The sequence below is a fragment of the Oryctolagus cuniculus genome, chromosome 9 (genome assembly GCF_051225735.1).
Source record: "Oryctolagus cuniculus isolate XC-2025 breed Fujian yellow rabbit chromosome 9, ASM5122573v1, whole genome shotgun sequence".
Classification (NCBI taxonomy): domain Eukaryota; kingdom Metazoa; phylum Chordata; class Mammalia; order Lagomorpha; family Leporidae; genus Oryctolagus; species Oryctolagus cuniculus.
Genome location: NC_142875.1, coordinates 115971450 through 116414433, shown reverse-complemented (window position 1 = coordinate 116414433; position 442984 = coordinate 115971450). Strand labels below are relative to the sequence as shown.

The following is a 442984-nucleotide window of genomic DNA, read 5'->3' as shown; positions in this document are numbered from 1 at the left end:
CTTGAAATAGCCACTTATTTGTCCAGGATACTGCAACATGGCCAGACTAGCTGGATTTGCTGGTTTTGGCTGAGGTTTTATATGTGGTATAGCCCTCTAGGCTAGATCCAATTTGACTATTTAATTAAAATTAATTAAAAATTTGAATTCAATTTCACAGCCACATTTATAGTGTTTTATATGACTCATGGGTAGTGGTTACCTCACAAAAAGGGTAAACACAGGGCATTTCCATCATTACAGACAGCTGTGTTGGACAGTGCAGCATGTACTGGGGCTGTGCTGAGATGGCTCTGCTCACATGACTGTAGCCTCCATAGGGAGGGCTTACACACCCAGGCCAGTTCCTCTCTTCACGTTGTCTTCCATCCCAGGTGTCTTCACAGGCTAGTGGATGCTGAGACAAAAGTCCTATCTTGGTGAAATATCTCTGTTTCAGATATTTTCATACAGCAACAAATTGTCCTACTTTAGATTCCCTTTTGAAAAGAAAATGCTTATTTTCATCTAGCTGAAAGAGTGTGACACACACAGAGATTGAGAGAGAGAAAGAGAAAGGGAAAGAGAAAAAGAGAGAGAGAGAGAGTGATTTTCCATCTGTTGATTCACTCCCCAAATGCCTGCAAAAGCTGTGGCTGGGCCAGGCCAAGGCCAGAAGCCAGGAACTCCATCTGAGTCTCCCATCTGGGTTGAGAGGGGCCCATGCACTTGAGACATCATCTGCTGCCTCCCAGAGTGCACTGACAGAAAGTTGGATCAGAAGTGGAGGAGCTGTGACTCAAGCTGGCGTGGAATATGGGGATCCCAAGCAGCAGCTTAACCTGCTGTGCCGTGAAACCCGCCTCCTGTATTCTCTTAATGTGGGTGGGTGTATATATACATACATATATATATATATAATATGTCAATGGGTTACATGCCATTGTAAGCATGAAATTTAATGTTATAGTGTGAAAATGATTGCCAACATAACTGATAACAGAATTGGGGTGGTGTGGAAATGGTTCTTTACCAATTTAGGGGAGGCAGTATATGAATCTAGCCACTAAAAACTTCAGTAAATTCCATTCTTAAGCTTGTCTTCCTCATACATTTATGAAAAAATTTCTAAAATTTTTCTGCTTTAGCTGAATTAATCTGCTTTTTAAAATTCTCTTGCATGCACCATATTGGCAAATCTTTATTTTACGTGGTTCTCTTGGTGAAGAACCAATCTGTGCAGAATTTAGCCTTCATAACTCAGTTCTTCCAGAAATCCACCCTTGATCAGTTTCATTTGAGTCAGACCTGTCCATGAGCTCCTGCAGACCTACTCTGCACCCTGTTTCACGTACTGCCTGAACTGCATCAAAGGATTTTTGTGCTCCCTGGATTCCTGGTGGGTTAGGTCATGGGGAGAAGCCCACCAGACTGAAAGAACAGAGTCCAGGGCATCTTCCCTCTGGTTCCCTGCCAGTGAAGTTCCCTCGTGGTGGGATTGTTCTGCAATGTGATGCCCTCTGATTCCAGTCAATAAGAAAGTCAATGTCAGTTAAGAAAATGTTGAAGGATGAAAATAAATGTACTGATTTTCTTTTATATTCATTCATGTGTGATGAGGAGTGAGTAGGAATCAGCCTCCAGGTAGGAGATGTTACAAGTGTATTACATTAAACAAATTTATTTTTATGTGGTTGTTTTCATCTCGATTTCTGCTAGTTTTCTCTGTCTCAAGTTCTTTGATTTAATTCCAGATGCTGTATTGAGACTTACATAATCAGAGATAGCACATTAAATGATCTAGCAAGAAATGAGTTGGCTAGCACGTATCATAATGAGGAAAAATAAAGAAACAATCAATCCAGAGCTTAGCCTTTATTTTAATTTCAAGACAGGTTTTGGCTAGATGGGCAGTGAAGACTGACTTAATAGAAGTATTGAGAATTAAGTTATAATGAACAGACAGCTGTATTTTCTCATTAAAAACAATAACAAAAACCATTTTCTGAAGTAATATATGCTAATTCTTTAAATCTGGGAATGTTCAAAACTATGAAACCATAAATCATGACTGCTCACAAAATAAATTTGTCACTTTTAATTCAGGTTTGTCTATGCTAAGGTTTTGAAGTTTTGTGTTGACCCCTGCACAACCCAATCATATATTGAGTGCTAACCCTCCACAAGACGGTATTGCAGGTGGGGCATCTGGGAGGTGGTCAGGGCGTGCGGGTGGAGCTCATGTGTTTGGGATTAGTGCTGTTATAAAAGAGGCCAGAGCTGCTTTGTCGGTTCCACCATGCGAGGAGGCTGCGATACGGAGGTGCTCTCTTTTAGAACAGGGTCTCTACCAGACACGCTGTCGGTTGCTTCTTTAACTTTGGACTTCTCACTCTCCAGAACTGGAAGTAATAAATTTATCATATTTTTAGCAGCCAGAATGGGCTAAGAGCTTCTTTACATTTTGAAAACAATTCAAATCTCCCTCCTCTCTAGAGATATACCGTCCTCTGGAATTGTCTGCAACAGGGGAATTAGTCTATATGTGTTCTGTTCAAGGAGATAGCCGCTCCTCTCACGTGTCTCCTCACCATGTGTGGCGTGGCTCGTGCTCCCTGGAGAACTGAACTTTTAGTTTGGTTTTAGTTCATTTAAGTAGCCACACAGGGCTGCCTACCGTACATGGTGCCTATCCTATAGGACTGTAGAAGTCTGGGGTCCTGGCCTCACTTCTCCCGGGTGCAGTCTTTCTCTGTAACACTGCTCATGCACACAAAGGCTGCCCTGCTGACCAGGTACTTCTCTGATAGGTGTGTATTTTTTCCAGCCCTCTTCATTCTATTGTGGATTCAACTTGATGTTTTAAAAAAAGGATTTTCTTTGTATAGCATTTAGTTTACCAAATGCATTTACACTCCTTATTTCATCTGATGCTCATAATAAATGTAGCTGGAAGCTATGTTTCTAAAGTTGTTTTCCCAAGTGAAAGATTGGTTCAAGTAAAGGAACTCGGGTGAAAGGATGATTGACAGTTTAACAATGGTGGTTCTGGCAAAGCAAAATGTTCCTGAGTGGTTCATGGTGAAAATGTGATGGGTTGCTGGGCCGAGCATCAGTGTATCTATGCCTGTTACTCATGATGGTAATGGTAAAATTAATATTGACATTAAAAATAATAAATATATTTTGTACTTGTATTCTGCAAATGTGTTAGGGGCTTGCTATTCACTAATGTAACCCTCATAGCGATTCCTGAAGATTTTGAATATAAAGACAAACATGAATAAGAAGGCTAAGAAATACTTTTTTATAATATTCTGAAGTTATCTTGGGCAGGTTCTTCTCTTTTTGGAGCTCATTGAATCTTTTGCAAACGAGATTGCAGCAGCTGGGAGGGGGAAGTATGGTGATCTGCTTGGAGTTGTATCAATGAAATAATCTGTTTATATTAATAAAAAGCAAAAAACTTAAGTCTAGTTCTCTAACACAGACAAGCGAAGTGATTAAATCAATAATCTGGCTTTTTTCTGTGTTCATTCTGACATTGACCTGTGTGTGTGTGTGTGTGTGCGCGTGTGTGTTCCAGGCAGCATGTTTCTATCTAATGATTGTCATGGACTCAATATTTGTGTCTTCCCTAACTTTCCCAAGATCATATTCATATTTTGAAGCCCTAATCCCCAGTGGGATGGTATTAGGAGGTGAGGTCTTTGGGATGTGGGTCAGGTTTTGCTAAAAGTTTGAGGGTGGAGTCCTATGATAGAAGTAATGAATCTGTAGAAGAGGAAGAGACACCAGAGCTTCCAATCTATGGTTTCCTGCTCCGTGTTCTTTATTTCCTTCTAGCTGTGGGATCTTGGGCAAATGATGCACTTCTTATTTTTGCTTTAGTGTTCCAATGGAGGGAATCAAAATAATTGTTTCAAGGACTAAATTAACTGTCTATAAATAATCTGGAAAGTGCTTGAGGTCTAACTGCCATATGAAAGCTGTTTTTATATTATGCATTAGCTTTTTCTCAATGAGGGCAGTTACTCCATTTACTTATCTAGAGCCTCTCTTTGGCTCTCTTATGTATCAGATAATTTTTTTCTCTGCTTACACTTATAATTGGAATTGAAGAAAGATTGATCAGTGTTTATGGCTGGTGTGTGCTATATTCTAATGAGTAAGTATATCATCCACTTTTCATTACTTAACTAAAACACAAGGGCGGAGTTTCTGAGGAGGGAAGAAGGTCTATTTTATCTTAGTTTAGAGGCTCACAGTTGGAGGTTGGGTAGCTCCGTTGGTATGGTATCTGGTGGAGCACGTGCAGAGGAACAATGACGTGTTGACAGAGGGAGCCGAGAGACACATAAGGAGCATGTTCAGCTTACATAACACATACTCTTGTAATAACAACCTTCCAAGAGTAAGTCTTCATTTGCAGTGACCAGTGACCTGAAGACCTTCTGCTAGACCCAATTCCCAGATGCACAAGTAGATCAAATCTCCCACCAGCAACACATGACAAGATGGGATCACTTTGAAGGTAACACGTTGTGGGTTCAACATCTGGTATGAGTTGAGGGAACCAAGTCTTACTCGTACATTAATAGTGGGCAAATGTGCTTTCAGGCTGGGTAAGCCTGAAATTACCCCTGAGCACTACTTAAAGCTGTAGGTGTGAGCACTTCTATGAGAATGATAAATGTGCTTAATTGGCCAGAGAAGAGTTGGCCTGAGGTCAGCACCTTAACGTATGGAGACATTATCTGTAGGATTCCCTGCCTTGAGGGTTCTTGAAGGTCATAGTCCAGCAGTCATGGTCTCTTTGGAGAAGGCAAGGGACTGATGGACTGCAGCCCTGGCACTTCAGATGGTAGATGGCAGGCAGGTTAGTGATGTGGCTGGCTCCTGTCTTGCCTAAATAATTCTCATGCTCCATGTATGCAGCTGGGTGTTTCACCTGGTTTCTAATAAGTGAGCTAGGATTTCCTTTCAAAAATGTTCTTTATTTGAATAACTTAAATAGGGAATTAGGAAACCCAATCAGGTAAAATGGTGAAGGTAGTTTCTTCAACTTTCCTGGGAGTTATTAATAGGGAAATTTCTGGTGAATGGAAATACTTGATAAAAACTTCATGTCTGTTTATTAAGAAATAATGTTTTGGGCTGGCTTGGTGTTGGAGCAGATTAAGCTGTATCCTTATGATGTGATCTAGTGGCCCCACTTCTGATCCTGCTTCCTTCTAAGGAGCCTGTGTAGACAGTAGATGATAGCTCTAGTGAATGGGTCCCTGTCATTCACATGGCAGACCTGGATGGAGTTCCTGGATCCTGCATTCCGCCTGGCATTGCTCGAGGTTTTGTAGTCATTGGGGGAGTGAACCAGCAGATGGAAGATCCATCACTCCTTCCCTATTTCTTGAAAATAAACAATATTAAAATCTTCAGTGTGATATTCTATAGAGAATACTGACAGTATGTGATAATTTATTAAGTCTCCTGCTGAATCTTCCTTGTAAGTATTCGATTTCAGTTACTATTATTAAAAATATCAGAGGCAGATAGAATACTTAGAACTACTGAATCACTTCTAAAAGTTCTGCAACAGTTGTGGCTGAACTTAGGACAAAGCAAGGAGCTGGGAAGTCAATCCAGCTCTCTTATGTGGGTGACAGAGAAGTAATTACTTGAGCTATCACCATGGCATCCCAGGGTCTGGACTAGAAGAAAACTTGGAGCTAATAGCCAGAGCTGGACATTGACCTTGAATTCTGATATGGAACACAGGCTTCTTAACTGCTCAGCTGAATGTCTTTTAGTTTTTATAATTTTTAAATCCATTATTTCATACTTAGAAAGTCTGTCTCTTTGTAGACCTCTATTTGGTTGGATACCATTCTAAAAGATTTCTTTAGGATAAGTGAAAATGAATCTTGATGTGAATGGAAGGGAAGAGGGGTCGGGAGAGGGGAGGGTTGCAGGTGGGAGGGAAGTTATGGAGGGGAAAAAGCCATTGTAATCCATAAGCTGTACTTTGGAAATTTATATTCATTCAATAAAAGGAAAAAAATTTCCGTAGGCCTTTAAGCATATTTACATATTTCACTTAAAGTCTGTTGATTAACAGACTTCCTCAGGATTTTTATTAGTTTCTTTTTATTATGTGTATGGGGCATATGTTTTTCATGTTTCATAAAGTATCTTGAAGACAGGACATTCTGAACATTGGAAAGTAGCTGCTCTGGAGATTAGGTTCTCCTTTTTCTACTTAAATCTATATTTAAAAGAGCAACAGAGATGGACACAAAGGTTTTCCATCTGATGGTTTGCTCTCCAACTGTCCACAGTCGGGGCTGGGTCAAGCTGAAGCAAGGAGTCAGGAAGTCAGTCCGGGTCTCCCATGTGAGTGGCAGAGACCCAAGTACTTGAGCCAATACCTGTTGCCTTCCAGGGTGTGCATTAGCAGGAGGCTGAAACTGGAAGCAGAGCTGAGACCTTAACTGTGGTGTGCCAATGAGGAGGTCAAGTTGTCCAGTGTGCCATCTTAACCACTGTGCCAACAGGTGCCACTCCCTGGGGTTTTGTTGGTGCTGCTTATTGCAGTGATTATTTGTCTTATGCTTTTAAAAAAGGTTAATAAGAAACTCGGAGTTAGAGGAAAGGGGGAAAGAGAAACAGTCTTCCCTCTGCTGATTGACTTCCTTGATGGCTGCAATGGCCAGGGCTGGGCCATGCTGAAGCTCAGAGCCAGAGCTTCTTCCCGATCTCTGACGTAGGCGGCAGGGACCCAAACTCTTAGGCTGTCTTCTGCTGCCCTCCCAGACCATTAGCAAGGAATTGGTTCAGAAGTGAAGCAGCTGGGACGTGAAACAGCTCCCATGTGGGATACTGGTGGCATATCAGGTGGCTTGACCTACTTTGCCACAATGCTGGCTTATAGCTTTTTTTTCTGAATTATTACTAAAATGTGCATTCTTTACTGTGTCTGAAGTATCTGTTAGCTTAGTGGTTAGCTAATGATTTAAAAGATTTTCTTAGGGGCTGGCACTGTGCTGTAGAAGGTTAAGCCTCACGAGCAGTATTGGCATCCGTTTGGGCGCTGGTTCCAGTCCCGGCTGCTCTGCTTCCAATCCAGCTCCCTGCTAATGGCCTGGGAAAACAGCAGAAGAGGGCCCAAGCCCTGTCTGAGCCCCAGGCATTGTGGTCATTTGGGGAGTGAACCAGCAGATAGAAGATACCTCTCTCGATCTCCTTCAGTCTCCCCTTCTTTGATTGCCTGACTTTTAAAATCTTAAAAAATTTCTTTAAGCTTCTGGAAATGAAACAAACATTCCAGTCTTTGCAGAGGGGCTCTGTGTGCCTGATGGCTGGGACCTGCTTTCAGCACTCAGCCAAAAGCTGAAGAGTCTGCCTTAGCCTTCACTCTGTGTCTGTAACTCCTGAAGGTCGGCTGGAGATGAGAGCAGTGCGTCTTAGTGGTGGTTTTTTTTTTTTTTTTTTTTCCCTCTGTGTACAATCTAAGCCCTGGGCATGTGTAGTCTTTGGATTTCCGGGCACTCATGTGCACTTCCAAAGCCCTTGTTGCCTGAAGAAGCTTTCTCTAGCCTTTCCTCTCAGACTCTGCACTTAGCTTTGCTGCTGTGACTGATAGGCGAACATGTTTGCTCCTGAATGTCTTTGACAAATTCTCCCTGGGCTGTCACCTTGGCACTCAGTTCCAGGGTAGGCAGACAAAGAGAAACCATTTGAGCAGATTCTGCAGGGAATAGCAGCCCAGTTAGAGGAAATAGCCACAGTCCCTTCTGTTCAGAATAAGATCCATTCTGCTTCCTTCCATATTAGGAACCTATTCCAAGAACATAAAATTATTGTCTATAGGGCTGCCTAAAAATGCTAAACCAGGTAGCAGGGAATGGGACCAGGGTGAGTTGAATGCCAAAGTCTCTAACTAAAAATCAGCTATTTTTACGTCTTGTAAAGAATTCACTGTGTTGCTATGAATTTTATTAGTTTTCATAGTTTGTACATAGTTAATTGTATTTTTGATGGTGTATTTGCTATTTTGTGGGACATGGAAAATTGAACTCTACTTCTCTACCATTTTGGCTGGTGTCACTCCTTTACTATTAATTAGCATGGTAAATGGTATCATGTATGGTCTGTTATAAGTAATAATTTTGATAAAGTAATACAAGTATAAACAGTAATTTTTCTTCAATTCCATTTTTATCTTACTAATTTTTAACAGATTCAATGACTTGTAGATGCTACAACTATTAATAATCCCTTCCACCATCCCTCCCTCTTCACTTCCTGAACCTCCTTCCTTTTTTAATTTTTTGAGATAACATTTTAAATTTACAGAACAGTGAAAAGGCTTAATACTTCATTGAATAAGAAGTTTAATAATAAAAAGAAAAAAGCCCCTAGTTTAGTGGGAATGCCTTCAATGGCTAAAAACAATAATTTAACAGAAAAATGACTATTTGAACCATAAACAGATTTTGTTACTTAGCCATTCATAATTTCTTTCAACAAAATGCAACTAATGACAATGTGCCATCTAAGTATTTTCTGTGTGATTGCAAGATAATAAAGTTGATTTAGACTTTAAGATACTTCCTCAACAGATAATGCACAGGAAAAAAATTTATGCAGATGGTGATGCAAATAATTGTACATTTTTTGAGCTTTATTAGTTACCACATGTCAAGGAAGAGATAATATTTGTCTTTTGGGGACTGGATTATTTCACTAAGTATAATTGTCAGGATCTCCCCCTCTGGGAATTGGCCAGGTTGCCGTGAAGGAAGAGTTGAGGAGACTGAGGAAGGTCAAGCTAAATACACTGTATTGGTACTCTTAGGCGACTAGGAGGAGAGATTGCTCAAGCCTACTCCTGTGGGCACTAGGTGCTACGGACCAGGAGCTTCTCCCTGGGGGCACAAGGCACTACTGACTGGAGAGAGAGGCTGAGCAACCTCTAGTTTACAGTGCCTGAGGGTCCCCTTATATACAGTTTCTAGAGGTGAGCCCCACCCACACGCCAACCTCCCAGGGTCCCATAGTCATGGCAAGGACAGTTTGTGGTTTGCGGTTAGGCCATCTAGTTAGGCAGTCCCTTTTCAAATCTTAGGAGCTAGCGTGGTTACTTTTCTACTGCGCAGTTACTTTCTTTCAAATGGCGCTACAGTTACTTTCTCCATGAATGGTTCCTTAACAATAATGGTTACAGTTGCATCCATTTTTTTTTCAAAAAGAACAGATTTCATTCTTTTTTACTGCTGAGTAGTATTCCATAGTGTATTTTTACCAAATCTTCTTTATACAGTAGGTGGGTGTTTGGGTCGATTCCATATATTAGCTTTTGTGAATTGAGCTACAGAGGTACAGAAAACTGTTTCCTATGCTGATTTCATTTCCCTTGGTAAGTTCCTGGGAGTGGGATTGCTGGGTCATATGATGGATCTATTTGCGGCTTTGTGAGGAGTCTCCATACTGTTTCCACAGTAGCTGTACTAGTTTGCTTCCCCATCAACATTGGGTTAGAGAACAATTTCCCCTACATCCTCATCAGCATTTATTATCTGTATGCAAGCCATTCTAACTGGGGTGGGGTGAGGTGAAACCTCATTGTAGTTTTGATTAGCCTTTCTCTAAAGGCTAGTGATTGTGAACATGTTCAAATGGCCAACAGACACATAGGAATTTCCACTTTTGAAAAATGTCCAAGTCCCTTGCCCATTTCCTGATTGGATTGTTTGAGAATCTTGAGCTCTTTATAGATTGTATAGTTTATCAGTTGCATAGTTTGCAGATAGTTTCTCCCTTTTTGTCACTTGCCTATTCACTGTGCTGAGTGTTTCCTTTGCAGCACAGGAGCTTTTCAATCTCATTTGTCTATTTGGGCTTTGATTGCCTGTGCTTCTGGGGTCTTTTCCAGGAAATCTTTGCCTCTGCCAGTGTCTTTGGAAGATTATCCCCATGTTCTATTCTAGTAATTTGATGGTTTCAGGTCATAGATTTAGATCCTTGTTCCATTAGGAGTTGATTTTTATGTAAGGTGCAAGGTAAGGGTCTTGTTTCATACTTCTGCATGCAGAAATAGTTTTCCCAGTATTGTTTGAAGACTTCCCTTTTTCCAGGGATTGATTAATACATATATGTAAACTCCATTGTCAATGGTAGTGGTGGATGTGTGGGTTGATTTCTGGGCTTCTATTCTGTTCCATTGGCCTACATGTATATTTTTGTGCCAGTACCAGGCTGTTTGAATTATAACTGCACTGTATGTTGCCATCTGGTGTTGTGATGCCTTAGGCTTTCTTTTTGGTGCTGAAGAGTGCTTTAGCTATTTAGGGTCTCTTTTGCTTCCATATGAATTTAGCATTGTTTTTTCTATATTTGAGAAGAATGTCACTGGTAATTTGATTGGGATTGCACGAAATCTGTAAAATGGTTTAGGTAATATGGACATTTTGATGAGAGTAATTCTTCCAATCCATGAACATGGAAGATTTTTCATTTTCTTTTGTGTCTTCAATTTCATTAAAGAAATTCTATAATTTTCGTCAAATCTTTCATCTCCTTGGTTAAATATATTCCAATGTATTGAATTTTTTTCTATGGCTACTATGAATGGGATTAATCTTAGATAATGCTATGGCTGAGAAGGAACTTCTAGGTATACAAAGGGTATCATGTGTGTTGATTTCATATCCTGCCTCTTTACTCAACTCGTTTCTGAGTTTCATAGTGCAGTCTTTTGGATATGCTATACATAGAATCATGTCATCTGCAAATAGGGATAGTTTGACTTCCTCCTTCCCAATTTGTATCCCTCTGACTTGTATTGCCTAATGCCACTGGGTAAAACTTCCAGGACTATATTGAATAGCAGTGGTGAGAGTGGGCATCCCTGTCTGGTACCAAATCTCAGTGGAAATGCTTCCCTCTTTTCCCCATTCAATAGGATGCTGACTGTGGGTTTGTCATAAATGGCCTTGACTATGTTGAAGAATGTTCCTTCTACACTCAGTTTGCTTAAAAGTTTTATTGGGAAAAGATTTTGTATCTTATCAATCTTTTGTCTGCATCTAGTGAAATAATCACGGTTTTTGGTTCAGTTTAAGGTGATGTATCACATTGATTTGCAAATATTGAACCATCCCTGCATACCAGGGATAAATCCCACTTGGTCTGGGTGGGTGATCTTTCTGATGTGTTACTAGATTCTATAGGCTAGGATTTTGTTGAGGATTTCTGCATCTGTTTTCCTCAGGGATATTGGTCTATATTTCTTTAGCTCTGCATCTTTTCTGGTTTTGGAATTAAGATGATGCTGTCATCATGGAAGGACTTTGGGAGGATTCCCTTGCTTTTAATTGAATAAGAATAATTGGAACTAGTTCTTTAAGCCTGGTAGAATTCAGCAGTGAAGACATCTTGTCTTGGGCTTTTATTTGTTGGGAGAATCTTTATTTTTCCCATGGTTACAAGTTGGAAGAAAGGTCTGGAGGACAAGTGCCATTTTGATCACATCTTCCCAAGGGCAAGCATGATCATCTTGGCTTGTCAGTGTTGACATTGACCGTCCTGCTCTGACGTAGTGTTTATCAGGTTTTCTTTTCAGGAGGAAGTCACTCTATATAAGTCATACTTCAGGATTGGTAGTTATGCTCTAACTTCCATAGGGCAGATTACTTAAATTGCTTAGAATTCTTTTGCATGGAAACCTCTTTTTTCTGACAGTTAATTGATCCTTTGTCAGTTTTGACATCTGGACAACTATTCCATACACTGAGTGATAATCTCCAACTAGCCCAACTCCTTACAGCTATGGCTTTTGGAAACTCTCAGTTGGCCCCTGTGTACTAGGGAATGCCTGTGTTTCAGCTTCAGGTTTATTGGGAGCATATTCTTTATTAGAACCTGCATTTAGTGATTCTGATGAGTAAGAGTCTAGGCAGGATGAATAATTTCACCATATGATCTTCAAGACATTATTAGCTAAATCCTATAGCCTTGCTTATGAGAGGGGTGCAAGAACAGGGGAAGAGAATCTGAAATAATTTGATTATTTTTTGAAGGATTTTCCAGGAGGGCTGATCTTACAAGACTTCTAGATGGGGGACAGGCCACCAGTCGACCAAGGAAAGCAAGAAATCAGAGTTAGAGTTTTAAACATGTAATGCGTGAAGATGGGTGATGCTGGAGTCCTAAAGATCCTGCTGCCCATTTTCTGTGTCCTGGATGGAGATTGCAAGCAGTGTGGGCCCTCTTGCTATGCTTTTTCTACATGCTGGACATGCACCTAACCCTTGATGTAAAAACATTGGGAAAACTGCTTCTTAGGGAGTCAGTTTATTTACCTTCCCAGTGTATTAAGTTTCTTTATCTTAAGTGGATAGAGCTTTCCTTTAAGTAATTCCTGCTTGAGGTTGACTATTTAGGAGTACCCCAAGCTAACAGATCCCCCTATGCCCATGAACACTGTTTTCTCACCTTTTAAAACTCAGATATCGTGAAAAACATTTTCTTCAGTTGTAGTCGGTCTTTTTTCCTTCAAAGTATGCACAGAATGCTTTTGGTATCCTCATCTTAGTGTCTGTATATCCTTTCAGGTAGGCTCGGCTGGGTTTATAGCTTTAATTCAGCCTCCTCTATTGGTCTTGAACTCACCTGAGTTTTCCTGAACCTTCATGCTCTTTTTATTTGAACTTTTCCTTTGCTCTCTGACCTGGACACTTGGTTTATTAGTATACTAATTTCAAAGCTTTTTTTAAAAATTTATTTATATAAAGAGATAAAGAGAACAGATTATATGTATTTCATACACACAGATCTAAACACATAATGATACTTAATATGCTCCTTCCCTACATTTTTTCCTTTTAATTTTTGCAATACCATTCTTTGACTTTACTGGAGGCTCAAACCTGTGACTAAAGTAAAGAATTCAAGTAGAAAGACAACTGTTCGGCAGAAACATACATAACATATTCTGCAGGAAGATGTTAACTTCACTCATATGTAACATGTTTTTTTGTACTGCATAGATTAGATATCAAATCAGAAAACATAAAACTTAAATTTTGATTTCACTGCTTTAGAAAATTATTGATGTCTTTATTTGAGATGTAGAGCAAGAGAGAGAGAGTGAGATCTTCCATCCACTGGTTTAATCTCCAAACAGCTGTGACAGGGCCAAGACTGAAGCCAGGATCTCAGAACTCTCTCTGGATTGTCCACAAGAATGTATTCACTTGGGTGATGACCTGTCTCCCAGAATGTGCATAGCAGGAAGTGGTACAGGAAGCAGAGCCAGGACTGAAACCCCCAACTCTGCTATGGGATATGGGTGTCTTCATTGCTGAGCCAAACACCCACCGCTACTCTCCAGTTTTTCTTGAGTTGGTCCCATGTTGGTAGAGATGAAATCATTGAGTTCCAAGTTTGGCACACGTTCCTTGTTGAAACAAGTGTTGACAATATTGATCTTAAGTAGGACAGCTGCACTTGAAAGACTCCAATCCCAAGAGCCCAGCATCTGATCCAGGCCATGTCCTCATCTGTAATCCTCTGGCCTGACTTCCCTTTCAAAAAGGACTTTTCTTTTTACCCAGAGTAGAATTCTATCACTTGTCCAGATCTGTTTCCTCAGACAACTTCCCTGGCAATAATTGTCTGCTTTGTAAACTCATATCAGTCTTTAAAATTCTTCATACTCACATTTCTTGGATTTGTCTTTCAAATCTGACCAGAGTTTCATTTTTTTTTAAAGATTTATTTACTTGAAAAGCAGTGGCAGAGAGAGAGAGAGGTCTTCTATCTGCTGGTTCACTCACCAGGTGGCTGCAATGGCCAGAGCTGTCCTGATCTGAAGCCAGGAGCTTCTTCCCAGTCTCCCACATGGGTGCAGGGGCTCAAGGACTTGGGTCATCTGCTGCTTTTCTAGGCCATAGCAGAGAGCTGGATCAGAAGTGGAAGAACCAGGACTCAAACTGGTGACCATATGGGATGATGGCACTGCAGGTGGCAACACTAACCTCTAAGCCACAGTGCTGGCCCCCAGATTTCCTTAACCAATTGAAAGATCTGTTCCAGTGGTTAAGGGAAAGCAATTCACTTATTTTTACAAACTACTGTTAAGTTTAAGAGGAATTTCAAAAATTCTAATTAGGGTCTCTAGGAAATCATATATTATCCAAGGCTTTTCCTCTTTTTCAATTTATTTTATTAATTTGAAAGGTAGAAGTAGAGGAAAAAGGTATTGCATCCACTGGTTCTCTCCCCAAATGGCCATGATGACCAGGGCTGGACATGGCTGACAAGAGAAGCCATGAGCTTCTTCCTGGTCTTCCATGTGGTTGCAGGGGCCCAAACACTTCGGCCATCTTTCACTGCTTTTGCACGTGCATTAGCAGGGAGCTGGATTGAAGTGGAGCAGCTGGGACTTAAACGGATGCCTGTATGGGGATGAGGCATTACAGGTGGCAGCTTTGCTCACTGCACCACAACCCTGGCCTGTTCTCTTTTTAGGATTTTTTTTAAAGTATTAGTCTGAAACATGTAGCTTTCCTCTTGCCATCTTCAAAAGTGAGTTGTCTTTTGAAGTTTGTAATTCTCCCTTCCTGTCTCTGAGCATCTCATTTCCCCTTTGTATTTTCCCAGTCTGTGTTTTAAAGGCCCATTGTGTCTTCTAGGGAGACCTAGTTCTCATTATTACTTAGACATCTTCTGTTTCCTTTCTCCCATTATCCTTCCTCTGATAGTTAGAAATAGGCTTTTTCAACCTACTCCAGTTCCTTCTCAATTTCGGGGGGTAAATCAGCACCCCACCATCACCATCTGACAGGCATAGGCCTTTAAATTGCTTTCTCAGTTTTTGAGCAGGCAATCATCTCAAAGTCACATATTTCTCAACCTCAGCCTAAAAAGAGGTTATATTCTCTTAATACAAAGAGTCCCCATTTCCCTTTGACTTAAATTTTAATAAAATCCACTTCCCTTCAGTGATTGCAGCCATGGTTTGAAATTCTGAACTCTAATAGGCAGTTTCTTTAATCATCAAACTCTGAGCCTTGAGTGGTTGGAGTGACTGAAGTTTATGGATTTTGCCACTTGAATTCAAGTTTGGTCTTGGCTCCTTTAGTGTTTTCTCACTCTGAAGTAGCTTCAAAGTGGCATATACACATCACAGATACACAATCTGGTGAAGTTTGTATTGTAGGCAGGCATACCTGTGCTTAGAATGAAGACTTTTAATTTATAAATTCATTAGAACTTTTAGCAGATTTTGAAATTTTTTTCCATCTTATTTGAAAATTTAAGATGGGGGGAGACAGGTGCATGTGCTCACATACACATACATATATACACACAAATGGAGAGAGATCTTCCCCCAAATGGTATCAATACCCAGAGCTGGGTCGTGATGAAGCCAGGAGCCCTAAACTGAATATGAATCTCTTATGTGGGAGGCAGGGACCCACATACCTGAGTTATCATCAGCTAAATTGCAGGGTTCACATCTTCAGGAAGCTGGATATAAAGTGAAACAGCACGCACAAATGAGGCAATCTGATATGGGTGTTCAAAGTGGCAATTTAACAACTGTTGTCAAATGCTAATCCTTGTAACACATTTGGAATTCAGTAACTTTAACCTGTGGTCTACTAGATTGAGATTTAACTGGGAAGTCCACTGAATTGAACATATCAGATCCTGTGATAGCAATTGAAATGTATCTGTTTGTAATATTTGGATTACAATAAGAAGGTTAAAATTGCTGGGGAGTTGGTTTAATAACGGGCATTTTTCCTTTTCTTGACTTTGCTCCTGGGTAATGTGTGGGAAGTGATGGCTCCTCAGTAATCCTTTTCCTTTAGAATGAAACTCTATCGGCCAGTGCCGCGGCTCACTAGGCTAATCCTCCACCTAGCGGCGCCGGCACACCGGGTTCTAGTCCTGGTCGGGGCGCCGGATTCTTTCCCGGTTGCCCCTCTTCCAGGCCAGTTCTCTTCTGTGGCCAGGGAGTGCAGTGGAGGATGGCCCAAGTGCTTGGGCCCTGCACCCCATGGGAGACCAGGAGAAGCACCTGGCTCCTGCCATCGGATCAGCGCGGTGTGCCGGCCGCAGCACACCAGCCGTGGCAGCCATTGGAGGGTGAACCAATGGCAAAGGAAGACCTTTCTCTCTGTCTCTCTCTCTCTCACTGTCCACTCTGCCTGTCAAAAAAAAAAAAAAAAGGATGAAATTCTATCCAGAACCATAGTTTCTGGGAGTTGAGTCCCTGATATCATAATAGATTATTTGTGTGTTATTGGTAGCTGTGTAACTATCTGTGGCTCTAAATTGCTTTCAGCCTGTGCTTCTTGATGTCATTGTTTTCTGTAGAAATTTCCAGGAGCCTTTAAGATGGAGAATGGAGCAGAGGTTGTAGGGGTTGAGGGTCAGTCATATATCCAGTGCTTCGAGACCCTCATGCGCACTTCACCTGAAATCAGTATCTGTCATATGTTTGTATATATGTATGTGATACAGGAGTATACATGTGAGTACTTCAGAAAGTTCAATGTGCCAACAAAATCTTGAAATTCATGTGTAGTTTGCTCATGAATGTACATTTTCCATGAGCGTTTCGAAGATGCCTTACATATCCACTCAAGATTTCATTTGAATAGAAAGGCTATGCTGCTGTAGGACATTTTAAGTGTTACCCTTTACAGACAATATATTCTCTCCTTTCCTCATACCATTTAAATTTCTTACATGGAGCAAATAAAACATACTAAAATCCTAATAACTTTAAAACATTACATGAATGTGAATTAACATTTGGAACCTTTTTATTCTTGTTACTTGCATGTCTATTTGTTTAGGCCTCCATTTTCTCCACACACACACACACACACACACACACACACACACACCAGATACTTGTGGAGCTTAAGCAAGACAATAAATGACCCCCTATATAACTTGGCTATGGCACCATAACAAAGTGTCACAAGCTGAGAGGCTTAAACAAGAACTTATTCCCTCTAGCTTTGGAGATCAGAAGTCAGAAATCAAAGCATTGTTGGAGCCTTATGAAGCCTGTTGGAGATAATGTGTCCCATGCTCCTGTCCTGTCCTGGTTTGCAGTAGTTTGCCAGCAATCTGCAGCATTCTTTGGCTTGTAGATGTATCCCCCTCATCTCTTTCTGTTCCTATGTCATTCTCTATGTTCAGTTATGTGTCCAAATGTCTGCATTTTGAAGGGTACCAGTCACATTGGGTTAGGGCCTTGCCTTATTCCATGACCTCATCTAAGTTATGTAAACAGTGACTCCATTTTCAAGCACTGTCACATTCTGAGGTAGTAGGATGGGTACCTCAATGAATGGATTCTGAGGATTCAATGAATGCCAAAATAACATTTGCCTAAACTTAAAGCTTATAAATGTTCTTCAGCATGGTATGTTTTATTCTTAGATAATGACATGCATACCTATGTGAACACTAGGAAGTGTGGGTTTTAGTTTAGAACTCTGGGACTTTTTCCAAGATTCATGCTGGAGTGTGGTGGAATGAAAAGGGCTGGTCTCAGTCTCACAGCCTCCTGCATGGCCCTGGATTTTTATCCTACTCCTATGTTCCTCCTGTCTGCTAGGTAGCCTTATACACATGTTTGTGAACATGTGATTGTACATTACAACTGCACCCATGTGCCCTGCAAGGAGCCTTCACCTAGTCACCCATGGGTCTAGATTTTGCTGTTAGTGTTGGTACAGTCTGACTTCAGAGGGACTAATCCAGAAAAGAGGTTGTCTGTGATGGCTATCTGAGAATTTATTTGTGGGTCTTTTGACGTCTTTGGCTGAGAGTCACAACTGAAGGAGGTGGGACTTTCTCTAGGGAGGGCACCAGGATGAGGGCACCCTTGCCCCTAATACTGTACTGCCAGTGAACAAAACTATTCTATCATCCTGGGACTTACTGTTCTGTGAAGGGAGGTAAAACATGTACAGCAAACAAAAGGTATATCAAGTGCATAGGGTGCTCAGAAGTGCTAAGTGCATAAGAAACAAAGAGCAGGATGGGAAGGATCTCTGGTGTGTATCTGGGGACAGGGCAGGTTGCGATGTCACCTAGGAAGGTCAGGGTAGCCTCAGTAGGGATGCAGATATTGGGGGAGGACTTGGAAAAGGTCAGAGAGTTAGGCAAGTAGATATATGGGACAAAAGCACATTTTTGGAAGAAGGAGCTGACTGATCAAAGATGTCAAGGATGCAGCATGCCTAGAGTGCTCAGGGGACAGAAAGGAGGGCAGTGTTGCTTGAGTGTCATGAGCATAGAAGGATATAATAAGGGTTAGAATCGGAGCTGACAGGAGGTCATATCACATAGGGCCTTGTAGGTTATTTTAAAGGCTTGGGCTTTTATTCTGAGATTAGAGGCCCCTACAGCGTTTCAAGCAGAAGATGGCAAGTTCATTCCAGTTGCTGTTTTGGGACTGGATTACAAGGGGGCAGGGTAAGCAGAGAAATAAGAAAACTTATTCTGTTGTCTGAAGAATATTTCCCTGTAAGCTAAGAGGAAAGGCTGTAAGAAAGCAGGTTGGGGGAGCAGATAAGCAATCTAGTTTTAGAGTTACTAAACTTGAGTTTTCTTAGATATCAAGGAGATAATGAATAGGTAATTGGGCACTCAGCCCTGAATTTGGGAAGGATTCTGGGCTGGAGTTAGAAAACTGGGGATCATCTTGCAGAAGCTACTGAAAAGCTTGAGAAGAGATGAGACCACTAAGGGAGCGAAGATTGATGGAGAGGAGGACCAAGAATGAGCCCTGGGACACTGGAGGTTATAGACAAGATGCACCTAAAGGGAAGACAGAAGAAAGGGCTGATACCATACAAGGGTGTAGAATAGGATGGTGTGGTAGGCTGGGAGTCAAGAGAAGCAAGTGTATTGAGGAGGATAGAGTTACTGAAGGCGCCAAATACTTTTGATGGCTAATACCAGGTTAGAGCTGAAGACTGACCTTAGGATCTAACTACCTGCAGGTTGGCAGTGACATTTAAGAAAGTAATTCCACAAAAGTGGTGTTTATTCTCAAAAACTTGATTGAAATGGTCCTAAGAGAAACTCGGAGGTGAGAACTTGGCGATGGCAGAGGAGGGAGAAGAAGGGAGGGGGTGTTTTCCATCTGCTGCCTGACTTTCCAAATGCCTGTAAAGACTGGGGCTAGAAGTCAGCAGCCAAGAATTTGATGTAGGTCTCCTATGTGGGTCGCAGGGACCCAAGTACTGTGATCCATCACCTGGAGCATCACCTTGCAGGATGTGCATTAAGAGGAAGCTGGATTGGAAATCCAGGCAAGACTTCAATCCCAGGCACTCTAATAGGGGTTCAGTAACTTAATTATTGGGCCAGATGCCTGCCCTATTACTTGCTCTGATGTAACATAATCCAAACCTGAGTAGAAACTGATTTCTTGTACATAGAATGAAACATTCCTGAGAGCTCTGCCTCATGACACTGCCATCACCTATGCTCTGGTAGTATGAATTGTTCAAACCATAAAAGTTACACAGATGAGCAGACAAAAAATGGCTGAAATCTCTTTAATTTCTAGACAGGAAAACATTGAATTAGCAAGGATTTAAATTTGTCTTGCAATGATTTGAATGGTAAGAATTTAAAGTCTTCTATTTCAGTCTCTTAAAGAATATTGCATAGTGACTTCAGTTGCAGCTACTTTACAAGGAGAATTTGTAAGATTATTTATGCTGGTCACTGACTATGAAGGTAGGTTCAGAATAAGGAAACCATCTAATGTGCAAAGATAAGAAGTTTTGATCATAAGAGTATCAGAGTTTGAGATCTTGGAGGTGAGGGATAATGAGTTTAAAATGTGATCATGCCTCTGGGTGAGAAATCCAATGAGAACGAATTGATTGGTGTTGAAGAGGATAAAAATCTGCTCAAAGTCTCTTCTAGCAATTGGATTTAAGAATTTCTGACATTTATGCTCTGTTTTTCTGATGGAAAATAATGCAGAACTCGAGCTTACCAGTATAAAGGACTGTGAATGTGTATGTATTTACTTAACAGATTTTTAAAATTTACATTAAAGATACAGTTATTATATCATTTGGTAAAACTTGATTGCATTTCTTGAAATACATTAAATATTGCTTTTAACTGTGGATCCACAATTAAGATACAATGCGACATATGTTTAACTTGAAAGCTATATTACAAGTGTATGTCCTTTTATTTTACATAGTAAATCTCACATAATCAGCATTCCAATAAAGGAGAAAAAGTTCTTGGAAAACAATGAAAGCACAGGTAGAGAATAAATTGCAAAAGGCTCATTCTGATTGTTTTCCTTGTGTCCTTAAAATCCTAACCTATCTTTGACAATAAATATGTTGTGTTATATGATAATAGGCCTAGAAATGGAAAAGATTATAAGTGGTTAATGAATAATGCATATGTTCACAGCAATGGTCAAATTATGCTGTTTCCTAGTAGATACCATTTTTCTTCATTGAGTGGGACACTCCCAAGTTGGATGTTAATTGCTCCCACAAATACAGCTTTGCTCTTCACAATCAGCATTAAGACATGTCCTTGGAGCTCTGTTACTTCATCATAAACCACCTGAAAAGAAGAAAATATAAGCCACATCTGTTTCAATGCATCACTCTTCTGAATAGTGCCTTTAATGAAAAGCATTTACCTGCTAATACTTCACACCCTGAAATGGATAGGTTTATGTGAAATCATTCACTTGTAGTGCTAATTCTGAAAGTAAAAGGTTTTACTAACATAATGGGATTTAATGACAGACTATTTCCCTAAGAATCTTAGAATTCACTGATTCTACTACAAATTATGCACCCTTTTATGAAGAATATAAATTACTTAAAAGGAAGAAATTTAAATACTCTTCACCTTTTATCTGTCCTTGAATTTACTGTGCAGCGCTGGAACATGAGCACTGTAGTTCATTGTTGAAGGCTAATGAGGAAAGAAAGCCCAATTTCTATGCTCCCCTTATGCTTTTTAAATAGTACATTTCTTTGTTCATGTGAAGAAGCCATTCTATGGTTATTTTATCTCTTAAAATACTTTAACTCTTAATTATGAAAATGCATGTTCATTCAATAAAGTCTTGGGACCAGAAGATAAGAAAAATCTGAATTTCCACCATTGGGGAATAATTACAGTTAAGACTGTTTTTTTTTTTTTTTTGTTATCTATATATAATCACTTAGCAATGTGACCTGTAATTATGCTGTCTATACAGTTTTTCTTCTTGGAAGGTATGACTGGGTTTTTTATATCTGGAAAAAGTTTCAGGCATTGCCATCAGGGGCCTGTGGTGGTAAAGAGTCTTTGCAAGTACAGCACTGCAAAGAAATGAGTTACCCATCAGGAAAGGCAGGGAGGGCTGAGTGGAAATCTGACATGGTTGCCAGGGAAACGTCTGAGAACACACACAGAAATGGGTTTCACATGCTGCTATAAATTAGCTGGTTTCTTACAGCCAAGTTGTGAGATGGAAATTCTTAATATATGAAAAAGACAAGAGTGCTTTAATAAATTCATGGGAAAATGGAATGAAAAGCTCAGTTTGAGATGAGAGATTGGCACAATGGTGAAGCTGCCTCGGATGCCCGCATCCTATGTCATGATGCGTGGGTTCAAGTACCAGCTCAGCTCCCAGTTCCAGCTCCTGCTGATGTGCACCCCAGGTGGCAGTGGTGCCCCATGTGGCAGGGGCGCATGGCAGATGGAGATGCAGTTTCTGGCTCCTGTCTTCTGCCTTCTACAGCCTTGGGTCCACCCTAGCTGTTAGCATTTGGGGACTGAATCATGAGATGGGAGATTTCACGCGCTCTCTCTCTCTCTCTCTCTCTCTCCTTCAAATTAAATGACAACTTTCAGAAACTAAATTTTTTCTAGGGCAAAAAATCTTTGAAATCCATGAGTAGTTCAAAAAGTTCATGGAAGATGAATATCAATGAAGATTCTTGGTGGAGGCAACTCTAGGTTAATGGGGAAATGTACTCAGTGTCTAGATGTGATTTCTGTTCCTTTGGGTACAGCATAGGCCTACCATTTATGAATCCATTAAGTTAGCAATGAAACTCAGTTCAAGTTCAATCTGTAAGCAGCTCTAAACAAAGATTTTCTTATCAAGTAAAGAATAATCCCATCAAGGGATGCACTGTAACATATTAATCTCGTTAACTTGTTCCAGGAGACTGCTCCTAGCTAGCTCTTCTAGAATTGTACTTTGCATCCCAATTAAGAGATTATCCTTTAGTTTTCTAGTAATAGGCATTGAAATGATCTCATTTTATCAATTCAGTTCTCCTGCGACAATAAAGGACTTTAATGACGACCCCCAAAAAACTGCAAAATCCACTACTGCAATTCATGTTATGGAACTAAAACTGGATGTTCAATGCTGCCTGGAAATTTTTCCAGTATTTCAGAGTAAACTCCTCATTTCTCTACTGAGATTATTTTGAACTTTGTGAAATATCCTCAATTCTACTTTCTGCAATACTTTGAGCAGGTGAACTCCCTGTTTTAGAGAGGAAAAGAGGCCCTCAAAGCATTACTGTGTATGAGGCAGAAAAATGAAGTGACTCAAAGCAGTGTGCCTTTGGTATAGTCTGGTTTAAGGACACTGTCAGTATGATAAATAAGCTCTAAAATTTAAAAATTTCTAAAAGACTTCATGTAATTCATAGATAAGTCTTTAGATAACTGTACTTCCTTCTTCAATTCCCTCTCCTTTTTTCTTTTAATTTATTTGACAGGTAGTTATGGACAGTGAGCGAGACAGAGAAAGGTCTGCCTTCCGTTGGTTCACCCCCACTAATGGCTGTTATAGCCAGCGCACTGTGCTGATCTGAAGCCAGGAGCCAGGTGCTCCTTCCTGGTCTCCCATGCGGGTGCAGGCGCCCAAGCACTTGGGCCATCCTCCACTGCCCTCCCGGGCCATATCAGAGAGATAGACTAGAAGAGGAGCAGCTGAGACCAGAACCCGGCACCTATATGGGATGCCAGTGCCGCAGGTGGAAGAATAACCAAGTGAGCCACTGCGCCGGCCCCCTTTTTTTCTTTAATTTTCTCAATAACATACTTACATTTTAAGAAACATAGCAATAGTTAATATGTACATGAATCTATCAACTGAGCTTTTTCATTTGCATACATTTAGCATTCTAGGAGAAAGTAATGAGATCATGACTATGAGCTTGAGTATGAAGACAGGTACGTATTACACACTAATAAATTATGGCTGAAGAAGACCCATCAAATACATGGAAAGAGTTGTTTCTTGGAATTTTGCATCACTTGGCTGGCGGGGGTAGGGGAGTGGGGTGTGGTGTGTATGTGTGTGTGTAACAAACCTTCTACACAGAATTGAGTCTCACAGGTATTTAGTAAGCTGAGAACTTTGAAGAAGTGATGTTTGGAATTAACTGCCTTCCTGGTCAAAATACAAATCTTTGAATTCCAAAGTTTGCAATACTTAGGGAGTAGGGGGAAATCCATTGATTACTGTACAAATTATTTTGGTAAAAGTTACTCAAGTTTTAAAATCATGTAATTATTACATGTCATGGATAATCCCTATTCTAGCTTTACTGGATCCACAACTTTGGATGTAATCACTCTTAGTTACTGGGCATTGAATAGTTGGCAAATAATGCTGCAGAAGTACACAGCTGATTTCTATTTGAGACTTGTTCACAAAGTGACTTTATACGTATTCTACCTTCGTATAAACAGAACCAAAGATGAACCACTCATTTAACTTCCATTCATAAAAATGTCTACCCGTAGAAATGAGCCAAGTCATCACTACCTTCTGACAAATACTGAATAAGTGGATCTGGAATGAGCACATTGAATAGGAAAAAGGTTAGTTAGCAACAATTAAACGTACACATAAGCATTCGCTGTACGTTATTTGACACAAGGGTCTAGTAAATAAATCTGAAGTGTGCCTTCATGATTGCGAGGGAATAAAAGATGAAAACATGAGTGCCTAGTGCCGCTAAGAGGAAGTCTCAGGAATATTTTAAACCAGGGAGAACAGAACTCTGTGAGAAGGGATTTCCTGTATCATTGCTTACTATGGTGGGGGTGAACATGGCTTTGGAATTGAGCAGGTCTGGCCTTGAAGTCTAATTGGATGACCTTAAATATGTCATTTTCAAATATAGTCATAGTCATGCATCTCTTGATGATGACTCATTCTGCAAAATGCATCCTAAGGTGATTTCATTGCTGTGTGAAGATTATACAGTGTACTTAAACTAAGCAGTTAGGTATATAACCTTTTTTCTATTTGAGGGGCAGAAGAGGCAAGTAAGGGAGAGGGAGAGAGAAGGGAGTGAGTACATTTCCATTCACTGGTTCACTCCCCCAGATGCCCATGATTGCTGACTGGGCTGAGGGTGAAGTCAAGAGCTAGGAAATCAGCCTGGGTATGCTGTGTGGGACACAACCATCAAGCCGTCACTGCTACCTACCGGTGTCTGCATTAATGGGAAGCTGGGATTGAGTCAGAGCCAGGACTCAGGCCCAAGTAATACAATACAATGGGAACATCAATGTATATGAGATCTATCACTGACACATCATTACGTGGCACAAGACTATGTGACTATCAAATGAGATGACAATAACTATTGCTTGCTGATGATATGATAAGAGGAATACTGAAATGGTTCACTAAAGTGTATGTAATGTGTACTATCTTCTAGCCCCATTGTTCCACAATGGCTTGGAAATATGCTCACACTTAGCTTTGTGCTAGCTAATCAGTGCATGCTATGCAAGAGACAGGAAGGCATGGAGAACTGCTGTCTTCTCATTTTTAGTGCTAAAGTTATACTAGGATAGTGTTTATAGGAAGGCTGCAATGTATAAAATATATTGACTTGAACATAATTCTAATATAGGATGGAATTGCTATATTTCTTTTTAGAATTTTAATTAAATTTCCAAAGTACAGCTTTTGGATTACAGCGGCTTTTTCCCCCCATAACCTCCCTCCCACCCGCAACCCACCCATCTCCCACTCCCTCTCCCATTCCATTCACATCAAGAATCATTTTCAATTCTCTTTATATACAGAAGATCAATTTAGTAAATACTAAGTAAAGATTTCAACAGTTTGCACCCACACAGAAACACAAAGTGTAAAATACTGTTGGTGATTTAATGCTATAACTAGTATCAATGTACAGTACATTAAGGACAGATCCTACATGGGGATTAAATGCACAGTGACTCCTGTTTTTGACTCAACAAATTGACACTCTTGTTTATGGCATCAGTAATCACCCTAGGCTCTAGTTATGAGTTGCCAAGGCTATGGAAGCCTTTTGAGTTCGCCAACTTCAATCTTATTCTGACAGGGTCATAGTCAAAGTGGAAGTTCTCTCCTCCCTTCAGAGAAAGGACTTCCTTCTTTGATGGCCCATTCTTTCCACTGGGATCTCACTAGCAGAGGTCTTTCATTTAGTTTTTTTTTTTTTTTCCCCAGAGTGTCTTGGCTTTCCATGCCTGAAATACTCTCATGGGCTCTTCAGCCATATCCGAATGCCTTAAGGGCTGATTCTGGGGCCAGAGTGCTGTTAGGAAATCTGCCATTCTATGAGTCTGCTGTGTATCCCGCTTCCCATGCTGGATCATTCTCTTTTTGATTCTACCAGTTAGTATTAGCAGACACTAGTCTTGTTTGTGTGATCCCTTTGACTCTTAGTCCTATCAGTGTGATCAATTGTGAACTGAAACTGATCACTTTGGCTAGTGAGATGGCATTGGTACATGCCACCTTGGTGGGATTGAATTGGAATCCCCTGGCACATTTCTAACTCCACCATTTGGGGCAAGTCCGATTGAGCATGCCCCAAATTGTACATCTCCTCCCTCTCTTATTCCCACTCTTATATTTAACAGGGATCACTTTTCAGTTAAACACCTAGGAATAATTGTGTGTTGATTAGAGTTCAACCAATAGTATTAAGTAGAAAAAAAATATAACCCTACCATACAACCCAGCCATCCCACTCCTTGGCATTTACCCAAAGGAAATTAAATTGGCAAATAAAAAAGCTGTCTGCACCTTAATGTTTATTGCAGCTCAATTCACAATAGCTAAGACCTGGAATCAACCTAAATGCCCATCAACAGACTGGATAAAGAAGTTATGGGACATGTACTCTATAGAATACTATACAGCAGTAAAAAAAACAATGAAATCCGGTCATTTGCAACAAAGTGGAGGAATCTGGAACACATGCTGAGTGAAATAAGCCAGTCCCAAAGGGACAAATATCATATGTTCTCCCTGATCGGTGACAACCCATCTCCAAAAAGAAAACCTGTTGAAGTGAACTGGACACTATGAGAAAATAACTTGATCAGCCCTTATCCTTACTGTTGACGAACAACTTAATACTTTATCCCTTTTAGAATTCCTATACTTCTATTGCTTCAGCATCTCATTTAAAAACCATCATTTATAAATATAGGTATTGGAGTGGAAAGAGCCAGTATACCAGTTGTGTTTCTGGAAATTGTTAGAGCGCTTCCCTGAGCATACCTACCCCCAGCCTCAGCCCTTGAGCCCTCTTGCCCTCACTGGGATTGGTATATGACAGGGGTGTGAAGGGAGACTGCTGACAAAGCCTGGGATGTGCCAAGTAGTCAGGCTTGGCCCTGTGAAGGGCGGGGCGTCTGCCACGAGGATGTGTCTCTGACCCAGCCTGGCTCACATCTGCACAAGGAGACAGAGGCCTATGAATAAAGATGGGAAACACTGTTTTCATGAAAAGCTTTGTAAGACATTGGTATGCACCGTAATATCCTCTTTGTATTGCTCTAAGATTAATGGAAGAATGGGAGCGAGGTCATGGTCTCCCACATCACTGTGCACTGGAAGTCTTTGGCAGCTTGAGAAATCCCACCTGTGGCAAGAGATGCATGCAGTGGTCCTCAGTGAGGAAGTAGGAGCAGAGTGGGGGAGGGAGGCATTTTAAAGGAGGTCAACACCACGTGCCTCCATGCCGGGCTCTTGGGTAAGCACTGGGCTTCTGGGTAAGGACACTTACTGAGGCATACTTGAGGATGTGCACAAGTGATTCAGGAGTTTGGCATGGAGATGAGGTTCACGCCTCATCACAATTGGGGGCAAGAGAAAGTAAAACCAGAGTTAAGACTCTTGGACTGTTATTTCTTACATTATATTTACGCAGACACAGTATAATGCGAGAAAAACTTTTAGCCTGCTTTCCCCTTCTCTTGACTCTCAAAGTTAGTTTTCCTGCCAACTTTGTTTAAACAATGTCTTTTTACTGTCCTGATAGCTCATTAAAATAGTCACTTACACATATATGACTTTAAATTTTTGCTGCCTGGGATTATACACACATTGGAATTGGCTTTGCATGGACCCTTGGTTGTAAAGTAATTTTGAATGTGTCCAAAATATAATAGTGTGTGTGCATGCTGCAAGCACAGATCAAGTATTGTAGTGATTGCTTTTAAAAAATAAAAATAATTGAGGAACAGACAGAAAAAGACTCCTATTGGGGTTGGTGCTGTGGCACAGCAGGTTAAATCCCTGGCCTGGAGCACTGGCATCCCATATGGGCACCGGTTCTAGTCCCAGCTGCTCCTCTTCCAACCCAGCTCTCTCTGGCCCGGGAAAGCAGAAGATGGCCCAAGTGCTTGGACCCCTGCACCCACGTGGGAGACCCAGAAGAAGCTCCTGGCTTCAGATCAGCACAGCTCCGGCTGTTGTGGCCATCTGGGGAGTGAACCAGCAGATGGAAGACCTCTCTTTCTTTACCTCTCTCTGTAACTATTTCAAATAAAATAAATCTTTGAAAAAACAGACTCCTATTACATGTTAAATTCCTCAAATGATTCAATAACCAGAGCTAGGGCAGGCCCAAGCCTGAGGCCTCGAATTCAATCCATGTCTCCTATGTGGATGGCATGGAGTCAAGTATTGCACCATACATGCTGATTCCCAGGGTGTACATTAGCAAGAAGCTGGACTCAAAGCAGAGCCTGCACTTGGACTCGGGTAATCAGGTGTGGGATGTGGGCATCAGAAGTGAGGTCTTAACCACTTCATCAAAAACTTGCCCCTATTTAATTTTGCAAGATCCCAAGATATGTAAATATTTAATAGAGAAAGCAAGACAGCAGGGAAATGTTAATAGCCAGTGACAAGGAGCTTAAACAGAAGTAGCAGTGAGACAGGGAGGAGTTGATAGATTTGTGAAGCAGATAGCTGCATAAGCAGAACTGGTAAAACTTGCCGAGTAACTGGACATGGGAGCGATGGGGTGTGGTGTCATTAAGAGGTCACTGAAATGTTGGAAGGAGATGGCTTGGCCTAGAAGGGCTTTGGAGACATTCAAATGAAGCTCTCCAGTAACCTTGTAGAAATGCACATCAAAATTTGAAAGAAAAGCCTGTCTTGAAGAATGATTTCATATGCAACCTACATATAGGAGGTAACAAAAACTTGGACACATAAGACAATTTTGGGGCTGCATACAGCAATCCCTGTATATCCATTGAGGTTTGTGTCCAGGACCTGCCCTTGCCACCACAAGCAAATGGAAATCTGCAGATGCTGAAGTCCCTTATATAGAGAAAGCAACATTTACATGGAACCTATGCACACCCTCCTATATGCTTCAAATCATTTGTAAGATTACTTATTGTGCCTAATGCTATGTTGATAGCTGTTATATTGAATTTGACAGGACAAGAAAAAAGCTTGTATGTATTCAATACAGACACGATATTTAAAGTGTTATTTATCCATTGATGATCGACTCTATGGTGGTAGAAACCAAGGATCTTAAGAGAGTGACTGGATTCTAAGAGATGATGGGAGATCATGGGACTCAAGTTAACATGATTTTAACAACAAAGAAAAATGGTAGTGGTTAGAGAAAATGAACTAATAAAAGTTAGTACTCAATAAGCAAAATGGGTCTGAAGAAAGAGTACAGCCAATAGTGTTACTGATTGTTGGAGAGGAGAACCTGAGGGCTCATTAGATTGAGCCTTATCAGTCTATCGATGCACTTGAATAAAGGACTAAAAGTAAGAACCCACATTGCAAAAGATTGAAGGGTGAAAGGAGGTAATAGTGATAGCAGGTTATGTTTGCTAATTCTGCAAGAGTATGGATGAGGAAACTGACCCTGTAATGTAAAAATGGGACCCAGCCTCTAGTCTTGTTCCCTTAGCCCAACAGGCCCTTGTCTGTACTTTATCAAAAGGAATTCATGAGCTTGAAGGAGTGATACAGCTGGCCCTATGAGGTTCTAATCTTTGAACTGAAGGAATTTTTTGCTTCTTCAATAGATAAGAACCTAGGTGAACAATATTATCTGAAGGAGTTTGCTTAGAAGAATTCCAGGTCCAGGCAGAATGTAACCCTTGGACCAACAGGAGCCCACCTGGCCATCACGAGTCCCCTGAAGAACACAGCATCACTGACCAATCAAAGGAAGGTCATGAGCACCACTGACCAGCCAGGAACTTAGATACAGCCCATCACACACCTCTCAGCCCCAACTTCAACCTGTAAGAACCTTCACCTCTAACTCCTTGAGAGCCTGGGAATTAAGCAATATGTGCTTGGCTCCTTGTTCTGCACTTTACAATAAAAACCTGCTTTCTCCAACCATCCCAATATCAATGATTTATTTTCTGTGTGTCAGGAAAGAGGATCCAGTTTAGGGGTTGTGCAGCAACACCTCCAACTAGTTTAGGATATTGTTGAGCAACAGTCATAGGCAAAGAAAGAAAAATTTGCTAGAAATGCTGAGTTTAATTTTTATTTTTGCCAATTTTTAAGACTTTAAGCACCTTGAGGCAAACTTAAGGAGAAAAAACTGGCTGAGAAGGGATAGAAGAGATGGGAAAAGATATAATCGAGAATAAATTGGTGTGGGCGTTGCTGAGTGCAGCAGGTCAAGCAGGCACTTGTATCTCCCATGTTCATATCGGTATCTGTTTTGAATCCCAACTCTCAGCTTCTCAATCAGCTTTTCTCCTATTGCATGCCCTGGGAGGCAGCAGATAATGGCTCAGGCACTTGTATCCCTACCACCCACATAGGAGACTGGGTTGGAGTTCCTGGCTCCTGGCTTTAGCCTGCCCCAACACTGACTGTAGTGGCATTTGGGAACTGTCTCTCCCCATTTCAAACAAATAAAAATAAACTTTAAAAAAGATAAATGTAGGCATTTTCCTTAGAAGTTAGAGGATTGGCTATTTAAGCTATCAATTGCAAATCATTAACCATATGTAATGTTACCTTTTTTAATATGTTAGCAACTGCCCAAAGAGTATTCTGTATTTTTTTTTATTCAAAAGGGTTTTATGAGATTATTCTACATAGACAGCTTATGATGAAATTAATAGGTTAGGCAAATCAAAGAAAGGAGAATAGAGGTGGAGAAAATAAGATGAAGTCGGGGACAATGTCAGCATACAGAATTCTTGGGCTCTTGCTGGAGGTTGGCCATCCTCTGAAAACTGGTTCATAGGAGCTTTGACAGCAGGATCTGCATTTTGAGTTCCCATAGCATTTAGAACCGTGATCAGCATACTGTGGCTGTTTTGGGCAATGTCTTTCCTTTAAGGAATAATGCTGCCAATTACTGCAAATTCTCCATATTTGGTTGTTAAACTGAAAAATGGTAACAGAAATACAAAATGACTGGACAAGGGATGAATCATACTTACAATTTCATTGTAAGTGGGGTCAGTACATTTTGGAACAGACTTTGTTTTTCTCCTGTTAACTTCTCTGGGATATGGTAAAAGATAAAATTCAACATGTGCACTGGGCATGGAGCCATCTGGGAGATGCTGCGAAGGAAAATGGTTATAAATATTAATGTGTGTTTTTATCAGAGAAAACAAATACATAGCTGCTAACTACCCAGACCAATGGCAGGATCAAGATACATTGCAGTTGCTGTTGATCAGAAAATGAGAAAATCGGAAGAAATACATCATTGATAAATTATTAGAAATTACGGGTTTTATTTTACCTCCTGGTGTGGGGGGAAGTGAAGACATAGACAGACCCTCCCATTTGCTTATTTCCTTTTGATGTCCCTGCAACAATGGCCAGAACCAAGCCAGGCCTAGTTGAGGAGCCAGAAACTCGATCTAGGTCCCCTATGTTCCCATGTGGATAGCAGGAACTCAATTATTTGAGCCAACCCAGTTGACTCCTAGGACTTGGGTCAACAGGAAGCTAGAGCTGGGAGCTGAAGCAAAGAGTGGAATGTGGGAGGTAGGCATCTTAACAGCTAAGCTAAATGCATGCCCCTCAAACTGCAGTTTAAAAGAATAAGAATGGGGGCCAGTGCTGTGGCACAGTAGGCTAAGCCTCCGCCTGTGGTCTGACATCCAATATGGATGGACACCTGCTCCAGGTTTGGCTGTTCTACTTCTGATCCAGTTCCCTGATAATGTGTCTGGGAGAGCAGCAGGCAATGGCCCAAGTCCTTGGGCCCCTGCATCCACGTGGGAAACCTGGAAGAAGCTCCTGGCCCAGCCTTGGCCGTTGCAGCCATTTGGTGAGTGAACCAGTGGATGGAGAATCTCACTTTGCGCTCTCTGTATCTCTATCTTTCAAATAAGTCTTTATTTAAGATGGACATTTTTACTTAAAAAAAAAAAAAAAACTTCTGACCATTAAGCATTTTCTTCTTACAGTAAAACTAATAAACCTATATTTGCTATCTTGATAGACACAGTATTATTAGCCAGAAGCTGAGATGGGAATTAAGTATCAGGATACATTGTACCCCTTAAAAACAAGACAATTCAAATGTAACACAGGAAGTGAGATGTGACATTTAATGGCATGCATAGGTATATTAAAAAATCACACTTTGAAGCAGAAACTTATTAAAATATCACACAGACCTATGATGTCCAATATACTTAAAAGATTTTACAATGATATATACATCGCTCTAAAATATAATGGTAATGCTTTAAAAAATGCATTCTGTGGAAGCCTCGCTACAGCCCAGGAGCTAAAACAGTAAAACCAAACAGATGATCTCTGGGCCCAACTCCAGTTCTTCCTAACCAGCTGGCCTGTGCTCTGCTATCGTGGCATCAAGACTTTGCTCCCTTTCCATCTTTCCTTTGGCTTTTTTGTGGATATTTTTATTAGCATCTGAAGAATGAGTTTACTGTTTCAACAATTTGGACACTACCACCATAAAAAGAAGTGGGTTCTATCTTTATGATCTGAGATAAATGGAGAGTAAATGGGATTAATATTCCATGCAGCTTGATAGATTAACTTTAAACATTTCTCATTTAAAGGTGAGACATGAAGAATGAAGTACTTGTTTGGTTCCCTACATTTTAGCTATTAAATCCATAATTTCCCATGAGTATATTTGCTCTGTAATGATAGTATTCACGTGCAGATATCCAGTGATACCCGACTCCACTTCCCTTATCTTTCTTGGTTATTCACAACATATCAGAAATATCAGAAATCAGGAATATATATTTTAGGACTAACTTTGATTCAGTTCTAACTTATGTGGTCAAAGTTATACCGTTAAGAAGTTTTGGGTCTGTATTAGGACCAACAAATTAGATCAAATACACCTGGAAACACCATATGTCAAGTTGCTAACAGAGCTATTGTTTTATTTTAATTTTTATTGGAAATGCCAAGAGTACGTGAATGAGAGCTCTTACAGGCTGGTTCACTCACTAAATGCCTGCAACTGCATATTAATCTCTCATGGGTGACAGGGCCCCAAGTAATTTAACCATTGGCTTTCCTCCTCCTAGGGTATACCTTAGTAGGAAGCTGGGTCAGTAGAAGAGCAGGCACTTTGACATGGAATGCTGGCATCCCAAGAAGTATCCTAACTGCTATGCCAAACACATACCCCAGTTGCTGCTTTAGAAGGAATTCAAGGCCGGCGCTGCGGCTCACTAGGCTAATTCTCCACCTGTGGCGCCGGCACCCTGGGTTCTAGTTCCGGTTGGGGCACCGGATTCTGTCCCGGTTGCTCTTCTTCCAGTCCAGCTCTCTGCTGTGGCCCAGGGAGTGCAGTGGAGGATGGCCCAAGTGCTTGGGCCCTGCACCTGCATGGGAGATCAGGAGGAAGCACCTGGCTCCTGGCTTCAGATCGACGCAGTGCGCTGGCCATAGCGGCCATTTGGGGGGTGAACCAACGGAAGGAAGATCTTTCTGTCTCTAACTCTGTCTGTCAAAAAAAACCTCAAGATAACCAGGGAAGAGGGGCACTGAAATCTGTCTAAGTACATAGAGTACCTGGCGGCATTTTCAGTGTCACAGAACTCCGTGTGTGTGTGTGTGAATGAAATGGTAGAAGTGATTTTTGCTCTTGTGTCTGCTGGTAGCTCTGAGGGAATTTATAACTGTATGTTCCAACTTAATGATTCAATCATGTTTCTGGAAATGGACTTTTTGACTGTAAATCTGGGCCCATAATTTGCCAGTTGTGTGGCTCTAGGCAGTTCTGATGGTTAATTTTGCATGTCAACTTGACTATATAGATATCTGGCTAGACACTCCTGGGGTGTTTAGTGAGCACAGTATGACCTAAAGGTGACCCTTATCTCCTGTGTATGTAGCTCAGACTGCTTAAAATCAAATAAAAAGTCTCATCCAGGCACTGGCTGAATTGCAAAGCAAGTTATATGCCCATAAGGTATGTTCTTTTTTGTTTAAAGATTTATTTATTTGAAAGCCTAGTTACAGAGAGGCAGAGAGAGACAGGTCTTGTATCCATTGTTTCTCCCCCCAGATAGCTGCAATGGCTGGAGCTGTGCCAGCCCAAAGCCAGGAGCCTCTTCCAGATCTCCCACATGGGCACAGAGGCCCAAGGACCTGGGCCATCTTCCACTGTTTTCCCAGGCCGTAGCAGAGAGCTTGATTGAAAGTGGAGCAGCTGGGACTCATACCAGCATCCGTATGGGATGCTGGCACTGCAGGTGGCGGCTTTACATGCTACGCCACAGCACCAGCCCTGGTATGTCCTTTCAAAGTGAAGGCATTGCTTGAGAAAGGATATGATCCTGTAACTTGGGGAGAATGTGATGAATCGGGTCATAAAGTGCCTACATTCTGACAAATGTCCTATACCTGGAAGTAGTCTCCCTACCTTCAGTGGCATCAGCCTCTCGCCCTCATTCTGCAGGATCACCCCTACATTGCGGAGGAAATGGTAATGGGATGACTTCCACTGAGCAGTTGCCCTGCAAGACAACGCTAATTGTCCTCAGCACCCACCTGCAGCCTTCTTTGCTTACAGACCTACACCTAGAGTCAAATTCCAACAGGTACCAAAGGCAAGGTTCAACATCAGCCCCGTAATGAGGTACACTATACTCAAAAAGCACTTCTTGAGTTTTCTAATTTACAATTTGTCAAGATTTTTGAGACAAATCTTGATAATGTATGGAAATGTATAAGTGTGTGAGATAATCAACCTGCATTGATTTTTCTGTTACAAATTCACAGTAAAACCCAGCCTTTATAGTTGGATAATGACTCTACTTTTGAAAAGATAGTTTTGTCCTGCCTTTTAAGCCTTTTTATAGATAGGGTGCTTGACCAAAAATGGTCAAGTTTCCAAGTTGTCTAGACTGCCTCTCAAGTTATCTGACCTACCAGCCAAAAATTTGGGTATGCACAATACTTTATCGTTGAATAGGAGTGGCACATATGTGATCATGCCCAGGCTGGACCCGTTAGCACAAAAAAGTACAGGATGAAGTGGCCCAAATATCCTTGGTTCCCACTTCTATGATAGTGCTTTTTTGGTTTCAGCCTGCACCTATGTCCTCATGGAGAGTTACTTATGATTGGCTGACAGGAAGAGGAGACTGGGGCCTGGCTGATAGATGGTTCTAGACACTGCTTAAAAGTGGTAGCACTACAGCCCCTCTCTGGAACCTCTCTGAAACGGAGTGACACACAGAAATCCTCCACGTGGGCAGAACTGAAAACAGTGTACCTGTTTGTTGACATGGCCTGGAAGGGGAAATGGCCAGAAGTGTGGTTGTATACCAGTGCATGGGCTGAGGCCAATGGTTTGGATGGTCAGCAACTTGAACACAATTAGAAATTTGGGGGAGATAAATCAAGATAGGGCTTTCTGAGTGGGGGAAAAAGAGTGAAGATTTTTGTGATGCATGTAAATGCTCATCGATAGGTTATCTTTGCAGAGGAGAATTTTAATAACCAGGTGGTAGGATGACCCATTGTATTATCAGTTGGCCTCTTCCCCAGCCACACTGGTGGTTACCCCAGGGATGTGTGAACAAACTGTACGTGGTGTGAGGATGGAGGTTTAGAAACATGGAATTCAGCTCATCAAGCCAACCTGGATATAGCCACTGAAGAATGGTAGATTCTGCCAACAGCAGAATCCTCGTGATGGTGCCATTCCCGGAACAGGGAGCTACCTGTGGTGGGTTGGTTACACTAGAAAGCTTCCATCATTAGAAGGGCAGTGCTTTGTTCCAGTGCTTTGTTCTTACTGGAATAGGAACTCTGAATATAGACGTGCCTTCTCTGCACTGTCTCTGTCAAAACTGTCCATCTCCATAAACCTGAGTCAGTTCCTCATAATACATCTCAGGTGTTTATATATCATATTTTTATATCTACGTCAATCTGTATCCTAATAACTGTTCTCTGAACCCTGGCTAACACAGAAGGTATCTAAATTTTCAGTGGATTAATTTTCTTTTCTGCTAAATGAGGGTAAAGATGATATCTAATCTTTAAAATCCTATGAAATAGACAAAATAAATGATGTAGTGTGAGGACAGTGCTTGAAACAGAAAGATAATAAATGCTAGATACTATTTTTATTTCCAATGAATTAAACATGAATATACTACATGCATTGACTGGACAAGGTATTCCCAATGTATCATGACATTTATGTAGAGCAAGAAGGTTTTTTAATATTGGCACTGTTGACATTTGGGACTAGATAATTCTTTTAATTCTTTGTTGCAAGGAACTGTTCTGTGCATTGTAGGATGTTTTAACAGCGCTCATGCTTCTACCTACTAGATCCCAGTAGCACCGTACTCCCAGTTGTGACAAGTAAAAATGTTTCTAGACTTTACTGAATGTTATTATGGGGGAAGAATTGATCCTGACTGAGAACCACTGACACAAATGATTCCCAAATGAGAATCTGGAGTTGATCCACTGGGATCCTAGCCTAGTGGTCTGTGAATATTTCTTCCTAGAGGTTTTCTGGTTTACACTCAATAAACTTCCATCAAGATCTATCTACCATTCTTTCTCATCACTCCAAAGGAGGCTTTTCCAGTTCACTAAAATTCCATTAGGTACTATTACTCCTTTTCTCAGTTACCTCCCTTGTCATTAATTTTCAAAACCTAGCGTGTGGCAAGATCAATGTCTCCAACTAATCTCACAGCAGTTCACCTGCCACCACAGATTTTGATTCCTTGATGGATTATATATGTTAACGACTTCTCAATCTTAGAGTCTTCTCACCTTTGCCTTCATTCAGTGTATGCATCACTGGTATATTTAACCTTTCTATATAGTCACTTTAATACTGTCACTTTGCTTCTCAAGATACTCAGATTCCCCACTACCTGGAGAATATAGTTTAAATGACAGATGAGAAAACATCTTTTGTCCACCAGTCTCTACCAAGCATTTAGTAACCCTCAAAGTTTGGGCTTCTAGTTCCAGGTTGGTGTCCTTGACAAAGTCCTTGAATATCCTGGGGTTTTTAGAATGATGGAACAGCACAGATTTCAATTTAAGTCAGAGTGCATTAGATGTGAGCAGCAGGCTTAGTTTGTCCTTTAACAGCTTTAAATGCAGACATTGATTTCTTAAGTCTTTAAGAGAAAATTTTTTTCGCCTTCCGAGGTACTTGTCTTAACATTTTTCTCTTAGCTCACTGGTGTTATATCCTGTTTCTTAAAGATCTCAAATCATTTATTAAAGAAATCACTATCTGTCTCATCAGCATTTCACCCTTTGCCCTTATGTTTATGCAAATTAAATTTTACTTTAAAATGATTAAATAGCCTCCACTTGTCTAAATGTCTTACCTTGAGATTTTCCACAAAGAACCATTTTAGACCATCTTAAAAAGTGAACATTGACCTGAGGAATCATAAGACTTAGTCATGTGGTCTCTCAGTCTGCCCCTTGATCTAGAAAAATGAGGAATTTCCTGTGTGACACAGAAGACTGCCTTTACAGTGCATTGAAGCAGCATCACTACTAAATATTAGAATTGCAGTCAGTATGTTTACTATGCTTAGAAAGTAATGTGAATGGGGCTTGCGCTGTGGCGCAGCGGGTTAACACCCTGGCTTGAAGTTCTGGCATCCTATATGAGTGCTGGTTCAAAACTTGGCTGCTCCACTTCTGATCCAGCTCTCTGCTAGGGCCTGCGATAGCAGTGGGTGATGGCCCAAGCCCTTGGGCCCCTACACCCATGTGGGAGACCCAGAAGAAGCTCCTGGTTTTGGATCGGCACAGCTCCGGCTGTTGCGGCCAACTGGGGAGTGAACCACTGGATGGAAGACCTTTCTTTCTGCCTCTCCTCTCTCTGTGTAACTCTGACTTTTGAATAAATAAATAAATCTTTAAAAACAAAAAAGTAATGTGAAGTCATCAAAACCTAAATTTTGTTGTTCTCCACAAGGGAATTGATATGTCTCATACATGTGTGTTACCATTATGCCAAATACATGTGGGTGCTCTTGCCAACAGATCTCTAACATTTTAAAAGTACTGCTGCGCCGGCATCACGGCTCAACAGGCTAATCCTCCGCCTTGTGGCGCCAGTACACCGGGTTCTAATCCCGGTCGGGGCGCCGGATTCTGTCCTGGTTGGCCCTCTACCAGGCCAGCTCTCTGCTGTGGCCAGGGAGTGCAGTGGAGGATGGCCCAAGTACTTGGGCCCTGCACCCCATAGGAGACCAGGAGAAGCACCTGGCTCCTGCCATCGGATCAGCGTGGTGCGCCGACTGCAGCGCGCCAGCCACGGCAGCCATTGGAGGGTGAACCAACGGCAAAGGAAGACCTTTCTCTCTCTCTCTCACTGTCCACTCTGCCTGTCAAAAAAAAAAAAAAACAAAAAACAAAAAACAAAAAACAAAAAAAAACCTGCATTTACAGTAGCTTCAGATTTTTTTTAAGATTTATTTATGTATTTGAAAGGCAGAGCTAGATAAGAAGAAAGGCAAAGAGAGAAAGTTTTTCCATCCACTGGTTCACTCTCAGATGGCTACAATGGCTGGAGCTGTGCCAATTTGAAGCCAGGAGCCAGAAGCTTCTTCCAGGTCTCCCATCTGGTTGCAGGGGCCCAAGGACTTGGGCCATCTTCCACTGCTTTCACAGGCCATAAACAAAGAGCTGGATTTGATGTGGAACAGCTGGGTCTCTAACGAGTGCCCATTTAGGATGTTGGCACTGCAGGTGGTGGCTTTACCCACTATACCGCAGCTGCCGGCCCCAGAATACTCGAAATTTTTAAAATTTAGCAGATACTGAAAACATTTTAATGACTGAAGAATAATTTCTCCTTATGTTCGAAATACTCTCACTGAGGCAGAGTTGTGCTGCAGTGGCTTAAGCTAGTGCTAAGGATGCCTACACTCCATATGCTGAGTGCCTGGGTTGAAGTCCTGCCTTCATTTCGGATCCAACTTCTGGCTAATGTGTCTAAGACGCATCAGGTGATGATTCAAGTACTTGAGTCCCTGTAACCTATGTAGGAGACTTAGATGGAGTTTCTGACTCCTAGTTGTGGCTGCCTTCAATCTCTGGGTATTTTGGGCCTTTGGGGAATGAATCAATAGATATGAAACCTCTCTCTCTCTGCCTCTCTGCCTCTCAAATACATAAAAACTAATAAACATTCAAAGATGAGAAAGAGGATTCCACTGGTTGACAAGATTGGAAATGAAAACCTTAGAACAATCTTAGAATTTAGATTTAATTGAGCTATAGGGAATTCTTAGCTTGGGTAATATTTTAGGTTATAAAATTTCAATACATGCATGCATATTGCTAATTTTTGTTTATAATATTAACCTATAAATGATACTGTACACCAGAGCTATGCCTTCACTTCTCAATCCAAAGTGCATACAGCTTTTTCAATAACTTTAAGTGCCATAATTATTGTTTTTATTTTCAAAAATGAAACTATCTTGAAAGCATGGCTAATTTTTCAAAACTTAGGGAAAATTAAGAGGTAGCATGTTGGCACAAAAATAAAGCACCCTTCTAGCCACTTATAAAGTAAATGAAACCATCTACCATTGTAAGATATGCTGGAAATCCTTTCATATTGTCAGGAGCACATGAGGAGGATAACTATCATTACAACTAAGTATAAAAAATAATTATCACATAATGGGTGTTCACCATTTTAAAGCACTCTCAATATAAACCCTAAGCCAGTCTTGTCATTATTTTATTGAAGAGGCTTTTCTTTAATACTTGTGTTTTTAACCATTTTCAAGAAAGCTAAGGAATTGTAGCACTCCTAGATCGAGTTTTATTGGGAATGTAATGAAGTTACAGATGGTTTAAAGATATCAGACACCTTGAAAACCACTGTAGATTAATCCAAAGCTTAATTGTATTTAATAGGTTATTATCTTTTCAATGAATAATTTATGAGAATTTTCCATCATTTTTTTAAACTTAAATGTTTCCAATCATAGGATAATATAAGCTTTAGTAGAAATCAGCTGACAGTGATTAAAATATGATAGGACTATCAAAACCTGAAGTCTATGCCAGAAATGAAACAGCACAACAAAAAATCATTTTCTCACCAATGTCCTTGCCAAATTGCAATTTACATTAATTTAAGCCTTGAGGCCTCTTATCAATATGTGATTTCCAATCTTAAAGATTAATTTAAAAATCTACCTAGCATGTGTCTAGCACTTTGGCCCATGAAAGGAAACAGAAAAGATATTAGAATGGCTTAGGGGCTTAGGTTTTCAAAGAAACAAGACTCATTGGTATGATCTTGTATAAATTTGTATAGGTTTTAAAGTAGTGAACTTTTGACTTCAAGTGGTTAACAGCTGGACAGAAGACAGGCTAGTTCATAGAATTATTTCTCTGATTCAATGTGTATAGATTGAGTTGCTCCTGAATATCCAGAATTCTAATTCAAACTCCAGACTGTGTCTGAGAAGTCTTGTGAAGTTTGGTAGTGTTTTGTTTTTCCAATTACATGAAAAGTAAGACTTTAACTCGTAAATAATTGTTAGTCTACTCAATAGTGACTGCTTATGAGTTAACTGGTAATTAAAGTCTCTTAAAAACTGGAACTGAACTGTTAAAAAAATGATCCTAAGTTTCCTGCCCCTCAGCCTCTATCTCTGGAGACACAGATAATATCTTGTTGCTGATGACTCAGGAATTCAACAGAACAGATGAACTACAGGAAAATTAGATTCACAACGTTATTGTACTTATTAGTATAGGAAGAGGATGGATTACAAAAAACAGAAATCAATAATTTAGTTTCTTTAATCCATCTACTGTGTATAATGCCTTGTACTCTGCTTACTCAAGTTTTATTATGACAAATACATAGGTATATAATGTATAAGTGTGAGTAATGAATGGCTATGGCAAACAGGCTGGATTAAATAATCAGAATTAAGTTATGAGAAACTAGAATGACAAACTGCATCTAATAAGATTAAAAACAACAGAATGCAAAGTGCTTCCTGTGAGTTTAGAAAACTGACTGGGCACATCCATGGTATTACAAGCTGTTGAGCTATAGTACCTTAGGAAAATAGTTACTGATGATTATAGGTTCAACATGTTATGCTTCATTCTGCCTTTTGATATGGTTACCTCTTCCGCTGCTGTTTTCCCTCTTCCTCCCACATGCACAAAATTTACTTAAGACAAATTAAATGTAAAAGGATGTACAAGAAACATCATGCTTATATCAAAAAGAAGTTGGATTATCCATATGAAATATTCGGCAAAGTACACTGGGAGCAAAAAAATACTTCCAGGAAGAAGGAATTCATCTCATAATGGTAAAGGGGTCAGTTAAGATGTCACAATCTGAAATGTTCCTGCATTATACAAGTACCCAATCACAGATGGAGATCTTACAGCTTTCTCTACAGTCATACAGCAAGTACAAGGCAAATCAGTAAGGCTATGGAAGAGTTGATCAGCATAATGAACCAATGTGACCTCAGTGACATTCAAAGACTGCTCCACTCAGTAACAGAGCATACATTCTTTTCAGCTGTACATGGGACAATTTTGCTAAAACGTATAATGTTCTAGGCCATAAAACAAGCCTAAGTATTTTGAAGGATTTGAATCATATAAAGCATGTTCTTTGATATCTGTGGAAATCAATTAGACAACAATAACCAATACCTGGAAGATTTTTCAAATATGAAACATCTTCAAGTTCACGGAAAAGCATATATTATGAAAACTATGTATAAATTTCAGATGTTTTTTGCAGTGAAATTGCTTTTAACTCCATTTTTCACGTTTTTGAAGAACCCTTGTAGTTGAAAATGAAATAGAATAATTAACCCATGAACAGAGAAGAAATCAGAGAGGAAATTAAAAGATTTATGAAGTAAAAAAAAAACTCCAAAAACAAAGTTTGCGTGGTATACCTAAAGCAGTACCTAGCAGAAAGATTGTAACTCTGGTATCCATACTAGGACCAATGAAACATCTCAAGTCATTGAACTTGATTTCCATTTAAGAAACTAGAAAAAGAAGAGATAAACATCCAGCTTGTTTGTAATGTGTGGGGAAGTACTTGCTGGATTCCCTCATCAGAATATGTATTTCCTTTCTGTTGCTGAAGGCCCTTTGGCTGTAGAGTTTTAAGTCCCCACTTTTATTTTTTCTAATCATTTTAAAGATGCTCCAGCTTCTGTCTTCCTTTGTTTCTCTAGTTTCTAACCTGCCTTTTTGCATCTTCTCCTGTATACCTGGTGGTGTTTCTCTGAAGTTGCTCCAAGATACTGTTTCCACTGTTCTGGTTTCCAGTAGTTTGACCGCAACACACGTAAAGGCATGAATTTCTTTGCAGTTTTTCTTTGTTGTTCATTGTGCCCCTTGAATTTTAAATTGCTTTCTTTCACTGAATTTTGGAAGTTTGTGGACATTGTTTCTTCAAATATTTTTCCCCAGTCTTTGTCTTTTTAGGAGTCCAGTCTAACATTCACAAATACTCTATAGACCCCTGAGATTCTGCTTTGGTGTTTTCCTCCATGTCCTTTAATGTCAGTAATTTGTACTATGGAATCTCTTAAATTCACCAGTGCTTCCCCTTGTCATTTCCATTTTTCTAAAACCCACTTAAAATTAATGAAGTGCTAGGAATTATTACACAATACAAGGGAATTTTAAGAAGTTCATGGACATCCATGCAGTAAAGAAAACTCCATGGATAAAGCTTTTTGGCACCAAAGTAAACTTATTTTTTAATTCCATTTTTGTAGTAAAATGGCGCAGACATCTGTGGCACGATCTATGCCCTCCACACCATCCTAGCAGCTGCCATTGCTGGAAGCCAGGTGACCAGATGGCCCTACCACAGGGGTCAGCTCAACCCCCACCCTAGTAGGATTCACTGCTCCTACTCCCCTGCTCCCAGGCAAAGGACCTGCCAGGACCTGCTTCCAGCACACCACGTGCCCTCTCTATCTGGATCTGTCGATGGACCCCTCTTTCTCTCTCTTCAGATTTCCCTGTCAATAAGCCCTTTCCCTTAACTACGGTGTTTGGTGTATTTTGTGGTGGCCTTAAAATTTTCCCTTACCTTCTTGAAGAAGCCTCATAAAAATTAAACAGAACAAATGTAAATTTTAAAGACTGAAAAATAAAACATCTAAAATGAAAAAACAAGGCTTCCTGAATGAGCCAAAGACTTACATCATGGGGAATAATTAAATTACTTCTTCAAAATTCTGTCTGATGGTTCCAAAATGTGGATCATGTCAGGGATATTAGCTTTTCAACTGAAAATTGTTCATTTTCCTCATTGTATGTGTTACTTGAGATTACATCATAGATATAATTTCTGATAGTTTGTGTAGAATGTGTGTCCTGCCTAATTCTGTGGAGAAAGTTGAAGTTTAAGTAGGTAATCAACTAGTTCAGGAGTACAGCATTTGTCCTAAATTTGTTAGCAGGTGTTCAAATCTCAACTCAGTTCTCCAAGGCTTTGTTATTGTCTGAGTCTGTCCTGCTCAACAGTAGCACAGGGATTAGGCTGAGAATTATATGGATTTCTAAGCAACTAATGCACACTCTATTCTCTCCCCAGTTAGAGGTTGGCATATGCACGGTACACTTCTTGACTCCTTAGGTTAGAAATAGAGATTGTGTAGGAGGTTTTGCCTTGCAGGCAGCTACTACCACCTTGCCTGTCTGTAGTGGGGGTGTGCCTGGAGGGCACAGATCAACAGGCACAGGAGTCTCAAAAAAGGAGGGAACATACACATGTGAGCAACTTGGCCAGTTTTTGATCCCTTTCTATAATCTGGTTTCTATTTCAGACTTTTCAAATATACATTCAATTGTTTATAGCCATTGTGGATATTCACACTGAACTAGGGTCTTGCTTTTTATTTGTTTAAACTTCTTATTCAATGAAATACTAAATCTTTTTACTGTGATGTAAACATAAAATATGTTGTCTCAAAAACTAAAGGTAGAAGAAAGAGGGTGGGAGGAAGGAATGGAATATCATTATGTTCTTAGACTTGCATCTAAAAATCACATTGAATCAGTTAACATTAATTAACATAAAAGTAAAAAAAAAACTCCAGGAATTATAGCTTTCAAAGGTCTCACTTGGTGCCTACCACTTTGCCCTGTCTGTCTTCTTCTCTCAGTAAATTTTCTATACAATTGAAACTGTAGGATAAACTAAGATGATGAAAGTTCCCAGAGCTGAGATGAGGCAGTGAATGTTCAATGGCCAGTGTGTATAGCAAGTGTTCTTGGCTCCCAAAGGAGGAAAGATCTCCAGGAGCAAGGGTGGCCCAGAAACTAAAGGGAAGACGAATGGCTTGAGGTGAGCATGGAGGTTGCATTGACCTTATTAGGCAAAGAGAAATGACACAGTCAGCTAGAATGAGTGATGTGTGTTTGCTCACTAGTGAGGGAACCATCTATATTTAACAAGCTTTGTGTCAGACACTATGAACGATGGATGATAGCTAGATTGTATAGTGCCTAATATGAAAATGAGGTATTAGGATATTTTGTACAGGAGGGTTTAGAAGAAGAAATTGGTAACAATCAAAGTAGATGAACTAATAAAGAATACCGAACAGAAGTATAAAAATAGACAAATTTAAAGATTAGATTTTAAACATAGAAAAGCAAATCGGAATACAGAATGTAAATTATGAAGTTCTAATCAGGGGTTACTTGAAGATGGTGAAGCAATTCACAGAAATAATTCCAGATGAGAGCTGGTTTTAGTGGAATACGAAGGGTCACATTTCAGAATCCTTGAGTTTGAAGAGATGACATGTTATCCTAATTTACATGCACCCCAGGTAGGTGGAAGTATGTAAATGGGATCCAGGAAAAGATAAATATAGTTATTAATATTACTGTTGAAGTCCCAATAATGGATGATACTTCTTAGAGAATTAATTTCAAAAGTGAAAATTGTGAAAACTGGAAAATCTTCACATTGTAGTGCTAAGCTTGAAACCATTGGCTACAATACTGCATACATTATCTACTGTAAATTTATAAGAGCTAAAGAAGCCTCAGAAAGAGTGCTGCCAAAGAAGTTTAGAGAATGTATAGTTAAGTTTCATGGAGGTACTGGGAACAGAAAAGTTCAAGAAGGAAGGAATCTTTAAAGGTGTTGACTCTTAGAAAAAGATTAATGATAACTGGTTTATAGAAAAAATTAGTTAATTTCATGAAGAAATAATTGATCCTTAGGGGTTTGTCTTGGTTTAAAAATCAGGATTTTTGATTTGGGTTGGTTGCTACTAATTACCTATTTCTTTGTATCTTATTCTTTGAATTGGAAGAGCAATGCCATCATAGGTCAAACTCCAGAGAAACATTTTCTTCTTCATGAAATATATGCCAGATACAGCTGATTGCTACTAGGAAGTCATCTTTTATTAAGTAGTTATAATTTGTTTTGATTAAAGCACTTAGAGGATGAAGTAGCTGCAAATTTCCTGTAAGAATCCATGTTTTAAAAAGTTAAACAATGAAGTAACTACTAAGCCAGTTAAGGAATGGGCAAAAGACCTCAATAGACAGTTCTCAAAAGAAATACAAATGAGGCCAGAGTGCTATTTAGGACATCTGCCATTCTGAGTCTACTGTGTATCCCACTTCCCATGATGGATTGTTCTCTCCCTTTTTGATTCTATCAGTTAGTATTAGCAGACACTAGTTTTGTTTGTGTGACCCCTTTGACTCTTAGACCTATCAGTGTGATCAATTGTGAACTGAAATTGATCATGGGCTGAAGAGCCCATGAGGTATTTTAGGCATGGAAAGCCAAGACACCCTGGGAAAAAAAAAAAAAAAAAGACCTAAATGAAAGATCTCTGTGAGTGAGATCCCAGTGGAAAGAACAGGGCTCCATCAAAGAAGGAGGTACCTTTCTCTGAAGGGAGGAGAGAACTTCCACTTTGACTATGGCCTTGTCTAAATAAGATGGAAGTCGGCAAACTCAAAAGGCTTCCATAGCCTTGGCAACTCATGACTAGAGCCTAGGGAGATTACTGACGCCATAAACAAGAGTGTCAAATTGTTAAGTCAACAGCAGGAGTCACTGTGCACTTCTCATGTGGGATCTGTCCTTAGTGTGTTGTCCAATGTGAATTAATGCTATAACTAGTACTGAAACAGTATTTTATACTTCATGTTTCTGTGTGGGTGCAAACTGATGAAATCTTTACTTAATATATACTGAATCGATCTTCTGTATATAAAGAAAATTGAAAATGAATCTTGATGTGAATGGAATGGGAGAGGGAGTGGGAGATGGGAGGGGTGTGAGTGGGAGGAAAATTGTGTGGGGGGGAAGCCATTGTAATCCATTAACTGTACTTTCGAAATTTTATATTTACTAAATAAAAAATACAAATGACTAACAAATACATGGAAAAAAATGTTGAGTATCAGTTTTTCTCAAGGAAATGCAAATCAAAACCACAATGAGGCAATACCTCACCTCTCTCAGAACAGCTCTTATCTAAAAGACAGCAACAAATCCTGGTGAGGATATAGAGAAAGGCGGGGGAGCACTTATATACTGTTGGTGGGAATGTAAATTAGTACACCCACTGTGGAAAACAATATGAGGTTTTCTTTTAAAAAAAGTAGAAATAGATTTGTTGTAAGATCCAACAATTCTACTACTGGGTGTATATACAAAAGACATGAGTACGTTGTATCAAAGAGATACTTGCATTACCATGTTTATAGCAGCACTATTCAAAACAGCTAAACTATGGAATCAGTCAAGGTGCCCATAATCGGATGAATGGGTAAGAAAATGTATGTGTGTGTGTGTGTGTGTATGTGTGTACCTACAATAAAATGATACTCAGCTACAAAAGGAATACAAATTCTATATGCATCAAAATGGTTATAATTGGAAGACATGTTTAGTGAAATAAGCTGGACAGAAGGAAAGATACTGCATGTTCTCTTATGTGGAAGATTAAAAAATATAAGAATAGAAGCAAAATAGAAGTAAAATGACTATCAGTATTTCTACAAGCAGTTTTCTCAAACTTTGTTTTATACCTTTGTCAAACAAATTAATAATGTATCATTATGTTCTTTGAATTGTATCTACAAATCTGATTGAATCTCAAGCTAATTAGGTTCTTAAAAGACAAATGATACCCAAAATAAAAGCAAGAATTAAAAAAAAAAAACTATTGATGTAGTCTTTATCTGTGACTATTTTAAAGTTTACTACATATGAGTACATAAAAGATTTTACTTTCATGGATCAAACGTTACCATTTTCTCTGCCTTATTTTCACCATCCTCAATCTTAAAGTCCAAGTACTGTCTCTGTTCTACTCCAACAGCAAACAATCCACTTGGTGCCAAGTACTAAACTTGGATGTAGAAGGCTATTTGTATAGCAACTAGCCACCTGGGAAATGTCTCTCTGATGCAAGTCATCCATAGACCTTATTTAGAGAACCTCTGGAAGGCTCATTTTACAGCAAAAGAGAGGAAAATAAGTCTAGACGTGGAGATAAGAAGAATCTGAGACCAAGAATCCTGAGAGCAGAGAAGCAGATGTCGCGACACAAACTTGCAGAACAGAAGTTGCAGGTTGTTAGGAAGTTACATCTTGAAAATAAGACCCCTCAGACAGGGGCTGGTGTTGTGGCATAGCTGGTAAAGTATGGGTGCTGGTTTGAGTACTAGCTTCTTCACTTGGGACTCAGCTCCCTGCTAATGCTCCTGGGAATGCAGTGGAAGATGGCCCAAGTGTCTGGGCTCCTGCCACCCACATGGGAGACCTGGAAGAAGCTCCTGGCTTTGGATTGGCCCAGCTCTGCTGATTGCGGCCATTTGGGGAGTGAACCAGCAGATGGATGACCTCTGTCTTTCTATCTCTGTTAAACTCTGCCTTTCAAATAAATCATTTAAAAAATACAAACTCTTAGACTATACTCATACACATTAATTAATAATAAAGTGTGTGTGTCAGTCTGTCTAGTCTGGGGTTCTTTTATTTGACTGTTTCTCCCTCCCTCCCCTCTGTTCATTTTGTATGACTATTTTTAATTTCATGGATTGTGAAAAAATAAAATAGTACAACTGAGGGTTTTGTTTCTTATATCATTTGCTTGTTTTAAATGTTTAAATTTTATTCTTCTATAGTATGAGATTGCCACTGTGGGTAGAGTCTATCAGTAGAAAGTCTTATCTTATTGATCATTTCTAGAACCTTCTGGAATACTCACATTCCACAGTAGAAGAAGAAAATGGCCTAGAATGATATAGACAAGGGAAATCTATAAACTCAAGTGAAAACAGATACATGGGATACATGAGAAAGTGCTAAGTTTTTAAAAATATTTCAAATTCAATGATTTCTATATGCTTCATTGTTATATCAAAATAAAACATAAGTTTAAAAGAATATTGGCCAAGCTCTTAAATAACTGTAGTGCTTTGTCAATCTCTGTTCACCAAAGTAAATCATATTGTGCTGCTTTGAGAATTTTAGCAATTTTGTTTCAGCTTCTGATCTCACAGGAGGGAAGTAATTCTTTGAGCAAAGCTTCAAAGATTTAATATAAGATAAACAATTCTTTTCATCAAACTTAATATTAAATATAACAGAACTGTAGGCATAATTCATTTTAATATTAATGAAAAATCAAGCACGACTTCTTTAGTCTGATTACTTTGGCATGTGAATGTACTCATGGCTCAAAAAATAAATAACAATTAGCTGAAACTTGAAATGAGCAAAGGAAATAGGTTCAGAATTTATAAATGGTTTTTAATGTCATTTATATTAAAATGCTATTTTCAGATAAGCAGATGAAATAGTTATGTTTTAAAAAGAGGTGAAAATGAAGTTCATGAGAACTGTGGATGTTTTTTAGGAGGTGAGAAAAATCTAGTTCTCACTGAAGTATAATCTTGTATTGAACAGCTACTTTGGTCTGTACATAGCCTTATCCTAGACTTGGGTAATAGCAGTGATATAAGGCAGAAGGAAAAAAAGCAGGAAAGAAAGATTGGAAGAGACAAGTAAAAGAAGTTGTAGTTTTACATATGGAAATCAGAGAGGACTTCATTGACAAGAGAGCATGTATGCTCAGGAACTATGAGCCATGGGCTTGAGAAAGTATTCTGTATTCATGGAATAGGTAGAACAAAAGCTAAGTGGATGCAAAGGTCTTGGGGCAGCAGCATGCCTGCAGTTTTCAAGGAACAGCAAGAAAGTTGCTGATGGAAGCTAGGGTGGAGTGATAGCGGAATCTGTGATAGGATGAGGTGACATTAGGGAGGGCAAAGGGATCAGCTGGCTGAGGTCTCTAAGTCACTGATAGATACCTCAACTGTCATTGCAAATGACATGAGATTCATTCCTCCAAGAGGTATGAAGAGAAGATTGCAAAATCTGAGCTGTATCCCTAAAGGAAAAGAGTGTCAAGAAATAAAGGCAGAGGTAGTGTTAAGAAGCCGCAGCAACAATTCAGGTAAGAGATAATGCTGGATTGAAACCATGGTGGCAGTGATGGAGATGGAAAGGGAGGGGGTTCTGGATTTAGTTTTAAAGCACACTGATGGAATTTGCTGATAAACCACATCTGTTTTATCAGAGGGGTCAACACGATGACTCAAGTGATCTTAATCTGAGTAACGACAAAGATGAAGATGCTGTGTACTGAGGAGAAGGACTGCAGAAGAAGCAAGCCTAGGAGGAGGGTCACCAGAAATTTGATCTGGTGAATAATCTTGATGTGAATGGAAGGGGAGAGGGAGTGGGAAAGGGGAGAGTTGCGGGTGGGAGGGACGTTATGGGGGGGAAGCCATTGTAATCCATAAGTTGTACTTTGGAAATTTATATTCATTAAATAAAAGTTAAAAAAATGCCTATTACCTGTCTAGTAGATTTTGAGGATTTTAGGGTGGAGTTGCAGATGTGGAAGGAAAAGACAGTGATATTTATGAGCATAGCCATAAGATTAGAGAGAAAAGATGAGAAGAGATCTAGGACTGATTTTCAGGGCACTGAAATATTTCAATGGTAAGAGACTGAGAAGAGAAGAACCATCAAGTAGACTGAGAAGTTAAACTGGAAAAAAATTACATTATTTAACGCCATTTTAGGTTGAAGACAGTGGCAGTAGATAGACCTTGAGTAGTTGCATGCATTTTAGAGAATTCACCTGATCATTGGTCATTTACTCATAACCTGATCTCGACCTGAATTTCTTGCTGGCTCTTACTCATTCCCCATCTTTCGTTCCTGCATAACATTGGTTGTGAATAGCCTCCTTGGTAGTGCAACCTCATTTGAGTGTAAAATGCATTTTTGAAAGCTGTCAAAAGTAATTTGAGGGTTCATCTGGTGAATGAAATGGGTGGCCAAGTTGGTTAATATTGCTTTTGATCAAAAATAGGGCATGACCCTTCAGTAATATCATTTAGCTTACTCTGCAGTTTATATTTTGGATCTAAGAGAAATCTCAATAGGCATTCTCTAAGATGTTTTGAATAATGACAACATCACTGAAATATAGTTTCTAAGGGGACTGTTTTTAAAGCTAACAATCATAAATCATATACATATAAGTTCTACTAACTTGATTAACCATATTTTGTAATATTACAGTTTGTCATGCTTAAAGTCCATGAGCATGCTGTGGCCATAAATAACAACTAATTGAATCTTCATTTCCCAATGTAAGAGCATTCTAAACAACTGCTATTCTCATTTAAGGTGTTGTGATATCAGAAGCAATGAAAAATACTATCATAAGTAAAAGATCAGAAAAACTGAACACTATATAGATATTATAGGAACTTCTGATGGTGAATATCACAGATTAACAAATAAGCATCCTTGGATGTCTGGCCAGTACTAAAGTTGTAACAAGTTGTCCTCTGGAAATCATGTCAATGATTTTCATTAAATAAATTTTGTTCGAATATGCTTCAGAAATATGTGAAGAAATTTTTATTTTAATTTTTTCATGTGAATGATTTCTTCCTTTACAGTGTTCCAAACACAGCCTGAGAGATTTATATGCAAAAGAGTCAAAGTTGTTACTGACTTTCTCTAACTACATTGAGGTCTTCTGAAGATATACACCACATGTAGGATCCATTTTGCCTAAACTTGAGGATTGAAAAACATGGTAAGGTTCCATGTACTGTGCCCATACTCAGATCATTAGTCACAAACCCTGAGACTTGGAAAGCTCCCTCTCTTTCTTAATGACATGGCTCAGTTACTATCTTCGCCTCTGATATGACCCAGCCTTCACTAGGATATAACAAAGTACAGCTTTTAGTTTTTCTTAGAATCTGACTACAAATTTTGTTCTGGGTTTGGATGATTCAAAGATGGAGCTTCTGTTCTAAAAAAACAAAGTCCGTTTGAGGAAAGAAATATGCGTAAGCAATTATAATAGGATATGATAACCATGATATAACTCAAGGTACAATGGGAATTTCAGGAGAAACGCTAACAATTTTTTGGCTTCAGATGAGTTTGCTTCCATCTCATCTTGGTGAGTTTGGGGGACAGTTGACTTGAATTCTGTGCCTAATACCGGTATCTTCTCTATGAGCCTCTCTGAGTCTTTCATGATTTAGCTTTTCCCTCATAATTCACAAGGAAAATCATAGAGGAAAATTAAATGAGGTACCTTGTAGTCTTTCCCCAAGGATCACAATCACACTGAGACAAAAGAATTATAATTGGTTTGGTGTTCCTTCTTCAACGTGGTTGCTAGACCCATTCCTCTCATTAATGTTGACATCAATTGTCCAAACGAGGCGAACGGTTTCTAAATGTGCATTTACCTATTTCCTAGTGTATGTAATAAACTTACAATGTTTTTCATGTGTTTCACTAGTATGGTCAGCTTCACATCCTCATATGATATGACTAACTGCACCTTCGGCTTCTTGTCAGGAAATTGTTCACCTGATAAAACAATAGGACTGCAGTGAGTTAAGATTGAATTAGCTCATCACAGAATACACAGCACTTAAAGAATCTAAAAAGGGCCAATGACTCCTGTCAACAACAGGAGTCACTGTGCACTTACTCCTCATGTAGGATCTCTGTCCTTAACGTGCTGTACACTGAGGCTTAATGCTATAACGAGTACTCAAACAGTATATTTCACTTTGTGTTTCTATGGGGGTGCAAACGACTGAAATCTTTACTTAATGTACACTAAACTGATCTTCTGTAAAAAAAAAAAAAAAAAGAAAAAGAAAGAAATTATCAATTCCCAACTTGACTCTCACTGGGATTAAACATGACAATAGGTCTGATCTGATTTCATCATCATTTAAAAAAAAATCATCTATTATTTTTCACTTTATGTTTCTGTGTGGGAGCAAACTGTTGAAATACTTACTTAAGGTATACTAAGCTGATCTTCTGTATATTAAGATAATCGAAAATGAATCTTGATGTGAATGTAAGGGGAGAGGGAGTGGGAAAGGGGAGGGTTGTGGGTGGGAGGGACGGTATGGGGGGGGAAGCCATTGTAACACATGAGTCGTACTTTGGAAATTTATATTCATTAAATAAAAGATTAAAAAAAATAAAAATAAAAAAAAAATAAAAAATAAAAAGGGCCAATGAATAAGAGAAACATTCTTGAGATTCTGTTGAAAACTGAATACTTAGCAGGAGGCAGGATTGGTTGGGTAGAGGTGGCAATTGTGTCTAATCTTGAAGTAGTAACTCTTCTAATAGCTTTTTTTTTTTTAAAAAAGTAAATTTATTTTAAGAGAACATATACACAGTAACATAATATGTATTGAGAGGCAGAGAGACGGGTTTCTGGTCTACTAGTTCACTCTCCAAATGCTTGGGGGTGGGGTGTCTTCAAATGAATCCAAATCTCCCATGTGGATGGTAGGGACTCAAGTACTTGGGTCATTGTCTGCTGCCTGGAAGAGTGTGCATTAAGAGGAAGCTGGAATGGAGAGCAGAGCCAGAACTTGAACCACAGAGTCCCCTATGAGATGTGGTCAAGCAGCATCCTAACTTCTGCACCAAAGCCCCAACCCCTGTACTTGAAACATCTGTCACTTTTGGCTCCAATTTTCATGCTACATTCAGTACAATGAGCTTAGGTATTAGAGATCACACAGATCGGAATTGCGGGCTTTGGAAATCAGTCAGTCTGGAGATAAAGTCTCATCCTAACTGCTTTAAGACTATGTCATCATGATTAAGTTAATCAGCTCTGTAAATTGGAAAGTTACTTACTTGGAATAGTTGAAATGATAAATAACCTCTAAAGGTAGTCACAGAGTAAATGCCTGTAGGTACTAAGGATTCTCTTGATTTATTCATCTCTCCCTCTCAGGATCCATGGCACTTAATTCAGATTCATATAAACATTTTGCTTGTACTAGAATATTCTTATATCCCCTCCCAGACCCAATATTTACTTATTCACAATTACTAGTATTTATTTTATAAAGTTTATATGAAACATCTTTTACTACTTTTACCTTTTTAAGCTTTTCAATGCATTTGAAAAGTAATTTCTCAGTCTTGTTTTATTTCCCACTATTTTATTTCTTGTTTTATTTCCTACTATTATTCTATACTGTAGAGTCCACATGTTCCATTTCACCAATGGTCTCTATACTTTCCTTAGTAGGTTCTCAAATTATTCCCCTCATTGAAACCATCTCATTCACCATTTGGCTATTGAACATTTATCTTTTTTTTTTTTTTTAATTTATTTGAAAGGCAGAGTTACAGAGAGGGAGACACAGAGAGAGAAGGGGAGATCTCCATCTACTGCTTCACTTCTCAGATGGCTGCAATGGCCAGAACTGGGCCTATCTGAAGCCAGGAAAAGGCAGCTTATTCCAGGTCTCCCACATGGATGCAGGGGCCCAAGGAGCTGGGCCATCTTCAGTTGCTTTCCTAGGTACATTAACAGGGAGCTGGATCAGAAGTGGAGCAGCTGGGATTCAAACTGGTGGCCATGTGATGCTGGTGTCACAAGTGGTGGCTTTATCTACTACACTGTAATGCCGGCCCTGGAACATTTACCTTTCTTTAAGACCAAATTAAACTGCAAAATAGTTGGGGTAGGTGTTGTGGGTTAAGCCACTGCCTTTGATGCTGACATCACTTCTGGGTCTGGGTTTGGTTCCTTTCCTAGCTGTTCCACTTCTGATCCAGCTCCCTGCTAATGGTGTGGGAAAGCAGCCAAAGATGACCCAAGAAGTTGGGCCCTTGCCACCCACCTAGGAGACCTGGAAGAAGCTCCTGGCTTTTGCCTGACCCAGTCCTGGCTGTTACACCCATCTGGGGAGTGAACCAGTGGACAGAAGATCTCTCTTTCTCCCCTCTCTCTGTTACTCTGTCCTTTGAATAAAAAAAAAAATGCCAAACAACTTTTCACCTCTCCCTGGTATCTTTTAGTATAGACTTTAGCATTCAATATTCATGGTGTAATTATTTTATGTCTCAATTTGTTTAATGGAATACAGTCATTCTCAGGGTTTACTTTCCCACTGAATTTCCAAGGGCCAGAAACCAATGCTTGTTCCTTATATAAAATACTAACCAAACATGTCTAACAAAAGAAATAACCTTGATATTTTGCTTCAGTTATATCATGAAAATTAGAAGTTTAGCTTAATTAAACTTAAGTTTTATACCCCAAGGATTAAGCATAATTAAGTTTTTTCTAGTATTTCCTTTCATGAGCTTTCGTTTTATATTTCTGAGGGCATTTGGAAAAAAATATTAATAAACAAAGATCTCTCACTGTTCAGTTTGGAACTTATTATAATCCTTATTCCCTGATAGTCGATCCTATCTCTCTAATCTTGTCTAATATTTGAAAATTATATCTGAGCAGTATGTTAACTTCTCTTTATCCTTTAACATTTATTAGAATAGTATACCCAAATCATGTAGCTAATATTAATTTCACTTCTAATAATGTGGATTATTAACACTATAAAGGATGTTTCTTACAACTAAAATAAAGGTTACATAAATATAATAAATCATTTGCAATATATTGATGATAATAACTGAGACTTTGTGAGTAAGATTGTGAGTTAATTCTAAGCATAGTATTGATGTAAATTAGACTTCAATGTTTGGTATGAAGGTACTAAACAAGGAGCAGTATATTTGAATTAAAGTGAAAGATTATTAATAGACTGTTTTTAATCAGGAATTTTAATTGAAAGGAAGGAAATTAGCATAAATTCATGATTGAATGCTTAAATAGAAAAGGTACAACTGGTATGATTGCTAATAGAACTGAATGAAGATAATATTTCACCCTAGAGCTCTTGTACAAGATTAGTAACCAGGATATCCACCAAAGCATACCAGAGTTCAGAACTCAAAGTTGGGACACTGGCAAGTCTTCATAGTGAATGCATTGAAAATAGGCTTACTATTTCCAAAACTGTTCCTGCCAGTCCAGCAGCCCTCTGTGCAGCCACTCACTAAATCCTCACAGCACATTTCTGAAGCTTGGATTTTCTCAATTTTACAGATGAGGAAACTGAGGTGCTTGGTCTAGGGTTAAGTAGACAGCTGGTGATGCGGGGTCAACTGATCTGCTAAGACCATGCTCATAGGATAGGCATCATGGTATAAAGGAACAAAAGGAGGCTATGGTAAAAGGGATATAGTGTAAATGAAGGATGGGAGAATTTGAACATAGCTTCACAAGGGAAAAGAAATGCTAGAATATTTTCTTTGCTTCAAGTTAGACTGAGGGATTTGACCAGGATTAATGTAACCATTTATACTAACCACAGGGACTGTTAAAATTTTACTGGTCTTTAGGGATGGTTGTGTTGTAGTGCTTGTGTGCATAGCACTGCAACAACTAATACATGACCATGCATCTCATGTTCAGTGACATGTTAAGATAGCATTTCACAGGTGAGTTTCTCAGGTGATGATATATTTGTATGTGCTGTGGTGTGGGTTATGTTTGTTTCCCCTCAGAGGTGCATAGACTGAGAGCTTGGTTCCCAGGGTGGTGGTGGTGCAAGATCAGGTGGAACTTTTAAGAGGGTGAGGCACTTGGGTGTTCCTTCAGTCAACTGAGGGCACAAACTCCAAAAGGATCAGGTGTTTCTCCTGAGACCCTGAGCCGGCCCTGCCCAGATCTCTGATCCCGTTTCTGGCTGTGATGCTTCCTCACAGGGCGCCTCTGCCGTGATGTGATGCCACAAGGAGAGTGAGCCAGAGCTGAGCCAGTTCCAGGAGCGTGCCCGTGAATGTCCAAACCTGTTTGCTGAATAAACCTTCTGTCTCAATAAAGTCATTCTGCCTCAGGTATCTTGTTAACGCAACGAACAGGTAAAATAATGATTGAGAATGCTTACTTACTTAGAAAGTATATGGTAAGAAGCCGTGATGTCATTTCTAACCTCTGTCCACTCAGTTCTCCACCCTTGTTTTAATATTGCCCCACATGCTCATCCACAGAGATTCCTATTCCTCCAAAGTTGCCCCACAGAAGAAAATATGAATAAACCTACTTCCCCTTCTTCCACAAAGGCCATAGCACATGTACTATTCTCCACAAAGACCTTTGGGGGTATTTTCATATCAATAATATAGAGATTCTTTATTTTTTAAAAAATTTCCATTTTTAGACTATTTAACTAGTTGCCCACTGATGGATTGGGGGTTGTCTCTAACTTTTGCAGCTATTACAAATCATGCTCTAATGAGTCGTTTTGTACATTAATCATTTTGTACCTGTGCACAAATCATAGAATAAACTTCCAGCAGCTAAATTGCTGGTCAAAGGGTATTAGCATTTGTAACTTTGATAAATGCTTCCAAATTGCCTTTTATGGAGGTTGTACCAATTTGCATTACCACCAACAGTGAATGAGAGTGCCTGCTGATTTATAACCAAGCTTGTTAATTAAATCTTTGGGTTTTTGCCAATCTGATGAGAAAAAAGAAGATAATCAGTGTAATTTGCATTTCTCTCATGAGCAAGGTTCAGTATTTTGTCATTCAGTTCAGAGCCTCTTGTATTTTCTTTTTCATGGATTATCTTTACATATGCTTTACTTAGTTTTCTATTTGGTGTTGATACATCTTACCATTTTCTAAGATGATTTTGTCTGAATTGCAAATATTTCACCCATTTTCTCATATCTATTTTTAAACAATGTTATAGTGTTTTATATGCCATTTAGCATACTTATGATTTCTGAATTTGGAATCAGCTATAGCAATTCATTTTACAATAAAGGATTTTTTTTCCCATTTTTTAGATCCGAGATACACTTTCATCACTTACATCTAAAGTTTTTCCTCTGTTTATCCTGGCATATTAAGTGTGAAGTATAACATCCCAATACCATGTACTGAAATTTTTCTTATAGTTTTAGTCAAGGTAAATCCTGAATGTGTAGGACTCTATTTATGGACATTCTATTATGTTCCATCTATTTATGTATTATACATTATTTAACTTCTTGAGGCTTTATAATTTTTCTTTAAGAGAGATCCCATGCAGTGGTTCACTTCCCAAATGCCCACAACTGCCAGAGCTGAGCAGGATCCAAGCCAGGAACAGGGAACACAATCCAAGGTTCCCACATGGGTGGTAGGGACTTGATTACTTGAGGCATGGTTGGTTTTCTCCAAGGATTTTCACTGCTAGGCAGCTGACATCAAGAGCTGGAATCTAACTTGGGCACCCCTGTGGGGGGATGTGGGCATCTTAGCCAGCATCTTAACTGCTGCCCAAACACCTGGCCCTATGATGTGTTTTTGTTTGTTTGTTTGTTTGTTTGTTTTAAGCTTTATTTATTTGAGAGGCATAGTTAGGGGAGGGGTGGAAAGAGCAGGAGAGAGGGAGGGAAGGAAGGAGGTAAGTCTTCCATTCACTGATTCACTCCCCAGATGGCCACAAGGGCAAGAGCTGGGCTGATCAGGAGCCAGGAACTTCTTCTAGGTCTTCCATATGGGCGCAGGGGCCCAAGCACTTGCTTTCCCAGGTGCATTAGCAGGAAGCTAGATCGGAAGTGGAGCATCCTAGACACAAACCGGTGCATATATGGGATGCTGGCGCCATAGATGGATGCCTAGCCTACTATGGCACAGTGCTGGCTCTTAGTTGAATATTTGCAAGAAATATTATTGTATATCCAGTTGACAAACAGTTTAGATTTTTGCCTTCTGGCCATGGTTTGTGCTTCTGGTATTTTCTCAAATTTTATTTAGTCATTTTAAAAATGGTTCTGATTATGGACAAAGCCCTTGGAGTAGATAAGCTATAAATCCTCTAGACTGTTCTATGTAGCAGCAGGCAGCTAAAAAGTCATAAGCGTAATATTTTAGGTACTTCATAAAAGTGGGAAATTTTCCTTTACTGGGTTCCAGAATTTGGTAAATGATTGCTATGAAAAGTTTGGCAGAATTCCTCTGAAAATGATCTGAACTTGTTACTTTTTTAAAAAAAGTTTTGGTTTCATTTTGAAGCTTCTTACATTTATTAAATAAGATTTAATCTTCCTAAAATCTTTTTGGGGTAAGTAAATTGTATTTTCCTAGAAAATCATCAATTTCAGACAGATTTAAAATTTGTTTTCATAGAATTGAACAGCTAATACTTTGCTATTCCTTAATTTTGCCTCTTTTATTTTTAATTTTTTATATTTGAATTTTTCTTACTTGTATTTCTTGCCATTTTTAGAATCAACAGTGAATTAATATTTTAGTTCTGCTTTCTATGTTGTAACTATTCAACATCTACTTTTATCTTTTATTAATTTACTCCACTTAATCTAATTCTCCTGAGCATATTTTAAAATTATTTTCTTCGGATTTGAGATGCAATACAAGTATGTCATTGTTATTCCTTTGAAATTTTGCAAATTTGATTGTAATTCTCTTTGACCTAAGGGTTGTTTAAATGGATTTTTGAATTCCCAAATGTCAGTGTTTTTGTCCTTTTTTTTCCCCCTAATTTACTCCAAAGGTAGAGTTGGGAATGAGGGAGACAGAAAAAAGATCTTCCAGCTGTTGTTTTGATTGCAAATGGCTGTCATGGCCAGGGCTTAGCCAGGACAAACTCAGGATCCTGGAATTCCATCTGGCTCTCCCATGTGGGTGGGCACAGGCCCAAACACTTGAGCTATCAGTTAATACTTTCCCAGGTACAGTAGCAGGGAGATGGATTGGAAGGCAAACATCCAGGATTCAAACTGGTGCTCATATGGATGCTGGCACTGCAGGTAGAGACTTAACCTCTGCTACAACTCTAGCCCCTAGCCTAGTGTCTTTACCTTTCTCAAGGATTTCATTCCTTTTTTTTTTTTTTTTTTTTACCTTCCTTGGTCATGGTTAGAGAATACTATCTATACTGTTTCTACGTTTTGTAATTTACTATAACTTTTTTGCCTAATATATTACCTAGTTTCATAAATGCTCATAAGCACTTGAAGAGAAAATATATTCTTTTCAAGATGGACTTGATATAAATTAATCAAATGTTTCTTACTTTTGCCTCTAATTTTATTATTTCATTCTCCTAGGGATTTACTTATTGTTTTCCAGTTGGACTTTATGAAATTGACAGATATGAAGTTGTTTATGCTATTATATATATACATAATATGCTGTTTTATATATATTATAGTATGTTTCTCCTTGGTTATTAAATAATTTTTGCTTCATATCTATTGTTACATTATTTTATATATAGTCATAACTGCTCATATGTATTGAAAAAATTTTATAAGTTTATTTTATTTTGAAAGGTAAAGAGACAGGGGAGTGTGATTTTTTTTTTTTTTCTATCCATTGGTTAACACCCCAAATGTTTACGAGTGCCAGGGCTGGGCCAGGCAGAAGCCAGGAGCCTGGAACTCAATCCTGGGTTTCTCAAACAGGTGGAAAGACACAAGAACTTAAGGCATCTGGTGCCTCCCAGGGTGTACATTAGAAGAATGCTGAATTGGAAGTGGGGGAACCAGGACTCGAATCAGGTTACTCCAACATGGGGTACAGGCATCGCAAGCCATGACTTAACTCCTGCCTCAAATTCCCGCTGCATGATGGTCATATCTTTCTTGAGAACTGTATTCCTTAGTTAGTGGTCTATTCATTGTTTAGTTGAATGCCTTCTGGCCTTTCTCCTTTTACTGAAATTGTGCCTCTTTTTTTTTATTTTTCTTTGTATTTGCTTAATAAACCTATGAATGTATTTTAATTTTTTAATCTTTTAAAAAATCTTTTGCTTTGGGTATGTTTTCTCAAAGTCTGAGTTACAATTTGTATTTTTACTCTAATTGGAAAACAACTTTTCTTAATAGATGACAGGGATATATGTATTTATTGATATAATGAACACATTTTTAGTTATTACTGTTTCATTTTTTAAAAGGAAAACTTTAAGTAATTTTTATTTATATACTTGTGACACTTAAGAATACTTTGCTCTAATAATTAATAATCTTTATTTGACAGCCTTAGATGTATTTCTTTTGAAAATGTTTTCCTAATAAAAACAAAGATAAAATTTATGTGCATTACCTTTCTCACTCTACCTTCATCTGCCACCCAGTTATATTCAGTGTTGTGATTCTCGTGTTTTTCTAGCACCAGTATACGCTTAGATTGTTTAATTTCTAAGATTTCAGTTAAAATCTCCAGCATCCAAACACTTTCTCTAAGTTAGCTCTTCTTTCCATTTTTTTGTCTTCTAGATCAGCCTCAAGGAATAGTTAAAATATTTTTACTAATCCCAAACATGAAGTTGAATGAAAAAACACAGAAAATTACTATTTTATTTTTACAAAGTGTTTCTATGAGAGGCAGAGAGACAGAAAGAGCTCCCGATTGCTGGTTCACTCAGCCAATGCATGCACAGCTGGTTCTAAGTAAGGCCAAAGTGAGGAACCAGAAATTCAACCTAGCTTTCCTGTATGGGTGTCAGGGAATCAACCACACTGAGCCATCACCTACTGCTTTCCAGGTGCACATTAACAGAAAGGTAGACTTGAGAGTGAATCCAGCACTTGAACCCAGACCAGCTGATATTGGATGTGGGCATCCCATGTCCATTCTTAACTACTAGGACAAACATTGACCTTGACTACTACTTTAAATTTTTGGAAGTTTCAAAAATGAATAAATACAGGTACCTCTAGAAAATAATACTCCCTTCCCATCTTGTTGTATTGAAACTTAAATTGTCAACCTTAATATACTTCAAACTATAGATAATTGATAATTTATAAGGCTCTGCCAGAGCCAGCAGCTAGACCACTAATCGATGAGTCCCAGCCATGCAGACTATACAGCTTTACATTTCCCTTTAAATTAACATTTCAAATTGGAGTTAGTGATGTGAGGTAATGATGGAATGCTTGTGTTTGCAATCATTTGAACTATTCAGTGGTGTCTAAACATGCTCATTAACTTGTCCTCTTACCCTTGGAAATTGTTGTCTTTGATCATGTTCTACTCTGTTATCTATAATATTTCTATACCTTGACAGAAACCTATCTTATGCATGTCAGAGCTGTGTGGTGGTTGTGGACAGAAAATTTTTGTGAGTGGAAATAAAAGTATTATTTAACATGAGTGCTGTATTAATTTTTTGGAGTATATACAGGATTATGGCATTAGGGTATTTAAAGAACATATACTTAGGAGTGGGTGTTTGGAAGGCCCGGGTTGACTTTTGGGTTCCTGGTTTGGGCTGGTACAACCCTCAATGTTGCAGGCATTTGTGGTAGTGAACCAGTAGATGGAAGATGTTTCTCTGCCTTTTAATAAATCTACACAGATAAATAAAACTCAAAAAAAAAAGGATATATATATGGAGATTCAGCAACTTTGTTTTTAGTGTTTGGTTGAGACTGGAGCTTACAATACTTAATCTGGTAACTTACAGATTTGGTGCCCTCTCTGGTTATGTTTCAAGAGGATTCTGGTAGTTAGGAAACCTTGGATTACTTGAGCTAGGATATTTCCAAATGAATTAATGAACGTGGGAGGAATGGTGTGATTTTGGTTTATGTTTTCTGTGGGCCTTTGTCTGAGTGACAGGATAAGATGTATCACTTGTGAGGCCCAGTGCAAAACACAAATGTGAGGAACGCTTTTTAGAGACTATTGAGAATATCAAGGAGGTAGTGATAGAGTATTGAACTGAATGGAGGCCATTTCTACATGCCCTGCCCTGTGTGACTTCTTAGGTCACTGAAGTGTGAATTTGGCCCTGTTCAAGGGAAGCAAAAGTACAGGAAAAGCTTTAAGTTGAGGAAACAGATGATTGAGTTGGCTGCTGACTAAAAGCCATGAGCAGGTGCTTGGTCCAGTGTTTAAGAGGCTGCTGGGTAGCCTGCTTCCCATATCGGAGTGCCTAGATTCCATTCCTGGCTCCACTTCTGATGACAGATTCCTGCTAGTATGCACCCTGGGAGGCAACAGATGATGGCTCAAGTACTTGGGTTGCTGCCAGCCATGAAGGAGACCTGGGTTGAGTTTCCAGCTTCAGATTTTGGCCAGATTCAGGTCTGGCTGGTGCAGGCATTTGAAGTGTAAACCACCAGATGCATAAGCACTGTGTGTATCTCTTTCAAATAAAATGAAAAAATACTCTATAGAATACTATACAGCAGTCAAAAACAACGAAACCCGGTCATTTGCAACAAGATGGAGGAATTTGGAAAACATCATGCTGAGTGAATTAATCCAGTCCCAAAGGGACAAATATCATATGTTCTCCCTGATCAGCGACAACTAACTGAGCACCAAAGGGGAAACTTGTTGAAGTGAAATTGACACTATGAGAAACAGTGACTTGCTCAGCTCTTGTCCTGACTGTTGATGCACAATGTAATACTTTATCCATTTTAGTATTTTTTGTTCTAGTACCATTGGTTGAACTCTGTAATTAACACACAATTGTTCTTTGGTGTTTATATTTTAACTGAAAAGTGATCCCTGTTAGGAATTTGGAAAACATTATGCTGAGTGAAATAAGCCAATCCCAAAGGGACAAATACCACTTGTTCTCCTTGATAGGTGACAACTAACTGAGCACCAAAAAGGAAACTTGTTAAAGTGAAATGAACACTAGGAGAAACGGTGACTTGATCAGCCCTCACCCTGACTGTTGATGAGCAGCTTAATATGTTATCCCTCTTAGTATTTTTTGTTTGTTTGTTTGTTCTACGTAATACTTTTGGTTGAATACTGTAATCAATACACAATTCTTAAGTGCTGAAACTTAACTGAAAAGTGATAGCTGTTAAATATAAGAGTGGGAATAAGAGAGGGAAGAGATGTGCAATTCGGGACATGCTCAAGCTGACTTACCTCAAACGGTAGAGTTAGAAACAGACCAGGGGATTCGAATTCAATCCCATCGAGGTGGCATGTACCAATGCCATCTCACTAGTCCCAGTGATCAATTTCTGTTCACAATTGATCATAATGATAGGACTAAGAACCAAAGGGATCACATAAGCAAGAATAGTGTCTGCAAACACTAGCTGATAGAATCAAAAAGGGAGAGAATTATCCAACATGGGAAGTGAGATACACAGCAGACCCATAGAATGGCAGATGTCCTAAACAGCACTCTGGCCTCATAATCAGCCCTTAAGGCATGCAGATCCGGCTGAAAAGCCCATGAGAGTATTTCAGGCATGGAAAGCCAAGACACGCTGGGGGAAAAAAAAAAAAAAAAACCTAAATGAAAGACCTCTGCTAGTGAGATCCCAGTGGAAAGAATGGGTCATCAAAGAAAGAGGTACCTTTCTCTGAAGGGAGGTAAGAACTTCCACTTTGACCATGGCCTTGTCTAAAAATTATCAGAGTCATGTGAACTCAGGGGGCTTCCATAGCCTTGGCAACTCATGACAAGAGCCTAGGGTGATTACTGATGCCATAAACAAGAGTGTCAATTTGTTAAGTCAACAACAGGAGTCACTGTGCACTTACTCCTCATGTAGGATCTTTGTCCTTAGTGTGCTGTACATTGAGATCTAATGCTATAACTAGTACTCAAACAGTATTTTTCACTTTATGTTTCTGTGTGGGAGCAAACTGTTGAAATCTTTACTTAATGTATGCTAAACTGATCTTCTGTATATATGATCTTCTGTATATAAAGAGAAACGAAAATGAATCTTGATGTGAATGGAAGGGGAGAGGGAGTGGGAAAGGGGAGGGTTGGTGTGGGAGGGACGTTATGGGGGGGGAAGCCATTGTAATCCATAAGCTGTACTTTGGAAATTTATATTCATTAAAGTTTAAAAAAAATTAAAAAAATAAAAGAACTAACATTAAAAAAATAAAATGAAAAAATAGATTTACAAATGTAAAGATAGGGGCTGGTGCTGTGGCACAGTGGGTTAACGCCCTGGCCTGAAGTGCTGGCATCCCATACGGGTGCTGGTTCTGGTCCTGGCTGCTCCTCTCTGACCCAGCTCTCTGCTATGGCCTGGGAAAGCAGTAGAAGATGGCCCAAGTCGTTGGGCCCCTGCACCCATGTGAGAGACCCAGAGGAAGCTCCTGGCTCCTGACTTCAGATCGGTGCAGCTCTGGCTGTTGCGGCCACCTGGGGAGTGAACCAGTGGATGGAAGACCTCTCTCTCTCTCTACCTCTCTCTGTAACTTTGTCTTTCAAATAAATCAATCTTTAAAAAAAAAAAAAGTAAAGATAAAGGACTATTTGTATCTCCCATATCTTGCTACTAATGTAGTCTTTGTTCATCATGGTCCTAGATGCATGAGTGCCCAGAATCCATCTCCTTAGTTAGGAGAGGTAATAAAATGCTCAAGTCTTAGATTTTTGCTTAATAAAGTATTCAATACAAGTAAGTAATTGTGCTCTATAACCATTTAACAATATAAGCTCAAAGTTTCAACTGACAAGAATAATGCTCAAAACAAATATTGTACTTCTTTCTGAAGATCAGCTGATAGTCTATAATAAAAGCATTAAGTATTTGGCAGTATGAGAGGAAATAATTTGAGGAGCCCAACAAGGAAGAACTTCGTACTAATTCTTACACGTAGTAATGATTTGCATGTTGACACTATTGGAAGATATTCTCTCGTTTTTTAAGATACAGACTAAATTTAATATACAGTCTAAAATGTAAAAAAAAAAAAAGCTTTAGTTCATCATTACTCCTAAAACAAATTCTAAACATTGTAAAAATTGTAACACCAAAAAAATTCTTAACAATTTTAATTTTCACAATTATCTTAAATTCTTTAGTGTGCATATGCATTTATAAACGTCTTGTAGAGAAATAATAGTATCAGCAAAATGAAAGCTGACAATGTTCCACAGCTTAATTCCTTGAAACAGAGAAACAATTTTCTTGAGGGAATTAAATGACAGAATATAGGTCAACCTAGCACCTTTTTATTTTCTTTTTCTTTTTAAGTCTGACATCTCTAGAATTTTACTACTTCATGCTTTATTTTTTTTTCAAAATCCAATTAGTCAAATTTGTAATATTATAAAAATTCTCCCAGGCTAATAGTATTTAAATAGTGAATTAAGTCACTAAAATTAGCAATATTTTACATTGTGACCCTCGCTTCTTTAGGTTAGTGCTTTAAAATGTAAGAAATTTTCTGATTTTTCAGATATTGTTTTGAACTTGATACTTATGCAAAATGACTAAAAATGTTGCACATTTTATTCATTCTGTGCAGAAATGAGGGAGATACTGTCCTCGTACATTAACTTAAGTATTGAGGTGTAGTAGGCAGGTGATGCATTGATATATAGGTGCTTTCATCTCTGTCTCCCTCCTTCTCTGTCACTTTGCCTTTCAAATAAACATGTTCTAAAAATGAGAAACAGGTGTTACGGCACATTGGGTTAAATTGCCACTTCGGTTGCCTGCATGCAATTTGAAAGTGCCTGGAATCAAGTTTGCCCTCCACTGCCAGTCTAGTTTCTTTCTAATGCACGTGGGAATCGGCAGATGATGGCCCAAGTACTTGGTTCCTCCATGCACATGCGAGATCTGGCTCTTGGCGTTAGCCTGGCTCAGCCCTCGAAGTTGTGGGTATTTGGGGGCGTGAACCAGTAGATGGAAGATCTTTCTCTCCTTCTCTGTCTCCCAAACTACCTGTCACTTAGCCTCTCAGAAAAACAATTCTTTTTAAAAAAATAGCTACTTTCAATGGCAGGCATTTTGTACAACAGTTAAGTTGCTCTTGGAATGCTTCCATCCCACATCAGATGGTCAGATTTGAGTCCTAGCTCTGCTCCAGATTCAGCTTTGTCTAATGCACACCCTGGGAGACAAGGAGTTATGGCTCAAGTAGTTGGTATTCATGCCATCAACATGGGAGACCCAGATTGAGATCTTAGCTCCTGGTTTCTGCCAGTCACTTGTGGAGTGAGTCAGAAGATGGGAGATCTGTATATCTAACCTTCTCTCTACCTTTCAAATAAAAATTTAAAACCTACTTCCTTAACAGAAGAAGGAAGGCAAACATATAGATATGACTTAATAAATAATCTATACCACATGATCTGATTGTATAAAATTATATACTTTAGAGATAAGTAACTAGACTGACAGATAGACATGGGGATAATGAGCAGATGGGCCGAATCTTGGAGTCTTTCAGAAAGTGGATGTGGACAAAATGAGGACTGGGAATTGCAAAAGAAGGGTGAGGTTGGAAAATTACGGGTTTTTGAATCTCGGTTGAAATTAAAAAAAACAGAATTGGTTATTGGATGGCCACTCCTTGCACTGGAATTACATTAAAAATGGTCAGAATTGATAGGACATTCAAAAACTGTCAATTCAATAGAGATGATAGAAATGGTCGAATTATGACACATTTAGAAGGCAATAGAATGTGCAAGTGTTGCATTATGTTGACATCCAAAGACAAACTGCTATGTAATTAATGATCATTATTATTTTATGTGTATTTTTGTTCCTTCCTAAGCCATGTTGTAAACTGAAAACCATGCTTGGAGGGAAACAAAAACTTTGGCTCTGACATGCAGTTCTCTTCTAATGCACAATTAAGTGAAATGAGTTGATAGTGTGACATACTTTTATGGGCAAACATATCTGGGTTGAATTTAACTTGAATGTATTCTAAGAAGTTGAAAACTTTTGACATGGTTAAACTATGAAGTGCCTAGTTTTAAAGTTATTTTAATTTGAAAATTCAATATTAGCCATACTTTTTGCATTATTGGACATAATAATACCAATGAATTTATTTACCTAGGTCCAGAAGTGATGATTCTTCAGTTTGTTGCAGAGGATCAGAGAGGAAAAAACTAAGTACACAATCACTCTGAAAAACAAGACAAAATATAGTATTTCTTATGTTAATTCTTAATCACTATTACATGAAAACATTTTTATACATAATTCTTATAGATACAATTTAGATTTTATAAAGAGAAAAACATTAACAAGTTTACTAATGGATGTTATTTTACTATAAATTCTCCAATCTCGTAAGATTAGTTGGCCTGATTATATCGTTTTTCAGTCAGTTCAAGTGTGTTCTGCTTTTGAGGCTTGCCGTAATGTTTATATTTCTTTGAACTTCACAATAATTCATGAATCTTGTACATCATTTTTTAGAGACGGTATATCCTTGGGCAAGACTTAATATACACTGATGCTCACTTACTCAGTCTTAAATCCTCAAGGTTCAGTGCTTGGGATGCCCACTGAATACTAACCACACCTACAGCATCGAGTAATGCAGGAGAGACTTAAGGATAGAAAGATGCATAAGGTGTTCTCTTTAGAACACAACCTATTGGAAGAAACGGTATATTAAATGCTTTAATAGAAATTCTAGCTATAATTTTGTTACAAATAGGGATGATCAGAATTGACATTGAACCTAAGCTCCAAATGAATAGGAAACTTGTGAATCTTAGAATAGCTATTTCTTCGTTATTTATTGTAAATGTGTAGTAAGCCATTATCCATCCAAAGTATCCCTCCCCAGGAGACCTTCCATTATTATCTAAAGGGTTCTACTGAATAATTATTTCTTCTGTCTGCCTACTGCAGATTAGAGCACCGGTTGTTCACACAGCCTGAGTGTCTCCTTGGTTAGCCTTCTTCTGACTCTAGGGAAGGGCTCTCTCAAACCTCCCTCAGGAAGCTTTGACTTCCATCTCTGACTCTGTCTCAGCTGATGACTTTGTCTTCACTTCAGAGAAACTAAAAGGCAGTTAAACTCCTAAATTTCCTTTTGTAAAATCTATAGACCCACACAGCTATGCCTTTTCTTCTCTCCCTGTTACAGAAATGCCTATCTTCCCCTCTGTTACAAGTTGCATAGTGTTTTCCCTAAATTAATATACTGGCATTCTAACCTAGGAACTCGGAATGTGATTAAAGTGCAGAAGTAGGGTCACTTTTTTCTTTAGAAATTTTATTTATTTTAAATGAGAAAAAAATCTTTTTTTTTACCCACATATTTACCATTTCCAACACACTTCATTCCTTTGCATAGATCCAAATGACTTCTTCATGAAGAACTTTCTTGTCTTAATTTTTTTAAATTTAAGGTATATAAAACTCATGTATTTAATATATATGTACACAGAGTTGGGGACATAGTAATACTTCTACCATTTCTCTCTCTCAGGATCCCATCCTTTTTTCTCTTATTGCCTCTCAATTTTTACAATGATCAACTTTCTGTATATTTTATACTTAGAAGATTAATTCTACATTAAGTAAAGATTTTTTTTAAAGTAAGAAAAAAACACTTTCTCAACACTAGAGACAAGGCTGTAAATCATTGAATCTCAAAATGTCCATTTCACTCCTATACTTAGCATTTTTGGTCGAAATTTTATTTCTTGAGAGGCAGAGAGAAAGAGCTCCTATCCAATGGTTCTCCCCCTAAATGCTTACAAGATCTTGGATTGGGCAGGCTGATCTTGGACTCAGCAGCTGATAGAAGACAACATTAACAGACATAAGGAGCAGATGGACATCTCATGCCAGTGAGAGACCTGTAACTGACTCTTTCCTCACAGCCATAGGAAGGAACTAACCCCTCAGGCAACTTGATTGCAGACTTCAGCTTCCAGAACTGTCAAGACATGGATTTGTGTCATTTAAACCATCTGTTTTGGGGTACTTTGTCATAGAAGCCCCCAACAAACCATCCAATGCTATTTCCTTTATCTTTGCCCTGGATTCTGGCCTTTTCTCTCAGCAGCCTGTAGAGCATTCTAACTTGCACATTGACATTATGACTCTCTTCTTTCTCACTAAACAACATGGTCAATTCTGCCAATATCAAGAACAGATGAATGAAACTATGTACATATTTTACTGACACAGAATGTTTTATTACTATCTCTACTAAATTCCGTTATTTTCTCTGACACAGACAAGCTTATAGGAAGCATTGTTTACACTCAAATTGACTTTCTATTCACATGGTGATTAATGTCATGCAGCTTCCTACAACTTTATGTTCTCTGAAAATGTTTTCATCATATTCTTTAACAACTTCTCTTTTAAAATATCTTTTTCACCCAATCCAGTGAAGATTTCCTTGGTCCACAGGTATTTAATTTTTATTGAAATGGTCATTCTCATTTGTTTTGTGTTACTAAGCACTCCTAATTTCTCTACTGTTGGTTCTGCCATCTCAGACTTTGTTTTGGCACATTATTTTTGCTTACAGTTTGAGTTTCAGTGTTCCTCACCACTAGGCCCATATGTTATATTACAGTTTTTTCTGGCTGATATTATCATCTTTAATGGTATTCAAAATGACACACAGATCTAAGACTTACTCCAGATTTGTTCCCTAAACCTCAGCCCTCTTTATTGGCTCATTTGACTATCCCAATGACAATTTGAATAACAAAAGTGTACCAATAAATATATGTATTTTATTTCCTATTTATCTTGTGTTCAGGCTGTTGTCTGTTCTTCTCACTCTCACATACAATTAGTTGCTAAGGCCTATGGATTATACAACATGAATAGCTCATCTATTCAATGTTTTCCCTTCTAGGTAAACGATCATCTTCCTAGTTCTAACATCGGTTCTCATCTATGTTACAGCAGGAATTCCCAACTCTTACCTTGCTATTCTCTATTCCAATCCATTTTCTACACAGTGTCAAACTGTTCTCTCATATAAAATCTAATTCCTTCATAAAACTTGACAGTGGCTCCACATTCCTATTAGGAAAAAGACCAAGGGCTTACTAAAGCTCATGAGAATGTTTTTGGTTGGGGTCTTGTTCATTTTCCCATCCTCATCTCTTATCACTTCTCTTCCAGTACTTTATGTTTAATTACACTGGAACATACTGATTTCCTCAAATGTATCAGGACCTCTCAACGCATTGACTTCCTCATGCTCCTTTTTCTTTCTTTCTCACCTATTTCCCCAAGATTTATCATGTGGTGTTTGTTTTTCTTTCTCTCTAGTTATTCTACCCAGTGAAATAGCAAGAGAGATAATATAACTGAATAGCTATGCTTAATATAGTATTTGTTAAATTATTTAGAGAAACAAACTGAATACCTTCAAATTGGGTCTTCATACAAAGATTTTTACCTGTGTAACAGTTTGTGAATTTTTATTTCTACATATTGGTCACTTATGAGCTTATTTAATGGGAGTCTACTTTTTTTTTTTTTTTTTTTTTTGACAGGCAGAGCGGACAGTGAGTGAGAGAGAGAGAGAGAGAAAGGTCTTCCTTTGCCGTTAGTTCACCCTCCAATGGCCGCCGAGGCCGGCGCACTGCGCTGATCCGATGGCAGGAGCCAGGTGCTTCTCCTGGTCTCCCATGGGGTGCAGGGCCCAAGCACTTGGGCCATCCTCCACTGCACTCCCTGGCCACAGCAGAGAGCTGGCCTGGAAGAGGGGCAACCGGGACAGAATCCGGCGCCCCGACGGGGACTAGAACCCTGTGTGCCGGTGCCGCTAGGCGGAGGATTAGCCTAGTGAGCCGCGGTGCCGGCGGGAGTCTACTTTGAAGAAGTGAATCAATATATTCAGGGAGCTGACAAAATAAGATTTTCATTTTAAAAGCTTAAATTTTAGGCTTGAACATTTGTCAAAAGAAATTTGACTTTCTCTGGCTTGTTGAGAACTGGTCGATTGTTTTTTGGAAACATTTTAACATCACCTCCTAATGATCATTAAACATTGATAGTAGGCTAGATATATTTCCAGTTAGCGGCTGAAATATCACTACTAGCTAATTAGTCCCTTGTGTTTATACCATAATATCCTTGAAATCCTCATTTACAATTTTGGGTGTGGTTGGCATTCTGAATATTAATTCCTTAATGTAACAATACTTTTTCTTTAAGGGGAAATAGTCTAGTATCAATGGAAGGAGAAATGAATGAAAGAGATGAGGTGGGTACAAAAATAAGTGCTAATGCTATCTCGGGAGTTTTTAAATTTCTTAGACTTCATATGTTTGTGTGCATCTTCAGCTTTTTAGCACCACATCCCACTATTAGTTGAATCATTGATGACAATCTTAGTAATATAATTTCTCACTGATAACTTGCACCAGTGTTTTCACCTGGGTCTGTGTTGACCTCCAAGCAGTGTGGTTTTTTGTAGTTGTATCCTTGGTATACTGCACAAATCTAGGGGTGACATTTTTATATTATCTATGATACATAACCATCCATAGGAAGGCTCCCCATCTGTGGAATTGCCAGGTAGAGTAAGTTAACACAGAGAATGCCATGCAATATTTGAGTCATGAATTTACTAAATGTTTAACCAAAATTGAAGCTTATCTGTGTGGCCTGTACTTTATCTAGCAACCCTACAATAAGAGGCATATTTTTGGTTGTCTAGATGACTGGATGGTACCATTGGCAATTAATGGGCAGGACATTAAATATCTTGGAATATATCCTGTAGAATGTTGATTTTCCTGCCTAACTCCTCAGATGATAATAAAAACTCTTTACAGAAGTGAGAAAAGTGAACAACACAGAGGATAAATTGTTGTCTGACTGGAGTCAGTACAAACAAAACATGAGCATGTTGTGGTAAGTTGAGATTTACCTATGCAACCACTGCAAGTGACCTTCAGAAGTAAACAGTATATCAGGGGGCCATGTAGGCGAGTTTGCAGGAGTCTTACAGCAGCTTGGTCTGCGGGATAAGCTTCTAACTAATGAGACTTATTGATGGATTTTAACCAGAAATCCCTTCAGCATAAGCACTTAGATGCTCAACATTTGTGATCTCTGAACATTCAATTCTGCTTCCCATTTAAGTCTGAGATGGTGGTTGTATTCCCTCTCTTCCTCTATAATATTTTATCTGGGATTTGGGTGTGTGTGTGTAGGGGGGGGTGGTATTCACCTGGCTGTCTACACTTGTTCTTCTGTAAAGCACACCTTACTTTGGATAATATATCTGGCTGCACTGCCTTCAAGCCCACATCTTGGCACCTTCCTATTGATCTCTGTCAGTGGGCTTTATTTCTTGAACTTAGCCTTGACATACCACCACTTACTCTAATCATGATCTTGTTGTGATTCACACTTACTTGGCAAACATTGGCAAAAATCATCCTCCCATATCCTGAATGCTTTGTTCTTGAACTCTTCTCCAATGATGTTGCTCTTCATGCTACCTACTCACTCCTGTTCCCTTGATCTTGCCTTGATGAGTGACCAAAAGACTTCCATTTTCTTGTTTCCAGTCTCCCAGTAATAGAAACCATCACCCTCATCTCCAGTTTGCTTCTTCTAGTTACACAATTAAAACAAATCTGTTGTCTGTAAGGCTACTTCCCTGGTTCTAACTCATTTCGTGTATTGACATCCTTTCTTGGCCAGTGTGGATTTTGTAGTCCATATTTATAACAACTCCTTTGCTTGTTCTTCACAACTCGTTTGTCTTTCTTCACTTGGCGGGGGAAAAAAAATGAACTCTGGCTAATTTCTGCCCATTCTGGAACTGTAACAGGCCTGCTGGCAATGACTGCAGAAAAGCACTCAGCAAGGCTCCCACCACACTTGAGTGAGCCTTAAGGATCTTCTGGCAATTACACAAATGTCATGAACCAATCCAGTCACTCTTCCACTCGCCAATATGACCATTTTATTCTTACTCCTCAAAATTCCAACACTCTTGCCTCCCCTTTCTAGCGTAAGGCTAAACTTTGTGGTGGAAAAAAAAAAAAAAAACAAAGGATTTCTATCAGCTCCCACCAACCCATCTATCCTCTTACTTTGCTTTACCCTTTCCTCTGTTAAATGGACTGTCTTGGACTTGAATTGGCTGGTTTGACCAGTAAGTCCCAATAAGTCTTCTGTACTCAAGGTCATCCCCTCTGGTCTCTGGTTTGCATTTCTCTGATATCATCATTTTTTTCTTAAACGGGGCATTCTTTTCTTTTTTTTTTTTCATACAGGAATATAATTTATTTCAACACAAGATATGTAATCTGCATTTCTCTGCATATGGTTTTCCCCCAGTCTGCAACACAAAGTTCCTGCAGGCATTGTTTTCTACTTTTTATTTCAAATCTGTCTCCACATTCTCTCATTCCAATCAGATTTTGGTTTATAATGTTTTTATCAAAATATTTAGCTAAATTCATCAAAGAAATGCATTTTAATCCAGTGTTCTATTTTTAATTTTGATTATCAGTAGCATTTATCACAGTAATCGTTCCTTCTTTGAAAACATTTTTTGATTTCGGTATTATCTTCTGGTGACCAACTGGTTCTTCCTTCTCAGTCTTGGTTGATTCTCCCTTATTTCCTTAAACTTGAAAACTGGTATATACATGGTCTGGTCTTCAAATTGTTCCTCTCTTGTACTTATTAACAAAAAATTTTAAGTCAAAACAGTATATATTAAGAAGACAGATTTCATGTAACTCACAGGTACAATTCTAAGTAGATAATCATACTTCCCTCCCTTCCTCTGGCCCTTCAATCACGCTTTCCTTCTTAAGCATTGGTAATCAATTATTCAGTTACTTGCCAGTAACTCCAGTATGTATATTTCTAGCTTAACTTTCCCTTAAACCAGAGGTGCATGTATCTGACATTGAACTTGACATCTCTAGAAGTCTTTTAAAATGTTTATTTACTTATTAAGTGTTAGGCAGAGTGATGGGGCTAAGGGAGAGGGGGAGGGAGGAGGGAGCGATCATCTACCAGCTGGTTCACTCCTGAAATGCCCCTAACAGCCAGGACTGGACCAGAATGAAACCAGGTCTCCCTTGTGAGTAGCAAGTGCTCACATCTTTGAACCATTTTCTGCTGCCTACTTTCCAGCAGGGAGCTAGATCAGCAGCAGAGGGGAGACTCAATCCCCAGCACTTGGATGTGGGATGTGAACACCTTATAGGGTACTGAACTTGGTGTGTCTACATGCCTAGCCTGATTGCCGCCTCTCCCCATTGTATCACATAGCATTTTCACCATCACAATAAATATTTAGCCAGTGTAAACTTAGATGGCCATAAAGCTGGTGAGTGTCTGGATGTCATGCTGATTGGTCAGTGCTTGCACCCTAACAATTGTTAGGTAGGTGGAACATACTGGTTGTAAAGAATATTCAATGCTTGGTGAAGCAATGAATGATTCTTGGAATCTAAAGGTATTGATGCTTTAAATCGGTGGCTCAGGTAAATGTACTAAGCTATGCAAAATACATTATGAGGTTGTATATATTTTTTCTCTGCTAGAGTAATGTTTTTCTAGCTAATGTGAGATGGATTTTTAAGGTCTAATAGTATGTTTTTAAATTAAAAATGCAAAACAGATTTGAAAGCCAACTATCAAACTGTACATGAAAATCTGCCATTGGTTTATACAAATATTCTCAGTGCAGTGTCCTAATATTTTGTTTACCAATTATATTAAAGTCATTTGTAATTTACAGTGATTGATCTTTTGAAAGAGTTGATCGATTCACATTGCTGTAAACCTAAGTGATTTTTCCTGTATTAGATGAATATACTTTTTAAGACTATGGAGAGCTGAAGTACTTGCAAAGAGCAGAAATAATATCATATAACACTGATATCAATTTTTTCTTTCTTTAAAATAGCACATTAAGAGTTCCCATTTATTAACTGGTGAGCCAAACAGCTAAAATTGGCTGTAAGATTTAGTTTTAGTGAGTTAAAACAATAAGCTAGATCTATCTCCCTCATACACCATGAAGTGCTGTGAAAATGTGAATTTAAAAATGAATTCTCATAAGAGCTTTAAATCAAAGTTGAACAGTAATTGTATTTTATTCCATTTTTCAGAAAGCAGATTGTCAGAATGTCCACTCCTTAATGTAGTTCAACCCACTATATTCATATTAGCGTTACATGGATGAATGACACTATGAGGAATAGTGAATTTCTAAAGATTCTTCCATAATTCTAGCTTTAAAATGTCATCAGTATTTTACTAGACTGTGAAAAATAATCTTGGTTTTTACTGACAGTACACATATGACATTTATCCTGCCTGCAATGTAATCTCAGCCAGCTCCAACTAAGAAGAGAGCAATGTAGTGTCAAATGTAGTAATTAACATCTGGGTTTAGCAAGCAGGGAACAAGAAACATATGTTCACCATTAAGATAGGATTTATCCATTTGGATTTATTTTGACATTAGATTTCTGCTTTAAAAGACAACACTGATTAAACCTTAAGTGATAACATTCTTTATTTTAGGGGATTTCTAAAAATGAGCAACCACACTGCAAACAGCTAAAAATCATGATGAATATGGATTTAAATGAAAAAATAGCTATTTGCATATCTCAGCTAAACTGAAAAGTGTGTATGCATTTATTTTAGGTAGTGTAACCATTTATAATTTTATTATATCTTTATAAACTTTATAAAGATTTTATTTAGTTCACAACATAGTACCAAAAAAATGGCACCATTAGTACCACTAACATTTCCTTGAATGAAACAACAAACATTGAAAGAAAAAAGTTTGTATCAGATTTCCAGAAAACGGTGAAGCTAAACAAACAAAATCCAGGTATATTTGGGACAAGGATGTCCTAAGTGATGCTTGCAAGCAAATTGGATGTCATATTGGGCTAGTGTGTACTTGTGGTCTTCTTAAAGTCTATTTACTTCTATCAACTGTGTGTGTGTACCATGCAACTGAAGGAGATAACAGGGATTTATAGGCATCCCTCTAACTCTACTGCTCTTGTACCTTGGATTAAACCTTCAGAGACCTCGTGCCTATCCAACATACCTGATTCTGGACTTTAAGATAGATTCTTTATCTGATTTCCTTGACAAAAACCAAGACTGTTTACAATGAAGAATGCCCCTAGAAGGGTACGTAATCTTTTAGTAAGAAAAGACTGTCCAAATTTGTACTCAAGATGGATTTTTTACTTCTTTTTTTACCTTTAATTCAACTCAAATCTGTATTTATCACCATATTATAAACTCATTGAGAGTATGACATATATTGAATTTTAACTTCTTGGATTACAGCTCTCAAAATCTTAATTCAGAAAATAAATTTAAAAGTCTTTACAAAGTTATTTACAATGGTGTAAAGTATTCTTCAATGGTCATAAATAAATAATACCATATAACTAAAACAGAATGTGAGTTTTAGTGTATAGACATAATAGAATTATCTTCACCTTTATTGCATTGCCATATGACAAGCAGTAGGAAAAACAGATTTTAGAAGGATTTTTTCCAGGATAAACGATGAAGGTTATCCTATCACAAGAATATTCAACACAGATATTACATACTTTAATTCTCATGTTTTATTATAAAGAGGAACAGAACTTGAGAAGGTATAAACAGTCCTCTGAGATACTCATGTCACTTAAAAATACATCCCTTTGGAGCTTTTCATGTTTATGTACTTATAGACAATTCTGTTAATACATATATGATGAAAGGGATTTTATATCAATAAGAATTATAAGATCTCAATATGATATTTTAGAAATATTTACATGATTTTAAGATCAGTAACATTTACTTTAATCATAAAATTTTAATTTCGTAAGTTGATTCAGGAAAATGTCTATAAACATGTGAAGATGCATCAAGCTTTAGGATGACTAGTCCATTTGGAATGAACAGTATATTGTACCGTGCATTGCAGAACCCGAGTGATGAACTGGGGCACACTGCTATTTACACTCATCAGAAGCTGATGACATCATTATGCTTCTATCACCACATAACACAAGTAACCATCAATGTCTCAAGGCCCCTGCAATTCCCTGGGAATAAGAGAAAGAACCCAATATGTGAAGTTACGGACGTGTCTATGAGGCCATGAGTATACCTGAACATAGAATATAGACAGGCTACAAGCTCCTTACAGCAACATCTGTGCCAGATTCAGCTTCCTTGGGTAGAGATTTCTAAGTCCTGCAGTCCATCTGAATCACGTGGGTTCTTAAAAAAATATACCTGCATATCACCTTCTAATTGTAGAACCAGTACCTGTAAGGATGAGACCCCTGAAGATACTTTATAAACCTCCCTTTTTTTATTCTGAGAGAGTTGATCATGGCTGATCGTACTTGGTACTATTTTTGGCTCCTCTGACCAGAGATTATGGAAGCAATAAACAGTTGTTGAATGACTGTAACAGTTGTTTTTTGAAAGTGGCAGCTAATATTGCCAGTGCTTTGCAGTATCCATATTTAATTTTCATTGACTTGGCATCTATTAATAGTGCATTATTTTGTTTTGAAATGGCAATAATGTGATACAGGTTATAAATCTCATTAAAGTAGCCTATTTTAAGTACTTGCTTTGCAAAATCAACCAAGTTAATTACTGAGGTGATGCTTTGGGAGAAAGTATGCCACATTTCAGGTAGTTTAAGAAGGAGACTCTTATGGAATAAGAATTCTTTACCTTGGAATGACATTGTTAGAAGATGGGTGAAACAGTCTCAATTTGAGCATTATTAGGATCTGTGATTTCATGATAGTATATCATGCTTGATGATGTAAATGTCTCTTTTTCCTCTGTCTTTATTATCATGTCTCACCATAAGTCTAGTCTTTACGATTAAAAGCAATATGGTGCTCAAAATTTCCTGACCCTTCCTTGCCCTGAATATTGACCAATAGAGATTAAAAACAAAACAAAAATGAAAATATCTTAGGACCTCTCAAAGTACTTTAGTGCACTTGAAAATGTGAACGTGATGAAGGCTGCAAGCTGTACATTGGGCGGGTTGTTTATATTTTTACATGCAGCAAATAGTATGAAGGAACCAGACTTCACCAAGCCTTGTTCTGCTAAAGTGTGCCTTTGCAATATTCCCAACCTGTGTATACCTTCTGCTCTCAGGACACCCCTTCAGTAATGCTTTTATATGAAGCCATTCTTCAAGTTTCCAGATAAGTAAAGACAGATACCTATCCATGTTCACCCTTTTCATATCAGGACCAGAAATCAGAAGCCTCTTTATTACGCATGGTCTTGTCTCTGCCTACATAGGCCAAAGACAGTTTCAGCTGTTACTTGACACTTTATATCCTGAAATGCATTGTCTCCAAACAGAGTTGGTATCATCAATAAGTTAGCCCTTGGAATGCAAAGATGACATCCCACTCAGTGCTCTCTCAGCATCATCCCTTGCAGATCATTGCCATACCCATAGCCCTTGACATAGGTGAATGGACATGACCCTTGGAGAATGTTAGTCAATGAGAGGCATTAAGAGGTCAATAGTCTTAAATTATTTAATATTCAAAACCACTCGACTCCAGTGGATTGTTGACCTGATCCTATAGGGGAGAAGCTTCTGTGTTAACTCAGTTTCCATTATCCATTGTTTGAGATGGAATACCAAATATACTCAGAGAAGGTTGTAAAATTTATAGTAAGTATGCAAGTATAAGATTTTGCTTTCCTATTGCTTAGCTTTCAGATCCTCTAACAATTTTCAATAGTTGCTTTCCATCTTTGTCATTTTACTACCAACATTATACAACCTTCCGTTATCCCATTATAATTTCAGTTCCCATGGTGAATGCATAGCACTTACTTCTTTATCTTTGCTCATAATAGAAGCATGGCAAATGCGACTTGCAAGATCTGAATGATGTTTCAAGAAGCTGCAATCACGACTCGGTATTCTACTAACTTTCTAGTGGTGGCCAGGCCCTGTTACTGGGTTTGGCACTCGGCAGCCAGTGGAGCCTGTGCTAGATTTGACAACTGGAAGAATTACCAAGGTCATTTTCTATTAAGCCAGTGGTTTCTGTAATTATGAGATTCAAGTGGGATTATACATTGGATTGAGGGAAAATGTTACAACTCTTAATATTTATCTTGTGATAGCTCCAATTTTTCTACACTTTCCATTTTGACAAGGTTTAAAATGCCTATCATTTACTCATGTAGTCATTTATGTATACCACATACATAAATGAGTTAAATATTCTGAAAGAACTAGTTTCTTTAAAAAGAACTGGAATAAGCAAGTATAGAGGCTACTGCTGAACCCTCTCTGATAAAACCTTTCAATCCCTTAGTGTTTGAATAGCAACATCAATCCTACAGGCTGACACATGTTAATGTTCCTGTTATATAGTCATTTTCAAATATTCAGTAGGCCTGGCTAAAGCAGTGTGTTAGACAAGAAGTAAAAATGGAAAAGAATGTGGTCATTGTGTTCCTTAAGCTCCTGATCAGGAGAAAGGCATTTAGCCACACCACTGTTACTGCACTTCTCTGTTTAGTGTGGCTTTTCTCAATTTCTACTGACAACTGCTACTTGCTACTTAGTATCATCTTGAATGCCACACCCTCCAGGATGTCGTCTTGAACTCTCAAAACTGAGTTAAGTGGACCTCCTTAAGGGCTCAGACACTTGTCTTTCTGTACAAAACAACATCTCCAGCTAAGAGTCTACCAGCCCTGAGAGAATGTTACAGCAGAATGTTCTTGAAACTATACTTATTAAGAATCAGTGATACAGTAGGATACCTCAGTACTTGCTATATTAGAAACCAAATTGACCATATACAGACTGGAAAAAAAAAAAAAAACATGGAAAGGTGTTTATCATCTGAGATGATGGTTCTCAAATGTTAGCATGTGTAAGAATCTTCTAGAGGGCTTATTAAAACAAATTACTGGTCCCCATTTCCAGGTTGTGAGTCAGTTTAGGATAGGGTTGAGAATGTAGTACGCTCCAAGGTAAGGTTCACAGCACAGTAAAGTGTGCTCTGGGAACCACTTTTCTCAGGAATGAAAATGGATTTAAAATTTTATCTCACGTTTCTGACTATATGCGGCCCAATACAGTCAATATTGATAATCAAGATTTTCTATAATTCTTGAGACACCCATGATCTAAATTGAGGGACTTTTAATCATTACTTAGGTCTATTTATTAAGCCAGTATTAACCAAATAGGCATAGCAATAAGCCAACCTACTCTATCAGTGTGCCCACCTCAGTCTCCAGGGAATTTTGGATATATGCACTGATATATTGTATTTTTAAATTTCAATAAGGCTTCCTAGGTATACCCTGATTTTATCTATTTTATAGACTGTAAATAAGAGAAGTAATCTCACTTAAAGTCTTTCCTAAGATCCAGTTTAGAGGAAGGTTTGTTGGTAGCCAAGAACAGAGTTTTTTGACTCTGTAAGTGCTTGGAATTTGCTTTGAAATATGTCGTACCTATAATATGATATTACATATGTGTTTATTAAGTCAAAGTATAACTCAAGTGCTCTTGGAATTTAATCAAGGCTTCAGATTCCAAGGTTTGCCTGCTAATATCCTAAGCAATGATGCACAATTAGGGCCAGTGAAATGAGGGAGAAGGGAAGAAGATGTTCTTATATTCCAATCAAGAAACCCCATACTATAGGCATCCAGTACATGTGCTTCTGCTATTCACTCATACAATTCAATTGAGAAAGGAATTCTATTAATTAGCATATGGAATATCAGAGATGACCTTTTATTTTAAAAAGTGGTGACTTGTTGGCTAGTAGGGTTAATATTAGAAGATATATTAATTAGCTAAAAATTCTATACATGTTCTAATTCTTGCACAAAAAAATTAAAAGAACTCAAGAGGCCTTATGGTCTTTACTCTGGGGATAATGTCCTAAGTAAACCACTGAATGATTTTGTGTGCATCCATAAATTCTACCAGGATTCTGGTAGCTTCATGCCTGAACTGGAAACTAATATTGGTTTCACAGAAACATTTCGTACAAGTTAGTGACAGGAGCACCTAATGATAGAGAATTAGAGTTCCTTTCAACATTTAAAAGGAGTTGTTTCAGCTCTGTGTGTATATGGTTTGTGACTTCAAGAGACCTCTTTTGGCCATCAGGAAAGGACAGATTGAGGATCTGGGTAGTACCAAAGATGAAACAAATCCTTAAATGCTTCTTTTGGGGTAGGAAGTGACCACAGACTTAGATCCATAGACTTAGACACACTGATACTTAGATCGTAACAGACTTAGTAGTCTGTTACAGAAGGGTTGTAGTAGAATACAAAACTGATGTGGGGAAGCCGCAGCGCAGATACCTCTGGAAACTGAGAGGTGGCTTGGGTGATCATTGTAGTTCTAAACTCTCATTCCTGGTGACTGCAGAATTTGACTCTTTGACAAGAGTCAAGAGACTAAGATCGAATGGAACTTGTGACCACCTTAGAGGAGGGAAGTGAATGGAACTCACAGCTGCCAAGTATGCACTTGGTGACATCTGTTCCTTTTGGTTTAGATCCAAAATGTCTAGAAATGAACCAAAAATAGGACTGCACAAGGGCTACAGATCAATTTTGACTAATTAGTATTGTGTCAGTTGAATTTTAGCAATTCTGATTGTTAATGTTCCCAGATTTTATGATTTGTCTTAACATTAAGGTAGTAGTATCTGGGTTTCACATGATTTCTACAAAGGATATTACAAGCCATCTGGCCATGATGAAAAAGAAAATAACGAGGCTCACAAGTGAACAAGACTACCTGATGAGAAACCAGCAGTGACACTAGACATTTAGAAACATACATGCAATGTGTTCAATACTGGCGTGTTAAGTCAGATTTAAAGTAAGAAAGCTGGTGCTATAGCACAGTGTTTTAAGGGCTGCCTGTGATGCCAGCATCCCCTGTGAGCACCAGTTTGAGTCCTGGCTGCCTCACTTCTGATCTAGCTCCTTGCTAATGCACCTGGGAGAGCAGCATTAGATGACCCAGGTTCCTGAGCTCGGCCACCTACGTGGGAGACTGGGATGGGATTCCAGGTTCCTGGCTTCAGCCTGGCCCACTTCTGACTATTGAGACCATTTGGGGAATGAACCAGTAGATGGAAGACCTCCTTGTCACTCTAACTCAGCCTTTCAAATAAATAAATCTTACATTAAAATAATGATGCTTACTACTTGCAAAGAAATAACAGGAAAGATTGAAGGTCTTAGGAAAAACCAGGAACTCAAAATTGTTAGTATGAAATTTCAAAAAATATATTGAAAATTAAGAACTCAGAGTGGATTTAATAGTGCATTAAACACAGAAGTAAACTCAGAAGATAGATGAGGAATGGAGAGAGAAAATGAGGAAAAAAAAAAAAAACCAGGAGTAACAGAATGAAACAAAGGATAAAGTGGGAAGTTTTAATGTTATTGCAGTTCCAGGGAGGAAAAGGAATAAGCAATACGTGAACTGATAATGACCGAGAACTTTCAGAAACTCGTGAGAGACATCATAGCACAAAGCCATAAAGCACCAAAACTCAAGCATGATAAATGAAACATCCTATCTAAGCATAATGTATAGTAAAAGCACAGAAAATCAAGAGCAAAATCAAAATATCAAAAAGACAAGGAATAAGGAAAAAGTACTTTCAAAGAAGCAACCATTAGAATGAATAACTTCTCAACAGGATGAAAGTGAGAAGATACTTTAAAGATTTAAAATCATTGTAACTCATTCCTCAACTTATTGTTGAGGTATCTCAAGGGTTAAAGACTAATAAAATTTCAATTGTATGAAGTAACAGTGACATATTTATAGGTACAGGTATGATTAATATTATTAGTGTAACAGAAGATATGCATAGGTTGAGTAAATAGAACAAATGTTATAAAACCCTGTATCATAGGGGAATTCACAAACTCATAATTTATATTACACTTTAATAAACAATGCATGTTTTAATCTCTATGCTAATTCCTAACAATAAAAGAATGTATAACTTCTGGGACTACTTAGGACAAAAATGGAATAAATAATATTATTACTTTGAAAATGAGACGACAGGCATTTGGGGCAGAGGGTAAGTCACCACTTGGGACAGTCGCATCCTCTAATGAAATGCCTGGTTCAAGTCCGAGCTCTGCGTCTGAGTTTGCAGAGAATAGCTCAAGTAATTGGGTCCCTGCCACCTACATGTGAGGCCCAGATTGAATTCCTGGCTTCTGGCCTCGCCCTGCCCAGTTCTGACTGTTGTGGGCATTTGGGGAATGAATCGGTGGATAGAAAATTGATCTGTGTCTGTCTCTCTCTGCCTTTCAAATAAATTAAACATTTAAAAATGAGGAAAGGAGAGAAAAGCCAAATATTGGATGTGTCAATAAGTACTTTGGAAATGGCAGAATTATATACATGCACATACACAGTAGCAAATACCAGGGATTAAACAATCCAACTGAAAGACAAAGTTGTTAATAGATACAGAACAAAACCCATCTGTATGTTGCTTATAAGAGAAATGATTACATTTATCATGCTGTGTTACTTTTAAACAACGGGAAAAGTTGTAATGAAGATGTTTGGCTACATTAGTATTACATAAAAATTTTTTAAGACAGAAGCCATCATTTGAAAGAGATGAGACATGAATATTACTGAAAATCTCAAAATACCGGGAAAATGCAATTCAACATGTGAATAATCCCAATATCATAGTCAGAAAATATGTAAAGCAAAAACTAATGTAAAAAATAAAAATTATCAAATCCACAAATAAAAGATTTTAAAATACTTCTGTTAATATAAAAACCAAAGATAATGTACACTAATATAAATATGTAGAATATTGCCTCTAACAACTTCAGAATATATTCTTTTAAAACATACATAGACTATGTGCCTATATCAACAACATTCAGAACTATAAAACACATTTCAAAAACTAGAAAGGACTGAAATGATGCAAAGTGAGATCTGATTGCAGGTCAATTACACTGGAAATAATATATTTGAATAATTAAAAATATAATTGTTAATGCATGACCACAGGAGGAATCACAGTTAAAAAAAATTAAATGTTTAGAACAAATGATAAAATCCAATATTATGTATGAAACTTATATACAATCTATACTAAATGTATACAAAGAGCATAATATGTAATATATAAACATGTGAGGTGCAATTAAATCTATTAGAAGGGACTTAGAATTTTAAACATGTGATAAAGGTTGAAAATAACCACCTAGAGGTAATTCCCATAATTTCATGTTGCCTTGGCATCTGTCTTGAATACAAGCTGAATCTTGATGTTCTAGAAGCTGCTCTTCTTCCTTCCATCTCCATGATGTGGTCACCTGACTTTGCGCATCTCTCATACAACTACCTCCTGGTGAAGACTTCCCTATAGGACAGATAAATAGAATGGAATTGATTGCCACTGACTGCAGCTAGGCCACAGTGACTGCCTCTTGGTCATCATATGACTTCCACGGAGCTTGTGGCTGCTTGCTTTAAACCCACCACTAAGAGCTCCCTGAAGCCGGCGCCACGGCTCACTAGGCTAATCCTCCACCTGCGGCACCGGCACCCCAGGTTCTATTCCTGGTTGTTCCTCTTCCAGTCCAGCTCTCTGCTGTGGCCCGGGAGTAGTGCAGTGGAGGATGGCCCAAGTGCTTGGGCCCTGCACCCGCATGGGAGACCAGGAGGAAGCTCCTGGTTCCTGGCTTCAGATCGGCGCGGTGTGCAAGCCGCAATGCACAGGCTGTAGCAGCCACCTGGGTGGTGAACCAACGGTAAAAGGAAGACCTTTCTCTCTGTCTCTCTCTCACTGTCTAACTCTACATGTCAAAAACAAAAATAAAATAAAAAGAGCTCCCTGAGAAAAATCTGTGTGGATACACTGTGAACTGTAATCAAAGCTTTGATCCACAAGTCCTTCCTACTCTCTCACTCTTGACCTTACAGGCTGAATGAGGTCAAGAATCTCTGAGAAGGCCACCTCCATTCCCACTGGCCTTGGGAGGTGGTCAAGGCTCTCCAAGTGAGTGGCTATCTTGGTACACATAAGCCAGACAGAGGTCAGACAAGAGGCACAAGAGCACCTGCAGTGCAAACAAATTTCCTGTGAGAGAGAACCTGATCATGGGCAAACAGGCATTAGACTGCTGCCAGGAAGCACAATGACCCTGTGAAAGGAACATGGTAAACATCAACCCATATCTCCTAGAGCCACTCAGGGCAGCTCTCGAGTTTGTGTGTGAAAGAGACCTCAAGACCAAATAGAGGAAAATACAACACCAGGGGCCAGCATTGTGGCAGAACAGGTTAAGGGGCTGCCTGCCATGCAGGCATCCCAAATGGGAGCTGGTTGGAGTACTAGCCTTCTGATCCAGCTTCCTGCTAATGTTCCCAGAAAAGCAGCATAAGATGGGCCAAGTCCTTTGGGCCCCTGCACTCATGTGGGGGACCTGTAAGGATCTCCTGGCTTTTGGCTTTGGCCTGGCCAAGTGTTGGGTATTGTAGCCATTTGGGGAGTTAAACAGCAGATAGAAGATTCTCTCTCTCTCTCTCTCTCTCCCATATATATATATATATATATATATATATATATATATATATATATAAAATCTAAATCTGCCTTTCAAATTAAAAAATACAACCCCAATTGAAGATTGTAAATTATAACCAAAGGAAGGAGAGGGAGGAAAATAATGAACAAAAATAAGCGCAAAAAAATACAATGGAGAGAATCAAAACCTCACATTTCATTCTTTGCAAAGATTAATGAATTTCATACTCCTCTTGAAATACTGATCAAATACTGACATGCTGATGAAAAGGAAGATAAATCATAAATTATATACATCAGGAATAGAGAAGGCAGCACTCCAAACTACATATGTTAAAGGTTATGTGAAAATACTATTAACTTTATGTCAATAAGTCCAAATTGCTAGAAAAATAAGTTAATAAATAAATGGCTCAAGCAAGAATAGAAAATGTGAATTGTCCCATCATTAAAAAAATCCAGATCTAGATGGCATTCCCAATTATTTAAAAAAAAAAAACAATCAATTTTATACAAGATCTTCCAGGGAGTCAGATAAAAGCAAAAATGCTTTCCAACTATTACAAAGCCAGCATATCTTTGATTTTGAAACTTAGCAGGGAAGAACATTGTAAGAAACTCCAGGTGAATCTTTCATGTACAAAGGTGAAAACAAATACTGAAGAAAATGTTATATTAAACCCAGCAACACAAAAATGGTAAAACATTGTGAACATGTGGGGTTTTTTCCACTGAAGCAAATTTAAAATTAGAAATTAAATTTAAAATGATGGAAGCCATTGATGTAAATCATCTTCATAGAGTAGAGGAGAAAAGTCCTTGATTATCCTAATAAATTCACACTTTTATGACATTAGAGTAGGGTATTTTCCTCTAACTCTACAGTAAAATAATATGATTTGCAACAATAAACTAAGAGCTTCTGACAATCAAAAGTTATGATAAAGAGCAAAATGACAAGATGCAGAATGGGAGAAAGTCTTTACAAATAATTTCTGCCCATACATACGAAGAAATGTGATCAATAAAACAATGTCCAATAGCTCATAGAAAATAAGATACATGACCTTGAATTTACTGAAGAGGGTATCTAAGTGACACCCGCCAATTAATGAACAAGTGTTCAAGCTCGTTAGTAAAAGGAAAATACAAACAAGACATGCAACAAGAGATGTACTTCCTCCAGAATGGCCAAAAATTACTAAAACTGAAAATACCAGTATAGAAAAGTTATGGAAATTCAGAACATTGATTTTTTGCAAGTGAGAATAAATTGGTCCTTATCTATCATGTTGTAAAGATAAGTAGATCCTACAATCTGGGAATTCTACTTCTAGGTATATGGACAGCATATGTGTGCTGAGTCATCCAGGTAAAATAATGATTATAACAGCAGTATCCGTAATTACTACACACTGGAACAACTCTAAATGTCTATGCAGAGAAAAATCTACAGATGAATAATAATGTATATAATGAGCAACAATGAAAATATATGAACTTAAAAAAGTGCTTTCACTACATTATTGGTTTATAGTGAGTTGTCATCATCATTATTAACAAATTTATTGGAAAGGTTTAGAGAGAAATCTTCCACTAGCTGTTTCATTTACCAACTGCCCAAAACAGCCAGGCTGGGCCAGAATAAAATAGTCAATAATTCCATCTGAGCCTCCTGGGTGGGTGGAAAGAAGTTGAGTACTTGGGCCATCATCCATTGCCTTCCAGGTGCATTAGGGGGAAAGAGGATGGGGAGTAGAGGAGCTGGTACTCGAATTGGCACTCCAGTATGGGATCTATTCCTCCCGCATGGTGGTTTTATTCACTGTGCTACAATGCCTGCCCCAGCAATTGTGATATTGTCTCGCAGTTGTGGGGTTTGTTAGAGCTCAGCTAGGATGTTCTGCTTGAGATCTCTAGAAAGTCTGTAATCATTTGATGGTTAGGTCTGAAATCTCAGCTGGAAACTAATACAGTTGCTGTTTCATGGACAGCTCTCTGTTTTATCTTTGTAGTTTTTCTGCCTGGCAGCTTCAGGGAAGCTCAGTTTGGCAGATGGTAGCTGAAGGCTTCCACAGTGACTATCCCAGGAGAAACCATTAGAAGGTCATGCTATTAACTTGGAAGACATAAAGGTCACTCCCATCTTATTCTACTTTATGAGGAAATCATACAAGTCCTCTGCAATCCTACAGGAGGAAATCCAAACTCCTCCTCTTATGGCCAAGAATTTCCAGTCATGTTTTGAAAGTACTGCCTAGTTACATGGGAGTTCTCTTAAACAACTGATCTTTGAAATTTCCAATTTTCTTTTGTAGATTCTTTGAGGATGAATGTTTGCGTTTTACAGTTTAAAAAGCTAAAAAATATAGAGGAACACAGTTCTAGTCTGCACAGGAGAGCCAAGCTCTACCAGAATGGTGAGGGACCTCCTATTTCTCACTGTAGTGAGCCCCATACTGCTCCTGTGATGATTGCTTGTCTATGCTAGCTTGGTGGGACCACCGTGCCCCTATATTTGGCCAAAGGTTATTCTGAAGTTTTTTATTTTGGCAAGTTGAACACATCAGTAGGTTTTGATTGACACAGATCCCCTTCCAGCTGGGTGAGCCTCATTCCTCCCTGGCTCTCCAATCTTGCAGCCTAGCCCACAGACTTTGGATTCAGACTTTCATAGTCATGTATGGCAAGTCCTTCAAGTCTCATTCTTCCATGTATATGTATATGTGCCACATGTCTACATAAATGTTTACATATGTATGCAGGTGAGTATGCTCCTCGACTTACATATTAGCGTATGCTCTGATGAACTCGTCACAGTTTGAAAACGTCCGAAGCTGAAATGCATTACATACACCCAGTCTACCACACATTCTAGCCTAGAGGCCCAACCCATGTGTTCTCTTCTTCAAGCCTTTGGATTGTTGTGGCAGAAGCAATTCTTACCCCTCAAAAACTCTAGGGTGCGTTATAGCATGGAATTTTCACATATTACTGCAATGAAGTTATCTGAGGCTGAGATTCTATACCCCTGTAGCTGCTCCAGGGTCCCTAGTCCTGGTGTTACACATAATTAGACATGCATACTCACTGACTAACTGAACTAGAGAAGGTTTTTGTAAACATTTTGAATATTGAAATGCCACTCCACTCACTGCTTCTTGTTGGAAATGTCAGGAAAGTCCAAAATTTGACTGGATATTGAACTACTTACCATTTTATTTTTAAAAAGTCTGCAGCAGCTCTAAGGCTTAATGTATCAAAAATGCTCACCTCAATTTAGTTATGAAAATTAGTAGTAACATATAAATAAACATGGTAACAGAACATGTATCACATATGAAGACATATATATATATATTTCCAGTAATATATGAAATAGTTGATATCTTAAATAGGACATACGTTTGCAACTTTGTAGGATCCATTTAATATCTGTCCCATGTAATGATTTAGATCTCTGAATCTTTTGTGATCTGAGTTTGTAAAAGGTAAATGCCACCAGTGAGGAAACCTGTTTTAAAAGAAAAAATCTCCATTAGTTTGAATATTGGCCTTTTCATTGCAGGATTGTTCACAAGGTTTGAGCTACATCCAACGGAAAGGCCAATGAAACCATGTTAAAATGCCATTATGTGAGTGGTTAACCCTGGGAGTTTCATCAGCATGGCTGGGGACATTTGTGGTCTTTTAACTGTATTAATAGTTGTAATAATTGAATTTGTTATTTCTTGCTTTATTTATGCCAGACTACACATTTTGTCCTTTAAATACATGTGGGGGCTTCACCAATTCTCCATGAAATTAATGATTTTCAAAGAGTTCGGAATATATTATTTCTTGTGCATTCACTAAAAACAATACTGCACTAAATGTTTCAACCAATAACATGCTCTCATCTGGCCTGAGTCTTTAGGTTGCACTAATATGTAAGTTATGAAACCATAAGGACAACCAATTAACAGGGATTGATTTATATTGGGAAATGATTAATAGGATCTGATTGTAACCACTGATGTCAAATTTGGTATTTCCAGCTGAACTTTGAAATTTTTCCCTACAACTCTTTTTTTCTCATTTATTCTGTTAGATTTTCTTTTTAGTAATTCTCAAGCCTGATGTCACCTCTCAAAGTTTCCAGAATGACTTTACTTCCTTCTCAGACTCTTAAACGTGCTCCCACTCTAATTTCTTGACTTCTGATGCTTAAAGCATCTGCATTTGAAAATCTCTGTGACATCTGCAAGTATAGTTATTTTCATGTGACCTCGTCAGTTTTCAGTATTGCATAATATCCTTCCATCCATTAATAGCTTTGCTTTTTAATATTTTTTGAAAGTAACTAAATCCTGAAAACTAAGAAAAGCATTCTCATTCATGAAGTACATCAGGTCAAGGATGGACACATATCTTCAAAGAGATGGTTACTTAACAAAATCCTAGTATAGATAAAATAACATTGATTTATCTAAATGGAAATCTTGTAATTTCTGGGACAGTCACTTCTTTACAGTTAAGAGATACTTGTGTTAGACACTGAAATCCATGATTCAGTTTGGCTGGTTCTATGTGATGAATTTTAGAAGGCTTATTTGAACAGCAGTTATTTTCATAATATTTGAAGTTTGCAAATAGGTTTTTCCATTGTAGCATGAATAGGAACAGTAATTTTCATGAATGTTTCAAATGCATGTAAGAAATTAAATTTAGATAATGCAGGGTTAGCAACACTTAAAAGCAAATATTGATAACAAGTGATTTATTAATATTCTGATATTGATTATTTTTTTCCTGGCCTGGAGAAAAAGCTTCCTATTACAGTTATTTATTCAATGAAAGCTATATACAATTTAGTTCTGCATTTTTATTTTTACAATACAAATCTAAGATGTTACATTTAAAAACAGGAAAATTAAATGATTTTCTCAATTGCTGAACAATCAAATAGATTCTGGATTTTTCTGCCTATAAAATCAATGGCTGGGAACAAAAAGAAAATCGCAAACCTTGTTCTGTTTAATGAGACAGAGATTCCTTACTCTGACAGCAATAGAGTCTCTGCTGGGGCAGATTCATTGGCACTGGAGTCAGAGCTACGTTGCTCTCAAACAGAAAATCCCAAGGACAAGTAATGGTGAGAGAACAGTGCCTTACTCTGGGAGAGCCAGCGGTGCAAACTGCATTTGAAGTTGGCTATGAAGTTTGGAGAACTGGTCAAATGACTTTTCTGTCAGGCTTTTCTCGTTGTTACCGTGTGTTACCTGGATCAGATACAGCTGTGGAAAATTAAAGAGGCACAAATCAAGAGACAAGCACTACAACTTGCAATACCTTCTAAATCAGATTTCATATAAGCCAAGCAAGCAAAAGGCATTCTGCCACAAGTTATCACAACATCTGAATGATGCAATGTTTAAAGAAAAAAAACCTCATAAGAACAATATATAAAGATATCATAATCTTATGTGCTGGGAACAAACTAATTTCTGCTGTTAGTTTCTTCTGGAGATTTTAATTAGCTCTTGATTTATGTTCTACGACAGAGTAGGAACTGTTCTCTTTCATAGTTCTCTATTAATAGCTTTAGTGGTTATGATTTTTCCTCCGAACATTCTCTTAACGGCACTCTGCTCACATGGTAACTGATGCTTCATTTGCACCGTAAAAAAAAACCACCCTGTAGGAAGGGATGTGTAGCGCAGTGAAGGAAGTCTGAGATGACACCTAGTACTATTTAAGTCAAGCTGACAGACTGGCAACTTACGTGACTGCGTTTCTTGCTGAATCCCAAAATCGTTGCCCTTTGAATCAACTTGGTTGTACTTGGTGTACAGGATTCCAGGGGGGAAGGAGGTGAGGCAGGCTTGGCAGGGCTTGCGCTTGACATCTGGGCCAGGATGTGGATCAAGTTATTCAGTTTAACAGGGAAACACTCGAGACTCTCTTTTATTTTCCTAGAGAAATGAAGCAGGAGAGAGCATGAAGAACATCAGCTTTCTTTGAGTCATTCAATTTAGGATTTGTTTCCTGGTGCATACTGAATGTTGAGGAGGGGAGTCATGCACTCTTTATGTTTGCTTGTATCCCAAGTGCACATCCCACGTCAAAGTGCGTGGGTTTGAGTCCTCCGTCTGCATCTGGTCCAGTTTCCTGCTGATGTGCACCCTGGGAGGCAGCAGATCACCTCTCTATTATACAGATCTCTGACACATATGTGGGAGACATGGATTGAGTTCCAGGCTCCTGGCTTGGGCCTGGGTCAACACTGGCTATTACAGGTATTGGGGGAGTGATAAGTAAATAAAAATTTAAAAAGTTAATCTTATTTTTAGTTCACAGCTGACATTGCTTGCAAATATAGAATAAATTCTCATGCTGACACATAAAGCTATAATTGTAATGTTGTCCTGTGACTTTTTGCTTTCTATTTTTAGGGACTTTTTTTAATAAATTACTAAATCTAGTTTAAAACTACTTAAACTATACAAATAGGTCCAGAAGTCAAATGCACAACATAATGTACAAAGATGCCTTGTAATTATTCCAATACTTCCTCCCTAGATTTCAGATTTTGTGCATATTTTTATTCCTCTCCAACTATTTTGGATAGCATACTATAATACTATATTTTCAAACTTATATGAAATGTTTTTTGCTCTGAGGTCTTTGGTTTGGATTCTGTTTCCAGTGTCTATGCTTTTTAAGTTTTTTTTTTTTAATATAAAGTTTGCACTCTAATGTATAACAATATCTTTGTGTAATGATTACTTTTTTATTTTCTATTCATTTCCTATTAAGAGCATTGCTGAAATTAGTAACTTTAATGCCTCTTGTTCTCTCTCTGATTTAGGTCATTTTGGTTTGATCACAGCCGATGGTGTCATTCATAGTCTCAGTTTCCTTTGTGCTTCTTCTCGCCCACCTCCATTTCACAGAGCTCTTCTGTCTGCATGGTGTACGTTCTACAATGCTGTAAACCTGTCTCCTCATTTGCATTTGTGAGAACTCTGTACAGTCCTCGGGTCTCTCTCTCCACTCATTCTGATGATCTGATACTTACTGTCTAGCAAATTATCCAGGACATGCTCAAGGAGATGTTCCTGAATTCTTGCATGCTGACAACAGGGTCTGCAGCCCTTATTCGCGAAAGTCATTTTTTCAGGTTAATACAACATCTTTAGCTCACATAGAGTTTCTTGAGTGGAATAGATTATATCTCATTTCTTTCTGGAATAAAGGATTACTACCTAAAACTTTGATGACATAATTCATTTCTTTCCCTTTTAAGTGAGTTAGTCCTTTGGCCTACATGCTTAAAGGAATTTTCTTTTTCTTCCAAGTCCAGTAATTTCTCTAAGATATGTATCAGTATTGGTTGTTCTGGGTAACTTTTTCTGAATACATCATGTTCCTTTTCAGTTTGTAAGCTCATTTTCATTTTCAGAAAATTTCCATAAATTCTGATGTACTTATTAAAATACTAAGCATTCAATTTAGTTTTAATTTACTGTTTTGGTTTTTTTCAGGTATTTTTATTGTGTGTATTTAGATACTCAATGCCTTTCTTCATTTTTTTAAAGTACCCTCTTTTATACCTTCTATTTTCCTTGAAGCATAGTGTGTTGTTTATTCACTCCTGGGTTCTTTCTAGTTTATTGTTTTAAAAATTGTTTTATTTCTAATTTCTTTCTGAGGTTCAAATCACTTGTGTTTTTCTAACTGTGGTCTACATTCTTCATATTTTCTTATCATTTGTTAAATTCATTCAGCACAATTTGAAATAGAAGAAAGGGGAGGGTTGCGGGTGGGAAGGACGTTATGGGGGGGAAGCCATTGTAATCCATAAGCTGTACTTTGGAAATTTATATTCATTAAATAAAAGTTAAAAATTAAAAAAAAGAAAGAAATAGAAGAAATACATTTTACCCCTCTGGGCATGTTTTAGAAAACTTGCATTACAGGAATATTATTTTATAACTTATTTTTTTCGTGTTATAATTTTGTGCGACATTGAATTGTGATAGATTTTGCTTGTTTCTTTTTAACCTGAAATTAGTATTCTTGAATTTTTTAGGTGTAGAGGATTCTCTAGGGTATGGGACTTCTTGTTTGTTGCTATCACATATAAACAAACAAAAAACTGGTTCTAGATATTTTGAGATTGCCTCCAGCGCTCCATCCCTGCAACTTTCTAATGGACTTTGCTTTTCCCTTTGCTCCTATGATCTCCTGTTCTCTCAGTTTGGAACAAACTCTCAGCAGATTCTCTTTACTGCAAGTATTTTTCCGGAAGGGAGCTCTGGTTCCTTTCAAGAGCTAATAGATTGTGCCCTCCTTTTCAGATTTGCCACAGAATTTCTGTGCTTCCCTGTGAATTGGAGTGTGTGAATGGCTTTCTGGTTTCAGGTGCTCTTCTCCAATTGGCTTCCAGGAGTGCTTGTGGTCATTTTTAGGGGTCTGATCTTAGGTCAGTGACACTTTCCTTATCTCCCTCCTGTATAGATGCTAATTACATATAGGTCATCTGTTAGTTTGCTTCCAGTAGTTCCTACTGAAGTCTTCCAGGACATACTTTTTCATTGTAGATGTTTTTCAAGGTTTGGATATTACTATCTTACTTGATCTATTATGCAAAATAAGCTAAATTTAAAAAAAGTGAGGAAGAAGGAGAGGTGGTATTGTGGAAAGAGAGACAGGATGCTCCCATCCCAATTTCCTCTCCAAATGGCCCCAGCAGCTGGACTAGGCTGGAGCCAAGCTGGGCGAGGTGAACACTATCCAGGTCTCACATATGGTGTCAGGAACTCAGTTATGGAAGCCTTTGCTGTTCTTTTGCAGGAAGCTAGATTCAGGAGTTGGAGCTTTGAAAGAAACCAAGTACTCTGATATGGACAGGTGCATCTTAACTAGTAGGCTAACAATAATTCCCAGAAAAGCACTGACTTTTTTCTTGTATATAATTTAAGTAAAGCAGAAAACTATGAAGTCAAACATGACAGATTCCCTTTTTGTGTTTTCCCTGGGAGAACGGTATTCTTCCTCAGAAATGACTTACTTTAAAATTTGATACGCATTTGGAGCTTTCTCTATGCATTTGAATACACACATAGTGTATTCCTCCTATATTCCAAGTATTGATATAGTGTTGGGACACAGCAATAAACAAAACAGAAATTTTTACCCTTAAGATGTCTATACAATGTGAAATTCAGATAATAATAAACAAGTAAAAACATAGGATTTGTGAAAGTAATGGATACTATAAAAGGCAATAAAATAGGAAATGGGGAGGGGGGATGTATGTTGGTAATAGTGTTATGCTTAAGTTCAGTGGTCAGTGCTAATAGTAATGAAAAGATAAGTTGAATGATTTGACAAAGACTTTAATTTGCCAAGAAATGAGGTTACAAGAATTTCTGATGGAACAAGTTGTAGGCAGAAACAACAACCAGTCCAGAACCCCAGAGATAGACGAACGTCTAGTGTTCTATGGACAGCAAAGAACAGCAGTGCCCCTGGCACAGTGAGAAGAGAAGGAAAGGAATGAGAAGCTAAAAGGAGGCATGGTTTGGGATGGACTTTGATGTTGCATAAGATGGGAGTTGGAGAAAAATCACAATCATATGCCATGTTGTAATGTGGTTTCCTAACGCAGTAATATATTTTATGAGAAATCTGAGTAGCTGGTATATAGTAATTAACCAGCAATATCTGTTGAATGAATTAATATTTCTAATTCACAATATAGAATTGAATGATATTTTAAGATAGCCAAATACTATTTCAAAGTGCAGAAACATCGTGGTTTAATCACTTTGTAAATTGCAAACACATTTAGTTGCAAACAATAAGGATATTGTTCAACTCTGTCTAGTATGTAGGGTGTATATATGCAAAAATCTGTTCTTTTTGTTGCACTTGTCTCTCTGAGTCAATGTTATGGTACCTTAAACACCTAGAATTTTAGAGTATGTCTTAAAATTCACAAGGTTAAATTATTTCCCTTTGTTCATCTTCAAGTGGTTCCTCACTATTCTGGGCCCTTTGGTCTCGCACATATATTTTAGAATTAGTTTATCAAGTTCACTGATACACAATATAAACATGTAAGGATTTTCACTGGTACTGCATTGAAGCTATAAATCTATTTGGGAGCATTAACTTCTCTGCAATACTGTGGCTTCCAGTCCATAAACATAGTCTATTGCTCTATTTAGGTAGGTCTTATTTATGTCTTTGCATATGATTTTAGAATTTTCTATATGGAGGTGTTTATTTTTCTTTAGCTGAGTGGGTGAGGGGAGGGCCACGGGAGGGAGGGAGATTGAGGGGGGAAGCCACAACAATACAAAAGTTGCATTTTATATTCTACTTAAAACTATTGGTTGAACTCTGTAATTAATACACAATTACTCTTAGGTGTTTAATTAATGCTATAGTACTCAAATAGTATTTTACACTTTGTGTTTCTGTGTGGGAGCAAAATGTGGAAATCTTTACTTAATATACGCTAAATTGATCTTCTGTATTTAAAGATAATTGAAAATTAATCTTGATGTGAAGAGAAGGGGAGAGGGAATGGGAGAGGAGAGCGTTGTGGGTGGGAGGGAAGTTAAGGGGGGGGGAGGAAGCTATTGTAATCCATAAGCTGTACTTTGGAAATTTATGCTCATTAAATAAAAAAAATACTTGAATAAATTTTAGTAATTCTAACACTATATTCATATGGTCTTTTGAAGTGTTCCTGTACATAGTTATATAAGCTGAAAATGACATTTTTGTCACCTTTTGCCCTTCTAAGACCTGAAATCCAATGCTAATTGAAAGTAGAGATAATAAGCATTTTTAGTTTGTTCCTGATTTCAAAGAAAAAGCTTCCAGTGTTATACTACTAATTATAGTGTTTTCCATTTTTTAAAGATTTTATTTATTTGAGAGGTAGAATTACAGAGAGAGGGAGAGACAGAGAAAGGTCTTCCATCCACTGAAAATTCCCCAAAGGGCCACAACGGCCAGAGCTGGGCTGATCCAAAGCCCGGAGCTAGGAGCTTCTTCAAGGTTTCCCATGTGGATGCAGAGCCCCAAGCTCTTGGGCCATCTTCCACTGCTTTCCCAGGCCATTAGCAGAGAGCTGATTGGGAAGAGAAGCTGGGACATGAACTGGTGCACATAGGGGATGCTAATACCACAGGCAGAGGCTTAGCGTACTGTCCCACAGCACCAGCCCCTTCCACAGGTCTTTATGTCATTAATGACATTACTTTCTAGTTGGAAGATTTTTTTATACATGCATGCATGATTCTAAATTTTAGTACCTGCATCTTTTGTGTCTATTAAGGTAAACATATTTTTTATTTTTAAACTACTGAGTTTTAAATATTTATCTTGTAACTGCTTACTTACTAAAACCTTGTTCTTTCATTTTTGTGTATAAGTTAATTTCCCCAGAATTTTTAAATTACTGTCTTATTCAGTTGTGGGAAATAACAATAAGATAAGGCAGAAACATAGAGCTTTACAACCAGTATAGAAGGTATTATCTTTTTCATGACAGTAATGGAAATGATTGCAATTTTTTAAAGAATATGAGATTTAAGTTTCTTTCTACTCTGAGCTTACTAAAGTTTTCTAAGAGAAATGGAGGCTGAATATAATCAAGCATGTCTTTTCAAAGTTGTCATCTATCGAAGCTATCAATGCCTTTTTTACAGATAATGTGCCATGTCCTTGGTGTTAGCAATGTAGTTCAGTAATTTTTAATAACACCCTCCCAATTTAAGTATTCAAGCTCATTTATCATGATCTGGCTTGACTTTTTGAACGAATTCCAAATTTTTCCATCAATGTAGGCCAGAATTTGCTAAGTAAATTAACATACTACTCTCATCCCATTACTCATTTGCACTACGTTCATTATGTCTCTTGATGTTCTTTGAATTTATGAATGTATGGGTGTAGAGCACAGTACGAAACAGTAAGCTCTTCCCTTCAGCTCTTTGAATACATGAAGATAACAGTCATTGCAGGAATGTAACACTAATCGTAATTTACGGAGACCCTGCCATTCATCCATTAATTCATTGATCCACAAATATTTAATTTTATGTGTTGGGATTGAAATCATGGATTCATTAAGCGATGTCTGAGAGTCCCATACATCTTCTGTTTGGATGTAGTCACTCTCGGCAAATCCCAGCTATGTCCGAGCCTTGTTCTTAAACTGCCTTACTAGCTATGAGGCAAGAAGGCAGAAGATGCAAGATGAACCACTGTAAGTTTGTGGCTCAGGGGCAGCCTTTGCTCAGAACCCACCTCTTCTCTCTGTTAGATTTAACAGGTCAGGCACAATAGGGCTTAACTTGGGAGTGGGGCCCTGAGGGCAGCATGTCGCCAGTCTCTCTGAGGATCTGATTTACCAAGGTAGCAGTTTTCCGACTCATTTTTCTAATGGCTGCATTAGTAGGATTCTGCTCGGTGTACCTTATATGTCCGCTCCAAAGCAGCAGATTTTTGGAAATAGCCCAGCTTTTACGTTTCCTTAGGGAAGCAGCCAAGCAGTCTTGATAAACACGTCTAACGCTCGCTGCTAGCCACTCATCTGTGTGCTAGGACACAGAGGTGAAGGAGAGCAGTCCGACTGCTCTCTGGGGGTATATATCCTGTGGCAGGTTCTGCACTAAATGCCTTATGTTAATCTTTTCATCCTCAGAAAAATCCATAAAATTACCTCCCCAACAGACAAATATGCAAAAGAGGTTAAACATATACTTCAGGTGACATCAACTAGAGAAGTAGTAACTGAAGAATTCCACTGTTTATTTGATGCCAGAGACTTTGCTTTCACTGTGGATTATCTATAATGAACAGTGTTTCAATTTCATCTTCAAGAGAAAAATAAGCCAATGGATTCAGCGTGGGATTCCCAGACGGGGCAAAGGCCCTAAGACAATGATCTTTTTTTATGTAAAAATTACCCATGGGCGAAAACACAATCAGATATTTCTCATGGTAGGGGCACACAGCCAGGTCTACAGTCAACAAGAAATGTCTTATGTCATAGGTCGTGTCTTAAAATTGTGTCTAGGTCATATTCTACTTCTGATATCTGAGGGTACTGCAATAAGTTCATGGAAAACAAATGAAAAGATACATTTATTCTGTTTAAGAAATTTGAAATTCACACATTTAATGGGTTTTCCAAAAAGTTCGTGGAAAAAATATATAGTAAGCAAACACTTCATAGATTTCAAAATTAAATATTCTGCTTTTAAAATCACATGTATATGGACAGGTGACTATAAATAGCCAAAGCTTTGACTTACGTCAGAATAACCAGTGAGTAAGCATCAATAATGCTGCAGAGGACGAGGGAGCTGAGTGATGCCCCTTGATAGACATTTCTGCAAGAGCATGTTTCCGCTGGTACTTCAAATTGTTGATATCATTTGGCAGTTTGACAGCCCTGTTTGGTCAGTATCTTTAACAGTTTCAGAGGAATATTTCTCAAAAGGCTTTTTCTAGGAAGGAATTTGCATGAGTATGTGCATTTTACCAATGGCACTGCAATGTAATCATAAGGAAAATAGACAAAGTGTTCCAAGTGACTTGCATTCCCCATGGACAAATTTCTTCACCTAAATCTCAAAACTTGATTGCACATACCAAAACCATTGTAATGAAATACATTACTTTTCACAGTTTTTGGTGCTGAAATTACTGAGTATCCAGCTTTGTGGGTTACTCTGAATCATTCAGGGGTGACAATGAACTAATGCAGCTTTGTCACCCTTTATTCTGTGAAGAAAAATTATAGCTCAGTGTTGAATCTGTAAGCTCTGAAATATTTGACCAGTCCTTTCTCATTTTAAACTTCTAAAGTATGCTTTCAGATAATTTATTACAAATTTACAATGAGCCAACAAATATCCAAACACATTTTTCTTAGCAAAATTTCACCATTTCAAAATGAGTTCAGTGATACTCACTGTTCATTGTTCATGCACTCTGGAGGTATAATTTGTAAGAATCTTTTCCATGTACTTTTTAAAAATTCAAAATTACAGGAAAGTTTGGTTGCATGTATAGGTACCCATGTGAGTAAAAAATGTAAATGTTACAGTCTGTTTACGCAATACAGAAATAGACATGTCATGTTAAGCCATTGTTGATAGTATGATATCCCAACTTGAGATCCATGGCTGTGAGCCTGTAGATCTCCTTTTTCTTTTCTGTAAACTACTCTGAAGACACTACAGTTAAAGAGCATCAATATCTATTTGACATCATCAGGGAAACTAAGAGTTCCATATGCAAGATTTTTTTTATGATTCAGCATAATTATGTCATGAGAGGAGCATCCATTATGTAAGAAATTGATTTGGTTCTATTTTGAACTCATTAATTCTACCCATGATCTCAAAAAGTCATTTGTTTATGACCTCAGGAGACACAATTGTGTGTGTATGTGTGTGTGTGTGTATACATATATATAAATAATTTGTTGGTGGTATCAAATGAAGCAACTGTGAAAAATCTTTGAAAATTATTCAAACATTTTTGAGAAAGCATACTATCAAATAAGTAAACAAATGAATGTATATGAGCCCCAAAGCAAACTGTATGTAGAAGGATTGATTAAACAAAAAACAGTTCAATGATTTGATGTGGTAAACTCTCCTGACCTTCTACAAGCCCTATCCAGGGATTATATAAAGAGGCAGCATTAGTACCTGTTTAGAGTACAGCTTGGATTATTAAAATCAACCGGTTTAAAAGCCTTTGCTGTTTCCCAAGTTGATATTTCAGGTCTTCAAAATTCATGCTACAAGGTGGGCAAGCCTTATGTTTCAACCAAGTCCCTAAGTTTCATACAAATTCTAGACTTCACAGTCTTAGTGGGAGATGGGATGGTTGCGGGTAGGAGGGAGGTTATGGGGGAAAAAGCCGCTATAATCCAAAAGTTGTATTTTGGAAATTTAAATTTATTAAATAAAAGTTTTTTAAAAAATACATAAAAAGAAACAAAACCATGTTCTTTGATCAGCTTTAAAAAAATTATGAATAGGTCATCCTCATACCTTCTTGTGGAGACACCTTATAGAAATTGCCAAATCAGAGCTCACAGAATGAAGGAAATAGGGAGGGATTGATGAACTAGTCTTATCTATAAAGTGATAATGCCAGTGAAAAGATACTGCAAGTTTCCCTCTCCACCTCCAAATCTAACTTATTTTATTGATGTAAAATGAAATCAAATACAAAGAAAACTTTAACATAAAATTTAGAAAAATTAATAGTGGTAAATGATGCTTTAAAATATTTTAAATATGAAAAATATATTTTCAAATTGTTATTTTAGCTATTTGCTTAAGTCACTGAATGTAGCCCTTGTATGCAATGAATAGTTAGGAATACAGTGATGATAACTGATACAGAGCTGTTGATAGAAAATCGCTGTTGTAAAACAGCACCATCTGAACTATTTATCTTTTTAGATTGGTACTCTTGACATATGGTATTGTGATGCCTCAGGCTTAGTTTTTATTTTTTCAGATTGCTTTAACTATTCAGGGTCTCTCATGTTTCCATATGTATTTTAGCATCATTTTTTCTACATCTGAGAAAAATGTCATTGGTATTTTGATTGGGATCACATTGAATCTGTAAATTGCTTTTGGTAGTATGGAAATTTTGATGATTGCTCCAACCCATGAACATGGAAGATTTTTCCATTTTTTGTGTCGTCTTCTATTCCCTTCATGAATGTTTTGTATTTTCATTATAGAGTTGTTCGACATTTTTGGTTAAATTTATTCCAAGGTATTTGATTTTTATTTTGTAACTATTGTGAATGAGATTGATTTTATAAGTTCTTTCTTAGCCATGGCATTGTCTGTGTATACAAAGGCTATTGATTTTTGTGTAACGATTTTATATCCTGCCACTGTTTTGTAACCCATAAGAGTTTGAAGTCTCTTAGTAGAGTCTTTTGGATCCCCTATAGATGGAATCATATAATCTGCGAACAGGATTAGTGTGACTTCCTCCTTTTCAATTTGTATTACTTTGAATTTTTTTCTTGCCTAATGGCTATGCTGAAACTTCCAGGGTATATTGAACAGCAGTGGTGAGAGGGGGTACCCATGTCTGCTTCTGGATCTTAGTGGAATACTTCCAACTTTTCCCATATGCAAGAAGATGCAGGCTGCGGGTTTGTCATAAATTGCCTTGATGGTATTGAGGAATGTTCCTTCTATACCCAATGTGCTTAAGGTTTTCATCAGAAAAGGGTGCTATTTCTGCATCTATTGAGATAACCATATGGTTTTTGGTCTTCATTTTTAAGGTTTATTTATTTGAAAGGCAGAGTTATTGAGAGGCAGAGGCAGAGAGAGAGGTGTCTTCCATCTGCTGGTTCACTCCCCAGGTGGCTGCAATGGCGAGACCTGTGCTGATCTGTAGCCAGGAGATTATTCCAGATCTCTCACACAGATGCAAGGGCCCAAGGACTTGGGCCATCTTCTACTGCTTTTCCAGGCCATAGCAGAGATGGATTGGAAGTGGAGAAACCGGGACTTGAACCAGCACCCGTATGACATGCTGGCACTGCAGGCGGTGGCATTACTTGCTATGCCCCAGTGCCAGCAGCTCATTTTGATTTGCATTGATTTGCTTACATTGATTTGTATTTACAGGAACCATCCCTGCACACCAGGGATAAAACTCACTCGGTCAGGATGAGATATCTTTGTGATGTGTCATTTGATTCAATTAGATAGTATTTTGTAGAGAATTTTTACATCTGTGTTTATCAGAGCTATTAGTCTGTAGTTCTCTTTTCCTGTTCTATCTTTTAGGAATTAAGTTGATGCTGGCTTCATATAAGGAGTTTGGGAGGATTCCTTCCCTTTCAGTTATTTTGAATAGCTTTAGAAGAATTGAAATTAGTTCTTCTTTTAATGTCTGGTAGAATTAAGCAGTGAATCCACCTGGGAAAATCCTCATTGATTCAATATTCATCTTGGTTATTGGTCTGATTAGGTTTTCTGTCTTCATGACTCAATTTTGGTAGACCATATATGTCCAGAATCTGTTCATTTCTTCCAGGTTTCCCAATTTGTTTTCAAACAGATCTTCATAGTAATTCCTAATGATTCCTTGTATTTGTATGGTATCTGTTACACTTCCTTTTCCATCTCTGATTCTACTGATTTTGGCCTCCTTTTTTTTGGTTAGTGGGGCCAATGATGTATCAATTTTGCTTACTGTATCAAAAAGCAAGCTTTTCACTTATCTTTTTTTGTATCATTTTTTGTTTCAATTTTATTTCTTCAATAATTATTTCTTTCCTCCTAATTTTAGAGTTTTTTTTGTTTTTCTAGGTCCGTGAGATGCATTGATAGCTATTTGATACTTTTTAAAAATCTAGATGTATGCACCAATTGCTATAAACTGCCCTCTTAATACTGCTTTTGCCGTATCCCATAGTTTCGATATGTTGTACTGTCAGCTTAAATCATTTCCATTTTTATTTATTTTTTTAAATTTTATTTGACAGAGTTGGACAGTGAGAGAGAGACAGAGAGAAAGGTCTTCCTTCCATTGGTTCACTCCCCAAATGACTGCTATGGCCAGAGCTATGCCGATCCGAAGCCAGGAGCCAGGTGCTTCCTCCTAGTCTCCCATGGGTGTGCAGGGCCCAAGCACCTGGGCCATCCTCCACTGCCTTCCTGGGCCACAGCAGAGAGCTGGACTGGAAGAGGAGCAACTGGGACAGAACCCGGCACCCATAAGGGGTGCCAGTGCTGCAGGCGGAGGATTAACCAAATGAGTCAGGGTGCCGGCCCCATTTCCAGAAATTTTGATTTCTCTTTTGATTTCTCCTATGACATTCTGTTCATTCAGGAGTATATTATTCAGTCTTCATTTGTTTGTGTACGTTCTTGTGATTCTTGAGTTGCTGATTTTCAGCTTCATTCCACTGTGGTCAGAGAAGATGCACGGTATGACTCTGACGTTTTTGAATTTGCAGACACTTGCTTTATGGCCTAGCATATGGTCAATCTTAGATAAAGTTCCTTGCACTGATGAAAAGAATCTATATTCCACAACTGTAGGATGACAAGTTCTGTAGATATCAGTTGGGTCCATTTTTGTCCATACTGTCACTTAGTGCTTTTTCTTCATTGATTTTTCTGTCTAGTTGACCTGTCCACTGATGAAAATGGGGAGTTGAAGTCCCCTGTTACTATTGCATTGGAGGCTGTTTCTCACTTGAGATTCAATAGCATTTCTTTTAAATAGCCAATACTCTGTAATTGGGTGCATTTACATTTTTTATAGTCACATCTTCCTTTTAAATTTATCCCTTAATCATTACACTTAGTGCCCTTATTAATCTTTTTAACAGTTTTTGTGTTAAAGTCTACTTTGTCTGATATTATGATGCCTACACCTGTTCTTTTTTGCTTTTTGTTGTCATGGAGTATCTTTTTCCATCCATTCTCTCTGTTTGCATGTATCTTTGTTGGTGTGGTGTATTTCTTGTAGGCAGAAAATAGATGGGTCTTGATTTTTAATCCATTCAGTTAGTCTGTGTCTTCTAATGGGAGAGATGAGGCCATTTACATTCAATGTTACTATTGATAATTAATGACTTGGCCCTGCTATTTTCAATAAATATTTTTCTACATTGGATTTCCTTTGTACTTTTACTGGGAGATTTTCTGCCTTCTCATTCTTTCATAATGATGAATATATTTCTGTGTTTTTGTTTGTAGCACATCCTTAATCATCTTTTGTAAGACTGTATGAGTGGTGACTAATTGTTTCAATTCATGTTTGTTATGGAAGGTCTTTATTTCACCTTCATTCATAAATGAGAGCTTTTCAGGGTATGGTATTCTGGGTTGACAGTTTTTTTTTTTTCCTTAGACTCTGTATCTCCATTCTCTCCTATCCTGTAGGGTTTCTGATAAGTCAGCTGTGAGTCTAATGGAGATCCTTTGAAAGCAATCTGGCATTTCCTTCCTGCATGTCTTAGATTCTGGTCAGGTCTATTATGAATTCTATGTGCTTTCTGTAGTCGATGTCCCTTTCTCCAAATTTGGGAAGTTTTCTGTAATTATTTCACTAAATAGGCCTTCTAATCCATTCTTTTTCCATGCCTTCAAGAACTATGTTGGTTTGTTTGATAGTTACCCATAAATCTCCAACACTGTTTTTAATGTTTCTAATTTTTTTGTGTGGACTGAAAATTTCTCAACATTTGTCTTTTAGCTCAGATATTCTTCCTGCCACCTCACTAACTCTGTTTTTAAGGATTTCCACATTTTTCATTTGATCTGTTGAATTCTTCATTTCTAATATTTGATTTCTCTTTAAAATCCCAATTGCATGAGAAAAAATCTTCATGTCATGTATGGTTTTGCTTCTAATTACTTCTGAATAATCTTATGTTCAATCATTTGAATTCTGTTTCAGGCATTTTGTCAATCTCTTTATTTTCACATTCTAATACTGAAGTGTTGTGTTCCTTTTTTTTGGAGGGGGGATCATATAGTCTTCCTTAATCTTGTTTCTTGAATTTATGCATTTATTTTTAGGAATTTGTGGAGATACTTGTTGGATTTTTTTCCTTCGATGGTTTTTATCTTTGAACTATGCCTCTGTGGCTTAAGAGAATGTCTGCTCTTTCTTTGAATATCCAAAGGTGTGTGCTGGGTGTGACCAGAGAGCTCTGGTTAGTGCTCCAATGTGTAGCAAGTATCCAGTGTGAAACCCAAGTTGGGTTGGCAGATCTACTCTTCTTAACAGAAGGGGTAATATGGTCACCTCTATTTGTGTAATCACACCCTCCCCTCTTGTCCAAGGTGATCAATGTCTGGGTGTTAGTCCTCAGTAGGTGCAACACTCATCCATGCTTCCACCTGAAATGCACAAAGGATCTGTGCAGTCCTCAGTGTGAGCATGGATGCTGCTGCAATCACCCATCCCAGGCAATCAGGGAGCTCTGAGTATGTGGAGCCATGTATACTCTGCACCCTCTGATGTAGTCACAGAATTCCCACAGCCTCCGCACTCAGGGCTCCCACAGCCATGGGGTGCAGAGGATCCACTTAGTCATGCTAGCCTATCCCATCCACAGAGAGGCTGAAATGTTCCCAAAGCCAGCTGCCTGGGAGTGTTCTGTCTAGGAAGTTTAAGCCCTGGAGCCTGGGATCGGTTGAGAGCCTGGGGACACCTCACAGTTGTATGTGGGTGTCCAGCTTCTTGTTAATCCTCCCCACCAGATTCAAAGTCAGTGGGGAGCATGGACTTTGCCCTCTGGTAAAAGTCCTTGGATCACACACATGCACAGCATCTGCTGGCTGCAGTCCTACTCATTTCACAATTGTGCAGGGGATGTACAAGAGTCTCTGCAGCCAGTACTAACGTTGGAATAGATCCTTCTCCCTGCCCTTTTCTGGGTTTGTGCAAAGGAATTTCTGGGTTTGCCTCTGCTGACAAAGATGGTTTCTGTCCTCACCAGTTGAACCAGAGCTACTGCAGTTGCCCCTGCTGACAAGATGGCAGCTGTCCTGCCAGTTGCTACATGTGTGCACAGACCTGAATTAGCTGCTACCTACTTCTGTCCAAAATGGCACCCATCCTCTTCTCAGCCTGTTGGTAGGTGCCATTATAGGGAGGATGGGGAAGAGAGAGATGCACCCCTTTTCTTTTTTTCTGGGTGAGCGGGAATCTTGGTCCTCTCAGGGCTCTAGGAGAGACTCCAAGACCATGGAGTCCACTAGGCTCTCACTCCAGCTACATCAGCAGTGGCATGGGCCACTGCAGTCTGATCTCACCTTGCTCTCCAAGCTGGGGCTTTGTCTGGCACAGGGCTGCTGGGGTCATTTGTTGTATCCATGCTCTTTGGTTTGTGTCTGCACCTTGCAGAGATCCGTGGCATCTCCCTTCCTTCCACAGAGTCTCCAGTGCAGTTTTCCCTCCAACTATCCCGAGAATGCACTTTCTCAACTATTTTTTAAATTTTTGCCTAGCCTTGAGCAGACCGCCCCATTGCTATACTGCCATCTTGGAATCAAAAAGGCCTTGTCCAGATATCTTAATTCTTCTAGGTTCTGTGTTGTTGTTTTTCTCCCCTTGTATGTTTTTCTGTAGGTATCAATTATTCAGTTAAAACCAAGGGAAAATCGATCCTCCTTTGTAAGATTATAACAATTTGTGATATGATTACCCACAAACTGAAAAATCAAAATGTATTGATAAAATAACTCGAGGATCCATACCTCTGTCTCATGACCTCTTTTTTGGTTTTTCAGGAGAAGCCAGATACAAAGCCAAGTAACTTTGTTGGAGACATTCAAGCATTTGTTTCTCTAGCCATCATAAATAAATAAAACATGTGGAGAACAGAGTTTCTGGCATTGTGTCTGAAAACATTAGGTGGTTCAGGGACTCTGGCTCCTGACCCTATGTGTGGTGTCCAAGTGCATGTCTCCAGATGCTTTCAGTATTTTGGGCCACTGCAAGGCTGTATTGTTGAACAGTCACTGTGCCTGTTCTGGCCCCTCCTCAGACTATTGTCTCTTAAGGTCCAGAGAAGAAGCCCTTTGCTGTTACTCTGTGAAGGGGTGGCCCATGATAGAACTAAGGAAGGGCAACAGAATCCCCAATAGTTTTTCATGAAGGACACTATCCAAAGTGAACAAAAGCAACTGGGGAAGTCAATGAGATGGCTTCTCTCTGAAATTTATACAACAGGATACTGGCCAATGTGCAGACAGAAGTAGAATATGGTAAACACAGTAGAAAGTCTGTTATCATTAGAAAGTAGCCAAGCCCTATTGGTTTCCGGGTTACAATTTGAGACCATATATGTCTTTTATTCTTTGGGTAATGGATAGAATTTGACTGTTACTACCAATGTGCCTCCCTGAAGCACATAATTTTAAAGATTTATTTACTTGCATATTTGAAGGAGATTGGAAGATATATAGACCTTCCCTTTTTTTGATGTATTTATTGTGAAAGAGATCCTCCATCTGTTTTTTCACTCCCCAGCCATGGGTCAGGCCCAAGCCAGGAGATTTCCCCAGGACTCCTATGTGGTTGAGGCCCAAACACTTGGGCTATCTTTTCCTGCTTTCCCAGGCCATTAACAGGGAGCTGGATAGGAAGTGGAGCAGCCAGGAAATGAAAATAGTGCCCAAATGGTAGGCTGGCATGGCAGGCAGTGGATTTATCCACTATACCACAACAGTGGTTCATGCCACTGCTTTGTCATCCGGAAGTGCCCTCAACAGCCAGGACTGGAGCAGCTCAAAGCCGGGAACTCCATATGGGTCTTGCCTATGGGCAACAGGGACACAAGTACTTGAGCCACCCAACAAGTATTTGCTGCCTTCCAGAGTTTGCAGAAGCAGGACTTAATCTCAGGCACTCTTATATAGGATGTGGTGGCATAACCCACTATGCCACATATGCCTGCCCCTGGTGCACACATTTTTTTGGGGGGGCCAGATCTCAGCAGAGATTAGGGTTTTGTTTTGCTTCAAGTTGGCTTTAGTTTAAGCTGAAGAGAAGGAGATCTTAGGCCTGCTAAACCTCAGAATCTGCAAGGCAGCCCAAATTCCTCTCCTATGTTTGGAGGAAGAAATGGATGAGGTGAGAAACGCTGTCTGTATGTGGGAGAGGAGGTAGGCAGGGAAGTTTACGCTTAATGATCGCCGTCTGCTCTGTGAATGAGGTTATCTGTTTCTAAGGACAGCTAACACAAGGTCTGAGAGTGATTGAAATTCCTGAAATAAGCTGTTTGGGCAGAATTTTAATGAATGGTTGCCTTTGTTGCCTAGCAGTGGGCTCTGCAGAGATATTGCATGGGAGTACCAATTTGCAGAGGACTGAGTCATGATCCTTCCTTGATTCTATTCAACAGCACTCGGCTGTAAGGGAGTAGGAATGAGGAGGGGAAGCAGAGACAGGAGTTGACAATGATGTGAAAAACCTCTTGTGGCCAGCAACCAATTTTATTTGCCTTTTTTCTTCTCTTGTGTGATTAGTTGTAATATAAGTTTTATTGCCACGTGGCATGCAGCATCCTCAGAAACTCCTGTGATCAGTTCTTGACCCAGAATGTATATGTGTGAGGTAGAATGCTGCACTGTGCAGAAACAGTGTGCATTCTTGGAGAGGCAGGAAAGCCATTTCTTCTTTCAAGTCTCAAGCAAGGTCAAGAGGGGCAGCCTCTTAATGCTAATATTGTAGTCAGAACCAGGACACTTAAGGTAGCCACACACTCTGTGTCTCAGATGACTTAGTCTTAACTGATGGCCCCATCTATGAGCCTGGTTGGGGTGGGACAGATTTTCTTTTTTAAATCTAGAACTTGTAACATCATAAGAAATCATAACATAAAACACATTTCACCTTTGGGGCTAAAGAAACAGTTTAAATATACGGGGGGATATATGTGGATATACATGTATATATTATATATGAAATAGTTATATTAAGCGAGCTACATTCCTTGAAGCACCAAGACCTCTGACAGATCTACCATCGCAGATCTTGGTCTCTATTGTGGTGAATTATGGGTGATGAAGTCAGAACTTCAAGAGTCTGTTTCAGGAGATTTTAAATCTACACACTGTCAGAAAACATTGCTCAAGATAATATTTAAGCAAAAAACAAGTGCACACATTTTTAAATGAGTATTGTGTTAAAATTGCACAATCGTTTTTAACTTGGGATACTTTCATAAATGCACTCTATTTAAGGATTTATATAAGAAACATTGTATCATTTGTTAGAGAAATTTAAAATATACAAATTGATCTTAAACTTTGAAAGATAAAGGATCACAGGCACTATCAATGGACATCTCTTGATCAGTATAATGGTTCTTCAGTAGATGGCAGGTACAACAGAAATGATCCTCAACCCTTGATACATATATAAAGGACAGTGCTCAAGTCCATGGAAAATGTATATTATACAAATGATGCATGGATTTCAGAAGTTTTATAACAAAATCAACATTTTTCCATTTCAGTTTTCCATGGACTCTTTGAAGTGCCTTCCTATATGCTTACCAAAGAACTTTAGAGACTTGTGTAGACAAGCTGCATGCACAATAAAGCACACCTAAAAGGAAAGATAGAAAATTGAGACTTGAGAATAAAATATACTATGGAGGCAGGCTCTTGGAGGTTATAGAAGAAAGATTTATCTGAAAAGAGAGGCTCGGGGCATCTGGGAGTGGGCCACAATAGAAACAACCAACCAGGAATGTGACTGCCCAGGAGTCAGGAGGAAGTTAGCCCACAGGGGTCTTCCAAGGAGCCTGTAGAGCAGAATAGCCAGGAGAAATGGAGTTGCCACAGACAGAATGTGTCCGGAAGGGATATCTGACCTCTGCTGAGACTTGGGGTATTCAGGTTCTGAGGAATAGTGCCTGAGAAATGGTGAAGGATACATCTTGGTCAAGCTGCAGCCAATGAGAGTGCTGAGGAGCCTTGAGCAAATTATGGCCTGATTTTAAATACTGAAATACAAGCAGCACGTTACCCAAAAGCCTGCAGGAGGAAGAGGGGATTTTGAGCAGAGTCTGGTAGTTATGAGTAGTTATGGCTCCTTATTCTTGAGCATGACTTATAGATTTTTCTTAATAACTTATTTGAGAGGGAAAGTAAGGGACAGAGAGCAAAGTTTCTCATTGTTGGTTCACTCTTCAAATGTTTGCAATGACCCAACCTAGGCAAGGCTGAAGCCAGAAGCCAGGAACTCAATCTGGGTCTCCCATGTGGGTAGAAAGAACCCAATTTCTTGAGACATCATTGCACTCCCAGGGTCTGCACTGGCAGGAAGCTGGAGGTAGGAACTGGTGCTGGGTACTGAACTCAGGCATTCCAATATGCAATGCGGGTGTCTTAACTACTAGGTTACATGTCTGCCCCTGCCTGGATTTGAATTGTGGCTATGGCTTCTATTGACTACGTCCTTTTGCAAACTGCTTCTCTAGGGTCTCAATTCATTAAAATAATGATGTAGATAAAATATCATTTCTTTTTGGGGTTGTTATATTTAAATATGTTATTGTATGAATAGCACTTAGAATAGGGCCTGACACTTAATAAGCAGCACTGTATATTAAATGTTAGCTTATTATTATATGTCTTCGATATACTTAATTCTTGATGTATAAATTTTATTTTCTGTTAAGTAGGGCTTGTTTCATATTCACCGATTCTTAGAATTGGTAAGTGGGAATACATCCCTTGCTTCACTTGGGAGAACCTGATATAACTGACCATATATTAAGGTGATATACTGGACAGTACATAATTAAGCAATAAATCAAATGTAGCACAAACTGTGAGATGTTCTGCAGAATTATTGAGGAATAGAAGATCAGCAAGTACCGGAAGGATCAGATTTCATGGGCAAGATACTACTTGTTTAGAGAACTAAGGAGTAGGTACAACTGACATTTTGTTTAGATTCTCCCTCAATTCCTGACATTTTATGACATTTTGTCATTCTATGAGGGCATTTCTGGCAATGTTAGAAGCAAGAAGAGTGGACCTTGAGCAAATGATCTACCCAGAAAAGATACATTTGGCAATAATGGAGTTGGGGTGGATAAGCTTTATCTATGAAAATCAGATTATAAACTTCTGGGAAGAAAGAAGTGGGAAATATAGCAAGACAAAAGAATTATTGAAAAAGAAAAATGACATGTCCTGGTTTACATAACTAGATGCCTTTTAAGTCTGCAATGAAGGACATGTTCTTTCTCCAAACAGATACTACACAAAACTGTAGCTGGAGTTGAATTTATAGAATGCACTGTACAACTTTGCAAGTAGGCAGATCAGCCCAGCAGAGGTACTCGGGCAGAAACAACCAGATCAGCTTCCTGCCTGAGAGGTTCCTGGCTTCAGATTTGTTACTTCCTGCCTGAGTTCACGTCCTCTTTGATGAGGAGAGATGAGTCACCCTAGGCAGCCTCACCCACATCCAAGATTCTGCTCTTTATAGATCTGGGTGTGTCAGAAGGAAGAGCTATAGGAAGAGAAGGGCACTGGCAGGCAAATAAAACCTGTGTACATTTTTGTTCTGTGGCAAGGACCTTAAAAATCTTTATTCACCCAAATCAATATATAGCTTTTCCCTTTTTAAGGGGCAGGAGTGGACTATTTGTGAACTGCAGCACTGCAATTGTTCAAACAGTGATACATCTGAAACAGAGGTCCTATAGCACAATCACATGTCCTTCCTGGACCTGTTCTAGTCCTCTCCATTCTCCTCTACCTCCCCACCCAGTCCCACTTGCCATGTGCCATGATACAGCCCTTTTTTAAAGAAAGGAGTCCCTCTCAGCTCCTTTCCTATGGGAATAGCCCAAGGAGGCTATCTGTGACCCCACGCTGACTCATTGTCAAAGGGCAGAGTTTACTGGTAAGAGGTGGGAACCTGGAAAGACGTGAGTAAGTTCCTGCTGAGGTGCTCTTTAGGCTGCCTTGGACTCGGAAGGATCATCCAAGCTCCTGAGGTTAGGATGCTAGCTTTTCCCTGGGCTTTCTCATGCAAGCCACCTGTCACCATTAGTTGAGCTAACTTGAATCCTTGAAATAAATGATCTGAGATACCTGGTTAAATCCTCAAGAAGGGTCCTTTGCTCATGGTCACGTGGCAATATTTGTGATTTTGTTAGGGAATATATATCACCACTTTTTTTTTTTTTTTTAGAGGTAATTGTATTACAGGCTTTTTTCAAGAATAAAGAAACCTGCTAAATTTTGGTAATGAATCTCTCATTGTATAATTTAAATACTTTACTGTTCCCTTATTTATTATCTATGTGTTTTTTAACTAGGTTTCGTCTGGTGTCCCTTAAGCATATCATATAGTTTCCATTCAATGCTGAATGCTGGCCAGAGGGACCAGAAGAATTTGGTCCTAGACTTGGCTCTACTTGTTGCTTCTTCTATTATTTGGGTCTCAGCTGTCTCATTTGAATGTTTATTGTCAAAATAAATAGACTCCAAGGGTTCTTACATGTATAACTTTCTGTGATTTGGTCCTATTGCTTCTATTCTTTCAACTCACTTATTTAAAAGGCAGACTGAGCCAGCGCCGCAGCTCACTAGGCTAATCCTCCGCCTTGCGGCGCTGGCACACCGGGTTCTAGTCCCGGTCGGGGAACTGGATTCTGTCCCGGTTGCCCCTCTTCCAGGCCAGCTCTCTGCTGTGACCAGGGAGTGCAGTGGAGGATGGCCCAAGTGCTTGGGCCCTGCACCCCATGGGAGACCAGGAGAAGCACCTGGCTCCTGCCATCGGATCAGCACTGTGCGCCCGCCGCAGTGTGCCAGCCGTGGCGGCCATTGGAGGGTGAACCAACGGCAAAGGAAGACCTTTCTCTCTGTCTCTCTCTCTCACTGTCCACTCTGCCTGTCAAAAAAAAAAAAAAAAAAAAAGACTCCAAGGGTTCTTACATGTATAACTTTCTGTGATTTGGTCCTATTGCTTCTATTCTTTCAACTCACTTATTTAAAAGGCAGACTGAGCCGGCGCCGCAGCTCACTAGGCTAATCCTCCGCCTTGCGGCGCTGGCACACCGGGTCTAGTCCCGGTCGGGGCGCCAGATTCTGTCCCAATTGCCCCTCTTCCAGGCCAGCTCTCTGCTGTGGCTAGGGAGTGCAGTGGAGGATGGCCCAAGTGCTTGGGCCCTGCACCCCATGGGAGACCAGGAGAAGTACCTGGCTCCTGCCATCGGATCAGCGCGGTGCACCGGCCATTGGAGGGTGAACCAACGGCAAAGGAAGACCTTTCTCTCTGTCTCTCTCTCTCACTGTCCACTCTGCCTGTCAAAAAAATAAAAATAAAAAAAAATATTTAAAAGGCAGACTGACAGAGAAACAGAGAGAGATCCATGTATCTACCAGTTCATTTCAAAAATCACTGCATTGGCCTGTTGCTGGGTCAAAGCCAAACCAGGAGCCTGGAACTCCATCTGGGTCTCCCATATGGGTGCTAGGGGCCCAGGCACTTGGGCCATCTTCTGCTGCTTTTCCAGGCACATTAGCAGGGAGCTGGATTGGAAATGGAGCCACAGTCAGCTTAACCTGCACCACAAAGCTGGTCCTGACACGGAATTCCATTGAACCCCAAAGTTAGCCTGTCCCCTGAAGTTTGTGAAACAGAAATCCCCAAGGCAAATCTAATTCTCCTTGTGTATGATATTCCAGTAAAGCCTTCCTACACTCACATAATGGGAATACATTCCTCAGTGGCCAACTAGTAGGGACACAGCAAAGGTAAGATTATCTGAGGGGTACTTTATTTCAATTAATATGTTCTTCAAAAGCATATATTTCTTTAAATGAACACAATCAAGGCTCACAAACTTCTAGTTGAAAATATAAAAACAACTGAAAATTAGACTCAGAAGATTAAGAGGTTGCAGGAAATAAAAAATACTAATTCTGTTGTTTTACTGCATACCTAAAATGTAACAGGATTTTGACAGCCAATCAAAGGAAAATCTCAAATGCTATTATAAATGTGCTGCCCTCGGGGCAGTGATTTGGGCTCTGATAGTCATTGTAGTCTGCCCATATTTTTACCTGGATGTACACTTGTGTTTATCCAAACTTGCTTAATAAAAATAGATTAAAGATAGAAGATAGTCATAGGTGTTTGACTGATATTCCAATATTTGTATTGTCTTACAGATGAAAGTAGTGAGTCCATTTCTCATCATACATCTTTTTTCCAATTTGTTTTTCTGGACATAGTTCAAGTGAAACAACCAATTTATTTATGTCAGCCGTTGCTCTTTTCAATGACCTCTTATTGAGCAATCTGCTAGATGAAGAGGCTGGTTAGCAAACAATAGCATGCTGCAGAGCCCCTGACTAAGGCTTCTGCTACGTATTCACATTCTGCACATGGAAAACCGACAAAAGCTGGTGCTAGAAATAGTTGTTCCATTCCAAGGACTGGCCAACCTGAAATCATTTCTAATGTGGAACATGTGGGTACACATACCGCATTCATGGCTTATCTTACTTGGTAAAATGACTTGTTGCTTCCAGGTCTGTGTCTTGTGGACGGAGATTATTATACACGTATTTCAGGTCTTGGATTCCACTCAGTTCAGGCAACCCAGCATGTAGCATCTTAGCAGCAGCAGCAGCAACAACAAAAACAGAACCCAAAACAAAAAATAAAATTAAGATTGCTTATTACTGGTGCTATGCCAGAATTTCTGTATCTGACATTTAAAATATGAATTATTCTTAGAGTCTTTTAACCTCTTTGAGTCTCCATTTTCTTCCATATCTAAAGTAGATATATAAATATCCACCATGTTCTAGGAGAATCAAATGGCTAAGGAATGAGAAATATCATTATACATAATATAACAAACTACGTAATATCCACATTTAAAAAAAGCTTAATCTCTAGAAGACTAAGTGTTGAAGCCCAATCTTATGTAAGCTCAGATTATAAACCTCATTCCTCAAATCTTGATGCTAGATTATTTTCTAACATCATGACTCACACCATGAGAACCTGATTTTCCATACTTAAGTAGAAACTGTGCTTATTAAAATTATTAAAGCAATGGAATAATTAGATAAAATTATATATAGTATTTTTTACTAATCCTCAAGGAGATATTTTGGTATTTTATAGTGTAGACTAAAGGGCTAATACTCTAGTTGTAAACAAAATTCTTTGAAAAAACTTTCTGAATTAAAGCTTGACTTCTGCAAAAGCAAACAAAACCTAACGAAACAAAAAGAGGAAGACTATTACCAGTAACTTTAGAACTCTAATATTGTTAATCCTATAGTTTTAGAGGAAGTGTGAAATTTCAATTGACTTCAGGACATTAAAAGGAAAGAAAAATGGTCTTGAGACTGTTCTCTTTTCCACTGTTCTTGCTCAGGCTGAGGAAGCTGCATAAGTAGGTGGACAGGAGCAAAGCAGGGTATGTTCAATATGTTCACAAAAAGATGTCCAGGATGGCTCTCTGGAACATAGAGTATCTTGTGGGTGGGCATGTTAGCGATATTACAGATTTTGTACTTTATCCTAAAGGCAACAGAAAGCTCTTCACATGTTGTAACATGGGAGTACAAGAATTGAATTGAGTTCTAGAAAGATCATGATTGCATCTGAAAAATGAATGTGGGTCCTGGTACAGGGTAGACTAGGGGACTGGTTAGAAATCCAGGTAAGTTACTGGATTTTTAAATATGTACAGGATCTAGAATTGAGAAAACTGAGTGACTGAGGGGGTAAACTGAGAAGCGTTCAAAGCAAACAGCTTTAAATTGAGATGTGGGAATCATTAGCATGTAGATTATAACTGGTGCAAAACCAAAGGAATCCAAAGAAGTGAATCAGGTAGTCCTGGAGAGTTGTGAGCTGCCTTCTCTCTGGGTCATCTATTTAGCATCTCAAACTCATAAAAGCTCCTTCCATTTTCACATTTCATATCTCTACTCTGTCACCCCTGCTTCACAAATTTACATCTCTTTTGATTCCCTTCTCATCCTAACTGCCATCCTCAGCCACTAAATTCTATTGAAAACACCTCCATAGGCCCTGGTATTAGGTCCTCCTTTTCTTTGAGATGATAATGGTTCTAGGTCAGCTTGGCATCTTCATTTGCCTAGATTTCTTGTTCAGACATTTAAATTTGTTACTTACCTGGGGAGGGAGAGGGAAGAGAGATGGAGTGATGGAATACTCCATTTCTCCTTTAAACCTCAAATACCTGCCATGACTGGGGCTGGGCCAGGGTTGAAGCTGGGAACCAGGAACTCCATCCAAGTCTCCCCCATGGGTAGCAGGAACCCAATTACTTCAGCCATTACTGCTGCCTCCTGTAGTCTTAGGAGGAAGCTGAAATCAGGAGCCAGACTCCACAGCTGAATCTAGGCACTCTGATGTGGGACACTGAGTCTTTCAATTCAACTGGCATTTCAACTACCAGGCTAAGTGCCCACCCTTGCCTGGACTCCTTGGAAAACTTTTTTCAACTCCTATCTCTTAAAGCACATAACCCCAGAGTTAACTGTCTAAATTCCAAGGAAAATAAACAATAATATCTAGTGTCTCAAATGCTTATTTACTGAAGTCTAAAATTCTCATTTTGGCTATAAATGCCTCTCACAATCTCCATACCAAAGACTGGGGATGCTTGATTGCCTCCAATTCTAACGCATGTGCATGCCGACACATGCTCTTCAAGCCTTCACACATACTTAAGTCTTCCTTCAGCCAAGAATGCCTTTCCTCTCCTATCCTTCTCCAGAAAACCTTTTTAAGGCTCAGTTTAAATAGTTCTTCCTCTTTGAGGCATCCATTATTGTATTTGGGGTTTAAATACTGCTATCTTTGTTCAGCAATCATGTTGGTTCTTCCCTTCTCACAGTATTAACTGCTTCCCGGGTTTTACTATACTTTGTTTATCCATATGTTTATCATGTTAGATTTTAAGTTCTTTGAGAGCAGGACCTGGTCTTTCGTTCGATGTGGGACTGTTTATAAATCACCATGCTAGAAAAGTAAATAGTTGGAACTTAATGAATGTACAACAATGAATGCAGAGATAAATGAATACATGAAATATAAAAATACCCGATGCCATTAGGCATTGAAAACCTACTACTAACAAATTCAACACTGATTACTTAACAAATCAACTTCAGGGAGACACAGAACAGTAATGAGAATCTAGACTTGGTTTTGTCTTCTTAGTTCTGCACTTAAAGTTTGAGAGACATCAGTATGCTTACTGAGGTCAATTTCTTTATCACAGAATGATCATCAATTTTGTAAGAACAGACATCTTCTCTAGAGCCGAAGTTGGATTCTATTTTATCTGAATACCCTAAATTCACATCTGCTTGATTAGGACTCTGTCAAACATTGTCTTGAAAGATGGACCCTATCCTTGGTCCTCTTTCTGCTGACATCACACGCACACATACTACATACCAGCTTCCAAGTACAGACTGCCTCAAACCAGTTGAACCCAATTTGGTTGCTCTTATGTGGCTGATGAAAGATAACGGGTGCTATGTTCACCCTTATAAATATGTTCCATTACTTGCAGAGGAGGATTGGAGTATTTTGATTGTGCATCACACAGTAAGAATGGCTTCATAGTTGGGCTAACTTAGCCATATCTGTTCTCTGATCCCCAGCAGTGTGGCATGAATAACAACTTTAATTGGGGCAATTGGAAAGCAAATGGTGGCTAGAATAGGCAATGACCAGCTTAGTCACATTTTAAAGTTTCTGTTCTCTTACAAAGTCCAAATCTATTAGGGAAGCAGACACTCTTCCTGCCACATACAGAAATTGGAAAGACGCCTGCTGGGAAATATAATAATGGGTGTGATAAACATTTTAAATTGGGTGAATGGTTCTTAAGTTCTTTGGGAGTCTTCCATAATAGTTGATATTGATTTTTTTAATGAGAGGAAACCTGACGAAATACAGGCTTTTATGTTAGTCATCTCAGCCAGCAACACTCTTGGGTTTCCTACAGAGGATGCTTTTAAGCAAGATGGGGATTTCACATATTATTTTTTCCCCAGTTTCTCCCAGGAGTAAATAAAAATCACTGCTGATATCTGGAAACACACTGCTTTCTATCACGGATGAGCCATTTACTCCCATGGTAGACTCACGAGGCACTTGTCGCCCATAGTCCTGGGTTCTGGTCATTTATAGAACACGGAATTTATGACCCATGACAAATACTTCTCAAGTTGTAACTGGGTCATGTTTTAGTAGAATGAATTCTTTTATAAAGAATTTAATGCAAGAGTAAATTCAAGATAGAATTAAGGGAAAGATAGGCTACACACATAAATAGGAAGTATCATTATGCTCTTAAATCTGTAGATAGGAAATACAAGAAATTTGTTCACCGTATAGAAATCAAACAATGGCACTCAAAAAATAAAATTGTCTTTTGCAAACTTATTTTAGCAGAAGCTGTGCCAGGAAAAGTGTGATCCTGACTCCCCCTTGGTTATTTACAGCCCCACAAAATATACATTTGCAGAGAAGAGAATTCAGAAAGAAATGATCAAAAACTGAGATACTAATACACTTCCATTTTGCATGAATTTATTCATTGACTTAATTGGTCCACATTGCTTCTGATTTCTTTTTCTACTTCTGTGAGTCTGAATCTAAACTTATGTGCTTACTTTGTGTCTTCTGTTGTCAACTTTCTTCATTATCCTATTAGTCAAGATTTCATTAAGTAGAACATATGTAAATTTTTGGATATACTGTGTACCAGAAACTTTGAAAAGTTGGTTTTAATAGCATCAAATTATGTATTTCAGTACTTCTAACTAATTAAAATACCATATGTCTACTTTTAAATACTACATAAACTCTTTCATGGTCATTTGATAGATGATGACTCATGTGCTAAGTCTTTTTCTAAGGTATGTAGAAAATTTTATTAAGAAGAAGAAAAAAAAAGTTCCCTCATCTTTAAAAAAAAAAAAAAAAAAGCTTGTACTTTCATGTTATTTTAATATGCTCATGTCACTCGGCACAATTTTAGTGCCACCTGAGAAACAGCATAAGCTGCATTTTTTTTTTTCTGCTTTTTAGAAATGTTTGCGGCTGGTTTAAGCAGTTAGAATTTGGCACTCTGTGCACTTAGCTATAGCACTATAGATATTCAGAAATGCTGGACATCTTAGTTATTTGTGTATATACATTTTATCTTATTAAATTAAAAAATTTTAAGACTGAGTCTTTTATTCTAATGTACTGCCTGGATACTTATTACATAACTAGAGTCGAGCTCACAGACTTAGTCTTTGTATTTACTTTGTGGTGTAGACTAAAGATAAAAACAACAATCCCTCAACATCATAACATGGCCTAATGATATTGGAGATAGCAAGTAGATCTACCAGTATGAATCACTGGCTGTTACTGGAAAGCCCCTGAAAGATTATGAAGATAGGCAGAATTTCATATATCCAGTTTACAGAAGAAACTGCAATATACTTGTATATGAAGGATATGTTTAAAGTATTTTTTAAAATTCCTATTTTTCAAAACAGGACAGAAGGATGGTAGAGATTTTGTTTGAAAGTTTAAGCAAGGAATCAAATCAAATCCTTAGTTGAATAATTTTTATCTGTTTCCCAATATGGTACCTCTAGCCACCTATGACTGTTGAGCATTTGAAATGTGACGGAGAGAGAGAAAATAGATTTTTAATTTTATTCAATACTAATTGAAATAACCATGATTAGGCCACACCACAGTGTGTATTACCTATATGTTAACATGGGTTGAGTATAACATTATAAATTAACTGAATCCTACTAAAAAATAGTTACCTAGCTAAGTGCATTATATTAATTATTTATAAGGGTTGTTATGAAATTTAAATCAACATATTGAAAGGACATAGCACAATGACTAATCCACACAAAACATGCATTATTAGATCACTTATTTATCAACCCTACAATCTTCATTTAATAGCTAAGAAAGCAATCTTTTGCCTTTAACATCTTGTTTAGTAGCAGTAATCTGAGAGTTCTAAATCTGTTATTTTTCATTGATACTAAATCCTACACTGATCTACCACAGGTATGTTCATCTCCTACAATCTGCTACAGTCACCAGTATGCATGTACATGCCCACAGGAATCACTGCATTCCTCCCCTAAAAGATTATTCTATCAGACACTTCTTCCCTCACCCTGCATATCCGTATCTTCGGACTGCAAGGTGAATGTAACATTAAGTCTCCCTCTGTTGGTTGACAGAGATCATTTAGGATCTGATGTATACCACTAAAGGTACCACTATCAGGTTGAGTTGCTAGTGAGTCATTTAATAATGAGGACCCCCCAGTTTCTCAAGCTGGAAGACCGGCAAATGATCACAGACAGAGATTGGGGTGGAGATTCAGGAGCCATCGCTGCCTGGTCTACTTCGTTAGGTCGACATACTTTGTCAATGAGATAGAATTTACAGAGCAGTTTTGAAAAATTCTAATTCATGGTATAAATGAAGACAAGACTGTAGTAATGACTGTCCTTGAATTTTAGTCAGAGTATACTTGGATAACTCCTGAATCTGGCATTGATATTGTTGTGAATAGGGATGTTTAAGAATAACCCTGAAATACTCTATTAAATTATTAAGAAACGTATCTGTTCATTCCTTTTTGTTTTGAAGAGCTCTTTGGGGAGCTCCAAGCCATTAACAAAAATAGATTGCTGAAAGAGAGACATAAATGAAGCTTATTATTTTTGCCATTTCCCCGTGGGACTTACCATTTCTAGCATGTTCAAGAGCAGCCGGCTGTGCTTTCGGACAATATTATAAGCTCGACAGCAAAGCTCCACAAAATCTTGGAAGTGCTGTGGATTTTTCCCACCTTCTGTAATGAAGTACTCCATCTCTGAAGTAAAAATAAAAGGGGCTCGGTCCCTATAAGCCAAAAACAAAAGCAATGACAAACAGGAGGGTAAGTGGTTTGTAGGTTTTAGATTAGGCAGTTAGGACCACTTATTTCCACGGAATGTTCCTGGTATCTTTTCTCTACACTAATGGATGAGGCTCTTTCATTGGGGGAGACAAATAGACAAACTTTCTAATGATAGGATTTGCATAACTGGGCTGCAACAGAGAGGCAAGGATAAATATCATTTTACTATGTTGAGCTATTTTGTCCTAAATTACTCAACTACATTTAGAGGGGAATGTTGCTCATTAAAAATAATAGCCAGTTAATAATGCAGGTACTATCTATGCAAAGTCACTATAGAAAGTATACTTATGCCAAATTTTGCCATGATTTAACCGGTTGTGAGGTTGATCTTATGTAAAAATTTTTTTCTTTGAAGATATGCTGACCTTTTAGGGAGCAAGTTTGTGGTAAAAGCCGAGAACCTCTAATGACAAGTTCTTTCAGAAGGAAATCTGGGGGGTTGGGGAGTGGGGACACCTAACCATTGTCATATGCTTAGGAAAGGGGATATTTGTTCCACCAAAGACAATTGTGCTCAAAGCTGAATCTTGTCATGGCTAAATCTCCTCCTCTCTTAAAAATGCCACCAGTACCATCCCATCCTTATCTCAAATTTCACTTCTAGGTATCCACATAACCTCTCTACCTGCATTAAGCCTTAATTGTGTCTTTAAACTGTGCAGCTTTTTTTAAATTTTCACTCACCTTGTAGTGACATTGTAGCACAGTTTTATATTTTCTTAATCATGAAAAACTCATAATTTCATATCTAATAGTTTGCAGTGATTCTCACCCCCTATACTACGTTATATTGGATGGAACTTGGAAATAATGTTAGAAGAGTCTTGAATTTTGCAACTAACTGAAAATTTCTGTTCTGATAGATCTTGTCTCTCTTTAATAGAGAGAATTCTATTGGACCAAGTTGATTTCTCTGGGGAAGTTTTTGTAGTTAAGCTCTAGATCAAGAGATATTGCATTTCCTTCGTACATAGCAACAGGGGTTACAAGTCAGATGCAGATGCATCGTCACAGAAAGCTAAATATGTAAAGCAAACATATCCAAAATAGAGAAAACAAAGTAACAATAGCAAAGGAACACATTTCAGTTGAGTTTAAATGTTATGGTCTGAATCATCAACGATTTCAGCAAAATGAAATGAATCTTAACTTGCTTCTGAGCAATTAAAGTATCCCAGAATTATGCCACTTTTTATTTGTAAATAAAAAGTCTCATGTATGCGACAGAGGCTCTCCCACCCATCCTTACAGAATATAGGAGTTTTAACTGTGGTAAGGTTTTATCAGCCCACTCAGGCAAATTTAATTCTAAGTTGTGGAATTAATGTGTTAGAGCCAATCTCAGAAGTTTAGGCATTGCTTATAAATCTGAGCCATAAATTGGTTGTGGCAAGAGGGAAGATTGGAAACTCTGATATCTCTCAGTCTACTGTTACTACATTCTGTATCATGAGTTGAAACTCTGGTTAATACCATTTATAGCTATGTAAGTATACTGTAGCAATGTCATGTTACTATCCTACCTTTTTCTAGATTAGTGGTTTTACAGTTATGTGCTTAAGTCTACCTTTTTTTCCCTTCTGTAATTTTTACCTATATGCTTTCCAATTTTTCTCTTTGTCTCTGCCAGACCCTCCCAACCCCCACTCTTCTGACACTGAGTTAAAGATCAAGAACAACAATGTTTCTTACAAGAAATCTTTTCTAATTAACTTAATAACTACTGGTAGTCTTCAGGTTTCTTTAACCCAGAAGGTTTGCATGGTTTTCAAGGGAAGAGAAAGTATTCTCTCTTCCCTTTATGTCTGAAATAACCTTTTGATGATATTCTATTTTATGCAATGAATGCAACAACAAATATGCACAGTGCATACAGTGAAGAGCATGTGATAATTTAACATTTATGCAGGAAAGCTAGGTGAAAAAACTTATTTATTATGTTTCTATTGTTTTGCTGTAACAGTTAATCATTTTATTAACTTATAACCATTCTTTCCCTAAGAGTGTTTTATAGATTTTTTAAAAGAGAAAATAAATGAATTGATGGTTTAAAAATGTATATATGCTTAAAACAGCAAGACAGACAATTAAGGGTAGAAATATATATACACATATGTGTGTGTGTGTATATATATATATACATACACATACTTGATATAGGGAAATAGCAGGACAGTGAACAAGTTGCTGTTTAGTCTGTGTACTTTTGAATAAGTCTGTCCTGCGATTTTGTGGGTATGGGACCCAAGTATTTGGGGCCCTGCTACTCTGGCTGTGGCCTGGCCCCTGCTTTATGGGCATTTGAGGAGTAAGCCAGTAGATGAGAGATCTCCATCCATCTCTCTCTCTCTCTCTGTGTCTCTCTCTCTCTCACTCTGCTTTTCAAATAAATACAAATATACTTTTTTTAAAGGAGCAATTATTCATTGATTTGATCTTTTAATCAAATATGTACAGTCCTCAAAAAATGCTCCATTTTTCAATATTGCACACATCATCTCTTTAGGGACACAATGATTCCCAGAAGCAGCTTCCTCAGATGTGCATTATGCAGTCTAGCTAATGCTCCTGGCTCCATCCCAGCAGTTCACAGGGCCTTTAGTTATCCTAAGTTCAGTAGACTCAGATGGGCTCTGAAATTAGTCACATCTCCTAAGCATTTATCGTATATTAGCTTAACTGTACTTGTTAGCGTTTGATTTTAAAAGTTACTGAGAAATTACACCTGTCTTTTCACTCAGAAAATGCCCACAGGAAGGAAGTGGCCTTGTTGTTAGGATCCTATTTTGCATGCTCTTTGCAGAACAATCATCTTGCAAAAATTTACAGTTTTTAAACATCTGAATTGAACATACTTCAGGGCCATAACCGTGAGATAACTGTCTTACATAGTTATCTAAAGAAACTACAGAAGCAGCCATCTGTCTCAGTGCTGGAGAGAACAGGCTGCATTGGGATTGTGGAGAAATGGCAGTATCACATCTTCCAATGATCAACCACCTACGACCTATAATTTTGGACAGGTTTTATCAATGAAGACTTTTCTCTGATTTAGTTCATCCTTTGAATAGACAGAAAATGACAGTCCTCATTTCAAAGATTTCCTCTGAGGATTAATGCCTATGAAGTATGTATAGAGGGTTTTTTTTTTTTTGTTGTTGTTGTTGTTGTTGTTTTTGACTGTGTCCTTTAGAATCTTATCCTCACACTTGGTGATGTAGCAACACACTAAACATCTCTTGCCATATCCCAAGCCAGGATATCATACCCATTTGGAAAGGATTTCAAAGGGGATGCATGCTTCAATATTGGCAGGGGATACGAAGAGAGGAATAGACCAAGTTACCTCTAAAACAGTATTTTATCAAGGATTTAAGACTCTGTGAACATAGTTATTTCCTGCTTTTGTGGAGTCACTGGTGAAGTCAGCAAACGGAAGGATGCGAACTTTAGCTTAAGGTTTAAAAAGACATGAGTGTTTGAGTAATATATTTGTACCCTGAACCGAAATGTAGGACTTAAAAATGGGGCATATTTGGTTTTACTTAGTGAAATTACTATTTTCATGAATTTCAAATGTTCCTAGGAAATATCATATTAAGATATGTCTGGAATATTTCTAAGAGTTGCAGACTGTGTAACAGTGAATGCTGTTATTAGCATACAAATAGATGACTACAGAATGCAGTGGGTGAATGTTCAAGCTTCTACTTTTTTTGATATCACAAATGACCTACATTTTGAAGAACACAATTTGATGTCCAACAAAAAGAACTCTAGTCTCTTTTCTAATATGCAAGAGTTAATTGAGAAGGCAAATTTGTAATCTCCACTGGATTGAATAGAGCCTTGTATAATCAGGCAACACAGGAATCCTAGTATTTGCAATGCAGTGCATGGACTATTATGGAAAGAACATTTAACACCCTGTGGGATCTCCAAGCTTGTGGCAATTATTAACTATGGAGGGCCTCACCAATAATCTCTAAGTGCAAAACATGTCCCCTGTTCAGCCTCTTTTGTAAATACACTGTAGGCCCTCAAATCCCCCCATCTTTATTTAGCTTCTTAATAACTTTAGATACTGACTGTGGGGTGGCACATAGGTGCGAGTACATCATTTCTCTTATTTAAAAAGGGTAGTGAAATAGCTGAAACTTCAAAACTATCAGTCCTACTTTCCCAAGTCTAATATGTTTATTTTGTGAGGACACAGAAAGATGGGTAACATCCTTAGAATCCCCATATGGTTTTCATTTTAACTTGAGCTTAGGGGAAAGTTCATAGCCCTGTTCTGCTTAGAATTCCCGTACATGATTGCAACAGAAGTTAGTTGTCTGGATATGAAAAAAAAATTATTGATGCTACAATTCTTCTATTAAAACTGGATTTGTAGTACTGCAATTTAAACAGGGATCAGGTTCTAAAATCAGATTAAAGACAGAAATCAAGAATAGAACAAGTTACCTCTAAAACACCAATAAAACTACAATATGCATGATCAAAATGTATGTATCAGGCTTGAAACTGACATATTATCTCTCACCAATGGAATTGCTTACGTTTAGGAGATGTTCATGTTTTCCTTTGAAAATTACATTTAGGAGAAGGCATTTGGCCTGTGGTTAAAATGCAGGTTGTGATGCTCAAGTCCCACATTTGGAATGCCTTGGTTTGGTACCCAGATCTGGTGTCTGATTCTAGTTTCCTGGAATGTCAACTCTGGAAAGTAGCAGGTGATGGCTCAAGTAATTGGATCCTTGCTACCCACCATGTGGAAAACCTGGATTGAGTTATTGGCTCCTGGCTGCAAACTGGCTCAGCCTCAACCATTGTGGGTATCTGGGGAGTGAATCAGTTAGGACCATGAGATGCTGTTGATAGCACACTGTGCGCTGGCACATGCCAGGGGCATAGACCCATTGGGTGTTGCAAGGCATGGCCCTTACTCTAAGTAGTTCTCTTTCCCTCTTTCTTCTTCTCTTTTTTATAACCTCTCACACAGAATTTTATTTCTTTCTCAATCATCTTCCACCATCTTTCATATCTCTTTGAAGAAAATTTGTTTTAAATCAGAAGTTGTTTATAAAAACTTATAATGGCAGGGTGATGATGGATACAAGGGGATTATGCAGAGAAAACAGGTGATAAAGCAGAGTAGAATGATCTGGGGAAGCAGAAAAGAGAACAATGAGAGTGAGAAGATGGGAATGAAAGACCAAACCTTTTTAGCGTGACATACTCTAAAGGAGAGTGCTTTGTAAGATCCAAAGCACTATGCACATGCTAGGTGTAGTTGGCCTAGGACTGGCTTTGTGATTGGCAGAAGGCTTACTGAAACATACAGTGTTTATCTTATCCCATCTTATCCCTCTGACTCACATATGTAGGGTGATCAACAGGAAAAGCAAACAAGCAAAACAACAAAAACCTCCTTGGTAAATTTTCAATTTGAATAACAGCCTATGGCAGGAACTTAATTTTATATTAATGCAGTTGTACGTTCTCAGTTTAAGAAAATAAATTTAATGGCATATATTTGGAGTGGTTCAATCAACCAAAATAGAACTTTTTGCTCTACGTTAAGAGCTTAGGATAAACGATTATTTTTTTAACTTATTTGTTTCAAAGGCAGAAAAAGTGGTCTTCCATCTGTTGGTTAACTCTCCAAATGCCCACAAAAGCCAAAGCTGGGTCAGGTGGCAGTCAGGTGCCATTCTGGTCTCCCATGTTGCAGCAGACACCCAAGTATCTGAGCTGTGACCTGATATTTTCTAGGGTGTGAAACTGGGACTCAAAAGCAGGCACATTCTGAGAGCAGGTGCTGGAGTTTGCAGTGACACGTGAACCACTGTGCCAAAGGCCTGCCCCTAAGACATCTGTAAAGCACTCACAGATGGAGAGATACTGAAACTGTGTGTTCCTACTAGAAAACTCAAATGATATTAAGATTTGCTCTGAGCGAAACGATCTACAATATTTCTTAGTAAACCATAATGTGAATAACAGACCAATGAGATTCATCTAATTTCAAACAATACTAAGACATTAATGTCCTGCCACATGCCTTAATTACTATCTACCTAGCACTCAGGTCATTATGAATCATGTACTGAACCAGAATGAATGGATTAAGATAAAATTAATCCCTTAATCTGTCAAATATTTTTAAATGATGGCTTTGAACTGAGAAGATTTAGAATATAAATATGAAAATACTCAAATTAGAAAAGAAACAAAATTTGTTTATATCACTGGTAATTAATTATCTATTGAGAATGTCAACATGATAATGTATGGATACAGTGAACTTTTATGTATAATATTTAGATGAAAATGTTGATTGTATTAGTTAATGGTAATCTATTGAGATAAAAACTTTGAGTGTAAGCTATATTGTAATAAGACCAATAAGTAATATTTTGATCAGTGTTGCATAAATATTTCACAGGCGAAGAACAAAGGTTAAATTATTTTGTGTTTTTAAATGAAAATTAGAATGACTTTTAATTCTAAAACACGTCCTATGATGTGGTGGTGAATATTTAATAACTGGCTCATTTTTCCACTTAAAGGGGAGAAAAAAAACCTCTATGATTTGTGCATATGCCAATTTCTGCAGTGCTACTATTGGCATCCTGACTGATTTAAGGCTACTAGTGCATGGGCCACAGCTAGCACACTGCCGAGTGCCTGAATTGACATCAGAAGTTAGGAACAACTTGAAGAAATACTCTTCAATCCAGTCAGTCAGCCAAGAAGCCTCAAACTAACGTAAAGGACAAATAGTGAATTTATGAATTTCAATATACAGATGCCAAAGGGCACCAAAAAAGACATGTACATAGTGTTAAACCCCAGAAACAGTAATCACAGAGATGCATTCTCATTTCCTTACACTTCCTTCAGAACACTTACATTAGAGTTTATTATAACAACTTTTAGAAAGCCCTCACTCAGGGTCAAGTACTTAAAATGGATTTTTTGAAGGTCAAATAAATTTATAAATGCAAAAATGAAGTTGCTTCCTTAGGATCACACTGTTAGCCCATAGTAGTGCGGTGTTAAAAAACAACAGAGTATCTCCAGGATAGTTTTCCTAAACTTCAGTTCATAGTACTTCTAAAATGATATAGAAGTAAAGCCACAAGGAAGACTCGATGCAGGGACAGCATGACTAAAGTGAAAGTCCATTATCTATTTTGGAAATGTTGTCTAAAATAAAAGTTTGCAAAATGAGCTAGGAGAGCGATAAAAACATTTTATAGAAAGCCTTCATTAATTTCTCCTGCTGTATAAGAGAAAGCTATCCTCAACTGTTGATTTGGAGTTCATTACTATAATTTTTTATGTAATGAAAACATTACTGTATAGAAATTATTACAGGGCAATTGAGTGAAATTGTGGATGCATAACTTCTGAAGCACTTTAAGTTGTATCTTTGTATTTGAAGATAAAGATAAAAAGAAATAAGGATAATAAGTAATACTTCCAAAAAGGCCACTGGTTTCAGAAAACTGGAGAAATTCTCATTGTTTCCACGGAAAGGATTAATTTTTTTGAGAATTAGCTAACATTCAGATAGAATTGCTATTTGATTTCATCTGCTGCTAAAATCTTATTTATATAGGATGTGAAATTCTTCATATTCATAACCGAGATATGTTTTTTTGGTCCCCAGAATGTGGAAATATTATAGCAGCCCTGCAGGTTAAACATGGAGACAGGTTTTCCAGATTTCTGGAAAACTAAATTCAGATCAACTGTTCAGGGACACTTGGGCGTAGAATCCAAATGAAAGTGTAGCTCGGCTGTCTCAACTTAATCCAAGAGTCAAGAGACCCCAACATTTGTAAACAGTCCCTAAACAGAATTACCAGGTGGCTAGTGTGAGATGTTCTAGAATGGTGATTAAGCAGGAGTACAAAAGGGTAGCAGCCTGGTGAGAAAGTTTTTTTTTTTTTTCTCAAAATGTCATTTGTAAGGAAGCCAAGGATCAAGGGAAAATCTACTTTGCTGTATATTGCATTTGTTTCTGCTCTGCTGGCCTGCTGATTTCCATTATGAAGCTCCCTGTCCTTGACTAAGTAAGAAGTAAATTTGCAATTTACGGGTTTTATGTTTGTGTGTAATATTCTTTTGCCAATCCATAACCCACACAAACATTTGGAAACTTTTTATATGAGGTTGAATATGATTTAGTAGAATGATGATGTGAAGTTAGTTAATATGTTAACACTTTATTAACCATAACAGTTATAAAATGCTTCTCCTCTTGATGTTTTGAAGATATAGGGTAAGAACAAGAGAAATGTATGCATCTAGGACAGATATACTCTGCACTCGCAGCAGATACAGCATTTTACATTAAGGAGTGTGACTGTATCCTATTACTGGTTATTTCTGGGGCATTTTGAGGTTTACTAGACCATGGGGGATTAGGCGGTCCTCAGGCATGATTATATACCTGACATTGTGTTTTATGAGTGATTATTAATGTTTAATTGTATCCATAGAATCTAGGTGAAGCCAGGCTTTGCTCTGAATACCAGGTCTACAATGTAATGAATGTGGAGCAAATAAGAATATTCATTTATCCTAGAGGGATAGAGAGACTTTATTCATAAGGGGGCTTTTTATCTGCTTGACAACCAGTAAGAACAATCAGTGGAATTAGGGTAGAAGAAGTCAGCTCTCGCATGAAAACAACATTTAGGGAACTGCACAAATGGCTGAAAGAGCCTTAGAGGAAAATTACTATATGCTTTATACAATGCACAAAAGATATAGTAAATGGACATCGTAGAATTTAGCCATTAAGTACACTCAAGGCAAAAGTTTTGGTATAAAGAAAGAGGGCCAATGAAGCTCACAGGAGCCACTGATAGAGATAATATCCTTGAAACAATACAAGTAATTTTTACATATTAGGGAACTGATGTTGGCCTAAATCTCTGGTGGTCAATACCATTAATCTCAAGGGAAGACAGTGTAAACTTCATTTTCATTCATCAATCAATAACTATTGAATGATGAAGGGTCTGCCTGTTATTGGTTTATCGGCAGATTAGCTCAGCAAACAATATTAAGAACCTATTACAAGTAAAGTCCAATGTGGGCATATTATTTACCTTTCAAGTTGCACATGGAAGACTTAAAATTGCCAAACTGTGTAAGTAGCAATAGCTACTGCCACAATAAGCAAGCAAACAAGACAAACATGGACTGTACTTGCTCTGTAGACCTTGATGCACATCTTTATTACCATTCTTAAGGAATGGTTTAGTTGCTTATTCTTTGTCTCGATAAAAAGTCTTTTCTATAGAACTACCACTCCCATGGACAACACAGAAGCTGGTGGATTGAATGAACAAAGGTTACCCCAAATTTCTAGTTGATGTTCATGTGGCTCTACAAATTGCAGATACTGGTTCATAAGAATAAAATCATATTATACAGATAATGTTGGTACTTTGTTTACCTAATTATGGACATCTGGTATATATTCTATCACATTCTGTTGTGCAGACATTGCTTTTCTACTGGGGGGCTGTTTTTAATCATAAATGGCTAATTAGCCTTTGGATCAATGTGTTCCTTCTGGTTTTATGTTCAGTATTTTTTTAAAGAAACTTTTCATCTCCAACGTGTGATTTCCTTAATAAAACAATCTGTTTTTCTACTGGTCTTTCACGGTTCAGTAAATGATATAAGTATTCATCCATTTGCTAAGACCAAAAAAACCTAAAAGTTACTCTTGCCTGTTTTCTCCTCCAACCGGCTGCACTCCTCCCCAGATCATTCATTATGGCTAATGTCTAATCAACTACCATGTCCTATTACCTTGTCTCAAATATATTCTGAATCTGTCAGTTTTCATTGTTTCTGCATTAAGGGCTTATCTGAACTATTGCAGTGGCCTCTTAACAGATCTCTACCATATAGGATATCAAGAGAGGTTTTTGTGATCTGATGAAATCAAGCAATGGTTTCTCCGCAATATAAAAACGCAGCAACCTTCCATACGATGCTCCCAGTACCCTTCCAAATCTGACCTCTACTGTTACCATTACGTCCTATTGCCTTCTCTCCTTATCTCAGATCCCACACCTCCTTATTGTGGTTAAAAGATTCCACTTATTTCCATGCTCACAACTGGTATGGAATACTCTTCTCACAGGTTTCCGCAAGTCCGTCACTCAATACACAACTGTCTTTTTTTCCAGATCTCTTTAGGATGCCATGCCTGTCCCAGTAACTCTCTGTCCCACTTCTCTGATTTAATTTCATTTAGAGTCTCTCATTTTCTCACCTCATTTATTTGCTTATTAACTTATTTAATGACTATTACCATAATGTCTATTACCAAGAGATCAGGCTTGTATTTGTCTTGTTTGCTGTTCTATCTTTGAGTGGTGATGGGTACTCACCAAACATATGTGAAATGATTCAAGACTAATTCAGTGCTGAAAGTGTGCTACAGGGTACTGCAAAACGTTCATGGAAAGCCCATATTATTAAAAAAATATGTGCATTGATTTGAAAAGGTTTTGGTACCACAGTAAATATACCTTCTAATTCCATTTCCATGAACTCTTTGTTCTCTGTATCATAAAACCACAAGGGGACTTCAAAGTGTCAGTTTGATAAAGGCATTATACCACATTATTGAATCATCAACACATGCCTCATTGTCCATTCAGTGTTGATCAGAAAATAAAATATCACGTGAAACAGTTCAGAATGGAAGTTAGTGTCCAATGGGGGGAGGGGCAATTTCATTCTTTACAGTATTCTCAGGAGAGGGAAGAACACAATTTAGTCCAGTAATAATTTGAGGAAACACAATTTGTCCTAATGATCTACTGAAAAAAATCCTTCCTTCAACTTTATATAGTTATGTTTGTTACTTTGGAGGACTTGAGATACGGGGAACATGTCATCTGTACAGTTTCTATGCCATTACATATTAGTTAGGACATTGCTTAATGAGTATAATAAACATTGTTTGTGCACTGACCTTTTGATGCCTCCAAATGTTTGTGCATGACCTAGGAATTTTCCAAAGTCAATATGAAACATGTGGCCTGACTTTGTCAGCATGATATTGTCATTGTGGCGATCACAGACTCCCAGGATAAACGTCACCACACACCAGCCAGCACAGGAATAAAGAAAGTTCTTCAATGCCTAGTCGATTGAAAACCAGTAACACAAAAATAAAGACAAAATGAGGAAGCACATTGGTGTTAGAGGTAATGGTAACAAGTAAAAAAAAAAAATTACATAATTAAGAACAATGTCTACATCTCACTGGCGAGAAGGGTACAGATAAGTGTCTCATTCTTGACATGCTATAGAAAAACAAAGTAATATGCTTTAGCATTATTTTTCACTGAAATTGAAAGAGCTGTTTGCTATTTTTATCAGAGAGCTCTGATAACATGTTTTATTAAAGTATTCCTGGTGTGAGTTTCTGATGCTTCAGATATACAATATAGAATAATTTTTTTTCAATGTAAAAGAAAAAATGATCATATAAGACCAATATTGCTGGGGTCAGCACTATGGCACAGTGGGTTAACGCCCTAGCCTGAAGCACTGGTATCCCATATGGGTGCTGGTTCTAGTCCTCGCTGCTCCTCTTCCGATCCAGCTCTCTGCTATGGCCTGGGATAACAGTGGAAGATGGCCCAAGTCCTTGGGACCCTGCATCTGTGTGGGAGACCTGGAAGAGGATCCTGGCTCCTGGCTTTGGATTGGTGCAGCTCCAGCCATTGCAGCCAATTAGGGATGGAAGATCTCTCTCTCTGTGTAACTCTGACTTTCTAATAAATAAATATTTAAAAAAAAAGACCAATATTGCCTACTTCCCAGAGAAACTTAAAGTACCAATTTTTGAAAAATTGAAGTTTTGGAACACAGAAAAACCATACTGTGGTATCTGTAACATTTTACATTTATCCTTACAAATAGGTCCTCTAGCTGATGTCCACAAGTGCACAGTATATATCAGTGAATGCCTATGTGTGTAGGGGGGGAGCAGATTATCATTAACTTGTTACTTATGTTACTTTTCTTCCCATAACTACTTCTTTGTTTTCAAAATAATCTCCCAGGGATATATCATTTTCATCAACCTGATCGTGCAATCATGCATGTTTGATTAGACCAAGGTTACGGGTTTCCAAGAATGGTGTGGCTGACGTGGTGAGGTAGAAATTACTGTATCATCTGATGACATGCCAGGAAACTTATTTCCAGGTTTCCCAAGAGCCTGAATAAATCACTTAATTTGTCTGGATTTTCTTTGCTTGCAAAATAAAGATGATGAAGTATATCTTTCACATGGTGATTGTGAAGAACAAATGTATGTGGAAACACTTCAAACAACATAACCCTAGAGATCTGAGCAAAGCTCAAGTTATAATTTTGGGAATAACAATGCATGTTTCAATGTAATATCATCTAATTCTTTGTTGTTTGGTCTGTAAAAAGCTGTGATTTGCTCCACTCTGATCTCATAGAGACATGGAAAAGATGAATTCATGACTATGAACTCTTAGTCGGAGTGACCCATCATCTCAGGTTGCCAGGACCAAGGAGCATCCCAACACAAGGGAATTTCAGTCCTCAGGAGTTCCAGCCAAATTTAATATTGGCTTAATTTCACTTTTTGTGTGAATTGGCATGCAGTGGCCTCCGCTTCTGGGTAAAATTGTTGTACTAGTTCATGGCTAAGTAAGGGGAACAAAGTCTGGCTCTAGTCATGCTAATCTTAGCCAGGAGCCCAGGTACAGGACAGAACCTGCATAACTATTTGCCAGAATGAAGCAAACAGATACAAAAATGTTCACATTCAATAAAGCAGTACAGTTCTCTCAACTGTAGACTATGGCAAAAAGATTATTGCAAAGGACAATTATTTCTATAAACAGAAGGTTATATACAAAGAGGTGGAGGTTGTTTGGAAAAGATAGTTTTAAGAGGCATCTGCTCTGGTGTGAGACGTTCTAACAGAGACAATGAGCAATGAGAATCTATACTGATAGGGATTTTACCTGGAAGGAAAAGCAAACATAGGAACCTATATGTAGCTAGTGTGCCAGTAAACGAGGCCATTAATACTGGACTGATGTGTGAGTGAAATAGAACTCAAGGTGTACTTAATTTACTTTTCCATAAATCAGAATACATAATGAACCAGAGCATATCCTTATTTAAAATCGGCTTCAGCAGGACAAACCTTTTCGTAATCTGCCTTTATGGGGTTGTGCTGACTGAACCACTTCTTGATTGTGTTTTCTTTCAGCGGTCCCATCAGTCCGGAGTGGCGATGGATCTTGGCAAGGGTGACAGCATCAGACACCATCTGCACCAGCCCTGGTGGATAAAGAAGAGGCTATGGGCAGAACTCTTTCCTCACAGGAATAATACTGAAGAAATATATTTTAACCTAGGTAGCAATGGCAGGAGATGTCAGAGATATTTGGATTCTTCTTCTTCTCTCTAAAACTTTGATGAAGGAGACTTTTCTAGATGGCCTTCCTTCTAATTCTTCCTAAATCGTGAGGAGCACTGAGACTACATGTTGTGTTTGGACAGATCTATCTGAAAAGTCTTTCATTTTTTTTTTCTTCTAGAACTATGCTAGGGAGCCAATTAAATGATCTCAAAAACACTGCATGGAGACCAAAGACAAGTGACTCAATTATCACATGACTGGAGCACCTTTGCACCACTTATGCCTTAGGTGAACCAAGTACAATCTGAACAACAAACAATTCAAATATATTTTAAAAAATCAATGATCAGGGGTAGGCATTTGGCCTGGTTAATTGCCTATGAATATACTCAAATCCTTTGTTGAAGTACCTCAGTTCCACTCCTGAGTTCGCTCTTGACCCCAGCTTCCTGCTCATGTACCCCCTGGGAGGCAGCAGATGATGGCTCAGGTAGTTGGGTCCCTGTCACCCAGGTAGGATACTCAAATTGAGCTCCTGGTTCTAAGTTCTGGCTGTGGTGCAGCAGAGGATGGGAGTCTACCAGTCCTCCTTCCCTCTCTCTCACTGTCCCTTTGTCTCTCAAATAAGTAAAAATATATTTTTTCAGGTTAACAAAAGTGTCAGTTAAATGCTACATCTCTGGGCATGGATAGAATATCTGTTCAGTAAACATCAACAGACACACCTGCTTCTTTCTCCATCATATTAAAGAAAAAATATAATAATAAATGTTAAAGGCTGCAGATATTGATTGACTTAATAGGACCTTTGTCTTACCAGCCATGTGTCCATCTGGGCTTTTATTCATTATGCTGTAAGATTACTGGAATACAAATATTTTAAAACCTCCAGAGTTTTTTTCTATACAGAACAGCAATTAAACTGAACACTTAAAATTGCCCTAGGACTAGTGCTCACAAAACAACTTGCACTGTACAGTTCTGTAAATAAAATCAGGAGAAATGAGGTACTAGAGTTTCTGATTTCTAGTCCCCACAATTACAAGGGTTGCAAGGTAAGACACGTAGAATGACCAGGGACACCTCTGATAACCATGTAGACAGAGATGGGGAAGATTTATAAATGTTGTAAGTTGATTACTTTGAATGCTTTTGAGATAGACCATGAAATAAACAACTTGGTAGATCAAAATGGGATACACAGTTCTTCTCTGTGTTGCATTTGGCCATTTGGCAGCCTTCATCTCTCTAACTACCCAGTAGTCCAGTTGTGATCATTGGCCATCTACAATTCTGAATCAGCAAGAATGAGCTCTGGGCATATCTTAGTATCATAACACTTTGGCCTCCTTCCCCAATAGAATGACTCTCGCCCAGGCCTTCTCCTGTGCATTAAAGGAAACAGCACACTGTAAAGCATTGCATGTGGGATCAGCAGGTACTGCTGCTTCTACTCTGGAAAATTTTCACTCCTTATTTTTCCAGTTCCTCTATTTAACACTTCATAAAAGAAAATTACCTTCCATAGTGTCTCACTGACACCTCATCCCACACCACGCCTTAATTAACAAGTAGGTTATTAGGGCTATCGCTGTGAAAGCAGTATGCTATTTTTAAGACTACAAGTACAACTATCATGGAAGATAGTATGGAGATTCCTCAGGTCTGAAAGTGATCTCATATGTGACACAGCCATCCCACTACTAAGAATTTACCCAAAAGAAATGAAATCGGCATATGAAAGGGTTATCTGTTCATTCATGTTTATAGCAGCTCAATTCACAATAGCCAAAGATATGAAATTCACCCAGATGTCTATCAACTGAGGACTGGAACAAGAAATTGTGGTATATATATACACACTAAGGAATAGTACTCAGCTGTGAAAAGAAATCCTTTCGTAATAAAACGGTTCAGCTGGAGACCATTATGCTAAGTGAAATAAGCCATTCCCAAAAAGACAAATATCATATTTTCCCTGATTTATGGTATTATACAGAGTACAAAAAGTAATGTATATGAGTAAAATGGACATTTTGAGATTTGATTATTAATAGCTCTTATCTGTACTTCCGAGTAGACTACAATTGGAACCTCTGGCAAAGGGACATAATCCCTGCCTTGATACACAAGACTGAATGGAAGCTTTCAAAATTTTTATTAACAAACAAAAGGACCACATTTATCCAAGGAGTTCATTTTTGCTTAATTTCAAGCCACAGATCACAAGCTTTGCATTGATTACTACTGAAATTCTTGTACCTAATTTACAATAACTATAATATGGGGCTGGCACTGTGGCTTAGTGGGTAAAGCCGCCACCTGCACTGCCGGAATCCCATATGGGTGCCAGTTCGAGTCCTGGCTGCTCCACTTCCAATCCAGCTCTCTGCTATAGTCTGGGAAAGCAGTGGAGGATGGCCCAAGTCCTTGGGCCCCTGCACCCAGAAGAGGTGCCTAGCTCCTGGCTTCGGACTGGCGCAGCTGCAGTCATTGTGGCCAACTGGGGAGTGAACCAGCAGATGGGAGACCTCTCCTCCTCTGTAACTCTTTCAAATAAATCTTTTTTTTAACTTTTATTTAGTGAATATAAATCTCCAAAGTACAGAATATTCATTACAATGGCTTCCCCCCATAACGTCCCTCCAACCCGCAACCCTCCCCTCTCCCACTCCCTCTCCCCTTCCATTCACATCAAGATTCATTTTCGTTTCTCTTTATATACAGAAGATCAGTTTAGCATACATTAAGTAAAGATTTCAACAGTTTGCTCCCACACAGAAACATAAAGTGAAAAAGACTGTTTGAGTACTAGTTATAGCATTAAATCTCAATGTACAGCACACTAAGGACAAAGATCCTACATGAGGAGTAAGTGCACAGTGACTCCTGTTGTTGACTTAACAAATTGACACTCTTGTTTATGGCATCAGTAATCACCCTAGGCTCTTGTCATGAGCTGCCAAGGCTATGGAAGCCCCCTGAGTTCACTGACTCTGATCATTTTTAGACAAGGCCATGGTCAAAGTGGAAGTTCTCTCCTCCCTTCAGAGAAAGGTACCTCCTTCTTTGATGACCCATTCTTTCCACTGGGATCTCATTCGTGGAGATCTTTCATTTAGTTTTTTTTTTCCCCCAGAGTGTCTTGGCTTTCCATGCCTGAAATACTCTCATGGGCATTTCAGCTGGATCTGCATGCCTTAAGGGCTGATTCTGAGGCCAGAGTGCTGTTAGGGCATTTGCCATTCTATGGGTCTGCTGTGAATCTCACTTCCCATGTTGGATCATTCTCTCCCTTTTTTATTCTATCAGCTAGTATTTGCAGACACTATTCTTGTTTCTGTGATCCATTTGGTTCTAAAACCCAATATATTTCACTAAAACCATACATTATATATATTTACATTAGTTTATATTATGCACCTTTAACTACTTCTAACAATTCTGTGAGCATTGAATGATGGGTGGTTCTATGGTTACAGTCAAACTAATGCAGCGATTCTCAAATTTCAATACAAAATGGAAATACCTAGGGATCTAGTTAAATTAGAGGTTCTGATTCAATAGGGTTGGGGTGGGTAAAGCCTGAGATTCTGCATTTCTCTTTGTGCTTAAAGATTTATTTATTTGAAAGGCAGAGTTACAGAGAGGGGAGAGTGAGAGACAGAGAATCACTGGTTCAGTCTCAGAATGGCCGCCTACAGCTAAGGACTGGGCCAGGTTGAAGCCAGGAGCTTTGTCCAGGTCTCCCACATCAGTGTAGGAGTTCATGCACTTGGGACACCATCTGCTGCTTTCCCAGGGGCATTAGCAAGGAACCTAATCAGAAGTGGAGCAACCGGAAGGTGTACAATCAGAACTTGAATTGGTACCCATATGGGATGCCAGCTCTGCAGGCAGTGGCTTTACTCAGCACACCACAGAATAGGCCCTTCTTCTGGCTTTAAATGTTAATTTGGGGAGGGAGGTAGGGAGAGACAGAAAGAGAGAAGGGAGGGGGAAGGGGGGGAAGAAGATGGGAGAGATGGAGGGAGAGAGAGATATCTTTCATTTACTGGGCACCTTTTTCAATGCCCATAAGAGCAGGAGTGTGCTAGGCCAAAGCCAGGAGACCAGAATTCAATCCAGGTCTCTCAACATGTGTGATGGGGACCCAAGTACTTGAGCCATCACCTGCTGCCTCCCACGGTGCCTTTAGGAGGAAGCCAGAATCAGAGGTAGAGCAAGGACTCAAAGCCAGGCATTGCAGTATTGCATATAGGTCTCTCTGGTCATGTATTAACTGCTGTACGAAATTCCCACCCATAGTCGGCGTTTTTAACAAGCTCCCAGGTGATTTCAATGTTGCTGGTCATTGTATGCCAATTTAAGTAGCACAGCTCTAAGGGACGGAACTTTTCTAGGTAGTAGTTATGTAAGGCAGTGACTTTCAAGCAGGTGTGTGGAAAATACCTGAGCAGCTTTTTATGGTCACTGATTCTTGAGCCTTTTGCCCTCCAGTGGAGAGTTCTAGCATGCCGAGATTGGGGCAACTTTAACTACTCTTCCAATTCCCCTAAGTAATTTTTATGGTGCTGAGTCCTGAGTCCTGGAGAACCAATGATAAAATGAACCCTAAAGAATGTTTGTCCTCTTAGCTTCTCCCGGAACTCCCGGGACATCACATATGGTCTAGTCAGAAGAATGATAATCAACAATAATGAGCAAGTCCTCTGAACTTAGCTCCTGCAGTCCATTCTCCTTAAGGGCAGCGACCCTATTTAGTCCATTTTAGAAACCTCCATCTCTCCTTGCGACATTTCTTAAGAAGAGTAGATATTCTGTAAGCCTGGGAACCTGATTAAAGATGCAACCTAATCTCCTAAAAAGGACATTTGTTTTGATGATCTGTGCAAGTATTTTTCTTGAAGCAGTATTTTGTCAGGATAATGCCCTCTGAAATCCTACAACTATAAAAGATTGTTGGTAGATAGAGGGAGAAAATAGCTTGACTTATGACATCTACATCTTAAGGCGAGTCTGTAGTCATTTGTGCTGAATCATTTTGTTAATTTTAAAAGATTTTGCTTCAGTTACATTCTAGGAGTATAAATAGAATTAAAGGATTCCAATGGGGTCAGTGATTTATTCAATTTCTGAAGAAAAGGTGATGCATGTGATAGCAAAAAGATCAGCTTGGCTCATCTAGCTTTACTTGTACTTTTCCAGTATATTAGGAAATGAAAGAATTAGATCATTATGTAAGATAAGGGAGTAAAGGTCAGGAAATACAGGGCCAGTGCTGTGGTGTAGCCAGTAAAGCCATCGCCTGCAGTGCCAGCATCCCATATGGGAACCAGTTTGAGTCCCAGCTGTTCCACTTCTGATCGAGCTCTCTGGTATGGTCTGGGAAAGCAGTAGAAGATGCCCCAACTCCTTTAGCCCGTTAACCCACGTGGGACACCGGGAAAAAGCTCCTAACTCCTGACTGCTGGCTTCGGATCTGCACAGCTCCAGCTATTGTGGCCATCTGGGGAGTGAACCAGCAGATGGAAGATCTCTTTCTCTCTGCCTCCCTTTAACTCTTCCTTTCAAATAAATAAATAAATCTTAAAAAGTCAGGGAATAACAAGTTCAATGCTAAAAAGATTTCTTTTTTTAGGAAACAGAGTTTAATATTTTTTCATTTTACTTGAAAGTTAAAAAAAGAGTGAAATTTTCCATTGGCTGGTTCACCCCCTTAAATGCCTGCAACAGCTGGAGCTAGATTAAGTCAAAGGCAGGATCCTGAAACTGGGTGGCAGGGGACCAAGTATTGGAGCCAGGCTCTTACTGCCTCCCAGGATGCATACTAGCAGGCAGCTGGAGCAGAAACCAAGTAGTTAGGACTCAAACCGGGTAGTATGATATAATAAGCCCAATGCCAACACTGGAACCAGAGCTTTAGAAAGGGTTAAGGGGTGGGGCACTTGATATGGATGCAAGAGTCCTCCTATCAGAATTAAAACAGTTGGTGTATTATAATGGCATTATTCTGAGGTATCAAAAATCAAGCTAAGTTATCTAGGAGGTACATCCATGTTCTGCTTCTAAAATCTTTAAAAGTCACAGCTCTAGGACTGAGTATGCAGGTGGAATAGAAACCAACGAACCAGGTCATGACAGCTCATTTGTGATGACAGGTTTAAGTGTTAGCTCTGCCTGAATTAAAGGGAAAAAAAAAAAAAAACAACAGAGGAAACTACATAATCTAGGTCCCTTTTCTAGTTCTGTAATTTTATCCCTTTGTTTACACATGTATCTACATAAATGTTACCTTAATTTAATGAGTTTCCAAGTAGCAATAACCACATATAAAAATGATGATAACCTATCTTAGGAATTGTTTCTTCAATTTTGCAGGATTTTTAACTAGGTACAACTTTTACCTCTGATGCTTTAGTAGCAATTTGAGTAGATGATCAGCATTTTTTCATTAGAAATGTGCAAAATTATATTTCCATATTTTCTTGGCTCTTTCAAAGTAAAAAAGAGTATTCAAAATTTGCATGTATACACACCATGGACAATTTATATTCTATTAAAGTCTTTTAGAAATCACCTGCAGAGTTACAATGTATTTAGAACTTTCAGAACTCTTTGAAACACTTAAACATGTATACATTTGTATTAATGGACAACAATTGATATTTTTTGAATGAGTAGGGGTTTTTGTTTGTTTTTATAGAGACAGGCCCTGACTTACCACAGTGTGACTTGAGTTTTCTAGGTTTATACTGATGCAAAAGCACTTGACAAAATTTTTCTCAGTGTTTTCAATGTTTGCGAAACAAACTGATAGGAATTACATACTACTGTACTTATATAAATTTTAAAAAGTCACAAAATTATTAAAACTAAAGTTGATGATCTTTTCCTTTGATTATTGTGGATAGCCCTTGCTTATTTTCCTGCTGGTCTATGGTCTTTTTACTTTTTATGTTTTGAACCCTTTGTTTACTGGAGCCTATAAACATTTGACTATAATGTAAGTTAAAAATATGTCATCTCAAAATAACAACAACTAGTTTTAAAAGTGCACTTGAGTTTTGAAATTTTCCTGGGCTACAGACGTATGCATAACACTTACTGCTGCTTCCAGCAGTGTCAGTCATCTGCAGCTCTCACTATGCTTGTAGCTATGATGGGCACACCGTGACGCTAAGCTGTAAGAATTGGGCTAGATGTGCTAAACACATTTTGTAATTACTGTATTTTCAATTTGTGGTGGATTAATTGGGATGCAACTCCACTGTAATTTGAATTGAATCTATAGTCTCTGAAAAAATGAAAACACATGCATACAAGTTAGTTATTAATGAAATTAACTCTTAAAGAACCACAAAAGGGGGACCGGTATTGTGGCATGGCGGGGAAAGCCACTGCTTGCAATGCAAGCACCCCATATGGACACTGGTTCCAGTCTGGCTGCTCTACTTCAGATCATCTAGCTCCCTGCTAATGAGCTGGGAAAGCAGCAGAAGATAACACAATGTGGGAGATCTGGATGGAGTTCTGGTCTCCTGGTTTTTTGCCTTCTGGTCATTTGGGGAGTGAACCAGTGGATGGAAGATTCTCTCTAACTCGGTCAAATAAATCAATCTTTAAAAAAAAAAACACAAAAGAACATGACAAACTTAACATTTTGATTGTATAGGTTCTAATTAATATTTAAAAACACAGGGTGATTTATATAAATTATATTGCATATCATTTTTGAAAATGATCCTTTGTTAAGAACCTGTGTATCTCTTTGGATCATGACATTTGTAGTCTATAAAGCTGTAGAAAAATTTGAGGCAGATTACCCGTGAACGTTTGAGATAAATAATGGACGTCAACCACTTTCTCATCTGCACTGACCTTGGCCTTTTCCTGTGGATAGACATCTATAAATGATCATTTGCATATCCAAGCCCTCCTGCAGCCAAATGTTGTCCATCACCTGAATAATCTGCAGCACCAGCATATCCTGACGAAGATCATCGCCTGCCTGTTAAAAACAAAATTACAGACTCCCAGTTTCTCCTTGAATTCCATTAAAAAACATTCAAATACAGTATATGTCCTTTCTTTCCTTCGATAAATATCCAGCCTCACTTAGAGTGGTTTCAGGTCTTTTATTAGCAATGCAAGTGCTTTGTGTTTTTGATAGAAGGTCATAGAAAAGGAGAACCTCCCTTTAAATGATTACAGAAGATTCAGCTATCAAATTAGAAGCATGGCTTGCAATGTTGTTCCCTGATAATTATCTTTCAATTTATTATATATGTGAAATTTTGGATTCGCAGTCTAGAAAAAGGCTGGCTGGATGTTTATCCAAATTTCAGACTCGGCCAACACAGATCTCTTTCTAAGAGCAGCAGCATTTGGTGTGCTATCCATTTAGTCAAGATCTGCAGTGAGAACCTGGTTCACTCCCCAAATGGCTGTAAGAGCCAGTGCAAAGCCAGGAGCCGAGGAGCATCATCTGGGTGTCCGACGTGGGTGTACGGGCCCAAGGTCCTGGACTATCCTCTGCTGCTTTCCTACGCATATTAGCAGGGAGCTGGACTGGAAGTTGATCAGCCAGGACTCAAACCAGCGCTCATATGGGATGCAGGCACTGAAGGCAGTGGCTTTAACCACCAGGCCACAGTGCCACGAGCACTATTTTTTTAAGCAAATCAGCAGTTTGTTTTGAAAATGCTTTCTAAATTGTATGCAGAAACTCCTGCCAAGATGAACTTTCATGATTTTTTTTTCTTCTTCAAAAGTACATTGTCCTGGGACCATTAGCTTGAGATTTCACGGGCCACAGCAAAAGTATGGGTAAGCTAATCAGAATAAAAAAAAAAAAAAAAAAAACTACCAAAAATTCATTCCTCGACCTTGTTGCATGGCTTGGCTGACTGACTGGATGACTGGCAGTCTTTCCCTACTCCCCTTATTAAGTCCCTCGTTCCTACCTATCTATAACTCTGTTACTACCTTTTACTCTGCTTTTCCCCCCATGGGATTCGTGATAAAGAATGAAATGGCCCACATTTAATTTTTATTTAAACATAAGAAAATAACCAAAATCACCAAAATACTCAAGCGCTTGCAGATAACAATTTTACATTAAATTAACATAGCATTTGAGTTTCAGCTAGCTTTGATCTTTATTCAGTATCTAGCACAAAAGTAGATTCTCCTTACAGCAGATTATCACATAGTCCAATATGCGTGCTACTCAAAAGGGATCATATAATTGCATATATTAAACCACATTCTACTAAATTTTGGACCAAAGGTTTCCTGGCTTTCAGCCAGTAACTTTTGATTTATTGCCAATCAGAGTTTGGCATGTAGCATAATTCTGTAAAAAGGCAGACTCTAATTGGGAAACCTCTATATTGTTGCCAGAGGAAAATAGCTGTAATCATTTCTTTTCGCGAGTAATAAATCAATAATTCTGTTTATGGAATCAATCGAATGTTTTCAGAGGGCTACTATACCTTAAAAATAATGCTGATGTTTTTGCCCATTGGATTAGCATTGATGAATGTAATCTTCAAAGGCAAAGCATTAGAAGTGAAATATGAACATGCCTATAGGAAAAGAAGAAGAGAAAAATGGTGAACAAAATAAAGCAAAAAGAATACTTTTCCTGAAATCATGGTCCCATGCAGACTACTTCACGAGAGCAAATACAACACATATGAGTAATTTATATACTTCTGAAGAAGGAAACATAAATTCTACCAGCCAAAGTCATTACGGGAGTTCCCCCACCCCATCCCATATCTTTTGGTTTTGTTTTCCTTGGTTTCACCAACTGCAGTTAACTATGGTCCTGAATAGAAAAATTGAATAGGAAATCCCAGATAGGAAAAAAAAACCTGTATATGTTTTTAATTGTGTGATTTCCAAAGTCAGGTGATGAAATCTCTCACCATCCCAATCCATTCCACCTAGGACATAAACCATCCCTTTGTTCATTGGATCTGCTCTGAATGCTGCCTGCCTGTTAATCATTTAGTAGCTGTTTACATCGTCAGCTAAACTGTCAATGCTTGGGTTGCAGCAACCCCAGTGAAGCAGCATAATGCAATGTTACCTTGCTTCATCTCATCATACAAGCATCACATCACCTTATATCATCATCATAAAAAGGGTGAAAATAATAAGATTTAGAGGAGATATTTATAAAATCTAACTTCAATATATTGTTATAGTTGTTCTATTTTATTGATATATTTAGTGCTAACCTCTTACTTTTTAGTTAAAAATAAACGTTTTCACAGGTATGCAAATAAAACAATCACAACATAGTCTACATAGGGTCTAGTAGCAGATGTGGCTTCAGGCATCCACTGGGGTGTTAGAACATACACCCCCACCTGAGGTAAAGTGGAACCACTGTACTTCAAAACTGAGAGGTCAGCTTTTTGGCAGGTTATAAATCTTCAAATACATTCTCACTGAACCATAGTGATATGTTCAAGGTTTAAGTGAACTAAGAACTGTGTAGGTATTGTGCTTTTAATACTAGGTTAATAGACAAAACTTAAAATTATTTTTAAATAAAGATTTATTAGAAAGGTAGCATGACAGAGAGAAGGGAGTAGTTAGGGAGGGGAGAGAGAGAGAGAGAGAGAGAGAGAGAGAAGAAAGTGAGAGACAGAGATCATCCCCCAGCTGGTTCACTCCCCAGATGGCAACAATTGGTAGGGTTGGGGCAGGCCAAAGCCAGGAGCCTGGGATTCCATCCAGGTCTCCCACTTGGGTGGCAGGGGCCCAAGAACTTGGCCATCTTCAGCTGTTTTCTCAGGCACATTATCTAGGAGCCAGATCAGAAGTGGAGCAGCCAGGACTCCAATCATTGCTCATATGTGATATGGGCATTGAAGGTGGTGGCTTAAAATTTATTTGTTTTCAATTATTTTTGCCCTGCAGCATACTTTAAGAAAATATGAATATAGAGCTAAAGAAGATGAGTTCAAATAGCAGCTCTGAAACTTAATAGCTGTGAGACTTTGGGAAACATGTGTATATCCATTGTAAACGCTAAATAACAACCTCTAGCTCACTTATTTTTGTAATAGAGGAGTTAATGAATATTTTTACTCGACAATATTCAGGTACTTTGGTACATTAACACATTTTCACTTCTGTGTTGTCAATAAGCATTTTCTTGTTTTTTATGAATAACAATATAACATCTATTACCTCTTCTCATTTTTGCAATGTGCCTCCCCATTTGCATTTTCAGCTTTATGATATTTGTTGCTTCCTACTCTGCCGTTCTTATACTTATTTTCCTTTTATTTTCTTAATGATTTGAATGTCGAAAGGCTGTATGTGTTCAGGAAATAAGAGTGTTCATGTTGACAGTGAAGAGTTAAATCAATACTTTAAAAAAGTAATTTGATGCTTTCAATTCATCCATTAATAAAAAATGATATCAATATAAGCCGAGGCATCATTTTAATGTTATTATCCTGAGAAGTCTGAAATCTTTAGAACTGAGAGGAAAGCATCTATTTCTTATCTATCAACATAAATCTAACCTAATCCCTACCCGAACATAAACTCTGGCTGCATATTCTATTTGAGTTGGATAGTCTCAGGTGAGGCTGCTTGTTAACTAACGATTTTCTGCTGCAGGAATCTATTAGTTAGACATCACCTGATCTGCCATGGTATAGAGTTAAGAAATTCTGTATTATGCAAGAAATGAGTCTAGACCGGTGGTTTTTGAATTCTGCTTATCCAACTTTTGGTGGTCTCTTTCAGGTATCCTATATCCAGCAAAGTGATAAGGGTCAAAGGGAGGTTGAAGGCAAGCAAGGCTTAGCCCTTTTTCTTAACCATATCACTTACAGCTATTTTGCTTTCCTTGCTTCATGCCTTGGTTATCACATTCAGTACATTTTTTGAAAGTCATCTAAAAAATATTATGTACACAACAACCAGTACATGCAAATCATTATTTATATGCTAATAGAAACCATATCCACTCTTAACAAGCCTACAAAAGTTTCTATGATGGTATATACATATTCATTACATTAAAATAATTCACAAGCCAATTCACTGCAGTTGAATGGAGAAACATTGGAAGAAGAAAATCTGTTAGAAATGAACTGAATCTTGAAGATTCTGAGGAATGTAGATTAGAAAATAAACAGAAGAAAGATTTTTCTTGTTAGGGAAAGACAACTCATGAGAAACTAGCTTAAAGTAGAAGTTAAAGAGTGGATCTGGATGGCCAGAGCCAAGAGACAGAAAAGAAAGAATCAGAGTCTTGGAGAATAGCTTTATATAAATGATAAGATAGAAAAAACTGGAATGGAGAATGGAAGATATGACCTTTGTAATATAGATCTAAAAATCATACAAAGTAACCACCCATAGTAACATAGATCTAAAAAGAGTTAAAAATATTGCTTTAGCAATAAATGTTTGGTCTTCCCTCTCCCAGTGGTGGGGAAGAATTGTGTTAGGTTATTCCAGCAATCCCACCTGGTCTTTCCCTTCCTTAGTGACTCAAAGAGAATAGGAAATGGCCCATTGTTATTAGTGACCCCAGGGGAAAAGGGAGGACAGGTTGAGAATTATTCTTACATAGAAAACTTTTTTTTAACTTTTATTTAATGAATATAAATTTTCAAAGTACAGAATATTGATTACAGTGGCTTCCCCCCATAACGTCCCTCCAACCCGCAACCCTCCCCTTATCCACTCCCTCTCCCCTTCCATTCACTCACATCAAGATTCATTTTCGATTCTCTTTATATACAGAAGATCAGTTTAGCATACATTAAGTAAAGATTTCAACAGTTTGCTCCCACACAGAAACATAAAGTGAAAAATACTGTTTGAGTACTAGTTATAGCATTAAATCTCAATGTACAGCACACTAAGGACAAAGATCCTACATGAGGAGTAAGTGCACAGTGACCCCTGTTGTTGACTTAACAAATTGACACTCTTGTTTATGGCATCAGTAATCACCCTAGGCTCTTGTCATGAGCTGCCAAGGCTATGGAAGCCCCCTGAGTTCACTGACTCTGATCATTTTTAGACAAGGCCATGGTCAAAGTGGAAGTTCTCTCCTCCCTTCAGAGAAAGGTACCTCGTTCTTTGATGACCCATTCTTTCCACTGTGATCTCACTCGTGGAGATCTTTCATTTAGTTTTTTTTTTTTTTTTTTTTCCCCAGAGTGTCTTGGCTTTCCATGCCTGAAATACTCTCATGGGCATTTCAGCTGGATCTGCATGCCTTAAGGGCTGATTCTGAGGCCAGAGTGCTGTTAGGGCATTTGCCATTCTATGGGTCTGCTGTGAATCTCACTTCCCATGTTGGATCATTCTCTCCCTTTTTGATTCTATCAGCTAGTATTTGCAGACACTATTCTTGTTTATGTGATCCCTTTGGTTCTTAGTCCTATCATTACAATCAATTGTGAACAGAAATTGATCACTGGGACTAGTGAGATGGCATTGGTACATGCCACCTCGATGGGATTGAATTCGAATCCCCTGGTATGTTTCTAACTCTACTGTTTGAGGTAAGTCATCTTTAGCATGTCCCGAATTGCACATCTCTTCCCTCTCTTATTCCCACTCTTATGTTTAACAGCAATCACTTTTCAGTTAAGTTTCAGCACTTAAGAAGAATTGTGTATTGATTACAGTATTCAACCAAAAGTATTAAGTAGAACAAACAAACAAACAAAAATACTAAGAGGGATAACATATTAAGCTGTTCATCAGCAATCAGGGTGAGGGCTGATCAAGTCAGCGTTTCTCATAGTGTTCATTTCACTTTAACAGGTTTCCTTTTTGGTGCTCAGTTAGTTGTCACCTATCAAGGAGAACAAGTGGTATTTGTCCCTTTGGGATTGGCTTATTTCACTCAACATAATGATTTCCAAATTCCTAACAGGGATCACTTTTCAGTTAAAATTTAAACACCTAAGAATAATTGTGTGTTAATTACAGAGTTCAACCAATGGTACTTGAACAAAAAAAAATACTAAAATGGATAAAGTATTACATTGTACATCAACAGTCAGAAAAAGGGCTGATATCAAGTCACAGTTTCTCATAGTGTCCATTTCACTTCAACAAGTTTCCCCTTTGGTGCTCAGTTATTTGTCACCGAACAGGGAGAACATATGATATTTGTCCCTTTGAGACGGCCTTAATTCACTCAGCATGATGTTTTCCAAATTCCTCCATCTTGTTGCAAATGACTGGGTTTCGTTGTTTTTGACTGCTGTATAGTATTCTATAGAGTACCTGTCCCATAATTTCTTTATCCAGTCTACTGTTGATGGGCATTTGGGTTGGTTCCAGGTCTTAGCTATTGTGAATTGAGCTGCAATAAACATTAATGTGCAGACTGCTTTTTTGTTTGCCAATTTAAATTCCTTTGGGTAAATTCCAAGGAGTGGTATGGCTGGGTTGAATGGTAGGGTTATATTCAGGTTTCTGAGGAATCTCCAGACTGACTTCCATAGTGGCTTAACCAGTTTGCATTCCCACCAACAGTGGGTTAGTGTCCCTTTTTCCCCACATCCTCTCCAGCAGCTATTGTTGGTAGATTTCTGAATGTGAGCCATTCTAACTGGGGTGAGGTGGAACCTCATTGTGGTTTTGATGTGCATTTCCCTGATTGCTAGTCATTCTGAACATTTTTTCATGTGTCTGTTGGCCATTTGGATTTCCTCTTTTGAAAAATGTCTATTGAGGTCCTTGGCCCATCTCTTAAGTGGGTTGTTTGTTTTGATCTTGTGGAGTTTCTTGATTTCTTTGTAGATTCTGGTTATCAACCCTTTATCAGTTGCATAGTTTGCAAATATATTTTCCCATTCTGTCGGTTGTCTCTTCATTTTCCTGACTGTTTCTTTTGCAGTACAGAAACTTCTCAATTTGATGCAATCCCAAATGCTAATTTTGGATTTGACTGCCTGTGCTTCTGGGGTGTTTTCCAAGAGTCATTGCCGGTACTATATCTTGCAGGGTTTTTCCAATGCTCTCTAATAATTTGACGGTGTCAGGTCGTAGTTTTAAGTCTTTAATCCATGTTGAGTGGATTTTTGTGTAAGGTGAAAGGTAGGGGTCTTGCTTCATGATTCTGCATGTGGACATCCAATTTTCCCAGCACCATTTATTGAATAGACTGTCCTTACTCCAGGGATTGGTTTTGGACCCTTGATCAAATATGAGTTGGCTGTAGATGTTTGGATTGATTTCTGGTGTTTCAATTCTGTTCCATTGGTCTACCCATCTGTTTCTGTACCAGTACCATGCTGTTTTGATTACAACTGCCCTGTAGTATGTCCTGAAATCTGGTATTGTGATGCCTCCAGCTTCATTTTTGTTGTACAAGATTGCTTTAGCTATTCGAGGTCTCCTGTGTCTCCATATAAATTTCAGCATCATTTTTTCTAGATCTGAGAAGAAGGTCTTTGGTATCTTGATTGGGATTGCATTGAATGTATTAATTGCTTTTGGGAGAATGGACATTTTGATGATATTGATTCTTCCAATCCATGAGCATGGAAGATTTTTCAATTTCTTGGTATCCTCTTCTATTTCTTTCTTTAAGGTTTTGTAACTTTCATTGTAGAGATCTTTAACGTCCTTGGTTAAGTTTATTCCAAGGTATTTGATTGTTTTTGTAGCTATTGTGAATGGGATCGATCTTAGAAGTTCTTCCTCAGCCATGGCATTGTCTGTGTATACAAAGGCTGTTGATTTTTGTACACTGATTTTATACCCTGCTACTTTGCCAAAATCTTCTATGAGTTTCAATAGTCTCTTAGTAGAGTTCTTTGGGTCCCCTAAATAAAGAATCATATCATCTGCAAAGAGGGATAGTTTGAGTTCTTCCTTCCCAATTTGTATCCCTTTAATTTCTTTTTCTTGCCTAATAGCTCTGGCTAGAACCTCCAGAACTATATTGAATAGCAGTGGTGACAGTGGGCATCCCTGTCTGGTACCAGATCTCAGTGGAAATGCTTCCAACTTTTCCCCATTCAATAGGATGTTGGCTGTGGGTTTTTCATAGATTGCTTTGATTGTATTGAGGAATGTTCCTTCCATACCGAGCTTGCTTAGAGTTTTCATCATGAACGGGTGTTGTATTTTATCAAATGCTTTCTCGGCGTCTATTGAGATAATCATATGGTTTTTCTTCTGCAGTCTGTTAATGTGGTGTATCACATTGATTGTTTTGCAAACATTGAACCATCCCTGCATACCAGGGATAAATCCCACTTGGTCTGGGTGGATGATCTTTCTGATGTGTTGTTGCATTCTATTGGCGAGAATTTTATTGAGGATTTTTGCATCTATGTTCATCAGCGATATTGGTCTGTAATTCTCTTTCAGTGCTGCATCTTTTTCCGGTTTAGGAATTAAGGTGATGCTGGCTTCATAGAAAGAATTGGGAGGATTCCCTCTTCTTCGATTGTTCTGAATAGTTTGAGAAGAATTGGAGTCAGTTCTTCTTTAAATGTCTGGTAGAATTCAGCAGTGAATCCATCTGGTCCTGGGCTTTTCTTTGTTGGGAGGGCCTTTATTACTGTTTCAGTTTCTGTCTCAGTTATGGGTCTGTTTAGGTTTTCGATGTCTTCCTGGTTCAATTTAGGTAGGTTGCATGTGTCCAGGAATCTATCCATTTCTGATAGGTTTCCCTGTTTGCTGGCATACAAGTCCTTGTAGTAATTTCTGATGATTCTTTTTATTTCTATTTCTGTGGTGTCTGTTGTTACGTTTCCTTTTTCATCTCTGATTTTATTGATTTGGGTCTTTTCTCTTCTTTTTTTAGTTAGTTGGGCCAATGCGGTGTCAATTTTGTTTATTTTTTCAAAAAACCAGCTCCTCATTTGGCTTATTTTTTGTAATGTTTTTTTGGATTCAATCCTGTTGATTTCTTCTCTGATTTTAATTATTTCTCTTCTCCTACTAGATTTGGGTCTGGTTTGCTGCAGTTTTTCTAGATCCTTGAGATGTGTTGAAAGCTCATCTATTTGGTGCCTTTCCAATTTCTTGATGTAGGCACCTATTGATATAAACTTTCCTCTTAACACTGCTTTTGCTGCGTCCCATAAGTTTTGGTATGTTGTGCTGGTATCCTCATTTACTTCCAGAAAATTTTTGATTTCTCCTTTAATGCCTTCTGTGACCCATTGTTCATTCAGGAGCATGTTGTTCAATCTCCATGTGTTTGCGTATGCTCTAGGGATTCCTGAGTTGCTAATTTCCAACTTCATTCCTTTATGGTCTGAGAAGCTGCATGGTATGATTCTAATTCTTTTGAATTTGCTGAGACTTGCTTTATGGCCTAGTATGTGGTCAATCCTAGAGAAAAGTTCCATGTACTGCTGAGAAGAATGTAAAATCTTAGCTGTAGGATTGAAAGTTCTGTAGATATCTGTTAGATCCATTTGGGCTATAGTGTCGTTTAAATCTACTGTCTCCTTGTTGATCTTCTGTCCTGTTGATCTGTCTATTTCTGAGAGTGGAGTATTGAAGTCCCCCAGTACTATTGTATTGGGGTCTAAGTCTCCTTTTAAGTCCCTTAACCAATCTTTTAGATAAACCGGTGCCCTGTAGTTAGGTGCATATACATTGATAATTGTTATATCTTGTTGTATTGATCCCTTATTCATTATATAGTGCCCCTCTTTGTCTCTCTTAACAGTTTTTGTGGTAAACTTTATTTTGTCCGATATTAAGATGGCTACGCCCGCTCTTTTTTCATTTCTGTTGGCATGGTATATCTTTTTCCAGCCTTTCACTTTCAGTCTGTATGGATCTATGTTGGAAAGATGTGTTTCTTGTAAGCAGCAAATAGACGGGTTTTGTTCCTTTACCCAATCAGCCAGTCGGTGTCTTTTAACTGGACAGTTCAGGCCATTAACGTTCAATGTGACTAATGATAAGTGGTAACTTTGCCCTGCCATTAGTCAAAGGTAAGTTCTAATATATGCTTTGAATTCCCTGTGATCTTTTGCTGTGAGGTTTCCTTCCTTTACCTTCTTTCATATTGATGACCGTGTTTCTGTGTTTCTGTGTGTAACACATCTTTAAGCATCTTTTGCAGGGCTGGACGAGTGGCAACAAATTCTTTCAATTTCTGTTTGCTATGGAAAGTCTTTATTTCACCTTCATTCACAAATGATAGCTTTGCAGGATATAATATTCTGGGCTGGCAGTTGTTCTCTCTTAGTACCTGGGCTATATCTCGCCATTCCCTGCTAGCTTGTAGGGTTTCTGATGAGAAGTCAGCTGTGAGTCTCATTGGAGATCCTCTGAGACTAATCTGATGTTTCTCTCTTGCACATTTTAGGATCTTTTCTTTATGTTTCACTGTGGAGAGTTTAATTACAACGTGTCGTGGTGAGGATCTGTTTTGGTCATATTTAGTAGGGGTTCTGTTAGCTTCCTGTACTAGAATTTCTCTGTCCTTCTCCAAACCTGGGAAATTTTCTGCTAATATCTCACTAAAAAGGCCTTCTAATCCTTTCTCCCTCTCCATGCCTTCAGGAACTCCTAGAACCCGAATGTTGGTTTTTTAATAGTATCCTGCAGATTCCTGACAATATGTTTTAGATTTCTAATTTCCTCTTCTTTTCTTTGGTTTGACTGTATCCTTTCCTGTTCTCTTGTCTTCTAAGTCCGATATTCTCTCTTCTGCTTCACCCATTCTGTTCATAAGGCTCTCTATTGTGTTTTTCATTTGATCTATTGAATTCTTCACTTCATTATGATTTCTTGTCACTATCACAGTTTCCTGTTGTACTAGTTGTTTCGTTTCATTTTGATTCCTCCTTAATATTTCATTTTCACCAGAGAGATTTTCTATCTTGTCCATTAAGGATTTCTGTAGTTCAAGAATTTGTTTTTGAGAACTTCTTAATGTTCTTATCAATTTTTTGAGATCTGCTTCTTGCATTTCTTCTAACTCATCATCTTCATAATCTTGAATTGGGGTGTCTTTTTCGTTTGGGGGCGTCATGGTGACTTCCTTGTTTTTATTGCCTCGGTTTTTGCGTTTGTTATTTGGCATATTGGAGATATTTGGTTTCTTCACTGTGGTACTTTTTCTTGTTATACTATGACTCTAGATTAAGTGGACTGTCTGTTTTTGATGGAGCCTTAGAGGCTTGAGATGGGTGTGGCCTGAGAGCTCTGTTTGGTGTGCCAAAGGTGACACTCCCAGGTTAGGCGTAGTAGATCTCTCTCTCTCCCTTTCTTTTTTTGATTCAAAAGGGAAGTAATTCTGCACAGCTGAACGAAGTTGGAGGTAGTTAGCAGGCAAATGATATACCCACAGGAGCCAGAGATCGGAAGCTCTTTCCCAAGGACCACACAGGGAATCTGTTCTGCCCTCAGAGTGGGCTCAGATTCTCCTTCAGTCTCCCACGGGGTTGCCTAAGTTACGGAATTGTAGCGTCTCTGGAGAGTGCTCACATGAATTCCGTGAGTTCTCTCCCCCACCGTCTCTTTTTTCACAGTCTCAGTTCAGTAGCACCACAAATTTACTAGGTCCTAATCTCCTGTTAATTCGCCCCACCCAGAGTCAGGTTTTTCTGCTAGGCTCAGGGCCGGTGCAGACCTGAGGTCGCTCTACTTATGACGTATGTCCAAGATGGCGCCTGCTCTTTGTCTTGCTCGGCCTTGAGAGGTGAGCGGAGAGAGAGAAACCCGTGTCCGTACCAGTCACCTTTTGTTTTCTTTCTCTCTCTTCCAGTTAACCTGGTGAACTTCCCCCCCCCCCAGGGGTCGTTCCCTCTAGTCTCCTCTCTCCGCTTGCCTCCCGGTGTCTCGGGCTATTGCGGTTCGGCTCACCTCGCGTTCCAGCGCTGGTGTGTTGAGTCTGCCGCTGGTGTCCCGAACTGTGGGCTCCCACGCTCTCCATGCAGGTCCACTGTGAATCACGCGTTCCGGAATAGTTTCTTCTGCTGTTTCCTTCCCTACTCTTCCTTGAATCTGCAGTATCTCCACTTTTATTAAACTGTCTCTCCCCGGACTATCAGTGTGTGCTCCCTTCCTATTCCGCCATCTTGCCTCCTCTACCTTACATAGAAAACTTAAACATAAGTTCCCTCATGTTTTAGATCAGTGTTTTAAGAAATGGATGGAGCCAGCCTGAGTGCTTCTCCCCATAATAGCTGACTGATGGATTAAGTTGAATCACAATGGAGACGTGTAGCTAATGCTTAATATTAATTTACTAGACATGGTTATAACATGGTCTAAATAAACCATGAAATTATATCCAGCATGCATGGGGTCATCAAATCAACCATTTTGAATAAGTCAGGAAATCAATTAATAACAAATTCCTTTATATCTTTCCCCACTGAACTGACAGTATGTTTAAGAAACCATTTGATATGGTCAATGTGATCCCAAATGGTCAAGTGCATCAAGTGGAGCACAACAGTGTGGATACGACTGAACTGTTTACCTTAACATAATTACAATGTCAATTGATAACTTCTGTTTGCCATTTGAAAAATATAAAGTGAACTAAGCAATACAGGACAGAAATAACTTATGTATTGAATAAGTTGACTTACATCATGATCAATCCCCTTGATACATAAGGCAGGGTTCAATGGAAGGTGACAAGTTCTTATTTCTTGGAAAAATTCTTCTAGTCTACCAATCTCTTTCTTCAGTACTTCCTGCAGAAAGAAATCATTAGGAAAAGTACTTAAATTGTAAAGAGCTTGACTTTTCCTGTAAGTCAGAATTTTTTTCTAGTGATTAAAGTCTTTATTTCAAGGGTTGCACACTTGGGTGACTTTGGGGTCAGGTGGGTGACGTAGTCATGGATGAGGACACAGCAGTCTACAGATGTAGGGAGGGCTGTGAAAAACGGGAGCTAAACAGTGTGTGCGCTCTCTAACGGACCTCAAGTTTGATTAAAAATTCCAATCCATGCAATGAACTCCTGCTTTGTATAACTATTAACATGATGCTATTCTGATAATTTCCTAAAATCTTTGTTTATAAGTCTCAAGAATTACATAGTAATACTAGTACATTTTCAAAAAATATTCAAATGCATTGACAAAAATAGCAATTGTATATGACTGTTAGAAACAATATATGAAAAGAGTATACTAGTTGCCAATGAGTGTACTTCTGGTACTTAGTCCCTTCTATACTCCAAAGTACCTGTGGAGTGAAATCTCAATAAAAACCTTTAGAATTGGGCATCCTTTGGCACACAGAAGTAGTAGACCATAACGACTCATCACAAAACAAGAAAAAAAAATCCCTATAGCTCCTTTTTGAAAATGCTAATACAGGCCTGTGCTGCGGCTCAATAGGCTAATCCTCCGCCTGTGGCGCCGGCAGACCAGATTCTGTCCCAGTTGCTCCTCTTCCAGGCCAGCTCTCTGCTGGCCCGGGAGTGCAGTGGAGGATGGCCCAAGTGCTTGGGCCCTGCACCCGCATGGGAGACCAGGAGAAGCACCTGGCTCCTGCCATCGGATCAGTGCGGTGTGTGGGCCGCAGCGGCCACTGGGGGTTGAACCAACGGAAAAAGGAAGACCTTTCTCTCTGTCTCTCTCTCTCTCACTGTCCACTCTGCCTGTCCAAAAAAAAAAATGCTAATACATCTAATACTATAGAGAGGACACTAGATTAATAGTATTTAAATAACTCTGCAGTTTTGTAGCTTTTAATCCTGGATCAGTGGCAAATAACAGACGAATCTGCTCTTAGGATCCAAAAGAGCAAGGTGGAAAATGAAGCAGAATCCCATCATGGTGCTCCTGTGCCCCCTCCTTGGTCTAATCTACCCATAGGTTTGCTAGCTATATACCCTGGAGGAAAATCTCAGATATCTTTGTTTAAGTAAAAATCTCTTCTCCATTTAATACAGCTAGGTTTAATTCATCCTTTTTTGAAAGTAGAAAAAAACTAGCCACTGGATACATCAATTGTAAGAAATTATAAATGCCTCTATCGGTTTTTTTGATCCTTCCTATTTTCATGTGAGTAAGTCTCCACAAAAGGAGTCAGTCAAGGCAAGACAAATACATTTAGTTGAATGAATAATGTCAATATTATATCTCTAAAACTTCATGCAAACGGCAGGAAATAGTACTGGAATTATTGAACTGAAGTGTGCATCTTAAATATGTGAAGGATTTCAAAGCAAAAGAATAAAGAGCAAACTCATATACAAACTTCTGGAAATTCTAAAAAAAAAACCTATTTTACTTGTTATTAACACCAGGAAACATTTAATGAGCTTGCAGTAACATCAAGAAATCATAGATTTTAGTTTTGGCATTACTTATTGTGTTATATACCTTAAAGCTCCTCTATGTATCCAGAATTTACATATATAATACTTACAAATAAATTCCATATTTATGCTTTTTATTCCATTTTCCTCTAGGTAGGTGAACTAGCATAGCTTTTGGCATTTTTATTGAATAAAGTGACTTCTAGCAAGAAAAATTGTAGATTGGGAGGGAATTTTGGGATACTATGACCATTACTATTTTTATAGCTCTTTGCTGAAAACTGTTGTTGATTTTAGGTAGTCAGTGGAGAGAAACTGAGTTCCTTCTAGAATAAAACTCATGTTTCAGTCATGGTTCTACACGTATCTCTGAGTGTACTATAAGTACTCCATTACTGAACAATATTCTTAACTAAATGGATGGCTGTCCACTATTCCCCTGAATGCAGAATGTTGGACTTAAAAGACCTACTTAATGGTCTATATCAATGAAAGGAACTAGTGATGCAGATAATTAAAAAGAGCAAATGTTCTTCCATTAGGCCAAGAAAAAGAATGGCTAGGTCCACTGTTACAATCAGAAAGAGGCACACTATTTTGATTACTATCCATGGGTTTCAGTATAAAAAGTATAAGGGGTATTTTAAAAAGTAAGCAGAAATTGGAATTAAGAGGTAAATTTATTTTGGTATATTTTTTGAAATAATCACAAAGAGTTGTCTTTAAAAAGTTTAAGAAAAAATGTATATTATAGCATGAATTTCATTTTTTGCCATTAAAACAAACATTTAATTCCATTTTCATGAACTTCTTTGAAATACCTTTGTATTACTACCCATAACACTATTGATCTATTTCATTCAGTTCACTTTATTTGTCGTAGTCAAACAAAAGAAAATTTAGAGTCCTTATTCAAAACTATTTATTTTTATGTATTTGAAAGGCAGAGAGATGGAGACAGATATCTTCCCTTTGGTGCCTTACTCCCCAAACACTAGGGCTCAGCCAGAACCAAGCTAGGATCCAGAAACTCAGTCCAGGTCTTCCTCATGGGTGGCAGGGATGAAGTACTCGAGCCATCACCTGTTGCTTCCCAAGTTACACATTTGCAGGAAGCTGGATTTGAGAGCAGAGCTGGAATGAACCCAAGCACTTGCATGGCAGATGATGGTGTCCCAAACAGGGTGTTAACCACCGCACCAAATACCCAACCAAAAAAGTCATATAAAAAGTGACTCTATTTAGGAAAATGCAGACTTTGTATACTTCTCCCATGAGTCTGAGCTGTTTTGAGATTTTATCATTGGGCCTTTTTAGGAAAATTGCTTTTAAATGGGTCTCTTCTTATCATGTTCAGTCTGTGTGCTATACAACTGCTTAGATCAAAAACCATGTCCTGTTGATAGACATTATCATTAGCTTTAGGATTGTAAATGCGAAAAAAAAAAATCTTGATTGAAGTAATTGATTTAAGTGTCTTCTACCTTAGTGGAGGAGTTTGCTCCCTAAGCTATGAAATTAAAAGTTAATTGAACCCAAGTGAAAAAAAAATCACCACCTAAAGATTGATTTCTCAACAAACCTGTCTTTGAGAGTCACTGGCAGACTTGACTTTTTCCCCAATATCACCCAGAATTCTGATAAGTTTCCTCTCGTTGGCAAATTCATCACTCAGGGCTTTTCCTGCACAGAACTGGAGAGCAGCCAATAATTTCTGATACCAGCTTTTGAAATAAGCTTCATTTTGTGCATCCTTTAGCAGCCTGAAGGAAAGAGAGAAAGAGAATTCTGTATCTAAAGCTGATTTTTTTAACCATTTCCAGAAGGAATAAAAACACATTTCAGACTAATCTGTATTTTGTGGTTTGGGGCAGTTTAACAGTCCAGGAGGGGGGAAAGTTATTTATTTGTTGGTGATCATCAAGTTCCATCGGATAGCTAATGAGATTCCAAGAGTGAAAAATCAATAGGAGAGCCGCCTTTTCTCATTTCAATTAAAAATGCATTTTGTTGCTTCTTTCAGTCATCTTAATTCTGCAATAAACACATTTAAAAACATATTTTTGACGTTAAAAATGAAGAAATAACTTTAGGTTTCATAAATAACTACTTTACTGTGTCTCAGCCAGCAAATATAGCTTTTTCTTCTTTTCGTGGAGTGATAATGTTCCCACACTGTCCCCATCAGTTGCTTTTCATTCTAGCCCTTCCCCTGGGTGCTCTGGAGGAAGATATTATAAAGGCTAGATTTGTTTTCATGTATTCATGGGTTCAAATCACAGCTCAACAACTTGCAAGTTACTTAGGCTGATTTTATTTCTTTATCTGCTAAATGAGGTAATAACTCTGATCCCATAGAGCGAAAGAGAACATAGAATCAACTAAACATTCAAAAGTGCTTAGCATGATCTAAGTATCAGGCAGGCAAAGAACGCTAGTCCATCCCTTTCTTGCATCCTTCCTAAGTCAACTTCTGACTGTGTTTGGCAGCCTGTTCACATTGTGTACAGGAGAGGAATAGAGCAGGAAGAAATTAGAAAACTGCAAGACAATGGACCAGGGGTGGATATTTGACAATACAGTGGAGCAACGACAGACATTACTCGGCCATGTGAAAATTTCTCTTGTGTTCAAAATAATTCTGATATGTTAAGATTTACTTTCCATTGCAACTTAAACACTGATATGGAATAACAAAAAGACTAATTCCTCTGGACTTCAACCTCTGTCTATTGATACTGTTAATATTAACTGATACTTAATTTTTCCTTTCTCTGAACAGTAATCAGCATTCAAGGACTAAAGCAAAATTATAAGAATGGATTAATAATAATAAGAAAAAAAGGGTTTTTGGCATACAGGCCAAAATATGTAGGTAACTTTCATTCTGCATTCCTAATTCTCTGCCCAGTATGTACTATTCTACAGATACTCTAACACATTATTTTTGCTCATTGTTTTCTGTTCTTACATATTGTCCTAAAAGTTGTATTTATTTATTTGCTTAAAAGGCAGAGTGGCAGGGAGAGAGAGGGAGACAGAACTTCTTTTCCCACGTTCACTTCTCATGTGCTTGTAACAGACAACCTAAAGCCAGGAGACAGAAGTGCAACAGGGGCTCAAGTACTTGTTCTGTCACCTGCTGCCTCTGAGAGTGAACATTAGCAGGAGTTAGTTCAGAAGCAGAGCAGCCAAGACCTGTATCAACACTTGGCTATGGGGCACAGGCATCCCAAGCATAAGTTTAACCTGCTGTGCCGCAACGTCCACTCCAGTTCCTACACATTCAAGGCAAAATTCAGTGGAATGAGTTTGCATTGTTTGGAGGTGACTCTCTGCTCCTTTGTCACTGTCACAAAGCCAATCCTCTAGCACCTCTTTTTACTTTCCCAAAGGAAATATGAACTGTGTGGGAAACAATATTTCTTACTTCTAGTAAGCATTCAGAGAAACATTACCAAAACCTCGAGATGCTCAAGATGTATCACAGGAAAAATTTGCAGATACTTCAAGAAGTTCACAGAAAAGGGAATTAAAAGATAAATTTATTTTGGTGTAAAAATGTTGAAATCTATTCATAGATTTTTCATGCTACACACTTTACATGAACTTTTTAAAACAGTGTTTGCATGCTCTATTGCTATCTGGTTATTTTTAATGTAAGAAAAATAGTATAAAATTGCTATTTATCCTTATGATGAGATTTTAAAATGTTAACCATGTAATAATACATCACATCATTTGTTGCAGGCTCTAAGAAAAGATGTGTTGTGTCTGTGGGAATGCAGGGCTGCAAATGCAAGCACCCGGACATTGTGGCACAGCAGGTTAAGATTCTGCTTGGGGTGTGCTCATCTCATATAGGAGTGCTGGTCTAAGTCTTGGATGCTCTGCCTCTGATCCAGTTCCCTGCTAATGTACATTCTCAGAGACAGTGGAGGATGCCCAAGTCTTGGGTCCTTGTCACCCATGTGGGAGATGGCTACTTCGTGTAGAACTGTATACCTGTCAGGTACACCGTGAGGACTGTGGTAATACTTGATTTTATAGTCTACTTGGGTTTCAGTGAAATAAAAAGCTTGCATATAATGTCTACATGCCATATTAATGGTTATCGACTTTGATCCATTTTGAATACTGGGTTACTTGTTTTAAAAAATATTTAGAAACTATTCTAATACATAAAAATATATCCACCAAACTGCTATATGCATGATAAGAAGTTGTACTGGGTGGATTAAACAAACAACTTTTTACTAAAATAATTAAAGAAAAATATATTTTAGGATTGGGTCATAGAAATGTCAGAATTGTATATTTAGTTCATATTCATACTCATTTATTATTCTAGTCAAAGTACATTTGTTCATGAACAGTGTATTTGATTGTTTTTATGGTTGTTCTAGCTAAAGCAGAGCAGAGATTTGCAGGGAGAATATGTGACCATGCTCACAAAGACACAAAAGCTAACAAAGCTCAGCATATTCTGCTGTGACTATTTTCTTTGGAGGGTTTACCTCATTCAAACCCTGTCCTTCCACCAAGATTCAGTGTTCTCCTGGTGAGGTCTGGTTCAAGTTCCACAGCTTTTCACTTAATGTATAGCAACTTTGTTTTTACACATTGCAGAATTCAACCTTAGTGTGTTGGAGATAACCAAGAGAGATCAATTTTTCTATTCCTATGTCTTTAGGCACAGACGTTCTGATGTGAGAAATTAACACGATTGTTAATTTTTAACAACTAAAAAGAAAGTTGGACTACAGAGTTTTAGGTGGAGGTAACTCAGTTCTGTGTCAATGACCTTCACTGGGAGGCAGTGGTAAATCCCTCATGCTGTGTGTTTTACCTAGTGCCTCTGTTGATAAGACTGCAAGGAACAGCTGGCTCCTCTCCTCTGAGCATCACAGAGATCTTTTCCAAAAGACATGGGAGAAGCAGTATTGTTTATGCCAAATACAGTGCTTAAAATAGAAAGTTAAGATCAAGGAACTAAGAAGTATGAAGTAAAACTGGCCATTAAAAGACTGCGTTTTTAAAATGCAGGCATTGTGACTGTGCACAAACTGTAAGGTCCATGTCAACATGCCGGAGAGCTGTGTATTCTAATGTCTGTGAGATCTAGCTGTGATTCAATTAGATTTTATTTTATACAAAAGCCTTAATGCCTTATAAACCAGAAGTTATGGCAACATTAAAATGAGGATAAATGCATATAATCTAGATGATTAAAGAAGATTTCCACAATGTTAAGAATGATAGAGAAGAAGGAGGAAGGAAACACAACTGAGGCGACAACATGTTTGCCATGAAGGTATTTGCCTAAATTAAGTGGACTGTGGAAGACTTAGAGGTCTCTAATAGTGTCACAGACCCTACCTGGCACGAAGTGAAGACATTAAGAAATTAGGGCTTATCTATGCTTTTTCATGCACGGAGTTGCTTCTGGTCACGTGGGGAGTGAGTTGCCAGAGCCACAGGAAAGGATGGACAATTCCATTGCATTGGTCTGCCCAGCAGGGCAGAATCAAGCCATCCCACAGTCACAGCCCTCTTTGCTTCCTCACCTCCTTCAGTCTAATTTCAGTTTCCAGCAGCACGATATCCCACATTTAGGGGCTAACTCAGATCTCTAATGATTCATGCATTTTCTTAAGGGTTAAGAGGGAGAAAATATCCAGGAAATATCCAGAAAAGACTGAGCTACATGATGAAGATGCAGGATTTCAGATCACCCGAGGACTTCCCCTTCCCATTTGCTCTCACATTTGGTGCTACCTTCGTGGGCTGAGGTGTGTCAATCAGCAAACAGGTCTTTAGTGAGCACAGGTGGATTCTAGAATATGACACCTTCAAGAGTGTTTAACATCCTTGGGCAGATAAAAGATGAAGTCCAATACTTAACATGGAATTAATTTAAAGATTTCAATAATTCTATTAAGAAATAAAAAGCTATGTCTCCTTTCTCTGAGGAAGACTATACCCACACTGTTCACCACATGACTTATAGTATCTTGCTATAGATAGAATATGCTTCTCCAAGGGAGTGGGAGATGGGAGGGGTGCGAGTGGGAGGGAAATTATGGGGGAGGGGAAGCCATTGTAATCCATAAACTGTACTTTGGAAATTTATATTTACTAAATAAAAAAAAAAGAATATGCTTCTCCAATCTTTGTTTGATCATGTGATTTGATTTGGTCAGGGAATTTAATATAAAAAATGTATCTTTGGGTGCATGTCGTTGCAGGTGATTTAAAAGTGCCACTGTGGTTTGGTTTGCCCCTTGCACTTCTGCTTTCTGCCATGAGAACAGTGTGTGTCTTGAAATAGAAGGCCATGTGGAGCACAGCTGAGCAGCGCTATGCAGAGTCCTGTGGAGCCGAACTGAACAACATGTCTGCAGCCTGTGGGCTACACGAGTGAGAGACAAATCTCAGTTGCTGTCACTCACAGAAATTTGGCACTGTCTGCTTTGGTGAAAACTAATGAATATGATAAATTACATATTCTCATTTTCTTTTCTTTGTTTTTACTTGTTTATTTGAATTGCTTTTAGAATATGGGACACATGTTTTAGACATTCCCTATGGTCACTCTGAGGAAATTTTGGGGTAAACTTAATTACTGAAAATAAACAAAAATCATCAGAAGCCAAGCCTGGTGAATTAGATGAGTGATCAATTGGAGTGTATTATTTCAGATCCAAAAACTCTAAAAGTAATAAAAATGGCTTTCTTTCATGGATCATAAAGTGCCTCAGAGGATATTTCAAAATGATTTGAGGCAGTTCCTTCATGTATATTCTGTTACATTGCTGAAACATTATTGTTATTTTATTACTACTAACATACTTTTTGGTTCATTTAAAAGTGTGAACAGGCCTATGTACCATCTGTTGCTTGGTTCAGCCAAGAGTTTGATAGGAGATTCTGAGAGAAATTCTCGAACTGATGATTGCGGTAGAGCAATGGCAAGAGTTTTAAGGGCTTACAAAGCACGAGTATAAATAAATGGACTGACGGTTGAGGGCAGTAAGGAAGAAAGCAGATGCAGCTGTGGTGGGAAACTGAGAGCTCTGATGGACTGGCAACAGCTGGAAGACTGGAATGGAAGAACAGGGGACCGGAAGCGGGGGACGAGGGAGCACCCACGCCCCACGTGTTGAGTGGCATTTTCTCTAGTAGGCTGGAGTCAGCTACCCAGACCAAAGACTGAAGAAAAGAAGCAACAGAGACCCTACATTCTAAGAGCTGCAGAAAACAAAAACCAGACTAACTGCAGGTCAGACAACTCCTCAAGGCTTATGTGGAGATGGACTGAATGTTCGTATACACAATGCACTATTTGGTGCCAAACAAACAAACAAACAAAAGCAAGCAAGCAAGCCAAGGAGTCTTCAAAAAGTTCACGGAAAATGCATATCATGAAAAAACTAAGCATGGATTTCAGGAATTTTTGCACCAAATGAACTTGGTTTTAACTCAATTTTTCACAAACTTTTGGAAGTATCTTCATTTTTAATAATAAGCTTCAATAGTATTTTCCCAGTGAAAATTACTCACATAGGTATCTAATTTGTGTCAATACTTATAATCAGGATTCTTGTTACATCGCAACATTGCATGCACTCTTGGGATCATGTGAGGGCTATAAAGGAAAGCACAATGCTGAGAAGAAGAATTCCCTGGAGATTACAGAATCTATGCTTAAAAACTGCAGCTCCTCCTACTTGTGTTGCTGAGTGGCTTGGTTAACCCAGGAGCCTACAGGCCAATGAGTGAAACCCCTTCCAAAATCTACTCACTTGGATTCATATGCTCCCATGTTAAATATTCTGAATAATGTGATTTAAGAGAAACTCTCTCTTCTTCCTCCCATTCCAATACACACTTACTACTTTAGTGTAAGTTATTTTATTCATCACTTTCCTAAATTAAGTACCAAGCTGTGAATATCTGGTAGTGAGCTTTCTTGGCTCCCACCATTATATTCCATATGCTTGTTAATCCTAAAAGAAAGCAAAAGATGTGAAATTTTAGCTCTGGGCTTGCTTTAGAAGCGAGAACAATCTATGAGGCCCTCTTGTCTTCCATATCCCTTTTCTCTCTCTACTTTTCTCCCTTCACTGATCCCCGTGATATTCCTGCATCTGCTGTTCTTTTGCCAAAGGCTCCACCTTGTTCTGCTTTCTCCTATTCTGTCCTGGTTTCCCAATTAATCCTTGTCCTTCTTGGTGTTGTCAAATACGTATACCCCGGTGTGAGGTACAGTCATGGTGTTGCGGATTAATATTACATGGACCGGCCGGCGCCGCGGCTCACTAGGCTAATCCTCCGCCTAGCGGCGCCGGCACACCGGGTTCTAGTCCCGGTCGGGGTGCCGGATTCTGTCCCGGTTGCCCCTCTTCCAGGCCAGCCCTCTTCTGTGGCCAGGGAGTGCAGTGGAGGATGGCCCAGGTGCTTGGGCCCTGCACCCCATGGGAGACCAGGAGAAGCACCTGGCTCCTGGCTCCTGCCATCGGATCAGCGCGGTGCGCCGGCCACAGCGCGCCAGCCGCGGCGGCCATTGGAGGGTGAACCAACGGCAAAAGGAAGACCTTTCTCTCTGTTTCTCTCTCACTGTCCACTCTGCCTGTCAAAAAAAAAAAAAAATATTACATGGACCACGGAGCTGAAGGACATCTGAGACAATCTCCCATTGCTTACCTTATTGTCAGGTGAGGGAATTGAGGGACTAAAGGAATTTCCTAAGGGTTTTCCATTAGAATTCAGAATTATTCTTTTTAAGATATATTTATTTAAAAAGAGTTACAGAGAGAGGAGAGAGAGAGATCTTCCATCTGTGGGCTCACTCCCCAGATGGCTGCAATTGCCACGGGTAGGCCAGGCTGAAGTCAGGTGCTTCATTCGGATCTCCCACATGGGTGGTGGCAGGGCCGTAAACACACGGGCCATCTTCTGCTGCTGTCCCCAGACCATTAGCCGGGAGTTGGATCGGAAGTGGAGCAATGGAACATGAACTGGTGCCCACATGGGATGCTGGGGTTGCAGGCAGCCGCTTCACCTACTAAGTCACAACACCAGCCCCAGAACCCAGAATTCTTACGCACTGCTCAGGGCTGTCTGCACAGTACCATGTTCTGGGTTTTGTGAAACCCACTGATCCATTGATTTGGGAGACTATTTCCTATTGGTATCGACTTTCATGTTTTTGTGCTTCCTGTCCCTGCTCTGCATAATGCAGGGCTGGCGAGGTTCAGTTCTGGGGCTCTGCAATTTCAAGGCTTCATGAAATTATCCAGCCAGGCACCTTCCAAGCTTTTTCCTACAGGCATTAGGCAACCTACACTTTAGCTCCAGGTATTGATTCCTTCCATCTTGCAGACAAGGATGCCCTGCCCAAAAGCAGTGAACCAGTGAGTCAAAATTTAAGTTTGTCTCACTGTAAAGTCTTCATCCTCAATCCCAGCTACCTCTTGATCATTTAGCATCAGACTTAGAACAAGTTTTTTTTTGTCAATTTCCTACCATATTTTTCTTTAATGTTTCTCTTGATTCATGTTTCCTAGCCCCCTGGCCTCATGCTCTCAGTTTGCTTTTCTTCCCCAAAGATCCTCATTTTATTTTGTCCTTCCACCTGCAAACATCTTGCCAAAACGCCAAAGCTAGTATTTTCCTTTCTTTTTTTAATACTAATTATTTTGAAGCTGAGAAGTTGGGAGAGCAAGAGGACACACAAAGCCTCCATTTGCTGGTTCACTCCCCAAAATCTCTATAATAGCCAGGTTCAGGTAGGACCAGGTACCTGGAACTCAATCTGTGTCTCCCACAAGGGTAAAAGGAACACAACTACTTGAGCCATCACTTCTGTTTCACAGAGTCTGCATTGTTGGGAAGCCAGAATCAAATGCCAGAACTGGAGACTCATAGAATGGCAGAGGTCCTAAATAGCACTCTGGCCTCAGAATCAGCCCTTAAGGCATTTGGATCTGGCTAAAAAGCCCATGAGAGTATTTCAGGCATGGAAAGCCAAGTCACTGTGGAAAAAAAAAAAAAAAAAAACTAAATGAAAGATCTCTGTGAGTGAGATCCCAGTGGAAAGAGCGGGCCATCAAAGAAGGAGGTACCTTTCTCTGAAGGGAGGAGAGAACTTCCACTTTGACTATGGCCTTGTCTAAATAAGATCGGTGTTTGCAAACTCAGAAGGCTTCCATAACCTTGGCAGCTCATGACAAGAGCCTCGGGTGATTACTGACACCATGAACAAGTGTGTCAATTGTTTAATCAACAACAGGAGTCACTGTGCACTTAATCTCCATGTAGGATCTCTGTCCTTAATGTGTTATACTATGTGAATTAACAGTATAACTAGTACTCAAATAGTACTTTATACTTTGTGTTTCTGTGTGGGTGCAAACTGTTGAAATCTTTACTTAGTATGTACTAAGTTGATCTTCTGTATATAAAGATAATTGAAAATGTATCTTGATGAAGAATGGGATGGGAGAGGGAGTGGGAGATGGGATGGTTGCAGGTGGGAGGGTGGTTATAGGAGAAAAAGCTGCTATAATCCAAAAGTTGTACTTTGGAAATTTATATTTATTAAATAAAAGTTAAAAAAGAGAGAAAAAACAAATTATAAAAGAAAGCCAGAGCTGGGAATCAAACCCAGGTGCTCCAAAAGGGATGCATGTGCTTTACCAGTATTTTAACCTTCGGCCATATTATATATTACCATATTTATATATGGTGTTATATATATATATATATATATGTGTGTGTGTGTGTGTGTGTATATATATATATAAAAAGATACACACATATAAAGAGCTTGTTAAACTTATTTGTGTGTAAAATATTTATAAGCAGGGATACTTTTATCCCTTTTTTTTACCCTGCATAAAGAATAAAATACATGTAATCTATCTTGATAATGCAAAGCATACAGCTGATACTCTCCTCTCCCATCCCTTCCTCACCTGAAAAAATGGGACAGACACCACAATTTTAAAGGGTCTTGCCTCCTGTGGTTCATTTAGACAAGTCACAGTGTTGAGCGGTACTGGGGACACGGAAGGAAGAGGAGGCTAAATTGAAAGTAACATACTGGATTGCACTTGGGAACCTAAGAATCCTGATGAACAGTGCATAAAATGACAGATCTACCTTGAACTACCCCCCTTAATTGTGTCCGTGATTCCAAATAATTCCAGGTCATCACAGAAGAGAAACGGGGAGTCTCTAACATCAGCAAATGTGCTTTAATAAAATAAATTCTGCTTGACATCTAATTAATGCTCAAGGCCATGCTCCTGGAATTTTAAGTTAGTCCAATAGATGTCTATGTTTTTTCTTACTCTTTGAAAATATGGTCCTGAACTGACTTTCTAACTCAGTCCTTTTTAGTAACTGTAATTTTTTTTCCCTGAATACCTGTATAGGTACTTTAAAGGCAATGTAAGCATCTTTTTCATAAACTTTCTTTAACGAAATTTCTTTTTAACGGCAAAGCAATTCCTTTGCTATATGAATGTTTCATAAGAACAGCAACTTAATAATAAAAGTCCTCTTTACCTCTCAGCCTTCTGTTCTTGCATAGCCCTCTGGTGAAAGCCAGATAATCATCACATTGTGCAGGGACAGTTCCTGTGTTTGAACACAGCCGGAGGGGCAGGTTTATAGGTGTAAGGCAAAGCTGGCTTTGAAAACACCTGGTTTTCCTGGAACCTCAGCTTCAAACCACAGCCGGGGCCCCTGCTTCAGCCTTCATTTTTCAGAGTAACAAACAGCATGGTTTATTCTGTAAAGATATTAAAGGTTCCCTGGGATATTATCCATAAGATTTGCAGCTGTGTTTGATGTCCTGCGAAGGTTTCTGGGACATTCTTATTCATCGTCATCAAAGATCTTATCCTTGAAAGTGGCCAGCACCATTTAATTCCATTCCTTTTGGAAACTCAATAAAGGCTTAGTAATGTTCTACGAGGCCTCCACAATCTACCTGGCTACTTTTCTGTTGACTTGTTATTTGTTGCTGTTGTCCTGGCTGTTTTTTTTTTTTTTTAAGATTTATTTATTTATTTGAAAAGCAGGGTTACAGAGAGGCAGAGGCAAAGAGAGAGAGAAAGAAAGGGGGGGGAGGGAGGTCTTCCATCCACTGGTTCACTCCCCAGATGGCCACAACAGCCAAAGCTGCACCTACTGGAAGCCAGGAGCTTCTTCCAGGTATTCTACATGATGCAGGGGCCCAAGGACTTGGGCCATCTTCTGCTGCTTACCCAGGCCATATCAGAGAACTGGATTGGAAGTGGAGCAGCTGGGACTGGAACCAGTACTGATATGGGTTGCCGGCACTGCAGGCAGTTGCTTTACCCACTATGTTACACACTGTGCTCCCCACCCCCCCCCGGCTGTTAGTTACAAGCAGAGATAACTGTCTAGTTCATGATATCTCACAAATTTAGAAGGAGTACCAGACACATTCCATTTCAATATTCTTTGAATGACTGCACAAGCAATTGAAAAGTTCCAGTCCCAGTCCCTACATTTGGAAAATGTCAACAGTAATGTCTATCCTGTCATCAAGTTCATGTTTCTATTATCAACTGAACTGTGTCTTTTCAAAATTCCTACAGTGTTGGAGCCTGGAGTTTGGGGTAGCGATTAAGCCACTGGTTAGGGTGCCTGTGTCCCACAGCAGAGTGCCTGGATTTCATACCATTCCCTGGCTCCCGATTCCAGCTTCCGGCTTATGCAGGCCTGTGGAGGCAATGGCTCAAGCAGTCTCACATGGGAGACTTGGACAGAGTTCCTGGCTCCCAGTTTTGTTCCAACCCAATCGCAGAAGGCACTGGAGAGTGACCCGGTGGATGGGCGTACTCTCTCTCTCTCTCTCTCTCTCAAATAAATGAAGTTAAAATTCATAATCTGAAGCCATAAACCCAAGTGACTCTATTTTTGAGATAAGGAAGATGTAAGGTGTAAGGGTAAATAAAGCTACAGGGTGCAGCCCTGATCCAACAGGGCTCATATGCTTTCAAGAAGAACAGAAGCACCGGGAGAGCCCATCCTGAACAAAGGCCGTGTGGGCACACTGTGAGAGGGTCAACCCTGCAAACACCTTGATCTTGGACTTCCAGCCCCTAGCCTCTAAGCAAATACATTTCTGCTGTTGAATCCACCCAGCCTGTAGGTTTCTGCTAGGGAAGCCCTGGCAAAACGGCATAGTTCCTAACTTGGAACCCTTGTTTTTGCCTCTACCCAGGAAATGTCACATGTAGATTTCCTGAGGCATTTTAACCTTAGCATGGCTAATTTAATCAACACCTCCCTCAGTTACTGCTCCTTCACCTGAATCACTTCTCGCCATGAATGGAACTTCCAGCCACCTACCTATTCCTTAACCAAAAATGAGGTCATCATCCTTGATTCCTCTCTGTCATCCCCAACATTAAATTTGCTACCACAAAATTCCTTTTCCCTTCTAAATGGCTCTCAAATATAATTTATTTTCTGTGTCCCTGCTGACAGAATTTAATTGCAGCTTTCATTTCTGGAATCTTCTGGTACTTGATGTTCCCATCACTTGTAGTTTTGGTTTTTTCCTCCTCAATTTAGTCTTCTTTACTCAGATAAATCCAATTCTAGCAATGAAAATCACTTTGGCTTCAGAACAGGGCACTACATGATTTTGTTCCCCGTGTCTATAAAGCTTGTCTGTTATCCTCGTACATGTTCTTCCACTCCCAACACAAAGTACAACTTGGAATACTTTGAATCTTCCCTGCTTTCTCAGGTACCAGAGATTTTGCATTGTCCCATCCCCTTTGTCTGAAATGATGTTTCCAAGTGCCAATGCCTATTTGTCCTTTAATACAGAAATTTATTAGCACCTTTCTCCCTGGGCTTGCTTAGATTTCTCAAGTCTTGAGCAGGTACCTCATCTATTACGATGAAATTCTTTGTATCCATTGTTCTTCTCCCCTCCACCCCATCATTCTTAGATTAGAACATGCTTACAGCATTTTTTAAACTATAGGTTTTATTTTTTCAGTCTTTCTCATCCTAGACTTTAAATTCTTTAAGGGGAGGATTATGATTATATATTCTTGTAGTCTAACGGATTTTCTGGTAATGGTATAGTAAATCTTTGACTACAATATAGATTAAAATGTTTTCTCAAAAATAATAATTTAAATTAAAATAATAAATATCTGAAAACCTCTCAAATATTTGTTGAAAGAATGAGTCAATAACTACTAAATAAATCTCATCTTACTAAAACTGACTGCTTATATTTATTGATGAAAATTTTAGGATATGGACCTGAACTAATCTTATGATCATTCTGCAATCCTAAATCCTATACAATTAGATTTTTATATGGTATTTCCTCTAATCTCCAAAATGTTTGCATATTATACATATATCCACATATTCAAAATGTATTTATTAGCATATAATTTAAAATTACACAAAATTCATTTATATTTGAGAATTTTTAAACACTCCAACAGCACTAGAGACTCTGATATGTTGTGACTTGTCTCAGATCATGGGAAAAAATTGGAGAAATTATTACTAAACAAAAATAATTGATTAATTAATTGGACCATGTTGTTGAAAAACTGTCATCGGCAAAGTTAGATTACCTAAGGGCTAGGTAATTTGAACAGTTATCCACAAAGCAGTTTTCTATCATATAAGCCATGTCATTTTAGAATTGGATTTTCTATTACTAAGGGGAAGACACTAAAAATATAACAAAAGTGGTGTGTGTGTGCATGCAGGAGGGGAGAGTGCATCTATTTAGTAAGTTATTAGAGCACTATTTCCAAAAAAATTTCAAAGTTGTGTTGTAAGAAGGTTATTTTCAAAAAAGCCTGGTATTGGCACAAAAATAGACCTGTAGATCAAGGGAACGCAAGAAAAACTCCAGAAATCAATCCACACAGGAACAACCAACTAATCTTTGACAAACGGGCTAAAATCAATTCCTGGAGAAAGGACAGTTTCTTCAATATTCAGTGGATCACAGATCTAAATCTATGACCAGATACTATCAAATTACTAGAAGAAAACATTGGGGAAATTCTGCAAGACATTGGCATAGGCAAAGACTTCTTGGAGAAGACCTCAGAAGCATAGCAATAAAAGCAAAAATAGACAAGCTAAGAAGTTTCTGCACTGCAAAGGAAACACCCAATAAATCAGAGGTGACTGACAGAATGGGAAAAATATTCAAATATGCAACTGATCAAGGTTTAATATCCAGGATTTATAAAGCACTCAAGATATTCAACAACAAAACAAACAATGTAGTTGAGAAATGGGCAAGACATGAAAATGCATTTTTCCAAAGATGAAATACAAATGACCAGCACACATGTAAAGGTACTAAGGACCTCTAGCCATCATGGAAATGCAAACAAGATCCAGAATTAGGTTTAACTTCACTCCAGTTAGAATGGTTATCATCTGAAAATCATGAAATAATAAATAATTACAAGGATTGGGGGGGGAGGTACCATAATATACTACTGGGAATGTAAACTATTAAAGACAATGTGGAAGACAGTATGGAGATTACTCAGAATTTAGAGAACAAATATACCATATGATCCAGCAATCCCACTCCTGGGAATTTACCCAAACAAAATGAAATCAGCATATAAAAGAGTTGTTTGTATCCCCAAACATTTATAGCTGAATTCACAATAATTAAAATATGGAATCAGCCACAGTGTCTATCATCTTATGACTGGATAAAGAAAATTGGTATATATACACTATGGGATACTACTTAGCCATAAAAAAAATGAAATCTTGTCTTTCATAACAAAATGGATGCAACTGGAAATTATCATGCTTAATACAATAAGCTGGTCCCCAAAAAACAAATATCTTTCCTGTTATGTGATAGTTAATACAGAACACGGAAATATGTATAGGAATTAAATGGACGTATTGTGATTTTACTATTGTTTTTAATCCTTGTTTATACTCCTATGGAACTGTGCTCTTTCTACTTTTTACTTGTTGAATACTTAGGTGAGTGGTGCATTAAGCCTTGTTATTATAAAGTTGATTAAAATTATGTTTTTGTCTTAATTAAAGAAAAAAGAAAGGAAAAAAGAGGGGAGTGGAGGGTGGGAGGCAATTGTACCTAGGAAATGCATGAAATCTGTTATGGTTATTTTCAAATATTGTGTTTTTATTCAGTTTTTTGAAGGGCAGAGAGCTGGAGATCTCCCTTCTGCCCATTTGCTATCAAAACGCCCCAAGACTCAGGCTGGGCCAGGCTGAAGCCGGGAGCTGGCAACTCAGTCCAGGGCTGCTCTGAGGATGGTTGGCACACAACCACGTGATCCTTCACCTGCTGACTCCCAGAGTGTGCGCTAGCAGGAAGCTGCTACTGGGGTGGGACCTGAACATGGGCACTCAGTTTAGACATGAGACACAGACCCTGTAAGAGCTATATCCCACCTCGGGCAGGAATTTGGATTGACTGCTACCAATAATGTTCACGAAAAAATATTGGCAGACTGTCAAATCTAATCTTGTTAAATGTGAGCAGCTGTCACCAGAAGAAACCTAGGGGAGGAGATCTACCAAAATTAAAATAGCTTGCAACCATCCACGGCTGGCTTTTATTCTACTGTTATTTTTATTTTGCTCTTCTTTAGAAATGAGCCCTTCCCATTTTGGACCATCACATTATGAAGTTCTTTGTGAGACTTCCCCTTCATAAGTCTCCTTTAGGAAAAGTTTCAAGAGCTTTGCTCTAATGAGACTCATTGTCTCTGGACTCATCCGTGGAGGCTGGATGAATGTGCTCAGAGGGCACAGAACTGGACCTGCCGTGGAATTAATTGGTTAGCATTGGTTTCCTGACCAAAAGAAAAAAAAATGCTGTTCACATTTCTTAGAAAATGGCAATTACTCTTATCCAGAATTTGAAAATTATTTATTCGAATTATGAATCAAATATTTACATGCTCTATCTTTGAAATAGTTCTTCCCTAACATAGTATTTTCCTTCACACTAGCACTATACTCTCGACAAGGCTGATAATGAATTACTCCTTATTTTATGTCTCAATTTTTTATCCATCCTTCTTTAAAAGCAACAGAACGAATTCTGCCTTTCTGTAATATTTTCTATTCACGTTGTAAGGACTTTTTATTTTCACAAATGTAGAAAGCAGGGTGATGATAAGATAAATTGTTCAATTGTTTCCTTTACTAAGAATTTTGGAAAGGTGTACTTGGACAGAGAATTCAGCAAGAGAGACCTTATTGTTTTTGGAGGTGAATTCTGCTTCAGGGCACAGTGCTCAGGGCAAATGTTTCTCTCCCTTGGATGGGTAACAACTGTGTCCCTTAAGAACTAAAGAAAGTCATTAAATATGGGCCCCAAAAAGAGGCTAAAGAATTATAGTTGAGTTTAAATGTGGTTGGGCCATTATCGGCTCTGTGGCTTGTTTTTTAGATCTCTGAGTTGCAACAGGACCTAATGATACCTAGTTGACAACATTACTGTGAGGCTTAAATGATATAATTTAGGAGAGTACCCAGTGCAAGTTTGTCATTATTATTTGCTCAGTTATGACAGTAGTTGCTCTTGATTTTCTTAGAGATATGCAATTTGAATAGTAACTCATATTTCTCTAGATCTAATGAGTATTTTTAGTGACAATGTTGTTCATTTTGCCAAGAAAATATTTTGCGAAATGTGAGCCAATGAGAAAATTAAACTTTCTTCTATTTAAGCAATTGCTAAGTTGAAAGTATTTCTTACTTGAATGCTATTTATTCCACATGCTCAGATTGATAAAAGCAATTAAGAAGAACAGTTGAAATATTTCTCAACTGTACAAATTCTGGTTTAAATTCTGTTGAGTTCCATTTACTTCAGTGGTCATTGTCAGAAGTACTGGCAAAACAACTGCTATACTAACATCAGTGCAAACATAATAATCCTAAGACGAGCAGTAAGTGAAGTCGAAGTGCCAGTGGAAGAACAATAGAATCCATTCAGCAGGCACGCTATCGTGGCCATCACTGTTCCAGATACAACTCAACACAGCACAGCATCTCCCACTTTCTCAACACAGTGAACACTGCCCTTTGCATTACTTCTACTTGACCCCTGTCATTGGGCTTGCTGTTTTCAATATTTGATCTGTATTGGTTGAGCAGGCAAAGAAGTAGCGGTCATAAGCACAGGATGGATATTAATGCTGAAGACTTCAGCACTGTATGACTGGTCTACAGAATGGTCCAAATACATATATTCTATAAGACACATGTGCTATCATTTCTAAAGCCTGTGTAGTATTGGAGGGAATAATGATCTGTTTCATTGTTTGGCTAGGCATGTGAAATTTAAAACAAACAAAAAATTTCAGCTATGTAAGCTGTGAAATTGGACCTAGACTCTAGAAAGTTTGTTGAAGACAGAAATTCTGTTTAAAATCGTAAAAGCAGTATGCACTTTTAAGTAAAAGCTTATTTAGAAATACCGTCCTTCCTTAATATGTACCCTCAGAAGGAAAGCAGGTAAGGAATGAATTCTCTTCTTGTTTTGGTCCTTCCTTCTCATACTCTGAAAAACTCCAAGGACCTTTGTGTTAAAATTAACTTTTCTATTTAAAAAATTGTTTTAAATATTTGTTTATTAGAGAGGCAGAGTTACAGAGAAAGAAGGACAGAGAGAATCTTCCATCTGCTGGTTCATTCCCCAAATGGACACAATGGCTGGAGCTGGGCCAGACCAAAGCCAGGAACCAGGACCTTCCTCCTAGTTTCCCACATGGGTGCAGGAACCCAAGGTCCCAGGCCATCTTCCACTGCTTTCCCAGGAACATGACAGGGAGCTGGATGGGAAGTGGAGAAGCAGGAACTTGAACCAGTGCTCGTATGCAACACCTGCCACACAGGCTGGGGCTTTAAGCCGCTGCACCACAATGCCAGCCCCAACTTTTCTATTTTTAAAAGTGTAATGACTGAGCCCAAGTGAGAAAAAATTATTTGCTGTAGTTCATGTAAATATTTATTTATTATAAATATATAATAAGTAGTCATGCAGATCCTGATGATACGTGGTGACCAGGACTTGGTGATGATTGTAATGACTGAAGTGCATGAGCTTAGCAAGCTTACATTATGGTAGAGTCCAGTGAAGGGTGGAGGCAAACGATAAATACAGACATGAATTCACGGATCATTTTAAAATAGGAAATAAAAGAGTTGGATGGGGAGTCAAACAGTTTTTGACCACAAATTCAGAGTACAAAAAGCATGAAATTTGTACAGGTTTAACTTCCAGGATATGATATGTTTTAAAAGAAAAATGCTTTAAGTAAAATTTTAAGTACAATTGAAAGAATTACAAATGTATGATTACAAGCTTTTGTTGAACTAAATGACTGCTTAGTTTTCTCTTTTTCATGTTTTTATATATTTTAACATATTTTTTGAATGAAGAACAGCAGAGTGTCCTTTCAAGTTTGACGATGAAGAGATATTGATTTTTTTTTTTTTTTGACAGGCAGAGTGGACAGCAAGAGAGAGAGACAGAGAGAAAAGTCTTCCTTTTTGCCGTTGGTTCACCCTCCAATGGCCGCCACAGCCGGCGCGCTGCGGCCAGCGCACCGCACCTATCCGAAGCCAGGAGCCAGGTACTTCTCCTGGTATCCCATGGGGTGCAGGGCCCAAGCACCTGGGCCATCCTCCACTGTACTCCCTAGCCACAGCAGAGAGCTGGCCTGGAAGAGGAGCAACCGGGACAGAATCCGGTGCCCCAGCCGGGACTAGAACCCGGTATGCCGGTGCCGCAAGGCAGAGGATTAGCCTAGTGAGCCGCGGTGCCGGCCCCCATACACTCCTGTTGTTGCATTTCTCTTTCCTCACCCCTGTTGATATTCAGAATCCCAAATAGGAACAAAGATGGCAGTAGGAAGAAGGGACAGTTGCAAGAGATTCTTTGAGGAATGAACCTGGGATTCACAGATTGTGACAACCGGGTATGAAGTTGAGGGATGAGTTGCTTAAAATAGACCCAAAGGTTTAGTTTCTAAATATTGTTTATTCCACGGATGTTAACAGGTCAAATCAGCTTGGGAAAAGCTACAAAAATGAACGTGTTCTAAACCACGGGATCTTTCAGCTTCTTTAATACTTCATAGTGCACCATTACCCTCTATCGTCAGAACAAAGCATCCAGCCCTTTGGAAATTTACCTGACCACTGAGCCCTAACTGCATAAGACTATGATGGCATAGAAGACACTTTTTGGGGTATGCAATTCCAAGTTGTTGGAAAGTTTCTGCCTGAAGGCTCTCTGCCTAAGTGGCAGAGACCTTAAATTCTATCTGTGCCTTTCAGCACTGACCTCTTGTTCTGATTTGCACACTTCTACTAACCAGTGACTTTGACACATAGCCTGTCGGGCCTTGACTAACTCAACCCAAATGCTGTTGTGATGTTAACTGCTCCTGGGCCAGTTAATCATCATCACTCATTCTTATATTCTTACCAATAATGATCTTTGAATTTGCAATAAGTTACTATAAATTGTAATACTTTTACTAACAATTTTTAACTTATACACATACACATATATATACTTATGTACTCATAACTTATAAACTGTAAGTTATAATACTTAATAATAATAATCTTCAAAGTTACTTTCTAACCAATTATTCTTTAAACAGGAAGATCACTTCCTGCTGTGGTCAAACACAGGCAGATGGGTGTAATGAAAGAGGAGGTGTACAGCAGGACGTGATAAAGGAACAAACTGTTGGACTGTGACTCAGACCAGCTTCACACACAGTTTCAAAAAATATTACAGAATTGGCAATGCCAGGTCTCATAAAGCTTAAATGGAAGAACAGACGGGGGTAGAGGAGGCGGAGGGAGAGGAACAAAGAGATGAGGAAGAAAGGGAGGAGGAAGAAAAAGAGGAAGAGGAATGGGAGAAAGAAAAGGAAGAATGAGTAGCAAGTGGCTGCTTTTTTTTTCTCCCTGTACCTTTAAAATGTTAAGCACACAAGGAAGATAGCAAGTCAGTAACAAGTACTGATATCTGGTATTACAACAACCAGTTTGTCTAATAAGATGGTTTAGAAATGAGACCCTATATGTGAATTAAGCAATACCAAAAGACAATGTAAGAAGCCAAATGCTGTGGGCTGTGGGGAGGGAAGTGAGGAGAGAGAGAGAGGGGAGAAAAATAATTAGGGAAGGAGTGGAAATTTGGGGAATGGGTTACTAGAAATATTTAAAGGGGGCTAAGATGAGCATGCATAGGACAAAAGTAAGAGTAATATATTTCACAGCTAAAGAAATTTCAACTACAATCTGAAATGTGACTAAAAGTTCAGCATAACTTGAACATATTCAGCTTGTATTTGAAAAGGTCATATTTATAAATAATCAGTTCACTTCCATTAATTACCAAGTTTATGGAAGTATTTTCAAGAAAACATCCCCTTTCCCCCAGTGGGAATTGACTACTTTACTTGCTATAAAAATGAACATTTTCATTTTACACAGAGGGTAAAGCTTTGTCGTATTGATATTAAAGGGGCTAAACTACTTTTCAAATAAGAACTTCCTTATCTGGGTGGGCATTTGGCATAGAAGATGGTTCTTGGGATGCCCGCATCCTATATCAGAGTGTGTAGGTTCTAATTCTGGCTCCAATTCTGATTCTACTTTCCTACTGATCCACACCAGATGACTGCTTAAGTAATGGGGTCCATGCCACCCAAGTGGGAGACCAGCATCCAGCTGCTGGCTTTGGCCTGGCCCAGATAGGGCTATTTTGGGCATTTGAGAAGTAAAGAAATTGTTGGTCTCTCTCTTGCTGTCTGACTCTCTCTCTCTCTTTTAATAAATAAGCCATTGTAATCCATAAATCGTACTTTGGAAATTTATATTCATTAAATAAAAGTTAAAAAAATAAATAAATAAAATCTTTAAAACAACGAAAAAAAATAAATAAGTAAAAGTCTACCTTCCCAGAAATGGGCCTCTTATGTGGTTCAAAATCTGGAACAATAGCTCAAGAATTGAGCCTGAACAGAGAAGTTGCAACAAATATTTCCATGTGAAATAAATTAAGCTTTGATTTCGAACAAGAGTTTGAGGATAATTTACAAAGATTTATCTTATTATCTGATTGAACGAATCTGGGTGAATGATCAAAAATCATACTCAACAATTTATGGAGACCTGTTTGCTAATAAGATGGATTGCAAAACATAATTTCAGATAAATAAAATCATGCTGCTCTTACTCCTCTCTATAAGACATATTCAATCATTGGTTTATCTTTTGCATTATTCACCTTTAATCAAAGAAATTAGGTTGCTCAATTTCACATCAGTAGATTGATTCATTTTCTAGTTGTCAGGCACATAGGGCATTCTTATGATATTTTTAAGGAAGTAATTCATGGCAGTACTTATACTTACTATTTTTCTATGAAATTTATTCTTTGAGAAACCAACTTTGAAATATAAATTGCTGCAGCGTTGTTTTCAATGACCAAAAAGTATTGCTCAGATGATGGGATACAATATTATTTATACATTATTTATAGTTAATAAAGGGGGATGACATCATATCTGTTTACTTCCTATAGTTATACAAATTGTGATCTTGAACTGAACTTAATGAAAAATGTCAGTCAGATCAACCAAACAATCAGACATAAGGACACTCAGAATTTCCTTTTAAGCATTTAAAGAATAGGTTCACAAGTTTAGATGAGGCATTGGTGTGAACAAGAATAGGAAGAATAGCAACCATGAGACAATGGAGTACAGTCTGGCAGAAATAGTTTCAAGAAAAGGGGCAGTGATCCTTGTAAAAGGGTAGCAGCTCGAATATTTGATCATGGCAAGTGAGGAAAACTTTCTTCAAATTTCCAAGGAAGGATCTTATGATCAAAAGTCAAGCGTTTATCAAGATCCTTGCCAGATAAATTCTGACACTGGCATCTGATTGAGGTCTATTTTTTCTAATACTTTATTTTCTTCATAATAATGTAAAATTAATTCAAACAAGACAGATTCAATCTAGCTCATAGATACAGTTTTAAGAATATAATGATATTACATTCTTCTTTCCCACCTTTTCCCTTCTTTTTCCTTCTTCCCATTCCTCCCTCCCACCCTTTTCTTCCTTATTACCTTTTGAGATAATATATTTTAATTAACATTACAGTCAAGGGCTTAATGTTCCACTAAGTTAAGAGGTCAAAAAATAAAAAGACCTTAGTTCTGCAGTAATATAGTCAGAGGATATAAACAATAATAAAATTGAAAAGTGACCATTTCACCTATATATAGTAAATTTTAAAATAATCACAGATCATTAACACTGTAGTAGTAAAACATTCTTAGCCATTGGTTTGACAAAGAGGCGAAAACTTATGACAAAAATATATTTTCAGCTGTACAAATACACACAAGCATATTTTTCTTCTTGGGAGGGGTGGTGTGATGTTTTTTAATTTTAGCTCCCATATATAAGGGGGGGTATGTAGTATCTTTCTTTTCTCTGTCTAGCTTATTTCCCTCAACATGGTATCCTCCAGTTATATCGATTTTGATAAAAATGGTAGAATATCATTTTTATAGCTGCATAATATTCCATTGTGTATACATAATTACATATATTATATACATAATTTTCTTTATCCATCTGATGATGGACACCTTCATTCCTTGGTTGAGTCCATATTGTGGTTACTGTGAGCAGTGCTGCTATAAACATGGTGATACTGATATCTCTTTGATACACTGTGTTCATGTTTTTGAATATATACCCAGTAGTGGGATTGCTGGATCATATGTCAAGTCTGCAACTGATAAAGGATTAATAACCAGAATCTACAAAGAGATAAAGAAACTCCACAACAACAAAACAAACAACCCACTTAAGAGATAGGCCAAGGACCTCAATAGACATTTTTCAAAAGAAGAAATCCAAATGGCCAATAGACACTTGAAAAATTGTTCAGGATCACTAGCAATCAGGGAAATGCAAATCAAAACCGCAATGAGGTTTCACCTCACCCTGGTTAGAATGGCTTACATACAGAAATCAACTAACAACAGATACTGGTGAGGATGTGGGGAAAAAGGGACACTAATCCACTGTTGGTGGGAATGCAAACTGGGAAAGCCACTATGGAAGTCAGTTTGCAGATTGCTCAGAAACCTTAATATAGACCTACCACATGACCCAGCCATCCCACTTGTGGAATTTATCCAAAGGAAATTAAACTGGCAAATAAAAGAGCTGTCTGCACCTCAATGTTTATTGCAGCTCAATCCACAATAGCTAAGACATGGAATCAACCTAAATGTCCATAAACAGAAGACTGGGTAAAGAAATTATGGAACATGTACTCTATAGAATACTATACATCAGTAAAAAACAATGAAATCCGGTCATTTGCAACAAAATGGAGGAATCTGGAAAACATCATGCTGAATGAAATAAGCCAGTCCCAAAAGGAAAAATATCATTTTTTCTCCCTGATCGATGACAACTAAGCACCTAAAAGGAAACCTGTTGAAGTAAAATGGACACTACGAGAAATAATGACTTAATCAGCTTGTGTCCTGACTGTTGAGGAACAACTTACTATTTTATTCCTTTTAGTATTTTTTTGTTCTGCATAATACCATTGGTTGAACTATTTAATTAACACACAATTATTCTTAGGAGTTTAAATCCAACTGAAAATTGATCCCTGTTAAATATAAGAGTGGGAATAAGAGAGGGAGGGGATGTAGAGTTCAGCACATGCTCTACCCGTAATGGTAGAGCTAGAAATGTGCCAGGGGATTCCAATTCAATCCCATCAAGGTGGCATGTACCAATGCCATCTTACTTGTTAAAATGATCAGCGTAAGTTCATAATTGATCAAAAATATAGGATTAAGTGTCAAAGGGATAACATAAATAAGACCAATGTCTGCAAATAATAATTGATAGAACTAAAAAGGAGAGAACAATCCTACAGGGGAAGCAGGATACACTGCAGACTCATAGAACGGCAAATGCCCTAAACAGCACTCTGGCCTCTGAATCAGCCCTTAAGGCATTTGGATCTGGCTAAAAAGCCCATGAGAGTTTCTCAGGCATGGAAAGCCAAGACACTGTGGAAAAAAAATGACCTAAATGAAAGATCTCTGTGAGTGAGATCCCAGTGGAAAGAATGGACCATCAAAGGAGGAGGTATCTTTCTCTCAAGGGAGGAGAGAACTTCCACTTTGACTATGGCCTTGTTTAAATAGGATCAGAGTTGGTGAACTCAAGAGGCTTCCATAGCCTTGGCAGCTCATGACAAGAGCCTCAGGTGATTACTGACGTCATAAACAAGAGTGTCAATTGTTAAATCAACAATGGCAGTCACTTTGCACCTGCTCCCCATGTAGGACCTCTGTCCTTAATGTGTTGTACTATGTGAATTAACAGTAAAACTACTACTCAAACAGTACTCTATACTTTGTGTGTCTCTGTGTGTGCAAACTGTTGAAATCTTTACTTAGTATGTACTAAGTTGGTCTTCTGTATATAAAGATAATTGAAAATGAATCTTGATGAAAAATGGGATGGGAGAGGGAGTCGGAAACGGAATGGTTGTGGGTGGGAGGAAGTTTAAGGGGGGCAATTCAAAAATTGTACTTTGGAAATTTATATTTATTAAATAAAAGTTGAAAAAAATCTCCCATCAAGCTGGAGGCATCAGAATTACTGACTTCAAAATATACTACAATACTGTAGTAATTAAAACAGCATGGTACTGGTGAAAAACTGATACACAGTTCAATGGAAAAGAATAGAGAGCCTTGAAATTAATCCACATATATATAGCCAACTAATTTTTGACAAAAGTGCCTACATTGTACAGTGGAATAAGTATAAGCTCTTCCATAAATGGTGCTGACTGAACTGGATGTACATATGTAGAGAAATGTAATTAAATCCTACTATATCCAAAAATCAACTGAAGATGGATCAAAGATCTAAATTTAGGACCTAAGATTATGAAGCTGCTGTGAGAAAATATAAGGGCAACACTACAAAACATTGGTGTAGGTTGCAATTTATTGGATACAAATCCAGATGCACAGTTAACAAAAGCAATACTAAACACATGAGATTTTATCAAACTCAGAAGTTTCTACACAGCAAAGGAAACAATCAATAGAATGAAGAAACATGTAACAGAATGAAGGAAAACATTTGAGAACTACCTCTCCAACAAAGGATTAATACACAGAATATATCAGCAACTGAAAAAATCCTCAGCAATAAAATAAATATGATAATTAAAAAATGGGCCATGGACCTCAATACAGTTCTCAAAAGAAGAAATAAAAACTGACAAATACATGAAAAAATGTTCAACATCACTAGCCATTAAGGAAATGCAAATAAAAACCACAATGAGATATCATCTCACTCCATCAGGATGGGTATTATCCAAAAGACAGAAATAACAAATACTGATGAGGATATGGGGAAAGGGGAACATTTATACACTGTTGGTAGGAATGTAAATTAGTGTAGTCTCTGTGGATTGAGGTCTATTTTGCTTTATGTAGTTTAAGGTTTCTGAAAAGTTACCTACTAATGTATACTTAAAAACTTATAAACTAGAGAACATTTCAAATGCTCTGGATTGGGACTGCAATCCAACCATAAACAAAAAAGCAAATCGTGGATAAAATTTTAAATGAGAAACATTCTCTCTTGCTTCTTGCTTTTGGAAGTGAGCACTTAGTGTGCTGGGTTACTTTTCAGAATGCAATGACTCTACTTAGAAGGACTAAGAGTAGGATGGGTACAATCAGTTCTCTGAAGCAATGTCTATATACTTAAAAATCTGTTTGACAGTTTTGAGCAATGAATGATGACTGGTTTGCATTGGTGAATTTCCAATCAGTGACTAATTATGGCTCCCTATCATTGCACATTTCAGAAGAAATATACTATGAATTCAGTAACTGTGCTTCTAAAACATGATAAGCTCCAAAAGTAAGCTTCAGAAGAACAACAATGAGAAACAAAAATCAAGAGTCCCATCAACTGTGTTTTGTTTTTAAGAAATGTGCTCTTGCATTATGTTACTAGTTCTATTAAATTAGAAACATGCAAAGGGAAAAAAAAGAGATTAGTAATTCTATTTGTGTCAAATGTTGGTACTTTGTTCATGTGTGATTGAATTAATTTTAGCAACAGATGAAGGTTAGGGAAGGGTAATGGTGATTATCTGACCCTGGAGTCAGCCTAACAGAGCTTTCTCCTTTCTATGGTAAAGTGCTTTGCTATTGAATTTTTTCCAGTGCTATTTCTTGAACTTTTCAAGCCTCTCTAAATAGATTTACACATCCACCCAGTCACCATACCACCCAACAAATGTTTATACTTCTTGAAGGTATAAACTTTTAATATAGTCTTTAAAATAGACTTACTATTTAACTGATCAAATTTATAATACATGCTACAAATATGCTTAGGTAAAACATTTATATAAATAAAATGAATATATTGTGGCATGGATTAATATTTCCTTTTTCAAAAGGGTTCTACACATAAAGAAATTTAAAAACCAACTAATCATTTGGTTAAATGCTCCCATCTGCTGGTTCACTCCACAAATGCCCACAGGGATGGGGCTGGACCAGGCTGAGTCAGGAACCAAGAACTCAATTCAAGGTTTCCACGTGAGTGGCAGGAATTCAACTACATTAGCAGGAAACTGGAGCTCAGGAGCTTGAGATAGGTATCAAATCCAGACACTCTGATGTGGGATACCTGCATCTTAATCAACTTGTGTCTTAACTGCTAAGCTAAACACATACCTGTGTTTTATTTACGTGCTTGTACTCCCATTGCTTCCTCCAACAAGCACACACATAAACACACACATACACACAGACACTATCTGTATATTCATACAGCAACTGTGAAGTTTCTAACTACAAGTAAGTTTATATCACTTTCCTGTTCAAAAGCTATAGATGACTTTCCAGCTCAATCATAATAAATTCAAAACTCTTTCACTGCTCTGTGATTTTCCGACTCTTACTTACCTCCATGGCCTCCCTCCTAACCCCCTTGACACTCATTCAAGGGCACCCTCTGGCCTCTCCTAAACCATGTGAAGTCCCATTCCTTAGTCCCAAAGCACGTTCCTTTAGAAACTCAGATTCCTCCTTCACTTCATTCCGACACTTGCAGAACTTTTGCTTACTACCCCTACCAGGAACATCCTGAAAACTGCTCTCGTTGTCCTGACAATGTCAGCACTTGAAATTATTTATTTTTCTTTATACCTTCTAGATTTCAAGCCCCTATGAACAGTGATTTTATTTTGTCCACTGATGCATCTCAGCAGCCAGGAAGAGGTCAATAAAGATTGAGTGAGTGAAAAGATAACTAAACAAATGTGCATGCCCTGTCTTCTGTCTTGCTGATGTAGGTTAGCATTAAAGAAAACCACTGAAATAATGCTCCTTAGTTTTCATTGTGCAATCATAGAATACTTTCATAATTATGACAGCAAATGTTTAACTAAATGTTAAAGCAGTTATATATTAAAATTCTCAAACAATTGATCCATCTAAAATCTTTTCATTCTAATTATATGTCATTTTTAAATTGTATAATTATTAAAAGCTATGGATAACAATACTTAGGGAGCATCAGTCCTTATCATATGCTACCTGTTTCAGGTGAATTATCATTTCTTTAGGTCTATTAGTGAGGAACCTTTAAAATCATACTGTTCAGATCTCAGGCTCACCACTCACTAGCTAGACAAACTTGGACAAAATTATTTAACTTCTTTAAGTCTCATTTTCCTTCACCAGACGATGTAGTTAGTATAATATAGTCTATTCTGCAACAGCACAGATGTCTACACTGTGAATCAGCTCATATGGCATTAGCATGTGGAAGAATGATGTTAGCATAAGCAGAAGTCATACTGGTTCCTAAGTGTTTTTTTTTTTTTTTTTTTAATCACATTAACTTCTTGTGCTACCAAGAAATAGTAGCTGAATGCAAAGTATAGCAGAAGGGTTGAGTACAACAAATCATGGAAACACAGGAAGCATTCTAGTAGTTTTCAGGTGCATGCAACTTCTTCTTGGCTCAAAGTGACCATGAGCTCTTTTTATAAAAGACCTTTATACTTGCTTTATACTTTATAGTATCAATGTAATTTTGCTTGTATTTTAAAGGTAAAAATCCCTTATTCCCTTTATTCTGTAGTCATTAAGATGTTAACATATTTTAGATATTCTTTTGGTATTTATTTTTATGGTTATTATATTTTGGTAAGTGCTCTGATAACATTCTTGGTTTTACTTTGGAACTGTACCCATGAAATCTATTCTCTTTATATTAATAAAAACTTTAAAAAATAAAATTCTATTCCTAGTTTAAAAACAGTTTAAATGGTCAGCTTCAACACTTATTCCTCACCATACTTATTGTGCTTAGTTAATGATTATGCAGAATATGAGTTTTATTTTGGCATGCATAGGGCTGTGGTAGGGATTACATGGGAAACTTAATAGAGTACCTAGTACTTAGTAAAGATCAAAATATGAATGCATGTCCCAAACCCTTAAGTTACTAGAATATAAGAAAGTACAATTGTATTTCACATATTTCTCTCTATATATACATAATTGCATATTATGTATGTAAATATGATATATAATTGTCAAATGTACACATATATATTCTCTCAATACAGTTATATGTAGATAAATAATGAATCAGAATGTGCATAGATTGCTTCACACAACTTTTGAAGCATATTTTTAGATTGATCAATGACTTCTTTTTCCAGCAGTATACCATTTTAAACAGATGATTTTTTTCCAAGAGAAAATCTGAAATGCTTGATAACAAACTTAAGATATATATGTTTAAGCACATTAAATGTTTTCATGAGCCAGCAGAAAAGTAAAGAATTCTCAGAAGCCAAACTAAGAAGAGGTGAAAATACTCCATGGCCAGATGCCGCCTGGAACTTGCTGACCTTAGGGAACCTAGAGTTCTGATTTCACATGGATTGCACAAAACAGATTATGTACTGAGATCAAGACTTCAATAAGTGGTCTATACAAAAATCTAGGGGCCTGAATGGATAGCGTAAGGATAAATAAAATCATCCAGTCATGCTCCAGAGTATAACAAGGAAATTGACCTTGGTGTCGGGTGGAGAATTTTCCCACACAAACAGTACACCTGTGGTCAAAAACCTTGCAGGGCATAACTTAGTATGGTTCTAGATTAAGAGGGAGCACCCAGAGAGAAAGAAATGACAGGGGCTGGTGCTGTGGCATGATGGGTAAAGCTGCCACCTGCAGTGCTGGCATCCCATATGAGCACGGGTTCAAGTCCCGGCTGCTCCACTTCCAATCCAGCTCTCTGCTATGGCCTGGAAAAGCAGTAGAAGATGGCCCAAAGGCTTGGGCCCCTGCATCCATGTGGGAAACCTGAAGGAGGCTCCTGGCTCCTGGCTTCAGATTGGCACAGCTCCAGCCGTTGCAGCCAACTGGGGAGTGAATCAGCTGATGGAAGACCTCTCTCTCCTCTCTCCTCTCTCTCTCTCTCTCTCTCTCTGTAATTCTGACTTTCAAATAAATAAATAAATCTTTGGGAAAAAAAAAGAAATGACTCTCTGCTGTGGCCCGGGAGTGCAGTGGAGGATGGCCCAGGTCCTTGAGCCCTGCATCTGCATGGAAGACCAGAAGGAAGCACCTGGCTCCTGGCTTTGGATCAGCACAGCATGCCGGCCACAACGCGCTGGCCATGGCAGCCACTTGTGGGGGTGAACCAACGGAAAAAGGAGGACCATTCTCTCTCTCTCTCACTGTCCACTCTGCCTGTTAAAAAAAAAAGAAGAAGAAATGACAAAAACAAAAGCAAATATTTTTTGAAGGAACTGCCATGCATTTTGGCAGGACTCATGCCAACAGATAAGAATGCTCACAGATAAGTTTCTAAAAAATATGAGCTCTTAACCAAATGTCAAAACATACAGAAGTAAATGATGCACCATGAATCAGAAAGGCAACAAAAGACAGAGTCTGACCCATAAGAACATCAACAGCTGGAGTTACCAGACATGCTATAGAAAATAGTAATATTTAACACACTTAAAGAAGTTTTTGAAGAATAAAAAAGAAAACAAACATAGATGAATATGGGTCAGCCATTATGGTGAAGTGGGTTAAGAAAAACGATTGGGTGCCTACATCTCCTGGCAGAGTGCCAGTTCAAGTCCTGGCTGCTTAGCTTCTCATCCACCTTCCTGCTATGTGCCTGGGAAGGCAGCAGATCATGGCTCAAGTGCTTGGGCCCCTGCCACCCATTTGAGAGGCTCGGATAGAGTTCCTAGCTCCTGATTTCAGACTAGTCGAATCTTGGCTTTTGCAGTCATTTAGGAACTGATCCAGCAAATGGAAGATCTCTGTCTACCTTTCTCTTTGATGCTGTGCCCTTTCAAATAAATAAATAAATAAATCCCTCTTAGAAGCAATAGGAATAAGACACTATAATTAAATAATAAAAATGACTTTCATCAATGATTAAGATAAATGTAAAAGTCACTGTACACACGAACACCTAATCATATTCACTACAAGGCTTTAGAAACAGTTGAAGAGAGAATTAATAAACAGGAACAAACCTAAAATATCATCTAAACTATAGTATATATAGATAATGAAATAAAAAGTGAAAAAGATAATAAAAAAGATGAAATAGGGAGCCTAATATAGTCTAGTTGAATTATAGGAATAAATAATGAGGGAAAGACAATGTTAGAATAAAAGTTGTAAATTTTTTCCCAAAAATGATTAAAATTTATCATCCAAGTCAAAAGCTCAAATACAAAGATGACAAATGAAAACAAATTGGCATACATATAGATAAAGGGAAGGTCTTGAAAATCACCAGATAGGAATGAGAATGATGAAGATATGTTAATAGCACAGTAATCAAAAGATAGAATATCTTAAAACTGTGGAAATAAAACAACTGTCAACTTAGAGTTGTAGATTCAGCAAATATGCCAGAAAATGGAAAGGGCCAGGATTTGCAGCATACACCCACAAAATATCCTTTTCTATAGAAGGAAGAAGTTTCCAGATGGAAAATCTACAATGTAAGAAAAATGATAACTAAAGAAAGTACAAAATATACATATTCATGAAATAAATATCAATACCTTGTAAAAATAAATATGAAATGATATACAGCTATAATGCTTAACAGCAGTAGCACACACATCAGCATGCAAGTTGTCCTGCACGTACTCCATGTCACTAAGGAAGAAGCACACATACACTACAATATGGTCCCCATAATGGAGTATTCACAGTTGCAATAGAGCAGGACTTCTGTTTCATTTTAACTACGGCTTTTTTTTTTTTTTTTGACAGGCAGAGTGGACAGTGAGAGAGAGACAGAGATAAAGGTCTTCCTTTGCTGTTGGTTCACCCTCCAATGGCCGCCACCGCCAGCGCACTGCGCTGATCCAATGGCAGGAGCCAGGTGCTTCTTCTGGTCTCCCATGGGGTGTAGGGCCCAAGTACTTGGGCCTTCCTCCACTGCACTCCCTGGCCACAGCAGAGAGCTGGCCTGGAAGAGGGGCAACCGGGACAGAATCCGGCGCCCCAACCGGGACTAGAACCCGGTGTGCCGGCGCCGCAAGGCGGAGGATTAGCCTAGTGAGCCACGGCGCCAGCCAACTAAGGCCTTCTAAGAGCTTTGACAATGCTTTGAGTGGATGGATAGATAAGCAAAGTTCCTTATTTTTTACATCTTAGATTCTGATTAAGTATAGATGTAGAGGTTCTCATAAGGCTTTTAGATTAGGTAGAGTTTACAAAGGTCTAACTATTAAGAGAAAATTATGGTATAAAAATCATTCAAAAGAAGGTGAGAGAAGAGAGAAAAAGAAAGTAGAAATAATTAGAAAAGACACAATAAAGAGATCTAAGAGGGCTGAATAGGGAAAACACATGTTGATTTTGATACAGGAAGATACCAGAACAGGGGAGGAACTGGGTTCCCTGGACACAGTGGAAGAGAAGTTTTCAGTGGAAATTCTTCAGAAAGACAAGAGACTCTGCAGCAGCAGGTACTGCACAATTGAAAGAGGTGGGGATGTGAAGAGTTGGATGTGCTAACGGGCAGTTAGGTCAGCTGGAGTGCAATTAGTTCACTTGGAAGGCAGGTCAGCTAACCACACTTAGTTTTATCAAAGCTAGACAGGACTGTAATCCTTGCCTTCTGGTTAAATCTGTGTTTGATTTTCAGAATGGGGCCAATCAGAGAGCGCCACTTTGTATGTAAGAGCCAGCAGTGGCCAGCTCCTTTGGCAGCTCCACCTTGGAGCCTCTCTCCTGACTGCTGTAGTAAAGGCTTCTAGATTTCAATAAATCTTGCTTTTCTCACTGTCCCTGTCTATGTTAAAATACAGCTAAGATGTAGCCCATATTCTAATATCATCACCTTCTGCATCCACTAATGTTCGACAATTCATTACTTGACAGTTCTACAACCCATGATTATTTAATGCTAATACTTCTGGGAAATGTAATAATTCCAATGTACACGCATTAGAAACAAAACCAACATACCATCGCTGATGCAGTTTGTTGCTGAATTAAGTACATAGCAAAGAACAAAGGTCTGAGATCAGAGTTCCGACAGGTTTGGATATGAAGAACACTGACAGTCTCCAAGTGGGCATGGAGAAAGTACAATTAAGAAAAGGACAGTGGGTGCCGCGGCTCACTAGGCTAATCCTCCGCCTAGCGGCACCGGCACACCAGGTTCTAGTCCCTGTCGGGGCGCCGGATTCTGTCCCGGTTGCCCCTCTTCCAGGCCAGCTCTCTGCTGTGGCCAGGGAGTGCAGTGGAGGATGGCCCAAGTGCTTGGGCCCTGCTCCCCATGGGAGACCAGGAGAAGTACCTGGCTCCTGCCATCGGATCAGCGCGGTGCGCTGGCCGTGGCGGCCATTGGAGGGTGAACCAACGGCAAAGGAAGACCTTTCTCTCTGTCTCTCTCTCTCACTGTCCACTCTGCCTGTAAAAAAAAAAAAAAAAAAAAAAAAAAAAAAAAAAAAAAAAAAAAGGACAGTGATGGCTGGAAAAGCAAAGAGCCTTTCTGATCTTCATAGATTTGCCTATTGTCAGTTCCAGGCCATCAACAAACTCATCTAGGGATCACACAAAAGGATTTCAGAGTAGGGAGTCTTCACCCTTCTTTGGGATTCAGTTCCCTCATCTGTGAAATAAGAGTTTAGGTGCAGAAGTTATATAAAGTCTCTTCCATTTTTTACATCCTATGCATATGTGATGCATGAAAACAAAAACTATCATATTGCCTTGACTTGTACCAGAGGACAAATGCTACTAAATTACTATGAACACCTGCATTAGAAACATAAGCAACACATAATCACTTACGTGCTCTGCTGATGAATAATTAGGGAGCATCCTTCCCCTGTGTAAACATTAACAGCGATCCTCCATGTTACTTGTGCCACATTTACATATGAGAGGAGAAATCTGGATTGAGGCTTTAAAGAGGAAAGCTTACTTATAGGGGAGGAGAGGCTAACAATTTCAATTTGCCAAATTTATTGGACTGTTTACTCATCATCAAAGAGAGATAATGTTTTCATTTCCTGCTGCCTTATTTTAATTTTCCTTCTATATGTTGTTAAAAATTGGTATTCTCTACTGTAAGTATGCTTTAAAAATCAAATGGTGAAAACATATAATTCTGTAGGTTATAAAATTTTCATATACGATAATAATGAATAACATAAGGCAAATATAATGACCATAAAAGGATGATAGAAATTAGACCCCAGCAATCACTGCTGATGGTGACTATTAATGCTATTAAATAGATACAATTCAAATATAGCCTTATTATTAATGTCTGGATGCACCTGTGCTTCATATATAGAAAATCATATTTTTAAGCACAAACGATAAAGGCAACGGTACTCTTGTACAAATAATGAGGTTATGCCAAAATAACCCTATTTTTTATAAATGACAGCATTTGAAAAAAAAAAGTTTGTTTCCAAATCACTGAAAAGATTGCAATGGTGGATAATTTAGCTTCATTAAAATAAAGTATATTGTGATAAGCAAGTTAGTCTTTAGAGAATAAATTATATTGTTAGTAAGCAAGTTGGTGTTTAGAAAGCAGCCAATATCATATGCTGAAATGGAGCCAATTTAAGAAGAAATGCCTGAGCCAGAAATTCAACTTGTATACAGACAGACATTACTTGGATTAAAACCTGAAAGTGCACAATTAAAATTTCCTCTCATTAAACTGGCCTTAAAATTTTTGGTCCTCTGATAGATTAGAAGATCTGTAGTTACCTCATTCAGCATTCCCAAGGGCACTGGTTCAGATTTCAAAATCATCAATGCCTATGGCTTATCTTCCACCAGCATTCTATAAATAAAGCCCTGAACTGAAATATCAGATGGAATGAGAGAGTAAAGTACTGTTTATTTGAATTGAAACTAGATTATCCTAACATAAGCTTCAATAGTCATGCAATATGCTTAAGTAAAGATTTTTCATATAGTGCTCTTAAGTGTACTATTTGTGTGTTTTCTAAAAGAGTTGTGCTTTATTTTGAATAGTATCTTTCGAAGACCAATGTTTTGTTGAACAAATTATGAAATTTAATATTAGAATTAAGTTTCTTCAGTCTTTTCCAAGGACCAGCTGATACATTATGGATCAGATCAAAGACTATACAAGGAAGAGATAAAGGTAACTTACTTTGGTGGTCGAATGGTACCCCAGACCCCATGATGCTTGTGTCCTCACCCTGAGAACCTATACATAGCCTACCTTAGTGGGTAGAAAGGACTTGTAGATATGATTAAGTAAGAATTGTGAGATTTTGAGACTGGAGATTTTCCTGGATTATCTAGGTGGTCCAGTGTAAGCACAGCATCCTTATGAGAAGTGGGCAGGAGGGTTTGAGTGAAGGGAAGGAAATGTGATTACTGAAGCAGATATCAGAGGAACGTCATTGCTGGCAAGAAGGCCACGAAGCAAGGCAATCAGGCAGCTTCCAAAACCTGGAAAATGCCCAAGGACTTACTCTGTTCAGACTGCTATCACAAAATACCATACACTGCATGGGTTTGTGAGGAACAGACACAGATTTCTCAAGTTCTGGAGACTGAGAAATCCATGATCAAGGTGCAGACAGAGTTTCTGGTGAGAGTCTATTTTCTGATTAACAGATGGTGCCTCTTAGGTGTTTCTTGCCATGGTGGGAAGAGCTCGCTAGCTTGCTCTGTGGGATCTCTTATCATCCCAGTCATGAGGGCAGAGTCCTTCCAAAGACCATACCTCCTAATACCATCTCATTGATGATTAGGTTTCAACATACATTTTGAGTATAATTTTCAACATACATATTTTGAAGGAATACAAGCATTCAGATCAGAATACCAAAGAAACAGATTCTCTCTGCAGCTTCTAGGAGTCATACAGCACTTGAATTTAGCTTCATAAAACTCATTTCTGTACTTTCAATTTCTTAAAATTGATGGTCATTTGCTAGAGCAACTTTTGTAAGTTAACAACCATTGGGTCTGCGAAATGTAAATCTTTGAAATGCAATTGTACAGTGACCCATCTGAGATAAATATGCCATTGGGAAATTAAGAAATACTGAAGAAAAATTAACAGAAAACCATTCTCAACCCACTAACTCAATTAACTCAACAATTAGATGTTATCAAACCAAGCTGGAACACAAGCTTTGGTGAGAGTGTAGGAAGCATCTACTCTTATGCACTATTAATGGTAGTACAAATACCTATAATCCTAATAAAAGAACATTTTTCAAATGTAGTTAAAATAATTAGGAACACATATATTCCCAATTCTAGCAATTACACAACATATATATTCTCAGTTCTACCAATTCTATGCTTAGTAAATAGTTTTAAAAATTAACTAAGGACATATACAAGGATTTAATCACAATATTTATTCATCTCAATATGAATAAAATATTGAAAATAATATGAAGACAAAATAGAGTTTTAGGTAGCAATGTCATAATAAGTTATAAACAGGTAGGATCCAAGATGGCAGAATAGGGAAAAGACACACTTATTTGTAACCACAGAAAGATACCAGAAAAAGTGTCTCAGGGGGCAGCTGGAGAGAATTTTCACCAGAATACTGACAGAAGAGAATAAAGACTTAGGAACAACAAGGACAGTTTGCAGTACATAGCACCTTGCAGTCCACTGCCAGTGACTCCCACAGCTGGCAGAGGTGGGGAGATGCCATCTTCCCATAGCAAGGTCAGAGGAGGCTGCAGCAGACTGTGCACCAAGCTGATTTGTTTTGAGGGAGAACTCTGTGGTTCTCTCTGACATTGAGTCTGGGCTGGAGAGTTGGGAGGAGACAGGTCATCCACTTAGCTCTTCAAAGGGAGGCCATTTTGCTTCCTTGTCCTCTCCCCATTAAAGCATCAGACAGCTGGCTGAGGTGGAGTTCTAGCTGACCTCTCTCGGGTATGCAGCTCACTTGGGATGGGGAAGCTTGTAGGGCAGAGAATGGATCTCTTGAGACCTGTGAATGTGAGAGTCCTGTGATTGTGCAGGTTCTGCATAGGATGTTAAACTAAGAAACATGTGGCATGTGACATGTGGCTGGGTGTGGGGAGCAACTGGGAGCAACTCGGACTAGACTAAGTTACTGGAATTAAGACTTATTCTATGCATCTGCTTTCCCACAATATGGCGCTGAGAAGGGAAACAGCTTCTACACAGCTGCCTCCAGTTCAACCAATAAACTGTGGGACCTGCTCCTGATTGGAGGAGAGCAGCGTACTCGGCGTGTGGGCAGCCGAGTTGGGATTGGTGGAAGAGGACTATAAAGGAGGAGAGAGACGGCATGCACCAGGAACATCTAAGAGGAACATCTAAGGGGAACACCTGTGCAGCCCCCGAGAGAGCCGGCCGGTGGTGTGCTGCTCCCCCGTGGAAGTGGGGAAAGTGGCCAGGGGGAACCGCCCTTCCACGGAGGTGGAAGGGACGGTAGCCAACCCGGGAAGAACCAGCAGCAAACCCGGGGAGGGCCGAGCAGACGAAAGAACAGCGCAGGGTCCTGTGTTGCTCCTCCACGAAGACGGGGAGCGACATAATGGTGCCGTGACTTGGATTAGGAAACCTAGGAGGGAAGAAACGGGAAGAAATGGGAAAATATCGGAGAGAGAGACTAGAAGAGCCTAGGGGAAAGCCGGACGAAAAAGGTGCCGGAAGAAGCTATCGAAAGCCTAGGCATAGACTCGGATATGGACTGTGGGAAAGAAGTTAGGATTTAAAGTGAAAGCAAGAAGAAACTTAGACTCAGATACGGACTGCAGGTTGAAAGTGAAAGTGAAACCTATAAGAAACTTAGACTTGGATACGGACTGTGGGGAGAGGCCAGGAGAAATGAGGGAGGAATATTGTTGGAAGAAAACTTAGGGAAACATACCGGGTAGAGAAAAATGTTAGGGAGGATGTAGCCGCGAGTGCAGGCCGAGGCGGAGACGTAAGCCATCTTGGAATTCTTCAAGTCAGCCCGGAGAGCAAGAGGCGAAGATCTGGAACCAGAGGCAGAGACATGGGCCGCCAGGTTGGAATTCGCCAGGTTAGTCTGGGGAACTTGGATTGAATGCTAGTGGCGGAGACTTAAGCTACGCTGTGTGACTCGCGGAAGCCGCCGCGTGCAGAGAGAGCACGGGGCGTGAATAGATAGGGAACGCGGGGCTGGCGCGAGGCCGTGGTGCTGACGCGAAGGGCGTGGAGACCGCGGAGTGTGCGCGCGAAGCCGAGCCACGCAGAGCTGGGAGCCTGCCGGCGGGGCGAGGCGCCGGGAAGCCGCGCAGAGCAGTGAAGCTGCCGCGGGGCGAGGTGCTGAGAAGCAGCCTCAGGGCGGGCGCCGGGAAACCGCGGGGATAAGAGAAGCCGCGGGAAGTTTAGAAGTAAAATGAGAGAAATAGGAATGCTGGTAGATAGAAGTAAAATAGGAGAAACAGGAATACCCGGAGATAGAGAAACAGAAAAATAAGGCCTCCCCACAATATGGCAATGAGAGAGCTTGGATTCGGTCTGCCTGATTAGTGAGGCGATGAGCACCTGCAGGCGGCTAGCAGCTTATGCGCCGCAGGTCACCGAAGACAGGCACGTTATCAACACCAATAAGTCTCCCCACAATACGGCAATGAGAAGGCTTGGATTCGGTTTGCCTGATTGCTAGGGCTTGTAAGTACCTGCAGGCAGAGCAGAGCATGCGCTGCAGGGCACCGAACACAGGCACACATCAGCGCCTAAAAACCTCCTCACAATGTGGCGAAGAGAGGACCTGGATTCAGTTTGCCTGATTGATAGGACTTGTAAGAACCTGTGGGCAACTCTAGCAAGCAGAGCAGAGTGTGTGCCGCGGGGCACCGAAGACAGGCGCGTATCAACGCCAAAAATAAAAAGAAAGGGGGATCTGTGGGGAGCAACTGGGAGCAACTCGGACTAGACTAAGTTACTGGAATTAAGACTTATTCTATGCATCTGCTTTCCCACAATATGGCGCTGAGAAGGGAAACAGCTTCTACACAGCTGCCTCCAGTTCAACCAATAAACTGTGGGACCTGCTCCTGATTGGAGGAGAGCAGCGTACTCGGCGTGTGGGCAGCCGAGTTGGGATTGGTGGAAGAGGACTATAAAGGAGGAGAGAGACGGCATGCACCAGGAACATCTAAGAGGAACATCTAAGGGGAACACCTGTGCAGCCCCCGAGAGAGCCGGCCGGTGGTGTGCTGCTCCCCCGCGGAAGTGGGGAATGTGGCAGGGGGAACCGCCCTTCCACGGAGGTGGAAGGGACGGTAGCCAACCCGGGAAGAACCAGCAGCAAACCGGGGGAGGGCTGAGCAGCAGAAGAACAACGCAGGGTCCTGTGTCGTTCCTCCATGAAGACGGAGAGCGACAGCTGGGTCTATGGGCACTCACCAGCCCTGATTCTGGAAGCTCAGAACTTCTTTTGAATATTGCAAGGGACCCTGTGTAGAGCTCTGTGTTCACATTAAAGAACATACAGATGGTAAAACTATGAGAAGAAATAAATAACATTGAAAAATAAATGTAATTAAAATATCAGTAAAATGAGGAACTATTTTTTGAAAAAATAAAACTTATAAACCATTGCCCTACCTAATGAAGAAGTAAGGGGAGAAAACCCAAATTAATAAAAATCAAAGAGAAAAAGGAGATGTTACAGAGAAATAAAAAGAATCATAGGGAATTACTACAAACATATGCCAACAAATTGGAAACTCTAGAAGAAGTGGATAGATTTCTGGCACATACAATTTACCAAAATTTATATATGAAGACACAGAAAACCAAATAGACCAATAATCAGGATGGAGACTGAATCAGTAATAAAAACCTGGAACTGGATGGCTTCATGGATGAGTTCTATCAAACTTTACAAAGAAGTATTTTATCTAATACTTAAACTATTCAAAAGAATTGAAAGGAAGGGAAATCTTCTAGATTCTATGAGGCCACTATTACCTTAATTCTAAAAATTAAAAATACACAACAAAGAAAGAAAACTATAGGTCAATATCTCTGATTAACATAGTTTAAAATCCTTAACAAAATATAAGCTAATTAAATCCAACAACACATCAAAAAGACCACCCAGAAAGACCAAGTGGGATTTATCCAAGGGATGCAGGGATCATTCAACATATGAAAATCAATAAACGAAAATTACCAAATTGATGAATAAAAATCACTTGATTATCTCAATAGATACAGAGAAAGCATTTGATAAAATAAAACATCCTTTCATGATAAAAACCTTAAATTGTATATAGAAGGAACATACCTCAACACAATGAAGGCTGTAGAAGACAAACCAATAACCAGCTACATAGTGAAGGGGGAAAAGCTGAGTGCATTTCCACTAGGATACAGAACCCTACAAGGATGCCCATTCTCACCACTACTATTCAATATAGTTCTGGAAGTATTAGCCAGAGCCATTAGGCAAGAAAAATAAATCAAAGGGATACAAATGGGAAAGGAGAAAGTTAAATTATCCCTGTTTGCAGATGATATGATCCTAGATATAGGGGAAGAAAAAAAAACTCCAGTAAGAGATTACTGGAATTCATAAGAGAGTTTGTGAATGTTGTGATATAAAATCAGCACATAAAAATCAGTAACATCTGTATAAAATAACAATACCAGCACCAAGAAAGAACTTGTAAGATCAGCCCCATTCACAATAGCTACAAAACATTTTAACTACCTTTGGATAAAATTTAATCAAGGATGTGAAAGATCTCTGCAACAAAAATTACCAGACAGTAAGTATAAAGAAGACATAAATAAAAAAAATGGAAAATCTTCCACATTCATGGATTGGAGGAATTAATATCATCAAAATGTCCATGCTACCCAAAGCATGCAAATCCAATCAAAATACCAGGACATTCTTTTCATATCTAGAAAAAATTATTCTAAAAGTCATATGGAAAGACAAGAGACTTTGAATAGCTAAAGCAATCTTAAACAGTAAAAACAAAGCCAGCGGCATCACAATACCGGGTTTCAAGACATATCGCAGGGCAGTTCTAATCAAAATAGCCAGGTGCTGGCACAAAAAAAAAAAAAAAAAAAGAAGACATGTGGATCAGTGGAATATAACAGAAACCTCAGAAACTAATCTGCAAGTCTACAACCAACTAATCTTAGACCAATGAGCTAAACTCCTTTCCAAGAGAAAGGACGATCTCTTTAGAAAATGGCAATGGGAAAATGGAATCTTCTCATGCAAAAATATGAAACAAGTTGCCTACTTTACACCCTATACAAAAATCAACTCAAAATAGATCAAGGATCTAAAAGTAAGACCTAAACCCATCAAATTACTAGAGTAAAGCATAAAGGAAACACTGTAAGATATTGGCATTGGCAAAGAATTCTTGGATAAGATCCAGAAGCACAGGCAATAAAGTCCACAATAAAATTAGATTACATCAAACTAAGGGGCTTCTACACATCAAAGGTACATGCTACAAAGTAAAGAGGCAACAGACAGCATGGAAGAAAGTATTTGTAAACTATTCATCTGATAAAGGAATAACATCCAGAATATATAACGAACTCAAGTAACTGAACAATAACAAAACAATCGGGTTAAGAAATGGGCAAAAGGGGACTGGTACTGTAGTGTAGTAGATTAAGCCTCTGCCTGTGGTGTTAGCATCCCATATGGGTCCAGTTCCTATCTTGGCTGCTGTTCCTATCTCTTCCAATCCAGCTCTCTGCTTATGGCCTGGGACAGCAGTGAAAGATGGCTCAAATGCCTGGGCCCCTGCACTCACATTGGCCCAACTCTGGCGGGTGCAGATATTTGGAAAGTGAACCAGCTGATGGAATACCTCTCTTTGTGTGCCTCTCCCTCTCTCTGTAACTCTCTACTTCTCAAATTCATTAATTTAAAAAAAAGAAATGGGCGAAGGACATGGACAGTCACTTTAAAGGATGAAATACAAATAGACAACAGATACATGAAAAAATGCTTAGGATACCTAGCCAACAGAGAAATGCAAATAAAACCACAATGAAGTTTCTTCTTATCCCAGTTAGAATGGGTAACCATCAGGGCTGACCCTGTGGCAGAGTGGATTAAGTAGCCTCCCGCAGCACCTGCATCCCATATAGGCACTGGTTGCTGCACTTCCCTGACTGCTGCACTTCTGATTCAGCCCCCTAATAATATGCCTGGGAAGCCAACTGAAGATGCTTGGGGCCCTGCATCCTTGTGGGTGACACGGAGGAAGCTCCTGGATCCAGGCTTCAGCCTGGCCCATCCCTGGCTGTTGTAGCCATTTGGGCTACCTCTTGCCCTACCTCTCTGTAACTATAGCTTTCAAATAAATAAATCTTTTAAAAAAGAATGGCTATCATCTAAAAATAAAAAAAATAAGAAATGCTGTGAGAATGTGGTTATAAAGACACCCTAATGCATTGCTGGTAGAAATGTAAGCTGGTACAACCATTATGGAAGACAATATGGAGATTCCACAGAAAACTAAAAATAAATCTACTATATGATCCAGCCATCCCACTCCTGGGGATATATCGAAAGGAAATGAAATCAGCAAATGCTTACAGCAATTTAATTCACATAGCTGGAATCAACTACATGTCTGGTATCAACCCAGATGTCCATCAACTGATGACTGGATAAAGAAAATGTGCTATACACACGACGGAATATTATTCAGCCATAAAAAGAATGAAATATCGTCTTTTGTGGTAAAATGGATGCAAGTGGAAACCATATGTGCTTAGCAAGATAAACCAGACTATGAAAAACAAATATCAGATATTTTCTAATTTCTACTAGCTATTATATAGAATACAAAAAACCTTAATGTATATGAGTGAAATTTACATCCTAGGATTTGATTATTGTTTAGCTCTTGTCTATATTCTTATGGAACAGTGGTCTTTCTACTTTCAGTTGTTGAACTCTTTATTTGATGGAGCATTAATCCTGTGATTATAAATTAAAAATATTTTATCACAAAAATTAGAAGAAAAAATGAAAAGAAGAAAGGAAGGAGGGGGGGAGGGAAGTATCATTATATTCTTCAAATTGTATCTATAAACACATGAAATCTATCCTGGCACCAATAAAAATAAGTTATGATCTGATAATAAGTGAATTATGTTAACAAATACTAACCAGTTGTAATAATATTATGAAAGTATAATTTCTCTCTTATTCCCACTCTTATATTTAACAGTGATCACTTTTCAGTTAAGTTTCAGCACTTAAGAAGAATTGTGTATTGATTACAGTATTCAACCAAAAGTATTAAGAAGAACAAACAAACAAAATACTAAGAGGGATAACATATTAAGCTGCTCATCAACAGGGTGAGGGCTGATCAAGTCACCGTTTCTCATAGTGTTCATTTCACTTTAACAAGAGAGGGAAGAGATGTGCAATTCGGGACACGATCAAGTTGACTTAACTCAAACGGTAGAGTTAGAAACATACCAGGGGATTCCAATTCAATCCCACCAAGGTGGCATGTACCAATGCCATCTCACTAGTCCCAGTGATCAATTTCTGTTCACAACTGATCATAATGATAGGACTAAGAACCAAAGGGATCACATAAACAAGAATAGTGTCTGCAAATACTAGCTGATAGAATAAAAAAGGGAGAGAATGATCCCACATGGGAAGTGAGATACACAGCAGACCCATAGAATGGCAGATGTCCTAAACAGCACTCTGGCCTCAGAATCAGCCCTTAAGGCATGCGGATCCGGCTGAAATGCCCATGAGAGTATTTCAGGCATGGACAGCCAAGACACTCTGGGGAAAAAAAAAAAAAAACCTAAATGAAAGGTCTCTGCGAGTGAGATCCCAGTGGAAAGAACGGGTCATCAAAGAAGGAGGTACCTTTCTCTGAAGGGAGGAGAGAACTTCCACTTTGACCAATGGCCTTGTCTAAATATGATCAGAGTCGGTGAACTCAGGGGGCTTCCATAGCCTTGGCAGTCATGACAAGAGCCTCGGGTGATTACTGAGGCCATAAACAAGAGTGTCAATTTGTTAAGTCAACAACAGGAGTCACTGTGCACTTACTCCTCATGTAGGATCTTTGTCCTGAGTGTGCTGTACATTGAGATTTAATGCTATAACTAGTACTCAAACATTATTTTTCACTTTATGTTTCTGTGTGGGAGCAAACTGTTGAAATCTTTACTTAATGTATACTAAACTGATCTTCTGTAAAAAAAAAAAAAAAGAAAAAAGAAAAAGAAAAGAAATTATCAATTCCCAACTTGACTCTCACTGGGATTAAACATGACAATAGGTCTGATCTGATTTCATCATCATTTAAAAAATCATCTATTATTTTTCACTTTATGTTTCTGTGTGGGAGCAAACTGTTGAAATCTTTACTTAATGTATGCTAAACTGATCTTCTGTATATTAAGAGAATCAAAAATGAATCTTGATGTGAATGGAAGGGGAGAGGGAGTGGGAAAGGGGAGGGTTGTGGGTGGGAGGGACGGTATGGGGTGGAAGCCATTGTAATCCATAAACTGTACTTTGGAAATTTATATTCATTAAATAAAAGTTTAAAAAAACACCTGGTAACTAAAAAAAAAAGAAAGTATAATTCCTTTTAAAAATGTTTAAGGTAAGCTTTTTAGAAAAATAAAGCAAGATACAGTATCTATAATCAGCCATTTTGTACTATATATATTTTATATAAGGATTATCTATAAACACAGTTTGGAAAATATTCATCACCACAGTAAACTAATGACTAACATTTTTATATCATAATTGAATTCCAGTGCCTCTTCTAAGTATTATATATATTAATTTTATCCTCAAATAAAACTTATACAGTAAGTACTATTATTAGTCTCCATTTTATAGTTGAGGATATCAGGCCTAGGAAGTTTAATTTGTTCAAATTGATGTAAAAGATGAAGAGTGATCTAGAATTTTTCCTTGTTAATCAATGTTCAGAATCTGCCTGCCTATCAGTTGAGCAGTACTGCTGCTTCTCCAAATAGGGGCTAATCTGAATTTTCTAATTTTGATATAAAAATTATACCTATTATGCATTATATGCATATCATTCAATCATTATCAAAATCTTATGAAGCAATATAATAATCATTCTGTTCTGCATAATCTCAGAGAGGTTAAGAAATATTTTCACAACTATTCAGCTACTAACTGTAAGATCAAATTCATTCACCTGAATCCAGGGTAACTGTTCTTTACTACTATTTCAGGCTGCCTTAATCAGTGCATTTTTTGAAAAATTCCTTAAAAGGAAAAATAAAAATCTCCCTTTCTGGCCTCAAGGTCAAAGAATTCAGCATAGCATTTGATGCAATGTGAAAACAATGATGCTATGTACATCACAGACTCAGTTAATATTGAGTCTTTTTCACTAAACCATCCACTTTGGGCACAGGCGGAACACAATACATGTGAATTTCACTTTAACTAATGCATTTCCAATATAAAATCCTAGTAACAAGATTTGAACTTAATTGTTCCTAATGGGAACAATGCTAATTGCATAATATAAAGGAGTCAAGCTGTCTACTCATGCACAGGGATCAATGGATAAGCAGTAGAAAGGAAATTTTCAACTAACTGCTTTATAACAAGGGTGATCTATTAATTCATTCTGCATGAAGGCCCATCTATTTTACTTTTTCAAAATACCTTAGGTTTAGATAAGTGATTGAAACAACTTGCATTGTACAACTGTGTAAAACACTTGCTTTTCTTTATGTAAGTATGTGTCGAGATCTGTGATAATATTTCAGGACTGTCTGAGGAGTAGTTACACATTTAAGAATGTCTAACATGATTTTCACATGATAAATTTCTTAGAACTCTCTTTCCTTGGGGTTTATTTTTTCAGCTTTTAATGAAGATAAGAGCTCACAGACTACAAATTTGAAAGCTTAAAGCAATGCTACCCTAAAATTTACACAGAAAGACAAGAGATCTTGAATAGCGAAAGCAATCTTAAACAAAAAAAAAACAAAGCCAGAGGCATCACAGCACCAGATTCCAAGAGATATGACAGGGCAGTTATAATCACAACACCCTGGTACTGGCAGAAGAATAGACATATGGACAAGTGGAACAGATTAGAGACCCTGGAAATTAATTAATGCAATTACAACCAACTAATCTTTCACAAAAAAGCTAAAATCACTCCTTAGAGAAGGGAGTTTCTTCAACAAAAGGTGTTGAGAAAATCTGATCTGCACATGCAGAAGTATGAAGTAAGACTCTTACCTTATATCCTATATAAAAATCAACTCACGGTGACTCAAAGATATAAACCTAAGATCTGAAACCACCAAATTAACAGAGGAAAACAGGGGAAGCACTGCAAGACATTGACATTAGCAAAGGCTTCTTGGATAAGATCCCAGAAACACAGGCAATAAATGCAAAAGTTGGCAAATGGGATTCCATCAAGCTAAGAAGCTTCTACACATCAAAGGAAACACTCAACAAAGCAAAGAGGCAACAGAATGGGAGAAAATATTTGTGAACTATTCATCTGATGAGGTCATAATATATAAAATATATAAGGAGCTCAAGAAACCCAACATCAAAACAAATAATCCCTTTAAGAAATGTGCAGTGGACATTAACATGAATTTTTTTTAAAGATTTATTAACTTATTTGAAAGTCAGAGATACAGAGAGAAGGGGTGAGAGAGAATGAGAGAGAGAGAGAGAAAGAGAGAGAGAGAGAATGAGAATGAATCTTCTATCTGCTGATTCACTCTCCAAAAGACTGCAAGGGCTGAAGCCAGGAACTTTATCTGGATTTCACACATGGGTGCAGGGGACCAGGGTCTGGGACCATCATCCTCTGCTTTCCCAGGCATATTTGCAGGGAGCTGAATCAGAAGTGGTGCAGCTGGGACTCAAACATGCACCTGTATGGGATGCCAACACTGCAGGCAGAGGCTTAACTTTCTATGCCACAATGGCAGCCCAGGAATTTTTCCAAGGATGAAATATAATAGGCCTACACACACACACACACACACACATATATATATATGCTGAGGATCACTAGCCATCAGAAAATGCAAATATAAACCATATGAAACTTCCCCTCACTCCAGTTGGAATGGCTGTCATCCAAGTCAAAAACTAACAAATGCTGGTGAGAATATAGTGAGAAAAGCACTCTAATATACTTTGGTGGGAATGTAAATTAGAACAATCATTATGGAAATCAGTATGGCGATTCAATTTATCCAAAATAAATGGAATCAGAATATGAAAGGGTTATCTGTATCCCAATGTTTATACAGCTCAATTCACAATAGCTAAGATATGGAATCAACCCAGATGTTCATCAGCTGATGACTAGATAAAGAAAACATGGTATATATACATCATGTCACTTAACTCTAAAAAAGCATGAAATCCTGTCTTTTGCAACAAAATGGATGCAACTGGAAACCATTATGGTTAGTGAAATAGCTAGTCCCCAAAACAAATACATTTTCTTTGATTTGTAGCTAATATATAGAGTACAAAAATGTAATGTATATGAGTAAAATTGACATCTTGAGACTTTATTATTGTTTATAGCCTTTGTATTCCTGTGAAGCAGTGGTTTTTCTACATTCTACGTGTTGAATTTTTTGTTTAGTGGGGGATTAAGCCTGTGACTGTAAAGTAAATTGAAAGTATATAATTGTAAAAATAAAAAGGGAAAAAAGGAAGGAAGGAAGAAAGGAGGAAGGGTCAAGCAGGCAGGTGGGATTTTGTGCTTAAAATTTAATATATTAATATATGAAATCTGTTTTCCTTGTATAAATAAAAAGAATTTTAGAAAGATGACCACTTAATAGCTCATGAGTCTGCAAGTCAAAAGTCCTACCATGGTATGGCTGGGTCCTCTGCTCAGGCTTTCACGGGGAGTGGAGTCAAAACATTTACCATACTGAGCACTCATCAGGAGGCTCTGAGGAAAAAACTGCTCCCAAGCTTGTTCAGACTGGGAGAATGTAATTCTTTTTGGTTGGAAGACTGAGGTCTCCATTTCCTTAGTGACTACTAATTGGATGCCATTTTCAACAAGAGGTCTATAAGAGGCCATTACCTTTCCTTGTAGCCTCTTCCATCCTCTTTTCTTATGATTTTTTTTTTATTTGACAGATAGAGTTATACAGTGAGAGAGAGAGAGAGAGAGAGAGACAGACAGACAGACAGACAGAGAGAAAGGTCTTCCTTCCGTTGGTTCACCCCCAAAACGGCTGCCACGGCCGATGCGCTGCACCGATCCAAAGCCAGGAGCCAGGTGCTTCCTCCTGGTCTCCCATGTGGGTGCAGGGTCCCAAGCACCTGGGCCATCCTTCACTGTTCTCCTGGGCCACAGCAGAGAGCTGGATTGGAAGAGGAGCAACCGGGACTAGAACTCAGTGCCCATATGGGATGCCGGCACCGCAGGTGGAGGATTAACCAAGTGAGCCATGGCGCCGGCCCCATCCTTTTCTTATTTTTTAATATTTGTTTTTATTTAATAGGCAGAGTTAGAGAGAGAGGGAGAGCCAGACATAAAAACAGCTTCCATTTGCTGGTTCACTCCCAAAAAGCTGTAAAGTCTGGAGCTGGGCCACACCAAAGCCAGGAGCCAGGAACTTCTCCAGGTCTCTCATGTGGCTGCAGGGATCTAAGGGCTTAGGCCATCCTCTTCTTCTTCCCCAGGTACATTAGTAGGGAGCTGGACTTGAAGTAGAGCAGTTGGGACTTGAACTAGCAATTATATGGGATGCCAGCACTTCAGGTGGTGGCTTAACTTGCTACATCACAGCGCAGGCCCTGGCCTGTTCTATTTTCAAAGTCAGTCATGAGCATCTCATTCTTCTTAAACTTTATATTTTCATATTTATTTTTCTGCGAGCTGGGGGGAGACTCTCTTCTCAGTTGATTAGTTAGTCCCATTCAGATTAATTTGCATATTGCCACAGAATGAAACACCATCACATGAGTCATCTCACTATATTCACAAATATGTCCTGCACTCCAAGGTGGGGGGTTTCACAAGGATCAGAGTCACTGGAGTTCATTTTAGAATTCTGCCTCTGCATCTGCTTAGCACTTATGACACTAATTGATTTGAACAATCATCCAACATTTTCAATAAGTGTTCTTAGATATAATGAGCATCTACAAGTTGTCAGAAGTATAATAAGCATTTGATGTCACAAGAGTAACCCCATACAGTCTATTTAGGCATCTTGGTTTACTCAGTGGCTCATCATATTGGCAATTTTGGGGGGTTGTGAAAATTATCTTTGTTCTTAAATAATACATTTGTCTGGAAAGCTATTGCTTCATATTAACATTTATTTCATTCTGCAAAAGGTGTTATATATAAAAATGTTCCATCTACTCTTGGAAATTAAAAATATTTGCAAGGTCTAAATAAGCTATTCCTTACATTCACCCGGTCTCTCATATCTATTGAACTAACATACTGTGGAGAAGAAGCAGGTAGTATATAAGAACAGGAAGGCTAGCCCATGTCAGTTAAAATGTGTAAGTCTCATCTTCTGAACTTTGATGCAAAATAAATTGTTAACTTTAAAAACAAAAGAAAACTGTGAAAGAAGTGGCAGGTGTAGGAGTTTGAAAATCTTGTAATCTATTCTTTTAAAAAAATTAACACATATGTGCACATTTAGACTCTACTTAAATAGTGCCAAACTTTGATTAGATTTTACTTATATAAAAGTCTTGAAGGTATAGAAAGAGAAAATGGGTTAGAAGGCCTATTCAATGAAGTAATTATAGAACACAACTAGTTTGGAGAAAGAAAAGGGCATCTAAGTGCAGGAAGCACATAGCATTCCTATTAGACATGAGCAGAAAAGATCTTCATCATGACACACTATAGTCAGACTTTCAACAGCAAAACATAAGAAAAGATTCTAAAATTGCATGAGAGAAACATAAATTACATTCAAAGATCTCCAGTTAGACTCACAATATACCTCTCATCAGAAACCCAACAGGGTAGGAAACACTCCAAGGCTTAAAACAACAAAAACAAAAACAACTGCCAAAGCTCTTATTTATGAATGAAGGTGAAATAAAGACCTTCCATAATAAACAGAAATAGGAAGAATCTGTCACTACTCATCCAGCCTTACAAAAGATACTTAAGGATGTGTTACACACAGAAACACATAAATCAAGTCATCATTAGGAAATAATGTGAAGGCAGAAAATCTCCCAGTAAAATTACAAATGGAATCCAAAACACACTATAGGAATATTTAAAAATGTATTAACAGATACCACAGAATTAAAAAGAATTATCAGGAATTACTACAAAAAGCTGTATACCAACAAATTGGAAAATCTAGAAGAAATGGAAAGATTCCTGGAAACACACAATCTACCAAAATTAAGTCATGAAGACACAGAAAACCTAAACACCCTAATTACCAAGATGGAGATTAAATAAATGATAATGACCTCCTTCCCTTCAACAAAGAAAAGCCCTGGACTAGATGGCTTCACTGCTAAATTCTAGCAGTATATAAAGAACAACAAATTCCAATTCTTCTCAAGCTATTTAAAACAATTGCAAGGAAGGGAATCCTCCTAAACTCTTTCTATGAAGCCTGCATCACCTTAATTCCTAAACCAGAAAAAGGTACAAGAGAGAAAGAGAACTTCAGATGCAAAAATTCTTAACCAGATACTAGCTAATCAAATACAACAACACATCAGAAACATCATTTACCTGGATCAAGTGGGATTTATCCATGGTATGCAAGAGTGTTTCAACATTCACAAAACAATAAATGTGATAAATCACATGAACAAACTAAAGAACAAAATCCATATTATTATTTCAATAGATGCAGAGAAAGCATTTGATAAAATACATTTTTTTCATGATGAAAACCTTAAGAAAACAGGGTATAAAGGAATATTCCTCAGCAAAATCAAGGCAATTTATGACAAACCCATAGCCAGAATCTTATTAAATGGGGAAAAGTTGGATAATTCTCACTAAGATCTGGAAGCAGACAAAGATGCCTACTCTCACCATTGCTATTTAATATAGTCCTGGAAGTTTTAGTTGGAGCCATGAGGCAAGAAAAAGAAATCCAAAGGACACAATTACAAAGAAGAAAGTTAATCTATCCTTATTTGCAGATGGCATGATTCTATTTATAGGGAAACCAAAAGACTCCACTAAGAGACTGTTTGAACTCATAAAAAGAGTTTGGTAAAGTGGCAGGATATAAAATTAACATACAAAAATTAATAGCTTTTGTATACTCAGAAAATGCCATAGCTGAGAAAGAACTTCTAAGATCAATCCAATTCACAATCACTCCAAAAATTTAAACATATTAGAATAAATTTAACCAAGGAGCTCAAAACCTCAATGATGAAAATTATAAAACATTAAAGAAAAAATTAGAATATGGCACACACACAAAAATGGAAGAATCTTCCATGTTCATGGATTGGAAGAATTAATATCTACAAAATGTCCATACTATTGAAAGCAAATTGCAGATTCAATGTGTGCCCAATCAAAATATGAACAACATTCTTCTCCAATCTAGAAAAAAAAACATGGTAAAATTCAAACGAAAACAAAAGCAACTGCAAATAGCTAAAGCAATCATAAACAACAAAAACAAAGCCTGAGGCATCATAATACCAGATTTCAAGATATACTACAAGGCAGTTATAATGAAAAACATCCTGGTATTGGTTTAAAAAAAAGAAGAAGAGAAAGAAAGAAGGAAGAAAGAAGAAGGAGAAGGAGGAGAAAAAGGAGAAAGAAGGAGAAAGAGGAGGAAGAAGAAGGAGAGACCAATGGAACAGAACAGAAACTCTAAAAATCCGTCCATCCATGCATCTACAACCAACTTATCTTTGACAAGGGAGCTAAGATTAGTAACTGGAGAAAGACAGTCTCTTCAACAAATGGTGCTGGGAAAACTGGGTATTCTCATGCAGAAGTATGAAACAAGATCCCTACCTTACACAAAAATCCACTCATAATGGATCAAGGATCTAAATCTATGACCCAATCCTATCAAATTACTAGAGAACATTGTGGAAATCTGCAAGACATTGGCATAGGCAAAGACTCCTTTGAAAAGACCCTAGTAGCACAGGTAGTCAAGCCAAAAATAGACAAAAGAGATTACATCAAGCTAAGCAGCTTCTGAATTACAATGAAAACACTCAGGAAACAGAAGAGGAGACTGAAATATTGGGAGGAAATATTGCAAATGATGTAACTGATAATGGGACCTATAAAGACCTCAAGAAACTCAACAACAAAAAACAAAGAATCCAGTGAAGAAATGGGCAAAGAACTTGAACACAAATGGCTATATTAGTTTGCATCACCACCAATAGTGCATTAGGGTACCTTTTCCCTCACATCCTCGCCAGCATTTATTATTTGTTGATTTTTGTATGACAGCCATTGAAACTGGGGTGAGGAGAAACTTTATCGTGGTTTTGATTTTCGTTTCTCTTATGGCTAGTTATCCTGAGGATTTTTTCATGTCTGTTGGTCAATTGAATTTTTTGATGATTCGAATGTGCTGATTTTGTCCCACTAGATTACTACATTCTTTTTAACTGAAAACCAGTGTATAAAGAGTTGTCTGTGTGTTTTACTATTCATATATTTATTTATTTATTTATTTATTTAGAGAGAGAGAGAAATATCTTCCATATGGTGGTCCACTCCCCAGGACCACCTGGTCTCCCGCAAAGGTAGCAGGAGCCTAAACACTTGGGCCATCCTCTGCTGCTTTCCTAGGCCACTAGCAGGGAGCTGGATCAGAAGTGATCCATTATCATTCAGATATTCAACCGCTCTACAAAAACCTGTAAGGCCACCTCATGACCTTATTTTTTTTCTCCCTATATACACTTACAACCATACTGGCTTCTCACACTCCGTCTACCTTGCTAAAAACAGCTTTGATACCTTTGCACTCACTGTTTTCTTGACATGGAATACTCTTTACCCTTCATCTTTATGGCTTGCTCCCTCAAATGTCTTCACTCAAATGTCTTCTCCTTGGAGAAGTCTCCCTGGAAAGCCCATCTGCATTTGTACCACTTCCCCCAATACAATTCCAAGTTTTGATGATCACAATAAAGCATGTTCACATATCTTTTTTATCTTGCTTATTGTTCATTGTTCACACTACAATATAAGCTCCATAAGAGTGTAAAGTTTGTTATACTATTATTTTCATTATTTTGTTTACTGCTGTATCACTAGCACTTAGGTCAGCACTTAAAATACAATAGTAGGCAGGGGCTGGCATTGTGGTACAGTGAGTCAAACCATTGCCTGGAATGTTGGCATCCCATGTGGGTGCCAGTTCAAGTTGTAGCTACTATACTCCTGATCCAGCTGCCTCCTAATGGCCTGGGGAATGCAGTATAAGGTGACCCTAGTGCATGAGTCCCTGCCACCCACATGAGAGACCCTGATGAAGCTCCTGGCTTCAGCCTGACTCAGCCTTGGCCACTGAGGCTATCTGAGGAGCTATCTAACAGTGATGGAAGACCTCTCTATCTAGCCCTCCCTCTCTGTAACCCCTTCAAATAAGTAAATAAATCTTGAAAAACAGTATGCATTCATTAAATATTTCCCAAATTAACTAAAGGAATTAATTAATGAAAAATACTAATTTCTACTTGATAGAAGAAATGAATAGAAAAACTATTTCGAAACGATGTATGCAATAGCATTTGTGTGGCACTTAAAATCACAAGGAGTTTTACAATAATAATGTGCTAAGCAGTGAAGTGGAATTCAGCCAATTCTCAGCTCTTACAACAAATGGGAGTAAACCTTGGCATGGAATATTCTAGATGGCAGATATCTGACAACATTCACATTAGGCACCCAGTCAGAACATTAATTAAAATTTACATTTAAAAGTTAATTGAGCTGCATTCATTTACATAAATTATTCCAATAGCAAGTTATTTCCTTTTTTAATTAAAATGAATAAACAGTTGTCAAACAATATCTTTTTGTTGTTTCAAAATAGCTTGTCAGAATCAACACCTGTAAGAGAATTCCTAAGTATGCTTTTTGATATGTTTAAAATTGGCAATAACCTCAAGAAGAGAGCTCCATTTAAGCTGTATGATGAACCTGAAGTCTAATGTTTATACTCTGAATCTGAAAGTCACTCATTAAGTGTTCCCATCCCTGTACTTTTTCATCATATACTCCAAGAAAACAAAATTAGTGAGTAATTCTCAGGTGTATATATTAACTCAAGAATTATATGTGTACAAAAGTATAGTAATTGAAACAGTGTGGTCCTGGCATGAAACCAGACAAACAGAAAAAGAGAACATAATAATTAGCCTGGAAATAGAAACAAGTACATATAAGGTAAACTAATTTTTGACAAGGGCATCAAGAATAAACAGGAAAAAGTCTCTTCAACAAATGTTGGGAAAATTGAATATCCACATGTAAAAGAACAAAATTTGATCTTACAGCATGCACAAAAATTATCTCAAAATGGAATAAAGACTCAAAGGTAGGATCTGAAACAATAAAAATGCCAGAGGAAAAATAAGGGAAAAGCGTCTTTGTAATGGCCATGGCAATGATTTTTTGAGATTACACCAAAAGCTCAGGGAGAAAAAGCAAAAACCAACAGGTAAGAGTATATCAAACTCAAAAGCTTCTGTATAGCAAAGCAAACAACAATATGAAAAGGCAGCCTATAGTTTAGGTGAAAATATTTGCAGATCATATATCTTAAAAGGGGTTAATATCCAATATACATAAAGTAGTTTATTTTTTACTTGTTGAACTCTTTCGTTAGTGGATCATTAAGCCTGTGAGTAAAAAGTAAACAAAAATGCATTATCACAAAATTATAAAAGAAAGAAAGAAATCATAGGGAGGAGTACAGTATCACTATATTCTTAGAATTGTATCTATGAACTTTTTTATATTAACAAAAATAAATTTAAAAGAATATATACCCAATAGCAAGAAAAAAGATATCCTGACTAAAAAGTGGTCCAAGAACCTGAAAATTTCTCCAAAGACAACTTACAAGTGGTCAACAGATATATTAAAGTGCTCCCAAATCACAAATTAATATGGAAATAAAAAAGAAAATCAAAGTTACATATTACTTCATAATTGTTGAGAAGGCTATTATCAAAAGATAAGAAGCAAGTTTTGACAAGGGTGTGGAGAAAAGAGAAGCTCCTGGCTTCTTGTACATGACTTCCTTGTACATGACTGGTGAAAATATAGATTAGTACAGACTTTATAAAAATCATACAAAGTTCCTCAAAAATCAAAAACAGAGCTATCCACCCTCTGTGTGTATAATCAAAGAAATGAAACTAGCAATTAGCATCTTATACTCACATTCATTACCATAGTCTAGCAACAAAATCAACCCAAGTTTCTTTCCATACAGGAATGAATAAGAAACTCCACTACAAACAAGATATAGACAATGAAATATCATTCAGCCTTAAAAAAGGAAACATCACCATTTTGACAACATAAAGGAACCTGGAGGACATAATGTTTAGCGAAATAAATCAGACATGAAGAAAAAATCCTGCATGTTCTCACTTATATATGGGACCTAAACATAAGTCCAACACAGGAAGAGAGAACAGAACAGAGATTATCAGGGGCAAGAGAAGGGCACTTGCAGATGGAATTCAAAAGGGACAAAGCTGTAGTTATGTTGGATAAGTAAGCCTAGAGATCTAATGTATGGATAATGACTACAGTTAATATTGTACTATATATTGGAAATTTGCTTAGCAAGTACATTTTAATTGCCTTTTCCATAAAAGAGGGAGATGTTTGTGAGAAATAGATATATCCATTTTCTTGCAGGGGTGGGGGACATCTCACCCACGATTCAGATGAGGCCCATGAAATCATTTGGTTTGGCTCTGCCAAGGTAGCCACAGGTGGGACTCAAAATTTACAAATCTATAGCAGATTAATTTTTAAGTTGGTAATTTAGTATGACCTGCGAATGATGCTATAAATATCCAAATGGTCAATGATAGGGAAAAGGCTCCCAAGCCCTACTATGTATATCAAGACATTTCTTTAACTTAAATATATAAAATAAAAACAAAAAGTATGTGATATTCTTTGATATTGATATATTACATTATAAAACATAAAATTAAATGTTAAGAGAAAAAGGAAATACTGTTAAAATACTAATTGTTATATATTAATGAAAAGATCACTTGTTGCTCTAAAAATCATTATTAACACTATTTAGTAAATTATATTATAGAATATTTTCCATTCTAAGTTTTTAGTTTACCATTTTATGGTACTGAGTTTCCTGAGCCTCATCTTCAGAAAGATTCATCACAATGATGCAGAGTCCAAGGGGATAAAATGCACCATAATTTGCATTAATATCACTGATTTTAAGATAATTTAAAATATCACCTAACAGTTAAGCAAATAAAAATTTGCTAAAGATTTTCAAGGTTACCTAATACCTACAAGTTGTAGAAACTAGTAGAATTTACTGTACCTTTATACTTATAACCTCTTTATCTGGAAGATTATAGCAATTTAGAAAACTGTCTCCAAGTAATTTTAAGGTAATAACTCTCAGGTAATTCTTTCACACAGTTTTTGTCAACAAATTCATTTAATATGAAACATATCCAAATAAGCATAAAATTTTGAAAATATTCCTCTGCAGCACATTTGGAAAAATAACAGTTGCTTTTTCAGTACTGTGAAAAATTATATTTATGTTGAAGATGCACATAGAAAAAAGTTGTGTGTGTGTGTGTGTGAGAGAGAGAGAGAGAGAGAGAGAGAAAGTATGGACATTTTGATGATATTGATTTTTCTAATCGATGAACACGGAAAATTTTTGTTTTTTTTATGTTTCTTCTATTTTTTCTTGAATGTTTTATAATTCTCATAGAGATTTTTATGTCCTTGGTTAAATTTATTCCAAGGTGTATATGTATATATGTATGTATTTATTTATTGCAGCTATTATGAATGGGATTGACCTTAGAAAGTTCTTTCTCAGCCATGAAATTGTCTCTGTATATAAAAGCTATTTTTTTCTGTTAATGTGATGTATCACATTGATTGATTTGCAAATGTTGAAATATCCTTGCATACCATGGATAAATCCCACTTTGTCTGTGTGAATGATCATTCTGATGTGTTGTTGGATTTGATTGGCTAATATTTTGCTTAGAATTTTCTGCATCTATGTTCATCAGGGAAACTGGTCCATATTTTTCTTTCTCTGTTGTATCTTTCTGGGTTTAGGAATTATGCTGATGTTAGTTTAATAGAAAGAATTTGGGAGGATTCCCTCCCTTTCAATTGTTTTGAATAACTTTAGAAGAATTGGAGTTAGTTCTTTAAATGCCCAGTAGAATTCAGCAGTGAAGCCATCTGGTCCTGTGATTTTCTTTTTTGGGAGAGTCTTTATTACTGATTCAATTTCCTTCTTGGTAATGGATCTGTTAAGGTTTTCTTTGTCTTCATGGCTCAATTTAGGTAGGTTGTGTGTGTCCAGGAATCTATCCATTTCTTCTAGGTTTCCTGGTTTGTTGGCATATAGTTCTTTGTAGTATTCCTGATGATTCTTCTAATTTCTGTGGTATCTGTTGTTACGTTTCCTTTTACATCTCTTATTGATTTTGGTATTTTCCCTTTTTTTTTTCTTTTTGGTTATTTGTGCCAATGGTATATCAATTTTATTTAAAAAAAAAAACCTCCTCATTTAGCTGATCTTTGGTTTGTTTTTCTAGTTTTATTTTGCTGATTTCTTCTCTAATTTTTTATTTTTTCCTACTAAATTTGGGTTTGGTTTGTTGTTTTTTTTTCCAGGTCTTTGAAATGCACTGATAGCTCATTTATTTGGTGCCTTACCAATTTCATTATGTAGGCACCAATTGCTATGAACTTTCTTCTTAACAGTACTTTTGCTATTTCATAAGTTTTAGTATGTGGCATTCTCTTTTTCATTTGTTTCCAGAACTATTTTGATTTCTGAATGAATAGTGGGACATACATCTTTGCATATGTTCTAGAGATTCTTGAGTTGTTGACTTCCTGCTTTATTCCATTGTGGTCAGAGAAGATGCATGGTATGATTTTGATTTTTTTTTTTCAATTTGCTGAGACTTGCTTTATGGCCTAGCATATGGTAAATCCTAGAGAAAGTTCCATGCACTGGTGAAAGAATATGTATTCTGCAACTGTAGGATGGAAAGTTCTATAGGTATCTGTTAGGCCCATTTGGTCTATAGTGTCGATTAACTTTGTTGTTTCCTTGATGATATTTTGTCTGGTTGATCTGTCCATTGCTGAAAGTGAGATACTGAAGTCCCTCATTACTATTGCATTGGAGACTATGTCTCCCTTTAGCTCTATTAACATTTCTTTTAAATAGATAGGTACCATGTAATTAGGTGCATATATGTTTATTATAGTCACAACTTCCTATTGAATTGATCCTTTAATCATTACATAGTGCCTTTTTTTGTCTCTTTTAACAATTTTTCTATTCTAATTAATCTAATATTAGGATGACTACATCAGCTCTTTTTTGGTTTCTGTTAGCATGGAATACCTTTTTTCTTCTGTTCACTTTCAGTTTGCATGTATCTTTGTTGATGAAATGTGTTTCTTACAGGTGGCACTGATGAGTTTTGTTTTTTAATCCATTCACCAAAGTCTATCTTTTAACTGAAGAGTTGAGGCCATTTATATTCATTACTTTTTTTTTTTTTTTTTTTTTACAGGCAGAGTAGACAGTGAGAGAGAGACAGATAGAAAGATCTTCCTTTTCCATTGGTTCACTCCTCAATGACCACTGCACTGGCCGGTGCACCGCGCTGATCTGAAGCCAGGAGCCAGGTGCTTTCTCTTGGTCTCCCATGTGGGTGCAGGGCCCAAGCACCTGGGCCATCCTCCACTGCACTCCTGGGCCACAGCAGAGAGCTGGACTGGAAGAGGAGCAACCGAGGAAGAATCTGGCGCCCCGACCAGGACTAGAATCCGGGGTGACGGCACCACAGGTGGAGGATTAGCCTATTGAGCTGCGGCACCGGCCCAAGGTTACTATTGACATGTAACAACCTGGCCCTGCAATTATTCCATAAATATCTTATTGTTTACTTTGGATTTCCTTTGTACTTTTACTGGGAGATGTTCTGCCTTCACCTTCATTCATAGTGATACCATGTTTTTGTGTAGCATATTCTTAAGCATCTTTTGTTAAGGTTGAAGGAATGGTGACAAATTCTTTAAATTTCTATATGTTAGGGAAGGTCTTTATTTCACTTTCACTCACTAATGAGAGTTCTGCAAGATACAGTAATCTGGGTTGAGAGTTTTCTTCTCTTAAGACTTGGAATATATCTTACCATTTTCTCCTAGCGTGTAGGTTTTCTGATAAGTCAGCTGTGAGTCTAATTAGAGATCCTCTGAAAGTAATATGGTGTTTCTCTTGCGTACATTTTAGCATCTTCATATTTTACTGTGGAGAGTTTGAATACAATGTGTCATGGTGAAGACCTTTATATGGAGTTCTACATGCCTCATGTACTTGGGCATCCCTTTATTTATACAAATTATGGAAGTTTCCTGTAATCATTTCACTAAAAAGGCTTTCTAATCCATTCTCTCTTTCCATGCCTTCAGGAACTCCCCAAGACCCATATGTTGCGTCATTTAATAGTATCCCATAAATCTCCAATGCTGTTTTTAAGTTTTCTAATTTCTTCTTCTTCTTCTTTTGTCAGACTGTAAAATTTTCAGAGATTTTCTTCAAACTTGGATATTCTCTCTTCTGCCTCATCAAGTCTATGGTTAAGACTTTCCGCCACAGTTTTTTGATCTATTGAATTCTTCATTTCCATTGTTTCATTTTCTCTTTAAAATCTATTTATGGGAAACAGTTTCCTTCATGTCACTTATGGATTTCTTTAAATTCTGAATTTGCTTCTGATTACTTCTAAGTAATCTTACGATCAATTTTTTACATTCTGTTTTTGGCATTTCTTTGATCTCTTCGAGCATTATTGTGTTCTTATGGGGGCATCCTGGCATCATGTTGTTTTCCTTATTCTTGTTTCATGAATTTCTGCATTTATTTTTAGGCATTTCTGGAGATACTGTTTTTTATTTCTTGTGATGGATTTTATCTTTAGATTGTGCCCCTGTTGCTTTGTGAAGTGTCCACTCTTTCAGCGAATACCCTGAGGCATGTGCTGGGTGTGGCCTGGGAGCTCCGTTCCCTGTTCTAGGGTGAGGGGAGTGTGCAAGATGGCACCTAAGTTGTTCATGGTAACTCTCTCTCTCTCTCTCTCTCTCTCTCTCTCTCTCTCTTTTTATCAGATGGGAGGGTTTTATCAGCTCTGTTGGAATAGTTTCATGCTCACCTCCTCTCCTCCAAGGAGACCAATGCCCAGGCACCAGCCCCAGTGGATGCAGTATTCATCTGTTCTGCCACAATAGCCACACCAAAGGACCCATGCAGTCCTCAGCGTGAGCACAAATTCTGCAGCAATGATTCTCACCAGACAGTCAAGGTTCTCTGAGTGTGTGGAGCTGCTCACTTGGACTGCTCTGAGATCCAGCTACACCCTGCACCCTCCCACGCAGGCACAATGTTTCCACAGTCTGTCCTAGCACAGAAAGCTCTCATAGTCACAAGTGCCCAGCCGCCTGTCAATTCTCCCAGCCAGACTCAGGCCTCTCATCTCTCCTGGTTGCTAGGTGCACGGACACAGGCTGGCACAGCTCTTACATATGTCCAAAATGGCACCCACCCTCTCTCAGCTAGGTACAGGATGCCTGTGCCAGGTGGTCAGGGGCACAGAAATGTGCCCCCATTCTCTCTCAAGGTTGGCAGGGACACTGTCCCCCACTGCTTCCAAGCTGGATTCACTCCAGGCTCTCCCTGCAGCTTTATCACCAGTTCCTTGGGCTGCTACAGTCCAGTCTCACCTCACTCATCAAAGCTGGTGTTGAGGCTCTCAGCTGCTGGAGTCCTGAGTTGTGCACGTCCACACCCTCCACATAGATCTACAGTGTCCCTACAATTTGGATGGCATTTCCTCTGAAGATTTCTCCCTAACTCTTCCACATTTTTTAAACTATCTTCCCCTAGACTAAAGCAGTAGTATCCTCCCTATTCTGCCATCTTGGAATCTTCCCTACATTTTTGCTCTGTTTCATAAGTATTTTTGTCAGTTTTCTCTTTTGGCAGTATCATTTAATTTTTTTTTTTTGACAGGCAGAGTGGACAGTGAGAGAGAGACAGAGAGAAAGGTCTTCCTTTTTGCCGTTGGTTCACCCTCCAATGGCCGCTGACCAGCGCGCTGCGGCCGGCACACTGGACTGATCCAATGGCAGGAGCCAGGTACTTATCCTGGTCTCCCATGGGGTACAGGGCCCAAGCACTTGGGCCATCCTCCACTGCACTCCCTGGCCACAGCAGAGAGCTGGCCTGGAAGAGGGGCAACCAGGACAGAACCGGCGCCCCGATCGGGACTAGAACCTGGTGTGCCAGCGCCACAAGGCGGAGGATTAGCCTAATGAGCCGCGGTGCCTGCCCAGTATCATTTAATTTTAATCATGAATATGTTTTGCTCATAAGTGCATTGAAATCATAAAAAAAATCTACTGTGCTAGAGACGGTTCAGGAACATACTAAACTGAGAACATTGGCTGAAACATGTAGACTCAGAGAGATACTTTGAATACAATAAACAAAAACATCCAAATTATGTTAGATGAAAGGTCAATTAGTTTAAGTAAATTGAAAGAAAATAAAATTGTGTTGTTTGTCATATCTGTCATTGACAGCAACAATAGCAATAGCACCATCACTACTGACACAAATTTTCAAGTGCATTTCCATATTCTATACCATGGAAACTGTAATTCAGATAATTTAAGATTATAAAATAAGAAAACTACAATTTGTGATCTGCCTAATTCTATATCTCCATCTCAGTAAAAATACAGATGAGCATTTGTTAAATATATTATGTGAGAAGTGACAAAGTGCAGACCTACATGTAAGACTGAAAACGGGAATAATAAACAACTGGTAAAGACTAAATGGGATACAGGGCTTCAGTAGAGTTGGGAATTCTTGAGCATGAAGTTCTGTAGGAGTTTACACAAGTGATGAGACTAGTGTAGCATGTGACTCAGTAGGTACAGATTGGGTGGTCATTCCAGGGAGAATGTGAATGTGAAACATAACGTTGAAGAAGATAGAGCCTAATGTGTTTGGAGAATAGATGTATAGATTTTACCAGAATGGGAATATTTATATTCATTGGTTTACTTATGCATTCATGTTGTAAGAGAACAGTACCTTGGCACTTTGATAGATAAGATGAAGGCTGAGATTTGCTCCTTATCAAATGAAACACATTCAATACATATAAGAGATATGAATAGGAACCAGGCCTGTGGTGAGTGTTTGCAGAGCTATATAATGCTTAATGGACTCAGAGTGCTGAAGTGGCAACTGTGTAAACAGTTCTTGGGTTGCAAACAGGTCACTACAATCTAAAATATGTCATAAAAATGTTAGCATCCGCTTTAAAGTAAATCACTAGAACTTTCTTATATGTAAAGGATTAGGGATTTGTGTACAATTACTAAATGGTAACAGCTCAGGGCTAGACTTAATAAGCTATGTATTTTGATTCAGTAATTCTCCTTTTTTATATCATAGCATCACTTTTGACACAGTGATTTTCTATTCATTCGGCTCCTATTTTGCTTTCTTTTTAAACCACTATTTCAACTTTTGACAATGGCATTTCCAATGATACATATAAAAAGACTTTCAAATGATTACAGAAACAGAAGAGTAGACATTACAGCCTTTACGTGTTACTTTTAACATAAAAACAACAGAAGAAATGGTTTTTCATTTCCTGTATGCTATGAATAGAAACTTCCAATTCACAATTGTATGTAAAAAATAAAGTATAATCACATTAATTACATATGCATGCATTTCCTTTTATAACTTCAGAAAGGGTTGCATGTACACATACCCACATCACCACATACAAGATCGGTAACCTGTTGATTTCTGAATTCCATTTCTTAATTTGTAAGGCTAGTTCAGGTTCCAGGTAGTCACTCTGGAATAACTAGGATACTATCCACCTAAAGAACTTATAGCCTGGAAGATTCAGATCTAATTCATCTCCAAAAAAATGCATAACTTTTTATATCATTCTAAAAATTTAATTAGTTGGATTTGTAATATTTGAAGGATTAGAATGTTATACCTTGATACTCTTTCTCTCAGTCATTCCTAATAATAAGCCATGTCTTACTTCCCTTCTCATTTCTGTCTCTGTCTCTATCTGAGCTATCTTAGGGCATTTTCTTAGCTTGTGTGGGGCATTTTCTTAGTTTATCTTTTTTCATCACTTCCTTGAAAGACACTCTGAAAATATCTTTCCAGAATTCACTTCAACTAACCTAACACTAAATACATGTTTATTTTTCTTCCACTGAGGTATACTGTAATTGTCCTACAATTATGTGATACCACATTATTAATATTTTTGTCTCAAATTTAGTTGTAGTTTATATTTTTATACTTCTAAGAAAGAATGGGGATATAAATTTTAAAGGTCAGATAATAATAAAATTGTTCCACATATTTTCCCATGCAGTATTCCACAATCTGTATTATGAAACCTAAGATGGGCCAGTGCCGCGGCTCACTAGACTAATCCTCCGCCTTGCGGCGCTGGCACACCAGGTTCTAATTCCCGTCGGGGTGCCGGATTCTGTCCTGGTTGCCCCTCTTCCAGGCCAGCTCTCTGCTGTGGCCAGGGAGTGCAGTGGAGGATGGCCCAAGTGCTTGGGCCCTGTACCCCATGGGAGACCAGGATAAGTACCTGGCTCCTGCCATCGGATCAGCACAGTGCGCCGGCCGTGGCGGCCATTGGAGGGTGAACCAACGGCAAAGGAAGACCTTTCTGTCTGTCTCTCTCTCTCACTGTCCACTCTGCCTGTCAAAAAAAAAAAAAAAAAAAAAAAAAGAAACCTAAGATGAATATAGCTACATCTGTAAATACTATCACAGTTGAAACAAAGCAGTGGTAACCATTTCATTTCCATATGCCTTTCACGTAAATATAATATTATACAAAAAATATTTTGGACCTTAAATTGTTACCTGACGTTCCTCCACTACAATGGTACAGACCTGGCCTTCAAGTGTTGTTCTTAATTGAAACTGATATTCAGCCTCACAACTGAATCAGCTTTGTTTATTGAAAGTCTTACAGTTTTATAGCTACATTTGAATAATAAAATGCATAGGCAGAAATAGGAGATTAAAATGAAATAACACTTAAAGAACAATTAAGTCAAATTTATACAGAATAATCCCCACTGCTGCATTGTTGTTTGTGTCTCCAGGACGTTCTTTGGTCTTTAGCACACTGCTCCCCAAATCCTGTGTTTATCATACTCCTCACTGATGTATCATTTTCAGTCTCATTGAAAAATCTTAGATTTCCTCTTTATATAAATGATTGCTGGTTGTTATATGTAGGACAAAAAGCTGACGTGGCTTTCCACTTCACAGGCAGCTACCATCATGTACCTATGTGTTGATTCCATCTGCTTTTCACTTAGTCCTGATATTATGTGTGGGTCCCAGTTCTGAGTCTTCTTGTGTTATAGACCCCAACTCCTACCTTCACGCGAGGACTTTGCACGAGAATTTCTCCTACTTTCTGTTGTTTTATCAATGTTGCCCTTGCTTTTTCATTTTCAATCTCAGCCACTACCCCATGATCTCCTTCCTTTCTTAGCAAAGCTCTCATTTTCCCTTCTTGAGTCTGGTTTTTACTTCTCCACTGCAAGTCCCTGTTTTGATGACTTCCAATGACCTCCACAGTGTTCATCAGCACTCCATTTTATTTATTGACTTGACCTATTAGCAGCAGTTAAAATTTATTACTTTTTCATCCTTTTTATATCTTTAGTATTCGAAGATTCCATGCTTTCTTGCTTTACCATATATATTTCCAAGTTTTTCTTTGGTTTTCTTCCCTGGTTCTGCTCGATATTGACTTGGATATTTTAAAAATATTTGGGTCCAGTTTCATGGTGTGTAGGTGAAGCTGCCACCTGTGATGCTGATACCAGATACTGGCACCAATTTAAGTCCCAGCTGCTTCACTTCTGATCCAACTACCTACTAATATGCCTGGGAAAACAGCGGAAGATGGCCCACATGCTTGGGCACCTTCCACACATGTGGGAGACCTGGAAGAAGCTCCTGGCTGCAGCATGGCTTAGCCCTGGTCGTTTTGGCCAGTTGGGGAGTGAACAAGTAGATTGAGGAACTCTCTATCTCTCCCTTTCTATCTGTAACTCTGCCTTTAAATAAATATTTTAAAATATTATTTTGTAATTACTGATTTATTTGAGAGAGAAAGAGAGAGCGTGAAGGAGAGAGGAATAGAGCTACCCCATACACTGGTTCACTCCCCAAATGCCTACAACAGATGAAGCTGGGCCAGGCTGAAGTTGGGAGCTGGGAGCTCAATTCTAGTTTGCTACCTATGTGGCAGGGACTCAATATTTGATCCATCATCTGTTACATCCCCAGGTACATGTTAACAGGAAGCTAGAAACAGAAGCAGAGCCAAGAATCAAACCCAAGCATTCCAATGTGGGATGCAGATGTGTTTCTATTAACACTGAGCTTTAGGTTTAGTGTGAATGGTAAAGTTAAAATCTGAAACCGTTAACACATTAGGATTATGAGTTTAAAACACCAGATGAAGAGCCATTGTTAGTGATGACAAGATTAACCATGTATCTGAGAAAAGGATTTAGAAAAGAACTCATTTAGAAAATACCTGTTCTGAACGGTGGCAAGTTGTAGATGCTGGGAAACACTAGGAATAGTTCTCCTGAAGTTTTCTGACTTACAGGATTTTCCTGCGTATACTTAACTGCTATGACATATACAAGGATTCCACCAGAGTTTCAGGTGGATTCCCACTTATCTCATGAATGCTTTGGTTGGAGAGCATTTATTTAAATATTCCCACTATCTTCCAACAAATGAAGTATCATCAGTTGATTACCAACAGAAAGAAAGGGAAGGATGTGAAAAAGCAGAAAAAGAAGTAGTATTTGTTAAGACTGAGAGCTATGCCAGGTATCTTGTCATTTCATCCTCAAAACCATCTAACTCTAAATTATTGATTTATTCAACATATATATTGAGTGATATAGAGGTCAGGTGCTAAGCCAAGAATTTTTTTTTTTTTTTGGGCAGGCAGAGTAGACAGTGAGAGAGAGAGAGAAAAAGGTTAGAATTTTTGATTGGTATTATTATTATACTTTTGCAGATGAAGAAATGATGATCACAAAGCTTAAGCAAATTGCCTGGTGCCAGAAAAACTTGATGTGTCCCAGCTGGGTCACCAGTCTCTCCAATACAAAACACCTAATATTTTGGGGACAGCATCATCCAGAGGTCACAGTATCATTTCGATATAACAAATGTATTTGTACAGAAATCTAATAGATTCTGAGTAAAAAAATAAAGGAAAGAGAAAGAGAAATCTTCAATCCTGATTTGGCATTAGTAATTATCAAATTTGGAAGGAAATGCTAAACTATGGCCGCAAACAAAACCTAGAAAAACAATGTTATACCAGGAACAAATTCTCTCACTGTAGTGACGTATTTAGTAATAAGGTTTGGCATAAGCATTTTATACCAAATGAACAAATCATTCAAGGCTTAAAATTATAGCCATATACTGAAAAATCCAAAATAACCACCAATCATATTTTCTTTCCAATTTTATAAAATGTTTCAGTGATGTTCTACCTTTTCTTGGATTTTGTTAGAATTCTTTCCTACTGTAGTTGGCTTAGCAGCACATCAAGTTCTTTGCTTTTTAAGTTCTCAACTTTTTGAGTGAGTACAATTTTGCACTTGTAGTTCAGTCATTATCCTTTAAAAGAACCAAGGAATTGAAAAATGTTATTTATATTTTCTTCTTCTGTATTGTCCTAGCAGGCAGATGAGTGATGTGAGAGAGATAGATGTTGGCTATTGAAATGTAAAAACATGTAACAACAAGCAATCTGTGAAGGTTGCTAGATTGCTCTGTCAAATTTCTCTGACACTAAATGACACAGATATTCCCAACTTGTTCTGACACTTAAAATGTTTCAAGATACTGTTCTCAATGGGTCTGTAAGCTACACTGTATGTACACTGATTTTTCTATTCTTATCATTTCAAGCTCTATTATTAAAGTTTAATCATAAATTCACAATTAGGATAAAGCAAAGAATTAGCAGTGGTAGAAGTGAGAAGTAGAATGTTAGAAATCCAATATCTGAAATTCTTAATTTTTGATAATGCAGTGGGAACTAGAATTTTGCTATACTTTTCATTCTTTCTAAATGACTCCAAAAGTATATTCTTTGTTTAAACTAAAGATATATATGTGATCTTCAATTTTATATGTGTATATATGTATATATACACATATTTTAAATGGATTTTAATAATTTTATTAGGCATAATTATATGTCTTTTATGGACAAATTGTTGATCAGAGAGGTGAAATAATTTTTCTAAGACCAAGAGGTAACAGAGACCAGAGTTGGGATAATTAGATTGTTCTGCCTTCTAGTGCTATTGCTGTAACCTTCATAATACTTGAATCAGAATATTTTCAAGTTATATTGTATATGACATATAACCAAATGCTGACTTTCTTAATATCTTTGTATACCTAGCCTGAGTGTTAATTTCTCCATCTGAAAAATGGTGATAACAGAGTTGCTGTTAATTAATGAAATGATACCTGAAGTAACTAACATAGTACCTAGCATTCACTAGACCAGGGCAATCTTTTCATGACTTGAGAGAATACTGAAACCCAAAATTAGACGTTTAAGATTCTTATTAACACTTTCCAAATCAGAGCCATTTTAGAGTTGGTAAATCTTAGTATTCTCATCTTTCTATCAAAGATTAAATATTATCTGAGTTACCCTCTGATCACAATTAAGCTCCTGAAATTTGTTGATCATAGGGATTTTTTAAACACCTGGTGTAACTATGTCCAAGAATAAATAATTGTGAACCTATATACTGAATTTGAGTTTGTGGTCCAAATAGTACTTCTAAGTCACTGAATTAAACATCTGAATTTGAGTTAACAGAGTTGAGAAATAGACTCCATCTTCTGTGTCGACTGTCTAAAATAGAGGGGAGACATTAAAAACTACGTTACTTAAACCATGTTAACAATTTATATTTTAACCTCTTTTACCAGAGAAAGTATATATGTGTGTGTATACAAAAAGTGAATACATATAGTTCTATATACAAAAGTAAGGAGATATATTTCTAGATTTCTCTAATTCTGTACATTATTGGCACCCAATAAAACTTTGAAGAATAGACAGAAGAATAAAAGACTGGAAGACTAATATTCTCCTTCCTCAAAATATTTCGTATAAAGTCATCAAAATCTCATAGTCTTCTTGTGCAGCTGTGGCCACGGCATCTTCTATCTCAAACTATAGAATGTCTTGTGAGAATTTTAGAATCATTAATCAAGGTATGTCAATGATTATTTGAGCTGGAACCTCTTTAAACATGATGGTAAATTTTACTTGGAATAAACAATAGAAACTCTACCATTTCAGTAAACTAACATTTATAACATATTCAAAGACATAGGTACACAATGCACCATTTAAGAAGGAAAGTAATAGAAACATTAGAATTCCTCCCTTTACAAATTTCAGATGACTAAATTTAAGCAAGATGCATCCACTATTTGACATTTTATCAACAGTGGTTAATGGATTAGGCAGACTGTTAATTCTGAAGACAAGCTACTATTTGGGCAAGCCATTCATTCTTCATTGGTAAAAACTGAATCATATATAGTGACACATGTCCAAGAATTCTGTTATTAAACATGACAAGGATCTGATTGAAATATCCAACTCTTCATTTTATTGCAATAAAAAATATATATGAAGTTCTTTATTTGGACAGAAGAAAGTAACTGTCTCTTGTTACCTCTTTGGTTGTACATAAGTAAAACAGACAATTAAATTAGATGAAAAGCAAGAAAAATCCTCATTCAATACTTTTAAGGACTGATCATTTGAGAAGCCAAGATAAAAAAAAAAAATATGAGTAGAGCCCCAAAATAAAGGACTTCCTCATTAACAACAACAACAAAATAACTGAATCCTCACTGTCCAGAAAAACAAAACAAAACAAAACTGGAGAATAGAGAAGCCAGAAAAAATAACAAACTTCAGAAATTCCCCAATGCTTTTAGAGTCTCAATATAAAAAATTGTATTTTAAGAGATGTTGAATGACTGCTTGGCAAGGCCTGTCCATAAAACACTTCTTGCCAAATTACTGGATGCAATCTTTCATTTTGAAGCATGTTTTTAGGAAGCAGAATAGTTCAATAAGTACAAAACACCTCATACTGCCGGCCTGATTGGTATAATATTTGATTTATCTTTAACGATTTCATTTCAAAGCACCACGGTATTCTATAAGTCATTTAAGTGTGTTTTCCTAATTCCAAAAATGTAGGAAATCTTAAATTTAAAAAAAGAGGAAAATTCTCAAAATATTAATGGCCAACACTAAACATGGAGTGTAATATGACCTACTCTGAGTACTTGCTTTTTAAGTACATTAGTTAAGGTAAATCGACCAGCATTTAGTAAAAGTATAGGTGGTGTTTTTCGAAAATTAATTCAACAAGCATTTATTAAGCACCTATCATGTATAATATACACAATGTTCTATGTATTAAGGGATGAGAAGTTAAGGCCTATTTTCCACAAGGAGAATCTAGAGCTTGTCAATCCCAAAACTCTTCTTCCAATACCCACAAAATGAATCTGATTTTGTTTATATATCAGCAGCTATAGGGAATGTGATCAATTTAGGATAAATCCTTATTATTCTAAGCCAAATTGAAAAACTGATTCATCTGATCTTTATATGACCAGCAGACTGATCTAGGATAGCATATGACCCAATGCTTTCAAATGACATAAAAAATAAATTCTGCTAAAGGTTTCATGATATAATTCTTCCTGCTGAAGAAGGAACATCTGTTCTCCTGCTGCATGGGATACCAGCTTTGCCAACACTGTAATAATGATGAGAACCAAAGTAAGGATGACACTACACTGAGGATGGCACAGCCAAAAAGATGGAAAGAACCTGGATTGTGACAAAATCTCAAGAAACAGCAATAACAAACTCCAGATTTCAGTAAAGACCTTCTCACTGGACACAGTCTAAGATGACTGAACTGGGAAAAGATGTGTTGATTCTGCCCAGGGGAAGACGGCAGAAAAAAAAAGTGCAGGAAGTGTATCCCCAGGGTAGAATAGTACAGAAGTCTGCAGTGCAAAATCTACAGAAAAAAAAAGAGGAATACTGTGGTGCAGCATGGAAAGTGTGGATGTGCAGCAGTGAGCAGGGATACCACACACAACGCACACATCTGGGGACAGGAAGAGACACCAGGCTCTGAGTGAGGTGAGGGCAGACAGTGGCAGGCTGGCCATGGAGGATATTACATTAGAGAACCTTGCAGACCACATTGAATTTGAGTCCAGACTGGAGCCCTAGAGGTGGAGAGGGGCAGGGTAATTACCTAATACAGCAAAGAAAAGCACATTTTATTCTCCACATCCCACTATAAGAGTGCCTAACAACCGGCAGGGAGATTGTGCCATCTTGACACCAGTAGAGGCTGTGGCGGCTCTCACAAGCATGAGTAGGGGATTAAACCAGAGGGAAAAATCCACATTTTCCATTGATTTTCAGTCTGGCTGGGAAGGTTGAAAGGAGGCTGGACATCTTCTTATTATTGTGAGGTGCTCCCATCCTCTCAACCTATCACAGGATCCAGGGCTCAAACTTCCAAGGTAGAGCATTCACAGGCAGCTGGTTTTGGAAATGACTCTGCTCTCTTCCTGGACAGAGAAAGCTTGCAGGGTAGAGTGGGGATCCTTTGTTCCCCATGATTGTGGAAGTCTTATGCATTGTAATTGTGGGAATCCTATGACTGCATGATAGGGACTGGGGTTTAGCTGGTTCTCTGGAAATCACTGTGTTTGGCATCAGAGGTTCAGAGCTCCCTGCCTGGCTGGGGTGGGTCATTGCAGAAGGATCTGCGCTCACACTGAGTACTGTATAGATCCTTTGGGAGGTTCATGCACCAGTGTGGGTAAGCGTTGCACCTACTGTGGGCTAAGCCTGGGCACAGATTACCTTGAAAGAGAGAACATGAGGTTGCAATTATGCTAACAAGTGCGATCATATCCTCTCCCCTGCTGACAATAGAGGATCTATCATGCCCAATTTGGATGTCATCCTGGAATCTGGCCCCACCCTTGAGAACTGACCAGAGCTCCCTGGCCCCACCAAGCACACACCTCTGGATATTCACAGAAGCAGCAGACACTCCACTAAGCCACAGAGATATAGTTCAAAGAGAAAACCCATCAGTGGAGAAAACCAAGAAATGTTTCCACAAATGCCTAAAATTAATTCAGAAATATGAGGAAAAAGAGCATGGAAGACAACATGACTCCCCCAAAGGAAAACAACAACACTTCAATATTAGAATATGAAGATAAGATTGATGGAATGTCTGAAAAGGAATCCAAAAAAATTATCATAGGATTATTCAGAAGCAAAAAGAAACAAATTCACAAGTTAAAGAAATCAATACATGAAATGGATGAAAAAATTTCCCGAGATAAAAAGTTGAAGAGAAATCAAAATGGAATATTAGAAATGAAGAATTCAATATGTCAAATACAAAATAAAGTGACAAAATTTAACAACAAATTTGGTGAGGCATATGAAAGATATCATATTCAGAAGACAAAATTTGGAAATATTTCAGTCAGACCAAAAAAACCCAAAAATCAAAAAAAAAACAAACAAAAAAACACAAAAAGACAAAAAAGAAGAAAAAGAAGAAGAAATTTGAAAAATTAAAAATAGTGTTAGAGATTTACGGGATATATGAAATGACCCAACATATGGGGTTTGGATGGTCCTGAAGGTGAGGAAAGAAAGAATGGATTAGAAGGTCTACTCCATGAAATAATTATAAACCTTCCCTAATTTTGAGAAATAAGGGGACATCCAAGTATAGGAAGCACAAAGAATTCCCAATAGACATGACCAGAAAAGATCATTGGATATTATTGTAGTCAAACTTTCAACAGTAAAACTTAAAAGATTCTAAACTGTGCAAGAGTGACACACCAGATTATCTTCAGAGGGTCTCCAATTAGATTGACAGCAGATTTCTCATCAGAAACCCTACAGGCTAGCAGATAATGGAGAAATATATCCAATTCTTAAAAGAAAAAACTGTCAACCAAGAATATTACACACTGCAAAGCTCTCATTTATGAATAAACGTGAAATAAACACCTTTTAAAATAAACAGATATTTAAAGAATTTGTCACCACTCAGTTTTGAAAATGATGCTTAAGGATGTGCTATTCACATAACAATACTATTCATAGAGCAATACTCATAACTATGAAAAATTTTGAAAGAAAATAATCTCCTAGTAGAAGTACAAAGCAAATCCAAAATAAATGGTAGGAATATGCATCAAAAATGGCCAGGCCACATCATTACTTATCAATAGTGGCTTTGAATGTAAATGACCTAAACTCTCCAATTTAAAGATACAGACTGGCTGAATGGATTAAAAAACAAGTCCCATCTATTTCCTGCCTACAAAAAAACACACATCACCAATAAAGATACATGCAGTGAAAGTGAAAGGATGGAAAAAGAATTCCATAATAAAGAAAGCAAAAAATCAGCAGATGTAACCATCCTAATATCAGAACAACGAACATACATTAATACAAAAAAAAAAAAAACTGTTAAAAGAGACAAAGAAGATCATTAATAATGATTAAAGAATTAATTCAACAGGAAGACATAAGTATAATAAATGTATGTGCACTCAACTCCATGGTGCCTGGCTATTTAAAATAAATGGTAATGGATCTAAAGGGAGACATAGACTTGAATAAAGGGGAACTTCAACACACTATTTTCATCAATGGACAGATCAGCTAGATAGAAAATCAACAAAGAAACCAACAGCTAATCTACACTATGGACCAAATGGACCTGACCAATATCTACAGACCAATATCCCAGAGTTAAAAAACATAGATTCTTTTCTTCAGTGCAGCATGAAAGTTTCTCTAGGATACACCATATGCTAGGCCATAAATCAATTCTCACAAAATTAAAAAAAAAAAATTTGAAATCATCCATGTGTCTTTTTTGACTACAATGGAATGAAGCTGGAAATTTACAAATTAAGAATCTCTAGAATATATGTAAACACATGGAGATTGTACAACATCTCCTGAATAAATAGTGGGTGATAGAAGAAATCAAAAGGGAAATAAAAAATTCCTGGAGATGAATAAAAATGAAAGTACAACAGATCAAAACTCATGGGATACAATAAAGCTGTGCTGAGGAAAGTTTATAGCAATTGGTGCCTACATTAAGCAATTGGAAAGGCATCAAATAAATGAGCTATCAATGGCACCCAAGGAACTAGAAAATAACAACAAACTAAATCCAAAATTACTAGGAGGAAATAAATAATTAAAATTAGAGAAGAATGGAAAAACAAAAAAGAATATAAAAGATCAGTGAAATAAGGAGCTGGTGTTTTGAAATAATAATAAAAAAAATTGATTCACCAATGTCACAAATAACCAAAGAAAGAAGTCTCAAATTAATAGAATCAGAGAAGTAAAAGGAAATGTATCAACAGATACTACAAAAATAAAAAGAATCATCAGGAAAAGAGCTATACGCCAACAAATTGGAAAATCTAGAAGAAATGAGTAGATTCTTGGACACATAAAATCTATCAAAATTGAGCCACAAAGTCACTGGGAATCCAAATAGGCCAAGATGGAGATTGAATCAATAATAAAGACCCTCCCAAGAACAACAAAAGCCCTGGACTGCATTTCTTCACTGCTATATTCTAGCAGATGTTTTAAGAAAAACTAATTCCAGTTCTTCTCAAATAATTCAAAGAAACTTAAAGGCAGAGAATCCACCCAAACTCCTTCTAGGAGCCCAATTACCATCTTAATTCCAAAACCAGAAAATGATAAAACAAAAAAGAGAACTAAAGATCAATATCCCTGATGAACATAGATGCAAAAATCCTCAAAAAATACAACTAATTGAATCCAACAACACATCAGAAAGATCATTCACTCAGACCAAGTGGGACTTATCATTGGTATGCAGGGATTGTTCAACAAACAGAAATAAATAAATGTGATACATCACATTAACAAGTTAAAGAATAAAAACAATATGATTGTTACAGAGAAAGCATTTGATAAAATACAATCCTTTCATGATAAAAACCTTAAGCGAGTTGGTTATAAAAGGAACATTTCTCTATATAATCAACACATAGCCAAAATCATACAGTATGGGGGAAAACTGGAAGCATTTCCACTAATATACAGAGCCAGACAAGGATGGTCAAATTCACCTTTGCTATTTAATATATTCCTGGAAGTTTTAGCCAGAGCCATTAGACAAGTAAAAAAAAAAAATCAAATGGATACAAATTAAAAAGGAGGAAGTCAAATTATCCCTGTTTGCAAATTACAAAATTCTGACCTTCACAAGGGGGTGGAGCCAAGATGGCAGAATAGTGATGGCGCACACTGATAGTCCGGGAAAAGATAGTTTAATAAAAGTGGAGTTACTGTAGCCTCAGAAAAAGGCTCAGGAAAAAATTGCAGAGGAAACTCTTCCAGATCTAGTGGATGTGACACAGAGGACCTATGGGGAGAGCAAGGTCGCCCACCGCATGGAAGCACAGCCGCAGAGTCTGCGTGCCAACACTGGAAGGGGAGGTGAGACAAAAACCTTGGTAACCTGAAACATTGGCGGGGAATGGCAGAAAGAGCCTAGAGGGAATGAGGCCTGAAGCCCCACTGGGGAAAGTTCACCAGGCTGACTGGAGGAGAGAAAAAAACGAATAAATAAGGGGAACCGGCACAGATACTAGCCTAGCTCTCCACTCACCTTACAAAGCTGAGCAAGACAAAGAGCAGGTGCCATTTTACATATGTGAAGCGGCGCCTGCCATTAGCCAAGCAGAAAAACCTGACTCTGGTGGGGAGAAATAACAGGAGGTTAGGACCTAGTGAAAGTGTGGAGCTAACGGACTGAGACTGTGAAAGTCTGAGGGGGTGGGGGGGGCGAGAGAACTCACCGAGTACACAAACTCGGTAATCTTGGCAACCCGGTGAAAGACTGTGGAGAAATTTGAGACCACACTGAGGGCTGCATAAACTCTTTCTGTGGTCCCAGGGGTAGAGCAGACTAATACCCACAGGGGCCAGATTTCATACATCAACTACCCTCAATTCCAATCAGCTGTGTGGAATTACTTCCCAACTGAGTCAAAAAAAAAAAAAAAGAGAGCGAGCGAGAGCGAGTGAGCAAGAGAACAATCTGAGTGAATCACTTTTGGCACACCCTTAACCCTGAAGAACCAAACAGAGCTCTCTGGCCACTCCCATCACAGCCTCTAAGGATCCATCAAAAGCAGACAGTCCACTTAATCTAGAGTCATAGTATAATGAGAAAAAGCACCACAGTGAAGAAACCAAAGAATATCTCCACAATGCCAAACAAACGCAGAAACCAAGGTAACAAGAACAAGGAAGACGCTATGATGCCCCCAAATGAAAAAGACACCCCAATTCAAGGTTATGAAGATGATGAGATAGAAGAAATGCAAGAAGCAGATCTCAAAAAATTGATAAGAACATTAAGAAGTACTCAAAAACAAATTCTTGAACTACAGAAATCCTTAATGGACAAGATAGAAAATCTCTCTCGCGAAAATGAAATATTAAGGAGGAATCAAAATGAAATGAAACAACTAGAACATGAAACTGTGATAGTGATGAGAAATCATAATGAAATGAACAATTCAATAGATCAAATGACAAACACATTGGAGAGCCTTAAAAACAGAATGGGTGGCTGGCGCCGTGGCTCACTAGGCTAATCCTCCGACTTTCGGTGCCGGCACACCAGGTTCTAGTCCCGGTCGGGGCGCCGGATTCTGTCCCGATTGCCCCTCTTCCAGGCCAGCTCTCTGCTGTGGCCAGGAAGTGCAGTAGAGGATGGCCCAAGTCCTTGGGCCCTGCACCCCATGGGAGACCAGGATAAGTACCTGGCTCCTGCCATCGGATAAGCCTGGTGCACCAGCCGCAGAGCGCTGGCCACAGCGGCCATTGGAGGGTGAACCAACGGCAAAAGGAAGACCTTTCTCTCTGTCTCTCTCTCACTGTCCACTCTGTCAAAAAAAAAAAAAAAACCGAATGGGTGAAGTAGAAGAGAGAATATCGGACTTAGAGAACAGGAAAATATACAGTCATACCAAAGAAAAGAAGAGGAAATTAGAAATCTAGAAAATATCGTCAGGAATCTATAGGATACTATTAAAAAACCCAACATTCGGGTTCTAGGAGTTCCTGAAGGCATGGAGAGGGAGAAAGTATTAGAAGGCCTTTTTATTGAGATATTAGAAGAAAATTTCCCAGGTTTGGAGAAGGACAGAGACATCCTAGTACAGGAAGCTCATAGAACCCCCAATAAACATAACCAAAAGAGATCCTCATCATGACACGTTGTAATTAAACTCACCACAGTGAAACATAAAGAAAAGATCCTAAAATGTGCAAGAGAGAAACATCAGATTACTCTCAGAGGATCTCCAATTAGACTCACAGCTGACTTCTCATCAGAAACTCTACAAGCTAGGAGGGAATGACAAGATATAGCCCAGGTACTAAGAGAGAAAAACTGCCAGCCCAGAATATTATATCCTGCAAAGCACTCATTTCTGAATGAAGGTTAAATAAAGACCTTTCACAGCAAACAGAAATTGAAAGAATTTGTTGCCGCTCGTCCAGCCCTGCAAAAGATGCTTAAGATGTGCTACACACAGAAACACAGAAACACGGTCATCAATATGAAAGAAGGTAAATGAAGGAAACCTCACAGCAAAAGATCACAGGGAATTCAAAGCATATATTAGAAAATATCTTGGTCAAATGGCAGGGCAAAGTTATTACTTATCAAGAGTCACATTGAACGTTAATGGCCTGAACTATCCAGTTAAAAGACACAGATTGGCTGATTGCATTAAGGAACAAAACCCATCTATTTGCTGCTTAAAGAAACACATCTTGGCCAGTGCTGCGGCTCAATAGCCTAATCCTCCACCTAGCGGCGCCGGCACACAGGGTTCTAATCCTGGTCAGGGCGCCGGATTCTGTCCTGGTTTCCCCTCTTCCAGGCCAGCACTCTGCTGTGGCCCGGGAAGGCAGTGGAAGATGGCCCAAGTGCTTGGGCCCTGCACCCCATGGGAGACCAGGAGAAGCACCTGGCTCCTGCCTACGGATCAAGGCGGTGCGCTGGCTGCAGTGCACCAGCTGTGGCGGCCATTGGAGGGTGAACCAACGGCAAAAGGAAGACTTTCTCTCTCTCTATCTACTCTGCCTGTCAAAAAATAAAAATAAAAAAAAATTAAATACTCCACTCTCAGAAATAGACAAATCAACAGGACAGAAGATCAACAAGGATACAGTAGATTTAAACGACATTATAGCCCAAATGGATCTAAAAGATAACTACAGAACTTTTCATCCTACACAGAAAGCATTTACATTCTTCTAGGCAGTACATGGAACCTTCTCTAGGATTGGCTAGGCCATAAAGCAAGTCTCAGCAAATTCAAAAGAATTTGAATCATACCATGCAACTTCTCAAGACCATAAAGGAATGAAGTTGGAAATTAGCAACTCAGGAATCCCTAGAGCGTATGCAAACACATGGAGATTTAACAAAATGTTCCTGAATGAACAATGGGTCATAGAAGAAATTAAAAGAGAAATCAAAAACTTTCTGGAAGTAAATGAGGATAACAGCACAACATACCAAAACTTATGAGATACAGCAAAAGCAGTGTTAAGAGGAAAGTTTATATCAATAGGTGCCTACATCAAGAAATTGGAAAGGCACCAAATAGATGAGCTTTCACTGCATCTCAAGGATCTAGAAAATCTGCAGCAAACCAGACCAAAATCTAGTAGGAGAAGAGAAATAATTAAAATCAGAGAAGAAATCAACAGGATTGAATCCAAAAAAAAATTACAAAAAGTCAGCCAAACAAGGAGCTGGTTTTTTGAAAAAATAAACAAAATTGACACCCCATTGGCCCAACTAACTAAAAAAAGAAGAGAAAAGACCCAAATCAATAAAATCAGAGATGAAAAAGGAAACGTAACAACAGACACCACAGAAATAAAAAGAATCATTAGAAATTACTACAAGGAAAAAAAGTTTTAGCCAGAGCTGTTAGGCAAGAAAAAGAAATTAAAGGGATACAAATTGGGAAGGAAGAACTCAAACTATCTCTCTTTGCAGATGATATGATTCTTTATTTAGGGGACCCAAAGAACTCTACTAAGAGACTGTTGAAACTCATAGAAGAATTTGGCAAAGTAGCAGGATACAAAATCAATGCATAAAAATCAACAGCCTTTGTATACACAAGCAATGCCATGGCTGAGGAAGAACTTCTAAGATCAATCCCATTCACAATAGCTACAAAAACAATCAAATACCTTGGAATAAACTTAACCAAGGACGTTAAAGATCTCTACGATGAAAATTACAAAACCTTAAAGAAATAAATAGAAAAGGATACCAAAAAATGGAAAAATCTTCCCTGCTCATGGTTTGGAAGAATCAATATCATCAAAATGTCCATTCTCCCAAAAGCAATTTATACATTCAATGCTATACCAATCAAGCTACCAAAGACCTTCTTCTCAGATCTGGAAAAAATGATGCTGAAATTCATAGGGAGACACAGGAGACCTCGAATAGCTAAAGCAATCTTGTACAACAAAAACAAAGCTGGAGGCATCACAATACCAGATTTCAGGACATACTACAGGGCAGTTGTAATCAAAACAGCATGATACTGGTAGAGAAACAGATGGATAGACCAATGGAACAGAATAAATACACCAGAAATCAACCCAAACATCTACAGCCAACTCATATTTGATCAAGGATCTAAAACCAATCCCTGGAGTAAGGACAGTCTATTCAATAAATGGTGTTGGGAAAATTGGATTTCCACGTGCAGAACAATGAAGCAAGACCCCTACCTTTCACCTTACATAAAAATTCGCTCAACATGGATTAAAGACCTTAATCTATGACCTGACACCCTCAAATTATTAGAGAGCATTGGAGAAACCCTGCAAGATATAGGTACTGGCAAATACTTCTTGGAAAAGACTCCAGAAGCACAGGCAGTCAAAGCCAAAATTAACATTTGGGATAGCATCAAATTGAGAAGTTTCTGTACTTCAAAAGATACAGTCAGGAAAGTGAAGAGGCAACCAACAGAATGGGAAAAAATATTTGCAAACTATGCAACAGATAAAGGGTTGATAGCCAGAATCTACAAAGAAATCAAGAAACTCCACAACATCAAAACAAACAACCCATTTAAGAGATGGGGCAAGGACCTCAATAGACATTTTTCAAAAGAGGAAATCCAAAGGACCAACAGACACATGAAAAAATGTTCAGGATCACTAGCAATCAGGGAAATGCAAATCAAAACCACAATGAGGTTTCACCTCACCCTGGTTAGATTGTCTCACATTCAGAAATCTACCAACAATAGATGCTGGAGAGGATGTGGGGGAAAAGGGCCACCAACCCACTGTTGGTTGGAATGCAAACTGGTAAAGCCACTATGGAAGTCAGTCTGGAGATTCCTCAGAAACCTGAAGATAACCCTACCATACAACCCAGCCATCCCATTCCTTGGAATTTACCCAAAGGAAATTAAATTGGCAAACAAACAAGCTGTCTGCACCTTAATGTTTATTGCATCTGAATTCACAATAGCTAAGACCTGGAACCAACCCAAATGCCCATCAATAGTAGACTGGATAAAGAATTCCTGGGACATGTACTCTATAGAATACTATACAGCAGTCAAAAACAATGAAACCCAGTCATTTGCAACAAGATGGAAGAATCTGGAAAACATTATGTTGAGTGAAGTAAGCCAGTTCCAAAGGGACAAATATCATATGTTCTCCCTGATTGGCGACAACTAACTGAGCACCAAAGGGGAAACTTGTTGAAGTGAAATGAACTCTATGAGAAACAGTGACTTGATCAGCTCTTGTCCTGACTATTGATGTACAATGTAATACTTTGTCCATTTTATTATTTTTTCTTTGTTTTGTTCTAGTACTATTGGTTGAACTCTGTAATTAACACACAATTATCCTTTGGTGTTTAACTTTTAACTGAAAAATGATCCCTGTTAAATATAAGAGTGGGAATAAGAGAGGGAGGAGATGTACAATTTGGGATATGCTCAAGCTGACTTGCCCCAAATGGTGGACTTGGAAACATGCTAGGGGATTCCAAATCAATCCCATCAACGTGGCATGTACCAATGCCATCTTACTAGTCCAAGTGATCAATTTCAGTTCACAATTGATCACACTGATAGGTCTAAGAGTCAAAGGGATCACATAAACAAGACTAGTGTCTGCTAATACTAACTGAAAGAATCATAAAGGGAGAGCACTATCCAACATGGGAAGCGGGATACAAGCAGACTCATTAATGGGAGATGTACTAATCAGCACTCTGTCCTCAGAATCAGCCCTTAAGGCATTCGGATCTGGCTGAAGAGCCCATGAGAATATTTTAGGCATGGAAAGCCAAGACACTCTGGCAAAAAAAAAAAAAAAAAAAAAAAAAAAAAAAAAAAAAAAAAAAAAAAAAGAAAGAAAGAAAGAAGACCTAAATGAAAGATCTCTGTGAGTGAGATCCCAGTGGAAAGAATGGGGCCCTCAAAGAAGGAGGTACCTTTCTCTGAAGGGAGGAGAGAACTTCCACTTTGACTATGGCCTTTTCTAAATAAGATCAAAGTCGGCGAACCCAAAAGGCTTCCATAGTCTTGGCAACTCATGACTAGAGCCTAGGGAGGTTACTGACACCATAAACAAGAGTGTCAGATTGTTAATTCAACAACAGGAGTCACTGTGTACTTACTTCTCATGTGCGATCTGTCCTTAATGTGTTGTCCAATGTGAAGTAATGCTATAACTAGTACTGAAACAGTATTTTTCCACTTTGTGTTTCTGTGTGGGTGCAAACTGATGAAATCTTTACTTAGTATATAGTAAATTGATCTTCTGTATATAAAGATAATTGAAAATGAATCTTGATGTGAATGGAATGGAGCAGGGAGTGGGAGATGGGAGGGGTGCGAGTGGGAGGGAAATTATGGGGGGGGGGAAGCTAATGTAATCCATAAACTGTACTTTGGAAATTTATATTTACTAAATAAAAAAAAGAAAAAAAATACAAAATTCTATATATAGGAAAACAAATAGATTCAAATAACAATATGACAACTCATAAGATAGTTTGGTAATGTGGTAGGATATAAAATTAATACACAAAAATTCATAGCCAGATTCAAAGATGGAATATTAGGGAGTGACGTGATGTGCTAGATAGGGGATAAACAGTGAAAGAAAATAATGTAGGAAGTGCACTTTCAGGGGAGAATTTTAGATAAAACCGCACTTGAAATCCTACAAGAGGAGGAGGAAGCCCATGGGCCTGTGTGGAGAGTGCAGACACACAGTATGAATGCAGGCACAGTGCACAACTGCAGCAGACAAGAGCTGTAGCAGGTAGCAGCTTGGAGATGGAGGTGACACTAGATTATAGCAATCCTTGGTGATATAATGGGAGAGAGTGTGATATGAGTCCAGTCTGGAGCCCTAGGGGCTAGTGGTTGCTCCCAGAACCAGTGGAAGTAAAGGGGGCATGTATGTCTTGCCCCAACTTCCCCACAAAAGTACCTGCTGCCCTGCTGAGAAAGGGCGGGCACCATTTTGGGTCTGGGTGGCAACAGCACAAGCCTTTGTGCATGCACAAGGCAACTGGCTGAGACAGGACACCACCTTAACAGCAGTACTGAGGGCAGTGTTGGAGCAACATTCAGCCAGTGGTTCCTGAGTACCCATGTGATCCAGTCACTCTACTGGAGGGAACAATCCACAGTCCCCATTGGCTTTGATCCTAGCTTGAAGGTGGCTGGGCAACCATATAGGATGGTGAGGTGCCTGTGGCCTCCCTGGATCAAGATGCCTAAGTGGATCTTCTCAGGGAATATCTATCTGCCTCTCTGTTGACTGGGCAGGATGGCAGGGCAAACAGAAACTTCTGCACCCAGCACATGGCCTTATGTGCTGAGACTATGGGGACTTAGTGATTACATGAGAAGGTACAGGGAGTAACGGGACTCTGAGTAATCACCAGGAGCAGCTCCATGTGCTCATTATGCTCACAACAAGGACTGCATAGATCATTTTTGTGGTTCATATGATGGCACGGAGCACACCAGGGGCTAACATCTGTGCACTGAGATCTACCATGCCCAACTTGTGAGTTACTCTAGATACTCATCTCCCTCCCCTGAACACCTACCAGAGCAGCTTGGCCACACCACCACATACCTTTTGGTATTCACTGAAAGTGCAGACATCTCATTAAGCCACAGAGGAATAGCTCAAAGATAAAAGCCAACAGAGGAAAAAAAGTCAACCCAACAAGCGCCTAAAAGAAATGCAGAAATTCAGGAAACAAGAATAAGGAAGACACCATGATCACCCCACCACCAGAGGAATACAACATTGAAATATTAGAATGTGAAGATGAAGACATTGAGGAAATGCAAGAAACAGAATCGAAATATTGATCACAGGACTACTCAAAGGCAATAAGAAGCAAATCCACAGGCTAAAAAAAATACATGATATGAATGAAAATTTTCCCATGAAATTGAGATTTAATCAAAATGAAATATTAGAAATGAAGAATTCGAGAGATCAAATAAAAAATGCAATGAAAAGCCTTACACCAGACTCTGCAAGGCAGAAGAAAGAGTATCCAAACTAGAAGATAAGTCATTGGAAAACTTATAGTCAAACCAAAAAAGAAAAAAAAAATGAAAACTTAAAAAACAATGTTGAAGATATAGAGAATACTAGGATACTGTCAAATGACCCAACTTAAAGTTCTTAGGAGTTCCTGAAAGTGTGCAAAGAGAGAATTGATTAGAAAGCCAATCTGAAATGATTACAGAAAACATCCCTAATTTAGAGAAAGAAAGGGACATACAAATAGAATTCCTAACAGACATGACCAGAACACATTTCCACAGTAAAACATAAATAAAAGATTCTAAAATGTGCATGAGAGAAATGCCAGATTACTCTCAGAGGATCTCCAATTAGACTCACAGCTGATTTCTCATCAGAAACCCTATATGCTAGAGGGGCAAGGTACAGTACAAGTCTTGAGAGAAAAAAAATGTCAACCCAGAATATTGTACCCTGAAAAACTATCATTTATGAATAAAGGTGAAAAAAGACTTACCACAATACAAAGAAATTGAAAGAATTTGTCTCCACTTGTCCAGCCTTACAATAGATGCTTAAGGATATACTACACATGGAAACACAGATAGTCATCATTATGCAAGAATATGGAGGCAGAAAATCCCCCATGAAAAGTACAAAAGAAAATAATAGGAATATTTATGGAAAAATGGAAGGGACAAGTCATTATTTATCAACAGTCACTTTGAATGCAAATGGCCTCAACTGTCCAGATAAAAGACACAGACTGGCTGAATGAATTAAAAAATAAGACAGATCTATTTCCTGCCTACAAGAAAGACAACTCACCAACAAAGATACATGCAGATTGAAAGTAAAAGGATGGAAAAAGATATTCCATGCTAATGGAAAGCAAAAAAGTACAGGTGTTGCCATCCTAATATCAGACAAAATAGACTTTAACATAAAAACTATTAAAAGAGACAAAGAGGGATATAATGTAATGATTTAAGGGATCAATTTAACAGTAAGATGTGACTATAATAAATGTGTATGTACCCAGATACAGGACGTCTGGATATTTAAAAGAAATGTTAATGTATCTAATGGGAAATATATACTCCAATATAATAGTAGCAGGGGACTTCAATACCCCACTTTCATCAACAGACAGCTCAACTAGAAAGAAAATCATCAAAAACAGTTGAGTTAATTGATACTATGTACCAAATGGAGCTAACATATCTACAGAACTTTTCACCCCACAGTTGCAGAATATACATTCTTCTCAGCAATGCATGGAACTTTCTCTAGGATAGGCCATATGCTAGGCCATATAGCAAGTCTCAGCAAATAAAAAAAAATCAGTATCATGCTATGAATCATCTCTGACCACAATTAAATAAAGCTAGAAATCAGCAACTCAAGAATCTCTAGAATATATGCACACACATGCAGACTGAACAACATTCTCCTAAATGAACAGTGGCTCACAGAAGAAATAAAAAGATAAGTCTAAAAATTTCTGGAAAAAATGAAGACTATATGCCATATCTAAACATATGGGATACAACAAAAGTAATGTTAAGAAGGAAGTTTATAGCAATCGGTGCCTACTTGAAGAAATTGGATAGGTACCAAACAAGTGAGCTATCAATGTACCTCAAGGACCTAGAAAAACAGCAGCAAACCAAACCCAGATTTAGTAGAAGGAAAGAAATAATGAAAAGTAAGGAAGAAATAAAACTAAAACAAAAAAAATCCACAAAGAAGAGTGAAATGAAGGGATTGTGTTTTGAACAAAATAAAATTGATATACCATTGGTCAAACTAACCAGAAAAAGGGAGAAGATCCAAATCAATAAAATCAGAGATTAAAAAAGAAATGTAATTATAGATATCACAGAAATAAAAGGATTCATCATGAATAACTACAAAGAGCTATATACCAACAAACTGGGGAACCTAGAGGAAATGGGTAGATTCTTAGAAACATACAATCCCCAAAATTGAGTCATGAAGACATAGAAAATCTTAACAGACCATTAACAAAGGCAGAAATTAAATCAGTGATAAAGACCCTCCCAACAAAGAAAAGCCTATGACCATATGGCTTCACTGCTGAATTCCACTAGACATTTAGAGAACTAATTTCAATTCTTCTCAAGCTATTCAAAACCATTGAAAGGGAGGGAATCCATTCAAATTTCTTCTATGAAGTCTGCATCACCTTAATTCCTAAGCAACAAAAAGATACAACAGAGAGATAGACCAATATTCCTGATGAACATAGATGAAAAATATTCAGCAAAATATTAGCTAAATGAATCCAACAACATATCAGAAAGATCAAGCATCCAGCCCATGTGAGATTTTTCCCTGGTATGCAGGCATGCTTCAGCACTCATAAATCAGTAAATGTGATACACCACATTAACAAACTGAAGAACAAAAACCATAAGGTTATCTAGATAGCTACAGAGAAGGCATTTGATAAAATACATTATTTCATGATAAAAATTCTAAGCAAATTGGATATGGAAGGAAAATTCCTAAACACAATTAGGGAAATTCATGACAAACCCATGGCCAGCATCCTATTGAGTGGGGAAAAGCCTGAAGCAGACCCAGACAAGGATACTCACTCTCACCATTGCTATTTAATATAGTCCTGGAAGTTTTAGGCAGAGCCATTAGGCAAGAATAAGAAATCAAAGGAATGTAGATTGGGAAGGAAGAAGTTAAACTATCCCTATTTGCTGATGACATGATCCTATATAAAGGAGACCCAAAAGACTCCACTAAAAGACCATTGGAACTCATAAAAGAGCTTGGTAAAGTGCCAGGATATAAAATCAAATTAGAAAAATCTTTTGTATTGATAAGAAACTTCTAAGATCAGTCCCATTCACAACAGCTCCAAAAAGTATAGAATAAATTTAATAGAATAAATTTAACCTAGGATGTAAAAGATATCTATGATGAAAATTATAAAACATTAAAGAAATAAATAGAATAGGATATTAAAAATGGAAAAATCTTCCATGTTCATAGATTGAAAGAATCAGTGTCATCAAAATACTACCACATGACTGGCGCCGCAGCTCAGTAGACTAATCCTCTGCCCTGTGGCACCAGCACACCGGGTTCTAGTCCCGGTCGGGGCACTGGATTCTGTCCCGGTTGCCCCTCTTCCAGGCCAGCTCTCTGCTGTGGCCAGGGAGTGCAGTGGAGGATGACCCAAGTTCTTGGGCCCTGCACCCCATGGGAGACCAGGAGAAGCACCTGGCTCCTGGCTTCGGATAGGTGCACCTGGCTCCTGGCTTCAGATAGGGGCGGTGCACTGGCCGCAGCGCGCCGGCCGCGGTGGCCATTGGAGGGTGAACCAACAGTAAAGGAAGACCTTTCTCTCTGTCTCTCTCTCACTGTCCACTCTGCCTGTCAAAAAAAAAGATAAAAAAAATACTACCACAAACAATATAAAGATTTGGTGTGATCCTAATTAAAACACCAATGACACTCTTTGCACATCTAGAAAAAATGATGCAAAAATTCATATGGAAACACAAGAGACCCTGAATAGCTAAGGCAATCTTATACAACAAAACAAAGCTGGAGGCAACACAATACCTGATTTCAAGACATACTGCAGGGCAGTTATAATCAAAATAGCTTGGTACTATTTACAAAAACAGGCTTGAGGAACAACAGAACGGAACAGAAACTCCAGCAATCAATCCACTAATCTACAGCCAACTTATATTTGACAAAGGAGCTAAAATCAATCCTTGGAGAAAGGACAGTCTCTTCAATAAATGTTGCTGGGGAATAATGGATCTCCATGTGCAAAGTTTGAAACTAGACCCATACTTAACACTTTACACAAAAATCCACTCAAAATGGATCAAGTACCTAAATCTATGACCCAATACCTTCAAATTACCAAATAAAATTGGGTTAACCCTGCAAGACATTGGCAGAGGCAAAGATACCTTGGAAAAGACCCCAGGCACACAAGCATTCAAAGCCAAAATTGAAAAATGGGATTACCTTAAGCTGACAAGCTTCTGTACTACAAAAGAAACACTCAGCACAGTGAAGCAACAACTGTCAGAGTGGGAGAAAAATTTTGCAAACTCCATAACTGATAAAGTAAAAAAGGTACTTTTGTCCTCTGTTGTATGACTGTAAACTGGTAGAAGTTTGTGGATAGACAGTATGGATATGTTTCAGAAATCTAAATATAGACCTACCACATGATCCAACCACCACACTTCTGAGAATTTACCTAAACCAAAAGAAATCAGCATATGAAATAGTTATCTGTAACCTCATGTTCACTGAAGCACAATTCACGATAGTGAAGATATGTATGCAATCCAGAATTCTACCAACTGTTTACTGGATAAAGAAATTATGGTATTTATACACAATGGAGTATTACTCAACTGTATAAAAAAGTGAAATCCTGTCTTTTGGAACTAAAAGGACACAACTGGAAACCACTACACTTAATGAAAAAGTCCCCAAAAACTTATATCACATGTTTTCCCAGATCTGAGGTGACTAGTAGAGTACCTGAAATGTAATATATTAGAGTGAAACAGACATTTTGAGATTTGATAATTGTTTACAGTCCTTGTCTCTTCTATTGAGGAACAGTGGTTTTCTTTTTCTTTTTCTTTATACTATTTGTTGAAATATTTTACTTACTGTAGGATTAACTATATCATCATAAAGTAAACTGAAAATAGATATTTGTAAAAATAGTGGGAATTTGAGAGGGAGGAGGAGGAATGGTTACAATGTGGATGATAAAGAGGGAAGCAGAAATGTAAGTATGTTCCTAAATCTGTATATATGAAATACACGAAACTTGTGTAACAAATTTTTTAAAAAAGTGGTGTATGTCTATGTATACACATATATACAGTGTTTATATACAAAACAAATGTGGAAAATGTTAAAAATTGTTAAATATAAAATGTGTAAAATTGAATATATTAAATATGCATTTAAGGAAAAAAAAACAAAAAAAAATCAAAAGCTTTGTATACACAAAAAATACATGGCTGATAAAGAACTTGTATGATTAGTTCATTCACAAAACCTACAAAACCTTAAACATCTTGGAATAACTTGAACCAAAGAGGTGAGACTCTCTAATGAAAATTATAAAACATTAATGAAAGAAATAGTACCTGACACATAAATAATGGAAGAATCTTCCATGTCCGTGTATTGGAATTAATTTCATCAAAATGTCCATACTACTGAAAGCAATTTACAGATGCAATGCTATCTCAATGACATTCTTCTCAGATCTAGAAAAAATGATGCTAAAATTCATATGGAAACACAAGAGATCTGAAATAGCTAAAGAACTGTTAGCCAACAAAAATAAAGCCAGAGAAATCACAATATCAGATTTGAAGACACACTATTTTGCAGTTATAATCAAAACAGCCTGATATTGGCACAAAAATACATGTGTGTGTGTGTGTGTGTGTGTGTGTATAGTAGAAATATATGTATTCTGCATATACAGAATAGAAATCTCAGAAATCAATCCATGCATCTATAACAAATTAATCTTGACAAAAAAGCTAAAATCAATCCCTGGAGAAAGGACAGTTTCTCAAAAATGATGCTGGGAAAATTGGATCTCTACATACAGAAGTACAAACAAGACCACTACCTTACACCTTATATAATAATCAACCGAATGTATTAAGGATCTAAATCTATGACCTGACATCATCAAATTACCAGAGGAGAGCATTGTAGAAACTCTATAATACATTGGCATAGGCAAATACTTTTGTAAAAAGACTCAGAAGCACAGGCAATCAAAGCAAAAATAGACAAATGGGATTGCATCAAGCTGAGAAGCTTCTGCTGTGGAATGTAAACACTCAGCAAAGTAAAGAGGCAACCAATACAGTGGCAGAAAATACATGCCAAGTATGTAACTGAGAAAGGATTAATATCAAGAATCTATAAAGAGCTCAAGAAACTCAACCAAAATAAAACAATCCAGTTAAAAACTGGGCAAAGGACTTGAACATGCATTTGTCAAAAGAAGAAATTAGAATGGCCAACAGAAACATGAAAAAAATGCTCAGGATCTCTAGCCATCAGGGAAATGCAACTAAAAACCACAATGAAGATTCACTTCATACCCGTTAGAATGGCTTTCATACAGAAATTAAATAAATGAATAAATGGTAATGAAGATGTAGAGAAAAAGGTTCCTGGATCCACTGCAGGTGGGAATGTAAACTGGTGCAGCCATTGTGGAAGACAGTATGCAGACTCCTCAGATAGTTGAAAATAGATCTACCATGTTACACAGGAATCTCACTGTTGGCAATTTACTTAAAGGCAATGAAATAAGCATATAAAAGAGTTCATTCATACTCCCATATTTATTGCAGCTCAAATCTCAATAGCTAGCATATGAAATCAACCCAGATGCCCATTAACCAATGGCTGGATAAAGAAAATGTGGGATATATAAACTATGGAATACTATTCAGTCATAAAAACAATGAAATCACGTATTCTGCTCAAAATGGATCCAACTAGATACCATTATACTTAGTGAAATAAGTCAGTCCCAAAAAGACCAATACCATGTTTTCCAGAGTACAAACAATGTAATGTATAATTATTTACTTTGCAATCCTCATACAACTATTCCTGTGCATAAAGTATTGAGAGGAAATGGCTTAAGGTATAAATGAACTTAACTATTATATTCTAAGTGCACAGGAAATATGTTGCATCGTCACTGGTTATATTTCATTGAAAGAAATTATGTATACTTGAAAAATACTGTATAAGGATGAAATGATCATTTTCTATTAAATTATTATTTCTAACCATTGTCTATATTCCCACTAAATAGGGTCTTTTGGTTTTTATTTGTCAAACTTCGTATTCAGTAAAATATCAAGCCTTTTCACTGCAATGTAAATTTATAATCTGTTATCCTAAAAACTGAAAAAAAGGAAGGTAGAAGGAATGAAGGTGGGAGGGAGGAAAGTAGGGAGGGAGGAAGGGAATATCATTATGTTCTTAGATTTGTATCTACAAATTATACTGAATTTGCTAAAAATTAATTAAAATTTTCCATGTCATTAAGCCAGTGATTTGAGGATTTTATTGATCTGCAAGCCAAAGAATGTTCAAGTGTAGGGAAATGATGAAGTAAACAAATGTGTACAATCTTATTAGGAACTGTACTGTGAGTTTGTACACAGGCTGAGTTCTGAGACATCTTTAAAGTGGATGAAAACTTGAGTTGAGTCCTAAAAGTCTCTATATAGAAAAAGGAACAGCTGCATTTCAAATAGTTGAGAAATACCACGTGCAAAGCCATCAGGATATAAAAAGTAGTCAGGACATAAAAGACCTCTACAAATTTGATCACATACGTAAGAACATAAAAAGACTGTGTTTGAATTTGGTCAGTCTTATGAGATGGGAGTAGGATTTAAGCAGATTTGAAAGTATGAAGTTCTATTACAAAGTCATTTTAAAGGGGATAGATTTTTATCTCAGTCTAATCATTCTCAAACATGTCATGGAAAAAAGGGACTGGAATTAAGGAATTACCCTAGCCAGATGGGGTAATCCAGGAAATAGGGCCTACCTTATGAGTTAGGAAACAAGTTGCATTAACCAAGGATTATTCATGAACAGTGTGGTGGGTGGATGGGATGGCTATAGCTAAGCTTAGAAGTGAGGGAAAACAATGAGTGAGCTCCTGCAATGGACCATGCAAGTTATATTGGACTAAGGTGCTAGCTGGAAAAATAGGAGACAAAGAATAAATTCAGAATTTCTTTGTAAGAAACAACAGCTAGTAGACTTAAAGACTGATTGTATGAGGGGGGTTATTGGGTAAGAATAATGCCTTCTAGATTCTCTGGGTTGGGAATGATGAGTACAAGGATTGAAAGGGGGAGAAGACGGGTATATTTAATTTAATTTTAGATCTCTTCAACTGAGATGCCAGTCATGCATGTACCATAGCTACACAAATATCTTAATAATGAAGCATCATGAAAAAATAAAGTTATAACATGTACTCATGGATTAACTGTTGAAATTTTTCTTTTAAGGTTTATATATTTGAAAGTCAGAGTTATAGAGACAGAAAGGGAGGGAGACACAGAGATCCTCCATCTGCTGGTTCACTCCCCAAAGGGCCTCAATGGCCAGAGATAGGGTGATTGGAAGTCAGAAGTCAGGAGTCAGGAGCCAGGAGCCCACGGAATTGAGCCCTTTTCCCTGGCCATTGGTAGGAAGATGGATCAGAAGTCGGGCAGCTAGGACTCACACTGGTGCCCATACGGGATGCCAGCACCACAGGCAGCAACTCTACTTGCTGTGCCACAGCACTGGCCCCTCTCTTGGAAATCTTTATAAAACTTTTGGAAATAAAGCCAAAAATATCTTCGAGGTTATCTGTCAAATGTGATTTTTAAAAGTGATGTATGCTTTTAAAATGCATTTTTGTGTATTTGAAAGAGAGACAGAGCTCTTCAATCTCTTGGTTCACTCCCCAAATGCCCACAATATCCAGGGTTAGGCCAGGAAACCCAGAACTCTTTCTGGGTCATCTGAGGGGATGACACGGACCAATGTATTGTTGCCTTCCATGGTGCACAGTAACAGAAAGCTGAAATCAGAAGCAGAACCTGAACTTAAAATTAGGCACTCCTAGCAGCATCTTAACCACAGTTCCAAGTGCCTACTCCCAAAGTGATGATTCTTAATCAAATGGTTTGGTAGTTGTCATTGTCTGCTTAAACTAATTTTAGTTTTTGAAAAGAATGTCATATCATATATGTAAAGATGAGTACTGGTTTTTCCTTCATTTTCTTTTACCTTACCATTTGATGCATCGTTTATACTGCTTTACCTGTGCGGCAGAAACTGCTAAGGGCTTATCAAGTCAAACTGTATTTTACTTACACACACACACACACACACACTTGGATTTTTCTACATTGCAGGTATCTAGATCTTCTTCATACTGACTTCCAGTCAACAGAATATAGATAAAAGTGTTGTCTACTGCTGGCACCACATCTCAATAGGCTAACCCTCCGCCTAGTGGCTCTGGCACACCGGGTTCTAGTCCCGGTCAAGGCGCCGGATTCTGTAGCGGTTGCCCCTCTTCCAGGCCAGCTCTCTGCTGTGGCCCAGGAAAGCAGTGGAGGATGGCCCAAGTGCTTGGGTCCTGCACCCCATGGGAGACCAGGAGAAGCACCTAGCTCCTGCCTTCGGATCAGCATGGTGCACCAGCCGCAGTGGCCATTGGAGGGTGAACCAACGGCAAAGGAAGACCTTTCTCTCTGTTTTTCTCTCACTGTCCACTCTGCCTGTAAAAAAAATGGTGTCTACTAAAACCTTAAGCTCTCTTTACCATCCCCTCTGATTATCTTCCTTTCTTTCTTTACTTGGATCTAGGTTCAAGACATCTGGGTGAGAATTCCAAATCTGGGAGTGCTATGGTTTGAATGCATCCTCTCCAAAAAAACAATATGTGATGTAAACTGAATCTCCCACACAACAGCGTTAGGAAGTGGGGCTATGGGAAGGCTTTAGCTACTGAGAGCGCTGCTCTCAGGAATGATTAATGTCTTTATGAGACAGTCTTGTGTGGGAGGATGGCTTTTGTATTTGACTCATCTGCCATGGAAGGGAAAGTGCTCCTGCCCTTTGATGGATACAGCATTCAAGACACCAACTCGGAAGTGGAGTCTGGACCCTCACTAGATACTTCTGCCTTGACCTTGGACTTGCCAGCCTCTGTGACTGTGAGAAATACATTTGTGTGTTTATAAATTTCCCAGTCCGAGGTACTCTGTTATAACAGCACAGCTGGACCAAGACAGGAAAGGATAGAGCCATGAGAAGAGAGGAGCCTGGGCAAGTACTACCAACAAGCGTCGATGACTTTCAATCTGTCACCAACTCAGAACTTTACCCCTGCTCTTCAGGCTTCTGTATTCAGCTGCTCACTGAGTGTCTTTTGTGAGAAGGGAGCCAAAGACAGATTTGCTTATGTTTAATTATTGCTGGGTTCTGAACAGAACTACAGGAATTTGTTTTCAAATTAATTTAGCTTGATGAAATAGCTGAATTAATTGTATCAGCATATTGCTAATTGTGTAATTGAAAGGTGTTTTTAAGAAAACTGAGAAAGCCTTGGTTTTATAAAATATGTTATGAAAAATAAATACAAAATGATTCTACTAGGTGATTTACTTGGTAACTGATCTCTTATCACTAATGGTTTATTGGTAAACTTAAGAACAAATTTAGTATTTCACATGCAAGTGTGAATCAGGCAATACAAAAGAAAATTCCAGAAATCACCTTCAAGTATTCAATTTTAAAGCATTTTGTACATACATATTAACTGACAGAGTTGACAGCACTTGTGGGTCATAGCAAGAAATAATGGCACAGATTTTGAGCTATCAGATACTAGGATCCAAATTTAGAATATTATTTTCTTTTCAGTTCTGCTTTCAAGCTAAGGAAAGTCTACTTTTTCAGTACTTGAATGAATTCCTAATTTCTAATTGCTAATTCCTAATCACCTATGAATTCTTCACATTTTAACTTTTTTGAAAATAGATTTTTTTTTTTTTTGACAGGCAGAGTGGACAGTGAGAGAGAGACAGAGAGAAAGGTCTTCCTCTTGCCGTTGGTTCACCCTCCAATGGCCACCACAGCCGGCGCGCTGCAGCCGGCGCACCGCGCTGATCCAATGGCAGGAGCCAGGTACTTCTCCTGGTCTTCCATGGGGTGCAGGGCCCAAGGACTTGGGCCATCCTCCACTGCACTCCCGGGCCACAGCAGAGAGCTGGCCTGGAAGAGGGGCAACCGGGACAGAATCCGGCGCCCCGACAGGGACTAGAACCCAGTGTGCCGGCGCCGCAAGGCAGAGGATTAGCCTAGTGAGCCGTGGCGCTGGCCCGAAAATAGATTTTAAATTGGAATGTGACTTGCACTGGGTGTGAGATGTCATGAAAAATTGTTAATGTCAATTCTATTGTTAGCTGGATGGTGATCACTGGAGAAATCACTTACCTTGTTAGAATCCCTTTCTGGGCTTGCAGGTGATCCCTGAAGTGCCATTTGAGTTCCAAATCCTAGACTTGTATGAATATCTGTTAGTCCAATCACTTCGGCAGCAAATTCAGTAATTATTGGAAGAATTTCTAAACAAAATACCTTTTTATTGACAATATTTTTTGGCTAAAGTAAAGCTAGTCTGATTGAGAAACAATGAACAGAAAGCACTATGCTTTTCAAAGCCTTACCCCAAATCCCACTCATAAACTACAGCCAATGTGGTGGGTAGGGGTGGCTAGCATTATTACAGTGAAACCAGATGGCTCTGAAAGGAAGCAGTGATGTAATTGTATGTGGTTACTGTCATGAAAAATGACTGCAAAATGGATCAGAAAGTTCAGCTCCCATTGGTCAGACTGGATCCAGGTTCTAAAGTTTCAGATCGGGATGCAGAAATAAAATATTAATTTTCGTAACTCTTCACTATTAAAAATAAAATAGAAGCATCTGAAGAGAAAAGAATTTTTTTTGACAGGCAGAGTTAGACAGTGAGAGTGAGAGTGAGAGTGAGAGAGAGAGAGAGAGAGGTCTTCCTTCCGTTGGTTGACTCCCCAAATGGCCTCTACGGCTGGCATGCTGTGCCGATCTGAAGCCAGGAGCCAGGTGCTTCTCCTGGTCTCCCATGCAAGTGCAGGGCCCAAGCACTTGGGCCATCCTCCACTGCCTTCCCGGGCCACAGCAGAGAGCTGGACTGGAAGAGGAGCAACCGGGACAGAATCCGGCACCCCAACCAGGACTAGAACCCGGGGTGCCGGTGCCACAGGCGGTGGATTAGCCTAGTGAGCCTCGGTGCCAGCCGAGAAAAGAATTTAAACATGGGTTACACATAAGGTGGCTCTCTGTTACTGAATTTTGTACTTATGTGTGGTAGAATGTATATTTTCATATACATTTAAATAGCAGCAATTAGATTTAAATGACATTAGAAAATTACGTTTTAAAAGGAAATACATAAATTTTCTATCACAAAGTAGAAATAAAGCAGTCAAAAACAGTTTTTCCTGTATCTATGCCTTTACTATGAAACTGATAATTGATTTTACAAATTACTCCATTAAGGAAACTTTCTTCCAAATACGGATCAGTTTTCCTAAGTTTGGGTGGAGAAGAGAATGATAACTTTGAGATACATGCACTTTCTTTTAAATAGTATGGATATTACACAAAAGATTTTTCCACTAATATAAACTCATACTTTTAATTCCATTTTTCATGAAGTATCCATGCACTTCCTCTGAGAACAGGGTGAAAGATGATTACAGATCAATATTACATGACAGCAAGACATATCTTTCCCTTACAAAAAAGTGAAGCAATATTTTATTATTTATTATATTGTAAAGGTAAAAAGATGAATTAGGAGCCATCTAATGATTCTTGAAGGTAAAGGTTTGAGGCTTTTAAATCTTCTATTGATTCTGTACCATGTGTGCTCCACTAGCCAGCAATCACTCCCTCAGCACAGCCTTCCACTCGGACTTCGGGGAGGGTTTCAGACATGAAACAACAAGCGAAAGCATTTGCTTCCTTTGTGTACTCATTTGTATGCCTTTATCGGTATTTAAAACTGACAGAATGGGAACACACAGCTAAGGTCCCTTATTTGCTTGATGTCCAGCCTTGTCTCTCCGCTGTGTTATCAACAGATCGTGAGCAAACTGTAACAAGAACAGAATTTGCTGTGAACTCACTCTTCTCTTGCTCCATAGCCAGCTGGTTGTTTCCTTGTTCTGGAAGCTACAATGTTAACCCGTGAGTTTCTTTAAAACAAGGGCCTGCCTTTGTTTTACCCTTGGATAGTCAACATAAATGAGCAAATAGTAAACTAACTCATCATAAGTATTACATTCTGAATACAAGGAATCTTCTTACACAAAGTACATGTTATAGAAAACAATGCATTGATTCCAAAGTGTTTTTGCACTAAAATTAACATCTTTTATTTTTCCATGAACTTTTTGAAATACACTCATATATATTTTATCCTACTAGAAGAGAATTGCAGGGAAGGAGCAATACTAAACCTCAATGAGTGGCTCACAAATGACAGAACTTCCGGCATCAGAAGGTATGAGAGGCATGTGTGTGACTTCAAATTACATCATGCAAAGTGTCCACATGATGCTGTTTTGTTTAAAATCCGTGACTTGAGAACATGTCACGAAATTCTAAATTAGAAAAAGTTTAGGTGTGGGGGATAGGCATTATTGCACAGCAGGTGAAGCTGCCATATGGGATGTCCACATCCCATATCAGAATTCTTGTTCAAAGCCTGGCAACTCTCCTTTTGTCTACCTGCCTGCCAGTGTGCCTGGGAGGCAACAGATGATAACCCAAGTCTTTGGGTTCCTACTTCCCATGTAGAAGACAAGGATAGAATTGCTGGCCAACTCTCGGCTGCTGTTACAGGTATTTTGGAGAGTGAACAGAACCAGCAGATGGAAGGCCGCTCCCCTTCACCTTGGTCTCTCTCTCTTTGCCAAATAAATAAAACTTAAAAGGAGAAAACGTTTAGGGCAAATTGTTTGAAAGATGAATGGGCCAATTTTTTCAACATTTTAATGTGCAAGTTGCATATCAAAGCTACATTTGAGGCAGTTGTTCCTTTAAACACCATAAATCATTTTGAAAAGAACTTGCACTATAGACACCAGTGGTTAGTGTACTACATGGTTCTCCCAAAGGTCCAGATGACACTGCTTCATCAACCTGCTCATAGGCCCTAGTTCTTGACTCAGATTAGACTCTGACTTCAAATCATGTTCTCCATCTCTTCATTTTTGATATCCCTAGTGATATCCATTGTCCAGTTTTGATTGGGTCAATCTCCTAGCATTGCTCCTAACTCTTGCTATCTCCTTGACACATCCAGCAGCTCTCTTCTGCCCCCTTCTGTCACAAGTGTGCATGCGCTCTGCTATGTCCAAGCAATTCAAGCTCATTCCTTCGCTCAATATTAATTTATTGAATGTCTACAAAGTGCCAAAAACTATCTTAGGTTCTTTTATTCATGAATAAAATAAAAAGAAATCCTGGAAGGATAGAGCTTATTCAGGTGGTCCCCACACTTTGAAGGGAACATTGACAGATTTTTGTAGCATGTTCCTTAAAAAACACGTTTACAAAGGAGCCATGCTATACAAGTTCCCTATCACATGGATTTTGATTAAAATTGCTCTCTTGGAGATTACTCTATCATACTTAGTAAGAGGAGGGTGAAAGATTGTGATATTGGTGTTATGCCTACACCATGTCCCATTACATACCAATGCTTCAATTCTTAAAGCATATATTTAGATTTGTTATTTTCATTAAGAAATGCTTTTCGTAGGGCATGTTCCTGGAACAGGGTATGAGACAAATTCAGTACATGTGATTTACCAGGTGTCTTCAAAAAGTTCATTGAAAATGCATATTGCCTTGTAAATCCAGCTGCCCATGAATCCTCATACCGATGAGATACTCATCTGGGAAAATCCCAGATAAGGATAAGGGAAGAATTACATGGAAAGGGTAGGAGTTAGCAAGGGCAATGTCTCCTGTCAAATCTGGCTTTAATCTGATCTATTGGGAGTCCATGGAATGTAAATTGTATCTTAGAGTTCACATCTCCCAGGCCAGAGGGCTATGTTAGCAGAGAGCTATTCCCCAGAGAAAAGGTAGTTATCAATGAGCACTCCACATGGAAGCTAGAGTATCTGAGTAGGGCACCCCCAGGGCCTTTCACAGTGCCTCCAGTCAACCAGTAATTCATGTTCTACAAGGACAACAAGATTTCTAGTATGTGAAAATACTGATGACCTCAAAGACATTTCTATGGCTTCATGGGCTTAAAAATATGCTTTGGTGTATGTACTAGTTGTTGACACTATGGTGGAGTTAGTATGCTGAAGACCACGGCATATCATTAGGAATAGATTTGGAGGGGGAGTGGATAGGGTGGCCAGTAGAGGTGTTGTAATTGTGGGGAATGGCATCTGGCAAAGCCAAGTACAGTACTCTATGGAACACAATTGGAAACAGTACTCAATCCCAGACGGAGGCTAAAAAGAAGGTCAGGGAAAAGATTCCTGATTTGACATTCCAGCCAATTTAATCAGAACCCTTCATAAAGTCCTTTCTGTATTCTATTAGTTTCCTGTGACTGTCATAACAAATTATCACAAACTTGTGGCTTAAATAACAAATATTTATTCTGGAGGCCAGAGCTTGGAAATTAAGGTGTCAGGAGGCTACACTCCATCCCAAGAAACAAGGGAAGAATTTTCCTGCCTCTTCTAGCTTTTGGTGGCTCCAGATTTTCCTTGGCTTGGAGTTGTATCCTTCCAATCATTGTCCCCATCTTCCCAGGGTCTCCTCTGTATGTATGTCTTCTCCTTTGTCCCAGTGAGATACTTTGTAAGTGCCTTTAGGCCCATCTTGATAATCAACAGTGATCAAATTTCATGATCTTTTTTTTAAATTCCATCTTCAAATAACTTTTTTCCAAATAAGACCATAATACATAGGTTCCTGGGATAGGCTGCAAACAGGTCTTTTTAAAAAATAATTTTTATTATTGTCCTTACTTTCCTTCTTATTTGAAAAGCAGGGGTGGGATGGTGTGGGAGAGATGGAGAGAGATTTTCTTTGTGCTGATTCATTCCTCAAATGTCTGTCACAGCCAGGATTGCAAAGCCAAATTTAAGAGCCTGGAACTCAATCTGTCAGGTGGTGGCAGGGACTCTAGTACTTGAGCCATTATCTAATATCTCCCAGAGTATGCATAAGCAAGAAGCTACATTTGAAGTGGACTAGCTGAGTCTCAAACTAAGCACTGTGATATGGGATGCTGGTGTCCCAAGCAGGAACGTAAGTGCTGTGCCATCCACCCATCCTGTAGACATATCTTTTTTGGGAGACCATCTTTCAGTGCAATACTTTACTAGCAGTTAAACTGCTCTCCATTTTCTGGAATGGAAAGGGTTTGAAGTTTAAGATTCTATCACATTTGTTGTCATGTCATGGGTGGGGGAACTCTAGAACATGAATCCAAAATGCTGTTTCCCATTTTGTAGCTGTGAAGGTACAAAATGGGAAGTAAAGCATTTAAAACTTCTTGACATGTTTTCAAGTCCAAGGGCTGGAGTTATGGCTTATAGGGTAAAGCCACCACCCTATATGGGCACGTTTTCATGTCACAGCTACTCCACTTCCAATTCAGCACCCTGCTGATAGTCTGGGAAAAATCATGGAGGACTGTCCAAGTGTTTGGACCCCTTCCAACTACTTGAGAGACCCAAATGAAAATTTTAGTGGGGCCAGTGCTGTGACATAGCAGGTTAAGTCTCTGCCTATAGCACTTGCACTTCATATGAGCACCAGTTCACGTCCCAGCTGCTCCTCTTCCAATCCAGTTCTCTTCTTATGGCCTGAGAAAGCAGTGGGAGATGGCCCAAGTCCTTGGGCCCCTGCACCCACAGGGAAGACTCAGACGGAGCTCTTGGCTTCAGATTGGCCCGGCTGGGCTATTGCAGACATTTGGGGAGTGAATCAGCAGATGGAAGATCTCTGTGTCTCTTCCCCTCTGTAACTCTGCCTCTTAAATAAACAAACAAATAAATAAATACTCTTAATAAAGAGAAAATAAAATCTTGGTTCTTGGTTTGGCTTGACTCCACCCTGGCCGTTGTAGCCATTTGGGGAGTGAACCAGAAAATGGAAGATCTCCTTCTGTCTGTCTCTCTATCACACTGATTTTCCGATAAAAAGTAATTATTTTAAAGACATCTTTAGTCTAAATCTTCTAGAAAAACACTGGCTATTCTTCCTACATGGATCCAATGCAGAAGACTCATGGTCACCCCACATTAATTTCCCTTCTCAGGGAAACCTCAGGTTACTCACAGCAAAGCCAAGCAGTCTAGGGGGTTTTCATTCGTACCTATTTATTCAGTTTCATACCTGGGCAAGCAACCTGCTGCCCTGAGACAGTGGTAGGTGGAAGTGTTGAAGTAGAGGGTTGTTGAGCATGTGCAGAGTCACAGACTTGGTTAACAATTGGCCATCTTAGTTCATATGAGGGATGTTTTCAAGACTACAAGGTACAGAGTTCAGAGTTGAAGGTACTGAATATGAGGAAGCAGTATCTCAGCCAAGTCAAAAAGAAAATAAACAAAAAAGATGGTTGATAACTTCAACCCCTTTTTTGATATTGCTGTGCATTTATTTTCATTAAGAAATAATATTAGCATTCTTTTGAGTGGATCATAAAGAGATTTAGTTGTATATTTGATGTTTTAACTCAAGCATTCTGCAGAGATATTTTTAGGTTCAAGATACGTTTGAAATATACATAATATTCTTTCGCATTTAGTGCATGTTGTCTGATTCTTTTTACTTTTTACAAAGTGATATCTGTATTTGAAAACTTTTTTTCTTATTCATATTCTTACAAAATAGACCATCAAAAACAGCAGCCTATTTATAATTTACATTCTTTTCTGTTCCTTCTACTTTACTCATTCCTAGAATCGTTGAGAGGGGAAAATGAGCCCTAAGATTTGTCTTTTCATCAGGGTGAAAATTACACACAGAAAGGATTTCCTCCCAACCCCATGTTTGGAAACAGTGACATAACTGTATCTGTTGCGAACTTATAAAAATGACATTGATTTATAATTCTATTTGCATTTACTCTTGCCTTTCAAATGACTCCAATTTTTACATCACCTTAGCAGATGAAGAATTTGCCAAATTGGCACAAGTGTTGTAATCATTCATTAATTAGGATACATCCTTAATATCGCATTCCATTTTTAATTGGAAGAGATTCAAAAGCTCATGGAAAATGCACATTATGGGAAAACTATGCAAGGATTTCAAAGTTTTATTGTACCAAAATAAACAAAATTCAGTTTTTCATGAACTTTATGAAGTACCCTCATGTATTTTAAAAGAAATTCTCTTTTTATATTGTATATGATTTTATATTTTGATATGAGTATTAAAAGAAGATTGTTATCTGGTCATGTTGCTTTTCGACAGACTTTCATTTTAATAAAGCATATTACAAATAAGGTTTAGTTTTAATGGAAGTAAACACTGAATTCCACCTTCAGTGTGACAAGAGTTTCGCGAGTACATCCACTTCCTTCCCCCAGTGCCATCAGAGCTGAGGAAGGGAAGAGAGTGAGACTTCAGTCAGAGCTCTGAGAAGCTCGGAGACAGGCCCAGTGGTAGCTGCTGTAGCCCAGGCCTTATTATAGTTATACAGTAGAGGAAATATTCTGCTTCTTAAATTAGGCTTTCAAAATGAAAATGAGCAGCAGGTCAAACACTAGTCCCTGACAAGTTCCTGTGCCTTTTTTTTTAAGGACATGAGTCATTTTTATGGGAAAAGCTGTATCATGATGAATAATGTTTCTTGAAGCAGGGTAACACGGTACTCCAAAATGGTATTGACTTGCTGCTTTTCCATTAATAACGATCTTAACTAGCAACTGAAGCAAGCAAATGATGCCTGTCATACATTTGTGAGAACAAAAGACAAATCCCATTTCACACTTAGGTCACTGATACTTCTAATTATTAAAGTGTTGTGCTATGAGAATGAATTTAAAAGATAGGTCACACAAAGAAAAGTAGGATAAAGAGCATACAAAGATCAGGTTTCATGAGATTGAGTAATTAACGTTTGAGGAGAGAGAGATGTTTTCACAACATATACATTAATCAATACATCACTGGGTACTCCATATATCTGTAGAGTTTTTATGCATTGATTAATATAATAAAAGGTACAGGTGATAATGCAAAAAAATACAGTATCTCTTAAATAAGTGTTATTTCTCTATTAGTATTCCAACGTTATGCTTTTGGAAAAGTTGGGTGTTCTATGAATTTTCAATAGAAAGAATATATGTTCGCATTCAGATTCTGTTGTTGATAACTAATATTGCACTGAAAGTACTTTGTAAAAATTTTTATAAGATTGATATTTTATTTATTTGAAAGGAGAGTGTGAGTGAGGGTGAGAAAAAGGGAGAGGGAGAGAGAAAGAGAAAGAAAAAGAAACAGAGAGAGAGAAAGTTCTTCCACCTGCTGTTCACTCCCCAAATGGCTGCAAGGTTTAGGGCTGGGTAAGGCCTAAGCCAGGAGCTAGGAGATTCTTCCAGGTCTCCCACGTGGGTGGCAGGGGACCAAGTACTCAGGCCATCTTCCACTGCTCTCCCAGATGCATTAGCAGGAAACTGGACTGGAAGTTCAGCAGCTGGGCCTCAAACCAGTGCTGATATGGGATGCTGGCATTGAAGGCTGCGGCTCCTACATGCTATGTCAAATGCCAGCTGGGGATGTGCTTATAAGGCACAGGTTCTTCCATATATATTCATTAAGGCACATTTTCATAGTCCTGTAATTAGCTTTTATATGAAAACCTTCAACATGCAAATATGATCACACATAGAATTGTGATGTATAGATTTAGGAAAGGCCTCATCAAATTTAAAGATCTCGTTATATAGAACACTCCATTAATGGTAGCAATAGTTCTTTTAAAAAGAAGACTTATGGGACTGCTGCTGAGGCATAATAGGCTAAGCCTCCTCCTGCAGCACCGGCATCCAATTTAGGCCCCGGTTTGTGTCCTGGTGGCTCCTCTTCCAATCTAGCTCTCTGCTTATGGTCTGGGAAGGCAGCAAAAGATAGCCTGAGTGCTTGTGCCCATGCACCCACGTGGGAGACCTGGAAGAAGCTTCTGGCTCCTAGCTTTGGATTGGCTCAGCTCCGGCCATTGAAGCCATTAGGGGAGGAACCAGATGATGGAAGACCTTTCTCCCCATCTCTCCCTCTCTCTGTATGTAACTCTACCTCTCAAAAATATAAATAAGAAATCTTTTTTAAAAAAGAGATGTTACAAACATAAGTTAAAAGAATTTGTCACACTTGTCCAGAATTACCAATGATTTTTAAGATGTGCTACATACAGAAACAGAATGACAGTCATTATTATGAATGAATGTGAAGGCAAATAATCTGAGTAATAGTACAAAGAAAATACAAAGCAAATAATAGGAATATGTATGGGAAAATAGTAGTTCTAAATAATTGTTTATCTATAACAACCTTGAATGTAATTGGCCTAATTTTCTAATTAAAAGATAGCAACTGGTTGAATGCATTAAAAAAAATCTATTTGATGCCCACAAGAAACATACCACACCAACAAAGATAGATGCAGGATGGAAAAAAGATATTCCATGCTAAAAAAAAAAAGCAAGAACCAGCAGGTATATTCATCCTAATAACAAATAAAATAGACTTTAACATAAAAACTGTCAATAGACAAAGAAGGGGATTACATAATGATTATGAGATTAATTCAATAGAAGATCTGACAATAATGAATGTATATGTACCCAACTGCAAGGCATCTGGATATTAAAAGCAAATGGTAACGCATCCAATGAAAGACACAGACTCCAATACAACAGTAATGGGCGACTTAAACACTCCACTTTCATCAATGGACAGATCAACTAGATAGAAAATCAAAAAAGAAAACACAGAGCTAATTTACACTATGGATCCAATGTACTTAACTGATATCTACAGAAACTTTCATTCCACAGTTAAGAATACACATGATTTTCATCAGTGCATAGAACTTTCTCTAGGATAAATCAAATGCTATACCATAAAGCAAGTTTCAGCAAATTCAAAAAAGTGAAATCATATCATGTATCTTTTCTAACTACAATGGAATGAAGCTAGACATAATAAATTAAGAATCTCTAGAAAATATGCAAACATATGGAGACTGAATAACATTTTCCTGAATGAACATTGGGTCATAGAAGAAATCAAAGTTAAAATTAAAAAAAAGTCCTGGAAACAAATGAAGATTACAATACAACTATCAACACTTATGGGATACAGCAAAAGTAGTGTTAAAAGAGAAGTTTATAGCAATTAGTGCCCACATCAAGAAATTGGAAAAGCATCAAATAGATGAGCTCAATGCATCTCATGGACCTAGAAAAACAACAGTAAACCACACCCCAAATTAGTAGAAAACAAATAATTACAATTAGAGAATAGATAAACCAAATTTAATCAAACAAAAAAACCATAAAATATCAATGAAATGAAGAACTTTTTTTTTTTAAATAAACTGATACACCACTCAACTAACCAGAACATATTTCAATAAAACCAGATGAAGCAGATGTTACAATAGATACCACAGGGGAAAAAAAAAGAATCATCAGTAATTACTACAGATATCTATAAGCCAACAAGTTGGAAAATCCAGAAGAAATGTACAGATTCCTAGATCTCCAAAATTGAGCCATGAAGACAGAAAACCTAAACAGACCAATAACCAAAACAGAAATCGAATCAGTAACAAAGATTCTCCCAACAAACAAAAGTCCAGACTTCACTGCTAAATTCTTTTTTTTTTTTTTTATTGAATGGCATGATCCAAAGGTATGTGGAAACAATCTGTATGGAAGTATCTGTATGTAAGGAACTATGAACTAGGATTTTGCTGTTATTACTGATAAGAAAGATACATACACAAGCAAACAGTCCTATGTTCAACTGATTACAATTTTTTTTATGATTGACTTTATGGTCAGATAGACAGCCATATGAGTGGATAATACAAGATGGATACAGTGGTTAACTACTGCATCATGAGTGTATTTTTAATGTATATTGACAAGTCAACTTTTCAAAATAGTAACTTAATGGCATTCTGTTGAATGATATGCTCTAAAGCAGAAGGCCTGTATTTATCATTCAGCACCAAATAATTGCAGACAGCCTTCCTAATAGGGACAAGAAAAGTTTGTTTGTTATTGAAGACACTAAAGCTTGTGATAACACTAAAAGAAAACATGAGTGAGCAAAAGCAGATCAGCAGAAAAACTGAAAGTCTATACTTGGCGCACGTGATCCTCAATTCTAGTTTGAAGACTTTGTAAAATTGCTTATAGTCAGCTAATCACACACTGTTTGCTATATTTACCCTGAATTCTAGTAGTATTCTTTTCTGAAAATATTTTTAAGTGCTACAGCTATTGTTTACATTTTTGAAATTTTAAATTGGATTTATAGTGAATGGCATTTTGAACTAGCTGACCGCTTAGTCTGTTAATGTTCAGATTGTATGATCTGATAATGAAAGATGTCAGAAATAAGGGTCATTGCTCCCAATTGTTTGAGTCTAGCCTACTGTCTTTCACTAGTGATAGAAGAGTTATAGAGAAAAGAGGTTAACTTCTACCGAACATTTAAAGGGGAACTAATTCCATTCTTTTCAAGCTATTAAAAACAATTGAAAGGGGGGAAATTCTTCCAAACTTCTTCTATGAGGCCAGAATCATCTTAATTCTAAAACCAGAAAAAGACACAAGAAAAACTATAGACTAACAATCCTGATGAACATATATGCAGAAATTCTCACCAAAATACTAGCTAATTGAATCCAACAACACATTAGAAAGATCATTCACCCAGACCAAGTGGGATTTATCACTGGTATGCAGGGATGGTTCAACATACAGAAATCAATAAATGTAATACATCACATCAACAAATTAAAAAACAAAAAATATGACTATCTCAATAGGTGCAGAGAGCAGTTGATAATATACGACATACTTTCATGATAAAAATTTTAAGCAAATTGGATGTAGAAGGAACATTCCTCAACACAGTAGAGGCAATATATGACAAACCCACAGCTAGCATTATATTAAATGGTAAATTCATGAAATTTGTGGAGCACGTTTAGGAGGGAGAATACAGTGGGAAGTTTGCTCCTAAATATTTAAATACATGAAATTTGTTCACCTTATATAAATTTTAAAATTGAAAAAAATTTGAAAATGATGGCAGTTAAATTATACTCATGAATAAAAATAAACTGAACAAAGACTTAACCTCGGCTGAATTTCTAGTTGAGGTATATATAAACTCTAAGACCAATGAATCCTCTCCTTCCTCTCAAGTTGTGCCACAGAGAAGTTGGCAAAAACACAGCATCTTAACCAGTGTTAGTTCATCTTACCAGTAGAGACGATGGGCAATCTGGATGCTCTGCAGCGACCGGTGCAGTAGAAGCTGAACCAATGGACTTTCAAGGTCCCATTCAAACTTGACAGCCTACAGTAAGAAACATTTCCTTTACTGTGTTTTCTCAGTACCAAAATTATAGCAGAATACAGAGGCACATAGAGGCTTAAGAAACAACCAGGAAAAGTAGCATGCACATTTAAGAACATGTTGATAATGTATTAATGCTTATCATCTAATGCATAGCTAATAACATGTATCTCACACACCATACACAATGCGAATATATGTAGTCTTTTTCTTCTTATTTATGATTTAAGATTACACGATAAGAAATAAGAGCAGGGCAGACTAGGCACTGTAGAGCAGTGGGGTTAGCCATTACTAGAGATGCCTACGTCCCGTACAGGAGTGCCTGGAAGACTTGGCACCTCTGCTTCTGATCTAGCTTCCTGGTAATGCAAACTAGGAGACAGCAGCTTGAGTCCCTGCCACCCTTATAGAAGATTCAGATGGAGCTCAGGCTCTTGGCTGTTATAGGCACTTAGAGAGTGAACTAGCAGCCAGAAGATCAATCTCTGTCTGTCTTTCTCTCCATGTGGATCCTTCAAATATATGAAAATAAATGAATAAAAATTATTAAAAAAGAGCAGGTGGTGTGTAGGATTCAACCAGTCCCTGGGCAGGGGAATACTGGAGCAACAAATAATGTTATGAACAATGCCCTCAGAGCATAAAAGTAGTATTAAGTAATAGATACTTCTGCATTTGAAGATGAAACTAATGCTTATTAAAGCCTGAAGAGAGATCACCAGCTGGTATATCAGTATCAGCCTGCACAGCTTGAAGCTTTGCCTACATTTTCAAAGCTGACTGGTACCACCATAGCCAATTTCCAAAATTTCTCATTTCCACTGTGAGTATCTCCCTAAGGTTTTCTGGGATACCCCATCTTGTAGAAAACACAGACAGAAAGGGGTAGCCTCTGAACTTAATTAAACCTTCACCTGCCGTATTCAGGGATTTCACGGTCAACATCTGTGCCTGGGCTCCATCAGTGTTCAGGAAATGAAATACGTGAACATGATGATTAAAAATAAAGGTTCTGTTCATGAAAGCACTCATTCCTGTTTGAGAGGCAAAGTTTCTGTCTTTAGCTGTTCAGGTAAGACATCTGAGACCATCCCTCTATCTTTTTCTTCCTCTGACATATGCCTACCCACCCCTCATCATTTAATCCAGACTTTATACAATCATGCAGACAGCAGAAAGTGGGAGCTATATCCCACCCCTCATCATTTAATCCAGACTTTATACAATCATGCAGACAGCAGAAAGTGGGAGCTATATCCACTAACATCCAGCTCAACAAACACCTGATTATATGAGGCCTCTGCAAGCACAGAGGAGTTTATAAATCTCTGAGGTGTGAGAATGCCAAAGATGATCATAGCAAACCTGTTTCATGTCCTGTTGCTGTCTGAATGTAGAAAGACCATACTGTGTATTGTCTTAACTTGCAGCCATGAGCATCTTTCACTTACAGGCTAATTCGAGCTTCCCAGGCCATGATTACTGTTTATGCCCTAACAGTGAACATATCCTATGAGCATATGAGAAGTAAAATAGCTTTCACATTTTCTTCCATGCTTGCCTTTTACAATTTCTGTTGGCTATTTCCTGTGATACTCAGCAACTATTGACTTCATTTGAATTGCCTCCCTTACTTCCAATCTCCTTGCTTTACTATGTCTACTGGTATCATCAGCCCCAAATTCTGCCTCACTATCCAGGATGTAGGTAAATTTTCTGGTGCATACAACACCGTTCTTGCAACTTACCTTAAGGTTTATAACTTGTGGTCCCAGTAACTTCTGGGTCTTTTTCTTATATGACTTTAAGATATGAAGCATATATCCATATCTGCTATTTTCATTATGGTCTTAGATTCCATTCTTACTGTTCTAATATAGCCTATGTAATTCTAACATGGTAATACAGAAAAAACCCCATGATTCCAGAACATAATTGATGAGGTGGAATTTGTTTATGTGTTGGAAAGTTATAAGGTCATGGTGGAGGATGAAATTCTAAGGGTAAATACATTGGCAGTTGTAAAATGCTTCCTGGTTTTTATTTATTTTCTAGTTCCATAATGAGTACATGTTTCTTTCCATCTGAGAGCAGCTTATATCTTTATTTTTAATTATGGCATATTTGCAGCCTTAATTGTTTCCTTTCTATTTGCTATGTTGGATTCTGTGTGCAACTTTTCTTATGAATTTGGATTTGCATGAATATGGGTTCAGTCATATTCCTGGTGCCAAGTGTATTGACTCTGATCCAAATGAGTTTAATTTATTACGTTTAAATTAATTAAGAACTTACTCTTTTGAGTTGGGTTAGCTATAACTTCAGCCCATACCTATGAGCTGTGAGATGAATATTGATCTTGCAAGTTGGATTAATCTTTTTAAAAAGATTTTGTTTATTTATTTGAGATGTAAACTTACAGATAGAAGAAGAGACAGAGAGAAAGGTCTTTCATCTGCTGGTTCACTTCAAATGGCCAGAAGGGCTGGCGCTGAGCTGATTTGAAGCCAGGAGCCAGGAGCTTCCTCCAGGTCTCCCACGTGAATGCAGGACCTAAGTACTTGGGCCATTGTCTACTGATTTCCCAGGCTAAAGCAGACAGCTGCATTGGAAGAGGAACAGCTGGGACTAGAACCTATGTCCAAATAGGATGCCAATGCTGCAGGTGGAGGCCAAGCCCACTACACCATAGCTCTGGCCCCAAGTTGAATTATACCTCTTGAGCACTCAGCACATAGTTACATGACAGAAGATCCAGGCTGGATGTTGACTCATTCTCACGCTCACTTGTAGATGGTGTAATCTGTTTATCTGTCGTCATGTAAGTCAGGTGATTAACTGTACTCATGATTCTGGGTAACTTTATATTATTTTCAAAAATTACTCCAGTATTGTGGTATTTGATGTTGTCACTAAAATGACTAGCTGACATCACTGTCTAACTCTGTCAATAAAAAAATGTACTAGTTGACAAGAGAATTGGGGTATTAGAAGTTACTTTGATAAGATTTATACTAGAATTTTTAAGGGGAAGTCAAGTAAGTTACAAATTATGAGGAGCTGCCTAGCAAATTATTAGTTTCTATATATTTATTGTGTTAATGTTTTATAAAGATGTATGTATTTATTTTGAAAGAGAGAGAGAGAGAGAGAGAGAGAGTCTTCCATCTACTGATTCATTCCCCACATGGTAGCAACAGCCAGTGCTAGGCCAGTCCAAAACCAGGAGCTTCCTCTAGGTCTTCCACAAGGGTGGCAGGGGCCCAAACTTTCGGGCCATCCTCCATTACTTTTCCCAGGTCATTTGCAGAGAGCTGCATGAAGTGGAGTAGCTAGGACATGAGCTGGCACCCATAGGGATGCCATCATCATCATCATGGCATCACAGGCAGTGGCTTCACTGCTATGCCACAACATGGGTACCAAAGTTTTATTTTATATATACAGTCAGATGAAAGAATTTTATCACAGTATTTATATTTTACATGTTCAAATTGATAATTAATAATTCCTTTTGGATTTTTATGTCTTGATTGTACCAATTTATTATTAATATACAGAGAACAGATTTTATATACTTTGTAGATATTTCTTTTTTACTGTTTTGAAAATTTTTATTGAGAATAGATTTAATGTATTTAACAGATACAATTCTAAGATAACCATACTTCTCTTCCTAACATTTTGTCTAGAGAGTATTTACAAAACTCTTATTAATATAGGAGCTATCCTTTGCTGTGGCTCGGGAAGGCAGTGGAGGATGGCCCAAGTGCCTGGGCCCTGCACCTGCATGCGAGACCAAGAGGAAGCATATGGCTTTGGATTGGCGCAGTGCGCCGGTCGTAGTGGCCATTTGGGGGGTGAACCAATGGAAGGAAGACCTTTCTGTCTCTCTCTCTCTCTCTCTCTCTCTCACTGTCTAACTCACTCTGTCAAATAAATAAAAAAATACAAATGCAATTAAAAAATATAGGAGCTATCATTCATATTTTTGTCCAGATTGCAGTATCACTTTTATGTAGTTTGTTGATGATTCATTAGGAACTCTCTAGAAAATCATTAATTAAATTCTTGAAATAACCCTGGCAATTCTGCCCTTCTTACCTGAACCAGCTGTGGGAGATATTCCAGTAGTTCATCATTCCAGAGGGTGTCTAATTGTTGAACTGCCACTTTGCGAATTTCTTGATCTGGAAAACTGATGCACAGAAAATATATCTATTAAGTTGTTAATGGCAAGGAATAATTCATGACACATTTCAGGGAGAACAGGGAAAAAATTCCATTTCCAGTGCCTCAGATAAAATAATAATCTTACAATGCATTAAAAGGGTCATTAGCACTAAATAATTGCTAGTTTTCTGTATTCTTGCTCTCATGGGGTCAGTAGCAGAACCTTATTTCTACTAGGCTTTAGAAACAAGGGTTTTAGATCTCCACCAGCTTTCTTACCTATAAGATGTATATTATGGGATATCTAAAATCTTTTCTAAAGTAGTCTGAAAATCTTTGCTTCTACTGAGCCATGCATTTGCTAAATAAATTATTAGCAGCTGGAGATCCAGAGTTTATATGATTAAAAATGAGTTTTGATATTTTTAAATGAATATTGGCCAGATCTTAATGGAAACTAGAAATTTAAAGTACTTATGATAAATGAATGCCATTGAATAAAGGTAAATCTTGATGTGAAGTTTCTGAGAGCAATTATGCCATATTCATTTTGGATAGCATATACCTATTGTAAAATTTAGCAGCTATGGGGTGCTTAATAGATGCTTGCTATTGCACTATATTTTAAATGATATTTTTGGCATTGGGAACCACATTTCAAATGGACTCCTCAGATTGCCCTCATCTTGTTTCTTCAGAAAATTTTATTCAATTTTCTTGAAGTTCCTGAGAAATGTCTGGAGATAACTCTGGTACCATACAGCGTTGATCCAATTTTGACAAATTGCTTCGACATGATTAGATACTATGAAAGCTTTGGTAAGAAAAATTAATTTTAAGTAATCATGTTTTCAGGAAAATAAGATATGAGAAATAATTTAAAACTTGAAGAACTGTGTATTGCAACTCATTTAAAAACAAAAACATGAATGAACAAACTACACCCCCTAATTTCTTTTGTCAGGAGCTAACAGAACACTTTTCAACCAATCAGGTGAATATACAGTCAGCTGATCAGCTGGGAATCAAAAAACATTAGCCTTGAATATACAGACTCTTTTCATCATATCAGCTTACTGAAGACTAAAATGAAAACTGTGGAGCTACAGAGCTGGGTGAAACATTTGATTCAACATCCCTCAACTGTTCTTGATAGAAGTCTGAAATGTAATGCTAAACAGGTTACGTATTTTTTGCTTTATTTAAACCGAACATTTTAATTACAGGAATTTAACTTCCAAGGTTCATCACTCCAACCTTTTATTTCTGACCTGAAAATACTTTTCCATACTAATGCTCCCTCTTTGAACATTCTAGCAATGAGTTCTGGTGAGAACACATCTCATGAAGTACTGCTAAGGTCAGAAGATTTTAGCCTAACATCACCCACATGCAGAGAGCAGAAGGGTGCAATAAAAATGCAAAGCTAGAAGAAGGTCAGCTTATTTTACCACATTAAGACTTTAGATTCCCCTAACTAAATGCAATTGACTCTAATTTATTGCTATCAATTACTAAACCATTTGTGTGGAGCCTGTAGACATCAAGGTCAGTTTGGGGACTGTTTGGAGTCTTGGAGGGAATAGCTACTTGGCATGTTTTGATGTCTAAGTAATGGCTTGTTAAGTCAAATTCTAGCCACCCATGCTTTCCTGTGTGCTTGTTTCTTCTTACCGATGTTAGTGACACAAGGAAAGAGAAATAGCAAAAAAAAAAAACCATCATAACAAAACAACATTCTGTAGAACACTAAAACTCTATATATTTATTTTCAAATTCCAGCCTATAATTTCCATGAAAGCAGAAAATTTTCATTAGCTTCCAAAAATACAACCCCAATGAATCCATATTTGTAAACATTTTCTGCATATTGATGACTGTCCTAACCTGGGATCCTTGTCATTCTACCTGAGACATCTCTACTACTCGACTTCCTACTTTCAATGCATGTTATCAACTGCCTCCAGTCATGGAGACCTAAAAATCTTAAAGGTGTTTCTGTTCCTCTTGCCCTCTTCATTACATATTCTCCACCTCTCCCATCTGGTGAAATTCTATTGATTTCTGAAGTCCAAGCTCCAGTATCACTTTGCCTAGGAGGTTATCCCAGCCTTTGTTTAGTCCCCTGCAGCATTAGTTGCCCCCTTTCTTTTTGGAATTCTGTATTAAGTACATGGTTGATGGCAGTCTCATTCATTTATGAGTTTCTGGACCAGTTGAACAAAAATTTGTAGAGTTCCTATTAGTCTCTTATCTTTACATCTAATCAGTTTTCAAGCTCCGAGTTCTTTTGACTTTTTTATCCTAATGGCTCTAGCATCTATGATGACTTTTAATTATTTCTGCAACTATCTAGTCTAGATCATAATTATCTCATGCTGATATTCATATTTTCATAGAATTTTATAAAATTTCCCTAATTACTTGTTAAGTTCTTTTCTCATAAAGGACTAAGTGGACTTCTGTTTCCAAAAGATCTATCTTAACCCCGTTCAAGGCTAGTTAAGCCTTTGAGGTTTCCCTTCTGCTATAATATTGAGTGAATCAGTGTAGTTCATCAGAATATTATTTTTACTCTGTCCTCACCTTTGTGAGCACTGTTGACTTTGCTTGGAAAACCATCCCTTTTCTTCAAGCTCTAGTTCTCCAAAATATTCAATCAATCAAATCCCCTTGAAGGCAACTATCCTTAGTAATCACTTCTATGAACTCCAAGGGTATTAACTGATTAACTTTCGCTGGGCATTTAAGAAAAGCTAATGTGTACTAAGATTTTTAAAAGATTAATTTTTAAAACCAGGGAGTTAGGTGGAGGCACAGGGGGCGGGAGTGGTAGAGGGAATTAGAATCTCATCCACTGGGACAATATGTAAATGCCTACAACAGCCAGAGCTGGGCCAGACTGAAGAATTGAGGTCTTCTACAATGGTGGCAGGGACTCAAATACTTGAGCCATCACTTTCTGCCTCCCAGGGTGTACACTAGCAGGAGGCAGAATTGGGATTGGAGATGGACATTAAGCCCAGGCATTCAGAAAATGAGATGTAGATCTCCTGAATCGGACATTAAGCACTGTGCCCAATTCCCACCACAGGATTTAACTTCTAATTTATGGATGTTCACTTTTTAACTAGTGAATACATCAACGGTGGTTAAATATTTTTCCATTTTCTTTTCTTACCTCTAGAATTTGGCTTATGCTGTAGATGAGTGGGTAACAAAAATGCATCAATAATGATAATTTCTTGTGTACTGAGATAGCTTACATTGGTGACAAATGTTTAATTCCACAAATATCACTCCTATAAATTCCAGATTTTTTTCCTCCTACTCAAAAAGGTCAGAGGAGAACAATCTGAAGGTAATGCAAAAGAAATATGTATTTATTTTCAGGATCCTTCCAGAACAGGAGAATAAAAAAAAAACCTAGTAATACCAATATAGTATAATCCAAAGGGAAAGTGATATATGTGTGTTAATATGAGCAGATGTTGAGAAGAATGTTTTACACTTTAAGGGAAAATGATGTTTCCTTTTATTCACTACTGTTGCTTGAGGTTCAGGAAGAAATTGGAAGAGAATTGGAAGAAATTGCTATGAAATAAACCACATGACATCCTGAGCTGTGACTAAGGCCTAATTTGACATTAAAGCATATCCAAACACAACTTACACTTGACTGCTTCTGGAAGAGTTGGCCACATTATAAGAGATGCTTGCAGAGTTGGCAAAGTTCCTTGAACAAGAAGTATTTTATACATTGTTGGAAATATTTTAACTTTTGGAAATTTATCCTAGGGACACCTCTCTTCTGGCATCTTACTATATCCAACACCCATCCCAGTGTTCACAGAGATGTGTGCAGACATATGGGTAGCCAAAAACTATTGGAAATAATCTAGTTATCCAAAAATAAATATGTAAGTTAAAACGGTATAAATACATGTGGTCATTACATAATAAAGGAATCATTATATGCCTTATGTTATTTTTAAAGAAATATATGTATACTTCTCAATATATTGAATAGATGAGAGGAAAAAATATGAATATCAAATACCAGAATGCAACATTTATTATTCAATTTTTAAAGTTTTTCAAGCTTTCTATATGAAAGTTTTTATTACTTATTAAAAATAAGTCCTTTTTAAATATAAGGCTCATTTAACTAATGAAAATATATGAATAAATGCCAATTCATTGCCAGCACTAGAAAGAAGTTCCAGATCATATGCTCTTTTAAAGAGTGAACATCCAGAGGAAACCAAATTAGACTTACTCTGGACTTCTCATCACAAACCCTACAGGAAGGAGACAGTGGTGAGAAATATGCCAAATCCTAGGAGAAAAAAAAAACTGTCAACTGAGAATACTATACCTGTAAAACTTTCATTTATGAATGAAGGAGAAATAAGGATCTTCCACAACAAGAAGAAATTGAAAAAAATTTGGAACTACTCTCACAGCCCTACAAAAGATGCTCAAAGACGTGCTAAACACACAGAAAAACAAAAACAGGAACATCACTACAAAAGAAATGAGTGCAGAAAATGACCTAGCAAAAGTACAAATGAAATCCCAAATACATCAACAGGACTACTTAAGGAAACAAGGCAGGGCAAAGACATTATTTAAAAATAGTCACACCGAATGTAAATGGTCTTAACTCCCCAGTTAAAAGACACAGATTGGCTGAATGGATTAAAAAAGAAAATCTATCTATTTGCTGCCTACAAGAAACACATCTTGCCAACAAAGATTCATGCAGACTGAATGTGAAAGGATGGAAAAAGATAATCCATGCTAATGGAAGCCAAAAAATAGTTGGTATGGCCATCCTAATATCAGACAAAATGGACTTTAACATGAAAACTGTTAAAATAGACAAAGAAGGACATTATATAATGATTAAAGGACCGATTCTGTATATGCACCTAATTACAGGGCATCTGGCTATTTGAAAGAATTGTTAAGGGATTTAAAGGGAGATATGGACTCAAATACAATAATAACAGGGGACTTCAATACCACACTTTCAGCAGTAGACAAATCAACCAGAAAGAAACTCAACAAGGAAACAGAGTTAATCGATACCATAGACCAAAAAGACCTTGCAGATACCTATAGAGCCTTCTACCCTACAGCCACAGAGTGCACATTTTCCTTTCCAATGCATGAAACTTTCTCTAGGATTTACCATATGCTCGGCCATAAAGTGAGTCTCAGCAAATTCAATAAATTTGAAATCATACCATGCATCTTCTCAGACCATAATGCAATTAAGCTGGAAATCAACAACTCAAAAAATTCTACACCATATGCAAACACAAAGAGAATGAACAACACGTTTCTGAATGAACAGTGGGTAACAGAAGAAATCAAAAGAAAAATAAAAAAAATTTCTGGAAACAAATTAAGACAATACAACATACTAAAATTTTTGGGATACAATTAAAGCACTATTAAGAGGAAAGCTTATAGCAATTGGTGCCTATATCAAGAAACTGGAAAGGTACCAAATAAATGAACTATCTATGTAACTCAAGGATCTAGAAAAACAGCAAACCAAACTCAAAACTAGTAAGAGAAAAGAAATAATTAAAATTAGAGAAGAAACCAACAAAACTGAAACCAAAAATACAATACAAAAGATTAGCAAAGTTAAGAGCTGGTTTTTTGAAAAAATAAACAAAATTGGCCCAACTAACCAAAAAAAGGAGAGAGAAGATGCAAATCAATAAAATTACAGAAGAAAAAGGAAATGTAACAACAGACACCACAAAATAAAAAGAATCATCAGAAGCCACTACAAAGATTTGTATGCCAAAAAACTGGGAAACTTAGAAGAAATGAAGATTCCTGGAAACAGAACCTACCTAAATCCAGCTATGAAGAAACAAAAAGCCTAACAGATCCATAACCAAGACAGAAATTGATCAGTAATAAAGGCCCTCCCAAAAAAGAAAATCCCTGGATGGGTTAGCTTCCTTGCTGAATTCTACCAGATATTTAAAGTAGAACAAACTTGGCCAGCGCCTTGGATCAGTAGGCTAATCCTCTGCCTGCGGCACTGGTACTCTGGGTTCTAGTCCTGGTTGGGGTGCCGGTTCTGTCCTGGTTGTTCCTCTTCCAGTCCAGCTCTCTGCTATGGCCCAGAAAGGCAGTGGAGGATGGCCCAAGTGCTTGGGCCCCTGCACCCACATGGGAGACCAGGAGGAAGCACCTGGCTCCTGGTTTTGAATCAGCACAGCGCGCCGGCCGTAGCAGCCATTTGAGGGGTGAACCAAGGGAAGGAAGACCTTTCTCTCTGTCTCTCTCTCTCACTATCTAACTATACCTGTCAAAAACAAACAAACAAACAAAAAAAAAGAAAGAAGAACAAACTCCAATTCTTCTCAAGTTATTCAAAATAATTGAAAGGGAGGGAATTCTCCCAAATTATTTTTTTCTTTTTTGACAGCAGAGTGGACAGTGAGAGAGAGAGACAGAGAGAAGGTCTTCCTTTGCCATTGGTTCACCCTTCAATGGCTGCCGCGGCCAGCGCACTGCAGCCGGCGCACCACGCTGATCCAATGGCAGGAGCCAGGTGCTTCTCCTGGTCTCCCATGGGGTGCAGGGCCCAAGCACTTTGGCCATCCTCCACTGCACTCCCTAGCCACAGCAGAGAGCTGGCCTGGAAGAGGGGCAACCGGGACAGAATCCGGCGCCCCAACCGGGACTAGTACCCGGTATGCCGGTGCCGCAAGGCAGAGGATTAAACCTAGTGAGCTGTGGCGCTGGCCCCAAATTCTTAATATGAAGCCAGCATCACCTTAATTCTTATACCTGGAAGAGATGCAAAAGAGAAAGAGAGTTACAGACCAATATCCCTGATTAACACAGACATAAAAATATTCAAAAAAAATCCTGGCCAATCAAATCCAGCAACACATCAGAAAGATCATCCACCAAAGTGGGATTTATCCCTGGTATTCAGAGATGCTTCAACATTCTCAAATGAACCAATGTGATATATCACAATAACAAATTGAAGAATGAAAACCATATGTTATCTAAATAGATGCAGAGAAAGCATTTGAAAAAATACAACACCCTTTCATGATGAAAACTCTAAGGAAATTGGGTTTAGAAGGAACATTCCTCAACACAATCAATGCAATTTATGACAAACCCACAGCTAACATCATATTGAATAGGGAATAGTTGGAAGCATTCCCACCAAAGACTGGTAGCAGACAAGCATGCCCATTCTCACCATTGCTATTCAGTATAATCCTGGAAGTTTTAGGCAGAGCCATTAGGCAAGAAAAAGAAATAAAAAGGATACAAATTGGGAAGGAGGAAGTCAAACTATCCATATTTGCAGATGACAGGATTCTTTTTACAGGGGATCCAAAACACTCCACTAAGAGTTTGATAAAGTAGCAGGATATAAAGTCAATACACAAAAATCAACAGTCTTTGTTTACACAGACAATGTCATGGCTGAGAAAGAACTTCTAAGATCAATCCTAATCACAATAGCTACAAAAATCATATAACTTGGAATAAATTTAACTAAGAATGTCAAAAATCACCATGATGAAAATGACAAAACATAAAAGAAGGAAATAAAATATACCAAAAAAATGGAAAAAATCTTTCATGCTCATGGATTGAATAAATATCATCAAAATGTCCATTCTTCTGAAAGCAATTCACAGATTCAATGCAATAGCAATCAAAATATCAAAGACACTTTACTCATATCTAGAAAAAATGATGCTGAAATTCATTAGGAGGCACAGGAGACCTCAAATAGCTAAAGAAATCTTATACAACAAAATCAAGCCGGAGGTATCACAATACCAGATTTTAAGACATACTACAAGGATAATCACAACAGCCTGGTACTGGTACAAAAATAGATAGAATGGAATAGAATAGAAACACAAAAAAATCAAACATCTACAACCAACTTATATTTGACTAAGGAGCTAAACCAATCCCTGGAGCAAGGACAGTCTCTTCAATAAATGGTGCTGGGAAAACTGGATTTCCACAAGCCAAAGTATGAAGCAAGACTCTCAACTTACACAAAAATCCACTCAACATGGATTAAAGATCTAAATCTATGACCTGTGGGGAGCAATCCGGACTGGACTGAGTTACTGGAATTAAGACTTATTCTATGCATCTGCTCTCCCACAATATGGCGCTGGGAGAGAAGAAAACAGCTTCTACACAGCTGCCTCCAGTTCAGCCAATAAACTGTAGGACTTGCTCCTGATTGGAGGAGAGCAGCGTGCTCGGCGTGTGGGCAGCCGAGTTGGGATTGGCGGAGGAGGACTATAAAGGAGGAGAGAGACGGCATGCACCAGGAACATCTAAGGGGAACATCTGAGGGAACACCTGTGCAGCCCCCGAGAGAGCTGGCCGGCAGTGTGCCGCTCCCCTGCGGAAGTGGGGAATGTGGCAGGGGGAACTGCCCTTCCATGGAGGTGGAAGGGACAGTAGCCAACCCAGGAAGAACCAGCAGCAAACCCGGGGAGGGCCGAGCAGACGAAAGAACAGCGCAGGGTCCTGTGTCGTTCCTCCATGAAGAGGGGGAGCGACATAATGGTGCCGTGACTCGGATAGCAAACTTAGGAGGGAAGAAATGGGAAGAAGTAGGAAAATACCGGAGAGAGAGACTAGCAAAGAGCCTAGGGAAAAGCCGGACGAGAAAGGTGCCGGAAGAAGCTATTGAAAGCCTAGGCATAGACTTGGATATGGACTGTGGGAAAGAAGTTAGGATTGAAAGCGAAAGTGAAAGCTTTCATAGACTCGGATGCGGACTATGGCGGGGAAGCTAGGAGACTGAAAGTGAAAGTGAAACCTGGAGGAGGCTTAGACTTGGATACGGACTGTGGGGAGAGGCCAGGAGAAATGAGGGAGGAATATTGTTGGAAGAAAACTTAGGGAAACATACCGGGTAGAGAAAAATGTTAGGGAGGATGAAGCCGCGAGTGCAGGCCGAGGCGGAGACATAAGCCACCTTGGAATTCTTCAAGTCACCCCGGGGAGCAAGAGGTGAAGATCTGGAACCAGAGGCAGAGACGTGGGCCACCAGGTTGGAATTCGCCAGGTTAGTCCGGGGAACTTGGACTGAATGCCGGTGGTGGCGGAGATGTGAGCTGGGGCTGTGTGACTCGCGGAAGCCGCCGCGTGCAGAGAGCACGGGGCGTGAATAGATAGGGAACGCGGGGCTGGCGCGAGGCCGTGGTGCGGGCGCGAAGTGCGTGGAGACCGCGGAGTTCGTGCGCGAAGCCGAGCCGCGCAGAGCCTGGAACCCGCCGGCGGGGCGAGGCACCGGGAAGCCGCGCAGAGCCGTGAAGCTGCCGCGGGGCGAGGTGCCAAGAAGCAGCTTCGGGGCGGGCACCGGGAAGCCGCAGGGATAAGAGAAACAGAAGTTTAGAAGTAAAATGAGAGAAATAGGAATGCTGGAAGATAGAAGTAAAATAGGAGAAATAGGAATGCCCGGAGATAGAGAAATAGAGAAATAGAAAGGCCTCCCCACAACATGGCAATGAGAGAGCTTGGATTCGGTCTGCCTGATTAGTGAGGTGATGAGCACCTGCGGGCGGCTAGCAGCTTATGCGCCGCAGGTCACCGAAGTCAGGCACAAATCAACACCAATAGGCCTCCCCACAATATGGCAATGAGAAGGCTTGGATTCGGTCTGCCTGATTAGTAGGGCGGTAAGCACCAGGAGGCAGCTCGACCAGAGTATGAGCTGCAGGTCACCGAAGATAGGCACGAACCAACACTAATAAGTCTCCCCCACAATACGGCAATGAGAAGGCTTGGATTCGGTTTGCCTGATTGTTAGGGCTTGTAAGCCCCTGCAGGCAGAGCAGAGCATGCGCTGCGGGGCACCGAACACAGGCACGCATCAGCGCCTAAAAACCTCCTCACAACATGGCGAAGAGAGGACCCTGATTCGGTTTGTCTGATTGATAGGACTTGTAAGAACCTGTGGCAACTCTAGCAAGTAGAGCAGAGTGTGTGCCGCGGGACACCGAAGACAGGCGCGTATCAACGCCAAAAAATAAAAAGAAAGGGGGATCTGTGGGGAGCAATCCGGACTGGACTGAGTTACTGGAATTAAGACTTATTCTATGCATCTGCTCTCCCACAATATGGCGCTGGGAGAGAAGAAAACAGCTTCTACACAGCTGCCTCCAGTTCAGCCAATAAACTGTAGGACTTGCTCCTGATTGGAGGAGAGCAGCGTGCTCGGCGTGTGGGCAGCCGAGTTGGGATTGGCGGAGGAGGACTATAAAGGAGGAGAGAGACGGCATGCACCAGGAACATCTAAGGGGAACATCTGAGGGAACACCTGTGCAGCCCCCGAGAGAGCTGGCCGGCGGTGTGCCGCTCCCCTGCGGAAGTGGAGAATGTGGCAGGGGGAACTGCCCTTCCACGGAGGTGGAAGGGACAGTAGCCAACCCGGGAAGAACCAGCAGCAAACCCAGGGAGGGCCGAGCAGACAAAAGAACAGCGCAGGGTCCTGTGTCGTTCCTCCACGAAGAGGGGGAGCGACAATGACCCAACACCATCAAAGCAATTGAGAACATTGGGGAAACCCTTCATGACTTTTGCATAGGGAAAGAGTTCTTGGAAAAAACCCCAGAGGCACAGGCAGTCAAAGTCAAAATTAACAAATGGCATTACTTCAAATTAAGAAGCATCTTTACAGCATATAAACAGTGAGGAAAGTGAAGAGGCAACCGACAGAATGGGAGAAATTATTTGCATACTATGCAACTGATAAAGGATTAATAACCAGAATCTACAAAGAGATCAAGAAATTCCCAAACAACAAAACAAACAACCCAGTTAGAGATTGGCAAAGGACTTGAACAGATATTTTTCAAAAGAGGAAATCAAAATGGCAAACAGACACATGAAAAAAATATTAAGGATCACTAGTTGTCAGGGAAATGCAAAACAAAACCACAATGAGGTTTTATCTCACCCCAGTTAGAATGGTTTTCGTACAGAAATCAACAAACAACAAATGCTGGAGAGGATGTGAGGAAAAAGATACCTTAATCCACTGCTGATGGGAATGTAAACTGGTAAAGCCACTATGGAAGGCAGTATGGAGATATATCAAAAATCTCAATATCGACCTACCATATAACCCAGCCAGCTCACTCCTGGGAATTTATCCAAGGGAAATGAAATCAGTAAACAAAAGAGCTATCTGCACCTCCATGTTTATTGCAGCTCAATTCACAATAGATAAGACATGGAATCATTCCAAACACCCATCAACGGAAGACTAGATAAAGCAAATATGGGATATATACACTATGGAATACTACACAGAAGTAAAAAGAGATCCTGTCATTTGCAAAAAATGGACCAATCTGGAAAACATATACTTAGTATCTTATCCCTGATCTGTAAAACATGGGGTTGGCTCAGTGGCTCACTTGGTTAAGCCCCCACCTGCGGCGCCGGCATCCCATATGGGTGCCGAGTTCTAGTCCCAGTTGCTCCTCTTCCAGTCCAGCTCTCTGCTGTGGCCCAGGAGGGCAGTGGAGGATGGTCCAAGTGCTTGGGCCCCTGCACCTGCATGGGAGACCAGGAAGAAGCACCTGGCTCCTGGCTTTAGATTGGCACAGCGCTGGCCATGGAAGCCATTTGGGGAGTGAACCAATGGAAGGAAGACCTTTCTCTCTGTCTTTCTGTCTATAACTCTACCTTTCAAATTAAAAAAAAAATAAAAAAACTAGGAGTGAAATTGACACTTTGAGAAGCAATGACTTGAACAGCCCTCATCTATACTGTTGAGGAACATTTTTTTTTTTTATTTTTCTTCTTCATACTATATGCTGAACTCTTTACTTATCATAGAGTTATTAACATATATATACGTATATATAAAGTCAATTGAAAATATATCTCAGTAAAAAGTAAGAGGGGGAATAAGAGAGGGAGGAGGAAGTTTGTAACTGTAAAGTTGTATAGTTCTACATACAGTCCTATAGACTTACTTCTAAGAGCACAGTTTAAAAACTTGTCATGGGACTCTTAATCCCATTAAAATTGATGGTAAAAATGCCATCTTAATTGTTAAAGTGATCGTATTAAGTGTTAAAGTGAACATATATAAGTTTAAGTGTTAAAGATATCCTATAAATAGCATCAAGTGCCTAGTAGTAATAATAGACAAAATTAAAAAGGAGAATATGTCCAACATCAGAAGCAGTCCACACAACTGACTCATAGAATGACAATTGCTTTAAGTAACACTCTGACCTCATAATCAGCCCTTAAGGAATTTGGATGTGGCTGAAAAGTCCATGAGAGCATTTCAGGCATTGAAAGTTAATTAAAAATGAATCTTAATGAAGAATGGGATGGGAGAGGGAGTAGAAGGTGAGGTGGGGGTGGGAGGGTGGGTACAAGGGGAAGAACCACTATGTTCCTAAAGTTGTACCTATGAAATTTTCATTCATTAAATAAAAGCTTAAAAAAAAGAGTGAACATCATTGTGTGAAAGATAAAATATCCTGCTTTTTAGTTGACATAATATTCTTTTAATATAATAGGCCTCTGGAGAGTTTATGCTGAGCACCTTTTTAGGACCCCTGAATGCAAGTATAAATCAATGGACAAATTTGTTCCACAAATCCTAGTATTTCTTTCTTGTGATGTTGTCTGATATTATTTAAACATTCCTTTGGGATATTGTTGTTGACATTGCATGTCAGTAAGTTGTTCCTCAATGAGGTAAGAGCTTCCTATATTAGTTCTCAGACTTTGGCATGATATTTACACACTGAAATGTCATATGTAACAGACGAACTTCATCCTGTTTTGAATTTCCCAAAAGCCAGATTATCATGCTTTTGAATGATTCAATTTGCTTTAAAAATACACAAGGGCAGGTTTTGTGGTACAATGGGTTAAGCAGCTGCTTAGCATACCCACAATCCATATTGTAGTGACTTTGTTAACATCTTAGCGACTTCACTTCTGATCCAGCTTCCTGCTCATGAACACCCTGGGAAGTAGCACATGATGTTTGAAGTATTTGTGTCCCTGCCACCCACTTAGTCTCAGATGGAGCTCTCAGATCCGGGTTTTGGCCTGGCCCAGAGTAGGCTCTTACAGGCATTTGGGGAATGAACCAGTAGATACAAGATTCCTCTTTCCTTCTGTCACTCAATTTTTCAAACACATAAAATTACTGCCAATCATAAACCAGAAGACACTTCCAAGAATTCTGCTAATTTTGCAGCTCCTAATTACTATAAAAATGAACGTGTTGCTGGGGAAAAACAAAGAATACTATTAGAAGATTCATCGGGCTGATGTCAATTTCTCACTTAATGCATTAGAAATAATCAATCTGGGCCGCTGCTGTGGCATAGTGGGTAAAGCCATCACCTGCAGTGCATCCCATATGGGCACCAGTTTAAGACCTGTATGTGGGAAACTGGGAAGAAGCTCCTAGTTCCTGTCTGCAGATCGGCTCAGCTCTGGCTGTTGCGGCCATCCAGGGAATGAACCAGCAGATGGAAGACCTCTCTTTCTCTGCCTCTGCTTCTCTGTAACTCTGCCTTTCAATTAAATAAATAAAATCTTTAAGAAAAATAAGTACTCAATCATGTGATAGATCCTTAACAATAGAATAAACAAAGATCTGATTTGTGACATGATAAAGGTCAGTGCAAGTTCATTGCTTGGGAAGCAAATCACATAAGGTGAAAATTTCACTTACTACAAAAATAAATCTTAAAACTTGGCTTAACAAGAGTCTATGTGAAATAATCACTTCTTTGAGGTTATTCATGAATTTATTAATGTTCACTTGAACTTTACATTACCTAGTTTAATTTCCTCAGAATACCTGATGGAAGAGCAAGAACCAAACCACTGCCTTGGCTTACTCTTCCTGATTTTGTGGGCTTGTAAGCTGAGCCAACAATTCAATCTCAGTGATCTGCTAAACTACCAAATCTTATAAGCATGATAAATATAACTTGTATAATAATAAGGAATTACCTAAAAATTGAATACGATCTACTGTCTAATGACAATAGTAAGAGCCAAAGGAAAAATATTCCTTGAAGATTATAATGGTAAGAGTTAACACAAAGAATCAGATATGTGACAAAACAATTTAAAAACTATTAACTAAAATTATAGCAACTTCAAAATAAATATTTTCCAACGGAACTTTAGTGACACTTCAACTTGGTATCTTTCCAAAAATGTAGGGTAGACACGAGTATTACTATCAAGCAGAATGGTGAGAAATGCATTTCTTACATGAATAGAAAAGAAAGAGCACCAGGTGTTTAGATGATTCTGGCTCCAGGTGGTAGAGGTGGAAACTGCCAGTGGCTAAAGATTTGTTATACAATAATGTTTCACAACAATTTTTGGTCTCAGGACACTATAATGGATATATTCTAAACATTTATTTGAAAGGGAGGGAGGGAGGGAGAGGGGAAGGGAGGAGAGGGAGAAAAAGAGAGAGGTTGAATCTTTTCTCCATCTGCTGGCTCACTCTCCAAACACCTGTCTCAGCTGGAGTTGGGCCAGGCTGAAACCAGGAGCCTGAAATTCAGGGCAGATCTTCCACATGGTTGGAAGAGACTCAAATACTTGAGCTAATACGTGCTGCTGCACAGGGTATGCATTAGTAGGAAACTGGAATTGGATTTTGATTTCATACCCAGGCTCTCCAACATGCGATGCAAATAAACTAAACTGCTTAAAAACTGTACCAGATGCCTCTTAAAATTTATTGAAGACTCCAAAGAGTTGTTTATGGGAGTTATCTTTCTCAATAATTATCAGATTAAAAATAAAAAAGGACATTTAAGGGATTCTTTTCAACTCATTAAAATATTAATTAACCCATTACATGTTAACATTAAATAATATATTTCCATGAAAAATCACTATATTTTCAAGCACAAAGAAAATACTTAGTGAGAAGTATGATGCTGTTTTATATTTTTGCAAATCTCCTTAATGTCTAGCTTAATAGAAGACAGCTGGATTCTCTTATCTGCTTCTACATTGAATCTATTGCAAAATCACAAGTCATCTAGTCTCTGGAAAACTCCACTCTATACTTAAGACTGAAAGAGTCTGACAAAGACAAATGACTTCTTCGAATTATAATAGAAGTAACTTTGGCTTTGTGACAAATCTGTGAGCATTTTGGAGACAGGCGTTCGCTTTGAGAACCTCAATGTGCAGCCTAGTCTTGGAATGTGCTGTTGTTGTGGGGTCCTAAGTCAAGAAATCGGCACCTGTGGTCTATTAAGGAAAGAGCACATCTGCCTACGTTTTCCCTGGCTACAGACTGGCCACCACTCAGACTTGGGAAACTGCCATTCTTCCCCTCTTCTCCCAGACATTTACAATACTTCTGATTTTAGAGGGCTATAGGAATATCACCAAGGACAAAGGCAACCTTCAACAGGGTCAGTGGTATCATGAAATCAAATTTCAACAAAAAGCTTATCTCTGAACTTCTATTTGACTTATTTATTTTATGTCATTTCTATTCCTTATTTTCTACCCATATGGTTTTTGTCTTTTGTTCCTCTTTTTCTAGTTTGAAAAAAAGATACAGGGACAATCTCACTCAAAGAACTTTCATAGTAATGGGTGAAAGCCAAAAGCAATGTAACAAATTTTGACCTTTTAAAAAATAGCAACTTTGAGCAAACTGAAAAGCAAAGAAATCTGAGTCCAAATTTAAGAGTAACTGAAATGTCAGACTTCAGAACACACAGCAGGAATTCATGCAGAATGCCATGAGGCTATTCACAGCTAAAAGCCCCGATGTCATGTTGGAATTAGAAAAGCATCGGAAGTGCAGAGTTGTTTCTCCAGTTGGTTTTGAGTCTGATGACACACTCGGCATCAGCTTGGAAGAAGAATGTCAATATGAATATCTGTGCTATTTTTCCAGTACTAAAAAATCACATATGACAGAAGAATTTTTTTCTAGGCAAAGTGATAAATAAATATTCTTTAAGGTGACTGTAACCTGTGTGTACTGAATAATTCATGTTCCTTTAAGAAGTTGTATGTAGTGACAGGATATTAGAACTCCAGGATCCCCGGAGACCTAGCTTTAGGAAACAGATGAGGAAACTGAAGCTCAGAGAGTCTAAGCACTTCTCCCGAGGCCATGTGTTCATGTCACTGAAACCAGAACTCAAAAAGCTAAACATACCAGAAGACAAGCATGTCTATACTACTTCTAGCAAGGCCTTTGATCTTTTGATAAGACAGTATCATGCATATGTATATACATTCACAGGAGTAGCTTGCATTGTAAATGGATCAAAAGACAACAACAAGCAGCATAATTTGTCTAAATAGACTGAATCATAGACTCAGTTATAAATCAAAGGCAATAATGACTTCCAGACCCAAGGGGATTTTGGAACTGTACTGAGGTATTTACTGCTGAATAGTATATGGACTTGCATTCAGAAACTGGGAATTGACTAGACAGGCATGGTACTACCATATTAAAGTGGCTTCTTATAATTAAAGATTAGCTCTTTTATTTGGTATGGAAACAATTCAATTTTACTTATAGACAACTTATCTAGTCATGACATAAAGCAAGTGGGATATTGAAGGCACCATGCAGATTTTGTGTTTTGATGCATTAAATGTTACATGAAAAAATAGCATTATCTAAGAAAAAGAATAAGGGATTTTGAAACTAAATATCAAAACTTTTCTCTCTTATTTGTGTTGTTTCTCTCCAAGAAAATTCATCTACATCCTTGACTTAATCCCCATATTTCTGTGGATGATTTCCAAGTGGGTATCTCTACCTTACATTTCTTCTTTCAATCACCTGGCCTATAAATCCAGCCATTTCAAGCACACCTCAAAACTAACATATCCTAATCTGAACTGTAAGGTTCTCCTAAAATTTGTCACCTTGTGTATTCCATCTTGGTGAATAGTTCTATTATCTCCTACTTACATAAAACAGAAATAGAATAAATAGTACCAAGTACACTGCTCAATGTTCCTGCTCTTTTTCCTTCACCTTTCCTCATTCAATCTCATCATCGATGCTCCTGAATACTTCCCCATTCTGTAAGCAGGTTCAAAATATTCTCACTTAATTTCCCATTGCTGCCAGAATAGGGGTCAAGTTGACCAACTTAACTGTACTTAGAGTCCTTAAGCTGATCTCCCAGTTCCATCTTAATATGTCAGATCATCTTATGTTGTATACTTCTTTCTTGGACTCTGAGGAAACTGTTTCTCTTTCAGTTTGTAAACATAGTCTTGTCCCAGGACTCTCTTCTTTCTCTGTTCCTTTCAATTCATTCTTCTACAGCCTTTGGATTTAGCTCCAACAGAACTTCCACAAGAAGTTTTCCCCCTTTGAAGAAAAGTTCCTTTAGTACATGTCATCATAGAATCTTGTGTCTTAGGGCTGGAACTGTGACAGAGAAGGTTAAACCTTGTCTGCAGTGTTGGTATCCCACATGGGCACCAGTTTGATTCCTGGCTGCTCTACTTCTGAAGCAGCTCCATGATAATGCTCCTGGAAAGCCGTGGAAGCTGGCCCAAGTACTTGGGCCCCTATACCCACATGGGAGACCTGGGAGAAGCTCCTGTGTCCTGGCTTCCGCCTGGCCCAGCCCTGGTTATTGAGACCATTTGGAGAGTATATCAGTAGACAGAAGATATTCTCTCTCTCTGTCTCTCTCTCTCTCTCTCTCTCTACCTCTACCTCTCCTTTTCTGTAACTGCAACTTTTAAATAAATAAATAAATCTTAAAAAAAAAGAATTTTATGTCTTTTGTGTAGAACTGGTATACTACCCATTGCTTTATTTGTATAATATAGCAATGACCTACTATATACTTCCAGCAGATTGAAACTGCTAAGAAAGATTATGAATTTGGCTAAGTAGCTTTAGTGGACCATCAAAAAATATGAGTTGAGGTAGTGGCTTGGCCTGGTAGTTAAGCCACTGGTTTACCTCCCATATCAGGGTGCCTGGGTTGGAGTCCCAGCTCTACTCCCAATTCAAGTCAATGCAGCAGGTGATGGTTCTGGTAGTTGGGTTCTTGCTATCCATGTGGGAGGGCTACATTGAGTTCCAATCACCCAGCTGTAGCCTGGCCCAGTCTTGGCTACTGTGGGCATTTGGGGTGTGAACCAGCAGATGAGGATTGTTTCTACATGTCTTTTTGATCCTCAAATAAATAAAACAAAGCAATGAAGCATGCTCAAAACGTGTTGACTGAACAGATGAACAAAGTGCTGTGTAAATTAAGGTACTCAATTGTAAAATGTATATTGATTCTAACCTATTGATCATATAAGATTTAACAAGTGAACTTAAGTTTTTATGCATAATATAAATATTTCCCATGAATTTATTGATACTCATAATCTGGTAATGGAAAAATTCTGAAAAATCTAAGCTCTTATGAAAATATATTCTAATGTGTGTTAATAATAAAACATAATATGATACAGATGATGATGATGAAAACATCGATGGGTAGCATTTATTGAACACTCTCATAAGTACTTTGCCTTATTTATTCCAGATAACAACACTAGAATGCTCGTAATGATATTACTCCCTATTTCAGAGAAAAAAAAATCTGTCCAAGGTCATTCAAGTGGTGAGTGGCAGAGTGAGATAGGGCTGATTTACAAGTTTATTTTGTCAACAATGAAATTTGGAAGTAATTTAAGAAATTCTCCAAAAGTTCACAATCAAGAAACATATATTTGGGTTTATGCAATTCCACCTTTCTCATTCTCAATACATCACCTTAACTCTTTCTTGATGGAAAATATTAAAATGTACATTTTTTCTCTTCCAAGCCATACTTATCTATTATTGTATCCATACTTTCCTTCTCTTCCACACCTGAGAGGAAGAAGTTATTCTCTCCTTTTCCCGGGATATAATTTCTACTTGTACTTTTGTTCCAGGTTATTTGTTGTTTGATTCCATCTCACTTTGTCACTTTACCTGTCCCTGTTTTCTGATCTTCCCTGCTTGCCTCCTTCCTCTCAGTTGCAAACATGCCTGCCACGCCTTTGTTTAAGATGAATACAAATCCCAAGCATCTTTTCCAAACCTCCTCCAACTTTAGCTATGTTCTTGTTTTAATCATCAATTCTAATTCAAGACATATCATTTATTTTTCTCCTTTTTATCTTCAGAAACTTGAATTATGGCATGAAACTTCACTATTAAAATATGATCTAGCAATACTATTTCTTGACATGTATCCAAGGAAATAAATATATTGAAGAGATATCAGTGCTCACATATGCATTCCAGAATTATTAATAATAGGTGAGATATGGAAACAAGCTAAAAGTCCATCCACACTGTTTTGCAAGTCGTGATTTCTCTACTAACCGTCAGATCCATAAACACAATTGAATGTTGGGCAGATATTCCTATATAGTCCACAGTTTTTAAAAAATGCAATGTGCCCCAAATAGCCCTCACCAACTTTCACTACCCAATTTCTCCTTTTTTCTAAAACTCTTGCCTTGGTTAATGATGTGATTATGATTTATCTGAATCTGAAAGCTCCAAGCTTTTCTTATCTCTCTCTTTTTTTAACTTTCCTCTGAAATTTCTCTCAAATGCACTCTGTGGGTCTCTACTGTTACTCAGCTCAGGTTCAGACCATTTTTCAAATGGACAACTTTAATACCAGGCACCTATCTAATATCCTTGCCCTTACTTTCTTCTTTATTCAATCCATCTTTCACACCAATGCCAAAATTACCCATATGACTCCCAATCTTGAAAAAAATTCCATAGGCTGCCGTTGCAACACTATACTTACTACCTGGCTCATCCTTTTTAACTCTGAAACTCAAAGAAATTCTAAAATTATGTCAAGTTATTTACTATCCTCTGAACTTTATAACCATGCACATACTACTCTTTTTTTCCTGTTATGTTTCACCCAGAAAGTATTTATGAATGTTTCAAGGCAGAATTAAATATCTTTGTGAATATTTCCCTACATTCTGTGAGAGAATTTGCCTTTCCCCCTGAAGTTCACACAGCACCTAATATTTTGGTTATGTATAGAGAGTTTGTGTGATGACCTCTATTTTCAATCTCTCCCTATGAATTGTGTTTGAGATAGTCAGCATAGCTTCTTCTATCTCTTTGGTTCAGTGCCTGTCAATTTTCCTATACACATGCTTTTCCTCAAAAAAATGGAAAAGATACACATAATCCCTCACATAATTATTCTGTCAAATGTGGAAGTTTAAACTGTCCCACTCATCCATATTCCATTCTTCCTATTTACAATGCTAGTCAAGAATGGCTTTAGTGTAAATTAATCTCTACAATACAGAATACAATGATGTGGTGCAAACATCTGTGTGAAATATTTTTCCAAGGAAACTGGTTGGGGAAGCCAAAGTGCTGCCTGTTAAATATGGCTTTTCTTTCTGCAAAACAATAATTTTACATCATGTGGGAAGACAAGCTCTGGTATCTTGTCAAACTTTTATTTAAACTTCTGATGTAACCCTCTGATGCCAATTCAGAGTTGCTATTTTTAAATGAATACTTTCCTTGAACTGACTTTTAATTCCTTGGGCAGTTTCTGCTTGTTATTAGCAGCTGAATAGTTGCGCCTGGGCATTGGGTTCAGGAAAGCAGCAATCATCTGCCAAGAACCACAGACCTTAGCCCCTGGTCTCTGCTATTCTGGCAGCTCTGCCTTCTCTAATGGAAGTATCAGTTATCCAGTGAGCACTGGGAGGGCACCAGTGGAGGAAATATTAACACCTTACGGCCTACACTACGTAAATTAAATTCTATCATGTTGCTTGCTAAAAATAAATGAAAAGAAGGTGCTGAATCGTCAGACAAGATTAAGTAAACAGCAATATGAAACATTCTCCAAGCTTCCAGTGGAGCACAACCGTTCCTAAGAGGTTAACTATTTTAAAAACAGACTATTAAAAAAAAAAAAAAAAAAAAACTGACTATTCAGGGGGAAAAAATGCAAAACTCTGAGAAACTCACCCTGACAACTCATTTAAGAAGCACATACTGTTTGTTCTCAGAAAAGAAGCTTTTGAATTTAGAGGAGTTGAAAGGTTCATTTCTGGAAACAGCCTGTCCTCGAGGTTTTTAATAGTTCAGTTGAACTGAGGGTGGGAGTTGCAGGATGAGCACAATGGAAATACTCCAACCTTTCATTGACCTAATTTGGTGCATGATAAGGAACTTTGCAGTGTGCAGATAAATCAAGATTTGCTAAAAGCCCTGAATGAAGCTTAATAAACAACTCTCTACTTTGAAGCCAGTTCTTATAACCTCTGATAATTAAAATCTAATTATTCAGAAAAGAAGCAGCTATAGCATGAAATAAAAACACCCATGCATGTAAGATATTAAATATTGTGATTTACAATAAAAACTCTTTTAGGATAGTCAATAGGCTTAATATCTAAACAGTCTAGAGAGTGTTTATTTAGGAAGGTTGTGAAGTATAGTGGTTAAGAGTGCAAGATCCAATGAACCGGACATGACTCCCAGGTCTCCAAAGTTTGAGGTCATTTGGGAACTTAACCTCTGTAGCCTGTTTCCTGATATGACAAACAGAGATAGTAACATCACTTGCCTCATGGAGTTAATGTGATTTTAAAATGTAATAATATGAAGGGCACGGAATAAAAATTTTATCTGTACACTTAGACTGTTAAGTGTATCAAGCAGCTTTTCAGGATCTGCTCTGGTAGAGAAGACAAACAGCAGAATTCTTCTAGGTTATCAGGGACTGGAGGATGCTGGAGTTCACCCAGTTAATCCCCTATGCTCTGAGTAAACAAAGCAGTAATATAATCCTCATTCTAAAAAGATTTTTGTAATAAATATTCCACATACTTTACAAAAAAATATTAGTTGACACATTCAGATGTCTTTAGATAAAGACAGACCAAAGCCCATCTTAATGAAATAGTAATTTTCACACAAAACAAAATTAAACCAGTTGTTTCTTCAGAACCTTTAGAAATTGTATTTTTAGAAAAGTATGCTTTATGAGGCCGGCGCTGGATTGTAGCAAGTAAAGCCACCACCTGAGGCTCCAGCATCCAATAATGTCTCTGGCTTGAGTCCTGGTTGTTCCACTTCCAATCCAGCTCCTTGTTAATGCACCTGGGAAAGCAGCTGAGGATGGCCCAAGTGCTAGGCCCCTGTACCCACATGGGAGACCTGGCTTTAGACTGGCCCAGCTCCACCATTGCAGCCACTTGGGGAAGCAGAAGGAAGGAACGAAGGAAGCAGAAGGAAGATTTCTCTCTCTCTGTTTCTCCCTAATTCTGCCATCCAAATAATAAATAATCTTTTTCTTTAAAAAAATAAACATATGTTTTATAAACATTATAGAGGTTTAGTGGTGGTCATTTAGCCTAGAAGTTAAGATCCCCACATCCTACATTGGTGTAACTGGCTTTGATTACTGGTTCTAGCTCCCAACTCCAGCTTCCTGCTAATGCAGACTGGAAGGCAGTGGTAATGGCTCAAATAACCAAGTGCCTGCCACACATTGGGAGACCTGGATTCCTGGCTCTGACTCCAGCCTCATATCAAGCATTGTAGGCATTTGGGGGCATGTATCAGCAGATTGCAAGCTAGAGTTCATTCTCATTCTCATATTCTCTCTCTCTCTCTCTCTCTCTCTATATATATATATATATATATGTGTGTGTGTGTGTGTGTGTGTGTGTGTATTTATGTCCTATTTGTGTCCTCCTCTGCCTCTCAAAAACATATAAAAAAGAGGTTCATAGTTTTAGCTTCAACATTATTTTCTCAAACAACTTTATTCTATAAGACATAATCATATACTATAATCCTACTTGTTATGTCCAATCCAGTATTTTTAAGAATGTTCCTAAATGTGAGCAACAGTAACCTTAAACAGAAACCCCATACCCATTAGCATTCATTCCCACACATCCCCCAACCTTGCCCTGGCCCTAAGCTAATACTAACCGAATTTCTGCCTCTATGAATTTGTGAATTCCACACATTTCACATAGCTGGTATGTCTTTTGTAAATTAACTTCTTTCACTAAAGATAGTATATTCAAGATTCACCCACCTTGTAGTATATGACAGCATTTATTCCTTTTTATTTTGGAATAATATTACATTTTGTGGATGGGCCACATTTTCATTTTATTCATTAGCTAGTGGATTTTGGGTTGTTTCTACTTTGGGTATTATGAATAACGGTCTATTGACATTTTTTGAATGAGTTTTTCTCTTATTAAATCACATTTACTTATGTGAGGGAAAGACAGGAAGAGAAACAGATGAACAGAGGGAGAGAGCACCCATAGACTAGTTCACTCCCCAAATGCTTACAATGTCTGCATCTGGGACAAGGCCAAAATTGGGAGTCAAAATGCAATCCAGGTCTTCCGCCTGGATGGCACAAACCCGATAACTTGAGCCATCAGCACTGCCTTCTAGAGTCTCCAGTAGCAGAAGCTGGATTTAAGAACCAGGAATTGAACCTAGGTACTCCAGTGTTGGATGTGGGCATCTTAACTTCTGGGCTAAATGCATCCTCATACACATGAGTTATTAAGAGAACACAGTTTACATTTATTTTGGGTTTATACTTGAGAGTATAATCACTGAGTCTTATAAGCTACTTCAAAAAGTTCATGGAAAATGTGTTAGGACATAACTATACACAGATCTCAACATTTTTTTTTCTCAATAGATATATCACTTTGTTACTATGGATTTTGCTGATAGTTAATTCTAGTGAGCCTGAAGGGGTATCTCACATCATTTCCATTTGTATTTATATAATGATTAACGTTGTTAAGTAACTTTTTGGGTGCTTATTGGACATTTGTATATCTTATTTGGAGAAACACCTATTCAGATCCTTTGCCCATTTGAAAAAAATTGGAGTCACTTAACTTTCTGAGGTTGTGTTTTTAGAGTTTTTATATATTCTGGATGTAATTCCCTTATTAGAGATATGATTTGCCAATATTTTCCCTTATTCTGCCAGTTACTCTCTACTATTAACTCTCAGAGTTTGGAAAAATTCACTATCAGCTAATCAATTTGGGACTGACAAAATAATAGTGCTAACACTGTAATTTTTACTTCAGTCAAAAGTAACTAGAATTGAACCAAAATAATTTTACAAATTTTGGCTATTCTTACATCTCTAAATTAGAAAAAGACACTAGGATTGAAATGGAAATGAGACTTTATCTTTTCCAAAAATATCTTTAAATACCAGCATGATGAACTGTGATTTCAGTGAACCCAATCAATCGTTATTTGATTTTCTTACCATGTTATTATTTTTATTAACTCACAGGCTCAAGGAGATATAGGAAATAAGGAAAATAGGTAATTCCCATAAATAACTGATATTTATATGTTAAGTTAGACATAAAAATAATAATGCATTTTAGAAAGCCAATGATTCAATTCTGAATAATTGCAGAGTCCCAGATATTATGAAATACAAGAAAACACTAAAACGATCTATTTTGCTTTGAGTAGCTCACAGTCTAGTGATGGTGACATGCATATGTTATCCATCTTCCATCTAAATATGTTGCAAGAAAGCACAATTCATATAGTAATCACTGTGCAAAGCAGAAGTGATCAATTTTACAAGGCAAGGTCAGGGAAACTCTCTAGCAGATTGCTTTTAGAAGAAAAACTCTCTAAACTCAAACCATAGACAAATTATTTTCTTGTGTATACATACAGAAGGATACAGGCATCTGAGTATCTATGAATTAATGGAGGAAGTCACAAAACTAATAAAATCCTCAAAGTGAGGGGTGCAAGACATAAGGTGTACATTTTGAGCTTGGATAATTAAGAAGCTAGAAGCAATAAACATCTAGGGGCTGGCACTGTGGTGTAGCAGGTAAAGCTGCCGCCTGCAGTGCCAGCATCCCATATGGGCACCAGTTCAAGACCCTGCTGCTCCACTTCTGATCCAGCTCACTGCTATGGCCTGGGAAAGCAGTGGAAGATGGCCCAAGGCCTTGGGCCCCTGCACCCATGTGGGGGACATGGAAGAAGCTCCTGGCTCCCGGCTCCTGGCTTCAGCTATGCCAGCTAGGGGCATTGCGGCCATTTGGGGAGTAAACCAGTGGATGGAAGATCCCCCTACTCCCCCGCCTCTCCTTCTCTCTCTGTAACTCTTTCAATGTAAATAAATAAATCTTAAAAAAAAAAATCCACTAGGAAGAAAACCTCTCATCTCCATTCCCACCTCAGAAATATTATATAGGACAATAATTTGTAAATAAATCTCAATAGATGAGTTTAAAAGTCTTTTGTGTCTCTCCCACCCTCACTTTCTCTTCCTGTCTCATGACCTGGAGAGCAAATTCAGAGGAGAGTTTCACAGTTTCACAGTTCTTGCTGATGTTTTCACGGTATCAGTGAGCTGATGTAATCAAGACAGACATAACCCATCTCCTCTTGGCTTTGAGTAGAAAAAGGAAGCCAATTACAGGGCACCGGTTTATTTAAAAGATTTATTAAGGGACTTAAAGGGAGGCTTAGACCCCAATACAATAGTACTGGGGGACTTCAATACTCCACTCTCAGAAATAGACAGATCAACAGGACAGAAGTTCAACAAGGATACAGTAGATTTAAACAGCACTATAGCCCAAATGGATCTAACAGATATATACAGAACTTTCAATCCTACAGGTAAAGATTTTATATTCTTCTCAGCAGTACATGGAACCTTCTCTAGGATTGACCACATACTAGGCCATAAAGCAAGTCTCAGCAAATTCAAAAGAATTAGAATCATACCATGCAGCTTCTCAGACCATAAAGGAATGAAGTTGGAAATCGGCAACTCAGGAATCCCTAGAGCATATGCAAACACATGGAGATTGAACAACATGCTCCTGAATGAACAATGGGTCATAGAAGAAATCAAAAGAGAAATCAAAAACTTTCTGGAAGTAAATGAGGATAACAGCACAACATACCAAAACTTATGGGATACAGCAAAAGCAGTGTTAAGAGGAAAGTTTATATCAATAGGTGCCTACATCAAGATATTGGAAAGGCACCCAATAGATGAGCTTTCAATTCACCTCAAGGATCTAGAAAACCTACAGCAAACCAGACCCAAATCTAGTAGGAGAAGAGAAATAATTAAAATCAGAGAAGAAATCAACAGGATTGAATAAAAAAAACATTCCAAAAAATCAGCCAAATGAGGAGCTGGTTTTTTGAAAAAATAAACAAAATTGACACCCCATTGGCCCAACTAACTAAAAAAAGAAGAGTAAGACCCAAATCAATAAAAATCAGAAATGAAAAAGGAAATGTAACAACAGACACCACAGAAATAAAAAGAATCATCAGAAATTACTACAAGGACTTGTATGCCAGCAAACAGGGAAATCTATCAGAAATGGATAGATTCCTCGACACATGCAACCTACCTAAATTGAACCAGGAAGACATAAAAAACCTAAACAGACCCACAACTGAGACAGAAATTGAAACAGTAATAAAGGCCCTCCCAACAAAGAAAAGCCCAGGACCAGATGGATTCACTGCTGAATTCTACCAGACATTTAAAGAAGAACTAACTCCAATTCTTCTCAAACTATTCAGAACAATCGAAGAAGAGGGAGTCCTCCCAAATTGTTTCTATGAAGCCAGCATCACCTTAATTCCTAAGCTGGAAAAAGATGCAGCATTGAAAGAGAATTACAGACCAATATCCCTGATGAACATAGATGCAAAAATCCTCAATAAAATTCTGGCCAATAGAATGCAACGACACATCAGAAAGATCATCCACCCAGACCAAGTGGGAATTATCCCTGGTATGCAGGGATAGTTCAATGTTTCCAAAACAATCAATGTGATACACCACATTAACAGACTGCAGAAGAAAAACCATATGATTATCTCAATAGATGCCGAGAAAGCATTTGATAAAATACAACACCCTTTCATGATGAAACTCTAAGCCAACTGGGTATGGAAGGAACATTCCTCAATACAATCAAAGCAATTTATGAAAAACCCAAGGCCAACATCCTATTGAATGGGGAAAAGTTGGAAGCATTCCCACTGAGATCTGGTACCAGACAGGGATGCCCACTCTCACCACTGCTATTCAATATAGTTCTGGAAGTTCTAGCCATAGCTATTAGGCAAGAAAAAGAAATTAAAGGGATACTAATTGGGAAGGAAGAACTCAAACTATCCCTCTTTGCAGATGACATGATTCTTTATTTAGGGGACCCAAAGAACTCTACTAAGAGACCATTGGAACTCAGAAGAGTTTAGCAAAGTAGCAGGATATAAAATCAGTGTACAAATCAACAGCCTTTGTATACACAAGCAATGCCACGGCTGAGGAAGAATTTCTAAGATCAATCCCATTCACAATAGCTAAAAAAACAATCAAATACCTTGGAATAAACTTAACCAAGGACATTAAAGATCTCTACGATGAAAATCACAAAACCTTAAAGGAAGAAATAGAAAAGGATACCAAGAAATGGAAAAATCTTCCATGCTCATGGATTGGAAGAATCAATATCATCAAAATGTCCATTCTCCCAAAAGCAATTTATACATTCAATGCAATACCAATGAAGATACTGAAGACCTTCTCAGATCTGGAAAAAAAAGATGCTGAAATTCATATGGAGACACAGTAGACCTCGAATAGCTAAAGCAATCTTGTACAACAAAAACAAAGCCAGAGGCATCACAATACCAGATTTCAGGACATACTACAGGGCATTTGTCATCAAAACAGCATGGTACAGAGAAACAGATGGATAGACCAATGGAACAGAATAGAAACACCAGAAATCAATCCAAACATCTACAGCCAACTCATATTTGATCAAGGATCTAAAACCAATGTCTGGAGTCAGGACAGTCTATTCAATAAATGGTGTTGGGAAAATTGGATTTCCACGTGCAGAAGCATGAAGCAAGACCCCTACCTTTCACCTTACTCAAAAATTCACTCAACATGGATTAAAGATTAAATCTATGACCTGACACCATCGAATTATTAGAGAGCATTGGAGAAACCCTGCAAGATACAGGTACTGGCAACGACTTCTTGGAAAAGACCCCAGAAGCACAGGCAGTCAAAGCAAAATGTAACATTTGGGATTGCATCAAATTGAGAAGTTTCTGTACTTCAAAAGATACAGTCAGGAAAGTGAAGAGGCAACCAACAGAATGGGAAAATATATTTGCAAACTATGCAACTGATAAAGGGTTGATAACCAGAATCTACAAAGAAATCAAGAAACTCCACAACATCAAAACAAACAACCCACTTAAGAGATGGGCCAAGGACTTCAATAGACATTTTTCAAAAGAGGAAATCCAAATGGCCAACAGACACATGAAAAAATGTTCAGGATCACTAGCAATCAGGGAAATGCAAATCAAAACCACAATGAGGTTTCACCTCACCCCAGTTAGAATGGCTCACATACAGAAATCTACTAACAATAGATGCGAAAGAGGATATGGGGGAAAAGGGACACTAACCCACTGTTGGTGGGAATGCAAACTGGTTAAGCTACTATGGAAGTCAGTCTGGAGATTCCTCAGAAACCTGAATATAACCCTACCATACAACCCAGCCATCCCATTCCTTGGAATTTACCCAAAGGAAATTAAATTGGCAAACAAAAAAGCAGTCTGCACATTAATGTTTATTACAGCTCAATTCACAATAGCTAAGACCTGGAACCAACCTAAATGCCCATCAACAGTAGACTGGATAAAGAATTTATGGGATATGTACTCTATAGAATAATATACAGCAGTCAAAAACAACAAAACCCAGTCATTTGCAACAAGATGGAAGAATCTGGAAAACATTATGCTGAGTGAAGTAAGCCAGTCCCAAAGGGACAAATATCATATGTTCTCCCTGATTGGTGACAACTAACTGAGCACCAAAAAGGAAACCTGTTAAAGTGAAATGAACACTATGAGAATCGGTGACTTGATCAGCTCTTGCCCTGACTGTTGACAAACAACTTAATACGTTATCCCTCTTAGCATTTTTTAGTTTGTTCTACTTAATACTTTTGGTTGAATACTATAATCAATACACAGTTATTCTCAAGTGTTGAAACTTAACTGAAAAGTGATCACTGTTAAATATAAGAGTGGGAATAAAAGAGGGAAGCGATGTGCAATTTGGGACATGCTCAAGCTGACTTGCCCCAAATGGTAGAGTTAGAAACATACCAAGTGATTCCAATTCAATCCCATAGAGGTGGCATGTACCAATGCCATCTCACTAGTCCCAGTGATCAACTTCTGTTCACAATTGATCATAATGATAGGACTAAGAGTCAAAGGGATCACATAAACAAGACTTGTGTCTGCAAATACTAATCGATAGAATAAAAAAGGGAGAGAATGATCCAACATGGGAAGTGAGATGCACAGCAGACCCATAGAATGGCAGATGTCCTAAACAGCACTCTGGCCTCAGAATCAGCCCTTAAGGCATGCAGATCTGGCTGAAAAGCCCATGAGAGTATTTCAGGCATGGAAAGCTAAGACACTCTGGCAAAAAAAAAAAAAAAAAAAAAATGACCTAAATGAAAGGTCTCCGCAAGTGAGATCCCAGTGGAAAGAACAGGTCATCAAAGAAGGAGGTACCTTTCTCTGAAGGGAGGAGAGAACTTCCACTTTGACTATGACCTTGTCAAAATAAGATCAGAATTGGTGAAACCAAAAGGCTTCCATAGCCTTGGCAGCTCATGACAAGAGCCTAGGGTGATTACTGATGCCATAAACAAGAGTGTCAATTTGTTAAGTCAACAACAGGAGTCACTGTGCACTTACCCCTCATGTAGGATCCCTGTCCTTAATGTGCTGTACATTGTGATTTAATGCTATAACCAGTACTCAAACAGTATTTTTCACTTTGTGTTTCTATGTGGGTACAAACTGTTGAAATCTTTCCTGAATATATGCTAAACTGATCTTCTGTATATAAAGAGAATTGAAAATGAATCTTGATATGAATGGAAGGGGAGCGGGAGCAGGAAAGGGGAGGGTTGTGGGTGGGAGGGAAGTTATGGGGGGGGGCAAAAAAAAAAAGAAAAATGAAGCCAAGGAAGAGCTGCTTCTCCTGAACCCCAGCCAGCTGCCACCCTAGTCCCCATCTACTTCTTTGTTATGAGAAGACATTGTCAGCCCCTCTGCTACTGCTCTCTGCACTGAAGGAAAATCTGGCGAACACATAGGGATGGATTTCTTTTACCCTCATCCCCATCATTCATCTATTAATTGTACACTTAATTAGCAGGGAATTTTGCCAAATGTTGCATATCTCGATAGCAAAAGATATAATTCCAAGTTTTAAATGTTTTTAGTTTTGAGAGGGGCAACAGTAGGAATTAATATTTTTCTTTAAAAATTTTTATTAATCCTGCAAGAACTATATTTTTTTCATTAAAAAAACTATACTGACTAATTACACTTCAAGCTTAACACAAAAGGAAATGATAGCTTAAATATATTTGAAATTTAAAATCATGCCTACATTGATCAAAAATTCATGTCCATTGCTCTGGTGATTGGGAACAGACTACTTGCTTCATTAATTAAATGGTCTTATATTTTTACTTCTTCAGATAGGCTGTTTATCAGTAACACATTATTATTATGCAATTCTTACCTGCCGGTCAGAAGTCCAAGTGCTTCTAAGGGATGAGAAAACTTCCACCTTCGCAAAATGGCATGCATTTCTGCAATCGTGCTTTCATCCCATCCAGGGGCACTACCCAGGACCAAAGGGAGGGAGCAGTTGTTGTTATTGCAGTAGAAGCGATAATACCATAAGTATCTCCTCTTTTCCTCAGAAAGCCTAAAAACAAGATTGTAAAGTGTAATTTTACTGGAGTTTTTTCCACCAACATACATTGCTGTAAATACATGGCATAAAACCTTACTCTAGTTCTTCGAATTTTGTTTGAGTTTATTTTAGACAGCAAGTCCTTCATCTTCTTGGGACAGTTTGGTAGGTTATTTCATGAGCTTCTTTCACACTAAGTTTATACTTTTTTAAACCAATCTTTAATTCAAATAGTCACACTTATTTTTCTTCCATCTTATCCTTGCTTGCCACTTTTTTTCTAAATGTCATTTTGGTTGGTAAATTCTGTTTCCTTTAGGGGAGACCAAATTTATCTGAATCCTGAAACATGTTGTATCTAGAACAGAGACAATCAACCATTTACTCTCTTTCTTTACAAATTAACTGTAAGAAATGGGTCTGTAAGAAATGGCGTATTTTAAAAATGATATTCCTTGATCTCAAAGCAAGTTACATCAGAGTTTAGAAAATGCTTTGCTGTTATCTTCAAAAACAAAGATCTAAATTCATCTGGATTCTGGCTTTCAGTATTCAGAGTTCACTGGAAGTTTGACGAGACAATGTCAGTGATGTCAGGTTCTTAAATTCTCAAGTATTTCACCCCGGAGAGTGGCCTGAACAGAAGATCTCAGTTCAGGACTGGAGCCCTTGACTTGCTGACAGTCTGCCCTATTTGGCTCTGCCTGCAGGAGTGTTCAGAGGCACAGTTCAAGGGCAGGCCAGCACCTCCACATGACCATGATAGCTGGTGCACTGCCTCCTCCAAAAAGCTACCCTCTGTGGTTCAGCCTGAATCACTGCAAGTCACAAGGAGGAGGTTGACAAATTAAAAGATTTTAAAGGTTGGTGCTGCTTTGCAATTATTTTTTGGAATCATCTTCACCTGTAAAATAGAAAGATCAGATTATGGGTGGTCTTTATGGTATGCTTAGGTTCTATTCCTATGTTCTGCCACCACCTTTACCTATAGAATTCCACGATAAAATTACTAAAAATTTATTCCGATAAAATTTTCCCCAATACTGAGCAATGCTGTGGTTCCTTTGAGCTTGTTTTCATTAAGGCATGGTTTCTATAATAGGAAATACGCAGATACATTTCAATTAAATTTGATAAATATACATACCAGGTAATAATCATCTTGCTATCAAGAAAAAAATGTTTTCATGCAACTGGAGGCAAGCACTGATAGGATTTCTTTCACATTAGATTACTGTGACTTCTTTTAGGACTTTGTTAAATGAATCAGAGGGGCAAGTATCATTGCACAGCAGGTTATGCCACTGCATATGATGCTTGCATACCATATAGGAGTGGCTGCTCCATATGCAATCAGCTAACAGTTAATGTACCTGGGAAGCAGCAGACAATGGCTCAAGTACTTGAGCTCTTGTCATCTATGAGGAGGACTGGTGTGGTGCTCTTGGCTCCTTGCTTCAGCTTGGTCCAGCTGCAACAGTTGTGGCCAATTTGGGAGTGAATTTGCGAATGGGAGATCAACTGATCTCTGCTTCTCTAATTCTGCCTTTCAAATAAATAGAATAAATCTTAAAAACAAAGAAATGAATCATATTGATAAGTGTAGTTCATTCCTTTTTATTAATATCATTTTTTCCATGAATATACATACCATAATTTGCTCATCCATCCTCCTTTTTTTTAAATAAAAGATTTATTTAGATCTATTTCTTTACTTGAGAGGCAGAATTATAGATGGAGAAAGGGGAGAGAAAAAGAGGGAGGTGTTCCATCTGCTGGTTCACTCCCCAAATGGCCGCAGTGGCCCGAGCTGGGCTTATCTGAAGTCAGGAACCAGGAGCTTCTTCCGTCTCCAATACAGATACAGGGGCCCAAGCACTTGAGCCAATTTTACTTCTTTCCCAGGCCATAGCAGAGAGCTAGATTGGAAATGGAGCAGCTGGGATTCAAACTGGTGCCGTATGGGATGCTGGCACCACAGGCAGAACCTTAAACTACCATGCCGTAGCGCTGGCCCCAGTCCTCCTTTTAATGGACACTTGAGTTGTTTCCTTTTGGGGGATATAATGAACAAAGGTGCTGTGAAGTTTGTGTGAAATTTTTGTTTTGATGCATTTTTCATTTCTCCCAGGAAATACTTAGAAAGGGAACAAGTGCATTGTATTTCATGTACTTGGCTGCCTTTAAAAATTGTTTTCATTGATACACATTAATTGCACATATTTATTGGGCACAATATAGTATTTTGATTCATGCATACATTGCAAAATTATTAAATCAGGGTAATTAGCATATCCATTCACCTTTAATTTTTATCATTTCTTTAAGGATGAGTATATTCAAAATCTTCTCTTCCAGCTATTTTGAGGTAAACATTCATCCTAATATGCCACAGAAAAGAAGAACTTACTCCTCTTATCTAACTGTAACATTGTAGTCATTTGTTTAGCTTTGGAAGAAACAGTGTTTTCTGAAGTAGTTAGAACATTTTACATGATTTCCTGCAGGATATGATCATTACAACTGCATTACATTCTTGGCAACTCTTCACTTTGCCAATGTTTTTACTATTTTCCATTCTAATGAGTGCAGAGTAGCAATTCATCGTGGTTCTAATTTATACATAATTAATGTCTAGAAACTTTTTCATATGCTATTTTCTTTCCTTCTTACTATTTTCATATGCAATTTATTACTTTTTGAAGTGATATACTGTGTGTATTCATTTGTGCAATTACTCTTTTTAAATACTTATTTACTCGAATGGCAGAGTTACAGAGACTTGCCTACAGACAGATACAGGCAGATATCTTCCACACGCTGATTTACTCCTGAAAGGGCTACAATAGCCAGGACTGGGCCAGGCCAAAGCCAGGAGCCCAGAACTCTATCTGAGTCACCCTTGTGGGTGGCAGGGGCCCAAGTGTTATATCTCAGAAACTGCTGTGTAGTAAGTATGGTGTGATGTAAATACTGGAGACAGAGACAGCAGCTGTAAAGATTAAACATCAACCCTCTTGAGATTGGAACCTGTCTGCTTCAGGACAACCAGGGGCATCACAAACACTACCACTCATCCCCTGGCTCAGACTGCCATTTTTTTTTCTGATGCAGAAGCCAGGAGGAAATAAAATGCTCTTAGTGAGATATTCTCCCACTCCCAATGTCTATTGCTGAGTACAATGGTGTTGCCTTCTTGAATAATAATGCCGTTTTCTTAACACTATGATAGATGTCCAGATGTGCATCTTCATCCACGATATAGGTGCTGCCTTTTCCTGGTCATAATGAGGAACAGTCCCTTAGTTTTCTGGGTGGGAATCTGTTTTATCCTAGAACTAAGAGCTCACTGGTTTGTTAAGAGCTTTTACTGTATATTAAACCACTGACAGAAAGGATGGATTCCTCCAAGGACTCCTTTACTGGCCTCAACACTGTCAGATGTTCAGAAGGAGAAGAAAAAAAGCATGCATTTAAAGCAAAACTGTAATATTACCTGGCTAATTTTAACTTAGCTTTTATCATAATTTGTTCCCCCATTAATAGGAGAAATATAAACATAGGAAGTTTAAATGATGAAATTGGTGCTTGAAATTTGTTTAGTTGTAATTTTTGTAAAATTATACTGAAGGGTAAGATATTTAACAAATTGCAAATTTTTTTACAGAAGTGTGAATAACAGTCACACTAATTTTTTTATAAATTGCATTCTTAACAGACTTGCTATGTAATCATTTCCTTCTGTTGGAGTTCTTGTAAGCCTTGGCAAGTGGCATGTGACTATCTTCTGCTATCTTGAGCCATGCACTTGGTACATGTTGCAAGGTTTTTTTTTTTTTTTAATGTTTTGTCAGACTACTAGGTTTAAGTACTTGTTTCCTACTTTAAAAAATTATTGACAAATATGCATTTCCTATATCTTGTTTATATGGGTTACAGAATGTTTTATTTCATTTTTAAACTCATTGCATTATTTTGATAACTTTGTTTTTTGGTTGGATCATGTTTAGAAACTTTGTATGAATTCAGATGTCTTAAGTACACATGTGTTTATATTATTGTGCCATTCCAAAATACCAAATATTCTTAATTACTGTAACCATATAGGACACAAATACAGCTACACAAATCATGAAATCAGACTTTCAAACCTCTTAAACTTGTTCTTAGTTTCACAATTTGACTACTTTTACTTACAGGTTACTTTTTCAAAAAAATCAAATTCATAGAATTGGACTATCTTATGTTTTGCCTTAACCTCTCCTTTCTGGTGTGATTAACACACATATATTATGTTTCCTGATACTGTCCCACAGTCCACAAGGCACTTCCAGGATTTTCCTTTGTGTCCCTCAGCATGGGCCATCCTTGTTGCCCTGCCTTCAACTCACTGTTCTTTTCCCCTGAATTTGCAATCTCTAAAGCACATTATGGGGTTGTTTCAAAAAAGTAAAACCTTTTACAATTCTTAAGTTTCCAATTCTTTAGCAAGGCTCTTCCTTTATTCATTGATATCTAATTTGTTTTTACTTTCAGAGAGGCAGAAAGGGAAAGGAGAAGAAAGGGAAAGAGGGAAGGAAGAGAAATGGAGTGCGGGAGTATATGGGGGAGGGATGGGGAGAGGGGTGGGGGAGGAAGAGAGACACAGAGAGAATTCTCCATTTGCTAGTCCACTTTCCAAATATATGCAACAGCTGGGACTCATCTAATCTAAAGCAGAAACTCAAAATAAGTTTCCCATGTGGGTGGCAGAGACCAAGTACTTGAGTTATCACCCTTGCTTTCCAGTGTGTACCTTAGCAAGATATATTTAAGTAGCTATATAATGGTTGTATTGAAATACTTATCTACTAACTTGAATCTCTTTAGATATCCCTTTGTATCAGTTGTTTGCCCTGTTTTCCTGATTATCCCTAAGTATTATCCTAATTACTGATTTTATGTTAGATGTTTTTTATTTTTTCAAATTATTGATTGCATGCTAGACATTTAGAACTCTCCATTGTTGAGAGTCAGTCTGCTTTTCTATTTTTGGGTGTTGAATGATTCAATTTTTAGCAAGTAGTCAAATTACTGGCAAATTACCTTGATCCTTTTGAGACTTGTTTTCATGATTTGTTAGATTGGGCCTCCAAGTACTAAAACCAGGGTTATAATGGACCAACTCCTAAATTGCATCTCTTTGGTTTCTTTATTGAATGCCTGGGCTATTTTGTGAGCTTTCTCCATTTCTATTGGTCAGAATTTCCCTGTCTCCCAGTGTTATGCAACTTTTTAAGACTACATTTATTTCACGTCTCCACACAGTGGTTCCCTGCAAGTCCTTAAAATTTTCAACCTACTCACAAGCAGCTTACTACTCAAATGAACATTTAAGGGAGCTGCAGTAGCAAACTACTCAACTGAACATTTACGGGAACTCCAACCCAGATTTCTAGAGCTCTTGTCTTGCTCATCTTCCTTCTCCCCAGACTTATTCACTGAAAATTCAGGCTGCCCTCGCCTTATTTGAACTATGATCTCTGCTTTATCATTTCAGAATCTTAGCAAGACCACCTACACTTTGATCCAATCTCCAGGAGCCATGGAATACTGTCTACAGGCCGAACGCCACTTTAATCGTGAGACTTAGCTCAAGTCCTACCTGTTCAATCCTAAAACAGTTGGTGTGTATGTATTTTTCTCCTGTCATCATTCTTTGAGTGAGGGCAATTAGTCTGGTACTAGCTCTTCATGCTGGAAGTGGAAGTATTAATTTCTTTCAAAGCGAATATTTTTATTTCTTTCATTCTGGAGTTTCCCTCCTATTTGAAAGCACTCTTTGGTTGATATCAAAATTTTTGATTTTTATAAATATCACAAGGTACATTTTAACTGAATGTCATTGAGTCTGAACTTCCTGAATCTGATTACATTTGATCAATTTGAAAAGAGGAATACTTAAAACACCAATTACATGGTAAATGTGGTATTTGGAAGCTGAGACTAATTTGAGACCAACACAAGTTTTGTAACACTGAGGGCTGTTCCCCATCTGCTTGTACCATTCAGAATGAAACTGTACTGTACTGAACATTAATAATTGTGCAGGAGTAGATGAAACAGCTTATTATTTTACATATGTGTTTACTTAAATAGAAAGTGAAGATTAAAACAAGTAGACTTTACTAGGGTTAATTTAAAAACACAAATCTCTAATATTTAAAGGCAATTACTGTGATTATTTGTGTTTTTTTGAAAATATTTAAAATTTCAAAGCATTACATCTTTTTAATATTTAAAAATCTCTCATTACAAATACATTAGTGTGTTACCTGTGAAACATCTGTTCCATGTAAGGATTTTTATTTTTTAGTAAGAAGTAGAAAAGGATGCCTCACTTAGGGTGACAGTCATCCAGGATGACAATGGGCAGTGTATGGGGACTGTGAGACTTCCCTCAGCTTAGTTCTGCAGGTTCATTTTCATACCAGATTTTATACAAGGATGCTGTAGTTTTTAAACATTTTATAGATACTATTTTAAAAAAAAACTATTTATCTTTATTTGAAAGGAAATTAGAGGAACAGATGAATAAACAGAGAAAAATGCTCTATCCACGGGTTTGTTCCTCAAATGCTTGTGCCAGTTAGGGCTGGGCAAATCTAGCTGAAGCTAGGAGCCACTCTGACTCAGTCTGGATCTCTTACATAAGCACAGGTACCTAAATACTTGAGTCATCACCTGCTGCCTCTTAGGGTCTGAGTTAGCAGGAAGCTAGAATTGGAAATGGAGCTGGAATTCAAACCCAAGCATCTGATATGAAATGCACATATCCCAAGTGGCATCTTCAGCAGTAGGCCAAAGGTCCATAGCCACCCACATTATTTATCAGTCACATATCCGTGCACAGCGTTGGGAATACAATGATAATCAAGTGGATTAGGCTTCTTGCACTACCAATTCTTAACAATTAATGAGGGAGACTAGAAATAAATACACAAGTGAATAGGATGGCAGTAGCATGTGTTCAGTGTGACAGCACACAAGTAAATATGACAGCATGGTGACAGAAAAACTGGTGGTCAAATAAGACCTCTTTAAGGAGTTGACATTTCATTGAAAATCTAAAGAATGTAATGAGTTATTCATGGAAACACTAAGAATTTCAGGCAGAGAAAATGTCAGATAAAAAGCCTTTGAGATGAGAGAGGGTCTAACATAGTTGAACTTATTGAAGGCTGATGTCGCTGGCTTGACAAGAATGAGGGAAAGCAGAAAGTCAGTTCAAATTAGACAACAGGGAAAGGACAAGATTACTGAGAGGACATTGATCATGCTCAGTGCCCCAGTATGATTCTCAACAGAGGCCTTGCTGACCAGCTCAAAACCTTGGATTCTCTGTTGACTTCACCTTGATTCCTTTGTTTGTCAACTGAATTAATCCTTGGTTCCATTTTATCACTAATTCATGTCTCCTCAAGTTCTAAAATACATATGCCAATTCTTGCCATTTCAACTAATATCTATTTCATCACCTTAATTCTAGGCAGTATGACCTCTTGCCTTAGGTATTAACCACCTTACAGTACCACTTGTTTCCACTGTTACCTCCTCTCTAATCCATTCTTGAACTTGTTGCCACATGGATCACTCAGAGATTCTTCAGATCACCTAACTCTCCTGAACAGAACCTCCAAATATCTCACATTTTTTGCTAAGATGCCTTATTGTGTTTCATATCTTAACATAGTATGTATGTATTAATATATAAAATATGTAATAACATAGTATATAAAACTACTTTCTCAGTTTTAGCATATTATTAATGAACACAGCTGTGACTTATACACTGTCAAGTAGCAAGCAAAAATGTCACCTCACTTCTCCTGGTATTTTAGTTTTATTTAGAGAATTACTTCTTGACAAAATCTAAGTACTGCTTAGTCACTATTTTAGCACTACTAACATATGATTTCATTGCTGTTCTTTTCTTAGTTCGCCATGACAATTAAATTTTACTTTTTCTGTTAATTAGAACAACTTCCTACCCACCTGAGGGTGACTGAGCAATGGCTGTCACTGTTCTGTGCTGGCATCTCTCTCACAACATTCTGCTTTGTTGTTTTGAATAGAATCATTTGCACCATTTTTACTTAAAGTTTAAAATCATCACAGGAAAAATCATCTTTCAAAGCATAACAATAACTTGGTCACCTCCTAGACATTAATACGCCACTCAGCAGGCATGGCTTTATGGAATTAAAGGAACTTTGTGGGAAGGAAAGTTCACTCTCCAATGACAGGAGTGCTTCAAGTATGATTGATAACGTCACAGACAGCAGGCCAAAGGCATTCCCAGATCCCAGACACTTACAGTACAGGAGACTGTCTCTGTGAGAGTCTGCTTATATGTTTCAAACATTCTTTCGGTGGTTCTTCAGGAGCACTTCCATTCTCTTCAGAATCAGGTTTCATGTACTCCCATCCAGTAGGTGGAAAATCAATCTGAAATAAAGGAATGATTTGTCCTGTATTGATGGTATCTCTGCATTTTCCAATTACTGGTCTGCTTTATAGAGGTATAGAGAGTAAAGAACAACTGTTTTCTGTGCTATTACTTTAAAATAAGTTTTAAATGAATCATTAGAATTTGAACTTAGTGTTTAAAAATGTATGCATTTGAATGATTTATTTGGCCAATAATTTCGACAAATTTTATAGATTGGCAACTACGATTGCTGTATGAGAGAGAAATGGGAGTAGTAACAATATATAAACTTTGCATTAAAGCTAAATGTATTTTGCTTAATGCTATGATTATATCCTTTGTACATTTCAGTGTTAAAATATTATGAAATTGATGAAAGTTGAGAGTAGCAATTATTTTTCCATGAATTCATGCTTCCTTTATAACTGTCTCAATGTGCTTTTAATTAAACCAAGACTCAACGTTAATCTGATGCTAGTAAATAAAACAGTTTTAAAAAGACAGTTCCAAACTACGTCCATGAATGGATATTTCAGTGTTCTGTGTATTTTCTTAGGGTTATCACACATGGCTTATCTTTTATTTTAAAACTAGAAAAGTTTACATAGTTTAGTTTTCTCTGATAAATGATATTATGTTTGACTCAAAGAAACTTGGGTAACATTATAGACCATGTGAGTTACAGTTTGAAATGTAGCTAAAATATTTGAAAACATTTTTGAAATTTCATGCTATAATCTCTACAATTTGTTGCAATTCTTATTTTTATATAATTGTTTTATCAATTGATACTCCAACATGATAAAAGAGAAAAGTAATAGATATGCTAAGCCAAAACAATGTTGTGGGGAGCAACTCGGACTAGACTAAGTTACTGGAATTAAGACTTATTCTATGCATCTGCTCTCCCACAATATGGCGCTGGGAGAGAAGAAAACAGCTTCTACACAGCTGCCTCCAGTTCAGCCAATAAACTGTAGGACTTGCTCCTGATTGGAGGAGAGCAGCGTACTCGGCGTGTGGGCAGCCGAGTTGGGATTGGCGGAGGAGGACTATAAAGGAGGAGAGAGACGGCATGCACCAGGAACATCTAAGGGGAACATCTAAGGGGAACACCTGTGCAGCCCCCGAGAGAGCCGGCCGGCGGTGTGCCGCTCCCCTGCGGAAGTGGGGAAAGTGGCCAGGGGGAACCGCCCTTCCACGGAGGTGGAAGGGACAGTAGCCAACCCAGGAAGAACCAGCAGCAAACCTGGGGAGGGCCGAGCAGACGAAAGAACAGCACAGGGTCCTGTGTCGTTCCTCCACGAAGAGGGGGAGCGACATAATGGTGCCGTGACTCGGATATGAAGCCTAGGCAGGGTTTAGTGTCGTTCCTCCACGAAGAGGGGGAGCGACAAATGTTGCAGCAAATTTTTCCTCTTGACGATTAATCTCAAAAGATTAACTCAGTGCCTTACATGGAGGTACATTCAGTACTAGCAGTTCACATGTTATTCTTTATGTGTCCTACTGCTTTTTAAGTGCTTGGAATCAAAATAATAGAAATAGCATCTAACAGATTAGTCAAATTTTATGTTGGTCCTAAGGAAATCACAGAAGATGAGGAAAGCTAAAGATGATGGATTAGAATTCCAAAGTACTCATATGCACAAATCTGTTGTAAGGTTTGAATTATTTCACTTAGGAAATTATTTTTATATTCAATATATGAGAGAGTCCCTTTATCAAAATACATTTTTTTCCTGAGTTATAAAGCTAAACAGTTGCTGATGATTAAATCACCAATAGACAATACTGGTGTTTCTCCCAGTTGCCTTTCGTCATAATTTTTACAAGAGAGAAGTTTCCCAAAGTCTAGACTCATGGACTTGCTTTAGAGTACTTTTGAGTATCATGGAAATTATAAAATACAAGTGGTGTCCACTACCTCCAGGAAACCTGAAGTGCAAGTGAAGAGAATATGTATACATAACAAAAAAATGGGAACAATTCATGCACAGCTCCCCAAAGACACACTTGAAACCAGTAAACATGGCAAATACACGACTCTGCTCCTCCTCCTACAGTGTGGCTGACAACCTCTAAGCGTCTAAACCACATGTTCCCTAAAACCTACTTGTCACACTTCTACCTCAAGCCTTGAGTATTCAAGAACAACAACAACATCATGGGGTCTTTCCTCTAATGTGCCACAAAATATTCAGACCAGATCATCTCCCCTTCCAAATCACACCTCATTACACACTGACTTGTGTTGCCTTCAACCATCTTGTTCCACTTCTTCATACCCGTTCCCCCTTTAAAGTTGGCCACCAAAGCTCCTTCAAGATTTGGGACTGCTGTGGGAGCAGTTGTAAACACCCCTGCTGCCCACTCCCACAGTAATGCCCACTGGGTGTTTCTTGGGCTGGATTGGATCCTCATGATTCTGTTACCCTGTTCCAAGAACATAGGTTTTACTACAGTTCAGAGGAAGGAAGGTTACTGACCACTCTGTAGCAGTTGTGGTCAGTTTCAAGGAAATAGTCATTAAAGAGGAGTGCACATGGTGGTTTTGCAGTGAGTGTAATAAATTTGTTACACTGCAACTCGAACTGTGTGTTCTAAGAACCCCATATCAATAATAAGACTGAAGCCAGCGCTGTGGCTCACTTGGCTAATCCTTCACCTGCAGCGCTGGCACCCTGGGTTCTAGTCCTGGTTGGGGCGCTGGATTCTTTTCCAGTTACTCCTCTTCCAGTCCAGCTCTCTGCTATGGCCAGGGAGTGCAGTGGAGGATGGCCCAGGCCCTTGGGCCCTGCACCCTCATGGGAGACCAGGAGGAAGCACCTGGCACCTGGCTCCTGATCAGTGCAGCGCACCAGCCTTGGGCCCTGCACCCTCATGGGAGACCAGGAGGAAGCACCTGGCACCTGGCTCCTGATCAGTGCAGCGTACCAGCCGTGGCAGCCATTTGGGGGGTGAACCAATGGAAGGAAGACCTTTCTCTCTGTCTCTCACTGTCTAACTCTGCCTGTCAAAAAAAATAATAAGACTGAGATGTGCCTTGAAACTGTAGAATACTGGTCATCAGGAACTGCAGATTTAAGGCATAGTGGTATAGGGTGCTTTGCTTTATTTTTGTTTTTAAATTATGATAAATATACATAGAGAGAAGTGTTCAAAAAACACATGCATATTTTGAGGAAAATTCTAAATCACTGTCAAGGCCTGAAACATAACACTGCTGGCTTCTCAAAGCCCCCCAAGTGTGCTCCTTCTAGATCAAACTATTCCCCCTACTCCCAGATAGTTCCTGATCCCTGTTTCCTAGGTTTTACTCTCTGAATCTATGTCCCTAACCAGGATATAAATGGGTTCACACTGCATGTTTCTTTTGTGTCTTCTTTTCAGCATATGTTTATGTAATTATTTTCACATTGTAGTATTACTGTGGACGGATATAACAGAATTAATATAACTATTTTCCTGTTACAAAATATTTTGGTGGTTTCCACGTTAGCCTTTGGTTTTGCTGTAGCGGGTGCTGATGCTGTGAACATTTTTGTGCAAGTGTCAGGATGATGAATCTCTAAGTTTCTCTAAGATACATATTTAGCAGGGTATTTATAGTTCTTAGGGTATGGAGGAGGACATTTTAAGAGAAAATGTGTATTATGAAGAAATCATGCATAAATTTTGCACCAAAATAATTTTTTAATTTCATTTTTTGGTGAGCTTTCTGAAATTCCCTTCGCCTTCAATCTATAATAACACATTGTTTTCCCAAGGGATTTTTATCAAGTATGATATTATTTTAAAGGTTCTTTACCATGTTGTCAGTGACATGCTAAAAGTTTAAGAAAGGAAAACTATTTAACTATAGTATTGGATTTTACTATAAAATGAATTTTAAATTAACATCTATAAAGAAAAAATGTAAGCCCATTCTTTTCTAGTCATTGTATTGAAATTCAGTGTGCTGAGGTAAATTCTATCCCATATGTATCAGTGAATGATTGTGGCTTGTGGGCAACTATTCATGTGGTTACATTTCTCCAAAATGCTTTTAGCAGTATTACAAAAAGAGCTATTTTTTTAAAAAATATGTAGAAATATTATAAATATACACAGTAAAATAAATATTTAAATCAGGCATATAGATATAAAATCAAAAATAAAGTTTCTGGCAATTCATCTTCCTGATGTTCTGCTTTAAATAACCTCTTCATTAAGTGTCTCTTGCTTCTTGCTGTTTTTTTTTTTTTTTTTTTTTTTTTTGGACAGGCAGAGTTAGACAGTGAGAGAGAGAGAGAGAGAGAGAGAGAGAGAGAGAGAGGTTGATTCACCCTGCAAATGGCTGCTACGGCTGGCGAGCTGCACTGATCCGAAGCCAGGAGCCAGGTGCTTCCTCCTGGTCTCCCACGTGGGTGCAGGTCCTAAGGACCTGGGCCATCCTCCACTGCACTCCTGGGCCACAGCAGGGATCTGGACTGGAAGAGGAGCAACTGGGACTAGAACCTGGGGTCCCGGCGCTGCAGGCGGAGGATTAGCCCAGTGAGCTGTGGCGCCAGGCACTCTTGCTTCTTAAAAAATATAACTTCTACATATACATGAATGGGTCATGATTACACAGGGTATTTTTTGTTGCTTTTTTAACATTATGCGTAATTCTATCTTTTGAATGTTGAATTGATTAGCTATATTTACTTAATCAGGAAGACTGATGGACATTTAGGTAATGTTCAGGATTTGTTATTACCAATAACATCAATAAATACATTGGAATATAAAAAAATAAGATTGTTCCCTCCACCTAAAATACTCTGAGTGAGTAGGAAAGATCTTTGGTTTAAGGAGAGGGCCCACTGAGAGGAGGAAGAACAGCATTCTGGTACTGAGGTTCAGATATATGGACCAAAGAGCTAAATATAAAAATGTCTGTGGCTGGGTTCTTGTAGTGATCAGAATTATGTGTGAATATCAATCATTGAACCAGTATTATATTCCAGGTTCTGTGATAGTTGCTGGAAATAAAATATTCTCAATCCCATTAGACATTTCTCACTGGGAAAGGAATACAATGTGGAGGGCAGGTGTCTGGTACAGTCTGCATCCCGTATCAGAATGCTGCGCTGAGGCCCTGTTGATCCAGTCTGATCTGCCTTCCTGCTACTGTGCATTCTGGGAGGCAGCAGATAATGATTCAAGGACTTGGTTTCCCAAATTTGCCACCCAAATGGGAGTTCTGATTGACTTTTGCATTCCTGGCTTTGGCCTGGCATAGCCTTAGTTGTTACAAGCATTTACGGCATGAACCCACATGTAGAAAATCTTTCTCTTTGTGTCTCAAATAAATAAATAAATAAAAATTTAAAAAATGCAACATGGTAAATGTATTGATAAAATGCTATTGACTATTATATGAACATAGTAGAAGGGCACTTAATTCTGTGGTGAAAGACAGGAAGGGTATAAGAGATGCATAGTGGAGAGTCCATGGAGCATAAAGATGAGTAATGGTGACATACATAGAGGAGGGGTGGGTAGGGGATGGTGAAGAGAAGTATAGGGCTGGCGCCGTGGCTCACTTAGTTAATCATCTGCCTGTGGCGCAGACATCCCATATGGGCATCAGTTCAAGTCTCGGCTGCTCCTCTTCCAGTCCACTTCTCTGCTGTGGCCCGGGAGGCAGTGGAGGATGGGCCAACTTCTTGGGCCCTGCACCCGCATGGGAGACCAGGAGGAAGCACCTGGCTCCTGGCTTCAGATTGGCCCAGCACCGGCCATAGCGATCATTTTGGGAGTGAACCAATGGAAGGAAGACCTTTCTCTCTGTCTCTCTGTCTATAACTCTTCCTGTCAAATAAATTAAAAAAAAAAAAAGAGAGAAGTACAGAAGTCTATTGCAGATATGAGGCAATATTCATAAATGCACATAAAGAAAAGCAGGAAAGTATATGTCAAAAACTACAATATTTTCAAACTTACTGAAGGTTGAAGCATTACACGTATTGGCAAGAGAAGTAATGGGCAAGCAGCCATCAAACAGATTTTGGCTTAATCCTCTAGGTAGTACTGAGTTATTGACAAGTGAAAGTAGGACAGTGACGGGTTGAGATTAGTGTTTTACAAAGATTATACTTGTGAATATGCAGATTTTGCATTAGGCAATGACCATATAAAGCCAAGAAGAGCAGCTGAACATTTGTAATATAGGAGGGAGTGGTTGAATAAGGAAGGATGAGCTGAAGAACTGAGAGAATAGACTTAAAAATATGGGCGATAAATTGGCAGGATACAATAAGGACTGAATATGGATGGCAGAGAGAAAAATGAGGCAAAGGGAGACTGTGAGGGATAAGTGGGGATAAGTAGACATAAAGAATTCAGGGCACAAAAGTGATTTTGGTGAAGAAAATGGGCTCAGTTTGGGCCCTGTTGCATTTGAAGCTGCCAATGGAATATCCGAGAGGGAGTTTCGGTAAGGATGGGACTCTCCACGTATGTGCCTGAAGCCTGCAGTAAGAAGGAATGGAAACTACAGGTGCAGACTCAGAAGTGAACCTCCATAGGCATTATGAAGAACATCTTAGAAATAATTGAGACCAAGTAATTCCACTGCTGATTACTTGCACAAGAGACATGAAAACACACGTCCCAAAAAACTTATGTGCAAAAGTTTATAGCAATGATGTCTTTAACAGGCAAAAGGTGGAAACAAAGGGTACAGCAATTGATGAACAGGTTCATGAAATGCACTGTATCTAAAGATTTGCATTTTTCAACTATCAAAAAGAACGCCTACAGATTCGTGCTATCACATGAATTAACTTTGGAAACCTGATGCTAAGTGAAAGAAGCCATCACAAAAGATCACATTGTATGGTTCCAGTAACATAAAATGTGAATACTCAGGTTCACAGAGACAAAGATTAGTGGCTGCTTAGAGTTAGAGAGGACAGCAGAATAGGAGGAGAAAGCTAACGGGTGTGGGATTTGTTTTCTGATGTGATAAAAATGTTCTACATTTGACAGTGGTGATAGCTGTACAAATCTGGGAACATTTTATAAAACTATTGATTTATATTCTTTTGATTTTTTAAATATTTATTTATTTGAAAGGCAGAACTTCAGAAAGGGAGAGAAAGACACAGAGAGAGAGAGAGAGAGAGAGAGAGAAAGAGAGAGGGAGGGAGAGAGAGAGAGAAGAGGGGAGGGGAGGGGAGGGGAGGGGAGGGAAGAGGAGAGGGGAGGGGAGGAAGGGAGGAAGGGAGGAAGGGAGGAAGGGAAAGGGAGGGAGGGAGAGAGAGAGAGATTTTCCATCTTCTAGTTCGCTTCCCAAATGGCCACAACAGCAGGGACTGGACCAGGCCAAAGCCAAAAGCCCAGAGCTACATCCAAGTCTCCTACATGGGTGGCAGTGGCCCAGGAAGCTGGGCCATCTTCGGCTGCTTTCCCAGGCACTCCAGAAAGGAACTGGAGTGGAAATGGAACAGGCAGGCCTCAAACCAGCATTCATGAGATGATAGAGATGTAGGCAGAGGTGTAATCTTATGTGCCAAACCCTGACTCACAGGCTTTAAATGAGAGAATTGTATAGTATATGAATTATATCTCAATAAAATTATTTTGCAAAAAGGAGAGCCATGTTGAGAACGGTTGGGGGGAACCCAGCAGGGCAGTAACACCTAAGCCAGAGGAGGAGACTCCGCAGTATGGGGGAAGAGACAGTACTAAAGAGCAGAGAGGGCCAGCATAGGGTCGGTAAACCTGCACTGGAGTGGGCACCTACGAAATGGGGCATCACCTAACAAGGCTAAGTGAGATGAGGACAAGAAGGTGAGAGTGAATTTAGACACAACTGAGGAGATGATTAAAGAGAGAAAAATGGAACTGAACCAGGACAACATTAACTCACATGCGACAACTACTCCACTGTCAGCTCTCGAACAGTGACAGGGCCTTCTTACTGTATCATCTTCAGGGACAGGCAGGCGGTTGGGGGAGACTCGGGATGAGGGATGAAATACTGAGCATCTCTGAAGGAAGACCTACTTCACTCTATTCACAGCTCCTGGTCAGCACGTTGCAGAGACTGGTAACTTAACTGACTGAAAGGATTCACACTGTGACCTATCATTCCTAGTCATGCTAGGGGTACCTACAGCAAGGCGGTGGGCATCCCTTTAATAAAGGCAACTGGAAGAGTCTAGACCTGACAGGAGACAGACAGGCAGAGTTATTACACTTCCATTGCACAGAGGTGGTTATGGAAGGTTATGTGTATTGTTCAAATAATATTTTCTTTTAAAGAACCAAGACTAGAATTCGGATTTCCTCATTCTCAGCTTGATTTCTTTCCAAGACCCATACTGACTCAACAAAACACCGGCTGCACAACTTGCTTCTATTTCCCCCATCACCTCACCATCATTATGTCAAAAGATTCTGCTCTAAATTTAGGTATGTAATTACACTGACTTTGGTTATCAAAGGTTTTGATTTTACCACCATAAAAGTTCTTATTTTGTATATTTCATCAGCAATTAAAAAGCACACAGATAGGCTCTTTGTATATCATTTTAAATGATTGTGTAAAAATCAGATGAGTTAATCGCTCCACTGGTGCAATGTTTATATGTCCTGTCCCCTCTCTGAAAGATTCTGTTATGGGTCCAGGTTTCCCCTTGAAATCGGTGCAGCTGTTGAATGCTTGAAACTTTCCTTTGGATTTCACTGAATCTGTGCCAGATGTGTAGTTCAGAAGACAGTGCCAAAATCAGTTCTTAAATGAGCCTCTTCCCTCTCCTGAGAAAAACCAAGGTGTCTCCCATCTGATAGCCTAATATACCTCTCCTACCATACTACTTCCTCCTGCTCCAAGGTCCCTAAAATCAAGAATCTAAATCCCCAAAGCTCTAGCAGTGGCCAGACTCAAAGACCTCACTCGGCTGAGGTGGCCTGGATTTGACATGCAATAGTGCACAATAAAATTCATATCTATACTTGGACATGCCCCTGGCTCCTATAAAATTTAATGAATCCCAAACTGAATCCATCCGATTTCTCAGTTGAAGACCATCTATTTTCTGAATGCTTTTTGGAAACTAAAGATGTTTCTATTGACTCAGGAACCCGTTTCTGTTTTCTTATTTATTTCCTCCATAAAGTTCTACTCCTTTCTGTCTAAAAAAGTTGCTGAAATATAACTTTTTGCTGCTGTCTTTCTAAGTCTTGGTCCTTGGATATTTAACTTAGATCACCTAGGTGTTTGTCAAACAGTGTCCATATATCCACTCTCCTTGCTTTCTAGGGTATTTTCTGGAACATTACCATAACTGCATTCTATGACTCATAGTCCAATCATGTCCAAGTCTGGCACACAATCTAGCACCTTAAAGATCTTTCCACCACTTCTACTTTGTTCTTTATTTTTAGCCAACTTGTCAGATTCTAAAATTGCCAGCCCCTTTTAGAATCTTCATTTTACCATTGTGCATTCTTATATAGCTGGATCGTCTTCTCCTCTAACTAGATGATAAAAATGGACTCACGCCACTAAAGGCATTCAAATGTCATTTCTCCTAGGACTCAGTTCTCAGACTTTATGCATTTCTTTGCTTTCATTTAGAATACCATTAGTGTCCCTGCAAACAATACAGCATTTGCCAGATAGAATCACAGTGAGTTGTGAAAATGTCTCTCACTAGACTTTGCACTTTTTGAATTCCCTGTCTTGGCATTATATGTGCAGTCAATTTTGTAAAGGTGTTTATCACAATATTTGGTTCAGAGTAGTCATGTATGTTATATGAATGAGTATTCAATGTGATTAAGCTGGACCACCAGCACTTTGCTTTCTTTGTCATTAATATAGTAGGCTTGTGGAATTTATTGTTTATCTCTTCCCTTCTTTTATAATAGAGATGATTCTTTCGATCCTGTTATAATGGGGCCTCACGTGTTGAGTGTCCACAGTGTTATACCAGGATGTAATCTGAATATTCTCTCTTTTTTAGCATCATGTTTTCAGATTAGAACTGGATCATTTGGTTGCTTTTTGATAGGGTGTCTGGTGCTATTTGGTAAGTGAAGCCATATTTTCACTATTATTAATTTTTCACTTCCATTCCTTCTATTCATCTTTCTAAATCCCATACCCTCCCATACTCCTCTGCCACAACCTGTAAGCTCAAGTGTCTGGAAACTCTACTAAGTTCCTCCAGAGCAAAGATCCTCAATTGAGGAACATGTTATCCCAAGAGGATATTTGACAGTATCCAGAGATGGTTTTTGTTGTCAGAGCTTGGAGTTGTTTTTGATATTCAGTGGGTAGAAGCCAGGGGTGTATTACCAAACATCCTACAATGCACAGTTCAGACCCCACACAAAGAATTATATGGTCCAAAATGTCAGTAGTGCTGAAGCTGAGAAATTCTACCATACAGTGTACTGCCAAGGGCCAAGGTAGGAATTCTCAGTTTTTCCAGTAGAGATGGAAAGTCTTTATTCACCGCATTTCCATGTATGAAAATATCTGTGATTCATATTTAACCAATAAGATCAACTACCATTATGAACAAATAAGAAGTTGACAGCATCAGGGACCAAAGCCTGGAGCCATTTATCGCATTTCATTCATGATTGTGAGTCAAAGAGAATAAAAGGGATTTTAGTAAATAACAACAGTATAATAGATAGATTTTGCTTGCAGTTTCTCCCCCACTACTCACAGAATTGCTACTTAGTTAGAAATTGTACAAGAGAAGGGATTTAAAAAAACCTGACCAAATGCAGAAGCATGTGTGGGTAGGGAATCAAGTCAATAATGTGTACCCATAACTGGTTTTTGACATAGAAGATAAAAATGAATGCCACATAATGAGTATATTAATGGTAACACTCCATCACTCTCTTTCATAATCTTATTTGATGGAGAATGGTTTTAAATTGCTGTTATATAAGCTTGGAGGGAAGTGCTTTCAGAGTACTGACTGTAAAATAAAAGCAGGAAAGGTTTCACAAATCTCAGGAGGATAGAAGAAGGGAAGCTTATTAAAATGTGTGATCCTGGAGGAAATTGTTTCTGTAATTGACAACAAGCTATTTATCAGCCCTCACTTGCCATGTGTGCTTTAATCTCATAGCCTGACACTTACCTGCAGGGTCAGTGGGGATGGCTGACTCGTGTCCCACACTCCCGGAGCTATCATTTCCACAGGAGGCTCACTCTGCAATGTCAGGCTGAATAGCTTAGACCCACGAATGGATTTTCTGCAAAAGACAACACACAGAGATAGGAGTCACTTCATGCAGGAAGCTATTATTATCTAAAACTGTTTCCTTTTGGAAAATGTAAACAGAATCAGTAGCTGAAGAGAAGCCCAGGCACTGATTAATAGCTCATTTCTAATACACCACATGCATGGCTATTTTCAAAGATGTCAATATTTATTTTCCACATAAGAAACTTATTTCCACAATAGTATCTAACAGGTAGCATTTATTCTTAATCACCATTGATGGTGATTTCAAGGTGGGACTAAAGATCTTAGATTTATATTCCTGGAGTCATGATTATTGTAAATTGATAAGCAAGTTAACTCTTCAGAACATTCTTCAATTCACAAATTGACTAAATTGCCTGGGCATTCACATAGGTATTCTAAATTTATGGAGTGAATATATACAAATTAACATAACATATGATCTGCTGAGTCAAAACAGTTATAAGATTTCATAGAAGAAATTTTTTTAGGCATAAACAGAAAGATTACTCATATTTGGGATACTTTAAAAATCAGTTGTAAATTATAAAAGTAAATGAGTGTGCATTGAGTACAGACTTTAAACAGGGAAGGATTCATGAATCCTTTTAGCAGCATCAATAACATACAAATCCACCAACCCTTATATAACACATGGCTTTGAATTAATATTAGAATATCGGTAAAATGTCCTGATAATCACTGAAAAGAGTGTACCAAATGGCATGTGTAGAGCTGAAAAGACAATAAAATTAAAGTTTATGAAGACCTGTAAAACAATGCGTCTTTTCACAAAGAACATATAATTCCATTCTGTCATTTAAGAGACTTATGCAAAACATGAGGGAAATAATCCAGCAAATAAATTTTTTCTTTAAACCTTTAATAGCTTTCTGAGAACTACCTTTATTATTTTATCTATCCAAATATATTGTCAGAAAGTATAGGCTCAAGGGAGTATAATTTCCAAACACTATTGGGCAGATCTTTTCGTATGAGTCAAGAATCTTCTTCTAGGAGGATACATTTTGCATTTTAAAAAATTGATTTGTTTCTGGAAGGCCAAGGCACTGTGGCAAAAAAAAAAATGGCCTATATGAAAGATCTCTGTGAGTGAGATCCCAGTGGAAAGAATGGGCCATAAAGGAAGGAGGTACCTTTCTCTGACAGGAGGAGAGCACTTCCACTTTGACTACGGCCTTGTCTAAAGAAGATCAAAGTCGGCGAACTCAAAAGGCTTCCATAGCCTTGGCGACTCATGACAAGAGCCTCGGGTGATTACTGATGTCATAAACAAGAGTGTCAGTTGTTAAAATCAACAACAGGAGTCACTGTGCACTTACTCCTCATGTAGGAGCTCTGTCCTTAATGTGTTGTACTATGTGAATTAACGGTATAACTAGTACTCAAACAGTACTTTATACTTAGTGTTTCTGCGTGGGTGCAAACTGTTGAAATCTTTACTTAGTATATAGTAAATTGATCTTCTGTATATAAAGATAATTGAAAATGAATCTTGATGTGAATGGGATGGGAGAGTGAGTGGGAGATGGGATGGTTGTGGGTAGGAGGGAGGTTATGGGGGAAAAAGCAACTGTAATCCAAAAGCTGTACTTTGGAAATTTATATTTATTAAAGTAAAAAATTTGATTTGTTTCCTTCCTCCCTCATACGAAGTTTTTTTTTTTTTTTTTTTTTTTTGCCTAACCATACCAGGGAATCAGTGTTGGTAAAATAAAGGTTAGTCTAACATGGATAAAGATGAGAAAAATTCTTAAAATAATTATTAAATGATATAATTGATAATATAATTTCCCCATTGTCTTTTAGAGTATTAAATCCGCCCAGAATGGCCTGAAACACCCATGTGCATGTGAAAGCTTTGGATGAGTATCGTGCAGGAGGAAAGAGGGTGAAAGTGTACATCTAACAGGAAATCTGGAATACGCAGATCATAATGACCCCACAACGTTCAGAGAAAATACACCTGTTCAAGGTGAAGTGTCTACAGCTATGAGGAATAAGAAGAATTTGGCAAAATCAAAGTCTACTGTGTCCTGAGATTTGAGGTGGCTGAAAGAGACAGAGAAAGAGGAAGCAGAGTGAACACGACCATCCTACGTGTCCAGTTTGCCCCTCTTCATTAGATGTAGGGCCACGTGGTAGATAGGCAGAAGGAGCTCCTGAGTTTCACTCACTGTACAGTGCCTACCTCCCCCACACTTTTTTTTTTTTTTTTTTGGTTCCAGTATAGATGAGATGGGATCTAGAAACAAAGACACCAGAGAGGGAGAGCTTCCAGCAAGGGGTCACATGGCAGGGACAAAGCGCTTCTGTGAAAAGAGCACCTCTTTGGACTGTTCAAGAAGGGTCAATGCAGAATTGCCAGCAAGTCCCAGAGTCTACGGTAGATGTGAGAGCCTCAATTATACAACAAGTGCCAGTAAGCCCTGGTCATGATAGCAGAATCCCAATTAGAAGCTCCATTGGCTGCATTTCATTTCAAAAATCTGAGTGATTCAAGCTATTTTCTATGAGGATGAGGGGACTCAAGAATCTAAAGCTCAGTGTCTGGGCTTTATCTGTGGATGGGATCTGGAGCAACAGTCATCATGGCCTTACCCAAGGCACATAGGGCAGAATCAATCAGAACACCTGATGTAGGTGTGTGGACGATGGGAGGTATCAGGAAACAAGGCATACAGAGAATGCACTTCTACTAGCTCTCAACTGAAGCTGATATTAGGAACACTCAATGGGGAAATAAAATAAATACTGGACACTACTCTGAGGGCTGTGTTTTTTATATCAGCTAATTAAACTTTTTAATAATGACTATACTTGCACTTTGTCTCAAAAATGTTGTTTGAAAGGTGAAGTGAGACACATCCAGATACTGACATCTTCTATGCATTGATTCACTACCCAAATTCCCACAAAAGCTGGAGCTGGACAAAGCTGAAGCTAGGAGATAGGAACTCGATCCCTCAATCCTCATCTCCCATGTGGGTGGCAGGGACTTTGGGCTATCAACTGCTACCTCCCAGGTGCATTAGCAGGACACTGGATTGGAAGTGCAGAGTAGCCTAGATTTGAACTAGGCATTCTGATACACATGCAGACATCCCAAGCACCTGTTTAATTGGCTGTACCACAACTTCTTCTCTGAACATGTTTTTATTACAAGAATAATAACTCAAATACATCCATAGACTTCTGTAAATAACGAATGAGAATATGATTAGTGGGATCAAGATGTGAAAAAATGGTGGCCATTTGGTACAGCCATTTCCAAACCAAATTTCCATCAAATTCTCCCCACGTAACACATATATAAACTGTTCACTTGGGAAGCCAGCATCCCATTTAGGGGTGCTTGGATTCGAGTCCTCATACTTCGGATCCAGTTTCCTGCTGATTAGCAGTCATGAAGGCAGCTGGTGATGATTCAATCTCTTGGGTCCCTACCACCCATGTGGGAAATCTGAGTCAAGTTCTGGACTCCTGGCTTCGGCCCAGTCCAGCTCCAGTTTTTGCATTTTTAGAGGCAAATCAGTAGACAGAAGATGCCTGTTATTCTACCATTCAAATATAAATATGCATATGAAGTACTTCATATATAATGTGAAATGAATATTGCTATTTTCAAAAAGATGAAAATGGAAACTTCTGACATCAGGTATATGGGGACCATCAGGTAAGTTTTATTACAATGGTGAAAATATTTACAAAGTTGGATAACAAAAGTCATGAAGGCAGAATATACAGAGAATAGTTTCATATAGTGGAAAGAACATCATAATTTCTTTATGTCAGAATATCTGGAACCTGTCTTTCTTAACTAGCCTTAAATAACTTAACTTCTTTGAGTTTCCAAGGAAAAAATATCAATCATTTTACTGAAAGTTTTCAAGTAGCTTTTAGGTTCTGCTGGTGGTCACAGACAGACCAGAAGAGTGAAGGGGAAGTGACAATTATCCTGGCATCAATCTTCCCATTAGATTGAAAATCAAATTTCCATCAAATTCTTCTCACGTGACACATAAATAAACTGTTCACTCTTATACTTTGAGATTTTTGAATAAGATGTCATTATACTACCATGTATAACATTTTAAAATATTTTGGATTAAGAGTGACTTGATCAGCCCTTGTCCTGACTGTTGATATACGACTTAATACTTTATCCCTTTTAGTATTTTTTGTTCTACTTAATACTATTAGTTGAACTCTGTAATTAACACATAATTATTCTTAGGTATTGAAATTTAAGGGGCCGGCACTGTGGCTCAGTGGGTTAAAGCCCTGACCTGAAGTGCCGGCATCCCATATCACCGCCAGTTCGAGACCCAGCTGCTCCACTTCCAAATGAATAAATAAATCTTTAAAAAAAATAAAAAAAATAAAAAAACAGCGCCTTCACAGATGCAAATGTTTAAAAAAAAAGAAATTTAACTGAAAAGTGATCTCTGTTAAATATAAGAGTGGGAATAAGAGAGGGAGGAGATGTACAATTTGGGACATGCTCAAGCTGACTTACCTCAAACGGTAGAGTTAGAAATGTGCCAGGGAATTCTAATTCAATCTCATCAAGATGACATGTACCAATGCCATTTCACTAGTCAAAGTGATCAATTTCAGGTCACAAACGATCATACTGATAGGTCTAAGAGTCAAAGGGATAACATAAACAAGACTAGTGTCTGATAATACTAACTGATAGAATAAAAAAGGGAGAGAACGATCCAACATGGGATGCGAGATACACAGCAGACACATAGAATGGCAGATGTCCTAAACAGCACTCTGGCCTCAGAATCAGCCCTTAAGACATTCGGATCTAACTGAAGAGCCCATGAGAGTATTTTAGGCATGGAAAGCCAAGACATTCTGGCAAAAAAAAAAAAAAAAATAATAATGACCCAAATGAAAGATCTCCGTAAGTGGGATCCCAGTGGAAAGAACGGGCCATCAAAGAAGGAGGTACATTTCTCTGAAGGGAGGAGAGAACCTCCACTTTGACTATGACCTTGTCTAAATAAGATCGAAGTCGGCGAACTCAAAAGGCTTCCATAGCCTTGGTGACTCATGACAAGAGCCTAGGGAGATTACTGACATCATAAACGAGAGTGTCAATTTGTTAAGTCAACAACAGGAGTCACTGTGCACTTACTCCTCATGTAGGATCTCTGTCCTTAATGTGTTGTTCAATATAAATGCTATAACTAGTACTCAAACAGTATTTTACACTTTATGTTCTGTGTGGGTATAAACTGTTGAAATCTTTACTTAGCATATACTAAATCAATCTTCTGTATATAAAGATAATTGAAAATGAATCTTGAAGTGAATGGAATGGGAGATGGAGCAGGAGTTGGGAGGGTTGTGGGTGAGAGGAAAGTTAAGTGGGGGGAAGCCATTGTAATCCATAAACTGTACTTTGGAAATTTATATTTGCTAAATAAAAGTAAAAATTTTGGATTATCCCTAGGGTGTTTTCTATTTAAATATTGTACAAATTCATGGACTACAAAAACCATCAGGAATACAGATGGGCTAGTCTATTCTCTCTGGGTCCTTGTTTCCTCAAGCAGTAAAAAGTGTTTGAATAAAATAATGATCAAATTTAGCTATAGGATTCTATGCATCCATTGCTGGTATTCTGGAGCCAGAGATGAGGAAGGACTCTTAAACTGAGCAGCCAACAGAAACAGAGGATATGATGTTAAAGACCCTTTGGGGTAACTCTAATAGACCTAACATTTTTGGAGTCCAAGAACAAGACCAGGCAAGACTGAGGCAGGAGGCCCTTAAAGGGCACTGTGTTTTTCTAGTGTGTTCATCAAGAACATAAGGGAGGCATGTGTTAATAAGACACATGGGGGAGAAGTCAGACCTATATTCTGGTCCTTCTATTTCTAAGTAGCTGGTAATCTATGTCAAGCCTTTTGACTTCCCATTAGAGTTTTTCATCTGTAAATGACTTATTTAGAATAAGTGAACTCTGAGGGTTATTCTTGGTCAGGAAGGAAGGGCATAAGGAATTCTGAATTTGTTTGATTTGATAATGAAGATAAATGTAACAGCATACACTACAGGGGCCGGCACTATAGTGTAGCAGGTTAAGCCTATGTCTGTGATGCCACCATCCCACATGGGCACCAGTTGGAGACTCAGCTGATCCACTTTTGATTCAGTTCCTTGCTAACGCATCTGGGAAAGCAGTGGAAAATGGCCCAAGTGCTTGGGCCTCTGCACCCATTTGGAAGACACAGAAAAAGCTCCACTCTACTAATGTCAGCCTGGCCCAGCCGTGGCCATTGGTGGTCATTTGGTGAGTGAACCAATGAATGGAAGATTCCTCTCTCTGCCTCTCCCTCCCTGTAACTCTGCCTTTCAAATAAATATTATTTATTTAGAAAAAGAACACACCACAGTGGGAGCTACTCAGCAACTTTGTAAGGAATCAAAATGCTTTACTATAAGCTTCTTTTGAAATTGTGTAAAACATTCTAATTTTTCCAGGTTGTCACTTATCCTAGCAGCCTTAAAAATACTGATGTTCAGGTCAGACCATAAACCAATTAAATTAGAATTTTTAGGAAGTACCTGTTTTATACTCTCTTCCCTCCCCAAATTTATTTTTCAATTAGCACAGAGAATCTCTGTACTACATCAGCTTACCACAATTTAGAAATGCTAAGTGACCACAGTGCTACTTGTTTCAAACTCAAATAGAGAAAGGAGTTCGTGGAAATTGTTGAGGTGAGGATAATACTTTTTTGCTGCAGTGTAGAGACACTATGAATACAGATGCAGTGAAAATCGTGTCTGAAAAACAGAGGATTATAAAACATGTGGGCAAAATTTTGCCTTTGGTCTTGAGGATTCTCTAAAAATTAGAATTGCAGGTGAGTTCACAGGTTGAACATTCTATTTTCATGTTAGTGATGCAACCATACCTGATTTATATGCGTTTAATCACTCTAGGTTCTACTGAAATCAACTTCTGAAAACAATAAAGAGATAAAAAGCTTTTCACTCTGTTTTCAGATTGTGTACATGTGGGAAACACAATGACACAAGCTCTCATTGCAACTTCACATGACTAGCTATGGGCAATTCAACCTGTAAATGGGATAGGCTGGATACCTAATTTATGAGCAGCGGTCATTCTAGGAAAGCAAATGGAATTAATTCACCAATTTGCCATGATCTGAATGTATCTGCATGGGATAAATTGGGTTAGAATCTCTAATTCACAACAAGCAGCCGAGTGGTAGTCACCGCATGCCCCCAGTTACCCAGCATAATGGATTTGTTATGTCTTAGAAAAGAACTAGAATTCTTTAATTATTTAGCCCAGGAGATAGGTAGATTTTCAGGTATACACGAGTAACAGTTTGTTAGAAATCTATTTACAAATAGTTATTGAAGTACTGTTTGAAGTGAGCTGTGTTTTCTGTCGCATCATCCACAATTTTGACACTTTCCCTTAGGAACACATCGCCTAGGACAGCTGCAGATAGCATCACTCACAGTTGCCCTGCTCCCATGATCACTCTCTGTGACATGTTCACCAGTGTTAGTAATATAACAACAAAACACCGAGGCTGTATCTTTTATACCATGTAGAAAAGTCTTGTTTGAAAGACAAAAATATCTCTCACTTCTTAGATGCTTAATGATCGTTGACAGTTATATGCAAAATAATGTCAAACTAAAGGGAGAGAATAAAATGGATTGGACTTTTTTTAAGGGAGTAGCAAGAATTGTTATTCTATAAAAATGTCAGATTTACAAATACTGCAGTTGAAACTTTCAAGAAACTCACTCATGAGAAAGGACACCTGTATAGCTACTCCTAGTGAGAAAGTAATGAAAGTTCTTAGTATACAAATCAGATTTTGAAATGTCTGCTACCAGCAGTAGGTATTCCTCTGGGGGCTAAGCTGTTTCTTGCAGACTTTGGAAATCTTATTTCATTCTAAATCTCCTATAGGGATTGATTCTTTTGTTGTTCTGCAATTCAATTTAGTAAATAAATCTCTACTGATTGCCTATTTATATGAGGCATTGTGTTAAATGATAGACATTGCAGAGATAAATACATTTCCTGTCCTCAGAGAACATACATGTAGAAATGGGCTAAAGTATGAAAATAAACAGGGCAAACACACACACACACACACACACACACACAGATAAGTCCAGATCAGACTTAATCCAATAAAGAAGATTTTAAAGATTGGTCATGGTTGCTTTGATGATAATTTTTATTTGGATTAGGCATGGGAACCAAAAGCTGATAAAGAAATTTCTTTACATTCTTATATTACCATTTTTTAAAAAAGAACAGGAGTAGACACATTTTACAACAGTATTAATATAACAATATAGGTTCTAATTTTGAAAGTTCTGAATTTTAGTTTGATTCTAAAACAATTTTTGTCATGTGAAAAATAATTCAGCTTTTTTGGAAATATTTTCCCTTAATAGTAGAGAAAAATTAATTGATATTATCAAATATTCTAAGTATTAATAGTTCCCAGGTCTTATCTTATTGTTAAATCAATAGTCAATTTTGTGATAAACATTAGTTCTGAGAATACCTGAAATCATAGGTATGTTTTTATAAAAAAGTACTATTTGATAATCAACAAATGTTTCTTCTTGGTAATAAAAGGTCAGTAAACCAGTTACATCGCATGATTTTATTTTAGGCAGAATTCCTTGATTTCCATTCTTTCTAAATGACAGCATTAATCTCAATCATTTTGAATTACTAATTCCAGAGAAATTGGCTGGTCAGAAGGAAAAGTAATTGCAATTGGTCATGCCAAAACCTTCTCATTGCAAATGACCCAGCTGACAAGTTGAGCATGAGGCCTCTTTCCAAAACCATTTTTACATCGTTGCTCTTCAGTTCTGCTTCCAACAGTCATGATTTAAATGGAGTTACCTCAATTTAACAATAAAATATCTTCTTGATCTTCTCATCAGACTATATATCACACAATATTTAGTTCCACGAAGGTATTATTGGAATGGGAGCTTTATTAATCACAAAGGGTGTACTTACTCTTTTGGAAACAATGGAAGACAAGTCCAGGCCAGTAAATCTGCATTTCTGGTTTCACAGACAATGCCAAACACTTTTATAGTAAGCATGCATTCCCTTGGAAGTGATTTTATTTCAAGCGGAAAATTGATCCTAAAAAGAAAGAAAAAAATTGCATAATCTTCCTAATTTCAATGATATTTTCAAAACTGTTTTCTTGTAATACAATGGTCAGGAGCAAAAGTTATTGAATTATTTGAACCCACCTATCCTCTTCAAATTTTGTGTTTAGGCTTATCAATAGAAACCTATCAGAAGTACATATCCTTAATGTGCTGTACATTGAGATTTAATGCTATAACGAGTACTCAAACAATATATTTCACTTTGTGTTTCTATGAGGGTGCAAACTGTTGAAATCCTTACTTAATGCATACTAAACTGATCCTCTGTAAAAAAAAAAAAAAGAAATTATCAACTCCCAACTTGACTCTCACTGGGATTAAACATGACAATAGGTCTGCTCTGATTTCATCATCATTTAAAAAATCATCTATTATTTTTCACTTTATGTTTCTGTGTGGGAGCAAACTGTTGAAATCCATACTTGATGTATACTAAGCTGATCTTCTGTATATTAAGATAATCGAAAATGAATCTTGATGTGAATGGAAGGGGAGAGGGAGTGGGAAAGGGGAGGGTTGTGGGTGGGAAGGACGGTATGGGGGGGGGGGGAAGCCATTGTAATCCATAAGTTGTACTTTGGAAATTTATATTCATTAAATAAAAGTTAAAAAAAAATAAAAAAAAATAAAAAAAAGAAAAAGAACCAAAAAAAAAAAAATAAATAAAAAAAAAAATAAAAAGACTGGGGTCACAGATTAAAAAAAAAAAAAAGAAGTACATAGAGTAATGAGATTTGTAAACAAATGGAAATTATACTACTTATAATTTTGATATTTAAATTTTAGAGAATTACACTAACATAAGCATCTAATCTCAAGTTGTTATAAGCACAGGGCAAAAATGACTAGCACCATCTTAAGGAGTTGGGGAATGCAGAAAGTAACACTAAATGAGGCAAGAAATAACTCTTAAGTTAGCTATTATCAGAAGGAGATTTGAAAAAGAATATTTTAGAAAGAGAAAAACACATGGGCAAGAGCATCTTGTATTTAAAGATTAGTGTATCTGAGAAACGATGAATGTACATCGTGCTCAGACAAAAGATGAGGTCCTGTTCACAGGCGAAGTTGTGAAGGATGCGACAGAAACACAGGTGGCTGTCAGACTGCTTAGGAACTCTCCATGCCAGGCAAAGAAATTTGAATTTTTCTCTAGAGGAAAATAAAATATCTGACATAACTAAAACTACAGAGTCACTTATAATTTTACTTTTTTTAAAAGATGTAATTTTCTGAAAGGCAGAGGAGGTGGGGGGAAGAGAGGGAAGGGGGAAAGAGAGGAAGAGAGGAAGGGGGGGGGAGGAAGGGAGGGATGGAGATTTTCCAGCCGCTGGTTCACTCCCCAAATGGCCAGAGCTGGGCCACTCTGAAGGCAGGAACCTCTTCAGGTTTCTGGTGTGGGTGCACAGGCCCAAGTAATTGGGCCATTTTGTACTGTTTCCCAGGAGAATTAACAGGGAGCTGGATTCGAAGTGGAGCAACCAAGACTTCAACCAGCATCCACATGGGATGCAGGTGCTGCAGATGGCAGATTTACCCATGATGCCATAGCACCAGCCTCTGCTTATAATTTTAAATGTGTGTAATGATGAGGTCCTGTGGATTTGAGGGATAATAGTGAAATTCAACTAATATAGAATTCCTGGATACATTAAGATCAAAGTGATCCAAGTTTAGTCTACTTGATTGTAGATACTGGGGGGAAAAGTGGCTAAGAATAAATTTAGGAATGTCAATGGTGATTGAAAACAAACGAATTTGGTCATTGAAGCTATTAATATACATTGGAGAGTTTGCAAAAAGTTATAAATCATATAAATGGTATAAGACTGGAAGGGATATACAAGAATACCATGTCTAAAAGAACGGGCTTTTGACAGAAAATTCAGATTGTTATCCAAATAGTGGGCAGGGAGAGAGGGAGCATTTTTCCCCTTTTCAGTCATCTCAGTTGTGTTGAAATGATCCAGTTCTATTTCAGGAGCCGCAGAAGGAGTAGTACATTACGGAAAGAAACATTTATGAGATAGAGAAGGAAGATATATTTTTCAAGAGACTGTGATACAAGAATACGGTAACTAGTAGAAGACAATGAGAAAGCAGGAACAAAGCCTGGCAGATGGGAAGAGTCACGGGGACCGACTATTACAACTATTACGTAAGACAGGAGAGTCCTCAGAAACCTAAAATGGATGTACTGTATGACCCGAGCATTCCGTTCCTGGGAATATATCCCAATGAAGTGAAATCAGCATATGAAACATATATTTGTGCCCCTATGTTTCTTTTTTTTTTAATAGGCAGAGTTAGACAGTGAGAGAGAGACAAAGGTCTTCCTTTTCCGTTGGTTCACAACAGCTAGGATATGGAATCGACCCAGATGTCCATGGACTGATGACTGGATTAAGAAAATGTAGCTGGCGTGGTACCATGGAGTAGTTGGTAGAGTTGCTGCCTGTGATGCTGCCATCTCACATGAGAGCCGGTTCTAGTCCCAGCTGCTCCACCTCTGATGCAGTTCCATGCTAGTGCCCTGGGAAAGCAGTGGAGAATGGTCCAAGTGTTTGGACACCTGTCACCCTTGTGGAAGAACTGGAAGAAATTCCTGGCCCTTAACTTTGGCCTGGCTCAGCCCAGGCCATTGCGACCAATTGAAGAATGAGCCAGTGGATGGAAAATATTTGTTTCTCTGTCTCTTTCTCTCCCTCTTGTTCTGTGGCTCTGCCTTACAATTAAATAAATAAATCTGGGAAAATGAAAACATTGCATATATACATAATGATATACTACTCAGCCAGAGAGAATAAAATCCTGTCTTCTGCAACAAAATGGATGCAACTGGAGACCATTATTTTAGTGAAATGAGCCAAAACCAAAAAAGACAACTATCACATGCTTTCTTATTTTTCATAGCTAATATAGAGAGTAGAAAAACATCTGGGGTCTGCACGGTGGTTTGTAGGCTAAACCTCTGCCTGCTTGCACCAGCATCCCATATGGGCACCAGTTCATGTCCTGGCTGCTTCTCTTCTGTTCCAGCTCTCTTATGACCTGGCAAAGCAGTCAAAGAGGGCCAACTGCTTGTTCCCTTTCACCCCTTTGGGAGACGTGGAAGAAGCGCTGGGATCCTGGTTTTAGATCAGCTCTAGTGGTTGTGACCATTTGGGGAGTGAAATAGTATATGGAAGACCTTTCTCTCTGTGTTTCCCTCTGTCCGTAACTCTACCCCTCAAATAAATAAATAAAATGATTTTTAAAAAGAAAAAAAATGTATGAATGAAAATGACATATGGGGATTTGATTTTTATAGCTTTTGTCTAATTCCTGTGGAACAGTGGTCTTTTTAGTTGTTGAACTCTTTATGTAGTGGAACATTAAGCCTGTGGTCATAAATTTAAAATGTTGTAATTTTTTTTTTCAAAAGGAAGGAGGAGAGAGGGAAGAATCATTTTAAAAATTGTATTAATATGAAGAGAACAGATTTCATGATTCCACAGGTACAGTTCCAAGAGATCAACCATAGTTCCCACCTTTTCTCCCCTTTCTTCCTTTCATCATTTTTTGCAGACATAATTTTAACCCAGTCTATATTCATAAGCTTAATTTGCCACTAAATATAGTACTCAACAAATAAAAAGTATTTTAGAGGAGTTAAAATAAAGGTAAAAAATTACAAGCCTATCACAAAATGTACATTTCATTCCTATACATTTTCTTGCATTCTGCATTAACTGCCACATATCAGAGAAAATGTACATTTGCCCTTTTGAGATTGGTTTATTTCACTAAGAAAAATGGTTTTCAGGTGCATCCACTTTGTTGCAAAACACCGGATTTCATTCTTTTTATGGCTGAGTAGTATTTCATAGTGTATAAATACAGCATTTTCTTCATCCAGCCATCAGTTGACAGGCATCTGGGTTGATTCCATACCTTAGCTATTGTGAATTGAGCTGCAATTAACATGCGGGCACAGATAATTTTCACATGCTGAATTCATTTCATTTGGATAAATTTCCCTGAGTGGATGGCTGGGTCATATAGATCTATTTTCAGATTTCCGAGTAATCTCTATACTGTCTTCCGTAGTGGTTGTACTAGATGACATTTGCACCAACAGTGGATTAGGGTACTTTTTCCCTACCACATCCTTGCCAGCATTTGTTGTCTTTGGATTTTTGGATGACAGTCATTCTAACTGGGGTGAGCTGAAACTTCACTGTGGTTATTTCCATTTCCCTGATGGTTAGTGAATCTGAGAATTTTCTCATGTCTGTCGGCCATCCGAATTTCAACCTTTGAAAAATGCTCATGTCCTTCGCCTATTTCTTAACTGGATTATTAGCTTGTTGTTGAGTTTCTTGGGTTAATTATAAATCCTGGATGTTAATTCTTTATCAGTTGCATAGCTCGCAAATATCTTCTCCCATTCTGTCGGTTGCCTCTTTACTTTATTGAGTAGTTTTCTTGCAGTGCAGAATCTTCTTAAGCTTGAATATTCACATTCGGCTATTTTTGCTTTTATTACCTGTGCTTCTGGGGTCCTTCTCAAGAAGTCTTTGTCTATGCCAATATCTTGAAGAGTTTCTCCAGTGTTCTCCTCTAGTAAATTGATGGTGTTAGGTCATAGATTTAGATCCTTGCTCCATTTTGAGTTGATTTTTGCACAAGTTTTAAGGTAGGAATCTTGATTCATGGAGAGTGTTGTTCAGTCTCCTGTGTTTGCACATTTTCTGGAGTTTCTTAAGCTGCTAATTTCCAGCTTCATTCCATTGTCATCAGAATAGATACATGGCATGATTTTTTTTTTTTTTTTTGATTTGCTGAGACTTGCTTTATGGTCTGGTGTATAGTCTATCCTAGACAAAGTTCCACATATTAATGAAAAGAATGTGTATTTTGCATTGTGGGATGAAATGTTTGGTAGATATCAACTAGGTCCATTTGGTCCACAGTGTAGATTTGCTCCACTCTTTGCCTAGTTGATCAGTCCACTGATGAAAGCAGAGTATTGAAGTCCACCACAATTATTGTTTTTGGAGTCTATGTCTCCCTGTAGATGTTAAGGTTGCTTTTAAATGACCAGTGGCCCAAGCTTTAAGTTCATATACATTTGTTATAGTCATATCTTCTTAGGATTAGTCATTACACAATGCCCTTGTCTCTTTTTATAGTTTTTGTGTTAAACTATTTTGTCTGATATTAGGATGGCTACTACTGCTCTTTTATCCATAAGCATGGAATTATCTTTATCCATCCTTTCAGTCTGTATCATGGTTGATGAGTTTCTTTCAGGCAGCAAATAGATGGGTATTTTTTTTTTCTTAATCCACTCAGCCAGTCTATTTTTTATTTGGAGAATTTAGGCCATTTATATTCAAGTTATTGATAAGTAAGGACGTGGCCCTGACATTTTCCCATAAATGTATTGTTTACTTTGGATTGTTTTGTACTTTTACTAGATTTTCTACCTTCATATTTTCATGATTTTTGTGTTTCTGTGTGTAGCACATCCTTAAGCATTATTTGTAAGGTTGGATGAGTGGTGACAAATTCTTTACATTTATGTTTGTTACAGAAGGTCTTTATTTCACCTTCATTCATAAATGAGAGCTTTGCAGGGTGCTGTATTCTGGGTTGAGAGTTTTTTTTCTTTTCAGACTTGAATTGTGTCTCTCCATTCCCTCCTAGCCTGTAGGGTTTCTGATGAGAAATCAGCTGTGAATCTAATTGGAGATCCTCTGAAAGTAATCTGGCATTTCTCTAATGCACATTTTACAATCATTGATTTTATTGCTGACAGTTTGACTACAATGTGTTGAAAATCTTTTCTAGTCATGTCTATTATGAGTTCTATGTGCTCCCTGTACTTGAGTGTCCCTTTCTCTAAATTAGGAGATTTTTCTGTTGTTATTTCACTGAGTTTCTAACCAATTCTTGCTATCCATACATTCAGGAACTCCTAAGATTCACATATTGGGTCATTTGATAGTATCCCATAAATCTTAAATAGTTTCTAAATTTTATAAATTTTGTCTGACATATTTCCAAATGTTTTAGATATTTTTAGGTATCTTATTCAGATATTCTTGTCTCTTACCAAGTCTGTTGAGACTTTTCATTGGATTTTTTATTTCACATATTAAATTCTTCATTTATAATTTCAGTTTGATATCTCTTCAACATCTCTCAGGAAAATCATCAATGTTATATATAGATTTCTTTTTTAAAGATTTATTTGAAAGGCAGACTTACAGAGAGGCAGAGACAGAGAGAGGAGAGGTCTTCCATCCACTGGTTTACTCCCCAAAAGGCTACAATGGCCGGAGCTGAGCCAATCCAGAGCCAGGAGCTTTTTCTGGGTCTCCCACGCAGGTACAGGGGCCAAAGCACTTGGACCATCTTCTACTGCTTTCCCAAGCCATAGTGGAGAGCTGGATTGGAAGTGGAGCAGCCAAGATTGAACCAGTGCCTATATGGGAAGCTGGCACCGCAGGTGGTGGCTTTACCCGCTATGCCACAGTGCCAGCTGCCATATGTGGATTTCTTTACGTCATGAATTTGTTTCTTATTGCTTTTGAGTAATCTTATGATCATTCTTTTGAATTTTTCAGGCATTTCATCAATCTCTATCTTCATATTTTTACATTGAAATGTTTGTGTTCCTTTGTGGGAGTCACATGGCCCTCCCTATTCACATTTTCTGTGTTTCCACATTTATTTTTAGGCATTTATAGAACCACTGGGATTTCTGCTCTGATAGCTTTTATATTTGAAATAAACTTCCGAGGCCTACTGCAGTGTGTGCTCACTCCTTCAGGGGATATTCAGAGGCAGGTGCTGGGTGGGGTCAGGAAGCTTTATTCAGTGTCTGGGGGTGGTATAAGTACAGTCTGACATCCACCTTGGGCATGGTAGATCTATACTGTCAGCAGAAGGGAGGATCCTTTCACACTGGCTGGTATGATCACTGCCTCACCTCCTCTCTGCCAAGGTAATCAACGCCCAGGGTGAGCCCAAGGTGGCTACACACCCCATTCATGCGTCCCAAGAACCACACAAAGGATCTGTGCAATCCTCAGTGAGAGTACTGAACTCTGCAATGACACAACCCAGGCACTGTGGGAACTCTGAGTCTCTGAAGTCAGTGATTTCCCAGATATATAGCTGCACTCCATGCCCTACTGCGCAGTCTCAGAATTTCCACAGTCATGGGGAACAGGGGAGCCACAAAGCCCAGTGAGACTTCTCCAACCATAGAGAGAACCGAGTATTCTCGTATTCCAGCTGCCTGTCGGTGTTCTGCTGTGGCAGTGTGAGTACATGCACCAATGATATAGAGAAAAGGGGAGCACTTCCCAGGCTCAAGTGGGGGCCCCACCCCCTGTCAACCCTCCACGACAGACACAAAGCCATTGAGGACTACAAATTTATTCCTCAGGAAAAAAAAATCCCTATTTACACTTACAAGATACATGGCAGCCTATACTTGCCTTTTAAGATGGCATTTCTGGGGCCAGCACCGTGGAATACTAGGTTAATCCTCTACCTGCGGCGCCGGCATCCCATATGGGTGCTGGGTTCTAGTCCCGGCTGCTCCTCTTCCAGTCCAGCTCTCTGTTATGGCCTGTGAAAGCAGTAGAGGATGGCCCAAGTCCTTGGGGCCCTGAACCCACATGGGAGACCAGGAAGAAGCACCTGGCTCCTGACTTCAGATCGGTGCAGCTCCGGCTGTTGTGGCCATTTGGAGTGTGAACCAATGGAAGGAAGATCTCTCTAACTCTACCTGTCAAATAAATAAAATCTTAAAAAAAAAAAAAAAAAAAAAAAAAGATGGCGCTGCTTCTTCCCAGTTCGCCAAGAGCCGTTGTGGAGTTAGGGGGGATGGGAAGGAGGCAATGCGCTCTTGCTTCCAGGATTTAGGTGGGCACTCTGCCCCCTGTTAACACTCCAGGCCGGACTCAAAGTCTGTGTCATTCTACCTCAGGCAATATCCCCCATGACATAGGCTACTACAGTCTCTTCTCTCTTTAAGAAGATGTCATCTCAAGACCCTGGCAAAAAATGGCCTACATGAAAGATCTCTGAGTAAGATCCTGGTGGAAAGAAGGGGCCGTCAAAGGAGGTACCTTTCTCTGAAGGGAGGGGGGAACTTCCACTTTGATAATGGCCCTGTCAAAATAATGTCTGAGTTTGTGGACTCAAGAGGCTTCCATAGCCTTGGCGGCTCATGACAAGAGCCTCGGGTGATTACTGACGTCATAAACAAGAGTGTCAATTGTTAAATCAACAACAGGAGTCACTGTGCACTTACTCCTCATGTAGGAGCTCTGTCCTTAATGTGTTGTACAATGTAAATTAATGCTATAACTTGTACTCAAACAGTACTTTATACTTAGTGTATCTGTGTGGGTGCAAACTGTTGAAATATTTTCTTAATATAGGGTTAATCTGTAAATAGATATAATTAAAAATCAATGTTGGCCAGCGCTGCAGCTCACTAGGTTAATCCTCCACTTGTGGCGCCGGCACACCAGGTTCTAGTCCTGGTTGCTCCTCTTCCAGTCCAGCTCTCTGCTGTGGCCCAGGAGTGCAGTGGAGGATGGCCCAAGCGCTTGGGCCCTGCACCTGCATGGGAGACCAGGAAGAAGCACCTGGCTCCTGGCTTCGGATCAGCACACAGCGCTGGCTGTAGTGACCATTTGTGGGATGAACCAACAGAAAAGGAAGGCCTTTCTCTCTCTGTGACTCTGCCTGTCAAAATAAAAATCAATCTTACTGAAGAGTGGGATGGAGATGGGGTAGGAGGTGTGATGAGAGTATGGGTGGGACGTGGGTATGGGGGGAAGAACCGCTATATTAAAGGGCAAAAAAAAAGATGGCATCTCCTTCTGATGCCGATTCTGCCACTGGTAGGAATAGAGCAGAGGAGCTGCCCAGCTTTTTGCTACCGATTATGGTGCTCTGCAGAGAGAGAGAGGGAAAGGAAGCAGGGCAACCTCGCTGCTCTAAGCCTGGCAGTCGCTCAGACCCCAGTCAGCGCCCCAGGCTGAAGTACAAGTCAGTGGATGATGAATTTCCGGTCAGTGGCAGGCATGCAGTTCTTGCTACCTTGTCATGGTATGATAGTGGCTCACAGCCTGCAACAGGCTGTGTTGCATGGCTGGCTGCAGTTTTATCTCTGTATTCTTTCCTCTTGTCCTAAGAAGTCTTCATTGTAATTTCTTCATGAAAATTTCCATCAGTCAGGCCCCTGGAAGCATGGTCTTTCCTTTGTTCTTTTCATATTCAGAGCAGCTGAAGTTGGTGTGGCTACACCCTATTTAGCCATCTTGGATCTCCTTCTATTATTGAAATCTTGTATTGTGATGCCTCCAACTTTGTTTTCCTTGTTTAAGATTGGGACCACCTGAGTTTCCCTCTGAATTTTAGCATCATTTCCTCTAGATTTAAGAAGAATGTCCTTGGTATTTTGACTAGGGTGACATTGAATCCAATAAGTTACTTTGGGCAGTATAGACATCTTGATGATATTCTAATCCATGATCATTGAAGATTTTTTCTTTTCCGTGTCTTCCATTTCTTTAATGTTTTATGTTTCATTTTACAATGAAAATGTAATTTTCCTTGTAGAGATCTTTTATACCTTTAAATATTTTCCAAGATATTTAAAATTTCTATAGCTTTTGTGAATGGGACTGATCTTACAAATTCCTTCTCAGGCATTTCTCATGTATACAAAGTCTATTGAATTTTGTGTCAATTTTATATCCTGCAACTTTACCAAACTCTTATGAGTACCAACAGTCTCTTAGTGGAATCTTTTGGTTTCCCTAAATATAGGATCATGCCATCTGCAAATAGGGATAATTTGATTTGGAATTGTTCTTAGAATTTTATCAGTGAACTATATTAAAAGTATTCTCTTTATATTAAAATAAATTTTAAAAAAGAATAAAGAACCAAGTGACCTGAGGTGAGCAAGCAGCTGTGGTGAGTGACACCCAGTGGTGATGGATGTGAGGAGTATTGACAGAATCCACTTACTTTGAGATTCCCAGTTTAATGCTGTTGCCAAACTGCTTAAAGCAAAGGGTGATTATTAGAGGATCATGTTGACCAAAGCATATTGTTGAACTGGATGGTGCTGAGTGAGCTGTACTCTGCTGAGACCTCAGTGGTACTGGGAATCTTCTCATAGTAGTTATATTTCTAATCTGGATCTAAAGAGTAGTGCTTACTTAGGTTGTCAAAACATGAGACCTCTTTTTTCAGCCCCTGTGTAACAGTTTAGTGCAATGACCTTAGCCACTTCAAGGAGGCACAACCCTTTTCCTCAACATGGTTTTTCCCTAGATGAACAGATTCATATGCAGAGCAGGAACAGACAGCTGATACTTGACGAACAACGTAGTAGTGGAGTAAGGCCATAAAGAATCAAAGATGAAGTCTAAGGGCAGTGTTGTGCTTGAGGTACTGCAGATGACGACACAAGGACTGGAGTTGCTACCATCCCTATGGGAGACCTACATGGCGATCCTAGCTTCTGGCTTTGTCCTAGCCCAGCCCCAGCTGTTGTGGCCATTTGAGAAGTCAATGAAGAAATGGAAGATATCTGTGTCACTCTGCCTTTTAAATATTTGAAAATCAAGATGAATTCTAGTTTCTAGATTATGATACAGTAGATAACTAACTGATGGGGAACACAAAGGGAAAAACAAATCCAGGTGGGTGTACTGGGGCCAATTTAGGACACATGATTAAGTAACAACTGTGAGATGTCAGTTTATAAGTTGTGTTAGGAAAGGATGAGTTCAAGTTTGAGTTTGAACATAACTGCTCAAAAAAATTAGTGGTTTGAACATATAAAATATAAACAAAATTAGTTATATAACATTAATTATACAACAAAATATATACAATATATGCAATATATAATATATATAACATTAATTATGTAACATAAAATTAGTTTGAACATATAAATGCTCAAAAATAAATTAGCCTTAGTGGTTAAGATCAATGTTGGTTCAGTGGAGCCTGAGTTGTGATGTAGCAGGCTAAGATTCTACCTGCATTGCCAGCAGCCCATATGGGCACTGGTTCATGTCCCAGCTGCTCTTCAGATCCAGCTCTCTGCCTATGAGTGAGCAGTGAAGGATGGCGCAAGTGCTTGGGCCCCTAAACACCACGCAGGACCTGAAAATAGCTCCTGGCTTCAAACCGGCCAGGCTCTGGCCATTGCAGCCACTTGGGGAGTGACCTTTCTGTTTCAACCTCTCCCTGTCTATAGCTCTACTTCTCAAATAAATAAATTCTTAAAAGATGTTGGTTCAGACACCCATGTTTCTTATCTAAATAACTGAATACAAAACACTGCTTTGGCTCCTGACTCTAGCATCCTGCTAATGCAGCCCCTGGGAGGCACTGGTAATGGCTCAAGTAATTCAGTTCCTGGCACCAACATGGAAGATCTGGGCTGAGTTACTGGTTCTTGGATTTGACCTGTCCAAGTTTCAGCCATTGCACTGTAAGCTTTTGGGAAGTAAACCCGAAGATGGAAGCTCTGTACCTTTGAGCATGCATCTAATCTAACTATTTTTTTTCCTTATTCATAAAACAAAACTATAATTACATAACACAAAGTGTGGCAAATGGTATGTTGATTTTGGCATTTTATCTAGTTATTCAATCAATGCCATGATTTGTATTATTCATTGTGCATTTAAGATTCACATTACAAAAAACATTCCATTCAAGATAGATGGTATATAATTCTAACTAAAAGCAAAAAAGAGAATCAAAGAGAAAAATCTTTTAATAATGTAAATTTTTGCAGTCTTTAGAATATTAAACTGCTACATGTTTAGCTTCTAAAAATAAGTATTTTCTTTCATACTCTTGATATTCAGTCGAGATGATATGGACCTATTTATCAGCTTAAAAGAAGCTCTAAAATTCAACATAAAATGTTGATGATCCTGTAGAATGCACAGTCATTTCCTAAATGTTCTTTCTTTTACTGATAATTGGTTTTCTATTCAGTTTTTATATTTTTGTGCTAGGATGGAAGCTATAATTTTACTTTATTCCTCACATAATCTGAAATGTTCTTTTTTGCCATTAGGTTTTGTTCTTTCATGTATAACTTCACTTGTTAACGAACTTTTCATATCAAGGATGACAAAAGTCAGGTAAGTTACAGTGGATAGTTACTGCCAATCTCTGTTATTTATTAAAAAAAAAAACTGAATCCTTTTAGTGAAAATACATAGTTTCTAAATAGCTATGAATCCATTTTTATACATATGGATTTTTAAAATCAGAATAATCTCACATTCACTAGAAAAATTTTTTGTAGTTTCAGCATGGCTACTTAAAAAAAAAAATCAAAGGAGGGGCTGGTGCTGTACCACAGCAGATTAAAGCCCCAGCCTGCAGTGCCCACATCCCATATGGGTGCCAGTTCAAGTCCCAGCTGTTCCTCTTCTGATGCAGCTCTATGCTATGGCCTGGTAAAGCAGTAGCAGATGGCCAAAGTACTCGGGCCCCTGTGCCCTCTTGGGGACCCAGAAGAAGCTCCTGGTTCCTGGCTTTGGATCAGCTCAGCTCTGGCCGTGGTGGTCATCTGGGGAGTGAACCAGCAGATGGAAGACCACTCTCTCTGGCTCTACCTATCTCTGTAACTCTTTCAAATAAATAAAAAAAAAAATTTAAAAATCAAATAGATTTTAATTTAAAAAAAGGGGAAGACTACTTTAAGAGACAATTCATTAAGTCAAGTCAAATTACCTTTTATTCAATAAATAGGCACAGCCTCAAGTTTTTACCATATGCTTGCCTTTATATACTGTTTAAACATTATCACTAACATTTTTTTCTTCAGTATAAGATAGCTTTTTCTAAACCTAGAATAAGTTTTTATTAAAAAAAATAGAGACTTTAAAAAGCCATGTTTAGAACTTTCCTATTAATATTGATATAAAGTAAAATTACTAGATTAATCACCAGACTATAAGAACTTTGACACTTGTATTCATGAAACAGGACAAGAACCCAGTTCTGGGATTTTAAGCAAGGGAGATTGACATAGTCTGACTTGCATTTTATAGAAAGCCCTGGCCTGCAGTGTGAGAAGGGGTATACATGTGCAAGAGCAGTAGTGAGCTATTGTGCTAATACAGTGGAGCGATGATGGTAGTTACACCATTTGAAGTGATAAGTAATATGACATTCTGAACATATTTTGACAGAGCCAGAAGGACTTTCTATACATGGAGTCTGAGTAAAGGAGATTGAGGCTAAGGATTTTCACTAGAACAACTGGAACAACTAGATGGATTATCTGGAGTGGCCATTCATGGGTAAAGCAGATTTGAACATAAGATTAGAAATTTAGTTTTAGACATGTTCAGTGTTGAGTCTGTGATAGATGCTTGGGTTGACAATTTGAATCTGGGAGTTGTTGGGATATAAATTGCATTTAGAGTTATGTTACTATAACAGAAAACTAAGGGAGTAACGACACACACAGTAATGACATATACAGGTTAAAGGCTCATGTTGTAATCAATTCTGGGAGAAGCAAAGGGGACAGAAAATAAAAAACCAGTGAGATAGGAGTGAACCGAGTAGAAATTAAATTCCAAGGGGCGGGTGGAGGAAGCCGAATCCCCAGTGCCAAATGTTCATGAGAGGTCATGAGAAAGACTGAGATCAGACATTGGAAATAGCCATGCAAGTCAGTGGTTACCCTGTGGGCATGTTCAGTGGAGCAGAGGAATAGAAAGCACGATTGGAGTATGTTTTAGGGCAAATGAAAAAATTGAGGAAAATGAATATAGACAATTCTCTGGGAATTTTTGCTACAATGCAGAAGAAGGAAAGCAATAGCAGCTGGTAGAAGGATGAAATGAAGTAGAGGATTTTTTGTTTTGTTTTAAACTTAAAACTTGAGCACTCTTTATGGGCTGTAAGTTTTAAGAAGCAGTATTTAAGTCATAGAGAACAGCTCAGGATTTGGAGTGTGGCTAATAGTAGTTCTGTCATTTACTTGTAGGCTCTGGGCCAAATTAACTAAGCTTCATAAACATCAATTTTCTTATTTATAAAATGAAGATGGCAATGCTTGCTTTGTATTTTTGTTGTGAAGTCAAGATGAAGTAATATAGTTTGAAAGCATATCATGGTGATTGGAATATAAAAGAGGTAGTAAAAACCTGTATCAAGTATTTTTAAACAAGAAAGTATATGTTTTTTAAGTTTACAGCATAGCAATGGAACATATAAAATTATATTGTGATGGGTAAATGTTAATAAAAATAAAACAAAGAATGCTTGGGGCTGGCGCTGTGGCATAGTGGGCTAAGCCTCCACCTGCAGACCTAGCATCTCATACAGATGCCAGTTTGTGTTCTGGGTGCTCTTATTCTGATAAAGCTCCCTGATACAGCCTGGGAAAGCAGTAGAAGATGTCCAAGTGCTTGGGCCCCTGGCCCCACATAGGAGACCCGGAAAAAGCTCCTGGCTCTGGATCGGCTCAGCTCTGGCCATTGTGGCCATTCGGGGAGTGAACAGTGGATGGAAGGCCTTATTATCTTCTCTCTCTCTCTCTGTAACTCTACCCTCTCAAATAAATAAAATCTTAAAAAAACAAACAAACAAACAAAAAACAAAGAATGCTACAAATACCTAGCAAGAGAGTAAATAATTTAATAGGATGGAAGTAAAAAAAAATAGTACTAGGATCGAATAACTAATTGCATTGGTAGAAATCAAAGAAACTATCATAGAAAAGGTAACAGTTGGGTAGTATTAAAGGAGGTGAAAATTTAACAATTTAGTTTTTCCAGAATGCGAATGATTTCCAATTTATTTTGCAAGATTTTCTTTGAAATTGATGTTTTAAAGATTTAAACTTATTTACATCTTTATTCAAATTGCTGACAGAAGTGAGAAAGATCTTCATCCACAAGAAAACTTTCCAAATGCCAGTGACTGCCAGGACTAAAGCAGGCTGAAGCGAGGAGTCCAGAACCCCATATGGGACTCCCACATTGGTGGCTGTGGCCCGAGCACTTGAGCCATCATCTGCTGCCTTCCCGGATGCACATTAGCAGTGAGCTAGGTTGGAATCAGAGTATCTGGCACTAAAATCAAGCACTCTGAATATGATGCAGTTGTCCCAAGCAGTGACTTAACCATTATGCCCCAAAATGAACTTTACACTTACTTTTTCTTGTATTATCTACAAGATGATATGCATCTGTGGGTTGAAAATGAATCCAATTTTTATAAACCATCAGGAATACTTGTTAATTCAGAATAGCTCTAGTGATTGCGAGGGGTAATAACACTTTTGCAGTCATTTGTTACATTGGATTTATTAATTTGCCCCATGTATAGACTCTTTGTCTGGACTAAGATAATTGATGGTGACTGAATCAAAATTTTTAAAAATCTATACATCATTTGGTAGGGACAGAAATATAAACATGCCCATTTAGTAATACCATGATAGACAATTTCAAAAATTCAGAACAGGTCACAAAAGAAATTCTGGATGATTTATGTAATGATACAGAAAGGGATTATAGAGGATATAGAGCATGCATTATGAACGATAATTAGGTAACTGTTAAGCTGTGTAAATCCTACATGGGAGGCCCCTAGCACAGGTATGATTTCTCAGTTCATATAAGGGTTAGTAGTTTAGATGCAGAGTGGTGATGTATCGGGGCAGGGAGTGGCACTAATTCCATAGATGAAGATGGAGAAATAGGCAAGGGACAAAGGTCTTTGTGTACTTTGGTAGTTGTTTTCCTTATAAGAACTGGAAAGTCCTTGAAGTATTTTATAAGCAAAATTGATTCTGTACAAGGGAAGGGATATTGCCATTGAATATGAGGTCACTGGTCAAAGGAATTAAGGACCTTAACCAAAGAAGGAAGATAGGGATTGCCATAGTCCCTGAGGAAGAGGGTTTGATTTGGTATGGGAGGGCCCGTGGGGAATTGAACAGTTGAGGAATGCGTCCCATGTCTCACAACAGTCTTCATCGAATGTGGTCACAGGAAGGGTAGGTTAGGTGTCGCCATCTAACACTATCCTCTGACTCCTAAAAATGCTGGCCCGCCCCAGCTGTTGCAGATAGTAGGCATTTGGAGAGTGGACCACTGAAGGAAGATTCTCCCTATCCCTCCATCATATCAATATGATATCAATGTGATATCATAATACTGCGAGTCAAATTATCTTTCAAGAAAGCCACACCTTCTGAAGGATTGAAGGAAAGTAGGCCAGAGGATTTTATTTTACCTGAAATGAGCACAACACTAATCAATGAAGCAGAAGAGACCCCAGAGCAATGATTGAGAGTTAGCTAGGCGAAGTATCCTGGCATGGGAAAGCAGCAGGAACCAGAACAAAGCCACGGATAGGAACTGGGAGGACCCCAAGGTTCTGCATGGGTTGGGGAGGGACATCTGAGAAGGTACTGTCCAGAAAGCACTTTACTTTCTTGATGGAATACACCTCTACAGAAGGGTGAGTTGGAGACAGTTACCCTAAACTAGGTGGGTGTTTAAACAATACAGAGGTTTACTGTAAGGAAACCTGTTTTCTTCCTTTTTTTTTTAAAATTTCATTTATTTACTTGAGAGGCAGAGTCACAGAGAGAGGGAGAGACAGAGAGAAAGGTCTTCCACCTGCTGGTTCACTCTCCAAATGGCCGTAACGGCCAGAGCCCGGCCAATCTGAAGCCAGGAGCCAAGAGCTTCTTCCAGAGTGGGTCTGGGGCTCGAGCACCTGAGTCATCTTCCACTGCTTTCTCAGCCCATTAGCAGGGAGATGGATCAGAAGAGGAGCAACTAGGACATAAGCCAGTGCCCACTAGGGATGCTGAGCCACAGGTGTAGGCCCAGTACACTATGCCACAACGCCGGTCCCAGGAAAGCTGGTGATTCTTTAAGCAATTTTCTGACTGGTGTGAGAAAATGGTTCAATATTTTAGGTAATTTCTCTTTCCTTTATTGGACCCTTCCCCTATCTCAAACAGAGAGTACCCCGATATTTACAGTATGTGAATTATTAGTAACACTTGTGCTTTCCAAATTTCCTTTTTCTCAGTTCAATTATATGAATTGGACACTTACCCAGGTTTTTAAATAGGCTTTTCATTTGTTGAACCGAATGGTTATCAGTTAGCACTAGCATATTTATCACACCAAGGAATCAGATCAATTGACAAGATATCTATTTTTAAATTCATTGTTTGCTGAAGGAAAGGCGAGAATACTCTAACCCTTATTGGATAAGTGATCCAGCCAGAATGAAGATTAAACTTACGTCTCATTCCAGTTGACCAAGAGAAAAGATAACTTCTTTGCTGGAATAGATCTGTAGTTTCTCACTTGGCACAGCTTCTTCCCAGCATAGGTAAGCCAGCAGGAATAAGAAAATGCTTTATAGCTAAAAAAGAAACAGCATCGATTCACTAAGATTAACACTCTAAATAAATGAGCTTTCTATATGGGTCATCATTTTAATAGTCAAAAGTCAGATGATAAAGTGATATTTGGTGTATAAGGTATGTTTAAAAATTATTTTAAGAATCTGACAAGCTCGTCAGCAAGACAATGGAACAGGAAGCCACAGGAGCTCCTTTCCCCATGAAGATCCGAATTCAACACAAAGCTGAATTATTTTTTTAAAAGATTTATTTGAAAGGCAGAATTACACAGAGAAGGAGAGGCAGAGAGACAGAGACAGACAGACAGACAGACTTCCATCCATTGGTTCACACACCAACTGGCCGCAATGGCTGGAGCTGTGCCTATCCAAAGCCAGGAACTCCCCCTGGGTCTCCCAGATGGATGCAGGGGCCCAAGGACTTGGGCCATCTTCTACTGCTTTCCCAGGCCATAGCAGAGAGCTGGATCAGAAGTGGAGCAGCTGGGACTCAACCTGGCACCTATATGGGATGCTGGCACTGCAGGCAGCAGCTTTACCCCCTATGCCACAGCACTGGCCCCAGAATTATTCCCTTTGTGAGGAATCCAGAAACCTTTTAAGAGGAACCTGTGACCCCAAATGAATGCAAAAATCAGTCACACTGAAGTTAGTGGAAAAATTCATGGCGCTGGCCAGAGTCCCACCCTGGCACAATGTGGCATGATTCAGAGAAAACTCCAACTCTTGATTTTCTCGTGAGAAGGGAAAGAGAGGGCTTGAACACAAAGCTAGGTTTTAAGATGAAGAACAATATTTTCTCAGATGAAAGCCGAGGGAGGTTATTGCAACTAGATCTGACTTATAAGAAATAGTAAGTGAATTCCCTAAAGTTGAAATCAAGGAAATTACAGCAAAATACACTGAGGTATAACATTCAATAGTAAATATATAAATACAGAACACTGAAATGGTGGCATATAAATAATTTTTCTTTGGTATAGCATTTTAAAAACTAATTTAAAAAGACATGACATCCATAACATAACAAGTGTGGGAAGAGACATGTGAAATTTTTGTATGTGTTTGATGTTAACTTATCACCTTAATATATTGTATTATAGATATAACGGTCCTTACATAAAGCATCACGTAACTATAGAGAAAATATAAGATACACAGAAGAAAGCAAGAAGGGAATCAAAGTATGCCAGTTAAAGAGAAATCACTGACACAAAGGATGGCACCAAGAGAAAAATAAAGAGGCTATGAGGCAGGGAGAAAACAAACTAGCAAGTCTTTCACCAAAAAATAATTACTCTAAATGTAAATGGCTCAACTCCCCCATCAAAACAGAGAATGGCTGAATGAGTTAAAGAATGCCCACAACATCAAACTATATGTTGTCTATGGGAAATTCACTTTAGATTTCACACACAGAGACCAAACTGCAAGGATAAAAACATTGGTTGCAAATAGTAACCACAAAAATGTAGAATTACCTATTCTTGTATCACTGAACTAGACTAAGTGAAAAACCAAGAGAAGTGATAATGAAGGCCATCATATAATGATGAAAGATAAATCGACCAGGTAGATGCAACAATTGTGAATATATATACACCCAGCATCAGGACACACAACTAAAAGCAACCATCGATGGGCTGAAGGGCAAAAGTAGACAGCAATATGACCGGCATTTCCATCTCTTAAGTATTTATCCAAAAGAATTGAAACCAGGATCTTGAAGGACTATTTGCGCTACCATGTTCACTTCAGTATTGTTAACAGTAGCCAAGAGGTGGAACAACTCAAATTTCCATCAATGGATGAAGGGTAAATAATAAAGATGTTATATATACATACAAGGAAATATTATTCCACCTTGAGGAGAAAGGAAATCCTGTTATATTACAACATGTTTGGATCTGGAGAATCCATGTAAAAGGAAGCAATCACAGAAGGACAGATACTGCATATAGCACTTATGAAAGTCAACTAAAGTATTCAGATTCATAGATGAGAGTAGAATGCAGGTTACCAGGGGCAGGAAGATGGGAAAATACAGAGTTGCTGTGTTATACAGAATTTCAGTCATGCATGATGAATGAGTTTGAGAGACCTCTTGCAAAAATGCATATAGTCAATACTTTATATGTAAATATTTGTCAATAGGACATATTTCATGTTACTTTTTACTACAAAGTAAAAGGTTGAACTACAAATGTTTTCATTTATGCACCACAAGACAGTGTTTTGGTCAACAATGGACTACATATACAATGGTGGTCCCATAAGATTATATCACATACTGATGGGATATACAAGTTAGCTTGAATAAGTACACCATATGATATTTGGTCAATTATGCAATTGTCTGATGCATTTTCCAGAATGCATCCTTATTACTAAGTGGCACATGCCTGTAATATGTCAATTTTTTGATGAAAAACAATATTTTTGATATGAGTAAAATCATTTAGGGATAAATTTGTATATGAATCTCTAGTATGAAACATTAATGGAGCCCACATTTCAAGCAATACCTATTCATTTTTACAATTTTAAATTGAGAATTTATGTGTTATAAATGTTTAAATATAATGAAGTCATGGGATAATTAAAAATAACTGATACTTCAGGGATGTTCCTGTGAGTTTATGCCATAATTAAATATTTTAAATGTAAATCATGTTTGTAGATGGCAGCTAAGCAAAATTCCCAACGTTAAATATAAACATAACTCCTGATAACACTGGTGAGTATTGCATTATCACATCACATACTGCTAATAGATTTTGTTAAGAAATTTAAGAGGAGGAACAGACACTTGGCCTAGTAGCTTTATGTTCACATTCCATTTCCGAATATGTAGGTTGAGGTCCTGGCTCTGCTTCCAGTTGCAGCTTCCTGCTAATGTGCGTGCTGGGAAGCAGGTGAAGGCTCAAGGATTTGGATCTCTGTCATCATGTAGGAAACCTGGATTGACTTCCCTGATTCCAGCTTCCTGCTAACATGGGAGGCAGTAGGTGATGCTTTAAGTAGTTAAAAATCCATTTGGGAGAATCTGAATTGAGCTCCTGGATCCTTGGCATTTGGGGAGTAAACCAGGAGATCTTAAGTCTGTCTCTTTCCCTCTTTTTTCCATCAAAATTAAAATAAAAAATTATTCTTGATTCAGCCATATTAGTCTATATTAATATTTGCTTATTTTCTGTGCATCATTTATATTTAGATGTCATGCCTATCTCACATATTCTTTAATGTGTGACTATGATAAGCCAAGTTTATTAATAAGACTTCAGTGACACAGATGGATGATACAGGCTATACAAATGTTCATTTTAAAAGCAAAGTTATGGGACAAGGAACCTGAATGGGTCATCCAAATTGCCCAAATATTCTCTTGAAGAGAAATAATTTTAGCTTTCTCATGTGCACAGTCTCATGATTAAATATACTGTCATTTTTTCTATAGATATACTTTATTATATACTACATATTACTATATATAGCATGTTTTTATGTATAATTATTTCTACAATTCATTTATCATAACATGGTACTATATTTCGAGTGATTTAAGAGATTAGGAAATAACTGTCACTAACTTAATTTAAACTCTTCATATAATGTGACCTTGCTATACTCATTTTTTAAGATTTATCTTATTTGAAAGGCAGGCAGAGAGGGAAAGACAAATCTTCCATTTGCAGCTGTACTCCCCAAATGTCTGCAAAGCTAGGAGCCTGGAATTCCACCTGGGTCTCCCATGTTGATGGCAGGGGCCCAAATACGTGGGCCATTTTCCATGGCTTTCCTAGGCACACTAGCAGGGAGCCGTTTCAGAAAGAGTAGCCAGGACTCGAAGTGCTGCTCTGACATGGGATGCTGGTGTTGCAAGTGGTGGCTTAAACCACTATGCTACAACACCGGCCACGTGTGCTCTTATCATGTGTGACAATAATTTTAACTGTAGTTAACCACTCTGCCATTTTGTTGTTCTGGACTCACTTTCTAAGACATTGGGCCATTAGTGCTATGATTCTAGTGGAATATTTTCTTCACTCTTAGAAGATATTCCAGTCTACTCTCCTTCATTGTCATCACTTAAGTTTTCAGCTAAGCTTTTCTTTCTTTCCTCAGGAATAACTACAACATGAATTAAGTATTCCTCCTCTCCAGGCTCCTTGTAATATTCTCAAAAACCAAGTCTGACTCCCTTCTGTATTCAATAGAGTTCATTTAGACATTCATCAAACCTTGTTAAGATTTGGGGAGGGGGGAAAAGAGGCGGGGGGAGAGGGGGGGAAGAGGCGGGGGGAGAGGGGGGGAAGAGGCGCACGCGGTGGGGGGAGAGGCGCGCGGAGGGGGGAGAGGCGCACGGGGGGGGGGGGAGAGGCACGCGGGGGGGGTAAGAGGCGCGCGGGGGGGTAAGAGGCGCGCGGGGGGATAAGAGGCGCGCGGGGGGGGGGGGTAAGAGGCGCGCCGGGGGTAAGAGGCGCGCCGGGGGTAAGAGAACTCTGCAGACCAATGGATTACTACCCAATTGCCCGAAACAGCTGGGGCTGGGCCAGGTCAAAGCTGGTAGATAATAACTCTATAAAGGTCTCCATGTGGGTGATAGAAATCCAACCATGTGAGCTGTCACCTGCTGCCTCTCAAGGTGCACACTAGCAGGAAGCAGAAATATGAAGTGAGCAGGAATTTGAATCAAAGCCAGGCACCACAATTTGGGATGAGGGTGTCCCAAAAGACATCTTAACAGGCAGGTCAACTGCCCAGCTCACTTTGAACAAGTATTTACTTCGTACCTATTATATGCAAAAAATGCTTCAGACGTTAGAGCATACAAATATTCATAGTCATACGGGCATTGTAAAAGATGATTTTAGGAAGAACTAGTAGTGTATAATTATCAATATAATGAGCATGATGCCATATGTACATAAAAAATAACTATCTTTGAGATAAGATAAATTCAGTTTGTGCAGAGGATGAAGAATTTCTCTATGGTATGATGAGAAATTTAAAATAAAAATGGATTCTTAATTACTGTCATGCATCAGAGGATTTGTTTAGTCAGCTTTTCCCAAGTAATACATTCCCACTGGCCTTTGATGGCTTGGGTGGGCTCCTCTCTGAAGGCAAAGTCATGGAGATCAAATCTTCATTTATGACAGAAGTTTCCCAAACTATTTTATCTTAGAGCACTAAAACAGCATTCCTTAATCTGTTCCATTCATTGTCATTAAGTCTTTATAACTAAAGCCACGTAAAAAGCTGTCATTTTGTAATACTCCCCCCTCCCAGTATTTGGTACTTATGTTTTTGGAGACACCTCTTGCGCAATTTTTTCCTTGATGCTTCTTCCCAGATGTGGTATCCCACCTCTCAGTCAGCCCAAGTGTCCTGTCGTCAAGTATTCCAATCTTTGTATCATCCTTTCCCACACTGAAACAATGTGGCAGAAATAGTGGATACCACAGATGAGGTTACCAAAGATCACCTCTTCTGACTCTGGTGCCACAATGCTCATGAACTCCTATTGGATCATCTGCTCTGGGGAAAGCCAGTTGCCATGTCTTCAGGACATGTGTAAATAGCGTTGTGACAAGGAATTGAGGCCATGAGACTTGCTGGCTGTGTTCCTCACAGCCTGCAACCATGCAAGTGAGTTGGAAATGAATTCTAAACTCCCTGTGAGCTCCGAAATGACTATAACGAGGGTTTAATAACCTCAGTATAATCCATAAGAAACCTTGAAGAAATACCCACCTTTCTAAGCCAGACCTAAAAATTGTGAGCTAATGCTGATCAGCTCAGTTAGCTCACAGTTTGCTGTGCTGAACTGCTATGTTTTGGGGTAGTTTGTTCTATACAGAAAAATTATAGATGAAGTTCCTAGGAAAATATAGAATATGCAATGTGTCCTGAGTTGACGTTATACCATGGCCTCTGTCCACAGAAGTGGTAATGCTGATTGACCTATGGATTTCTTTAAAAAGAAATAGCTCAATAGCCTTTATTTTTCCTCTGTCTCCAGTTTTGGCTTTATAGTTTGGTCCTCCAATGAGCGGCAGGGGCGATTTCTTTCCTCTCTCAAAGCTCACATTTACTCATTGATTATAGTGACTTCTGCAGAAAAGCATTCTTTTATATCTCTAATTATATATTCATAGCTCTATGTAGCTGTGAAAATGTAAAATGCCCTTACTATTTTTACTTTGCATGCATATGCTATGTGGAAAAAGGCAAAGGAGAGTTGGATAAACTACATTTATATAAAATTACACATTTTAAATCCATATATTCAATATTCATATACACATTTATATATTATTTGTATGTATATATGTGACTATATAAACACATAAATATATGTGTGTTCTATACATACTCATAATTATTAACCTGGAGAGATTTTCTGTGTAAATTAAAGTTAAGGAGCATGTTTATGGTCAGAAAATTGTACAAAAGCACTCAAAGTAGCAATGCATTTTTTATTAGTTCTTTAAATTCAAGAGAAAACAATATTCCATGATTCTAAAGAAATGTGTGTGTGGATAGTGTTTTATAATTTCATTTTAAGTTAACTTTATACAAGTCATTTGCAGAAGTTACCTCAGGAAATTTTATTGAAATTTTTTGGCTTTTGAGATATTAAATATAGAAGGTATAATAAGAGAATGGTAATGTGTTGATGGATTTATCAACTTTAGTAATTTTAGTCAGCATTCTTATAAATGTAATCCATAAGGAATTTAAGATTATGCAGTATTAATCCCATTTTATTTTTCAAGAGAAAACTATAAAATAGAATCACCCTAAAATCTTATGCTATCCCATGTATGATTTGGTTTATTTTTACTGCAACACAAATAATTCTTAATTCCCATTTTATCAAGGTACTCATCTCATGCAATATCTGCATTCACAACTTGATGGGGATTGGAGTAGCTTTTTTTCCTATTTTTACGTCATCTGTATCTTTATGCGTATGTTATCCCTCTTTTTCTTCTCTTAATTGGTATTAGTAATGTAAACCCAAGCATGAGGAAAATTTTAAAGCTGCCACCATATAGGATGAGTATTTTTTATTTTAATATTATATCCACAGTGTAAAATAAGATTTTTATCTATTTCGTTTGCAGGGACTGAAACATATGCACAAACACAGTGAGACACACACACACACACACAGAGAGAGAGAGAGAGAGAGAGAGAGAAATATGACAGAGAACCTGACAGATTGCCAGCCAGCCCCTATTTGTGGTTCACTCCCTACTTTCCTGCAATAGCCAGCGCAGTTTGAGGCTGAAGCTGGGAGCCAGGAACTCTCCATGTCGATGGCAGGGATCCAACCACTTGAATCATCATCACTGCCTCCTAAAGTCTGCATTAGCAAGAAGCTGGAGGAGAGGCAGAATTTGAACATGGACACATTGATGTGGCATACGGGGTGACCCTACAGACAGCTTGACCACTAGGGCAAGTGCCCATTCAGGAATTCTCTTTAAGAGAATGGATAAGGAAGGAAAATCAATGTCTATTAGAAATTTGAACTGCATTTTAAGAATCAGGGTACATCGATGCTGATTAATTTCCAAAATTTAATGAAATATTTGCACCTGCAAATAAGGAAAAAAAATGTGCTCTAATTAGAAGCTCTGTAAAAATTAACTATTTTGTGAACATCTCATTGCCACTCACCTGTGCACCCAGGGCTCTGGAATGTTGTGCACTGCATACACTCTGAAGCTCAGATGGGAGTGGAGCTCAGGACTCATGGGGGAAATGCTTACAGGTGCCTTTACAGGTTGAAAATCTGCATAAAAACTGCTACAATAGACATCAATTAGCTGGTAGATAGCCATGGATAATTCACTTGTCACCCTTTCTATCAAGCCTGTTGGGAAAAGGATAGAAGGTCATGTATGAGGAGTCATCGTTATCATAAGCTTTCCGTTTCCGTATTGAAATCTTACTACAAAACCTAGAATTTAATTAAAACAACCCAGTACCAGCTGAAGCTGACTAACCACTTCTACTTCTGAATGCAGTCTGGTTTAGTTGCTAGTAGCTTAGCTGTCTGTAAGCTTTCATCTTTCCAGTGCAACAAATTTTGGAAGCATGGCCTTTTAATCACAGATTGCAGGTTTTTAATTATTAATTTGATAATCTGATCAATTGTAATTCGGTAATTTTAAGTTGTTTGTGATTTAAAATTATTTTGTGACAAGGATAATTATTTTCTAGGTTGTCTGAGTACTTCAAACAAGTTTCATTTAAAGAATAAATTTTATTATGCTATAAAATTATGCTATAATGGTTACCATTAACTGAATATTAATCATACAAATTGTGCCGATATAAGAATGATAGTAGTACATGGCTGGGATTTGAAATAAGCTTGAAAGGAAAGATTTATGAAGGTTACTAAATCTCTTCAAAATCAAAGACTTTGAGTTTTACCATTAGTTATTTAAAAGGAGCTTACTGACTGTTCCTAAAAAAAGTGACTTATCATGAGGAAAGAAGAAATGACTAGGAATAGGGGCTAATAGATTTCCCTAGGCGGCTGAGGGGGTATTGAGAGAGTAAGCACATCATTAGAAATTACGCTCCTGGGATCTGCTGTGATACGATTCCAGTATGTGCTGAATCAAGTCAATCAGTCTGGTCTTCTATAAAAACTTATTACTTTCTTTTAAGTTCTTTCCGAGACACAGGTTGCTCGTTTTGTTTCAAGTGTTTAGAAACAGAAAGGTCATTTTCCCCTAATACTCTGCAGGTGTCTGGTGCTCAGGTGTTTGGGTGTTTCAGCTGCATCAAACCCTGTCCCTGATAGCTCTCCCATAATTCAATGTTTTGTATGTTAACACATTCTATTGTTCACTTAGCAATTCATATATTCATACAAAACTTGTAAGATAACAAATAAGTAAAATTTCTATTTTGAAGCTGTGCCCTTTGTTGGAATAGCCTGATGGGACAACCAGCAAAGGAGTTCTAAATTAAATCTGACAAATGAGCAGTGGCAATTAATGAACCAGAAGGGAAAGAAGCACCACGATAGTTTAAAAGTGTGTGTGTGGGGGGCTCATTGTATTCTGGAGGCCCCCCAACAAGGCGTCCCCTAAACAAAGGGCACAGAGCATTACACCTTCATAGAAACATCATTGTCCAGTCCCCAGAAGGCACTGGAGGGACTCTGAGGCAGATAGCACAAGTTTATTATCAGTATTCTCAATCCTGAGCAGCTAAATAGACTTCTACAGCACATCATCAAGTTGCATTAGGGACCTTTTTAATTCAAATTCTAGCAAACATTTGGGTGAATGTTGATTGAGATAATTTCTCAAGCTATTTTTAAAAGAGATTTATTTGAAAGGCAGAGTTACAGACTTTCCATCCATGGTTCACTCCCCAAATTGAGGCAACAGCCAGGGCTGAGGTAGGCCCAAAGCAGGAGTGGGAAACTCCATCTGAGACTCCCATGTGAGTAGCATGGACCCAAGCACTTGGGACATGTACTACTGCTTTTCCAGGTGCATTAGCGGGGAGTTGGATCCCCAGTGGATCCAACTGTTGCTAATATGAGATGCTGGCATGGCAGGCAGTGGCTTAACCAATTCACTGCACCAAAATGCTGGCCCCTTATGCTCTACTCTTACCTTCACTCTGGAGGGAGTCAGTCCGTAGTAACCCGCATGCCCGGCCCCCCAAGGGCGCACAGCTTTTAAATAGGGCAGGAGTAAACCAGCACAATTGCTTCCTAGTCTACACAGCTGGGCGTGTCCCTGGCGCTCCACAAGCCACAGCTGTCTTAGATTCCATTGGCCCTCCCTACCAGATTCTACTCAAGGTGGGTGGTGGTGGGAGAAGGGAGGTCTGTCTGTCCGTATTCATGGCTGAATTTTATATGAGATGACTTTAAGCTATGAGTATAACTCCTATATGAAACATAAATGAATTTTGTATTTGTAGTGGGTCTTAGTCCCAAAATATCTCATTATGAACTTTCAGCAAATATTCTCAAAGCCCCTAAATTCCAAAACCCGAAACACTTCTGATCCCAAATATGTCAAATAAACAGCACCAACATGCAAGTGAAGCTTATTAGAATCTGACATGATTTATCATAGAATATAAGTCTCCAGGAACACTCCTGTCCTCACAGTTTTGTGGTTTCTCATATTGTAACTTTTGAGGACAATGGGGAAAGGCGACCTCATTCCAAAATTCCTAGTAAGAAAAGAGGGCCAGTTTGGCAGGTGTTCCTGCAGCTGGTCCATGCCAGTTACTGTCACTAAGAATCCGGGTCACTATTATTGGAGGATGTCCATCCCTTCCTTCCCTTCCTCTATGCTGTTCTGGAGTTCTATGAATACTGGCAACATGGAAGTTTGCACCAAAACAGGTGGAGTTGTATTTCTCCATACTTCTGCCACCTCATTGTTCAATATACCACAATGTCATCTTTTGAGCTGTAGGGACCAGAGTCTAGAGGATATCCCTATAACCCTACTGAAATCATGAAAGGTGTTATTTGGACTCTTGTGAGTGAGGCAGTTCGAGTAAAATACTCAGAGTGTTCCTACACCAAATACCAAGTGCCTGTGAGAACAAGGAAAACCCTGAACACACCTTGCACGTTGCAGACTATCATATCCTTTATGCATTTTAGAAAAACTGAGGATCAAAACCTTTAGCCTAGAACCACAAGTTCAAAAGTGGCAAGTTTCAGTTCAAACCAGTTGTGCCTGAATCCTAAAATTGGAGTCTGCTTTATAGCACACAGTCACCAGGTACCCACTATTTCCTACAGAGACAATGTCTCGTGAGGCTTACAATTTTATATAGGCTCAGAGTCTCTACCAACAGTGATTATTCCAGAATCCAATCCTCTTTCTTGTAAAATTAGCTTGGGCTCTCCAATAGAACTTAAATGTAAATGTGAAATTAGTGACCTCAGAGATACATTTGCAATTTTTACATCAAAATATAATTGGGTAAATAGTAAAATTTTGTTTGCAGTGTCTTGGGATGGCTATAAGGGTACTTTCTGTATTATTTTAATTTTTGTAGGTCTTTTGACTTTTCTCAGTACAAAAAATCTTAGAAAAAGCTCGAATGTAGATGTTTACTTCCCAAAGATTATTCACTTTGACCATCAAAAAGGATTTTAGAAAAGCATTTTTCTATAAAAATATGTGTGACTACAGTGATTGATATTTGAATAAAATATTTTTTAAAAATTGGGTATTACACCCTAAGGATTATGTGTGATAAAAAATTATTCACTTTCTTCATTTGAAAGGCAGAGAGATGGTGTGGGGGGGATGAAAACAGATAATTGGAGAAAAACAGAAAGGAGTTGAGAACTCATTTTGGGTCTCTAATATTCATGATAGGGACCCCACTACTTGATCCTCACCTACTGTTTCCCAGGGTACGCATTAGTTGAAGCTGAAATTGTGAGCAGTGCCAGCCAGCATTTGAACCCAGATACTCTGATATGGGATGTGGTCATCCCAAGTGGCATCTTAATTGCTATATCAGATGCCCATCTCTAAGTTTTTAAAAAATATATTTTAAAAATAGTTGAGTACATGTATAATTACCTTTTGCTGAGGTCTCAGAATCTTGATGAAAATTCTGAAAAAAAGGGTAAAAACATTTTTTATTCAAGCAACAAACTCACAAATTAAACTAGTAATGTCTAAAACAAACACTAAGGTTTCTCTGAAATGAGAAAAGATAAAACATTTCTCTTTATCAAATATTGATACTGCTTATTATACAAAGGAAATCTAAATTGTATGATGAAAGAAAACACTTCTGAATATTGCCATTAGCAACATAGGTTATTTTATTTTTCAAAAAGCAAGCTCCTAGAATAGGCTCAGCCTTTTTCAGCATTTTTGGAGTAGTTCTGTAAATCCCATCTAAGCTCAGTCTCCCTTGCATGACAGTGATTAGTTTTTTTTTTTTTATCAGAGCATTTTTCATCTCTGTTTAGTGTGCCCAGATCTTATTAGCAATCATTCATATGCAAGTTTTGGGCAGCACTAAAAAGAGGAATGGAAGGCAGTGGGCAAAATCACACAGAATCACCATGTAGTTTCATGTCCTTCATTCCTTTTGGAGAATTAAAAAAAATGATAATCAAACATTTGAGACAAATAATACAAATAATACAATCATATCCTAAATAAAAACAACAATCTGAAATTTGATTTTGTTGTAATTTTCATTGTCATTGTGCTCATGTCCATTAGTGTAGTGACTCTGCTTATGTAATTATTTCTTTATATGTTTGCTGGAAGCCTAAAATTGCTTTAAGATTTGCTAGAGGTAACATTATTATCAAGAAAACTATATGGAGTGTTTCATTGATTCACTAAAAGAAGGTATTACACCAAATAAAATTATATTTTCTAAAAAGAATTTTAATTGCACAGTAATTTTTTAACATTTAAACTTTTTTTTTTTAAATTAAAAATTGAATAGTTGGCTTTTAAGGAAATCCAATTAACTAAAAGCTAGATTCCTCAATTAAATTATGGAGTAATTTTGTTTTCTGTAACAAAGATCTTGATAAGATAAGATATGCCTTTAGAGAGGGAACATTTCTATCATTTAAAAAGTATCATTAAATTTATATAGAATATTTTCTTTTCAGAAGCATTTATATTTCAAAACATTTCATCTGACTATATTTTAACTACTATCCCATACACATGAAGGTTCTTCAAAAAGTTGGTGGAAAATAAATGAAAACATAACTTTAGTTTGGTACAAATGCATGTTGAAACCTATTAGAGATTTTTCATAGTTTGTATTGTCCATGAACAGTTCGAGGACTCCTCATAAGGTATCCACTCCATCCATGTGAGTGAGAATATGCAGGATGTTAGCTGACATAACTAGAATTCAATTTATTGAGAAACATAGACTTGCATTATAAAGTCCAATCACATCCATCTACCCCACAATATGAAAGACCATAATTTTCCTATTGTAGTTCTTTAATTGTGTGGAAATACACTTTGTGAGCTTCTGGAATATAATTTGAACAGTGGGTATGTTTTCAGTGCTGAGTGGGAGTAGAATAGAATACTACACTTGTGATAAAACTTTTAATCTTGCCAAAATGTACATTCATAAGTATCTAGTTACTTCCCTGTGTGGCAAGAAATCATCTCTTGTAAATTGATCAAAAATGCAGCCAAGAAAAAGGAAAGCTTCTCAAATTTCAGAGTTTATTGGCAGAAAACCCATATTTCTCAATATCTCTTCAATGTTGAGTTAGTAGTGAGTGGATAGACTGAATTCTTTTGGCATTGTTAAATGCACTTTATATTGCATAAAATCTGTTAAATGCACATACTATGTGTGCCAACATTCTCGTAGGTGAACTCACAAGATAGGATGGGAATGTGAATGCAGATGATGGAGAATAAATGAACATTTAAAATCTTCTCAAAATAAATAGGATTATATTTTATATTTTTGCATTAAACTATTTTGGCTGTTGCCATATATTAAACAGTACTCATAATTGTAAACTCTTTTCTTTGTTGCATGCATGTAACACACTCCAGATTTATTAAAATATAAGATGAATATTTAGATATTTTGAGTTATTAAGCTACAAAGAAAAATGACACAAATTTTAGTGCTTGTAAATACATAAGAAATATAAGATGTGTATTGAGCTTTCCTTAGCATTATAATTGTTTGTGGCTTTCCTGGGAAATAACCAATTTCTCTGTAAAGTGTTGTTTTGATTTCAGATATATTGAAAGTATTATATTTCTGAGAAAATTGCCATTTTTGTTCTTTTATGGAGTTTCAGAATGAATGTTCTGAAGATAAAGCTTCCTGTGTCTAGCAATACTATAGCATCACTTCAACTGCTTCATTATAAATTATGTTTTCCAGATTCTTTGATTATTTGTTGCTACTACCTACTAGGAGTCAGACATAAGAGTTGAACATAACAATTATTCTTAACAGATAGGAAGATAGATGTCCACATTCTCACATCTGGTCCCCACCTCTTACAATGGCTCCTATTTGCCACAGGGCTAGCCATACCCAATGGCAGTGACATGATTGGGATCTGTCTGGCCTCTGTAAGAATTACAACCTTCCTCTTGGCCCCATGGGGAAGATTCTCACCGTCTGCCCCCAGCACCATCCTCACTTCCCCCAGTAATAATCATGACTCTCATTCAAGCTACACTAGCATGTGGTTCATTCACTAACATTATTTCCTACACTTGAATAACCCTAAAAATCTTGTGTTATTTTTTCTGTTTTAGAGATGAGGACAACTGAAATTCAGTGAAATTAATTTTTCAAAGAATGTTAGCTAGAAATGGGTAGATCTTGCATTCAAATGATGTTTTTATTTCCCTAAGCTCATTGTATTTCACTGTTAGTTCTAGGAGCTTTTAACATCTCCAAAATATGAGACTTAAAGAAAAAGTAATTGCTTGTTTAAAGTGAACTCTCACTCCCTTGGTAACTTACTTAACTTCATGTATTAAGAGGCTCTTTGTTAGCACCATGTAATTCCCAAGTTTTTCAGTTTATCAAAATGTTTATTTTGAACACATATGAAGGTATATTTTCCAAGACTATGGCATAATTTTTTCACTCTGACAGAATGGAAAAATGTACTCAAATTAAATGTGATTACATCAGATTTGTTACATAAGGAATAGGTCTTAATATTCACACAAAAATAGTCTTGGAAACAATACAACTATTCTGTTTCCTTTTATAATGAAAATATAAAATAGTGTTACCCCTTTAAGCAAAATTTAAATAAATAAATCAGCTTTAGATATTAAAATTTGGGGTTTATTGATATTATATTATTTAAACACTATGAAACTATTTTCGATATTGTTATGTACCATCAAGCATTAATTACAGTAGTTCCTCGTCATCCACATTTCACTTTGTGCAATATCTTGCGGAGAACTGTGATTGAAAATATTAAATGGAAAATGACTGATGTACGCAAGTTATAACTTTTAAATTGAGTGCCATTCTGAGTAATGGGATGAAGTTTCACCTTGCCTTGGACAGGAACCATCCCTTGTCCATCCAGTGCACTAGTCACTTAGTAAGCCCTATTGTTTATCAGATCTCGGGTTGCCTGTGACAGTGCTTGTGTATAAGTGAGCTTTCCTTTACTTAATAATGGCTGCAATGTACAAGAGTAGTAATGATGGCAATTTTATTACAGTATACTGTTGTATTCTAATTCGGTGATAATTATTATTGTTAATATCATAATGTGCCTAGTCTATACATCAAACATTTGTATTTATAGCGAAAAATATAGTTTACATAGAATTCAGATGTCTATGGCTTCATGTATACCCGTGGGGCCTTGGAACATATCCCTATGCAAATGAGGACTACTGTGCTCATATCACTATTATTATTATTTTATCTTTCTGTTTTGTCATCTGCTAAATGTGTAACCAAATTTATTTTTGTGATTCATTTATTGTGACCCAATTGTCTTATTTTGAGGGGTCAATAATTATACTTACAATTACATATGAGATGTCTAAGATTTTAAAAAAAATAATGCTCTTTTAAAAGAAAAGAAAATCAGAAAATTATTACAGGATGTAAGATCCAGACAAAAGTCACCCAGAAGTCATAGAAGCAGTGTGTACTACAAATTTGACAAAATATACCACAGAACTGATTTCTTCTTTCCTAAATATGACTTGCCCAAGCAAGTATGGGCATTTATACTTGTATACACTGGTGCACAGGAGAGCTATTAATGCCTATGCACACATTTGTATGGAAATATTATTTAAGCCCATTCAACTTAATAAATTGTAGGACTGACTTCAACTTCTCTTGGAATGTTTAAATTGTTTACAAACTTCAAAGGTGTAATGAACTCCCTTTTAATTTAATTAAATTCATTTGGCATAATGGAATCAAGGTGCCATTACTCCCCAAATAAATGAAACATACTGTGGACACATGTCACTCCTCCTCTTCGTGGAGGAACGACACAGGACCCTGCGCTGTTCTTTTATCTGCTCGGCCCTCCCCGGGTTTGCTGCTGGTTCTTCCCGGGTTGGCTACCGACCCTTCCACCTCCGTGGAAGGGCGGTTCCCCCTAGCCACTTTCCCCACTTCTGCGGGGGAGCGGCACACCGCCGGCCGGCTCTCTCGGGGGCTGCACAGGTGTTCCCCTTAGATGTTCCTCTTAGATGTTCCTGGTGCATGTTGTCTCTCTCCCCCTTTATAGTCCTCTTCCACCAATCCCAACTCTGCTACCCACACGCCGAGTACGCTGCTCTCCTCCAATCAGGAGTAAGTCCCACAGTTTATTGGTTGAACTGGAGGCAGCTGTGTAGAAGCTGTTTCTCCCTTGTCAGCGCCATATTGTGGGAGAGCAGATGCATAGAATAAGTCTTAATTCCAGTAACTTAGTCTAGTCCGAGTTGCTCCCCACAGATCCCCCTTTCTTTTTATTTTTTGGCGTTGATACGCGCCTGTCTTCGGTGCCCCGCGGCACACTCTCTGCTCTGCTTGCTAGAGTTGCCCACAGGTGCTTACAAACCCTACCAATCAGGCAAACCGAATCCGGGTCCTCTCTTCACCATGTTGTGAGGAGGTTTTTAGGCGCTGATGCGTGCCTGTGTTCGGTGCCCTGCAGCGCATGCTCTGCTCTGCTAGAACTGCCTGCAGGTGCTTACAAGCCCTATCAATCAGGCAAACCGAACCCAAGCCTTCTCATTGCTGTATTGTGGGGAGACTTATTGATGTTAATTCATGCCTGTCTTCGGTGACCTGCGGCGCATAAGCTGCTAGCCGCCCGCAAGTGCTCACCACCTCCCTAATCAGGCAGACCGAATCCAAGCTCTCTCATTGCCATGTTGAGGGGAGGCCTTATTTTTCTCTATTTCTCTATCTCCGGGCATTCCTATCTCTCCCATTTTACTTCTATCTGCCAGCATTCCTATTTCTCTCATTTTACTTCTAAACTTCTGTTTCTCTTATCCCTGCAGCTTCCCGGCGCCCGCCCCGAGGCTGCTTCTGGGCGCCTCGCCCCGCGGCGGCAGCTTCCCGGCTCTGAGCCGCTTCAGCCCGCGCTTCTCTCATCTGCGTGGCTTCCCGGCTTTGCGCACACACTCCGCGGTCTCTGCGCCCCTTCGCGCCCGCACCACGGCCTCGTGCTAGCCCCACGCTCCCTATCTATTCATGCCCCGTGCTCTCTCTGCACGCGGCGGCTTCCGCGAATCACACAGCCTAGCTCACGTTTCTGCCACTAGCATTCAATCCAAGTTCCCCGGGCTAACCTGGCGAATTCAACCTAGCCCACGCTTCCGCCTCACGGTTTGGCTTCCCGTCTTTTGCTCCCCAGGCTAATCTGACGGATTCCAACCTGGCTTATGCGTCCACCTCTAGTTTTAGCTTTTTGCCTTTTGTTCCCCGGGCTGACTTGAAGAATTCCAACATAGCTTACGTTTCCACCTCGGCCTGCCCCTGCAGCTTCAATTTCCCTAACATTTTTTCTCTACCCGGTATGTTTCCCTACGTTTTCTTCCAACAATATTCCTTCCTCATTTCTCCTGGCTTCTCCCCACAGTCCATATCCGAGTCTGTTTGTTCTAGCTTTCACTTTCGCTTTCGACCTTAGAGATTTCTCCCAGCTTCCCCCCGTAGTCCGTATCTGAGTCTATGCCTAGGCTTTTGATAGCTTCTTCCGGCACCTTTTCTGTCCGGCTTTTCCCTAGGCTCTTTGCTAGTCTCTCTCTCCGATATTTTCCCGCTTCTTCCCGTTTCTTCCCTCCTAAGTTTTCTATCCGAGTCACGGCACCATTATGTCACTCCCCCGCGGAAGTGGGGAAAGTGGCTAGGGGGAACCGCCCTTCCACGGAGGTGGAAGGGTCGGTAGCCAACCCGGGAAGAACCGGCAGCAAACCCGGGGAGGGCCGAGCAGATAAAAGAACAGCGCAGGGTCCTGTGTCGTTCCTCCACGAAGAGGGGGAGCGACAGACACACACACACACACACACACAACTACATGCACAGATATTTAGTTATTATTCAAAAGTCTTTCTCCTTAATTAATTATTGAACTGAGGTTTAAGTAATAACAGTGTAATAAATGAATATATTTACCTCTGATTTTCTGTGAAGCATTAGATTTAGTTCATTTACTGCATCTGTGATTTGTTTGGTTTCCACACAGGCCAGAACACTGCATATATTTTTAACTTCTTCAATAATATTATTCACATTTTGCTGTGGATGACAAGATTAACAGCTTAGTATTTGTCAAAATCGAGAAGATACTAGTTTATCTAATGTCTTCAAAATACATCTTTGTTTGAAAAGAAAATAGAATAAAATATTCTTAGATGAAAGTTCTGAAGATTCTCATTATTTTGTGAATTTGTGTTAAGTGAATGCTCAAGGGTAACTAACTTAACTCTAAAGTTAAGTTAAGGGAAAGGGGAAATAACAAAAAGGAAACAAAGGAAAGGGGGAATAACAAAATAACATTGACAAAGTTGTGATGGGTGCCAAATAGTTTGAAAACAAGCTCATGATGGCAGGTCCTTATAAAGCTTCAGAACATATGCTTTTGGAATGAGTGTTCCAAGGAAAATTTGCCAAACCAGATTCTCACTTCAGACCAGATTTGGGACAATCAATTATGTTGTCAGGGTATTTGGTAATCATTGGATCACACTATCCTTCAAGCAAAAGCTGTTTTTAAATAATCAGTGATGACAAACATCCACAGTGCATGTCATCCACATGACAAATTCTTCTAAAAATCAAAATTCCGCCTGCCTTGAAGCTATACACAGATTTTAGAATCGCTGTTCTAAGAGCTTTTCATTAGCTTTTCTATTTTTTAACTCTCAATTAAGCCTTACTTAAAAAGGACCTTATTTTTCTCCATATATTATTATTAAATACGATGAGAAATCTCTTTTTCTTCTTAAATCCATGCTACTCATCTTTCATTCTGCAGTATTTTTATGTACATTATCTATACTACAAACAATCCTGGCTTTCAAAACACATCAGCTTGGTCATAGTACCACAGTCATTTCCATGGAGGCACAGCATATTCTAGGAAGAGGTGAAAGATTTTTTTTCTTGTTTTTCTGACAAAGATAGGAATTCAAAGTACAAAAAGATTTTAAGTGTATTTATTCTAGAGCACTCATTAATAAAACATTATCAAAATAAATATACTACATGAATTTTACATGAGTGGAATACTATTTTGTGTCTTTTATGGCAAAATAATACTTTTGAATATGTCAACAGTACCTCTAAGTGTTTTTACAAATACTCAAAACTGTTTACAAAAACTGAGGAAGAATAACTAATTAATACTATGAAAGGCAAATTCTGAGGTTTGAAGCATAAGAACAGTTTTCTTCAATGTGCTGAAAGTAAGAAGATAAAATTTAGTTGGGATACATTTTAAGTCTTTCGCAGATTAAAATACCCAATTCTAAGAAGAAAAAGTTGCAAATAATCCATATAGAAATATGTCACTTGTTTCATTTATGTGAGAAATCAGTAATAGTCAGGGGACCGGTGCTGTGGTGTAGAAGGCTAAGCCTTTGCCTGTGGCGCTGGCATCCCATATGGGTGCTGATTCCTGTTCTGGCTGCTCCTCTTCCAAGCCAGCTCCCTGCTAATGGCCTGGGAAAACAGTGGAAGATGGTCCAAGCACTTGGGCCCCTGCACCCACACGGGAGACCTGGAAGAAGCTCCTGGCTGCAGATCGGCCCAGCTTCAGCTGTTGCAGCCATTTGGGGAGTGAACCGGTGGATGGAATACCGCTCTCTGTGTCTCTCTCTGTCTGCAGCTCAGTTTGGTGGAGGTAGGGAAGTTGGCAGCACTGGGGCTAAGATCCTTGAATAAACTCCAAGCACTGAATAAATCGCTGATGTGGCAGAGGACCCAGGGAATCACTGAGCAAGCTTCTCTGTCCCCTCAGTCTCTGCGTGAAGAAATGATTACCTGAGAAATTGAAACCCTAGTCTGTGTTAATGCGCATTGTGCAGTGTTAATTTACACCACACAAAGGGAGAAAAATTAATATAAAAAATTGTATTAAAATTTTTTAAAGAGAGAATTGATATAAAAAATTGAACTGGGTTATCATAACTATTTTAAACCCTAGCAGAACTAAGTGCAAAATTAAACACGTATCAAACTGCAAGCCTTAGTTTCTCCCAAAATACACATTTATAAAAAGATATAGACAGACAGACACATGAACACACACACACACTCCATAGCAAGAGGGGATTAATCATCCTTTAATTCCCAACTCCTATGGTGAGGGATCCACAGTACATGAAACTCTATAGGCACACAGACAAAATATAGGATTAGCACCCTATTTCAGGAGCTATTGAGCAAGATTTGGGCATAATTTTTATATATGTGATACCTGGCAAAGTGATGCATATGATTATCAAGAGAGAGAATTTAGACACAGAAGACTTGAAAACTCAGTGCACAACATTTTAGAACATCTAATAGTTCAGTGATGGAGGAGAAAGTTTGGGTCACACTTGGAGTGCACACTGCAGACACAAGTCCTAAGTCACAGCTTTGTGGACGTCAACAGAAAGTTAGTGTATGGTATTGGGAAATTTTGGCTTGGAAGAGGACAAATGAAACATGATAATCATTTTCAAGTAGTTTATGTTCTTTCAGGTTAAAGGGGGAGCAGATTTATTTTAAGTAGATTTAAAATGATAATTAGGACAAATGGTTACAGATGTAGAGTGTTTTCTTTTTCTTTTTGGCTTGATATTGGAAAAATCTTTGTCCAGATTACTTGTCCAAACACTGAATAGGCTGCCTTGTGAGTTGAGAGTGCCTCTACATTACAGGCATGCAAATAATCAGGAGTGGTTTAAAGAGCTTTTTACATTTTGTAACAGTTTGGATTATACCGCCTCTGAATTCTTTCTAACTTTGATTCTTTGGGTCAATGAAAACAAAAACAAGAATAAGATTATGATGTTATTTTATGACTTTTATTCCAAGCTTATCTTATAAAATATTTGATATATCATAGATTTTGAAGGAGTAGCATTCTAATACTTTAAATTTTAAGTATACCTGAAAAACATTTTGAGCCTCAGAGAAGGCTGGTGACAAACATTCTTCCTCCACATTTTTCTGGAAAACAAAACAAGAAACAAGAAAGAATTAGAGTTTTTTCTCCCTTTCATTTAGCTGTGATGGATATTAAAGTAATACACATTTCAACAGCCAAGCACAGCTTGTCATCTTCCAGACATTATGTAGACTTTAATGAGTTTCCATTTATATATTCAGATTGAAAATGATCAAATGCAATTAATGAGTTTAGAGACAAATTGAAAATTTAGTGCTTTTCATTCCACTTGCAGTAGTTAGGACTATCATAAAAATGTTTTTCTTAAAGTTTAAAAACAGTCTTTGGAGTTACAATTTGGCTTAAAATATAGGACACTGGTCTCACGGTAAAAATGAAAAAGTCAGAAAATACAGAAAATCATAACTTTTCCTGACCCTAGCACAGATTTGAGGTGACAAGGTGACCATGTAAACTGAGCTCCAGTGTGACAGGCTCCTCCAAGGAGAAATGGGACATGCTTCTTTGACAGAACACAGTAGAAAGAGGAGGCCACCAGACAACTGGATAAGAAGAAAACATCTAAAATTTCAACAAATTCTTAAAGGTCAGATGTGAACTAGCTTACCAGTTTGGAAGACCAGGTAGCTCAAGATATAGGATAAGCTTATAATCTCTTGCAAGCTCTTTTTCCACCGATACCTACCAGTGTTCCAGGCAAATATCAAAGGCAATACAGACAACTTGTAGGCCGGTGCGCAACGGTGCAGCTGATTAGGTCAGCTGTATCTATGGGGTAGCCATAAAGCCCCCTCCACTCGTAAGCATCCTTCTCTCCCAAGAAGTGAAAATATTAAGCATCTAGGGGTTGGACAGGGAACCCTCTATGAGCCTGAGCCCAAGCAAAAATCCTTTGCATCTCCAGAAAAGGTAGAAAGCAAGAGAGTCTGCCTATGCGGAAGAGGTGGGCAATAGGTGAAGACCCTTTGCTGATGAGTGTAAGGGAGAAGCAAAACCCTTGTGATCCCAGAGAGGGGAAAATAAATCAGCTTCAGCCCAGCATCCCACTCGGATGACAATCAGAGATCAGGTAAGACTGGGAGGAGGAGCAGTAAACTGCCTCCTGCCCACGGTTAGATGCAGTCACAGGGCAGGCTTTGCCTGCTATATGGAACAGTCAGAAATGCTAAGAAAGGGCCGGCGCCGTGGCTCAATAGGCTAATCCTCCACCTTGCGGCGCCGGCACACCGGGTTCTAGTCCCGGTCGGGGCGCCGGATTCTGTCCCGGTTGCCCCTCTTCCAGGCCAGCTCTCTGCTATGGCCAGGGAGTGCAGTGGAGGATGGCCCAGGTGCTTGGGCCCTGCACCCCATGGGAGACCAGGAAAAACACCTGGCTCCTGGCTCCTGCCATCGGATCAGCGCGGTGCGCCGGCTGCAGCGGCGGCCATTGGAGGGTGAACCAACGGCAAAGGAAGACCTTTCTCTCTCTGTCTCTCTCTCTCACTGTCCACTCTGCCTGTCAAAAAAAAAAAAAAAAAAAAAAAAAAAAAAAAAAAAAAAAAGAAAGAAATGCTAAGAAAATTCCAATAATTAAGCTTAATATAATGTCAGTCTGAGGCTGTGATTGGTTTATTACAACATAAAATCTACTTGACTCCACCACCAAAAACCTCCATTATTTAGGAATAAGCAGCAGCAGACTACTTCTGGGAGAGGGACATATTGAAAGAGACCTTCTCTGCGGCACAGGAAAGCAGGACCTACTGAAACCTGAGGGTGAAGCAGGAACACTGAGAAAGACCCCATCCTCCACAAATTCAACAGCAAGCACAAGTACTAAGCTAACTACTGGAGAAATCTGCAGTGTGCAGTGCTCTGAAGATAGTGATCATGACAAAACAGAAATAAATCTCAAATAAGGTCCAGATCATATAATCCTTACATCCTAATAGTGCAACAGAACACTACTTCCAGGCGTAAACAAACTTCTCCTTGATCTTTAATATTGTTCCACACATGATGTCTAGCATTTGTTGAAAAATTAGCTCCCACACAGAAACCTATTGCCAATTAACAAATACATAAAGAGCAATTAAGAAAAATAATGAATAAAACCACCCCTGGAAATAACCTAGATGTTAGAACTGTTGTGCAGGGACTTTAAAATAACCAGCATTACATGTTACAAGAACTAGGGGGAAATGTGGATAACATATGCAAATATATGGGTCCATTTAGCAGAGATGTAGAAGCTTGAATAGTCAAATGGAATTATAGAACTCTAAAATATGCAGGATATTAAATGTGACTAAGTCCTTCAATGAATTCAACAGCATATTGGGCAAGCTAAGGAAAGTATCAATGAAAGTGAAAACTGATTAAGAGAAATTATCCTCACTGAAAACAAAGTGGAAAAGAGGAATATGGGGAAAGCAAGAGCCCAACATCTAAAAGCTGACATAGAGACTCATATGTATAATTAGGGTTCTGGAGAGCTAAGAATGAGACAGAGATATTCAAAGAGACAGTGGACAAACATATCAAAATGTATCGGAGGGGCCGGCACTTTGGCATAGCAGGTAAGGCTGCCGCCTGCAGTGTCAGCATCCCATGGTGGCGTTGTTTCAAGTCCTGACTGATCCACTTCCGATCCAGCTCTCTGCTATGGCCTTGGAAAGCAGTAAATGATGGCCCAAGTCCTTGGATCCTTGTACCCACATGGGAGACCCAGAAGAAGCTCCTGGCTTTTGGCTTCAGATTGAACCAGCTCCCACCATTCCGGCCATTTTGGGAGTGAACCAGCAAATGAAAGACCTCTCTCTCTCTCTGCTTCTGCCTCTCTCTAACACTGCCTTTCAAATAAATAAATAAATATTTAAAAAAAAAACAGATGGAATGGTACTAAGATTCAGAGGGAAATATATGAATTGAAAGCTCTAAAAATGAAGTTCTTTGTCAATTTTTGAAATTTTTTAGAAATTGAATACATACATAATTTAAATCTTTTCCACAGAGAAAATTCAAGAGCAAATAGTATAATTAATGAATGAAATAATTTTCTAAACACAGTGCTCTGAGCAGCTTGTGGTACGGCAGATTCTTTTATCTGATGTCAGAACTTTCCATAAAAATATGGCAATTAAGGTTGTTGAATTGATGTAAGAATAGGCACATAGATTCACAAAACAGAATAGAGAATGTAGACCTCAAATAGATGGCTACACATACATGGATGCTTGTTTCTGCCAATGTTCCCAAGATTATGTAACTGAGGAAAGCATACCATTTTAATTGAATGACTCAATGGGGCTGGTGTTGTGGAGCAGCTGGTTAAGCCACCTACAACACTGTCATCGCATTTGATCATTGGTTCTTGTCTTGACTACTCCACTTCTGATCAGCTTCCTGCTAATGTGCCTTGGAAACAAGTGCATGGGCCCCTAATGCACATAGGAGACCTGGATGAAGGTTGTGGCTCCTGGCTTCATCCTGGCCCAGCCCTAGCTGTTGTGACCTTTTGGGTAGTGGACCAGCAAATGGAGGGTCTTTGTCCCCGGCTCTCTCCCTCTCTCTCCTCCCAGTTCTGTAACTCTACTTTTCAAATGAATAAAATCTTTTTAAAAATAAATTTGTTATTAAAAAAAAACTAAATATCCTTTTAGAAAAATAAAATATCTTTTATGTTTATTCCCAAGCAAATAGAAACTTAAAATGGATCGTATAGCTTAATCAACAACTAAAACTATAAATTGTTTTGAAAAAAATTAAGAAAATACAGGTTAACTTGATTAGGTAAATCTTGAGTTTAAAGTGTATAAACTGTAAAACAAACAAAAAAAAAACTAAAATTGACTTCATAAAAATTAAAACTCTTCTTTGAGTGACGTAAGTAAATGAAAAAATAAATAAGCCAAAGACTGGGAGAAAATATTTTCAATACATATATCATACATCTTACAGTTGAATTTCATCTGCACTATGTGAGAAATCTTACAGTTCAATAGCAAAAAGACATATAGCTTCATTTAAAACATTGGCAAAATATTTTAAAAGTTTTTTGAGTAAATGAGGTATGTGAAAGGTCAGCCTCCCAGCATCTACAGTCATTAAGGAAAGGCAAATCAAAGACATGAGGGCCGGCACGCGGCTCACTAGGCTAATCCTCCGCCTTGCGGCGCCAGCACACCGGGTTCTAGTCCCAGTCAGGGCGCTCGATTCTGTCCCGGTTGCCCCTCTTCCAGTCCAGCTCTCTGCTGTGGCCCGGGAAGGCAGTGGAGGATGGCCCAAGTGCTTGGGCCCTGCACCTCATGGGAGACCAGGAGAAGCACCTGGCTCCTGGCTTCGGATCAGCGCGGTGCGCCGGCCGTAGCGTGCCAGCCGCGGCGGCCATTGGAGGGTGAACCAACGGCTAAAGGAAGACCTTTCTGTCTCTCTCTCTCACTGTCCACTCTGCCTGTCAAAAAAAAAAAAAAAAAAAAAAAAAAAAAAAAGACATGAGGAACTACTGCTAAGTGTTCACTAAAAAGGCTAAAATGAAACCACTGGTGAGATCAAATATTGGTGAGCATGGAGAGCAACAGAAATTCTCTTAAACTGCATGTATGACTCCATTTAGGGAAAAATCTTAAAAATGCAAAAGAAATCCAAATTTAGAATAACTAAATCTCTGGTTGCATAAAGTCTAAGTACAAAGAGGCATTCGAATACTTTTGAAGTAATAAGCTATTTTTTGTCTTGATTTTAGGAGTGGCTACATAGGTATGTATTTTCAAAACTAGTTAAACTGTACTCATGATTTTTTTCCATAAGTTAAACTTTGATAAAGTTGACCTAATAGGCCAAACATCATATTCAAAGTGAAAAGATAACGCATCGCATCAACTGGCAGAAAATACAATATTTTACAATAGAGTATTATAATATTTACAAATAACCAATAGAAAAAATATATTCAAAAGTTTTTATTAATCTATTTGAAATAGTTTAAAAAATGTGGGAAAATGGACACATGACAATTAACTGCTGGTTAATTTAAAAAATAAAGAATTGATTAATAATCACTTATTAATAACCCACATATTGGGGTGAGCATTTGTCCCAGTGGTTAAGATGTCAGTTGGGTTGAGATGTCTGCATTTCTTTTCCAAGTGCCTGTTCTTGATCCTGGTTCTGCTTCTGATCTGGCTTCCTGTTAACGTGGATCCTGGGAAGCATCAAGTGATAGGTAAGATAGTTGGGTTCTTGCCACACAAATGGGAGACTCAGATTGAATTCTGATCTTCTGGCTTCAGCTTGGCCAATCTAGCTACTGTGGGCATTTGTGGGCATTTGGAGAATGAGCCAGTGGACAGCAGATCTTTCTGTGTAAATTGATCTCTCTCTCTCTCTCTCTCTCTCTCTCTCTCTCTCTCTCTCTTATGGATAAGGCTAAAGCCAGAAGCCCAGAACTGAATCCAGGTCCCCCATGTGTATGCTAGGTACACCATGACTTGAGCCATCATCTGCTGCCTCCCAGGGTATGCATCAGCAGGAAGCTGGATGGGAAGTGTAGGAATCAGAATTTCAAACAAGCACTTTGATACAGGATGTGGATTTCCCAAGCAGCACCTTAGCTGCTGCGCCAAGAACCTACCTCTAATGCAGATTTCAATTTGCATTTTGTGGTATTTTATTGTGACCTGACATCATCTCCTTTATTTCTTTGAGTCTCCTTTTGTGACCTTTCAAAGGACCTGTGTTTCCTATTCCATTTTCCTTTTTATTCTTATGACTTTTTTGCTCCTTTCTTACTTTATCTTACACTTTGATATAAATGTAAATCAATTTTGTGAATTGTTTTCTCTTCTGGATCTTATATGATCCTCTGTTTCAGTGAAAGTGACAAAAATGGTAGCCACATGGCAATAAAATAACACCTGTACTTATTGTTCCTTGAATGGTTTTATCTTTGAATCACTGTACCATATCAAGCACATTGAATGCATTGTTGCCTTAATTATTAAAAACACCATTGCATCACATTTCATTATCTTCTAGGAAGTTTTAATAAAACATTTCCACATTGGTCAAAAGTTGATAAGGACACCTGTCTGACATTGGAATTTCTGCTCCTAAATTCTGCCGAACACTGTTATTTTTTTTCAGTTGTGTTTGAAATTGAAACTTCTGAAAACCCAAGAATATAGTTGTTTCTTACTAAGAAAGCTTCCTTTCTAAAAAGCTAAATACACATTATGAAGTCTCTAAGTTTCCCTTCATTTCTTCTTATGGATAATATTTTCTGACTTTCTGTAGATGAACAGAGTTCAGTGTGGTTCTTAGAGAGGGACAAGGGTGAGACAACTATTATTCTGCCTTCCTCACTGAGTTACTTAAACCTAAACATCCGAGATGTCATGTTTTTCTGCTTGAGTCCATGTCACAGCCTCTGGGTCATGGGATAGATGGCAGAATTTGCAGGATCTTAGATCTTTTCAAGACCAGCAGGTGTTCCATGAGGCCAACACGGATTTTAAAGCAAGAATTGATTTTCCTGAATCTTGCCATCTCATTCACAATTAGTTCAACAGTTACTAGACGCCTGTGTTAGGTTTGTCATCAGTGCTAGGAATTGCTGACTTTCTGTAGACATCCTAATTGACACTTTAATCAGAATTTTGGACGTGATGTGTTAGAATCTACTAGGTAGAAGCAATTTTAAATCCGCAGTTCAGTTGCTTCTTTCTCCATGCTGAGATTTGGCTTTGCACTGAGTGGCTCTATGTACACGACTCAGTGGACACTGGTTATGTGACCATTCTGACTCTCCAGTTAGATTATCGACAACTACTGAGTGCAGTTTTCACTTCCATTTGTCTTGATTCCAGTGAGCAAGTAATTCAGTAATTTGCATGAAGTAAGCATTCATTGAGAATTTTGGAGAAAATTCTTCCTCTTTTACTACTCTTACTTTTTCTGAAATTCTAAAAATAAAATAAATATAGAATACAAGATGAATGCAGAAAACATCCTGTACAGGTAAGGGTACGAGTGAAACAGAAGAGAGAAGAAAAACTGTCCAATGGAAAAAGCTCTATGTAAATTACCTAGAAACTTTGCTGCTTAACAAGATGGTCAGAATATCCAATGTGAAATAAGACAAGTTTAAAATATATTGAAATAATCATTCTGAAAAATGAAATATTTGGTAATATAATAATAAACATTATTCAACAATATTCAGGTAATATATTTATTCAGATGGCATGCTTATTATTTTCTCAAATCATGTATAACAATCTAAATCTGGTTGATGTGCTAAAATATTATTCTGTTTTGGACAATAATATCATTATATGAGTGTGCTTATCAAATAAATAGTCTAAAATTATGATTTGATAATATCACAGTCTATCTCTGTGATATTAGATAATTATTATTATAAGATAATTATTTTAGATTCTTCAGTGGAAAAATCTCAATGAAAATGCTCATTGTTCTACATTTAGTTCATCTGAAGACATTGTGACTGATTCATAGAATAATTCAGTTGTGAGTGATGACCACTGTTTGCCAGTGCTAAAGACTTGGGGCTGGTGCTGTGGCACAGCGCGTTAAAGCCTCGGCCTGCAGCACCAGCATCCCCTATGGTACCAGTTTGAGACTCTGCTATTCTGCTTCTGATCCAGCTCCCTGCTAATGGGCCTGGGAGGGCCTTGGAGGAAGCAGAAGATGGCCCAAGTCTTGGGCTCCCGTACTCATGTGGGAGACCCAGATAAAGCTCCTGGCTCCTAGCTTAGAACGGTTCAGTGCCGGCCGTTGTGGCCATTTAGGGAGTGAACCAGCAGATGGAAAATCTCTCTTTCTCTCTGTCTCTACCTCTCTCTGTAACTGTCTTTCAAATACATAAAATTAATCTTCAAAAAAAGATGGTGTTCCTATGATGTATTCATACTTTTTAAGTCATACTAGAAAAATTTACAATGGTCAAGTGTTTCTTTTAAAGTGGATATATTGGAGGTTTCCTACATGTGTAATATGATCAGATTTCTAAATTTAGAAATTAAGAATTGTTACAAATTCACAAAAAGTGTACTGGGGGAAAGGTGCTTATAACACACAAATAGTGCTGAAACATTGAAATAATTGAAATTCACTCACAAGCATGTTACCATTATCTCAAATGTATCTTTAGCCATAGTTAAGAGATAAAAATGATTTAGACTGAAATTTTAACGTGCCCCAAGAATCAAGTTCTATACTAAGAAGGCCATTCGTTTTTTTAAGTCAAATAATATACCAGTATAAAAGGAAACAGCCAGGTTGGGCGCACCTTTTTGCACTTTTTCTACACTGAGGCAGAACGCACGCCTTTCTACGTAACTGTGTTCATGTGCTCCCCTCTGCTTTATTCACCTGGCAATGGCAGATACACTCGGACCCCTGCCATTCAGCGGCTATGAGGACTTGACACATCGCTGCATTTATTTAGTTATGCACTGTGCACATTCCTCTAGGTCAGTATGTATGTCTAGATCATACTCGGTCCCTCCTTAGAGATGAACAGCCATTTCTGTAAATTTCCCCAAATGAAATTACACAAGCATTGCCTGCTAGAATTCCCAACCCCACTGTTTCTCCACCCTACTCCACTGCATGATATAAATCTTTAAATACTTTTCTTACTATAAGAAATAAATGAGATTATTGTATTATTTTAAATTGTCTTTTCTTGGTTACTAGTGACATGGGGCTGGCACTGTGGCATAGCAGGTAAAGCCACTGCCTGCAGTGCTGGCATCCCATATGGACGCCTGTTTTAGTCTCGGCTGCTCCACTTCTGACCCAGCTCTCTGCTATGCCCTGGGAAAGCAGATGAAGATGGCCTAAGTCCTTGGGTCCCTGCACCTGCATGGGAGACCCAAAAGAAGCTCCTGGCTCCTTGTAGCCATTTGAGGAACGAACCAATGGATGTAAGACTGTTTCTCTCTACCTCTGCCTCCCTTTAACTCTGCCTTTCAAATAAATAAATAAATCTTTTTAAAAAAAGCAATTTTCAAAAGTTTGAAGACCTGAGTTCAGAGAGGTAGTCATTATGACACTTTTATGAGACTTAAAACAATATAATTGTGGATTCTTTTCACATCTGAAGCTTCCAGACTCAGGCCATACCCAAGGAAGAAAAGCAAAATTAAAATGAGAAGATCACACCTTGGAAAGTAATATGAAGCCCGCATTTGTCAACGCCATGTCTACTTGTTTGTTTGGAATTCACATAACATTTGGTATCGATATCAAGAAATATAATTTATTATTTTCATATCTCTTTAATGCTCATTACTATTAGGAACAGCCAGCTGAGGGTGAATTATTTAGTGCAGAAAGATGCTTCGCTTCTCTAATTCACACAATTTCCTGTAATAATGTGATGTTTCATCTGTGGGAGATCAACTCTTCTCCGGAGTAAGAAGATGCAGGAAGTGCTCTGCCTAATGGACATCATTATTCGGATGCCCAACAGGTAACCGAATCCCACTCACTTTTAACAGAATCCATCAAGCAAGCTTCTCCTCTTTTCACTTATTTTAGTGAATTGTTGTCTCCAGGAAATCAGTCAGCAGTCGGGAATCTGGAGTTATTCTAGGAACCTCTTTCCTGTATTAGCCACAGTCATCCACCAAATCATGTAAATTGCACATTTGTGCCTGCTTTGATTATGTCACCTCATCTCCATCCCTATACTAGAGGATTAGTCCACGCCCTCATCATCTCTTTGGGCTAATGGAATGCTCCTCTCATCATCATCAGTCATGTACAACCTTGAGTAATGGCCCCATGTCATCAGCTGATAATTAGAAAATCATTAAATTGGCCATAAAATGTCCATAAAATCCTATAATAACTTGGCCTGTCTGCCCCTTTTGTCTGATCTCTTTCCAGGCTCTCATCTTGAACTCTGATTGTAGCCATTCTAAATTTCACATAATTTCTTAATCACACGAGGCTGTTTCCTGGCTCTTTGGCTCCGTTCTTGTTGTTCTTTGCTGAAAGTTATCTGTACTCCCCACCTTTCTTCACACTGCTTCTTCTCTGACTGTAAAGCATAAACTTGTTTTTCAATATTCAGTTCAAATGGGTAAAATCGGTCATTCAATCTTATATGTCCTGTGTACACAGAGGTCTGTGACATTTACTGCAAATATCTTCTTACTTGTCAATACTTTTCCATGATATGTATCTTCAAAAACTTGAGAAATTCTGGAAAAACAGCAGTTGCTCTAAACATGCTTATTGAATTAAAGGAGGAAATAATGAGTTAATACCTGGGTTTTCAATAAGCATTTCAGGTGGAAGTCATATTTTTTTATTACTGTTGAAAGGCACTGTCTGGAAGAAAAAAAAATAAAAACTGTGTTAAGATTGCATAGAAGAACTTACATTTAGCACAAACATCTCTATTTTGCCTATGATTCTATAGCAAGAATACTATAAAAAGAATTACTATTGACATAGTTTTAAAAATATTTCAGTTGGGAGCATTATCAAGTTTCTAGAACTTGATAGGCATTAAAAATATTTGGAAATTTAATAATTCCAAAGAAATCATGACAGATTAACAAAGCCTTTCAGTCTTAATTATTATATAAAACTACTCTCAATTCACACTATAAGTTGTGAAGGCAGTCATAAGCAGATAATGGCAAACACTGACATCAAGAAAAGTTAAATATGCAAAATCTCATAGAGAATTTCATTCAGAATTAATGGCATATATTTATAATTGATAGAGTTGCCTCTGACACTAAGCCTCTGCATTTTTCTTCCCTAAGTATTTCTTATTTTCAGAATCTTTATTTATGCTTAGCTAGAATACATGTGATTTGGGCTTCACTGTTCAAAATTATTTTCCCAAACACAATTACATCACCTTCTTATTTGTCTTGACATTTCTTGAATTAAATTGCCTAATCAGTTTCCCAACCCAAAACATTTACATTGCATCAATCTATTTCTAGTGACTGCCTTCTCACTCTGTGACACATGATCACTGTTATAGGAGCCCATCTGCCAGTTGAAAGACAAAAGTCAATGGAGGGCTGGCGCCATGGCTCACTTGGTTAATCCTCTGCCTGTGGCACCAGCATCCCATATGGGCTCCAGGTTCTAGTCCCAGTTGCTCCTCTGCCAGTCCAGTTCTCTGTTGGAAGGCAGTGGAGGATGGGCTAAGTTCTTGGGCCCCTGCACCTGCATGGGAGACCAGGAGGAAGCACCTGGCTCCTGGTTTCAGATTGGGGAAGCGCCAGCCATAATGGCCATTTGGGGGGTAGGGACCAACGGAAGGAAGACCTTTCTCTCCATCTCTCTCTCTCTCTGTCTGTAACTCTACCTGTCAAATAAATTAAAAAAAAAAGTCAATCGAGAGGTAGGAAGATTTACACTGCATAGCAGCTCAGAAAGGTAAGAGGTAGGGTTCAGACCACAACGGATGTGGAAACAGAACTAACTCAGTGAGAGTTGGTAACTTGACTTCAGTCATGGCTGTAGCTTGAAATATCTGTGTGGGAGCTGGCATTTGGCACAGTGATTAAGCCACCCCACATCCCCTATAAGAGAGCTGGGTTGGAGTCCCAGCTCTGCTCCTGATTCCAGCTTCCTGTGAATGTGCACCTTAGGGGGCAGCTGGTGATGGTTCAAGCAGTTGGGTCCCTGCCAGCCACATGAGAGACCCAGATTGATATCTGGATCCTAGCTTCATCTTGACTCCGATGTAGCTATCAAAGGCATTTGGGTAGCGAAACTGCAGGTGGAAGAACTTTCTCTCTCTGCTTTTCAAATAAAGTAATAAAATTAATAAAAAAACATAAGTACTTACTTGGGCGCAGGCCAACAAAATTCTTGAGCTTCCTGTTGCTTTTTTTTAATTTATAGAGAAACAGTGTTGGGAGGTTCTCTCTCTCTCTCTCTCTCTCTCTCTCTCTCTCTTTCTCTCTCTCTCTCTCTCTCTCTCTCATACACACACACACACACATACACACATGCAGGCACACACAAACACATCCATTGGTGTCCACTGCACTGAGGCTCTACTGGAGGGCTGGGGGGAAAGGGGGAATGAACTGAAGTCAGAGCAAGGCTTCTTCTTACAATTTTCCTCTGCTCCTCATTGCAGCAGAACATTTGCTTTGCCCTGATTCATCCCTGAAGACACTTGTCCCTGCCCAGTGGCCAAGGTCATCAGACTTCTGCAAAGCCTTAGGCAATGGTAGGGATAACACAAGAGGACAATGAGAACTTCCTGCTCTAAGTATCTTCTTACAGCCTCTGCTTCTTGACTCTCCTTACCCCAGTTAGCAGGCACTTTCAAGGTCATACCCACCCCTCTAACAAATCAGTTCAGATAGTCCTTTGTCTTCCATATATTTTTACCTTTTAAAATTGTATCATATTTGATCTGTCTCTTTGTAACTCTTATTTCCTTAAACTTATTATGGAAAAAGGAAATCACAGCCTTTAATAATATGCTATGTTGACAGGAATCTGCATCTGATCATTGTAGTTAGCTATTAAATGCACATTTGGATTAAATTATGTCTAAAGTCCTTTCTAGTCCTGGCCATTTTATGATTTTTTTTGGTGTGAGGCAATATTTTGATGTTGGGGGAAGTAGAGGAGAGGAGAGGAGAGGAATACATGGAAAAAATACTAGTTTATTGAGAAAATATGGTCTTTGCACAATCCAGACAGACTTGATTTTAGCACTTCCAGTAATGACCTGCATGGCCTTGGGCAAATTATTTAACCACACAGAACTTCAATTTCACTGATTCTGAAGTAGAGTAACATATATTGGCCTAGGATTTTAGGGAGAATTAAAAGAGATAATGTATGCAAAGTGTATAATGACTGTGCAAAGTGATAAGTATTATAAATAGTCATTAAAATAATTTTAGTTCATTTTTATCAGGTTTTCCTTTACAAATTTATGACATATGTCTCCCACACAATATTCTTTGCTGGTTCATCTCAGAACAATTTAATATGAGATATACCCAAACTGTAGCATGGATGTCTTTTCTCAGTTTAGTTTCCTGATGGGTCTATTCTTACAAATAATGTGTGCATGCATTTAGATATAATAATTAATTAGGAGATGTTCATTTACTGTCACTTGGATTTTCTAATTTGAATTCACACTCACCTGTTGATGATATACCAATTATTTTCAGGAAGTTCCAGAGGAATTAAAAGAAGGAGATAGTGACTTTCAAAGTATGGAAATGCAGTTTTACAAAGAGCTTAGTGACACATGCAGAACCAAATTCACAAAATGAATGAGAAAAGGAATTGTTGAAAATGTATTAAGCATCAGCCGACATATTTTTAAATGAATGTTAGATTGTTCTGAAAGGTGTTAGCATCTCTTCAAATATATCTGAATAACTGTGAAGAACAGATAATTACTAACAGAATTTGCCAAAGAATGTAATCTGTTAAAGGTACAATAGCTTTCATTGTACTAACGAAAGCACAGTTTTCATAATCAACTAAAAAATATTGTGATTTGAGGATCAGTCAGAAGTTGTCTTGGAATAGAAGTAAAAATGTCTTACCTGGATATTTTCCAAATATGCATAAACTCTAGAAGTTGGTTCAGATAAAACTGACTGTGGTCATCTTCCTGCTGTAGACAATAGAATAAATTAATATTTACAGAATGACTAGGAATGAGTACCAGATAAAAATAGGTCTGTAACTTCCTGCTGTCATTCTCCCCACCTCTTTTGATAATCCTCATTCATCATTTTATTCTTTGTCTTAAGAGCTCACCAGATTCTCATTAACTGCATAAACCTTGATTTCAACAATGAGACAGAAAGCTGGGCTTTTGTTGAGGATAAGCCTAACGGACAGTTAAAAAATCCTGGCATCACCAAAGTCAATCTCATCTTTTCCTAGTAAATAAGAAGGCAGCTTTGCAGACACCAGATCTCCTTACACACATGCACCTTTTGGGCTTTTTACATTTAGGCTGGACACCTCATAGCAGTATACGACTGAATATTTTGCCGTATGGTCTGCAGATATATAAAGAACTGCTCCATATATCACTTCACCATATTTTTGCTGCCAAAATGTCAGTGTAAAAAAAGCTTTCTATTTCACAAGCACTAAATTATGCTCCTGAATGACAAGAACCAGCAGGGTAAGTTCCAGGAGTTATTAGGAGTTATTAGTTGGTGTTGTGTTTTCTCCCGGTGTAGTATGTCTTAAAATGTAAGTCCTATGGCCTATATGCAGGCACGCGCACACACACACACACGCACACACACACATACACACAGGCACAAACCCACACACAGACACACAGACACTCCCTTAAAGATGTGAATAGCCTTTCTGAAACAGACATTCATGAAAACCTGGTGTACAGAGAATGAAAAACAAATCTATCACAGTTGCACTATTTCACCACAAGGTGGCAGTAGGTTTGAGAGGGGAATGGGTTCCCCAGTGTCTGGGGTGTATTTTATCTTGTGTGTCAGTACACACACAATCTATTTTTTAAACTGCCCATTACAGTTACTGACAGAAAACATCAGAAGAAAACCAAACCTTTATATGCCTTAAGGTCAAAGGTAAATTAATTTTTATATTGGTTTGTTTGGGGAAGATGAAGAAAGAAACTAAGTTACATGGAAAGAACTAGGTCATGACTACAAAACAGGACTTTGAGTGCACGTTGTTAGAAAGAAATACTTTGTAGAAACATGAGGATGTGATTTCTCTCTGGGAACTTACAGATGGAGTCAGTAGGATTGCTGAAATGGAAAATAAGTGGTGGCAGACAAGTTTCTTTTTGATTCAGAGAAAGCAAGGCTTAAGGCATGGGAAGGATGGTAAATGGGAAGAGAAAATAGAAAGTGAAAAACAGGTCAAGAGAAGACGTAGGATTTTAACATAATGCTTGACACTTGCCTTCTTTAAAATTTAAACCAAATCAAGCGCATAAATAATATGATTACTTGTATACTTTTGTAAAGCAAAATCATGCTTAATGGTAAAATCACGTTATTTGGTTTGCAGAGATATTTGGGATAAAACTGGTCTTTGTTATGTTTCCATTAGCTAGACCTTTTTTTCCCGAAAAGAGGTTTATTTATTTACTTGAAAGGCAGAGAGAGAGACAGAGACAGAGAGAGAGGTATCTTTTACCCACTGGTTACTTCCCAAATATCTGCAGCAGCCAGAGCTAGGCCAAGCAGAAGTCAAAAACCTAGAACTTCATCCATCTGGTCTCCCACGTGGGTGTCAGAGACTCAAACGGTTGGGCTCTCAACTGCTGCCCTTCTGTGTACATGAGCAGGTAGCTGAATTGGAAGCACAGCAGCTGTAACTCGAACCAGTACTTAGATATGGGATCTGTGCATCCCAAGTGGCAACTTACCCCACTGTGCCACAATGTTGGCTCTTGAAAAGTTGTTTCAAGGGGCAGGGGTTATGGCACAGTGGGTTAAGCCACTGCCTGGGATACCTGCATCCTATCAGGCTGACTGGTTCCAGTCCCAAGTACTCTGTGTTTCTGATCTGCCTTAGCACACGGGAAGGTAGCAGTGATGGCTCAAGTAATGAGATCCTGCCAAGTACAGGGGAGACCTGGATGGAGTTCTAGGCTCCTGGCTTCAGTTTAGCTCAGCCCTCTCTATTGCTGGATTTGGAGAGTAAATCAGCAAATTGAAAATTCTCTCTATTTCTCCATCTCTCTCTCATTTTCACTCAGTCTATCCCTCTTTCTCTGTCATTCTGCCTTTCAAATAAACAAATAAATAAATCCTTGGGAAAAAATATCTACAAAGACTATAGACATCTCAAAAATTGTCCATGGAATATACCATGCAATTTACTGTTTTCCAAAGTTGATAGTCATACCTTGGTTTTAAGGAGAAGGCTAAAAGCACCCTTTTTTTCCCATACAATAATCTATTGCTATAAATGTTCTGTGAATATTCTACTGAGCCAGAAGAAAATCTTGCTTTATATGTTAATTTTGGCAATATTTTTGAACATACTTTGAGAGAGCTTGAAAACGGAACAAAGTTTAAAAAAAGAGATTCAGTCATTTATATCACATTTAATCAAGTTGTGACTTCTAAAATCTCGAAATCTAGAGTGATTTCTAAAGACTGTCAATTTGGTTCACGAATAATCCCTTGGAACAAGAATTAAATTATAACATTTCAGCATAATATAATCAAATTTAAACTAGAAATGTCATAAAAATGAATTAAACTTTAAAATGCCTTTTGTAATCAGAAAACTCCAAAGTATCTACTGAAAGGCAGTAATATCAATAAATTAAATAATATAATAACCATTACATTCATATTATTATGTAAAAAATATAACCACCAGTGATTTTTTATTTTTTATTTACTATTATTGTATTTACTATTTTTATTTACTATTTTTTATTTATTAGAAATATAAAATTTTGAAGAATTGTTCATAAATATTTGGTTCACAGGAGAGATTCTGAAAAATCAGAGAATTTGTACACCCCTTTAAAAATGAAATCAAGAGATAAAATTCACTATGTTCTTATACATATGCATGTATATAATTTTATAAATAAATTAAAAGTAAACTATTTAAAATACAGGTAGTGAAGAAAGAAGAATCACAAGTTGACAAAGATCTCAGTTAAGGTGATCAATACACCACATTTATCTCAGAAAGAAAATTGTATAAAACTTATTTTAAATTTATAAAACTTATTTCTATTTTTTTATCACATATGGGCTTGGCAATTGATAGCTTAATTTGCCCTGATCTTATGTGTATTAAAAGTTTGCAACAGAAGTTGTTATATATGAAATCATTGATATATCAACAAACAAAATCCTGGTATGCCCATAAAAACATTATTTGGATACAACATATCAGCTTCTATATCTCTCAATATTAACAATATCATGAGCAATTTGTTAAGTGTTTAAATGTCATAATACTGGCTGGCACCGCAGCTCACTAGGCTAATCCTCCGCCTGCGGCATCGGCACACTGGGTTCTAGTCCCAGTTGGGGCGTCGGATTCTGTCCCGGTTGCCCCTCTTCCAGGCCAGCTCTCTGCTGTGGCCCGGGAGTGCAGTGGAGGATGGCCCAAGTGCCTGGGCCCTGCACCTGCATAGGAGACCAGGAGAGGCACCTGGCTCCTGGCTTCGGATCAGCCAGGTGCGCCGGCCGCAGCGGCCATTTGGGGATGAACCAACGTACAAGGAAGACCTTTCTCTCTGTCTCTCTCTCACTATCCACTCTGCCTGACAAATAAATAAATAAATAAATGTCATAATACTTAGTGAAATAAGCCAGTCCCAAAAATACAAACATATGTTTTCTCTTAGATGTGGTAGCTAATATAAAATATAAAAATGTATAGAAATAGCAAAAGAGTGCTTAAATGCAAATTAATGTTAACAAACTCATAGAGTCTTTAACAGTAAAATATAGAAATAGATTGGGCCATCCTGAAAGATCTGACACCATGGCTTTATAACATCAGTAATTATTTCTGACTAGGCGCAGAGACTGACTTAAGCTCTTCATTGGTGTTTCTCAATTACATTCTCATTAAAGCTGTATCAGGTAGGTTCTACTATTTTCACATATTTTTTTGGAAGGAGATTTTTTTTTGACAGGCAGAATGGACAGTGAGAGAGAGAGAGACAGAGAGAAAGGTCTTCCTTTGCCGTTGGTTCACCCTCCAATGGCAGCCACGGCCGGCGTACCGCGCTGATCCGATGGCAGGAGCCAGGTGCTTCTCCTGGTCTCCCATGGGGTGCAGGGCCCAAGCACTTGGGCCATCCTCCACTGCACTCCCTGGCCACAGCAGAGAGCTGGCCTGGAAGAGGGGTAACAGGGAGAGAATCCGCTGCCCTGACTGGGACTAGAACCCGGTGTGCCAGCGCCGCAAGGCAGAGGATTAACCTAGTGAGCCGCGGTGCCGGCCTGGAAGAAGAAATTAAGGTGCAGAGATTTAATAGTTTGCCTGAGTGAATATTTCATTTGAGCAATTGGAAATTAGGATCTCTGTTTTACACAAGATTCCAAATTAGTAAATTTAATACTCCTCATTTCTTACGATCAGAGCAGGGCCTACATGTGGCTACTTGAAAAAGGTCATGGAAAAATAACATTAAAAGTATGAGTTAGTTTGGTACAAATAATTTTAAATCTAAGTATAAGTTTTTATAATTCATATTTTAATCTATTATTAAATTATTATTATTAAAATATATTTTAATCTATTATTAAAAATATTATTTTTACATGAAATAAAATTATTTTTAGTCTGTTTTTCTAAGTCTTGTTAAAGTAGCTCATTAACCTGTGGATTCAGATATAAAAACAAGCACTACCATGAGCCCCTCATATTCACCTGCATCAGGTTCCCCAAACTCCGAGCCTCAGAGCATCACTATCCTTTCTTTGAAAGCACATCTCTATTGGGATTGGCTAATAGTTTATATCTCTCTATTAGGATGCGATATCTACAGTCTAGATCATGTGCTGAAGAGTCTTGTTCATCTCTGTTTCACCTGTATCTAGAATTACAGATGCTCAGTTATTATTTGTTTTATGAACAAATTAACCATCTGTAAATGTGTTTTCTAAGATATAATTCTGAATTTGATTGGGCTTATTAAGACGTCCTTTATTATACGGTATCTTTGAAGGCAAGAACTCTATACGGCATGCAAAAAGGGTTATATAAATATTTGTTAAATTTTTTTAGATTTTATTTATATAAAGTACTTATTGTACTTCCTGGAAGTAAAGCCTTAAAGATTTTAATGAAGGATGAGGTCTTTGCCTTAAGTCTTGCATTTGGGATTTGCATTTGGAATATGATGCTAAAGCATTTTGAAGGAGTCTGGACTTGGTGAGATGGAAACACGAATGCCTTTCTTGTGTTCCATGTTGTTGTTGCCATGGCTCCCTCACTAGAAGTAACATGAAGCCCCTGAGCACTAAGCTCACTGAGGGCTGATCTTGTTTTTTTTCGGTTTTTTGTTTTTGTTTTTGTTTTTGTTTTTTGACAGGAAGAGTTACAGTGAGAGAGAGAGAGAAAGGTCTTCCTTCCATTGGTTCACCCCCCAAGTGGCAGCCATGGCTGGCGCACTGCACCAATCTGAAGCCAGGAGCCAGGTGCTTCCTCCTGGTCTCCCATGCAGGTGCAGGGCCCAAGCACTTGGGCCATCCTCCACTGCCTTCCTGGGCCACAGCAGAGAGCTGGCCTGGAAGAGGGGCAACCAAGACAAAATCAGGCGCCCCAACCTGGACTAGAACCCTGGGTGCCAGCGCTGCAGGTGGAGGACTAGCCTAGTGAGCCACGGCGCCGGCCGATCTTGTTGGTTTTGTTCACTTCTCTAATTCCTCATTAGTGTAGGGGCTGGGTATACAGCAGTTACACAGTGACTGCTACTGAATAAATTGGAATGTATAGAAATACCTTGGCCATTAGGTATATTATCATTTTTCTTTAAAAGTTCATTTATTTTCATCTACTGGAATGGCAGAGAGAGAGAGAGAGAGAGAGAGAGAGAGAGACAGGAATCTTCCATCCTCTGGTTCACTCTCCAAATGCCTGCAACAGCCAGGACCACGCCAGGCTAAATGCAGGAGCCTGGAACTGCACCTGGGTCTCCCTCATGGGTGGCAGAGGCCTGAGTACTGGAGCATCATCTGCTGCCTCCCAGGATGCATTAGCAGGAAGTTGACAGGAAGCAGCTTAGCTAGGACTCAAATCAGCACTCAGATATGGGATGCCAATCACTGGCTTCTACTCACCTCTATATTGACAATTTTCAACAACAGTATCAATATTAAAAATAGTTCTGGATTAGAAATGGATTTATACTCTGTCGAAATTAATCAAGCGTTGGTGATTTATTGTAGGAAGTAAAGGTTCATGAGTTAAGTTATCAAAAAGCACAAAAAAGAAACATATAACTTAATTCTGTATGATGCAAATGACATACTGAAAAGCAGACATTTCTGGTGACAAGCACATTGCAGCCCCAGGAATGGACAAGGATGCCAATGTACTTGAGAGAAAGATGTACTTGAGATAAAGGCAAAATTCACATCTAAAATATTTGAGAGTAGCCTGTCCACTCTAGGTATGATTCCCTTACAAGTTGGGAACAGGAATGCATAGCTTCTGAAGACTGAATGACTGGGATCAACTCCAAGCTCCACTTCTCATCAGTTCCATGATTATAATCTTGGAAAAGTTATACACCTCCTAGTTACTGTGTTCCACTATTTTTAACTGTATTGCTTCCTATAATTTAATTGTTAGGAAGGTTGGATATGGTAGAAGTGACAAAAAACTAGACATAAAATATATGTTTAATACAAATTACATTACAGTAATGGAGTTAAATGGATTTTAAAGTAAATTTTAATTTATATGGACTGCAATATTAACCATTCATGAATTAATACAATTGAGATTTTTTTAGAAACATGCACACCAGAATCATATATTTTCTCTGTTTCCTGTGTTGTGATGAAATACAGTGATCTCAACTGGTTCTTTAAGACTGGGGCAATGTGAAAGACCTCAACACTTATTAATATTGAGGGTTTAGTAACACAATATTTCTTTGTGGGGATTTCAATGCATAGCCCTGAAATGCTCAATAGCAAGTTAGTTAATAATCAGATCCAAAAGATATTTCTAAACAACTCTCTTTTGGCCTCATTATGTTGTAATCCACATAGACATATTACAGCCTAATATGCTATCTGATATTTTATGATGAAATACCTCATAGTAGAAGAAAAAAAGGAATCACATGCTTGAAACTGTTATCTCAAGGAGATGACAAGGTATTTTTTTTTGCTGAAAGCAGTAATTGGAAGATTTTACAAATAAAAACTGCCCAAAGATCACTGCATAGTGTACAATTTGGATGGGAAATAACTCAAGACAGCACACAGGGAATAAAATTCCATCTAACAGCATGAAACTTAACCATTAAAGCACAGTAATCTATTCTAGGTGGCTTTATGTATATATTGTGAATGTTAATATGTTCTGATTACAGCTGTGTTGACACCAACATAAACAGTCTTCAAATAGAACAAGGATTGTATTATTTTTCTGACTTTGATGATTTCCCTTTCACATTTTTATTCCAATTATATCTAAGTGGACACCTGTAAAGTATAAACATGATGCCCTTAAGACATTGTTAAAAGCAAATTTTCAAAGAGGTTTGTTATTGAGTTGTATTAGTAAGCCTTAGCTACTATAACAAAATATCACAGATTTGCTGGCTCAAAGAATAGAAGCTTCCTTCTTAAGATTTCAGACACTGGAATGTTCAAACCAGGCTGAAGGCCCTTTTTCTGATGTGCACACAGCTGCTTTCTTGTTGAATTCTATTTGCATGAAGAGAAAACAGAGAAAGGAAGAGGGATGGAAAAAAGAGCAAGCTATTTGTTTTCATCCTGCAAGGGCACAAATTTCATAAAGGCACTGTTTACATGATCTCATCTAAATTTAAGTACCCCCCAAAGACCACCACCTCCTAATAATATCATTTGGAGATTAGAGGGTTTTTTTTAAAGATTTATTTATTTATTTGAAAGGCAGAGTTACAGAGAAGCAGAGGCAGAGGCAGAAAGAAGAGAGAGAGAGAGAAAGAGAGAGAGAGAGAGAGGTCTTCCATCTGCTAGTTTACTCCCCAAAAGGCTACAACAGCCAGGGTTGACCAAAGGCAGGAGCCAGGAGCTTCCTCCAGGTCTCTCACGTGAGTGTAGGGGCCCAAGCACTTGGCCACCTTCTACTGCTTTCCCAGGCCACAGAAGAGAGCAGGATCGAAAATGGAATAGCCAGGAATTGAACAGGCACCTATATGGGATGCTGGTGGCCTTCTCCACTATGCCACAGCACCGGCCCTGGAATTAGAGATTTTTTTTTAATTAATCAATTTATTTAATTTTTTCTTTTTCTTTTTTGACAGGCAGAGTGGACAGTGAGAGAGAGAGAGACAGAGAGAAAGGTCTTCCTTTTGCCGATGGTTCACCCTCCAATGGCCGCCGCAGCCGGCGACTGCACTGATCCGATGGCAGGAGCCAGGAACCAGGTACTTATCCTGGTCTCCCATGGGGTGCAGGGCCCAAGTACTTGGGCCATCCTCCACTGCACTCCCTGGCCACAGCAGAGAGCTGGCCTGGAAGAGGGGCAACCGGGACAGAATCCGGCGCGCCCCGACCAGTACTAGAACCTGGTGTGCCGGCGCCGCAAGGTGGAGGATTAGCCTAGTGAGCCGTGGCGCCAGCTGGAATTAGAGATTTAATACCTGGATTTTGTGGGAACACATATATTCAATCCTAACAGTCAGGTTGTATAATACATACACGTTCTTGCTTCAGTTCAAATTGCTGACAGGTATTTAAATGAAATATTTCAACATGTTTCAAAAATATACCCAAATGAACATGTATTCATTAAGCTATATATTTGTAATTGGCAATGGGTTATAGAAAACTATGCTAAGAAAAGCTTACCTTTCGAGATAATTTTCCTGGAGTTTCCTTATTTTTCTGTAGATGAAGTTGAATAACAGATTTATCTTTCTGAAACATTTTGTGACTCCCCAAGTAGTGATCACTGGAAGAGAAAAAAATGAACATAGTCATATCCTCCCCTAATGCCCCCAAGTGTGTGTTTTCCTCTCTGACTTCATTTCCTTTTATTTTTAGAACTTAGTCCGGTAAAAAGCAAACTCTGAGTTTACTTGTAGATAGGTATTAGTGAGTTTGTACATGAGGGTATTTAAAAAAAATTCACAGAAATTGGAATTAGACTATTTGCTTTGTTAAAAAATTGTTGAAACTCATAATATGCATTTTTGAACACACCATGTGTGTCTGATACACAATATATTGTAATTATTTTCAAGTGCATAAATAAAGTAGAAAATGACTAGGCACCTTTGGAAAGGGAATTTTATGAAAAGGTTGCTTTTCATATTGAAAGTCAAATTTTCAAGCCATTCTCAAAACAAAGACACCATGTTTCTTGGAGGTCTAACTGAGGCCACCAATGTCTGTGGAATCCACTGACTCAAGGAAGCAGAGAGATGCAGTCAAAATGTCTGTCTCTGGAGACAGATATACTAGACCCATGAACTCATGCAGACAATTAGACTAAAATTATCTGAAGCAATAATTTCCTCTTTAGAGTCAGGGTAGTGATGTCTACATCAAAGAATTGGCAAGTATATCAAAGGGAGAAACAAATCCTTACATATATCAGCTTTTTCTAGTGCATAATTATATTTTCTTTTTCTTTCTTCTTCTCTCTTTTTTCTGTATATATTTGCCAAGCACATATTAAATGATGACTACAGTGAATTATTATCTTGAAACATTTTATTTTAGACAAAATCTGAATCTTTTGTGAAATGAAGGCCTTTTGTGATATGGTCTTCTTTATAACTACATTTTGGTATCTCTTGTGACTTCTAGTCATTTAAAAACCTGAGGCACAGCACTGTGCGCAGTGGGGATGTGGCAGAGACATGGGGAGCACAGAGACACAGCCACACAGCTCCACCCTCCTACCTCTCTAGTTCACACCAACCCTGAACCCTGAGGCACTTGCTTGGCATGGAGAGAGTAGGCAGGAGGCTCTCAGCAGTCCTCCTTGTAGTCATCAACATGATGGACACCTGAGATATTTTCTGCTGGAGAAGCTGGCAACTTTCAAAGACTTTGAGCCCAGTTTTGGGTGTTTCCAGGAAATCCAGACTGCTATATTACCCCTGAGAAACACCCAGTCCGGCTATGCCCTACTCCACCTGGCGGCGGCTGCATTGGGAGATCTTGATACATCATCAACCCAAGGGCCTTGGGAAGTGGTGGAGTTGCTGCCCCAGTGGGTCTTCCTTCCTGCGGTTCCTAGCCCTCCAGAACAGAAAGGTCCCCCGCACATTGCAACACCTTCTACCTACAGCCCCTTTGAAGCTCCTGGATAATTATGCCAATCATCACACAGCCTCAGGCAGCAACTCATCAGCCCTTCCTGAGTGGTGGCCTGTCTAAGCTTCCAGGATGCATCCAGGTGGCTCCACCTATCTTTCTAGGGCTTTGAGAAGCAACTAGGAAGCTTGTCATGAGAATCTCAGATATCTGAAGCTTCCAAGAGCAGCCAGGAGGACCCTCCATGTACTCAGGACACCGGGAAGATGGTAGGCACCCTGTCCTGAGCTTCCCAACCTCCAGAAGCCCCTGCATTGCCTTTGACACTGACAGGTACCCCACTGCTGTTTCCAGTTATGCTATGCCCCATCCACTTGGGCTTGTTGGAGTTGCCTTACCCAGGGTAGCCCTTGGAAAATGACCGGTAACCTACACCTGCCATTCAGCATCCTTGCCCAGAGCTGCTACAGAACCTACTGCTACCAAGAACCACAGAAAATATCCCTGATAATATAGAGTAAAAATTCTCAACAAAATACTAACAAATCAAATCTAATAACACATTGAAAGATTTTATATCAGAAGAAAATGGGATTTATCCAAGGGATGCAAGGAAGATTCAACAAATATAAACAATAATTTAAAAAAACCTTTATACTTTAATTTCCCATCATTAAAGACAAAAATCATGATCCTTTCAATGGTACAAAATAATCATTCAGTAAAATTCAATATCCTTTCATGATAAAACCCTCAACAAATCAGATGTAGAAGGAATGCATTTCAACACAATAAAACTACTGTGATAAAACCACAGCCAACATCATACTGAACATAGAAAAGTGGAAAGTGTTTATTCTAAGGAGGGGTAGAAGACAAGGTTGTCCATTTTCATCAACACTACTTAACATGAAGTCTTACTCAGATCAATTGACAAGAGAAAGAATGGACAATCAACTAAGAAAGGAGACAGTAGAATTATCACTGAAGGTGATGTGATTTTATGGAAAAACTTAGACTCCACCAAAAACTCTAAAAATAAAATTAACCAAGTATAAAATGAAAATTAAGAAGACACACACACCCATAAAAAATTGAAAGAAATCTATTTTCATGGATTAAAAGAAATATCATTAAAATATCCATACTATCTTTCTGATCCTTTGTGATCCTCACTGAAATACCAATGACTGGGGCCAGTGTTGTGGCATAGCATGTAAACCTGCTGGCTGTGATGCTGGCATCCCAGATGGGCACCAGTTCATGTCCCATCTGCTCAACCTCCCTTTGCTAATGGTTTGGGAAAAGCAGTATAGATGGCCCAAGTGCTTGGGCCCCTGCACTAATCTGGGAGATCCAGATGAAGCTCCTGGCTCCTGACTTGGGCCTTCCCCAGTCTTGGTCCTGGAGAGTGAACACCTGGAGAGTAAACCAGTGGATGAAAAGTCTCTCCCTCTCCCTCTCCCTCTCCCTCTCCCTCTCCCTCTCCCTCTCCCTCTCCTTCTCCTTCTCCCTCTCCTTCTCTTTCTCTGTAACTCTGACTTTCAAATAAATAAATACATTGTCTTTTAAAAAAATAGTAATTCTCTACAAAAATAGAAAAAAAAACCCTACATCTAATATAGAACCAGGAAAGACCTCATACAGTCAAAGCAATCTTTGGATTGGAACAAAGCTGTGGACATTGTAATACCTCAAACATACCACTAAGCTGTATGATCCAAGAAATCATGATGCTGGGATAAAAACCAATACACAGACTGGTGGAACAGAATAGAAAACCCAGAAATAAATCCATGTACATAAAATAAATTGATTTTTTATAAGTTTCCAGAAACATACCTTGGAGAAAGGATGGTCTCAATAAATGGTGCTGGAAAAACTGGATACTCACATGCAAAAGAATGAAACTAGACCATGTATCCTCTCAACCCTCACTATGTAAAAAAAAATCAAATCAAAATGTATCAAACACCCAAACGTAAGATCTGAAACTATCAAACTACTAAAATAAAACCTAGAGGTAAAAAAGAAAACCCCAAAACTGCAAGCAACAAAGTAAAGCTAGACAAATGGGGTAATATCAAACTAAGAACAAAGGAATAATCAACAGAGTGAATAAATATTCAAAAAATGAGAGAAAATATTTGCAAACCAGTCATCAGAGAAGCAATTAATATCCATAATGTATATGCATTAAGATCTAAAAAAACCTCTCAATAACAAAAAAAATGAAATAATCCAATCAAAAATAGGGCAATGATCTGAATCACTGACATTTCTTAAGATACAAAAGTAGCCAACCAATATTTGAAAGAATGCTCAGCACCAATAATAATTTAGAAAAACAAGTCAAACCATAAAATATCATCTCATTCCAGTTAGAATGGCTATTATCAAAAAGACAAAAATAAAAGCTGAAAGGTATGATGAAAACGGGAAAATCTTGTACACTTCTTAGAAATGTAAGTATAGATGTAATGGAAAACAGTATGGAACTTCCTCTGAAAATTAAAAGTAGATCTACCATATGACCCAGTTATCCCACTCCTGGGCATATAGCCAAGGAAATTGAGGCAGTATATCAAAGAGAGAGCTGTATTTGCATGTTTATTGCAGAACTAGTGACAGTAACCTAGATATGGAATCAACCAAGGTGCCCATCAACAAAAGAATGGATAAAAAAGGTGATATATATACACCATAGAATACTATTCAGTTATAGAAAATAACTGTTATCAATTTGATAACATGCATGTAACTGGAGGACAGTGAATAAATCAGGTACAAAAAGCCAAATATCACAGGTTCTCACTCATATGTGGAAACTAATAAAAGCAGCTTTGATCAAAGTAGTGAGTAAAATAGTGGTCACTGAAAGGTTGCAAGGGTAGGGGAATGAGGGACGGAGGGAGTTTGCATAATAGGCATCAAAACACAATTACATAGGATGAATATGCTCCAATGTTCCATAGCACAGTAGAGTGACTATATTGCATTTGACAATTTATTATCTATTTTACAGAGAACTAGCTTGGTGAATTTGAAGGTTGTTTTTGTTTTTGTTTTTGTTTTTGTTTTGACAACACACAGAAATAATAGATGTTTATCATCATAAATGATAAATAATTAAGGAAACATAAGTAGTAATTACCCTGATTTGATCATTACACATTCTATTTTTATACATGTTATCAAATTATCATACTGTACCCTGTAAATTTGTACAATTATTATATGTTAATAAAAAAGAAAAGAAAAATGAAAGGCTCTTAGTTAAATATTGGAAAGATTTCAGAAGAAAGAAAATCTTATATTACAAGTTTGTTTACCTTAAAATGATGAATTCATTTACCTGGAACATTCACTAAATATTTCTGACAATTTACTCGCTTCAAAGTCATACATGTATAGAGAGTAGTGTTCTGTTAGGATCCACTAAATTCTCTGTGAATATTTTTATTTAGATAATACTTATTTCTTAATATTTAACTACTATGTGATTTTAGACTTACTAACTTATCTTTAATTATTTAGAGCTATACTGTACATTAAACACTAGACCCATACAATTACTGGTTAATTGAAATGAGGCCATTTTGAATACAAGTTTGTGAAAATTATAAAATACAAATTGTATTTTGAAGACAACTGCAGAAAATATGTAAAATAGTTGAGTATTTTTCTTTATTTTGATGCATGTTGAAATGCTAATATTTTGGCTATATTGAATTGAATAAACCACAATGTTAAAATTCATTCTTACCTGTTTCTTTTTATCTTTTTTATTGTGGCTAGTAGAAACAACTAAGACTACTACGTGGCTCACATAGTATTGGACAGTGCTGATTTAGAGATGATGAAAAAGAAGAGAGAAAAGCATTAATGAATGGAAATAAGGATGTTATGTAGAATTTAATGAAAAATAAATTTGTGTTTAAGAATTCTGATTTAGCTCTCTCTGCTGACTCATCTGAGAAGCAGCAGAGGATGGCCCAAGTACTTAAGTCCCTGCCGCTTATGTGGGAGACCCAGATGGAATTCCTGGCTCCTGTCTTCAGCCTGCTCCAGCTGTAGCCCTTTGGGGAGTGAACCAGCGGATCTCTCCCTCTCTGCCTTTGAAAGAGAGAAATACATTGTTTAAAAAACAGTATTCTAGGTATCAGAAGTGGTTGGAGGAAGTGTTATACCAGCAGAAAAAGAAACAAAAATCATAGCAGCTATGATGAGCAGTTTAGTCAGAAGGGTTTGGGCACTAAGAGAACAAGTTGAGTTAAGGGTTCATATGTTTTCACTGCAAACACTGTAGTTGTAGTACATGAGGCATTTTTCTCAATCTGGTCACATTTTGAATCTGAGTGCTTAGCATGTTTTATTTAATAATTATGCATGAAACTTTGGCTGTTATATGAACTGAATATCTAGGATACAATAAAAAGTTTAAGCTTTTTCTTAGTATATACTAGAAAATAAAATTTTTCTGCACATTCATTATTTATTCCCTCAACAAATATTTCATTATATAGCTATGTGCTAGTTACTATCTTAGGAACTGTTATGAGTAGTCCTGTCATTTGAGAGGAAAATAAATGCTGAATCCTTGAACATAGCTTTCCCTATTCCCTGTTTATAAGTAGATCATGTTATTTTAAAGTATTTCTAGGGAAAAAAAATGCTCATATAAGGAGAGACTAATGACCCTAACAACCCCCTCCCCCCCCAAAAAAAGGTGATATGCAGGTATTCAGATTTGTCTGTGGGCAAAGGAAACTTCCCAGATAATGTCTGCCTGTTGTATATTGATTCCCAGCACTCCCAGAACTCCTTGTAAACCCACATTTATGATCAGGGCTCATTAAAATAAGTACATATCCTTGTTTGATGAGATAAGCATATCTCAAGCAGATATTTTATGAGATATTTCTTATTGTAAGAAGGAGTCACAAATGCGTTTTTGAAATATTAATGTTTCATAGAAAAAATTCAGTTTAATTTTTTATTGTTTTTACTTTTTTTTTTTATTTTTGACAGGCAGAGTGGACAGTGAGAGAGAGAGAGACAGAGAGAAAGGTCTTCTTTTTGCCGTTGGTTCACCCTCCAATGGCCAACGCAGCTGGTGCGCTGCGGCCAGTACATCGCGCTGATCAGAAGCTAGGCACCAGGTGCTTTTCCTCGTCTCCCATGCGGGTGCAGGGCCCAAGGACTTGGGCCATCCTCCACTGCACTCCCTGGCCACAGCAGAGAGCTGACCTGCAAGCGGGGCAACCGGGACAGAATCCGGCGCCCCGACCGGGACTAGAACCCGGTGTGCCGGCGCCGCAAGGCGGAGGATTAGCCTATTGAGCCACGGCGCTGGCTAAATTCAGTTTAATTTTATAAATATTGAGGACCATCAAAGATATTTATTTAAGAAAACTCAATTAAGATTGGCATTCAATACTTAGAATGACTAAGTATGAAGTTTAAAATGAATATAAACAATCTTAATAATACCATAATACTGCACAGGTTTGTTGTCTAAACAGTCATTTGACATCTGTCGCTTAAATTGAAAAAAGAATTATTTATTTTCATTTTATTTAAATGACAGAGAAACACAGACAGATATTGTCCACATGCTTGCTTCCTCACCAAAGGCTGGCTTACTCCCCAGTAATCAAGGCTGGGTCAGGCTGAAGCCAGAAGCCAGCAACTCCGTCCAGGTCTCCCCCTTGGATGGCAGAGATCCAAGTGCTTGAGCCACCACTTGCTGCCTCATTGGGTACATATTAGGAGGAAGCTGGACAGGAAGAGAACCTGGGATTCCAAGCATTCCAGTATGGGATGAAGGCATCTCAAGCAGTTACTGAATTGCTGTACCAACCACCCTTCACTTTAAAATGTCCACGATGTTAGATCTATTTTACCTTATTTCTAGTAAGCTAGTCTTTGCAACTAATAAAACAGTCCTAGATCAATGCTCCAAATGGTATTTGGAGCTGACTCAGCACAGTACTACTCAACTTTATTGGTATACATTGTTTTAGAGGAACTATGAATCCAAAAAGTTAAATATCATGACCTGGAGGGACATGATCAGGTTAAACTTGTAAACTAGGCTGGAGATTATGAGGTGTTGAGATTGGCAGGGTCATGCTTTTCAATGCCCACCTTGGGTCATAAATTGATACCAATGGCTACACTCAAGAGGTAACTAGACTTGCCAGTGCTGTGGCTCAATAGGCTAATCCCCTGCCTGCGGCACGGGCATCCCAGGTTCTAGTCCCGGTCGGGGCACCGGATTCTGTCCTGGTTGCTCCTCTTCCAGCCTAGCTCTCCGCTGTGGCCCAGGAGTGCATTGGAGGATGGCCCAAATCCTTGGGCCCTGTACCCGCATGGGAGACCGGGAGAAGCACCTGGCTCCTGGCTTCGGATCAGCGTGGTGCGCTGGCCACAGCGGCCACTGGGGGGTGAAACAATGGAAAAGGAAGACCTTTCTGTCTCTCTCTCTCTCACTGTCCACTCTGCCTGTCAAAAATAAAAAAAAAAATAATAAAAAAGAGGTAACTAGACCTTAGATATCTAAATCTCTTCCTTCAAATGCCCAATTCCTTTTAGCCCTAAAAAAGCCAACTATCTCAGTTCCTCTGCCCTTGAATATAGTCTTTTGTGCATGTGGGTTCTCTAAGTAAAAAAAAAAAAAAAAAGAAAGAAAGAAAGAGAATGAAGTGAAACTGAATATACTGTAAGATTTTTTTTTTCATTCTAGAAAAAATGTTTTATAACCTCTCTCAAGTTTGCAGTTCCTTATCTACTAAGCCATGCAGTCACAAAATAAAATTAAGTACGAGCACCACAATATTTATAAATGGAATTAATACGACAGAGAGTCAATGATAAACACACAGCAGTGAAGCTGAAGCTTTATGACCTTTGCAAAAATAGTGCTCACTGAGCCCCCAGGGGCTCTTTTTGAAGTATGCCACACAAAATTTGTGAAACAGTTGCCATCTCAGGAAATCAAAAACTTATTTTAGTCCACCTCAAGAAGTCATTATTTTTCTCTCAAAATCTCCAGAGGAGAAACATTCATAGGTTGTCCTAATATAATATCTACATTCAGTAACTAAGATTAAAACAATACATTTGAGACTTATTAAATGGGCTAATTTGAAATAATATGTAGTTCAAAGTTATCTAGCTAACCACTTTATTTTTGTTTAAGAAAAACAGAATACTAAGTTTATTTAAACTTCAATTATTTCAAAATTGGGGAAATTTAATAATGCTTAGAAATCAAAAATAAATGAATAGAAAAAATAACTTGGTAGTACATATTGGCTATTATAGTAATAGGTACAGTGAAACTAAGCTATGTACCTACAGTCACATCTAATTTGCTATATCCTCTTGGAAAACTCTTGCAACAGCTTTGTGATTTGTTTGATCAAGTTTTCTGGTTAATGATGTTTCAACAGGATGTGGGCATTTGGTATAGCATTTATTATGCTGCATGGGTGTGGGGAGCAACTCGGACTAGACTAAGTTACTGGAATTAAGACTTAATCTATGCACCTGCTCTCCCACAATATGGCGCTGGGAGAGGAGAAAACAGCTTCTACCCAGCTGCCTCCAGTTCAACCAATAAACAGCAGGACCTGCTCCTGATTGGAGGAGAGCAGCGTACTCGGCGTGTGGGCAGCTGAGTTGGGATTGGCGGAGGAGGACTATAAAGGAGGAGAGAGACAATATGCACCAGGAACATCTAAGGGGAACATCTGAGGGAACACCTGTGCAGCCCCCGAGAGAGCCGGCCGGCGGTGTGCCGCTCCCCCACGGAAGTGGGGAATGTGGCAGGGGGAACCGCCCTTCCACGGAGGTGGAAGGGACGGTAGCCAACCCGGGAAGAACCAGCAGCAAACCCGGGGAGGGCCGAGCAGACGAAAGAACAGCGCAGGGTCCTGTGTCGTTCCTCCACGAAGAGGGGGAGCGACATAATGGTGCCGTGACTCGGATAGGAAACCTAGGAGGGAAGAAACGGGAAGAAGTGGGAAAATACCGGAGAGAGAGACTAGCAAAGAGCCTAGGAAAGCAAGAAGAAACTTAGACTCAGATACGGACTGCAGGTTGAAAGTGAAAGTGAAACCTATAAGAAACTTAGACTTGGATACAGACTGTGGGGAGAGGCCAGGAGAAATGAGGGAGGAATATTGTTGGAAGAAAACTTAGGGAAACATACCGGGTAGAGAAAAATATGTTAGGGAAATTGTAGCCGCGGGGGCAGGCCGAGGCGGAGACGAAAGCCACTTTGGGATTCGTCGAGTTAGCCCGGGAATAAGGGGCGAAAAGTTAAAACCAGAAGCAGAAACGTAAGCCAGGTTGGAATCCGTCTGATTAGCCCGGAGAGCAAAGGACGGGAAGCCAAATCGTGGGGCGGAAACGTGAGCTGGGTCGAATTCACCAGGTTAGCCCGGGGAACTTGGATTGAATACTAGTGGTGGAGACGTGAGCTGGGGCTGTGTGACTCGCGGAGGCTGCCGCGCGCAGAGAAAGCGTGCGGGGCACAAGTAGATAGGGAACGCTGGGCTAGCGTGGAGACCGCGGAGCGCGCGCGCGAAGCCGGGAAGCCGCGAAGCCGCGCAGATAAGAGAAGCGGGCTGAAGCGGCTCAGAGCCGGGAAGCCGCCGAGAAGCAGCCTCGGGGCGGGCGCCGGGAAGCCGCAGGGATAAGAGAAACAGAAGTTTAGAAGTAAAATGAGAGAAATAGGAATGTTGGCAGACAGAAGTAAAATGGGAGAGATAGGAATGCCCGGAGATATAGAGAAAAATAAAGCCTCCCCTCAACATGGCAATGAGAGAGCTTGGATTTGGTCTGCCTGATTAGGAAGGTGGTGAGCACCTGCGGGCGGCTAGCAGCTTATGCGCCGCAGGTCACCGAAGACAGGCACAAATTAACATCAATAAGGCCTCCCCACAATACCGCAATGAGAAGGCTTGGATTCGGTCTGCCTGATTAGTAAGGCGGTAAGCAACAACAGGCGGCTCGACCAGAGTATGAGCTGCAGGTCACCGAAGATAGGCACAAATCAACACCAATAAGCCTCCCCACAATATGGCAATGAGAAGGCTTGGATTCGGTTTGCCTGATAGGGCTTATAAGCACCTGCAGGCAGAGCAGAGCATGCGCTGCAGGGCACCGAACACAGGCACGCATCAGCGCCTAAAAACCTCCTCACAACATGGCGAAGAGAGGACCCGGATTCGGTTTGCCTGATTGATAGGACTTGTAAGAACCTGTGGGCAACTCTAGCAAGCAGAGCAGAGTGTGTGCCGCGGGGCACCGAAGACAGGCGCGTATCAACGCCAAAAAATAAAAAGAAAGGGGGATCTGTGGGGAGCAACTCGGACTAGACTAAGTTACTGGAATTAAGACTTATTCTATGCATCTGCTCTCCCACAATATGGCGCTGGGAGAGGAGAAAACAGCTTCTACACAGCTGCCTCCAGTTCAACCAATAAACAGCAGGACCTGCTCCTGATTGGAGGAGAGCAGCGTACTCGGCGTGTGGGCAGCCGAGTTGGGATTGGCGGAGGAGGACTATAAAGGAGGAGAGAGACAATATGCACCAGGAACATCTAAGGGGAACATCTATCTGAAGGAATACCTGTGCAGCCCCCGAGAGAGCCGGCCGGCGGTGTGCCGCTCCCCTGCGGAAGTGGGGAATGTGGCAGGGGGAACCGCCCTTCCACGGAGGTGGAAGGGACGGTAGCCAACCCGGGAAGAACCAGCAGCAAACCTGGGGAGGGCCGAGCAGACGAAAGAACAGCGCAGGGTCCTGTGTCGTTCCTCCACGAAGAGGGGGAGCGACACATGGGAAGGCCACATTCCATACTAAAGTGTCTGGGTTTGAGCCTTGACACAATTCCTGACTTCAGCTTCCTGTTCATATGCATCCTAGGAGGCAGCAGGTGATAGTCAAATACTTGGTCCCTGTTACCCACATGAGAGACATGGATTGAGTTCCTTGTTCCTGACTTCAGCCTGGACCGGCCCCGGTTATTTGGACATTTGGTTAATGAACTAGCAGATGGAAGGTCTCTCCACCTCTCTCTGTCTTCTAAATAAATAAAAAATAAATAAAAATGCACATTTTGACTCTTTGGGAAATTGGGGCTGAAATATGCTTTGATTCTTCCACATAGCTGTATGAAAGAGTAATGTACTTCATCTATTTCTTTGCTTAAACTAAGTCAGAGTAGATTATAATATTTAGTCTTAAGCCATTGAAAATAATTATGTTGTTCAACTTATAAAATTAAATCCTTAATTTCATTGAGAAGAAATCCTATCCCCACCACCCACCAAGAAATATAGCAACTCAGTTCTTACTGCTTATGAGTGTAAGCTGTTACCTTAAACTATATGTAATGTATCTTTAGTCTTTCTTCACTGCTCATTAGTAGCTTTACTTTGCATAAATATAAACCTAATTTATATTCAAATATGTATTGAATGAATTAATACAAACTGTGATGGGGATAACTAAAACTTTAAAAAAATAGTACAGGTCTGTCTTAAGAAGAATATTTTAATTATAATACAAAGGATTCAATTTTTGAGCAAGACTTTCTCTCTTCTGAAAGAAATAAACATCTCCACTACTAGGAGAGACTCAGACAGAGAATGCAGACCTTCAGGTAGATGGTCAATCTGACCAGGGCTGTGGTGAACAAAGAGGTAGATGTGGCCTTCTTAACTTAAATTAACCTGATTGCTACACCATTGGCCCAACTAACAAAAAAGGAAGACCTAATTAATAAAATCAGAGATGATAAATGGACTGTTACAACAGATATCAGAAATAAAAAAAAGAAAGAAATAGAAGATACAAAAAGTGGAACAATCTTCCATATTCATGGATTAGATTAATATCATCAAAATGTCCATAACTACTGAAAGCAATTTACAGATTCAATACAATAACAATAAAAATACCAAAGACATTCTTTTCGGATCTAGAAAAAAAATCTCAAATTCATATGGAAACATAAGAGACTCTAGTGGCTAAAGCAATGTTAAAGAATAAAAACAAAGCCAGAGGCATCACAATATCAGATTTTAAGACATACTGCTTGGCAGTTATAATCAAAACAGCCTGATATTGGCACTAAAACAGACATGTTGACAAATGGAACTTGATAGAAACCTCAGAAATTAATTCATGCAGCTACAACCAACTAATCTTTGCCAAACCACCTAGAATCAATCCCTAGAGAAAAGACAGTATCTTCAACAAATTGTGTTGGGAAAATTGGATCTATGCATGAAGACATATTTAACAAGATCTCTATCTTATACCTTATACAAAAATCTACTCACCATGGATCAAGTATCTAAATCTATCAAATTATTAGAGGAAAGCATTGGGGAAACTCTACAAAGCATTGACATAGGCAAACTTCTTAGAAAATACCTCAGAAGCACAAGTAATAACAGCAAAAGTAAACAAATGGGATTACATCAAGCTAAGAAGCTTACACACTTCAAGGGAAATACTCAATAAAATGAATAGGCAACCAATAGAATAGGAGAAAATATTTGCAAACTATGCAACTGATAAAAGATTAATATCCAGGATCTATAAAGAGCTTAAAAAACTCAATAACAACAGAATGAACAGTCCAGTTAAGAAACAGGCAAAAGACATGAACAGGCATATTTTTCAAAGGATGAAATATAAATGACCAACAGACACATGAAAAAATACTGAGGAGAACTAGCCATCAGAGAAATGCAAATCAAAAAAACAATTAGGTTTCACTTCACCACAGTTAGAATGGCTATCATCCAAAAACTAAAAAACTAAATGCTGGTAAAGATGTGGGGAAATGATGTTCTAAGTACTGGTTCACTGCCCAGATGGCTGCAATAGCCAGGTGTGGGCCAGTCCAAAGCCAGGAGCCAGGAGATTCATCTGGGTCTCTCACATGAGAGCAGAGGCTCAAGCACGTGTTCCATTTTCTACTGCTTTCCCAGATGCATTATCAGGGTTTAGACCAGAAGTGGAGCAGCCAGAACTTGAAGCAGTGTCCATCTGTGATGCTGGGACCACAGGTGCAGCTTTACACATTATGCCACAACACCAGGCCCAACAGCAAGGTTTTTGAGAGAAAAATAATTAAATCATGAGTAAGAGTAAACAACAACAAAAAAACTGTCGTCCTTGTTGATGTCAGGCAATAGAATAATTGATAAACTTGGGAAACAGTATTATCTTTCTTGTATTATATGTATATTTTTGAAGAAGTAATCTCCATAGCTAGATATTTATAAGCCTAGGTGAAGGTACAATGCTCATTACTCCCTGTAAGAAATGGAGATACAGGAACTCTCTTTTACTCTCCAGGGAGTAGTGTTTTTATCCACCAGATTTTCATATCTGTGCTAAACCCAATGGGAACTTCAACCTGACAAAGAGTGAGCTTGATGGGAGTCTACCAACTGGATAAGTTCATAGGAAATGGACTATCCAGAATACCCTTCTCCATAGTAGTTAAATTGGAAGCTGAAGAACAGGAACACAATGGAGGATTTTAATATTTTCTGAACATACAAGATGGTTTGTATTCTTCTATTTCTCTAATTTATTCTGATTTGCTAGTTAAGTATTCCATGCTTCATAATTCTGATAATCTTCTATTGGGATTTCAAGAGCCTAAAACAAATCAACAACATTCATGTTCTAATTCTTTATTTTCCTGTGTCCATAATATATTGTTCTATTTAAAGTTTTGTCTATAAAATGGTTTCTGAGGAAAACACTTATAGCTAATAAGATTGTATTGAATTCCAGGGTAAATAAAACATGCTATCCAGGCAGAATAGGTCAGAAAATGTCTCCTTAAAAAAAGATTATTTATTTATTACTAGTTTATTTGAGAGGGAGGGAGCAGGAAATCAGAGTGGAGAGGGAGAGGGAGAGGGAGAGGGAGAGGGAGAGGGAGAGGGAGAGGGAGAGGGAGATAATGATTGAAATTGTAAAGCTCTTGGATTCTGCTTCACTCCTCCAAATGCCCTCATCAACTGGGGCTGGACCAGGCCAAAGCCAAGATCTAGAACTGAATCCAGTCCTCCCATGTGGGTGTCAGGAACCCACGTACTTGAGCATCAGCTGCTGCCTTGAATGGTGTGCATTAGCAGGAAGCTGGGATTGGGAATGGAGCAGGATTCACATCCAGGGCCCTTATTCTGGATGCAGGCATCTCAGGTGGCATCTTAACTGTCACACAAATGCCTGCCAATGGGATATCTGGGAAAAACTTTGGGTCAGTAAATTAAGAAGAATGTTAAATGAGTTGCATAAATAGTACAGATGATTTATGAAAAAGTGAATTTTTGCTTGCGAGGAAAGTTATTTTTCTTAATTTCACAGAATGTTACAAGGTATAAACATCTTAATTGCTTTGTGGATTCAATTCAATTTTTATAATATTCTGTTCTGTTCTGAAAAGGTGGGAAAACATTTTGCTTTCAGTGAGTCTGCATTCCTAGTCATTAATATCCTTGGCCCAAGCACTTGGACATGGATGTGGGCACCCCAAAGCAATGTCTTAACTCCAGAAACAAATGCATGCCTCAGAAGTATTTGTAAAATAGCATCCCCAGGCACTGGCATGGAATAGCAGGTAAAGCTGCTGCCTATGATGCTGGCCTCCCATGTGGGTGCCAGTTTGATTCCCATCTGCTCCACTTCTGATCCACTTCCCTGCTAATGCAGGAATGGCCCAGCCCTGGCCATTTTTGGGGTAAACCTGTGGATGGAAGATATCTCTCTCTCTCTCTCTCTCTCTCTCTCTCTCTCTCTCTCTCTCTCCTTCTCTCTGTAATTTTTTTCAAATAAATAAGTAAACTTTAAAAAATAGACAAAAATATCATCTTCAGTATACCAATCTAACACATTAAGTTTTGAAGATGCTGAGGGTCACAAAAGCATGGCATGGGCTATGTTAGCAATTTGCTCTAAAGGAAATGAGACCTTGAAGCCAACGTCAGCATCAAAGCCTATGAGGCGTTACTTCAACCTCCCCACTCCCTGCACAGGGCAGAGCATTTTGCAAAGTTCTCTTTTCTACCTGGCCAGGTAAACTCTTCAGAGAGTGATGTCTTACTGAAAACTCATCAAGTAGAGAAGAATAAACTTAAATTGCAGGAAGTCTGAAGTCTGTCAAAACAGCTAGACAGATTTTAATCATACACCATTGTCTTCCAGTTCTGCTCCATAGGGAAACATTTAGAAATCATTGTTCTGCAGACCCGGCAAACTTTACTTTCTGCTATTGTGCTTTCTCCAGGACCAATGGCTCCCTCCCAAAATCATTTACTATTTTCTTAAAAATGGTCTACATGCCCAGTCCTCCCTCTGCCTGTGTATAAACATCTGAACCAGGTAGCCTGGTGGTTAATCAGACGCCTACAATTTCCCCCATGCAGTGATTTTTGTTTATGGCCGCCCTTTTGCACATTAGTATATGTGTGTGCCATTCCTCCTACTTTTTCTATTGTCAGTTCATCCCAAAGAATCTTCAGAGAGTGAAGGGGAAATTTCCCTTTGTGCCTATAAAAATTGTGTGCTAACATATCAGTAATAAATAAAAGTGTAGGTGTTTGTATATACACACACACATACAATGAGAATTCAAAATTACATGGACATTTTTCATTAATTTTTAGGTTCATTTGCCTATGAATTTTTGAAGATATATATATATCTTTTGAAGATATATAAATATATGTATGTGTATATATATTTGCATGTGTCCCCAAGGATCCACATGTTGGCGCTCCATCCTCAGGGTGGCATTGAGAGATGGTGGTCCATTAAGAGATGAGAACCAATGGGAGGCCCGTAGATCACTCTGAGAGCTTTCTTTTGGAGGGACTAAGGTTGCTTTCATGTGGTCCCTGAGCTCTCCTGAGTGGGAGATGTCAGAAAAGTGAGTCCCGCCTCTGCCTTGCTCTCTCGCATCCTGCATTGAGACATGATCTCTTGATCTCTTTTTCCCATACACACTCTCACTCTTGTGACGCCATCTACTTTTAGGCCTTCACCATGGTGGAACCAATGGGACCACCCAATCTCTGGATTTTCAGCCTCTGAAACTATAAGATAAAGAAACCCCTTTTCTTATGTTAAACTTCCTCAGGTATTTTGCTATAGTAATAAAAAATAGGCTAATCCAATAGTCATCATTATTTACATCTCATTCCTTTTAAAGATTTTATACACTTCTTCAATTAGCCTGGGAAAGCTAGGAGAATTCAATACAATAACAATATATGATTTAGGGAGGAAATACAAACTAGAGAATCACAAATATAACACTAGATAAGATGTGATTATACTTTCCTGAAACTGATACATTAAGAGAAAAAGGGGTCTTAGATATTTATTGGAGTTTAGGACATGCTATTCTAAAATATGACACCTTGGCAGTTGGAAAATAATAGAAGCAGAATGATCACTCTCAAATTCACCATTTCCCTTCTATCCTGAAGAAATAAACCTGCATTCCAAAGGACCTTCCTTAACCTCAAAGACACAGAGACTCCAGGGCATATCTGAACAACTGGCCTTGCTGTTTCCTCCAGTTTATTACCGTTAAGTCACACTTACTTTGTCTAATCATACTTCCCCCCGACTGGCCTTTCTTCAATAAACCTAAATATAAAGATACATGGCTTATTCTGCTTCTTTGAGTCCTCACTTCTGAAGGTCCCCATGTCATGCAAAACTTATGTTAAATACATTTGTACTTCTTGTTAATATGTCCTTGATGTAGGGACTTCAGCAATGAACCTAACAGTGGATGAGAGAGAATCTTTTCTTTCCTACAGCTGCTTCATCAAAACTTGGTTGGTAATCAATTATTCATCATGACTACTTTAATAGATCAGCTATCTGGAAGAAATCAAGTAGCTTAAGTTTTAAAGATTCACCTTTTAATCCAAAATAGATAAGTTGCGGAAGTAGCAACTAAATATAATTTATCTCTATCTTCATAAAACAGAAGAGATTATGAAATATAGTTCTGATAACATAAAGGGAGCTTAAAGTGAAAAAGTCTTTCTCCATCATTCTGCAAAACAACAGTAACTTTGAGAGTGATAATACTTCTCTCCTCTTAGTTCATTATCATAACCATTTAATATTTTGAATTTATTTAATTCTACGCTTGCCAGTCACTCAAAGCTATCTGTACACACATCATGAAAATACTTGTAGAGGCTTAAAAATTTTACATTTGGAATTTAAGATTATTAAAGTACAATCCTATAGCACATTTTTAAAATAGGGAAATATATTAAAAATCTTAATTTTAAGGTTAATTTAGTATGGCAGAGCAAAGTAACATAGAGGAATATTTCACCTACTGGACAGGCTTTTTAAAACAATTAAGTTTTAAAACAATTAAGTGGCTGTGAAAACATTTTAAAATGTATTATATACATTTTAAGTGTATTATATTAATCTAAATCATATAAATATGAAGCAAGAGAAAGATGATCTGCACAACATTTCTATCAGTCAACAACTGAGCTTTCCATCTATGGATGCTTTCCCTATTTCCTGGATCTGTTATCTTGGCATCAACCAAAATCCAGATGTATATTTGGAAACCTGCCCAATGAAAAGATGAGGCCAAATGAAATATCAATGTAATATTACATTTTCTAAAGTATCTTTTCTTCTGTGCTCTTTGTACATGTTATCCAAAACATATATTGACAGAAGATATTGCCTAGTCACTGAGTATGTTAATGAATTCCAAGAAATAAGGAACAAGGGGGGTATCTGTCAGTTTCATGCAACAAAACATCTGTGATTTCATATAAATATTTACTAGTATTTTATAATTGATAACATAAAAAGGGAAACAATTAACATTAAATGTTATTTAGAGTTCACATTATAAAATGACAGACTGGATTGGTTGATGAGAATATCATTAAATTAGCCAAATTACTAGCAAGATATTTTCAAACACATTCATGGTAGAAACATATAAGATTGCTGTCAATCCTAGGATAGTTGTAGAAATGCAAAGGAGAAATGTGAATGGCAATTTAGCTTTTCAATGTCTTAGGCTTTAAAAACTTCAGTATTTAGAATATTGTGCAATACCAGAGAGAAACATTTCTTTTTTAAAAGTTGCATTATATTCTGAAGGATGTTCTCTGAGGAATTCCACTCAAATAGTTATTATGCAAACGTAAAAATTAGTTTTCTATCAAATAAATGTTTGAATGGGTACATAAGAGAACAGACTTTTCTCATTATTTTCATGAGATGCTTGAATAAACAAACAAAGGTGTTTTAGAGCTTAGTGTTCTAAAAAAATACATAATGTTCATATTTAAACCTCATGTATCTTTTAAAACTTCTCTATTTAGTCAACATGCTGATATTATTCCAAACCAAATATAGACTTTTCGTAAAATATTTTTTTTTTACTATGATTAGTCATAATCAATTTTGTTATTATAGATAGTGTGACCAACTTGTCCTAATTTTCCAAGGACTTTCCTGGTTTTAAAATTTATGGAATAATGATTTCTCTACTTTTCGCTTGCTGAACATTAGGGTTTATGTGCATTAAGTCTGTGATTATAAATTATATTTGAATTGTTATTGCAAAAATTAAAGAAAAGGAAAGAAATGAGGGAGAATTGAGGGATGGGGAAAATTGTGGTCCTCTTCCTGGAATTGTTTCTGTAAACTACGTGATATCTGTTCTCTTTCAAGCAATAAAAGTTTAAAAAGAAATAAATAAAATAAAATAAATTTGAAATTTCCAAGGGGCCGTCACTGTGGAGAAGCAGGTGAAGTCGCTGCCTGCTGTGCCAGCATCCCATATGGGTGCAGGTTTGAAACCTGGCTGCTCCACTTCCAATCCAGCTCTCTGCTGTGGCCTAGGAAAGCAGTAGAAGATGGCCAAAATGCTTGGGCCCCTGCACTCATGTGGGAGACCCAGAAGAAGCTCCTGGCTCCTATCTTCAGAGCGGCTCAGCTCCAGCCTTTGCAGCCACCTGGGGAATGAATCAGGGGATGGAAGACTTTCTCTCTCTTTTTCTCTCTCTCTTTCTATCTCTTTGCCTCTGCCTCTCTGTAACTTTGCCTTTCAAATAAGTAAATAAATCCAAAAAAAATTGATATTTCTATGTCTTATGAGCTACCTGAATCCTGAGAAAATTGAGACTGTCAGCACCACTAGTCACAGGTCACTTAACTATCTGTTGCCATAAATACACATAATACATAAACAGCCAAGAATAACACTGTCAATATGATACACAAAATTTAAAATTCACTGTAAATGGGTTGATGATGCTGCTTATAAGAATACAAAGTAAAGTCTCTGAGTGAAATCTATTTAAAAGAAAAAACATTACTACTTAATTAATACTAAGAGATTTCAACAAAAATCAAAATTGGTTTAATATGATACTTACTTCTGTAAAAATTCTTCAGAGCCACATATACTTAGGAGATGATCTTTAGGAAATAGCTGGTCTTTTGTACAAAAATTTAGCGTTTCTGCAATTAGGTCTTTGACAAGACAGTTAGCTAAAAACAAAGGTAAATAAAAAATCAGTAAGTGTTTTTCATATATTAACTTGGAAAAATTTTTTAAGCATAAAGAACAGCAAGCTTATTATGAAGTATCACAACCATTTAGCTCCATCAACAGATATTAGAATGAGATGAATCTCATTTATTAGTCCGATTTGTTTTAGAGACTCTTTTTTTTTAAAAAAAGGTTTTTAATTGTTTCATCAGACATAACTTAAAAAAGTATTGAGTTCCACATGTTAACACCTTTGTGATGTTGTAGCTCTAAAATTCTACATCAGATTTGGTAAATACTTGAGAAAGTCATAGCCTGGTAAGTATTCCAGGGATATTTTCTTCTTTGTTGTTTCAACTTAAATGAGACATATTGTCCTTGCTAAGGTGCTATCATTATAAAATAATTTTTGATTAAATATTTTTAGAGCACTTATATTAGTTAATATTCAAATTCATACCTTGATATTCAGACAAGTCTACAATTTCCATGTGGTTTTCAGTGTTCTACCTTGAAGATCTGGGGTTATTTTAGTTGATGTACATGGATAAATTATTTTACTACTTTGGAACAGTTTCCTCATTTGTCAAAAGGGTTTAAAATATATTTTTTTCCAGGAATCTGATACGAGGTTAAAATTTTTAAACAGCAGATAAATGTGGACGATAAATTTGTGTGATATCTTTGCTTTGAATGTAATTGTAAGTTTTCAGTGAACCAAAGGAAGTGTAGTGGACTATACTGACGACCGTTGGCCAACAAGGGTTTGTATAGCAACTGCAAAATGTAGATTCCCTTTGTGTGGGGAGCAACTGGGAGCAACTCGGACTAGACTGTTACTGGAATTAAGACTTATTCTATGCATCTGCTCTCCCACAATATGGTGCTGGGAGAGGAGGAAACAGCTTCTACACAGCTGCCTCCAGTTCAACCAATAAACAGCAGGACCTGCTCCTGATTGGAGGAGAGCAGCGTACTCGGCGTGTGGGTAGCAGAGTTGGGATTGGTGGAAGAGGACTATAAAGGAGGAGAGAGACACCATGCACCAGGAACATCTATCTGAAGGAACACCTGTGCAGCCCCCGAGAGAGCCGGCCGGCGGTGTGCCGCTCCCCCGCGGAAGTGGGGAAAGTGGCAGGGGGAACCGCCCTTCCACGGAGGTGGAAGGGTCGGTAGCCAACCCGGGAAGAACCAGCAGCAAACCCGGGGAGGGCCGAGCAGACAAAAGAACAGCGCAGGGTCCTGTGTTGTTCCTCCACGAAGAGGGGGAGCGACACCTTTGTCTCAGTTTTGTCAGCAATTTTTACGCTTTTCTATGGCTTCTTTTACTTTTTGAGGGAAAGAATTTTGACCCAAAAAGCTAACAAAAAGTAGTGCAAGTGTTATCACTGCCACAAGTAATAAAAGGAATTTCACAGTGATGGATTTAAAAATGCAGGTTTTATGGTAGACCAAGATGCCATTAAAGAAATGGTTAGAGAAACAAATGATAAAGATTCCAGGAAATTAAGGATTGTTTAAATCTTTTGACATAGAAGGGAGCACTTCAAGCCTACTCCAATTTGGGAATATCAACTGAAATGGTATGAATTGAAGCTAGAGGAAAACAGCTACAGCAAACTGTTGACCATAACGGCCTTGAAGAGAAGGTGAGAATCGGCCATTCTATGACAGTACGAAAATATCTCCAAAGGCGTGAATCTACTTCATTAATTAATCTAGTTCTCCCTTCTCTGGGTCCATATCCCTTATGCTACTTGGAGTGAGCATGAATCATTGCTTGTCACAATTATCTTTCCAGTTTACATGAAAGACTCCATAACCCCATTTCTGTGTGGTAGTGCTATTCTGGCGTTGGTTTGATATCTCTGACTACCTGCTTCATGTCACTCTTTGGGCATTTCGTTATTACTTACAATCCAGCATGTCTAAACTTGAAATCACTGTCTTCCCCTTAAATTCATTATGGGTCGGTAAGTTTAAATTTCTCTCCATTTTTGAAACCAACAAAAACTCTGTCTTCTTTTAGATTTCATAGCTGTGATTTAATTTTAGCTAATAGAATCCATTCAACAATTTCTTGTACTCTCTCACTTCATGCAACCTTTCTTGTAGTCCTAACCATGTTGTCCACCTTACTGAAAAGACTAAAACTCACTTGAGCTTCTCTAGTTATCCTACTGTATACATCAGATCAAGTATTCTACTACTCCTCATCTACCCCTTTAAACAGTGTTCCTGTTTTCCTAAATTTCACTTATTCCAGCTGTGATCCTTCTTCCAACACTAGGTTCCAGCTCCATTAAACATACTTTTCTAAATCTATTCAATGTCCTCCACTTTAAAAATATTTCCCCTTTTCTTACAAGGTTATTTCCATTCAAACTTCCACTGATTCCATTCCTTTATTCACATTGTTTTTTACGTTCTCTTTAATATCAAACTAGTTGGGTCATAAACTTTATCTTCAGTTATTGTTATTCAGAAAATTGTCACTGAGAAAACTCCATGTACATGTGTAAATAAACCATGTTTTTTTTCTGTTAATACTTCTATTGTCACTTAATTCATAACTCTCTCCTCTTACCACCTTACTATTTGAAATGGTGTGGGTAGAGGGACAGTTTTTCTCTAAACACTGGCTAATGATGCTCTGCATGTTTTCTTTTATTCTTTGTCTAAAGATTTATTTATGTTTTTACATGACAGGCAGAGTGACAGAGGGAGCAGGAGAGGCAGAGAGAGATTCGATCTTTCATCCTCTGATTCACTCCCCAAATGTCTGCAACTGTCAGGTTTGGGTCTGGCATTGACCAGGAGCCACGAGCTCCACACTGGTCTCCCATGTAGGTGGCAGGGATCCAAGTACTTGTGTCATCATCTGCTGTCTTCAGGCTCATTAGATGGAAGCTGATTCAGAAGCAGAGGTAAGACTCTATACCAGGCAGTCTGATACGGCATGCAGCTATCCCAAGCAATGGCTTAACATGCGGTACAGTAACAGCCAACTTCATTTTCTTAAGTGTGTCTTTTCTCATCTTCTACATCCTCCTCCATATACTTTTAAGACCTTTTATGGCATGGACACTTGGAATCTCTTACATTAAATAAAATGACCTAATCTCTTCACTACAACTCTCATGGCCTCTGACTTGGCTTTTACAACAAAGAAATTTTGAGAGCAGGGCTGGAGGGGGGCGAATTTGTTGGAAACTGACTATTGTAACTTGGAAGAATGGAAGTGGTGTCCCTAGTTCACAGTTACTTCCTCTTTTTCAGTAACTGAAGTCAACACAACCCAGACCCAAGTCATTCTGATTGGATCCAGACACAACACCAATGACTCTGTCTAGGAAATCAGCATCTTGCCTTTAGAGATGGGGAATTTGAGTCAGCAGAGACTGAATAGTCTTTGGGTGGGTGACCACATAGCACATATGCTTGAGAGTGAGACTTTCTGTGTGTTTTGGAGAAGCAAAGGAACTGAATGAGCAGAGAGTAAGAGAGGCACGGGAAGCAGTCACACAGAGAGATGAGGTCAGAGGTGCGCAGGGAGTTTGAAGTGCTTGGTTATTGTGTTTTTATTACATTGCTATTTCTCTGTTGAATTCATATTCTTTTTATAAAGATTTATTTATTTATTTATTTGAAAGTCAGAGTTACACAGAGAGAGAAGAAGAGGCAAAGACAGAGAGAGAGAGGTCTTCCATTGCTGGTTCACTCCCCAGTTGGCCCCTGCACTCATGTGGGAGACCTAAAAGAAGCTCCTGGCTCCTGGCTCCTGGCTTTGGATCGGTGCAGCTCCGGCTGTTGGCTGTTGTGGCCAATTGGGGAGTGAACCAGCAGATGGAAGACTCCCTCCCCCCTCCCGCCCCCTTCCCTCCCACCCTCCCTCCCTCTCTCCCTCCCTTCCTTCCTTCCCCCTCCCTCTCTCCCTTCCTTCCTTCCTTCCTTCCTTCCTTCCTTCCTTCCTTCCTTCCTTCCTTCCTTTCTCTCTCTCTCTCTCTCTCAAATAAAAGGGAAAATAAATATTTCAAAATGTAAAAAAGTATTCTAAAACTTGAGAGAAGTAAGATTTCTCAGATGAATTTTCTAGTGTACAAATTCCTGAGATATTTCTCAGGAGACTGAATCAGTATGTTCGCCCGTGCTGGTGGGAGTGGGGTGCACAGAGCTATGACTGTGTATCAGTGCCTACACAAACCTCACAATTCACGTATATTAGAATGAAGTTGATTTTGCTAATGTATCATCTTTATCTAGATTATTTTAAAGTTCAGATTATTTACAATATGTTAAAAACTTGTTATTAAGTATTTTACAGCATGCAAGTAAAAGTATTCTGGGCTGACCATGCAAAAAGAGTTCTTGAAGACAATCCCTCTCTCCCTCCCCCTCAAGTGTTAAGTCTCCCAGCTGCTTTCCTATCTCACATCAGGACAAAACAGTAGCAAATGATGATTCTTCTAGTAATTTCAATCTGTGATTTGAAGACCATATATCGATTCCAGCTTTACAGAGATTTTTCTACTTGTAAGGATGCTTACCATGTGCTGTGAGATGAAGTAGTTGCATTGAGTTACCAGTAAAAATATTTATCTTAAATTTGGTGTTAGAAAAGAGTTGGTGTGGAAATGCTGTAGCAGCGCTCCAGATCTTCCCAGAATTGGAATTAATGTCAGCTGCACGGTAAGCGTCTCTTATTCTGAAATATGTATGTGAAAAAAAATACTTAGAACAGAGCTGCAATATATAATTTAAAAATATTTCCCACAGCATAATAGTAAGAAACTTCATACAGTATTTTTATAGAGAAGATTTAAAACATGAAAACAACTAGCAACTGACTTGTTGTAGAGTACAGTTAGCTGGCCAGATCGCTAGATTACGGCTACCAAAGGCAGGTGCAAGGAGCTGGGAGGCCTTCTCAGGAGAACTCACTGGAAATAACTAAGAACATTTTGTCATTCCATAATAAGAGATTTTACTCTGAACATCACCAATTGATACACTTACATTATTTTGATGCCTGAATTCCTCTTCTTGGTTTGGAGACTTCTGTAAATTTTTTTTAAATTTTCATCAAAATTTTTAAACATTTTTCCTATTTTATTTACATTTTTGTATTTTCCACAAAACTTTGGATTTTATAACAACTATTGAACTTAAAAATTATTTGTACATTCTAATCAATTGTTTACTACATAAAGGGATCAAAGAATTCCCAAATAGTTTAAACTTGGAGCCAGAGCCTTGAGTCTGGATCTTGTTGTTTTCGATTCATAATGTGATAGCCAGCAGTAAGTTATTTGACAAGGTTCTTTGTTTGCTCCAAACAGGCTATTAATATTTACTTTAAATGTTTTTTGTGAAGATTAAAAGAAAAAAAATGGCATCTAAGAGAACTTCAGAATGTAAATCAATAGGTTCATGCAGTATGTTAATTATTATATATTAGCTCCATCCTTGTAGATCCATATTTTATATCTACATGTAGACTCTGATATAAAGATATTCACAAATAGTTATTTAAAATACTTTTGATGGGGTTAACCATTTGTCATTTGATTCAGTGCTTAAGATGCTGCTTGGGATATGCATATCCAATCCTGGAGTGCCTGGGTGTGAGTCTTGGCCCTGCTTCTGATTCCAGCTGTGTGCTGATGTGCGTCCTGGGAGGCAGCTGGTGTTGGCTCTGGTGCTGCATCTGTGCCTTTCACAGGGAGACCCAGACTGAGTTCTGGGCTCCTGGCTTTGGCATTGTAATAAAGTATGCCACAATTAGGACTCTCATATAACAAATTTAAAACCTCTCTTTAAGGAATGCAAATGGAATGTAAAAGGAATGCAAATGACATATTTAAGTATGATAATTTAAATATTAAGAAGAAGAAAAGAAGAAACAGATGTAATTGGATATGTAAATCAATTCTATTATTTCCTTCCAGAAATTTTGGAGATTCTCTTAGGAAACTCGGCTTTCAAATCAAATTTGATCCTCTTAAGAAAACCCAGGACATTTTAGATCCTCAAAGTTACCACTGAATGGATAGTTTGTATACAAAATAATTATGCACGTATGTATGTGATCATTTTATGAGCGTATTTGTCAATAATTGTTAACATTCAAGAAAAGTATGTGTGGATGTAACACGTAGCTTCCTTTTTTACTCTGGAATTATGGCTTGGTAGTATTTTTTTAGTTCTCATGGTTCTTTTCAAAGATGCCACAGGGAAAAATGACATTTGTGAGCTTGGGAAAATGCACCATAAGCTACTGACAAACCATCACATAAAATATTTTCATGTCACTCACTGATGCATCCACCAGAAGATTTCACCTATGAATATGAAATTATATTTTTAAAAAAAGAGTTGCCGGAGGAGCTAATAATAAGCATTCTGCCAGTGGAGTTGTACTGAAGAGTTGTATCGTACAGTGTTAAAAGAGCCATTTCTCATGCTCAGAAGCAGAAATTACCACATTTTAGATTTAAACTGGCAAGTTTATAGCAATGCTTGTCATTTTGTTACAGTGAGGAGCTTATTCCTGAATCAACATTGATAACTTTAAAGACCCCAATTTAGGAATTCAAATGGCTCAATATCTGAAGTACCATTTAAGATTTTATTTAAAGATTTTATTTATTTATTTGACAGGTAGAGCTATAGATAGTGAGAGAGAAAGAGACAGAGAGAAAGCTCTTCCTTATGTTGGTTCACTCTCCGAATGGCCTCAATGGCCGGAGCTGCGCTGATCCGAAGCCAGGAGCCAGGTGTTTCTTCCTGGTCTCCCACATGGGTGCAGGGGCCCAAGCACTTGGGCCATCTTTCTACTGCTTTCCCAGGCCACAGCAGAGAGCTGGACTGGAAGAGCAGTAGCCTGGACTAGAACTGGTGCCTATATGGGATGCCAGCGCCACAGGTGGAGGATTAATCTACGGTACCACAGCGCTGGCCCTAAGATTTTATTTTTTTAACTAGAGCAAGAAATTAATTGAATATGAAACACTTTTGTGGATTTCAGATGATTTGTTTTGTATTTCTGTATGCATTGCATTTGGACCTTCCAATATGGTTAACAATTTTTTAAGGCAGGGACCTTGTTTTTGTTAGTTTTTTTTTTTTTAATTTGAATATTTCTGCGCAAAACAAATTATTAGACATGAAAATAGCCTTTAAATTAGTGATCAAATAAATGATTCAAATATTTAACCCCAAGTGTCATTTAAGAAGGAGAGAAAGCTTGTAAATCAATGTATATTTTTATATTAAACATAACAGCCATAAAAGGATAAAATCAGGAGAATTAAAATGCAAATGCATAAATGTCAAAGTTTTTTCAGGAGTGATAGTAACAGAAGAGCTGCAATTAGATGAATTTTAATTGTTAATAAGGAACTGATCTTTACAAGAAGACATCTAGAGGAGCTGGCCTTGTGGCATAGAGGGTTAAGCTGCTGCTTGCAACGTGAGCATCCCATATTGGAACACAGGTTTGAGTCCTTTCTGCTCAGCTTCAAATTCAACTTCCCGCCAATATACCTGGGAAGGCAGCAGAAAATGGCCCAAAGCCTTCTGCCTCTGTCACTCCCGTGAGAGATCTCAGTGGAGTTCTGGGCTACTGGCTTTGGACAGGCCTAGACTATTCTGTCGCTGGCTTTTGGGGAGTGAACCAGGGAATGGAAGATCTTGCTCTCTATCCCTCTCTCTGTTGCTCTGCTTTTCAAATAAATAAACTTAAAAATCAAAATTTAAAAAGACATCTACCTTTATAGCATAAATTAATCTTTAGCAAAAAAAGGTGTTTTGGGGGTAAATATCCCCAATTGATTTTATATTTCTACATAAACACACCTGTATTTGTAATATTTGTAGTATTTGTATTATTTTGGCAACCCATACAAGATAAGCTTGAGGCACTCCAATGCTTTTAATTAAAATATTCCAGGTAGAAACAATAGGCAAGAGCTATTTTAGGACTGAGCCAATGGAGTCAGTTACTTATATCATTAAATGAGAAAGTCACTGCAAACGAAACTATCAATAAACCCCATGGCAGGTCTTCAGTTACGAAATATTCAACCTTAATATATTTTCATAGAGGAAAAATCTGTTTTAAATAAGCAAAAATAATAACAGAAGTTGATTAATGGGATGTCTAAAATTTCTATTTTTCACTGTGTTTACATTTTAGGACTTTGGCACCTTATACAGAAAATTAATCCATTCAGTGATATAAAACACATTTATTCAGACACAAGAACTTCAAAGTGATGAAATAGCAATACTTACCTATTTACTTTGTCACAAAAAGAAGCTAGACTTTTATTACTCCCTTGAGGCACTTCAGCCAACCGAATGGAACAACCTATTGACTTAAATTTTTGAAAATATGCTACATTAATACAGTTTGATACAGAGCAAAAATGATTACAATTCTGTTATTTTAATACTATTTTAAAGTTTCATTTGCTTTTAAAAATACTTTTAGATTTTTAAATTGAAATAAGAATTGCATATAGAAAAATATATATTTCATTCATTCATTTTTACCTAGAAACCTTTTCCTTAAGGTATACAAATTCTATGCATTTCATATATACAAATCTAGGAACATAGTGATTCATCCCACCTTACCCTCCCTCCTGCCTGCACTCCCACCCTTTTTCCTCTTCCTTCTCCTATTCCCATTCTTATTTTTCACTAAGATCTATTTTCAATTAACTTCATATATATAAAATTAACAATACACAGAGTTCAAAAAAATTGTTCTTCAACAGTCATGAAATTTTATCTTTCGCAACAAAATGGATGCAATTGAAAAACGTTATGTTTAGTGAAAAGTATAACACCAAAAAGACAAATACCATATGTTCTCCTTAACCAGTGGTAACTAATAGAGTACATAAAAGGTAATGTATAGGAGTGAAATTGACACTCTGCGTTGTGATGAATTTCAACAGCCCTTGTCTCGACTGTTGAGGAAATATATAGACATTAACTAAATAATTTGAGTTATAAAGAATATATCCAGTTATATCAATTACCCACTTGAAACTTTTTTTCATTTTAGAATGATCTTGGGCATCTCTTTTTGTCTATGTGCACTCTATTTGGTAACTATTATTCAGATTTCTGTCACCATATATTGTGTGCATGTGCTTTTATGTTTCTGGCTTCTTCCACTTAAGTGATTTATATTTTTAAAATTTTTCCATTTAGACATATATAAGAAGAGTAAATTTCAAGGAAAATGAATATTACTTATTAATTCTATTTTCCAAGATATTTTGGCATTCCCTCTTGTCAATAGTTCATTTTTATGAGTTAATAGTATTCTATTATAGGACTACCCCAAAATTTGTTTACTTATTTTCTTTTTGCAGGATATTTGCATTGTTCTGAGCTTTTGGGTATTATAAAGGAAACTATTGACTTTTATACATAAGTGATGATGCAGCCATATGCATAAATAATTCTGTCAAGAGAGCAATGTGTGATTTGTTTTTAAAGAAATCATTTTTGCTTTATTTATTTTAGAGCTCTGTTACTGTGTACATATACATTAAATTTCTTGTCTCACCTGATTGACCCTTTTATGATTACCAAATGAGCCATTTTTATCCTAATAATTCTTTGTCTTGAACACTACTTTATCTGATATCAAATAGCCACACTAGCTTTCTTTTTGGAGATGATTATGAAAGATTTTATTTATTTTATTTCAATCTACCTATCCCTTTTTTTTTTTTTTTTTTTGACAGGCAGAGTGGACAGTGAGAGAGAGAGAGAGAGAGAGAGAGAGAGAAAGGTCTTCCTTTGCCATTGGTTCACCCTCCAATGGCCGCCGCGGCTGGCGTGCTGCGGCCGGCGCACCGCGCTGATCCGAAGGCAGGAGCCAGGTGCTTCTCCTGGTCTCCCATGGGGTGCAGGGCCCAAGCACTTGGGCCATCCTCCACTGCACTCCTGGGCCACAGCAGAGAGCTGGCCTGGAAGAGGGACAACTGGGACAGAATCCGGCGCCCTGACCGGGACTAGAACCTGGTGTGCCGGCGCCGCTAGGCAGAGGATTAGCCTGTTGAGCCGCGGCGCCGGCCCTTTGTTTCTTAATTTTGTTTCTTTTAGACAGTGGTTGAGTATTCATTAAGTATTTTGTCTACATCTCCCTTTTATTTAGAATGTTTACTTTATTCACATTTAATATTTATGGAATTTAGATTTAAAACCACCATATTTATATTTGTTTCTATTTTTCTCTTTATTTCATTCTATTTCTCCTGGCTTTTTAATTTTACTTGATTTTCACTATTTCTTTTAATTCCTCTCAAATTTTCTTCATGTTGTATCTTACTGGATGCGCTGGATCTAGAAATTATAGTATGCAACCTTAATAGATATCAGTATACTTAGAGATAATACTGTACTATGGCACTTAAAATTAAAGAATAGCAAAAAAACATTTTCTTTCTCTTACACTACATGGTATTTTTATCATGTAATTTTATATCCACATGAACATGCTATTATTTTGCTTTGGCCAGATGTCTATCAAAGTTTACTCAATGTTCCTATCTGTTGATTAAAACACCCAGTGAATTTTTTTCATTCCAGATACTATGTTTTCAATACTAGAAATGACGTGTGTTTTTGTTTGTTTTTCATACTTTCTAATTTCCAGCTGAGATTCTCATTGGACTACTCATTATGAATATCTTTTTCTTTACCTACTCAAGCTAACCTGTAATAACAAGTTTAAAATCCTAGGTAGTTAATTCCAACAGCATTGTTGACTGAATCGCTTTCCATTGACTGGATTATTAACTGGATTGTGGGTCAAAATTCCCTACTTTTTTACATATCTATCCTTTGTTGGTATATGTTAGCCATCATAGATGGCACATTATGAATTGAGTTGCTGCTTTTTTTTAAAAAAATAACGTGTGGTAATTAGAAATTTCGTCGTCTTGTCAGCCTTGTTTTTATTTATTGTTGAGCCACATCTACTTTGGTTACCATAGCATTCAGTTTAAATTATGAATTTTATTATTAAGAGATGGCTTCCTGGGATCTAATTTGACTGCATGAGGGTCCAGTTATTTCTCTTCTCTTGCTTGGCTATAACACCTGCACACTATATGGCTTCCACTTTGTAGTGAACATAATCACTATCCAATTTTCAGCCAAAAGCTGACCATGACTGCTAAACCTTATAAGCACATCCTAATTCTGGGTTGAGAATGGGCAGTAAATCCCTAAATGTTTCTCACCCCAACTCATTAAATTCCTTCTTCTTCTTCATTTTTTTGCTGTACAAAGATCAGCTGCTTTCATCACCTGGAATTGCAGGCTCTGCCTCCTCAGCTCAGTGGCACTGTGCTAGAGTTGGGCTCCATCAGTCTGCAGGGCAACAGTAAACTGCCCTGAGACAGAAACCAGGATGTTCACAGTTCTCAAGGATCAGCATTTTCAAGGATCAGTATTCTTGACTGCCTTTTGCTCAGTGCATGGAGTTAGCTGCTTCATGCATTTTACTTAACTTTTTAGTTACTGTCAGCAGTGGGGGGGCGTTTAATACTTGTTACAATGTTGTGATCAGAATCAGAGGCCCCTAAGATTTATTTATTTTAAATTCAGGTAATTTGAGATGTTTTCTCTTTTGCAAGTGCATCAGGTAGAATGAGCTGCTGCTTCTCCGATGCACTCACCCCATCTGTTATTTTACTGTGTTGCCACTGTTTCTGTATTATTTTGAGCAAGATGATGTTGCTGAATTCAGGTATCATGTCTTTCCACTTTGCATCCATTCTGCACAGCGTATGAAAATACATTGTAATGATTTGATAATTACTGAATATATGAAGAATGCCTTTACATTCCCTTATAATTTACAGTTCCAATAATGTTTTCCTTTTTTGCTGGTTTCCTGGTTTTACTTTTTACTCTGTCTAGATATTATAAGTAAAGAAATCTTCAAATACTGTGTAGGAAATTTGGATGGATACTAAAATGATTGGAAAGCTACTTATGAAACCATTAGTATAAGTTGTACATGATTATGTAATTTCTTGTTCTTTCAATATTCGAATGGAAGTTGCTTGCCAATTGTATATTTTAGGGATCTCTGAGTAAAGGGACATTTTTGCCACTGATAATGACAAAAAATTTTAAATCATTGTAGTATGACTCAAAATATAAATATTGAGTATACAAATACAGAGTATTTGTATTTGTGTGTGTGACTAACACAGTAAGAACAAGAAACACTACTAGCTCTGCCTCCCACTATGATATTTATCCAGTAAGATATAAGTCCTATAACTTCTTAGTTTTGATAAACCTGGAACTTTAAAGAGAATATTTAAAAATATATTTTATTTTTTTAGAAAAATAGTCCAAAATATGGAATTTGTAAAAATAAATGATTTTTTCAAAGTAATGTTAACAGATTTCCCAATGTAAGGTTAGTTTTCCTCATTATCAAATTAATGCAGTACATTCCTGAATGATTCTTCCAGATTCCTATGTTTAAGACCACTTACAGAACACGCACCTCTATGTTCTTTGGCCGTGTGTTCTCCAAAGTCCTTGGTGGAAAAGAACCTTCAAGGAGCATCAGGGAAGGGCCCACAATGTTCACACGTCCGCTTCTTTTATTCTTTTCTCCTGGCATGAAGTCAGGTGAGAAGGATGGATGTAGAGGAGGAATGGTACTTTTGAATTTCAAATAGTAGTTAGGATTTTCATTTTCCATTTCCGCCTGTGGATTAATTTTACCCACACAAGTGGAAAATGGGGTGAAAATATTGAATCTGGAATCTTCGGCTCCATGATATTGTCTAACAGGGTATCCCCAGGAGCTTTCTTTGTTCATCTGCTGAGAGCTTGGTAGCACAGAAGGACTAAAACCTATCACTCGTGCTTTTGTACCTTGATGCCAAGAGAGCTCTGGGCAGTTAGAAGTGAATTCATTCAAAGGAATTTGGTGGGTTTCATCTAACGGATGCCTTTTTGAGTTCCAGTTTGGTGCACTGAGCCCACTAAAGTTGTTTTCTCCCATTTCTTTCTCATAGAGGGGAATTTTACTGCTTATGTCATCTACTAGCTGATCAAATCCCAGACTGACTTGGCCAGAGGAAAGGGTTTGATTCACAGAATGAAATCCTTTGTGTTTATGCTGGTCTTCGTGTGATCCATCGGGATTTAGATCTGTTTGCCAACAATATGCCATTCTTTATTTCATGTAACTGAGCAGGTTGACTCTGCTCCAAATACCTCCTTGATGGTATTATAAAAGATGATAGAAGTTTTCCTAGAAAAAGTATAAAAGGCAAAAAATATTTAATTAGATATAAAGAATACTGCAAAAATATGCAAAATAAATTCAAACAAGTGTTTTGAAATTTTTCCTTGGCAAATGATATAATTCCTTGGGTGCTATGAAACTCTGTCAGGGATCACTTCATTATAAGCCTAAGGGTAGTATTGACTTTGGATAGATTCATGAAATTCCTGTGGTAGAAAAATAAGTCCATTTCAATTGTGATGAGGGTTTCATAAATATGTCCAAAGACAAAATTTCCCTTTGGACTCCTTTACCTATTGAGTACCTTCTTGCCTATAATGTCAATATTTCCCTCTATATTCAATCATTTGTAAGCATTTAACATGTTAAAGACTCAATCTCTCCCTCTTTAAATTTATTTGAGAGGGCATAAAGGAGGGAAGGTGAAGGAGAGAAGAGAGGAAGGGCTCATTTATTGGTTCACTCCCTAAGTGCTCTCAACTGGGAACTCAGTCCAGGTTTCCTACATAGGTGGCAGGCACCCAATGAAATGACTCATCACTGCCACCTCCCAGAAGTAGAGCCAGAGCCAGGACCAAACCCAGACACTCTTAGGTGGGTCAGGCACAGCTCAACTGCTAGGCTGAACACCCATTCCCTAAAGCCTCTCTCTCATTAAACAGTCCTTTCTTTATTAGGAGCTATGCCATATTTAGACATAATCTAAACTCTTTTCTGTCCTTTATAGCCAATCATATTAATGGTTGGCTGGACTCTTTCCTCCCCTTCCCAAAACTCTTGAAGCAAACTCCTTTTTTGCAAACTCCTTTTTCCACTTCTCTAAAACTACTTCTAGTTCTTCAAAGAGCTTCATGTCAATAAATTCAACTGGCATTTCTCAGTCTTGTATTAAGTTTATTTCTCTGCTGCATTTGATGCCATTCACCATACTTCTTTACTTTAAAATTGTTTGAGAAATTGAAAGTTAAAATTATTTGCCTCACCTTTAAGGGTTATTTATTATATATTTTAATAACTATATGTATGTTAAATGTAAAAAGAGTTCAAGAAATAATTATGATAATGACTAGTTATCAAATCCAGTTCTCTATCAATATTTTCTTCAATATAAATTAATTTTAATAATATTGGCATTAAAAAATTTAAAAATTCATGATCTTCTGAGGAATAATGAATAATATTTGTTATATCTTCAGTCAAGTAACAGAACTGATAGATTTGGGAGTTTTAACAGATGCACGGGCAAGGTTTATAGAATGAAATAAAATGAAAATGCCAGATAATGAATCCTTAGATATTATTTCAAATGATTCTAGTAATTCATGAGTCACATAGATTATTTTTGTTTTTTTTTGTTTTGTTCTGTTTTTTTTTTTTTTTTTTTTTTTTTTTTTGACAGAGTAGACAGTGAGAGAGAGAGAGACAGAGAGAAAGGTCTTCCTTTGCCGTTGGTTCACCCTCCAATGGCCGCCGCGGCTGGCGCACTGCAGCCGGCGCACCGCGCTGATCCGAAGGCAGGAGCCAGGTACTTATCCTGGTCTCCCATGGGGTGCAGGGCCCAAACACTTGGGCCATCCTCCACTGCACTCCCTGGCCACAGCAGAGAGCTGGCCTGGAAGAGGGGCAACCAGGACAGAATCCGGTGCCCCGACCGGGACTAGAACCCGTCACATAGATATGTTATTACATAATCCAAATTTCTTTGACAGGAATTACTATTTTTAATCTCTAGGTTGGTAATGAAAGTTATATTAAAGCAAATTGCCTCCCTTTACTTGTCTGTCATAGACTCAGAATTTGTCAGCAGGTGTGACTTTAACAATCAGACCTAATATCCTATTCCAGACTTCCATGGCCTTGCTTTCTCCTTCGTAACTTATAATTGTAGATGTAGTTATGTTAAAGGGACTCTGATAATTAGGGGGATTTCAAAGTCTTGATTTTTGGGGTGTTTAAATTTACTTTTGAGAGTTCTCTATACAAAGTATGAGTAGTTTGATGCTAAAAATAAAGATTATTTTAAGCTTGGCCAATTTATTATAAATAATAATGATAATTATAATGATATTTAATGTTTAGCCTCTGCTAATGCTCTACACACATACACATGTTTACATATGTTAACATATTAATTTCTCATCACAACTTGTCATATACATTGTATTTTTACCATCACTGAATAAATTAGGAAACTAGAGCTCCAAAAGTGAATCAAATCATGTTAAATTCAGAGTTTGTGTTCACATTTAAAGTTTTTAATTATTTATTAATTTTAATGACAGGAAGGGAGGGAGGGAAAGGGAAGGAGAGATCTCATCTGCTGGCTCACTCCCTAGTTTCTTACAAACAGGGACCAAAGCCAGAAATACACTTGAACAAAGCCCCCCATGTAGGTGTGAGGGACCTTACCAGTTGGGCTATAACTTGCTGGCTTCCAGAATGCACATCAGCAGCAAGGTGAAATCATAGCAGAAGCAGGACTTGAACCCAGGCATTCTGATATGGGATGTAGGCATCCCAACTAAGGGTTTAACCTCAAGGCCAAATGCCCACCATCCCATATCTATTTTAAATAAGGAGTAAAGGAAGGCACAGGACGAACATGTCATGCTCATGTGATAATTGGAGAATGCCTGGAATTAGGCTCTGCACCATGGAATTGGCTCTACTCAAATCATTTCTACCAAAAAGGGTTAAACACTTTCTAATTTCTATTAATAACAATTTTTTTTCAAAAATTTTTCACAGCAAACTTCAAACTCGTCTGGAAATTTCATTATCTTGAGATAAAGGAGAATAAGTAATACTTCTCACACTGGAAATGTAATAAAAAGGTCTCTTCAGATTCATTTTTTCAACATTAACTTTTGTGATTTTAAGAAATTTGTGGAGCTGGTGCTTGGCATAGTGAGTAAAGCTTCTGTTTGCAGTGCTGGCATCCCATATGAGCTCTGTTTGAGTTCCAGCTGCTCACTTCCAATCCAGTTATAGCATGGGAGACCAGCAGAAGATGGCCCAAGGTCTTGGGTCCCTTCATCTGCATGGGAGACCCAGAAGAAGCTCCTGGTTCCTGGCTTTGGATTGGCACAACTCCTGCCACTGTGGCCTGTTGGGGAGTGATCCAACGGATGGAAGACCTGTCTTTCTCTCTCTCTCTCGCTCTCTGCCTCTCCTCTTTCTGTATAACACTGACTTTCAAATAAATAAATAAATCTTTTTAAAAAAAAAGAAATTTGTAATAATTTCAAGTCTTCTGTTTAACAACATAATTAAGAAGCTATTTCTTAATTTATAAACAAATCAAAATGGTGTTTAGTGGGAGCTGATAAATATTTGCATTTTGCTTTACAAATTAATGTATACAACAACTAAAAGTCATATAACTTGATTTTAATCAGAATTACACATATAGTTTAGCAGCAATTCTGACATAATTGACAGAGCTATCCATTCTTGGTTTAAGGAATACTTCAGAACTATAGAAGCTGTGTATGGAAGCAGATTTAGGGCCCCCAGATATTCCCATGTTTAATCTCTGGAACCTGTATTAAATTAAGTGTACAGATGGAATCAAGTTTCCTAGCCAGCAGACCTGAAAATAGGGTGGTTATCTGGGTGGTCCCAGTGTTCTCATAAATATCTTTGAAATTTGACCCAAAGCAGAAAAAATTAGAATGGTGATGCAAAGTGAGAACTGAATTTGCTTTTTCTCTCTGAATATGGAGATAGGGGTTGTGAGCCAAGAATTGCGAAGTGCCTTTCAAAGCTGGAAAATGCAAGACAACAAATTCTTAGTGCCTCTAACATGGAATACAGTTTCATTTTTACCAGGTGAGACCTATGTTGGACTTTGGACCTACAGAGCTATAAAATAATATACACATTTGCATTGAAAAGCCACTAAAATGTGTGCAACTTTTTTCTAGTACTTAGAAAATGAATACATTATGCAAATAAGAAGCAGCTTCCTAAATTGATTGGAAAATCAGACTACAAGACTCATAGAATGACAATCATTTTAAGTAACACTCTGACCTCAGTATCAGCCCTTAAGACTTCCTGATCTGGCTGAAAAGCCCAGGAGAACATTTCAGGCAGGGAAGCCAAGACACCGTGGCAAAAAATGTTCTATGTGAAGAATCTCTGTAAGTGAGATCCCGGTGGAAAGAAGGGGCCATCAAAGAAGGATGTACTTTTCTCTAAAGGCAAGAGAGAACTTCCACTTTACTTATGGCCTTGTCCAAATACTGAAGAGTTTGTGAACTCAAAAGGCTTCCAAAGCATAGGCAGCTCTTGTCAAGAGCCTCAGGTGGTCACTGACATCATACATAAGAGTGTTAGCTGTTAAATTAACAACAAGAGGCACTGTGCACTTACTCCCCATGTAGGAACTCTGTCTTCAATGAGTTGTATTGAGAGTTAACCGTAAAATCAGTTATCAAATGGTTTTGTGTGTGTGTCTATGTGTGTGTGCAAATTGTTGAAATCTTTTCTTAGTATAGAGTTGGTCTTCTGTGTACAAAGTTAATTGAAAAATTAATCTTAATGGAGAACAGGAATAACAAGGGAAGAGGTAGGGGAAGGAAGGGTGGAAGTGTGGGTGAAAGGGCTGATATGTGGGAGGAATAACTATATTCCTAACATTGTACTTATGAAATTTATATTTCTTAAAAATAAATTTAAAAAGAAAAAAATTACATACAATAAAATGTGAGGTGACAAATATGTTAGTTTGATTGCAGCAATCATATTATAATGTATATGTATCCAAACATCACATTGTATACATTTAGTATGTATGATTTTTATAAATTATGCTTCCATAAAGCCAGAAAATTTTTATTTAAATAAAGATGGATACTGAAAAAAAGAAGTATAGAGAACCACACAAAAATAGTCCTCTATCATCTGTTGGAATATTCAGCAAAATTCAAATGACTATTTTAAGGATGTTATTAATAATGACAACTTTTTAGAATACCTTCTATTCAGTTCAACTAGCAAGAAATCATCTTTTATTGAGGGTTAATTACTTAACTGGCCTCAAAGAGAAAGTGCAGATGCCTATCTGAAAAAGGGCAGCCTCTTCCAGCTGCTTCTATTTTCTAAATCTGTAATGGTGTAAACATCATATCAGTAGCTCCCCTGCTCAGAATAGGAACACAAATATTTATTTTACAAAACATAAAAGGATAAAAACCTTTCAGTGTTCTTGATCCAAACTGTTCTGACCATGTTACTAAGAATATCTGCAGGAGGCAGATGAGAAGAGAATGAAAAAACAAATTGTGAGAGCAAAGTAAAATGATCTTTAGTTCAGATAACATATTTTTGGCATAGAAAATTTAGAGTTTTTTTTAATATAAAAGTCATGGATAATGGAGATTTTACCTACATAAGACATGTTTAGAAAGGTGAAGGAAACGTCTAACTATGGCAGCACTCTTCGTTTCTGGAACTTTGAGTTGGAAAAATGATCTCAAATTTCTAAGCTTCTTTTCATTGGCCGAACTAATTCCTATATCTCTCTTCATCTGCTGAACCAACGGTGTATACTTTGCAGACATAAATCTGACTCTCCTTAGCCCAATTTGTTATATGAATACAGAGAAGACAACAACCAAATATAAACATTTTTATTATTTATTTTGGCTTCTTCCATTTCAAATTTGGAATTGATTAATAAATTAAGCATTTATATTTTCATAAGTTCAATTTTTCACCTCATTAAATATAACATGTACTTGGGGAAAACATTAATTCCCAGACAGTCCCAATCAGTGACCCTTTATGTGAATAATGGACATTTCCTTAATCATGTATAATGCTATAGAAATTTCACTTCCCATTAAACTACCTAAACTTGAATTTGGAAAACTTGAAGTTGTCATTTATTCTTATTTTTCAAGGGATATTGGTTTGAAAATAAGTTCATTTATTTGTACATCTATTACTTGTATATTTATTTATGCAGTGCTGTTTTAAATATATTATGTGAACCAATTTACAAGGCATGTATTGTGTACACAAAAATAATGAAACATAGCTCTTGCCTTCAAGTAAGTTCATAGACACAAATTTATACCTAAGTTAGAGAATTTATTTATTATTTTAAAATATATTTATTTATTTATTTGAAATGCCACATTTCAGAGAGTGAGGGGGAGACAGAAAGAAATCTCTTCCATCCGCTGGTTCACTTCCTAAATGGCCTCAACGACAGGGACTGGGCTGGGCCAAGGCCAGGACCCAGCAGCATCTTTCTGGCCTCCCCTGTTGATGCAAGAACTCAAGCATTTGGGCCGTTTTCTGCTGCTTTCCCAGGCCATCAGCAGGGACTGGGTTGGAAGAGGAACAGTTATTACACAAGCAGATGCCCCTGTAGCTTTCTGGTGTCACTGGTGCCAGCTTTACCCACTATGCCAAAATGGTGGCCCCTACTTGGAAAATTTCATATAGAATTCTATTAAGCTTATTTGCCTTAGAGAAAGAAAAATTAATATTCATGAAAAACTTATTCAAGGCTTATATTTTGGGTATATTTCTGCATAATCCATCTGAGATAATTAAATCAGTCATTGAGACCTGGTTTCAAGAACATTTTGAGGGCTGGCATTGTGGAACAGCAGGGTAAGCTGCCATTTGTGGGTTGGCATCCCATATTGGAGCTCTGGTTTCAGTCCTGGCCACTTCATTTCTGATCCAGCTCACTGCTGCTTTGCCTGAGAAGCATGGAACATGAATGGAATGCTTGGGTCACAGCCACCCACATGAGAGGCTGCGGTGGAGGTTCAGATCCTTGGCTTTGGTGGAGAACAGCCCCATACTTTGGGGACACTGAGGAATAAACCAGTGGATGTAAGTTCCCTTTACATCAACCATCTTTGAAATCAATAGTTAAAAAATTATTTTAAATAAGACAAATAAAAATTATAGAACAAATAAAAAAATAAAAAAACCAATAACAGTTTGATATCTAAGTATTGTTAAATTATCATCATTAAATATGATAAAGGAGTTGGAGTAATAATTCATCAATGTCTCTGAATGTGACTCAGGAATAAATAAGACAAGGAAAAGACAGCCTCCAGCTCCTGTGATACAACTGGAAGATGTAATCTCATGGAAATAAACCTGCTCCAGGAAAAGACTTGGGGAGTTGGGGAGCATAATGCTTTTAGTAGGAGCTGGTTAAAGCATACCAACTATATTTAAGTCTAGGAATTCATAATAATAGCCATACATAATTAGTTATCTGTGTACAATGTAGGGTTAATCCCCTGCACAAATATTTAACTTGTTTTTTGAAATATGAAACGGCCACTGGGTAGGAGATGAAACCATTTCTCTTTTTAGAAGAGAAATAAATAATAAAATATAAAATAAGAATGATTAAATTGAAGTTTCAATATTGTAAGATAGCTAATGAATTATAAAATGTTGGCATCAGGCATTGGTAGCTGTTGACACCATAAAAGGGAGTCAGGCAGGCATTTTCTGCTTTCTGATAAAGAATTCAAAACTACCATAAAGAAGTCTTGCCAGAAAAATTTAATATGAATTTGATTATGCCTCTAAATTCAGTTACTAATGCACAGGAAATACAGAAGGCACAGGAACATGTTAAAATAAATCAAGAGGAAATCTCTGAACAGGAAAATATAACCCACTTTCTTCAACAAATAAATTGCTAAAACAAGAAGAAATGGGGAAGAAACACATTCAATGGAAAAAGTTTTTAATCAAATACCCAATTCTGATCCCACCACAACCCAAATAAGAAGGCAATATACACTTTAGGGACACACGTGTGTTTGATGAAGTTATATAGAAAAATATAGAAGTGACATCAGTGATTACTTTTGGAGAAAGGAAAACATTGTGATGGGGACACAAACTAGGCTTTTGGGGTGGCAGAAAATGCTTGTATTTTGATATGGTGCAGTGATGATGACAAGGTTGTTCAATATATAATAGTACATTAAGCTTTACATTTGCTTCAAGTAGTTGCTAATGTCATAAATCATAAAAAATGATGGGTAGTATGATTTATAGGACATGCGGAATTTGAGAGTTTGTACAAAATCTAAGTAAATATGCTAAGTAATTGCACATGGGGCTTGCACTGGGGTATTGTGGGTAAAGACACTGCCTGTGGCACCAGTATACCATATAGGTGCCAGTTTGAGTCCCGGCTGCTCCACTTCCAATCTAGCTCTCTGCTAATGCTCCTGGGAAGGCAGTGGAAGATGCCCCAAGTACTTATGCCCCAACACCCACCTGGGAGACCTGGAAGAAGTTCTTGGCTCTCGGCTTCAGATCAGCCATTGTGGCCATTTGGGGAGTGAAACAGCAAATGGAAGGTCTCTCTCTCTCTCTCTCTCTCTCTCTCTCTCTCTCATTCTCTCTTGCTCTCTCTCACTCTCTTTCTCTCTCTTTCTGTCTCTCACTTTCCCTCTTTCTCTCTGTAACTCTACCTTTCAAATAAATAAATAAATATATCTTTTTAAAAAAGTAATTGTACAAATTCTTCCATGTAGGAGATGCATGTTGTCTTTGCACTCAAGAATCTTGTTTAAAAAGTCTAGAGATTGAGAAAAGATAAAGATATGATTAATCTGAGACTGAATCAACGTGTTGGAGAAAATCAGTAATTAATGAATGAATCAAAAAACAAACATGGATCAATAAATGATGAATGGATCAAAAAAAAAAAAAACCAAATAGTCTGAGATAGCAGAGGAAAAATGCCCTGTAAGGCCCTGTCACCTTCTTTTGTCCATTTTTGGTCCTAGTAAGAGGGGAAAAGTTGAAATGCCAACTAATTTCTTTTAAGGACCTGACTAGGAAAATCATTTTTATCACTTCTGTATATCTCTTTGGCCTGAATATATTATTACTACTGGGAAGGCTGGGAAATACAGGTTGATTGTATTGCCACAGATACAGAGTGAAAACATTGTTCTATTAGAAAAGGATGAAATTACATTATTTAGTAGATTCACATGTGGTTCTGAGGTTGTCCAGAGGGGTAGAAATTAGAATGCGAAGTGAAGATGCTGAACCAGGTGCAAGTCATAGCAAAGACCCTTAACGAAGGTATAGGAACAAGGTTAGTGGATTTCAGGATGTAGAAGTGACCTGAGGTGGTAGAGTAAAACATCAGTAGACTTGAAGGAGTAGAGTTGTATGTTTTTTTTTTTTTTTCATCTCACCCCAGTTAGAATGGCTTACATACAAAAATCAACTAACAACAGATGCTGGCGAGGATGTGGGGAAAAAGGTACCCTAATCCACTGCTGGTGGGAATGCAAACTGGTAAAGCCACTATGGAAGACAGTTTGGAGATTCCTCAGAAACCTGAATATAGCCCTACCATATGACCCAACCATCCTACTCCTTGGAATTTACCCAAAGGAAATTAAATTGGCAAATAAAAGAGCTGTCTGCACCTCCATGTTTATTGCAGTTCAATTCACAATAGCTAAGACATGCAATCAACCTAAATGCCCATCAACAGAAGACTGGATAAAGAAATTATGGGATATGTACTCTATAGAATACTATACAGCAGTAAAAAAAAATGAAATCTGGTAATTTGCAACAAAATGGAGGAATCTGGAAAACATCATGCTGAGTGAAATAAGCCAGTCCCAAAGGGACAAATATCTGTGTTCTCTCTGATCAGTGAGTTGTATGCTTTATTGAGAAAGACTGGCCTGGAAGGCAAGAGCAACCTAGAAGAACACTGACCTACTTTTCTGTTCCTTAGTGCAGGGCAAGGGAGAACGAACAGCTTCCACTGGAAAACTGCAAAGCAGCAGAGTCCTAGAGGACAACCACGATTCTCTTGAGGAAAAATAGGTGAAATGGAGTCCAAGAAACCAACAAATCACCCTGCATAGATGAAATTTCAACCAGAAAACATGCTTCACTCTAACCATTTCCATGTTGGGATTTCTGTCTCTCTTCTTCTCTTGAGAGGAGATGGAATACAAAACATTAGTTAGCTAATTCTGTTGTAGCTCTCAAATTTAAATTATTTAATTACATGTATTTTAATTGACTCACAGTAATTGTGGGATACAAGGTGGCATTTCAATAAATGTATATGATGTATATTGATCAGATCAGGATTATGGGCTTATCTATCACTTCAGAGATATGTTATTTCTTTAGTTTGGAGATATTCAATTTTTCTATATTAAGTGTTTTGAAATATTCAGTTAATTATTGTCACATTAGTGATCATACTGTGTAATGTGGAACATTAAAAATTCGGGAAGATGAAAATATTCTTGAGATGAATGGTGATGACAGTTGTCCAAAAATGCATTATAATTAATGCTGTTGAGATCTATACAGTTGTACTCCCTGCCATTATTCATGGTTTCACTTTCTGTGGTTTCAATTATTTTCTGTCAATGGTGGTCTGAAAATATTAAATGGAGAATCCCATAAGTAAATAATTTACAAGCTTTAAATTGTGTGCCCTTCTGAATAATATGGTGAAATATTATGCCATTCTGCTCTGTCCTTTCCAGGACAGGAATCACTCCTTTGTCTAGAGTATCCATGCTGTATCTGCTACCTACCCATTAGTCACTGTCAGATCAACTCTCATGTATCATGGTGCTTGCAACCAAGTAACACTTATTTTAATTAATGATGCCCCAAAATGAAAGGGTAAAGAGGAGTCAGAAAGTGCTTTCTTTAAATTAAAGGTGATAGTTCTTGAATTACTAAGAAAAAAAATCATGCTGAAGTCACAATGCCTATGCCATACATGTCACTCCATCTCACAGGTAATTGGGCCATTTCACAACATCACAGAAAGAAGGGTGAGAACGGTGTGATAATACAGTGTAAAAGAGAAAAGGGGAGTTTCAAGATGGCACAATAGCAACACGGTGGTCTGATTTAGGCTAAGTGAAATTAATATACAAACATGGAGAAAGTTCACTCTCAGGGTAAAGGTGCAGGGGAAACTGCAGTGGGAGGTCCTGCTAAAGCAGCAGAAACAGGCTGGACTGGCATGTTAGGTGCAGACAGGCAGCAAGGAGCAATGAGACAAGAAGGGAGCCAGCAGCTTGGATATGGAAAAAGTGCCTGCCCTGGCAAACCAAGTGAGATTGGACTACATGGGCCCCTGCTGCTGTCGATACAGCTGGAGGGAGAGCTTAGTGAACTGCACCATTTTTGAGTCTGGCCTGGATCCCTCAGGGTGGTAGGGTGACTGTTCATTCAGAGTTGGTGGAAAAAGTGGCGCATCTCTCTTTCTCCCCTTCTCTGCCTACAGCAGCAATTAGCAGCCAACAATGGGAGCGCTGGAGCCATTTTTTGAACATAAGCAGTTGGCAGTTGCTCCAACTCTTGTGAACGCACCCAGCAATTATTGTGGTCACCCTCCACCCAGTCAGCACGGGCAACAACAACAGTTCAAGAGCAACTGACTGGCGTGGTCTCCACTGGGCCAGCGGCACCCATCAGCAACAGGCGGGAGGAGGAGCCATCTCTACAGAAGGGAAGTGCTGCCTGTGGGACTGCCTTTTGAGCCCAGCACAATCGTGAAGTGAGTGGGGCCGCAGCTGGTGAGTATTGTGCTCATCTGTGATCCAGTGATCTTACCAGAAAGAAAAATCCATGTTCCCCACTGACTTTGAATCTGGTTGGCTGGACTGGACGAGATCCAGCAGGCTGGAACCCACATGGACAATGGCTCTGGGAGCACCTCCGTCTCCTGTGGACGGGACAGGCTAGTGGGGCAAAGTCGCCTCACTTCCACTCCTTCACCTTGAGTGCTGAGTCTGAGAAAACACTGTGACTATGTGAGAGGAGGCAGGGCGTGGCTGGGTTCTGGGCAGTCACAGAATGTTTCAGCACATTCTCAGAGCTCACAGCAGACAGAACAGTGCTCATAAGAATGACGGCACAGACCATATATTCAGTTCATACGGTGATGTGGATGGGTGTTGAACACACTGGGGGCTAACACCTGGGATTTCCTCAGAGAAGAGGACAAGGGTTAGTTGCACCAACAGAGGTGATAATTCATCTCTATCCAGTTAACCAGAGGAGAGCTACCATGCCCAACTTGTGTGCTACCCTGGATACCCACCCCATCCTGGATCAATGACCAGAGCGCCCTGGCCAAACCCTCCACACAATTCTTGGAATTCATTGAAAGTGTAGACATTACAGTAAGCTACAGAGGCATAGCTCAAAGATAAAAGCCATCAGAGGGAAAAAAAATCTACAAATGCCTAAAATAAATGCAAAAAATTCAAGAGACAAGAAAAAGGAAGACACTATGACCCCCTCAAAGGACCACGACAAAATGTTAATATTAGAAAGTGAAAAAGAGATTGAGGAAATGTCAGAAATGGAATCCAAAAAATTAATCTTAGGATTACTCAAAAGCAATCAGAAGCAAATCCACAAACTAAATAAAACCATATATGATATGAATGAAAATTTTTCCCATGAAATTGAGATTTTAAAGAGAAATCAACATGAAATAATAAAAATGAAGAATTCAAAAAGATCAAACTGTGGAAAGCCTTAGCAACAGAGTTGGTGAGGCAGAAGAAAAAATATCCAAGCTAGAAGACAAATCTCTGGAAATTTTACAGTCACACCAAAAACAAGAAGAAGATATTAGAAAACTTGAAAACAATATTGGAGATCTATGAGATACTATCAAACAACCCAACATACAGGACTTAGGAGGTCCTGAAGGTGTGGATAGAGAGAAGGGACTAGAAGGTTTATTTAGTAAAATGATTACAGAGAACAACCTTAATTTGGAGAAAGAAAGGAATGTCTAAGTACAGGAAGCACATAGAACTCCTAACTTACATGACTAGAAAAGATCTTCACCATGACACATTGTAGTCAAATTTTCCACAGTAAAGCACAAAGAGTCTAAAATGTTCATGAGCAAAAAAGCCAGAGTACTTCCAGAGGATCTCCAATTAGACTCACAGGTGACTTTTCATTAGAAACCCAAAGGCTGGAAGACAATGGCAAGACATAATTCAAATCTCAAGAGAAGGGCTGGTGCTGCGGCTCACTTGGCTAATCCTCTACCTTCGGCGCTGGCACACCGGGTTCTAGTCCCAGTTGGGGCGCCAGATTCTGTCCCGGTTGCTCCTGTTCCAGGCCAGCTCTCTGCTGTGGCCCAGGAAGGCCGTGGAGGATGGCCCAAGTGCTTGGGTCCTGCACCCGCATGGGAGACCGGGAGGAAGCACCTGGCTCCTGGCTTCAGATGGGCACAGCACACCAGCCATAGCGGCCATTTAGGGGGTGAACCAACAGAAAAGGAAGACCTTTATCTCTGTCTCTCCCTCTATCACCGGCTAACTCTGTCAAAAAAAAAAAAAAATCTCAAGAGGAAAAAAAAACTGTCAACCCAGAATATTATATCATGCAAAGCTCTCATTTATGAATGAAGATGAAATAAAGACTTTTCTTAACAAACATTGAAAGCATTTGTCACTACTTGCCAAGCCTTACAAAAGATGATAAAGGATGTGCTACACACAGAAACACAGAAAGAAAGCCAACATCATGAAAGAATGTGAAGACAGGAATTCCTCCAGTAAAAGAAACCTAAAGCAAACAACAGGAATATTCACATGAGAATTAATAGTAAAACTTGTTCTCAAAGAATTACTTCATTTTAGTGTATTAAGTGGAGGATATTCTCATGTCTCATAAGCTATAGTTACGTCTATGTGCTCACAAAAGATGTATAATTCTTGGGTTCCTCTTTAAATATAATTAAGCTTTTCAAAAAAAAAAATGAATGCTAAAAGAAGAAGTGGAATTAACTTCGAGATGCAATGACTTTGAACAGCCCTTGTCTGGACTGTTAAGGAACAGTTCTCTTTTTTTAATTTTCTTTTTTTTTTCCTTTCTCATACAAAGTGTTGAACTCTTTACCTATAATAGAGTTAATCTTCTGTGTATAAAGTTAATTGAAAATAGATCTTAGTAAAATATAAGGCTGGGAATAGGAGAGAGAGGAGGAAGAGGTGGGAGTGTGGTTGGTAGGGTGGGTACAGTGGGAAGAATTACTGTGTTCCTAAAGTTGTATTTATGAAATGCATGAAAATAAATAAATTAATCTCAAAAAAAGAGAAAAAAAACACTATGAGCTTTCTCCTTTAAGTTAGAGATAGGATAATTATGTCTTCTGTCAAATTATTTAAGAAAGTATAGCTAATACAATAAAATAAATGAGGACATAACCACTAAAAAGGAGATAATTATGCTTCATAAGTGATTTAACTTTGTACGTGGAATACAGGAAAATGTTTTAAGTCCTTAGAATCTGGGTAGAAATAATATTTACTCATGGGAAGATGTAAGCTTATAAAAATATAAATCAAAGTTGGAAGAATTTATGAGTTTAAGTGAATACTTTTAATGAGGAAATTAACAGGCTGATTTTAAAATAGGCCAAGAAAAGGAAAGGATAGGAAAATATTTTAGAGATTTGTGTTGAACAAGTATACACATTTTAAAGACAATAATTATAATATAGAATCTATTGAACAGTTGAATATATGCATCATCAAAGAGGAAAAGACAAAACACATCAAAAGACCCTAGTGTATGCCTATTTTAGGTCAAGTTAGACGTGGACTAAATGTTAGGTTACACCAGATTAATCATTCAGATAAAAATTCTTTATTTAACATCATTAAAATGGAAAGTAAATTCTATTGGAATTAAATATCTGAACTATAAAGTCTTGTTTGAGAAACAGTGAGTTAAAGTAAGGTAAACATGTTTCCCTTTGTTGTAGGAGTCTTTAGAATGTTAACTCTACTTTGTGAATGCATAGTATATTTTGTAAAATTTCAAGTAGGGGCTATAGTATGTGATGCTTTTAAAACAAATTTGCTCAAGATACATTGTAAGTGGCCCTGTTTTGATCAGGACTGTTGGTCAAAAGTGGCAGAAGTCAGTGCATAAAGGACGATAATGTGAACTGGGCACATGCACACAGTTCAACAAAGATTTTCTTGCTCTGTTTTAATTCCTTCCCTTTTGTAGTTTCTTTGTTTCCTGTGGCAAATGGGCTTTTCATCCAAGGGTGGGGAACATGCTCTCATATGGCAAATCATGTTAGTTTAGGGGAAGGAATCTAACTGACCTGGTTTGGATAATACACATATTTCTTAGATACACCACACATGTCAGTGGCAGGCCGAGAGAGAAATGCTGGGACTCTTAGTCCAAAAGGGGCCATGTGCCTTATCCTTTGTCATATTACAGGAGAATGAAAGGCTAAAAGTGGCTATACCTCTTCCAGTCATAATTATTAACATATCTTGAATGATTATTCACTTCCAAAATAATGAACTAGAAAAATATCTTTGAATAATTACAATTAGTAACACTTAGAGCTAATTAAGAATGTTGCAGATATTATAAGTTTTATAGTTTTAATTTATTTAATCTTCATACAAAACATAATCCTTATGAGAATTCTGTGAGGCCGCATTATTAACAACCTTCATTTAGAGAAAATTAAGTTGCAAATAATTTGAGCATCTTGCAGAATCCATATAGGTAGGAAGTGGAAGTGTCAAGACTAATTAATCATTAGAAAATAACATTGATTGCAATAGTTTATGATTTAACCTTCTGACAAACTAGGATTATTAGAAGTTCTTGGGTAGAGGGTTTGGTGCAGCAGTTAACCTCTCACCCCAGATGCAAGCATCCCATACATGAGTGCCTGGTTTGAGTACTACTTCGTTCTCCATTCCAGCTTCCTGCTAACATACACCCTGGGAAGGAGCAAAAGACGACTCAAGAAGCTGAATCCTTGCCACCCACTTGGGAGTCCTGGATGTGGTTCTTTGATCCCGTTTTGCACCTGGCCCAGGATTGCAGCTGTTGGCATTTGAGGAGTGAACGAGAGGATGGCCTGCCTCTCCTCTCTCTCTTTCTGTATCTCTGCCTTTACAGTAGAAAAAATAAACAATAAATAAACATTTCAAAAACCTCTTTTTATAAAAAAAGATTTATGTATTTGTTTGAAAAGCGGGGTTAAGGAGAAGCAGAGGCAGAGAGAGAGCTCTTCCATCCACTGGTTCACTCCCCAAATAGCTGCAATGGCCAGAGCTGGGCCGATCCAAAGCCAGGAGCCAGGAGTTTCTTCCAGGTCTCACACATGGGTGCAGGGGCCCAAGGGCTTGGACCATCTTCTACTGCTTTCCCAGGTTATAGCAAAGAGCTGGATAGAAAGTGGAGCAGCTGGGATTCAAACTGGTGCCCATATGGGATGCCAACACTACAGGCGGTGGCTTTACCTGCTATCCCACGGTGCTGGCCCCTCATAAACCTCTTAAAATAGAAATCATTGACCAGTAGTGATGTTTAAGTTTAAGTTTAAGGCATGGTGTGAAAATGAATTATAAAAACAAACAAACAAACAAAACAACAACAACAACAAAAAAAAAACAGGCTGGCGCTGTGGCTCACTAGGCTAATCCTCCACCTTGCGGCACCGGCACACCGGGTTCTAGTCCCGACTGGGGAGCCGGATTCTGTCCTGGTTGCCCCTCTTCCAGGCCAGCTCTCTGCTGTGGCCAGGGAGTGCAGTGGAGGATGGCCCAGGTGCTTGGGCCCTGCACCCCATGGGAGACCAGGAGAATCACCTGGCTCCTGCCTTCGGATCAGTGTGGTGCACCGGCCACAGCGCTCCAGCCGCGGCGGCCATTGGAGAGTGAACCAACGGCAAAAGGAAGACCTTTCTCTCTGTCTCTCTCTCTCACTATCAACTCTGCCTGTCAAAAAAAAATGAATTATATTGTATTGTTCATTCCAAAAAGGAATTATACTTTCAAAATTTATATTATTTGTTTTTGTCTTGATTTTTATTTTGCACACTACTTATAGTTTTATGTTTTTAAGAAATAGCATGTGCATTGTTCATTTGTTAGTTTTGGCTAAAAGAAAATCTGGTGGTTTTCAATAAATGTTTAAAACAATCTGAAATAACAAAGATAATTATTTGATAAAGTCATTTGAAATGGACACAAATGAATGAAAATTAATAGAGAAAAGACAATTTATTAGAGCAGAAATTTTTACCACCAAATAGGCCAGATATATGAACACTACATGAAAGTGGAAAATAAGGTAAGTCATATGAAAGGCATAAAATCACCATAAATTTGAGACAAGACAAAAACCTCCCAATGACACTTTCTATTAAGGCTATGTGTGCATATATGTTAATGTGTTCAGAGAATCTTAAACTAGATTGGGGTTACAACATCATTCCATTTTAATTTCGTAGATTTGGTTAAATTGAAATTTGGTTAAATTGGAAAATAGCCAGTGCCCATCTGAAGAGGGATTCCAGCAGAGCCCAAGTGGCTCTTCCCACAGAAGTCTCTTCTCAGAGGTTGAATACATCATCATCCATGTACATCCTCAGACACGCAGAAACACACATGCACACAGTACACACACACAGGCCCACACACAGGCAAACACATATATGGGCACAGCACTGAAATACCCACACTGATGCTTCTAAGATTGTATCGAAACTATGTTAGCAAGCAGGCAATGAGTCTGGCAAGAAAGAGGCAGAAACTGTGGTGACACTGATCTCAGTCACCGAGACAAATCAATGCCTTGCATGGCCCTTCAGAAGGCGATGCGCCAGCCTTCGCCGGGAGCCAGTGTTCCCTATAACTTTCCTTCGCCAGAAGGGACTCACTCAGAAGCTGGAGAGTTGACAAGAAACTTTTTGGACACCGCAGGCCTGAATTCCAGGCTGCTTGCTCACAGAGCTCGTTTTCTTGGTTCTCTTACATACAGTCCTTAAAAAGTAGCTGGCTAAGGAAAAAAATCACTCCTATTCATAGATGAACAATAAGGAGAGAGTAATCAGAATGGGATATAAATGAAAAGCAGGAAACCAACATGATCAGGAAACAAAAATACCAGATGAAGAATGTCTCAGCAAAACTGTCACTCAGGGAACAAAATAGAAACATCCTCTCATAAATACAGTCTTGTGGCAGCACTTTGGTCAACAGTGGACCATGAAAATGACAGTGGTCCCATTAGATTATAACGGAAGTGAAGAATTCCTATCACCTAGTGATGCTGTAGCCCTCTGGGTTGGAGTACAGATGTGTTATGTTTGCAAAATGACAAACTGCCTATCACTGCATTTCTCAGAACCCAACTCAAATGCGAAGTGACACACGGGTATAAAACTGAGGAAGCTTATTTCTAGAATACCACAACTGGGGGAATTTTTTTTTTAACAGGCAGAGTTAATGAGAGAGAGACATAGAGAAAGGTCTTCCTTCTGTTGGTTCACCCCCCAAATGGCCGCCACGGCCAGCGCACTGCACTGATCTGAAGCCAGGAGCCAACTGCTTCCTCCTGGTCTCCCATGCGGGTGCAGGGCCCAACGACCTGGGCCATCCTCCACTGCACTCCCGGGCCACAGCAGAGAGCTGGACTGGAAGAGGAGCAACTAGGACAGAATCCGGTGCCCTGACTGGGACTAGAACCCGGGGTGCCGGCGCTACAGGGGGAAGATTAGCCTAGTGAGCCGCGGCGCTGGACGAGGGAAATTTTTAAAGAATGTACTTGGTAAGGAGATCTTCCTGAGATCATCAGAAATAAGGAGGAAGAAAGATGGAAGTTAATGTGATAATTCTAAATATTAGCTGTAGAAATAGGAACAATTCTAATGTGGAGGGCAAATAAGTTAGATAAAATTACACTCTAGGCTGGCACCACGGCTCAATAGGCTAATCCTCCACCTGCGACGCCGGCATACCGGGTTCTAGTCCCAGTCGGGGCGCCGGATTCTGTCCCGGTTGCTCCTCTTCCAGTCTAGCTCTCTGCTGTGGCCTGGGAAGGCAGTGGAGGATGGCCCAAGTGCTTGGGCCCTGCACCTGCATGGGAGACCAGGAGGAAGCACCTGGCTCCTGGCTTCAGATCAGCGTGGTGCACCAGCCACAGCGCGCCGGCTGCAGCGGCCACTGGGGGATGAACCAACAGAAAAGGAAGACCTTTCTCTCTGTCTCTCTCACTGTCCACTCTGCCTGTGAAAAATAAAAATAATAAAAAAAATTACACACTGGACCACAAGACTTTATGAATCGGGTTAGGGGACCTGGGCTTTAAAAGTTACTTACACATATTGTCCAGGAGAAAGCATAGAAATAGTTAACTTAATATTCTTGAATAAAACATTGAGATAACAAAGGATGTGTCTTTCTGGCAGTAGAAAGAGAAGAGGGAATGGGGAAAAAAAAGACAAAGAAAGAAAGAAGAACTGTGTCAAGTTGCAAGAAGGATGGAAAAAGTATGATGCTGATTTTGGTAGGGGAGGCCAAAGGAGGACAAATGTCTTGTCATGTCTTCTGTTAAATGAGATGCAAATGTCAGCATTCTCTAACATGGAGAAATAAACAAGTGAATAGCAGAAACATGTAGTGTAAAGTTCTGGAAATATATAAAAACAACAGGTTGTTAATTGTGTTGAAAATGATTTTTAAAAAGCTAAGGGTGGCTTATCACAGATATACGGGAAACCAAATGATGATAATTTCTTAAAATTCAGATTATTTAAAAAGATATTTTAGGCAATCCATAATAACAGTAACAACAAGCCTGTGTAGTTATATTAAAACACAAACACAGACAAACACAGAAAATAGGCCCCCCTACCAGAACCAAGAAAACAAGAAAAAGCTCAGGAGGTAAGGAGGAGCACTTTATAGAGGCAAAAATCCAACACACAAGGTGAATATCTGAGATAGGTACTTACAATAATTCCTCCAAACTCCATAGCACTACAACAGAAATGATCAAATCCATCTTCTTAACAGAAGTGTTTAACAGGAATCTCACACAATGTATAGATCAATCAGACAAAAATATCATTAGCCATACAGAAGATATGAAAAATACAATGAACAAGTTTGATGTAATGGACTTCTATAGAATACCGCACCCAATAATTGGAAGCAATATTCTATTTGAAAACAACCAACAACTCTCCAATAGGAACTGTGGCCAACTTGGAGCCCATATATTAAGAATATCCACTTTCTGTTTAGCAAGAATTTCTTTTTTGGTGTCATAGTTTCATGCAGTCTATAGTCTAGTGGCCACTAGATTCAAGATACTGAAGAGAAACTGCATGAAGAAAAGTCTACCAG

The 442984-nt window shown here is 38.3% G+C and overlaps 1 protein-coding gene across 4 annotated transcripts; it reads right to left on the bottom strand.

The window, feature by feature from the left end:
• Nucleotides 1–19566: 19566 nt before the first annotated feature.
• Nucleotides 19567–422771, bottom strand: PIK3C2G (phosphatidylinositol-4-phosphate 3-kinase catalytic subunit type 2 gamma). Of its 4 annotated transcripts, none has more exons than XM_017343356.4 (33): nucleotides 422013–422771; nucleotides 417755–417837; nucleotides 414007–414164; nucleotides 409344–409458; nucleotides 389439–389541; nucleotides 380472–380542; nucleotides 377184–377247; nucleotides 366885–366944; nucleotides 363900–364022; nucleotides 357344–357377; nucleotides 353430–353625; nucleotides 345615–345737; nucleotides 328105–328236; nucleotides 318915–319029; nucleotides 307660–307790; nucleotides 299127–299315; nucleotides 268285–268378; nucleotides 264083–264177; nucleotides 158522–158702; nucleotides 155255–155362; nucleotides 144167–144259; nucleotides 142551–142680; nucleotides 134451–134587; nucleotides 132225–132394; nucleotides 120987–121143; nucleotides 114706–114815; nucleotides 91394–91583; nucleotides 90784–90905; nucleotides 89035–89143; nucleotides 67094–67166; nucleotides 51700–51794; nucleotides 30784–30909; nucleotides 19567–20625 (listed from the first exon to the last, which is right to left on the bottom strand). In XM_017343356.4, the coding sequence occupies exons 1-33, from the start codon at nucleotides 422688–422690 to the stop codon at nucleotides 20473–20475; spliced, it is 4518 nt and encodes a 1505-aa protein (XP_017198845.3). In that variant the 5' UTR covers nucleotides 422691–422771; the 3' UTR covers nucleotides 19567–20472. The 4 variants fall into 4 exon arrangements, with proteins under 4 accessions (XP_017198845.3, XP_051706260.3, XP_089160015.1 ...); XM_051850300.3 differs by having other exon boundaries at nucleotides 380472–380539; XM_089303889.1 differs by lacking the exon at nucleotides 345615–345737.
• Between the last annotated feature and the right edge of the window lie 20213 nt (nucleotides 422772–442984).

Bases quoted from the DNA above. Each gene is read 5' to 3' on its own strand.
- PIK3C2G (XM_017343356.4), bottom strand. From the start codon at position 422,690: ATGGCATATTGTTGGCAAACAGATCTAAATCCCGATGGATCACACGAA. The intron at 268,379-299,126 runs GTAAGAATTGCA...TCTGTGCATCAG, and splicing joins CTTGGACTTCTGACCGGCAG to TTTTCCAGATCAAGAAATTC. The intron at 89,144-90,783 runs GTAAGGCACTGT...CTTTTAAAACAG, and splicing joins GCACCGCTGGCTCTCCCAGA to GTTTCCTCACTGGTGGCATT.